Source organism: Mobula birostris, chromosome 10, assembly GCF_030028105.1.
Source record: "Mobula birostris isolate sMobBir1 chromosome 10, sMobBir1.hap1, whole genome shotgun sequence".
NCBI classification, from domain to species: Eukaryota; Metazoa; Chordata; class Chondrichthyes; order Myliobatiformes; family Myliobatidae; genus Mobula; species Mobula birostris.
Window position 1 is genome coordinate 93,760,564 of NC_092379.1, and position 576,716 is coordinate 94,337,279.

Sequence of the window (576,716 nt, forward strand, 5' to 3'; positions counted from 1 at the left end):
TCTTACAGTACATTGGTCCTAATCTTCAATCCAAATGTTGTCTAAGTGCAATGTGTAGTCATTAGGCAGATTAAATTAGGACTACATTGGAAATAACCCAGTGTCTCGGGGTGAATTGGGATAAAATTGTGGAAACTCTGAAATGCACCAAACATACACAATAGTAGCATAATAGTAATTCTGGACAAAGCTGCTGATTTTCGGGACCATGAACAAACTAAGCCACAATGCAATGTATATTTGCTCATTGCTATCTTGTGCATGACAGTGTGACTGTATTGTATGATAACATTACGAGAATAATTATAATAGAAAATTAGACTTAACTTGCCCAAATTCAGGACATTCTAATGTATCATGCTACTGTTTTCTGTTGCGTCAGGAGAGGATGGAGTTTTGGATACCTTGCATATTGCAACAAGAAACCTTTAAGGCTATACAAATCATATCAAATATCCGATATGGAAGCAGATTAGTCTGCTGCACAACAGGCACCAGCTGACATTTTAACCCTAAACTATAAACATCTGGTTACATTTTTTTTGCTTGAGAATGTCAGTCATTTTGTAGAACAGTAGAGGGCTCTCCTCCATGGTCACCACTCTGTCATACAGGGTGTATGGTGAGAGTAGGTATAGATTTTATATTTACATTTTTCTCAGTAGGGTACTGGATAGATTAAGGAAAAGGAAAATTTATTAAGAATAAAACAATTACTAAAATGGATTCATGCAGAGTCAATGACTGTATGACCTAATTCTGGTTTATTATCATATGGTCTTTTCTTCTGTATTGTACTGTAAGGATTTGGGGAAAAGATAAGTGAACATATGATTTAAAATAGGAAATCAACCTTTCAGTTTGGTGTTACACAAATATTCTTTCACTATATAAATGGCAAATGATTTGGGCAGTTACATAGCGTTAACATGGAAGCAAATGATGCTTATTAATGTGAACACAAATTACTCATAACTTTATGAAAATAAACATTTACAACAGTGATTTGTGATGTGTGGCAAACCTATGTGGACCAGATGGCTTTGGACCTATTGTTTCCAAATCTTTCCATGAACCATTCCACAACTATCAGGGTGGTTATATCTTGGATTTCTGTTTTTAGTCGGTTAGCAATTCTCCCGTAGTCAAGGACACAACTTTTGCCAACAGAGGAACAAATAAAGACACATAACATAGTCTCATGAGCTTCAAAAGTGAAATGTAGGCATTGATCAACTTTCAGGGGTTGGCTGTGATCTCACGTATCTCATTTTGTCATATCTCCCAAAGTCTCATTGGGATCAAAATTAGCATCTACTCCAAGCCATAGGCAATGGAAATTGAGGCTCTGTCATAACCAGCCCTGATGACCTTTCAACAGCTTGTTTCTGAATCTGACTTTTTTTTCGTTGCAAATGTCAGCAACCTCTTTTGAATTAATGGAGCTGAATTGGATGATCTTTTTATGATTGGCATAAAGCTGCAGGACTCAATTCAAAATCTGTCACCTTGTTCTTTATGGAACGCCCCCTGACAGTGCACTGCGGATAATGATGATTATGCACTGAATTGTCAGCTAGCACTAAGTGTGACCTAGGCCATTACATGATGGCAAATGAAGCAATCCAAATTTACAAAATAATTTTCTATTATCAGCAATTAAATGTTTTCCAGTTATATAGGTTGTTTTAACTGAATGAAAATCTTATTGTAAATGGCAATCATAGAAAATTGTTTGCCTCAAACTGTTACTGTAAATGTATACCTAGTCTTTTAGAACATAGAATACAGTACAGGAACAGGCCATTCAGTCCACAATGTTGTATCAAACCAGCCAAAAGGCAAATCAAAAACACCTAAACACTAATCCCCTCCTACCTACACAATGTCCGTATCCCTCCATCTTCCTATCCAACCATCCCTTAAAAGCCTCTAATGTATTTGCCTTTATCACCATACCAGGCAGCACACTTCAGGCATCCACCAGTCTCTGAGTAAAAAAACTTACCCTTCACATCCCCCTTGAACCTACTCCCTCTTACCTTCAATGCATGCCCTATGGTATTAGGCATTTCAACCCTAGGAAACAGATACACCTCGTCTACTCTATCTATGCCTCTCATTATCTTATAAATCTCTATCAAATCTCCCCCCAATCTCCACTGTTCCAGAGAAAATAACCCATTTACCTCGCCTCTCATGATAGCACATGCCTGCTAAACCAGGCAGCATCTGGTAAACCTCCACTGCACCCTCTCCTAACATCCTTCATATAGTGGGATGACCAGAACTGTATGCAATACTCCAGGTGTGGCCAAACCAGTTTTATAAAGTTGCAACATAGCCTCTTGACTTTTGAACTCAATGCCTTGACTAATAAAAGCAAGCATTCCATAAACTTTCTTAACCACCCTATCGACTGGTGTAGCCACTTTCAAGGAGCTAAGAAATTGGATCCCAAGATTTCACTGCTTAGCAAAACTGTTAAGGATCCTGCCCTTAGTAGCGTACTGTCACCTTGCATTTGTCCTACCAAGGTGCAGCACCTCACATTTATCTGGGTTAAGCTCCATCTACCATTTCTCTCCCCATATCTACATCTTTATCACACTGTATTCTTTGCCACTCCTCTACACTATCCACAACTCCACCAATCTTGATATCATCTGCAAACTTACGAACCTCCTCATCTACATTTTCATCCAGGTCATTTATACACATCACCAACAGCAGAGATCTTCATTCCCCCTTTTAAAAGAAAGTAATATATTGTTAAAATCCTTTATTATTTACTAGTTTTTACATCTATGTGCAAAGAGTGCTATATAATTAATCAACAAGATTAATAAACTAGCCAGGAATATGTCTTTAGTTCAAAGGCTCTCATCAATCATCCATTATATTTTTTAAATTTTCATGCTTAATAGCAGTGTTAGCAATTTATCAGTTTTCATTTAATTACTTCTGCATTTTTACATTTTAACTGACAAAACTAATTTTGGACAAGTGTACTAACTAATTTAGACAATTATGGAGGTGTTTGTCATATTAACTAGACAATCTATAATTTATTATAATTATTCAACATCGGATTGAGTTGACATTGTACAAGTTATTTTCTTGCAACTCATGTTGATCAAAATGCCTTTCCAAATTCAATACAGTATTTGAACTGAAATTACTAGTGCTGAACCATTTGTTTCTTACAAATGCATTGCTTGTTATTTCTACTGAAAAACTATTTCTTGTGAGTACACCTTACTTGCATTTACTTAGATTCTACGTCAATTTAACGCAGTTCCTAGAAGGCTTTGCTGTAACTGATTGCTTGAACATGTAGCAAAGGCCAACATTAAATCCAGTATTGTGTTGGTGATCAATTATTTGAGGCTGCCTGACTTAAAGAGTTCCAAAAGCATTTTGTGCATGTTGCTCAAAATTTCCAGCACCTGCAGAATCTCTTCCGTTTATCATTATGTTTATGTAATGATAACTTGTTCAAACATGTCTTGGAGCCTGTAATGTTAGCTTCAAAATATTAACACCAAATAGTCACTTAAGACTTTTGCATTTCAACTATTTACGTGTAGTTTGGCCAACTTCTGCTGTGTTATTTTAGGAAGCTAGTTACCAGAGAATTGAACATAGTATACTCCTTCCTCCTCCTCCCTCCCCTCACTTCTTATCCTGGCTTCATCCCCCTTCCTTTCTACACCTGATGAAGGGTCTCAGCCCAAAACATTGACTGTTCATTTCCCCCCATAAATGCTGCCTCATAGAAACATAGAAAACCTACAGCACAATACAGGCCCTTTGGCCCACAAAGCTGTGCCGAACATGTCCTTAACTTAGAAATTACCTAGGGTTACCCATAGCCCTCTATTTTTCTGAGCTCCAAGTACCTGTCCAGGAGTCTCTTAAAAGACCCTTTCGTATCCGCCTCCACCATCATCGCCGGTAGCCCATTCCACACACTCACCATTCTCTGCGTAAAAAACTTACCCCTGATATCTCCTCTGTACCTACTTCCAAGCACCTTAAAACTGTGCCCTCTCATGCTAGCCATTTCAGCCTTGGGGAAAAGCCTCTGACTATCGACATGATCAATGCCTCTCATCATCTTATACACCTCTATCAGGTCACCTCACATCCTCCATTGCTCCAAGGGAAAAAGGCCAAGTTCACTCAATCTGTTCTCATAAGGAATGCTCCCCAATCCAGGCAACATCCTTGTAAATCTCATTTGCACCCTTTCAATGGTTTTCACATCCATCCTGTAGTGAGGCGACCAGAATTGAGCACAGTACTCCAAGTAGGACCTGATCAGGGTCCTATATAGCTGCAACATTACCTCTTGGCTCGTAAACTCACTCCCATGATTGATGAAGGCCAATGCACCGTATGATTTCTTAACCACAAAGTCAACCTGCGCAGCAGCTTTGAGAGTCCCATGGACTCAGACCCCAAGGTCCCTCTGATCCTCCACACTGCCAAGAGTCTTACCATTTATACTATATTCTGCCATTATATTTGACCTACCAAAATGAACCACCTCACACTTATCTGGGTTTAACTCCATCTGCCACTTCTCAGCCCAGTTGTGCATCCTATCAATGTCCCACTGTAACCTTTGGCAGCCCTCCACACTATCTACAACACCCCAATCTTTGTGTCACCAGCAAATTTAATAACCCAGCCCTCTACTTCCTCATCCAGATCATTTATAAAAATCACAAGAGTAGGGGTCCCAGAACAGTACCCTGAGGCACACAATTTGTCACCGTTATTATTACACCTTTCCAGAATCTGTCTCCTTATCTGCTCCTCGATGTCTCTGTTACTATTAGGTGGTCTATGAAAAACACCCAGAAGAGTCATTGACCCCTTCCTGTTCCCACCTTCCACCCACAGAGACACTGTAGACAATCCCTCCATGTCTTCCTCCTTTTCTGCAGCCGTGACACTATCTCTGATCAACAGTGCCACGCCCCCACCTCTTTTGCCTCCCTCCCTGTCCTTTCTGAAACATCTAAAGCCTGGCACTCGAAGTAACCATTCCTGCCCCTGCAGTATCCAAGTCTCTGTAATGGCCACAACATCATAACTCCAAGTACTGATCCACACTCTAAGCTCATCCGCTTTGTTCATAATACTCCTTGCATTAAAATAGACACATCTCAAACCATATTCTGAGTTCTTCCAATATTGTGTGTGTGTATGTTGCTCAACATTTGCAGGATCTCTTATATTTAATAGACCCTATTATGACAGGATTTCTGAAGTAGAAAACACAGTGAGGAATTTATCTTTTAATCAAATGCAAAACAAATATCAGCTATTTAAAGTTTTTTTTTATAAAACTTCAAAACTCTTCTAATAAATCAGAAAACAGGATTAAATACAACTTGCTCATTGCCAAGACAAATTGCAAAACGATAGAACATATAGGGAAAAAAAGACATTCTCCTCAATTGAAATTTCATTGCAGAATCACCCAGAAAGAAAGGATACAAGATAACGAAAGTATCCCACTTAGTCAGGATGGTTTTCAGTCCTTGGGCATTAATGGTACAGTAATTTTATTCATTTTTCATTAGTGAGGTGTCTTTAAAACAAATTTTGAACTCTCCAGCAAATAACCATTCCGACACACTCATGAAGAATCTGTAAATTTGCCTTTCAGAAAACTGCTTATGTAACAATTCAGCAGTTTTCTGTAAATTTAGATAAATGCAAAGCTCATAGGAAACAGGATAATTGTATAGATTTGACTCACAGCAATAAACAAAATGGACATCAATAGGAAATAGTATGTTATTGAGTTTAGTGGTTATTAATAAAGTATTCTTTCCAATTTTATCTTTTATTTTGAAGACAATGTGTCCTGCCAAGATTTGATTCCACTGGCTGCTCTCTGATGTTTTATCAAAGCAGGAATTCTTCAAAAGACATGAGCCAATGAACTTATGTTACATTTGACTGTTTCAATTATTTTCAAAACGTATCAAAAGCCAGCTGAGTATGATCCAAACAAGTAAAATCAAATAGCACCACTGTGCCCTCAAGACATCCTAAAACACATTCCTGCAATGAAGGACTTTGAAGTATAATCATTGCTAAACAAGTACTATCTAGCAGTTAATATGTTTATGGCAAGGGCAAAATAGATGATAAAATGTGTGACACGTGTCATGTTGGTTGATAAATAAATATTGGTGAAAATGTGACAGCAAATATTAGGATGTATTTGATGGCTAGGACATAAAGGTACCTGCATTTATAAATGGCTGACCTTTAAGGAGAATCATGTATGCCTGAGGGAGAAGAGAAAAATGTAGTATGGTGGTAATAGGAATTGGAAAGTCAGAAGTCTATTCTGAAGTATAAACATCACTGGAATGAAAAGCTTTTTCTGTACTGTAGTTTTCATCCAATTTTGTGTAATCCCCAGCAAATAGTAGAAGTAAATTGGCAGCAACCAGGAGTGGGCTGATTTTATCCCTGCAAGCTCATAGTCATCAAAGCAGAGTCCACTCATCCATGACAGGAGCAGCGATCAATTGATTTAACACACATCAGGATTGAATTTGGAATTTTTTTTAACATTTATATTAAGCATCAGATCTTATTCTTTTTAATTATGAAGAAACATTTATCTGCCAACTTAAACTTTGCTGAGGTGCTTCACCCATTTTCAGTATGCAGATCTGGGTAACACACAAATAATAATCACTCAAGTACTTTACATGATTGATAAGTTTGTGGCCTAAGGTAGAAGGAGTCAATTTTAGAAATCCTAGCACATTTATTTTTCAACATAGTCCCCTCCTACATTTACACACTTAGTCCAGTGGTCGTGGAGCATACAGATCTTGGACCTCCAGAAAGTGTCGTGGCCTAAGCGAGAAGGAGATGAGTTACACACATAAAAAGTGCTGGTGAACGCAGCAGGCCAGGCAGCATCAATAGGAAGAGGTACAGTCCACGTTTCGGGCCACGAAACGTCAGGACGAAGGGTCTCAGCCTGAAACGTCGACTGCACCTCCTCCTATAGATACTGCCTGGCTTGCTGCATTCACCAGCATATCTTGTGTGTGTTGCTTGAAATTCCAGCATCTGCAGATTTCCTCATGTTTGAGGAGATGAGTTATACAGCTCTCGTTACATGCACATGAAGTTCAACTCCTTGAGTTATTATGCAGAAAATTTGAAGTTAATAACTCATCAGTTAATAACCCTTCAGGGGTGATTGATAAGTTCATGGCCTAAGGTAGAAGGAGTTAAGTTATTAACTTCAAACTTCCTGCATAATCACTCTAAGAGTTGACATGCATGTGCATGTAACATGAGCAGTATAACTCATCTCCTTCTACCTTAGGCCACAAACTTATCAATCATCAACCTGTGGACACTTTCTGGAGGTTCAAGATCCGAATGCTCCACGATCGCTGGACTAGGTGTGTAAATGTAGGAAGGGACTATGTTGAAAAATAAATGTGCTAGGTTTTCTAAAATGACTCCTTCGACCTGAGGCCACAAACTTATCAATCACCCCTCGTAAATTAGTTTCAAAAATAAACAGAAAATCTCACTGGATAAGTTGAATTACAGATATTATGGAGTATTATGAGCTATTGCACATGAAATAATTTTGGCAATTCACCATTACGTGGAAGATAATATGCCATGTAAACTAACACTTGTTAGTAAATGGTTCAATACAGTGCCCACTTTGTACTAAATTAAAAAGACATTTGTAAAACTAACAGAGCACTGAGCATATCAGGTTTGTTTGAATCCATACTCTGATAGCATTGGGATATCAGAATGAATTCTCATTATAATTTCTATAATTATCATAGTTTGCTGCCCATGTTTTTTCACTTTTAGAAACACAGAGACTAAGTATACTCTCAAGTATTAAAGCTCTGTAAAAATTAATTTCTCTAAAAATACAACTTTTATCAACACAGTGCAGCTTAGCTTGTACAAACTAGAGATAATGTCCAAAATGTACTGCTAAATCAATTCCAGATATACAAAGAAATTATAATAGGGATTTTTTTCTGTCACAGATTTGTAATGTAAACAACTTATTTCTCTATATATTATGTTTTCTGAAAGATACAGTACTTCAGATCTGAATTTACATCCACAAGTCATATTTCACCTTTTTCAAACGTATGTTCCAGCATATACTGCTGTACTTTTAATACAAGCATGGACAGCAGCGCATTCTTTTCACGTTATGTTTCATATTATCTATAATGTACGGTTAGCAAACATTAATCTGTTTTTAGATCCCTCCATGTAAAGAACACGACAGTAACAATATTTTATTCCATTTAGCTCAGTCTATTGAAAACACCTTCCCTCACAGTAGATCAATATCAACAACTGATGTGAGGGCAAAAGGCATTCGCTAATTTTATAGATACATTTGCATATGATGGACTGCACTCAGTTACAGAGAAGTGCAAACCTGTGCTCTCTTACTATCATAGAGGATCAAAGCAGAAAATCTTCTTATACTATCATATTAGAAAACTTTAATCTGTCTGAAACTAACCTACCTCAATGGAAAAGCAAAGTGAAATTGTTGTTCACTCTGTTGCTTCAGTAAATTTATCTAAATTTGCTATGCAGCTGTAGATGGATTTATAGAAATGAACTGAACAGATCAAGCGTGCTCCAAGTTTAGCAATCTACACTGAATTAGCTGATCTCAGCTGGGCCAGCAATAGCTGCTTTCCTCTCCCCAGTATCCAGACGAAAAAGCGTAAGTATTTGCCAAGTCCACACTTCCAACAATCCCAATATGATTGTGCAGTTTTGTGGGTGTAATATAAAGCCAAAATTAAACATAATGGTGACACCATCACACAAACAGTCTAGTACAATTTCAGATGAAAAATTTCCAATGAAGTGCAGATACTAGAGAATTGCCAGTGTCCATGAAAATCATTGGCAGAAATGAGATAAAAAGGTGGGAATTGTGAAAAAGTCTGCAGATCTTTAACACACTGGAATTGAGCCATGGCACAAAATAAACAAATCAGTAGCTTCTGAGCAACAACTTCTGGTTTGTAGTAGTTGGCTGATTGATGGATGGACACAATATCTGTTTTTATTTTTGATTCCTACCAGTATTTCAAGATAAGAGCAATTGGACCAATACAAACAGCTGCAAATATGTTAAGAATTTGATGGAAAACATTTTTTTACTTTACAAAAATTAAAAGCGACTGGATATGTATTCTAATATTGAGATGGAGAGGTGAGGCACAAAGATCTAACTAATGGGGGAGGGTACACAAGCCTAGGAAAAGAATGCCAGCATTTTCTTCATGGCTTAAGTTGTGACTTTTCTATTTTATGTCCCATGACTATAACTTGACTTATGCTACATTTTAGCCTTGAAATCTCCCATTTTCTAACAAAACTGTGTTGTGCAAGTATCAAATGCCCAGTATTTAGGGATGATAAATAAAGTTCTGTTAAAAAGCCTGTTTTCCAAGTGCAGCTCAAATTGCACAAGCCTGAGGATTTCTCATATTTTAAAAAATATCACAGAAATCAACTCTTTAAAAAAAAATCTTGTAACTATTTAAGGGAGAAACAGCATTACAGTGTGTACAGTAGTCCTGTAATCTTGTGAATGTTCACTTTGTTACTAGTTTTGCAATGTCTTGATTCCATCAAAACCACTAAACTTCCATCGCTTTTCCAAACTTGCACCAACTCCACTTATTTCCTGCTGGAACACATGATGTAGTCGTGTCATCAGGCCTTCTATTTCACCAGGAGAGATCTGCATGGAGAATACACACAATATTGCCCAATGAGTGAGTGAATAATCATCCCCGCAGCAAGAAAATAATCCTGAACTCAGCCAATGTTCTGGGTTGTCACTCACTAATACCATCTAACTGCTCTTCAAGTTTTATTGCAAAAGGACAGATAAACCAACACTCTGTGTGAGTTGATGTGAACCATAAGTGGCAAGTGGGTCACAGTTGTCATATCCTGGGACTTGATTTAAAGGAGACTGATGCAAACAGCCCCATAAATTTGAGACCACAGTGCCCATGCTTTACATTAAAACAACTTCATTTGATCTCTTCAGTCTTTCCCTTCCTTGTCCAAACAAGCTACATCAGTTCTGCTCTCTTCCATATAGACACACCGTGTCTTGAGTAAAGCTTCACATTCTTCTTTCATATTTCACTTTGAGTGTCATTAACCTGCATGACAAATAATCCCAATATTCATCCAAGTCAACTAGCGTTACTGAAACCCATGAACAGTGAGTAATAATTGAAGTTAAGACGTGTCAAAAAGGACTCAAATCATTAATGCTTACTAAAGGCCTACTACTGTTTAGAATTTATTTGTTTTTGGCGAGCTAAAACATTGTTATGCTGTGGGCTACTCTAACTTTCGACCCCATGAGAAGACTGCAATATTTTTTCCAATAGTGTGCAACAGCACTGTTGTTTTGGTGGTAAATGCTTATTTATGTAACAACAAGTATAGGGTCTGAATGACACACGATGAATCCATTCAGCTGTTGACATTTTGCTACGTATGGTATTTAATCCTCAAAAGCACATTCTTCAAGGCAGCCAGATAGTCAAACACACATGAAAACTTTACAAATACTGACAATGCTAGAAACCTGAAACAAAAAAAAACAGAAGATGCTGGAAACATTCAAGCAGTTGTTTGTCTGTCTTGTGTACGTTTTTTCATTGATTCTATTGTGTTTCTTTATATTTACTGTGAACACCTGCAAGAAAATTTATCTCATGGTTAGAAATGGTGACATATATGTACTTTGATAATAAATTTAATTGTAACTTTGAAGGCAGCATTTCAGAGGGCCTGCCAGGAGGTGACTGATGGCCTGTCTTCTCAGAATAACATCCAAGTACAATTTATCCTTCTTGTATTAGACTTGTGTGTCATCCTGGGAAGTGTCATGGGAAACGCCACAGTGTTATTTTGTGCCATACTGCCAAATACTCACACCTGTCTACCCTCATCCCAACACACACACAGATCAGACTTATAAATCTCAGATGCTATAGATTTGAATACTCCATTTTAGTTAAGCCCATGAGGAGTAACAATAAGCTATTCCTTAGCTCAATGCCTAAAAGGAAGTGTCAAGAGCAGCAACAGCATTGAAGCCCAGATGTATTTCAAAGTATAGGCGCAATCTGCCAGTATGCACATGCACCCTGAAAGGAATTCCATCTCCTTTTGATTGATCAAATATAAACACTTTCATTATTATGTGATATTCTATTCCCACTAGACTAGACTGACTTTGATAAAGACTGTTTATGCCTCTCATTCTTTGATTTTGTAAACTACGAAGAGAAGCACTGCCCCTTTTCTATCCTGCATAACCTTTCTTCCTTTCCATAATTTTCCCTTATTTACCTGAATATGTGGTAATATCTCGTACTCTCAGTGGCAGGGTCTCACCTATTAGGTGACCACCACTTATTATCCCAGAGATGAAAGGCATTTGGGTATACTGGCAGAGTAGCCCTCCTCTGCAGAGGCAAAGCATGTAAGTTTAAGAGGGATTATTGGTTTCCATATTTGCATATACTGTAAAGACCATTTGACCAATTAAGTCCATATCAGCTCAAGGAGAAATTTCTCTACATTGCCATCAGCTCTATCACCCACACAACACTGGAGGTAATTCAGATGGCCAATTAATCTTCTAACCTCACACACCTATGGGGTACTGGAGTGAACTGGAACACCCAGAGCATCCCACTTGGTCACATGGAGAACCTGTAAACTCCACGAGGTAGCAACTGGTGGTCACAATTCAACCAGGGATGCTGGAACTGTGAGACAGCAGCCCTACCAGCTGCCCCACTCTGCCACCTCTACCCTCGTGTGCTATCCTGTTGTAGTATGTGGCATGCAAATGTAACTAGGCATGAATTTACTTTTTTGAAATGGTGTGAGTAATCAAGACATACAGGGGTGATTGATAAGTTTGTGGCCTAAGGTAGAAGGAGATGAGTTATTAACTTCACACTTTCTGCATTTTCACTCAGAGTTGAACTGCACGTGCATGTAACAAGAGCTGTATAACTCATCTCCTTCTACTTTAGGCCACGAACCTATCAATCACCCCTGCTGTGGACCAACTGAAGATCCAAGACACTCTCGTTACATGCTCGTGCAGTTCAACTCTTTGAGTGATAATGCAGAAAGTTTGAAGTTAATAACTCATCTCCTTCTACCCTGGGCCACAAACTTATCAATCACCCCCGTACTTCCACATCTTTGCATCCAACAGTCTTTACAGAATTCATGTAGATACAGTGGATTCCAGTTAATTGGGACACATTGGGATCAGTACATTTAAGCAGCTGCCCCTATTAGCCGAATTTTTTATGGAAATAGTTAAAAAGGTATATAAAGACAAAATGAGTAACAAATTATGTATTTAAATGAAATACAAAACAAATTAGATCACTACCAATAGTGCTACAGTACTATAAAACTGTGGATTTGTTCCTAATAGCTATTGATGGAGAAATTAATCCAGTGTACACAATGAACAAAATCAGCACAGACTGCCTTCATACAACACTATTGACAATTGCATCTTCCAAATCTTCATTTTCATTGTAACATTCAAGATGATTATCAAAACTTTCAAATTCTTCACAATTCCTCATTTGTTGAAGTGAAATTGGTTCATCTTCACTTCTGGCCATTTCTGACATCTTCAAGCATGAATGTTTGAAACCGCAGTGAGCAAAATAGTTAAACGAATTATCTTACTGCTTAGTTCTTGCCAGCTATCAGTGAAAAAAAATCACAGCTTTTTGAACACAAATACACACAAGTAATGCTACTTAAAACCTGTTTGCTCTAAGCACAGAGTAGAGTCAAACAGTCACACCAGTGTGTGGAACCGACATTGGTTAGAACTTGTTCGGCAACAACCTTATGTCCCAATTAAGCAGCAGAAGTCCCAAATATACAAATACAATCCTTGCCATTTTCTCGATTTGATTTTGTTCTTTCGGAGTTGTCACAAAAAAAGTGGCTGCCCCAATTAACCAATGGCCCAATTAACTGGAATCCATTATAATGTTATGTCACTAATCAGAGAATAAAAGTAACAATTCTGATTTACCTTAGCATCCAGTCGCTGTAGATAAGAACATATATAGTCTATACTGGCACCAAAAGGGTGGACATGGAGAAATGTAGAAATAATACCTGCAATTTAAAAAGTATGCTTTTTAGGGTGAAATGTTAAAATGACAAATATTTTGACATTTCTAAAAAAACTTCCTCAGAGAGGCAAGTCATAGGTTGTACAAAACAGTGCTACTTTAAAAGAAAAGCTTGTTCTTCATTGTACACCTGCAATTTAGCCCAGCAGTTATGACTAGAGCAGTGACCCAGAGCTCAAGCTTAAATCATGACAGCTTATTGCACTAAATTCAGTAGACTGGGTAATTAGGGAACTAGCAGCTGAAAATGGTGAAAAGTAGCCAGGTTGCTGGAAAAGCTCGACTAATCCAGTAAGAGCTTCCAGAAAAAGGAATATGCTGACTCTAATTAAACTATCAACATGATGATCCAAAGACATTCTACCGCATGCTATTGTCAAGGACAGTTAGAATTTGTAATATTCACAAATTCACTGATATTCACAATTTTCAAAAAACAAATATACTTGGTGACCACTTTAATCAGGTACAAGTGCACACATGCTCATTAATGCAAATATCTTATCGGCCAATCATGTGGCACTAACTCTGCATGAAAACATGTAGACATGTTCAAGAGATTCAGTTGTTGTTCAGACCAAACATCAGTTTGGAAAAGAAATGTGATTTAAGTGACTTTGACCATGGAATGATTAGTACTACTAGGCTGGTTGGTTTGAGTATCTCAAAAACTGCAGATCTCCTGGGATTTTCACGCACACACAGTCTCCAGAGATTACAGACAATAGTGCGGTAAACAAAAAACATCCAGTGAGCGGCAGCTCTGTGGGCAAAAACACCCTGTTAATGAGAGAGATCGGACAATGGTGAGAGTGGTTCAACACAACAGGAAGGTGACGGTAATTCAAATAACCACACATTACAACAGTGGTATGCTGGAGTGCATCTCCAAATGCACAACAATGGCCACTTTATTAAATTAATTATAAAGTGCAATACAAAAATAAGACACATTTGATTAAAGAGATCACACACCAAATATCTATTACTTGTGGTGGAAGAAGTAATCAAGTTACCTATTCAAAACTTTTATACCATGACCCAATTAAATGGTCTATCTTATGAAAAGAGTTGTCATAAATTAGTATGATATGGGTTTGATTGGCATGTCAGAGAACAGATCATGGCTGTTTACTGGCTCATTTCTAAAAGCTTCACAGTAGTAATGGCATGCTAGTCACCCAATTAGAAGGAACACATTGCAATGAGGACAGTGATGGAGATGCATGTATTTTCTGAGTCACATTAGCTAACAGAGTGCAAATACAGAATCAGAACTATAACTCCAGAAAGTTACTATTGATATCTTCTAAAAATGACACATTTGATTAAAGAAGTCACACTGCGTTATGGCATATCTAGGCAAAGCAATAATGCCAGCACATTAAAAGGATCTTGCACATTTCAGTCTGAGATCTCATACACAAAGAACAGTCATATGAACGACATAACAGAGATTACAGCTGCACATGGATACCACTAGAAAGGGCTTGACTCTTTCAAGAGAGTAGATGGCTAAATTACACTGAAGACAAATTGTAGAAGGGTGATTAAGATCATCTTCTAAATTGTATTTTTAAATCCCCTCTCTAATACCTGCATCCATCTCTCAATATGCAGAGCAAGTCCTTATTTTAAACATTAGCTTGTTGGATGATTACAAATTTGTCATGCAACACACATCAAAGTTGCTGGTGAACGCAGCAGGCCAAGCAGCATCTGTAGGAAGAGGGTCTCGGCCTGAAATGTCGACTGCACCTCTTCCTACAGATGCTGCTTGGCCTGCTGCGTTCACCAGCAACTTTGATGTGTGTTGCACAAATTTGTCATAGTAGTTATAAATCTATTTTTAATTTTTAGGGAGATGTGTTGGGATTACATTGAAATGGAGGTAAAATATTTATGTCAAGTTATCTGCCAATCATATTGTCATAAAATAAATAGAAAAGATAGAAAAACATTTTTGTAAACAAATGATAGCTTAACAATAATATTACAGATGATAAGAATTAAGAGATGCTACTTGCAGTGCATCTTCAATTACACCCAATATATTAAAGAGAACTTATGAAATGCTAGAATATTTTGGAAAAGTCTCAGCGAGACCCCGTACAATCATACTAAGATATCATTGCTACTGCAGCATCAATATGTAACCTGGCCAATCTGCAGAAATTTCTTAAACATAGACCACAATATTCTCTTTTGTATTTTTTACTCCAGGAACATGCTGCTAAACAAAATGATCATCCAGATATTTATCACAACATACTATTTTTATACTGCTATTTATACTACTATTTTTAATACTGCTAAATACGACCCGGCTGGTAACGTAGTGGCATCAGTGCCAGACTTCGGGATGAAAGGTCCTGAGTTCGAATCCAGCCGGCTCCCCTGCACGCTTTCCATCCGTGCTGGGTTACGAGCTGGTGGAGTTGGTACGAGTTGGAAACTCATCCGGCAGAAGGCAGTGGCAAACCAGTGCTGTAACTTGTCTCTTATGCAGTTCCCCACTACGTCAGAGAGACGTGGAGGGAAATCGCCCGCTAACCGGAGAACCTCCGGATGCGACATACGTTTCCTTCATAAATACAAATGAATTTATAAATAGATGAAGTATTGTGTTAGGCTTATTAAAATAAAACATTTCCTACCCACAAGCAGCGCTTCTCTCTCTGATCGGACAGGCCCTGTGATGACCCTGTCCAGCTCACCATCTTTTTCTTGATTGGAGCCCAATATAATACATCTTGTGCTATTCTGGGTGGAGTAAAACATCTTTAATGATACATTGCTCAGCTGACACACTGAAACACAAACTAATTTTACAATAACTTATGAAAATAGAAAATCCTGTTAACAAGTATCCTATCGACATGCAGCTCCGATCTTCTGAAAATGATCAGATGAGGTCTGGAAACCCCCTAAAGTTGTACTGAACTCGGTAACACAAAATAGTCCCAAGTTCTTCAAATAACCATGTTGTCTTACCACCCCCTCCCCAGCAAAGGGAACCAAAAGCTAGAGGGTGAGATTTAGGGTGAGAGGGAAAAGATTTAAATGGTATCTAAGGGGCAACTTCTTCGTGCAGAGAATGGTATATGAAACAAACTGCCAGAGAAGGTAGTTGAGGCAGGTACAATAATGACATTTAAAAGATATTTGGAAAAGTGTATGAACAGGAAAAGTTTAGAGGAATATGGACCAAACACAGGGAATGAGACTAGTTTAGATCAAACCTTGGTTGTGTTGAGCCAAAGGGCCTGTTTCCGTGCTATGACTCTAACCAATCTCAGAATAAGGCAAAGCAAGTTCAATAATACATGAGATAAGACTAGCATGAAACCACTTGCTCAGTCCATACAGCCATGCCACTACAAAGTCCTACTGACTCATTTCTATTGTTTAGACCCTAATGGAAGTTCATTTAAGTTTCTGGAAAGGACAGGTAGATGTTTCATCATGACTTGAAAATAGAATTAATAATAAAGTATGCAAGAGGGTCAAACTTTGAAAGTACAGGATTTTCAAACAGCAAATTAAATAAACACCCAGAATGGAAAAGAAGTAAAACCAATATATTCAAAAAATGAAAAAGTTTTATTTTTCAGTTCTAAGAAGGACTATTGCGTATGGTAACTCTTACACAGTTCTTGCAGTCATTTTAAAAATGATTTTAAACACCAATTTGTTAATTTTCTAGATTTCTGTCTAATCAAATATAAACTGATTTTAGTTGGCTGGGGTGTAAGGGACATATGAGGGTGATTTACGTTTGTATATTACAGGAAGCACTGATTCAGGAAGCAATAGTAAGAGGGTAATAATGCAATAAACCTCAAAATGATGATGGTGATATATATTTGACAAGTCAGTGTATACTGTGACTTACAGTAGCTTTACGAACAGGTTAACAGGCATATCAATGATAATGCATTATTTACATTTATCAACAACTCACTTCCAAATAGACATGATCTTCAATTAGTTATTTTCAGATCATCAAAATTATGGCATTGTCCTTGTTATCCTTGATCCAATTATCAATTGTTATGAGTTTTTTTTAACATTATAACAGTGACAATATGGCAGTGTTTGCATTTAATGTAGCTTGAAGAAAGTTCAAAAACCAGGAATATGGTAAACTGAATTTGGTGAAGAGTGGGAATAGTGCTGCTAGGTATTGAAACCACATCTGAAGATAATCTTGTTTTTGTATGAGATGGAACAATAATATACTAGACCAGGTGGAAAATATTAAACAATGAACTGAGGAAGCTGTTGGACCCTTGTTCTCTTAAGTAGAAGTATGACAAGGTTCCTCAATCCTATACCACATAAGATATTAAAGATGCTTCAGCAATAACTTTCTTTCTATTATGACATCTGAAGTGGGTCCATTTTCAACCTCTGAGCAAATGAAGCAATCCATGACAGCCTGCATAAGCGACAAGTAATTTGCATCACAAAAGTGCTTGATAGGAGAGACTTAAAGACATTAATATTCAGTAGCGCTTTCGCTACTGAGTACTCTATAATCAATATCCTGGAGACATGACTAGCCATGTAAATATTGAGTATTTATGTGCAAGTTCTCTTGTTCTACTTTCCTGGTTTAACTAGTGTACTAAATTAATCAATGGTTCTTTTTGTACACCGCATCACGTACTTGCTCTGAATAACAGTTAAAACTGTTTTTAAAGCTTTTACTTATACATCACATTACCATTCCATTCCTGAACCAAACGGCAGAACTCTAATTGCTATCGTTCAGCAACATTATGACCACATTGCATTCAGTTGGACTTTTTGTTATTCTTTTGTTCTAATTGTGATTTCTTGCAAAAATTGTGTATTATTTGCGCTTAATTTATGCCTTCTTGTGAATGCTGTTAATATGATGCCAAGTACCTGCAAATATGTTTTTCATTGCATCTGTGCATACGTGTATACACTTACATGCATACATTTGTGCCTGTGACAATAAACTCAATTTTCTTGATTGAATCCTTTGATCATCCTCAAGCTATTTTAAGTTTCAATTCCAGCGCTCGTAATTGAACACATTGATGAAAGCACAACTGTTAAATGGGATAAAACCTGGATCTGCAACTGACATCTGCAAATTAACTTTGACTAAGAGAAAATTAAAATGTAGCAGATTATTGCAAACCCTTACATTTTTTTAAAACTGAAGATATTTTTAATGGAAAAAATTTCACTCACATTTCCTTCATTATCGCTTTCATGCATATCATCTCCATCTGCACTCTCCTGCTAAATTTAAATTGGAAAAATTAATTTACCATACTGTGAAAACAGAAGTTAAGTCACTTTCTGCAAAGTACTCTTGCACATATTTACATATTCTAAACATTTCTTTGTGTGCTTACCTATATAGTTAACTAACTGATTATCTTAGTTTTTAATAAGTACTCAAAGATGAATTTTGCAAGTAAATCAATGCCATAGAATTTTAAACTATTTGTACAATGTTTCCATTGAGGAAATTTCAACAAAAATAATGTTTCTCTAACTGACAGGAATTCTTACTTAAAATAAATATATTTTCCTGAAAACTTATTTTGTGTGTAAAAACATAACAATGGAAGACTATCAGAAAGATTGAATTGTTCTAGAGGAAATCTTCACAGCAGATTTTAAGTCAAAAACCCAGAAAAATAAACTATGGCTAATTTGGGCTTTAGTTCTGAAAGAAAAAAAAATCAAGAAATGACAATGATCTAGAAGAAGGGCAAAGAAGAAAAAAGGACTGCAAAAAGCTTAAAGAGTGTATACTATCATAATAAACAGAGTAATGGTAATTGTACTTTCATACAGAGAAGCACAAAGGAGAAGGAGAAGATGGCTGCGTGACGCAGCTTGCAGCTGCCACTCCGGTGGTGATGTCTGTTATCTGTCAAATAGGATGCCGTGCACAATCCTGATTTGATGGAGACAGCCTTGAGAAGCACGGAGGAACACCTGGAGAAACTTCTGAAATTCCTGTTTCGCTGCCGCTGCTACTGTGTGATCCAGAATCTCTGGAGGGGAAGGCCCCGAGTCCTCGGCTTTGCTTGTTGCTTGGCAGCCGGGTCGGGGTCGAAGCGCTCAACAGAGATGGTGCTCGGTGTCGGAGGGCTGGTCGGAGGCTTGAAGTTTTCGGACGGACCCAGTCGGCTGCGGTCAGGTGCTTCCAATACATCGGCAAGTTTGTGGCACTTCCGTCTGCATGAGATGATGGGGCTATCAGGACTTGAGACTTTTTTTTACCGTGCCTGTGGTTTGCTCTTTATCAAATTACGGTATTGCTTTGCACTGTTGTAACTATATGTTATAATTATGTGATTTTGTCAGTTTTAGTCTTGATTTGTCCTGTGTTTTCTTGTGATATCATTCTGGGGGAACATTGTATCATTTTTTAAAGCATGCATTTTTAAATGACAATCAACAAGGACTGAGTGTCCTCATAATCTAATCTAAAAAGTGTTTATTTTGGGGAAATAAATACCACAAAAACCAAATCCCTTTAATTTTTGATCTTTCTGTAATGCCAAAGTCAAGGTGACACTTACATTATCTTTATTTAAATAGCTTAACTTGGGATTCATCAAGAGACAGGGATTCCCAGTTTTTACTACCTTCAGTATTTCTTGAATAAACATACATATCTACGAACAAACCATGTAAATAAAGTCTTTGCTGTAAAATGATATGATTACAGGCTTTCTCTCACTTTACCACATTTATTGAAGAATTTTGTTTCTTCGTCAAAGGGAGCTACAGATACAGTAAAAATGCTTGAAGTGCTCTATTTAGTTGGGAATTAAAACACAAACAATTTTCATTAGTTCACAGAAATTAAATTCTTCATATATAGAAGATAGAGAAGAAAAGTTGAGAAACAATAAAAGGGCAACATTTTTTCATTAGAGGTCAGCGATTAAAGAGAAATAAAGGGAAACACTGTGTAAAATAAAAAAAAACTTCCACTTTATAACCTTATCTATGTTTAAGAGGCAAAAATGACCAGTGTGGAGTTCAAAGTCTTTCTGAAGTAAAAAGGGGATAAACACAATCTGCTTCATATTGAATCACGTATAAAGCAAAATGATTTGTTTACAATAATTGTGTTCATTAAAAGTAACCATTAGTAATTCATTAATGAAGTTCCAATGTTCCCACCTTGCTTTTAAATGTTTCTAATAACATTTCTGCATTTTGTTTCTCTTCTTGTGCCTTTTGGAATTCAGCTTCTTTCTTTTTACATTCTTCCCGTAAATTCAAAAGTTGCTGTCAATGTTGGAAGAACAAAAAAGAATCACTCTCACAATAGACCACATTCTTCACATTACCACTGCACATACTTTAAATTCAATAGCAATTGTCTGATTTCTTGCTTTGTACCTGGGCTCAACACTTTAGACCAGGCTGATTCCTAATTTTACGAAGCAGAGGTCTGGCCCCTCTACTTCATACCAGCTACTGCTGGCACATCCAGCACGGCACTGTTTATTTGAATAAGTTCACTAACTTTCATTTAAAAGATGATGAAGGATATGTTTTCCCTTTTTCAAAACTTATTTTAATTATTTAATTTACATTACTTGAACAAGTATTAAATAAATTTTTTCATTAAATTTGTTATTTTAAATATTTCAGTACTGAACTGTCAGAAAGCTATAGGAGCAGGGTAGTGGGGTTGGACCACAGTTTGCAACTCTGGAATATTCATATGTTGGCTTATTCAGGAGATGGATGTGAGGCATGGCTTGACTCAAGGACAGTCCAGTTTAATGCATAACACGCAGAAAAATGGAACTGATTCCCATTTTTCTGCGTGTTATGCATTAAATTGGCTTTACTATAAAGTGAGTGTTTATTGTGAGAAACACTTTGGACCCTTCTTCCATTTTCATCTGTAGATAGGCCTCAGCTAAGTCCATTTTGCTGAAGTGTTTCACTCCAGATAAGTTTGCAAAGATATCTTCTATCATGGGCAGAGGGTATTGATCCACTTTCTGTACTAGGTTTATGGCGACCTTAAAATCACCATCCCTTGATATGTTTGAGTTTTCCAATGCCATCTTTGAACAATGGTGTGGCATCAGCCAGTACCTTTTTAATTTACTTTCAGTTGATTCTATTGCAGGGGATATGGCATTTAAATGGTGGATGAATCTCCAGTCAAGTTGTAGTTGTCTCAGCCAATCACGACCTCACGATGTTGGCCCTCCTGTTTTTACTCCAATGTGGCTTGCTGTTTGTTATATTTCACTGTTACGAATGTCATTCCCATAGGAGTTAGCTTTTCTCCAGTACGAGTTCCTTGTTGGGTATCTGCAAGTTTCAGTTCAGTATCTTAGAAATGCCATTTGGTGACTGAAACAGCTGAGCCAGTATCCAATCCATTTTAATTAATTTGCCGTTCACATTATAGATCTCAAGGATACCCACTTTCATCACTATCAGACTTTTCATCAACAGCATGCAGATTAGTGTTCTTTTTGAAACTGCAACTTGACTTTTTATCTTTTATCTCTTCCCTGTGCAGCCCATTCATTTTTTGCTTGCATACTCTTTGTACATGGCCTACTTTATTGCATTTTCTGCAAGTTTCACTTTTAAATCTGCATTGGTCTGGTGTGTGTGAATCCTTGGCACAATGGTAACACAATTTATTTGGCCTGGCAAGCTTCTGTTTAGACATTGCAATTTTGTTCACACTCATTTTCATTCCTGACTGCAACTCAATTGTGTCTCTATCTGCTGTTTCCATTGACACAGCAATTCCAACTGCTCGTTTAAATGAAGTTGGGTTTCAGTTAGGAGCCATTGTTGAATGCTTTCTTGTAAGATTCCACAAACTAAATGATCTTCCAGTGCTTCCTTAAGCTCATCACTGAACTGACAATGCTCAGACAATTATGGACTCCCTGTCCTTTTGATTTCACTTATGAAATGTAAAGCATTCTGCGATCAACAATGGTTTTGGTTCTAAATGTTCCTGCATTACTTTCACAATACCAGCAAAGCTCATTTCAGCTCGGTTGGTCTGAGCAAACTGTGCTTTTCCACCCAGTGCACTCAGCAAAACTGGTACATAGGCTATTTCATTTGCTTTAAAATACTGCTCCATTCGCTCAGTTACACATATTCCAATTACCTCCTGTGGAATCACACGTGTTTAATTGGATGTAGCCAGCCATTTCTGCTTTTTTAAAAAAATGATTATTGCACTGTACTCACTGTTTATAAACCAGTGAATTTGTCTTTTTTTTGAACTCAACAGTCTTCTTTCCTCTTGTGAAGAAAAAAAAGCATTTTTTTTTACTTGAACGTCCTCAACAGGTAGGTAGCTGTTTACAACTTTCTTGTTGCCACTATTATGTTTTCTAACTCCAAAATATTAAACTAATTGCAAGAAAAAGACGTGAGCCCAGAAGAATATGTCTTAGTTTTGTTTTTTAATCTTAGTGAGGCATGCATGTATCAAGTGGTAGTGTCATGACGTATGCAATTCATGTATTTTTACATATAACTCAATGAATTATTTAAATGGACAAAAATGCTAATCAAACAATATATTTACAATATTTCTCAAATATTACTGTAATACTAAATATACACCAGGATAGGTTCAATTTTTATAGGCTATTAGGTAATTGGCATGTTGTCCGTGGAATGAATTCTATTCCACTGTGTATAAATACCCTCATGATTGCTTTTAGGTTGCCTTTACAAGTATCTAAGGTGCATTAGAAACAGTGTACTGCCATGTTTCAAGTAGTGACATATTCACAAAAATTCAACTGCTGAGGTCCACTATTGATATTCATATACTTTTCCTTGTTGGCCATTCGAAAGATGTTATATTTCTATTTTACTAAGCAGCAATCTGAGGGGGGAGGAGAAGATTTAATAGGATATATATAGAATATATATACATACATACATCCAAGCGGGTGGTGTGTGTGTGAAATGAGGAGGTAGCTGAGGTGGCATAATAGCAACTCTTAAAAAACAGTTGGAAAGGCACATATATAGAAAAGGTTTATTAGGATATGGACCGAACACGGGCAAATAGGATTGACTTGGAGAAGCATCTTAGTCAGCGTAGACAATTTGGGATGAAGGGCCTGTTCCCATGCTGTACCAATTATTTGTCAGTTCACAGAACCTTCAAAACTTTGGTGCATGAACACTTTTCACTCTGTGCAGTGAAGAGCACTTACATACGTAAGATTAAGCTTCTGAAATACTTACGACTCAAAACAAAACTCTTCATTCACAAGCTCAAAATTGAAGTTAACAGTTGTTTTTAAAAAACAAGAGTGACTATTCTCCTAATCATGTGATTTTGCTGGAAAGATGTAATGCTCTGGATTGAGCACTGCACATGAGAAAAGTAGCCCAGTATACTGTAACTCAAGCCTGCTACAAAGTAAATACATACACCTTACTACAGAATTACCATGCAAGGATGTTCTCACTCCACCCTGAGGAATGAGAATGGGTGGAGAACAGGTTTGTTTAAAAAAAACTTGAGATAATCTTAAAATATGAAATAAATTGTCTTGCTTTGAATGATTTTCTTTTGAAGAAAAAAAATAGAGGAGCTATGAGTACCTGCTGCATCCCTTGCACTGTTTGTTGCAGTAGCTTTAATTGTTGGTCCTTTGTGGTTTCTTCTTCAGTGTGATAGAGCTTACCCTGCTCAAGTTTTAGTAAATCCACTTCATTTCTGTAGGCATCAAGCTGGCAACGCAGGCTGTCATTCTCTTCTTTAAGTACTTCAGCCTGACATGCTAGCACTACAGCAATGGCAAAAGAATGAAATTTAAAATAAGGTGAGAGGAAAAATATCTCATTTCTTATGTAGAATAGTTTGGTTTCAACATGTTTCCCATCCATATGTAATTTGACTTGATATGAAATCATCTGAAAATAAAAGCAGAAGATTGTGGAATTTAAAATCCTACAACTTCATTTCGGTTCATTGATAGTGCCTAAACAAATTAACCAATAAATTCCCACTCTAAAAGTCATTCACTCCCCAAGACCATTTTGTGGATTTCTACTGGGAGCACCCTCTTGATGTCACTCATTACACTGCACCCAAAATTTCAGGTGAACATGCAGCTATGGTCACATTAATCCACCAGCATGGAACTGCAGAAGTGGCCAGTCTGTAGCCAATTAAGGCGCCACATATCTTTCTCATACAGATGCTGCTACCACACATTTCATAAGCACATAAATCAAGGAGCTAGAATAATATTTGATATGAAGTACCTTTGCCATGTAATTATGTTACTCACTGAAAATTTCTAACTGGTTTATTATTGCCACAAGCACCAAGGTGGAAAAACACTTTGTTTTTCATGCCAATAATACAGATTGTTTCACAATATACATATAGTACATCAAGGTAGTACAAAGGAATAGCAATAACAGAATACAGTGTTACACTTAGAGTTTCAGATTTTTTGTAAAAGAGACAATCATTTAAATCAGTTATCATCTTTGTTCCTCATAATTCCTTGTAAAATGAGAATGCATTCTGATATTTTCAATTGGACCTCTAGTACATCAAAAGTATCTTATCCTTTAAAATCTCATGACAAAACTGCTTTGACTAAATGCCTCATCATGAGAGAAATATGTACTGCATGTGCCTTTAATTAAACATCATCATTGGCATTCCATTTTTTTTTTGATGACACATCTTCACATATAAACAAAAGTTGTAGAGAAGAAAATCAAGCAGTTCCAAGGAGTAATACATGGAGTAATACAAGGAGTAACACACATACATGCATTCATAGCTGAAAACAGATGCCAATTTAAGTGACTGTTTCATGAATGTAACTGCGTCAATGTGAGGCAACAGTCAGATACACAATGAAAGAAAATGAAAAACAAAATGCTAATATTATAACAGTAGTATCCAAATCAGATTTACTATCTCTGGCATATGTTGTGAAATTTGTTATTTTGCGGTAGAAGTACATTGTAATACATAATAATAGAAAACCATAAATCACGATAGGAAGTATATACAAACATTTAAATTAATGCAAATAAAGAGAGGAAAATACTGAGGTAGTGTTCATGGATTCATTGTCCAGTCAGAAATCTGATGGCAGAGGGGTAGAAGCTGTTCCTGGAATGATGAGTGTGTGTTTTCAGGCTCCTGTGCTTCCTCTTTGGTGGTAGCAATGTGAAGAGGGCACGTCCTGCATGATGGGGGTCCTTAATCATGCATGCTGCTTTTTGAGGCATTGCTTTTTGAAGCCTAGATGCTGAGGTGGTCAATGCCCATGATGAAGCTGGCTGAGTTTACAGCTTTCGGTACTTTTTTTCCGATCCTGTGCAGTGGACTCTCCATACCAGATGCTGATGCAACTGGTTAGAATCCTCTCTGTGGTACATTTGTAGAAAATCATGAATGTCTTCGGTGGCATACTAACTCTTCTCAAACTCCGAATGAAACATAGCCACTGTTGTGCCTTCTTTGAATTGCATTAATATGTTGGGTCAAGGATATTTCTTCAGAGATGATGACACCCAGGAACTTGAAACTGCTCACCCTTTCTACTTCAGATCCCTCGGTGTGGATGTTCCCTCAACTTCCCCTTCCTGAAGTCTCCAATCAATTCCTTGGTTTAATTTTTTTCATGCAAAGACGTTGCGATGACACAACCAGTTCAACCCATAAATGTAAAAAGGAAATGCAAATGGTAGGTAACAGCTGCTGAGAAAGAGTTACTGGTCCACGTTGATAACCTCTCGTCTACTTCTGGAAGAATTCTGAACTTTACCAACTTCCTAAGCAACTATCAGACTCGAAAATAGTGATATTGATGCGTTTGGAGGAGCAGAGAAAGGAGAAATTAATAAAACATATGTGCATTAGTGAAAGATATTAAATGACAAAATGTATGGTGATTGGCAACAAAATCTCCTCCACAATCGCCATCAGTACAGGGCTGTGTGCTCATCCCTGCTCTGCTCAGTTTATACTTGTGATTTTGTGGCTAAGTAGAGTTCCAGTGCCATAGTTAAGTTCGCTGAAGACACCATGGTTGTTGGCCAAATCAAAGGTGGTGGTGAAGTGGCATATCGGAGGGAGATTGAAAATCTGGTTGAATGGTGCCACAGCAACAACCACTCACTCAATGTCAGCAAAGCCAAAGAGACGATTATTGACTATCAGAGGATGAAACCAGAGGACCATGAGCCAGTCCTCACTGGCAGATTGGAGGTGGGAGGGTCAGTAACTTTAAATTCTTTGACCTTGTTATTTCAGAGGATCTGTTCTGGGACCACCACATACGTGCCATTAAAAAGAAGGCAAGGCAGTGCCTGTACTTTGTTAGGAGTTTGTAGAGATTCCGCATGTCATCTGAAACTTTGACAGACTTCTATAGATACACAGCGGAGGGTATCCTGCCTGGTTACCTCACAGCATGGTATGAAAACACCAATACCCAAGAATGGAAAAGCCTACAAAAAGTGGTGGATACTGCCTAGTCCATCGCAGGAAAAGCCCTACCTGCCACTGAGCATATCTGTAAGGATCACTGCCACAAGAAAGCAGCATCCACCATCAAGAACACCCACCATCTGCACCATGTCCTCTTCTCACTGCTGCCATTGGGAACAAGGTACAGGACCCTTTCGTCTCACACCACCAGGTTCAGGAACAGTTATTACACTTGAACAATCAAGCTCCTGAACCAGCGTGGATAACTTCACCCATCTCAACACCAAACTAATCACTGAACACAAATTGGACTGATTGAAGTATGGCACAGACGCAGTAGAAGCGTTCCTGCACGAGTCCAGCAAAGAACTTTAAAAAGCAGTAAGTTTTTCAACAGGAGTCTCTGATTGGAGTATGACAAAGATGCAGTAAAAGCATTCCCATGCAAGTCCAGCAAAAAGCAGCAAGTTTTTCAACAAGAGTTTCGGATTGGAGTACGGCGCAGATGCAGTAGAAGTGTTTCCGCACAAGTTAGGCAAAGAGCTTCAAAACCCAGTGTCCATAAAAGAGGGGTATCATCTAGTGGAGCAGTCACTGTGGGTGTGGTCCTCATCAGAATGGTCTATGTCAGAGTCTTAAAGCTTTGGCTCAACAGGGTTTCGGTAAGAACAGGCGGAGGCAAGTTAAGTCGGTAAGTTCATTCCTTATTTCTTATTTAACTCGAGAGAAAAGGGGGCATGTCTACAGGGCAGTGTTCTGTTCTGAGTGTCAGATGTGGGATTTCCAGGTGTCTACTAGCCTCCCTGATCCACATCTGCACCAGAGGCATCGAGATGCAGCTCCTGAGGGACTGTGTTAAGGAACTGGAGCTACAGCTCGATGACCTTCGCTTGTTAGGGAAAGTGAAGGGGTGGTAGCCAGGAACTACAGGGAGGTACCCATTCCATGGGTATAGGAGACAGATAAATGGGGCACTGTCAAGAGGGGGAAGGGAGAACATCAGAGAGTGGAGAGCACCCCTGTGGCTGTCCTCCTCAACAATAAGTACTCCATTTTGAGTACTGCTGGGGGGGAGGAGGGGGGCACCTACCTGGGGGAAGCAACAGCAGCCATGGCTCTGGCATGGAGTCTGGCCCTGTGGATCAGAAGGGTAGGGCACTGAAGAGGATGGTAGAAGTAATAAGGGGATCTGTAGTTAGGGGGACAAACAGGCGATTCCGTGGATGCAAAAAAGAAACATAGATGGTAGTTTGCCTCCCAGGTGCCAGGGTCTGCGAAGTTTCTGAACGCATTCACAATATCCTGAAATTGGGTGAGCAGCCAGAAGTCACGGTACATATTCGTACCAATGACATAGGCAGAAAAATTGAGGAGGTGCTGAAAACAGATTACAGGGAGTCAGGAAGGAAGTTCAGTAGCAGGACCTCAAGGGGCGTGATTTTGGGATTGCTTCCTGTGCCGAGCGATAGTGAGTATAGGAATAGAATGAGGTGACAGATAAATGTGTGGCTGAAGAATTGGAGCAGGGGCAGGGATTCAGATTCCTGGATAATTGGGACCTCTTCTGGGGCAGGTGGGAACTGTATAAAAAAGAATGGGTTACACTTGAATCTGAGGGGAACCAATATTCTTGCAGGCAGGTTTACTAGAGCTGTTGGGAGTGGTTTAAACTATTATGGCAGGGAGATGGGAACCAGTATGATAGAGCTGAGGATGAGCCAGCAGTTTTACAAGTAGATGATGGGTATAACATGAATGTAAGGAAGGACAAGCCAATGACTGGCTACAAATGCAGACAGAGCAAAGAGTTAAATTGTACCACAAAGGCAAAATTCAAAAGAGTGAAGATTGCAGGACCAAAGGCGCTGTATTTAAATGCACGCAGCAGTCGGAATAAGGTGGATGAACTCGTGGCACAGTTAGAGATTGGTCGCTATGACACTGTGGATATCACATTAGTCGTGGCTGAAAGAAGATGGGAGCTTAATATCAAAGGATATACTTTGTATCGAACGAACAGGCAGAAAAGTGGTGTGACTGTAGGTAAGAGAAGGAATTACATCTTTAAAAAGAGGTGACATAGGGTCAGAGAATATTGAATCTTTGTGGGTGGAGCTAAGAAACTGCAAGGATTAAAAAAAACATTATGGGAATCATATGTAGGCCTCCAAACAGTAGCCAGGATTTTGGGTTGAGATTGCAAAAGGAGCTGGGAAGGGCATGTAATAAGGGTAATGTCACAATTGTAATGGGGGACTTCAATATGCAAGGGGATTGGGAAAATCAGGTTGGTGTCGGATCACAAGGGAGGGAATTTGATGAATGCCTACGAGATGGCTTTTTAGAGCAGCTTGTGTTTGAGCCTACTAGGGGAACAGCTATCTTAGATTGACTGTCGTGTAATAACCCAGATCTTATTCGGGAGCTTAATGTAAAGGAACCCTTAGGAGGTAGTGATCATAATATGATTGAATTCATACTGCAATTTGTGAAGGAGAAGCATAAGTCACATGTATTAATACTGCAATGGAATAAAGGAAATTACAGTGGCATGAGAGAGAAGCTTGCCGAGGCGGATCAGAGGAGGATACTGGCGGGGATGACGGCAGAGCAGAGATGGCTGAAGTTTTGGGGAACAGTTCACAAGGCACAGGATAGATATGTTCCATAGAAGTAGTTGTTCTCAAATGGCAGGGGTAGGCAACTGTGGCTGACACGGGAAGTTAACGACTGCATAAAAGCCAAGGAAAGAGTATATAAGGTAGCAAAAGTGATTCGGAAGTTGGATGTTTGGGAAGCTTTTAAAATCCAACAAGTGTAACTATAAAAGCTAAAAGAAGGAAAAAGATTAAATATGAGGGCGACACACATAAGAATCGCTGGTGAACACAGCAGGCCAGGCAGCATCTATAGGAAGAGGTACAGTCGATATTTCCAGCTGAAACCCTTCGTCAGGACGAACTGAAAGAAGAGATAGTAAGAGATTTGAAAGTGGGAGGGGGAGGGACTTGAAATTCCAGCATCTGCAGATTTCCTCGTGTTTGCGTTTTTAAATATGAGGGCAAAATAGCCTATAATATAAAGCAAAATACTAAAAGCTTTTTTAGTTATATGAGGAGTAAAAGGGAGGTGAGAGTTGATAGTGAACCACTGATAAATGATGCTGGTGAGGTAGTAGTGGGGGACAAAGAAATGGGAGATGAACTTACTGAGTACTTTACATCAGTCTTCACTGTGGAAGACACTAGCAGAGTATCAGGTCCATGAGTGTCAGGGAGCACAGTGAGTGCCATTGCTATTACAAAGGAATAAGTGCAAGGCAAACTGAAAGGTCTTTAGGTGGATAAGTCATCTGGATCAGATGGACTACATCCCAGAGTCCTGAGAGAGGTTGCTGAAGAGGTAATAGATGCATTGGTCAGGATCTTTCAAGAATCACTTGATTCTTGCAAAGTCCTGGAGAACTGGAAAATTGTAAATGTCACACCACTCTTTAATAAGGTAAGAAGGGAAGAAGGTAAAAGAAAGGAAATTATAGGCCTTCTAGCCTAACCTCAATGGTTGGGAAAGTGTTGGAATCTATTGTTAAGGATGACGTTTCGAGGTACTTGGAGACTAATGATAAAATGTCAAAGTCAGCATGGTTTCTGTGAAGGGAAATCTTGCTTGACAAATTTGTTAGAATTCTTCTAAGAAGTAACAAGTAGAGTGGACAAAGGAGAGGCAGTGGATGTCACTTACTTAGACTTTCAGAAGGCATTTGATAAGGTGCCACACATGAGGCTGCTGAACAAGTTAAAATCCTTTGGCATTACAGGAAAGATATGAAAGATATGGCATAGATAGAGGAATGGCTGACAGACAGGAGGCAGCGAGTGGAATAAAAGATAGGTGGGGAGATTGGTGATAACTGTGACGAGAATACACATAAATTAAGATGTTTGCTGGCCTGGGCTAGCATCAGTGGCATCAGCAGTTGGTCTGCCACCTGTCCTCAGGGGAAGGAGAGATAAGGAACAATGAAGCAGCATCTGGAGATGTGTAATGAAGGGACGGGAGAGAGAGCTGTCTAGAGCGGCTCCCCCTTTGAACACTGAACTGTTTGAAGTGATGGACAGGCGATCTGGAGATGTGTAATGAAGGGACGGGAGAGAGAGCTGTCTGGAGCGGCTCCCCCTTTGAACCCCGAACTGTTTGAAGTGATGGACAGGCGATACCCCAGCAGGGGGATAAAAAGGGACAGGTTCGCTAAGGCAGGACACACACGACACCCGAGGTAACGAGACCCTGGAAGCGGTGCGCCTCTCACAAGTCAGTGGGAAGTACCGGACCTTAAACGCACAGGGTGGAAAGGTACGATCAGCGGGAACCTGGTGTGTGTCCACCCTCGCTTTGGTGCCGGGTTCACTGCAGAGGATCGACCGCATCTGGAGGTGGGGTCACAGTCGGTGACCTCAGGTGACATCACAAAGGATCCGCCCGAAAGCTGCTTGTGAGCAATATCGCCGGTCTGTGAGTGGAAGCCATTTCTGAATGATCAGTCGTTCTCGTTCTCTCTCTCTCTCCCTCCCCCCACGTTGTCCATCGCCATGGCAACGATTACTGCGAACTGAACTAAATTGAACTGGACTTTTGTGTCACTTTGAAATTGGTCATTTACCCCTAGACAACGATAGAGCTTGATTGATCCTGTTATCTTAATTCTGTGCACATGTGTGTTTATCATTGCTGAACTGTTGCATTTATTATCCTTGCGATTACTGTGTTGCTTGTTTCTTTAATAAAACTTTCTTAGTTCTAGTAATCCAGACTCCAACTGAGTGATCCATTTCTGCTGGTTTAGCAACCCAGTTATGGGGTACGTAACATAACCTACTGAATGCTGAAAGGACTAGATAAGCTGGATGTGGAGAGGATGTTTCCTATGGTGGGACCAGAACTAGAGGGAACAGCCTTAAAATTTAGGGGCAACCTTTTAAAACAGAGGAAAGGAGAATTTTTTTTTAAGCCAGAGAGTAGTGAATCTGTGGAATGCTCTGCCACAGACTGAAGTGGAGGCAATGTCCATGGGTATATTTAAAGCAGAAGTTGAGAGTTTCCTGATTGGTCAGGATCTCAAAGTATATGGTGAGAAGGCAGGTGCATGGGATTGAATGGAATCTGGGATCAGCTGTGATGGAAGGGTGGAGCAGACTTGATGGGCTGAATGGCCTAATTCTGGTCCTGTGTCTTATGGACTCACTTTCAAGGACTCTACAACTCATGTTCTCAGTATTAATTAATTAATGCTTTTTAGAATATATTTGTACAGTTGTCTCTTGCACAGTGGTTGCTTGTCAGTCTTGTGTGTAGCTTTCATTGACATTATCGTATTTCTTTGTTCTACTATGAATGCCTGCAAGAAAATAAATCACAGGGCAGAATATGGTGAGATATATACATACTTTGATAATAAATTTACTTTTACCTTTTGATACAAAACAAAAGATGGCAGCTATAGGACAAAAATATGTAAGCCGAGAAGCGTGTAAAATGGTCCACGTAGCAATGGCTCTGGGTAAATAGAAGCCATGCTTCTAATCTGATATTGACAAACGGAGTGTGGAGTTGAAAAATATGCCGGATCAGCATTTTATCTTGCTTTCATACCAGACGTTCAACAGTGAAGTTGTTCACTTTTGTATGGAAGCAAAAAAACAACTGTGCTTCTCTTAAGTTTTATTTTGTGTGAAAGGAACTTGGTTTCTGGATTCAATTCTTTGTTCCATAAGTAGACAAAGGCTAAGTGAAATTTTAGTTCCTCATCTTGCTATCAAATTATAAACTTTTCCTAGAACCATAAGTGATATAATTGTTCTTTTTTAGTGCAACTTAAGCATTAAGCCTTCCTCTTCATTTAAGGAGGTGAAGATACATGAATTAATATACTTCAAAAACAGTTTTAAAATAATAAATCACATTTTCATGAAGCAGAACTTTCAGTTTTTTTTAAATCAGGAAGGTATAATTTCCTCTGCATTCCTTGAATTCTTTTGCAGCTTTTATACTATTGAACATATTGATTTTTTAAAATAATCTTTGATAAGGACCCCATCCCTCAGGACATGCTCTCTTGTCATTGTACCAGCAAGGAGGTGGTTCAGGAGCTTGAAGACATACACCAATATTTCAGGAACAGCTTCTTCCCCTCCACCAGATTTCTGAATGAATAATGAGCTCAAGAAAACTACTAGTACTTTCCACACTTTTTGCACTACTTATTTAATTTAATTTTCTTTTGTTATATATCATTCTTATTGTCATTTATAAAATTTTATGTATTGTAATGTACTGGTACCACAATCATGACATATGCCAGTGATATACAATCTATTTCTGATTCTGATATTGTTCTGCTGCTATTCTAGTAACTGTCTCATTTCTGTAAACAACTAGCTCCCAATACAATTACATTTTGCTTGTGATCGATTCTGAGCAGCTATTGCTATAATGGCCTCATGCATACATTTCCGATAAAATGATTTGTCATTTTGTTTGTATTCATACTTGTGCCAAACTACCTCAAGGGTATATTTTCTCTCTTCATAGATCATAAGGGCACAGTACAGATCCTTCAGCCCATGATGTTGTGCCAACCTTTTAACCTGCTCTAAATTTAACCATTTCCTCCAATCTTTTTCACCCTTGTGCTTATTAAGTGGCCCTAATGTATCCACCTCTACTACCATCCTTGACTGCGCAATCCATGCACCTACCACTCTTTGTGTAAAAAAAACTTACCTTTAATCCCCCGCCCCCCCCCCCCCAATGTTTCCCTCCAAACACCAAAATGATGCCCCCTCATAGTAGCCATTTCTGCCCTGGGAAAATGTCTCTGGTTGTCCACTTGATCAATGTCTCTAGCCATCTTGCACACCTCCATCAATTCTCCTCTCATCGTCCTTTGCTCCGAAGTGAAAAGCCCTAGCTCACTCAACCTATCCTCATAAGACATACACTCCGATCCAGCCAACATCCTGGTAAATCTCCTCTGCACCTACCCTAAAGCTTCCAAATCCTTTTATAATGAGGCAACCAGAACTGAACACAATATTCCAAGCATGGTATAACCAGGATTTTACAGAGTTTCAACATTACCTCATGGCTCCTGAACTCAACCCCCCATCTAATGGCCAACATGCCATACAACTTAACCAACCTATAAACCTGTGCATGGCAGCTTTGAAGGATCTACAGACGTGGACCGCATGACCCCTCTGTTCCTCCACACTGCTAACAATTTTGCAATCAACCCTGTATTCTCCTTTCAAATTCAAATTTCCTTCCAAAGGGAATTACTTCACACTTTTCTGTGTTGAACTCCATTTGCCACTTCCCAGCCCAGCTCAGCTCAGCTCAGCTCAGGATCCTGTCAATGTCCTGTTCTAATTATTCTTCCTCTGTTTCTGTTTAAAAGGTGCTCCTATTACTTCTTTACACTTCTGGTAAATGGTAACCAGTTTGTCCTCTCTACAATTTGGTGACTGTTTTATAAGGCCAGTTTTATATGTAGACATGGTAGCCATGGTACCAGTCAATTTGATCATTTGTGCTCCAAATTCACCTGTCTGGACTCAATATTTTTTTTTTACAGCTTTCTCAGGAAGAAATCCATTCTTTTTAACATTCCAGGGAATATCATCACATTTTATGTAATCTCTCCATGAAAATAAACACATGGACCCTGGCCACAAATCCATTGAAAACATAATACTTTCAAAGACAATTTATCTTCTTTAAGATTAACCGTCCAGAGCAATGCACAATATTCTTGAACTGTTCTCACTCCAATTTTATCCTACTGTCCAGTTATAGCCTAACATTTTATTAGCATTTTAAATTATTTTCTGCACTTGACTAATATCCTTTCTCAATCCGTGTGCACGGGTCCCTAAATCTCTTTACCTCCATTGTTCCCATTTAACTAATACTACAGTCCTTTCTCAGTTCAGGCTAGATAATGTAATGAAATTGATCTACCAGGGTTTTATCTACTCACTTCTTGATGCCTTGCTGCAATTTTATGACTTTGTCTCCAAAAATATTTGCACCATTCTTCATTACTGACAAACATTCTGATAAGGAATTTTATTTTGTTATCTCAGTCACTAATAATTATGAATACCAAGGAATCTAGCACATATCCCAGTGCAACATTACTTCTTTCCAATTGGATATTCACCTCCAACTCCTTCTACACACACACACACACACACAAAATGCTGGTAAACGCAGCAGGCCAGACAGTATCTATAGGAAGAGGTACAGTTGACGTTTCGGGCCGGGACCCTTCGTCAGGACTAACTGAAAGAAGAGATAGTAAGAGATTTGAAAGTGGGACGGGAGGGGGAGATTCGACTGTACCCTTTCCTATAGATGCTGCCTGGCCTGCTGTGTTCACCAGCAATTTTTGTGTGTGTTGCTTGAACTTCCAGCGTCTGCAGATTTCCTCGTGTCTCCAACTCCTTCTGATTTTTTTCACCTAGTCTATTTCATTTTGCATCTTGACATCATTTTGTGTTCCCATGTTGTTCCTTGCATCTCGCCCAGTTGCCTAAATCACACCCTGGTTCCTTTATAGTTTTTTATTTATGTTTTATGTTATTTCTCAACTCTTGAAACCAACTGGGTTACTTTTATGCGCTAAGCCCATTCTCCTTATGATATTTCTGTAGCCATCCCATAACATCAAATTCTTTTGTGAACATATCACTTTGTTTATTTCTGATTTAATTGGTAAAAGTTTGACCAGTTTTGCCATCAACCATCCTTATCTTAAGGTGTTACCAACAAAAAAAATCGAGAATCTTAATGATTGTGTTAAGTTGCAAAGAACTGCTATGAAAAATGCCTTCAACCCAGATTGCACCAGAATGACCAGGATACATACTTGCTCACCTGATGCATTTTCAGTGCTACCAATATGAGAATGCTGGTCCAGCACTTGTTTAGCAGCTACAGAAAGTAAGCAGTTCTCCACAGCACTAAAGGATGCTTTGAAATTCCAATTAAGGGAAGTGCTGCAGAGCTCTCCAGTCTGTTTTCACTGTAAACAAACTAACAAGTACTTTTACTCATCAGAGCAGCAATGTTTCTTCAAGTTTGACTTATCAAGCTAATCATCACAAAAACTTGTGTCATTTTGAATATCAGCCCCTTGGAGACCCACATAGTATAATAATAATAAGGAAGTTCACCTTTTACCTGGGGAACACAGCCAGAAGAGCAGGCACCACCATTGAAGCAGAATGGAGAGCAGCAGGAGGAAGATAAGGATGAGCTCAAGATGGAAAGTAGCATTATGAGGATCAAACAAAAGTGCTGGGATTATGTGCTTCACTGAAGAAAGAAGGCTATAGATGGCCATGCCATCAACGACACAATATATAACTAGAACCACTTCAGCCCATTCACAGCATTTATGGAACTAACTCCATTTTAATTCCAAATGACAGGCGAAAACATTTCATCAAATGATATCAACAGGCAGACAAAGTTAAAATAAAGTCTTATTTTAAGACCAATTTTTGTATTTAACACAGCATAAAGAACAGGCAACAACTATGCTGAAACATCCAGATTGTACGGATTATAATTATTAAATCTATAAAGATCGCATAATTCTAGACCACAGTAATTGCAATCAATGAGCAGATGGCTTTGCTACATTGGGATAAAGTCTTGTTAGTATGGAATCTTTTACCACATCCATCAATATGGCTGCTCAATCAACAATGAATGCATAATCACTGAAATATGATCCTCCAATAAATCTACATGTTTCACCTTAATAAAAGGATTCATGATTTTCCCTTAAAATAATTGCTCCTGTTGTTGTTGGCTAATAACATATGGGTATTTCATCCTTGTTACCCAATCACATGTGCTGTGCTTGGGTTGGGCTGACTGTGCATTCTGACTTGAGTTGGGTTCAGCCATGTTGTCCAAGTCCTGATACTCCTCTTCTTCCTTCCTGATGGTAGTGGGTCAGGAGATAGTGGGATAGATGGCAGGAATCCTCAGCAATGCTTCAGGTCCTTTGTATATAACACTCCCAGTCAATGTCACAAACAGGGGAGAGATCCAGGTGATCTGCTCTGCAGTTTTTTACTACCCTCTGTAGGGTCTTGAAGCCTTGCAGCTTCTGGACCATACAATGATGGAGTCAGACATGACACTCTTGATGATGTACCTGTAGGAAGTTGTTAGAATATGTTATGTGCTTTGTATGATATATGTAATGTGGCCACACTGTGGTCCAGAGGAAAAATGGGGGGGGCAGGGAGCCTTGCACATCTCAATCCCCTAGAAGTGTAGATGCTGCTGTATCTTCTTGACTAATGAGGAGGTGCTGTGGGTTCAGCTTAGATTAACCGTGATGGGTGCTCCAAGGGACTTTGTGCTCTTCACTCTCTCCGTGGCAGAGCCATGCAATGGAGAGTGGTCATCCAGTGCCTTCCTAATGTCTACAATCATCCCTTTTGTCGTGTCCATGTTGAGACTCAGGCTGTTGTTCTCACACCATTTGACAAGCCCCTCTACCTCCTCTCCGTATGCCGATTCATCATTGTTGCTGATCATGTATCATCAGCAAATCTGATGCAGTTTGAGCTGGATCTGGCAGTAGAGTCATGAGTCAGCAGCATGAACAGCAACAGGCTTAACACTCAGTCTTGAGTGGGCACCAAGGCTCAGTGGAATGGAGGTTGAGATATTGCTGCCACTCAGACTGACTAGAATGTTTCTGTCAAGAAATCTAAGATCAAGTTACAGACAGAGGTGTTGAGGTCCAACAAGGACAAGCTTACCCATCAGCCTGAGGGATGATCATGTTAAACACTGTGTTACTAGTCGCTCAAAGCACTTCATGAGTGTTGAGGTCAGTGCCACTGGGCGCTAATTGTTTAGGCCAGTTACTTACTCTCTTGGCCACCAGAATGATGGTGGCTGCCCTGAAGCTGCAGGGACAGTGGACTGTTGCAAAGAGACGTTAAAGTTGTCTGTTAAGACCTCTGCTAGCTGGGCCGCACAATCCCTCAGCACCTGACCCCCCATCTCTGCTTGGGTTTGCCCTGGCTATGATCCTCCTCACCTCAGCTGTGGCTAGAAGGGTGCCTGTTTCACAGGGGAAGGATGTCTTTCCTCAATGTCACATCATTCATTGCGTCAAATCGTGCAGATGGCTCTACAGCACCATCTGGGACCTCCAAGCCAAAAATGGCTTCTTTATTGTTGCTGGTGACTTCAATCATGTCAACTTAAAAACAGTCTTACAAAGTTCTACCAGCATGCCAGCTTTGCAACCAGAGGAGAGAATATATTAGACCTGCACTATACTGACCTTCGTGGAGCCTCCAAGGCTGCCTCCCTGTTGCCCCAGCGCTCCCCCCCACCCCACCTCTCACCTTGAATACTCAGACTACACATTCGTTTTGCAAATCCCTGTATACAGACCACTGGTTAAACAAGTCGAACCAGTTTATGGGGAGATCAGGATCTGGCCAGAAGTTGCCACCTCAGCACTGTAGGACTATTCTAAATGCATAGATTGGATCATATTCAGGGAAGGAGCTAGCTATGATCATCACATCAATATTGATGTGGGTTTGTATAGTTAAGTTCTCGTAGACACATACTCATCCACCCAGGTTTTAGTGGTCAGTGACAACTATAGTGTACCCATTCAGATTCAAAGATGAGTCCCTGAATACAGTCCAGTCCACCAATTCAAAGCCACTGCACCTCCCTTGTCCTTACCTTCTTAGCGCTCGCAACTAGTTCTGCAGACTTCAGTCTCTGCCTAAATTCAGAGAGCAGGAGGACAGCCAGGTGATTAGACTTTCCAAAGTGTGGGCTTGATGGTGCTGTAACAATTGATAATAATTTGAGACTTTTTCAAGCTAGACTGGTTAAAATCCCCCAAAATGACGGGGAAGGCATCAGGGTGCGCTGATTGATGCCTGTTGATTACATCACTCTGTTTGTCTAGACCCAATTTTACACTGGCCTGAGGTGGGACATACACCATTACCAAGATAATCACTGAAATCTCCTGTGGCTGATAAAAGGATGACACTTGATCGCGAGATGTTCCAGACCTGGTAAGCAGGAATGGGACAGCACCGTTAAGTTTGTACATCATAAGGAGTTGGTCATAAAGCATACTCCACCTCCTCTACTTTTGAAAGATTCAATAGTCCTATCTTGGTGTGTTTATTGAACCCAACAAGCTGCATCGCTGCATCCAGAATGAAGGGTGTTAACCACGATTCCGTGAAATAAAAAACACAACTGTTCCTAAAGTCCCTCTGGTGCAGCAATCTAGTTCTGAGAGCTTTGATTTTATTTATCAGAGGCTGTACGTTTGCCAGCAAGATGGTCGGTATTGGGAGCGGAAAGCCATGCTTCCTGAAATAAACTTTTAAACCAGTGTGGTATCCTCTCTTCTGCTGTTTAAAAGGGGAATCGTGCCAGCAACCAGGGTCCAGCTGAGTTCCATTGATTTTAAGTAGCGATAGACTTCTAATCACCGTAAAACAATGTTGCTAACTGTACAGACCTTAGATGTAGATATGGTTCTCAGCTGTAGCAGACAGAAATGAGAATATTTGATAGTTTCTATCAGAGCTGCTTACACAAGTCACCTCCTTGATTGTCCCCCAGAAGCGTTTCTGTCTGTTCAAAAGGAGATTAGACCTTCTAGCTGGATGGCCAAGTCTGGAGTGGTGTCCTGTTTCCATCAGGACAAGTATGTAGTAGTCCCTCATCTCCTGCTGGCTCAGACACAGATACAAGTAATCCAGCATATTTTCTAGCCTTCCGATGTTAGTGAATAGTTGGTGGGAGCATGGGCCTGCAGGGATCTGCTTTAAGTCTCACGTACTTACCACGCTTCTGCTTCTTCAAGTGACTGTAGTAGACCTTTACTGTGTCATACTGTTCTATGTTTAAAATACTTTAAACAGGAATGTTGAAAATTAATATTCCCACATTAACCATTACCTGCGTAAATTTAACTGAATTCAGCATAAGCCAGAAATTCAACTGGGCCAAGCATCAAATGAACAATGAAATTTTGGAAAGAGACAGGAGAAGCTCAAAATAATTAGCTAGTATTAACAGCTCATTGCATAGGTTTCTTTCTACATTTAATTTAAAAACAGCACTGTTGATATTAATTCTAATACCGTAGAGAAAAATGAAGCCAGAGTTCTAAATCCCTCAGGCAATATTCAATATTCTAAACTGGGCTGAAATACTTAGATAAAAATAGATACATTATTGATGCACTCTGAGTGGAACTTACATCAAGTTTTTTTAATGTCCAAAACCATGGAAAATGCATTCATGGGTAAACTTATTTTTCCATTATAACTACCTTTGTAATGGAAGCCACATTACATTTTATACCTGTAAGTGCACTCGTGCGATGCAAGTGCTTATTGTTAATGTACTGTATTTACTGGAATTGTACCCTTATTCTTGAATTGTGCCTGAAAGCAACATCTGATTTTGCTAGTTCCCCTTCCCCATTCCCCACCTTTTTTTCTGATGTCTTCCCCCTTCATTTCCAGTCCTGAAGAATGGTCTCGACCTGAAATGTCAACTGTTTATTCATTTCCATAGAGGCTGCCTGACCTGAATCCCCCCCAGTGTTTTGTGTGTGTATCTGATTTTTATACACAGTTGAGTAGTACATTACATATTTGCTACCCTTCAATTAATCTATACATACAAAGGATGTCCTTCATCAAACATTATTTACTTATTTTAAAGCTAGTTTGCAGTATTTTGTATAGTTGATTGATTTAACTCATTACCTCAATATTTAATGGTTAATTCTGGGACTGGGTAGCTTGTTAGTACATACCCTTCAAAAATAACATTGGTATACTTTGTAGCAAGATGCCTTGTAGGAAAGAAAGTAGGAAGTAAAATGACGGAAAGGAGTAGTCTAGACTATTTTCTTGAAACCTGACAAATATTGCTGACAATTCAGTGCCAAAAAGGTTAACATAATTTGTTAAACCTACGTATAAAGACAGGAATATAAAGGTTGACCATTGGAATAATGTTCTAAGTTGCATCTATTTCAATGCAAGAGTATTGTAAGGCAAATGAGCTTAGAGCATGGATTAGCATGTAGAATCAAGACATCATAGCCTTTAATGAGACATGGCGGCAGGAGGGGCAGGAGTGACAGCTCAATGCTCTGGGGTTCTGTTGTGTTAGACATCATAGAGCGGCAGGGATTAAAGAGGGAGATGTTGCATTTCTAGTCGGGGGAAATGTCACACCAGTGCTTACACAGATTTGTACTTGAACAAATTTGTAGAGAGATAACAGAAAGTTGCAAGAAAAATAATACTATGATAGTTGGTGATTTTAACTTCCCACCTATTGAGTGGGACTCCCTACAGTAAAAGGGCTGGATGGGATAGAATACAGTATGTCAAATTTGTTCAGGAGAGTTTCCTTAATCAATATTTAGAGGTCCCAAGTAGAGAGTGCAATATTCGATCTACTATTAGAAAACAAGACAGGGCAGGTGATAGAAGTGTCTGTAGGGGTTAGTAATTATAACTTGGATTATAATTTTGGATTTAGTGATCATAATTTCATTAGTTTCAAGATAATTATGGAGAAGGATAATACTGATCCTTGAGTTGAGATTCTAAATCAGAGAAAGGCCAATTTTGATGGCATCAGAAAGGATTTGGCAAGTGTGCATTGGTTTTTCTGGCAAAGGCATGCTTGGTAAGTGGTAAGCCTTCAAAAGGGAAACTTTGAGAGCACAACTTTTGTGTGTTTCTGTCAGAATAAAGGACAAGGCTGACAGGTTTAGGGAACCTTGGTTTTTGAGAAATACTGAGGGCTGCTGGTTAAGAAAGTGGTGCATAGCACATTTACACAGCAAGTAACAAATGAGGGACTTGAGGAGTATAAGAAATGCATGAAAATACTTAAGAGAAAAATCAGGAGGGCTAAAAGAAGGCATGAGGTTGTCTAGCAGATGAGGCATAGGAGAATCCCAAGGGCTTCTATAGGTATATTGAGTAAAAGGTCAGCAAGGGACAAAATTGGTTCTCTTGAAGATCAGTGTGATCATTTAAGCATGGAGCCGAAAGAGATGGGGGGAGATCTTAAATATATTTACTCGGGAGACAGACAGAGCCTACAGAACTAAGGTAAAACAGCAATGAGATCATGGACCATATACGGAATACAGAGGAGGAGGTGCTTGTTGTTCTGAGGCAGATTAAGGCATGCAAACCCCCAGGGCCTGACAAAGAGTTCTCTTGGTCCTTGTGTGGGAGGCTCGTGCAGAAATTGCAACGGCCTTACCAGAGTTATTTAAAGAATCCTACGCCATGGATGAGGTGCCAGAGGATTGGAGGATAGCTAATATTGTCCCATTATTCAAGAAAGGCTCTCAAAATAAGATGGGAAATTATAGGCCAGTCAGCCTGACGCCAGTAGTAGGTAAGTTATTGAAAAGCGTTCTCAGGTGCCAGATATACTGTACAAGTACTTGAATAGACAGAGCCTGATTAGTGATGTTCAGCATGGCTTTGTGCGTGGTAGGTTGTGTCTAGCCAATCATACAGTTTTTGTTAAGGAAATTACCAGGAACGTTGATGAAGGCAAGGCGGTGCATGGACTTTAGCAAGTCCTTTGACAAGGTCCCACATGTGAGGTTAGTTAAGAAGGTTCAGTCACTTGGCATTCAAGATGAGGCAGTAAATTGGATTAGATGCTGCTGAAGAGTCTCAGCCTGAAACGTCCACTGTACTGTTTTCCACAGATGCTGCCTGGCCTGCTGAATTCCTCCAGCACCTTGTGCGTTGCTTGAATTTCCAGCATCTACAGATTTTCTCTTGTTTGAAATTGGATTAGATATTGGCTTTGTGGGAGAAGCCAGAGAGTGGTAGTAGATAGCTGTCTCTCTGACTGGAAGCCTGTAACTAGTGGAGTGCCACAGGGATCTGTGTTGTTTCCATTGTTGTTTACCATTTATATCAATGATCTAGATGATAATGTGGTTAACCGGATCAGCAAATTTGCAAATGACACCAAAATTGGGGTGGGGGGGTGGAGAGCAGTGAACAGCAAGGAAGCCTATCAAAGTTTGCAGCGGGATCTAGACCGGCTAGAAAAATGGCGGATGAAATTTAATGCACACAAGTGTGAGGTGTTGCACTTTGTGAGGACAAACTAAGGTAGGACATACAGAGTGAATGGTCAGGAACTGAGCAGTCTGAGCAGAACAAAGAGAATATAGATCCATAACTCCTTGAAAGTGGTGTCACAGTTAGACTGGGTCATAAGCAGAGCTTTTGGCACATTGGCCTTCATAAATCGAAATATTGAGTACAAGAGTGTGATATTCTGTCGAAATTGTATAGGATGATGGTGAGGCCTAATTTGGAGTACTGTGTGCAGCTCTGGTCACCTACCTAAAGGAAAGATATCAATAAGGTTGAAATAGGTTACAGAAAATTCAAGGATGCTGCTGGAACTTGTGGACCTGGTTTATAGGGAAAGGTTGAATAGGTTTCAATTTTATTTGCTGGAGTGTAGAAAAATGAGGGGAGATTTGATAGAGATATACAAGATTATGAGGGGTATAAATAGGGTAAATGCAATCAGGCTTTTCCAACTGTGGTTGGGTAAGACTAGAACTAGAGGTCATAGTTTAAGGGTGAAAAGAGAAATATTTAAGACGAACATGAGGGGCAACTTCTTCACTCAGAGGATGGTGAAAGTGTGCAATGAGCCACCAGCAGAACTGGTGGACGTAGCTTACATTTAAATATTCAAGAGAAGTTTTTATAAGTACTTGGATGGGAAGGGTATGGTGCAGGTGCAGGTCAATGGGATAAGTCAGAATAATAGTTCAGCACTGACTAGATGCACCAAAGGGCCTACTTCTGTGCTGTAGAACTCGATGGTTCTATGACAACGCCATTGTTTCTAATGGCATCTGTTTCTTTGTGCAGCTGTGTTCTTAATTCACTAGAACGTTTCAATAAAAGTATTCAAGGAATTTTGTTTTCTTCAGATTTCTGTAAATAGAATAGATGTTTCCTTATATAAAAAAGGCTATGTGTGATGTAGGTCATTTATTAAAGAAAAAACACAGCTAAACAAGTCAGCAAAAGGTTGAACAATGATCAAAAGGAAAACAGCTAATGCAGCAAACTAAATTAAAACAAGATACACTGAACAGAACTTGATTAGGTGAAATAATAGCTATTGCATACTTAAACATTCATGTGTTTTGTGCAACAAGAGTTAAGAACTGGCAGGAGATCAGATGCCGGTTCACATCAGAAAGCTAAGTGCAAGTGAGTAGTTTTTATTAGGTGTACTTAATTTTTAAAGATAATTTCTAGCTTTTAAGGTAAATTTCATATTATTTTATTTTAAGTCATTAAAAATGTTAAATCATTCATGTAAAACGTCTCTGATCATGAGACATCTACTAGCAGTTCAAATGCCTTTGACACTGAGGCCTCGAGATCAACTGCCTGAGGCTGAGTCACGATTAAAATGCACACTACTTACCCATACATATTTTCCAGTGTCACGCTGTTTTAACAGAATTTTAAAATTATTCACCCAGGATTGTTCATTATCAGCTATCCATCTAGCATACAGCAATAAAATAACAAGCAGAACAGACAAAGAAGAATCGGTGGATGTTGCGAACCTGGATTTTCAGAAGGCCTTTGACAAGGTGCCACTCATGAGGCTGCCTAACAAGTTAAGAGCCCATGGTATTATGGGAAAGATTCTAGCATGGATAGAGCATTGGCAGGAGGCAAACAGTGGGAATAAAGGGCGCCTTTTCCAGTTGGCTGCCAGTGACTAGTGGTGTTCCACAGGGGTCTTGTTAGGACTGCATCTTTTTAATGATATGGATGATGGAATTGATGGCTTTGTGACCAAGTTTGCAGACAATACGAAGATAGGTGGAGGGGCAGCTAGTTTTGTGGAAGTAGAGAGGCTACAGAAGGGCTCAGTCAGATAAGTAGAATGGGCAAAGAAATGGGAGATGGAATACAGTGTCAGGAAGTGTATGGTCATGCTCTTTGGTAGAAGAAATAAAAGTGTAGACTATTTCCTAAATGTAGAGAAAATTCAAAAATCTTAGGTGCAAAGGGACTTGGGAGTCCTTGTGCAGGATTCCCTGAAGGTTCGGTTGCAGGTTGAGTCGGTGCTGAGGAAGGCAAGTATGAAATTAGCATTCATTTTGAGGACTGAAAATATAAAGGAAGGACGTAATGTTGAAGCTTTATAAAGCACGGCTGAGGTCTCACTTAGTGTACTGTGAGCAGTTTTCAGCCCGTCATCTAAGAAAGAATGTGCTGAAATTGGAGAGTGTTCAAAGGAGGTTCAAAAAAATGATTTTAGATTGAAAGGCTTGTCATATGAGGAGTGTTTGATGGTTCTGGGCCTCTACTCACTGGAATTCAGAAGAATGAGAGGTGACCACATTGAAACCAACTGAATATTGAAGGGCCTCGATAGAGTAGATACGGAGAGGATGTTTCCTATGGTGGGGGAGTCTAAGACCAGAGCCTCAGAATAGACGGAACAGACTCAAGGGGCCAAGTGGCCTAATTCTGCTCCTGTATCTTATGGTCTTATGAAGTACAATCTGATCTTATGGGTGTAATTAACCACAAATATAGCTGAGAACACTGATATGGATGCACTTCAGAGACATAACTGTGTAAAGTAATACAGATGGTGAAATCACATCTGTGACTTTCAAGGCTTGCAGTGAACAACACTTTTGGATGCAAGTTTCCACAGATTTGATGTTATGGCCTCTAGTTTCCTTTTAGTGCTACAAAACTCTTGCTATTATCACCAGGTGAAGTGCCTGTTACAGCTGACTTTCCAATGCCGTTATATCACTCTAGAGAGCAAAAGTCGAACAGCTGCCTTTGGTTAAAGACAAAACTGAAACAAAATTGCATTGCTGAAAAGTCAATGGTTCTAATGCTGCCAATAACCCACTTTCAATATCAAACGTTGACATTTTATGCACAAATATATGTGTATTCCAGTGGTTTGGCATGCGCAACCTTCACTGATGACAATTAATGAACTGGCAGGAGCTGAATGACATCCAGAGTCAAGAATCTTGGTCCGACCATCATTAGACAACAAAGATTTTGCTTCCGGAATACTTTTGGGTGCACCTTATGGATTTTGGGTCGCTGATCATGAAATTCACCATGAACTTTTCCTATCATGCAACATTTTTATGAAATTGCCTGCATTTATTATTTAAATTCATAAATCACGTCAATTAAAATATTACCCACAATGTAAGCTGAGAAGTTTTCCATCTTGTCCAGAGAGGCCTGGGCATGCTTAGACAGGGCGGATGCTGCATGGCAGGACAGGTTTTAGAAAAGCTATAAAAGCATCACTCACACATCATTCTATGCATTGTGTTTACATGTGTACTGGTTTGTGATCACGTTGATACACATGCTCTACATGCATAGCATATTGTGTGCATTCATTATAATAAAGTAATTCTATTTTCAGGAGTATCTGTGATAGCAAAATGTCTCACCAATGTTGCAACAGCTACGATACGCTGTTATATTTGTGGCAAGTATATGCTTAAATCTCAAAAGATGGAGCATGACTCCTCTAATTAAGAAAGCCTATGAGTTCTAATTTGGGTTCTAAAATTGGCGACCAAGACAAAGCCTGGCTTCCTTACATTTGTTGCACAGCATGCACTGTTGATCTTAGAGCTTGGCCCAGAGGTACTCTAAAGTCCGCATGATGATAGCCTTTCAGTACCAAAGTCAGCAAACACATGGAGTCTAGAGGAGGCAGACAAAGATGCCATGATGCATGAGCCAAGAATGAAAAACGACACTGATACTGATACAGATATTGAACCCTTTATGTCAAGTGAGCCTCATCTGACTACTCAAACTGAGTTAAGTGATCTGGTCAGAGACTTGGGTTTGTCAAAGGCAAAAGCAGAATTACTGTAAGGATGAAATCTGTTGTCACCAGGCATATGGGTATGTGCCTCATGAGTATCCTCCATGTGCTTTGGTTGGTTCCCATGTCACAGAGGTATGATATCTTGTGAATGTTGATAGGACAACTGGCCACTTTAACTTCCCCTGGTGTGCAAGTGAGTGGTGCAACTTAGAAAGAGTTGGTGGAAATATGGGAAGAATAAAATGCAATTACTGTAGGATTTGAGTAAATGCGTGCTTGATGTTTGCATGAGCTTGATGGGCCGAAGAACCAGTGCCCCTGATTTAAGACCTTATGACTCTCGTCTTTTGAGCAACACCTTCATGTAATGAATAAAACTTTGATTTCATCCCTTAGCTAATTTTATATCCATGCTGCTCCTTTTCACTTTTACTCAAATGCACAAATAAAATTTTTGAATCAACTAAATATCTCTGCCTTCCTCTTTAACTAAGTTTTGAATCACTCATCCTAATATCCTAGCAGTGCTGATTTGGAAGAAAGCTGTCAAAGATCTAGTGACACAAAAGACTGTAAAAGCTGTAATCTGGAGTGAAAAAAGTACTGTTGGGGAAACTCAGCAGATCAAGCAGCATCTGTGGAGGCAGAAGGTTAGTTAAAATTTTAGGTCAAGACATTATAATACGACATGATATAAAGATGTAGAGTTTTAACCGAAAACGTCGGCTATTCCTCTGTCTCCGTAGTAGTAGCAGCCAAGGTCACAGTTTGTTTATTACAACAAGCACCTGGTAATTTTTGTGGATGGGCTTCACCTGCATCAGTATCAGTATCGGTTTCAATCAGAATACAGTTTAGAGTGGACCATAAGATATCGGATCAGTTAAAGAAACCACTGGTATTCAGAAATGATGCTATAAAGCTAAGAAGGCAATTACACTGAAGAGACTCAGAATTAAAATGAGAAATTAAATAGCATAATTTTCTGAAATCATTTTGCAGAGCACAGATTAGAATGCAATTACAGAAACTGCTGAGGTATCATAAGTTGCAAAAATGAAATTCTAAAATTACTATGATTTTTAAATATTTATCTGATGGAGAGACATACAATTTTTAAAAAGGTGATCAGGTTATTAAATACTTAAATGCCCTAATTCATGATGAAAAAAGCTGAAATATAGCACAAGCAACAATGTGCAACACTTTCACAGCATTTTTTTTAATAGTTTCACTCATTGCTACCCAAAGTTCTCATCTGTTAGCGGAATTACTGAAGATTACTTTGGGACAGATTGTAAGGTCATTTAATCTCTAGTGAATCATCATCAGCAACTTTCAGGCTTCCACATTTGATTTTACATGTCTGTACCTCAGTAGTTGCTGCTATATTTCATCCATTAGAATAGTAAGCACTGATAGCTTCAGAATTACTTCATTCCAAAAATTTAAGCCAAATATTTTCATCTTTGGCAAGGTATTAATTTACTAGTTACACTCCTGTGAACTGCTTTGGGTATATGACTATTTTAAAGTTACAATATAAATGCAATGTATTGTGATTGTTCAATGTGACACTTTTTCTTCAAGATCTTAACTGGCGTTGAACTGCTTTACCCAAATAATTGCTGAATTCTAAAAGAAACTGAAAAAAATTGGTTATTGCAGGACTTCATACCTGATTCATCTGTAATTTTGTTTGCTTGCATTTCTTCCGTATCTTCGTCAGACATCTCCATTTCTTCTTCACGACGAATACTCATAAGCTCATCATTATGGATGTTACGAATTTCCTGTAGAATTGGAAAAAAGCTACTGATTGATTTCAAAAGGAACATCACATAAGTAGAACTGGCCGTTATTCCAATGGCATTTATTTGCCATCTACTTTTCACATGTATGCTTAAATTTCAGAGGCTTCCATAAGCAGCAAGGGAACAATCTTCCAAATATTTGCTATTTGAAAAAAAAATTGTGTTTGAAACCTGAAAATTGCAGAACACAATTTGTGAACACATAAGCAAAATAACTGAATGATTTTAGAAGATGACAAATGTGACACAAATCGCTGTCTATAAATGCCTGTAATTTTAAAAGGAAGAACGTGTAAAAGTTTAAGATAGAGTAATAATGAAAAAAGTAGGCAAGAATGGTTTAGGTCATATTGAAGGGGTTAATGAAACAGAGATCCCATATTATTTGTAGTCAAGGTAAGATTGGTAAAATTCAATCTTCCTGAAAACCAGTTATACGATTCTTACAATCTACCACATAATGAATTGCTTGTTTGTTCTTTAGAAAAGTGAACAGAACAAAGCATTAGGAAATTAATCCCTTTCCTTAACTTTTGAATGTTCCTCTTTATTAGCCCTGAGCAGTATATAATCACCTTTGCTTTGTCTTCTTATTAGCTTTAAGTCTAACTGTAAACAGTCAGCAGTCCTTCAGCATTTGGGCTCGACTCCACATGGGCTTACCGCACATTCCTTTGGTCTAAAAATTCAATTTACCCTATTTCTTCCGAGTGAAACACTTCAAACATGGCGGATGTAAATGTTATTGAAAATCTACTTACCTTTGGAGGCCCGGTCATTATAGAGGAACACAAGGTGAAAGCCCAAGAATTGAGTGGAATGAGACACACCTTACTTACTAAGGTCAATTTATCCACCATAAATTCTACCCTTGAACTCTTTTAGAAATTTGTTCAATTTGTACTCACCAATTTTCTGCAGAGGTGGGAGGGATGACTGGAACAGTGTTAATTAAGGATTAAATACTTTTACAGATGTGGTACCTCTACATTTAAAATTTTGGGCTAACAATGACAAATAAGAGGCAGCTATTTTTTCTTAAAGGAAAATATGACAAAGAATACCAATGAACATAAACTGTATCGTCTCCCACCATGCAATTGTGGATGAACCAAAATGTATTAACTTACCTTAGTTGTAAAAACCCTCATGAATAAAGTGGGTAGAAATTTATTCTTGATGCTTGCAGTAAATGCATAATATCAACTTTATCAGGCATTGTATACATTATGCATCTAATGCAATATTGCATGTTTAGCACAAGCAACCAAGGACAATTTTTCAACCTACTGTATTATTAATTCCAAATGACTGTATGGAAAACAAAATAATTTACTTTTGAAATTATATTTAATAATATTTTAATGTCACTCCAATTTACAATGCAAGAAAAAATGCTAGCACAGTATGTTAGCAGAGTGACTGACAGTTGTAAAATAGATTTGAATAAAATATATTCTACTAAGCCAAAACTTCTTTCTTTGAAGTAAAAAAGTTATATTAGTTTTAATATAATTTCTAATGTCCCTGAGACAGGTGCGTAAATGAGCAAACTTGGAAGGGCTTAATGATAGCACAGTGGCCAGAAAGGTATCTAATTCCCCAGCAATAATATGCTTAGGATGGCTAAAATATTTTTACCGATTGTTCCCATCCCACCCACAGATAAACCAGATTATGTTCTGTTTGCAAAAATTTAGACACTCTCTTGAAATTGTATATGCACACTGAAAAATGATAGAATTAGAAAATTACTAACCTCTGCTTGTTTTCGCCACATATGCAGATTCTTGCGTTGAGCTTTTGAGAAATGGTCCCACGCCTTTTGCTTGGAGGCAGAGTGGAAAACGGAGACAATCTGCTCAACTTTGGTGAACAAAGGAGTCAAACAACCCAGTTTATGGTCCCACCAGGCATTAAGTGAGGAGTAGAGAAGTAAAAGAGGAAGGGAGTCAGCAGGCAAGCAGGCTATCATGATCAGTGCACTTCTGTGATCAGTGTTAAGTGACCCGAACACATACTTACTTTGCAGAACTTTGTAGGTGAGTACGTACCTTCTTCAGGTTCAATGCCCACTGTTTTTACAATTTTTAAAATATATATATATAATATCTCTAAACATCAAGAATCAAACTTACACTGTTCTACTAAGAAAACAACTCTTTAAAATAGAATGACATGAGCTGGAATCATTTCTCATAATCATGATTTGACTTTCACTACAATGTTGTAACTTCAGTTGAACAAAAGCAGCTGGACTTTTACCAATTATTAATTTTCTGCGTTGTCAGCAAAATCTGCTTACATCTAATAACTTACATTAAATGATATTTTATACAGAACTCATAAAGCAGTGAAGAAAAATAAAATCTATCCTACTACCATAGAAAATAAGAAAAGATAACCATACATGGGGGAGGGGTTTAGAAAACTAAAGTGACTTTAAGTCGAAACTGCTCAACTCTTAGGCACCAGTAATACACTGGAGCAGAGGGCAAAACCAGCAGGATGGTTTAAGACTGAAGTAACGTAGGAAGTGCTGAGGACATGAAGGTTCTGTAAGGAAGTGTTGAGATCCATTTGGAAACACCTGGATTTAATTTACAAGCATATATTTTGTTTTAAGTGAAACCATATAAATCTATGTATTCTATACTCTTCCACTCTCTTTAACTCCTCAGATCATGCACAGCATTAAGGGTGGGAAGAAAAGCTGCTCAAAATCCTTGGTGCCACTGCTGCTGTTAAATGCTTCCAAAGTTGCATTCAAGAATACCTGAGGTAACATTGCTCTACTTTATCCTCTCCTACCAGAAGTACGTTTTACTATGCACTGAGATCCAGTGATATTTGAACATCCACTAGGATAGAAATAGTAAAGTTTGGAAAATGGAAGTTATTTCATTGTTCATTTATTGAAAATTTACTGCCAACATATATTTTGACCTCATGATCATTCCTCTTCCTAAAAAACATTGATGGATTGAGATTAATTTTGATATAATTGCAAAACAAATAAAGAGGGAAGATGGATCAAAGAATAGCACATCGATTGATAGCTGAAGAAACAAACGATGTGGAATACAATTCATAAAGGGATACTATGTACAAATCTGGTCACCATATTAAGCAGTCACTTGGTATATTTAAAGTGGAAGTTGATAAGCACTTAATTAGTAAGGTCATCAAAAGTTACAGGAAGAAGGGAGGAGAAAGTGCTTGAGAGAGAAAATTAATCAGCCATGATCAAATTGCTGAGCAGGTTTGATAGGTCAAATGGCCTAATTCTGCTTCTATCTTATGATCTTGTGATTTACTCCAGAGAAGAGAAAGTTGAAGTGAGAAATTAATCAATATGTAATATATAATAAAAAATTGAACCTGATGAAGAGATCTGGGATTCCAATTATTGTTTGGAGGCACAGTTTTATAGATGCTGAGATACATCCTAGGATGACAACACATACATAAGCTGTGTCAGAGAGAAAGGCTGCAGACGTGAAGGTGAAAAACACATCAAGGAAGAAAGGGATTAATATTTCAGGAAGTAGGCATCAAATAGAATATTTGATTTCATTTAAAATATCTAAAGGTATAAAGTGAAAATGTTGTTGGTGATTGTACATTGTTTAATTCTACCAGTAGTGCCTTATTTAAAGCAGCATTTGATGTCTGTCTACATCAACACCTAGATAAAAATCAAAATTGGCTGATAAGTAATATGCAATGTTCATTCTATACAAGTACTCTGGAATGATCATCCATATCCTTTTGATATTCAATGATACAACCTACATTATATCAAATTCTGCACCTTTGTACTGTGTGCAAGAGAGGACTGGATGTAGATTACTTAACAGCAAGTGGCCCACTTTGCAATCCCATAAAGCTTTTTATTACAATCCATTAGGCACATGACAGCCATGATAGAATGCTCTCCACTTGGCTGGATGAGTGCAAATGCAATAACACCCAAATGGAATGATAACATCTAGGGCATCCAATGCAGTTAACTTAAATATTCATTCTTTCTACCATCAGTATTCTACCCTGCAATCAGTAGCATCAATAAGTTGTATTGCATTAACACACTGAGGTGACCAGTTTTGTTGTCCAGATCAAGATCCCACACCTTGCAAATTTAACAGCATTAAACACAAGTTCAATAATAGGTAAAGGGAACTTTCAGCTAATTAATGAGTACAGTTTCCATTAAATAAGTATGCCAGACAGTAACGAGAAATGGTTAAAAATTGCATTTACTGACAAATTTCGTTATTTTCATGAGCAGAATTTAAACTGCATTATCCCCATCTTTTCTTACATATTGAATACTTCACCATGGGTAAGTTTAAAGCAGTATACTACAGATTTGCATTCTCAGAAATATGGAAGATATGATAAAGGCTATTCTCAAATGAGGAGTGATCCATACAATAGTGGAACCTAAAACTGGTTCAGTGGGTAGGAGAAAATAGGTTGGAAGAGTGAGAATGCTGGATGACAGGAATGGGAGGAGATTTCATTATAACTGGTATAAACTTCCCCAACGATAGAGTTACTTGTTAAATATGTGCAATTAACTTTAAGTTTTAAAATAAGCTCATCTTATTTTTTTTTAAATCAAGTGGAATTGTAGAAGCTAAAAGATAGGGAAACTATTTAGAATTTAGATCATTGTTTACCACCCATTCAACAGACTAAAACAGAAAATTAATTGAAACTATTATTCTCAACAAAAAGTGTCCTCTTCTCTGTTTAAAAAAAATATTAGTGTAACATTTGGGTCTGTGGTACACTAGAAATGCCATAGAGGTGATCTGTACTGTGCATTGTGACTAAAACATTGGATGATATGGAGATGCACTTTTCTGGAGGAAGTTAATCATATTTGTGACAGTGATTCAGTAACATTTTAATTTACTCCATCGGTGATATATCATTTAATTTTATTTTTAGCTTTGAAAACTTTAAGAACGGCACCTAGAACCCACTGGCAGATTGAGAATGTCTTTTTATCCTGCCACTGTACTCGGAACCCAAGCATGGTATTTCCCACCATTTCCCTGGAGAAATAACATAGACCAGGCAGCAGGTCTGAGGTTGCACTGATCTTAATGGGCATGGAGGCATAGGGGAAGTTAAGATACTTTTCTTATTAAGTTACTCTGCCTCAGCGAGAAACAATTTAAAAGTATTAAATATAAAACAACCTTTTTATTTGGCAATGGAGAGCAAGGCTTTGTCAGCAAAATTGGAGCACGTCAGTGTACCATTGGAATCCACTGTGGTTGTATAGACCAAAGCATAGCATTCTACATGTGACCAGTGAGATTGACTAGTCAAAAGAATTTTTGAAATTATGTGTAGACAGGAAATGGTAGCTAACATAATCACTTACAAGAGACCACATCAAATATGGAAACTGGAAGTTTAGATGTCGAAGAAAGGTGAAGGTGACTAAAGTGCCACATGTTAAAACCCAAAAGAATGATGTGGAATGGAAAATATAAAAAATGCTTGAAGCAAACTTCAAAAATTAAACACACTGAATCTCTAAGAAAAAAATATTTAAGTCATTCTTCCCCATTCACGCCTCTCTAAATATAGAATAATTCCACATCCCATCTCTAGTTCTGTAGACTTTGGGTTACAGCACATGATAAACATTCATGTTACTTTTAAATTTTATACTGATTTCTGTCTTTGTGACCCTTTCAAATAATGAGCACCAGATACCTACAGAACTATGTATCTTTAAAAAAGTTAATAATGCCTCTGTGTTCCTAACTACTAACTTACATTTATGTTGCCAGGTTACTGTCTTTTTTAGCTGAGGAATAGATTCCAGTTTTTAAGCCCTAAGTTTTACATATCTTGAATTGACTACAAAAGGAAACAGCCAGACATAATTAAAATTCTTCAGCCCTAGCAACATTCTTATAAATCAGATCAGGATGGGAAAGGGAGTTGTGGGGAGGGAGCCAGCAAGCAGCTGGCAGAGAAACCGAGGGTAAAAGCTAGCATAATTTTTTAAAGTTATTTTTGATTGTGCGGCAACTCAGCCAAATCAGCCAATAAGGGAAAGGCAAGGTCAAATGGCATGGAGTGGGGAGTTAAGGCTTTGGTCATGAGGCACAGGTAAGTGGTGGTAGGAACATTTAAGATTTTTATTTTTCTGTTGTTATGTGACATATGACTTAGCCTGCACGAAGTGGCGGTCAGGGCTCCTCCTGCAAGATGTGGGAAGTCGGGAAACTCAGATTCCCTGGTGACTACATCTGTGGGAAGTACACCAGCAGCAGGTCCTGTCAGACCAGGTCAGGGAACTGGAGGCACAGATGAATGTACTTAGGATCATATGCAGGCTGAGGCTATCATAGATGAGAATGTTAGCGACACAGTCATACTTTATATGTACAGATAACTTATAGGGTGACCACAAGGAGAAATGGGGGGGGGGGGGAGAGTGTGGGGTAGTCAGACTCCCCTGACTAGATTCCCCTGTGGCCATGTTAAGTTCTGCTCATTTGGGCTACATGTATTTAGTACACATGTGCATTCTCCTTGTTATGCGCGTACGTGAGGGAGAAGGGGGAATTGTGGAATGTAAAGGTGGCAGCCCAAGGTATCGATTGGAGACATTGAAAGTAAAGTTGTTTGAATAAAAGAAAAACATGTCCTTGTTGTTTGGACATTAACTGTAGAAGCAGAGGAGGGCTCCCAGTTACAGGTACCTGCTGACATTTGGCGAGAGCAAGCCTTACGAAAGCTGGAAAAACAAAATTGGAATATGGACTCCTGTTACGGAACTGGAGAAGGCAAAGCAAGCCTTGGCTGTTGCGTTGTTGCTTTCAGGAAAAGCAAGAGGGACCATGATGAGAATTTCAGTGGAAGACTTGAACAAAGATGACAGTAAGAATATGCTGAAAAATACACTTGACTGCTTTTTTTGAAGGAGGAAAAGGATCGGATTTATGAGGCATATTCAGACTTCGACAAAATCTACAGAGACAATTCTAAAACTATGGCTGATTCTATTACTGATTTTGAACAAAAGTGCAGTCTCATGCGTAAGTCCAAAATGGAACTTCCTGATGCTGTATTAACTGTTAAATTGTTGGATACTATGTGTCTAGACATAAAGGACAGAGACTGCTGGCGTTAACTGCATGCACAGAACTTTCATATGCATCTATGAAATCAGCACTGAAGAGGGTTTTTGGAGAAAAGGCTGCTAGACAACAGTTGGAATTAGTTTGAGTCAGGAAACTGCATACTTCTCTGAGTAGAAACAAGAGTTTTGCAAGCATAGATCACAGAGGGACCAGACAAGGGTACCATTACCTGGTACAAATGTAACAAACAAGTATGGTAGAAGATCAAAATGTGCAGTATGTCAAAGTATTTACCACTGGGCAAGAAACTGTCTGCACAGAACCGAACAAGTCAGGCTAACTGAAGAAAATAACAAACCTCAAGACGGAGAAGAATGGCACATTGTTTACGAAGGAATCACTTACTAATGCAGGGATATCTGAGGCAGAGGTTTTGATGATAAGATCTCTAGGATCTGCTGTTATTAATACAGCATGGACACACACAGCGAGTGGAGAAAAATGGCTTGAAAGTGAACTAATCCAGAATGAAGGGCAGAAACTGGTGAACACAGATATACCTAGGAACAAAGCATTCAAATTTGGAGATGGAAAAATTGTACGTTCCACCAAAAGAGTGAAAATTGTCTCAAAAATAGGGCAGACAAAGTGCTACATTGAAAGGGAGGTGGTTCCAGTAAACATTCTATTACTCTCGAGTAAATCTTTCCTAAAGGAAGCAGGAACAATACTGGATATGGAGAATGACCAAGCAACAATGTTTCAACAGCCCGTGTCTCTTGAGCTCACCAGCTCCGGACATTACTGTGTGAACTATTCTAGATAAAGACATTACTGAGAATCATTGTGAGAATGAAGAACTGTTACACAAAACATGACCATAGATGGGAAATGCAAATTGTTGCTTCACAAGCAGTTTGAGCAGTTAGGAAACAAAGATGGAGATTATTTTTCCATTCTAAAGCAGAAAATTTGCAGCTGTGAGACATGCCAAAAGTTAAGAAAGCCGAAGCCCAAGCCCAAGCCTAAGCCTAAGCCTAAGCCTAAGCCTGAGGTTGGTCTTCCACTAGCATCTGAATACAATGAAACAGTAGCTGTAGACCTACATGAACTGGAGCAAGGAAAAAATGTTGAAAACAGGTGGAAAGATGTCACAAGTGGGTCCAGTTGTTTTTTTTTAAAACTGGCAAGATTCAGGACATCATGTGATTGGAGTACTTGCATGTTAGGTAGATGACTTCATACATGGAGGCTCACAAAACTTTGCCACAACACTTATCCCTCATTTCTAAAGTCAGTTTTTCAGGTTGGACGGGTGGAACATGACAGATTCTGCTATGAAGCATCCTTGCTGTTGACGGAACATACAACTGCACCAAGAAGGCTACATCAGGAACCTTCAGCCAAATTGCATGAAATCCTCACGTGCCACATAACAGGATGCACCCCTTAGTGAAGCTGACGTTGAGTAACTTAGGTCAAAAATAGGTCAGATTCAGGGCAGACCGGACGTGACATTTGATGCCAGCAACTTGGCATCCAGCACAAAAATTACCACAGTACAAACTTATGTGAAGCAAACAAGATAGTATGCAGAATTCAATCAGAAAAAATAGTCTTGAAGTTTCAACAGCTTGGAAAAGATAGCTCACTGAGGCTCGTTGTCTTCAGTGATGCCTCACTTGGAAATCTTCCTGATGGAGGTACTCAAGGGGGACATTTTATTGTACTGATGCGAGAAGAGGGAAGAATTTCACCTCTTTGTTGGCAATCAAAAAGGATTTAAAGAGTTGAATGGAGTATGCTGGCAGGAGAAACCCTTGCAATGTCTGAAGGTATTGACAATACTGTTTTTCTGGTCACACTATTTTGAGCTTTTCCATGGTGACCCAAAGAAGAACAGTCAACAAATAACTTGTGCCACAGACAACTACTCTTTGGTTGCTGCCATCAAATCCACCAAGTCAGTCACAGAGAAAAGGCTTCATCTAGAGATAAGCAGTATCAAAGAACTTGTCCAAGCACAGAAAATTCATCACCTTCTGTGGCCAACCACAAAGGAACAACCAGCTGACTGCCTCACAAAGAAGGGAGCTCCAGCTCTGGTGCTGTTAAAGGCGTTTAGGGAAGGCATTTGATACCTTAAGAATTGTACTAACATCAAGGGTAAGAACTAATTCTCATAGCCTAGTGGACATTTGAATTGTTTGGATGAGAATTGTCTTGAAATTTTTTCAAATTTAATTTTTTAATATATAAAGAGGATGGGAGATTGTTGAGTTCTGTTCGTTTGGAATACAAGGGGTGATTGATAAGTTCGTGGCCTAAGGTAGAAGGAATCAATTTTAGAAAACCTAGCACGTTTATTTTTCCTACATTTACACACTTAGTCCAGTGGTCATGAAGCATACGGATCCCTTCTTTGTAGAAGTCGGTGTCTTGGACCTCCAGAGGTGGTCCACAGTAGGGGTGATTGATAAGTTCGTGGCCTAAGGTAGAAGGCGATGAGTTATTAACTTCAAACTTTCTGCATTTTCACTCAAAGAGTTGAACTGCACGTGCATGTAATGAGAGCTGTATAGCTCATCTCCCTCTACTGTAGGCCACAAACTTATCAATCACCCCTGCTGTGGACCACCTGGAGGTCCAAGGCGCTCCACAGGCAGGGGATGAGGTTCTGCAAAGTAATGTTAGGGAGCTAGGTAGAAAGTTAAAAGCAGTACTTACAGAGTTGTGATCTCTGGATTATAAACCACATCAAGTGCTAATGAGATGAGAAGTGGAGACATGGTGCAGTTCAATATACAGTTGCAAGAAAAAGTTTGTGAACCCCTTGCAGTTACCTAGTTTTCAGCATTAATTACTCATAAAATGTGGTCTGACCACCTAAGCCAAAATAGTAGACAAGCACAATGTGTCCAAACTAATAATACACAATTGTACTTTTCATGTCCTTATTGAATACATTGTTTAATAATTCACAGTCCAGGCTGGAAAAAATATGTGAACCCCTATATTTAATAACTGGCAGAATCTCCTTTAGCAGCAGTAACCGCCATCAAATATTTCCTGTAGCTGATCAGACTTTCACAACAACAAGGAGGAATTTTAGACCATTACTCCATACAAAACTGTTTCAATTCATCAATATTTCTGGGATACCTTGCATGAACAGCCCTGTTCAGGTCAGGCCACAGCATCTCAATTGGGTTAAGGTCTGGACTCTGACTTGACCATTCCAAAACACAAATTTTCTTCTTTTTAAGCCATTCTGTTGTTAAGTTACTCTTGCCTTTTGGATCATTGTCTTGTTACATCATCCAACTTCTATTAAGCTTCAGGTGATGGACTTCTATCCTGGCACTCTCCTGTAAAATGTCTTGACACAATTTTCAATTAATTGCTCCCTTAACGATTGCAAGCTGTCCAGCATCAACGCTGCCCTCAACCACATCTCTTCCATTTCATGTACATCTACTCTTACCCCATCCTCTCGCTACCCTACCAAGGATAGGGTCTCTCTTGTCCTTATCCCACCAGCCTCTGCATCCAGCACATAATTCTCTGAAACTTCCATCAACTCCAATGGGATCCCATCACCAAGCACATCTTTCCTTTACCTCCTACTTTCTGCTTTCTGCAGGGATTGCTCCCTACGTGACTCCTTTGTCCATTCGTCCCTCTCCACTGAACTCCCTCCTGGCACTTATCTTTGTAAGCAGAACAGTGCTACACCTCCTCCCTCACTAGCATTCAGGGCCCCAAACAGTCCTTCCAGGTTAAGGCAACATTACACCTGTGGGTCTGTTGGGGTCATCGACTGTATTCGGTGCTCCTGGTGTGGCCTCCTGTATATCAGTGAGACCCAACATAGATTGGGAGAGTGCTTCGCCAAGCACCTACGCTCTGTCCACCAGAAAAAGAGGGATCTCCCACTGGCCACCCATTTTAATTCCACTTCCCATTCCAATATGTTAATCCATGGCATCCTCTGTCGCGATGAGGCCACAGACAACACTCTATATTCCTTCTGGGTAACCTCTAACCTGATGGCATGAGCACTGATTTCTTGAACTTCTGGTAATTCACCTCCCCCCCCCCCCCCATCATTCCCCTTCCCCTATTCCCTCTCTCACCTGTCTCCTTGCCTGCCCATCACATCCCCTCTGGTGGCCCTTCCCCCTTTTCTTCTTCCATGGCCTTCTGCTCTCTCCTATTGGACTCCCCCTTCTCCAGCTCTGTATCTCTTTCACCATTCACTTCCCAGCTCCTTACTTCATTCCTCCCCCTCCTGGTTTCACTTATTACCTTGTGTTTCTCTCTCCCCTCCCCCACCTTTTACATCTACTCCTCATCTTTCTTTCTCCAGTCCTGCCGAAGGATCTCGGCTGAAACGTCGACTACTTTTTTCCATAGATGCTGCCTGGCCTGCTGAGTTCCTCCAGCATTTAGTGTGTGTTGCTCAGATTTCCAGCATTTGCAGATTTTTCTCTTGTTTGTAATTTGATCGAGGCATGGTGCACATAAACAAGATCTTCCTTGAGAAGAGCAGGCTCTGTCAGTTACCTGACTTTGTGTGTCTTTTTTTAGAGACAGGGCACCTCTACAACCCACACCTCCAATCTCATCTCATTGATTGGAACATCTGATTCCAAATAGCTTTTGTAGAAGGCATTACCCCAGAGGTTCACATACTTTTTTTGAACCTAGACTGTGATTGTTTAAATGGTGTACCCAGTATTGATGAGAAGTAGTACAGGATGTTAGTAGTTTAGGCCAGTGGTCCCCAACCTCTGGGCCGCGGACCGATACGTTGCTGCGCAGAATGCAGTGGTGCGGCAGTAGTCGGAATGCACCCAGCACATTTTTAAGAAAAAAGCCAAAATAAACAAGCTAATTAATTAGGTGCCACCCGGCACGTAAATGTCGGCCCAGATCAGAAGCGATTGTCAATTGCGTTGCCTCTGATCTGGGCCGATCTTTACGTGCCAGGAGGCACCTAATTAATTATTGTTTATTTCGGCTTTTTCTTGAAGATGTGCTGGGTGCGTTCTGACTACCGCTGCACCACTGCATTCTTCGTAGCAATATATCAGTCCATGGCCCGGAGGTTGGGGACCACTGGTTTAGGCAGATTGTGTCTGTCTATTATTGTGGCATAGTTGAAGATCAGGACACATTTTATGACTAATTAATACAGAAATGCAGGTAATTACAAAAATTTATATATAAGGAGCTGGTGCAGGAGGGAGGTATTCAGATTTATGGATCATTTATGAATCACTCCAGGGCAGATGGGACCTGAACAAACAAGATGGTTTGTATCTGAATTGGCAGGGAACCAATATGCTTGCTGAGAGGTTTGGTAGTGCTACTTGGGAGGGTTTGAACTAAGTAGCAAGGGGATAGACACCATCGCAGCAGGACAATTGGTCGTAGGGTTAAGGGTGAAAAAGCATGTCAAGTAAGACGGAAAGGGAGTACAGTAAGGAGCAGGCTAATAAACAGTGGGATTCATGGGCTAGAATATATTTATTTCAATACTAGTATTACAGATAAGGAGAATAAACTTTGAGTCGGTGGTCAATACTTGAAATTACAATGTTGTTGCCATTACAGATACTTGGTTGCATGAGGGACGGAACTGATAGTCAATGTTCCAGAAAAGGGTGCAAGAATGGTGGAGGGGTTCCCACTGCTGATAATTGGGTGTTCTACAAATAGAAAGATGAAATAATGCTGTAAGCCCACTACTAGCCACTGAGAGGTGGAGGAACAGGTATGAAGACATAATATGGAAAGCTGCAGAACCAACAAGCTTGTCATAGTGGGGGGACTTCAACTTCTCCAGAATTGACTCCAACTTCCTTAACACAAGAGACATAGATGGGGCAGGATTTATTCAGTGCATTCAAGTTGGTTTCTTGAAACAGTATGTGGAGAGTCTAATTAGAAAATAAAGCATACTCGATCTGGTTTTGAGAAATGAGCCAAGTCAGGTGACAGCCTTGATTGTGGGTGAACATTTTAGGAATCATGACCAAACAGTTAATTGTGTTTTAAGGTATAAAATAGTTCATCATTGATTTAGAGGATGAAGATGAATAGGATCCAGGGTAAAATGCAACTCTGGATTCAGAATTGGCTTGACTATAGAACACAGTAAGCAGGTTTTGAAGGCTGTTATTCTAGCTGGAAGTGACGAGTGACAAGGATAAGTGCTAGGACATCTGTTGTTGTGATATATTATTGACATGGATGGAAATGTAATGTGTGAATTTGCAAATTTGCAGATGACACCAAGATCAGTTGTTGTGGACAGTGTAAAGGACTACCAAAGAATGCAACAAGATATATGTTACAGATATGAACAGAGAAATATAAAAATTCAGGTTAATCTAGGCAAGTATGAGGATTTGTACTTAGGGATGTTAAATAAAAGGAGAAAGTGTACAGTTAATGGTAGACTCCTTAATGGCATTGAGATACAGAGGGATCTTGGGGTTTAGGTCTACAGTTCACTGAAAGTGGCTATGCAAGTGTATAAATTGGTAAACAGAGCATATGACATGCCTGCCTTCATTGGTAGGCGTGTTCAGTACATGAGTAAGGAAATCAAACTGCATTAATGAAAACAAACTTTGGTGAGAACACATGAAGTGTTGCATGCAGTTCTGGTGGCCCCATTATAAAAAGGAGGTGGAGACCAAGGAAAGGGTGCAGAAGAGTTTTACCAGGAGGCTATCTGGAATAAGTTGTAATGAACCACAAGGAAACATTAGACAAAACTGTATTGTTCTCCCTGGAGCACCCTAAGCTGAGGGGGAGACATCATAGTTTTCTTAAATTATGAGAGGCATAGGCACTTAGATCTTTTCTCCAGGGTAGAAATGTTAAACAGAAGATATACTTTTAAGGTTATAATAGAAAATTTAAAGGTGACATGAGGGGCAAGATTTTATATACAGAGTGTGATAGGTGCCTGAAATCGGTTACTGGAGTAGTAATGGAATCAAGCAGTTTTGTGGCATTTAGGGGGTTCTTAGATTCTCACTTGGTTAAGAAGATAATGGAGGGAATAGATAATACACAGGAGGAAGACATTTAGTATAAATTGGCATCGAGATCAGCACAAAATTGTGAATCCTATAGCCTGTCAAGTTCTGTACTGATCTATGTTCTTATATATAATGAAATACAGAGAGAATACTTGGAGTGGGCAAAACATGGCAGGAAGAATATTATTTGGAAAAATAATGACAATAGGCACTTGGCAGGAGACCATAAAAGGTATAGTATGTTCCAGGCACCTACTAATCTCTGTATAAAAAAAAAATTCCCAACTTTAAACTTTCCCTCTCTAACCTTATGCCCTCATAATTAAAACAAATATATATATTTTTAAACTGCTGTTGTAACTGTATATTAACTTTGTACTAACTGCTCAAATTAAATACAGAGATACAACACCAATTAAGGCAACAAGCCATAAATTGGCCTTTACTGAACAGAACAATTATGAAACCACATGAACAGCACCATCGGAAGCTCTGAATTCCATGCCCCATGTCACCTGCTTTACAGGCATTGCAATTTACATTTGCTAGAATGATTTCTGGTATGAAGCAGGACATATTACATACATTTAGGCTACTCTCACTAGAGTTCAGAAAATGAAAATGAAAGATGATCTCATTATAAAATTCTGTAAAGTTTGGCAAATTATTCCTTTGGCTTAAGCGAATCAAAGTGGGGTGTAATCTTACAGTAAGAAGTCAATCATTAGGACTGAGGTGAAGACCAACTTCAAGGATTGCTGTAAATCTTTGGATTTCTCTATTTCAGAGGGCACAGGATGCACTGTTTTTCATACATTCAAGAATGACATCAATAGGCAGACAAGAAGGAATTGTACATTTTAGGATCTAGTTGGAAGATCCACATGGGAAGTGATTTTTGAATTGAAGTACAAAATTTAGAGGCCATATTGCCTACTGTTGCCTCCTTTATACAAGAGGAATATGATAGCATGAGATCTAACATAGGGTCCCAAACTGTACATCAACTTTATCTTATATTTCTGGCTTTACTTTTGTAACACCCTGATTAAAATTTCTACTGTTATTCTGTAGGGATTTCATTTTAGTAGTTCTGTTAGGGCAGTCTGTTCTGCTTTTAGCATGCTTGGGTTTGAGCTACAGACAAGGAGCTATGGTGTTCAACTTAGGAATGTCGTGTCAGCCAATTAGGATGGTGGAATTGGGAGAAGGTTCTAGAGAATACTAGGCGGAGAGGTTTTTGGTGTGGGTTGAGGTCTTTTTGGCGGGAGCTGGAAGAAGACAGGAGGGAAGGTGGCTGAGGATGCCGTCCTTTTGCACAAGTTGCTTTGTGCAGATGAATGGCTCCAAAGAAGAAGGACCAACACTCCTGTGGGGGAGCCCATTTATCCGCGATGGATTTCAAGCGACATTTGGAAGGTAGCGTGTGAGTTAAAGATAACTTCAAGAAGTGTTCCACCTTATGTGCATATTTGGACTGGGTTAACCGTAATGGGCTCTTTTTATTTTTCTTTTTTCCTACAACTGTTCGATAAAACTGAAATTTGTAAATATACTTTCTTTATAATTGTATGCGGTACACGATTGTTATTTCTTGCCAAAGGGCAATTGCAAGTGGGCAGCAGTAGTCGCTCAGATTGGGGATACGGGTGGTCAAAACATCCCGGCTTTCCTGGTCTGGTGGGACCCAAGTCATATTGACCCTGGTCATACGGAGTTCAAGAAAGGTGGTTTTCTTACCAGTCAGTCCATTGGCTTGTTAGTGAGGGCCTAACCAGCCGTGTTTCTAGAGATGTCCAGTAAAAAGGGGTTTCAATTTCTTTCTCCTAGAGACTATGCCTCAAACAATAAGACCATGATACGTAGGATCAGAATGAGGCCATTTGGCCCATTGAGTCTGTTCCTCCATTCCATCATGACTGATTTATTACCTCTCTCAACCTCAATCTCCTGTCTTCTCCCTGTAACCTTTCGACACCCTTACTAATTATGAACCTATCAACCTCCACTTTAAATATAACCAGTGGCTTGGCCTCCATGACCATCCGTGACAATGCATTCTACAGAGTCACCACCTTCTGGTAAAATAAGTTCCTCCTCAACTCTGTTAGAAAGTGACATCCTTCTATACTGAGGCTATGCCCTCTGGTTCCACACTTCCCCACTGCAGGAAACATCCTCTCCAAATCTACTCTATATCTAGGATATTCGACGGATTTCAATGAGATTCCCTTCATTCCTCTAAACTCTGCAGATCGATCAGACACTCCTCATAAGTTAACCCTGTCATTCCCAGGATCATGTTCCTGAACCTTCTCTGGAGCCTCTCCAATGTTGGTATTAATTAAAGGGCCCAAAACTGCTCACTATACTCGCAAGTGTGATCTGACCAATGCATTATAAAGCCTCAGCATTGCATCTTTGCTTTTATATTTTAGACTTCTTGAAATGATTGCTAATACTGTATTTGCCTTCCTTACCACCGACTCATCCTACAAGTTAACCTTTAGGGAATCCTGTACAAGGACTCCCAAGTCCCTTTGCATCTCTGATTTCTGAATTTGCTTCTTTTTTTTTAGAAGATAGTCTGTGTCTTCATTCCTTCTACTAAAGTGCATGATCATACACTTCCCAGAACAGTATTCTATCTACCCCTTTGCCCAGGTAAGCACTGAGTCTGCAGACTCCCTGCTCCTTAACACTACCTGGCCCTCCACCTATTTTTGTATTGTCCACAAACTTGGCATAAAGCCATCAATTCTGTCACACAAATCACTGACATTAAATATGAAAAGAAGCAGTCTTAACACCGAACACTGTGGAGTACCACTAGTCACTGGCAGTCAACCAGAAAAGGCCACCTTTATTCCCACGCTTTGCCTTCTGCCAGTCAGCCAATGTTCTATCCATGTCAGTACCTTTCCTGTAATACCATGGACTTAATGGAAAGTGTTCCAAAGTATCTTAATCATCTTAACTACTTGTTCCTACTAGCTTCAGGGATCTGTGGAGATGTACGCCAAAAGGTTATAAAGAGTGCAAAGCAAACTGCAAGAAGAAAAACTAGACAGAACGACAATGTTTTCTATAATAAAACTGAATTGGGTGGAAATAATAAGATATGTTTCCAGAACTAATATTATAAAACTATTGAGCTTAAAATAGTCAGTTATAATATACTAGTCTCTGATAATGCACAGGGTTAATTTTCGTACTAACCTAACCTCTGTTGTATTTCAAAACAGTATGAAGAGTGACATTGAGAAGAAACTAGAGCACCTGAAGATGAAATTGTATTTCATACGCATTTTGGATACTTTCCAGTTTTCAGCTTTGAAGCATTTGATGTTTGTAGCATGATATCTACATTATATATTGCCACAGTGCAAGAGGCCATTCTAAACAGTAACAGAAGATATTCATTGCCAAAAAGGACGATAACTTGCTTGCTTCATATTTCTAGATTTCTCATGGGTATTTTTAACAGTCTGCACCAAGTGGTGAGTCTAGAGTCAGCATAAAGGTAGTTCAATTAAAGGATGTCTAGAATAGCAACTGTTAGATGTGGCACCTGATTTCCTATGTCCCTGAGTGTGGTAATATATTGATAATGTTTTTCTCATGCTTGGTTACATTGGTTTGTTTGTAGAAATAAGGAAATATTTAATTAAATGGTGTGCAATAAAGATACTTTGGTGGTAAAAGATTGGAAATATTCAAGTTGATAACAAAGGCCATTTCAATTATTGAAAATGACTCACGCTGAACTAGAATCCCTGAGAGAGCACTCTTAAATTTCTCTTTGGCTTCCTCCATTTCTTTTTCATGTTGCACCTTTTCACTCATCAGCCTTCGAATATGGCTGTTAGCTGATTGGATCATTGAATAAAAGACGTTTGCTGATCGACGGTTCACTTCACCTCGTTCCAACCAGGTATAAAGTGTCTGAACAGCTTCAGAGAATTTTGAATCATCTGCAAGATATTGATATATTCAAATGTGTCAAAAGGGAACTAGAAGCCTGATTTACTTGTTTAAAAGCAATTACAACCAAATTTTTACAATGCCTGTTCTGCTACCATCTGACTTGGTATAGAAACATTTTAAAACACTTGAGAAACTCCGGTAAAGCTGCAATGCCATTGTCCTTCGAACATGTCAATGGACCACCTTCTTTTTGTGGTATCATCATTATATCCAAAAAGCTGGATATGCCCATCAGCTACATCTCATGACACTGGAGTCATGTAGAAATAGGGAATGACAAATACCAAATCCCTGAAATTTAATAGTGACTGAGCTGAAACTATAGATAAATTGCAATTTGAAAAGACATTTTGTTTTTGTGTCAACAAAATTTAGAGTTCATTGTCACAATTTATCATGGTCAGATTCTAGCTGCTGCCAGTCTATAAATATCAGTGACTAGTTTGTTTGGGAATGTGCCAGCTTAAACTCTTTTCCCATGTGGAAATAACCACACTGTACCCTGAAAGGACAGTCTGTAACCATCCTAACAGCTTAATTAACACTAATGACATAACGACTACATCAGTGTAGCCTTTTGCCAAGCCAGTCCCAGGAGATCTGCTTACATACTGGCTTTACTTGGAGGAAAACAGATGGCCCATGTTGCAACGACAGCTTTTAGTATCCAATTATGCAGTGGTCTCCACACTAAAACCTGCTTAGTCATGGTTTAATGATTTTTCTCAGCAGATATTCCACTTACAATTTTATTTGAAAAAGTGTAATCTTTTTATTCTGATATTTAAATAATTACTGCTTTCAACAGTCCTCAACTTTAATTAGAACTGAGGCCTGAACAAATTTATGTACAATTCAATTGACAATTTTTCAGTTTGAACAGGCAATAACAATATGATCCAGATCCTACTTATTACTTTTTTTGTGGTCCTTAATTGTGTCAGATATGGTTGTTTGAGTTTTCTGTGCTTGAGACTATTGCTACAAGGAATTGGTTGCTCATCAGTTGGCCTCCGTTGTTTTGAGTTTTAAAATTTCCCCATGGGTAAATAGGTAAAATTGGCAAATTCATAAGGAAAAATTATTAATGGAGGATTTCATAGATCAGCTGCTTCTCCAAGATTCTTGGATCATGCCCTGTATAGAAAGATCAGGGTAGCAGAAGGAGGAATATGCAGAAATTATAATGTTATATATACTTTTTTTAAATGCTTCTTTTTCTTTCCAGGTAGATCCTTCGCATGATGGCGGTGGTGAGGAGGTAGAGAAGAAGAAGAAGGTCAAATGGCCAGCAATGGCAGATGAGAAGGCTTGGCGCGTGTTTGATGAGGATATCAGTATGATGTTGGAGAACACTCTCAGGGGAACATCAAAGAGAAAGTTAGAAGTGATGGGTGATATGATTAATGATGTTGGAAAGGTCAGACTTGGTTTGGTTGAGTTGAAGAAAGCAAAGCCTACACAGCAACCAAGCAGGTGCCAGAAGGAGATTAATAGGTTGAGGAGAGAGCTCAGATCGTTGAGACAAGAGGTGGAAGGTAGCAAATGAGGGTGACAAGCCAGGGCTTGCTGATCTCCGAGAGCATTTTCAAATAAAGTTAGCATCATTCCGTCGTGCAGAGTCACAATGTAAAAAGAGAAAGAAGAGAGAGAAGGCAAGAAAGTCATTCTTTGAGAACCCTCACGAGTTCACAAAGAAACTCTTTGAACAAAGTAAGAGTGGGCAACTTAACATCTCTCAACAAGAACTTGAGGATCACCTGGCAAGCACTTATGCTAACGAACAGCGGGAGGTTCCTTTGCTTGACATTTCAGGGCTTGTGAAGCCTACCGAGCCAGGAGTGAAGTTCGATCTGCCAAAACCCAAACTGGCAGAAGTCAAATGGTTCATTAGAAAGGCAAGCTCAGTGTCAGGACCTAATGGACTGTCATATAAGAAGTGTGAAGAGCTGAGGAAATACTTGTGCAGATTGTTAAAGGTGGTGTGGAGACAAGGTGTTGTTCCTTTGTCATGGAGTGAGGCTGAAGGAGTATACATCCTGAAGGAAGAGAATTCTACTACATTGAATCAGTTCCGACCAATTTCACTCCTGAATGTAGAGGGGAAGATTATGTTTGGCATTCTAGCAGAAAGAGTATCTTCATTTGTGATAGAGAATGGATTGGTAAATATATCTGTGCAGAAGGCAGGAATACCAGGCTTCCCGGGATGCTTTGAACATTCTAGTATGATATGGCATACTATCCAAGAGTCGAAAAGGTTGAGAAGAAATCTAGCCGTAGTTTGGCTTGACCTTACAAGTGCATATGGTTCTGTTCCTCATGTCCTGATTGAGTTTGCGATGGAATTCCTATGGATTCCTGCTAAGGTGAGGAACTTTGTTATGCAGTACTACAACGATTTCTGGATGAGGTTTTCCACTCAGCAGTTTACAACTAGGTGGCAGAGCTTGGATGTTGGAATCCCAATGGGATGTGCGATTTCACCCATCCTTTTTGTGTTAGCCATGGAGGTCATTGTGAGGGCTGCAGAGTCAGTGGGACCAGGTGTCGCACTTGATGGCAGAGGGGAGTTACCACCAATACGAGCATTCTTGGATGATCTCACCCTTTTGGGTCCTAGCACGGAGGCAGTGGAAAATGTACTATCTAGAATCGAGGAGCTAATGGATTGGGGAAGAATGAAGTTCAAGACCAAGAAGTCAAGCAGCCTTATTCTCAGGAGAGGAAAGCTGGTTGACTTTCATTTCACCCTTTGTGGAGAGGAGATTCCATCCATTCAGGACCAAGCAGTTAAGAGCCTCGGGCAATGGTACACAGAGGAGCTGAGAGACACCAAGATGGTTCAAGAGACAGGAGAACAGATCGACAGAGGCCTGATGTCTGTCGACAAGTGTGGCTTGCCTGGCAAGTTGAAGTTGTGGTGCTTGCAGTATGGACTGATGCCATGGATAATGTGGCCACTAACTGTCTACGAAGTGGCAATGTCCCATGTTGAGGCAACGGAATGTTAGATCAACAAGTATGTGAAGAAGCGGCTTGGAGTACCGAGAAGCCTCACCAATGTTGCAATCCACAGTAGCCAGACAAAGTTTACCATCCCTTGCAATCCCTTGTTGAAGAGGTCAAGGTAGCCAAGGTAAGATCATTCTTGATGCTTCGAGACTCAAAAGACCCTGTCATCAAGAACACCCAGCTGGATGTGCGATCAAGCAGGAAGTGGTCAGCCCGTGTAGCAGTTGATGAGGTAGAGTCTAGACTGAAGCACAAGGAGACGTTTGGGGCTATCCAGCTAGGCTGCCAGGGACTTGGATGGCTAACCCACAACTGGTGGTCATCTTCTACAAGTAAGGAGTGCTGTGAGTTTGTAACACAAGAAATACGAGAGGTAGAAGAGGAGAAGAAGTTAGCAAAAACAGCTGGCCTGGCCAAACAAGGGGCTTGGACCTGGTGGGAAAGTGTTGAACGATGACATCTATCTTGGAATGTTCTGTGGCAGATGGAACCGTTCCACATCTCTTTTCTATGCAGAGCAGCGTATGATCTGCTCCCAACACCTACCAACTTCAGCACCTGGTATGAAGATAAGACAGACAGGTGTGCTGCTTGTGGCGAGAAGGGAACACTTCAACATATTTTGAGTGCATGCAGAGTCAATTTTCCAGTGGCATGTACACTTGGAGACATAACAATGTTCTCAAAGTTGTAACAGAAGCGGTTCAGCAGACAGTACTGCAGCACAACTTATCTCATGCCCCATGCTGCACAGAACATGGCATATCATTTGTGCAAGAAGGCTCCAAGTCAAGGGTGTACAGCGCAGGCTCACAATCAAGCACACTTTCTTCAGCCAATGATTGGTGTGTCAAGGCCAACCTGGATGGGAAAGGCAGTTTCCCCGAGCAAACAGCTTTCACCACATTGCGTCCAGATATAATCATATGGTCTGACACCAGTAGAGAAGTGGTTATTGGTGATCTCACAGTCCCCTGGGAAGACGACACCGATGAAGCCCATGAGCACAAGTTAACCAAGTATGCAGAATTAAGATCAGAGTGCAGAGACTGAGGGTGGGAGGTCTCATGCTATCCATTCCGTGGGTTTATTGCATTCACTCTCCAGAAGTGACTGCGTGATCTTGGCTTCACTAGAAGAGAGATCAAGTCAACCAGCAGGGCTGTAGCTGAGGCAGCAGAGAAAGGATCAGTATGGGTGTGGACCAAGTATGTCCAGAGGGGCAGATAGTCAGGCAGTGTATACATCTTGCAAACCCTTCAGTAGTTGCATAGACACCTGAAGAGTAGAGTATCTGTTGGATGGAAGCGACCAACAACTCTGATAGAGGCAGATGCCCAGTTTTTAAGCTCACCAGTGGGAGGTGGTGCTTTAGCACTGCTGGCCCATCACCTCGAGGGAGTCTTGATCATAAGTGGGCTGAAACTCCTGAAGACAGGTGGCAGATCAACTGATGATCCCACTGGTGACAGCACAGGACAGTTAACATCTTAGTCCACGTGTATTTTCAATTCTTAATTCTTTGAGTATTGTTGCCATTTATTATTGGCTGGTATAGGTAAAAACTAAAAGTGAGATAGACATTTGTGAGGTGTAAAACTTTACAGATGCCAAGATTGATACAAGAAAAGATAATAGCCTAGAAATTTCATTCCACAGAGCATTATTTTCACATGCTGATTGAATTTTATTTAAAATTTAATTACTAAATGCTATTAGGTGTTCTATGCATTGATAACATTTCTTTCAACTTTCTATCATGAGCCTGAGAATATCTGAGGTGCACACATTGCAGCCTCCTGGGCAAGTCTGAGTAACACCCACCTGTGCAAAGCACAACTCAGGTCAATAATGTAATTTCCATCACTAATATATGGTGTGTGAGCCATGCTGTTTTTGAGCAACTTCTTTAGTAGCAAAATCATGTGCTTGTGTTTCAACAGGAGCACAAATCTAGCACTGACATTACAATGAAAATTCAGTTTCCTATTTTTACTTTTTTTTTCCATTGGGAACCTCCAGTCACCAGCATCTCTGCCTGAAGGGCCCATCCCCCACAGCCAACCTCATTTCAATTGTCAAAAATCACAAAGGTAAAGCTGATCCAAGCATGGTCAGCCAATTTAAGTGACCATTCCTATTGAAAGCCACTGTCCTAGCAGGAAAGTGCAGAGTCAGAACCAAGTTTCATTCACGAGTTTTGATCCTCATTTGCACACTCAAGGCTGAGAATCATCAATTCTAAAATACATGACTGTACACTATCACCCTCATGAGGCTCAAATAAGAGTGGCATAAGCTCTTGACACAGCAGCACCTGAATGTGTTAATGCATGAATTAAAAATATCTAAGGACTTTGGATATACCAATTAAACAATACAATCAGAATATTTAAACCAAATACACAAGGTGAAAACTTTTTAATATTACCTCTAAATTTTTCTGCCAGTGTAGCACTTTCATGTTCAGAATAATGCACTATGGGTGGAGGTGAAGGGAGTCGAAACCGTTCTTCTTCTAGTCTTCTTCGATGGCGTTCCTCTCTCGCCATCATGCGTTGTTTACATTCCCACTCATACAGGTCATCCCTGGCTTGAGCAAAGTCAACGTGAAGACGGCCTGTGTCCTTCTTATCAGTGCTGGAGCCTATTCTTATTCGGTAGCCTATCAAGACCCAGGATTTAAAAAATGAATAAGCAAGCATACCATAGAATTGCACAAAAAGAACAATTAAAATGCATAGTTGTTCAAATAATACAGAAAATTCTCTACTTAGACTATGGAAAATCATATCAACGTCATCACTCGAATTATTTTACTTTCTTCTGTCTGACTATTCTTTTTCAATATTTTTCTCTAATGAGAATCTTAGAATCAGAATCAGATTTAACATCATCGGCATGTGTCATGAAACTTAACTTAGCAGCAGCAGCAGCACAACACATGATAATATAGAAAGAGGAAAAAAAACAATTAAATCAATTGGAGTAAGTATATAAATGTATATTGACTAGATTAAAATAGAGCAAAGACAAATAATATATATTAAAAAATATTTTTAAAAGTGAGGTAGTGTTCATGGGTTCAATGTCCATTTAGGAATTGTATGGCAGAGGGGAAGAAGCTGTTCCTGAATCACTGAGTGTGTGCCTTCAGGCTTCTGTACCTCCTTTCCTGATGGTAACAATGAGAAGAGGGCATTGAATTACTTACATCCCTCATATACATGAGGAGTAAAAATCTTTACGTTACATCTCCAGGTGACAGAGGTCCTTAATAATGGAATTTTTAGAAGTCATAAGTGGAAATTTGATTGCAAGTGTAAATGATATGTCAAACATTATTGCAAGTGACAAAGTTAAAACTTCTACAGTGAAGATTGACTGAGTCAATTGATAGTACAAGTTTAGTCGTGTTCTTCGGGATCAAGAGAATAATTTCAGTCGATGTAACAGAATTAGATGACTGAAAATTTGATTGAACATAATTCTTTGTTGTGATCGGCTTTTATAAACTAGGTTACACCTTCATGCTCCACAAAGATAGGTTCGTGACCTTGCGAAACCATCACAATGTTGAAGTAATTAAATATGAAAGGAAGTCTTAAAATAAAACAAAATCTAAATTGCTATGAATTAAATAAAGAATACCTGACAAAAAAAGAGCTTTGTCTACCATACTTTCATCTGAAAACCGAATGTGGCAAAAGTTCTTCTTGCTTTTACGAATGGCTATTATTTCACCACACTGTGCAAAAACTTCAGCGATCATCTCTTCTGAAGCATTCTCCGGTAAGCCACCAACAAAAACAGTTCTGCATCCCGGAGGCCTTTCACGCACAGCCGGAGGAGGAAGATCTAAATTTCAGAAAAAACACACAAAACTTTAAAACTGTTTGAAACTCATATACAGACATACAAACTCATAAAGTTAATTAAACCTTCAAAGGTGAAATAGGTACCATGAAATTTGGAAGACAAAAAGCAAAACAGATTGTAGCAACGCACACAAAATGTTGGAACTCAGCAGGCCAGGCAGCATCTATGGAAAAGAGTACAATCAACATCTCAGGCAGAGACCCTTCAGTAGGACTGGCGAAAAAAAGATGAGTAGAGTTATAAGGTGGGGGGAGGAGAGGGAGAAACACAAGGTGAAAGGAATGCCCCCCCTTCACCATTCCCCATCCCCTTTTCCCTCTCTCACCTTATCTCCTTGCCTGTCCCTCGCCTCCCTCTGGTGCTCCTCCCGACTTTTCTTTCTTCCATGACCTTCTGCCCACTCCTATAAGATTCCTCCTTCTCCAGTCCTGTATCTCTTACACCAATCAACATCCCAGCTTGTTATTTCACCCCTCTCCCTCCCGGTTTCGCCTATCACCTTGTGTATCTCCCTCCTTTCCACCCACCTTTAAACTCTACTACTCATCTTTTTTCCCTCCAGTCCTGCTGAAGGGTCTTGGCCTGAAATGTCGACTGTACTCTTTTCCATAGATGCTGCCTGGTCTGTTGAGGTTCTACAGCATTTTGTGTGTGCTGATTTGATTTCCAGCATCTGCAGATTTTCTCTTGTTTGAAAATAGATGGTAGTTTGGAATTGGATTAACGATGTGTAATATATTGTTAATCTGATACACGTTTGTCCTGTTGATCTCACAATATTTGTTAGTAACGCCATACCAACCATTACAGCTCAGCATTCAACACTATTATCCCATCAAAACTAATTGCTAAGCTCCAGGACGCAGGCCTTGATAACTCTTTGTGCAACTTAATCCTCGATTTCCTCACTTGCAGACCCCAGTCAGTTCAGACTGGCAACATCTCTACAGTCTCTTGAAACTTATGACCACGTGGCCAAGTATAGCCCCAAGGCCATATTTAAGTTTGCTGACAACACCACTGTTGCTGGCCAAATCAAAGGTGATGACAAATCAGCATATAGGTACGAGATTGAAAATCAGGCAGAAAGGTGTCACAACAGCCTCTCACTTAACATTTAATAATTCAAGCCAAAGAGCCGATTATTGACTACAGATGGAAGAAGTTGTTAGTCAGTAAACCAGTCCTCATTAGGGGATTGGAGATGGAGTAACTTTAAGTTTCTCGGCATTATCATATCAGAGGATTTGCCCTGTGACCAACATTTAGGTACCACAACAAAGGAGACACAACAACACCTCTACTGTCTTAAAAGCTTGTGCAGATCCAACATGTCATCTAGAACTTGGACAGACTTCTATAGATGCACAATGGAGAGTATCCTGACTGGTAGCATCACAGCCCATGAATGGAAAAATCTACAAAAAGTGGTGGATAGAGCTCAGCTCATCAGAGGCAAAGCCCTCTCCATCTCTGAGTACATTTACAAGGGATGACCACTGCCACAAGAAAGCAGCATACATCATCAAGGACCCCATCATTGAAATCATAATCCCTTCTTGCTACTACAATCGAGCAGTAGGTACAGGAGCCTTAGGTCCCACACCATCAGGCTCAGGAACAGTTACTAGTCCTCAACCACCAGGCTCCTGAACCAGCGTGGATAATTCCATTCACCTTAACTCTCAACTGATTACATAACCTATGGACTCACTTTGAAGGGCTCTACAACTCATGCTCTCAGGATTATTTATTTACTTTTTTAATTGCACAGTTTGTCCCTTTTTGCACATTGATTGTTTGTCATTCTTTGTGTATATTTTTTTCCAATGATACCACTGTATTTCTCATTTCTGTGAACACCTGCAAGAATATAAATCTCAAGGTAGTGTATGGGGACATATATGTACTTTGATAATAAATTTATTGTGAACTTTGAACAAAGCCTTTCAAAGTCATTGACAAATCAAAAACTTCTTTTCATGGTAAAGATAAGGACTTACAGGGCATACTGAGCAATGAAATTATAAAATCCATCACAACTCAGACAGAGCATGAGCATGATCTTTAACCAGACTAATTATATTGCAACATTTCCTTTTCCACAGAGATGTTTGCACAATGATGGAAATAAATACTGTAGTTCCCAAATATAGTGGGCTGAGGAACTATGAGCTCTTCCGGATGAGGTTTGCTGAGATAGAATACTAAGCCTATAGCAGGTAGGAGTTCCTCTCAAGTCAGTGTCTAGTAAGGGTACCTAGAGGATTCTATCAGTGATTTCACATTCAGACAACCAGAAAAGGAAACAGTACAATTTAATGACCAGGCAGAGGGGGATGAGATCTCTCTGGGATAGATTTCAGAACATGTGTATGCACTTTAAAAAAAAAAGTTTTCAGTCATCGTCTCTTGAAGGAAGTTGACTCTACCGTTATTTCCCATCTCCTCTTACATTAAAGTTTGCCAACAGTTCTCATTGCACTGAGTAAAAGTTCTATTTCATACATCAGTTTTTCCCTTATTTCTTAGGAATCACAAACTTGTGTGGATCAGTGCATGGCAAAATTGTTCCAATACTTGGGGAGAGATCAGACTGTCATCCTCAAAACGCCAGAGCCACGTACTCAGCCTGCTGTCACCATGGTATTCCATCAAAAGCCATCACTCTTGATGCAGTTGAAGCAAAGGCAACAAGAGAAATTTTAAACCAGGCGTTCCCAACCTGGGGTTCGTGGACCGCTCGATTAATGTTAAAGGTTCATGGCATAAAAAAGGCTGGGAACTCTACCCTTGGTATTCAATGACAAAAAAGTGGACTTGACTGGCATTCCATCAATCTTCATTTGCTTCACTATCCGCTGATCTTGGTTGCAGTGTATACCATCAATGGCAATTACTTATCGTGGTACTTTACTACCACCTCCTCCCTCAAACACAAATCCTCCAGAAGCAAAAAGGACTCGGGTGGCAGGTACGTCAACCGCAGGTTCTCTCCAAGTTTGTCACCACCCTGACTTGAAAATGCATCTCAATGGTACACTTGAGAATGCTTCAATGGTACTTGGACCAAATCCCGAAAATCCCTTCCCTATGATACTGTGAAAGCACGTTCTCAGAAGGAATGCAGCTGTATAAAAAGTTGGGTCATTACAAGCTTCCCAAGGCAAACTGAGATTTCTTGAAAACATTAATTAGGAAAGAGGCTGTACATCAAAGGAGGTTTTTGTGGTGCGCTACATCTCTGTGATCATCTATGGCACAAATCACTGGACAGTCAGTGGAAATTTTATCCTCTCCAATTAGGAAGCTTAGATGTGGATCAACCACTTGCATGCTCTCTGGTATTAATTTACCACATGGATGAAGAATTGTAGATTCTGTGCCACAGTGTAATCAGATGATTTATTCCTTATTCTAATCAGGCAGTCTACAACTATTCCAACTTTATCAACTAGGAACATAATAGTTCTCATACTGGTCAATTACATTTCCTGTAATCAATCTAATCATTTATTCATGCAACATTATACAATATCCTAAGAAGCATTTTAAATTCATAAGTTTTTTTTCTATTAAATCATATTATTATTTCTATTTTTCAAACACTTCTTACAACTTCACTTCTCTAACACCTCTTTTTTTTTTAAAAAGTAAGAAGTTCCTTAATTTTACACTCATCTGGACCAAACATATATACAATAAAGGGTGCAGTGTACCATCAAGTGGTTGAGAATTTGTCAAATACATGTGCAATTTGGCCAAGAGTTTGTAAACACAATAAAAACTACATCTGTTTCTAAACCTAATCTTTGGACAGATAAGGGGGCATGACAGTTGAAATAAACAATACATTCATCACTGAAATATGGCTGTGAATTGAAGGACTGTTAGTTAACATTTTAAAAAAAAGAAAAAAAGAATAAACAGTGGGTGAGAGGGGGAATACATTGCTCTAATGATAAAGAAAATTGGAAAAAAACTCAGCCTGAAAGATAAGGAAGTTGAATCAGTACCTGTGGAGATAAGAGATATAATAAGGGACAAAATATTGGGCTTTGTGATTGACATTTCTCAAAGAGCAGTACGACAATTATGTAGAAAAAGATCTAAAGTTTATAATTAGTAAATTTTTTTTAAAAATTGTAGCTGAAATATGAAATAATAACAGAAAATATTAAAAAAGACTTATGTCAAGCAACATCTGTGAAAACAATAACTGTCTTAACATTCAAGTCAAAGAACTCTGATCAGAAGGGGAAAAGTGAGGAAAATACCAAAGAGCACATTCAAAGTTGTGACTGTCAAACTCTTAAATACAAGACAACAAAGCTACAAGAGTGAGAAAAATCAGTTGGCTGAGTGGTGCTGCATTAACAATCTTGCACTTAATATCAGTATGACCAAGGAATTGATTGTGGCTTCAGAAAAAGGGGAAATTGAGAGAACATACATCAGTTGTCATCGAGGGGAGAAAGGGTAAGCAGCTTCAAGATCCTGGGTGTCAACATCTCTGAATTTCTATCCTAGGCCCAACATATTAATGCAATAATAAAGAAGGCACACCAATGGCTTTATTTTATTAGAAGTTTGAGGAGATTTGGTGTCTCATCAAGCCTCTAGCAAATTGGTACAGATGTTCTGAGGAGAACATCCTGACTGGTTGTATCACCGGCTGGTATGGATATAAGAGTTGGAGGCCCTAATGCACAGGATTGGGGAAAGCTGCAGAGAGTTGTAAACTCAACAGCTCCATCATAGGCATTAACCTCCCCAACATCAAGGACATTTTCTAAAGGCAATTCCTCAAGAAGGTGCCATGTATCATTAAGGACCCTCACCATTCAGGACATATCCCCTTCTCATGACTACCATCAGGGAGGGGGTACAGGAGTCTGAAGACACACACTTAATGTTTTAAAAACAGCTTCTCCCCTCTGCCATCAGATTTCTGAATGGTCCATGAACACAACTTAATATTTTGCTCTCTTTTTGCACTATTTCTTAAAATACAAATGACTGTATATTCTGATTGTCAATTATGGCAATTTTTACGTATTGCTGCCACAAAACAACAAATTTTGTGACTTAATTCCTTACTCCGATTCTGATGATATGAAGACTGAGAAGCAAAGTGAAAGAGTTGGATCAACCCATCACCAAACTCCGATTCCCTCGACAATTTGAGTCTCAATTTATAATTTAGATTTCGAGATTAAGCACTGTAACAGGCCTTTCCAGCCCAATGAGCCTGCACCATCAAATTACACCACGTGATCAATTAGCCTCCTACCTGAACATCTTTGGAATGTGGAAGGAAACTGGGGCATCTAGAGGAAATCCAGTCATTGGGAGAACATACAAGCACAGTGATGGAGTTGAACTTGGTTGCTCTAAAGGCACTACATTTACCACTATTCTATCATTCTGTTCAAATGGACTTCCTGACCAACAGACCATTATCAATAAGGATAGGCTGCAACACCTCTGCCACAGTTATTCTACATTTGCAGATGATATCACTGTAGTGGGTCATATCGCAAATGATGAGTCAGAATACAAGAAGGAGATACAGAGATTAATAACATGGTGCCATGAAACAACCTTTCCCTCAATGTCAGTGTAACACCCTGGGAGAGGTTTCACTGCTAATGTAATGGTCTTTTTCTAGAAGCAGTGCTCGGGTTATGGTTAGAGGTAACCGGTGCTTTGGAATGTGAGCTGTCTAATGAAGGGAGTGTGATTTTTTTAGTGTTGTGTGCCTGACACTGGTGTGTAAGCTGGGTCTTCTGGTTCAGGGAGAGATGAAGGTAGAAGACGCCGGAGAGAAGCGGTCATAGGACTCGACCTGGAGTGGGGCCATGATCCAACAAAAGCCAGGGAGATCGAAGGAGAATCGAAGGGGAAACCATGAGCTTCAACTTGAGCATAGTAGATGGTTTCATTAAAGCGGGCCCTTTTTTTTCGTTTTTTTTTAACTAACCCTTTAGTCAAATTAAGAATTATAAAGCTAAATTGTTTAATTGTATGCAGTGTTCCGTCTAATATTTTGTGGTACTGATTTATAACAGGGTAACAAATCACGCAGTATCCACACAAACAGAGGGTTTTGGGGTGGGCCTACACCTTGAATCTCACACGTTTGGCAGGGCCAGAGATCGACTTCCCTAGACTTACGCAGCCGACAGAGCCAGAGTGTTTCATCAGCAGATCAGAAGAGCTGGTCATTGATTTCACGAAAGGGAGGGGGGTGCATATATTCCTATCTTCATCAATGGTGCTGAAGTTGAGAGGATTGAGAGCTTCAAGTTTCTAGCATCACCAATAGGCTGTCCTGGTCCAATCACATAAATGCCATGGCACACCTCCTCAGGAGACCAAAGAAATTTGGCATGTTCCTGTTGACCCTTCCAGTTTTAAATCAATTCACACTAGAAAGCATTCTAACCAGATGCATCAAGGTTTGGTATGCCTGTGACTGCAAAGAAACCACAGAGATTTGTGAACACGTCTCGGCTCATCACAGAAACTAGCTTCCCATCTATGAACTCTGTCTATACTTCTCACTGACTCAGCAAAGCAGCCAGTAAAAGCAGAGTCCCCCACCCACCCCTGCCATTCTCTCTTCTGCCCTCTTCATTGGGCAGAAGATACAAAAACTTGAAGACACAATTTGCCAGGCTCAAGGACAACTGCCATCCCACTGTCACAGGACTATTAAATTGGTTCCTAGTGTAAGATGGAGTCTTGAGCTCACAACTCACCTTGTTATGACCTTGATTCTCGCTGTCGAAAAGCACTGCACTTGCTCCATAGCTGTTACACTTTACTCTACATTCTACCTCAATGCACAGTGTTATGATTTGATCTACATGGACAGAAGGCACAAGCTTTTCACTACACTGCAATACAAAGTTCAAAGTAAATTCATTATCGCAGACAAACTATAAATACAAAAATTAAAAAATAATACATAAGTAAATAAACAATACGAGAACACGTTGGAGAATCCTTGAAAGTGAGTCTATAGGCTGTGTTCAATGATCAATTCAGTGTTGTAGTGAGTATAGATGTCCACACTGGGTTCAGCAGCCTGATGGGTGAAGAGTAATAACTGATCCTGAACCTGGCAGTGTGGGACCTAATACTCTGGTACCTCCTGTGTGATGGCAGTAGTGAGAAGAAACTATGATCTGGATGATGGAAGTCCTTAATGATGGATACTGCTTGCTGGTAACAATGCTCAGTTCTTGCAATGATGGAAAGGGCTTTGCCTGTTATTGTCTGGGCTGCGTCCACCACTTTTTGCAGACTTTTCCATTCCTGGGCAATTTTTTTTTCATACCAGGCCATAACACAACCAGTCAGAATACTCTCCCACCTTGCATCTATAGAAGTCTGTCAAAGTCTTAGATGACATGCCAAATCTATACAAATTTCTAAAAAGCAGAGTGCCTTCTTTGTGATGGCACTTGTATGCTGGTCCCAGCACTGATCCTCTGATATGGTAACACCAAGGAATTTAAAGTTACAGACCCTTTTCATAATTAACTAACTAATCTTTCATATCATGCTTTCAAATAAGCCTTACAGATAAAGGTAATTTCTTCTCTGCACCATCACCCAGAATTGGCGGGAGCAGACATTTTACAGTGAGCATCATCAATCTGATATTTTCCTTTACTCTTCAAATTTAATTAATTTTGAGTCACAATAACTCGATACACAAGACTTTTAAAAAGTGCTTCTCATTCAAAAGAACTACAGTGAATTAAAGAACACAAAATCAATCTCATTAATCAATTAATGGATCTGACTGAGTAGTGAATATATGAAGTGGCAGTTTATACAGCATTTTGCACATTTCTAACTTTTACTTTGAGAATTCTGTTTCAACTGACTATTAGGTTAGAATGAAGAAAAATAGCACCTTGATGCCATATAAAGGTCATAATATCATCAAGACTTTGGTGATTTTTATAAATGACTTGTATGAGGAAAAGGAAAAATGGGTTAATAAGTTTGCGGATAACACAAAGGTTAGAGATTCTGTAGAAAGTGTAGAAATTGTTGTAGGATAGAAAGGAATATAGATAAAATGCAGAGTTGGAAAGAAAAGTGGCAGATAGAGTTCCATCTATCTTTCATCTTAGAGTATAGGCTCTTAGCAGTGTGGAGGAACAGAGGGATTTTAGGGTCCAGGTCCACAGATCACTCAAAGTTGCCATATAAGTCGATAGGCAGTTAAAAAAGCATTCAGTGTTCTGGACTTCATTAGTCGGGAGATTGAGATCAAGAGTTGCAAGGTAATGTCGCAGCCCTATAAAACTGATTAGACCACACTTTTGTGTTCAGTTCTGGTTGCCTCATTATTGGAAGCAACGTGGAAGCTTCACAGAGAATGCAGAGGAGATTCAGAAGGACACTGCCTGGATTACAGAACATTTCTTATAAGGAAAGATTGAGCAAGCAACAGCACTTCTCTTCGGAGTGACAGAGGATGAGAGGCGGTTTGATAGTGACGATAAAATTATGAGAGGCATAGACAGAGTGGATAACCTGCATTTTTTTCCCAGGCAGCAATGGCTAATACCGGAGGATGTCTGTTTAAGGTGAGTGGAGGAAAGTTCAGGGGAGATGTCAGAGTAGGTTCTTTTTTTTTTGCACAAAGAATGAAGGGTGCCTGGAATGCACTGCCAGGGATGGTGGTTGAGGCTGATACTGTAGGGACATTTGAAACTCTTAGACAGGCACATGGATATAAAAAAAGATCGACTATGGGCTGTGTAGGAGGGGAGAGTTAAACTGACCTTGGAGTAGGTTTATTTAGGCTGACACAACATTGTGGGCTAAAGGGCCCATACTGTGCTGTACCGTTCTATTGTAAGAGTTTGAAGAAAGCATTCTCAATTAAATCATTAGAACGGGGTAGTTACACATTTTCCTCCACTGTAAATTTACATTTATAATTCTGAGATTGATAATATCAATTGATAAAATGGACCATTTCAGCTTGCTTTCAAGTATTTGAAAAGGTACTAGGAACCAATGTAATTCTGTCATAATCTTTATTTGTTCTCACCAAATAAAATTATGGCATCAATTGAATGCAAGCAAAACAGGAGCTGGGACAAGCATCAACTAGTTCAAAAACAGCACAGTAGCCTTCACAAGAGAGATAAAACAGGTAGCTGATACTAAAATATCCTCATACCAACCGGCATTAATAATGCAGATAGTCCAAAACCATTGATTATCAGCCATTTTCGACTCATGTGCTAATAAAACATAACTTTAGCCAAAAATTTCTTGATATTCTTTTCAGCATTATCTTATCAAAATAGCACAGAAAACAATAGAGTCGATTGAGAGATTTTTCTGGGCGTGGATCAGAGAGACAGCATGAATTTTAAAGGCTTACAGGCAACAAATTCAGAAACAGCTTATTGTAAAGAGACTGATAGAATTTGCAACTTTATTCCACAAAAGGAATTAATACCTGGTTATTTATTATCTTTAAGTTGATTGTTGATAGATTGCTATATCAATTGGTTAATAAAAACATGGAGAAAAGTGAGTACGTGGCAGGTCAATGAATACCCATGATCTTACTGAATGTCAGAGCATATTGGAGATACAATATGTTCTGTCGTTACATTTCTTATGCATGTAAGAGGCATGGTGAACATCTTTTCCAGTGTACTGGAACAAGATCATCAATGTTTTTTCTCAGCTTTGAATAGGTCTTCTGAATTACATTTACGAAAAAGGAAAGTTGACATTTATACTGTACATCTGAATGCATTGGGTATTCATTGGTCAATTGTAATTAATCTCTTAGAAAATAAATTGGTGAAAGACATCAGCTAAAGTACAACAAATTCTATTAATGATCAAGTTGTTCCTTGTAGACTTACTTGGATTTGGAGGAAAAAGAGTACAGCTTTTGCAATGGATGATCTCCTTCACAACAAACATGTCTTGAGGAATTGAAGGAGGGACAATGCCCAATCCAGGCATCATCGTATTAATAGGAGGAATGCCAGTCATCATGCTAAGACCTCGGTCAAACTCTGAGGAAAAGAAAAGAAACAAACATGAGAAAGCGTGATAATTTTCTCACGTTAATTTTGATAGTCCAAAAGCATTGCTTTAAATTGAACACCAAATCTTAGCCTTTCCCTTTTCTGTCATGAGGTTCCAGCCTTGGGTGTTAGAAGACACCTAAGACAAAATGACATGCTTGACTGATGTTCTCCCCTCCACCCACTACCTTACACATTCATTCCATCCACCATATTTTTGTTTGTACTATTTATCTTTGCAATGCTGCTTGTACAGGTAAGTATTTCATTGTACCTATACCTCACCATACTTGTGCATATAAACACTCAACTTGACCTGACATGAGCACATTGTGGCTGCACTATGTACCATATGTCGAACATACTTTGGTTAACTTGCCCAAGCTACTCAAACAATTATAGACCAAACCACTGACTTCTTCAAGAAGTAAAAGGACACCATGTTCATGTCAAGAATTCCTTCAGGTTCACCTTCCAGGTGCACACCATCCCACATTGGAAATCTATCAAATGTATCTCCAACCCTTCATCATCACTGGATCCAAATCTTAGAACTCTCTATTTGTCAGCACTGTACATGGACATTCATTAAATATTGTAGTGGTTCAAGGAGCTACCTCACCACCTGCTTCTCGAGAGCAATTTGGGATGGGAAGAGAAAGCTGGCTAAGCCAGTGATACTCAGATCCTTAAAAATGAAATAAAGATTCCTACCTCGTTATTTTAATGATATTGGTATTATCTTCTTACTCAGCTAATGTGAAATACTAAGTTAATATTTAACCCATGTCTTTTGCCTGCTAGGTAAGTCTTTTTCACCTCTAATTGGACTTATCCATCCTAGCACTACTAGTAAGTAATTTTTATGCCTACAGAAAATTATGATTTTCGTTAAGTTCAAGTTTTTTGTCATGGGCATACGTAGTCAGGGTAAAAATGACATGGAAAATTAACTTTTTGCAACAGCAACACATTACAGAGATAACTATCATAAATTAATGCAAACTATACATAATGTACACAATGCAAAATTGTGAAGTGTAAGTTGAGAGAACGAGTAAAAAAGAATCTGAGGTTGTGTTAGGGTTTTTCAGATCAATTCAAGAACCTGATAGCAGTGACGAAGAAACTGTTGCTCAAAGTTCATATATGTCACTATATTTTGTTGTGGGCATTCACAGTAAATACAAAGAAACACAATGGAATCAATGAAAAATGGATGCCATGGTAGCATAGTGGTTAGTGCGATGCTACTGCAGTTTGGGGCTTTGGAGTTCAGAGTTCAATTCCAATACACTCTCTAAGAAAGTTTGTACACTTTTCCTGTGAGCACATTTATTTCCTCCAGGTCCCTTGGTTTCCTCCTATATTCCAAAGACTTACCAATCAGTAAGCTAACTGGTCATTGTAAATTATCTTGTGATTAGACTAGTATGTAATAGGTGGGTTGCACACCAGTGCAGCTTATTGGCCTGGAAGGGTCTGATCCACATTAAATCTCTAAAATAAAAATAAAACTGTGCACAACAGAGACGGACAAACAGCCAATGTGCAAAAGACAACAAATTATGCAAGTACAAAAAAACTCCAAAATAATAATAATGATGATTAGATGGATAGATAGATAAATAAAATAATAATAATAAACAAGAATCCAGACACATCTGTACCCAGATTGGGCAGTGGTCCGGTCAGCATCTGTTCACCATGTTAGTGGCCGCTGTCAGTATAAAAAGCAATACCCCTTCACTTAAGAAATGGAATAGAGTGATGTGGCTGCTGCCTGGGGATCGCCAGTGGCATGCCTGGAACTAGCGCTGGGTAAACCATTAATGGTGCTGAATAGGCGGCCAGGCACCGGGAAACCTGAAAAAGATACAGCCAACATTCTAAGTAGCCCATCAACACCACAGGCTACGATTGCCGCAAGAGTTTCTCAGGGGAGCAGTCCACTTACAAATGAGACCACTCAAGCAGTTAAGAGAAGAAAGACACATATGAAATGCTCATCAGAAGTAAGCACATTCATAATGCATGTATATTACCAATTAATGGAACTTGAGACTGACATGATAATAGATAGGTAGAGAACTTGAATTGCAGAGTCCTTGACAGTGGGTCCATAGGTTGTCGAGTGTTGGAGTGACTGAAGTTATTTATTCTGGTTGATGGGTAATAACTATTCATGAACCTGGTGGTATGGGACTTAAGGCTCCTGTGCCTTCTTCCTGATAACAGCAGTGAGAAGAGAGAATGGCCTGGATAGTGGGGGTCCTTAGTGATGAATGCTGCATTCCTCCCATAGCACTACTTGCAGATGACCTCAAAGGTGGCAAGGGTTTTACTTGTGATTGTTGTTGAATATTGAGGTGTGGATTGTTTGGTTCCCATTGCATGATAGCTGTATCGAGAAAACAGCATGGTCTGGATCCCTATTGACAGATGTTGCCTTCTTAGGACAATGCCTCTTGTAGATTAGTTTTCTCTTCAAGTTTTCCTTGCGAAAGTTATTCTTTACTCCTCTAATTCACACTCATCTCAGCAATGTGACACTCATAGTGACTTTCCTCTGCTTCATTCTGTTTAACCTACCTGCCCCTGGTGGGTGTACACCTCAATCACATGCAAACAACCTTTTCATTAATGGCCACTCCATATTCAACAACAGTTTTGACTGCCAATATGTGATTACAATCTGCACTGGCCAAATCTGTTGACTGGAGGCTGTCCATCTAAAAGATGTACGACAGCAACACCTCCTACCCCAAACTTGAAAAGTAGTACTTGGAAATACAAGCACAGCAGGAGAATCAAAATGCCACCATCAGCAAGTTCCCCTTCAAATCAAACACCATCTTAACAGGGAAATTTCACAAGACTGCTTCACCGTTGCTATTCGCTACCTAACAATTATGTGGTAGCATCTCCAGCACATTACTGTGGTGATTTTAGACAGCAGCCCACCATCAGTCTGTCAAGGGAAATTAGAGATGGGTGATAAGTCTTAGAAGCAAAGCAAGAAATCCTAGAGGGAGGGAAATAAGTGATTCTTAATCCCTAGGGTCAATGTCATTAGCACCAGGGAGAGAATGAGATTGAGAGGATTTGCAGGAGTGAGTGGTTCATTTCATAATTACCAAGTGGAATAAATGGCCCATCATTTTCCATACTTCATCGAAAAGAAGTTAAAAAAATCACTTGTTTCACATCTTCAGGTTGAATTGAATTGAATTAATTTTATTTCTTACATCCTTCATATACATGAGGAGTAAAAATCTTTACGTTACATGTCCGTCTAAGTGTGCAATGTGCAATATATAGTAATTTATAATAAATAGTATGTACAACAGGACAGTCAATATAACACAGAAATGCAATTGTCTGATGGTCTGGTGGAAGAAGCTGTCCCAGAGCCTGTTGGTCCTGGCTTTTATGCTGCAGTACCGTTTCCTGGAAGGTAAGAGCTGGAACAAGTTTGTGGTTGGAGTAACTTGGGTCCCCAATGATCCTTCAGACCCTTTTTACACACCTGTCTTTGTAAACGTCCTGAATCATGGGAAGTTCACATCTACAGATGCAATGGGCTATCCGCACCACTCTCTGCAGAGTCCTGCGATTGAGGGAAGTACAGATGCACTGGGATGTCCGCACCACTCTCTGCAGAGTCCTGCGATTGACAGAAGTACAGTTTCCATACCAGACAGTCAGGATGCTCTCAATTGTGCCCCCATAGAAAGTTCTTAGGATTTGGGGCCCCATATAAAACTTATTCAACTGTCTGAGGTGAAAGAGGCGCCGTTGTGCCTTTTTCACCACACAGCCGGTATGTACAGACCATGTGAGATCCTTGGTGATGTGGATGCTGAGAACTTAAAGCTGTTCACCCTCTCATCCCCAGATTCATTGATGTCAATAGGGGTTAGCCCATCTCCATTCCTCCTGTAATCCACAACCAGCTCCTTTGTTTTTGCGACATTGAGGGAGAGGTTGTTTTTTTGACACTGTCAAGAACTTCTCTCCAGGCTGCCTCATTATTATTTGAGATTAGGCCAATCAGTGCAGTGTTGTCAGCGAATTTAATTAGCAGAATGGAGCTGTGGGTGGTGACACAGACATGGGTATTACAGAGAGAAAAGGAGGGAGCTTAGGACACAGCCCTGGGGCACATCTGTATTAAGGGTCAGAGGGGCAGAGGTGAGGGAGCTCACTCTTACCACCTACCAGCGATCTGACAGAAAGTGCAGGATCCAGCTACACAAGGCAGCGTGAAGGCCAAGTTCTCTGAGCTTCTTGTTGAGCCTAGTTGGAACTATGATGTTGAATGCTGAACTGTAGTCCACGAACAGCATTCTCACAAAAGCATCCTTCCACAGGTGTGTAAGGATGGTGTGAACATAGAACACATAATAGTACAGCACAGTACAGGCCCTTTGGCCCACAATGTTGTGCTGACTCTCAAACCCTGCCTCCCATATAAGCCCCCACCTTATATTCCTCCATATACCTGTCCAGTAGTCTCTTAAACTTCACTAGTGTAGCTGTCTCCACCACTGACTCAGGCAGTGCATTCCACGCACCAACCGCTCTCTGAGTAAAAAACCTTCCTCTAATATCCCACTTGAACTTCCCACCCCTTACCTTAAAGCCATGTCCTCTTGTATTGAGCAGTGGTGCCCTGGGGAAGAGGCGCTGGCTATCTGCTCTATCTATTCCTCTTATTATCTTGTACACCTCTATCACGTCTCTTCTCATCCTCCTCCTCTCCAAAGAGTAAAGCCCTAGCTCCCTTAATCTCTGATCATAATGCATATTCTCTAAACCAGGCAGCATCCTGGTAAATCTCCTCTGTACCCTTTCCAATGCTTCCACATCCTTCCTATAGAGAGGCGACCAGAACTGGACACAGTACTCCAAGTGTGGCCTAACCAGAGTTTTATAGAGCTGCATCATTACATCGCGACTCTTAAACTCTATCCCTCGACTTATGAAAGCTAACTACCCTATCCACCAGTGAGGCAACTTTCAGGGATCTGTGGACATGTACCCCCAGATCCCTCTGCTCCTCCACACTACCAAGTATCCTGCCATTTACTTTGTACTCTGCCTTGGAGTTTGTCCTTCCAAAGTGCACCACCTCACGCTTCTCCAGGTTGAACTCCATCTGCCACTTCTTAGCCCACTTCTGCATCTTATCAATGTCTCTCTGCAATCTTTGACAATCCTCTACACTATCTACAACACCACCAACCTTTGTGTCGTCTGCAAACTTGCCAATCCACCCTTCTACCCCCACATCCAGGTCGTTAATAAAAATCACGAAAAGTAGAGGTCCCAGAAGATCCTTGTGAAGAGCTGTGGCTATTGCATCATTTGTCGATCGGTTGTGTTGGTAGACGAATTGTAGGGGGTCCAGTGTGGGTGGTAGCAAGCTGCAGGTGTAGTCCTTCACCAGCCTCTCAAAGCATTTGTTTATTATTGAGGTGAGTGTGACAGGACTCCAGTCGTTCAGACATATTACCTTGGTCTTTTTAGGTACAGGAACAATGGTGGATGTTTTGAAGCAGGAGGGCACTCTACACTGGGAGAGGGAGAGGTTAAAAATATCTGCAAACACACCTGCCAGTTGTGCCATGCACAATCTGAATACCCGCCCTGGGATGCCGTCCAGTCCCAAAGCCTTGTGACTGTCCACTCATTGGAAACACCTGCGTACTTCAGCTTCAGAGATGACCAAGCTGCAGGTTGCATTAGCGATTCTCCAAAGAGTTCGTCAGTGGTGGTAACATCGAACCAAGCATAAAAAAGATTTAGCTCATCTGGGAGAGAGGCAGCAATTTTAGAAACTCCACTGCATTTAGCTGTGATGGTGTGCAGACCTTGCTTTAAGCTGCATGTGTTGGTGGAGAGCTGTGTGTGGATTTTGTCCCTGTATTACCGTTTCACTGCCTTGATGACTTTGTGTCATAGCTGCATTTCTTTAGCTCCTGTTGGTCACTGTCAATGTAAGCTGTGTCGCATGGAACTGTTGATCCCAAAGTGTCTTATGTCAAATTGTTTTCAAGGAAGCATTCACTGTTACTTTGATATGGGAATGCCACACCTGTGCTTGATCTTTTTCTCACTGCATTTAGATATATAGGAGTGGTGGTTTACTATTCCTTTTATTAGTCAAGAATAATTGAGCCTTCCAGAATTCCTACACCACCCCCCCCCACCTGAACAGCAACCTGAATCACCATATCTATGACCAAAAATAGGAAAATGTTTTCTAAAGTTAAGCTTTAGCTCACATTTTGTATAACTATAGTACATGACTCTCTATAAAAGCGAATGACATTCAGTACTGCCGAAGGGTTTTGGCCCGAAATGTCGACTGTACTTCTCCCATAGATGCTGCCTCATCTGCTGAGTTCCTCCAGCATTTTGTGTGTTGCTTAAGCTTCCAGCACCTGCAGATTTTCTCGTTTGTAATTGGATCAACATTCAGTTGCATTACTTCAGACAGCAGGGAATTGTGACATTTATAAAGGTTATGCTGACCCTCATTAATTCAGCAGCATGTTGATAAGATATTGCCAGATCACATGGTACCTTTCTATAATGAAAAATAAAATTGAAAATAGTTTATTTATTATTTTTACCACTAGGAATCAAACTCTTCAATAGCCCTTTCCACTCTGGATCAATCTACCTTCAATGAAAGGTTTACAAAGTTCCATATTCTGTGATTATTTATTAATCTAAACTCATACCATATTGCAGTAAGAACTGTAATGCTATATTTCCAAATCCTTCTAGAATAATTACAGCAGGATACAAAGCATTTCACTTTCCTTTTGAGGCTTATGTTGGTTGGTTGGCTGGTCATAGTCGGAATCAACTGCTGCCTGAGCAAACACCTGGACCTGCTGCAATTTGCCCATTGCCAGAATGGTCTGCAGTGGATGCAATCTCACTGGTTCTCCACTCAGCCTCGGATCACCTGGACAATAGCAATACCTACATCAGGTTGCTGTCCTTTGATTACAGCTGAGCGTTCAACACAATCATACCCTCAGTTCTCATCAACAAGCACCAAACCCACGGCCTTTGTACCTCCCTTTATAATTGGATCTTTGACATCCTCACCAGGTGGCCACAGCCTTTGCAGTTCAGAAATAACATTCCCTCCTCACTGATAATCAACAGTGGCACACTTCAAGGACATGTGTTTAGCCCGCTGCTCTACTGTCTCTACACCAACAACTCTGTGGCTAGGCACAGCTCAAACGGCATCTATAAATTTGCCGTCAACACAACTATGGTTGAAAGAATTTCAGATAGTGACAAGGAGGTGTACAGGAGCTAGACAGATCAGCTGGTTGAGTGGTGCTGCAGCAACAATCTTGCATTCAACATCATTAAGACTAAGGAAATGATTGGGGTCTTCAGGAAAGGGAAGTCAAAGGAACACACACCAGTCCTCATTGAGGAATCAGCAGTGGGAAGGGTGAGTTGTTTCAAGTCCCTGGGTGTGACCATCCCTGAAGATCTAATATGGGCCCAACATATTGATGCAATTACAAGAAAGACACGACAGTGGCTATATTTCATTAGTTTGAGAAGACTTGGTATGTCATCAAAGACATTCACAAATTTCTACAGATGTACTGTGGAGAGCATTCTAACTGGTTGTATCACCATCTGGTACGCAGGGGTCAGTGCACAGAATTGGATAAAGCTGCAGAAAGTTGTAAACTCAGCCGGCTGCATCATGGGCACTAGTCACCCCAGTATCCTGAACACTTTCAAAAGGCGATGCCAAATCCATCATTAAGGACCCCCATCACCCAAGACATGCCCTCTTCTCGTTGCTGCCATCAAGGAGTTGGTACAGGAGTCTGAAGACACACACTCATCCTTTCAGGAACAGCCTCTTCTACTCTGTCATTAGATTCCTGAATGGACAATGAACCCAGGAACACCACCTCAGTATTTTTCCCCTCTTTTTGCGCTACTTATTTTAGTTTTCTTTTTTTATACAGTATATAGTTCCTATTGTAATTTATAGTTTTTATTATTATGCATTGCAATGGACTGCTGCCACAAATCAACATATTTCACAATATATGGCAGGGATATGCCACAGTAGTGCAGAGGTTAGTACGACACTATTGCAGCTCGGGGCGTCGGAGTTTGGAGTTCAACCCCAGCATCCTCTGCATGGAGTCTGCATATCCTCCCCATGGTTTCCTCCGGGTTCTCTGTTTTTCTCCCAAAGATGTACTGGGTAGCTTAACTGGTCATTTTAAATTGTCCCATGATTAGGTTAGGGTTAAATTAGGGTTGTGAAGGGTTGCGGCCCACAGGGGTTGTATCCATGATACAGTGGCATCAATGTAACAGACACCAGTCTCATTTAAATTGGCCCTTTTCCTCAGCTGTGAATGTAGGTTCTGTATGTGTGTGTTTTTACTCCTTGGAGCTGATTCTGAAAACAAAAACAATGAAGTTAGAGACAATTTCATTTTTGTTTTAAATATAAAGTGGAATGAAAGTTTTGGCATACGAGTTGGAAATTAAAGACTGGTTAATATGCATAATTGTGGCTAATTATCGATTCTGGCAGTTACTTAGAAAAAAAAGCTGTGAAAGATGATGGTGACTGCTTTATAATATGGGTTCCCATTGGGGTGGCTCCTCTCTGCCAAAGAATAATAACAGCATTTTCCACTGCCTTCCCTTTAATGCAGTTTACAATAAACATTCCCAGCAGACCTTTGCTCAGTATTGCCTACCATACCACATTCTTCACTTCATCCATTTCAAATAACCCTGTAAGATCTGTAAATAGCTGAGTTTCTTCTTAAAAATCCCTTGAGAGATCTTTTTCCGTTGTAAACATGTCCAAGGTTAATATGCATACTGAAGGTTCAACCATCGATATGGAGTTCAAACGCAAGATTTAACTTTCTTTCTTGCCACATAACCTTTCTCTCCTTTCAGCTCCCGAGCAGACAAGAATCCAAATTTCCCCATGTTTTAAAACATGATTGAATCAGAATAAAATGTGTTTTAGTTGCTTCCTTCTGTGAATGTAAATCAAACCTAGTGACATCAACAGCTTACATTCAATTCTTGAGAAGTTTGCAATGTTTAGAAAAATCAGTCGCACATGCTTGAAATAAGTAAGTGTGAAAACACATCATAATCACTAGCAATATGGTACTTATTAATCCAATGTTATTAGAAGCACATTTATACTGATTACCAGTCTATAAAAATACAGAAATCATAGTATAAAGGCTTGTGAATCAAAGTTCAAAGTAAATTTATTATCAAAATACATATACATCACCATATATTGTATATACTTTAAATCACACAAGATAATACTGGGTTACAAATGCTACACTAATGGACACCACATACATACAAGTGGGCATCAGGGAGATTGGTGGGATGGATTTGCCAGCTGATCTGGGGCTTCAGGTATCTTCTGATGGGAATGAATGGGATATTTCCACAAGCTTTCTCTCCACTCTATTCCCCTTATCCCTCCCCATCAATCCTTCCCCCCCCCCATATTGATTTTGTTCATTTCTGACTTCTGAACAGTTCAGATTATGAACAGCTCTTATAATTGGAACACTGTTGTGACCTAGGGAATACTTGCAAACCATTTTTGTTAGCAAATGCTTCCTTTGTTGGCTCTTCTTGAGTTTTTAAACAATTTAAAATTCTCAAAATGTGGGTATTAGTAGTAATGGCAACAAGTAATTCCCACCTCTGCTCATAATTGAAGAGCATTAGGATGGCCTTCTCGAAGTGTTAAGGTCCACGGTGAGGAAAGCGTTCCAGGATTTTTACTGACAGCTAATTCAGGATTACTTACTGTATATACAAATATTCAAATAGGAGTTGGTTGCTCAGCCCTTCCAAACTTTTCTGCCACTTAATGAGATCTCAGATGATTTCACCGTAATTCCAATCACACATTTTCAACTACCTGTGGAATTTCTCACTTTTGCTTATCAAGAGTCTGTCTCTAACTTAAAAACATTCAAATATTCTGCTTCCATCAACCTTTGAGGAAGAGATTTCTAAAGACTTAACATATTACAGTTCCACCTTCAATACTATAACTCCAAGCAAACACATCACCAAACTCCTAGACCTTCCTGACCAACTGAATCTTTAACCTCCTGACCAACAGACTGCAATCAGTAAGGGTAGGCAGCAAAACTCTGCCACCATTATTCTCAACAGTGGTGCTCCATAACCCTGTGTCCTCAGTCTCCGATACACTCAACACTGCATGGCTAGATAATGCCTTAACAAGTTTGCAATAGTGGGCTGAATCTTAAATAATTAAATAATGTTGAGTTGGAGTATAGTAATGAGACAAAGAGCCTAGTGATATGATAACAAGTTCTCCCTCAATGTCAGCAAATCAAGAGTTTGTAACTGACTTCAAAAAGAGGGTCAGTACGCATGATCCTGCTTACATCCAACATTTCTGAGGTCAGGAAGTGGAGAGCTTCAAGTTCCTAGGAATGAAGATCACAATAACCTGTCATGGTTCTACATATAAATGCTATAGCCAAGAAAGCTCACAAGCACTACTTTCCCAGGAGACGAAAGAAATCTGGCATTTCCTCTTTGACCCTCAACATTTTTTATCCATGTACTGTCGAAAGCATCCTATCCGAATGCCTCATGGCTTGGCATGTCAACTGTTCTGCCTGTGACAAGAAAGTGGCGCTTGTTGTGGACACAGTTCAGCCCATCATGGAAACCACCCTCTTCTTCATGGACTCTATCTACACTTCTTGCTGCCTCAGTAAAGCAGCCAACATAATGAAAGACCCTACCTAACCAGAACATTCTTTATTCTACTCCCTTCCATCATGCAGAAGATACAAAAGCCCTAAAACATGTATCACCAGGGTCAAATACAGCTTCTATTTATGATTAGATGGCCTCTTGACCTCACAATTTAATGATGTATGACTTTACACCTTATTATCAGCCTACACTGCACTTACTCAGTAACTCCACACTGCACACTGCAACAATTTATTCTGCAGTCTGTTATTGTTTTCCCTTATACTACTTAAATGCAGTGTTGTGAGAAACGACCTGTATGGACTGAACATAGAACATCGAATGAGTAATGAGGTATAGGATCCAAGGAGACCTTGCTTTGTGGATCCAGAATTGGCTTGACCACAGAAGGCAAAGGGCTGTGGTGGATGGTTCATAATTTGCATGGAAGATGGTGACCAGTGGTATTCCACAGGTATCTGTTCTGGGACCCCTCCTCTTTGTGATTTTTATAAATGACCTGGTGAGGAAGTAGTAGAGTGTGTTAGTAAGTTTGCTGATGATACAAAAGTTGGGGGTGTTGTGGATAGTCTGGAGGGTTGTCAGAGGTTACAGTGGGACAGTAATAGGATGCAGAACTGGGCTGGGAAGTGGCAGATAGAGATCAACCCAGATTAGTGGGTTTTAATAGACTTGGAAGTAGGTACAAGGAATGTCAGAGGTGAGATTTTCACAGAGAGTGGTGGGTGTGTGGAATGCACTGCTAGTGAAGGTGGTACAGGTGGATACTATAGGGTTTTTAAAGAGTATCCTAGATAGGTTCATGGAGCTTAGAAAAATAGAGGGCTATGAGGTAGAGAAATTCTAGGCAACTTGGAGAATAGGTTACATGGTCGACACCACATTGTGGGCCAAAGGCCCTGTAATGTGCTGTAGATTTTGGTACATGGAGCTTAGAAAAATAGTGGGCTATGGGTAACCTGAGGTAATTTCTAAAGTAGGTATATGTTTGGCACAGCTTTGTGGGCCGAAGAGCCTATATTGTGCTGTTTTCTATGATTCTTTATGTTCTATGTTCTAATACAGGCTTTTTGGCCCAAGATGTTATGACAACCTTTTAACCTATTCCAAGATCAATTTACTTCTTCCGTCCCACACAGCCCTCCAATTTATTTTCATCCACATGCCCATCTAAGGTTCTCTCAAAACTCGCTAAAGCATCTGCCTCTACTATCAGCCCCCCCAAGTATATGATCCTTATTCTTAGGTTTGCTCACAAAAGGAAACAGAACATTCACCCTGCAAAGACATCATAGTATCTTGCATGCTTCAAACCCTCTCTTTCCCTTTTAAACTTCAGTAGACAACCAGCTTTGCCCTTTTCTCCTCAGACATCTTGAAGTTCCAGGTATTGTTTCATAAACCTTCACTGAACTGCTTCTAATGCATTTAGAACATGTCTTCAATATATGAGGCTATTTTCAATCAGTGCTATGAATGACAATAACACCCATTGCTCACTGTTTGAAAAAAACTTCGTTTTTCCAGTTTTTTGTACCGAAGTGGCAACAAATGCACTAAAATGTTTTACACTTTTCCCAGTATATTCTACCTAGTCATTTATTATACTTGTCCACCTCCTCCTAAAACCTCTGTACTCTTCATACTCACAAACACACATATAGGGCTTTAATATATAGGACTTGAGAAATGCTTCCACAATCATCTTGTTAACAGTAATAGTCGAGATGTTTCTATTAGTGAGAGTCAGAATCAAGTTTAATATCACTGGTATATGCCATGAAATATGTTGTTTTGTGGCAGCAGTACACTGCAATACATAATCTTTAAAAACTATAAATTAGAATAAGAAATACACTGGATTCTGGTTAATTGGTCCATCGGTTAATCGGGGCAACCACTTATTTGGGACAACTCTTAAAGAACAAAAGCGAATTGAGAAAATAGCCAGAATTTCCTTTGTTTATTTGGGACACTATGCCCCTTAACTGGGACAGGAGACTGTAGCTGAAAGTTTCTAACTAGTGTCAGTTGCATGAACTTGTGTGGCCTTTGGACACTACACCATGCTCAGAGCAAATTGTTTTTTTAATAGTGTCATTTGCGTATTCAAAGTTTAAAAAAAAGTGATTTTTGTTCCTAATAATTGATGAGAAATAAGCAGTAAGACCCTTTAGAATTGTTTTGCCCACTGTGGTTTCAAGCACTCAAGCTCAGAGATGCCAGAAACAGCCAGGGCTGAAAATGAAACGATGTCACAACTTCAAGTTAAAAACTACAAAGAATTTGAAAGTATTAATAAACATCTTAAATGTTACAATGAAAATGAAGACTTAAAGGATACAATCGTCGAAAGCTTTGTATGAAGACAGCCCATTATCTGTGCTAGGTGTCTGTGCTAATTTTGCTCATTTACAATCAAAAGAACATGGCAGTGTGTTGGTTGACCATCATATCAGAAGATGCAAGTGAAACCTGTGTGGGAGAATTTTTAATGTGGACAAGCTGATGCACTTGGACACTTTCACTCTCTCAATCTTGGAATTTCAGATCCAGTGGTATAAGAAGCCATCACAAACTGGAATCTTCCTTGGTTACGGTGGATAACCATGACTTCTGTGCGTAATCATGCCGTCTTTCTCCTCAAAATGTTGCAGAACTGCCTTCTTGGCCAGTGGATCTCACTGTTGATCTCATCCGTCCAGTTTGCTGGAGCTGACTTCACGTGCTAGGACAGGGATGTCCCTGTTTCACCGGGGTATGACGTCGCTGGCTACCCTCACCTGATTTAGCCCTCCTGTCGAATCAGTGTACCCGGGTGTGGCTGCTGTCACATGCAATCAGCTACTTGGAGCCACAAGTGAGAGCTGAGTTTCTGGTGGGGACCAAAGGTGAGTAAGTTGCCCAAAAATTGACACAAGTCCCTTCACCAGAGGTGCTAGCCCTTCCTGGCCACCTCATGCATAGCAATGCACATTGGATGAATTCCTCCATTGATAACTGTTGGGAACTAATATATAGTTTTATAGTTCTGTAGTAGCATTGGCAGTGCTCTAATTTGTTCTGTATTTCATTTAAGTACATAATTTGTTACTTAGTTAAACAGTAATTCGTCTTTTTTTTAATACCATTAACTATTTCCATGAAACTTTGGCTAATTGGGCCCCGATTTATTTATTTATTTAGTGAAACAGTGCAGAGTAGGCCCTTCCGGCCTTTCGAGCCAGGCCACCCTAGCAACCCTCTGACAAACCCAATTAACCCTAATCTGATCACGGGACAAATTATAATGAAAAATTAACCTACCTGGTAGGCCTTTGGATTGTGGGAGGAAACCGGAGCACCCAGGGAAAAGCCATGCATTCCATGGGGAGATGGCCCTGTAACTGAACTCTGAACTCCAATTCCCCTAGCTGTGATAGACATTAGCACGATGTTATGCCACCATGCACCCATGAGCCCAATTAACTAGAATCCACTGCATATAAAAAATTAATTTAAATTAAAAAGAGAGCAAGAAAAAGAAAAAAAAAACCTGAGGAATTGTACATGGGTTCATTGTTCATTCAGAAATCTGATGGCTGTTCCTGAAATGTTGAGTGTGTGCTTTCAGGCTCCTGCACCTCCTTTCTGATGGTAGCAATGAAGGTGATGGGGTGGGGTGGGGTCGGGGTCCTTGATGATGGATGATGCCTTTTTGGGGCATCATCTTTTGAAGGTGTCCTGGATGCTGGGGAGGTTTTTTGCACACAATGGAGCTGGCTGAGTTTGCAACTTTCTGCAGCTTTTTTTGATACTGTGCAGTGGTCCTTCCATACCCGAGGGTGATGTAACCACTTAGAATGCTCTCCACAGTACATCCATAAACATTTGAAAATGTCTTTGGTGACATCCAAAGTCTCCTCAAACTCCTGAAATATAGCCACCGACATGCTTTCTTTGTAATTGCAACAATATGCTGGGCTCTGATAGACCTTCAGAGATGTTAACACCCAGGAACTTAAAACTCCTCACCTTCAAGTCAAGGAGCAGGACGAATAAACCTTCCCAAAGGTGAACAAAATTTCCTTACCAAATCAGCAAGTTCACTGCTGAAAAAAGGGCTGAGGTTTCCATTTACTCAAATCTTTCTCATACACCCATCTTAAAAGATCTTAAGCCACATTTGCCCACTCCTTGGAATTTCAAACCAATTTTGAATTAAACATAATTTCCAACATATTCAAAATAGATCCATATTTATATGAAATAATGGAGAAAGACCTTCATAGTCATTAAAACTATTCAAACTTATTAACAGAAAATTTTGCATCTCACCATGCAACCTCTGCACAATTTTAGCATAGGCAATTATTTGTAACATTTTAGAGTATAAATATCTTGAAAATGGACAAAGTTTTTTGAGTGTTAACTGTAAAAGTTATCGACATAAATATAATTAGTAAAAGGTATCAGGAGAGTACTGTGAATTAACAGAATTAATAAAAGTAAAGTGCTTTTGTCCCCTTTTCAGCTCTGATCAAGAATATTTTTTGTCATACAAAAAGCATACCTGACATAAGTGGCTGTCCGGTCATTCCCATTGGTCCCATTCCCAAGTTGTTCATGGCCGTTGCCCAAGCTGTAGGGTTTGATAATGACATCCTTTGAGGACTGGAGTCTAAGGCTAGGTTTTTGTAACACTCTGCTTAAAATGAAGAACAAAAAAAATGCTGCAAATTCAGAGTATGATTACAAGTTAATGTAGATTTTGACCAATAAATACTTTCTCGTTCTTTACTCAAGTACATATTCTTTGAACTAAGTTTCAAAAATAAGTTCCTCAGGTCAATTTCCCCTGTATACTTCTCACCTCATCAATAAAAGCCCAGGGTCGTTCAATTGCAACTGAGATCAGTGAATTTCCAAACTGAATAACTTTAGCTTATATGCATCCACTGGGAAAAATATATTTTTAAATCCTTTTTGGTGAGAACCAACGTAATTATTTGACACTTGCTTAGGTTTGAATAAAAAAGTTGGTCCATCAGATTTAACAAAATAAAGGCTTTTCTTTTAAATGTGGAGATCTCTGCACAGCAATACCAAGCAGACTCCAAGTACCAAACTTCTGTGAATGTGTAAAATTACTTAGCAAGTGAAAATAATTATGCCAGAATCTGTTGGCCTGTGGAACTACACATTCTTTTGCAGTTTTGCATGCAGCAACACCCTCATAGATGCTTAGGTATTCATAGAAATTATTTTTAAAAGTCTGTGCTTTATTTCAACTTGGCAAAGTGGCAAAAGACAGCACAGATCTTAAAAAGTGTACAGAAAGCATATCCTGCTCGATTCCTGATGTGCAGAGGTACAAAAAAATGTGTCAAAAAGGTAGCAAATCCTCCAAAAGCAATGTATGAAAAGAAACTTGAAAAGGGAATCTAAGCAAGTGCAGAAAAGTTGTATTGACTACATTAGGAATACTGGACAACCAGAGGAGCATTAAACACAAAATATCGATAATTATATAAATGAGATTAAATAAAACAGAGACACATTCAATGATTAGTTATGTTAATATTCATATTTCAGGAAGAATATAGTATCCAGGGAAATATTATTGTATCTACTCAAAGTTATTGGAAAGGATAAGAAAGTAATTAAACTAATGAAGCTTGTTTCTGGGATGAGAGGCTTGACTTAATTCAAAGGGCTAAAGAAATTAAATCTATATTCTCTAGGTGTTAAAAAATCTCATTAAAAGATCTCACAAGATCCTGTGAGGGCATGATAAGATACTGAAGATGTTGAGATGCTTCTGTTAGTGATAGGTTCTCAATCAAAATGATAAATTACACAATTAGGACATGGTTATTTAAAACTGGAGTGCACAGTATTTACTCCATGCACGTTGCAAATCTCCTGATTTCTCTTTCCATGAGGGTTGTGGAGGTTAGGATTTTGTGGGTATTTAGAGACAAGTATATAAATTTTGCAACAACAAAGAGAGATAAGGCCAGGGTAGGCTGGCCATGATCATTTTGAACAATAGGGCAGGCCCAAAGTAGCCAAGTAGTCCAAACTGGTTTCTACTGAATAGTCCCTTAGAATGATAAGATCAATTCTTGACCTCACAATCTATCTTCTTATGGCCTTGCACCTTTTTGTCTGTCCACACTGCACATTCTCTGAATCTATAGCATTTTATTCTGGATTCAGTTTTTATTTTCCCTTGTACTAGCACAATGCATTGTTGCAATAAAATGATCCGTATGGATGGCATGCAAAACAAAGATTTTCACTGTGCCTTGGTACGTGCAAAAGTATAAACTAATTTACCAATAAACTCATTCATTTACTGATGTTCTTATATTTTAAATAGTGTCAAATCTTCAAGAATAAGAAAGTAATAAAGGAATTTGGTGAAAACATTGCATTTGAAATATTGTATCATTTCTTAATGCATGCATTACTAAATGACAATAAGAGGACTGCGTCTTCATAATCTAAAAAATGCTCTCATTTCAATCTTTTAAAAATTCTTTCAATTTATAACAGTTCCTACATATTATAAAGCTCTGAAAGTCTCACTGCTATTTATAGTTTGAAAGGAAACCAAGATAAATTAGTCCATAGTTTGAGGCCAGGAAAATCCTCAAGTTCAGCGTTAAGGTCAGGGAAGAGAAATCTTGAAAACATCTAATTATTATAGATAGCCAGCAAAATGTGATTGGATTTTGAAAACCAAAATAATTGAAAAAATCTGCAAAGAATGTCTGTGGATGGTATTTATAGACATCCAGGTAGTTCTGAAGATCACCAGGGAAAGTTCGATGAAGTGGTAGACCATGGAATTAAAAACAATTTAATCATCTCACTAGGAAATTGGCTGTTTAGGAGGAGACAATAAGTATTCATATTTCCAGCATGTGCTGAGGGTTGTCCTGCAAAGATCTATGCACAGGCATAGCCTTTTGCCATATTCATAATCTACTTTGACAGTGAAGGTGAATGCTATTTATCTAGGGTTGATAACTATGCACATAGGCTCACTAAATTACAAAGAGATATTAAAAATTTAAGTCCCCTGGAAAATTTGTGGTAAACAGAGTTCAAGGTGGACAAGGAATAAAATTGCAGGGAGAACTCAGTGGGTTGGGCAGCATTTGATGCAAAGGCATGGTCATGTTCATGTGAAGATCCTGTATCAGAAAGGAGTAGAGGGAAGATAGCCAGTATAAAATAGTAAGAGGGACAGGGTGGGACAGAGACCGGTAGGTGATTAAGTGGAATTAGCTTAGCTGAGGATGATGGGACTGACAGGGCAAGGTGTGGGCGTGGGGGGAGTGAGAGTGTTGAAACAAGAGGCTGCTCGGTTATCATTAGGAACAGATACGGAGGGGTTGGAGTGAAAATTAGGCAAGTTGAACCAGGAAGGGGGAATGGACAGCAAATGTGAACTAAGAGAGAAGAAAACTAGGCACTGGATGAATAAGTATGTGGGTAATGGGCAGATGGAAGTATCTAGGCAAATGTGGTGGGGAGTGAAGTGGGTGATGGTAGAGGTGAACAAAAGTGTTGGACAGGAACATGGGGGATGTGGGTTACATTCAATTGGAAAATGCAACATTCATAGCTTTGGGTTCTAGGCTACCAAGGTAGAACATGAGGAATTATCTCTCTATTTTGAGCATGACCTCTCTGAGAAGAACAAGTATATTTAGGTAGACAAGTCTGAGGTTAGTACAGAGTATGAAATGGTGTAATACTGGAAACTGAAGATGTTCATTGCCACAAGAAAGCAGCATCCATCATCAAGGGACATCCAGGCCATGCTCTCTTCTAGCTGCTACCATCAATAAGGAGGTACAAGAGCTTTAGCTCCCAATCCACCAGGTTCAGGGACACCTATTATGCTTCACCTATCAGGCTCCTGAACCAGTGTGAACATCTTCACTCACTACAACACTGAATTGTTCACAGAACACAACCTATGGACTCACTTTCAAGGATCCTCCAACTCGTGTTCTCAGTATTATTTATTTACTTATTTATTATTATTAGTTTATTTTTGCATTTATAGTTTGTCTTCTTTTGCACATTGGTTGCTTGTCAGTTTTTGATTGGGTGTAGGTTTTCATTGATTCTATTGTATTTCTTTGTTACACTGTAAATGCCTGCAAGAAAATAAATCTTAGGGTATTATTTGGTGACATATATATACTTTGATAACAAATTTCCTTTGAACTTTCAAATTGACTTGAATTACACATACATACATGGATTAAAGTGTGAAATTCAGGCTCAGAAAACAAAGAAGATAATTGTTTTTATGCCAAATGAGCTGGGAAACAAGGAAGTAGATGTTTTATCCAGTTTGACAAAGCCTTAGTTAGACATCACCCAGACAACAGTTCTAAGGAAGAGTACATTGGCTTTGGAGGAAGCACATATACTAAAATGATACATGACGTCCAAGGAGGAGAGAATAGACAGATTAGGGTTGTACCCCCAAACTTTAGATGAAGGAATTAATTGAAATTACTGTAGGATGAAGTAGAGAGCAAGAAACAATTCCCATTGTTGGCAAGTTTACAACAAAGAGACATGGATTTTTTTAAGTGACTATAAAATCTAAGTGACAGCAAATATTATACCACTGATCTTAATTCTTAGTCACATCTTCTGCCCAATTAAATGCAAGAAGAAAGGAATATGACTAGAAAAATATCAAAATATCTGTACAGTAATGGTCCTTTGTCAGGCCATTTCTATATTATCACAGCAAATAGAAATTTTAGTCAGTCGCCATCCTTTTAAAAACTAGGTTCATGTTAATATAAATATACAATAGACTTTCTGGAAAAGATATCAAATCTACTGCAACCTATTTTGATAGGAATAACCATAACTGAACCACTACATTGTAATATTCTCAAGTGACTGAATGATGTTCTATCAAAATTTTTGAATATTGAGTCAGAAAAAGTGAGCTTGGATGCTTAGCTATGCACTATAAATTGTAACTTATTACACATTCAGCTAATAGATAATAGTTCAGCTAACTTTCTTTATACTACAGGAAGTATAAAGGGCAACTAAGGAGAAGGGTGAAAAGGTTATATCTGCTCATTTCTCTAATGGAATAGTAAAGGCTGCGAATACCACATTGGTTATTCTGAAGGGCCACCTCTCATCTACTTTGTCCATACCTGCTTTGAAATTCAGTTCAGATGCATGTTGGTTCCCACTAAAGATTTGTCAACTGTTGTTTGCTGAAATTTGTACTCAGCAGCGACTTTGCTACATTATTTATCAACGAGCCTTTCTATTGTGACAATATTTGCTTCAGATATATATGACAAGGTTGTCAAGTTAACAATTTAGTTGATCTATATCACTGCTGAATCTTCTCAGGTTTCTGGTTTGTTGCCATTGCTGTATCACAATCACCTTTCTGTACTAAGCACAGTGCAGGAAAAAAAGTTGATGAGAGAAAAAAAATCAGATTTTATAACATGGCTTGACATTTGAATAGTCAGGTATAACTCAAAACAATTTGTTCTGTCTTAAACTCTCAATTTTTTTCAGAGGAAAAAGAAAACTGAATCCACAAAAGTATAGAAAAAGTGGGAGATTCTACAAGGGACTGATTCAGAACAGATATAGCAGCTCTAACTTGGGTATCCATGAGATGTCTTGGAGGATCAGAAACAACAAAATTATACTTGAGCATAATCTGTAGAGTCATGGCTTGGCAATATTCTTCACTCTGACATCATCATCAAACAATAGGACCAACAATTTGATGAAGGGCAAACATACGATAAATAAAAAATGAGGTGTAAAAGCAACATTGCAGAGCTGATCACCAGAAGTAAGCTAAAGACATATTTCCATTTGCAGTCCTTGGTTTAGATTTTGGGTATTTTATTAAGAATTCCTCAAATTGAATGATTGGAAATACTCTATTTGGGAGTTCTGCCAATGTACTAGCAAACTGCTAATGTCTCTTAGGCTACGTCCACACTACGCCGGATAATTTTGAAAACGCCGGTTTCGAGTAAAAACGACAGGCGTCCACACTAAGCATTTTTCAAAATATCTCTGTCCACATTAGATGGATATTTGGGCGAATCTCCTCCTACTGGGCATGCGCAGGACACACAGAAAACAAGTGAAGAGGAAATGGTATACTTGGTGCATGTTTGTCCAGTTATGGAGTAGAAAAAGTTAAAAGGAATTGCTCTTGGCTCTAATGCAGGAGGACTTAAAACTAAAAAAAAACAAATACTGGAGCGTATGGAGGCAACTGACAGGGAGTTCACGGACAGTATGATCTGGCTGACAACAAACATTGAAAAACTGACTAACTCTGTTGCATTAATAAAGTATCTCGTTAAATGTATAAAAACATGTCTGCATCAGTGTTATCTTGTATTTCCATACAATGTTACATTAGGCTATTACACATCTATTGTCAGAGAAGTACAGTACTTGCATAAATAGGTAAACCATCTTGGTTCTTGATCCTCCAAAATATTCCGCATGGAATTTAAACTGGAGGTGGCTGAGGGTGTTTTCTGTCCTTACCTTCATACAAGCAAGGAGAGAAAACAGGACAAAGTGAGTATACTTATTTATTCAGTAAGCTATGGGTCAAAGTATTTGGTGAGTACATTTCTAACTCTTCTGGCTTCAGTCCCATTGCCGTCTGTTCTGAACAGAATCAAATATCACTATGATGATTGTATGCTCTAGTATCAACTGCTTGGCGACAATAAAGTAATAATAATAATAATAATAATAATAATAAAACAATGAAATGCCGTGCTGCCACCATCTGTTGCGGCATGTCACGACAGCGGTTTTAAAAAGCTCCGGTTACCCCGTTCACACTGCAACGGATATTAGGCATTTTCAGATTTATTTACTCTGAAGACTGTTTCTGAAAATCTCCGTTTTCGGGGGATGAAAACACCATTTTAGTGTGGACAGAGGGTCAAAACGAAGAGAAAAAGCTTAGTTTTCAAAATTATCCAGCATATTGTGGACGTAGCCTAAGTAACTTGGGACAGATTATACACCTGTGAAGAGATCACTAAAATGGCAGATAAAGGGATTCTTCTGAATATTTATGTGAATAGACTTCCAGGAGAAACTTTACAAAGTTCTGTAAAAGAGTACCATAAAAAATGAAAGTTCAAGATTATACAAAACAATCCTGTGTAAATTGGGTGCTTATAAATAAATCCAATAAGTTTCCACCCCTTGTTTTATCTTCATACACTTGGCACAATATGTAGTGCTATTCCGCTGCTGTCAATTAAAGTACAGTATTATCAATACTCATTTTTAATTGATCAACGTTTCCTTTTATACCAAAATACAGCAAACCAGAAGAAGATGATAGTGGAATTAGATTCTGGCCTCAGTACTTTGCATTGCAGCAGATGAGGCTTATAATTTGCAAAGCACTAGGTTACTTTTGCTAATTGAATTCAAGGTGGTATTTGTCTCATTAATGCTTAATACTTCAGCAGCAGCATTATAACTTATAATGTGTGGAAGTTGGTACCAAACATTAAGATAGCTCAAACCATTTTAATGCTAAGGAAATAAAAATATAATGTTTCAGGTCAAAAGTCTACATCAAAATTTTAATCCAACATTGTTTCATACAGCATACAGAAGGAAAGTTCACATTCTACTTTAACTGGCTTGAGCATCATGCAAAAAACTGTCAATCTTAGAACCTCACAAATGTAAATAAAATTTCAAATGAATCTTTAAGTTCACCTTAGCTAAGAGTGTTTTAAAATTATCAACTTCTTTTAGTGCAAGGAAATTCAATGGTCTGTTGTGTATCTAGTTCATTAGAAGCAGCAGTCCATTACATGCTCACAACAAAAGATTAGGGAAACGTGAGCAGCTTGGGCTGTCATTTCAACCCCTGCAGTGAACACCATTTGGTTCCTGATTGGTTTGGTGATACACAGAGTGACTGATTTTTTTGATAGAATATACCTGCACTTAGTACACAGAAAAAACATTAGTGTAGCTGTGGATTTGTAATCTGGCGCACCAGAATTATAACTCTTGTCCAGTTGTCTTTCAAATAAAAAAGGAACAAAAACTGTGGTGCTCACTTAAATATTTTTACCCAGCAGTACTTCAAATTAGCATAATCTTAATGTGCTAGGCATCTCTCTCTTTTCATCAAGATCAGCAAATGGTTATAAAATAACAAGAAATATAAATACAATGTTATTTTCATGAATTAATTACTAAAATTATCAATTTGCAATATGACAGAGGGTCATTATCCATTTAAAATCTCAAAAACAATGCCATGTAATCTGTTGCACTGACAAAATTCTTACTTTGTACATATAGCCATAACAACAATATAGGAATCATTCTCACAGAGTGGTGTGTCTACTTAAGGTCTGAGTAGAAAATAGAAAGGAAAGGTACGTCGCATCCGGAGTTTCTCTGGTTAGCGGATGATTTCCCTCCACGCGTCTCTGACGTAGTGGGGAACCGCGTACGAGGCAAGTTACAGAAGTGGTTTGCCATTGCCTTCTGCTGGGTGAGTTTCCAAAGAGATCACCAGTTCGTAACCCAGCACGGATGGAAAGTGTGCAGGGGAGCCAGCTGGATTCGAACTCGGGACCTTTCGTCCCGAAGTCTGACGCTGATGCCACTACGAAAATACATGATTTAAATAGAACTTTTAATGTGGAGTTGAACTGCACCCACCAAATCCCATATCAGAAATGACTTACATGGTAGCAATCACTCAAGGTAAAAGGTTGTTGTTTCAAGTCTGCTTCAGAGTCTTGAGGACAAGTGTCTGGGCTGACACTCAGAACCATAAAACAGTACAGCAATGAAAACAGGCCATTCAGCCCAATCCATCTATGCTAACAATTGGGCACCCTTCTTGTTCTTACCAGATTTCCTCGAACCTGGTCTGTGCATAAATTATCAAAGTGCTCATCTAGACATTTAAATCAGTAACCTACCTTCAATTCCTCAATGCATTCTAGCTATATACTATTATCTGGGTGTAGAAGTTCCCCTCATTTAAATCTCTCCCTTTTACCCTAAATTATATCCTCTGTATTTATCTACCTCTGATATGGGAAAGCGTTTCCTGTAGTCTATCCCACCTATATTTATAAATTAATATACTTACTCATGACTCTTCTTAATCTCTGAATAGAGATCTAAACTAGGTTTTATAAAGTTGGAGCACAGCTTCTCTATTTCTGCATCCAATGCCCCAACAAATGAAGAGCACGTTCTCATATCCCTTCTTGAACTTTATTACCTTCCTTTGTTGTCACTTTCAAACATCAGAGGACTTGTATATCAAGGTCCCTCAGTTCCTCAAAGTCCCCAAGATCTGATCCTTCTTGTTCTAATTTCCTCAGTGCTCCTAAAATGCATAATCCCACACTTGTTTGGATTAACTCCATCTCCCATCTTTCAGCCCATTTCACCAACACATCAATGTCACTCTGTAGCCCAAAACTACCTTCCACACCATCCACAACTCCTCCAATCATTGTGTCATCCATGAACTTATTGATCACATCTCCCATCCAAGTCACTCAAATATATTTCAAATAGCAAAGGTCCTAGCACTGATCCTTGAGATAAGATTAACCAGGGGTATCCAATTGCAAAAACAACCCTATATCATCACTGTCTGGCTCCTATTGGGAAGCTAATTTGCCAACAGCCTTGGATCCCATGGGCATTAAATGTTTTAAACAAGTCTCCCTTATCATACTTTGTCAAGGGTCTTACTAATATCCATGTAAATTGCATCTACTACCCCAACCTCACTGATCATATTGTTATTTCTTCAAAGAACTCAGTCAAATCAGGCTGCTTAGCAAGATAAGAGCCCATAGAATTACAGGGAAGTTACTAGCATGGGTGGAGCATTGGCTGATCGGCAGAGAACAGAGAATGGGTATATAGGGATCCTATTCTGGCTGGCTGCTGGCTACCAGTGGAGTTCCAGAGGGGTTGGTGTTGGGACTGCTGCTTTTTACGATGTATGTCAATGATTCGGACTATGGGATTAATGGATTTGTGGCTAAATTTGCCGATGATACTAAGATAGGTGGAGGAGCGGGTAGTGTTGAGGAAACAGAGGGCCTGCAGAGAGACTTAGATAGTTTAGGTGAATGGGCAAAGAAGTGGCAAATGAAATACAATGTTGGAAAGTGTATGGTCCTGCACTTTGGTGGAAGAAATAAACGGCCAGACTATTATATAGATGGGGAGAGAATTCAAAATGCAGAGATGCAAAGGGACTTGGGAGTCCTTGTGCAGGATACCCTAAAGGTTAACCTCCAGGTTGAGTCGGTGGTGAAGAAGGCAAATACAATGTTGGCATTAGGAATGTGATATTGAGGCTATATAAGGCACTCGTGAGACCACGCAGAGTATTGTGTGCAGTTTTGGGCTCCTTATTTTAGAAGGGATATACTGGCATTGGAGAAGGTTCAGAGAAGATTCACAAGAAAGATTCCAGGAATGAAAGGGTTACTGTATGAGTAACCTCTGGCAGCTCTTGGGCTATATTCCCTGGAGTTCAGGAGAATGAGCGGGGATCTCATAGAAACATTCTGAATGCTAAAAGGCCTGAACAGATTAGATATAGCAAGTTACATCCCATGGTAGGTGAGTCTAGAACAAAAGGGCACGACTTCAGGATTGAAGGACGCCCATTTAGAACAGCAACATGGAGACAAAGTCATTGGGTGCATTTAAGGCAGAGATAGATAGGTTCTTGATTAGCCAGGGCATCAAATGGTATGGGGAGAAGGCAGGGGATTGGGGATGACTGGAAGAATTGGATCAGCCCATGATTAAATGGTGGAGCAGACTCGCTGGGCCAGATGGCCTACTTCTGCTCCTATATCTTATGGTCTTAAATTGAGATCTGCCTTTAGCAAATCCAAGCTGGCTACCTCTGACTAGTCCTTGATTTTCCAAGTGATCATTAATCCTCTTTCATCCAGTATCTTCTTTGCCACTGACGTTAGCTTCACAGATTTATAATTACTAAGCTTTGCCTCACTGTTTTTTTTTGAAATGAGGAACGATCATATGTGCTGTCATTAAAATCACATTAGTCATTTGGTATCGCACTTGTGTCAGATAAAAATTCAAAAATCTCAAATTGTCTGCAGGAAAGATCATGTTCATTGAGAGTCGCAATTCGATGAGCAACTCTTTGGTCGCAGTAAAACAGTGGTGAGGGAGACACTGATGATGACATTGCCCTTTGCAGACAGTAGGGGTATCACTCTGTAAATTCCATAACTAGATGTATCTCCTTTCTTCACACTGTTAAGATTCTCGCATTTCTGAGGTCCTCCAGCATGCCCTCCTATTCCCAGAGGAGGGTGATAAATTTGTGAGCGATTGAGAGTGAGAGACTAAAGTTCTTCTCCACTAAGTTTCAAAATTTAATTAACAATATTTTATGCTCCCAAGGCCTTATTTTTTCATAGACATATGGCTGTATCGTCTTTTAGCTGGTCTAATGAACCAGCTAGTTTACTGTGGGGTGGAGTTAAAGTCAATGATGCCAAGGATGGTATCATAGTTAAAGCGTTTTCCAAAGTGCTTTTTTTCCAGCAGATAATGACTGCCTGTCTCTGCTTAATATGTTCTCCCCCTTACTTGGAGTCAGCAATGAAAAATCCAATAAGCAAACTGGATCCCCTATGTTCCTTTCACCCACCATATTGTTGTTAAGATCGTGCACTGGACAGAATGCTTGAAAAGAAGTCTGACCATAACCAACATTTTGTCTCACTGCAAGGATATCTATATTACATGTGTCATGATAGGATGATTAACTGTTGGATTGATTACTGACTGTTACGTCAGTCAGTCTGACCTTAAACAACAGTGACAACAAAGCCACTGCTCCAAGAATCAATGGTGAACTTCTACAAGAACTAATGTAGTAGCAGTTGGTCAAGATGATCAGATCTTCAAGCCTGCATGGTCAATCACTAGAATCATATGAGGGGTGATTGATAAGTTTGTGGCCCAAGGTAGAAGGAGATGAGTTACTAACTTCAAACTTTCTGCATTATCACTCAAAGAGTTGAACTGCACGTGCATGTAACGAGAGTGTCTTGGACCTCCAGGTGGTCTACAGCAGAGGTGATTGATAAGTTTGTGGCCTTAGGTAGAAGGAGATGAGTTATACAGCCCTTGTTACATGCACGTGCAGTTCAACTCTGTGAAAATCCAGAAAGTTTGAAGTTAATAACTCATCTCCTTCCACCTTAGGCCATGAACTTATCAATCATCTCTGCTGTGGACCGCTTCTGGAGGTCCGACTTCTACAAAGAAGCGATCCGTATGCTCCACGACCGCTGGCCTAAGTGTGTAAGTGTAGGAAAAATAAATGTGTTAGGTTTTCTAAAATTGACTCCTTCTACCTTATCTATCACCCCTTGTAGCTAATCTTTAGTGCCACTTCCTAAAACTTGCCCAACATCCCAATATCCCTTTATTCTCTAAATATATAGAAACTTGTTGATCTCCATTTCAAATGAATTCATTGAGCCTCCATAACCATCCAGGGTTAAGAATTCCAGAAATTTACCACCCTCTGAATGAAGGTATTTCTCCTCATCCTAGTTTTAAACAAACTATTCCTTATTCTGAGATTGGCCCTTGGTGAAGACTTCAGTCAGGGAAATACTTTATACTTTATTGTCGCCAAACAACTGATACTAGAACGTACAATCATCACAGCGATGTCTGATTCTGCGCTTCCCGCTCCCCGGATTACAAATCGATAGTAAATATTAAAAATTTAAATTATAAATCATAAATAGAAAAATGGAAAGTAAGGTAATGCAAAAAAAAAAAAACGAGAGGCAGATCCGGATATTTGGAGGGTACGGCCCAGATACAGGTCAGGATCTGTTCAGCAGTCTTATCACAGTTGGAAAGAAGCTGTTCCCAAATCTGGGAATATCCTCTCTACATCCAGCCTGTCAAGCTCTGCATGATTTCTTTTCACAAATTTCATTAAGATAACCTTTCATTTTCCTAAACATTTGAGAATACAGGTTTAATCTACTCACCCAGCATCCTTGGAACATTCACTTTGCTAGTGAATATTTCCTCTTCTCACCTATCCTTTTTTAAAAGCAAGGAGAGCACAATTGTACACAATAGCCCTGATAACGCTGTCACCAAGGCCTCATACAATTGCAGTAAAGCTTGTGTATTTAAAGTCTTTCATTTTAAAGGTTAATATGCCACTTGTCATCCAAATCACTTATTCCAGCTGCATGCTGGTTTTCAGTCACTTGTGTAAAAGCAGACTCAAGTCCCTTTGAACATAAACACCACCTAATCTCTCACTATTTTAAAAGAAATATTCTGCCTTCTCTTTTGTGTTCCTTTATTCAACTTGTCTACTCCCATTTGAAACCTTTTCACATTCTTCTCCATACTTACAATCCCACCTAGCTCAGCAGCAACATCAAACACCAAACAGTATTCTGGGCTCACTTGGCTGCAGATTTTCTCAAGCTCAGTGAGCAGAGACTCTGTGTTACCAACTGAGAATGGAAGTTTGCTGATAAACAGTATGTACTTTTAAGTAAACTGCGTTTGACAGTTATTCCTTGGGTCTGAACCTAAAGGCCTCTGGTAGAGAGGCAGATCGACATCTTGGCACTGCGAGCAGGGTCCCAATATGTGGTAGACCCCTCGCCAAAATTGAATAAGTGGACGGACGGACTGTTGGGGTGAATCAGAGACGAATGGGCCCACAGGGTAAGCCTTAACCTTGGTTCCTCTCTGCTCTCTGACGTCTCTGTTTGTTCTCTAATTTTGGTGGGGAAAATCCACTGACAGAACCCAAAGGGAATAGTAAAAGAAGACAGGCGATTTGAATCCCTCGGAATAGTAAGTTAATACAGGTTTCCCCCGTCATCCGAAGGTAGAGCATTCCTATGAAACGGTTCGTAAGCCGAAATGTCGTAAAGCGAAGAAGCAATTACCATTTATTTATATGGGAAAATTTTGTGAGCGTTCGCAGACCCAAAAATAACCTACTAAATCATGCCAAGTAACACATAAAACCTAAAATAACAGTAACATATAGTAAAAGCAGGAATGATAAGATAAATACACAGCCTATATAAAGTAGAAATACTTTTCCACAATCATTACTGAACTGTTCTCCGGAGCGAAAATCTCACGCAAGCGCCGTCGGCAGAAAATCTCACACAAGCGCTGTTGGCAAAGACATGGCAGAAACACTCTCCCCAGTAACCTTTAAGCTATGAAGCTGCCAAATCATACCAAATAACACTTAAAAATACACAGCCGATATAAAGTAGAAATAATGTATGCACAGTGTAGTATCACTTCCAGGAATTGGGACAGCGCCGAGCACACTGATGATGGTGTGTTAGACTGAGTCGTCGGAGTTTGGGTGGTGCAGTGGCCCCCCACCCTCCAGGCCGCTGAGCGACACATTGCCGCGAAGAACACAGGGGTCCAGTGGTAGCCGGGAGGTACATAGCACATCTTTAAGAAAACAGCCAAAACAAACATGCTAATTAATTAGGTGCCGCCCGTAATTGTCGGCCCAGATCAGTGCCAATTTCCGATTGCGTCGTCTGTGATCTGGGCCGAAAATTACGTGTCGGCGGCACCTAATTAATTAGCATGCTTATTCCGGCTTTTTTCTTAAGGATGTGCTGTGTGCCTCCCACCTACCTTTGCATTCTCCGCGAATTGGTATCTGTCCGTGGCCTGGGGGTTGGGGTGGTGGGACACTCGTCTCCTATTTCCGTTAGAGCAGGCAGCTCATCTTCTCCTATGACTGCCCGCCCCGATGTCGAAGGTCGAGGTTTGTCGTCTGCTGTGGCTAATGTGGAAGGCTTGCTTGACTGCTGAGCCTCGCGCATTTTTCTATCATATAGTTCTTTAATAAGGGCTCAAACCATCCTGCAAATATCCCCTAAACCGACATACCCTTTCAAAATTAAAGCCGTACTTTATCATTACTCATTCGGTTTCGATTGTTAACCTTTTCTCTTCCAATTGCATCAGCTTTTCATCTGTCAGTTCTTGGTGATGGGATGCCAAAACCTCTTCAACATCATCTTCGTCAACTTCCACAAGCCAAACTCACGTTGTCCTTACTTCGTTCACCACGAACGAAACGCTTAATTATGTCTAGTTTTACCGTAAGTGTAACACCCTTACGAGCTCTTTCAGGTTTTTTCCGATACCATAGAACTCATCTTGCAAACGGCTGCTCACAGGCTCATGTTTAAGCAATGCTGGCGAGAATCCGGGGGAGATGGCTGCTCGGGGCTGCCTTTTACCGCGCGCTGAATTTTTTTTCGTAACAGTGAAAACACCTTCTGAAAGCGAAAGTAGGGTAATAATGTAGGTCTTTCGTAACAGTGAGGTTTCGTAAAGCGAACGTTTGAAAAGCGGGGGACACCTATACGGGCAGTTCGAGTCCCCGGAATATGATGGTTGCACGCTTAGACAAAAGGCGGGGGGGAGGGGGGGAGTAGTCCGCTACAGAAAATAATAGACAAATAACTAGACAATGAAAAAAACTGAGACAAATGTCATTCCAATTGTCTAAACATTTGGGAAAAGACAATTGGCCTGCAGGAGGTACATTTGATTTAAATTTAATATGGAAAGGGAAGGCAGGGAAAGAGTATGGTCACCTGATTGGTCTATGGCGATAAGGAACAGATATAAATTAAGCTGTTGGACCGATAACACTAAGCGAAGAGGGATAGACGTACATGATAAAGGAGGCAATCCTAGCAGTTGGCAAGAGTTGAGAGAGATATGTGAAGAATGAGATAAGGGACAGAAACAGACAAAGTAGACAGGGAAAGAAATCATATCAGAGACAAAATATACTGGCCATGGAAGAACAAATAAAGGGAAACAGAAAATAAAAATAATTCTGGGGTACCCCGCCTCCATCCAGACATACCAACAGATTCCCCAAACGATACTGATGATGATTGGGAATGGGTAACACGACCTAAAAACCCCACCATACTATCCACAGCTGCATCGGTGCCCATTTTACCACGGTAAGATTCCCCACCCCCACATGCTCTCACCCTGATGCCTCAGTCACTAACTCAATAGTCAATGCATCGCCACTGACCAATGTAGTTCCTCCAGGACAGTTGGGAAGCCCAATAACCATATCTGCCTGCACACAGTCAGACTGGACCTCTCCTGAATTGGACCCCTGAACAAGGGCCATTGGTTTTACCGGGACCTATACAGATTCAGCATCAATTGCCCATGAGCACCATTTGTAACCCACTAGCCGGAGTAGCAGGATAAGCACCTGCCATGTAAATCCGTAAGCCCTGGACCCCTTCCAAACTCTGTGGTGTACTGAATGCCACCCCTGACAAATAGGTCGACCCTCATGGGTTCTGTAGTTATTTAAGAGATGTCCTGACTATTTATTCCGCTAACTCTCGACATTTGTTCCCTCTGGCTATGGCCACCCTTACTCCTACTGATCAGACACAATTCACCACTCGGCTCCGACATGGCAACTGGGAGCTCCTTTATAGACAACCAAGGCCAGCGCCGTGCAGGCTATGCTGTTGTTTCCAACATAGAAACTGTGGAGTCCACTTCCTTTCTTTCTCCTCACTTGGCGCAGCAAGCTGAACCCTTTGCGATCACTGGAACATGCATTCTAGCCACTTAGAAATCGGCCAATATTTGTACGAACTCTAGGTATGCCTTTGGAGTCGCTCATGACTTCGGCCAACTTTGGAAAGCTAGGAGTTACTTCACCTCCTCTGGTATGCCCATCACTAATAAAATTTACATCAACAGCCTTTGGAAAGCTAGGGGTTACGTCACCTCCTCTAGTATGTCCATTACTAATAAAATTTACATCGACAGCCTTTGGAAAGCTAGGGGTTACGTCACCTCCTCTAGTATGTCCATTACTAATAAAATTTACATCGACAGCCTTTGGTCTGCCATCTGTCTTCCTTCACACTTGGCCATTATTAAATGCTCTGCACACACTGAAGGTACGACTGAGACTGACCGAGGAAACAACAGAGCTGACTCGGCTGTGAAACAAGCTGCCCTTACTGGAGCACTGATTGTTCTCCAAATGACGAATCGCCTGGGAAAAACTGAATCCCCTGTTTCCGAATCAAAGGGTATGCCTGGAATTGAGGATGTGCGTGTTTTAGAAGGGGAAGCCTCTGAAAAAGAGAAAACCACCTGGAAATTGGCTGGATGGTTTTTGCTCACCGACCGAGGACCTCTGGCTTACTCCTGCCTGTCAGTTCTGCGTACCTGAAACTATACTGGGCTACATTGTAGATCTTGTACATACCAGCACTCACCTTGGCAAGGAGGGAATGGCAAGGCAATGTTTGGAATCGTGGTGGAGCCCGGTCCTGGAGAAAGTAGCAGAGAATGTTGCTAGATGATGTCTGATACACCAAGAACATAATCCAGGAAGAGGCACCCCATGCCCAAAGGGCTATACCCTGTTGTCAAGATACTCTTTCTGCCAACTACAAATCGATTTTATCGAATTACCAGGTGTGCACTGTTATAAATATTGTCTTGTAATTCTTGATGTTTTTAGCAGATGGATTGAAGCATATCCTAACACGGATAACAAAGCCGATACTGTGGTGCGTATTTTGTTGAAAGAAATCAGTCCCTGCTTCGGGTACCGGAGCAAGTTGTATCTGACAATGGCCCTCATTTTGTGGGTGAGATTAATACCCAACTATGCCAGGCTCTGGAGATTAAACAGACATTCCATTGCCCCCGCAAAGCTCAGGCCACCGGCCTGATTGAAAAGGCTAACGGGATACTGAAAAACAACTTGGCTAAACTAGGACAAGAAACTGGTCAAAAATGGCTCAAAGTGCTACCAATAGTCTCATTCCAAATGAGAACTCGTTATCAGACCAAACATGGTCTGTCGGTGGCCGAGATAGTATATGGTAGACTGTTAAGAACCCCCTGGAAGGCTACCCTGCTGACCCCAAAATTACCTGAGATAGACCCAAATCAAATGTCGAGTGAAATTATAGGATGTCTCCTGGCACTAACCAAATCTCTCCAGGTCTTGCATTCGCAGGTGAAGGGGACACACCAGGAAGGAGTGAAACTGGAAAATGAACATCGAGTCAACCCAAGAAACTTTGTTCTCGTAAAGAACCATCTCAGAAAGAAGCTTGAGCCTCACTGGAAAGGACCCCACCAAGTGTTACTGACCACTCCGACGGCACTCAAGCTACAAGTACCTCCGAAATGGACGTATCTAGTACATGTCAAAAGTATGCATTCATGACGAAGTTATTACTGCCTATACTTGTAATTTTAAGCACTTGTATTGTAGTAACCAAGCCAAGCACCTTCCTGTTGCTATGCTATAGTTACGCTGGGAAAGCTGTCTCATCTGCATGCTGGGTATGTGCAACAATTCCTCCCCATGGGAAGATAGCGGTTCCCTTAATAGCCATTCAGCTGAACAGCAGTGAACAACGGTCAGTCCAGGCCTTTCCTCGTGACACTCAGACTAGCGAGGCTCAAAATTGCACCAGTGATGTGACTGGAGGCTATGGGTGCCACTGCTTTGATTGCTGGTACATTCGTTCCCCAGAAAAAGTCATCCAACAGGGAGGTCAGGCATCATGGCCCTCCACCATTGTCAGATCTGACCAACCAGCAAATACTATCTGTTACTGTAATTTCAAAGGTAAGGGGACTTAGTTTCTGGGCAATAGCACCTGTGCCATTTATACAACAGCCAAACCACCGTGCCCCCTGAATGGAACTCAATGGCTTTGCAGGGAAAGGGCCTTCTTGTGGCTCCCAGGAGAGACAGCTAACCAATGGGACACCCAACAAGAGGGCAGAAATTGGATGGGATACTGCCTCCTGGCTTACCCTGTACCCCACATGCGAATGCTGAAAACCCTGGACCAGCACCCTTCCCTCCTATGGCAAAAGCGAGGAATCTCACAACTGGAGCACTTCTGGATGATAGCTTTTCCCTTCTGCGGGGCAGCCCACAATTCAAGGGAAATCATCAACCTGGCTGTAGTTTTGGAGGAGATGGCCATTAGTACCACTAAGGCCACGGGTGGCATCCAGGATCAGGTTAGGGCCATCACCGCTGAAATGATAGCACTACAACAGACTGTTTAACAGAACCGAATGGCCCTCAATTTTCTTCTGGCTGGAAAAGGAGGTGCATGTGCCGTTATAGGTCAAGAGTGCTGCACCTATATCCCAGGTGAATCAGAGAACATTACCTCTTTCTCCGTTCACATTCGAAAGGAGTAAGTAAAATCCGGAAACCTATATGGCTTTAGCTTAAAAGAAGGATTGTGGCCTTTCAGTGGCATCTTCACAGGATGAAGCGGTATACTGCTACAATATGCTATCATCAACTCAGGAGTACTCATACTTGTTGCACTCTTTCGGTATTTATGGCCCCTTGTCAGCCGCTACTTTTGCCCTACACCCACTGGGATATTTATACAAAGAGTCCTCCTAGAAGAAAGGGGACCTCAGAGAGACCGAGGTACAAATGATGAGGATGGAGACTACGATGACACGGAAGGCCCTTCGGCCTATCCCATGGGTTACTATCTACCCTTCTTACATGAGTTTGAAAATTAAGATATACAACAACTCTGACATTGATTATCCAGTTGTCACAGAATGACAAATGGAGGGAATGAGGAATTATATACAGAATTAAAAGGGCTAAAACCTAATTCACTTATTGGCTGTTTGACAAGTCGTGCTGTGAGAATAATGTATGACCAAAGAAGAGTTTGTTCCATGAGAAGCTTCTCAGTCTACCCATATCAAAATATGTGATAACAATGTATATCTGCAGCTCCAAACAGTATTCTGGGCTCACTTGGCTGCAGGTTTTCTCAAGCTTGGTGAGCAGAGACTCTGTGTTGCAAACTGAGAATGCAAGCTTGCTAATAAACAGTATGTACTTTTAAGTAAGCAACACACATCAAAGTTGCTGGTGAACGCAGCAGGCCAGGCAGCATCTCTAGGAAGAGGTACAGTCGACGTTTCAGGCTGAGACCCTTTGTCAAGAACTTTGATGTGTGTTGCTTGAATTTCCAGCATCTACAGAATTCCTCGTGTGTACTTTTAAGTAAACTGTGTTTGACAGTTACTCTCTGGGTCTGAACCTAAAGGCCTTTGATAGAGAGGGAGATCGACATTTTGAAAGGGCGCCCCTCTTGTCCAAGATTTTCCCAGCATGGGAAACATCCTTCTCACATCTACTCTGTCTAGGCCTTTCAACATTTCAAAGGTTTCAATGAGATCCCTCCCTCATCCTTCTGAATTCCAGTGAGTACAATGTTCAATAATCAACTAGTAACAAAAATACACATAACTTGATCATATTATGTCATCATTTATGGAAGCTTGTTGCACACAAATTTCCTGTTTGCATTTCCTGTACTTAAAGAATGAAGAGACTTCAAAAAAATACTTCGGGATGTCCAAAACTGGCCATAATAGACTCCAAATAAATCCAAGTGTTTTATTTCATGCCATTTGACTCTATTTCTGTGTCTTCTGGCCAAGCAATATTCCTAGGTATATTGATTTATCGGAATGGAGGTAGTTCCAGGAAATGGGAACACAAAAGTAACTGGTAAGATTGTGTTACCTCAGCATGCACTGTCACTTAGAAGCCCCTGATTATCAATTACCTTCACCTGGAAAGATTTAGGGAATAAATAGGATGCTGGGGTCTCAGAAAAATAGGACAAATATCTTTCATCTAATGGGTTAATGCTGGAAGTTAAGTCTTAGAATATCATTTACAATTTTAATCAAATACCTGATTCAAAGATGACTTTTGAAGAAATAACAGAAATTGTTCATTACAGCCAAATCTGATACAAGAATAAACTGACCATTTAATTCAAAGTTTGCTGGAGTGAGTCAAATGTAGCATCTTTCTGGCCTTAATCAACCAAAGTTACAATCTTGGCTTCACCTGCTGTTAAGTACTGAACATCATTCAATAGTTTAAAATACTCTTGACCTTCAATATATTTAAAAACTACCAACATAATTTTTCAAACATAGCTGAATGCACTTAGATCATGAAAAAGAAATTTGCTTTCTTCTGTGCAGGCAGATTACCCTGTAAAATTATTAGGGTGGCAAGTTGTTCACTAAGTATCACTACAAGGTTATCATCACTTTTGACTGAACAATGCTCATATGTTCTGGTTTTGTTGGCAATTAGGCAGATAAATGTCCTTGGATTCTCTCCCACACAAAAAGGTACCAACAGGAAACAGGCAGGCAAATGAAATTGATGCCAAGATCAACTCAGCCATGATCTTATCAAATGTGAAATAAATACATAATGTTGATCCTGAAGCCAGCTTTCTAAGTTCTTATCACTGGGGGGAATTAGAATTTGCTCTGCAGAAAGAAAAGTGGCTATATTTTCCTACAGATGACTAAAGGAAGAAAGATTTAAAGGTGTGTGAATTGATTGCCTGTCAAACCACTTTCTTAGCGATTATGCATAACAAGGATGTTTCATATAAAATAGGAAAGATAAAGATACGTAATCTTGCCTTCAGCATTATCTATCACTGTCCAAGACAAGATTTCTAATATAATTTTTTTACCTTTTTTCTGCAGACTTCCACCATTAATTATTCCATCAATTCATAAAACCAACTGATCTGCTGCTGGTGATAAAGTGTGAATTGAAAACACTGGTCCACTTGTCTGAGGCTCACACATCACAACTAAGGAGGAAAGCAAAAACTGCTAGCAGACGCCATGCATCAATATGGTAAACTACTACTGTCAGAAATAGAGTTTACAGTGCTGTTCAATCTGCCAACCAGTTTTTTCAGAATTGAACACTTGTCATTAATGATGCTTAATTTATCTCAATTAACTGCAGCTCTCTGCTGATATAGATTTTCAAGGATTGCCATTAATGGTTATTTTCCCTTTCTCAGATTAAATGGCTCATAAAGGCTCAACTTCATGATACAATTGCTATCGCTCCCCATACACCTGAATAAATCAGACATCTGCAGGAGGCCTACAAACAGTAAGGTCAAACACAGATTTTAGTCAAAGAATGGGAGATGAAAGGGCTGTCACTGAGAGATAGATAAAGGTGAGGTGCAAGAAGGACGTGGCAGACCGAAAACAGCAAGAACTCTTCTGGTCAAGATGCCAAGGTCACGGCTCAGACTTGGTTGTATATTTTAGGTTTGTAGTAATGGTTTTTGAGGGTGTGGGGGGGGGGGAGTTAGGGATAGGGATGTGGATGAGTTAGAGGTCAGGCTGAAGTCAAGGCCCTCACTCCACGTTCCAAGGCCAGCAATGTGGACTTGCTAGAAAGGACATCTGTGGATGTATGGCAAGCGCGGTGGGCGGAGGCCAGTGAGGATGAGGGCTAGTCAGTGATTCACCCCAGGTCAGCAAGTCCCAGGATAGGAGGCATGAAGTCCAGTGACCCCCTAGGTCAGCAAGTCTGGAGTTTAGGCTGTCATCATTAGCGGAGTCCTAGGGTCGACACCGAAAAACCAAACCCAAAGTTAAAGGACAAAGTCGATGAACCTGGAAGTCGGGGCTCAATGGCCACAGGGTGGGTCTGTGAGTCTATTGGGGAAGTCAAAGGCCTGTTGTCTGTGAGTCCACAAGTCCACTGGAGGTTGGAGTTCCAGAGGTGACCTGTTTCTGTATGAGAGTGGTGGGTGGGAGGGAGGAAATGGGCTTGTTTTGTTGTCGTTCTGTTGTTGCTGTTGTTTGTGTTGCTTTTCTGAACATTATAGGCATGCTATGTTGGCACTGAAATGTGTAGTGACACTTGTGGGCTGCCCCCAGCACATCCTTAGGTTTTGTTGGTTGTTAATGCAAACAGTGCATTTCACTGTATGTTTCAATGTATATCTGATAAATAGATGAATCCAAACCTAATATATGTCCATGAGGGATATGAGGATATAGGGAGAGTTGTTGTTGATGCTAATATTTAGTAGAATCACTTGGTAGGCTCATGTTCCTGTTTAGTGCCCTCACACCCTACTAGTTCAGCAGCCTGACATGAGAATACTTTGAGTGTTGCAGTTTCAAGGAGCCAAAGGAAGTCTTTTTGTGAGAACTCAGTCTCATCACTGTTCAAGGACTAACAAGTTTGGACTTATATTTAAAATCTGCTCCGTAATTGAACTGAAGCCTTACTATATACCCCATTGTATTTCTCTTTCTCTGAAGATATCTCTGAATGTTTCCTAGAGATAATAAAAGAAATATTAATTTCCATTTATTCCTTTCAATTTTACTAACAGTTACCATGCAAGTCAGAAGGCATTAAGGAAAATGTAATTGAAAATTCTCTAGGCAATACTGCTTTTGAGTAAATACACAACTAATCAAAGATGTGCCTGCCAGTTTAGGTGAATGTTACTATTCAGAGTACAAGTTCTTTTGATGTCCTTAAGCTTCACTAAAGAACAAATGATTTGGCTGTTCATTCTTTTTCTATTATTGTGTCTTTGCTGTGCTCAAGGTAACCATTGTATAAGCTTCAATAACATTTACATCAGTTCAAAAATAATCAAATGGTTGCAAAGCATGCTTGTGAGTTCTCAGGGCAAAAAAAAGACGAGTTGATCTTCCACAATCATTGCCACAGTAGCAATGTCATTACAAGGGGTGGTTGATAAGTTCATGGCCTAAGGTAGAAGGAGTCAATTTTAGAAAACCTAGCACATTTATTTTTCAACATAGTCCCCTCCTACACTTACACACTTAGTCCAGTAGTCGTGGAGCATACGGATCTTGGACCTCCAGAAAGTGTCCACAGCAGGAGCGATTGATAACGTGGCCTAAGGTAAAAGGAGTTGAGTTATACAGCTCTCATTACATTCACATGCAGTTGAACTGCATGTATATGTAACGAGAGCTGTATAACTCATCCCCTTCTACCTTAGGTCACGAACTTATCAGTCACTCCTGATGAGTTATTAACTTCAAGCTTTCTGCATAATCACTCAAAGAGTTGAACTGCATGTGCATGTAATGAGAGCTGTGTAACTCATCTCTTTTTAGCTTAGGCCACAAACTTATCAATCACCCATGCTGTGGACACTTTCTGGAGATCCAAGATCCATATGCTCCACGACCGCTGGACTAAGTGTGTAAATGTAGGAGGGGACTATGTTGAAAAATAAATGTACTAGGTTTTCTAAAATTGACTCCGTCTATCTTAGGCCACGAACTTATCAATCACCTCTCGTACATCATAATATATTTTCCGTATTTCTTAAAGTGAATTAGGGAAGGCAAGTCTCACCTGCAACTATACTGTTTCGTTTCCTTTTCTTTCCTGGTTCATCATAGTGATCAATGGAACATTCTGTTACCAGCGGGCCATTTGAATCATTAAAATGTACTGGCTCATTGTTGTCTGCCGGATCAAACGGCAGCTGGTTAAGCCCTATAAAAGTCCGAAAATAAAGATCACATATCAAGCTCTGACAGCAAAGAGCAAATGCATTAATTAATGTTAAAACAGAAATCTAAGCATCTGTGCATTGGATAGCATGCGTTGGAATCATGTAGCACAGGAGCTGACAGTTACACTTTTTGAAATTTGAGCACTTGGTTTCACATAAACTTTAAGAAAAGAGAATATATTCAGCTCCTCTATGCTTTCATAAGAATATAAACACATGCAGCAGAAGGCCATTTGCTCCTTCTGTTCCGTTGTTCAATAAGATCATGGGTAATTTTACGTCTCTAGGTACATTTTCTCTGTACTAAACCCATATCTTTAGTTCCCTAAATATTAACAAGATCTATGTTTAACTACATTAATAAAACCTTATTTATTTTTCAAATGAATCGGTGCATATGAATTTTTAAACACAGTGCATACCTAACTTCATGGTATTTTTTCCACGTATATTCAAGTTATAAATTTTGCACAACTCAATTCAGGTTTGTGGCATAAATTCATTACAGAATCAGTATCTGTGGTGACCATATAGTCAGGAAAACAAGGAGGGTAGCAAAGATCGGCCAGGGACTACAGGCCAGAGAGAATGACTTCAGTTGCAGGAAGTTATTGGAGGGAATTCTTGATAAGTTAGGGAGATGGCCTGTGGAATAACAAATTACATACAATTTAAATTGTGTCAGGTGATGAATTTTGGACATTCAAACCAGGGTGGGACTTAAAAAATGAATGGCAGGACACTGTTGAGTATTGTGCAACAGAGACACTTGGGAGAACAAGTTCAACGTTTCACTGAAAGCAGCTATACGAGTAGACAGGATAGTGAAGAAAGCACTTAGCATGCTTGCCTTCAAAAGTCAGGGCATCGGGTTTGGGATTAAGGACATCATGTTGAAGTTATACAAGTCATTGGCAAGGCTACACTTTGAGTGCGGAGTACAGTTTTGGTCACTGTACTCAATACTCAAAGTGTAGCCTCACAATGACTTAGAAAGGACTTTGTCAAGCTGGAGAAATAGCAGAAGAGATTTAAAAGGATGCTGCCTGGACTGGAGGGTCTGAGTTATATGGAATGATTGGCCATGCTGAACCTTTGTTCGCAACAGCACAGGAGAATGAGGGATGACTTCATTGAAGTTTATAAAATCATGAGTGGTACGAATATCATGAATGAGGCATAGTCTATCCCCCAGGATAGGGCGTTCTAATCTAGAGAACACAGATATAAGAGGGAAGAGACTTGAGAGGTAACTTCTTCACACAGACAGTAGTGAGCCCTTGGAAAAAGCTGCAAGGGGAAATGGTTGAGGTGGATAAAATTTCAACATTTAAGAGGCATTTGGATAGGTACATGGAGGGGAGGAGCTTGAAGGGTTATTGGCCAAATACAGGTGACTAGGACTATCAGGTAAGATGTCATGGCTGGCTTTGACCAAGAAGGCCAAAGAGCCTAATTCTGTGCTTATTACTTTATGAACAATGTAAAAATCCTAAGGGGCTTTCATTTCTATTTTCTTCATTAATTATCGATTATTCAAATGTTTGGGTGAATGAGGCAAAGTTCATAAATCTCAAATGCATCAGATTAAAACCTTAAAAACTAACACAAGGACCAATAGTAAGATAAACATCATGCTTCTCTAATACTGTATAGGATTGTTACTACCTCCTACTGCTAGTTACAGAAGTAAAACATCATATATTGCAGCCTTGCAGTAATGAACTAGTTGAGAACCAAATGTTCACGTTTTTATAGCTGGTCATTGTGTTACTGGATACTGCATGTTGCACAGATCATTCCAAACATAGCGTGTCAGGCAAAAATTGTCTACAAGGCAGTTAAACTTGATATTGGGATCTCTTAAGCCTTCCAGGAATGATGATGACAGATTCTTCACATTTATCTTGTGTTCTTGAACATTATATTTCAAGGAGAAAAAAAACTGGGGTTTTGCTTTTCCCCTGCAAGCCTCGTCTTTTTAAAAGTAGTGAATGCTGCATAAGAAAATTTGAAAACAAAGCCAGCATCTGTGAATATAAAACAAATTAATGTTCCTTTCTTCACCTCTATCTCTATATGGCTCTTTCATTGGAATTTAGGAAGTTGGCAGCATTATTTCCAGGCAGCAGAGAAAGAAGATGGAATGATGGTAAAGCTGTTAACCACAAGGGATGAAATCGCAAAGAGGTAACAGTGAAAGACAAAAGAAATTGGCAATGGGCCATTCAAAAGGCACAAGAGAAAGATGCTGAATTTTTATGACACTTGTCACTTTAATTTATCTTACTTCCCCTCTGACCTGTATATCCTTGAGCTCTTGCATTGTTCTAATAACTTTTAAAGCAAAACCATGATCTCCTTTTTCAAAGAGATGCATTATTGAATTCCATGTGCATTTGACAGGCTACAATTTCCAATAATAATTAAATCTTTGCTGGATCTATGTTTTGTTTCTTACCTCATTACCCTTCTTTTACTTTAGACATTATGTCTTTTGTTTTGTCATTTTGTGGCAGAAATTCTTAAACAAAAACAATTCTTAGACAATTTTGTGCTTTTGGGGCAATGTTTTCCTTTACGCAAGAACAAATGAACACTTAACTGCCCAGCATATTGACAGTACCATTATTTCATGTTGAAACTGAATCAGTAATTGATGTCAAGGATGCAAATCTTAAATCAGAGATGAGCACTAGATCACAATGCTGTGCAATCCATGAAACATCACTGCAGGAACCACAGGCTAAACAAATGGTTGCCATGAACTGACTATTGGACAGAAAGCAAGACACCAGATTTAGGACTTGAACATTCCAGTGGAAAAGTTTGAGAGCTGTAAGATATTATATCAGGGTATGCCATGAAGCTAGCTCTATACATCTGGTATCAGTATCAAACTAAATTTAACAACCTCTCAGCCAGCAAAGATTAATGGAGTTATCCACAAATTGCATTTGGCAATATTAGCATTGCTTCACCCACCACACAACAGCTCCTACTTACAAGCTCTGTACATATGCGTGTGCACGCATGCACACACACACACACACACACACACACACACACACACACACACACACACACACAGCTGTTCTGGCAGTGCATTCATCTTCTACATTGCCCTTTCATGTTTATCACAGCTCTGATATTCACCTCACATGTACCAACGATTCAGCTGTCTCATGCAAACACATGTTGAGAAACTTAGCAATACCTCTCCTTTCACTTGGCAGGAGAAATAGCTAGAAACTGTTATTCATAATGGCAAACTGAAAAGAGTGGGAGGGCAATGTGGCCACTTTCAGTCAACAGCAGATGATGCAGCTATAGAACTTTGTGCTGATGATAATGGACTCTGTTGCCACTAAATCTATGCTACTCAGCCAGATAGCCTAAATGCCCGTTGCTCACACTGTGACAGTATGTGCTAAACGGAACTGTAATAGCTGCTTGTGATCATAAAAAAGACATGAAGTTGTAGCAGTACACCCTTTGGCCTTTTGTGCTTGCTCTGCAATTCAATGACGTTTGATTTGTTATATTTTGGTCTTTTCCTCCTCCAGCCCTATATCCCTTGTTTATCCTAACATTCATAAAACTTGTAATAGCCTCACTCTATCACACTGTCCCTCCTCCTGCCACTCTGTGATAGTGGCTTACAGTTTATTATTATCACACCCATCCAAAATGCCTATATATTTGATTGCAAATGCAGAATTGTTTCCTCTGACTAAGGTGACAAATGGAGACTCAAACTAAGGAGGTCTGGCACTTGAGATATTGAAGATATACTTCTCTGACTAATAGTTAATCATCTGAATTTCCTGCTTAAGGAAGCAGTGGAGAATCAGTTGCTAAGCACACTTAAATCAGAGTTGAACAGGTTTTAGGTATTAAGTGAATCAAGGGAAATGGGGTTAAGTGCAGGAGAGTGGTGCTAGAGTAAACGATCTGTCACAGCCTGAGAGAAATGCAGTGAGGTAATGATAACAGTAATAGTGTACTGCAGCTTTTGTTCTTCATAGTTGTGTGTTCGTGTAACTCGTGTGACTGAGACAAAAAATAAATCACTCCTTGCCATTGAATTCTCAATGGTACCCAGCTTTACTAGGACCAGGCAATCCCCTTACCTTCCTATAAATATCAGGGCCTATGGCACAGAAACAAACTTTTGTAATAATAACACAAAGCTACTTGCAGTTAAGGTGATGTGAAAGAGGCAGAGTGACAGAGGGAAAAAGACTACCATCAATAGCTTTCAAATATTGCTACATGTACTTGCAAAATGAATTGAACCTGTAGGGAAAGAGAGAAAAAAAACAAAGACAGCGAATTAATATCCTCTTATTCACCATTTGCATCAGTTATGATGCCCAAAGAACACCCAGGCTCACACAGGGAGCCGGCTCTTGCAGGATGGTTTTCTAGCAGTGGCAAAGATGGAGAGAGATGACCAGTTACATTATCAGTGCGGGTATGCACACTCATCATGGGGGGGTGGGGAGAGAATGTGGACAAAAGAACAAGACCTGACTAAAGATCTGCTTTGTTAACAACAACATCTATTAAACAAGGTGATGAGAAATTTATTTAATACCCTGGCTCCTGTTCAAGCCAACACTCTGCAATCTAACCACTGAATTTAAATTAGTCCAATGTTCTCTTTTTTTTCTCTCTCACCATCTACAATGGTCTAACTCTAAAGTGAATTGGAGTGATCAGTGAATTACCATTATCTGAATTGCCTGTGAATAACTAAGCTCACACAGTAAATTGTGACAGTACTTTATAATTTGACCATTTAGCTAAATGATAAGTGGTTGCACTATAGCTTAGATTACACAATCATTGGCCAGAAGTGTTTTAACATTCAACTCTGAGCAGATATTCTAAAAGTCTAAATTCCTTTATGAATGCTAGAAAGTGAAGGATTTTAATTCACCTCAACTACTCTCAATACACCCAATCATGTTGTATTGGTTATTTCCAAGAATTATATATTTTTTCTATTAATTGTCAACATTCAGTGCATTTATGATTATGATTCTGAAGTTCTATGAACCTCAGGATAAGGGAAGCTATTATGCGGAAGGACAGCTTTGGAGTTTCAGAATGGTGTAGCAGTTCCTTGAAAACAAAACCTCTGAGAGAGTAAACCAGAGTATTCTACCAGTATGACATGCTGCCAAGTAATGAATTTTCAAATCGAAAAAGGTACGTTTGATCTATTATTACAAAACCAGCAAAGACGAACGATCTTCTAGCAATTAAAAATTAATGAAACTAAACTAGCGATATTACTGTCTAACTTGCAGTCCAATAGTGGTATTAGCATTCTAATAGCGCCACTAAGTGTTCTAATAGCATTCTAGCATTCTAATTAGTGACCTAGTTTGCAAAATAACAAAATTAGTGTCACTAATTAGCATATTTCAGTAAAATCAGCGTTAACTAATTAACGGTCAACAAAAAAAAAATCATTGCCCGTGGCTCACTCCCTCTGGCCAACATATAACCACAAGCGTGAACAGGCAACTATACTCATTTGCTTCTACCACACCACAATCCACATGACAGATTATCATAACAAATGCGCCAACAAAGTACAATACAGATAGAAAATAGATACATGGCTACAGCGGACAAAAAATAGTTACAGCTACAGGAAGCAACACACATCAAAGTTGCTGGTGAACACAGCAGGCCAGGCAGCATCTCTAGGAAGAGGTACAGTTGACGTTTCGGGCCAAGACCCTCCGTCAGGGTCTCAGCCTGAAATGTCCTGACGAAGAATCTCGGCCCGAAACGCTGACTGTACCTCTTCCTAGAAATGCTGCTTGGCCTGCTGCGTTCACCAGCAACTTTTATGTGTGTTGCTTGAAATACCAGCATCTGCAGATTTCCTCGTGTTTACGGCTACAGGAAAAAGTTTGCAAACTCTTTGCAGTTATCTGGCTTTCTGCATGTGGTCTGATCTTCACCTAAGTCACAATAATAGATAAACACAATCTGCCTAAGCTAATAACACACAAACAATTGTACTTCTTCTCATCAATAGTGAGTACACCATTTAAGCAGTTACAGTCTAAGTTCAAAAAAGTATGTAAACCTCTGGGGTAATGCCTTCCACAGAAGCTGGTTGGAGTCATGTTCCATTTATGGGTTGCAGAGGTGCCCTGCCCTATAAAAAAGACATACAGTCAGGTTATTGACAGAGACTGCTCTGCTGATGAAGATCTGTTTATGTGCACCATGCCTCGATCAAAATAACTTTCAGAGGACCATAGAAGAATTGTAGAGATGCAGGAGGCTGGAAAAGGCCAGAAAAGCATTTCTAAAAACCTGAGTGTTCATCAGTCCATAGTAACAAAAATTGTCTACAAATGGAGGAAACTTAGTACCGTTGCTACAAAGATCCTGCAAAGATCACACCAAGAGCACAATGTGCAATGCTGAAGGAGGAGAAAAAGAACCCAAGGGTAACAGCAAAAGACCTGCAGAAATCTCTAGAACTTGCTAAAGTCTGTTCATGTGTCCACTATAAGAAAAACACTGAACATGAATGTTGTTCATGGAAGGACACACAGAGGAAACCACTGCTCTCTAAAATAAAACATTGCTACATGTCTCATGTTTGCAATAGACCACCTGGATGTTCCACAACGCTTCTGGGACAACACTTCTGTGGACAACACAAAATACTCTGCAGATGAGACAAAAGTTGAACTTTTTGGCAGAAATGCACACCACTATGTTTGGAGAAAAAAAGGACACCAATACCAAAACCTCAACCCAATTGTGAAGCATGGTGGAAGGAGCATCATGGTTGGGGCCTGATTTGCTGCCTCAGAGCCTGGATAGCTTGTAGCTGTTGCGGGAACAATTAATTCAAAATTATATCAAGGCATTTTACCAGAGAATGTAAGGGTAGCGGTCCACCACCTGAAGCTTAATAGATGTCGGATGATGCAACAAACAATGATCTGAAACAGAAGAATAAATCAACAACAGAATGGTTTAAAACAAAAAGAAAGTTTGTGTTTTGGAATGGCCAAGTCAGAGTCCAGACCTTAACCCAATTGTGATGCTGTGGCCTGACCTGGAGAGGGCTGTTCGTGCAAAGTATCTCAGAAATATTGATGAAATGAAACAGTTTGGTACAGAGGAATGGTCTAAAATTCCTTCTCGCCATGTACAAGACTGATCAGCAACTACAGGAAATGCTTGGTGGAGGTTATTGCTGCTAAAGGAGGTTCTACCACTTACTAAATGCAAGTGTTCACATACTTCTTCCAGCCTAGACTGTGAATAACTAAAAATGTGTTCAATATAGAAAAGTACAATTGCTTGTGTGTTATAAATTTAGGTAAATTGTGGGTCTAATATTGTGACAGATGAAAATCAGACCACATTTTATGAGAAAACCAGGTAATTGCAAAGGATTCACAAACTTTTCCTTGCAACTGAATATGGCTCGTACAATGGAATTGATAGGTGTGCCTCCTAGTTCTTCATCTATCTATGATAGTGAGTGTCAAGGGATAGCTATGTAATCTTAGCATCAAGAGCTTGCAAATTCTACAGACGGTTTAATATTTTTAAAGATTGGCTTCATAAGCTACATGTTTTAATCCTGTTGTGCAGTCCACATGGGGAAAAGAGGTTTTTTAGATTGAGAAGACTACGGTTTTTTCCACAAGTAATATAGTCTTGAATTCAACATAACTGCTTTAAATATGTTCAAAGGTAAATCATTATACCATGTAACATCAAGTAAATGATCAGTGTAGCACTTGGGCCTTATCAAAACCGAACAGCAAAGATATATAAAAAAAATTGTTCAGAATTTCCTGAAAAAGAAGTGAAATAAATTTGACAACAGATAACATTCAACAGTATCTCAAGTCTTTTATGGCGAGTTATCATACAAAAGACTTAAATTAATTACTTGGAATACTTGAAGTGCACTTTTTTAAAATTCAAAATTCTGTTTCCAAAATGATAATTTTACTTTTTTCATATAGACCTGTTAACATTCAGGTTTTCTGATAGTTCCAATCTGCTGGCAGCGTCCTCCTTGTGCTCTTGCTACATAGCCAAAGGCGTCATCACTAATGCACTCAAAGTGGCAGAACATAATTAACTGCTTAGATAACTTTTTGAGTTCTAGTCCCTGTAAGGAATTGAACTGATTTTCCTTGCACTCATCAACAAAGCTGCAGAATTTTAAACAGTGCAAATGCTTCCTGTCCTGCGAGCAGCCTACACCATTTCTTAATCAGAAATGTGACTGGGGACGCAGCAAGTAAGCACTACATGGGGATTTACATCATCTATGTGCACCTTATGTGCTAGTATGTCATTCACAATGAAGCGTGTTTTTTCTTTAAGCATAATGCATGCTACTTAACTTTGTTCTCAAGATGAAAACATGCTAACCTGCATAATACTTATAAAGCAAGACACACATTACAGAATTTTTAACCCTTTTAAGATTTTTCTGTTTTCTTCCTCCATCCGCTGGGCCTTCCCACCTCTTAAAACTTGTTACATAAAACACCAATTTTACCTCTGATTAAAGTCAGTAATCTGAAACAAAAACACTCTCCCTCCCACAGATGGCTTTCCCACTGAAAAGGGGTTTTAGCTTTCAAAATCACGTCATATATGTTCTCCTGTTGTTTGATAAACGATGCTTTGTTGACTATAACAATAGGCAAAGCTTGTAATATTATTCTACCTTCACTGCTGTTTCAAAATGAATAATAAAATGAATAATAAAAAGCAGGAACATCTTCTTTCCCTCTTTAACCTACTTGCATTATATATAGAGATGTTTTCAAATACTAGCACGCTTTCCACCATCGTCAAAAAATAACTTTTTCTGAAAACAATAAGATAATCCAGTAAGTTAATCCAAGTAGAAATAATATTTCATACCATTCATTGGCAACAGCAATAATTTCTAAAAAATCATGTTTTCTCCATAATACTATGATCCTTTGAATCATTCAGCAGAAATATTTATATTTTCAGTAGACAGTCACACACAATTCCTTAAAATAAAGAAAATTCAACAGAATGGAAGCACTACCTCTAATGTTCATTCAGTTTCTCAAAATTGTACTTTGATGCAGTATCTACTTGTGTGTAGTGAATACTTTTTAGGAGCTATAAAAATGATATAGAGAATACTATCTCAGAGGCTTCAATGAAACTAAAAAAAACATAACACCAAAATGAGGACAAAAAGAAAGTCAAAACTAGTTTGCCCCTAACTATTCAAAGTACCTAGTTAGAGTTAAAGAGTAACACAGCAGGGAGGCAGGCCCTTCAGTCCAATGGGTCTTTGCCAATGACAGCATCCTCCTTGAAAGTCCCAGTTGTCCGTGTTCAACACATATTCCTCCAAGCTCCTCCATGTACCTATCCGAATGCCTTTTAAATGTTGCAGTTGTACCCATCCACTTCGACCACCTTCTCTGGCAGTTAATTACAGCTAATCATTATCTCTGCATAAAGCAGTTACCTCTCGGGTATCTTTTAACTAAAATTCTCTCTCTTCTTATCCTGTATTTGTGCCTTGTAGTCTTAGACTCTCCAACCCAAAGGAAAATACCTCTAACAGTGCACCTTATCCATACCCTTCAAGAGTTTTTAAACTTCTATGAGGTCACCCCTCATTAAATGTACACTGGGGAGTAACAATCCAGTGTGGCCAACCCACCTCTCTTTATAACTCAGGTTCTCTAGTCCAGACAGCATCCTTGGACACTCTTCTACATTCTCTTGAACATGACAATGTCGTTCCTTTAACAGGATGACCAAAACTTTTCAAAAATCTTCAGATGCATCTCACTAACAACTCATATGATGTAACTGCACCTAATGTCCTTACAGTCAATGCCTTGACTGAAGGCCAGCATACTTTCTTGAAAACCTTCTTCACTACCTTGTCTACTTGCACAGCCACTTTCAGTGAACTATGCACTTATAACTCATTAAACTCACTGGGGGCTTGAGGGGATTTGGTTTGTCAACTAAAACTCTCAACTGGCTGCATCACTGTCAGGTATGGGGGAGCTACTGCACAAGATCGAAATAAGTTGCAGAAACTTGTAAAATTGGTCAGCTCTATCGTGGGTACCAGCCTCCTTAGTCCCAAGACATCTTCAAGGAGCAGTGCCTTAGGAAGGCAGCGTCCATCACTAAAGATCCCCAACACTCAGGACATATGCTCTTCACGCAGTTACTGTTGGGAAGGAGGTACAGAAGCCTGAAGGCACACACTCAGTGACTCAGTTTTTTTCTTCTACATTTATTTATCATTCGTTTCATTGCACTGCTGCTACAAAGTTAACAAATTTCATGACATTTGCTGGTGATATTAAAGCTGATTCTGATAAAGTGATAGCCTAGGTCCCTAAATGATTTGATACCTCTTTGCAATTCACGGTACCTGCTTCACTATAAACAAGATCATCAAATTTAGTATAATCAGCTAATTGTGGTATGTACAGTACACTCATACCTAAATCATTCATACAAAGATTATTAATAAAGAACTGACCCCTGATGCACCCACTAGTCACAGAACACCAAAGTATTGAACTTTCTATCACTGAGCTAATTCTAAATCCACCTCGCTAGCTCTCCCTGAATCCCATGTGACTCAATCTTCTAGATCAGCCAGCGACATGAGGCCTTGTCAAAGGTTTTACTAAATATCACGCAGACTGCATCCAGTGCCCAAATTTCATCTATCTTTTTAGTTACCTCTTTGAAAAACTCTGCAGGTCAGGCAATTTAAATGGCAATGAATAAACATTTGACATTTGGGGCTCAGACTCTTCACCAGGAAGGGAGAAGATGCCAGAATAAGAAGTGGTAGGAGCCGAAAGAGAAATTGTTGCGAGTGAGGACCAGTTCTGCCTGATGGAGGAGGGTGATAGTGTAGGGAAACTTGTTGAGTCTGTTGCTGAGAAAGAAGAAGAGAGCTTTCAGGCCTTCTTGATGAGGGATAGAAGTGTACAGGACTGGAAGTCCACAGTGAAATTGAGGCAATCAGGATCAGTGTATTTAAAGTTGTTGAAAGCATGTGAAGTGCTGTGGATACAGATAGGAAAGCACCGAACCAAAGAGAATAAAGTGAAGTTGAGATTTTAGGACACAAGCTTAGTGGGGCCTATCCGGGCAGGCAGGTTTGTGGGCCTTCGGCAGGAGGCAGAAACAAGCAGTGTGGATGAAGGGAACTATGAGGTCAGTGACAATGGATGGAGATCTCCAGAGATGAAGAGGTTTGTCTAGCCACACAGCTTCTTACTTTGTCCTCCTCCCCCTCCCACCTGGCTTCACCTATTACTTTCTAGCTTATGCTCCATCCCCTCCCCCACCTTTTTATTCTGGCATTTTCTCCCTTCCTATTGAAGGGTCTGAGTCCCAAATGTCAAATGTTTATTCATTTCCATATTGGTTGCCTGACCTAGTGAGTTGGTCCAACATAGATTCTGATCCTCAAGAGGTAAAGGGACAGGAAGCCTTCTTGCTTTCCTTGTGTTCTCCAATATGATGTTCTGATTCAGAGTCCAGTCGTTGGAACTGGATAGGGCACATACAGTAGATGCTTCTTCTTCTTAAGGGTTTACAGTGGGAGCTCTGTGATCAGCAACATTGAGGGAGAGGACAATTGTGCAAATACATTCAAAGATGACCTGCAAATCCTTCTATGTCAGCCTTACCGTTTGCAAACCACATACAGCAGACTGCCAGAACTTTGGTCTACCTTTGAGGTTGTAAATATCAGGAAACAACTGTTGGCTTCAGAGTTCTATTAATTCCTATAGAACTGGATTCCAGCCAGCAGACATGTACGTCAAAGCTTTTCTGTACATTGACCATGTTAGTTCCATAGTTTCTTCTTCTTGGATCAAGGGATGGCAAAAACTGTCCAGGGGTGGGGGGGTTTGGTTAGAGTTAATTGCAGCAAGAGCAAAATGGCAAATTATATGCTTCTTTGCTCAATTCAGGTCTGATTACATGGAAGTTCTGGTAACAGAGTTCAGAGGAACTGGGGCATGCATCATGAGTTTGGTAGAGTCATAACCAAAGTGAATCAGAAAATGGGAAAAAGGAATGTAGTGGTAGTATTTTATCAATAGCACAGACTTTAAAAAATAGTCATTGGATCTGCGACGTTTAAGTAGAGTTACACGAGGTGTAGATATGGTCCATAGCTCACACTTCAGCTTCAGCAATTACCTGAGTTGCCTTCTATGCCATTTGAAGATCCACAATGAACATTGACAGGTATATGATGGACACATCTCTAAACCAAGGGAGTGGGGTGAGTGTATCCAACATGGCACTCATCCAGATGGCCACACGAAGGTGCCTGTAAACCTTGGGTACAAAATATTAAGTGCCATAATGCACTGAAACTTTTCCTGAACCCAATGATTTGAAGAGTAGGCCTGCCATATTACTATGGAACATTCCATTAAAACGGACTCTGCCATGTCACCTGTTCTTTGCTGAAAAGTTTGCAAAAGAAACACAACTCCATCAGGCAGTATTATAGAAGATGCCAAGACACCTCATCACTAAGGCTCTTGAAGATGCACCAAGATCCTGATTGACTGGCGGACAGAAGGGCCTCCCTGTCAGATCCATCATGCATTGTGCCTCTAGGTGGCTACAAAGTAGATAAGATTATCATCATTCTCCTTCTAGATTGTGCATTTTGCCAAGAAAGTTTGAAAACAGGAGCTGTGGTCTTTTTCAGGGTTCAACCTCAGCTGTGTGACACTAGACTCGATATTTTGGGGGCTGATCTCTGTTTTTGTATATGGTAACAAACATTAAATGTTGTTGGAAAATCATCAACTAGCTAGAAAAAGCATCCTCATCTGCCCAAAAAGTGCAGATCAACCTGCTGTGTCCTTCAGCAGGTACTGCCCCAAAACCTGCAAAGGAAATGCCATTTCCCTTGTTAGTCAATATAATGATTGGCGGAGTGAATGAAAACCATATAATGTACTGTACATCATATGAATAATGTAACTACTGCACTGTTTTACAAAAATCAAATACAACTGCTTTAATCTGGCTAAAAACCAGTGTAAAGGACAGTTCTCTTATAGTTAAAATTTCTGCTATTTTAAGTAGATTGTTTAAATTTATCAATAACACACATTACATCCCGAGAGTTCATAGAATTATCAGGATAAGTCTTAACCTATTGAACATTTTCATTCTGACCTCTATGCAGACATCCAACCCTGCAAAAACTCATTTCAGGGAGGTAGCACCATCAATTTGCGGGAGACTCCCGGAACTTCTGGGAGAGGTGGGATGTCTGCAATAGAGTAGCTCATTAGCAGCTAGCCAGCCAGTTTAAATAACGTTAGCTATGCTAATGAACGAATGACACCTGTTAAACTCACCTCAACATGTCCTTTACAGTCTTAACCCACCATGGGCAATAGAAAAGTCAATGTTGCAACAGTGCAGCGAGCAACACTCATTATTTTGACCCCTATTAGGCAGGGGTACACTTTAGTGTAGTCTGGGGTGACGTACGTTTTATATTTTCTTTTTTTGGAACACTCTGCCATGGCACTCGCTCTCAAAAAAATTGATTTCCATGATATTGTATATAATATGCGGGCATCAGGGAGCCACTATTAATATGCGGGAGACTCCCGGAACTTCCGGGAGAGGTGGGATGTCTGTCTATGCAAGACTACAAAAGTTGGAAAACACTGCTGTTCACCATTCCTAAATAATTAGTATTCAAACACTCATATGCTATAAGCTTGAACACATGATAAGGCACTGTTGAACCACTGTTGAATCCTGATCCTGATTCACAAAAGTTCAGAAATCCACATCAGTGAGTCAAAAAAACACAATGGCACAAAATATCAATTCAAAGTAACCTCCACAAGGTGATAACTCTCCTGTTACGGATAATAAAATAACTATGTTATGCATTAATTTGGACCAAATCTCTCTCTCTCTCTCTATATATATATATATATATAAAATTAAATACAGACATGAAAGGGTGAATCTTTAGGAGGTATATGTGCCAGCTGGAACTGAACTTTACATAGCTATCATATACAGGCTGCTATTAGGGGAAAACAAAATTAATGACCCAGACGAATTATTTTTGGCACATTCTAAGATGGATAAGAGTATCATTAACACCACTGTGTAGAATAACTGCATGAAATTCAGTACTACTTGGTGGGTACAATTTAGTAGCCTGTTGCTTCAAATCAATGCAAATACTCTGCTTTACATTGGATTAAACTAGATATTTGTACCCTATAGAGATAATATGATGATGTTTGAACACGAGGTTTTGAATTCCATATTATTACTGTTGGTAGAATCTCAAATGGTGATGAGGTGGTGTCTAGGAGTGAGGGAGATCAGCTGGTTGAGTGATGTCACAACAACAACTTTGCACATAATGTCAGTATGCTCAGGGAATTGATCCTGGATTTCAGGAAGGGGAAGTCAGAAGAAAACATATCGATCCTCATTGAGGAGTGAGCAGTGAAAAGGACGGACAACTTCCTGGGCATAAACATCACAGAGGATTTAACCTGGGCCTAACATACTGATGCAATCACAAAGAAGGCACACCAGTGGCTAATCTTCATTAGATGTTTGAGAAAATTTGGTATATCACCAAATTTCTACAAATGTACCATGGAGAGCATTCTGATTGGTTGCATCACTGCCTGGTTTGGATGCTCCAACGTACAAGATCAAAAATAAAATGTGGCAGAGGATTGTAAACTCAGCCAACTTCATTATGGGCACTACCCTCCTTACCATCGAGGACATCTTCAAAGGACCCTCACCATCCAGGACATGCCTTCTTCTAATTACTGCCATCAGGGAGGAGGCCCACTCAACGTTTTAGGAATGGCTTCTTCACCTCTGCCAGCAAGACTTCTGAACAGTTTACGAACCCACGAACACTACCCTCACTATTTTCCTGTTTTCACTATTTAGATTATGAGGACACTCAGTCCTCGTTTATTGTCATTTAGTAATGCATGCATTAAAAAATGATACAGTGTTCCTCCAGTATGATATCACAGAAACACAAGACAGACCAAGACTAAAACTGACAAAAACTACATAATTATAACATATAGTTACAACAGTGCAAAGCAATACCGTAATTTGATAAGAGCAGACAATGGGCACGGTAAAAAAAAAGTCTCAAAGTCCCGATAGCCCATCATCTCACGCAGACAGTAGAAGGGAGAAACTCTCCCTGCCATGAGCTTCCAGCACCACAAACTTGCCGATGCAGCATCCTGGAAGCACCCAACCATAGTCTGACTCTGAGTCTGTCCGAAAACTTTGAGCCTCCAACCAGCCCTCCGACACCAAGCACCGAGCACCATTTCTGCCAAGCATTTCGACCCCAGCCCCGGCTGCCAAGCAACAGGCAAAGCTGAGGATTCGGGGCCTTCCCCTACTAAGATTTCCGTTCACACAGTAGCAGTGGCAGCGAAACAGGCATTTCAGAAGTTTCACCAGATGTTCCTCCGTGCTCTCACATCTGCTTCCATCAAATCAGAACTGTGCACGGCCTCCTACTTAACAAATAACAGATACTTATCACCGGAGACGCCGCGCGCGCTGCGTCGTGCTGCCATCTTCTCCTCCCACACTAATCTAATCTAATAATCTAATTTATTTTTTTTTGCTTTATTGTAACTTGTAGAAATAGTATGTAATGCACAAAAATACCACAAAACAACACATTTACTGACATGTGTCAGTGAAAATAAATCTGATTCTGATTCACAAAAGTTCGAATTCCACATTATTGAGTCAAAAAAAAACACAATTGTACGAAATACTAATTCAAAATAACCCCCACAAGATGATACCTCTCCTGTTATGCATAATTCAGGACAAACCATCATTCCAGTTTATATACTTCAACTGAATCCTGTTCGGATTAATATAAAGGTACTCACACTACTGGCAAGGAGGAGTATAGGAGTATATCAACTCATCCCATAATAACTTAGTTCTTACTAGACGTGAGCTAACGTCTCCACATTACCCATCATCTCCTTGGAAATTCACAATATCTGATGTAGGAAACAGTACACCATTGCAGAAAGAGATCTGTCCTCTGAGACTGGGGCATAAACAAACTATTAGAAAATAGATTCATTCTATAAGCTTTATATTTTAGTCTTGACATGGGAAATGCTTGATGCTAATAACACTTCTTGCCTTAAGTAGGGAAGTGTTAAATTTCCCAGTAGTACATCCAAAAAAAATCACTAAAAATATTTTTAAGTCCCAGAGGGCTCTAATTGAAACTTTAAAATATATCTAACTATCATAATTATGCAAGAATAGTGGTGTATAAATATTTCCAGGTCGATATCGTTGAGTATCATTTTTCTATATTTCCAGGGAAATTTCTACTTTGTGTTGGTACACAAAACAATTTTCTATATTTAAGATTGCACCAAGTGGTACAGTTACAAGAATATTTTAAAGAAAATAGATTTATACTTCCCTAATCCAATGTTTATATATTGAAGTAAATTTACAGATTACCCGTACTGATTTTAAAACATTAGTGTTTATGTGTGCAAAGTATAAACTAATGGCAAACAATTATTTGAGGAGCTTCATAAGAGTTTCGCAGATAAATTCTACATTTCAAATGCAAAATCTAATTGTTTCATAAATCATTACAGACTTTCAACACTCATTGATCCATGTGTTAGCAGTTCTTGCTTGACTGACTTCAGTACAAATTTAAATTAATATTTTACCAGTATAAACCTATGAGCACATCTCCTAGTTTTCCAAAATAATAGACTAGATTTACTCACTCAATACTGTTATCAATCCTGTCCACTAAAGAGCAACCATTTCCAAGGGGAGAAGTTCTGACTTTTTCAGTACTGTCTTATATACCAATATTGGCACTTATCCTCAAGTGTTCTCCACTCAACACACCTTACCTGTTTTCGGCAATCAGAACTGGACATGGAAAGCAAGAGCCATCTAACATTTCACAGTTCTATCACAATTTTCTTACTGCTTCAGGCATGCAGTTCAACATTTTATCAGAATTTCTTGCTCTGCTTAATTGGACATACTGAGCTTCAAGATTGACTTTGAGGGGACTATGGGATCCATGGCAAACTGGCCATTTGTATTTGGAATCGGCTTGTCCATAGAAGACGGGGGTAGTGGTCAAAGGAACTTATTCCCGCTGGAGGCTTGTCATTAGTAGTGCTCTGTAGGGATCCAGTACACCCCGTACTGGAAACCCACTTATCAATCGCGGGCAAAATGCATGCAAAAATAGTGCTGTACTCATCATTATCACAAAACTAAAATTCCCAAGTGCTAATTCAGAAGTTGAAAATATGCAACACCTATAGATCAATCAGTCTCACGTCAGTGGTAGGGAAGTTACTGGAGAAAATTCTCAGCGATAGGATTTATGAGAATTTGAAAAGCCATGGCCTAATTAGGAGAAGTCAGCATGGCTTTGTGCGAGCAAGTCATGTCGTACAACTTGAGGGAGATTGATGAAGGTCGAGCTGTACATGTTGTTTACATGGATTTGAGAAAGATGTTTGACAAGGTCCATCTTGGAGGCTCATCCAGAATATTAAGTCGCATGGGATCCATGGCAAACTGGCCATTTGTATTCGGAATTGGCTTGCCCATAGAAGACAGGGGATAGTGGTCAAAGGAACTTATTCCAGCTGGAGGTTTGTCATTAGTAGTGCTCTGTAGGGATCTGTACTGGGATCTCTGCTACTTGTGATGTATATCAGGGGTCCCCAACCTTTTTTTCACCGCGGACCAGATTAATATTGGCAGACCAGCCAACGGGGGGTGGGGGGGGCGGTGTTCAAGTAGGGTTAAACTCACCTCAACATATCTTTTACAGTTTGGGTTGCCAACTTTCTCACTCCCAAATAAGGGGCAAAAGTAGCAGTCAAAGCCTGGGACACTTCACCCCAGGAAAGACTACCATGACCATGAAGCCTTGCGCGGGCACCTGTGTGCGCATGCATGTACGTGCCGATTTTCCCCCCACAAATCAGTTTTGCCTTCATCTTCCTGACTATACTGTACATACATTATTTCTACTTTATATAGGCTGTGTATTTATCATATCATTCCTGATTTTACTGTATGTTAGTGTTATTTATTTTCGGTTTTATGTGTTATTTGGTATGATTTGTTAGGTTATTTTTTGGGTCTGAGAACGCTCAAAAATTTTTCCTATGTAAAGTAATAGAAATTGCTTCTTCGCTTCATGCCATTTCGGCACAAAAGGTTTCATAGGAACGCTCTAACTTAGCAGGGGAAATACGGAACAAGGGTGGTCCCGTATGGGACAAACCAACTTAGCCCAATATACGGGATGTCCCGGAAAATACGGGACAGTTGGCAACCCTATGTTCAAATTCAACAGTGCATGACAGGGAATGAGGAAAACTGAAGCTGACTCATATCATTTCCTCACGGCCCGGTAGCACATGCTTTGCGGCCCGGTACTGGTCCGCGGCCCAGTGGTTGGGGACCACTGATTTAATTGACTGGATGAAAATGTAGATGGGTTTAGTAAGTTTGTAGATGATACAAGGATCAGTAGTGTTGTAGACAGCGTAGAGCACTGGCAAAAAAATACAGTGGTGCTAGAAAGTTAGTGAATCCTGCAGAATTTTCTCTATTTCTGCATATGACCTAAAATGTGATCAGATCTTCACGCAAGTCCTAAAACCAAAGAGAACAGAATTAAACAAATAACAAAAAAATTACACTTGTTCATTTATTTATTGAAAAAAAGGATCTAATATTACATGTACTTGTAGGAAAAGGTACATGAACCTTTGCTTTCTGTAACTGGTGTGACCCCCCCCCCCACCCCCCACCCCCCACCCCCTGAACAGCAATAGCTTCAATCAAATGTTTCCGGTAACTGTTGATCAGTCCTGCACATAGCTTGTAATATCCTGCTTTTTGTCTTTCCTCGCATTTACTATTTTCCAATACTATCTTCCTGAATCAGGGAAACCTTGGAAAGTTAAAACCAACATATTAACTATCTCACTTAGTCCCTTCCTTTAAGGAGCAATTAAGAAGTCTATCAAAAGATACAGAATACTGAATCTTTTGGTGTTCAGAGCATTGCCATACATTTTGAGAACTATTCTCTTTTCATTGCAGAGTGGTGTAAGTACTGGTGTCCATTTAATCTGGGTAATACCATGGACATTATTACAGATATATTCTTAGCTCATGTCTGCATTAAGTATTCAAGAGCCAGGTGATGAGGAAATAAGACTTCATCTCCCAGCAGCTAATCTTTGGGGTTTATGCAATGGCTCAACTATTGAGAGCACAGCAGGCCTGTGCCAGCATATTACACAATGTCTATAATGATTGTCAGAGTGTGGCTGCACTCTGGATGTGTGTTCAGCGAGTGAAAACCAAAGCAGTTGCAGTATAACTACAAATTTAAATGTTGCATCTCTACGTGATATGAATGCTGTAAATGCTATCCAGCACCATCAAGAGTCTTGCAGCCAAAGCAAATCCCAATTAGCTCATGAAGCCCTGGAGGTTTCTGTCAAAAATGAGTAGGTGAATCTGAACCTCTTTAATTCAAGTAAGTGTGATTTCCCTAATGCAATGGTATGCTCCAACCTAGAAAGCATTTAATACATCTCCTTTTCCAGCCTGTAAAGATGGGAAAAGATAGAAACTGATTTTCACTGCCATAGATAATGGAATCTTGGCTTTATTCTGTGGCTGGAGTTCTAGAAGCAGTGTATCCATCAGCTTATCCATAACAAAGCATAGCTCCCTAACACATTTCTCCTTGCTGAGATAGGATAAAATGTGACCTAAAACTTTTGATGAATCTGATTTTCTGCTGAGAATTCTTCTTCTCATCTCTGCAGCACTTTCCTTATATTTCTCATCTGAGGCAATCTGAAAGGAATGATTACCATGAGAATGATTATGAACAAAGTCACAAACTGCCAACAATGAAAACTTCATATATTATTAAGTTTCCTAAGGCAGCAAGTGCTGTGAATCATGTGCAAGTTACACATCAAACATGAAGCAAATTAACAATAATGGTTTCCAAACAAAAGCTACAGTGCCAGAGACCCAAACTACATTTAAAAAAAATCTTTACCTGTCTGTCATTAATGTTTGTGAACTGTCCAGTTTTTTTTACTTTCTTTTTTCCCCAAAACACCTGTCTGTATCAAAATTCAACTGCAAGTTTTGCTCCCATAAATATTTTCTTTGCACTAATTCTAATACATTGTATTCTGGTTAATTGAGACACACTGGGACTGATACATTTTGGCCCAATTAAGCAGCTGCCCTAATTAGCTGAAGTTTCATGGAATTAGTGAAAAGGTATATAAAAAAAGACAAGCTACTGTTTAACTGAGCAACAATTTATGTTTTTAAATCAAATACAGAATAAACTAGGATACGACCAATATCTCTGCAGTACAGGTTCCCCCGCTATCCGAAGGTAGAGCGTTCCTATGAAACGGTTCGTAAGCCGGAATGTTGTAAAGTGAATAAGGAATTACCATATATTAATATGGGAAAAATTTTTGAGCGTTCCCAGACCCAAAAAATAACCTACAAAATCATGCCAAATAACACACAAAACCTAAAATAACAGTAACATATAAGTAAAGCAGGAATGATATGATAAATGCACAGCCTATATAAAGTAGAAATACTTACCTGCACTGTCTAGCGCAGTGAAAATCTCACGGCAGCACTCTTGGCGGAAACGCTCTCGGCAGAAACACAGCGCAAGCGCTCTTGGTAGAAACACTCTCTCCGGTAACCTTTAGGCTATGAAGCTGCCAAATCATACCAAATAACACATAAAAATACACAGCCTATATAAAGTAGAAATAATGTACAGTAGCCAAACTCACTATTGTCGTATTTATTGTTGCTAGTTCGAAGCCTTTAAAATCGTTCACTGCCTCGGGACACAGTTTCCTCCAAACGCCATTTCTCATCGAGACTGTTAGCCTATCGAGAGCATCTCCAATGTTGGCGATTGCCAATTTTATATTGTATTCTTTCCAGATCTCTCACAAAGATGCTTCAAAGTTGCCCTCTCTGCCAATGGTACTTACAATAAAACGCATCACATTTTGCGTACAGTAAGCCTTAATTGTGGCTATTAGGCCTTGGTCGCACGGCTGCAGCAACGATGTTGTATTTGGTGGTAAGAACGCACCACAAACTTTACCGCCATACTCGATAATGCCAGGTAGATGAGCAGCACAATTATCGACAATCACAAGACACCTATTATCCAGTTTATTTTCTCTGCAGTATTTTTCAATAAAAGGACTAATGTATCCACTTATGCACTCAAAAAAAAGCACTTGGGTATTCCAACCACTTGGATATGAACGGAACACAACGGGAAGTATTTTCTTATCAACGCCTTTAAGTGCCCTCGGATTTTCTGAATGGTACACTAGTAGAGGCTTAAGGACAGCATCACCAGTGGCGTTAATAATAGGCATTAGGGTAAACCTGTCCTTCGATGCCTTGTGTCCCTTAGCCTGCTTTTCTTCAATCGAAATAAATGTCTTGCTCAGCAATTTTTTCCCAATAAATTGCAGTTTCGTTACAGTTAAACACTTGCTTATACGAATAACCACCTTCTGTAATTATTTTCTTCAGTTCTGCTGTGAACTTTTCGGCAACTTCAGTATCAGCCGAAGCACTCCCTCCGGTAAACGCTAAACTCTGAAGCTGCCCTCGCCTCAGAAACCGATCAAACCACCCACGACTACCTTTAAATTCCACTTTTGCAACACTTTCATCACCATCGTCCAGTGCTTTCTGTTTCAGCTTATTAAAAAGACTGACTAATTTCTCCTTAAGTACAAGAAAACTTAACGGAACACTACACTTTGTACACCCATCAATCCACTCAAGCAATAGACTTTCCATTTTATCCATTATTGGATGCCGACTAAGAGAGACCACTTTGCTACGAGCAGAACCAACAGTAACATCGGCAGCTTTCAAAATTCTTCCTATCTGCGTATAAATAGTGCCAATGGTGAATGCAGGCAAGTTCAACGCACGGACAATGTCCTTACTTCGTTCACCACGATCAAAACGCTTAAGTATGTCTAGTTTTACGCTAAGTGTAACACCCTTACGAGCTTTTAGGCTTTTCCGATACCTTAGAACTCATCTTGCTAACGGATGCACAAAATAAATCGAGATAAAGCACGTGTTTAAGCAATGGCGGCTAGAGTGCAGTTCCGGGGGAGGACCTTGGCTGTTTGGGCGCGTGCTGCCTTTTCGTAACAGAGAAAACACCTTCTGTTAGCAAAAACAGGTAACTAATGTATCTTTCGTAACAGCGAGGTGTCGAAAAGCAAACATTTGGAAAATGGGGGCCACCTGTACTATAAAACTGTGTATTAGTTCCTAATTTTCTTTTGATTGATTGGAAATTAACAAAATCAGCACATATACCTTGTGCAGATAATGGACTGGCTTCATACAATTCTTTAGATAATTATGTTCTCCAAAGCTTCGTTTTCATTGTAACAATCAAGATGATTATCGATACCTTCGAATTTCCTAACAAAGTAGTGAAATCACTTCATTTTCACTCCTGGCAATTTCTGCCATCTCCAAGCTTCACTCCTGCACCCGACACTCAAATTTCTGGCATACTTGTTGTATCTTCCACAGTGAAGACTGACACAAAATACTTATCAAGTTTCTGCCATTTCTTTGTCCCCCATTACTACCTCTCCAGTGTAATTTTTCAGTGAGCCAATATCCATTGTCGTCTCTCTTAATCTGGAAAAAAACTTTTGATATCCTCTTTGATATTATTGGCTAACTTCCCTTCATATTTAATCTTTTCTCTCCTTACAGCTTTTTTAGTTGCCATCTGTTGGTTTTTAAAAGCTTCTTAATCCTCTAACTTCCCATTAATTTTTGCTCTATTGTATGCCCTCTCCTTTGCTTTTTTTGCTATCTTTAATGTCCTTTGTTACCCACAGTTGCCTCATCCTCCCTTTAGAATACCTCTTCATGTTTAGGATAGATCTATCCTACACCTTCCAAATTATGCCCTGAAATTCCAGCCATTGTTCTGCCATCATTTCTGCTGGAGTCCCTCCCTATCAACTTTGGCTAGCTCTTCTCTCATGTGTCTGTACTTCTCTTTACACCACTGTAATACTGCTACTCTGACTTTAACTTCTCCTCTCAAACTGCAGGGCGAATTATCATATTATGATCAATGCTTCCTAAGGGTTTCTTTATCTTAAGCTCCGTAATGGTTTATTACACAACACCCAATCTAAAATTGTCTTTCCCCTCATGGGCTCAACCACAAGCTGCTCTAAAAAGCCATTTCGCTGGCTCTTGGGATCCAGCACCAACCTGATTTTCCCAATTTACTTGCATATTGATATCCCCCAGTTGTAGTTTGTATCGCACATCCTGGCTACTGTTCGGAGGCCTGTATGCTACTCCCATCAGGGTCTTTTTACCCTGCAGTTTCTTAACTCTCACAAGGATTCTACATCTTCCACTCCTATGTCACCTCTTTCTAAGGATTTCATTTCTTTTTTTAACCAACAGAGCCACCCCACCCTCTCTGCTTAGTGCCCGTCCTTTCGATACAATGTATATCCTTGGATGTTAAGCTCCCAGATATGATCTCCTTTCAGCCACAGCTCGGTGATGCCCACATTATATATGCCAATTTCTAATTGCGCTACAAGATCAAGTACCTTATTCTGTATACTATGTGCATTTAAATACAACATCTTCTGTCTTGTATTCATCACCCTTTTCGATTTTGCTCCCACATTACAATTCACCTCATTGCACTGACTGTAATTTTGCTCTGTTGTCTGCCTGTCCTTCCTCACTATCTCACTATACACTGCATCTACTTGTATACCAACTGCCCCGTTGTTAGCCCTATCATTTTGGTTCCTATCCTCTAGCCAAATTAGTTTAAGCTGTCCCCAACAAAGAAGAGAAAATCTGCAGATGTTGGAAATCCAAGCAACACACATAAAATGCTGGAGGAACTCAGCAGGCCAGGCAGCATCTATGGAAAAAATTAAGTATTGTCAACATTTTGGGCAGGACTGGAGAAAAAAGCTGAGGAGTAGATTTGAAAGGTGGGGGGAGGGGAGAGAGAAACACGAGGTGATTGATGAAACCTGGAGGGGGAGGGATTAAGTAAATAGCTGAAAAGTTGATTGGTGAATAGATAAAAGGCTATGGGGGGAGGGGGAGGAACACCAGTGGAGGCGGTGGGCAAACAAGGAGATAAGGTGAGAGAGGGGAAAGGGGACAGGAAATAATGAAGGGGCAGGGGGTGGGGGGCATTACCGGAAGTTTGAGAAATCGATGTTCATGCCATCAGGTTGGAGGCTACCCAAATGGAATACAAGATGTTGTTCCTCCAACCCAAGTGCGGCCTCATCACGACAGTGGAGGAGGCCATGGATGGACAGATCGGAATGGGAATGGGAAGTAGAATTAAAATAGGTGGACACTGGGAGATCCTGCTTGTTCTGGCAGACGGAGCATAGATGATCATCAGCAAAGCAGTCTAGTAATCTACGTCGGTTCTCACCGAGAGCACCAAATACAGTAAGTGACCCTAACAGACTCACAGGTGAAGTGTTGCCTCACCTGGAAGGATTGTTTAGGGTCCTGAATGGCAGTGAGGGAGAAAGTGTAGGGGCAGGTGTAGCACTTGTTCCACTTGCAAGGATAAGTGCCAGGAGGGAGATTAATGAGGAAGGACGAATGGACAAGGGAGTCGCATAGGGAGCAATCCCTGTGGAAAGCAGGGAGGGAAGGATGTGCTTGGTGGTGGGATCATGTTGGAAGTAGCAGAAGTTTCAGAGAATTATGTGCAGACATGAGGGCTGGTGGGGTGGTAGGTAACCATCCCCAACTGATCTAGCAAACCTGCCCAAAAGGATACTGGTTCCCGCTCAGGTTCAGGTATCACCTGCCCCTTTTGTATAGGTCATACCTTCCCCAAAAGGGATCCTAATAATCCAGAAATCTGAAACCCTGTCCACCGCATCAATTCCTCAGCCACACATTCATCCTATTCTTACCCTCCTTGGCGCATGGCACAGGCAGTAATCCAGAAATTACTACCCTGGACATCCTACTTTTCAGCTTTCTACCCGGCTCCCTATATTCTCTTTTATGACTTCCTCCCACTTCCGACATACGTCAATGGTACCAATACATACCACGACTTCTGGCTGGTGGCCCTCCCCCCTTTACAGTGCTGTGGACCTGATCTGAGACATCCCTGACCCTGGCACCTGGGAGACAAAACACCATCCAGGTGCCTTTATCACATCCACACAATCTCCTGTCACTACTGCACTCCTCTTCTCCCCACTCCCTTCTGAGCCAGAGCCGAAGCCAGAGTAACAGGGTTCCAAATTGTCTTACTACTTATTTCTCGCCAACAGTCAGTGACAAAATAATCACTGCTTTTGGAACACTGATCCGATTTAAAAACTGATCGCTCAAAGCATGGTCTAGCATCTAATGGTTATGCAAGTGCATGCGAAAGATGCTAGTTAGAAAATGATTACCAAGTCTCCTGTCCAATTAAGCGTTATATTGTCCCAAATAAACGAAGGGAATCCCAACTATTTTCTCAGATTAGTTTTTGTTATTTAAGAGTTGTCCCAATTAACCGATGGCCCAATTAACCAGAATCCACTACATTAAGAGCAATGTTTAAAGAATGGCACAGTCTAGGAATAGAAAACCCGAGGAAAAGTTTCTAGAGTAGCCCTTTCATCAGACCTGAAAACTTAGAATATAATCACTTCAAACACAGGAAAATTCTTGAAAAGAAGGTATGGAAATCTACCAGTTCTGATGACGGTTTGCACAAAAAACTCCTGTTCTTCTTTCACCAACTAGTGATAAGTTTGTCATGTTTTGTCATCTCTTACGTTTATTTAAAATCTCACTGAAATTGAAATGACATGTTTTGTTTACATGCAAGACAGGAAAGATGAATGAAAGAGAGAAAAAACAACAGTAATGTTCAATGGAGATAAACATCCACAGTCAAAACCAGTTTAAGTTAAGCAAAAAAAAGATTAGAAAGCCAAACATTGTTGTTGTTGGAAATCAGACATAAAAATGAAAAATGCTTGAAAACACAGCAGGTTTGGTGGTAGATGCAGAGAAGGAAACAGTGTTAGCGTTTCAGATCAATAATTCTTCATTAAAACTCAGTAAAGCTATAATTCAAGCATGTAATAAGAGCAGAAAAGGGAAGGCTAGTGAGGAACGAAAGTAACATTTTTGTGTTTGAAGATCAAAGGACTAATGATACAAGTGGTGTGCTGGCTGCTAAGAGAGGTTGTTAAGATTGTTAATCACAGTCAAGTTGTCTGACAGTTGTAAATCAGAAGAGCTGAATGAAAACAGTGAAGGGAGAGATAGAATAACAATACTAAAACCAAGAGACAAAAACATAACACATTTGAAATTAGAACACTGAAACTGGGAAATTGTAATTCATCTCATTTGGTATTTTTTTAATAATGCCTCTTTAAGCTCATGTTTCAATTTCACCTCATAATATTGTGATGCTATTAAAATAATATTGCTAAGATTCCTCCCTTTAAAACCCATTAAGAAATCCAAACTCTAAGAGTAAATTTTCAGAATGAATTGAGTTTCTGAAACCCAAAGATTAAGTTTAATTAAATCATGAAAACCATTTATGTCTGTTTTGGAGAACTGTACATTGTCAATTAAAGTGATCGAGTACAAGAGGACAGTAACTAGAAGATATTTTGGTTTTTATTAAACCCATAAGAAAACTAACTTATACCCTCCATGTCTGCTTTGTTAATCCTACAAACCACCTGAATATTCAACTGCACTTTAGCCAGATCATTGACAGACATAGGAGAGTACAGTACAGCAGACCTTTTGGCTCAGTGTTATGCCAATCTAACCCTTCCCTCCTACACGGCTCATAACCCTCCAGTTTCTTTAAATCCATGTGTCCATCTAAGAGTTTTTTTTAAAATGCCCCAATTGCATGGGTTCCCAACCTGAGGTCCTTCGACTCCCCAGTTAATGGCAAGGATCCATGACATAAAAAAGGTTGGGAAACCCCTGCCCAATTGTATCAGCCTCTATCACCAGCCCCAAAAGTGTGTTCCAGATGCAAAGTACATTTTGACATTTGTCCTAAACTTTCCTCCACTGACTTTTAAATAGATGTCCTTTATTATTGATTAATACCATCCTGGGAAAAAAGCACTGGCTGACTTCACTATCTATACCTCTTATAATCTTATACAACTTTATTAAGTTACTTCTTATCCTCCTTTGCTCCAAAATGGCTTGCTCACCCTTCCCTCATAAGACATGTTCTCTAGTCCGGGCAGCATCTGGTATATCTCCTTTGGACCCCTTCTAAAAGGTTTCACTTCCTTCTTACAATGAGGCAACCAGAACTGAACACAATACTCCAAGTGTGGTTTAACCAGAATTTTATAGAGTTGCGACATTACCTCATGGCTCTTGAACCCAATCCACCAACTAATGAAGGCCAACACACCTTGCACCTTCTCTACCACCCTATCCACTTTCATGTCAACTTTGAGGGATCTATGGACTTGGAATCCAAGATCCCTTTGTTCCTCCACACTGCTAAGGATCCTGCCATTAACTTGAACTTCGCCTTCAAGTTCAACCTACTAAACTGCATCACTTTACACTTTCCAGACTGACTTTCATTTGCCATTTCTTCACCCGTTATATCCTGCTGTAACCTACAATAACCTTTTTTCATTACCCATAACTCCATCAATCCTCATGTCATCTGCAAACTTACTAATCCACTCTTCCACTTCCTCATCCAAGTCATTTGTAAAATCACAAAGAGTAGAGGTTCCAGAACAGAGCCTTGCGGAAAACCACTATCACTGACTTCCAGGCAGAATATGTTCCTCTATTACTACCCTCCACCGTCAGTGGGCTAGATGTATTCACCACTTTCTGTAGACTTTTCCATTCCTGGGCACTGGTGTTTCCATACCTAGTCATGATGCAAACTTTTAGGATACTTTCCACTGTGCATCAATAGAAGTTTGTCAAAGTATTAGGTGACATGCTGAAAACACTTTATATGTATAATTTTTACATAGAAAATAGGCACAAACTGTATTTTTCTAACCCAACTTTAAAACTTACAGCCATTTCATTCCATTGAAGTCAATATAAACACTGCTCCAATGTCGGCTCAAACCCGGCAGAGGCGGTGAATGATGGGAAATGCCATGAAAAATGGACTCTCTTGTTGAATTCCATAAATCAGCGGTCCCCAACCACCAGGCCGCGGACTGGTACCGGGCCGCAAAGCATGTGCTACTGGGCCGCGAGGAAACGATATGATTTGGCGATATGAGTCAATTGCACCTTTCCTCATTCTCTGTCATGCCCTCTGTTGAGCTTGAATGCACGTGAGGTCATTACGCACGCGTCATCAATGTCAGCGCGGGAAGAAGATCAACTCCTCGAGCTTGGAGATGACGGCGGGCTGAAAAGTATGTTTGACATAACGTCTCTGCCGGCATTCTGGATCAAAGTCAAGGCTAAATATCCTGAGCTAGCCATGAAAGCACTCAAAACATTGCTTCCATTTCCAACATATCTCTGCAATGAATGCAATGAAAACTAAATTGCGGAATAGACTGGACATAAGGAACCTCCTTCAAGTATCGCTGTCTCCCATCACCCCTCGATGGCACCGTCTTGTTGCAGAGAAACAAGCCCAGGGCTCCCACTGATTCAGCGATATTGGTGTGTTGCAATGATTTTATATGTTCATACGGGGAAAATATGTGCTGTGTGTTTAATATCCAAACGTTACTTAAAATCTTATGATGCTATTGACTTATAAGTGACTTATACACCAATTCAGCGGTCCCCAACTACCGGGCCGCAAAGCATGTGCTACCGGGCCGTGAGGAAACGATGACTCAGCTGCACCTTTCCTCATTTCCTGTCACACACTGTTGAACTTGAACATAGGGTTGCCAACTGTCCCGTATTTGCCAGGACATCCTGTATATTGGGCTAAATTGGTTTGTCCCATACAGGACTGCCCTTGTTCCGTATTTCCCCTGCTAAGGTAGAGCATTCCTATGAGACCTTTCGTGCCAAAATGGCGTAAAGCGCAGAAGCAATTACCATTAATTTATATGGGAAAAATTTTTGAAAAAAAATAACCTATCAAATCATACCAAATAACACATAAAACCGAAAATAAATAACACTAACATACAGTAAAATCAGGAATGATATGATAAATACACAGCCTATATAAAGTAGAAATAATGTATGTACAGTGTAGTCGGGAAGATTAAGCCAAAACCGATTTGTGGGAAAAAAATCGGCGTGTATGTGCATGCGCACATCACACATACGCACACAGGTGCCCACGCAAGGTTTCATGGTCATGGTAGTCTTTCCTGGGGTAAACACAAGTGTCCCGGGATTTGACTGTTACTTTTGTCCCTTATTTGGGAGTGAGAAAGCTGGCAACCCAAACTGTAAAAGACATGTTGAGGTGAGTTTAACCCTACTTGAACACTCCCACCCCCGGTGCGCCGGTCCGCAAGAATATTGTCAATATTAAACCGGTCCGCGGTGCAAAAAAAGGTTGAGGATCCCTGCAGTAATTGACTTATCACTATATTCATGCAAGGAAAATATGCGCTGTGTGTTTAATATTAAATTTGTTAGATAAACCCTTTTAGAAATGAAATTCAGTGCATTAGCCACTAAAACTTGACTTATAGTTGACTAATCTTCTATATTCCGGTCGTGATTAACACCCCCTTCCCCCCACAAACAGAATCGTAAAAAACGATTTGTCGAAAAAACATCGGCACGTACACGCATGCGCGCACTGGTGCCCGCGCAAGGCCTCATGGTCATGGTAGTCTTTCTCGGGGTAAACACAATGTATTTGACGGATACTCTTGTTCGTTGGCAACCCTACCCACCCCCCTCCCCACCCCGGTCAGCTGGTCCGCAAGAATATTGTCAATAATAAACCGGTCCGCGGTGCAAAAAAGGTTGGGGACCCCTGCCATAAATAACCACTTACTTACACAAATCCTGGTCAGCTCTACTCAAAGTAGCAAAATCTCACAGGTAATACTGCATCCACAGAGGCAACTACTGCTATGAAATTGAATTACAGAAGCAGGGGAGCAAAATGCATGGATGAAAACTGACAGCAACTGCTCACACCTACGAAAAAGGCAGTTTCTCTTATATTGCAAGCAAAAGCACTAACAAATTATGAGACAAAGCTTATTACAAAAATAGTCCTGTTCAGACCTATAACTTCCAGTCCAGGGCACAGAAAGAGCTCAGTTTTAAAAACCACCTATGCAGGATTTAAGGCATCTTGCGAGAAAGACTTGGAAAGTCTTCACTCTCCAGGGCACAGGCCTGGGCAAGGAAGTATGCAAGACCAGCAGTTTGTATGGGAGACCAGCAGTTGCCCATGATGGGAGTCTCCCCTCTCCAAGACACCAATATTGTCCAAGGACATTAGGACCCATACAGCTTGGCACCAGTGTCGTCGCAGAGCAACATGTGATTAAGTGCCTTGCTCAAGGACACAACACATGTTGCCTTAGCTGAGGCTCGAACTCACGACCTTCAGATAGCTAGTCCAATGCCTTAACCACTTGGCCACGTGCCCACACAGGATCATGCACTGCCCAAATAACCTTACAAATATGCCCCTTGCATCTTTAAATCGAGCTCATGTGCTTTAATTCATCATTCAGAACATGTGATCAACCTTTCTATAGGGAAGATGGATCAAGAGATCAGAGAGGAAGCTGTTATACAAGAGGCAAATGTCAATAAGAAGGGAGAGAGGCAGAAGAGAGACAATTATAGGCCAGTTAGCCTGCTACAGTGGTTGGGAAGATGCTGGAGTCCATTATAAAGGATGAGGTTTTGGGGTACTTGGAGGCACATAATAAAATAGGCCAATACTCACAGGTGGATAGGGTAGTTAAGAAAGCTTATGGGGTGTTAGCTTTCATAAGTCGAGGGATAGAGCTTAAGAGTCGCGATGTAATGATGCAGCTCTATAAAACTCTGGTTGGCCACAATTGCAGTACTGTGTCCAGTTCTGGTCGCCTCACTATAGGAAGGATGTGGAAGCATTGGAAAGGGTTCAGAAGAGATTTACCAGGATGCTGCCTGGTTTAGAGAGTATGCATTATGATCAGAGATTAAGGGAGCTAGGGCTTTACTCTTTGGAGAGAAGGAGGATGAGAGGAGACATGATAGAGGTGTACAAGATAATAAGAGGAATAGATAGAGTGGATCGCCAGCGCCTCTTCCCCAGGGCACCGCTGCTCAATACAAGAGGACATGGCTTTAAGGTAAGGGGTGGGAAGTTCAAGGGGGATATTAGAGGAAGGTTTTTTACTCAGAGAGAGAGTGGTTGGTGCGTGGAATGCACTGCCTGAGTCCGTGGTGGAGGCAGATACACTCCTGAAGTTTAAGAGACTACTAGACAGGTATATGGAGGAATTTAAGGTGGGGGGTTATATGGGAGGCAGGGCTTGAGGGTCGGCACAACATTGTGGGCCGAAGGACCTGTAATGAACTGTACTATTCTATGTTCTATGTTCAAAGACAGCATGGTTTCCTTAAGGGGAAATCTTCCCTGACAAACCTGTTAGAATTCTTTGAGGAAAGAACAGGCAGGATAGACCAAGGAGTGCCAGTGGATACTGTCCACTTGGATTTTCAGATTGTCTTTGACAAAGTGCCACACATGAGGCTGCTTGTCAAAATAAGAGCTCACAGTATTACAGCAAAGATATCAGCAGGACAGAAGATTGGCTGATGCACAGGAGGTTAAAAGTGGGAATAAAGGCGATCTTTTTTAATCGGCTGCCAGTGACTAGTGGTGTTCCATAGGGGGTTGGGTGTCGGGACTGCTTTTCTTCCATGTCATATATCAATGATTTTGATGACAAAATCGATGGCTTTGTGGCCAAGTTTGTGGACAATTTGAAGATCGGGTGAGGGGCAGGTAGTACTGAAGAAGGAGACAGTCTGCAGAAGGTCTTGGATAGATTGGAGGAGTGGGCAAACATGTGGCAGGTAGAATATTGTGTTAGCAAGTGTATGGTCATACTTTAGTAGAAAGAATAAAGGCATAGACTATTTATTAAATTGAGAGAAAATTCAAAATCAGAGTTGCAAGGAGACTTGGGAATCCTTGTAAAAGATTCCCTAAAGGTTAACTTGCAGGTTGAGTCAGCAAAGGAAAATGCGACATTCATTTCAAAAGGACTAGAATATAAAAGCAAGGATGTGATGCTGAGGCTTTATAAAGGCACTGATTAGACCGTATTTGAAGTATTGTAAGCAGTTTTGGGCTTCTTATCTAAGAAAAGATTTGCTAGCATTGGAGAGTGTTCAGAGGAGGTTCACAAAAATGATTCTAGGAATGTAAGAGTTAATGTATGAGGAGCATTTGATGGCTCCAGAACTGTACTTGCTAGAGTTTAGAAGAAAGGGAGGGAGGTCCTCATTGAAACAAATCAAATATTGAATGGCCAAGATCGAGTGGATGTGGAGAGGACGTCTCATACACTGGTGGCATCTAGGACCATATGGCATAGCCTCAGAAATGAGAGACATCAATTTAGAACAGAGATGAGGAGGAATGTTTTTTAGCTAGACTGTGGTGTATCTGTGGAATTCATTGTTACATACGGCTAAGGAGGGCAAGTGATTGGGTATTATTTAAAATGGAGTTTGATAGGTTCTTGATTAATCAGGGCGTCAATGGTTACAGGGAGGAGGCAGGAGAATGGGGTTGAGAGGGATAATAAATCAGACATGGAGCAAACTCAATGGGCTAAATGGCCTAATTCTGCTCCTATGTCTTATGGTCTTATATCACATGCTGACAAGTTAAAGGGACAAAGAAGTTTTGTTTGCATTGTGGATATATTTTATATGTGGTCCTAAACTCCTCGCTGCAAAAAATGTGTTCTGGAATGCTTGGGAAAAGGGATGGAAGGCAATGATTTGAATCTTACCAATATCACATTAACTTCTGTACAACAACTTGGGAACAACAAATGGATCAAAGGATCTGGAGGTGAAAAGCTAGAATACAATCAATTCCAGACACCCCACCTCTCCCAGGAGTCTCCCGCATATTGATAGCGGCTCCCTGATGCCTGGAAATTATACACAATATCCCGGAAATCAATGAGAGGGGGAGGGGGGGGGGGGGAGGGCACATCCTGATAGGTCTACTTAGCACAAAGAGAGACCAATCAGTTTTCTCTGTGGGCGGGCTTTACAGTCAACCTCAAAAATAATGACAATGTTGCTCACTGCACTGTTTGCAACAGTGACTTTTCTATTACCCATGGTGGGGTAAAATGTAAATGACATATTGAGGTGAGTTTAACAGGTGTTATTCGTTCATTAGCATAGCTAACATTATTTAAACTACCTGGCTGGCTGCTAAGGAGCTACTCTATTGATGTCCTACGTGATGAGACCAAACTCCCTGTAGACTTGCTTAAAGTTGTAATAGAATAAACATTATAATCTAATATAATATAAGTACATATTTTAATGCCACATTTTCCGCACATACCCAACTTGGTTTACAGATTAGACAAAATCACTAAACAAAGTATTACATACACCCTTGGAGGTCAACGGGGCGGGGGGGAGATATGGGGTTGCTGGGGGCAGGGGTGCTACCTCCCTGAAATAAGTTTTTGCAGGGTGGGATGTCTGCAATTCCCTCTCTGATCTGGCGAATGTGAAGAGAATCAAAGGAAAGCACGAACATAAGACTGAATATTTAAGGCAACAGTGAAATAATGCCAATTATTTCTCCTAAAATTGGAAAATTTCATAATTTTAATACAATCAAAAATTACTCATTAAAGATAATAAACCAAAATGCTGTCTGTTCTACAAGTATTTCTGCATTTTTATTTCTAATATAATGTTGTTGCTCTCTATACCAAGTTATAATATCTGCTTAATAAGTACTCCCAAATTATACAAGTTACCATAAACATCTAAAATGATCTACCAGCCAGAACTAATTTCATTTAAAACGGAACAGAATAAAAATTACAAGCAAAGGTAGTTTCATATTCAAAAGGGAGGAAGTTTTAGGATTTTGACCCGGTGATGGTGAAGCAATGATATAGTGTTTCCAAGTTAGGACGGTGTGTGACATGGAGGGCAACCACTAGGTAGTGCTGCTTATGTGCTTTTACTGCTCTTGCTCCTCGAGATGGTAGAGGTCATGGTTTTGGCTCATGCTGTTTAATGAGTATTGAAGAGTTACTGCAGGGCATCCTGTTAATGGCACAAATTGCTGCTACACTGTGTGTCTGAGACAGTGAGTAAATGGTTTTGGATCTGGTGCCAATCAAGCAAGCTGTTATGTCCTGCATGGTATCAACTTTCTTCTGCAAAGTGAAGCTATACTCATGTAGGCAAGTGGAGAGTATTCCATCAGATTCCTGAAGAGCCAAATAGGCTTTGCGGAGTTACAAGGTGACTTGATGCAGCATTCCTAGCCTTGAACTGCTCTTGTACTCACAATGTCCAACTGTACACATAGTGTACAGATGCAAGAAAATGCTTGTGAACCCTTTGCAATTACCTGGCTTTCTACATTAATTACTCATAAAATGCAGGCTGATGTTCAGCTAAGTCACAATTATAGACAAACAGAATCCACCTGTGCTAGTACTTCTTCTCATCAATACTGAGTACACCATTTAAACAATCACAGTCTCGATTCAAAGAAGTATGCTACCCTCTGGGGTAATGCCTTGTACAAAAGCCTTTGGAGTCAGGTGTTCCAATCAATGAGATGAGATTGGAGGTGTGGGTTGTAGAGGTGCCCTGTCCTATAAAAAAGACACACAAAGTCAAGTTCCTGTAGAGATTGCGAAGCTGGGAAAGGCTACTGCAGCATTTCTAAACATCGAAGTCCACACTAAGAGCAACTGTCTGCAAATGGAAGAAACTCAGGGCTGTTGCTACCCGCCCCTCCCCCTCACCCCGGAGTAGCCATCATGCAAAGATCACACGGAGCACGGTATGCAATGCTGAAGGATGTGAAAAAGAACAGCAAAATGTAACAGCAAAAGACATGCAGACATCCCTAGAACTTGCTAAAGTCTCTGTCCACTGCTCTCCACAAAAAAACATTGCTGCACACCTCAAGTTTGCAAAAGACCACCTGATGTCCTACAATGCTTCTGAGACAATGTTCTGTGGACAGATAAGACCAAAATTGGAGAAATTTTTGGCAGAAATGCACACTGCTACATTTGGAGGGAAAAGGGCAATGCACACAACACCAAAGGCTCATCCCATTGTGAAGTATGGTGGAAGGAGCATCATGGTTTGGGGCTGCTTTGCTGCCTCAGGGTCTGGACATCTTGCAATCATTGAGGGAACAATAAATTCAAAATTATATCAAGACATTTTACTAGAGAATGTTAAGGCAGGAGTCCGTCATCTGAAGCTTGATAGAATTTGGATGATGCAACAAGACAAATGATCCAAAAAAAAAAGAGTAAATCTACAACAGAATGGTTTAAAACAAAAAGAAAATTTGTGTTCTGGAATGGCCAAGTCAGACTCCACACCTTAATCGAACAGAGATGCTGTGGCATGACCTGAAGAGGGCTGTTCTTGCAAGTTACCCCAGAAATATTGATATACTGAAGCAATTTTGTATGGTGGAGTGCTCTAAAAATTCTTTTTGCTGTTGTGCAAGTCTGCTCAGCAGCTACAAGAAATGTTTGGTAAAGGTTATTTCTATTTAAGGAGGTTCTACCAGTTATTAAATACAAGGGTTTGCCTATTTTTTTCCAGCCTGGGCTATGAATGATTAAATAATGTGTTCAATAAAGACAAGAAAAGTGCAACTGTTTGTACTATTAGTTTAGGCAGACTATTTGTCTATCATTGTGACATAGATGAACATCAGACCACATTTAAGAGTAATTAATGCAGAAAACCAGGTAATTGTAAAGGGTTCACAATCTTTTTCTTGCGACTCTATATGGCTGCCCCAATTATGTTTCTGGTCAATGGCAACACACAAGTTATTCATAGAGTGAGATTCAGTGAAATAATGCCATTGAAAATCAGTGAGAATTGGTTAGATTTTCCCTTGTCAAATATTATCATTGCTTCACACGTGTCGAGAATGTTGCTTTCCACCTATCAGCCCAGGCCTGGATATTATTTGAACAGCATTTGTACAGACTGCTTCATTATCTGAGGAGTAATGAGCAATGCTGAATATTTTGTTACAGCAAATAACCCTATTTCTGACATTTAAATACAGGAAGGTCATTGATGAAGCAGCTGAATATGACTGGGCCCAGGATACTACGCTAAGGAACTTCTGCAGAGATGTCCTGTGGCTGAGATGACTGACATCCAACCACCACAACCATTTTCTTTGTGCTAGGTATGGTTTTCCCCCTTTGATGTATTAAGTTTGAACTCCAGAAAGTAATATTATATCCTGTCAAAGCCTAAATTAACTTTGGTGAATGTTCATTTTCTTGTCAAATATAGATTAGTAGATAGCATAATGAGGTCAAATTTTAATAACACACTTTCAAAAATATATTACATTACTAAGGCTGCTTTATGACTTTGCTTAACTTATTACTTTAAACATATCTAAAGTTCTAATTAATTAAAGATGAAAATAGAATGGTGAATATCAGATGCAGGAATTAGTTGGAAGCATTATTTCAGTATTTCTTTTGATATTGCTTGTAATTCCGTAAAGGTCACTAAAATGTTTGAAATTATCAATATATGCAACAATTAACAATGATTAATATTATCAGCAACAAGGAATGTCTTATGAATGACTAAGACATTTTTATTACACTATTTTCTGAGTTATGGTATTTAATGTTTACTATAATATACACCAGGCACATCATACATTAAGAAAATGAGCCATTGCAGTCAATTTTTTGCCTACAACTGGGCAGAAGAAAAGAACCAGGACAGTGTGGAAAAAGGTACTATCAAGGCTAAATGTCAATATTTACAAGATTCAATATAAAGTAACCAAGGAAATACATCTGGACTGAGCATGCAAGTATAGAATTAAAACAAGCAAAAGCAAAGTAGTACTTTGCACTTCAGGATGACTATCATACGACACTAAGTATGTAGTTGCTGGAAGTTAAATGTGTTAAATAGAACACAGATCTCATCTCCATCTTTTTCTGAAACTCTGTCTTCCCCACCATGCCCCCACCTCATGCTGAAACATCCTCAGGCCGCTCGCTCGACGTCTGTGTGTTCAGCATCTCCAGCTTCGACCTGGCCAGCGTGGTACTCGCCGTGTACAGCCGCGGGGTGCGGGTCCGTGTTGTCACCGACTCCGAATACATGGCAGTGGCTGGCTCCCAGGTGGGCAAATTCCGGAAGGCAGGTATAGAAGTCCGACATGATCAGGATACAAGCTACGTGCACCACAAATTCGCACTGATTGATGAATCTATTCTTGTAACTGGATCTTTGAACTGGAGTGCCCAGAGTATATTTAGAAATAAAGAGAATGTAATCATAATTAAAGACATTGATGTTGTGAAAGCATTTATAGAAGAATTTGAACGACTTTGGAATGAATATGATCCAACAAAGTACAGCTTTTCTCCACAAGAGTAACTAGAAACTACTAATTTAATCCTTTATGGATTCTATTGTAGTCCATTGACAAAAATTGTTGTCAAATAACACAGATTTCGGTAGATAAGTATCTTGTTTTTCCTTGATGGTTTATATTTTTATAAAATATTCATGATAAAAAAACAAGTGACTATAATCCATGTTGTGTGAATAAAATCATCAGAAAGAAAAAAAAAAATCCTCTTGGTATCTATTCTGTCAAGCCTCCTCACCAAATGTTTCAATTAGCTTGTTTCATTCTCTTAAAATACGGTTTTGATCCATTTTCTTCAAATATTCCTCAATCCAGGAAGAAAATTAGAAAGCTTTGTCTGAGTGCCTCCACTGCAAGCATCTCTCTACTTAAACAAGGTGACCAAAGCTTTAAGCAATACTCCAGCTGAGATTTCATCAATTTCCTGAGCAGCTGTGACAAGATTTCTCCACTACATTCACCTATCAATGAGGGTCAATAATCAAAATGCTAATCACTTATAAATCTGATTGCTTATCTTGTGATTCATGTACGAAGTTGCCGGGATCCCTCTGTACAGCTGTATTGTGTATTATCTCTGCATCTAAACAGGCCTCAGCTTTCCTACTCTTATACCAAGTGAATAGCTTTACATTTCCAGTAGAAGGAAAATATATACTGGGGTAATGAATGAAGGCTTTTTTTAAAAAAAAGAGGAAGAGAACATGAGAGAAACAGAATTATTAACTGAACTTCAAAAACAAAAGTCTGAAAAAAAAATAGAAATCAGAGTCAATTCCTCTATCTCAAATTGATAAACTCAAAAGCCAGAATTTTGACAATGTAGGCTATTCAAAGTAGAATTGCCCATATGTAGACAATACCAAGTGAAGATGCCCCTGCAATTATACAAGTCCCAAATACACTGAAAGCACTTCATCGTTTCCCCACCATCCAAGCCAAGTCCTCTTCTCATTACTACCATCAGGCAGGAGGTACAGAATCCTTAAGTCCCACACCACCAGGTTCAGAAACAATTATTACTCTAAAAACAACCAGGCTCCTGAACTGACATGGAGAACTTCATTCAACTCTACTCTGAACTGATTCTACAAAGTACAGACAGGTTCACTTTCAAGGACTCTTCACAATTTTTAAAAAATTTGCATTTGCATACCGGTTTTTATCAGTCTTTGACTGTCTATGTATATTTTTTCTGTAAGATTTCATTGTATTTTTTCCCTGCAACTGCTTGCAAGAAAATGAATCTCAAGGTTGTATATGGTAAGATATTCACACTTGTGTGTAAATGAATTTACTTTGAACTTTGAACTGACAATATCTTGATTTCAGTTCCATGCTGGATCCTTCACAGAACACTGAAGTTGCTAAATCTAATCAATTCCAAAATATGAATTATCTGACGCTTCCTTGCAGCTACTGATTTCCATTCAAATGAATGGAGACATTGTCCCCACGTCAGGTCTAACCTAACAAATTCACTGGCCAGATTCCTGAGCATAAATGCCAGTGAACTGCCACAACTTAACACTTCATGAGTTCAACGTCGGAGCAGCTGTAGTTTATAACTTCTATATTCACAAGGAATCCAAAATCCTGATAGCATTAATGGAGGGAAATACCAACAAGCATAATCCTACCCGTAAAATTTCTATCATTACAATGATAAGCATTTGCAATTTTTGTCTTTTAAAATTTCCACCACTCACAGTATTTATCTGTATAATTTTGGATTTGCTTTTCACATGTATGCAACCAGCTAAAATGCTCTCCAAGGTATGTGTGCATAAATTTACGAGTCTTCAGTGACATACCAAGACTCCTCAAATTCCTAATGAGATATAGCCACTGTCATGCCTTATTCGTAATTACATCAATATGTTCAATAGGTACGTTTAATGTCAGAGAAATGTATACAATACACATGCTGAAATTCTTTTTCTTCGCAAACATCTACAAAAACAGAGTGCCCCAAATAATGAATGACAGTTAAACTTCAGAACCCCAAAGTTCCTCCCCAGCTCCCCCCCATACACAAGCATCAGCGCCCTCCACCGAGAAGTATGCATCAATAAAGACACAGATTTGCAGTACCCCAAAGACTACCCATTCACCCAGTAATTCGACATACCACAGGCTCTCTCTCTCCCCCAATAGGGGAAAAAGAAGTGTCCCCGTATCACAGTGCGAGGGGAGATATAATAAACAACTTGTTGATTTAGAAACATAGAAAATAGGTGCAGGAGTAGGCCTTTCGGCCCTTCGAGCCTACACCGCCATTCATTACGATCATGGCTGATCATCCAACTCAGAACTCTATACCTGTTGGTAGGCAATAACTAAATTGTGTGTTAGTGCCAGACTGGGACAGGTACAATATTTACATTATCACCTAATCCTTATTAATCTCAAATGTATTTAATCTCGAATTTAAACATTAGAAGTAGCCTCTACTTCCTGAGGAGACTGAGGTCATTTGGAGCATGCAGGTCTCTCCTTCACATGTTCTATCAGTCTGTTATCACCAGCACAATCTTCTATGCCGTGGTGTGCTGGTGCAATATTTCAACACAGGTGATGCCAACAGGCTCAATAAACTGATTAGAAAGACTGGCTCTGTTATAGGAGTCAAACTAAACACACTGGAGGCTGTGGTAGAACAAAGAACACTATGGACAATCCTGGCAATTCTGGACAAACACGAGGAAATCTGCGGATGCTGGAAATTCAAACAACAAATTCTGAACAATGTTTCTCATCCTCTGCATGCTGCCTTGGCTGAACAGAGGAGCAATTTGAGTAATAGACTAAGACAACCACACTGCTTCAAAGAGCACTCTATGAGGTCATTCTTACTCTCGGCCATTAGGCTCTATAATGAGTCAACCTATAGCCAGGGAAGCGATGACCCCGTCCTGTTAGACTGAGGCAACTTACTTTTTATTTTTTCTTATCTCTTTGCTAATATTTGTATATCTTTGCACTTGTAAAGCTACTGTGACAATGTAATTTCCTCTGGGATCAATAAAGTATCTACCTATTTAGTAGTTTGGATCTTACCCCTCTCCTACATCCCAATGTAATGACACAGTCTAAATCTTTGTCCTACAATTTTCAATTTTATCAGAGGTATTCAATCTTGCAACAACAGATCTGACCCAACATAAGATCCAAGGGACACTGCCCTAGCTAGAGAACCCCAACAAGACCAAGTACTTTCACTAGATTCCACAAGGACTCCAGAGTTGAAGCCACACAAATCTGTCAAGTCAGTCAGATTTCCATGTTTCACTTTGCATGTATGGAATTTACTACAGTTTCAATAACTAAGTGCCAACATTGGTTCACATTGATAGCTACATAATTCAGCCCAGTATTTCAGATGTTTGAGGTGCTATTAAGAACTCATAATATAATTCGTTGCCACAACACCTTAACAGTGTCAGTGGAATGTTTATCTATTCTAAATCTTATAACAGTAGGATTCAGGCAAAATCTGCCACACTTAAATGTCTAAGCATGACTTACAGTGCAATGCTACTTCGCCTTCACCCACCTCCCACACATTCAATGATAAATGATCTGTTGCATTACAAAATTTATTTAAACAAGGAATTAAAATGCCTAAGATTGTGAAACGTTTCTCAAATACCAGGATTAGTGTGAGAAATTTTCTGCTGAATGCTTTGGATTTAACAACACACAGATCAAGGTACAGATGCTTAAATAATTACGAGGAATAACATGGTAATGCAATATACACTCTTCAGATCTGCAGCACAAGTTTGCTAGGGGTCAGGACAGACTAAAAATAGTTGAAGTGTACTCATGTTATTGAAACTTCGTTTTATTTGATCTTTTCAATAGATACATTTGAGCAGAGAGTGGAAGAGGGTGCTAGTCCTAAATTTATAGCTGATTTGCAATAACTTTGATTATTTTAAACATAAAATATTCTGTGAATATTGGAAACCTTGACCAACACACATAAAATACATTTTCTGTGAACTCTAGTTATTGGAGGTGTGCAATCAGAAAACTAAATAAAAAAGACTGGTACTAGTTATCATAAGCAAGTTTTCCAATGCAAAAAGTAGCTCAAAATATTGAACAGATAAAGTAGGATTTTATGGGAAAAAAATAAAAGCTTTGTTGATGAAGTTCTCACAGCTACTTTTGCTAATACTTTCAAATTTCAAGCATTGGGAATAATTTGATTATATTCTTCAAAAGAACCTGGTATACTGACTTGATCTAGCTCCATGTGACCCGAGACCCACAACACATGGTTGATTCTTAATGCCTTCTAAAATAGCTTAGTAAGTCAGAGTTGCCAGAGTAATCATTATCATGACCTTCTCAGGGTCGTTATGGATAGCTTTCCAAAAACAATAAATAGAAACATTGGCACTTTTTGACTTACCTAGCAGCTGCTGTGGTTGATAGCATTGATACTATTCATGTACTTAACTTCTCTTAAAGTGGAATACTTCTACAAAGGAGTACATCAACACATGTTCCAGGATTTAGAATTCTTGCTTAAGTTGTTAAATATATGCTCCAACAACCAGATGGCATGTTAGAAAACATTCTTATTACTTCCTATCAAGGACAGTTCAAGAGTAGAAAAACTAGTTCAAAATGCAAGTAACTTGAGAAAAGTCTGAATGGACAGTGCATTCTTATTCACGGAATTGATATTTACTCGAAGAATGAGAGATAAATAGGGAAAAAATAAAGATAAGACAATATCTAAAAGCCAAGTTTTGACTGAATTCCAGGGAAAAGCAAGGCAAAATTTAATTTCCTGTGAGATCAATTACAATTGCACATAAACATCTATTTGAGTGCCTAATTATTTTTCATATTATCTCAATGTGCACTTGTGAATGTACAAATTAATATAGATTTACTCACGTAAAAAATGGAAAAGGTTATATATGTAAAAAAAAATGTGTATTACTTGTGAATACCTTATCCAAATAAAAACAAATTTTTAAAAAAATTCCTGTGAGATCAACAAGTGGAATGCAGAGCTTAAGTGACAGGGAATTAAAAGCAATTACATTATTAAATGGAGACAAACCTCTTTGCTGCACTGAAAGTACAAAACAGATCACTAAACATCAGTCAGAAAGCAATATTGATAATCAAGAAGATGAAAGGAATTGCAATAGAAGCAGTGGTAAAAGGATATTAGTTGAGAACTCAGTTCAGATTTAAACCAGGTATCAACATTTCAAAAGTGAATTTCAGCTTGAAATACCAATCAGGAGTCAGTACAAATATAGATTTTGAGGTAGGAACCAAATATAACAAGTCTGGTCATTCCAAACGACTAATGAAAAACATTATATCACTTCAGACTAAAAGTGAAGGCACACATCAGAAGAATAATACTGAAGCTGTCATGATGCCATGTTGTTGTCATTCAGTGCTAAAATGAAGATGAGAAAGGTGACAATCAATGTTGGAATTTTTGGTGTTTTCCAAATGTACTGATATACAAATGGACACAAGGTCATTATTCCAGAAGTTTTAACAAAGCTGAACAATAGAATGAAACCACATATAGTAAAAGTAGTTCCTTAGAACTAGGTTTTTAATCTCCTCTTGTTTGTTGCTAACATAGGTAGTACCAACATAATGCCCATCTTTAGTTTTTTTTCTTCCAAAGTCATTTATGAACTGCTTCAGGAACTGCTGCCAGTCCCATGATGAAGATACTCACAATGAACAACAGAAGGACTAAGTAATTATAGACTGCCAGCAGTCAGCAGGAAAGTCTGTTGAATTTGCTTCTGTAAATTTTCTGCCATTAGGTTTAGGTCCATTGCCAGTCTTGCTTTCCTTACTTCTCAATAACTAATATCTCTAATCTATAGATTAATAAAATATTAATAATTTACAAACCTATTGCAGTTAATTAACAATTTTAGATGACCCACTACAATTGATAAATTTTTATTATTAGTTTTTGATTGTTAATAACAGCACATTCGGCAATGCCCAAAAATGCAATTTTTTGCAATTTTGTTGGCAAGTTGCAAGATACCAGAACATTTTCACATGAAAACAGAAAAAACATACACAATGAAATTAGCTAGTATAGCTAATATATAGTATATATAGCTAATATATACTAGTATAGTAAATTAGATATTTCATAATGGTATTTATGAGATTTAAACCCACCCTGAATTTAGATGTCAATGCCGATGATTGGAAACAGGTGTTCGACAAGACTGATGAATACAATGCACCAAATTAAATCATATCTTTGCTTTAAAAAGGAACTCTACTCTGGAAAACAATGGCAAAAATATTAGAAACACTTAGCACGTTGGTCACGAACTGCAGAAAATGGAGATCATTCCAAGATTTTGGGGGCGGAGGGGCCCTTCACCAGAACAAATATACTGTACGTCTGAAATGTTAATTTATCCGCTCACTCAACGCATTCTAATGCCTCTGAATGCAATCCATCTATTTTGCTTGCTTCAGAGTTTTTAAAATTTTTATTTCAATCTTTTGTTTTAAATCTTTTTCAACATATCTTCCTGACACATCCATACATTTAAAATACAGTTAAATCCCATGTCATTCACCCTGATTATTTTATTGAGGTTGACAGCTGTAGACAAGGAATTCAATTCCTGCTCAGAGAAATCATAGCTATTTTGTCAAGCTGAATTGTATATTTTGTGTAATCATTCTTTTAATGATTTTTTAAGAGAATGTTTTTAGGAATCAAAAAGGGAAAGATAATCATGCACGTTATTGAAATCCACTCTCAGCATTTCTTTTTCACTTGACAGATAACATAAGTGTTAAGGAAAGACTGTTCAGACAAAACTGATAAAATTTGTATTTCAAACTAAACATCCTTTGTTCATTTATACACAAAGAAGGAAATGAAGGAAAAGAGTCAAGTTTGTTTCTGCAAAAGAAAATTTTAATTGACATCTTTTGTTGTACATCAGCTAAATAAAGCAGTAAATGCCTGAATCATTGTAGCATACATAAGATTGGTTTAAATAATCATTTCTAGTATAAGAATAATAAATTCTGTTCTCACAATGGATGAAAATCATTGAACAGGAAATACCATTTTCAGGAAAATTATGTTGTTATCAAGATGCCCATCTAACAATGCACTGTAAACAAGAGATTCAAATAACTGCCACCTATACGGTGAACAGCTGGGACAATCACAAATGGACACACGACACACTCTGGGTTTAACCATCTGTGTAAAGACACACATCAGAGACTCCGATGTATTTTTTACTAGCTAGCTACAATGGGGCAGCACGTTTTTCTAGTGTGCAACAAAACAGGTTTGTTAAATTATCAGAACAACCCACTCTGCCTTTAATATTAACAATATGGAGTGGTTGGTAAAAATTCTGTTTGTGTAAGAGCATGCAACTGAGTAATAATCACTATTTCTTATCTGTTTAATTTAATTTAGTTGGTTTAAATTATTTTTCTAAGATTTGGGAAACACAGGTAAGATCAATATTTACTGCCATTCCAGGGATCGCAACAGTCACCTTCTTGAACCACTTGTTTTTCATGCCAACTTGTTAAATTCCACAGCTGCCATGATTCAATCTGAATTCGGGTCTCAATCTAATTTGATTGTTGCACCACCACCATACTCTCATAAGTTGCTTAGGATGTACAGGTGTTTAAGATCTAGTGGTAAAAATCAATATTTTATTCAGCCTTTAAAATGCAAGGCTGCAGTGGACAACACTTCCTAAAGACATCAAATTGAGACTAAAGCTCAAAACATATATTTCCAAAGCACATATACAACCCTTGCTGCACACATGAGGGGGGGTGCCAATGCTTTTTTTGCTGTTGGGGGAGGAGGGATCATTGCTTTGCTGTTGCTTATGTTTGGGGTTCTAACATTTTACTGCCATTCATTCTTTGGGGCACTCGTCTGTTTTCATGGATGGTTGCAAAGAAAAAGAATTTCGGGATGTATATTGTATACATTTCTCTGACATTAAATGTACCTTTCAATCTTTTGAAACCCCAAGATTCATTTTCCTGTGGGCATACTCAATAAATCAATAACTATAATAGAATTAATTAAACACTGCAATAATAGGGTGGACAAACAACCAATGTGCAAAAGATAACAAACTGTTCAAATACAGACAGGGGGAAAAGGGGAGGGGGAGGGGGAAAGCGAGAGAAAGAGAAAAAGCAAGACAAAGAGAAAGCCAGAGAGAGAGAAAGTGAGAGATAGTGAGAGGGAAAGAGAGAGACAGCGGCGCAGCTAATGTAGATGAACTGAACACACTGGTGAGGGAGAAGGAGAAGTGGAGAGTCTGTCATCATGCCCAACGCCGGTCCCCAGGCCTGAGTTGACATAGTAGGAGGGAGGGAGGGAGAGGGGGAGAACAAGAGGGAGCGCGAGAGAGAAGCGTGACAGAGAGAGAATCCAAATACACAAGGAGGCATTGAGGCCAAGGTCTTGAAGCTTATTGATTTAGTTTTGATGGGATGATAGTATTGAATGTTCAGCTGCAGTCGATAGAGAGCATCCTGATGTCTGCACTTGCTGTCAAGATGTTATAGGATTGAGTGAAGACCCAATAAAATTAAGCATAACATCAGAATTAGAATCAGATTTAGTATCGCTGGCATTAATATTAAATTTACTAACTTTACAGCAGCAGTACAATGAAATACATGGTAAACAAATATACAGAAAAGAATGAGTTACATTAAAAAATATATAGTGTAAAATAATAGAAATAAAAAAGTGGTGTAGTGTTTGTAATAGCGTGATGGCATGAACATTGACTTCTCAAACTTCTGCTAACGCCCCACCTCCCCCCATACTCCATCCGTTATTTATATACACACATTCTTTTTCTCACTCTCCTTTTTCTCCCTCTGCCCCCCTCACTATACCCCTTGCCCATCCTCTGGGCTTTCCCCCTCCCCCTTTTCTTTCTCCCTGGGCCTCCTGTCCCATGATCCTCTCATATCCCCTTTGCCAATCACCTGTCCAGCTCTTGGCTCCATCCCTCCCCCTCCTGTCTTCTCCTATCATTTTGGATCTCCTCCTCCCGCTCCCATTTTCAAATCTCTTACTAACTCTTCCTTCAGTTAGTCCTGACGAAGGGTCTCGGCCCGAAACATCGACTATACCTCTTCCTAGAGATGCTGCCTGGCCTGCTGTGTTCACCAGCAACTTTTATGTGTGTTGAGTGAAGTAGTGTTCATGGGCTTGATGTCAATTTAGAAAATGGATGGCAGAGGGAAAGAGGCTGTTCCTGAATTACTGAATGTGTGCCTTCAGGCTTCTGTACCTGCTTCCTGACAGTAACAGTGTGAAGACGGCATGTCCTGGGTGGTGGGGATCCTTAATGATGGACGCTGCCTTCCTAAGGAATTGCTCTTTGAAGATACCTTGGGACCATGGAGGCTGGTACCCATGATAGAGCTGACTACTTTTACAAGTTTCTGCAACTTATATATTTTGATCTTGTGCAATAGCCTCCCACCACCACCCCCCCACCCCCCCCACCCACCAAATGATGATGCAGCCATGCTACATTTGGAGAAGTTTTCCAGTGTTTTAGCTGACAAATCAAACCTTCTCAAACTCCTAATGAAATACAGTTACTCTCTTGCCTTCTTTATAGCTGCATCAATATGTTGCATCCAGGTTAGGTCATCAGAGATACTGACACCCAGGAACTTCAAACTGCTCACTCTCTCCACTTCTGATCTCTTTGACGATTCGTTTGTGTTCCCTCATCTTACCCTTCCTGAAGTCCACAATCAGCTCCTTGGTCTTGCTGACATTGAGTGCGAGGTTATTGCTGCAACACCACTCAACTAACCCATAACTCTCGCTCCTATATGTCCTTTCCTCATCATCTGTAACTCTGCCAACAATGGTTGTATCATCAGCAAATTAATAGATAATGTTTGAGCTATGCTTAGCCACACAGTCATGGGTGTCACCAGAGTAGAGCAGTGGGCTAAACACACATCCCTGTGGAGCGCCAGTGTTAATTGTCAACAAGGTGGAGATGTTATTTCCAATCTGCACAGATTGCGGTGATTAGACCTGGTGTGTGCTGTTTTTATAAAATACTGCAATTTAATTAAGAAAGGCTTTGAATGAAGCTAGATAAAAATACAAGTAAGATCAAACTATGCTGGGTAAGTCACCAACTATTTACCATGAAAAGCATAAATCTAAATATAGAGCAGCAATTTGAACAGTCAACTTTTAAAGTAAATTGGATACAGACAATACTTTTAGGTAAAAGTAAGTGGCATTACATTTATTCAGGCAACTGGCAGTCCACAACAATGTAAAGAATTGGTACAGGTCGACCTTCACTAATCCAGCGCCATTGGGACCTGAGGAGTGCCGGCTTAGTGAAAATGCCGAATTACAGGAGGATCACATTAAGCATAATCAGTGTCGGATTATCGAAGGAACCGGATTACAGGTAGTTGGATTAGTGAAGGTCGACCTGTATTTTCAAAAGAAATGCAAGTGATCTTTGAATTTTTATTTTTTAATCCAAGGGTGAATCTACATTAAACATCTTGGCACCATCACAAACTATCCCACATCCCACAAGCAAGAGCATAGGCTAATTTTCAGAAATATTTGCACATGATATTCATGTTACATTCAGCCTTTTCCTTTCAATGGCCATATTTTGTCACATTAATGCCAAGGATTTCCAATTCTGACAAGAAAACCATCAGCAAAATATCAACTATATTTCTTTTTCTGTTGATGTTACGTCTTACTTAGTATTATCAAAACTTATTCTTATATTTCAGACCTTTCCTTACAAACTGTGCCTTAGACTGAACATTTCCCTGATTACACTGGGGCAGAAATCTGTGGTCTTTCTATATGCAACTCCATTCTCATCAGAGTGTTTGATTCTTAATTGTCCTGAGTCACTTGTCTCAAGAGATGGCCAATAAACAATACTGGCAGATATTCAGATCTTCTGCGAGAGGATTTAAAAAAAAAACGTTTTTGGCCAAGATTCTGCACCATTGAACTATGACTTCCTCACTTTTGACAATGTAAAATTAGCTTTTTTTGACCATGTTTATAAATGCACAATAGATTTTTAGTGATCTGCACACATGGCACAGAGCATCTCTTTGGCCCACCAAGTCCAGATTGACCATCAGGTATTCTACACTAATCATACACTTGCCCTACTTTATTCTCCACAGATGCCCATCAACTCCTTCCAGATTCTACCATTCTTCTGCATTACAAAGGTAATTTTAAATGACCAATTAATTTACCAACCTGCACGTATTTGGAACGTGGCAGATACCTGGAGAACTGGGACACCCCCATATGGTCACAGGGAGAACATGCAAACTCTGCACAGAGAGCACTGGGGATAATTAAACTACTGGAGCTGTGAGGCAGTAGCTCTACTAACTAAACCACAATAGCATACATTATTCATTTTACTTTCATACAGCTTCACACTTCTAACTGAAAAAAGATTCCAATTCTTCATTCTTGTATCCAAAAAGCAGGACTTTATGCTTTCCTCTATCACCTCCATACCCTAAATAAAATCAATACATCTGCCCCAATTCCATTTTCACTTCTCTTTTCCTACTTTCACGCTAATAACTGAAAATCTGGATATACAGCATAAAACTGAAGGAATGATATAAGTAGTATAAAGGTCAAGTACCCCTTATGAGAAATTCCAAAATCCAAAAGCTCCCAAAATCCTAATTTTTTTGAGCACTAACACGACCTCACAAATGGTAAATTTGTAAAGGCACTGGGAAGGTTCCCAGGTGATGTACAGGTCTCCGCCTACCACAGACAATTCTGAGAAGTGACTTTACATATGTAATGACTAGAGGTTATCGAAAAATAGAAAAAGACTGCATAAAGTGAAAAATTAATATGTTGATTGTGTATTGAAAGAGTGGATTTGTCAGCATGAGTGAACATATGCCACTTAGCTGCTGATCATAAAATAAGCAAAGATCTATCACAACAAACTGAAAATTGAAGGTAATTGTAAAAAAGCAGGCTGGCTGCAGAAACCTAAGAAAGGGCACAACATTAAATTTTTAAAGATTTAAAAAAATGTTTAAGATAAAGCTTTTGTTGATCACGAAGCAGCAGATAAATTTGATATGTTTGCCAAGAATGTTGCTGATGAAAATCTAACATCAGAACATGATTGCTGATGCATTTTTACTTACATAAAACTTAAAATGTAAAATATAGATACACTGTACTGTAACCCTTCAATCAAAACAAGAGATCGCTGGCAGAGACTAAAAGCATGCTGTTTGTTGTTGTTCAACAGCTGATTCAGGTATTCTCTCCTGATGTTACTGTGCCACTTTTGTTACTCCGTACACATTGCATTTTCATTTTATTATTGTTTTGTCTTTTTTTTTACTGTTTTACTGTTAAGTACATATGAACAAGTAAAGACAAAGACGTACATAACGTACATAAGACCAGTCGTACATAACTTAAGAATAAAAATGATGGCTAACGTATCACATATTCCAAAATCTGAAACACTTCCGGCCCCATGCATTTCGGGTAAGGGGTACTTAACCAGTACTTCAGAACAAATAAAAACACAGAACACTGGAAACTATAGATCAGGCAGTTTCTGTGGAAAAAGAAACAGAATTAATATTTCAAGTTGAAGACAGTACCAAATACCTGGGCTGTACCGCTTGCCAATTCCTATTAATATTAATTAACCTCATCCCTACTTTTTAAGCTCTCTACATCATTGCTTGGTTAAAATACCCTGCCTGTATGATGATAGGAACTGCATTTCACAATCTCCTTTCAAAAGAATCTAAAGCAAAATGACAAAGATTAATTTCATCTCTGCTGGTGCCCCAGGAGTACAAAGTATGAATAATTTGCAATGGACTTCACGGGGCCAACCAAGCTCGAAGTCACTCTGCCATGCCATCCAAAGGTTGGTAAGCACTTGAGCATCAGCTCTGAAGCCTCTAACCTTGGACTGCCCTGGAAGCCTCACATCACTTGTTAGTATGAAAAGTTTTAAATAACTTTAAAATGCAATGTTCAGATAGCTTTAAAAAATGTTCAAAATAAATAATAAGTTACTGTAAACGATTAAAATTATTGTTAGAAATAAATTACAAATATAAAGTAAAATGAATGCAAAAAGCAAGTCATTTAGATTTTTGATCAATATTACTGACCCCAATGAAAGGAATTAAAGTTACTGGTGGTTTCTCTCAATACATCAACTCCTGATGAATTTTGGTCGTGGAAGTGTGTGGTCATCCACTTGAATGCCAAGTACATTTGACCCCTCAGCTCAGATTGGTGCAAGCGCTGGTATTTAACAGGCAGCTTCTTCCCAACTTCTATTTTGTGTAGCCCCCCTGGCAAGCCTCAGGGTTGCTCAACTTGCTGTCGTCTAGGGAAACAGCCCTCGGCCCAGCCAAACTGGGTAATTAGTTTGTGTGGATGCTGTGTGATGTACCCCACCCGCCAAACAACAGACAATACACCATATACGATTAATTGAATTACAGTTTATAGATATTACTGGAACTATATAATTAATAGAGATAAAGTATAAAAGGAAAATAAAAGGCGCCACACTTATCAAAGTTCAATCTCTTCGTGCACAACAGTTGGAGCTCTAGTAACGATCCTCTCTTCACTGTTCCATCCCCTCTGACCACCTTGACCTGCCGCCTGGGACCAACCACGGTGGTCGACCAGACGCTCCACACGAGTATGTCTCCGTCTCCTCTCCTCGCCAAAGACCCTGGACCTCGGACTTCTGCTCGGGGTCCGACCCCATTAGCCAGCTCACAGCACCTTGTCCATTCTCTCTCTCCATCGCACCTTCTGCCCAAAAACCAGCGCATCACGATAACTTACAGACACACTAGAAAGAATAACATCTATCCCAATTGGTTCGTTCGCTCTCTTATCAATAATATAACACAAACAAGCTGCTAGCGAGAGAACTTTCTCAGTAGTTAACATAACAAAGAAGCCATTTTAATTAGCCTACACAATAACATAAAAGAAGGAACCCCTTATATTTGCAATGCACAGGCACAAATATCAGGAACAAACTGATCTGCAAAGTACAAATAGCTGGCAATTCTCTCTCTGTTGAACGGCTGGCCGAAAAATGGCATGATCCAGCGGATTAATAGACAATAGACAATAGGTGCAGGAGAAGGTCATTCGGTCCTTCGAACCAGCACTGCCATTCACTGTGATCATGGCTGATCATCCACAATCAGTACCCTGTTCCTGCCTTCTCCCCATATCCCTTCACTCTGCTATCTTTAAGAGCGCTATCTAACTCTTTCTTGAAAGAATCCAGAGAATTGGCCTCCACTGCCTTCTGAGGCAGAGCATTCCACAGATCCACAACTCTCTGGGTGAAAAAGTTTTTCCTCAACTCCGTTCTAACTAAATGGTCTACCCCTTATTCTTGAACTGTAGCCTCTGGTTCTGGACTCCCCCAACATCGGGAACATGTTTCCTGCTTCTAGCGTGTCCAATCCCTTAGTAATCTTATACGTTTCAATCAGATGCCCTCTCATCCTTCTAAATTCCAGCATATACAAGCCCAGTTGCTCCAATCTTTCAACATATGACATTCCAGCCATCTCTGGAATTAACCCAGTGAATCTACGCTGCACTCCCTCCATAGCAAGAATGTCCTTCCTCAAATTTGGAGACCAAAGCTGCACACAATACTCCAGGTGGGGTCTCACCAGGGCCCTGTACAACAGCAGAAGGACCTCTTTGCTCCTATACTCAACTCCCCTTGTTATGAAGGCCAACATGCTATTAGCTTTCTTCACTGCCTGCTGTACCTGTATGCTTACTTTCAGTGACTGATGAACAAGGACACCTAGATCTCATTGTACTTCCCCTTTTCCTAACTTGACACCATTCAGATAGTAACCTGCCTTCTTGTTCTTGCCACCAAAGTTGATAACCTCACATTTATCCACATTAAACTGCATCTGCCCACTCACCCAATCTGTCCAAGTCACCCTGTATTCTCATAACATCCTCCTCACATTTCACACTGTCACCCAGCTTTGTGTCATCTGCAAATTTGCTAATGTTACTTTTAATCCCTTCACCTAAATCATTCATGTATGTTGTAAATAGCTGTGGTCCCAGCACCGAGCCTTACAGTACCCCACTAGTCACTGCCTGCCATTCTGAAAAGGACCCGTTAATCCCTACTGTTTCCTGTCTGCCAACCAATTTTCTATCCATGTCAGTACCCTACCCCCAATATCATGCGCTGTAATTTTGCCCACTAACCTCCTCTGTGGGACCTTATCAAAGGCTTTCTGAAAGTCCAGGAACACTACATCCACTGGCTTTCCCACGCCCATTTTCATAGTTAGATCCTCAAAAATTTCCAGAAGATTAGTCAAACATGATTTCCCCTTCATAAATCCATGCTGACTCGGACCTATCCTGCTACTGCTATCCAAATATGCCGCTATTTCATCTTTTATAATTGACTCCAGCATCTTCCCTACCACTGACGTCAGACTAACTGGCCTGTTTTCTCTCTCCCTCCTTTCTTAAAAAGTGGGATAACATTAGCTACCTTCCAATCCGCAGGAACTGATCCTGAATCTATAGAACATTGGAAAATGATTACCAATGTGTCCACGATTTCTAGAGCCACCTCCTTAAGTACCCTGGGATGCAGACCATCAGGCCCTAGGGATTTATCACCCTTCAGTCTCATCAGTTTACCCAACACTATTTTCTGCCTGATGCGAATTTCCTTCAGTTCCTCTGTTACCCTAGGTCCTCTGGCCACTATTACATCTGGGAGATTGTTTGCGTCTTCCCTAGTGAAGACAGATCCAAAGTACCTGTTCAACTCGTCTGCCATTTCCTTGTTCCCCATAATAATTTCACCCATTTCTGTCTTCAAGGTTCCAATTTTGGTTTGGTCTTAATTATTTTTTTCCTTTTCACATACCTAAAGAAGCTGTTACTATCCTCTTATATATTCTTGGCTAGCTTATCTTCGTACCTCATCTCTGCCCCCCGCCCCCCCTCCCCGTATTGCCTTTTCAATTATCTTCTGTTGCTCCTTAAAAGTCTCCCAATCCTCTGGCTTCCCGCTCATCCTTGCTATGTTATACTTCCTCTCTTTTATTTTTACACTGTCCTTGACTTCCCTTGTCATCGACAGTCGCCCCTTACTCCCCTCAGAACCTTTCTTCCTCTTTGGAATGAACTGATCCTGCACCTTCTGTATTATTCCCAGAAATACCTGCCATTGTTGTTCCACTGTCATCCCTGCTAGGGTATCTTTCCAGTCAACTTTGACCAGCTTTTCCCTCATGGCTCCATAGTTCCCTTTGTTCAACTGCAATTCTGACTCTTCCGATTTTCCCTTCTCCCTCTCAAATTGTAGATTAAAACTTATCATATTATAGTCACTACCTCCTAATGGCTCCTTTACCTCGAGTTCCCTTATCAAATCTGGCTCATTACACAACACTAAATCCAGAATTGCCTTCTCCCTGGTAGGCTTCAATACAAGCTGCTCTAAGAATCCATCTCTGAGGCTCTCCACAAACTCCCTTTCTCGGGGTCCAGCACCAACCTGATTTTCCCAGTCTACCCGCATGTTGAAATCCCCCATAACAACCGTAGTATTACCTTTGCGACATGCCAATTTTAACTCTTGATTTAACTTACACCCTATATCCAGGCTACTGTTTGGGGGCCTGTAGATAACTCCCATCAGGGTCTTTTTGCCATTACAGTTTCTCAGTTCTATCCATACTGACTCTACATCTCCTGATTCTATGTCTCCCCTCGTAAGTGACTGAATTTCATTCCTCACCAACAGAGCCACCCCACCCCCTCTGCCAACCTGTCTGTCCTTTCGATAGGATGTATCCCTGAATATTCATTTCCCAGCCCTGGTCCTCTTGCAGCCATGTCTCTGTTATTCCCACAACATCACACTTGCCAATTTCCAATTGAGCCTCAAGCTCATCCACTTTATTTCTTATACTCCATGCATTCATATATAATACTTTTAATCCATTCAAATTAATACTTTTACTCCCCTCACCTTTCACATCGATTCCTATTGCACTTGGCTATACTCTCCGATCCCTTCCTGAGCTTTCTGCCCCGTTAATTCTATTGTCTTTCTTAACTTTTCTTATTCTCTCTTTCCCTTTAACTCCATCCTTATATTTCCAGTTCTTCCCCTCCCCCCCACTACTTAGTTTAACCACACCCGTGTAGCAGTGGCAAACCTGCCTGCCAGAATGCTGGTCCCCCGTCCGTTAAGGTGCAACCCGTCCCTTCTGTACAATTCATCCTTACCTCAAAACAGATCCCAGTTGTCCAAGAATCTAAATCCCTGCCTCCCACACCAGCTCCTCAGTCACACATTCAGATCCCCTATCTCCCTGTTCCTGCCCTCACCAGCACGAGGAACTGGAAGCAAACCGGAGATAACCACCCTGGAGGTCCTGCTTTTCAGTCTTCTTCCGAGTTCTCTGAAGTCACGCTACAGAATTTCTTTCCTCCTCTTCCCGATGTCATTTGTGCCGACATGCACCACCACTTCTGGCTGTTCACCTTCACCCTTGAGGATGCCCTGTAATCGGTCTGTGACGTCCTGGATCCTGGCACCAGGGAGGCAACACACCATCCTTAAATCCCGCCTGTTGCAGCAGAAACCCCTTTCTGTACCTCTCACTATGGAGTCCCCTACTACCATGGCTCTGCCGGGCCTGTCTCCTCAGCTTCGTTTCAGCGCCAATTTTTGACTCGCAGACCTGTCCGCCTCTCAGACTAGCACTGTCTTCTGTCCCAACAGCTTCCAAGAGGGTGAACCTGTTTTCAAGAGGTACATCCCCCGGGGTCTCCTGTACTCCAAGCATCCATCCCTTCCTCATCGTCGCCCCCTCCCTCTCTTTGGATATCTTTGGTGTAACAACGTCGCTGTAGGTCCTGTCCAGAAAACTCTCGGTTTCCCGGATAAACCTGAGGTCATCCAGTTGCCTCTCCAGTGCCTCAACATGGTCCTTCAGGAGCTGAACCTGGACACACTTTCCACATTTGTAGCAGCCAGAGGCACCATCAATGTTCCTGACCTCCCACATCATGCAAGCAGCACACTGAATCAGTTGACCTGTCATTTCTTCACCACTGCTCACCCCTTCCAACTGTGGCGTAGTCTCCTCCCTCAGCCTCCTTGCTGAAGACTCTCGAGACAAAGACTCGCACTTTTCTCACAAGGCACTTCCCTCGACAAGGCCGCTCCCCTAGAGCAAACATTGATTATATTGGCTGATATTCTGACTACTTCGTTTCACTTGTCACACCTTGGCCGACCTCGAACGTTTGTGTTGCTGGATGGTCCCGACCGATTTTTAAATCAACCGCTCCTTCTCAGCCAATCCCCTCACCCCTAATCCCTTATTATGCTTGCAATTTGAGTTTTGCATCCGCCTTGAATGGCTGCACAAAGATAATGAAATATGCAGCAATTATATCAGCGTTATGGTCACCAACAACTTGCAGAATCTGTGGCGTGCTTGTTGCAGTGCTCCTAACAACTGCTGATGGACTAAAATTGTCATCGACTTTCTGGAATTCACTTTACTAAACTCATTTGGCTTTGCAAATTACTCATTTCTCACAGAGAATTTTGTTGACTTCAAGGAGAGCAACGTATGAAAACAATGTGCATTTATCTTCGCAAACACGAGGAAATCTGCAGATCCGGAAATGCAAGCAACACACACAAAATACTGGTGGAACGCAGCAAGCCAGACAGCGTCCATAGGAAGAAGCACAGTCGATGCTTCGGGCCGAGACCCTTCGTCAGGACAAACTGAAAGAAGAGATAGTAAGAGATTTGAAAGTGGGAGGGGGAGGGGAGATCCGAAATGATAGGAGAAGACAGGAGGGGGAGGGATGGAGCCAAGAGCTGGACAGGTGATTGGCAAAGGGGATATGAGAGGATCATGGGACAGGAGGCCCAGGGAGAAAGAAAGGGGAAGGGGAGCCCAGAGAAAGATGGACAGCAGGCAAGGAGTTAGTGTGAGAGGGACAGAGAGAGAAAAAAGAGAGAAAAAAAGGAAAAAAAATAAACAAATAAATAAGGGATGGGGTAAGAACGGGAGGAGGGGCATTAGCGGAAGTTAGAGAAGTCACTGTTCATGCCATCAGTTTGGGAGGCTACCCAGACGAAATATAAGGTGTTGTTCCTCCAACCTGAGTGTGGTTTCATCTTGACAGTAGAGGAGGCCATGGGTAGACATGTCAGAATGGGAATGGGACATGGAATTAAAATGTGTGGCCACTGGGAGATCCTGTTTTCTCTGGCGGACAGAGTGCAGGTGTTCAGCGAAACGGTCTCCCAGTCTGCGTCGGGTCTCACCAATATATAGAAGGCTGCACCAGGAGCACTGGACGCAGTATATCACACCAGTCGACTCACAGGTGAAGTGTCGCCTCACCTGGAAGGACTGTCTGGGGCCCTGAATGGTGGTGAGGGAGGAAGTGTAAGGGCATGTGTAGCACTTGCTGGCTTACAAGGATAAGTGCCGGGAGGGAGACCAGTGGGAAGGGATGGGCGGGGGGGGGGAACGAATGAACAAGGGAGTCGCGTAGGGAGCGATCCCTGCGGAAAGCGGGGGGGGGGGGAGGGAAAGATGTGCTTGGTGGTGGGAAGCCGTTGGAGGTGGCAGAAGTTACGAAGAATTATACGTTGCACCCGGAGGCTGGTGGGGGTGGCAGGTGAGGACAAGGGGAACCCTATTCCTAGTGGGGTGGTGGGAGGATGGGGTGAGAGCAGATGCGTGTGAAATGGGAGAGATGCGTTTGAGAGCAGAGTTGGTGGAGGAGGAAGGGAAGCCCCTTTCTTTAAAAAAGGAAGACATCTCCTTCGTCCTGGAGTGAAAGGCCTCATCCTGAGAGCAGATGCGGCGGAGATGGAGAAATTGCGAGAAGGGGATGGGATTTTGCAAGAGACAAGGTGGGAATTCCAGGTAGCTGTGAGAGTCCATAGGCTTATAGTAGACATCAGTAGATAAGCTCTCTCCAGAGATAGAGACAGAAAGATCAAAAAAAAGGGAGAGAGGTGTCGGAAATGGATCAGGTAAATTTGAGGGCAGGGTGAAAGTTGGAAGCAAAGTTAGTGAAGTAAACGAGCTCAGCATGCGTGCAGGAAGCAGCACGAATGCAGTCATCGACGTAGCAAAGGAAAAGTGGGGGACAGATACCAGTATAGGCTTGGAACATGGATTGTTCCACAAAGCCAACAAAAAGGCAGGTGTAGCTGGGACCCATACAGATGCCCATGGCTACACCTTTAGTTTGGAAAAAGTGGGAGGAGCCAAAGGAGAAATTATTAAGAGTAAGAACTAATTCCGCTAGATGGAGCAGAGTGGTGGTAGAGGGGAACTGGTTAGGTCTGGAATCCAAAAAGAAGCGGAGAGCTTTGAGACCTTCCTGGTGGGGGATGGAGGTATATAGGGACTGGACATCCATGGAGAAAATAAGGCGGTGGGTGCCAGGGAACTTAAAATTATTGAAAAAAATCCAGAGCGTGAAAAGTGTCACGAACATAGGTGGGAAGCGATTGAACAAGGGGGGATAAAACAGTGTCGAGGTATGCAGAAATGAGTTTGGTGGGGCAGGAGCAAGCTCAGACAATGTGTCTACCTGGACAGGCAGGTTTATGGATCTTGGGTAGGAGGTAGAAACAGGAAGTGCAGGGTGTGGGAACTATGAGGTTGGTGGCAGTGGATGGGAGATCCCCAGAGCTGTTAAGTTTGGTGATGGTGTGGGAGACAATGTCCTGGTGCTCCTTGGTGGGGTTATGATTGAGGGGTAAATAAGAGGAAGTATCAGTGAATTGTCGCTGTGCCCCGGCAAGGTAGATGTCAGTACATCAGACAACAACAGTGCCCTCCTTATCAGTGGGTTTTATAGTAAGGTAAGGATTGGTGCTGAGGGAGTGGAGAGCAGACCATTCGGAAGGAGTGAGGTTGGAATTGGAACAAGGTGTGGTGAAGTCGAGACGGTTGATGTCCCGTCGGTAGTTAGCAATAAAGAGATCCAGAGCAGGCAGAAGACCAGAGCAGGGTGTCCATGAAGAAGAGGAGGGTTGAAGATGGGAGAAGGGGTCATTGGTGGGGGTGGGAGAGTCCTTGCCGAAGAAGTAGGTTCAAAGACGGAGCCGGCGGAAGAAGAGTTCAGCGTCATGGTGCACGCTGGACTCACTGAGGTGTGTGCGAAGGGGGACAAAGGTACGGCCCTTACTGAGGACAGAGTGCTCTGCCTCAGAGAGTTGAAGGTCGGAGGGAATGGTAAAGACCCGGCACAGATGAGAGCTGGGATCTGAGGGGGGAGGAGGAGGGGGAGGGAGGCTGCTAGTGTCAGTGGAGAGGGTAAGGTTGGGGTGAGAGGAAGATGGAGCCTCTGAGGGCCCAGGAGCTGATGATGGGATCTGAGGGAGACGGGGTTGCAGATTGGTGGTGGGGGAAGGGGAGACGGGAGTCACAATAGCAGCACATCTTGCGCCTTCAGCTCTTTACGCCAATTAAGTCCTGAAGTTTCAGCACTGCTATACAAAGAAAAGTTTAGAATCTGCAGTCACGCACACAATGTGATAAAGATAAGATGTTTGAAGAGCAAACGATTGGTTGAAGGGCAAATAGTTTCAGTAATTCAAGATACTAAGATCAGGGAGGTTTTGTAAATCAGCTTTGAGATGAAAAATAGATAATTATTAATTGTAAATGTTAACAATTCATAGGGAATTATACTATTTAGCTATCTCAAGATTTTTTTCATGTTGGATTAACAGCCACCCACTTCATGCAAACACAAAAGAGCATAATTTGTCCATTCTACCATTAAAGGTTAACAAAGTTCCAATTATCCACCTTGACAATGTAAAAGTAAATCAGTACAATTCCACATAATCACAATGTCTTACAACAATGGTGTTCATCCTGCCAATCTAAATTAAATGAGTTTCTATATATTCTTTAGTGTAGAAATCTAATGTCTTTCACGCAATGATGAGTATAAATTTCACAAAGATATTGAAATGGTAGGAATATTGAGAAGGGATTCCATTGCCTGGTTCAGATTTACACAGAATTAATAAAAGGAAATAACATCTTACACAAATTGTAAATTGGTTGTATTCCATCAATATTACCAACTGTATAAATGAAGTCAAAAGTCTACAACATAGAATTTTAAAATGCAAACTGCATGTTGGAAATTTTCAAAATACAAATACAACAAATTATGATTCCATCTGATTTCTTTGTACAAACTATGACATTTTTGAGTATTCCTGACAAATCTCTTTTGCTGAAGATCCAAGAAATAATAACCAATGACATATTTACTTGAGCAGGCTTCATTAACTGCCAAAGAGACATCATTATTTTCTGCATATTGCTCTTTCCAAATCTGTTTAGAATAAATTCATGCAAAGTAGCTTCGTAACTTTAGCTTCCAGTAGATGATCTGGCAGGTGCATACTTTCTCAGATACATTGCTACATTTTCCATCTGTTTCTACTGTAATCTGCACCACATATGCCAATGGGTAAACAAAATCTCAAAGATGTGGATGAAAAGCAACAAAAATGTTTCATGAGAACATACATCTCTACAGCACTCATCACAATAACATAAAAGGTTAGAAGCATGCAGAGCATAGCTGCAAAAGATCTTGACTTAAGGCAAAGTAGCTCTTGGAGATTTCGAAGTACATGCATGTCAGTGAGTGGTGGGAATCCTGAGGAGCTTGGCAGATATAAAAACCAGGCAAAGTGGCAGTATTCAAATTAAATTGTTACTTGTGGCAAATATAACCAGACTTTCACTTGGGTACATGATAAAAATTCTCAGTTTCCATAGATATCCAGACATCCTACCTCTCCTGGAAGTTCCCGGAGTCTCCCGCATATTGATAGTGACTCCCTGATGCTCACAAATTATATACAATATCCCGGAAATCGATTTTTTTGAGAGTGAGCAAGAGAGCACGTGAGAGAGAGAGAGTGAGAGCACGCGAGCATGAGAGAGAGAGAAAAAAAAGAAAATATAAAACGTACGTCACCCCAGACTACACTAAAGTGTACCCCTGCCTAATAGGGGTCAAAAATAATGACAGTGTTACCCGCTGCACTGTTTGCATCAGTGACTTTTCTATTGCCCATGGTGGGTTAAGACTGTAAAAGACATGCTGAGGTGAGTTTAACAGGTGTCATTCGTTCATTAGCGTAGCTAACGTTATTTAAACTAGCTGGCCAGCTGCTAAGGAGTTACTCTACTGTAGACATCCCACCTCTCCCAGAAGTTCCGGGAGTCTTCTGATGGTGCTACCTCTCTGAAATGAGTTTCTGCAGGGTGGGATGTCTGGATATGTAACTGTATTTTCTTCAAGTTCCTCATCTAGATTAAGTTTTGTCAAAGTTTTGAAGGTGACGGTATTAAACAATGATGATGCAGCTTCTTTTGAATTTTCCTGCAAATGAAGAAATTTTAAAAGGAAGAAAAGAAACGACTGTGCACTTCGATTTGTCATTTTGATATATGCAATTGCGTTAGCATTTCTTAATTAAACATTTTGAATTGTACTTAAATAAATCAGAAGGAATAATTATAACTTATACAGTGACAAATTTAACTTGGACACCACACATGCATAATGCCAACAGTAACCAGTGCTATTTACTAGCATGGCTTAATCAGACAAAGTTGATCCTGTTATTTAATAAAAGTTAAAGTTGAACAATGCTGATGTAATGCAATTCAACCCTTGTTTTTTTTCATCATTGCCAGAAGACAGTGAACAAGATCAGCGTTAAAATAGTCTCAGACCAAACTAGCTGCTGCCCTTATGGAAACTGGTTACCCTTTGAATATTAAGGAAATTAATGTAAGAATAATTCAAAAGCTAAATCACAAAAGTTAATCGTGTAACATTTTTTAACAGTACATATTCTCCAACATTGTCCAAAATTACATACCAATAATGATTTTATCTAAATTGTTACTAAGCAGATATGAAGCTTAACTAAAAAATTATAACTAACTCACTAACTAAATTATATTCCCCACTGGAGATATCGACCATATTTTTTAACTCACTGTATTAAGCACCACTTTTAAAATAAGAATATCAAACACAAAAACTAAAGACCAAAACAAAAAAAATGTGATGAAACAACCAATAGATCTGGTGAAAAATACTACAGGTTAACCAAACTGCTTGGGCCGGAACTGTTTTGGGTTTTGGATTTTGGAATATACAGTATAATGAGATAACTTGGGATCACCATCATTTCCGACTGAATTTATGTGCTGCTGGTAAGCAGCCTTTGTCTTACATTTGTTCACCACACACACGTACTTACTAATAAAATGTATTACATACTATTAATATAATGTGTGCAGAGTAACAAAAGCAGCACAGCAGCATCTGGAGAGATACCTGAATCAGCTGTTGAACAATAACAAACAATGACAGGCTCTCAGTCTCCACTTACGATGCCGTGTTTTGATTAAAAGGTTACAGTACACTGTATTTAATTTATTTTAGATTTTATGTAAAGTATAAAAACAATCAGCATTGTAGACTAGTTCTGGCGTTAGATTTTCATCTGTGACAATCTTGGCAAACTAACGAATTTCTCTGTTGCTTCATGATCAGCAGACACTATATCTTTAAAAATTTAATGCCATACCTTTTCTTAAATCTCTGCAACCAGCCTGCTGAATATTTATAATTACCTTCAATTCTTAGTTCATCATGATGGATCTTCGCTTGTTTCATGGTCAGCATACCGTTAAGTGGCATATGATTACTCTGACACTGACCAATCAACTCTTTCAATACACTATTGAGGTCTTAATTTTTTACTTTATGCAGTGTTTTTCTATGTTTCATTAACTTCTATTCATTACATGAGGTAACTTCTCAGAACCGTCTGTGGTGAGCAGAGATCTGCGCTTCACCTGGGAACCTTCCCGGTGCCTTGTGGAATTTTCTATTTTTGACATTAAAAATATTTCAGATTTCAGAGGCTTTCAGAATTTGGATTTTTGGATAAGAGGTACTCAACCTTTAACTGTTTCTTAAAAAATCACAAACTCATGGCTCAGGAGGCAACCATTTGTTTAATGGGCAGATAGATAATTTCTATGTAAAATATTATGAGAAAAATAGTTTGAGGTATTTGCACAAGTCACAGGAGATTTGTTGACAAAATAATATTTTTAAGTATGTTTTAATTGTCGAGAAATTTAGTGGCTCAGTCTATAAAACTGACACTATGCTGCGGGGAAACAATCTTGTAGACTTTGCATTAGTTATTTAATGTTTACTTAATAAACTTTGTTGATGAAATTCACATTATATATTTATGCAACATTGAAAATGGTAAATTAAACATAATCAAACATGCTTACATATCTGTGAACAGTATTATATTCAGATAGAGATCCCAATTTTACATCTGCCTCACCTGTAATGTCATTGATTTATGCACTTAGCTTCAAGACAAATGAGAAGTCAATGTCACATAAATTTCTCTGCACAGCGGTATATTCTACTGACTTTTGAAATCTATTTAAGCTCGATCTCAAATATTTAAGGATATATTCCACTGGATATGAGCAACTAATCTCAATTTTGCCCAAATATCCAAGAACTCCCAAGGACACTGTAAATTTCCATGGTCAACTAGCTTTGTTCACCATGACACTGCCCATTTTATGCAATATTTTAATGCAGGTACAGTGGATTCCAGTTAATCAGGACAACCACTTACTTGGGACAACCCTTAAAGAACAAAAACCAATTCAGAAAATAGCCAGGATTCTCATCGTTTATTTGAGACACTATGCTACTCCATTGGGGTAGGGGACTGTTAGACCACAAGACAATAAGATATAGTAGAAGTCGGCCATTCGGCCCAATGAGTCTGCTCTGCTATTCAATCATTGGCTGATTCAATTTCTCCAGTCAAACTCACTCCCCTGCCTTCTCCCCATACTTTTGCTGAACAGTTTCTAACTAGCAACAGACACGTGCACTTGTGTGGCCATTAAACACTGTGTTTAAAGTGAACAGTTTTTAAATAGCATCAGTTGCGTGTGATTGTGATTATGCTTGTTCAAAAAGCAATGACTTTTGTGACTGATAGTTGGGGAGAAATAAACATTAAGACAATTCAAAACTGTTTTACTCACTGCCGTTTCAAATATTCAGGCCTGACCATGCCAGAAATGAAAATGGAATGATGTCACTCCTTCAACAAGTTAGGAACAACGAAGAATTTGAAGGTATTATTAATCATCTTGAATGTTATAATGAAAATGAAGATTTAGAAGATTCAATCGTCAAAAGCATTGTATGACGACAACCCATCCTCTACACCAGATCTAACTCTGCATTGGTTTTGTTCATTTACAGTCCATCAAAAGAATACGGTAGCATTCACTGGATGAATTCCTCTGTCAATAAGATTTAAGTACTAACACACAGTTTTATAATACTGTAGTTGTATTGATAGTTTGTTCTAATTTGATCTGTATTTCATTTATATACATAATTTGTCTCTCATTTAAACAGTAGTTCGTCTTTTATTAAAACTCTTTTAATTATTTCAATGAAACTTCAGCTCATTGGGACAGCCACTTAATTGGGCCAAAATCTACTGGTTCCAATGTATCCAAATTAACTGAAATCCACCATATTACTATATATGTGATTTTATATTTTTATAATCAAAAGCGATAAATGTTAATTTATAGCGTATTAAAGTGTATAATAACATAATAAAGCTGCCAATATTAATACATAGAAAATGTATCGGTTAAATTTTTGCACGTGAATAAAGATTTAAGAAACAACTGAAAGTACACAAAAAATATGACCAAGATATATAAAATAAAGCTCGTTAATAATGAAGATAAGCTTCTTAATGCTCATAAGGTATCCTTATGCCCTTCAAAGGTTAGCAAACTTTTGCTGGATTTCCAGTATTGTTTATTAATCACCACAAAATCAAGTATCCTTGGTAAGGAAAGAAATTTGTAATTTCTTTACATACATTTTTTTGTTTGTCTGGCAAAACCAGAACAGGATAGCATAATTTAATTGATGAAAAACCTAACTAGGAGAAGCATTAAACATATTGAGGTTAAAAAGTCAACAGCCTCAAAGAAAACCAAAAAGGGCTTTAAAAATGTTTTCCCTTCCTCCACAAAAGCTTCAACTCATCTAGTAGAAAATTCCTTTCTCTGCCACCTTCTTCGTTCTCTATTTCTAAATTACAATGCTCACTCTGATAAAACCGCATGATTTAACAAAAAGCTTAATTTAGTGACCATATTAAAAAAAAATCAAATTCTGATAAAAGTACAGTTCTGCATTAGCTCAAACCACGCTGCAATAATCACATGGCACATTCCATCCTTTAAACAGCTATGGTAATGACATTCCACTTCCAGTCATCCTGACAAATAAAAATTCCAACCAGAAGTTTAATTAAAGTATAATTCATAAAGATTCTTCACAGTGCAGAAACTAGAGACCAATCACAAAGTTCAAATATTCTTTTATTATTTATTATACATTATAGGAGTGTGTACAAAAATATAATAATCACAAATCCTCATTAACCTTAAAAGCAAAGATAAAAGCTGAAAATAACAAGTGACATATAATATTAATTATTATAATTGTAATTATTTTGCAGGAATACTGGATTTAATAAATAAAAAAGGCTTATCAAACACGAAGAATGAAATACCTACTCTGCAAAATCTAATAAGTATTATGGTCAAAAATGCAAAATTCTAGCTCAAACCAAAAACAAACATTGATCAGCTCAAACAGCTTAAAATGAAAAGAAATTGGAAATAAACAAATCATCAACCTCATTGCATCTGAACGCAAAACAATTCTTCAGCAAAACATTCTGTTGGAATAGTCAGCAAAAGGGAAAAAATGTACAATGAAACATGCATCTGAGGCATTTACTATAGAACCTACCTGCATACTGCACAATGAACATTCCCAACCACTTTTTAAAAGGGTAGAATGTACGTTCTCTTCCATAGACTGAGGAAAGAGCAGTAAAGCTCTGCTTTTATCCTCCTGAAAATCTCAGCATATAAGCATCTGAGTTAACTGCAAGCAGAGCCAAAGAGATCTTACTAATACCACCACACAAAAGGAAGGCAATGGAAATTACAGGAACCTCCAGGGCACGGCTAGAATTGGCTCTTCTGATCCAGTGCTGCATGTGTCACCATCTGTCTTGAGTGACTGACAGTTAAGAGCTGACAGACTCGGAAAGGGAAGGGCAGAGGCAGGTGGGAAAGTAATTAGCACTATGCTCATCTGTGAATTCATAGGGGATTTCATACATCAAATCCTTGAGAAGCAGTCTGCAGGCAGCAAATCAGGAGCTTATGATTTGCATGCCTGCAAAGAGCTCCTCCAGACGCAACACGGCTTGCTGAGCTGCTATCAAAACTAGAGGGTGGTAAAGCAAAACAACTTGGATAGGCATAGGCTGTACTGCGTAGCTTGAAGGATGACTGATACCAGCCACAAAGCTCAAAACAATCTTAACATTACATCAAAGCCAAGTAAATTAGGTCATGAAAGAAAAATTGCACTGAAATTAGCAGGAATCAAGTATCACAAAAGGTGACTTTTTTCTGAATAGAAAACAGTAATCGTTTAATCAATATACCTAGGATTCTAAGATACTGAATCATATCTAAATGAACCCCTAATGAAGTTTTTATTTTGAAATGCCTTAACATTAACAATGCCTTTTTGAGAATTATGAGGATTATTTCAATCCTGTAGCTGTGAAATTGTTCCAGAAGAATAATATTGCAAAGAAGTGAAATCATTTTGAAACAGGAATACGGAAGATGATTCTAGCAGTGAGTGAAGATGTTACAATGACTCAGCGATCACAAGAAATTAATTTCATCCTACTCTCAAGATGTCTTAACTGTTTTGAAATACTCACCAAAAGCGATTCCAAAGGTAATGTAAATCCTATAATGCAAATATCACTTAAACTTAAGCTGCCTACATAGTTAAACTTTGCCTCTTGTCAACATGGATTTGGAATGCGTAATTTTTTTAAGAGTAAAAATGAGCTATTGATTTAATTAATCTTAAACAAAGCACTTGCTAACTAATTTAAAAAGAAGCTGGCAGCTATTTTGGGGAATTCAGCTCACCTGGCTAGATAAGGTATGTGAAAACCACTCCAAGAAAGACCATTATGAAAAATGACAATGTGCAGTGTTGTGGCTTTATTGAAATTCTTGTACAAAGGTGGTGAATAAATAAGGTTCTCGGCCAGCATCTTTTAAAAGTGTTGCCGAGGTTTGGAAAACCACCCAATTGCAATTTTATTTTCAGTAGATCAGTTTCTACCAGAGCTCAACACTATTGTGCTAAAGCAGAACAGTAATATTATATTTTTGAGCACAAAATAAGACAAATGAAGTGGTCTTTTCATAAATTTACAAGCCCTGCAAGCATAAATATTTTAATCATATCACTCAGAAATTACTTGATTTACAGCCAGTTTTTTAAAGCACTAGGGAATAAGTAACCACTGACTACGGACGTGCTGAGCATTAGCATGAAGATGCATGCTATTAGGCAATCCAATGTACTGATACTGGAATGTACAGCAAACATCAATTACACTGTAACCATCTCACTCTATTTTTTTTATCTGCTATAACAAGGCAGGACTACTATACTAAAGCCACTACCCATAGTAAAAATAAGGAGTTTAAAAGTCACAACATATGCTTCGCTTTCTGAATCTACATGGTTAGTGCACCCTCGCCTTTCTTTGATGCATGAAGCCAATGAGATGAAAGGCAACAGTCCAGGGATTGCTGACAAAAATGTATTATCTTATCAAAACAAGCATTTTTTTTGAATAACAAGTTCTATGTACAGAACTTGAAGCAAGGTTAAATTACTGACACCATGGTTTTGAGCCAAGCCAATAACTACACATTAGTTTGATATCTATCTAACACTGCTCAATATCTTGCTTGATCCAAAGATGAATAGGAATAGAAAGGCAAACAACAGGAATTCTGCAGATGCTGGAAATTCAAGCAACACACATCAAAGTTGCTGGTGAACGCAGCAGGTCAAGCAGCCTCTGTAGGAAGAAGTGCAGTTGACGTTTCAGGCCGAGACCCTTCGTCAGGACTAACTGAAGGAAGAGTGAGTAAGGGATTTTAAAGTTGGAGGGGGAGGGGGAGATCCAAAATGATAGGAGAAGACAGGAGGGGGAGGGATAGAGCCAAAAGCTGGACAGGTGATAGGCAAAAGGGGATACGAGAGGATCATGGGACAGGAGGTCCGGGAAGAAAGACGGGGGGGGGGGACCCAGAGGATGGGCAAGAGGTATATTCAGAGGGACAGAGGGAGAAAAAGGAGAGTGAGAGAAAGAATGTGTGCATAAAAATAAGTAACAGATGGGGTACGAGGGGGAGGTGGGGCCTAGCGGAAGTTAGAGAAGTCGATGTTCATGCCATCAGGTTGGAGGCTACCCAGACGGAATATAAGGTGTTGTTCCTCCAACCTGAGTGTGGCTTCATCTTTACAGTAGAGGAGGCCGTGGATAGACATGTCAGAATGGGAATGGGATGTGGAATTAAAATGTGTGGCCACTGGGAGATCCTGCTTTCTCTTGGCTCCATCCCTCCCCCTCCTGTCTTCTCCTATCATTTTGGATCTCCCCCTCCCCCTCCAACTTTCAAATCCCTTACTCACTCTTCCTTCAGTTAGTCCTGACGAAGGGTCTCGGCCTGAAACATCGACTGCACCTCTTCCTACAGATGCTGCTTGGCCTGCTGCGTTCACCAGCAACTTTGATGTGTGTTGCAGGAATAGAAAGGCATGTTCACTGAACTTGTGCTATCACCAGGCACTAAGGTCCATCGTTCTAAGTTCATTTCCTCAACCAGTATACTCCACATGCATCATTTTCATTTGATTCAATTTTCAGAGATGCAGAAGAGCAGCTGACAAGATTTCCTTTAGTTTTCCTTTTTCCACCAAGATAATATCAGAAAAGGAGCAGAAGGAAGAAATAAATCCAACTTCCACTTCACATTTTTACTCCGGCCTGCTGTTATCACTGTATTCCATAAATTACAAATTCTATACCACTCAATTTGGTGCCACGACGCAAACCTTTCATACATCGTCATGATCCAAATATAGTAAAACTTTTAGTCCAAAACCAAAATCGGATTTAAGAAGCATGGGAAAGTAGTCTCATTTTATATCATTTAGAAATCACACTGGCATGACAGTGGTCTCAGCAGGTCAGGCAACATCGATGGAAATGAATCAACAGTCAAGAGTTCAGGCAAGAGCCTTCAATAGGACTGGAAAGGAAGGGAGGGAAGATGCCAGAATAAGAAGGTGGGAGGTGGGGAAGGAGTACATGCGAGAAGGTGATAGCTGGAGTCTAAGTGTGTGGTGGAGTGGGGGAAAGAAGTAAGAAACTGGGAGGTGACAGGTGGGAAAGGCAGAGGGCTGGAGAAGAAGGAACCTGATAGAAGGGGAGAGTGCACCATGGGAGAAAGGGAAGGAGTAAGGACACCAAGCACAGGTGTCAAGAAGAGGCAAAAGGCCAGAGTGGGAAATTAAAGAAGAGCGAAGGGGGAGGGGAGAAATCAATGTTCATGCCATCAGGTTGGAGGCTACCTAGATGAAACATGAGGTGTTGCTCCTCCAACCTGAGAGTGGCATCTTCATGGCAGAAGAGAAGGGCATGAACTGACATGTCAGAATGTGAATGGAGAGAGGAATTAAAATGGTTGGCCACCAGGAAATTTTGCTTTCTGCAAATGGAAGGTGCTCTACCAATGTAGAGGAGGTCACATCGGGACGACCGGATACAGTAGACAAGTCCAATAGATTAGCGCATGAAGTGTTACCTCACCTAGAGGGTGGTGAAAGAGGAGCTGAAGACTTCTGCTGTTTGCAGGGATAAATGCCAGGAAGATTAGGGAGATTAGTGGGAGGGAAGAATGGACAATGGAACTACAGAGAGAGCAATCCTTGCAGAAAGTGGAGAGTGGGGTGGGAGGGAGGTAAAGATGTGTTTGGTGGTCATGTCCCACTGAAAATGGCAGAAGCTGTGGAGAATGATGTATTGGATATGGAGGCTCATGAGGTGGTAGGTGAAGACAAGAGGAACTCTATCCATGTTCATATGGCTGGAAGATAGAGTGAGGGCAGATGTCCAGGAAATGGAAGAGGGGCGGGTGAGGACAGCTTCAATGGTGGAGAAAAGGAAACCCTGTTCTTTGAAGGAAGAGGACGTCTCTGATGTCTTGGAAAGGAAAGCATCATCTTGGGAACTTATGCAGCGGAGACAAAGGAACTGAGAAATGGAATGGCATTTTTACAGGAGACAAGATGGGGAAGAAGTACAGTCAAGATAGCTTTTATAAACCTACTGATTCCTGTTGCTATCAGTTGTTAGTTTGTCTCCAGAGATGGAGACAGTGAGATCGAGAAAGGGGAAAGAGGTGTCAGAATTGGACCAAATACATTTGTGGGTAGGCAAAGTTGATGAAATCAATAAGCTCAGCATGGGTGCATGAAGCAGCACTATTGCAGTCATCAATGTAGTGTAGAAAAAGCTGGGGAACATTACCAGGGAAGGCTTGGAACATCGACTGTTCCACATAGCCATAGAAAAGGCAGGGATAACTGAAGTTCCAGTGGGTGCCTATGGCTACAGCTTGAGTTTGGAGCAAGTGGAAGGAAACAGAAATTGTTGCCCAGCTCTACCAGAAAGAGGATGGTGGTGTTGGAAAGGGGATCTAGTCAGGTCCATTGTCAAGAAAAAAGCAGAAAGCTTTAAAGCTCTCTTGACTTACTTCCAGAAATGATGCCTGACCTGCTGAGTTCCTCCAGCATTTTGTATATGTTGCTCTAGATTTCCAGCATATGTAGAATCTCTTGAGTTTAAGAGCTGGTCTCATACTATTTTTTGCTTCCAGATCACTTTTCACATTACACAAACCACGTATCATTTATAAACAGTAAATAGCACAGGCAGGTGTAACTCATTACCAAACAAAATACCATCCCTTTTAAATATTGTATTTGAATTGATTGGCTGAATAATACATACCAAAGCTACCATGATTTTCTTAGTTTGACTGAACACAGTGTTTGTAACCTTGCAAAAATACAGCTCTTTTTCCAGGACTTTGCGGGCATGTGTAAAATAAAGTGCAGCCAGTGGTTTCCTACATGGAATAGTCTCACATGAAGGAAAGTGATCCCATTATTTTCAAGTGCTGCAGAATTTTCCACTCAATGGCTATCTCCAACAAGAACAACCTAATTGTTTTGCATTGTTATTTTGTTTAAAAGGGATGGGTTAATAAAGTACTTCATGATTGCAAAAATTAAACAGCTGAAAAAATGCAGTAAGCTGAGCAGCATTTGTGGAGAGAAAGGAACTGTTGACATTTAGGGTCTCAACTGCTGTGCTTCTAGCCATTGTTTTTTTTTGCTTCTGCTGTCTGTTGTGACTTTGTATATCTCTCTCCTTTCTTAATTTAGAAAGCAGTCACAGATTCATTCATATGGAATTTTCCATTCACATCATCCATTCTTATGTCATTTCTCATAAAGTCTTCAATTTTGTGCCATTATAGGTTAGAACAGTACAGAGGACAAATAATCCTCTTGCCCTCTTTGCACCTTTAATAATTTCTTTTACCTTGCACCATCTACCTTTACCATTTCTGTCAAATAATCACCCTACTTCTGCCTCATCAATGACCTTTGCTCTTCCTAGCATTTCATTTAATCTTTTCTAGATTAAAATTTACTATAGCTCCTTCTTTGTCAGCGTTGTGACAAAGGTCAATTACAACATTAATTACAACATTAGTTGTTTTTAATCTCTTCAGAATTGTTGGAAAATTCTAATTTTTTTTATTTGCTTTTATTTCAGTTACTACCATGCAAGTTGTTTTGCCAACATGCAAGAAATTTACAACAAATGAGCACTGTACAAAAATTATATTTGTGCACGAGCAGATCAATGTTAAAACTTGATCTTAGAACATATGATTATTCATAATGCAAGTAAGAATGATGGGAAGATGATGATAAACAAAATTTTCAATAAATGCATGAGCATATTATGAAAAGCATTTTAGAAGGATTCTATTCCACACTCTGGTCTCTTGACTCTTCTCGTTCGCACCAGGGTCGCCTCCTCCTTCCCTTTCTCCTATGGTCCACTCTCCTCTATCAGATCTCTTACTCTCCAGCCTCTTACCTTTCCGACTCACCTGGCTTCACCTATCACCTTCTAGCTTGCCTCCTTCCCATCCCCCCTCACCTTTTTATTCTGGCATCTTCCTCCTTTATTTTCAGTCCTGAAGAAGGGTCTCAGCCTGAAATGTCGAATGATTATTCATTTCCACAGATGCTGCCTGACCTGCTGAGTTCCTTCAGCATTTTCTGTTTTATTTTAGAAGAATATTTACCAGATATTTGGTGACATCTAGAGTGAAAATTAAACCGCTCCATAAAACATTAATGCTGTCCAAATCGTTTCTTCTTTAGGCCTTACATCAAGGAATTTTCTGTTGTTTAAAAAAGGAAAAGAAACCAATTAATAAATGTTAATAGCTTAAAGCTTTTCAAAATATGCTCATGGGATGTGGGATGGCTGTCAAGGTTAACATTTATTGACCAACCCAACTGAACTTGGAAAGGTGATGGTGGTTGCCTTTTAGTATCTCTGCAGTCGTGCTGGTGAGAGCACCCAACAGTATAGGTGGTTACAGAGCTCCAGGTTATTGTCATTGTATTAATGAAATCAAGATGGTGTGCAAGGTGGAACTCTCTGACTTGGCCTCCACAAGCTGCTTGTGGCAATGAATTCCACACATTCACCATTCTCTGGCTAACGAAATTCCTCATCTCCATTCTAAATGGACATCTCTCTATTCTGAGGCTGTGTCCTCTTATCTTAGACTCCCTCACCCACAGGAAACATCCCCTCTACGTCCACTCTTTCAAGGCCTTTCAGCATTCGATATATTTCAATGAGATCTTCCCTCATCCTTCTGAATCTGAGTGAGTATAGGCCCAGAGCCAACCGGTCCTCATATGAAAGGGCTACCATTCACAGAATCATTCTCGTGAGCCTCCTCTGAACTCTGTCCAATGTCAACACATCCCTTCTCACATAAGGGGCCCAAAGCTGCTCACAGTACTCCAAGTGAGGCCTTCCAGGTGCCTAATGTAGCCTCAGCATTACATCCTTGCTTTTATATTCTAGTCTTCTCGAAACGAATGCTAACATTGCATTTGCCTTTCTCACCACTGACTCAAATCGCAAATTAACTTTCAGGAAATCCTGCATGAGGACTCCTAAACCCCTCTGCACCTCAGATTTTTGTATTTTCTCTCCATTTAGAAAATAGTCTATGCTTTTATTTCTTCTAACAAAGTGCATGACTGCGCACTTCCTGACAGTGTATTCCATCTGCCATTTCTTTGCCCATTCTCCTAATCTGTCTAAGCCCTTCTGCAGTCTCCCTGTTTCCTCAACATTACCAGCCCCTCCACCTATCTTTATATCGTCCACAAACTTGGCCATAAAGCCATCAATTCCGCCATCCAAATCATTGACATGTGACATAAAAAAAGCAGCCCTAACACAGACTCCTATGGAACACCACTAGTCACCAGAGACAACCAGAACAAGGCTCTCCTTATTCCCATTCTTTGCTTCCTGCCATTCAGCCAATGTTCTATCCAAATTAGTATCTTTCCTGTAATACCATGGGCTTTTAACTTGTTAAGCAGCCTCATGTGTGGCACCTTCTAAAAGGCCTTCTGAAAATCCAAGTACACAACATCCAATGCTTCTCTTTTGTCTATGCTGCTTGTTATTTCTTCAAATAATTCCAACAGATTTGTCAGGATAGACTTTCCCTCAAGGAAACCATGCCGACTTCAGCTTATTTTATCAAGTGCCTCCAAGTACTCTGAAACCACATCCTCAACAATGAACACCAACATTTTCCCAATCACTGAGGTCCTTTCTTCTGCCTCTCTCTCTTCTTGAAGAGTGGAGTGACAGCTGCAATTTTCCAGTCCTCCGGAACCATGGCACAATCTATTGATTCTTGAAGGATCATTACTAATGCCGCCACAATTTCTTCAGCCACTTCTTTCAGAACCCTGGGGTGTAGTCCATTTGGTCCAGGTGATTTATCTATGTTTAGATCTTTCCGTTTCCCAAGCACCTTCTCCCTAGCAATGGCAAATTTATTCAATTCTGGCCTCCGACACACTTGAACTTCCAGCATACTGCTGGAGTATTCCACAGTGAAGAATGATGCAAAATTCTTACTCAGTTCATCTGCCATTTCTTTGTCCCCTTTAATTTGATCTCCAGCATAATTTTCCAGCAGTCCAATATCTACTCTTGCCTCTCTTTCACTCTTTATATATCTGTAGAAACATATGGTATCCTCTATAATATTATTGGCTAGCTTACTTTCATATTCCATTTTTTTCCCATTTTTAAACTTTTTTTTGGAACCTTCAGTTGGTTTTTAAAAGTTTCCCAATCCTCTAATTTCTCTCTAATTTTTGCTTTATCATATGCCCCTTCTTTGGCTTACATGTTGACTATGACTTTCCTTGTCAGCCACAGATGTGTCATCCTACCTTTAGAATACTACTTCTTTGGGATGTATCTGTCCTGCTTCTTCAGAATTACTCCCAGAAATTCCAGCCATTGCTGTTCTGCCATCATCCCTGCTAGTGTCCCCTTCCAATCAACTTTGGCCACTTCCTCCCTCATGCCTCTGTAATTCCGTTTACTCCTCTGTAATACTGATACATCTATATCAATTGTAGGGTAAATTCTGTCATATTATGATCACTTGCTGCTGAGGTTTCCTTTACTGTAAACTCTCTGATCAATTCAGGTTAAATGCACAACACCCAATCCAGAACAGTTGATTCCCTATTGGGTTCAACCATAGGCTGCTCTAAAAAGCCACCTTGTAGGCATTCTACAAATTCTCCCTCTTGATATCCAACACCAACCTGATTTTCCCAATGTACCTGCATACTGAAACCCCCCATGACTAACGTAACATTGCCTTTTTGACATGCCTTTTCAATCTCCAGTTGTAAATTTTTAGCCCACATCCTGGCTACTGTTCTGAAACCTGTATATAACTCTCATCAGGGTCTTTTTACCCTTGCAGTTTCTTCTCTACCCACAAGGATTCTACACCTTTGTCACCTCTTTCTGAAGATTTGATTTCTCTTTTTTTTAAACCAACAGAGCCACCCAACCCCCTGCCTGTTAAGATCCCAACTATGTTCTTTCAGCCACGACTCAGTGATACCCACAACATCATACCTATCGATCTCTAACTGTGTCATGTTCATCTACCTTTTACCCCCTTTTCACAACTCATCCCGCAGAATGCAATGATACCCAATCAGCAACCTCTCCTTGCTAGCAGTCTCACTACACACTGCCTCATCCTCAGCTCTATCATTCCGGTTCCCATCACCCTGTCGAATAAGTTTAGACCCCACCCCCACCTCCCCAAACAGCTCTCGCAAAACTGCCACAAAAATACTGGACTCTCTTGGGTTCAGATGTAACCCATCCCTTTTGTACAGATTTCACTTTCCCCAGAAGAGATCCCAATGATCTGGAAATATGAGCCCGCGCCAGTTCCTCAGCCATGCATTTTTCTGTCAAGTTCTCCTATTCTTAACCTCACTGACATGTGGTACAGGCAGCAATCCAGAGATTACTACCCTAGCAGTCCTGCTTTTCAGCTTTCTACCTAGCTCCCTAAAATCTCTCTTCAGGATCTCCTCACCTTTCCTGCCTATGTCACTGATGCCAATATGTGCCAAGATTTATGGTTGCTCACCCTTCCCCTTTAGAGTGCCATGGACCTGAACTGAGAAATCCCTGACTCTGGCATCTGGGAGTCAACATACTAACCTGGTGTCTCTATCACTTCCACAAAATCTTGTCTCTATTCTTCTAACTATGGAATCTCCTATCACTACAGCAGTCCTCCACGCCTCTCTTCTATTCTGAGCCACAGTGCCAGACTCAGTACCTGAGACATGATCACTGCAGCTCCCCCCTCAACAGTAGCCAAAATAGTATACTTATTATTGAGGGGAACGGCCACAGGGCTACCCTGTACTGGCTGTCCATTTTCCTTCCTCCTCCTGACAGTCACCCAGTTACATGCTTCCTGCAACCTAGGGTTAACTACCTCCCTGTAGCTCCTACCTGTCTCTTCCTCAGTCTCCTGTATGAGCCACAGGTCACCGACCTGTAGCTCCAGTTCCTTAAAAAAATTCTCTAAGGAGCCGCAGCTCGGTAAACCTAGTGCAGATGTGGTTATGTGGGAGACTCTCGGTTTCGCAGAATTCCCACATATCACACAAAGAATATAACACTGGCATTTTTAGTGCTCTAACTATGCCCTAACAGATGAAGGGAGGGAGTTAATATTCAAGATGGTGCCTATCAAGCAGGCTTCACAATTCTAGATGTTGCTGAGATTTTTGAGTGTTGGAGCATCTGGTGACCCTGTTATCTCTGTCTCGGAAGCTGACATCAGAACATTTTTAAAGAGGGTGATTCTCGGAAGGTGTCAGGCCCTGATGGTGTACCTGGTAAGGCCTTGAAAACCTATGCCAACCATAGGACCTTAAGACAAAGCAGACATAGGCCATTCAGCCCACTGAGTCTGCTCCGCCATTCCATCATAGCTGATCCCAAATCCCACTCCACGCCATATCCTTTGATGCCCTGACCAACCAGGAAGTGATCAACTTCTGCCTTAAATACACCCATGGACATGGCCTCCACTGCAGTGTGTGGCAAAATATTCCACAGAGAGTATTCACTACTCTCTGGCTGGAAAAACTCCTCCTTACTTCTGTTCTAAATGGTTGCCCCTCAATTTTGAGGCTATGCGCTCTAGTTTTGGATACCCCCACTAGAGGAAACAACCTCTCCACATCCACCTTATCTAGTCCTTTCAACATTCTGTAGATTTCAATAAGATCCCCATGCATTCTCCTAAATTGCAGTGAGTACAGGCCCAAAGCTGCCAAATGCTTCTTATATGTTAACCCCTTCATTCCCAAAATCATCCTTGTGAACCTCCTCTGGACTCTCCAATGACAATAAATCCCTTCTGAGATTAGGGACCCAAAACGGTTGACAATACTCCAAGTGCAGCCTGACAAATGTCTTATAAAACTTCAGCATTATCTCCTTGTTTTTATATTCTATCCTCTTGAAAAAAATGCCAACATTGCACTTGCCTTCTCTGCAACAGACTCAATCTATGAATTAACCTTCTGGGAGTCCTGCACGAGGACTCCTAAGTCCCTCTACATCCCTGATGATTGAATTTTCTCCCCACGCAGCTAATAGTCTGCACTACTGTTTCTTTTACCAAAATGCATTATCATATATTTCCTAACACTGTTATTTCACCTGCCACTTTTGTGCCCGTTCTTCCAATTTATCAAAGACCTGCAGCAATCGCATTGCTTCCTCAGCACTATCTAATCCGCCACCTATCTTCATATCAATTGCAAACTTAGCCACAACACCATCAATTCCATTATCCAACACACTGACACTGTGAAAAGTAGCGGTCCCAATTGTGACGGGGTCCTAAATTATCCCTAGGAACTGTGTTTTTGAAGAGAGCGGGAGAGTTATTTAACACAAACACCTTGTTGTTGTTAAAGAGAGAGACAAAGACGGCTTTGAGATGGTGTTATGGTTTTCTTGGCAGCATGTTTACACTTTTGCAAGGACACCAGCAGCTTCCAAGTTCTTATGGAGAGAGAAGGGAGGAGCTGTTTGATTGACAGTTGGTATTCAGCATGGTGAGATAAATAGAAGGTCAGCTGTTAGATCTGGAGACACATGGTTTTGAACACTGAATGAGCTTTGTTGTGCCCACAGAAAAGTGGATTTTGGAGGATCAATCAGGTGGATCGATCAGTGGCTCTCGCAGTGTGAAAATGGAGTGACTGGTGGGGAGTTAGTCGTGTGTCCAACACTTGCCTGGGTTGATAATTCCATCACAGAAGAACGGTCCCCTTTGTTATGGTCACAGTCGGTGACCTCAGAAGGATTTCGAGGATTTTTGAGGACAACGGGAAGGTCGACGGCATCAGCTCACCTGAAGACCTGAAGACTCAAATCTCTCCCTCTTTCTCTCTCCATCACTACGCAACTCAATACCACAAACTGAACTGAACTTTACTCATCATTGTAAGACTATCTATTTACTCCTAGACTTGAAGAAGCTTGGTTTTCATATATTTCCACACTTACTTATATATATAATCATTGCTAACCTGTTTGATATATCTGCATTTATATTGCTGTATTGCGTAGTTACTAATAAATACCATTAGTTAATAGCAATACTGGACAAAGTATTTTCCATTTCTGCTGGATCTTTAACCTGTCACAGGGTACGTGACACAATACTGAGGAACACCACTAGTTACTGGCAGCCAATCAGAAAAGACCCTCTTTATTCAGGTGGGAGTGTTCCAAGGACACCTTCAATCCTTCACTTCTGTATTTGGAGGTTCGCACCTGCTTCAAAAGGGTGACAGTAATACCAGTGCCCAAGAAGAGCATTGTCTACCACCCACTGGTACTCATGTCTACTGTACTGAAGTGCTTCGAGAGGTTGAGTGATATCGCAACAACAATCTTGCATTGAACATCACTAACACAGGAATTAATTGTGGACTTCAGGAAGGGAATGTTGAGGGAACACACAACAATCCTCATCAAGGATCAGCAGAGGAAAAGGTGAGCAGTTTTTAGTTCCTGTGTGTCAACATCTCTGAAGATCTATCCTGGGCCCATCAAAGGTAGCATGACAGTGGCTATATTTCATTAGGAGTTGAGAACTGGTATGTCTGCAAAGACACTAGCAAATTTCCACAGATGTACTGAGGAGAGTATTCTAACTGGTTGTGTCACCGACTGGTATGGAGGGGCCACTGCACAGCATTAGAAAAAGCTTCAGAAGGATGTAAACTCAGCCAGCTCCATCATGGGTGCTAGCCTTCCCAGCATTGGAAGCCTTCAAAACGTGGCATCCGTCATTAAGAAACCTTATACTGTATGACTCAATTAAATACAGTGGGAAGATTTAACTAAATAAGCAGCAAAAAATTACAAAAGTACTGAACTAGTACCAACTACATGTCAGGATATTAATTAATAACAACAATACCATGAGCAAACGGCAGAAACCGTCAACCAAATGAAAATCACAAACAGGTTCACTGATTAAAGAAGCTGCTGTTGTAATAATGCCAATTCATTACAACCGTATTTTGAAAAATCCAATTTCCCCTTGCATATTTAATGGTTTTCCAATAAAGTAACACCGACTATTAAATGGCCCTTTGCACAAGATCAAAAAAACGTGTTTATTTCATGGGTTTTATTTTTAAAGCTTCCATTAAGACACCATCAAGCTGGCTTTCAGTTTTATTTACTTTTTTGTTTCTGACAGAGGTGTGGACAGCACTGAACAATAATACAAAACAATAAAAATCAAAATTAGCAGTGTTAGAATTTCCAGTATTTCCAAATGTCTGTATTATTTACTGATTATTTTGCCTCATGACTTTAGCAGTTAACTTAGCGTCTTGTTATAAATACAAGAGATCCTGCAGATGCTGGAAATCCAGAGCAACAGTCACAAAATGTGGTCAAGTAGCCACTATGAAGAGTATAAACAGTCAACATCTATATACTACTAAAACTCTCATGTTTTGTTTATCTGTCTGTGACCTCCAATTAGCACAAACAGTGCATTACAGCGACACTATTTCTGGCTAAATCAACTTAAAATTCACTAACTTACAGAATGCAGGCAAAGTTCAGGGTTATATATTCATTTAAAATTGCTCACTTGCAAAAATCAACAGCCCCGCTTTCACCCGAGAGCCGATGTCAGCCATGATGGAAACCACGACGCATGCGCACGGCCAGCCTCAGAAGCGACTCACGATGCTCACAGCAGCGACACTAACTGGAGCAAAAGGACAGGGCAGCTCTATTTTGAGTGGTCACTTTCTGCTAATCACCATCAGCATGGGCAGGATTGAGACAGATCAAACTGAGACCCATCAATAAGAGATAACTAGACAACGGGGTGACCCATTGGGGCACCCTTTGAGAAAAGGGTAATGCAGTCTGATGTGACCAGAATGAACATTAAATTTTCCTGAATGCTAGTGGTATCGCTTTGCTTTGGAAACTGAAGTAGAAAATCTCAGTTTATTAAAGAAGAATGACGCGTAGCAAAGCAAATATAGCTGTTCCTCATTTAATGAAAGACACTTTTGATGGCATCATTTCTGGTTTACCTGCCACCCTTGTGGCTCTCGTTGTCATTCTGGAGACGTGCAGCCCTTTCATCCCCCGTCTCTTCATCTCTTCCGCTGTTTGTTGTTTGTCTCTGATCCTGGAGACATGCATGCCTCTCCTCCTCTGTCTCTTTTCTCTCATCTTTTTTTTTGTCCCGACTCTGATCTCGGAGTCGTGCGGCCCTGGCCTCATCTGATTCTTGTCCTCTCCCTCTCCTTGCCGCTTCCTGACGACGTTTGGCATCATCTCTTGACCATAATGTCCCCCTTCCCTTTCCATGCGGCGTAATTAGGCTGACCATTTTTTGTTACCCTAATGCTGGATAGAAGATATGAAGCAGTAACGTCAAAGGATGCTGATTATTCTCGATGATGTGGTTGGCGCTCTCCTAAATGGACGTGAGATAGTCACCGCTGTCCTTTGACTGCAGCAAAGAGGTTTATGGGTGTCTTGAAGTATGTCATTACAATAAGATTTAATTACCTCTTATTGATGGGTGACAGTTAGATCTGTCCCAATCCTGCACATGCTGATGTGATTAGCAGAATGTGACCCTTCGAAATAGAGCTGCCCTGCCCTTTTGCTCCTGTAGGTGTCGCTGCTGAGGCTGGCCGTGCACATGCGTCAGGCTGTCGCGTCCCGATTTCCATGATGGCGGATCGGCTCTCGGGTTAGAAGGGAGCCTGTTGATTTTTGCGAATGAGCAATTTTATACGAATATAGAACCCTGAACTTTGCCTGCATTCTGTAAGTTAGCGGATTTTAATTCAATGTAGCCAAAAAAAGTGCCAATGTAATGCACCGTTTGCGCTAATTGGAGGTCACAAACAGACAGACAGAGCATGAGAGTTTTAGTAGTATACTAGACTAACTCTTATTGTAATGACATACTTTGAGACACCCATGAAACCCTTTGCTGCAGTCAAAGGACAGCGGTGACTATATCACATCCATTTAGGAGAGCGCTAACCACATCATCAGGAATAATCAGCATCCTGGAGGCTGTGGTGTTACTATCCCAGCATTAAGGTAAAGAAGATATGGTCAGCCTAATTAAGCCTCGTGGAAAGAGAGGGAGGATATTATCACGCCAAACGTCGTCGGGAAGTGGCAAGGAGAGGGAGAGAACAAGAATCGGATGAGGCCAGGGCCGCACGACTCTGGGATCAAAGAGTCAGGACAAAAAAGGTGAGAGAAGAAGAGACAGAGGAGGAGAGGCATGCACGTCTCAAAAATAACAACAACTGGCAAAGGAGGAGGAGAGGGGAAGAGACAAAGGAGCTGAGAAATGCACGTCTCCAGGATCAGAGACAAAGAACAAACAGCAGAAGAGATGAAGAGACGACGGATGAAAGGACTACACGTCTCCAGAATGACAACGACAGGCACAAGGGTGGCAGATCAACCAGAAATGATGCCATCAAAAGTGTCCTTCGTTAAACGAGGAGGAGCCATATTTGCCTTGCTACGCGTCGTTCTTCTTCAATAAACTGAGGTTTTCTTTTCAATTTCCAAAGCAAAGCGATACCAATAGCATACAGGGAAATATAATGTTCATTCTGGTCACATCAGACTCCACTACCCTTCTCCCAAAGGGTGCCCCAATGGGTCACCCCGTTGTCTAGTTTTGGGTTAAGACTGTTAAGACTGTTCATCAGGACTGGAAAGGAAAGGGAAAAAGCCAGAATGGGGGGGGGGGGGGAGTGGAGAGGAAGGGGTATAATCTGGCAAGTGATAGGTAAAACAAGGAAAGGGGGAAAGTGGGGAAGAAGGGGATGAAATGAGGAGCTGGAAGGTGATAGAAGAGGTAAAGAGGTGAAGAAGAGGAATCTGATAGGAAAGGAGAGTTGACCATGGAGAAAAAAAGAGGAGGGGTACCAGAAGGAGGTCATGGACAGGTGTGGAGAAGAGAAGGGAAAGAGAAGAGCCAGAAGAGAAGGGGAAAAGACAGAAAGGAGACTGGGAAGAAATTACTGGAAGTTAGAAACATTGTTATTCTATGGAGAGAGAATGCAATTAAGAAGAAGGCACAGCAGCAGCTATATTTCATTAGGATTCTGAGGAGATTTGGTAGGCCACCAAAGGCTCCAGCAAGTTTCTACAGATGTACTGCGGAATGCATTTTAACTGGTTGCATCACTGTCTGGTATGGAGAGGGCACTCCACAGGATCGGGAAAACTGCAGATGGATACTGTTATGTTTGTGGTACTGGGAAGCTGGGTGGCTGTGAATAACATGTATGAGAGACAGATTACATTCAGTATGTAACACAAAGGGAAGCTTGACAGCAACCATAAGATTCAAAATATACATGAATACATAACACATCCCTCCCCTATTCTTTTAAAGGTTTCTACCCCTTCTCATACACAGAATAGCTGCTGATCCTCTTCACCAAGCACCTCCACTCCATCCCCAAAAAGGGGAACTTCCTGGTGGCCAAACATTTTAATTCCCATTCTCATTCCAACTTGTCAGTCCATAGCCTTCCCATATGCCAAGATAAGGCCACCCTCAGGATGGATGACCAACACCTTACATTCCATCTGGGTAACTTCCAACCTGTTGGCATGAATATTGATTTCTGCTTCTAATTACAAAAAGAAGCATCCCCCTCTCCTCTTCTTCTATTTCCCACTCTGCTTCTTACCTCTTCTCACTTGCCTGTCATTCCCCCTGGGTCCCTTTCTCCTATGGTCCACTCTCCTTTCCTATCAAATTCCTTCTTCTTCAGCTTCCACCTTCTAGCTATCCACTTTCCACTCCTCCAGCCTTTTCATTCTGGTATCTTCACCTTTCCTTTTCAGTCCTGAAAAAGGGTCTTGGCCCGAAACATCAACTATTTATTCATTTCCATAGATGCTGCCTGATCTGTTGAGTTCCTCCAGCATTTTGTGTATGTTGTTTTGAATTTCAAGCATCTACAGACTTCCTCGTGTTTGGGATTAGCTGCTTAACTATTAATATTCAATGGAGTGATCACCAAATTCAACTAACAGCAAAAGACATTTTCTCAACCAAGGAAAGGGCTGACAGCCTCTGTTCCCAGACATAACCCTGGGGATTATTCTGCCCTATGTGTTGAGTGTTGTTCTCTGAACTAGAGATTCAATCTGTCTGGAGCCAGCTCCATTACTAGCCTCCTCACCATCGAGGACATCTTCAAAAGGTTATTTCTCAATAAAACAGGATCCATCATTATGGACCCTGCTATCACCCAAGACATGCTCTCTTATTACCACCATCAGAGAAGTGGCACAGGAGCCTGAAGACACACACTCAAAATCTTAGCAACAGCTACTTACCTTTCTCTATCAGATTTCTGAACAGACAATGAACCAAACCATGAACACTACCTCACTACTTTTTCCTCTCTTTTAGCACTACATATTTAATTTAATATACATGTATTTGTAAAATTATATTATATATGTCTTATCATAATTTATAGTATTTTCTATTGCACTGTACTGCTACCACAAAACAACCAATTTCACATCATACATCAGTGATATTAAATATGACTGATTCTGTGGTGCTATTGGGGCGGGCAGGTGTAGTATTTGTCATACTTGCAGGGGTAAGTGCCAGGAGGGAGATCAGTGGGGAGGAATGAGTGAAAAAGGGAGTCACACAGATAGTGATCCCTGTAGAAAGCAGAGATTGGAGGAGTAAGTGGGGGTGAAGAGGGAAAGATGTGTTTAATAGTATGATTCTGTTGAATAAGAAGGAAGTTTTGGAGAACTAGGTACATAATGCAGAGACTTGTGGGATGACAGAAAAGGGCAAGGGGAACACTACCTGTTATGGCATTGGGATGAGGGCAGGTGTCTGGAGGAGATGTGGATGAGGGCAGCATCAATGGTAGAGGAAGGTTTTTTTTTGAAGGAAGAGGACATCTCAGATGCTTTGAGATGGAAAGCTTCATCATAAGAACAGGTGCAACAGGGACAGCAGAACTGAGAAAAGGGAATAGCATTTTTACAAATGACAGGTGTCAAGATAGATGTGAGAGTCAGTAGGTTAATAAAAGATATCAGCAGACAGGGTGTCTCCAAAGATGGAGACAAGGATCAAGAAAGGGGAGAGAGGTGTCCAAGAAAGATCAAGTAAATTTGAGGGCAGGTTGGAAGGTGGAGGAAAATCTTATGAAATGAATGAGTTCAGCATGGGTACAGGAACCAGCACAATGCAATCATCAATGTTGTGCAGAAAGTGCACAAGCATCATGTGCACTTCTGTGGTTGAATGTCAGACCTCACAGCCATGACCTCACAAGTATCTCCAGCATCCAGTTCTAAATATTGCTGATTGTATCTCTGCTATCAAGCCTTTGTCTATCCATGATTTTTAGTCTCAAGATACGTTCCCTGAACTCCCATTTACCTGTTGTTTTTACTCACCACAATACTGAGCTCATTCGAACTCCACAACTTCTAATCTACACCAGTAGATCTTGTTACCCATTACTCTCAGGCTCAGTAACCTTCATTTGGGTGCCAGGTCTATCAAAATTCACCATCTTACTTTCAAATCTATTGATCAGCTAATTCTCAACCAATGTGTTACCTCGTCCTCCTGTACAAGTCTTCACTCTTCTCGATTCCTAGCCTTGAAGGTCTTATGATCATCTTTAATCATAACTAAGTCTTGCCCTCAAAAAGAAATTTCCTCCAAAAACTGTCCAGGGAGAGATACTCAAATAAAACCACTGATCTCTTGACTACCAATTTTAATTAGCCTTGTGACACATCACACCTAGCACAATGACACTGCCCCAATGCACATTGGAACATTTCATTATATTAACATTGCTATATAAATGCAGATTTATATTAGAATTGAGGACAGCTATACCATTTGAAGAAAAAATCTTATTGACAATCAGGGAGGTCAAATATCCAGTTTGAAAGCTCCTGGAGTATGGCAGGATATAACAACATGGTGTTCTAGAATGTTCAAGAATAATATTACGTTAAGTGTTCAAAATCTTCTTTTCATTTTTGGCATTGGCAGATTCTGTAGATGCTAGAAATCTTAAAGCAACACAAATAAAATACTGCAGGAAGTCAGCAGGTGAGGCAGCATTTATGGAGTGGAATAAACAATTAATGTTTCAGGCTGAGACCCTTCATCAGGACTGGAAAAGGGGGCAGAAAAAGGTGGAAGTTGCAGAAGGAATACAAGCTGGCAGGTGATACATGAGACCCAACATAGATCGGGGGATGTTTTCATCGAGCACCTTCGCACCATTCATATCAAAAGACAGGATCTCCTGGTGGCCACCCATTTCAATTTGACTTCCCATTCCCATCTGTCTGTCCATACCTTCCTCTACTCCTACGATGAGGCCACACTTAGGTTGGAGAAGTAACATCTCATATTCCATCTGGGTAGCCTGGAACTTGATGGCATAACCTTTCAGTAACTTAACCCCTCTGTCTTTCCATTCCGTATTCTGGTTCCCTTATCAACCCTCCTCAACTGCTGTCACCTTCCTCTGATGCCCCACCTTCTTCCCTTTCTTCCACAGTCCACTGTTCCTTCCTACCAGGTTCCTTCTTCAACCCTTCACCTCTTCCTGCTATCACCCTATCAGTTCCCAGCTTCTTACTTCAGTGCCCTTCCCCCACCCATTCCTGCTCCCCCCTGCACTTGGTTTCATCTATCACTTGCAAGTCCTGATGAAGGGTCTTATCCCAAAATATTGACTGTATATTCCCCTTCACAGATACTGCCTGACCTGGTGAAGTCCATTTTTGCTCCTACTGTAAAATGACTGAAACAGCCTCACAATATTAAGACTTTTTAAGCATAATCTCTCCTAATCTTACCTTAAATCTGTTCTTCATCAAGTTATGGTATTGTTGCACTGTTGTAACTATATGTTATAACTATGTGGTTTTGTTAGTTTTTTCAGTCTTGGTTTGTCCTGTGTTTTGTGATATCACACCGAAGGAAATATTGTATCGTTTCTTAATGCATGCATTATACTAAATGACAATAAAGGAGGACTGCCGGTCTTCATAATCTAAATCTATTTGCTCTATTTACTTGAAGGCAAATGAATCTGCTCAATTTTACTGCGTTCCTTCCTAAGGAATATATGTCAGTAGGGTGCATCATTTAGTACAGCTCCAGGGACTCAGAGTTAATCATTGGGTACTGTCGTTGCTAAGACCGCACATGCTCTCTGTGCTTACATGTATGTCTTTCAGGTGATCATTTACTATCCTCACATCCCAAAGACATGCTGGTCAGTTCGCTGCATTCACTTAGGTCAAAGGTAAAAAGAATCAAAAGACAGCAGATGAGCATGTTCAAGAGATCAAGTTGGTGAAGGGCAAAGAAATAATGAAAAGGGAATAGGATTTCTATGACTGCCCCCCACCCAGATGTTTGCATGAACCTAATAGATTCTGCAGATGCTCAAAATCCAGAGCAAGAAACACAAGATGCTGGAGGAACTCAGTAGGTCAAGCAGCATCCATGGAGAGGAATAAATAGTTAATGTTTCGAGCCAAGACCTGATAAAGGTCCAGCATTTGTACTTGTTGCATGAACCTGATGCACCAATAACCTCCTTGCGTGCATAAAGTCAATATAATATGAATAGAAAATGCTGAATAAATATAATGGAAGCCTAATATTTGTGCACAAACTCTGAATGAGTTATGTATCTTGATTGTATAACAAATTCAGAAGCTCATGAAAAAGGTGTTCAACTGATTTTATCCATTTCTCTAATTGATTATAACATGAGTTCTAATAAAAATGTTATATCACTTCCATCCTTCCAATCACATTTCACACACCCTAAAATTTTGAGAATATTGATCACTGATTAGGTAATATATCAATTCAATGCCTTAGCTGTATTAAACACATATTCAAGTTGAGAAAGATAATTTCTTACACGACTTTTTTCATTGAAGTGACTTGGTTGATATCATGATCATTTAAACTTTTAATTTGCTTATGTAACAGCAATTGTTAACATTTTAAACATGGTGATTATAGATCTTAAGCCCTGACAATTTAACTACAACAATCAGAAAGGTTGAGCTGTTGGCTCATCCTTTGAAGTGGAAGGAAATCTTCATCAACTCAAGACCAGAGATTACTCAAAACAGAAGATACAATGCAAAAGGTAAAGTGACAAAAGAGGTTTTTGATTAGACTGTTTTGCATTTGGTGATAATTAAAAGCAATCTGTTCTGCATACATAAATACATGGAACAAATCAAGTATCATATTTTTATAGGGGAGATCCCAGATGTACAAGCGAGCAGAAAAATATCATCCAGAAGATTTATTTTTGCTTAATTTAGTCCAGTTGTCGAAAACATTGCAGTGCTACCTCTGAATAATAAAACAATAAAAAGTATTACCATAGCTTCATTACCAATTAGTATTCCCCCTAGCAGCTGAAGTCAATATGACCATGTCAAGGGATATTAACACCTTACTGACGACCATTCATAGTAACATCGTATTAGGGAATTAAGAACATGTAGTTACAATTCAATTCACACTTTAAAATAAAATATCAGTTCATTTATTTTTATATCAATTTGTTCCCAATTCAGCATGCAGAATTAGTTATAGCATAGGTTCAACAAGATTTTTGATCTGGATAATGAAAAACCTGGGGCTACTGTGGCCACACCCTGCAGAGAATTCCATTAAGTAGTTCCTTTTAGTAATTCTGTCATATTAGAATTTACTAAAGGAAAAGTTCCATTAAATAAGCTTTGTAAACTTAACTTGAACCAAATTAGGTCAATAAATCAGAGAGCTAAGTGTGTGGTTCAGAGATGGGCTTGGGCAATATGATTTCAATTCATGGGCCCTTGCAACAATACAAAGGAAAGAAGCAACTGTCCTATTGGATGGTTTCATTTGATTTGGACTGGGCTTAGCATTTTAACTAATTTATTAAATATGCTGATAAGGGTTTAAATTAAATAGTGGAGGAGAGGGTTCTGGTGAGGAAAACTTGAAGTTAAAGACAAAAGGACAAGGCCATAACAAGTAGTGATAACCTGATTTGATCAGAAGTAGATAAAGCATTCAACAAGAAAAATATACTTCCAATTGTCAGAGCACTGAAAAATGGTTAAAAGTAACTCTAATTGCACCTTATGCAATTACACAGAATTCATAACAAAACCAAAGTGAATTAATGGAACAATCAGAAATATGGGTACAATCTAATAGCCACTACACACAACCTGCTTGCAAAGTGACTAAGGTGAGGAATCAGACATAGACAATGTGATAAGGAAGGAGGATGAGCCTCATAATGATGGATTGTGACAAAATGTAGTAGAGAAAAAACATCATAGTTCAGAAAATCAAGATTATTTATGTAACCAACAAGATTTCTTTACAGACACATTTAAAATAATCTAGGTATCAATAACACACACAAAATGCTGGAAGAACTCAGCAGGCCAGGCAGCATCTAGGAAAAGAGTACAGTCGACATTTCAGGCCAAAACCCTTTGGCAGGACTAGAGAAAAAAAGCTAGGAGAAAGAAGCACAGGCGATAAGTGTAACCTGGAGGGGGAGAGGATGAAGTAAAGAGTTGGGAAATAAATTGGTAAAAGAGACAGAAGGCCATGGAAAAAAGAAAAAAGGGGAAGAGCACCAGTGTAAAGCAGTAGGCGGGCAAAGAGATAAGGTGAGAGAGGAAATAGGGGATGAGAAATAGTGAAGGGGAGGGGGTGGGGCAGAATAGGAATGGGCAGTGGAATTAAAATGGGTGGCCACTGAGAGGTCCTGCTTTTTTTATGCGGGCAGAGCGTAGGTGCTCAGTGAAGTGGTCTCCCAATCTGCGTCCGGTTTCACTGATATATAGGAGGCCATACTGGGAGCATCAAACACAGTATATGACCCTGCCCATGGGTGTGGGCATGGGTGTGTCCGTCTGTGTGCGTGTCCCCGTGTTCGAAAGTGAAAATGAAACTTCAGGCACTACTTCAAGTTAGGAACTACAAAGAATCTGAAGGTATCAACAATCATCTTGAATATTATGATAAAAATTAAGATTTTTAAGATGCAATTATTGAAAGCACTGTATGAAGGCAGTCCATTATCTGCACTGATTTTGTCCATTTACAATCAATCAAAAGAACACAGCAATGTATGAATTCCTCGTTGATAACTATTGGGTACTAATACACGGTTTTATAGTACTATAGCAGTATTGATAGTGTTCTAATTTGTTCTATATTTCATTTAAATACATAAGCTGTTACTTAGTTAATTTTGTTTGTCATACTTTTTTAATGATTTCCATGAAACTTCATCTAGTTGAGACAGTGACTTAATTGGGCCAAAATGTACTGGTCTGGATTATCTACTGATCCCAATTAACCAGAATCTACCGTATATATTCCGAATATCCAAACAGACATTGATATGCACAGGTGAATAAAATTAATGTTGAGCTACACCATTGTAAATAAAAAAAAACACTGGAAGCTTCTTTGAGTGTATGTGTGATCAGATATAAAGAGTTGAATTTCCTGTTCACCTTTCCTACAGACAAACATTGAAATAGTAGTATGATAATGCAAATAAATTGAGGACATTTTTAAAACTACAAATAGTAGCTGATAGAAAGAGGAGCAGGATAATCAGAAAGCTGACCGTTTAAGTCTTGATCACCTCATCTGAAAGAAATGGTGCAGTCAGAAATCCTCATTACATTACAGAAGAACTGAGCACTAAGATGCAAGGTAATGGACCAACAGCAGAGAAGTGGTATCAACCCAAATAACTTTATAAACATGATGAAATATCTCCTGAAAAATTCATGAATTTAGCAGGCAGGTGGGGGAAATACAAAAAATTACATTGTATAGTTTTATAAAACAAGATAATCAGACACTCAGAATAATTTGTAAATTACTGTCACATGTACAGAATCACAGTAAAAAACTGTGCCTGCAGTCCATGCAGATCATTTCAAAACAGAAGTACATCAAGGTAGGTTAAAGGGAATAGAAATAACAAAATGCAGAACATAGGGTTACAGCTACATGGGACACAATAAGGTGCAAGGGCTATGACATGGTAGATTGTGAGTCAAGAGTTCATCTTTATCGTACAAAAATTCTGTTCAAGTGTCCGATAACAACAGAGTAGAAGCTGCCCTTAAGCCTGGTGGTGATTTGATAGACTGTCCAAGATGGGAGGGGTCTTTAATTATTTTGGCTGCATTCATGAAGCAGTGGAAAGAGTAGGCAGAGCAATAGTTATGTATCAGTAGTCAAGGCAGTTTGGCTCTCATTCCTTCACGTTATTCACTGCCACAAATTTTCCCTCTTATTATTATTCACCTTCATTTTCCCAGTTTTTTTCTTCTGTTTATTTCACCTTCTATGCAAAAGTTGGTATTGAATTAACATTCTAACTTCCTTTTTTGGTCTCTGCTTGCCTCAGTGAGGATCCTATAAATCAGTTTAACATACACAGTTGTTTTGCCTGTTCACAGATGTCCATATCCCTGTTAGATGCACTGCATAGGAATGGCAGTTATAAAAAATGAAAATAAAAGTTTCTAAAGCCAATAAAGTGATATCAGAAAAGACTGAAGGAAGCTGGTACCATTAGCTTGTCAAGGACTGCAAAATTTAGGCCAATAATTTACAGACAAAGTGATGTACTGTGAAATCACAGACATTATATAACTTCAGGTCTGCACTTATGGATTATTTTGACTTGCCTGGAACTTTCCTGAGGTTTACATCAATAGATGCAAAGAACAGCAGTCTGAACCGGGTTGAGTCCTTAGATCTTCTCCCTGGAGAAGCTAGAGTAGTAGGCCCAATCCTTGATCTCATCATATTACCAGGGCATAAACGCTGCGAAACTTGCAGAGACAACATCCACTGGAGAGAGGGGAATGAACATTGCAGGAGAACCTTCAATGACTGATGCTGAATGTTAATATAAAGTGAAAACTAAGCTCCAAGACTTTTTAAAAATTCTTCATTCTGCATACAACTGGAAAGAATTTGAGTGTTCAATGTGGGTCCAGGGAATTTTGCAAAAGTTGGAAAATGACCCCAGTGTTCCCATAACATAACTTACCTGGACCCATCTGCCAACGGTTAAGTTCTAAACTTTAATTAAGCCTGAAATTTCGGGAAGCTGTCAAGAGTTTCTCCACACAGCAGCTTGGCAGCTTTGTGCATGCTATCAACTGGAACTCACTGAAGTCAGCAAGCTTCAAAAAGAATTTAAAGAGGTGCCCCAGAGCAGCTTTTCTGCAAGGTAGCCACATAGGAGGTATTCAACCATACATCTGGCTATTGCCTTGGATCCTCAAACCATTTGAAATGAGACTGTTTGGTCTTCTAAATTAAAATTAGATAGAGCAGAAATTATCATTTGGGACTCTGCAAGCATCTGCACATTAGAATTGAAGGCATGTTTATTGTCTCAAGTTTATTAAGGGCGAATAAGGAAAAAATCACTTTCTAATCGAAATTCTTCAAGCTACTAAATTCAAATTAGACATTAAATGCAATACCACTCAACAAATGAAGGTTCCACTTCGTTAGCTTTAAAAGTAAAATCTATTGCCAGGCATCAACTCATAAATTAAATAAAATTAAATACCAACAGAGCTTATTTTCCAGTAACACCAACATCTCTCTTTAAAAGAGGAAACGAGTACATATAAAACGGCCACTAAAACTTAAATCTACAGGATACAAATATAATTTAAACTCAGATGTAATTAACGGGAAAAGGCATTTTTTTGGCCAATCCAAATCAGTATATGTTTCATAGTGCCACCAACAAAATTAGAGGTCATGCAAAAATTTTTCAGTATAATCAAAAACAAAGAGATTAAAAAAGCAAGTGGAATATAAAAGTGAAAGTTAGGGCAGTCAATATCAGCAAGAAAAAAAACTAGTGGCCATAACTACAACTACTCGAGCAGTCACCCAGAATTAATGGTGATTTGTGTCTCATTTCAGATCTTTGGGTTCGAATGGACTTGTGACATGAACATGGAAATTGCACATTGCTGCAGTAAATGAAGGTACGTATTGCTCGGAGAAGGTCACTTCATGAGACAGTCCTCTGCTTCTGCCAATTAAATTGGGCTTTTGTATGCATGGACTAAGGGTTCTTAATGTTGCCCTGAACTCTCCACTTTAATATTCTGCAAGAGACCATTTTAAGCAATCACAAATCAGGAATCAAGAGGATATGCAGCCTCTTTTTCTCCCCCCTCCAGAATCTTTGAGAAGATCCTTTAAGCTTTTTCTTTATTCACACAGACAATTTTGTGACCGAGTTTGGAATGTAGTGTCTCTTTCCACATACTGAAGTAGAACTATCCAAGTGCAACCAGGACTCTAACATTGGCCTGAAAGAGTATGTTGACAATGGCTTGTTTATCTTTCCAGTGGACTTCACAAATTTTGCAAAGGTGGTTTTTGAGGTACATGTCCAATGTTTTGAGGTGCTTGCTTCAAATCTCAAAAGCAAACAGGAGGGATGGAATCACTGCTATCCAGTAGACCACAAGTTTTGTATCTGGTTTTGGGTTTTGATTCCCCTGTTTTTCAGTTAGCCAAAAACAATGTGCTGGAACTCTGAAAAAAAATGATTAATTTCATCAGTGAGATCAGTCTTCATAGAAATAGGACCTAAGATTTAAATGTGGTTCCAGTTTTTAAGGTTTCACTTTAGACATTTATAGCTGTCATATAGTAGGGAGAGATTGGTACAGAACCTGTATTTTACACACACAGGTTTCCCCCGCTATCCGAAAGTAGAGCATTCCTATGAAACCGTTCGTAAGCCGAAATGGCGTAAAGCGAAGAAGCAATTACCATTAATTTATATGGGAAAAATTTTTGAGCATTCCCAGACCCAAAAAATAACCTACCAAATCATACATAAAACCTAAAATAACACTAACATATAGTAAAAGCAGGAATGATATGATAAATGCACAACCTGTATGAAGTAGAAGTAATGAATGTACAGTGCAGTTTCACTTAACAGAATCGGGAAGATTTAGCCAAAACGGATTTGTAGAAAAAAAAATCAGCACGTACACGTATGCGCATATACTTACCTGCGCAAGGCGTCACTGTCATGGTAGTCTTTCTCGGGGTAAGCACAAGTTTAAAGCAGGTGCCTTTTTTCGTAAAAGCCAAAATCCTCTTCGGATTTCTTTCGGTTAGCGAAAACAGGTACTAATGTAAGTCTTTCGTAAAAATGAAATGGCATAAAGTGAACTTTCATAAAGCGGGGGACATCTGTATCCTATGCAAAGCCCATTTGTTTCAGTGAACAAATCAACAAAGACTTGAGGGCTCAGCATCTCAATGCATGCATTTGCAAGTTTCATCATCCAACGCTGCAGTTTAACCACCGAAGTTGGTGCAATCTTAGTTCTGGATTGGACGTGCCATAGTAGAATAGTTTTTCATTAGTCACAAAGAACTAACTCCACTCCAAAGGGATACTTACAAGGTGCATGACTGTGATGAGATTGTAAATATTAGGAACCCATTGGTTAAGATCACTACTTGCAAACCATCATGAAGCAAATGTGAAAATAAGACATGTCTGCAGGCAACCAGATTTGAATGGGATGTCTCATAATCACTCTCAATTGATAATAAAAATGCTTTACTGAGATTTTAAAAAACATACATGTTGAATGCTACAGCTTCCTACATTTTGAGTTTTGTTTTAGATTTCCAGCATCTGTAGTTTCCTTTTTAAGTTTAATTTTGGAAATATAGTCGTATTTCTTTCGAATTTTATTAGTGATGATTTAACTTTTGTTTACTTTTTTCTGTCATCGCCCAAATTCTAGGTAATCCCTCTTTATTTTGTTTTCCATGCATGATGTGAATGCAATTCATACATCTTAGTTTGGACTCAACAAAAAAGAAATTTATCTTTGGTCACACATACTGTTGTGTATTCAATATTTCAATGATAGTTGAGTAATCTTATATAGCGCCTGTAAAAAGTATTCACTCCCCTTTGAAGTTTTCATGTTTTATTGTTTTACAACACTGAATCACAGTGGATTTAATTTGGCTTTTTTTGACACTGATTAACAGAAAAGACTCTTGTGTCAGAGTGAAAACAGATCTCTACAAAGTGATCTAACTTAATTACAAATATTAAACATAATTGATTGCATAAGTATTCACTCCCCCTTTAATATGATACACCAAGTCATCACTGGTGAAGCCAACAAGTCACATAATTAGTTATATGGAGATCACCTGTGAGCAGTCAAAGTGTTTCAATTCATTGCAGTAAAAACACACCTGTATCTGGAAGATCCAACTGCTGGTGAGTCAGTATCCTTACAAAACCTACACCATGAAGTCAAAAGAACACTCCAGGCCACTCCACAAAAAGGGTATTGAAAAATACAAGTCAGAAGATGGATGCAAGAAAATTTGCAAGATACTAAATTGGAAACTTAACTTGGAGTACAATTAAGTGAATCATCAAGAAATGGAAAAGAATATGGCACATCTGTAAATTTGTCTAGAGCAGGCCATCCTCAAAAACTGAGTGACTGCAAGAAGGGGACCAGTGAGGGAGGATACCAAGAGACCGATGACAGCTCTGGAGGAGTTACAAGCTTTAGTAGCTGAGATGGGAGAGACTATACATGCAACAACATTGCCCGGGTGTTTCACCAGTTGCATTTTTATGGGAGTGGCAAAGAGAAAACCACTGTTGGAAAAAAAAACTCAAAAGAAATCTTGGCTAGAAGACAGCTGGAAGGTCTAATGAAACCAAAATTGAAGCTTTTGCCCATCAGTCTAAATACTACGTTCAGCATAAGCCAAATACTGCACATCATCCTGACCATGAAGCATGGTGGTAGCTGCATCATGCTGTGGGGATGCTTCACTGCAGCAAGCTCTGGAAGGCTTTGTGAAGGTAGAGGGTAAAATGAATGCAGTAAAATACAGGTTTTCCTTCAGGATTTCCCTGAGAACTGTGACTTGACAGAAGATTTGTTTTCCAGCAAGACAATGACCCCAAGCATAAAGCCAAAGCTACACAGGAATGGCTTAAAAACAACAAAGTTAATGTTCTATAGTGGCCCAGTCAGAGTCCAGACCTCAATCCAATTGAGAATTTATGGCTGGACTTGAAAAGGGCTGCTCACTCACAATGCCCATGCAATCTGACAGAGATTCAGCAGTTTTGCAAAGAGGAATGGGGAAAAATTGCAATGTCTAGATGTGCAAAATTGATAGAGACCCACACAGACTCAAGGCTGTAATTGCTGCCAAAGGTGCATCTACTGAATGCTAACTTGAACAGGGTGAGTAATTATACAATCAGTTATTTTGTTTAATAATTACAATAAATTTTGAGCAATTTATAGAAATTTGTTTTCACTTTGACACTAAAGAGTCTTTTCTGTTGATCAGTGTCAAAAGTCAAATTAAATCCACTGTGATTCAGTATTGTAAAACATGAAAACTTCCAGGGGAAAGGCGGGGGGGTTGAATACTTTTTACTGTGTGTGTGTGTGTGTGTGTGTGTGTGTGTGTGTGTGTGTGTGTGTGTGTGTGTGTATATGTATGTATTTTTTTTAAAGCATTCTTGCTCATTTAAAATAATTCATTACGGGTTATATGTATAAATATGTTAATTGCACACATCACGCCACCATGTGATAGATAAACAGAAAGATACTTTATTGATCCCAAAGGGAATTACAGTGTCACAGAAGCATTACAAGTGCCCAAATAGAAATATTAAGAGAAGAAGAAAGAATAAAAAATAAGTTACCACAAACAGTCTAACAGAAAGGGTCATCACTTACCCAGCTCTAGGTTGACTCATTATAGAGCCTATTGGCCGAAGGTAAGAATGACCTCATATAGTGCTCTTTGGAGCAGTGCAGTTACCTTAGTCTGTTACTAAAAGTGCTCCTCTGTTCAGCCAAGGTGGCATATAGAGGGTGCCAAACATTGTCCAGAATTGTCAGGATTTTCCATAGGGTCCTTTGTTCTACCAGAGCCTCTAGTGTGTCCAGTTTGACTCCTATAATTGAGCCTGTTGGCATCACCTTTGTTGATGCCATTGCCCCAGCACACCACCACAAAGAAGATTATACTGGCAACAACAGAGTGGTAGAACATGTGAATGAGAGGCCTGCATACTCCAAAGGACCTCAATCTCCTCAGGAAGTGGAGGTGACTCTGGCCCTTCTTGTACACAGCCTCCGTGTTGGTGCTCCACTCGTCTGTCATCCAGGTGCACTCCCGGGTACTTGTAGGTCCTCACCACATCCATGTCCCCAGCAATGCAGGCTTAAACTTCCTAAAGTTCATCATCATCTCCTTTGCTTTACTGATGTTGAGCTGCAAATGATTCAGCTTGCACCATTTGACAAAGTCCTCCAGCAGGGCCCTGTATTCATCCACCCGTCCTCTCCCTTTATACAACCAACTATTGGTGCGTCATCAGACAATTTCTACAGAGGAGACGACTCAGTGTTATATCTAAAATCTGAGGTATACAGGGTAAACAGGAAGGGAGCCAATACAGTCCTCTGTGGGGCCGCAATGCTGCTTGTAGCCATGCCTGACACATAGTTCTGAAGCTGCACAAAATGTGGTCTGCCAGTCAGGTAGTACATTATTCAGGATACAATGGAAGTGCCAACCTGCATTGAACATATTGCTGGGGGGGCAGCTAAGGGCTGTATGGTATTGTAGGTATTTGAGAAATCAAAAAACATGATCCTTGCAGTGTTGCCCTGCTTATCCAAATGGGAATAGGCTCTGTTCAGCAGGCAGATGACAGCATCGTGATGATGCGTGTGCTCCTTGCTTGAAGTAATCTTGAACTACACCTCTATTCTTTGAATGAATATACAAAACATTACATTGGCAAATCTTTAAAACAAACCTGAGAAGGCTTTCAACCTTTTAAAATGGAGCATTTGAACTACAAAAAACACAGCGAGGAATGGTGAAACAGATCAGCACATGTTCTTCAAAAGTGAAGATACAATTGAGATTTAGTCAGAAAATGGAAAGTTTCATAGCTCAAAGAGTGAGTACAGGATGATAATCATTTTTCAAAAAACAGAAATGGCTGGCTACATCAGAAAGATTGACGAGTTTAATTACACATCCAGTAATTGGCTCATGTAGACTGAAATATTGGAACAGTACTTTGAAACAAATGAAATAATCAATGAAAAGCGAGTGCCAGTTTTGCTAAGTTCTTTGGATTTAAAGGATACAGTTTTCTTCGAAGGTTGACTGCTCAACCAAACTATCAGAAATGTGCTTTAGAAACATACATAGAAACATACATGGAAAATAGGTGCAGGAGTAGGCCATTCGGCCCTTCGAGCCTGCACCGCTATTTGTTATGATCATGGCTGATCATCCAACTCAGAACCCCGCCCCAGCCTTCCCTCCATACCCCCTGACCCCTGTAGCCACAAGGGCCATATCTAACTCCCTCTTAAATATAGCCAATGAACTGGCCTCAACTGTTTCCTGTGGCAGAGAATTCCACAGATTCACCACTCTCTGTGTGAAGAAGTTTTTCCTAATCTCGGTCCTAAAAGGCTTCCCCTCTATCCTCAAACTGTGGCCCCTCGTTCTGGACTTCCCCAACATCGGGAACAATCTTCCTGCATCTAGCCTGTCCAATCCCTTTAGGATCTTATACGTTTCAATCAGATCCCCCCTCAATCTTCTAAATTCCAACGAGTACAAGCCCAGTTCATCCAGTCTTTCTTCATATGAAAGTCCTGCCATCCCAGGAATCAATCTGGTGAACCTTCTTTGTACTCCCTCTATGGCAAGGATGTCTTTCCTCAGCTTTGCTGCTATTGCCGAAGTAATGCAGGTACACTTCGAACCAAAGCCATTGTTAATTGCAAAACGCTTTAGGTTTCATAAGCAGAATCAAAAAGAAGGGGTGTCCAAGACTGAATTGAAGAAATTGTCTAAGCATTGTCAGTTTGGTAATGGGCTTCATGATGCATGAGAATTGTTTAGTTTGTGGAATCTTGAAAGCAATCAAAAATGACTCCTAACTGAAGCACAGCTTACATTTAAAAGAGAGTGGAAATCGCCATTTCAATAGAAACTGCAGACAGAGACACAACTGAACAAAAGTGCATTGTCTAAACAGAAAACTGCCTGGCCAAACAAGCTGCCGAACCATTATGGCAGGGGTTCACATACACTAAACAAATGCAGATTTAAAGGCAAAAATTGCAAAAAATCTAACAAAGTAGGACAAAGAGCATGTTAAGCAGACAAAAATAAATGTACTGCACAAAGAGAAGAATATAAAAGTTCAAGCTACAGTTTCAAAAAGAGCACTAATCTGCATGCTGTTGATGAAAAATCTGACAATAAGAGTGACACGGGACTTCGTAGCCTTGAGATTTACAGTATGAAAATTAACTACTGACAGGTAAACACGAGAAAATCTGCAGATGCTGGAAATTCAAGCAACACATACAAAATGCCGGTGGAACGCAGCAGGCCAGGCAGCATCTATGGGAAGAAGTATAGTCGACGATGTTTCGGGTTGAGACGAAGGGTCTCGACCCAAAACGTTGACTATACTTCTTCCTATAGATGCTGCCTGGCCTGCTGCATTCAAATAGACAGGCAATATGACTTGCGCCTGCAGATATCCAACTAAGTTATACTGGAGAAAAGATAACTCTTGTGGGAATGACATTCGCAACTGTGAAATACAACAACCAACCAGCCAGCCACATTGAGCTTGTTTGTGGTAAAAACAGAAGGACCAGCATTGTGGGGGGCACGTTTCACTGAGGCAACTATAACTTGATTGGAGAGCCATCCACAATTTGCATGCCAACCCCTGCAATAAAGCCATATGAAAACAAATTAATAAAGGTACTGGATAATGTCACAACTATCTCCATGCCAAACACCATGAACTGTTGCCCAAAAGAAGGCAAGCAGTTGTTGATGGCAACCTTTGGGCCTCTGGTTGGTGAGTATATTGGCCAAGAAAGGACCATGCCGCTTAGAAGGATCGTGAAAGTGACAAAAGTTGTGGTCTCACTCGATAATTTTTGTAGGCATCATATCTGAGAAAGCTTCTGACGTGTTCGTCAGGCAGTTACTTGCAAAATGTGGCTTGGTTTTACGATGGAAGAGAGTTCAAGCTTCAGGAAAGTTGTAAACATTCAGCTTTTGAGAGTATAAAGAACCAGATCTACTCCGTGCATGAACTTCAAGTAGGAAACAAAAAGCTGCTCATAAAAGTAGGTGCAAAGACCAAAGCCCAGCTGGATGAATGGAAGGTAATAAAGAAAGGAGTCAACAGAGATAAGACGGAGGATTCATCAGATGATCTTGTGGATGAGGAAATCAAGAGGAGAGATCAGATCATAAAGGGAGCAACAGAAGGATTAATAAGAGAATACTCCAATGAACTAAATGTATCTTTCCAAGATCAAGATGCAGAAACTGGAAGGATGAAGAAGAGAGGTGGCTACCAGTGTCAGAACCACTTTCCTGCAGTCTCAGAATCAACTCCTACAACCACCACAGAGGAGACCCCTGAATCCGAGATTGTTTCACAGCCCCAAGTCTCACCTACCAAGCAGGGTAATACCCCTTCTCAGGAAAGTTCTTATCCACAAGAGTAAGAAATCCTCCATAGCAATGAAATCTTTTAAGCCTGAATGGGACCATTTAAATTTTACTATGCTGTGGATGTCAACTGTATATAGTAGTTGTATAGTATACTGACTATATGGTTGAGATGCATTCTACATTCAGTTGGAGTTTATAGCCAAGCTTATAGTTGTGCATATAATATTTCAATGAGTAATATTGTATAAATATTGTTTGATTAGCATTCTTGCTCATTTAAATAATTCATTCTGGGTTATATGTATAAATACATTAATTGCATATGTCATCATGCTACCACATGATAACATGCGTGCCTCGCTTAAAGTAAACTCTAACTACACCCGAAGATTCAGGCTCCGTGAGTTTCTTTGAATTAATTTAATATTTTGAAGTCACAAAACAAAACTCATTCCAAACAAGAGTATTAATTACCAGTTATTCATAACCTACCATATTAAGTTGCATTGTCTTGATAGAACAAAATATGCAGGATGCAGCTGCAATCAGCAAAATATGTGCTTGTATGTACTTTAACACAACTGACAATAACTTCTTTGTTTGCATGCTTAAGGGAAAATTCATCAATTTAATTGGTTGAAGAGCCTTACCATTTCTTGTCCTGTTGTAATAACAAGAACACCACAAATCAGATATGCCATAATGGCAATTATACAGTTAAAAATCAGATTTTAAAAAATACTCCACTGGGAGTTTCCAATATTGCAAACTTGAAGTACCATCCATTGCAAAACAAGCCACCTGGTCATATCCTGACTAAAGTTGTGATAAGGTCTCAAACAAAGCAAATAGTCCTTGTAAAATCCAAATATTAGTGATCCAGTTACAAATAACACAAATACTGCTTAACACAAGTATCGAAGTTAAATTTATTAATTATTAGTGAAATTTTGCAGTTGGATTTTTGAACACCATGTACCTTGTCAGCATCAGTGTTGTGGCTATATTTAACCTAAACTATTTGCCTGTCTCTCTCTGTTAGTATTTGATTTTTACTACACTGCAGTCATCCAGATATAAAGACAAGCATTCTAATAGACTTGATTATTTTTGAACCTAAACTTAATACTTTCACAACATAGATCCCAAGTTCATCTGCACATTCACTACTTTCATCTTTTTAGTCTTTGGTGACTACTTTGTCTGAAAAGGATGAATTCACATTTAACAACATTGAAATCCGTAAGACCATAAGAGATAGGAGCAGAATTAGGATATTCAGCCCATTGAGTCCCTCTGGCATTTCATCATGGCTGATCCATTTTCCAACTTAACCCCTTTCTCCTGCCTTCTCTCCACAACCTTTCATGCCTGGCCTAATCAAGAACCTATCAACCTCACCCTTAAATACATCCAATGACTTGAGCTTCCACGGAAACCTGTGGCTATGAATTCCACAAATTTTCCACAAATTGGCTAAAGAAATTTCTCCACATCTCCATTCTAAATGGATGGCTCCTATTGCAAAGCTATTCCCCCAGGCCTAGGCTCCCCCACAATAGGAAATATCATTTCCACAACCACTCTATCTAGTCCTTTCAACATTCGATAGATTTCATTGAGATCTACCCTCATTCTAGTGAGTAGAGGCACAGAGTCTTCAAACAATCTTCGTACGATAACACTTTCATTCCTAGAATAATTTTTGTGAACCTCCTCTGAACCCTCTCCAATGTCAGTACATCCTTTCCAAGATAAGGGGCCCAAAACTGCTCACAATACTCCGTGAGGCCTTAGCAGCATCTTGTAAAGCCTCAGCATTACTTCCTTGTTTTAACATTCTAGTCCTCTCAAAATGATTGTTAACATTGCATTGGCTTCCTCACTGACTCAACCTACATGTTAATTTTTAGGGAATCCTACACGAGGACTCCAAGTCCCTTTGCACCTTGGAATTTTGTACTTTTTCCCCATTTAGAAAATAGTCTACACTTATATTCCTTCTGCCAAAGTGCATGATCATAAACTTCTCGACACTTTGCCCATTTACATCATCAATCTAAGTACTTTTGCAGCCTACCTGCTTCCTCAACACGACCTGCTCCTCTAACCACTTTCATATCCTCTGCAAACTTGAGCATGAAGCCTACAATTCAGTCATACAAATCATTGACATATAATGTGAAAAGAAGCAGTCCCTTCACTGACCCCTGTGGAAGACCACCAGTCATCAGCAGCCAACCAGAAAAAGCTCCCTTTATTCCCACTCTTTGCTTCCTGCCAATCAGCCAATCCTCTACCCATGCTTGTATTTTTTCTGCAATACTGTGGGCTCTTTTCTTAAGCAGCCTCACATGCAGTACCTTGTCAAAGGCATTCTGAAAATCTAAGTACACAACATCTACCAATTCTCCTTTGTCTAGCCTGCTTGTTTCCTCCTCTTCCCCCCCCCCCCACCAAGAATTCCAACAGATTTGTCAGACAAGATTTTCCCTTCAGGAAATCATGTTGACTTTAGTCTATTTTTATCATATACCTCCAAGTACCCTGAGACTTCCTCTTTAATGATCGACTTCAATATCTTCCTAACTACTGAAGTCCTCTGCCTCTCTTCTTTCTTGAAGACTGGAGTGACATCTGCAAATTTTCCAGCCTCAAATTTTCCAGCCACCCACAACCATGCCAGAATCTAGTGATTTTTGAAAAATCATTACTAATACCTCCACAATATCTTCAGCTACCTCTCTCGGGACCCTGGGGTGTAATCCATCTGATCTAAGTGACTAATCTACCTTCAGACCTTTCAGCTTCCCAAATGCCCTCCCCCTAGTAATCACAATTTCACTTACTTCTGCCCCCTGACACTCTCAAACTTATAGCAGACTCCTAAAGTCTTCTACAGTGAAGACTGACACAAAACACCTATTTAGTTTGTTCACTTCCTTGTCCCCCATGCCTCTCCAGCATAATTTTCCAGCAAGCAGTTTTATATCTACTCTTTTTTTACTCTTTATATAGCTGAAAAAAAAACTTGTACTCTTTTTATATCTGAAAAAACTTTTGGTATCAACAAATTATTGGCTAGCTTACCTTCATATTACATCTTTTCCCTCCTTATAGCTTTTTAGTTACCTTCTATTGGTTTTTAAAAGCTTCCCAATCCTCTAACTTCATGTTAATTTTGCTATATTATATGCCCTCTCTTTTGCTTTTAGGTTGTATTTTGACTCCCTTTGTTAGCCACAGTTGCGCCACCCTGCCTTTAGAATACTACTACTTCTTGCTCCTATCCTGCAGATGACTCTATCCTGTGCCTTCCAAATTTTGCCTAGCAACTCCAGCAATTGTTTTTCTGCCTTCATCCCTGCTGGTGCCCCTTCCAATCAACTTTGCCCAGCTCCTCTTTCATGCCACTGTAATTCCCTTTACTCCACTGTAATACTGATATATCCACTGTAATACTGATATATTTGACTTTACCTTCTTTCTCTCAAATTGCAGGGTGAGTTTATCATAGTATGATCACTGCCTCCTAAGAATTCCTTTACCTGAAGCTCCCTAATCAAATCTGGTTCATTACACAACACCAAATCCAGAATTGCCTTTCCCTTCGTGGCTCAACCACAAGCTGCTCTAAAAAGCCATTTTGTAGGCATTCTACAAATTTTCTCTTGTATCCAAAATCAGCACCAGCCTGACCTTCTCAATCTACCTGCATATTGAAATCCCCATGACTATTGTAACATTGCCCTTTTGACGTGTGTTTTCTATCTCCCATTATAATTTGTAGCCCCTACATCCTGGCTACTGTTCAGCAGCCCAACTCACATCAGGGTCTTTTTACCCTTGCAGTTTCTTAACTCTACCCACAAGGATTCTACATCTTTTGATCCTATGTCACCTCTTTCTAAGGATTTGATTTCATTTTTTACCAACAGAGCCACCCAACCCCTCTGATCTTTTGTACAGTGTGTACCATAAGACCTTAAGACATAGGAGCAGAATTAGACCAGTTGGCCCATTGAGCCTGCTCTACCATTCAAACATAGCTGATCCCTTCTCTCTCAGCCCCACTCCCCAGCCTTCACTCTGTAACCTTTGATGCCATGTCCAATCAAGAACCTATCAAGCTCTACCTTAAATACATCCAACGACCAGGACCCCACAGCTGCCTGTGGTAACGGTAACAAATCCACAAATTCACCACCTTCTAGCTAAAGAAATTTCTCTATATCTGTTTGAAATGGACGCCTCTCTATCCTGAGGCTGTACCCTCTTGTCCTCAGATGTTAAACTCCCAACATGATCTTCTTTCAGCCACAGCTCAATGACGCACACAACATTATACCTACCAATCTCTAATTGCGCTACACGATCATCCACCTTATTCTGCATACCGCATGCATTCAAAGATGACACCTTCATTCATCACCCTTTTTGATTTTGTCCTCATGTCACACTTCAACTCATCCTACTGACTGCAATTTTGCCCTATCATCTGCCTGTCCTTCCTCAGTCTCAATACACACTGCATCTACTTGTATACCAACTGCCCCATCCTCAGCCCTGTCAATCTGCCTCCCATCCTCCTGCAAAATTAATTTAAACCCTCCCAACAGCTCTAGCAAACCTTCCCGCAAGGATATTTGTCCCTCGTGGGTTCAGTGCAACCCATCCCTTTTCTACTGATCATACCTTCCTCAGAAGACATCCCAATGATCCAGAAATCTGAAACCCTGCCCCTTCCATCAATTCCTCAGCCATGCATTTCTCTGCCAAATCATCCTACACTTACCCTCACTGGCACGTGGCACAAGCAGCAAACCAGAGATTACTACCCTGAAGGTCCTGCCTTTTAGCTTTCTACCTAACTCCCTAAAGCTATTTGCCTATTCACTTAATCTCTGTAATTTCATGGATTATTTTTTATCATGTGAAACATTGAATCGTGTACTTTTCAGGACCATCGTTTATTTGAAAGTGATTGAATATGGAATTGTAACATAAAATAGTTCAGTTGATATTATCCTGCAATTTGCTTCACATGATCTTATTAAAAATATCAAAATGAAAAATAAATCTTCAGAGGCCATTTGTATCTTACACATCCTTAGTACATTATTCAGACTGGTAGAGTTCATTGTAAACTTAAAGCACCATCTTAAGTATCTTACTGTCTGAATTTTAATGGCTGAAGACAATATACGCTCAGGCAAAGTTGCAAGAGGTTTTTTTTCTTATTATTACTAATCTTTGTTTTGATCATGGTTGATGTCGAAAACAAACACAAATGAAGAATAACCAAAGCAGCATTACAATTTTTCATGTTGATGTTTTAAATGATTTCACCTACAGTCAAGAGCCATGTAACTATCATTTGAACTCTGGCCAACCATAATTTCAGATTTTCCACCTACCAGCTTCAAGCATTAAACATTACAAAACCCACAACTCCACATTTGTGATAGCTAAATTATTAGAGATAGATGCATTTAACTAACTCATTTCCAGCAATTTGTTCTGAGTTCTGATATTCAGATCATGGAAGTCAGTTTCAAAACAAATTCTATCTTGGATGCTATACATGTCACGGGTTTTGAAATCCAGATATTAGAGCATGAGTGTACAAAACAGCTTATATTTATATAGAATCTATGTAAAGCATATGAACTATTTCACAGTACTGTTGTACAAAATCTAACAGCAAGCCACAGACACACAAAAGTCTGATCCAACAGGTAGCATTACCTTAGAAGCAGCAAAAGGACATGGAGATGGAAAATATTTTAGAGATAAAATTACAGAGCTTCAAACTTTGGAAATCAAGAGGCAAAATCTAAATAATTGAGCAAGTAAAATCAAGAATGCACAAGAGACCAAAGTTTGAGAAGCTGAGATATCTAAGAGTTATGAAGACTGAAGTAGATCTGAAGTACGGATGAATGATGCCATGAGAAGATATGAAAACAAGTATGAAATTTTAAAAAAAAAATTAAAATGAAGCCATAATTCAACAAGAAACTGGGGTAGGGAAGTGATAATAAGAGTGTGTGACTTGGTGCAAATACGTACACAGATAAGTTTAGTAAATCTTATGTATATGTATATATATATATATATATATATATATATATATATATATTGATCAAGAATGTATTACTTCTAGATTTGATTATTCCAACAAAAGAAAATCTGAAGAACACAGCAGCAGATGAGCTGAGGAACCTAATCAATGAAGTTGAAATAGAGATGGTCAATATCTTCAAATTCCTCCATATCCATATCACCAGCAATCTCTTTTGGTCCCTCTACACTGATCAAGAAAGTAGATCAGCAAATGAGAAAATTTGGACTGTCCATGAAGATTCTCTTAAACTTCTACAGGTGCACTACAAAAAGTATCCTGACAGGTTGCACCTCAGCCTGCTCTGATCTGGTGTAATGGAACCTGCAGAGACTGGTATACACTGCCAATCTATCACAGGCTTGTCACGATCTTCCAAACAGCTAGGAACATGAAACACATACAAATTGCTGGAGGAACTCAGAAGGCCAGGAAGCATCTAGGAAAAGAGCACAGTCGACATTTCAGGCCTGGTCAACTAGACTCCAAAAACATTGTTTTTCTCTCCACTGCCATCAGATTTCTGAACCACTCACCTCTTTCATGTCCCCTTTCCAGTGGAGCAGTTCTTGGGATTTTATTCGACCTCTCTCTGCCTTCTTCTGTTATTGTTCCTCTGGCATTCCTAGTCACACTGCTTCAGATAGCAGAACAATCACTGCACTTTTTTTTTCCCTGTGTGGATTGCTCTATTTTTTGTAGTATTTATTAACACATATGCCATTTATTCCATGTGTTTCATGCAAGAAAGGAATTTCATTGCAACCTGGTGTATATCACAATAAACTAATCTGACTCTCCTTTCTGGTCAAGATGGTGCCTACGTACAATGTTCCTTCGGTCGACATCTTCTGGATAGATCCTGAAGACAAGGTTAAATAGATTTTTAAATAGTAGGGGAATTAAGGGTTCTGGAGAAAAGGTAGGTAGATGGAGATGAATCCATGGTCTGATCAGTGTTGATCTTATTGAATGGCAGAGCAGGTTCGACAGGTCAGATGGCTGACTCCTGCTCCTATTTCTTATATTCTTATGTAAACCATATATTTCACTTCTTTTATGTCTTTTACATTTGCTTTTCATCTTGAATGTGATTCTGGAACTGTTGGAGCCTGTGATTTGCTGTTTGGAGATCGTTTTGGTGTTCCAGTGCTCTGCAGTGTCTGAGAGAATTCCGGATAGCAGAGGCAGCATGAGCGAACCTCATGGCGGGCAGGCTGCAGGACAGCGCCTGATTAAAGCGATGAGGGAGATTGAGGAATGTGGAAGTTTGGAGATTGTCTGGGTGCTTCAGCACTCTGCAGTCTCCGAGAGGATTCCGGGAGACTGAGGCAGTATGCGCAATGTTGTAGCAGACAGGATGCAGGATGGAGTACAAGCTGCTGTTTGGCTATTTCGCTGATTAAAGCTTCCATTGTGCGCTAATTAAAGTGACAAGAGAGATTGAAACATTGAGCTAATGCGGGGGAGGGTGAGCACTGGCTGCCTATCTGTTGATTGCTCTGTACTGGAGAGGAGAGAGCCTGATGCTGCGTCCAGAGAGCATTGTCAAAGTCTTCTGCATTTTGGGTGTACACTTGGACTATAGACTTTTTTCATTCTTGTAATTTTTTTATATTCTGTGTTTTCACCTGATCTTTCTTTTTTTTGTGGGGAGGGGGATTTGCTGGTCCATTTTTGTTTGTTTTTCCTGTGAGGGGAGGTGGGATTTGGGGGTTGATGATAGTGCTGCCTTTCTTTTATTTCTTGGTTTCATGGCTCCCCAGAGAAGAAGAGTTTCAGAGTTGTATACTTTGAAAATAAATGATCCTTTGAACCTTTGGAATCTGAAAGTAGGTTACAAATGCTCCAAAACAATTCATATTGGAAATAGGAAGGGACTAAGGTCAAGCCTTGTGAGACCCCACAACAGTGTGATAATAGGAAGAGAAGCCAGACTTTTGCCCACTGTCTCTCTGCTTGCTTCTCAAATCTTTCACACTCTCTCCTGTCCTTACTACCAAATACAGCCCAGTCGTCAAATCTTGATTCCACATGCAAATCCCACATTCATACTTCAAGGATCCAGTTGCACACTGTCCCAGTTCCTAACCTTGTATGATACCTCTCGATGCCTGCACTATCTATAAAAAATAACCGTTTGCTTGCTTTGTCCAGTACTGACAAAGCAGATGTAGTATCCAATTAAATACTGCACAACTAAAGTATTGGTGTTTTGTTCCTACCATAAGCCACCCACTATCTCTCTTTGCCGAGTAAATAGTTGAAAATGAGCCAGTCTGCTTTTATGAAATCCTATGTTGACAAAATGATGTTTGATCCACATTAGTATCTTTAATAAAATTCTTTTTCACCCCCCTACACACAATACTCCAAATCAGGCTTCATCAATATCTTGATCAATAGGCATCATCAATATCTCAGCATCATCAACTTCAAGATCACATCCCACCACTATTCAATACTTTGACTTACGAAGGCCAATGTGTCAAAAGCTCTCTTTACAACTTCATTGATCTGCAACACCACTTTCAAGGAATTATGGGTCGAAATTCTCACATTCTTTTATTTTAATGCTCTCCTTAGTGCCTTACTATTCACTGTATAATTCGTACTCTGGTTTGTCCTCCAAAAGCATAGGATATACTTATACATTGAGTGGTGCCATAACAACAACCTCTCGCTCAATGTCAGCAAGACGAAGGAGCTAATTACTGATTTCAAGAGGAGGAAACCTGAAGTCCATGAGCCAGGAGAATCAGAGAAGGTCAGCAACGTTAAATTCCTCTGTGTTATCATTTCAGAGCATCCATCCTGGGAACAGCATGTAAGTACAATTAAAAAGAAGCCACAACAGCGCCTGCACTTCCTTAGAAGTTTGCAAAGATTTGCATGACATCTAAAACTTTGACAAACTTCCATAGATGTGTGCTGGAGAGTATATTGATTGGTTACATCACGGACTGCTATGGAAACACCAATGACCTTGACCGAATACAAAACATGGTGGTTATGGTCCAGTCCATCATGGTTAAAGTCCTACCCACCACTGAGCACATCTTCACGGACCCCTGTCACAGGAAAGCAGCATCCATCATCAAGGACCCCCACCAACCAGGCCATGATCTCTTATCACTGCTGCCATCCAGAAGGTGAGTAGCCCGAAGATCCCGCACCACCAAGTTCAGGAACAGTCATTACCCCTCAACCATCAGGTCCTTGAATGAGTGGGTATAATTTCACTCGCCCCATCACTGAACTGTTCCCACAACCTATAGATTCACTTTGAATACTCTTCATCTCATATTTGTAATATTTGTTGCTTATTTAAAATCATTACTTCCTTTTTTTCTTTTGTATTTGCAAAAGGTTCTTCCTTTTTTTCTTTTGTATTTGCAACAGGTTCTTTGTCCTGTTGGGTGTGGTCTATCACTGATTTTGTTACGTTTCTTGGATTTACTAAGTATGCCCACAAGAAAACAAGTCTCAGGGTTGTATATAGTGAGATATATGTACTTTGATAATAAAATTACTTTAAATATTGAAAAGTGCAGCACCTTAAACTTATCTGCATAAAATTCCATCTGTCATTTTTCAACCCAATTTTCCAGCTAGTCCAGATCCCGTTGTAAGCTTTGATAGCATTCCTTGCTGTTCGCATAATCTTGGTATCATCTGTAAATTTGCTGATTCAGTTCACCACATTGTTATCTAGATCATTGATATAGATAACAAACAATGGATCCAACACTGGTCCTTGCGGCACACCGCTAGTTACTAGTTATAGTCAGAGAAGTAACCATCTGCTACCACTCTTTAGATTCTCACCCTTTTCCACCAGTGAACCTCAATGAGAACTGGTCTTGCTGACATTGTGTGAGGTTGTTGTTGCAACACTACTCAACTAGCTGATCTATCATACTCCTGCACACCTCCTCGTTGCCTTCTGAGATCCTACCAACAATGGTGTTATTGCTGAATTTGTACATGATGTTTGTGGTGTGCCGAGCTACACAGTCTGAAGTGTGGAGGGAGTACAGCAGTGGGCTAAGCATGCATTCTTGAGGTACACCTTTGTTGGTTGTCAGTGAAATGGAGACACTGTTAAAGATCTACACTGACTGGGGTTTCCCAATAAGGGAGTCAAGAATGCAGTTGCAGAGAGAGGTATTTAAAGGCATCCGTTAGTCTTGCGAGACCATAGATCTGCACCTAGGAAGTCTTCACTCTCCAGGGCGCAGGCCTGGGCAAGGTTGTATGGAAGACCAGTAGTTGCCCATGCTGCAAGTCTCCTCTCTCCACGACACCAATGATGGCCAAGAGAAGGGCATTAGGACCCATACAGCTTGGCACCAATGTCGTCGCACAACAATGTGTGATTAAGTGCCTTGTTCAAGGACACAACACGTTACCTTGGCTGGGGCTCGAACTCACGACCTTCAGGTCGCTAGTCCAATGCCTTAACCACTTGGCCAGAGAGAGGTATAGAGGCCTGTGTTTTGAAACGTGTTATTTAGATTAATAATACTTAATTGAAGGAATGAATCTCTGGTATCCAATAGTCACAGGATTCTGAATCAGACATTGTTTTGAGAAGAAACTGGTAGTAATTAAGACTATGAAATAAATAGGACGAACTGGTTCAATGTGTGATGATGGACAGTACTCCAATGTAACATTTTTTTTTCAGCTTCACCAAGTAATAGTGATGGTATCAGAGACCTAATAAGATGGAAACAAGAAGATTGGTCATTTCATTAAAATGTGATACAAAAATAACAATGGGTTCACATCTCCAAGGCCTCAATGGCTGGCAAAAAAATGGCTGTTTCTATTATGAAAATTTATAACAGGAGGTCTAATTGAAGGCAGGGAAATATGCAAGTAATCAGACCTGGTTATGAGACACAAAAAATGAAGTCTATGAATGAAGCGGCAGGAACAATCAATTCCAAGCTCACCTACACCAGGTTGGCTCAGTACCAATAACTAGAATGCGACTCATTTGGCAAGTGGGAAATGGAAATAACACTGCATCAACCAATACTTTCAGCGACAAGGAGAAATGAGTTAGATGAGGAATGGATGATTAATACGAAACAGTCTCATAGGGGATAGTATAATGAATAGGAGGGAGGTGTGTCATGGAAACATGATTTAACTTCTTGCTAAACACTAGAATGAGAATTTGGGATCAACATTTCAAAATGAGGCGCACTGAATATGAATTCAGAAAATGGGAACGACAAGCCTGAAATCAAAAGAAAATCAACAAGTTTAACAACAGGAGAAAAGAGACAGCGCTTCGCGGGACACAGAATAAGTGAATTATTAATAGAATATTTGCAATAATTAACAAGGAAAATCTGTGTAATTTAGTGAATACAACTGTAGTTTCTTGAACTTCCTGTGAAAGAGCCATAAATCTAATAAAACTCTATGTTTTCTAGTAAAAGTGAGGGTAGGGTCCTTCAAGGAGTGTGAAGAAAATCTTAAATGTTGAAGATTTATTTGATTTTTGTCCAGAGGTACTGCCAACAATGATCCCTCAAGCTTTATCCAAATTAAACCTCATCATTTATTCTATTTTGTTTGTGAGAGTTTTTTGGTTGCAGATGAATTGCTACATTATTACAACAACATGCACCCTTGAAATGCTCTTTGATGCCTCAAGACAATTTTTGAATACCATAGAATCATGATCTGTTTGCATTTGTATATGATCCATTATTTTTTGGGAAAACACTCAAGAAATGCGACGGAGCGACCGAGGATGAGAGGTGACCTGATAGAAGTGTATAAGATGATGAGGGTCATTGATCGTGTGGATAGCCAGAGGCTTTCTCCCAGGGCTAAAATGGCTAACGTGAGGGGGCACAGTTTTAAGATGCTTGGAAATAGGTACCGAGGGGTTGTCGGGGTAAGTTTCTCCACACAGGGTGGTAGGTGCATGGAATGCACTGCCAGCGGCAGAAGAGGATAAAATAGGATCTTTTAAGAACCACTTAGATAGGTACGCGGTGCTTAGAAAAATGGAGGGCTATGCGCTACGGAAATTCTAGGCAGTCTCTATAGTAGGCTACATGGTTGGCACAACATTGTGGGCTGAAGGGCCTGTAATGTGCTGTAAATTTCTATGTTCTAAACCTTAGCTAATAGAACCAGAGCTTACTTGGTGTCACCCCACAAATTGATTTCCTCTATTCTACCATCTATCTCCTGCCATCTCAACTTCTTGCTTTTCTATGTGCACTTCTTTTACCACCTTTAGTGGTACATTGCTGATCTCCCACAGTCAGCAATTCCTTTTCCAGCACGTCAACATCATATGTCTACCACTCTATGAGCTACCATATAATACCTAATCTTGCATCCCACACAGGGTTCTACACACTACAATCAACAGCTCCCCTCAAGGCTATACAATTAGACTCAACGTCCTAAAGTAGGGGTCGCCAACCCGTCGATTGTGATCGACCGGTCGATCTTTGAGACTTTCCCAGTAGATCCTGAAGAAAAAATCAAAAATAAATACGCAAATACTGTTGTAATGTGAGCATTATAAAAGTAAGTAATACTAATTAAGATAATGGTAATATAGCAATATTTTCGCTAAAAAGCTGTTTGTAAAGAGAGGCTGTTTCCGGGTTGCGGGGGTTTAGTTCCGTTCTTTCTGCCCAGTGCTCATGTCTGTAGTTCCCCCGCCACGCACCGCATTTTCAGCGTAGCCTGTGCTGCATCAAAGTGACCAATCAGATTAGATAAGAGTACAGACTGTCGCAAACATCAATATACGGCAGTGGTCCCCAACCTCCGGGCCGCCAAGCATGCAGTGGTACAGCAGTAGTCGGGATGCACACAGCACATCTTTAAGAAAAGAAGCCGAAATAAACAAGCTAATGAATTAGGTGCCGCCCGGCACGTAAATGTCAGCTCAGATCAGAGGCGATGCAATCGCTCGTGATATCCTGATAGCATAGCAGAGGCTCCACGAAAGAAGGTGAAAACATACAAATTCCATCCAGAATGAGAAGAGGAATTTCTATTTACCTTGGTGAGAGACAAGTGTGTATGTATGTTGTGCCACCAAACACAAGTACTGACTAAAAGAGGGAATCTGGAGCGGCACCGCAACACCAACCACCAAGAATTTAAAGACACCTACCCCCAGAGAGCGCAATTTGTGCCTGGAAAGCTGAGCTGAAATCAGGGTTGAAGGCCCAGCAATCGTTTTCCACAAAACATGCTGCTCAAAATAAGGCTGCTATTGAAGCATCATTTCGTGTAAGTCACCTTTTGGCCGAACACAAGAAGCCTTTTACAGATGGTGATTTATTCAAGGAAGCAATGGTCATTACCGCAGAGACTGTTTTTAATTACTTTAAAAACAAAAACGGCATCACAACCACAATACGTAATATACCGCTTGGCCCTGCAACAGTGATAAGGAGGGTAGAGTCACCGTCAGAGGGCATGAATATTTTTCATTACAGTTCGATGAATCCCTGGATATAATGCAAACAGCTCAGCTTGTTGTATTTGTCAAAATGGCTTTCCAGGATTTTACAACAAAGGAGGACTTCCTCACTCTTTTGCAATTAAAGGAAAGAACAAGAGGTGAAGATATTTACAACGAGTTTAAAAAAATATGTCCGTGAAAATGACATCCCCATTCATAAACTGGTGGCAATTACTACTGATGGGACCGAGCAATGCGCGGTGTGCACGTTGGTTTTATACTATTAAAAATCAGTGCCTACTTCGGGTCAACTTATCTATGTGAAATTGCATTTTCACAGATGAAAATTATTAACTCTAAGTACAGGAGCTGACTTACTGACAGACACCTCACTAGGGTTGCCAACTTTCTCACTCCCAAATAACAGACAAAAGTAGCAGTCAAATCCCAGGACATTTGTGTTTACCCCAAGAAAGACTACCATGACCATGAAGTCCTGCGCGGGCACCTATGTGCACATGCGCGTACGTGCCGTTTTTTTTAACCCCATGAATCGGTTTTGGCTTAATTTTCATTATTTCTACTTTATATAGGCTGTGTATTTATCATATCATTCCTGCTTTTACTATATGTTAGTGTTATTTTAGGTTTTATGTGTTATTTGGCATGATTTGGTAGGTTTTTTTTGGTCTGGGAACAGTCAAAATTTTTTTTCCGTATAAATTAATGGTAATTGCTTCTTCGGCGTAAAGCATTTCATAGGAATGTTCTACCTTAGCAGGAGGAATATGGGACAGTTGGCAACCCTACACCTCACAGACTGTCTCAGACTGGCTGTCTGTAGTTATGAGCCAAATCTCAGGGAACTAGCAGAAAGTATTCAGCCCCAGTCATCACACTGAGTGCAACAGTCAATTTTTATTCATTTATTTTTCGTGTTGAAATAAAATTAAATAATGAAACTTAGAAATAAAGGTGTGAAGTATTGTAATATTCTTAAAGAAAGGGACAGCTATGGCCTGTTTGATATGCTAGTTACAGTGTTTTCTTGTTTGATTAATTTGAAAATTTGACAAAAGTATTTTGCATAATTCAAATACAATTCGCACAAATAAAAGGCCTCAAATTGGAAGTACAATCTGAGCTGTTTTTTCTCTAAATGATTTAGTAGGTAGATCTTGCCTTTCACTGAGGTCGAGGTAGGGGATCTTGGGCTTAAGAAGGTTGGTGATCACTATCCTAAAACTTCAAACACCAGAATAAAACCAAACTGCTTACCTAAAAAAAATTATTTTGGTTCTCCTTTGCAAGTTCGCTACACTTCATGACCCCAAGGCCAAACCTCAGAAAAAGTATTTTAGCATGTCTGAACAGCAGCCCTATAGGTCCCAAACATTCAGAAAAGTTAACTCCCATCAAGGGGCAACTCCACCATATTTCTCTGAGAAAGTGATAAAATTTGACCAACTTAAAGGCTCCACTTAAAACTTCCATTCAAGTATATTCAAATGTTTAACTTAAATGTTTGTAGCACCACAGTAGCACAGCAGTTAACTGAATGCTATTACAGCTCGGAGCGTTGGAGTTCGGATTTCAATCCCAGCATCCTCTGTAAGGAGTCTCTGTTTGTCCTCCCCATGGAATATGTGGGTTTTCTCAAGTCCTCTGGGTTTCCCCCCACAGTCCAAAGATGTACCAGGTAGATTAGTTGGTCTTATAAGTTGTCTCGTGACTAGCTTAGGCTTAAATTGGGGTGGTAGGCGCTGTTGCCACAACTCAAAGGACCAGAAGGGCTTATTCCATGCTGTATCTCCAAATGAAATAAAATAAAATTTAGTCCTAAGGAAAAAAAATAGAAATATCTGCTACACTTACTCACTGTGAGGCTTATTTCAAATCATCACAAGCAATGATACAGATGAGCAGCTATAATATAAAAACTCCCATTTGATAACTTTGTTTTACTGTACTGTATAATCAGAAAATCAACTATTTAATCTCTGCATCCATGTTCACAAGTGAAGGTTAAAAATCAATCTCAATATTTTATCACCTTCAACAAAAATACTACAACATATACATATAAACTGCAGCCAAATTTTCAAAATGTGCAGACTTTTTTTATGCATTTATACTCAATGAAGGTATTCACAAATTTTCTGCATTTTTTTCCCCATCGCATGTCATGAGTTCTGGGCATTCCCAGCATGATCCGCATTTTACATCCATCTCCAACTGCCTTTGAGGAGATGCTGCAAGACACTTTCTTGAAATACTGCAGTCATTATGGTGAATATACTCCTGCAATGCTTCTGGATTTAGGATGAAAAACAATGAGGGAATAACAATATACAGTGCCTTGAAAAGTATTCAGCCCCCACAACTATTTTCACAATTTACTGTCTCATTTTCCAAATTTAAAATATATTGAAGGAGGACTTTTTGAGCTAATCTATAAAACATTGTGCATCATGCCAAATCAAAAGAAAAATTCCAAAAAACATAAACAATTTACTAAAAATTAGAAAACAAAAACATGAGGTTGATAAAGTATTCATCCCTTTGTAATTACTGCTAATTTCCTCAGCTTCAACACTGTACCAATCCACCCAACTTGTTGATGTGAAAATTGGAGGATCACCTGTTTTCAATGAATTCATAAGAATAAACCTGTAAGATCCAACATATGATAGATTTTCGATAGTATAATTGTGCTGAACACAGAAAGTGCAGAAGGAGACAGAAGTTGCAAAGGTAGATACAAGTTTACAAGGGAATAAGTGGGAGAATTCAACAAATATTGCTGCATCAGGTAAGTAATTAACTCAACATTACATGAGCTGGATGGAGAAGAGGAGGTTACTTCTGACATGACTGGAACCAAAACTTAATGAAAAGTTAAGCCCCAGCACTACTAGAGGAGTAGGTACATTTGAGGAGTTAAGGCCAAAGTCATGAGGATAGGGGACTGGGTCCTCAAGATCCAGCAGTTATTGAAGTTTTTTTTGTTCTGCCAGACCACATTTAAGGCTTAGTCCAAACTAAGATAAAAGATCTTTATTCCAACAGTGATGAAGAGTGTCTGTATTTGGTAACCCTTAACTGAAGTTCACTGGGAAACTAACGCAACTCAAACCTGCAATAAAAACAGATGGCTGTGCCAATCACCTCAAATTAAAATAAAGAAACACCTAATGATAGTAGGAGCAGTTAGACAACATCCAAATTTGAACCAGCAAGTTGCTAATGCACTCGAGTCACAAAGCATAGGTGCTCGTTATTTCTAAGAGGAAAAAGAAACAAACCATACAAGAATAATTATCCCCAATTGCCCTACCAACAACCTGTGACGAAATTAGTATGGAGGGGTTTGGGGAGACAAATTTACCAAACTGAACTAGTCATGTAACTAGAGATAATCAGGGCTGAGGGTGCTAGGGTTCTATGTCTGTCCCAACTCACACAAACACAAAGTCTGCACTCAACAAACTATATCCTGTGGACAACAGCCTTGAAAAGGGATGCCCAGAGGCCTTTTTCATCAATGCCAATGACTTCAACCAGGCCAATTTCAAGAGTGTTTTGCCAAATTACTATCAGCATGGTTTCTTGTCCCACCAGGGTCTAAGCACCTTCAAAAAATTGCCGTACAACCATCTAAGATGATGACTGGGCCATCCTCCATCCATATTTTGGTGAATCGAACTAGCAGGCTGTGCTGTTACTTCCTACTTACAAACAGAAGTTGAAGTGGGAGAATCAAGTCCAGAAAATCATAAGAGTGCTGGCCTAAAGAAACCAATGAGCTTTTTCATGACTGCTTTGAGTTGGTTGACTGGTCCATGCAGTTGGCCAGCCTAGGAGACTGTCACCACCATCACGGACTTTATTAGAAGCATGCTGAGAACTGTGTACTAAAAGGACAATAGAGATGTTTTCAAACTGGAAAGCATGGACGAACCAGGAGATTCACTTTTTTCTGTAGTCTAGATCTGCGGCATTCAAATCAGATGACCCTGACATTTACAAGAAATTAAGATATAAACAAGATATGAAGCTATAAATGATGCTAAGAGACAGTACCAGTCAAAAATTGAGTCCCATTGCAGCTATAAGCTGCAGCAGGGCTTACATACTTCAACAGGCTACAAAAAAAGGTCAGGCACAAGCAACAGCACATCCCTTCCCAGTGAGTTTAACACATTCTGTACATGCTTTGAACAAAAGGGAATGGGTATGTCACCACTAACCTTGACAGTCTCCAGTGTAGTTGAATCTACAGTCACCGTTGCAGACACAAGATCAGTCTTCTGGAGGATGAACCCGTGGGAAGCATTGGCCCCAGTTTGTGACCATGGCCAGATCCTGAGATTCTATGAAGATCAGCTGGGAAAGGCATTTGCAGATATTTTTAACCTCTCCATGTTTCAGGCTATGGTTCCTCCTACCTTAAGACAACCACTATCATCCTGGTATCCAAGAAAAACAGGATAACACGCCTTAATGACTAGCACTCAGTGATTCTGACATTTACCATATTCAAGAACTGATCCATCTTCATACACTGTCTTCCAGATAACCTCGAACCACTACAATCTGTCTACCACTGAAACAGGTCTTAGGCAGACACCATCTCCCTGGCACTACGTTAATCTCTGAAGCATATAGACAGTAAAGGCACCTATATCAGACTTTATTCCATGCAAACTCATCACCAAACTCTGGATCTTGGGAGTCAATACCTCCTTCAGCAACAGGCAACTGACCAACAAATTTTAATCAGTAAGGAAAGGGAGCAACATTTCCACCATCAAAGCTGCTGGTGAACACAGCAGGCCAGGCAGCATCTCTAGGAAGAGGTACAGTCGACGTTTCAGGCCGAGACCCTTCGTCAGGACTAACTGAAGGAAGAGCTAGTAAGAGATTTGAAAGTGGGAGGGGGAGGGAGAGATCCAAAATGATAGGAGAAGACAGGAGGGGGAGGGATGGAGCCAAGAGCTGGACAGGTAATTGGCAAAGGGGATATGAGAGGATCATGGGACAGGAGGCCCGGGGAGAACCCAGAGGATGGGCAAGGGGTATAGTCAGAGAGAGAGAGGGAGAAAAAGGAGAGAGAGAGAAAGAATGTGTGTATATAAATAAATAACGGATGGGGTACGACGGGGAGGTGGGGCATTAGCGGAAGTTAGAGAAGTCAATGTTCATGCCATCAGGTTAGAGGCTACCCAGATGGAATATAAGGTGTTGTTCCTCCAACCAGAGTGTGGCTTCATCTTTACAGTAGAGGAGGCCGTGGATAGACATGTCAGAATGGGAATGGGATGTGGAATTAAAATGTGTGGCCACTGGGAGATCCTGCTTTCTCTGGCGGACAGAGCGTAGGTGTTCAGCAAAGCGGTCTCCCAGTCTGCGTTGGGTCTTGCCAATGTATAGAAGGCCACATCAAGAGCACCGGATACAGTATATCACCCCAGCCGACTCACAGGTATAGTGTCGCCTCACCTGGAAGGACTGTCTGGGGCCCTGAATGCTGGTAAGGGAGGAAGTGTAAGGGCATGTGTAGTACTTGTTCCGCTTACAAGGATAAGAGTCAGGAGGGAGATCAGTGGGGAGGGATGGGGGGGGAACGAATGGACAAGGGAGTCACGTAGGGAGCGATCCCTGCGGAAAGCAGGGCGGGGGGAGGGAAAGATGTGCTTAGTGGTGGGATCCTGTTGGAGGTGGCAGAAGTTACGGTGAATAATACGTTGGACCCGGAGGCTGGTGGGGTGGTAGGTGAGGACCAGGGGAACCCTATTCCTAGTGGGGTGGCGGGAGGATGGAGTGAGAGCAGATGTGCGTGAAACGGGGGAGATGCGTTTGAGAGCAGAGTTGATGGTGGAGGAAAGGAAGCCCCTTTCTTTAAAAAAAGGAGGACATCTCCTTCGTCCTGGAATGAAAAGCCTCGTCCTGAGAGCAGATGCGGTGGAGACAGAGGAATTGCGAGAAGGGGATGGCATTTTTGCAAGAGACAGGGTGAGAAGAGGAATAGTCCAGATAGCTGTGAGAGTCAGTAGGCTTATAGTAGACATCAGTGGATAAACTGTCTCCAGAGATGGAGACAGAAAGATCTAGAAAGGGGAGGGAGGTGTCGGAAATGGAGCAGGTAAACTCGAGGGCAGGGTGAAAGTTGGAGGCAAAGTTAATAAAGTCAACGAGCTCAGCATGCGAGCAGGAAGCAGCACCAATGCAGTCGTCGATGTAGCGAAGGAAAAGTGGGGGACAGACACCAGAATAGGCACGGAACATAGATTGTTCCACAAAGCCAACAATAAGGCAGGCATAGCTAGGACCCATATGGGTGCCCATAGCTACACCTTTAGTTTGGAGGAAGTGGGAGGAGCCAAAGGAGAAATTATTAAGAGTAAGGACTAATTCCACTAGACGGAGCAGAGTGGTGGTAGAGGGGAACTGATTAGGTCTGGAATCCAAAAAGAAGCGTAGAGCTTTGAGACTTTCCTGATGGGGGATGGAAGTATATAGGGACTGGACATCCATGGTGAAAATAAAGCGTTGGGGGCCAGGGAACTTAAAATCATTGAAAAGTTTAAGAGCGTGAGAAGTGTCACGAACATAGGTAGGAAGGGATTGAACAAGGGGGGATAAAACCGTGTCGAGGTATGCAGAAACGAGTTCGGTGGGGCAGGAGCAAGCTGAGACAATAGGTCTGCCAGGACAGGCAGGTTTGTAGATCTTGGGTAGGAGGTAGAAATGGGAAGTGCGAGGTATGGGAACTATAAGGTTGATAGCAGTGGATGGGAGATCCCCTGAGCGGATAAAGTCGGTGATGGTGTGGGAGACAATGGCCTGGTGCTCCTTAGTAGGGTCACGATCGAGGGGTAAATAAGAGGAGGTATCCGCGTGTTGTCACTGTGCCTCGGCAAGGTAGAGCTCAGTATGCCAGACTACAACAGCACCCCCCTTATCGGCGGGATTAATAGTAAGGTTAGGATTAGGGCAGAGGGAGTGGAGAGTCTGGGTAGCCTCCAACCTGATGGCATGAACATTGACTTCTCTAACTTCCACTAATATCCCACCTCCCCCTCGTACCCCATCCATTATTTATTTATATACACACATTCTTTCTCTCTCTCTCCTTTTTCTCCCTCTGACTATACCCCTTGCCCATCCTGTGGGTTTCCCCCCCTCCCCCTTTTCCTTCTCCCTGGGCCTCCTGTCCCATGATCCTCTCATATCCCCTTTGCCAATCACCTGTCCAGCTCTTGGCTCCATCCCTCCCCCTCCTGTCTTCTCCTATCATTTTGGATCTCTCCCTCCCCCTCCCACTTTCAAATCTCTTACTCACTCTTCCTTCAGTTAGTCCTGACGAAGGGTCTTGGCCTGAAACGTCGACTGTACCTCTTCCTAGAGATGCTGCCTGGCCTGCTGTGTTCACCAGCAACTTTGATGTGTGTTGCTTGAATTTCCAGCATCTGCAGAATTCCTGTTGTTAACATTTCCACCATGATTATTCTCAACACTGGTGCTTGACAAGGTTGCTTCTTTGGTCCCCTATTCTACTCCCTGTACAAGTTTACAGATGATACCAATGTAGTGGGCTGTATTTCAAAAAAAACCTTTTAGGCCCAGAAACTGTCCAGTTTATTATTTTCCAATACTGTTGTTCTTTGAGATTTAAATGTATTTTTATTATATTTGGGATTTTCTCCCTTAGCAATTTGTTACTGTACATTTTCTTTGGATTTTCCATCCATAAATTTCATGGGCACAAGATAGATAGTTAGTTATCCCTGTATTTACTAAGATCTCTGTTCTTGTTTACCTCATTACATCTGCAGCTTGTACCTTCACCACTTTGCAGCCCCTTAGACTTGCCTTTCAGCTGAAAATCTAACAGAGCATGCTGCAAGATGTTCTACTCCAGCACTCCCTGGATCATAATGTTTATCTGCTGTTAGGGAAAGAAATGATTTTATTTTATTAACATTTCTTAGAAAAAGCTGATGCATAATTCAGTAAATCCACACCTCAGATTTCTCAACGCAGACATCTGTATTCCAAGATCTTTATGAAAGGACGGCTTCTGAAGGCAACTCATAAATAATTCAGATTAATGGCGAGCAGAACAAACCTCTGAAGCTCAGTATTAAACTTCATCAAGATTAGACAGAGCCTTATCCCACATGCAGTTACATAAAAATATGCATATATAAATTTTCAGTCTATAGTTGCTTGAAGATTTTTAATCCTCTATGCATTATATTGCAATATTTATGAGAAATTGCAAAATTGCTGCAATTGGCAATTTGACATAAATGAAGCATTTGAGAAATAGATGTGAGATGCTTTAAAACTGATCCACCACAGTGGCTTTATGGAAACAATAGTTGCCAAAGGAGGTACTCAGAAAAATCTTGATCATTGGAAATTATGCATGAACTTCCACATGAAGACAATACTATAATAAATGCAAGAGTTACTACTGCCATGATGAGGCTAAACTCAGGTTGGAGGAGTTGGAGACCTCATATACCGTCTAGGTAGTCTCCAGCCCCTTGGTATGAACATAGAATTCTCCAACTTCCAGTAATTCCCTTCCCCTCCCTTCCCCTATCCCTATTTCACTCTGCCCCCTCCCCCAGCTGCCTATCACCTCCCTCATGGTTCTGCCTCCTTCTACTACCCACTGTGTTTTCCCCTATTCCTTCTTCACCTTTCGTGCCTATCACCTCCCAGGCATTTATTCAGTTATAATCTGGATCAAACTAAAGATATCCTCACTATATTCTAAAGCAAGCTATGCCATGTATTTTTGTCAACATCTCAATCCTTGGTACATAATAAGATACAAAAAACTGAGCAAAATATCTGAAAGACAATAATAATTACAAAAATTATTTAGAAATTTGTGCATCATTACCAATGGAACGTTAATCGAATTTGAAGAAATGCTGCTTTATATGCATTAAAAACAAAATTATAGTAATAGATCACAATCCTGAACATTTTTAAATTTAGTTTCAGCATAGTCCATTCCTGTGAAAAATATCATGACATGAACAAACATGACAAAAATTAGATATGCACACATCTACTTAAAGCCCTCTAGTTATTTGAAGACACTTGCTAACCCTAGATGGCATATTACAATATTCATGAGCAATTGCTGCTCTATTCAAACAGTAAATTGAAATAATTTGTGTCAGAGTGAGTGCAATGCTCATTCCACAATTTTAGTTAACAACTGTGCTGCATCCAACTTCACTGGATCTAAATGCAGGAGTGCTTGGGCCCCTCAGTTAATTCAGTACAATTCTCAAGTCACTCCAAATATTAAAACAGCCTGTATAATTATCTCTTGACATTTTCATCCTATTTTAATATGAGGCATACAACTGAATTTATTTGCTGTTAAATTATAAGCTTCAATGATGACAAAAAAAACAAAAATGCATAAGATGCAAGAGTTAGCATTATTTAACATTTTCACTAATGCACATCACCAAGTTCAGAAACAGTTATTACCCTTTAAACATCAGGCTCTTGTACTCAATATTATTTTTTTTGTCTTTCTTTTTGTATTTGCAGTTTGTTTTTTCTTCTTGCACACTGGTTTTGAAATGTTATTCAAATTTCTACTTCACTTTCTAAGTACAAATTTGTGAATTCTGTAAGAGCAAAGTTCTCTCACCCATAAAGCTATAACATGAGTAGTGAGGTGTGAGAAAGTCATCTACACTTTAATCCAAGATGCTAAGAATGCAGGCATTTATTCAGTTATAATCTGGATCAAACTGAAGATATCCTCACTATATTCTAAAGCAAGCTTTGCCATGTATTTTTGTCAACATCTCAGTCCTTGGTACATAATAAAATATAAAAAACTGAGCAAAATGTCTGAAAGTTTGGTCAAACATGTTGATTTTAAATGACAATTTTGAAGGAGGCAAGTAAGATAGATTGATAGAGCAATGGAAAGGTGCAGAGGAATACTTTCCTAGCAGTTACATGCACAGCCGTCAGTGGCAAAGGTAGCACAGCTCAACAACAGCTGCTATTTCATTGGATCCTCACTCAATCCTGGAACATCTGAACAGCAAAGATGCATACATCAAGATGCTTTTTATTGACTATAGCTCAGCATCCAATAACATCATCCCTTCAAAACTAATCAGTAAGTTTCAAGACCTGAGCCTCAATACCTCCCTCTGGTATTGGACCCTCGTTCTGATTGGCAATTGCATTTCCTCCACAATCTCCCTTACCACAGGTGCACCATAAGTCTATGTGCATACCCCCAGATCTACTTGCTTTATACTTATGACTGCGAGGCTGAACACAGCTCCAATGCCATATTTAAGTTAACTGACAACACAGTCATTGACTAGATCAAAGGTGACGATAAATCAGCCATATAGGAGAGAGATTGAAAATCTAGCTGGATGGTCCCATAACAAAAGCCTCTCACTCAACATCAGCAAGACTAATGGAGATGATAATTGACTCAGGATGAGAAAACCAGAAGTCCATGAGCCACTCCCCATTGGGGGAATCAAAGGTGGAGAGGGTCAGCAACTTAAATTCCTTGTTATAATTTCAGAGGGTCTGTCCAGGATCCAGCACACAACTGCCATTATGATGAAAGCATGGAAGTGCCTCTACTTTCTTAGAAGTTTGTGAAAATTCTGCAAGTCATCTAAAACTTTGACAAACTTTCTATAGAGTTGGGGTGGAGACTATATTGACTGGTTGCATCACAGCCTGGTAGGAAATTACCAATGTTCTGAGCTTAGCACATAAGTACAATTACGAAGAAAGCATGGCAGTGTCTCCTGGTATAGAAACATCAATGCCCCTGAATGGAAAATCCTGCAAAAGGTAGTGTATACTGCCCAGTCCATCAAAGGGTAAAGCCCTCCCCACCATTGAACACATCTACATAGGTAAGCAGCATCCATCAAAGAATTCCTCCATCCAGGCCACACTCTCTTCTCGCTGTTGTCATCAGGAAGGTGGTACAGCAGCCTCAGGACCCACATCACCAGGTTCAGGAACAGTTATTACCCTTCAACCATCAGGCTCTTGACCCAGTGGGGATAACTTCACTCGCCCCACGAATGAACTGTTTTCACAACTTACGGACTCACTTTCAAGGAGTCTTCATCTTATGTTCTCGATATTTATTGCCTATTTATTTTTTAATTTTTCCTCTTTCTTTTGTATTTGCAGTTTTATTTTGCACATTGGTTATTTGTCCATTCAGTTGGGTATGGTCTTTCATTGATTCTATTGTGTTTCTTGTATTTATTGTGATTGGCCGCAAGCAAATGATTCTCAGGGTAGTATATGGCAACATATATGTACTTTAATAATAAGTTTACTTTGAACTTTGAACAATAGATGTCACTAGGAGAGTGCTGGAAAAGTCAAATCTGGAGGTTGTATGGTGGTTCAGCAGATCAGCTGAAATAGCAACAAGGTGAAGGTAAACAATCCTAGACTGCACAGAAACATGGCCTGAAGCTAGGAGATCGCATAGTACTTCATGTCTGCAGAAGCATCAGATAGTTCCAACTGAAAAAACTACTCCCTTACTATGTACCAACAAAAGCAAAATACAGTGCACAGCATCAGTGAAAGAAATAATCCAAACTAGTACCTACTAATGTCCATTGGATCATTTCCATACAGCTCAAGCTGCTGAGACAAACAAACCCCAACATTGTTATTTATGATTTATCTATAATTATGAAAGCAGCCTTCACAAAATTTACAGCTCATAAAATCCAAACAGGAGAAACTAAGAAACAAAAAATACAATTTTAAAGAAAATTGTTATTTGAGATTGATTATCTGCATTTTCAGGGATTGTGGATGTACTACTTTCATTGTTACAGAAAAAGAAATTAAATCTCATCACTGAAACCACTGTATGAACCAGAGTTTAAGTAATCCTCCCCTAGATTTGTACATAACCTATATGCTAAACAGCACCTGAATAATCTCTTCAATTTTACCACTTTAATACTAAGGCCATCACAGTGTCGGCAAAAAAATATTTTTACAAAAATAGTATTTGCAAAATCTAGTAATTTGGGGGCATTTTTGAGTAATTTTTTAGTTCATATACAGGAGGAACAAAGGGATCTGGCACATTTGGAATTTCAAAAGACATCTGATAAGATACCACACACTAAAAGAAAGTTACACAAAATAATGCCTCCCGCTGTTTTAAATATTTGCATGGAGAGAGAAAGGATACCACAACACTATGCTGTGTCATCAGCTGGTTGCAATTTATATTAATAACTCAGCTGAAAAGGGTATAAAGAATTCATTTTTGCCAATAACATATTTGGGAAAAATGAGCTGTGAGAAGTACAGGGCACAATGACATGACATACTGGTGGAGAAAAGATGCAGATGCAATATTATTTTAGAACATTTGAAGTTATGCAATTTGGTCAGAATTATGAATAAGAATAGCTTTTAAATGCAATTTTGTCATAAAATGTGTCTTTTTCTTCGTGTAACTTTAAAATGTGTACATTTCAGTTGTATCCCTTTGAACTATGTTACAAAAATCCTTCAAAATTTAAAACACTTCCATTAGATCTCCCCTTAACCTTCTCTGCTTTAAGGAAAAACAAAGCTTGTTTTTTGCCTTTTTTCTCCATGCAACTACCAGTACTATATATGAAAAATTAAGCAGCTCCAGAGATGATAGGCAGTATGAAAATCTTACACACAGGTTTCTGACACAAAATGTACAAGAGCAACTTTGTTAGATAAAAATCTCTGAACAAGCAGTACTACAAATCCTGTCTTAGTGACAAATAGCTTTCTGTAAAATGTCATGCTGCCATAACCTCAAATTGACAGATAGCTTAAAGTGCTGCATTTAACTCTTCAAAACACTGTTTGGCCAGTAAATTTCCTTAAGTGAAATGCACAATCAAATTGGTTTCTTATTGTTACATGTCTGGTGCCATCTATACGAATAATTTCATCACATCAGAAAGCCGAGGTAGTACAAGGAAAAAACAGTAACAAAATGTAGAATAATGTGTTCCAGTACTGAGAACGTGCAATACAGACGGACAATAAGTTGCAAGGCCATGCCAAGTCACCTCTCTTGCTCTTTTCAATTTAATGAAATGTCTTTGAAACCGCAAATATACTGTAACATTGATGAGTGCCTTCAATGCACCAGCAAGCACAGCTTTTGGTCAATTGAGGAAAAGGGTATTTGAAGACAGAATTCAGACCTGGAACAAAACACTTTAACTAATAGTAAGAGAATGTTGGATCTCAGAAGCAACAGGCAATTCTAGACACTAGATAACCCCATCATAGCTGACTTAGCAAAATCCTCCAAGTCAGTGACCTCTCTGGTCCACATCCTCAGCACCAAGGCTGTATTAACAGTCAGTCAATTGCATAAGCAAGCCATACCACCTGCACGACCGCAGCAAACTCCCAGACTTTCCAGGTTCTGTCACAGCAGGCGATTATCTTTGAGCTACAGAGTAATACAGCAGGGAAACAGGCCCTTAAGCCCAACCTGCTGATGTCGACCATGGTGCCCACAAAGTCAGTGCCATAACCCTCTAAACACCTATGTATGCAAGTATCTTTTATAAGTTGTTTTTGTATCTGCTTTAACTGCTTTCTCTAGTTGTTCACTCCATATACACACCATCTTCATGCCAGAAGACATCCTCCAGATCCCCTCTAAATCTTTCACCTCTCACCTTAAACCTATGCCCTCTTGTTTTTCATTCCTTTTCCCTGGGGGAAAATACCGTGTGTTCACCTTATCTATAACCTTCATGTTCTTTTTCTTACCCCTGGAATTTCCTAAATTCCAATAAATAATGTTCTAACCAGCCCAACCTTTCCCTATAACTCAGACCAGTATTCAATTACATTCTATATCCCTTACAATCAAAGTCCTCAATCTATCCACCTTCCTAATTACTTGATATACTGCCATGAAGACCCTTCATTTATCCTGTACAAGATTCCCAGATTTCATTGTACTGTGACACTCGATAGCCTTTTATAATTTTATAGATGCTGCTTAATTCAGAGGAAAAGTTAACCTTGAGACCACAAACTGCAAAATGAACAGAACAAACATGCAGAATGTGCACAATTTCACATGAATTTCCAAGTATAGATTTGTGAGATCAGTATTCTGGGCAGAAAAATAAAAAGGACAAGTTCTGCACAGAAGTATAATTTCAAAGATGTGCAAAGGGTGAAAAATGATTCAGAGGTGTCCTCAAAGCCTCCGTGAAGAAACAATATTCTCGCTAATTCTAGCCCACAACCATCAGAAGTCGTATTTGGGATGAGAGAGATTCTGCAGATGCTGGAAATCCAGAGCAACACACACACTCAAAATGCTGCATCTATGGACAGGAATAAACAGTTTCTGTTTCGGACCAAGACCCTTCATCAGGACTGGAAAGGAAGAGGAAAGAAGCCCAATGAGAAAGTGTGGGAGGGGACGGAGTACAAGCTGGCAGGTAATAAACAAAACTAAGTGAGAGGGAAGGCGGGTGCATGGCTGAGAGGAAATAAAGTACAAACTAGGAGGTGATAGGTAAAAGAGGTAAAAGGCTGAAGAAGGAATTTGATAGAAGACAGTGGACCATGGGAGACCATACCCTCATCAACCACCGTAGAAACCCACAAGACTGAGTAAAAGTCAGTCCATCCCAATCTGGATAGATAGCTCAAAAAGATATGGGTCTTCCCCAACTTATGAGCACCCAACTTAAGGGCAGCCATACATATGAACAAGTTTATTGGAGATTCGTGGAATGAATGCAGATTTGCTTGCTACTACAGGCATCTCCTGCCAGGTGACAAAAAGAAAATTTTGTGCATCTTCTTTCTCCATCTAAGTCCTCTAAGTCACAACAATTAACGTCTGGATCAAGCCAAGTAGAGCTAACAGCATTGAGCAGACTCACTCCTTGAGTCAGTGAAACCAGCTAGCAGCTGTTCCTCTCATGCATTCTCATTCTGTCACAGCTACTCTGTAATCCTCGCCCACATTGTTTTTTTCCATTCCCAATTTACAAACCATTTAGGTTATGGTTCTCCAGTACAGAATCCTGATACAACCTGGTGGCAGCCTAATGTGTCTCCTGATAACAAGTACAATGTCAATGCCAAGTCAAAGTCAATGTTAAATGTATCTAATAAACCAGAAGTTTCCACATGCTTATCTTACCATTTGAAGTCTTCATTCATCCTGTGTGAGGCTCATTTAAATTTGTTTCTCAGGAATTGGAACTAAGAACTTGGTTACAATTACCCCTCATTTTAGACATCAGAGCCAGGGGAAAACATCTTTCCCAAATCAACTCCCTCTAGCCCCATTTGGATTTCAGTAAGTCTTGATTAGATCCCCTCTCATTCTTCTATTCCCCCATTGAATACAAAGGTCTCTTCATACACCATCTCGGGAATCAATATGTAGATGCACTCCCTCTGTGGCAAATATAACCTTTTTAAAAGGCCAAATCAAAACAGCATTCAATGCTTGTGTGGTCTCACCAAAGCCCAGTACTCTTGTAGCAAGCTGTCCTTGGTTCTGTAAATATCATTTTTCTTCTTCTTTTGCCCGTTACATCACTGCTGTATAGGACAGCAATGAGGGCCGTCCATCTCTGGTGGCGTTCATGGCTTCCCTCATCATGTCAGTAGCTTCCTCTCGGTTTACTGTCAGCCATGCAAGTCCTGGGTGGAGACTCAGGAATACTGTCACATGCAGATGTAAAGGGATTCTTCATTGCTGTTTCCATAACAGTCAGGGTTGTTAGCCCTGAGCTGAACCCCCAAAGCTGGAGGATCGGTGGACTACCCTTTGACCTGTTTGGCATGGGTGACCCTATCAAGAGGCAAAGCATAAAACCTTGACTCCAGCCAGCATTGCTCTCTGGGTCATTGAGCCACGCAAGCCTCCAAACCACAATAAGGTTGTGGTCCTCTTGGAGGTGCAAATACCATGTGCCTTCTTAACTGCTTTCAGCTTCCACCCATATTTGCTTTTGATAACTGGTGTTTAAATTTTATCCATCCATTTTCCCATCTATAACAATTTAAATAATGTTTTATTTTTCTGCTTTGACTGATGTGAATCATATCGTATTTACTCAAGATGTATCTGTCCTTGAAGTCATTTTGTAACGCCCCAACCACTCCCCCCAGCAATTCACAGTCCAGGCCTGTTTACCACTGCCATCTGTGATGAGAATACACATGGATTAAGATGTTAGCTGGCCTGTGCTGGCACCAGTGGGATCAGCAGTTGGTCTGCCACCTGTCTTCAGGAGAGAGAGAGAGAGATAAGGAAAACAATGGAGCAGCATTAGGAGATGTTAATGAAGGGAAAGGAGAGCTGTCAAGATCGGCTCCCCCTTTGAACCCCGAACTGTTTGAAGTGATGGACAGGCGATACCCCAGCAGGGGGATAAAAAGGGACAGGTTCGCTAAGGCAAGACACACACGACACCCGAGGTAACGAGACCCTGGAAGCGGTGCATCTCTCACAAGTCGGTGGGAAGTTTTGGAAGGCCGGTTGCGGGACCAGGCCATAGACGCACAGGGTGAAAAGGCACAATCGGCAGGAACCTGGTGTGTGTCCACCCTTGCCTGGGTGCCGGGTTCACCGCAGAGAAATGATCATATCTGGAAACGGAGGGGGTCACGGTCTGTGACCTCAGATGACATCACAAAGGACTCGCCCGAAAGCTGACTGCGAAGGTCTGTGTGGAAGCCGTTTTGAATATTCATTCGTTTTGCTCTCTCTCTCCTTCCCCCCACTGTCCATCGCCACGGCAGCGATTACTGCGGACTGAACTGAACTAAATTGTACTGAACTTTGCGTCACTTTGAAACTGGTCATTTACCCCTAGACAACGATAGAGCTTGATTAATCCTGTTATCTTAATTCTGTGTACATGTATGTTTATCATTGCTGAACTGTTGCATTTATTATCCTTTTGATTAGAGTACTGTGTTGCTTGTTTCTTTAATAAAACTTTCTTAGTTCTAGTAATCCAAACTCCAACTGAGTGATCCATTTCTGCTGGTTTGGCAACCCAGTGACGGGGTACGTAACATAAGTGGGGTTCTCGTCCGCAATTTTGAACGCTAAATTTGGGACGGAGTAAATTGATTGGGTCAAAATTCCCGAAAGAAAGAAAAGACAAACAGCAGAAATGGAGGCTGAGGAAATTATAAAGGGGCCGACTTTGGAGGCATTAGAGGATGCCAGGAAATTGGAATTGGTAGCTGTGGCCAAACGGTTGAATCTTGCTAAGGAGAAGTCGACAATGAGGAGAGAGGAGATACACAGAGCTATCGTAGAGCACTATGTATCTAAAGGTGTGTTTCCCCAAGGGGAGCTGGAGGTGGTGTCTATTGAAAAACCTGCTGGAGACGCGGTACAGGTGCAGCTTGAAAAACTGAGACTCGAGCACGAGTTCCGGGTACGGCAGTTGGAGCGAGAAGAGAAAGAGAGGGACAGACAATTGGAGCGAGAAGATAAGGAGAGAGAGTTAGAAAGGCAGGAGAGAGAGAGAGAGAGAGACAGAGACAGTTGGAGTGAGAGGAGAAACAGAGGGAAAGGGAATTCGAGCTGGAGAAGTTAAAGATAAGGGCAGAGCAGGGGCCTGTGCCGAACCAAGGTGGAGGGTTCCGGGCGACCCAGGAGGTTAGGCTGGTTTCCCCATTTGACGATACCGACGTGGATCGGTACTTTCTCCATTTCGAAAAAGTTGCTACAAGTCAGGACTGGCCGAGGGATAAGTGGGCTGTTTTGCTTCAGAGTGAACTGAAAGGGAAAGCCCAACAAGCTTACTCAGCTTTGTCCACGGAAGATGCCCAGAGGTATGAGGTGGTGAAGGAGGCCATCCTCAGGATTTATGAGTTGGTCCCGGAGGCATACCGGCAGAGGTTCCGGAATGCGAGGAAGCAGTGGGACCGCATGTATTTAGAGTTTGCCTGTGAGATGCAGATATATTGTGAGCGTTGGTGCGCCTCAAAGGGGGTAGAGGGGGATTATGACAGACTGCTACAGCTGATCCTGATTGAGCAGTTTAAAGGTTGTGTCCCTGAGGGTATGAGACCCTACCTAGATGAGAAAGAGGCAGCCACGTTAGCCGCAACTGTTAAGTTGGCGGATGAGTATGCGTTGACACATAAAATGAAGTTTGCCCCGAGTAAAGGCTACCAGAAGGGTAGTCAGGATGGCGGGGAGAGTCCGCCAGAGAGGTCAGAAAGTAAGCCGGGGACTAGTGAGAAGGATAAGTTAGACCAGGAGCAGTCTGGTAGGAAGTCTCCTGGGGTCGTCTGTTATAATTGCGGGAAAGTCAGACACTTTGCATCCAGGTGCTTTACCCCAAAGAAGGAGACGGGAAAAGGAAAAACGGCGATTTTGACTGGCTGTATCGAGCTGGTAAACGAACCGCTAGGACCGGACAGGTCTGCCAAAGTTCAGGAAGGGCGCGAGAGGTTTATCTCGGCCGGATTGGTGTCAGTGAAGGAGGGGTTAAAACCAGTTCCAGTGCGGATCTGGAGAGATACGGGAGCGTGTCAGTCACTGATACTGAAGAGTGTATTAGAGTTTAGTCAGAGACCCAGACTGGGGAGGTCAAGGTCAAAGGCATTGAAAAAGGGACGGAAGCCGTGCCTTTGCACCAGACACACTTACAAAGCAACATGGTCTCTGGACAAGTCATGATCGGGGTGAGGCCCGAATTACCGATGAAAGACGTGGAAGTCTTGCTCGGTAATGACCTCGCCGGGGGAATCGCGTTCCCAGCCGTGAGATTGACAGGTCAGCCTGCCAGCATTGAGGCCCCGCCCATGGACTCACAGGTTCATCACGGGACTGCGGTAGCAAATTTAGCTGAGACGTTTCTGCCAGCCTTGTACGAGAAGGGGGTAGAAAGTGAAAAGAAGGAGTGTAGTGAAACAAGAGGTAGTGAGGGAGCTGAGACAGACTTAGCATTAGCCAGGAAAAAATTTGTGCAGGCGCAGGAGCGAGATGAGGGGCTGATGGCTTTGGCAGAGACAGCTCTCTCTGACACAGAATTAACAAGGGAACTATTAGGCTATTGTGTGGAGGAGGAAGTGCTAAGGAAGAAAGGGAGACCAAGTACCGTACCCGCAGATGAGGAATGGGGGGTGGTGCAAAAGAGTTATGGGGATGAGATTTTTAACCTGGCCCACAAGGTACCCCTCGGTGGACATTTTGCAGTGCTGGAGGAAACAGTTGGTGGAATCATGAAAGAGGTTTACCGGCTGCACCGGTGGAAGGATGTTATTGATTATGGCCGACGTGAACTGAGGCGGTCACAGGCTTTTGATATGCTAACAAATCTAGTCGGTGTTAGCGCGGAAATCAATGAAGCTAGGGTCTCCCTGATAAGAGAAAAAAAACATTTTGAAAAGATGAGTATGGTATCGACCAGATGGGAGAAGGCTATTGTTTTGGCCAGCTCTGCTGATAAGGTCTCTCCCTTAATCCCCAAACAAAGCGACTCTTTTGGAGAAGTAATTATACGACTCGCACACGTGTGTTTGATTGTCCCGAGGCGATGCAAAGAACTGGGACGTTGGGTGGTGTCTGTTACACCAGGCCAGCCTAGCGAGCACTACCCTATAGAATGAGTAATTCAGTGACGAAAGGGCTGACGAACACAGAGGTGTGTATTGGCAATGTAATACGGCTGTCTGAAGCCAGCTTGATAGTGAACCTTGAAAAAAATGAGTTCGGCCACACGAAGGTCACTTACCTGGGAATTGTGGTGACACAGGGGCAGCTGGCAGCGATGCAAGCTAAAGTGCAGGCTATCTCTGACATCCCAACCCCGACAGACAAGAGGGCCCTCAGAAGGCTCTTGGAGATGGTGGGGTACTGTAGGAAGTTTTACAATAACTCTGCGGTTACTACCCCTCCCCCTCCTACTAAGCCCTTGCGAGAGAAAACTAAGTCAGAACGGGACGACCCTTGTTATTGTGGTCCGGGACGAAACCCAATGAGAGGTTACATTGATCACAACTCATCAGTGTTTTTGGCCACTATGAAGTTTGCTAAATTGGAGCCTGGTCTAAGGGATTATTAATAACACATATAAAAGAAACAGAAAATGTGATGGCTGACTGTCTGTCAGGTATTGACAACTTCAAACTCGTTGTATTAGCCAAATAGCTGATAAAGATGTATATTTGTGTGTATCAAATAATGTATTCATGTTTGTAATTTTTACCCCCGGTAAAAATCCTTAAAGGGGGGGAAGTGTGACGAGAATACACATAGATTAAGATGTTAGCTGGCCTGTGCTGGCACCAGTGGGATCAGCAGTTGGTCTGCCACCTGTCTTCAGGAGAGAGAGAGATAAGGAAAACAATGGGGCAGCATTTGGAGATGTTAATGAAGGGGAAGGAGAGCTGTCAAGATCGGCTCCCCCTTTGAACCCCGAACTGTTTGAAGTGATGGACAGGCGATACCCCAGCAGGGGGATAAAAAGGGACAGGTTCGCTAAGGCAAGACACACACGACACCCGAGGTAACGAGACCTTGGAAGCGGTGCGTCTCTCACAAGTCGGTGGGAAGTTTTGGAAGGCCGGTTGCGGGACCAGGCCATAGACGCACAGGGTGGAAAGGCACGATCAGCGGGAACATGGTGTGTGTCCACCCTTGCCTGGTGCCGGGTTCACCGCAGAGAAATGATCATATCTGGAAACGGAGGGGGTCAAGGTCGGTGACCTCAGATGACATCACAAAGGACTCGCCCGAAAGCTGACTGGGAAGGTCTGTGTGTGGAAGCCATTTTGAATATTCATTCGTTTTGCTCTCTCTCTCCTTCTCCCCACTGTCCATCGCCACGGCAGCAATTACTCCGAACTGAACTGAATTGAACTGAACTTTGTGTCACTTTGAAACTGGTCATTTACCCCTGGACAACGATACAGCTTGATTGATCCTGTTATCTTAATTCTGTGTACATGTATGTTTATCATTGCTGAACTGTTGCATTTATTATCCTTTTGATTAGAGTACTGTGTTGCTTGTTTCTTTAATAAAACTTTCTTAGTTCTAGTAATCCAGACTCCAACTGAGTGATCCATTTCTGCTGGTTTGGCAACCCAGTTACGGGGTATGTAACACATCAAACTTCAAAATGTTACATATAGTTCCTTCATCCAAATCATTAATTGATATTGTGAATGGCTGAAGCCCAAGGACTGATATCAGCAGTTCCTACTTTTGAGGTGACTGAAATTTTGCACACTAATCTTTTGTGGGATTGTATCAAAAGCTTCCTGAAAATCCAAGTACACCACATCTACTGGGTCCCTCACATCTATTCCATCACATGCATTTCCACACAACAGGTCCAGAGCAGATGCCATTTCAATGGCTCATCAGCTGAACCCTGCAACATCAGGACAACAAGATGCACACATCAGGATGCACTTTATTGATTACAGCTCGGCATTCAAATACTATCATCACCTCAAAACTAATCAATAAGCTTCAAGACCTTGACCTCAGTATCTCATTATGCAATTGGATCCTCAATTTCCTCACTTGCAGACCCCAATCAGTTTGGATTGGCAACAACATCTCCTCCACAATCTCCATCAGCACAGGTGTCCCATGAGGCTGTGTGCTGAGCCCCCTGCTGTACTTTCTTTATATTTATGACTGTGAGGCTAAGCACAGCTTCAAAGCCATATTTAAGTTTGCTGACAACACCACTGTTGTTGGTCGAATCAAGGATGGTGACAAATCAGCATATGAGGGAAAATTAAAATCGAGCTGAATAGTGCCGCAACAACCACCTCTCTCTCAATGTCAGCAAGTCTAAGGAGATGGTTATTGACAGAAGGTCCAAGAACCAGTCTTCATCTGAGGATCAGATGGAAAGAGGGTCAGCAAACTTAAATTCTTTGGTGTTAACATTTCAGAGGATCTGTCCTGGGCCCAGCAGGTAAGTGCAATTACAAAGAATGCATGGCATGCATCCTGGTGTGGAATCACCAATGACCTTGAATGGAAAGTACTGCAAAAAATAGTGGATACTGCCCAGTCCATTATGGGTAAAGCCATCCTCACCAATGAGCACATCTAGATAGAGTGTTGTCACAGGGAAGCAGTATCCATCATTAAAGAACTCCATCGCCCAGGGCATGCTCTCTTCTCACTGTTGCCATCAGGAAGGTGGTACACGATCCTCAGAACCCACACCACCAGATTCAGGCACAGTTATCACCCATCAACCATCAGGCTCTTAAACCAGTGGAGTTAATTTCACTTGTCCCATCTCTGAACTGTTCCCACAACTTACGGACTCACTTTCAAGGACTCACCCTATGTTCCTGATATTTATGGCTTATTTAGTTTTTAATTTTTGTATTTGCGCAGTTTGTTCTCTTTTGCACATTGGTTGTTTGTCCATTTTGTTGAATGTTGTCTTTTATTGATTCGGTTATGTTTCTTGAGTTTATTTCTATCTGATTCTTATTGTGTTTCTTTGTATTTACTGTGCATGCCTGCAAGAAAATGAATCTCAGGGTTGTATATGACTACATACTTTGACAATAAATTTACATTGAACTTTTGAACTTTGGACTTCAATAAAGTTATTGAATGCAAATTTCAGAAATCCACACTGACTTTGCCTTATCTCATTTGCAACTCAATAATCAAGCTCAGCATTACTTAGGTTCCAGAGATATCATGCAGAAGCTAAATGGATGGTAGAGGCAGATACTCTCACAGTTAAGAAATATCTACGAGTCCTACAATTAGCTTGATGTAGAAAGCTAAAGACCAACAGCTGGTAAATAGAATCAAAGATATATACAGGTGCACATTCCTTTATCCAAAATTCTGAAATCCAAAAAGCTCCGAAAACTGAAGCTTTTTTCGCCAACAGCTGATGTCACTCAGGTGCGACGTGGAAGCACTAGCAGAGGCCGCCAGACATCAGTTGTGGCTCAGCGCTCGTACTAGTTACACGTGCATTTGTTGTTCGCTGATTGTGTTCACTATTGACTTTGTGTTTAATTTCACTGTGAAAATGTCAAAAAGAGCTGCAGATACCCCTGTGGGTAACAATGAGAAAAGGAGAAGGAATCTTCTCTATCAATAACACAGGAAGTGGAGTTATTGCAGCTTGATCGTGGTGTGTCTGTGCGGCGTCTTACTGAAGAAATTAGTATCGGAACTACCACTGTATATGATTTAAATAAAGAGAAAGACAAGTTACTGAAGTTTTATAATGCCAGTGACGTTCTACATTTATTCCAATAAGTCATTTACCATGTGTTTGATTCGGTTCGTTTGAAGCTGTATATTTTTTATGTTTTATTGAATGTTTTTGTTGAAAATAAAATTTCTTCTTGTCATTATTCCCTAAACAATACAGTATAACAATTATTTACATAGCATTTACATTGTATTAGCTATTATAAGTCAATAGATAGACATATCAGATAGATAGGCAAGGAGAACCTGATCATTAAATTTGCAGATGGTTTGTCAAATCTTAAAACACATTCGACTTCATATATTAAAACAAAATGGGAGAAGGAAGGAGGGATAATTATATCTGAGGAAGAATGGACAATAATATGGAGGTATCAATGGAAGTGTATTGGTTCACAGAAATGAGGGAGTTCGGATGGAAAAACTTGATAAGACATTTTATTACACCCTCTCAGAAATCCTATTATGATAGTAACCTCCCTGTTTGCTGGAGAAATTGTGGACATCAAAATGCAAGCCATTATCATATTTTCTGGGAATCCCCCATTATCAAAGACTGTTGGAGTGAGATACACAATGCCCTACAAGACATCTTTAAATGTGAAATACCCTTAGAAAGTAAGACCATATATTTTGGGTATATATCTCAAGAATGGCTGAAAAGAGATAAATATTTAATGAATATACTGCTGGTGGCTGATAAAAAGACTCTTACCAGGAAATGGTTATCACAGGAGAGCCCAACTTTAAATGTATGGATGGAAATTTTAATGGGCATTTACAAAATGGAGAAGATAAACAGCATCTGTAAGTTGGAACAATTTGATTCACACTGGGAAAACTGGTTTAACTACATAACACCTCATAGGCCTGATTTTATTCTCACAAATCAATGAATTTGTAAAAAAAAGATCACTCCCCACTCAGTACAAGTTTTCTTCTTTTGCTTGTTCTTTCTTTCCTCTCTTTTCTATAAGTGTATACCTCAGATAAATATTATGTGGAGATTTGTGGCATATATGACTTGGTACTATTCTGTATGTTCTATCTTATATGGGAGGCAAGGTTTGAGGGTCGGCACAACATTGCGGGCTGAAGGGCCTGTACTGTGCTGTACTATTCTATATGTTCTATATGATACCACAGTGGTGGGGCTCAGCAGCAAAAATGATGAAACAATGTACAGGGATGAGGTCAAACACCTAGAGAGCTGGTGCAGGGATAACAACTTGATGCTTAATGTCACCAAAACCAAGGAGATGATCGTCGATTTCAGACAGTCTCAGCCTGAGCACACACCCCTCAGCATCAGCGGCTCCACAGTGGACAGAGTGGAAAACATCAAGTTCCCTGGGGTGCAGATCTCGGACAATCTCACCTGGTCCAGGAACACCACTGGGATTGTGAAACAGGCCCAGCAGAGATTGCACTTTCTGAGGAAGCTTAAACAAGCATCACTCCCCACTAACATCTTAACTACATTCTACAGAGGCGTGGTTGAGAGCGTGCTGACCTTTTGCATCACAACCTGGTACTCCAGCTGCAGTGCTGTCAACAAAAAAGCCTTGCAGAGGGTGGTTAGGGGTGCAGAGAAGGTTATTGGGGTCTCTCTACCTTCTGTCCAAGACCTCTTTCAGAGTCGATGCCTCCAGAAGACACGGTACATCATTAAAGGCCCCTCACACTCTCTCCATGAACTGCTTGTTCTTCTGCCATCAGGCAAGCATTACAGGAGCATCAAAACTAAAACCACAAGACTACTAAACAGCTTCCTCCCACAAGCAGTCGGACTGCTAAATAGCTGCTCTACCTGACTCTGCTTTGGACACTTTTAACTTGCACTGGACACTTATAACTTGATTTTAACTGACACGTGGCTGTTGTGTTTTACTATTTATTGTTATGTTTATTATTTAGTATTGCATTTGTTATGTTATGATTGCACTGCTCCTGAGAAACACTGTCTCATTCTGCCCTGCAGAGCTGATGTACGGTTAGAATGACAATAAAGTTTTTTGAATCTTGAATCCGTTAGCCTCGTGAGACCACGGATTTGTGCCTTGGAAGGTTTCCAGGGAGCAGGCCTGGGCAAGGTCGTATGAAAGACCGGCAGTTGCCCATGCTGCAAGTCTCCCCTCTCCATGCCACCGATGTTGTCCAAGGGAAGGGCATTAGGACCCATAGAGCTTGGCACTGGTGTCGTCGCAGAGCAATGTGTGGTTAAGTGCCTTATTATGTAATCTAGAGATAATTTAAAGTATACGGGAGGATGTGTGTAGGTTTGGTGCGCCGCTGGGTCCTAAAGTCCACTGCACTGAGACAGGTTAAATAAGGGACTTCAGCATACATGTTTTTTGGTATCACGGGGTGAGGGGGTCTGAAAACCAAAATGCAACTGGCCCCAAGGATTTCAGATAAGGGATTGTGGACCTGTAGTATGGAAATATATTCATGTCTACACTTGGCCCATATTCCTCTAAATGTTTCCAACATGGATCTGTCGAAACATTTTTTTTAGATGTTGGTCGTACCACTTCCTCTGGCATATACCCATCACTCCCTGTGCCCCTCAAATCCCAAGTTTTCCCTCTCATCCACATCCTTTACTTTTAGGCTCCCCTACTCAGGGAAAAGAAAAACTCTGATCATCTAACTTACCTATGCCTCTAATGATATTATGCAACCTTACAAGGTCACCCCTCAGTCTCCTACTCTCCATGAAAAACAGTTCCAGGTCATCCAGTCTTTTCTTACAACTCAAGCCACCCCGTCCCAGGAACACCCGAGGAATGGAATTAATATGGGTGCCTCTTGAGCAGTATGGATTTGATGTGCTGAAGGACATTTTATTGTGTTGTATCACTCCACAAAACAAGATCATGAATAGAATTCTCCTGTTGTATAATTCCACTATATACTTAGTGGCCACTTTATTAGATACACCAGCTCATTAATGCAATTATGAGGCAGCAACTCAATACATAAAAGCATACCGACATGCTCAAGAGGTGCAGTTGTTTTTCAGACCAAATGTCAGAACGCAGAAGAAATTGGTCTAAGTGACTTTGACAGTGGAATAATTGTTGGTACCGTATAAGGCGGTTTGAGTATATCAGAAACTGTTGATCTCTGGGGTTTTCACACACAATTGTCTCTAGAGTTTACAGAGAATGGTGCAAGAAACACCCAGTGAGTGGAAGTTCTGTAACAGAAAATGTTTTGTAAATGAGAAAAGTCAGAGGAGAATGGGCAGACTGGTTCAAGCTGAAAGGAAGGCAACAGTAACTCAAATAACCATGCATTACAACAGGGGTGTGCAGGAGAATATCACGTCAAATGGGCTACAGCAGCAGAAAACCACGAACATACACTCAGTGGCCACTTTATTGGGTGCAAGAGATACCTAATAAAGTGGAAAGTAGGCAGAATGGAATTATGATTATTTATACACTTAATACAATATACTATGTAATACATAATATATATATAAAGAAAAAAAACTTGAGTAATCAAACGATCACAGTTCAGAACTACTGAAGCTATTGTGTTGCTTATTGAATACACCTAGGCCAATATGGAAAAGATAAGCTAGAAGCATCCTTTACAAATACAAGGGACAGTGAAACCTCAGCACATGACGAGACTTTACATACATTGCATCTATACACATATGCAACCGTGCAAAGAGGTATCCATCAGCATGATTTCTTCCTCCACTTTCTCTGGAGATTAGTATAATGCATTTCTTACAGATATACGCTGATTTTGATCTCCAAATATATGGAAAAAGACGCAGGTAATTGCTAATCAGAAACAAAGTCTGCAGATACTGGAAATCCAAAGCAACTCACACAAAATGCTAGAGGAACTCAACAGGTCAAACAGCATCTGTGGAAATGAATGAACAATCGACATTTCAAGCTGTGACCCTACCTCAGGACCCAAATGGAAGGGGGAAGATGCCAGAATAAAAAGGTAGGGGTTAGGAGGAGGAGGCTATCTAGAAGTTGATAGGTGAAACCAGGTGTGTGGGAAATGTAAAGGACTGGAGAAGGAGGAATCTGATAGGAGAGGAGAGTGGACCATAGGAAAAAGGAAGGAAGGAGGAACCCAGGGGAAGTGATAGGCAGGTGAGAAGAGGTAGAAGGCCAGAATGGGGTATAGAAGAAGAGGAGAGTGGAAGGATTTTTTTTAAATCGGAAGGAAAAATCAATATTCATGCCACTAGATGGAATATCAGGTGTTGCTCCTCCACCCTGAGTGTGGTCTCACCTTGGCATAACAGAAGGCCATGGACTGTCATGTTGAAACAGGAATGGGAATCGGAATTGAGTTGAGTGCTACTCAACCAATGCCCAGCCACTAGTTCAAACTGCGTCTCACATTACTGACTCAAAGCCATCTGCTGTGCAAACTTGTGGCCTTCAAACTTTTACCACTGATGAAATTGCCATAATGTAGCTGTAATAATTATTCTAAAATCTACACAAAGTAAATAAATATTCCTTGATCTATTGCTTTTAATGGATAAATATTTATAAAAAATATGCACAAGGTTTCAACACTCAAAGGAACACATTTTCTGGCATTTACTGTATCACAGTCATATAAATCACCCTGCCACCAATTCATCGAAACAGCAGCAATGGCAATTCTGTGGATCAACAAATGATTTAAAAAAATCAATAATATAATTAATACTCAGGATCTTAAAGATTTTGTTCTGTCTTATGTATTCTGTTTTAAATGGATCCTGTATGGATTCTTCAAAGACTTTCTAAATACAAAAATGATTAACTTTGGATGATTCTGGACAAAATGGTCAGAAAATAAAAGATGTCTAGTTAGAAAGCAATTTATGAGGCAATATGGCAGGAGGAGAGAGAGCAGCACGCCGCGCGTGCACAGCCCTCCGGTGAAAAATAATATCGTATCCGTTAAATAGGGGCCGTGGACAATTCTGATTTGATGGAGAGGGACGTGAAAGCACAGAGGAACATCTGGAGAAATTTCTGAAATGCTCGTTTGCTGCTGTCGTTACTGCGTGGTCGGGAATCTTCCGGAGGGTAAGCCTCAAAATCCCCGGCTTTGCCTGCTGTTGGCGACTGAGATGGAGGTCAAATCGTTTGGACAGAGATGGCGCTCAGTACTCGGTGTCGGAGAGCTGATTTGGAGGCTCAAAGTTTTCGGATGACTCAGAGACGGATTGTGGTTGGGCATGGCAGGGAGAGTTTTTCTTCCTTCTCCGATCTGCGTGAGATGTGGGACATTTGAGAGACTTTGAACTTTTACTGTGCTCATGGACTTCTTCATCAAGTTATGGTATTGTTGCACTGTTGTAACTATATGTTATAATTATGTGGTTTTATCAGTTTTTTCAGTCTTGGTCTGTCCTGTGTTTTGTGATACCACACCAGAGGAAATATTGTATCATTTCTTAATGCATGCATTACTAAATGACAATAAAAGAGGACTGCGTGTCTTCATAATCTAAAAATTCATTTAGGCAAGTGACTTTACTGTCAAATCCTGACAACAAGTATACTATACAAGTCAGTACCGATGATAATTGATAGACATCTTAAGAATTAAATAATCAGATTTCAGAAGTTGATAACTGGCAGATTCTACATTTTATTTTTATTTCACCTTTGAACTACTTACTTATGTACAATTGCCACAACTACAGAAGACAACTCATCCCACTATATCTATACCATTCCCGGGATTTTCTGTTACATGGTGGAATGTTTTGCAGTTTGCCTGCAACCTATTCCTTATTGTTGGCATCTTAACAATCATGGAGCTGAGGAGAAAATGGCCCCAAAACGTGACTGCTTTGCTTGCAGCTTCGAAAACAGCTCTATTTCTATCGTTAATACCTCTATTTTTCCCTTTCAGGGTTCTTTTGAACACCCTGATCTGGAATTACATGTTGACTTCGGTTCTTTGCGGGAATGGGACCCACTCTTGGGGTCTCATGACTGGCCGTTATTCAATATACGAAGGACGCGGCCTAGAAGATTAGCTTGCCTTCTTTGGGGCACTCCTTTGTTTTCATGGATGGTTGTGAAGATAAAGAATTTCAGGATGTATATTGTATACATTTCTCTGACATTAAATGTACCTTTGAAACCTTTGAATCATGTACATCACTTCTCATTTCCCACCTAATCACCATATTCTTCAATTCCAGCACCGTTCTGTATGCCCTCCCCGTGGAATACATGGGTTTCCTCCCACAATACAAATGTGTACCGAGTAGGTTAATTGTCCCGTGATTAGGTTAGGGTTAATTGGGTTTGTCGGGGTTGCTGGGAGAGCGTGGCTTGAAGAGCTGGAAGGTCCTACTCCACGCTGTATCACTAAATAAATAAAATAAAAATAAACAACTTCCTTTCATGTCCCAAGTCTATTGCAGCTACGTATAAACACACACCTTAAAGATTCACAAACAAGCGAGTGAAAACAGCTCTCCCCTTTGCCTTCTAACTAACCAACCTTTATTTTCTGATCATTCCACCCACAATCATCGAAAGTTAATGATTTCTCCTTTTAAACTCCAGCCAACATTGGTCAAACTTGCTCACCCTCTCTGCATATAAGAATCCTCTCAAACCAAAATTACTCTTTGGCCTACGCACAAAAATACACACGCAATCTCATCAAAACAGTGCTTGCAGTTTTATTGCAATGAAAACCAGCTCTACTCCCTTTCTTACTATATTTAGGAGATCACCAACTGCTCATGAACTAACACAGCAAAATCTCACATTTAGTATTTCGCAGTTATTTTGAAACAGCTTTTCGAGCCTTCTTTTCAAACGACATAATCTCATATTTTTGTACATCACACTATCTAGTACCTTCTTCCTATTCACTTAACCTTTCCATGTTGGCTTATAAATTCTGTATCTAAAGTGCAGATCACTATCTCATAAGGCATTAGCATTTACAGTATATTTTTCCACCAAGGTCAATAACCGAGTGAAATGATGTAATATAAATAGTGAAACAGGAGTATGTTAATTATAAGTAAACCACCCATTCAAATTACTCCCCCCATTCCCACTGCAAATGACAGACAAACAGTTGATGTAGGTTAGCCAATGATTTGGCATAACAGTCTAACTGGATTGAGGAACCAAATGGTTCTGACCTTACCTGTTCCAAGTTTAATGTCATTAAATGCAAAGCATCGATTTCCAATAGACAGACACACACACACCAATCTACATATGTAAACCTAAAATGTACTAACAGCTCCCTACTCCTCCACAGTCCACAATGTTTTTCATACTTTCTCCAGTTATTACGGAAAATCCTTATCAAACTGAGGTACTTGCAGTACCTACCAAACACAAAAAGTGATAAAAAAAAGTAATTGCAACTAATTATGATTTCAAAGCACAATTCTAAACAGTAAAATAGCAACAAATTTTCAAAAATTGTTTGCATGTTAAACTTATCCCCATTGTTGATAACTTCCCTCCGATCTCCAATACTCATTACTCTTTATTTCTCCAATTTACAAATCCATCACATCACCAATTTCCTTTACATCCACCACCAACAGAACCATATAATACATTGTCAAATAGCTCAGTATAAACATAGGGATGACAACTACATTGGCTGAGAGGCTGTAGTCTGACAGTTGCCTTCAGAAGTATATGTTGCCACAAAAGTGAGTGGCTAGGATCACATTTCCGGATGCTCACTGCAACCATATGACCAAATTTTTTAAAGCATCGGTGACAGAACTCTTAGTGTATAAAGCTCCAGACTCAGCACAGCAGTTTTAAAACATAAATTTTCTGTATTATCACAGTAGATACCAAGTTACCATTCTTTAGTTACAGTTTTCATAACACACAGCATACTCCAAAGACAGAAAAACAATAAACTACTAAGACCAAAAGGGAACTCATAGAATGGATGGATACTCTTATGGTACAAGGAAAAATTTGACATGCTAGACTTGTATTTGCTAGAATTTTTTTATGGGCAAGAGGAAACTTAATTGCAAGATCCCTGAAAATCTTAACAGTATGGATTTGGAGAGGATATTTCCACTTGTGGAAGAACCCAGAAATAAGGGTACTGTTTAAAATTGAGGAGTTAGCCACTTTAAGATGGATGACATAAAATTTACAGTCACAGAGTTGAAATCTTTGAAACCCTCTTCCTCAAAGGGTAATGGAAGCAGTCTTTAAGTAATTTTAGTATCTTAAATGCAGCGGTAGATAGAAACTTGATAAGCAAATGTGATGAAGGATTATTGATGGTAAGCTGGAACATGGAACTCAAGTTACAATCACATCAGTAATGATTTTATTGAATAGCGAAGCGAGCTTGAAGGTGTTGGATTCTAATATTTTAATCTAAGGCTCTTTCAAAAGTCAGGAAAGAGGCACAAGACTCATTGCTTCACTATCGTTTTATTAAGCATTAATAAAACAAAGTGAGTTTAAAACAGTGATAGTGGTTGAGAGAGGGAAAGTCAAAAGATCTAAGATGGCGCTGCAAATGATAAACATGAGATGGTACTGCCCCCTGGTACAGCTCTTTTGATAGATGAGGAAAATTCCACTCAAATTTTTTAGGAAAGAGTTGACCAACGAGAAAGTCCTTATTTAAATAATGCAGCACCAAGAGAAGCTTCCAGAACCCTCCAGAATTATACCCATATAACCACTAGGGGACACACCAAACAACTGCATATACACACTGTGATCACTGGGAAGCATATTAAACTGTTACATGCCTTCAAGAACTACTTTAAAAACAATTAATTGTTAAAATGCAAAGAAAATAATAATTAAACAGTCAGGTACAATGGGATGACAGGACAGTTCCTGCTCCTAATTCATAGGGTTATACATCCAAGCTCAAAGATGGCAGTTGAGCTGAAGCTCATAGCATAACATCAACTTTTCCATTCGCTTGGAAACAATGAAAGGAGGCTCTCAGCACATTACAGGGTTCACTCTAAAGCCAGCCAAATGCTGTTGGGATTCTTGACTTACATAGATCTGGTCTACCTTTGACCCATTGTCTAAATGGGAGATTCAAGAGGTGCAGCAAGTAGACTGGTTTTGTACACAAGAGTCCCATCTCAGGATCACAATTCACTAAACTGAGGAAGTCCGATCCATCCTTTCTCAATGTTTCAGGTTAAAAATTGTGATCAGTAACAAGTTGCTCAGTTAATATTGTTACTCAGCATGAGGCAGTGTGTATTTGTTAAATTTTTCCCCAAGTGCATAATTAACACATAAAAATATTTTGTGTACACATTAATCACAAATGTTAAAATAGGAATTAATAGGCAACACCAGCATTTAAATTAACTGTGCAATAACATTCTCTCAAAGTGCTACATCTTTTTGCATGATCAGCAAGTGCTCCTTAATTGCATGCCATGCTATTGTCTTATTTTTATTCCTTCCTGTTAGGAGGTGCCAAGCTGCGATGTCCATCAGGGTCGTGCCTCAGACTTAGATTTTTTTTTAAGGTTTGTAAATATCGTTTCGGAGTTGGGATCAGATTATGGTTTAGGTACAAGGATGAGGAAGAATTAGAGATCATGGGCAGCATGTTTGGCATCCAGGTTGGGGTGCTCTGCAGTTGAAGGTCAGTGATTTCAGAGGTCAATCATCAGGCGCTGAGGAGACCAGCGATCCCCAGGTCAGTGAGTTCCGGTCAGAGGTCCATACAGGAAGGAGTCACAAGGGCCAATAACCACACTAAGTCATAGCAGTTGGAGGTCTGTGCGAGTTTGGAAGTTGAGGCCCAAAGATCAAACACAAGATTGGTGAATCCTGAGGTTGAAGCTTGAAGAGCAAAGTCCCATGATTGGCGATTCCTGAGGTCAATACCCAAGGTATATGAAATCTGGAGGCAAAGCAGGTGGTCAAATTCCAGAGGCAGAAGTCCCAAGTCGAAGACCGAAGTCAGCAAGACTGAAGGTAGAGGCCTAAAGGTCAAAGCCACTAGGTCAACTTGTCCAGAGGTCAGAAGCCTGATTTAAGTCTGAGCCAGGAACTGAAGGATGGAGGCCCGATGACCGCAGGCCGGAGTCTGGGCAAGGACTGGAGGTGGCCATCCTGGGGCTGGAGATCTGTCTGTGAATGGCTGGATAGGAAAGGGACTTGTTTTGCTGATTGTTTCTTGTTTTGTTGTTGCTGCTGTTTATGTCGTTCTGCCGAACACAGAACAGCACCACACAGGAACAGGCCCTATGGCCCACTACGCTGCTTAATTTGGAAGGGCCGTAGCCGAACAGTTCCCAACACTTACAAGGCCATCAAGTACTGTACTGTGCTTAGAGCACACCATTTTTAAATAGTATCGGTTACATATGTTTGTGTCCAAAAGGCAGTGATTTTTGTCACTGATAGTTGGGAGAAATAAGCAGGAAGACAATGCTCAACCTGTTTGCTCACTGCAGGCTTGGGAGTAAAAATTAAACAATTCAGGCTTGCCAGAAAAGGCTGGGAGTAAAAATTAAACAATTTCACAACTTCAATGTGAGGAACCATGAAGAATTTGAAGGTATTGACAATCAACTTGAACGTTACAATAAAACTGAAAATTTGGAAGATGCTATAGTCAAAAGTACGTATGAAAGTATTCCATTATCTATTGTTTCGAGGTCCTCACCCTCCACCACATCCATATCATCTCTCTTTTGCATGATAGACATGTCCTCCACTGTGAAGACCAACACAAAATACTCATTCAAAGCCTCAGCCATTTCCTCATTACCCAATATCAATTTCCCCTTCTCATCCTTCAAGGGACCTATGTTCAATTTGACTACCCTTTTCTGCTTTATATAATTACTGTATAAAAACATTTACTATCTGTTTTTATATTTTGTACTAGTTTATTTTCATAACCAATCTTCCCTTTCTTTATTGCTTTTTTAAAGTTTTCTCAATCTTCCAGTTTCCCACTACTGGCGACTGTGTATACACGAGCTTTTAACTTGATGCCTTCCTTTATTTCCTCAGTTATCCATGGCTGGCTCTCACCACCCTTACTGTCCTGGTTTTTAACTCGAATATACTTTTGTTGAGCACTGTGAAAAATCTCTTTGAAAGTCTTCCACTGGTCCACAACTGTCCCACCATATAGCCTGTGTTCCCAGCCTACCCTATCCAACTCCTCCCTCATCCCATTTTAGTCTCCCTTGTTTAGGCATAATACACTGGTTTTGGATCTAATTATTGCACTCTCCATTTGTATGAGAAACTCAGTCACACTGTGATCACTCTTTCCAAGAGGATCCTTAACTACAAGATTGCTAATTTTACCTGTCTCATTGCACAGGACCAGATCCATGAGCTTGTTCCCTTGTAGGTTCAGTAACATGCTGTTCAAGAAGATATAATTTAAGCATTCTATGAAGACCTCCTTAAGACTGTCTCGACCAACTTGATTCACCCAAACTATGTGCAAGTTAAAGTCCCCCATGATAACTGCTGTTCCATTCTTACATGCCTCAGATATTTCTCTGTTTACTGCCTGTGCCACTGTAATGTTATTATTCGGTGGACGATAGACAACTCCTACTAGTGATGTTTCTTCCCTATACAATTCCTAATCTCTACGCAGATGGATTCAACATTTTGCTTCTGAGATCTTATATCATCTCCCACTATCACCCTGATCGCATCCTTAATTAAGAGCACTACCCCACCTCCTTTATTACCTGATATCCTTTGATAGTTAATTCCCAATCCTTCCCACCCTGCGACCACATTTCTGCAACGGCCACTGAATCACACCCCTTTATATTGTTCCATTATACAGCCTGTGCTCCCAGTCTATTCCATCCAGCTCCTCCCTTTAAAGTGATTTGTGCCAAAAGTTCACTGACGTTGTTTCAAATACTACGGCATTCAGACAAAGTGCCCTTACATGCATTGTGCTTTTAAAATCTAGTAACCTTTGTCTTTTTTGCACTTGACTTTTCTGCACCTTACCAGGTCCTGTATCCTGGTAAAAGAAATCTTTGACCAATTATTACCAACATGTCACCTGGAGCCAAGAGGTCCCAACACACTCAACCACTGCTATACTGCCATAGGGAATGCCTACTGTTTGATTCCTAAACCGCATTTTGGAAAATCTGATCACTTGGCTATCCTCCTACCCGCTTACAGGCAGAGGGCAATGAAGGGGTGGTTGCGAAAGGCAAAGGATCAGCTGCAGAGTTGTTTCAAGTTAGTTCACTGGATCTGAACAAATATACACCACGGTCATCACGGACTTCATTAGAACAGTCGTGGATGAGCATGCCCCCACAAGATCATTCCGAGTCTTCCATAACCAGAAGCCCTTGATGAACCATGGGATCCGTAATCTGCTGAGGCGCGTTCAGGTCTAGCGACCAAGTAAAACACAAGGTCTAGGGATAATTTCCAGAAGCGACAATTCCAGACGAAACTTGAATGATAGAAGGATGCTCAACAGGTGTAGTAGGGCTTAAATGCCAACACCTCTAATAAAGTGAAACCAAGTGACATAGGTGACAATAATGTTTCGCTCCTAGATGAGTTCAATTCCTTTTATTCTCACTTTGATAATCGAAACATGGAGGAACCTCCACATGCTCCCACGGCCCCCAACAACTCAGTGACTTCAGTCTCTGAGGCCGATGTAAGAGCATCCTTCAGGAGGGTGAACATACGGAAAGCTTACAGCCCAGACAGGGCACCTGGCCAAGTACTAAAGCCCTGCGCTGATCAACTAACTGGAGTGTTCACCAACATCTTTAACCTCTCGCTTCGGCAGGCTGAGGATACCCACTTGCTTCAAGCAGACTTCAATTATATCGGTGCCTCAAAAGAATGTGGCAACCTGTCCCAATGACTATCATCCAGTTACAATCACTGTGATGAAGTGCTTTGAGAAGCTGGTGATGGACCACATCAGCTGCTGCCTGAAAAGCTACTGAGATCTGCTCCAATTTGCAGTCCATCATAGCAGGTCAACAGCAGATACCAAGTCATTGGCTCCTTACTCAACTGTGAAACATCTGGGCAGTAATAACACATACATCAGGATGCTCCTCATTGATTACAGCTCTAGATTCAATACTATCATCTCCTCAAAACTAAACAATAAGCTTCTACACCTAGGCCTCAAAACTGCCTCTTCCAACCGGATTCTAGATATCTGAACTTGCAAACCCTAGTCAGCCCTGATTGGTAACATCTCCTCCAAAATAATCATCAGCATAGGTCAAGCACAAGGCTGCGTGATTAGCCCCCTGCTAACACTTATGACTGTGAGGCCAAGCACAGCTCGAATGCAATATTTAAGTTTGCTGACAATACCACTGCCGTTGGCCGAATCAAAGGTGGTGAAAAATCAGCATATAGGAGTGAGATTGAAAATCTGGCTGAGTGGTCCCACAACAACCTCTTACTGAATGTCAGCAAGACCAAGGAGCTGATTATTGAGCAATACACACACACACACACAAAATAAAATTATTTCCATCATTAAGGCCTGGTGAATTTAAAATCTTACATTCCAAATTAGTCTTGGAGTATACAAAATGACCTGGTCTGGAAGGTTTCTAATCATTTTTGAGCGTTATAAAGAAAATACACATAAGTATTTCAAAGACTGACAAATCTCAGGATAAATATATGGTGACATATATGTACCTTGATTACTTTGAACTTTGACGGGTCAAATTTTGCGACCCCCACAGGTAACAATGTAACAACATAAGTAATTAATTGATAATTCACATAATTGAGTATAACTTTATAAATGCAACTAAGGACGTCAAAATCAAACGTCTCCGATATCCTCTTCTCATTTCACTTTATATGATACTGCATTAGGAGGTTCTGGATCATCTATTGTGTCGTTTCCTTTAAGTTACAGTATAACAGGAGCACACAAAAAGCCAAGAGCCGCGTCCACTTGTAGCTTTTCTAAAAGATCGACGAGCTGAAATATTTTCGCTCGAAGATTTTTTTATAAGATTTCACTTTAACTATAACAGCATCTTTAGTAAATTAAAAAACTCAAGGTTACTAAACAAGAAAATGTTTAGTAAAAAGCCCAACCAGCGTACAAACCCAGTGCAACGATGTTCAAGAAACCGGCTCTAACTATCTCCAAACCTATAACCCGCCAGGAGGCGCTGGGCATCATATCCGCACACGATAATGTAGACTCAAAACAATTAAACGGTATATTGTTAGTGTTTTATTTAAATCAAGTAAAGTACAGAAAAGGAAACGAGTGTGAGATATTTCAGTACACGATTAGCAGCTATACTTTCAATAGTCAAAATGGGAAGCTTGGCATTAGCTACATAAGAAAGCATCTAAAGTATATAGGTTGCAATAACACAGGCATTGTCATTAACGTATACACTGATGAACTCTGAAAACACTTACCATTAACCAAGCAGCAGCTGCCGAATTTTACCGACTGTTCCGTGTTTCCATGCAGCTAAACGACGAGGAACATGCAGGGGCAAGATGGGCCGCCGATATCACGTGATGGAACCGCCGGGAGGGAAGCTTGGACGCAGAAAGTCTTCACTCAGCCCAAGAAGTCGACGCATGCGCGGCAACATTCAGGGCGGCCAGAGGGTATGTGGTTGCCATGGAGACAGTTGGAAGGCGGAACTACCCGGACGCGTTTTCAGTGAACTGGAGCAGGAGCGTCTGTTGGTTTCTGCTTTGTTGATCTCCGAAATCATTTTGTACATAATTCTGGTAAGTACATAAGGTTAGTCGACTCAGGTCGTACTAAGGAGACTCGAGAATGGAGGAGGAAGTCTTAGGTGAGGAAATTGGTTTATTATTGTCACATATATCAAGATAGTGAAAAGCTTCTCTTGCATACTGTTCATACAGATCAATTCATTACACTGTACATTGAGGTAGGACAAGGCGCAGATGAACAATAAAGTGCAAGAAAACAGATCAAGTATCTTGGTATCAAAATCCAGAATGATCTACGCTGCAATAGTCAGACGCATCATGAAACAGGAGTCCTAAATTTTTTGAGACGCAGTTTTCATCATTGTGCAACTTCAGTCAAGGAGAAGTTGTACCTCACATTTGGAATATGCAGTTGCTGCATGGGACCCATACACAAACAAAAACACTACTTCCATCGAGCGAGTCCAAAGACAGACAGCCCGATTTGTCACAAATACCTATGAGAGAGAAGCGAGTGTTACTCAACTTTTAAATTCATTAAAGTAGAACTCTCTCCAAGATAGACGTGAAGCACACCGCCTAACCTGTTTTTACAAAATGTTAAATGGTCAGCTCGACATAGACTACCAATCCCACATCAAACCCAAACCTATTAGGAGCAGACGATGGCACTCAATTCAATTTGAAATACTAACTACCAAGTTAGATTCATTTTTCCCCCGCACAATTAAAGCATGGAATAATCTTCATCCTACCATAGTCACACAACCAAATCCAATTAAATTTAAGGCAGCTTTTCTTCCTCAAAAATCTCCTTCTTAAGTCCACCCTCTGCCACCTCCAGTTTAAATTCCATGCAGAATATTTTGGAGGATCAAAAAACAGGAACCGAGATCATGACGAGGTAGATTTTGAGGTCAAGAGTCCACCATATCACACTGGGGAATCATTTTAAGGTCTTATAACAGTGGAGGAGAAGCGGCCCTTGAGCCTGGTGGTACATACTTGCAAGTTTTTGTATCTTCTGCTCAATGGAAAGGGAGTAAGAGAATGTCCTGGGCGGGTAGAGTCTTTGATTATGCTGGGTGCTTTACTTAGTGAGGAATGCAGGCAGTGCATTGAGGGGAGATTGGTTTCCGTAATGTCCTGAGCTGTGTTCAGGTGTATTTTTTTGCTGCCATACCAAGCTTTGATGCATCCAAATTGAGTGCATCAATAAAAATCGATTAGGGTCAACAGGGTCATGCCAATTTTCTTTCGCCTCCTCACGAAGTAGAGGTGTTGGTGAGTGTGGTAAACCATATATATGTTGTAACTGGGTTAACTGTCTGGACATGCCTCTCTGCTGACTGAATAAAGGTGATTTTGCCTTGCCTCTCCCCCTCAGTCCAGGGACAGACACTCAGCATGGAGGTCGTATTGTACAGCGAATAAAAGCCTTTCAGTATTTTACCCAACTTCAGTCTTTTGGAGTTATTGAAGGTGCTTCAGTGAGCTTTCTTGACCATGGCATCTGCATGGTTGGCTACTTCGTAATGTTCAATCCCAGGAGCTTGAAGCTCTTAGCCCTCTCGATCTCAACATTGTGAAGGAGACACATCAAAGTTGCTGGTGAACGCAGCAGGCCAGGCAGCATCTATTGGAAGAGGTCCAGTCGACGTTTCGGGTCGAGACCCTTCGTCAGGACGCTGCGTTAGTCCTGACGAAGGGTCTCGGCCCAAAACATCGACCTCTTCCACTAGATGCTGCCTGGCCTGCTGCATTCACCAGCAACTTTGATGTGTGTTGCTTGCATCTGCAGAATTTCTCGTGATTGTGAAGCAGACAGCAGGATTTGCACAGCCCTCTTTTCTATAGCTGTGTCCAGTTCCTTTGGTTTGCTAACTTTCATGGAAGGTTATTATCATGTTACTAAGATCACTCTGCTTCCTGTACTGTGACTCATCATTATTTGAAATACTGCCCATCTGCAAACTTGTAGATGGAGTGTACAGGGAGCAGAGTAAGGGAATGAGGGTGCAACCTTGTGGAGTGTTATGTTTTGTAACTCCTAAACATAAAACTGATTGCAAGAAAAAGACAGGAGCCCAGGAAAATATGTTTTAATTTCATTTTTACTTTAGCAATTCACATGCATGCAACACAGTGGTGTGATGACGTATGCCATTCACGTACTTCATATATATAACCATAATCAATTATTTTAAAAAACTAAGAATGCTTAGTCAAACAATATATTTAGAATACTACTCATATTTCCAAAATAATAAATATAGAACACTCCTCCCTGCTTAGCTATGAACTCCAACTCAATATAGAATGCATCTCAACTTATATACATATACATTTTTTTGGTATACTATATAATACAACAATATAGACATCCACAGTAAATTTTAAATTGTCCCATTCAGGCCTGAAGATTTAATCACCGCAGATGCTTTCTTAACTTTCAGGGACAACATCTTTCCTGATAAGGGGGCTCACTATGCTTGGCAGGTGAGACTTATGACTGTGAAACAATCTCAGGTTCTGGGGCCTCCTCTGTGATGGTTACAGGAGTTGACTCCAGGACTGTTAGAAGTGGTTCTGACAACTCTGGCCAGCGTTCTTCTCTAACAATTGACTCTGCTCTCCTCACTGATCAATGTGTCATCTTCAGATAATATCAGGTGTAATTGCCATGGTGTAGGAAAGTGGTCCAGTTCTGTCCTTAATCTTTCTGAGTACCACTTTTAATGCTCTGTAGTCCCTCACCAGGACTATTTGTCCAGGAGTGAAACAGTGAAGCTCCTTGTTAGAGGAGCCCTCAATTTGTTTCGGCTGTTTGTCTTACATACTCCTTCTAAGATTGGGTTTGAAAAGATCCAAGTGTGAACACAAGGGATGGCCCAGGAAGAGCATAGCTGGTGAGTTGTTGAATATGGAGTATGATGCATAACAATATACAATGAGGGTTCTGTTTCAGTGTTAAGTGTCGTGTGCTCTGCTGATATTGCTCACAGTAAATTCTGGAGACTCTTGACAAACCATCGTAGCTGGGTGGTATGGTGCAGATGTCATATGTAGTTTCCCAATCATTTTCAGGAATGGCTGAAACTGGTCTGCCACAAACTGTGGTCCATAGCCACTGACTAATTGTTCTGGGACACCAGTCCTTGCGAAGAGGCTTCTCAACACATTAACAGTGTGCGACGCTGAGGTGGAGGCTATGGGGAACACTTCTGGCCACTTTGTAGCTGCATTCACTACCACTAAAGAAATTTGTGCCTGTGAATGCTCCAGCAGAATCCATGTGACAACTCTGCCAGAGCAATGCAGGCCTTTCCCAGGGATGGAGAGGCACTGCTTTGCCATTTTCAGTACACGTTGGCATCCCAAGCAGTGCATGGCAAGCTGCTCAATCTCATGATTTATCGCAGGCCACCAGACAAAGCCTTGAGCCAATGCTTTCATTTTGACCAACTCCAGATGACTAAAATGTAGTCCTCTACTACCTTAGTACTTACCTTGGATGGTACAAGCAGTCTCAATCTCCACATAAGGCAACCCCATTAACGGCAAGTTCATCCTAATGCTGCTAAAAATGGGGGAACAAGAATTTCTGCTGCATATTCCACCCATTTTGAATTGCCATGTAGACCTGAGACTGGGATCTTTTCTGGTTTCCCTTTGGATCATCCCTGCTGTAACAGGGCAACCTGATTTGCATTTGGAAGAATACATCAGGAGTAGTGTCCTCTTGTGTAAATTTTTCATGTATTTCCTTTTCCAAAGGTAGACGGGACAATCCAGAAGCATTTTCATTATTAGTCATCTTCTTGAATTCGATCATGTAATTGTGGCCTCCAAGAAACAGAGCCCATCTCTGCTGCTGTTAGTGGAACACCCTCATGTGGATGGAAAATGGACACTAGTGGTTGATGATCAGTAGTGAGGGTAAACTCTCTCCCATACAGATCCAGGTTGAAATGTTTTACACCCCAAACCAGACTCTGAGCCTCTCTGTCAACCTGTGCGTAATTTTTCTCTGCAGTGTTAAGGGAACGTGATGCAAAGGTCATGGAGCGTTTGCTTCCATCACTCATAACATGTGACATGACTGCTCCTATACCTTAAGGAGAGATGTCATAGGTAAGCTCTCTGGACAATATGGATGATAATATGTCAGTACAGTGCCTGATGTCACCATTTCCTTTAACTTTTGGGCATCCACCTCACATTGCTTTGTCCATTGCCATTTCTTCCCAATCTGTAGTAATGAGTTCAAGGGGTGGAGTACATTAGCCAGGAACCGGTTATAGTAATTGACAGATCCAAAAAGGACCACAATTGTGACACTTCCTTTGACTTTGGGGCATCCACCACTGCTTGAATTTTTTCAGCACACTTGTGTAATCATTGTGAGTCAGTGGTGTAACCACTGTACCTGATGCTTGGTTTAAAGAATTCACACTTGTTGCATCATGCTCTGAGCTCATAACCTTCTAATATTTTTAATACTGTCTTAAGATTTTTCCTTACAACGATGTCATCTAGGTCACTCCCAAGTGCCTGGGCAGGCTTGTAACACCTGGTCCATAGCTTTCTGCCAGAGTGCAGGTGCAGAAGTTACTCCAAAATTATGTCTATTATAGTGATAAAGCCCTTTATGATTGTTTATGATGAGATACATTTTGGACCCTCCTTTCATCTCCATTTGTAGGTTGGCCTCAGCTAAATCCACTTTGCTGAAGTGTTTCCCTCCAAAAAGGTTTGCAAAGATATCCTCTATCCTAAGCAGAAGGTATTCATCTATTTTCAGTACTCGGTTGATGGTGACCTAAAATCACCACAGATCCTGACAGACCCATTCTTTTTGGCTACTGGGACCACTGACATTGCCCATGGGCTCCACTCAACCTTGGTAAGAATATCTTCAGCCTCCATGCAATCTAGTTCACTGGCTACTTTATCATGGGTGGTTTGCAAAGCTTGGGTGTGGCATTTTCATTTAACATTATTTTACCATTGATACTGTATATTTTGAGTTTTCAATGCCATCCTTGAACACTGATGTGGCATCATCCACTACCTTTCTTAATTTACTTTCAGTTGATTCTTTTGAAGGGGATGTGGCATGCCAATTGTGCATCAATCTGTAATCAAGTTATAGTTGTCTCAGCCAATCACATCCCTACAATGCTGACCCTCCTGTTTTAACCACATACAAGTTGGTTGTTGTATTTCGCTATTACAAATGTTATTCCCACAGGAGTTATCTTTTTTCTGGTATGTTTTTAGTTGGATATCTGAAGGCTTCTGTTCAGTATCTTTGATATGCTGTTCAAACTCATTTTGTGGAATGGCTGAAACAGCTAAGCCAGTGTTCAACTCCATTTTAATTAATATACCATTCACTTTTGGTGTAAGCTATATTGTTTGATTATAGTTAGTTTGCACATAGTAAATCTCAAGGCTACTCAGTCCGGTGTCACTTACATCATTATCAGATTTTTCATCAATAGCATGCAGATTAGTGCTCTTTTTGAAACTGCAACTTGCCTTTTTATCTTTTTCCCTTCCTGTGCAGATCATTTATTTTTGTCTGCCGGACTTGCTTTTTGTATATATCTTATTTTGTTGCATTTTCTGCAAGTTTCCAGTGTATGTGAGCCCTTGCCACAACAGTAACACAATTTGTTCAGCCACGGCGGTTTCTGTTTAGACATTGCAATTTTGTTCATGTTCACTTTCATTCCCTGACTGCAGCTCAGTTGCGTCTCTGTCTGCCATTTCCATGGATAGAGCTATTTCAACAGCTCTTCGAATGCATGTTGTGCTTCAGTTAAGAGCCATTTTTGAATTCCTTCTTGAAAGATTTTACAAACGAAATGATCTCTCAGTGCATCATTAAGTCTATCACTAAACTGACAATGCTCTTTAATTCAATCACGTACTGTATGCTGAAATGGACTCCCTTTTAATTCCACTTATGAAATAGAAACATAGAAAATAGGTGCAGGAGTAGGCCATTCGGCCCTTCGAGCCTGCACCACCATTCAGTATGATCATGGCTGATCATCCAACTCAGAACCCTGTACCTGCCTTCTCTCCATACCCCCGATCCCTTTAGCCACAAGGGCCATATCTAACTCCCTCTTAAATATAGCCAATGAACTGGCCTCAACTGTTTCCTGTGGCAGAGAATTCCACAGATTCACCACTCTCTGTGTGAAGAAGTTTTTCCTCATCTCGGTCCTAAAAGGCTTTCCCTTTATCCTTAAACTGTGACCTCTCATTCTGGACTTCCCCAACATCAGGAACAATCTTCCTGCATCTAGCCTGTCCAATCCCTTTAGGATTTTATACATTTCAGTCAGATCCCCCCTCAATCTTCTAAATTCCAGCGAGTATAAGCCTAGTCAATCCAGTCTTTCATCATATGAAAGTCCTGCCATCCCAGGAATGAACCTTCTTTGTACTCCCTCTATGGCAAGAATGTTTTTCCTCAGATTAGGGGACCAAAACTGCACACAATACTCCAGGTTTGGTCTCACCAAGGCCTTGTACAACTGCAGTAGAACCTCCCCGCTCCTGTACTCGAATCCTCTTGCTATGAATGCCAGCATACCATTCGCCTTTTTCACCGCCTGCTGTACCTGCATGCCCACTTACAATGACTGGTGTATAATGACACCCAGGTCTCGTTGCACCTCCCCTTTTCCTAATCGGCCACCATTCAGATAATAATCTGTTTTCCTGTTTTTGCCACCAAAGTGGATAACCTCACATTTATCCACATTAAATTGCATCTGCCATGAATTTGCCCACTCACCTAACCTATCCAAGTCACCCTGCATCCTCTTAGCATCCTCCTCATAGCTAACACTGCCGCCTAGCTTCATGTCATCCGCAAACTTGGAGATGCTGCATTTAATTCCCTCGTCTAAGTCATTAATATATATTGTAAACAACTGGGGTCCCAGCACTGAGCCTTGCGGTACCCCACTAGTCACCGCCTGCCATTCTGAAAAGGTCCCGTTTATTCCCACTCTTTGCTTCCTGTCTGCCAACCAGTTCTCTATCCACATTAATACCTTACCCCCAATACCATGTGCTTTAAGTTTGCACACTAATCTCCTGTGTGGGACCTTGTCAAAAGCCTTTTGAAAATCTAAATATACCACATCCACTGGTTCTCCCCTATCCACTCTACTAGTTACATCCTCAAAAAATTCTTTGAGATTCGTCAGACATGATTTTCCTTTCACAAATCCATGCTGACTTTGTCAGCAATCTAAAGCATTCTGCAAACAACAATGATTGGTTCTAAATGTTCCTGCATTACTTTATTTCAGCTGGTTTCATTGGAACAGTCAGACTTTTGAGCAAACTATGCTTTTTAACCCAATGCTGTCAGCAAAACTGGTACCTGTTCTCATTGGCTGATCCATTTGTTTTAAAATATTGCTCAATTCACTCAGTATACGTATTCCAGTTACTGTATGCCTTGTGCAATCGAACACATCTATCTTTCCAATGTAGACAGCCATTTCTGCTTTTTTTAATTTATGATTATTATCACCTGGTAGTTACAGTTCAGCAACCCATGAAGTCATTCATTTTTCTGGCCTTTTTTTAAAAACTCCCAACACCTCGCTGCACTTCAACAGGTATGTAGTTGTCTCCCATTAACTTAAAACTTATTTGTTGTTGCTGTTATGTTTTGTAATTCCAAAACATAAAGCTAATTGCAAAAAAAAAAACGGGAGCCCAGGAGACCAGGCCTTAGTTTTGTTTCTACTTTAGCAAGGCACATGCAAACCCAGTGGTTTACGACATATGCTATTCACTTACTTCGTACATATAACCATAATGGATTATTTAAACAAATAATGCTTAATTAAACAATATATTTACAATATTACTCAAATATTACTGAAATATGAAATACACAACCTGGAGTTCCAGTGCTTAGAATAATCATGGCAGAGGTGTTGTTGCTTATCCTTACTGATTGTGCTCTGTTGGTCAGGAAATCAAGAACCTATTTGCAGAGGGAGGCATTGACTCCAAGGTCCAGAGTTTGATGAGTTTGCTTGGAATTATAGTATTGAAGGCAGAACTGTAGTCAATAAACAACAGTGAGTAGCAATTTCTTTATGTTTCTGCAACCCACCCCGACGATTAAACACTGAAACATCTTGATATGTTTTTATTTGTATTTATTTTAGACATTTTCCTGCATTTCCATGTCTATAAACTGAAAATGGTATCCATTAAAAGAAACCTCCAAACCTATCAGGGACTGATGGAAGAATTCATACCGCTTGGTGTAGCTTTGTATCAAGTAAAACCAGGATCCAACAAGTTTGAATCAATGTTCTTCCCTGAACATTTAATAAACTTGCAGGAGTTCTAAAATATTTTAAGCTTAATTCTTTAGATGCACTCAAAATAAGGCCAGCCTTTGCCCTTTGAATACCTCAAGCAACATAATCAATAAAGTTTATATTTTTCCTGTTTTTAAGTACTTGTGCGATGACACGTAATACAGTTAATGTTCAGAATTATTGCAGAGTTTATGTGTAAGAGAAAGTGCTCTAAATATCAGAACTGTCATAAAAATCCATCTGGTTCAATGTTTCCTTCAGGAGAGGAAATCTGTTAAGTTTATTCAGACCTTCATGTGACTCCCGACCTACATGTGCTTAACTCTTAAATGCACTCTGTAGTGGCCAACAAGCCACTCAATTGGTTTAAACAGAGTAATAAAGTACCAGATGAAGCACCTGGTATTGACCCAGAAACTGAATTTGAACAAGCTAATGCCACTCCAAGTTCAGTCCACCTTACAAAGTACTCGCAAGCATCTGGGGGCTGATGTCTGAGTTGTAAGAGTTATTCCACAGACTAGTGCAGCAACAGGCTGATTTGCTCATATTCATAGAATCACGTCACTCTCAGTACATACCCATAATAGAAGGCAGCTCAAAGGAAGAGGCACCATTGATTCCTGAATCCATGAAGTCTCATGGCATCGGATTAAACATGGACAAGAGTACCTCCACCTGATTACCATCTCTTGCAGCTGATGAATCACTGAACAATGAAGGTAACAAGAATACTGAAAGAGAGATTTCAATGCCCACCACTGACAATTAGCCAAATTCTGTAGGACACAACTGTCACTAGTAATATCCCTCAATATCAAAGTACAAAGTAAATTTATTATCAAAGTACACATGCATCACCATATATAACCCTGATTGTCTCAATTGTCCCAACTTTATTCGTTCTTCCTACACCAAAAATATCATCACACCTGACAATCTGAGCATTCCCCATCTTAATCATTCTTTCACTGGAAGCCCTAACTTAAGTTACAAAAATCTCAGCTCCAGAATATACAATCTCTTAAACTCTTCAGCCTCTTATCCTTTTTAAGATTAGTTTTATTGATCAAACTTTCGGTCATCTATTCCATTAGCTCTGGATGTGGCTGAATGTATATATTTTAAATTTATAAAATTCCTATGAAATATACTGCAACGTTTTACTTCAATAAAAATGTAAAATACAGATGTGTTTATTATTATTGTCACATTTTAGGAAACAAATGAAGCACATTATTAGAAATGATTTCATCTTTAAACTCTAGTTTCAGAAAGGTAAGCACAAAAATAATTTCTGTGATATCTCTCTCTCTCTCTCTCTCTCTCTCTATATATATATATATATATATTTTATGAGGATTTACGAAAATTAATATTTAAAAGTAGACTCAATCTGATATCATGGTGTGTGTTATGAATCATATTGCAGAATATTCAGCTAGAAGAGAGAACAAGAGTGCATTCTCTTTGTTTCTGATAGTCAGACATCCATTTATTAGAAAAAATTCCTTATGAGTTTTGATTACTGTTTGCTTACAAAAATGTGGAATCTGTAATTTTTAACTTTGGAACATTTCTTTAGAAATTATTTGATTAAACACAGCAAGTGCTATATGTATAGAATGGTAGATTTTGCAAAGAAAATGGAACAACCAGATGGTCTGTTTGATTATATTGGTTGAGCTATAGTTGATTGCAAGGGTATTGTAAAAATTCCTTGTTTTTCTTTGAGAATGTAATTGATTTGTAATACTGATGAAGTATCAGACAGGACTTGCATTTAAAATCTTCCCACTCACCTACTACAATGACATATTGAGATTACATTCTAGATTTTGTGCCGAATTCAACACCTTGCTCAAATGTTCTGAGCAAAACTGACATGTTGTTAGACCCATAGTGGATGCACATCAAACACATCAAATCTTGTCCTTGACTACCTTTATAATCTTGCATTTCTAGTGATGATCACTGCATAGTGATTACAGAGTAAATTCTGTACAGTTTTTGGCAAATGGTAGGAGCATTTCAGAAGGCAATTTGATATCTTGCTCTTACTCTATCTGAGATTTGCTGACAATAGCAACTGAAATCAAGCTTAAATCCCTGCCATTTGATATGATATAGGTACTTAACCTGTTTCAAATTAAAATTTGCTTTGAATATAGCATTACTTTTGGTCTACATTCTGCTTTTTCATTTTTGAAATGTTATGTATAATTTTATTTTCGGTTTTTCTCCTCTTTGGTCTTCAAAAAGTTCTTTTATATATTCTGTCCATCTGTTTAGGATTTCATCCTTGCTCATAATGAAGCTGCCATCTTTTACCTTGATGCATCCACTTGCTGAGCAAGGTAATTTCTCGTTAGTTCTTTAATCTTACTGTCCATTTTTTCCAGGGTTATGGGTTTGTAGCATTTCTATGTCTGTCCATTTCTCTATCTGTCTTTAGCTTCTCTGCATTTTCTTTTTATTGTCTTATCAAGTTGTTTGTATTCTTTGCTGTCTCTTGGTTTGATGGTCTGTTTTTGTTGCATCAATTGTATTATATCTTCCGTTATCCATTTCTTCTTACTTTTCTGTTCTTTTCTTGGGATGGTTTCTTTTGCAGCTTCAACCATAGATTCCTTCAGTATGTCCCAGGAAGATTTGCCTCCTTCATCCTGCAACAATTAGAAATGGTTTTTCACCTTGATTTTGTATTCTGTTTTCAGATGAGGGTTGTTTTGTAGTTGTTGATAATCCAGTGGTTCTGATCTTTATGGTTTCTTTAATTTTCTCATCTTTATTTTCATTTTGCAAATGACTGGTATGTGGTCGCTTCCACAGTCTGCTCCAGGGTAGCTTTTAGATTGAGTTATCGAGTTTTTGAATCTGTTATTGATTGTTATGTAGTCAATTTGATTTTTGTTGTTCCCATCTGGGCTTCTCCATGTCTCCTCAAGACCAAAGAAGAGAAAAATCAAACATAAAGAAGAATCTTGAAGGACCAAGCATTCAAAAATCAGAAATTCGAGCAGCCATAAATAAAACAAAACATAACAGAGCAACTGGTCCAGACAACATCGCTGTTGAAATGATACTGGCCTTAGAAGATTTTGGAATAGAGAAAATAACAGAAATAGCAAATGAAATCTATGATCATGGGGAGATACCTGATGATTTAAGTAAATCAGTGTTCATCACACTTCCAAAGGGGGAGCAACAGAATGTGAGTTACATTGTATAATAAGCCTGATGAGCCACGTGGCAAAAATTATTCTCAGAGTAATCATGATGAGAGCAAGGCGCTGTATAAAACCAGAAATCAGTAAAGAACAATGCAGCTTTGTGGAAAACACTGGATCCAGGTAAAAAAAGACATCTACCTATGTTTCATCGACTATACAAAAGCTTTTGACACTGTCAGACACCAAGATCTTCTAGAAATGCTTCAAGATCTTGACATAGATGGGAAAGATGTATGTTTCTTAAGAAACTTATACTGGGACCAGACAGCATCCATCAGAATAGAAGGAGAAGTGAGTGAGTATGTGAATATCATGAGAGGAGTCAGGCAAGGTTGTGTCTTTTCACCAGACTTATTTAATCTCTATAGTGAAAATATCTCGAGAAGTATCAAAGACATCAAAGGATTCACAATTGGAGGCCATAATATAAATAACATCAGATATGCTGATGACATCATACTAATAGCTGACTCAGAAACAAAACTTCAAGAACTACTCACTATAGTGGCAGCAGAAAGTAATCGCAGAGGCCTCTCAATCAACACCAAGAAGACAGAAAGCATGGTCATCTCCAGAAAGACAAACATCCCACAATGTGTGATCAAGATCCGAAATACAAACATCAAACAAGTCAACAAATTCAGATATCTTGGCAGCCTAATAACAAGTAATGGCCCGTGCGACACAGATATCAAATACAGAACAGCAATAGCGAAAGAAGCTTTCCAAAAAATGAAGACCATATTAACAGACAGAAAGATGAGCATGTACACTAAAAACAGAATACAGTACTGCAGTGCTACATTTATTCTATCCTGACTTCTGGAAGTGAATGCTGGACCATTTCTCCAGCAATGGGAAAAGAGACTAGAAGCAGCTGAATTATGGTTCTACAGAAGAATGTTAAAAATATCATGGACCACACACACATCAAATGAAGAAGTTCTCAGAAGAGCCCAAGCAGTTCGATCACTCATACCAACAATAAGAGAAAGACAACTCAGATTCCTCAGACACATCATGCAGAAAGATGAACTAGAAAAACTCATACTCTCTGGAAAGATCGAGGGGAGCAAACCTAGAGGAAGATCTCAGCTTATGTACATCAAAAGCATAGCCAAGTGGCTACACATCAAGGAAATGGAAGTCATCCAAAGAATGAAGGATAGATCTATATGGAAAACCATGGTCACCAACGTCTGCATCGGATATGGTACCTAGGCAGACAGACAGACATGTGTAATTTTCCTTTCACTGCCAGGATGTGAACGTGATTTAGATTAAAAATGGAGAAGGATACAACTCAGTCCTCATCCTTGCTCTATGGTATTTTGTCAATGCCCTCTGCTTATTACTAAATGGAATTTAATATACATCTTTCTGTTTTATTTAATTGATCTGTACCTAAGTATATTACTCATCACAGATTTTTTCATACAGATATGTGTCATTGGATCCTTTTCCTATTTGCTTCAGTGACTTATAATGTAAAGAATCTTTAAGAGGAGTAAAAATGTAAATTTTTGTTAAAGGCAACATTACTTAGATTTTATTATTTTTACTGGCAGTACTCTTCACACATACTGCAGAATTATTGCAGAATTACATTCAAATCTATTGCTCATTGCACCTGTTGGAGAATACAGAAAATGCAAATACTCAGCTTGTCCAGAATATTTCCTATAATGCAGAAATACCACCAGAATGTTAATTTTAAAAAACATGGATTCAAATAGTAATAGCATTGTACAGCATAGAAACAGGCCCTTCACCCCACTGTGTCTACACAAATTATCATGCCTAGCTACACTAATCCCACTTGGTTTGACTAATTCCAATTCCTCTTTGTCTTGTCCATTCAGGTACCTGTTCAGATGTCTTTTAAAGGTTGACTATTTCTGCTTCTACCACCTCTGACAGTTCATTCCCAATACCAACTACTCTTTGTCTGAGGGAAAGCCTTCCCCCTCAGAGCCTCTTATATCTCCTCCCTTAATCCTTAAACCCACATCCTCTAATTTTAGATACCCCTGCCACAGAAAACAGATGCTAGCTGTCTGCCCATATGTGTGTCTTGTTATTTTATGTACCTATATCATACCACCTCTTAGCCTCCTTTGCTATGGGGCAAACAGACTCAACTGATCCAGTTTCTCCATATAACTCAAGCCCTCCAGTCCAGTTTCTCCTTATAACTCAAGCCCTCCAATCTAGACTTCCAACACTTGAGAATATTATTAGTAATTCAGAGCATATGGCAAAATGTGTAGATTTACTTATTTTTCTTTAAGTAAATGGGAAAGTAAAAACTAAAAGTTCCAATTCTGCACAGGAAAATGTGCGAAAAACCTGTGGAGTGTACTGATCTGCACTGGTCTGATCTAAAGTTGTGTGATGTGATATTTGTGAATCCTGAACTAAGAAAAGTTAACTGCGTAAAATAGTAAAGTAATATGAAAGAGGCGACTTTCCTATCCATGATAAGGAATTGGAATTGGAATATTATTGTCACCTGTATCAAGGTACAGGGAAAAGCTTGTCTTATATACTCTTCACACAGAATAATTCATTACACAGGTAGTACAAGGTAAAACAGTAACAGAATAAAGTGTAACAGCTACAGAGTAATGCTATACAGATAGACAGGATCATAGCAAGGAAGATTGTGACGTCAAGAATCCACTTTATCATATTAGGGAACTACTTAATAGTTTTATAACAATGGAGTAGAAACTGTCCTCGGCACTGGAGTCTCAGAAACTAGGACAAGAGATGCATGAGAAATATATTTACATATTTGAGGAGTAGTATGGATGCAGAGGATCTGTGAGTATAAATTATTCTTACCATTCTCCAAGGCCAATAGAGTCTGATGTTAATTGTAATGTCACTGTTTTGGATTAATAAAGCACAGACACCGCTGCACATTTATGGTAATATTAGTTCACTTTAATATGCTTTTATAAATGTCCTTATCATGGTTATTGCATTTTGAATCTTAAGTAAAATATTAATTTAGGTCAGTATCTTCCGTAATGATCCTGTATTAATATTATACTAAAAAATACATTGGATTCCAATGATCCTCATTCATGCCAATGTTGTGCAAATAGAAAATTGGTTACTTTGATGAATTTGTGATGCAAGACTACAAATTGCATAATCAGTTATAGGGTATGTTACTGAAGTGACAGCTATTAAAAGGTAGGCATGGCTGAGACAATCAACATAATTTTCTGACAGTACACAAATGTGTTATACTGTATTACAAACAAACATTTAAAATTACTTGCACATTTACAATCATTTAACTGCATTATTGATAAATAGAAATGTCCTGGTTAATTGTTCAATTCACATGTAGAGATTGTCAGCTTCTCATTTTATTAGTTCAAAAATCAAACTTCAGAATGACTATCTAATTTGTATTTGTTTGAAATCTGATATCAAATTTGTTTGAGATTGATCCCTTATTACCAGATGAAAAATTCTCAATGATTGTATCATGATGGTCGAAACTGACAAGCGATCTCTCAAGCTTAAATACTATAGAATTACACCCAGTGTATGGAGCAAGATCTTCTGCGCATTTGCCATTTACATGAGCAACAAATTTTATGGGTTAAACAGCAATGAATTATTAAAACAGCGACTCTGTGCCAGATGTACTCCATAGATGAGGCAACATATATGAAGGAAAAATATATTCAGTTTAATGGAGTTTCATCAGAGTATGAGAATGCAAGAAATATGAAGTTTTAAGTGTTGATGATTAACAATGAGGTTTTAGGGAACTTGGAGACATACAATAACATAGGGGGGAAGTCAGCTTGGCTTTTTAAAGGGAAATCTTGCCTAACAAGTTTGTTGGATTTCTTTGAGGAAAAATAACAGTTAGGATAGACAAAGGAACATCTGTGGATATTGTTTACCTCAATTTTCAGAAAGCCTTTGGCAAGATAATTACAGGAAAGGGTCTCATGTTGGGGCGTATTTTGGAATGCAATATAGCTTGTTAGGGCGTATTTTGGAGATGCAATATAGCAAATATTAATTTGACAACCCAACAGATCTGAATATGGATTGTAGATTAAATTTAAAATGCAGCCCTGGTGGAAAATGCAGTTTAGAACAGAAAGCATCCAATTGACTTGAGGTGTCTGCTTATGCATGAATGTAATCAACACCACATTCAAGAATAAGACTCAGACATAACAGTAATTAACACTCATTTTGGGTGATGTCATTGGAAGATTCAGGCATTTGAAAAATTACATATAACTCAAAGCATTATGAGGACATTGTAACTATAGAAATTGTCCTGTTACCTTTGTTCATTAACATATAAAAATGTGCTGTAATGTTGGGTCAGAGAGTCTCTGTCTCTGTTTCTGTCATGACTCCAAAGGCTGCCAGCTTGTGTGTGTCCCTAACAAAGACGTTTTATGAGTTTTATATTAAACTGCTGCATCTCTCTGGTGACTTTGTAAAGTTATGGACCAAAAGATTAGTTGACTGGCTGAAGGCAAAGAAAAGAAATAAAGGTGGCTTTTTCTGGTTGGCTGCCCGTGACAATACGAGGGGTGATTGATAAGTTCATGGCCTAAGGTAAAAGGCATCAATTTTAGAAAACCTAGCACATTCATTTTTCAACTTAGTCCCCTCCTACATTTACATACTTAGTCCAGCAGTCATGGAGCAGACGGATCCTTTTGTAGAAGTCAGCGTTTTAGACCCCCAGAAAGTGGTCCACAGCAGGGGTGATTGATAAGTTTGTGGCCTGAGGTAGAAGGAGATGACTTATTAACTTCAAACTTTCTGCATAATCACTCAAAGCGTTGAACTGCACGTGCATGTAACGAGAGCTGTATAACTCATATCCTTCCACCTTAGGCCACAAACTTATCAATCACCCCTGCTGTGGACCACTTCTTGGAGGTCCAAGATGCCGACTTCTACAAAGAAGGGATCTGTATGCTCCACGACTGCTGGACTAAGTGTGTAAATGTAGGAGGGGACTATGTTGAAAAATAGATGTGCTAAGTTTTTAAAAATTGACTCCACAGGGGTCAATATTTGGTCCACTACTTTTCACATTATACGTTAATGATCAGAATAGCTTTCTGGACAGGTTTCAGAATTATTCAGAGATAGGTGCAGGGGAAGTTAGTGTTGCAGACGCAGGGAGTTTGTGAGAAGGTTGGACAGATTAGAAGAATGGGCAAAGTAGCTGTAGATGGAATACAGATAGGGAAGTATATGGTCATGCAGTTTGGTAGAAGGAATAAAGGAGTCGACTGTTTTATACTGGGCAATGAATTCAGAAATCTGAGGTGCAAAAGGACTTGAGAGTTCCAGTGCAGGATTTCCTTGCAGGCTGAGTCATTAGTAAGGAAGGCAAGTGCAATGTTAACATTCATTTCAGCAGACTAGATTATAAAAACAAGGATGTAATGCTGAAGTTTTATAAGGCTTTGGCTATACCACATTGGAGTACTGTGAGCGGTTTTGTGCCATATATCTAAGAAAGTATTTGCTGAAATTGGAGAGGGTCCAGAAGAGGATTGCGAGAGTGATCCTGCGTTAACAATGAGGCAGGTTTGATGGCTCTAGGCTGTACTCACTGGAATTCAGAAGAGTGAGGAGAATATCATTGAACCTACTGAATATTGAAAGGCCTCGATAGAGTGGACATGGAGAGGAGCAGACAAGTAGTTGAGTATAGGACCAGAGAGCACAGTCTCAGAATAGGACATCTCTTTAACATGGCAACCCTCCAAGTGGACCACAACCTTGTTGTAGTTTGGAGGCTTGCGTGCCTCTGTGACCCAGACAGCTATTGCTGGCTGAGGTCAGGGTTTTATGTTTTGGTTTTTGGTAGGGTCACCTATGCTAAACAGGTTAGGGGACAGACTAAGAGAGATCTACCAGTCCTCCAGGTCTGGAGGTTCAGATCAGAGCTAACAACCCTGACTGGTAAAACAAAATTGTTACAGAAACAGCAATAAAGAATCCTTCTACATCTGAGAGTGACAGTATTCGAGTCTCCACCCAGGACTTGATTGACTGATAATAGTGAAAACCAAGAGGAAGTTACAAAGACAATGAAGGAAGCCCTCAACACCGCTGGAGCTGGAGGACCTTCATTGCAGCCCTAAACACCAGTGGTATAACAGGCAACCTGACTAACTGACTTAGAATGGCAATGAGGTGGAATTTCTTTAGCCAGAATGGGACGAATCAGTGGAATTCATTGCACACATGGCTGTGGAGGGAAAGTCATTGGGTATATTTAGACCAGAGCTTGGTGGGTACTTAAGTAGTTTTGGCATCAAAGGTTATGAAGCGAAGGCGTGAGAATGGGAAATTAAATCAGCCATGATCAAATGGCAAAGCAGATTTGATGGGCCTAGTGGCTTAATTCTGCTCCAACTGATGGGTGATAGATGGTTCCTGGTGAGAGGGAAGATAGGTGCTGGGAGGAAGAAAGTGGGAATAACGTGAGAAGCTAGATGGCAGTTGGTGGAAGAGGCTACTGCCATTTTTTCCAGTTTAAGCAGCAATCCTTGTGTGCATAACATCTCATAAGCTTTCTCTACATCAAAGAAAACTTCTACCACTGATTCTTCATTAACTCAGATCTTACAAATATAAGATTCCAAACCTAACACAGAGTCGATGATCATTTTCTCTGTATGAAATCCAGATTGCGATATGACAAATTTTTCACTACTTTCCACAAAATAAGAAAGCCTTGCTATAAACATTTGTTCCACTTGTCATGGTCCGGTCCATGGACTCAGGACTCCGGGTCTTCCAGCTGTCCTTTGTTTGAGTTAGTCATAGGCACCTGATTCCCATCTTGGGGTTGGAATATAAGTAGTCTTGGGATTGAGTGTGAGCTGCTGGTTAGTTTTATCAAGATCTCCTATAAGCAACCTGCTGCTGGAAGGCTAGAGCAGCCAATTGCCATCCTTAGGCCACTGTATGGTCTCTGTAGCCAGCTGAGGTTACTGGCTGAACTGAGACTTGGAGTGATCCTGGAGCAGAGGTGGATCTGTCTGTTGTTCTTTGGTGTTGTCTCTTGTCTTTGCCTCTGTGGGGCAAGCCAGGCCGTTTTGCAGTTGCCCTGCGGGGGGTCTTGTCTTGTCCTTGCCTCCGTGGGGTAAGTCAAGCTGTTTTGCCATTGCCCTGTGGGGGGATCTGTCTTGACTCGTCTTTGCCTCTGTTGGGTAAGTCCAGCTGTTCTGCTGTTACCCGACGGATGGTCCTGTCCCACCTTGGTGTGGAGAAGTTGGGTCCTAGCTTGTCTAAGTATAAGTCCCAGCTCTATGTCTGTACTGTCCTGTCTCATAGTGTCATGTTAATGATGAGTCCTGGCTTTTTGAAGGACAAGTCCTGGCTTTTATGTTAATGTTCAGTTCCTAGTTGGTCTCTCAGCTCCATCCTCCGAGTTATCAGCCTCCACATTTCAAGCCAAGCTCCAAGAACCCAAGCCTGGAGGATCCCGCAGCCACGCTCCAAGAACCCAAGCGTCGAGGATCCCGCAGCCACGCTCCAAGAACCCAAGCGTCGAGGATCCCGCAGCCACGCTCCAAGAACCCAAGCGTCGAGGATCCCGCAGCCACGCTCCAAGAACCCAAGCGTCGAGGATCCCGCAGCCACGCTCCAAGAACCCAAGCGTCGAGGATCCCGCAGCCACGCTCCAAGAACCCAAGCGTCGAGGATCCCGCAGCCACGCTCCAAGAACCCAAGCGTCGAGGATCCCGCAGCCACGCTCCAAGAACCCAAGCGTCGAGGATCCCGCAGCCACGCTCCAAGAACCCAAGCGTCGAGGATCCCGCAGCCACGCTCCAAGAACCCAAGCGTCGAGGATCCCGCAGCCACGCTCCAAGAACCCAAGCGTCGAGGATCCCGCAGCCACGCTCCAAGAACCCAAGCGTCGAGGATCCCGCAGCCACGCTCCAAGAACCCAAGCGTCGAGGATCCCGCAGCCACGCTCCAAGAACCCAAGCGTCGAGGATCCCGCAGCCACGCTCCAAGAACCCAAGCGTCGAGGATCCCGCAGCCACGCTCCAAGAACCCATTTTTGCAGTTGCCCTGCGGGGGGGGTCTTGTCTTGTCCTCGCTGCCGTGGGGTAAGTCCGGCCATTCTGCTGTTACCCGACAGATGGTTCTGTCCCACCTTGGTGTGGAGTAGTATGGACATCAAAGGTTATGAAGAGAAAGCATGAGAATGGGAAATCAAATCAGCCATGATAAAATGGCAAAGCAGATTTGATGGGCCTAGTGGCTTAATTCTGCTCCAACTGGTGGGTGATAGATGGTTCCTGGTGAGAGGGAAGATAAGTGCTGAGAGGAAGAAAGTGGGAATAATGTGAGAAGCTAGATGGCGGTTGGTGGAAGAGGCTATTCCCATTTTTTCCAGTTTAAGCAGCAATCCTTGTGTGCATAACATCTCGTAAGCTTTCCCTACATCAAAGAAAACTTCTACCACTGATTCTTCATTAACTTGGATCTTACAAATATAAGATTCCAAACCTATAACACAGAGTCGATGATCATTTTCTCTGTATGAAACCCAGATTGCTATATGACAAATTTTTCACTACCTTCCACAAAATAAGAAAGCCTTGCTATAAACATTTGTTCCATTTGTCATGGTCCGGTCCGTAAAGTCCGCATTCTGGTTCATGGTCCGGTCCGTGGACTCAGGACTCTGGGTCTTCCAGCTGTCTCTTGTTTGAGTTAATCATAGGCACCTGATTCCCATCTTGGGGTTGGAATATAAGTAGTCTTGGGGTTGAGCGTGAGCTGCCGGTTAGTTTTGTCAAGATCCCCTGGGAGCAACCTGCCGGCGGAAGGCTAGAGCAGCCAATTGCCATCTTTTGCCACGTTGGGGAACCATCCCCTCATGGAGCCTTGCTGTCAGTAGTCGGAGCTGTCTTTGTGGTATGGATTCAGCTATTTCCCGTTGCTGGCTGAATGGAGACTCGGAGCTACCCCGGAGCAGAGATGGAACTGTCTGTCGTTCTTTGGTGTTTGTCTCTTGTCCTTGCCTCTGTGGGGTAAGCCAGGCCATTTTTCCATTGCCCTGCGGGGGGGGGGGTCTTGTCTTGTCTTTGCCTCTGTTGGGTGAGTCCAGCTGTTCTGCTGTTACCCGACGGATGGTCCTGTCCCACCTTGGTGTGGAGAAGTTGAGTCCCGGCTTGTCTAAGTATAAGTCCCAGCTCTATGTCTATGTACTGTCCTGTCTCACGTTGGTGTCGTGTTAACGATGAGTCCCGGCTTTTCAAAGGACAAGTCCCAGCTCTATGTTAATGTTCAGTTCCCAGTTGGTCTCTCAGCTCCAGCCTCCGAGTTAACAGCCTCCGCATTTCAAGTCGAAGATCGCACACCCAAGCCTCGAGGACCCCGCAGCCAAGCTCCAAGAACCCAGAACCCCAGGCCTCGAGGACAGACAATGTAAATTCAACATCCAGTCAGGAACTGGAATCTTTTTCTCAGCATTCTGAGAATTATTTGCTAAAACTGTTTTTCTATAAGACCACTTATAAGTACATTCTCCAAAAGACTTTCTTCGTCCTTCGCACTACTTTTTCTAACTATAATTTGAGCTCTTTTATATTGTATAAAAGATGAATAGCAGTAACACTCCCTAACTTTCCTAAATGCTTTATTTGGCTCTTTCACTGCTCTTTTACATTCATCCATCCACCAGAGAACAGCACTTTGTATTATTTCCCAATGATCTGGGCATTGATTCCTTAGCTATTGAGTTGAGTACAGTGCACATTGCTCAACATCCTCCAAAACCAAATTAACAGAAAATCTACTTTCATCATCAACTACCTCCCAATTTGCCTTTTCAAAATTCCATCTTGGGGATATGAGAACCTTTCCTCTGATACACATCCATTCACATTTACAGACAATCAGGAAATTATTACTGCCCACTGGTGTATCATTATACACTTAATTACATACGCTTGCTATATTCTCAAATATCAGCGTAAGGTCCATAGGAGAAACAGTGGTGTTAGATAGATTTATCCTTGTACTCCTACCATAATTCAAGCACACGTAACACTTTTCTTCCAGGAAGTCTTCCACCACTGACCCACTTAGTACTATGAGCATTAAAATCCCCATACTATATGACCTTATTTTTCCCATGTCCACCCACACTTCCCAATATATCAGGTGTTAACCTTTCAGAAAGGCTATTAAAAAAAAATCTGTACTTTACTATTCTTTCCCCAAATTTCAATCACAAGCAACTCAAATTTCGATAATTCAATGTTCAATCCCATTGATGACAAAGGTAGCCATTATCCATGCTCCAATCGTGTTGTATCTTCTACTCTTCGATCTTAAAACTTTAAATAAGATTTCAACCAGGTTTCCTGCACATATATAACATCAGTTTTTTGGGGGGTAAATCTTCAATAAATTGCTTAATTTTTGATCATCAGCTAACAGGCTTCTAGATTTAAAAAATAACAACCTTCCTTTGAAGTCTGAATATTATTTACTCCTCCTTGTGAGGCATCATTAATGACCTCTAGAGGCAAGTCTTTTATCTCTAGACGTCGCTCTGCAGTTTTTAATACAATTTTAATTTTGTCGGTCCTATCTTTAGTTTGTGCTGTACAATTTATCACATCTGTCATGAAAGTGACAAACTTTAGTTTACCAACATCCTTTGTTATACAATTATGCACTTTATATATTGCCTTTAATCTGTGTTATGGATATGAAAAGGCCCGATTTACACTGTCTGTACTTTCTGTAGAGCCTCTTCACATGATATGCCCATTTCCACCCAACTACGTCACACTTCTACAACTTTCTTATATATAGGACGTCCTGCATAAGCAAAGCTATGTTCTCTTCCACAGTCGCTACATCTTAGCCTAACGCCCTCTCTACAATTGTCATAATCATGTTTTCCACCACATCTATCGCAATGCTTTTTACCCTTATACACAGCGGCTGCACGGCGATACTTCTGGCATTAAAACCATCTCCAACGGGGCGATACGTAGACTCAACCCATTTAACTCATATAACCTAAATTAACCTGCTCCATCAACACTTTCCATCAAATTTAATCAACACTGATAAGCTATCAGTTCTTGCTCCAGTACAAACCCCTTTTAAGTGTTTAGCGTCCACAACTCTTCCCCTAAGTGATTTTTAACTTGATCCTACAGGCACTCGGAGAATTACTTCCCCAAACCACTGTCGTTCAATATAATTTCTTGGGTTACGTTTGACTCCAAAGCTCTCTCACATTGCTTACTATCTTTACAAAGTACTAAGACGCTTAAAGGTCTTGCGCCCACAATATCTCCTAATGTATTTTTTTAAAATCCGTAGTCTAATTGGATTGATATCAAAAACAGGTCCACATTCAAAACTTAACAGAACCTTAAACTCTATTTTCCTTACTTTATTTAAATCTCATCTATTGCCTCCATCACAAAACGATAAACCATTACAATCCTCAACCAGCCACTAATTTTTTCCGTTTCCCAAAAGCGGCCATTCATCTTCCACCATACAACTCCTATCACACACTACCTACCACATCCCGTTCGCTATCTCCGTCTTTTCTGTCGCTTCCTACCTTCTCTACCCACGCTCCTTCCTCTATCAGAGCAGCTCTCAACAGCAGGCTCAATCCTTTGCTCCAACCCCAATCATTTCCCTGTGTCTCTCGACCAATCTAATTTTTCTAATCTAATGTTTCTAAGTATGAACAGTTGCGGTTTAAAACCATAACATTTCATTGTATTTGTCTAAGCTGACCATGTGTTCAAATTGTTCCGATCTTTGTTTTTAAATCAGTGCTGAGTAGCGAGTGTATGATCCTGGCGGCGCTGTTTCTGACGCAACAATCTCAAATCTCTATTAGGTATAGCTTATGTCCGTCGTGTAACCGCCCGGAGCCACTTAACCGGCTGAAATCCCATGACCTTCATACCCGGTTTCACGGCATTAGGTCCTCATTCCACTGAGCCAGTTTGGTTTCCAACAATCATGAGGCTAAACTTATAGGTTAGTGCTGTTTGGCGAACTCGAGCGACTGATTAAACCCTGATTAAACAAGCAGCGAAAACACTGATATTTTTAAAAGCCTGTCTCGTATCTGTATAGTTAGAAAGCTCTCGAACAGTTGTATGAAAATGTCAGCGTAAAAGAGGCAGGTAAGCTCCAAAAGATTCCAACGGCGTGTATTTATAAATGAATGTATTTGAAATAATTCAGATAATGTATACTCAACGTTTATTGTCCACCGACTCCGACCATATTCAGTGGTGAGATCGACAGCATACACTTTTTTAAAAAAAATAAATTAGCAGGCTCTAGTGTCGCTACTAATACATAACAACACATATTCCTGAATATCCAATTAAAATATGCCCAGCGGGCGAAGCAAATTTCAGTGCTCCATTTTGTGGTGCTACTTTTGGATGATAAAAGATGTGCAGCAAAGCTACAGTAGCCACGAAACGAATCGTATAGTATTACGCATATCATATGTACACATATACACTAGAGTAGATTATTCAATTCTGATGTGTAAATGTATGATGGAGTAAGACCTACTCAGTGGGGTGTGTCCCCACTCCCCTCAGGATGAAAACAATTTGTGGCAGAAATTACGGAAAGTATCTGAGTAACGGATCGATGTGGAATCTAGAACCTAGGGAACGAGGGAATAAACAGTCAAATCCTTAAACAGTTGAATTTAAGGGTCGTACGCAACACGGAATCGAGAACATTTTGTTTTAAAACCAACTGCAAATAAGCCAAAGAAGTAAACGCATTTCACTAAACTGTGGTTAAATATGTGCGGAGAACACATTTCTCATTAATTAAACAAGGGTTTGAAATGGTAACTGACAGGGTTACCTGTTGATTTAAATAACTGCTGCCGGTATTTAAGAACAGTGTAACAGAATGATAGAATATTATGAAGACCATTGTCCAGAAATTGCTGAAAGCATAATAGCAAATTAATGTTACATGTGACAAATTTGCAACAAAACCTGTAATTTGTGGGATAAAATGAAAGTTGTTTGTGTATGTTCCAATTCTCCAAAAGTTAGTGGACAGTTTACTCTTGACAAAAATGAGAAAAATGTAATCTTGCTTTAAGCCTCTTGATTGAAATCATTTGCTTGATACAAAATTGCAAATTTTCCATAAATGAAGGGGAATGTTATAGCTGCTTGGTGGTATTTAGGTTGTAATGCTCTGTTGCTGACTTCTTTATGTTGCAACATGAAACTCAATATTGGAGAGCCAGAAAGGTTGTGAATTATTTCCAGAGGATTTATTTTTAATTCACCATGACGATAGTTTCATTCAATCTTTGACATCTATGCACCTGATAGTGTGCGAAAATACTTAGAAATACAAATTTCATTTCCTTAAGCAATTAAGTTTGCATATGTAAAAGAATTTGTGCCATCACACAACTGAATTTACTAGCTTGTGAAGGACTATTACTAATTCTCAAATATAACTCTGTTGAAAAACTTCCTTTTAATTGTATTTTTCTTACTTTTGTTTCTTCCCTAAGTCTATTTATTCACTTTTCATATTTTCAACTTCCACTGTTTTTCATTCCACTGTAATTTGTCATATTTCATTATTTATAAAATACCACAACCCAATCTATGGATTTATTTTTTACAGTGATAAATTATTGGATGGAATATCCACAAGATTTCAAACATGGTGTTGATTTTGCCGTGCCATTTTTAAGATAACGTCTTCAAGAAATTAGTTTACAAACCTATTCTAATCTGAAGCATGAAGATACAAATTTAATTCACACTGATCTCATTCCTCCACCTCCTGAGCCATTAAATGAAGTTGCTGTGTTATTTTGGTGGATTATTAGAATAAAAATAGATTAAGTACAGAACAATTGAAATCTGTTATGAATTTTGATTGTGAAAAATCAAGAAGTTGGCTTCCTTACTTTCCAACTTCTCAGGAGTGCAATAACCGAGTGACCTGAAGATTTCATTCAAATACACGCACACGTGAACGTGCGCACGCACACACACACACACACACACACACACACACACACACACGCGCGCACACACGCAGTGGCCACTTTATTAAACACACCCACTGGTTATGCAGGTATCTAATCAGCCAATCAAGTGACAGCAACTCAATGCATAAAAGCATGTAGACCTGATCAAGAGATTCATTTGTTTTTCAGACCAAACACCAGAAAGGGGAAGAAATGTGATCTAAGTGACTTTGACTGTGGAATGACTGTTGGTATCAGTTGGTGTGCTTTGAGTATCTCGGAAGCTGTTGATTTCCTGAGATTTTCACAGTCAACAGTCTTCAGAGTTTACAAAAAATGGTGCAATTGAACAAAACATATCCAGTAAGTGATAGTTCTGTGGATGAAGATCTTTCAAAGTCCATCAACAACCCATCAAAAATACACAAACTAATCCAAAGTGTTTTACTTCATGTTAGAGCAACAATTAATGCTTACTTAATTCAAAAACAAAGTAAGATTTATTATCGCTGTCTCAAATGAAAGAAAATTTGTTGTTTTCCAACAACATGCAAGGCAAAGACATAAAATTGCTGTAAATTACAAAATAATGAAATAGTGCCAATAAAAAAAATGATCAGGTGGTGTTCATGGGTTCAAGACAGCACAGAAATCTCGTGGTGGAGGGGAAGAAGCTGCAAAGATATAAACGAAATACGGTGGATGCCATTGAAACATTGAAACCAGTACATTTTGGCCAATTAAGCAGCTGCTCCAATTAGCTGAATTTCATGGAAATAGTTAAAAGGTACAAAAAGACAAATTACTATTTGACTAAGTTTCAAATTATGTATTTAAATGAAATATCAAACAGATTTGAACACTACCTATATTACTGTAGTTTGAGAAAACTGTGTTCGAGTTCTGAATAGTTATCAATGGAGGAGTTCAGCCAAAGTACACTACCGTGTTCTTTTGTTTGAACGTAAATGAACAAAATCAGCGTCAACACCTAGTGCAGATAATGGACTGTTTTTGATGATTGCATCTTCCAAATCTTCATTTTCATTGTAATAGTCAAAATGATTGCCAATACCTTTAAATCCTTTGTACTTCCTAACTTACTGAAGTAGTGAAATAATTTTATATTCACTCCCAAATATTTCTGGCATCTCTATGCCTGAATGTTTGAAACTGTACTGAGCAGAAGAATTCTGAATTGTCTTGCTGCTTATTTCTCACAAACTATCTCTTACAAAAATCTCTGCTTCTTGAGCACAAACGCACATAACTGACAAAATTTTATAACTTCGCTCTAAGTGTGGTGTAGAGTCTAATGGACACTCAAGTGCACACAACTGACACAAGTTCAGAAAACGTTTGGCAGTAATCTCCCATCCCAATTAAGCGGCATAGTGTCCCAAATAAATTAAGGGAATCCTGGCTATATTTTCAATTAGTTTTTGTTCTTTAAGATTGTCCCAAATAAGCAGTTGACTCGATTAACTAATGGCCTAGTTAACTGGAATGCATTGTACATTAACTTCTTCCAAAATTAAATGTCTTATTTGATAACATTTGCCAACAACCTGTGCATTATTATTCACTTGATGACTGGTGCAACTCTGTTTCAAAGTATAACATTCCAGCATATAAATATGCTGAGTTTAGAGAACATTGCATTGGGTATTGACCATAAGACCTAGGAGCACAATTGGGTCATTTGACCCATTGAGGGTCTTGTAATTAATTCTGCTTGTGCTGAAAGAACCTTTATCTGCTAAAGGTATCTTTAATAGTGTTTCATGATGATGAAGACAGCAGCCAGAGAACTAGAAATGAATACCAATGAATTGAACCACTTGACCCGAAACAGGAGTGTATGGCCCATGGCAGTCAAAGCTCAAACTGGGCATGGCACCTGATGATGAATAGTGTTTCAGTTTTTGCAAGATATTTTCTCGGTTATCTGGCCATTGATTGCTCCCATAGATAAATATCTTACTCCTTGTGCCTTTATTATCCAATATCTAATCAAGGTTTTGAGTAATCCAGAGACGTACCAAAAAACTCTGCGTTGTGTGTTCCCCATTAACAGATATTTCTGTTAGCTGGTTGAAGATGTAGTAAAAACTGAGCCAAAGATGAAGTGTTCATAATTTAGTTTTTTACATTTATGTACATTATGTTAATGAACCAAATGATACTTTCTATTGGTTTTATTCCTATGTATTAATCCTTGTGATTAGAAATACTGGGTCAGGCCTTGCTGCCATGTTGCCATTAGAAAAACATGAAGCTTTAGAATTCACTATCTAAAAAAGCTGTGGAAGTTCAGGCACTTAGTATACTGCAGACAGTGATAGATTTAGGATGTTAAGGGCAGCGAATGATATATGTTTAGTGCAAAGTCCAACAATTCATAAAAAATTTACAATTAGACCAAAGGGATGGCAAATTAAAAATTTACCTGCAAGGACCAGAATGCCATACTCCTCCTCCTGCAGCTCCACCACTATCAATTTGCTGGCTTAGTCCAACCGTCAATGGTCCTTCTAGACTCTGTGCAATATAATGCATTATGCCAGGGAAGCCCTGCTAATGAAAGATTGAAACATTCTGATGATCTTTAACCTAAGCAATCTCCAGCACAAACCTGTGAAAACTCTTGGATATTTTTGAATTTTCTTGATGTTTCAAAAATGTTTAAAAGTTATTATGAATCAATGAAATAATTGAAACTGTTTAAATTAACAATTTAAACAATTAAAACAACCAAACAACTACAGTTAAGAAAATCACTAATTAAACAAATGTAATACTCTCCTAGTGTCTCATAGCATTTCTTCTCCATTAAGGATATGCTCCTATCTCATATCAAACCAACATGAAAGTAGATATTGCTGCTAGTTTAGTTTTCTGTTGGAAATATGAAGAATCCAATACTGGAGTGCAAATAAGAAATCACTGGACTGTTAGCTTTTGATAAAATGGAAGTGTGGTCAGATGCAGTGAATTCTATGAGGCCAGCTAAAGGTGTTATTGCCTTTTTAAATGTATTTGTTATGATTGCAAGACCCTACTGGAGATTAAGAAGTTAAAGTCATGCAGGTCCACCGCATCAGTGAGTTGCTCATAGGCAGAGAAACTAAAGGAGCTCTACTTGATGCAGATCTTACTGTTACCTTCATCAGAGAGGCGATGCTGCGGGACGGCTAGGTGCAATCTAGCTGCGAGTCTAATTCACTGATTTATTGGTGAATGGTAGGGGCAGGCAGTGGGGGATCTGCATGGCCTTGGTTGTAGTGAGGACCAGGTCTCAAACGGCAGTGTCGCCTGTTTGCAGCCATCCGGGGAGAGGCGGCAGAGTTGATGAACTCCACAGGAGTGATGGAGGCAGTGTGGCATGGCGTTCATGCTGGAGTTGGGACTGCCCATTCAGCAGAAGACAAAATATATTGTATTCAACTGCAGACTGCTACTACATTTGTAGACTCAGGGACTTGAACAATGTTTGTTGTGAGACTATATTTTACTGCTGCCTCATATGTGCCATGTACGCGGTGTGCTGTGAATGACAGTCTTGCACCTTGGCCTTGTAGTAACACAGTTTAGTTTGGCTGTTTTCATGAGTGTTAATGGATGGTTGAATGACAATTGAAGTTTATGGGAATGCTGAGTTTGGTAGCACTTATTTGCAGAATACTAGCAGTTTCCTGAATAAGTTGTATAAAATAGTGTTCTGGCATCAGAAAAGCTAAATCCCTCATTTTCCGTTAGTTTCAGGCCCAAAGTGACTTTTAAAGCATTGCCTTGCTAGTATGCTACAAATGAAGGCTAATTCTGAAAAAGCGTCTAATCCAGAGGATGGCGTAAATTTGTGAGCAACTTTGGTCTCTCCATTGCCCCTATGCCCCATCCAAGTGTGGGTGCCTGCATACTTAAAGCTTCCAATGAACTCAGTAAAGGAATTCCTTTCAATGTTATAATTGTAAGCCTCCAAGAATGTCAATAGTAGCTGCATTGCCTCAAGTTAATCAGATATATTCATTCACTCAATCATTCATTCATTCATCATGTGCCATATCATATGATGATCATGGTCTTGCTCATGATTATCCTTGGGAACTTTTTCTACAGAAGTGGTTTACCATCGCCTTCTTCTGGGCAGTGCCTTTACAAGATGGGTGGACCCAGCCATTATGAATACTCTTCAAAGATTGCCTGCCCGGTGTCAGTGGTCACGTAACCAGGATTTGTGATATGTACCAGCAGCTCATATGATCATATACAATCTACTCCCATGGTTTCATGTGACCCTGATCAGGGAGTTAAGCAGGTAACTACACCTTGCCTAAAGGTGACCTGCAGGCTAGTGGAGGGAAGGAGTGCCTTTCACCCTTTTAGTAGGGACGCATCTCCACCCTGCCACTGAATCAGATATATAATAAGAAACTTTTAATTTTGAAAAATTTCTGTGCCAGATAAGAGTCCAGATAGTCTGGATCTGGAAGTTAGCACCTCATAAAGTAAATTTTTTGCAACGCATCATAATATAAATTAACACCAAGTATCCCTTGATCAAAATATGACATAGTTACTTTAACGCTGTATGTAAGAATGATTGAACTCACACACAAAGTGTAGCTAGTAAAATTTATGATTAATTAAAAATCGTTCCAAGGAGGAGCAATCTATTCTCTGAACCCTTTCCTTTCAAATTCCACTTTTAAAATGCTTTTTAGCAAGAAAAGTTTCAGCAACTTTGTACCTCTAATTCTGAACCTAAAACTGTAAACAGTAATTTAGATCTGAGATGTGAAGAGTTTTATTTCTGTTTTGAACATATAACTATTGTAGCTATTTTTGTATGGCACTAAAGGTTATGTACATTTTATCTTGATGTATTAATGTGAATAATTTTCTGCCTGAGTCTAGATTAATTTTGTCCATTAAATAAAAATGCAGTGTTGTGCTTTACAATATGGTAGGAGGTTATTTGATGCACTATATTCTTTAGATTTTCAGAAAAGGTCATCTATTCACGTCTCTTTTTCCTTTTGCTTTCGTAATCTTTTAGTATTTCTCAAGCATACAGCCACCCTTCAGAATTCAACAGAGATTTTCTGCAAATTGGGTGACTTTTTCTGTTTCCTGTTTTCATTCATCTACTCTCATTTGCACCTTCTCCTAACAGATCAGCTGGCAATTCATAATCCTCTCAGTCATCACCACTACCACTTACATCATTCATTCTTTGGCCCCTTGTTGTCTTCATCCCTCCCCTTTTTCTACAGCTTTAATCATATTTTCACTTGCTTTCTATTTTAGTTGTGATTAAGTCATAACTCTGCTAAGTCATGACTTCGACATTAACTCTGTTTCTCTCTCCACCAATGCTGTCTGGCCTGTTGTGTATTTACAGTATTTTCTGCTTTTATTTAAAATTTACAACATTTGTGGTTTTTAGCTCTTCACTTTGACAGTTGTCTGTTCCATTGTGATCTGTACTTTATGTTTCTGTGACCTTGCTATTAGGTTTGTGATTGATGCAATGTGAGTAGTGTTGGTGACAGTGATTATACGACAGAGAGCAGCGAATGTGGATCCAGTTGATTCTGATCACACTGTGGAAACATAAGGAACAGATGTGCAGACAGATCTGCTTCTCCAACCACTTAGTCTTACATGGAAAAGACTGAGGCTTGTTTCAGTTCTGATTCCGCAGTGGTAAGTTCACACAAGTAGTTTATTAATAACACTGTAATAGTATCTGTCACATTAAATAGGAGTGGAATTTTCGGAAAGCACGCTCAACAGTTTCACAGGTTGTATATTTTTGCACTCTTCTCGTTCATAAGACTTCAACATTGGTCATAGCTTCATGTAACTACTGAATGAATTAATTAATGTGGTAAAGGAACACGCAGTATAGAAACAGAGCCTTTAGCCCATTACATCCATGGCAACATTTTTGTCAATCTACACTAATCCCATTTGCCTGTATTAATAGAGTATCCTTCTATACCTTGTCTATTTAATTGCCTACCTAAATTTTTCATAAACATAGTAGTTATATTTGATTCCATCACGTCCTCTGGCAGTGTATTTCAGGTATCAACCACCTTCTGTGTAGGAATCTCGCTCATCAGATTCCCTTTAAAACCACTTCCTCTCACCTTAAATTTATGGCCTCTTGCTTTTGATGCCCCTATCATAAGAAGAAGATTTGGACTATCTACCATCATATGTACTTCTTTCAGGCAACTCATCAGCCTCTTTCGCTTTGGAGAAAACGTGCTCAGCCTATCCTGTCTCTCAACATAACTAATGTCTTTTAGTCCAGGCAACATCCTAGTCATTGTCTTTTTAACCACACCCTGCTCATAGTATGGGGATCAAAACAACACACAATTCTTCAAGTGCAGTCTAACCAGTGTTTTTGTAAAGTTGCAACATTTGCAATATAAATGTCATAAGCTGAAATATATAACTGCAGCACCCATACTAGTTTGTAATTTTGTGTCAACTTAGAGGCTTAAGTACTTTTATTATTTTCAGGTATTTTTTCACACATGTAAATCATGAAATTGCACACACTTACTACATTTTGAAGTGTGAAATTCAATTAAATTCTTAATCTCATTTCTTCATCTTGACAAAATTAGAGCATCTAATATTACGTCATTCCATCAAATGTAAGAAAGATAATTGAAATTAAATAACTGAACGGGAGTTGTTAAATTTCAATTATCTTTCCTATATTTAATGCCAAATATTTCTCTCAGTTCCAGCTATTACAAGATTCAATATAAACCACTTCAGGTGCCAGACGAAGTTTGTTGTTCAGAAATATTTGTTGAGATGGTAATACAGAAGTAAGCAATATTATAATTCCTACCTAGTAACTTGTGTTTATGTAGAAATAAAATGAAGGTCTCCAGAGTAGGAGTTAGCTGCTATTTTTTAATGAATGCTTCCAATATAGTCTGATGAATATTGAAAAATGTGTTTTCGGAATGATTCCTGAAGTTAAGCCATTCACTCAGTATACAAATATTTGTGCTCCCAAGGTTTTGTGTTTAACAGATTGCAGTAGAAGACATTTCTCTGTCTGGATAATTCATACTAAAGATTGTTTAATCATATAACTTATGTTCAGAATGAACAAAGTACCTGATATTTTTATTGCTGAACATAATTTCATTCAATGTAACAGGCCTTTTGGCCCAATGAGTCCATGTTGACCACATTGTCCACCCTACTAGTTCCAATTTCCTGCATTCGGCCATATCCGTTCAACCCTCCCTTCACGTACCTGTCCAAGAGCTTCTTAAATGATATTATTTTACCTGCCTCAAGCACCTCTCCTGGCAGTTCATTTGATATACTACCCACCCTTTACATGACAAAGTTGTCCCTCAGGATCCTTTTAAGTCTTTTCTCCATTCACTCTAAATCAATGCCCCATTGTTTTGGGTCTCCCCTACCCTGGGGAAAAGACTGTCACCGTCACCTTATCTATGCCTTCCACAGTTTTAAACATTTATGGAAGGACATCCCTCACCCTTGTATGTTCCAAAGAATAAAAACTTAGCCTGGCCAACCTCTACCTATAACTTAGCCCCTTGGACCTCATAAATCATCTCTGCACTTTTTCCATATCTTTCCCTACAACAGAGTGATCAAACCTTGGAGTCTGTAACTTCAAGTGTATCATCTGTCTGTGCAACCTCTTTACTAACTCCCCCCCCTCCCCCCCCCCACAACTCTAGTTTAAACCCCACCGTGCAGCATTAACAAACCTTCCCGCTAGGATATTAGTCCCCGTACAATTCAGGTGCAAGCTGTCTTTTCCATAAAGGTCCCACCTTCCCTGAAAATCCTATGCCCTCAATTGTACATTAGCTCCTTAGCTATGTATTAAAATGCATAATCTTCCTATTTCTGGCCTCACTAGCACCTGGCATGGGTAGTAATCCTGAGATCACTACCCTGCAGGCCCTGCCCTTTAACCTAGCACCTAACTCACTGAACTTCCTTTGCAGAACCTTGTCACTCTTCCTACCTATATCATTGATACCGACATGGACCACAACCTCTGGCTGTTTACCCTTCCACTTAAGAATGCTGAGGCCTTGATCTGAGATGCTCTACACCCTGGCAACCGGGAGGCAACATACCATCTGGGAATCTCATTCTCATCCATGGAAACTCTTTTCTGTACCCCTAACTAATGATTTCCCTATCACCACAACTCGCCTCTTCTCCCCACTTCCCTTCTGAATTGCAGAGTCAGACTCGGAGCCAAAGACCTGACTGCTGTGACTTTCCTCTATTAGGTCATTCCCTCCAAAGTGGTTTTGTTGATGGGGATGACCATAAGGATAATCTGTGCTGCCTGTTTAACACCTTTGCACTTCCTGACTGTTACCCAGTTTCCTGTGTCCTGCACCTTGGGTGTAACTTCCTCTCTATATGTCCTATCTATTTCCCCCGCAGCCCTCTGAAAGATTTGGAGTTCATCCAGTTTCAGCTCCAACTCTTTAACATGGATTGTTGAAAGCTGCAGCTGGATGCACTTCTTACCGGTGTAGCCATCAGGGACACTGGAGATCTCCCTGCCGTCCCATGTCCCACATAAGGAACTTTCCACTATCCCGCCTGGCATCTCTACTGTTCTAACTGAACAAATATAAAGAAGGAAGAATAATAAACTGGGGGTGGGGTGGGGGAGATATTCTATCTACATCTTTTTTGCCTTCTCTGACTGAAGCCTCAAAACTGCTACCACTCCAACAATGTTCTATTTATCTAAATATCTAAACCCATCTCATTTTGATCTGTAATGGACAGAGAATTATTTTGCATGAAATTGGTTGCACTTAAATCAAAATTCTCGGATGATCCAAGGCACCATTCACTTTCCACAGATTTCCAGCAGTTAACATAATGCTATCAGTTCAGACACAAGTTTGATGTACAGTATAACTATGTTTCATAATGCGGATTGCACAGTTCAGTTTTCCGATGTATTTATGATCATTCTGTAGCTGCATTTCTCTTTTTATTAGAATCAGGATTTTTTCCCAAATGCACCTGAGGAAGAATATCAAGAAGAGGGTTTCATCTTTAGCAGTTGTGCCAGCTCCAGCCAACAGATGTTGGAAGGAGGAAAGGATGGAAAAGTCTGCAAGGGAAAGTACCACCAAAGTCTTCACCTGTTCAAACCCTTCCGAACTACACACAAGTAAGTAATTCTGTTAGACCAGATTAACAGTAGTGGAACAATAAATACAATGCTTCATAAGGATACTAATGTGAGAAGCCTGTTAAATTTCTGGTACCTTCTCAATTATTCAATACTATCATGGCAGGTCATTTTCTGAAGCACCATTTTCCAAGACTAAACCTGTATCCCTTGAATTTATTTCCCCTAAATATCTATTGGTCTTCATTTTGAATATAATCAGTGTAGAAACCTCCATACCCTCTTGGATAAAACATTTCAATATTCACTAGTTTCAAGGTGAATATAGTTCTTCTCATCTCCATCCTGAAAGGCTGACCTATTATCTTGATATTGTAATCTCTTGTTATGGACATTCCAGCCAGAGAAACATTAAATGGCCCCAGGTACCCTGTATAGCTCTGTTTAAAAAATTGCATATTTCAATTACTTCACTATATTCTTTGATATGCTTGAACTTCTGCTGCCATCCCTGTATTGCAGAATACAGGGGCTTCCAGGGTTATCCCAGAGCTGATCTACTAGGAGCAATGCCTCAAAAGCAGTCCTCATTAAGATGTCCACCACCTAGGACATGCCCTATTTTCATTGTTACTGTTGGGAAGGAGATACAGAAGCCTGAAGGCACACACTTCAGGAACGATTCCTTCCCCCCTGCCATCCGATTTCTGAATGGACATTGACCCAAGAACACTACCTCACTACTCTTTTATTTATGTTTTTGCACTACTTATTTAATTTAACTTACTGTAATTCAGTTTTTTCCCTATATTATCATGTATTGCATTCTGCTGCTGCCGCAAAGTGAACAAATTTCACGACATATGCCAGTGATATGAAACTTGATTCTCAGAATCTTACTTTATGCAAATGCTCCCATATATTTTTAAAGAATTTCTCAAGGTAAGGAAGCTAGTTACAGAGATGCAAACATCTTCAGGAGTTAAAGAACAATGATAGTGGCTAGTTATTATCAAAGACAAGGAGTCTTAAAAAATCTGTTTATATGAAAACTTCTTTGAGTATTCATACTGACACCATCATCTGTGAAAAACACAAGCTTCCAGTTCATTTGCTTAATTTCTTTACCACATCCTTATTCCCCAAATTAATCTCTCCTGTTTCATTCTATTTGGAGCCCATGTTAACTGTAATTGATCTTTCCCTCATTATATAACTGTAGAGGTTATTTCAGTCCATTTATTATTTTTCAAGAGTCTCCTTTGGTATTGTTCTGTGCCTTTCCTTATCAATGTGTTGGTCCTCCTTTGCTGAAGTCTAAAATTTTCCCAAACTTCGGGCTTCCTGCTTTTGTAAGTACTATTGTTAGCCTTTTCCTTTGATCTACTACTATCCGCCTCTCTCTAGCTGCTGCTAGATTACTTATCCTAGTGGAACTTTGTCTTAAAGGAATCCAGCATATTTTACTTGTAAACTATGTATTAGTCCTTTAAGCTCATTCACTGTCACATTTTTGATGTAGTTTCCCCCTTATACCTTTGCTAACACACAACGGGAAATGCTTTATCAGCAAAAAGCAGAAAGCCCGAGGTACTGGGGAAATGACAGATCATCACTGAACCAGAGACAAGAAACAGTGAACACAAATTGAAAGGAGATGTCTTTTAAATGATTGGTATAGTATGTTTTCTTCCAGTTGAACATTTGAATCTGTGGCATTGCACCAATACATGATTGATTGATGCTGTAATTTGACCACATTAAAACAAAATGTGTGGAACAAGTACACTTAGAGGTGCAACACTGAGGGAGATTCTTAAGTACTGGAAGATCCTGGGAATACTCAGCAGATCAGAAACATATGTGGATTATTTTCATATGGTTTGAAGAGGTGACAAAGAGCTCCCTGTTGTCTGTCATATTAATCCTCCATCACAATGCCACTCTGACCTTTCTGTCTGTGGTATCCTATACTGTTATAACAAGAAACAATGAAGACTTGGAGAACAGCACGGCATTTTTCACCTGGGAATATTGCAGGCCTTGGGATTCAGTAGTGAATTCTATAACCTATGTTGTCTCTCTGTCTTTTCCTATTTTCCCAGCAGGAGTGGGAGTTGGGTACACAATGTTTGTGCTGAACATGAAGCCAAATTAAACTAAATCCCTTCTGTGCATCCATGGTTCATATCCCTTTATTCCCTGCAAAATCATTTGCCTCTTAAGTACCACTATTGTACCTGCTTTCCCCTCTAGTCAGGCACCTACCACTCTCTCTGTAAAGAACTTGCTTTGTAAACTTTCACCTTAAGCTTCTGTCCCTTAATATTTGTCATTTCTTTCCTGGGCAAAACTAGTGACTATTTACACTTTCAATACCTCTCAAAATTTTATAAACTTCTATCAGCTGTCCCCTCAGTCACTGATGCTCCAGAGAAAGGAGCCGAAGTTTGGCTTACTCAAAATGAACTTGTTTTCTCCCTTTCCCAATTTTGATTGTTAATTCTGTTTTCTAACCCCATATATTGCCCAGTATGCTGTTTCCAGAATCTATTGTCTTTATTTCATATTTTAATATTTATTTTGTTTTAATTTCCTTTATAATGCTGTGCACATTAGTAGCTAAAAGCATTGTGCAATAACTCTGAAGTGGGAATATGAAATCAGTAACGCAAGAGATTCTGCAGATGCTGGAAATTTAGAGCAACAGGCACAAATGCCGGAGGAACTCAGCATGTCAGGCTGCATCGGTAGAGAGGAATAGAGTCAACGTTTTGACCCAAGTCCTGATGAAGGGTCTCAGCCCGAAATGTCGACTCTTTATTCCTTTCCATAAATGCTGCCTTCCTTGTTGAGTTCCTCCAGCATTTTGTGTGTGTTATAATGAAATCAGTGTTTAGATAGCTTCTTAAGTCCTGGAGTTTTGTTTAATGCTAAAGCAACATCGAATTACATATGTTGCAGTTTTAAGCCAATATGCAATTTCCTGCCCAGCATTACACAAAATGAAATGTTACTTTCAGTAACTTCCCATACTGTCAATGGTAGAACACATTTGATAATTTAAAGAAGTTATGTCTTTTTTTAATCAGAAAATTGGATTGCCCCTTGCAAGACTTTGGATGATGAATCTCAGGGTTGTATATGGTAACATATATGTCTTTGATAATATATTTACCTTGAACTTTAATCAATTATTCCTCTATCCCATAGAATGTGTCTGCTTTTATTTTGTGATAACATACTTCTTTAGGTCAATTTTCAACATCCTTAGATCAACAGCTTCCAATTATTGATGACCTTATCCTGGAGATGGGAATGGGTACTTTGGTCTTGTGTTGAATTTGAATAAATTGTGATGAACCCAATAGTTCCTTCATTACAGGTGAGCTTAATGAGAAAGATAAGGAAAAGCTCCAGGGGAATGAAATTTGGAGTGTTATAAAGGGAATCTGAGAAGAGGCAAAGAAGCAAGGGAGGAAGAATTGCTTGTTCAAATAATCTCAAAATTAAGAAATCGTTTTGCACTTTATGCTGGAGATGAAGAAGAATTGGAAGTATTTTGCTATTGACATAGGGTTCAGATCTTTTAACATTACTAAGTACTGTATATCCAAATGAACATCCACCTTTTTTAATGTCAATATTTATTTTTAAATACTGATCCTGATTGTCAACGTTCAGCAGAACATGCTTACTCAGGGCATATTTCTGCTGGAATATCAAATACAAGTGTCAAATTACAATATTTGTTGAATTTGTCAATAAACCATAATTTGAAAATAGCTTTATTTATCTAGTGTGGCTAATTGATATATGCCCTTACATATGATGCCTGCTTAAAAATGTATGTTTTCCTTTCAGACACAAGCATCCAATTGACAATTCAGGCTTATTCTCTTTTATGACCCTGAACTGGCTTTCTCCACTAGCATGGAAGGCCTACAAATATTCTCGCCTGGAAATGACTGATCTTTGGAATTTATCTTGCAATGAATCCTCTGAAACAAATTCCCGACGGTATGAGTGATTGAGATGCTGTTTGATGGCCTCTGTTGCTACATTTTATCTTGCAATTTTGGTAACTCTAGATAAAGATCAGAAATCCAAGTGTTTGTTTAATATTTTTCAAAGCTGACTTTGTATGCATGATAAGATTTTCTGAAATTCTTGGATTTCTTTTACAGTATGTACAGTGTCTGATACTGTATATATACACTATAGTGGAGGTTTTATGATAATGAAATAACATTTCAAAGACTGAGATAAAATTCCTCTTTGGGAACTCATTAAACTGATCATAGTCTTATTGATAATAGATTGGCCATGATATTTCAGGGAAAAAATGATGTCATTGCTGGCCATTCTGGCTTTTTGTGCAGTTTCACAAATTAGCCTTGACTCTAAAGTCCTTTGGGAAAATTTGAGCTGAACATCAGTCTCATTTCATGCCAAGAGTAAATAGAACTCCATAGATTTCTTAATCCTTTCACTTCTACCACACCAATTTGTTTATTGATCAATAATACCCAAGATAAGATCATTTTTTCCTTAACATTTTTTCTCTCTCAATTTTGTTGTTCTTTACTATTCCTTTAACCACTCTCGTCCTCTTCATTGCATCAGGTTGCAAAAGCCCCTTAAAAATTGCCTCATCATTGTTCCAATGAAAATGACGGACATTATGTACTGCCTGTTACGCCACTGGTGCTTAGGGCCGCAATGAAGGCCCTCCACCTCTGGAGGGGTTCAGGGCTTTCTTCATCCTGTCAGTTGCTTCCTCTACGTTTTCACTACAAGACTGAGTGGAGACTCAGGAATACCGTTGGACTCAGATGTAGAAGAATTCTTCATTGCTCAATTCTTTTTCCTGTGGGCATACTTAGCAAATCTATAGAACAGTAACTGTAAACAGGATCAATGAACAACGAACTATGCAAATGCAAATATAAATAAACAGCAATAAATAACAAGAGTATGAAATAACAAGATTAAAAAACCCCTAAAAACTGAGATCAGAAATAGAATGAGTGTAGTTATCCCCTTTTCTTCAAGAGCCAGATCGTTGAGAGGTAGTAACTGTTCTTGAACCTGGTGATGTAACTCCTGAGGCACTTGTACCTTCTACCTGATGGCGGCAGTGAGAAAAGAGCATAGCCTGGGCAGTGAGGATCTTTGATGATGGATGCAGCTTTTTCATGCCAGTGTTTCATGTAGATGTGCTCAGTGGTTAGGAGGGCTTTGCCGGTGATGTGCTGTACTGAATCCACTACCTTCTATAGGTTTTTCTGCTCAAAGGCGTTGGAGACCCATACCAGGCCATAAATTGGTCAGCCAGCACACTTCCACCACACATTTATAGAAGTCTGCCAAGGTTTTTGATGGCATGCTAAATCTCTGCAGACTGCCGAGGAAGTAGAGGCACTGTTATACTTTCTTGGCAATTATATTGATATGATGGGTCCAGGACAGGTCCTCTAAGTTACACAGTACAGGTCCATAAAGACAGCAACAACAACAGTTCCTGACTCATACTTTCCCAACATTTGTTCTATATATGTGTCCCTATTTACTGAAACCCCATAGAAAATGGAGATCAGACAGCTTACAGGGATGACATCACAAACCAGTCATCTTTCCTTGAAGGATTTGTTTAGCTAGAAATTGCATTGGGTAGCTCCAGGTGTTTATGCATTTCAAAATCTAATTATTATGAAAAGTAAAATATGCATAAAAACTGAGAACATAACTGCATGGGTTGCAAAGTCCCAGATACCTCAGTGTGTCAACAAAGTTTGCAATGGTGACTAACATTACAGTACACATCTTCCTGTGCCCATAGTTATACGCTTTTTGAAGTGGTCCATGTCACCCATGAGCCTCTCTTGAAGAAGCTTGTTTCTAATATATCTCTAAAGCATGCTTGACTGAGTAAGCCCTAAGCAGTTCCTATACTGGCAATAGAAGCCCGATTTGAGTAAGTCTCCAGTGAATTATTTGTTTTCCTAATTCCCAATTATATCTTCCCATCATCTCCTTATGATCCTTGTCTGACTCCATGCCCTTCATACTCTGTAGCATAGGTGGTATATGTAATATTGTGTGTGTGCATCCTTTGAAAGATTCGCAGTATATGGCTATGTCTCTCTAAAGATAGAATTGGGCTGAGCTAGTTTGTTTGTGCAGTAATGGGCACATAATGGAAGAATCCACTTCTGTGAGTTCTTTTGTTTAATAAAACACTTGCAAATGAAATTCTCTATGTTGCAATATCTAAAGGAGAAATATTCAAAGCTGAGACCTAGTGTGATCTCCTGCTCACGATTCATCACACCCTTCAATTCACTCCTTTCCTTACATCTCGAAACATAAACATATAAATATTGATATGCATCACAAGTGTATGAAATAGAAGAAAAAGAGCACAAAATTATTAATGTAGCTACAGGGTAGCTTGTTTCTAATTTGCAAGAAATTTAGTCCTGTCATTAAATTCATAAACAATTTTTATTGCAACATGAGAAAGACACTGTAAACAGTACTGAAGACCCTTAAGTACGCTAATAAGAAGGCCAGTGCCTTTTGAAGTTTTCTCTGCAAAGTTTGTTGGCAAGGAGTAACAAGGTATCATGCCTGTCTGACTTGGAATTCCTCAGCAGTCACCATAGAAATTAATTCAGCACAATTTAAAATAAATTAAGACTAAAACACAATGCTGCATTTCCAGATAAATATAACAATTCTATATGCTATTAGGAAAATACAATGCTCCTCACTATCTCCCTGATTCTTTCCTAAAGTTCAAATTTCAAGGCACATTGTATTTCATCGATCACGAGCATCCTTTATGGTGTCATCTATGGCACCCTTTAGGGCCGAATGGATTTCTTCAAATGTAGTGTTTTTAAAGATGGAGCTTTGTACCTTTTACATCAACTACATATGTAGCCTCATAATAACTGAAATATTGCATTGATAAAATAGTTCTTCTAGATTCAGATATTAAGCAGAGATCTTTGTTTTAAGGTTGTAGAGTTATGTTCTTCAGTATTATGATGCTGATACAAGACACCTAAATTTGAACAGAATAAACTCCCACTACTACACAAAAATACAGGGTATATAAAATACCACAGACTTTCCCCATTTGTTTCACACTGTGTGCACATACTCGATAATGCAAGGCAATATATTCAACCCTAATCATGATGTTTCACCATTACACTTTTTAAGCAAGCATTTTATTTTGTTTTATTTGAGTAAAAAGTTCGTGTCTGTGAACAATGATTTTCAGATGTGGGTTCTCCTGCTACTAGCATGCTTAATTTTCAAATATGTAAATCTTATTCTAATTGTTTGAAGCATAATCAGTCTGACACATGGGTCCTGTAGCCATATCTTTATCATTAATTGGAAGTAATTTTTTAATTGTCCCTTAAATTATAGGTGAATATGATATACTTCCGTTAAGGAACAGGGATGGCAACAGATTGGTTAAAGTTAATGTGATGTAAATTCGGCTGCTATAAGACAATTAATCAGTCACATCAGTATCCTGTTGATAAGCTAGCTTAATGTGATACCCTTTTTCTTGTGCTTCTGAAGAAAGTGGCATTTAATTTCATAGGTGCCAGATTTCTTCCAAAGGCATTCCAACTACATTCTTTTTTACTTTTTACAGCTGATTCTAAACTAGGGTTGATTGGAAACTGCTGGCAGTTGCTTTAATCAAATATTAAATTATTGCATCAGTGCTGAATTAGAACCTTGTCCTCAGCTATTGATTTCATATACATAGATTTTGTAATTCATCATCTACATCAGATCTGCATGGGTTTGCTGTCAATCGTCTATCTGTAACATTGCTTCCATTTTTCTTTGCTAGCTTTCCATGCATGATCTTGTGCCTTCTGTAGCTTTTCGATTCCTTTGCTTGTGATCTCCCTTACTGCCTTTAGGAAGGAGCCAATAGATTGCTGGGCGTTTTCTCATGATATTGGCTACAAAATAAGTTATGATATTGGACCAGTTGAACATATTCTTCACATCTGACATCTGATAAAGTTTCCTTGAAATTTGATTGAAGATTGGAAGGGGATGCCAGCAGGGATGATGATAGAGCAGTAATGACTGCAGTTTCTGGGAGTAATTCAGAAGATGCAGGATCAGTTCATCCCAAAGAAGAAGGAGCATTCTAAAACAAGGATGAGCCAACCATGGCTGGCAAGCAAAGTAAAGGACAGCATAAAAGCAAAAGAGAGGGCATACAACATGGCACAATATAGTTAAGAGGATTGGGAAGCTTTTAAAAACCAACAGAAAGATAACTAATAAAGCAATGAGGGAAAAAAAGAAATATAAAGGTAAGCTAGACAAAAATACAATAAAGCAGGTACCAAATATACACAGAATAAAAGAGAGGCAAGACTGGACATCAGACCACTGGAAACTGATTCTGGAGAGGTCGTAACGAGGAACAAAGAAATGGCAGATGAGCTGACTAAGTAATTGGCATCACTCTGCACTGTGGATGAAACCAGCAGCATGCTAGAAATTCAAGAGTATTGTGGGGAGGGGGTGCAGAAGTGAGAGTAGTCATTATCACTAAGGAGAAAATGATTGGGAAGCAGGTAGAGTTGAGAAAGCAGAGAATCTGCAGAAGCACCTGGATGGGCAAAGAAGTGACAGATGGAATACAGTGTAGGGTAATGTATGGCCATGCACTTTGGTAAAAAGAATAAAGGTATAGACTATTTTAAAAATGGGGTGCAAATTCAGAAATCGGAGATTTAAAGGGATTTGGGAGTTCTAGTGCAGGATTTCCTAAAAGTTAACTGTTAGGTTGAGTCGGTGGTATGGAATGCTATGTTAGCATTTATTTTGAAAGGACTAGAATATAGAAGTACAGATGTAATGCTGAGGCTTTATAAGGCATTGGTCAGACTATATTTGGAGTAGCGTGAGCAGTTTTGGGCCCCATATCTCAGAGGACACGCTAGCATCGGAGAGGGTCAAGAGGAAGTTTACAGGAATAATCTTGGGAATGAAAGGTTTTATCTATGAGGAGCATTTGGGCCTGTACTCACTGGAGTTTAGGAGTATGAGGGGTGATTGTTGTTTTATAACTCCAAAAACTAATCAAAGAAATGCACAGGAGCCGGCGATACATGTCTGCTTAGTTTTTACTTTTGTGATGAGGATAGAGATGAGGAACTTCTGTAGCCAGAGGGTGGTGAATCTGTGGAATTCATTGCCACAAATGGCTGGTGAGGTCAAATCATAGGGAGCCTCTGGTAAGTAGTGGTTAGCACACGGCTTTGCATTACCATTAACCTGGGTTCAATTCCTGCCCCTGTCTGTAAGAAGTTTGTATGTTCTCCCAGAGACTGCATAGGTTTTCTCCAGGTGCTCTTGTTTCCTCCCACAGTCCAAAGACATACCAATTGGTAGGTTAATTGTTCCTTGTAAATTTTCAGTGATTAGACTATGGTTAAATCGGGCGATGCTGGGTAGCACGTGTCAAAGGGCCTATTCTGTGCTGCATCTGAAATAAATAAATAGATAAATACTTAAATCAGAGGTGATAGGTTCTTGATTATCCCTAACAGCATCAAAGATTATGGGGAAAAGGCAGGAGAATAGGATTGAGAGGAAAAAGAAATCAGCCATGATCAAATAGTGGAGCAAACTCAATGGGTGAAGAGCCTAATTCTGCTCTTATGTCCTCTGCTCTTATGAATATAAAAATAATGCACCTAGTATGCCAACAACCATACATGCTTTAGATTGGTTCAACTTTTCAGCACTTGAAGGAGCAGTTAATAAAGCATCTTGTTTAAATTAAGTTACACAGCTCTTGCTTGAGCTTTTTTTAAATTTTGACTGCAGTATCTTAATTAATTAGATTCAGTCATCACTGTGGTTTAACTTATTGAGTTAATTATAAAGAAAAGTAGCCTGTCAATTCAAGTGAGGCCACACATCATTGTGATTTAGTTTGTCTTCAGTGTAATTGAGGTATTTTGATAAATGATCTGGTCCAGATCCTGTTATTCTTCTCCTCAGTTCTATTTTTGAGCAGAACAAGTTAGTTCTCACTAAATCAAGATGTTCCCTAAACCAAAATATTTGCAGTGGCATATCAAATAAGAATAATTACTAACATCCATAAAAAGAACCTCTGATTGGAATTAAGACAAAGATGCTGAGAGTGTGGAAAATCTTTCTGATTTTTTTTGGCTGTGGTGTCTAGCAGCAGAACATTGGGGAAATCTCTAATTAAGGAAGAATTCAAGGACCAAAGTGATCTGCCAAGTACAGAATGTTAGAAATATATCTTCTAGATTTAGATATGCAGAAATGGAACGGTAGAACTTTCAGATTCAGAGAAAGAGCTAACAGAAAATGTGACTTTAAATTATTAATGACGACTGTGTTCTGTTTTCTGATCTACTGTATATAGAGGTTTACTGAATTTAGGTAGAATTGAATCTAATATTATAACCATCACACTTGATATTCCCCAGCAACAACTTCAAACTAAACAAAGTTAATGATTTTGTTTTAAAAGGCTCTCATTAAGTTGCTGATAAGTTTGCCCTTGAGATGATTAGTTAAACTCATACCGAACCAACTGTGGAATTATGAAGGAGGAGGAGTAGAATCTGTGGAAGTGATCATGGATTTATGACAGGCAAGGGATTGGGAGAAATGCTGGAAAATTTGTTATACTGCTTGTGGGGAGATCCAGGATGGAATTTACATTACTTTGTAATGTTTCAAATGGGATGTTACTGGAGAATGGCATTATCGCATACATCTCTGACAGGGAAATATCATCTCTAAGCATGACCCAAGATTTTGTACCTGTCTGGATTTCCCAAGCAGTATGGTTTGACCTGGAAATGATTGCAGAAGCAATTTACTCTGATCAACTTTCAGTCTTGTTGAAAGAGCAATGAAGTTCAATCAAAATGTTTGAATGGTTTGTCCTGATAGTCATTCATTTTGTAGGTTATTTCCCTCAGAGTACTGTTTCTCTTGTAGCAGCAATAGGCTGCAGTTATTTTCTTCTTTCATCTTGAATATGGAATCTTTGGACCACATAATTCTTCCTTGATAAGTTAACTTAATCATCTTGCCAAGAAATTTATTTTCATTCCATGTCAGGTTTTGTGCAGATACTCATTGATCCTGGCTATGGGGAGAAATTTATTTTCAGACAGGTGCATTTAATGTAATAAATAAAAAAACTTCCAACCGAGTACAATTTAAAAAGCTATTGACAAACTCATTGGTTCAATATGTCTCATTCGTCAATCCTTCCCAAACTGTCTTTTCAAGAGAAATGATGAAAACTAAAAGTGCATGAACTTAATCTGTTTAAGATACAGTGGACATTTCCATGATAATATCTTGCAAAAATTTGAAACTTACAAAAATGTATTTCCTTGTTCCACATTCTTCCTTAAGATGCTTTGTCCTACTTTTATCAGTATGCACCTAGGTTATCCATTTGTATATAATGGACTTCACAGTTCGTCTAAACAATAATCAAGGAAAATAGGTACCATTTTTTGTTATAATAGAACATCTCAATGTATTTGATAAATGTAAATTATATTGGACTAAACTGATTTTTTGATGTAGGATTCAGTGGATGTTATCTTGGATTCACCAAAGACATTTGATAAAATTACACACAAAATGTTGCTTGGCAAAAGTAAAGCCAGTTAAATTAAAACAACAACAGCATGGATAGCAAATTGTCTTGAGGGTAAAAAATTGGCTTGGGAGTGGCATGGTAATGTAGTGGTTAGCGCAATTCTTTGCAGTTCAAGTGACCGGGGTTCAATTCCCACCACTGCCTATAAGCAGTGGGTTTCCTCTGGGTGCTCCGGTTTCCTTCCACAGTCCAACGATGTACCAGTTGGTGAGTAAATTGGTTATTGTAATTTGTCCCATAATTAGGCTAGGATTAAATTGGGGGATTGCTGAGCTTCACAGTTCAAAGAGCAGGAAAGACCTATTCCACACTGTATTCAATAAATAAAAATTTAAAAAACAGGGAATTGTGGTAAATGTTTCTTTTCAGTGGAGAATGGTATGCAGTGGTGTTTCATTGTATATTTTAGTATATAAACTTTAACATGTTTAAATTTGTTGATAAAGGTTGACATGTAAACATGTTTGAAAAGCAAGTTGCAATTTCCAAATTTGCAGATGAGTAAAAGCTTAGAAATGTGATAAACAGTAAGGAGGAGGAGTGCTAGGCCACGAAGAAATATAGATAGGTTGTCTGAATGAATGGATAAGTGTAAGATGAAATGTTTTACAATGAAGTGTGAAGTCATATACTTTTGCAGGAAGAAAAAGCAGAAGCAGTATGTACTAAATGGCACAGTCATTAGAGGTATGTAGGAACAGAAGTATGTACGTGTACATAGGGAAGAATCCTTGCAAGTGGACGGTCATATTGAGGGAATAGTTATTCAAGTGTTTGGAATCCTATAGCTGATAAATAGAAAGGTAGAATCAAGGTAGGTAAATTCTGTTGAATCTGTACCAAGAATTGGTTATACCACAACTGGAGCACTAGGTCTAATTCTACATGCCATACTTTACAGAAGTAACACACACAAAATGGTGGAGTAACGCAGCAGGTCAGGCAGCATCTAGTGAGAGAATAAATAACTGATGCTCCAGGCCAAGACCCTTCAACAGGACAGAAGAATATATGTACAGAATATGTGAAAGACATTGACTGATTTCCGAAATGCTTTCCTAGAAAAATTCCAGGGATTTTAATCATAATTCTTTCTAAAGTACTATCCTGTTTCCTGTTGAAGGCACTGATGCATTCTGGTTCCATTGCTCTTTCCAGGCAATGAACTCCTGATGACTACCTCTGTGTAAAAAAAAAATGTAGAAGAAACTCTAGTTGTTCTCCTTGGAATAAAGGTTTGAGAGGAGATTTGATAGTTGTATAGAAGATCATGACCGGTTTGCATAAAGCAGAAAAAGATTAAATATTTTTGTTAGTAAATACTTTATTGTCCAGAGACCACCACTTTGAGATTTTAGCAAGGAAGAAGGCTACATAAGGAAGAACTTGGTATTTTACAGGAATAATTATTGGGAGTTCATTGTCTTGGAAGAGTGATGGAAACTGAATGAATTGGATAGTATTTGAGAGAGAATTATAATTATGATTTTCTAAGTTTTCTATTCCTACTTCATAATGATGGATTCAGACACATAGGCCTGTTGTCTTTCCTTGTCTATCTAGCTTTATAGTTTTCTCAATTGACTGCTAGATGTGATAAAATCCTCACTAAGGAATTAATCTTTCACTGGGAGTTAGGGTAGGGCTATTCAGGGAGCAAATGTTTCTTTCCTCCTCAATCTTGGATGAGATCTAATGGAACCTCCAATCTATCAGGCACTTTCTAACAGCACAGATGATCATTCTTCTTGTAATCTGCTGTCATCTTCTTCATCTTCCTTTTTCTCTCTTTCTTCTGCTACTATTGTTTCTGTGGCTGTTACAATCAGTGGGCAAGCACTTAATGTTCAGCATAACAAGATTGTGCACCATTTCTCAACAAATGAGCCTCTCTTTAGCCAGGAACTGGGATCTCTTCTTTAGAACTGAATGACACTTTGCTTTGATTATATCAGTACACTGCAACATTACTGGAATCTAAATTAGGACTTGGAAGCAGGAAGAAAAGGGCAGACCTTCAAAGGCAAGACCGTCCCCTGCATGCACCAAAGTGGCAGGTACTATGGATTGCATGAGAATGAAGTTGTTACATATGTTCCCTAGGTATATGGCATTGACTACATAGATTTTCATGTAATTGCACATGATAGTCTTTGCAATTCCTGTCTTTTCCTACCTGTGGACCTTACTTGAGTCCATGTCTCATCTGATGGCAAATTGACAATCCTGGCAAACTCAAATGACTGCAAGTTTTTACAGAGGGAGACGGATATGAGGCCCTTTCTTTGAGTAGTGAGCATCCTTGATGTCCCTAACTCAGCAGGATATTACAAACTGGGAGGTATGGATTAGATCTAGAATGATCTGCTTGCTCAGATGTTCAAAGGGCCTATGATCTTCACTTGAACAGGCAAAGCATGGCAAAAGTGGTTTCTGAAAGCATTGCGAGAACCTTTGCTTCTAGGTATAATGCACCTCAAGTGGTGATGTTTTTGTTTATATTTGGGGGGGGGGGTGTTGCGGGGGGGAATGGGTTCCGGAAAAATTTAACATAGAACTATACGGCACAGGATCAGGCCATTCATCCCACTATGTTGTGCCAAACCAATTAAATTAGATACTGAATGGCTACCTAAACTAATCTCTTCTGCCTACACAATGTCAATATCCCTCAAGTTTCTTCGCATTCATATGCCCATCTAAACCACTCTTACAAGTCCCTAATGTATATATCTCTGCCATCACTCCAGGCAGTGCATTACAGGAACTTACCACTCTTTGTGTAAAAAAAAAAAAGAAAAAAAAACCCTCACATTTTAAAATTACCCCCTTTTACCTTAAGTGCATGCCCTCTGGTATTAGACATTCAACCCTGGGAAAATGATACTGTCTGTCTATCAATGCTTCTCATAATCTTATAAACCTCTATCAGATATCCTTCAGCATCCACTGCTCTAGAGAAAACAACCTCTCATTATAGTACATGCCCTCTAATCCAGGCAACATTCTGGTAAACCTCTTCTGCACCGTCTCCAAAACCCTGAGATCTTTCCTATAATAGGACAACCAGAACTATATGCAACGCTCTAGATGTAGAGTTTTATAAAGCTGCAGCATAACTTCCTGACTTTTGAACTTAATGCCTTGAGTAATAAAGGCAAGCATGCATGCTGTATGCCTTCTTAATCATCCTATCAATCTGTGTTGCCACTTTCAGGGAGCTATGAACTTGGACCACATGATCCCTCTGTTCATCAACCTTGTTGAGAGCTTTGTCCTTAACAGTGTACTCTGTCTTTATATTTGACATACCAAGGTGCAACACTTCACATTTGCCTGGGTTAAATTCGAGCTGCCATTTCTCTGCCCATATCTGCAACTGATCTATATTTTGCTGTATATTTTGCCAGTCATCTGCAGTATGCTATCCACAATACCACTAATCTTTATATCACCTGCAAACTTACTAACCCACCCATCTACATTTTTATCCAGGTCATTTATACACATCACCAATAGCAGAGGTCCCCATACAAATCCTTGTTGAACACCACTAATCACAGAGCTCCATCTAGAATAAGTTCCTTTTCCACTACCCTCTGTCTTTCATGGACAAGTGAGTTCTGAACCCACACAGCCAATTCACCATTGACCCCATGCATGTTAATCTTCTGGATGAGTCTTCCACAAGGGACCTTGTCAAAAGCCTTATTCAAATCCGTGTAGGTAACATCCACAGCTGTATCTTCATCAATCATTCTCATTACCTTGTCAAAAACTCAGTCAAGTTAGTAAGCCATGACAAAGCAATGTTGGGTCTCCCTAATTAGGTCATGGTTATCAAAATACTTATAAATCTTATCCCTAAGAATTCTCTGTAGTAACTTCCCTACCACTGATGGGAGGTCTAGTGGTCTTATCATTTCCAGGATTACCCTTGGTTCCCTTCTTGAACAAAGGAACAACATTAGTTACTTGCCATTTCACCCAGATCTTGCCTGTGGCTGGAAAAGACACAAAGATATTGGTCAAAGCCCCTGCAATCTCTTCACTTGCCTCTCTTAATAACTTGAGATGTATCCCGTCAGACCCTGGGGACCTATCCACCTAAATGCATTTTAAGAGACCCCACACTACCTCCTCCTTTACTTCGAAATGCTAAAACTTATTAATACTCTCAACACTGATCTCCTTATCCTCCACGTCCTTCGCCTTGGTAAATACTGATGCAAAGTACTCATTAGGGATCTCACCCACATCCTTTGTATCCAAGCAAATGTTCCTCCCTTTATCCTTGAGTGGTCCCACCCTCTCCTGAGTTATCCTCTTGCTCCTGATGCACGCATAGAATGCCTTGGGATTCTCTAATTCTACTTGCCAAGGACTCTTTAGGACCATTCCTGGCTTTCCTAATTCCCTTCCTGAGTTCTTTATTGGCTTTTTTATAACCCTCAAAGAATCCAAGGGGGACCAATATCCTTGTGAGCAGGTTTGCTAGAGCTATTCGGAGTGGTTTAAACTAATATGGCAGGGGAATGGGAACCAGTATGATGGAGCTGAGGATGAGCCAAGAGGTTTACAAATGGATGATGTAGAAATTGGTGGGTATGACGTTGTGGGCATCACTGAATTGTGGCTGAAAGAAGGATATAGTTGGGAGTTTAACATCAAAGGATATACTTTGTATCAAAAGGACAGGCAGGAATGCATAGGTGGTGGGGTGGATCTATTGGTAAGAGATAGCATTACATCTTTAGAAAGTGGTGACATAGGGTGAGAGAAAGTTGAATCTTTGTGGGTGGAGTTAAGAAACTGCAAGGGTAAAATGACCATTCTGGGAATCATATAAGGCTTTCAAATAGTAGGCAAGGTGTGGGGTTGGGATTGCAAAGGGAGGTGGAAAGGGCATGTAATAAGGGTAATGTCAGAATTGTAACAAGATACTTCAATATGCAAGGTGATTGGGAAAACCAGATTGGTGTCAGATTGCAAGAGAGGGAATTTGTTGAGTGCCTACCAGATGGCATTTTGAGCAGCTACTAGGCTATCTTAGATTGGGTGTTCTTTAATAACCCAGATCTTATTAGAGAGTTTAATGTAAAGGAACCCTTAGGAGGCAGTGGTCATAATATGATTGAGTTTGAGAGCAAAAGTAACATGTATCAGTATTGCAATGGAATAAAAGGAATTACAGAGGCGTGAGAGAGGAGTTTGCCCAGTTGGATTGGAGAGGGATACCTGCGGGGATGATGGCAGAACAGAGTTGGCAGTAGTTTCTGGGAATAGTTCTCAAGGTGCAGGATAGATATGTCTCAAAGAAGAAGTTCTCAAATGGCAGAGCTAGTCAGCCATGGCTGACAAGGGAAGTTAAGGACTGCATAAAAGCCAAAGAAAGGACATATAAGGTAGTAAAAGTGAATGGGAAGTTGGATGATTGGGAAGCTTTCAAAATCCAACAAAAGGCAACTAAAAAAACTCTAAGAAGGGAAAAGGTGAAATATGAGGGCAAACTACCTGATAATGTAAAGCAAGATACTAACAGGTTTTTCTGTTATATAAAGAATAAAAGGGAGGGAGAGGATGGCTGGCACAGATTTGAGGAAGGCCACCACCTTCATCAAAGAGGGAGCTAGGCCTTTCGTAACCAAACAATCAAAGCCCAATCTGCTGCTAATGGCCAGGTCCTGGGAGATGAGGGTTGATGTGGGAAGGAGGTTGCAGTTCCCGGATGTGGTTCACACAACCCTACGCCAGGACATTGTACTGTGGTCAACCAAAGACAGGAAAATAATTCTGGTTGAGCTGGCTGTGCCGTGGGAGGAGGGATGGGAAGAGGCCCACGAGAGAAAAGCCTTGAAGTACCAGTCCTTAGTGCAGGAGTGTAAAGACAAGGGATGGCAGGCATGGTTGTTCCCTGTGGAGATCGGCTGCAGAGGTTTCCCAGCTAAATCGGCATGGCGGTTGTTGTCAGATCTGGGCCTGGACGAAAGGAGCAAAAAACAAACAGCTCGTAGGATGGGGGAAGAGGCAGAACGAGCCTCTTGTTGGATTTGGAGTAGGTGAGAGGAGGGAAGCTGGAAGCCAGGAGCAGATGGGCAGAGATTTGGCCACCACTGCTAGCCCACCAACTGAAGAGTGTCGTGGTTAAGGGATGAAACATTCTGTGGAGGTTGGGAACCACCTGATGACATCTGCTCCTGGCTGAAGGCCACAGTTACCATATAAGGTAACTGGAGAATGCACCCTAACAGGTGTTTGTAACAAGCAAGGGGAACAGAATATAAAAGCGAGGAGATAATGCTGAGGCTTATAAAGACATCAGTCAAGCTGCACTTGGAGTATTGTCAACAGTTTTGGACCCCTTATCTCAGAAAGGATGTATTGTCATTGGAGAGAGTCCAGAGGAGGTTCACGATGATTCAAGGGGGAGGATGATTATGGGAAGGAAGGGGTTAACATATGAGGAGCAGCTTTGGGCCTGTACTCACTGGAATTTAGAAGAATGAGGGGGGGAATCTCATTGAAACCTACCAAATGGAGGAGGAGGAGAAGATGGCGACGCAAAGCAGCGTGCAGCGGCCACTCCGGTGAATGATATCTGTTATCTGTCAAGTAGGGTGCCGTGCACAATCTTGATTTGATGGAACATCTGGAGAAACTTCTGAAATGCCTGCTTCGCTGCCGCTGCTACTGTGTGTTCCAGAATCTCCGGAGGAGAAGGCCCCGAGCCCTTGGCTTTGCTTGTTACTCAGCAGCTGGGGCAAGGTCGAAGCGCTCGGCAGAGGATGGTGCTTGGGAGGCTGTATTGGAGGGGCTGGTTGAAGGCTCGAAGTTTTCGGATGGACTCAGAGTTGGCTGTGGTTGGGTGCTTCCAATGCATCGGCAAGTTGTTGGCGCCTGGAGGTTTATGGCAGGGAGAGTTTCTCCCTTTTGCTGCCTGCTGTCGGGACTATCGGGAGTCGATTGGAACTTTGAGACTTTTTTTTACCATGCCCATGGTCTGCTCTTTATCAAATTATGGTATTGTTTTGCACTGCTGTAACTATATGTTATAATTATGTGGTCTTGTCAGTGTTAGTCTTTGGTTTGTCCTTTTTTTGTGATATCACTCTGGAGGAACATTATATCATTTCTTAATGCATGCATTTCTAAATGACAATAAACGAGGACTGAGTGTCCTCATAATCTAATCTAAATGATGAAAGGACTAGATAAGGTGGATGTGGGGAGGATGTTTCCTCTGGTGAGTGTATCCAGAACTAGAGGGCACAGCCTCAAAATTGATGGGCAACCTTTCAGAACAGAAGTAAGGATGAATTTTTTTAGACAAAGAGTGGTGAATCTATGGAATGCTCTGCAACAGACTGCGGTAGAGGCCAAGTCTGTGTGTATATTCAAGGCGAAAGTTCATTGATGCCTGATTAGTTGGGGCATTAAGGGATATGGTGAGGGGGCAGGTATATGGGGTTGAATGTGCTCCAGGATCGACCATGATGAAATGGCTGAGCGGATTCGATGGGCTGAATGAACTAATTCTGCTCCTGTGTCTTATAGTCTTAAGGGCTCTGTTTGATTCTTGCTTCCTAAGCTTTACATATTTTTCCTTTTTCTTCTTGACTAAATTTATCTTCTCCTTCAACATCCAAGGTTCTCTTACTTTGCCATCCTTCTGACTGGAAAATATTGTCCTATCCTCTGTATATTTGGTCTTTAAACACCCTCCGCATATCAGCTGTGGACTTGTCAAAAAACAGCTGTTCCCAATTAACTCTCCCTCATTCCTGCCTAATACTCTTGTAATTTGCCCTGCTCTAGAATTAGATTCTCTCCACAATGTCCATACTTAACCCTATCTATAGCTCTCTTAAAACTTGGGTTCACTGTTCCTTAACTGCTCACCCATTGAAAGGCCATTCACCACCTGGCCAGGCTCATTACTCAACACCAGATTCAGTACAGCCCCTCCTCTTGTTGGACAATCTACATACTGATTTAAAAAACCCTCGTGGGTGCACCTAACAAATTCTCCCCATCTAATCAACTTGCATTAAGAAGGCCCCAGTTTATATTAGAAAATTTGAAGTCCCTGATGATAACAACCCTATAGTTTTCACGCCTTTCCTCAAACCTGCATACCTGTTCCTCAATACCCTGGCGGCTATTAGGGGTTTTGTAGTACAATCCCATCAGAGTGATTGCACCCTTCCTATTTTTGAGTTCTACCTAGGTTGAATCTATGACGTTTCCTCTGAGTGGAACTGTGATATTGTCCTTGAGTAGTATTGCAACTTGCCCCCCCTTTCCCTCCCTGTCTACCTTTTCTAAACCCCGAGATATTAAACACCCAGTCCTGTCTCTGTCTCAACCAATTTTCTGTATGGCCACAACATCATAGCTCCATGTACTGATCCACGCTAAGTTCATCACCTATAGCTCCTAACTCCCTAAACTCTCTGCGCAGGACCTCTTGCCCCTTTCTACCTATGCCACTGGTGCCAATGTGCACCATGACCTCTGGCTGCTCCCCCTCCCCCTCGAGAATATTTTGCAGCCGCTCTGAAAATCCTGGACTATCGAGTCACTTATCACTATCAATCTACCTGACTTTACCTTTCGCTGCTCATCCTTAGATTTACCTTTCGCTGCTCATCCTTAGAGTCAGTCACAATGCCACTGGTCTGGCCACTGCTGCTGTGCTCTGATAGGTGCTGAAGACCCATCCGCCCCCCAGCAGTATCCAAAGAGATATACTTGTTGCTAAAGGGAATGTCTTCAGGGAAACCCTGCACTGACTGCTCACTCCCCTTACTTCTCCTGGTGGTCACCCATCTACTATTTAAAGCCTGCACTCTGGGTGTGATCACACCTACGTAAAACTGTTGTCTGTGAGGTTTTCAGCCTTCTGGATAGCTCTGAGTACATCCAGCTCCAGCTCTGGTCCCTCGACCTGATCAGTCAGAGGCTAAAGTTGGGTCCACTTCCTGCAAATGTAGTCATCGGGGAGATTGCCAGGTACCCTGAAATCCCACATCTCACAGGAGGAGCATTCCATTGCCTTAACCATCCTTGCCTACACTGAAGTAAAGATTACCGATTTACAGACAAAATAGCTCACCTGTTCTTAACTCTGCTATATCTCTGAATCCTTTAAGTTTTGCACTCACCTCCATCACTTCCTCAGCCTCTTCTCACCAAGTTTGTTGTAGCTGTAGCTCCCACTTCACAAGCAAAGGTTCCACAATAAAAATAAATAATAACAACTCAGAAGCAATCTTAGCCTCTGCCTGTTCTCATCAAAGCCTGATCACTCTAACACTGGCCCAATCCTACAATGGCTGCTCCACTTAAACCTCCCTTCTTTTTATTGGCTCAAATAAAATTCACTCCCAACAAGACTTCAAATGGCTCCCATCCTGCAACCATGTTGCTCTCTCTTTCGCTCATTCAAAGAATGATTCACTCATTCAGCAGATTCATCTACTGAGTCTGAATGGGCAGAACAAATAAGATTTGTTCTTCACCATCTTCTTGTTCTCTGCCGAGTCTAGATTGTCTTTGAACCAATCTCCGCTTATTTATAGTTCTGTTGTGCACCCAGAAACACCCATAGTTAATTATTAATTTATTGATGATCACTCTGAAAGATTCTGCACAAAAAATGCAATGGAATCTTCTGTCCTGGGAAGAAACTGATCTGATCTGCACCTGACTCTAGGTGACAGATGGAGAAGGGAAGAGTGGAAATAGTGACAGAGGCTGGAGGTGATATCACTTCTCTTCAACTGGATCCACTTATCATTTGCTAGTTCTTGCTCCACACCTTCCTTTCACCTTTTTGTACTGACCACCTCTTCTCCATCTTTCAGTCCATTTGAAGGATCTCGGCCTGAATCGTCAATTGTCCATTTCTTTTTTAGCTGTTGCCTGACCTGCTGGGCTCCTACATCATCTTCCTCGTACTTCATATTCCAAAATCTGCAGTCTTTTGTGTCTATGATCTTTGATTTGCCAGCTTACATTTCTTATAATTTTTTTTTCACTTTTAATGCTTTTCTGAGAGTCATTTGGAGCTTTTAGCTCATTCATTGATTCTCAGTTTACCTCTGACAGCTTGCTTAAGCCAAAAATGATGAAGTGGAATGAAAACTCTGTCACAAGACAGGAGGTAAAGGGTAAACCAGTGTCTACACATCTCAAAAGCAAGATGTCCAAGAGAATACACAAACATTTGAGAATGACTAAGTCCAGTTGGATCTTCCACGCAGCATGCTTTCATTCAGAACAGATACCAGTTCTTTTAACTTTCATTTTAGCATTGTAATGCTGGGTTCTTGACTGAGTGTGATTTATTATAATATAAAAAAACAAAAGCTTACAGCAATTTGATTTTAGGATATTGTGAAAGAAGGATTCAGAAATAAAGCTTAACCTTTTCAACATTGTTTTGGGACTTCTATGTTGTACAAAATAAAGAATGCTGGTAGTTTGGCCACACACAATTTTGACATGAATTGCCTGATAAATGGGGAAGCCCACCCACCCAATTTTCTGTTGTTATCAACTTGGAGTTAAAAGCAAAAATTCTAGAGGAAATGTTATCTCCTGTGCCCGAATTACTCGAGAGCACTCCATGCAGATAATGCTCCACCGTGACGTTATCTCTTTGTAAAATTGTTTGGCTTCAACACAAACAGATAAAGAAACAGGACTTACTAGAGGTTGCTATCTATGGATCCAGAAAATCTAAATTCATCTTTGGTATGTACATAGGTAGCCAGTGCAAGTGGCTTGCCTGACCCAGGACTGTCTTTTATGTAATGCAATCCACTTGATTGTGTTCAAGTTCCTTCTTGGTAACAAGGATGCCTTAGAATTATTTTATATAGAATTTGTTTTTGTACCTCAACCACTGATTTTAAAAAGGCACTCTGTATCTTACTTTTTAAATGTTTTGTTTTCTAAAAGCACCCTCGTTATGTTATAGAGCACTTATATTGCTTTAAATTATCCTGCTTACTCATGTTATAGTACATCCTATTAAAATAAGCCTAGATATGATCTATTTCTATTATGTAATAATTGTAGTTTTGTTGGTAATGCAGCTTTGAGAAGCTATGGCAGGCTGAACTGAAGCAGCACGGACGAGAGAAGGCCTCTCTGGGACGAGTGGCCTGGCGGTTTTGTCAAACAAGGGCTTTCATCGCTGTTGGCTGCCTGATGATTACAATGATAGCCAGCTTTGTTGGACCTGTGAGTAATAACTCCCATCATTTAACTCTCTGAATAAGTTATACTGTGTGATCTATTTGAATAAGTTACTACAAAGCAGAATCATATTTTGGATTTTTAAGACAATACTCCAAATTAAGAATGCATTATTTTTATTGGACAAGGCTGGAAAGGAGTTGCTGTTTCATAAGATCGTGGCATGGGGTCAGAGAGTTAAAGTTTTGAAGTATGTGGGTGTCGGGATGAAATTTGTTCCCAAGTGTGAGAACAGGCACCTACTTTGAACAAATGTGATCATGATTCTTCCCCAGAGCTACCATAAAGGGTTATCGTAGAAACCTAATCATTTAATATTTTCACATGTAGAAAGGTGCCAGGAACTAACTTCATGATTTGATTATTATGTTAATTTCCTCTACTTCAACCATGCCATGTAAAATAAAAGTGCAACACAATGGCATTATACATGGACCCAATTTTAGCACAACTAGGCAATGATAGGGACAGATGAAAAGAAAATCAATCTATTTAACAATCTAATCAATCCACTGTGACAATAATTATTTCATTAGGGAAGGAGTAATGGAAGAAAACAGTTGAGAACTGACAGATAGTGAATGAATTGGGGAGAGTGCGGTAAATATAATTTTCAAGGAAATCCTAACTTCCCTTTACCTAAAATTTATTAATAAATAAACTTGTCAGCACCAAGAAATATTTTTCTTCATTATTCCAATGTGAAACAATTCAGCAAACCTTCATTTTGGTGATTTCCTGAGAATTCTGTTAAGCAATAATATGAAACCAGAGATCAAATTTGAGTATAATAATGATGATCAGTTTATTATCAAGCACTGTGATGTAATAAATTGATTTATCACTGAAGTAATATACCTAGGATGCTTTAAAAGAAGGTGAACTGTTATGATGTATAGGTACTTCTCTCGTGCTTCTGCTTGGCTGCTGGAAGTTTGTTGTTCCTCACATTTCCAATGGCGCCAGTAACTTGTGGAGCTGGTTCCTCTACCAGCCCTGCTGCTGACTACTGAATTTGAATCAATGCCCAGAACAGAGAGTTTGGTCATACTGGTTGCTATCAGTTGCCATCCTGAGAAAGTGACATACTTCTGCTACTCTGTTATGGCCAGTCATGAGTGTTTGGACTCCACATTCATCTGTGAATAGTTCAAACCACTGGGAATGACCAATACCCCAAAAGCTCCAGTTTACTCTTCAGGCTATCAGATCTGGACATTGACTGTCCAGGACTCAGCTCTGCTTTTAAACTTCCTCAAAATCTGCAAATATTGAAAATCATGTGTCGGGAGGAGAAAATGGCAGCACGACGCAGCTCGCAGCGGCCACTCTGGTGGTGATGTCTGTTATCTGCCAAGTAGGGTGCCGTGCACAATCTTGATTTGATGGAGACAGATGTGAGAGCACGGAGGAACATTTGGTGAAACTTCTGAAATGCCTGTTTCGCTGCTGCTGCTACTGTGTGATCCAAAATCTCCGGAGGGGAAGGCCCCGAGTCCTCAGCTTTGCTTGTTGCTCGGCGGCCGGGGCGGGGTCGAAGCGCTCAGCAGAGGATGGTGCTCAGAGAGGCTGTGTTGGAGGGGCTGGTCGGAGGCTCGAAGTTTTCGAATGGACTCAGAGTCCGCTGTAGTTGGGTGCTTCCAATGGTGCTGCATCGACAAGTTTGCGGAGGTTCATGGCAGGGAGAATTTCTCCGTTCTACTGTCTGTGTGAGATGATGGGGCTATCGAGACTTTGAGACTTTTTTTACCGTGCCCATGGTCTGCTGTTTATCAAATTACGGTATTGCTTTGCACTGTTGTAACTATATGTTATAATATGTGGTTTTGTCAGTTTTAGTCTTGGTTTGTCCTGTGTTTTTTGCGATATCATTCTGGAGGAACATTGTATCATTTTTTAATGCATGCATTTCTAAATGACAATAAATGAGGACTGAGTGTCCTCATAATCTAAAAAAAAATTAAATCTTATGAGATTTGAAGGTTTAGCCCATGATGTATTGAAGATGGCCCAAAACAGCATGACAGACTTCTTAACTTTTTGGACATGATTTTAGGCTGGTTACAGACTTCCTCAGGATTGTGAAACTTTATGGCAGATTATCATGCTGGATGTGAAGCATGTACTGTAGCTATATTTATTGCCAGGGTCCTGAAGTTCACATTCTTGAATCCCTCAGTAGAAGTGGCAGACTTCTACTGCCCGGTTGGTTTTAAATCACAATGCTGGAATCTCCTGTTCACTACTGTTGGGTGCTTTACCAATTATACAGTTCTCTACCTTGCTTTCTGACATAGTCCATCAAACTTTGTGCAGATGCAACAAGATCACAGTGCCGCCTCTGGAAAATTCTCCTCCTCAAAACTCTCTTTGCAAATCTGCTAGCTTTTTTGTAGGAATTTCTAGCTGTTGTTATAAATCGGAGGGAGGGAGGAAGAAGATGATGAGTTAGAGTAGTACTGAAAAGCTGGACTTCAGCAAAGGATTGACATCTCAATACAATTTAACAAATTCATAAAGTACACTGTGTGCTTCCAAGATTCATTCATTAAAGGAATATAAGTAGTATTTGAAAACCCTATCTCTTTATTTACCACTGTTCATATATTTTCATAACCCAGTCATATAATGGTTTGGATCTTATGATTGATATATGAAATATTTGTATTGACTTTATGGAATAACATTCCCTGGGAGGAGCTTTACATGCCAAGAATTGAGAAGTAGCTTCTCCCCCACCTCACCCCACCCAACAATGCTATATCCATTTATTTCTGATGACTTCTGGGTCATTTAAAAGAAAATATTATGAAAATTGCTGCATAATTAAACGGAGAATAAAATTGTAAACTCATATATTCTGTATATGTTTTTAGTTGAAGTTTTGCCATGATTTGGAGTGATACTGAACACTTGTCTTTTCCCAATAGGCTGTTGTCATTCGGAGACTATTAGAGTATGCACAAGCACCAGAGTCAAACCTTCAATACGGACTGCTGTTAGTCTGGGGCATTTTTATGGCCGAGTTAGTGCGTTCCTGGTCATTTGCATTGACCTGGGCTTTAAACTATCGCACTGGAACACGGCTTCGGGGTGCATTACTTACACTGGCCTTCGAAAAAATTCTGAAGCTACGAAACCCGAAAGATATTACAGTTGGAGAAGTAAGAGATTTTCTGTTGTACATCATATGAAAAGGATGTTTTTTCTCTTTAAATATATCAATTTAGCACTCAGGTTTTGAATTAAGTATTCTTTGTGAGTTGTTTGTTTTTAGAAGAGATCAGCAAAATGGAAAAAAATGGTGTAAATTTACAGAATGGGATAAAGGCTGTAGCAAAGGAGGATCTTAGTTTGGAAAATCAAGAAGTAGAATCAATTTAAAGATACAAAACAAATAGCAAGAGGGAGAAGCTTCAGCTGTATGCAGGGGTCTAAAACAGGACATGGTGTAACTTGGCAAATTACAGATGCATGAAACAATAACATAATAGTCATGGGAGAGTTTCACCCACATTTGGACAAGGAAAATAAAATTAGCACCAACAATATGGAAGGTTGATTTATAGAGTACAAAGGAAATGGTTTTCTAGATAAACATATTGAGGAATCAGTGAGGGAACATGCTGTATTAGATCCAGTACTGCAATATATGAAAGGGCCAATTCAGGTGGTTAAACGACTATTAGGAAATAGTGATAATTGTAATATTGGAAGGGACTTAATTAAATTCAGAGTCTTAAAATCTGGAAAAAAAAAATAACTATTAAAACATGTGGCATGAGCCACCCATTGTCGTTAGTGAATCTACGTAAAACCATATGATAGTAAATCTGCAATGGTTGACTTTTAAAGTGATTAATACATAGATTGCTGTAATATATATCCCCTCAAGGCAAAAAAAGGAAAGGAGGACCATCTATGCAGACCAAGAGAAAAAGATAGTATTAGATCAAAGAAAAAAGGGTTTATAATATTGCCAAAATAAAAACAGTAAACATGAGGATTGGGGAAGCTTCAGAATTCAGCAAAAGTGGATTAAGGCATTGTTAAGGAAAGGGAACAGACTAGTCTGCAATTAAAAAAAATGGATTGTAAGTGCTTCTGCAGGTATATAAAATGGAAAAGACGTGCAAAATGTGTGCCACTTATAGATTGAGATGAGGAAGTCCCAAACTGACATCAGAACACTGACAGAAGCTTCCAGAGTCAAACCCCTTCAGAGGACTTCTACCAAGTCTCCACTCATCATTCTTCAAAACTCAGCAGTTAGAAGTCTCGACTGTCAAACTATTCTTCATAAGACAACCCAGCCATCTAGTCTAGGAAAACTTTGCATTAATATCCTTCCTTAAGTACCAATGTCTCGGCAATGTCCTACGCCATAAAGAATAGTCTCCCTATTTATATTCAATTGCCTTAGTAACAAATGATGACATTTTGTTAACCTTCTTAATTACTTACTCAATCCGCCGGAGTCTGTCTTCACATGCTGGGATAGACAACACCCTATCTCACTGAGGGTTTGAGACCCATCGGCTACCCTCACCTGGTTTGGCGGATTGAGCTGACGAGACCAATGGAAGGTCCAACGGTCAAGAAGGCGGTCTCTGCAAGCGTCGTGGAACGTGTAGAGCAGGACAAAACACAGAAGACATCCTGGTCATCCACTGCGCCTAGTCCCATCTCCAGCCGTCTAGACTCTGTCTTGCCACTGAACCCAGATGGGAATTGGGAAGAGAGAGTGAGGCTGACGCTGCGCAACTCTCCCTCACTTAAATCCAAATCACGCGCTAGTCTCGACACCATCATTATGGTGTCGAGGTCTTCATCGACGTACAATGGACGAACAACAACAACAATTACTTACTATATCGTCACCAAGCCTTTTAAGAATCATGCACAAGGACACCCAAACCCTATGTACTGTATCTCTGAATTCTCTCAGTGGGATAGCACTGAGCAGCTCCTTTGTTGACATCAGCACAGACTGAGGAAGCTCCAAGGCAGACAATGGGTAGTTTGCTGGGGAAGTTTCTAAGCTAATATCAAGACGGTATTGAGGAAGCTACCAAGCAGACATGGGGAGCAGAGCTGGAGGAGCTCCCAAACTGATATATGGCTAACTGTTATAACTGGTCAGCACATGCCAGATAACAGAGCTTTTTATGTCATATGACACACAAAATGAAAGCCTATATTTCAGTTAAGAGGGAATTATGCAGTGGAGATCCCCAAGAGTTAGATCTAGAGCTGCAGTTTTTAAAAAAATTGGACCTGGGTGTATCGGGCACAATTCCCAAATTTGCAGATGGCACAAACCTTGGAGGTATACTCATCTGTGAGAAGGATAATTATAGGAGATATAGGTAGACTAGTAGTTTGAGCAGAAAGTGTTGAGGAATTTTAATGCTGGAAAATATGAAGTGTTACATTTTGGTAGGAAGAAGAGGCAATATAAACCAGGGTCACTATTCTAAAAAGGGTACTGAAACAGAAAGATAGTGGGGGGAGGGGTTGTAATTTGAGGTTGGAAAAGTTGAATGAAAAAATTGAGTTAAAAGACAATACAGAATCCTGAACTTTATAAGTAGAGGCACAGAATGCAAGAGTACCTGGTTCAACTACAAGCAGCGTGGTATCCACCTGTGGATGCCACATGAAGAAAGATGCTTTTGAGAGGATGCAGAGGAGATTCCAGGGATTGAGGACATAAGTTGTGCAGATAGACTGGAGAAGCCAGACTTGTTCTAAAAACAGAAGGGTTCTAAGGAAATCTTATCAAGGTAAATTAATAAATGGCTTTGAGAGTATTAATAAACTATTCCCTTTTGGAGAGGGGTCAAGAAGGTGATTGGCAAAGTAACCACACAGTAGGAGGATTTTTTTCTTACATGAATACATTCTGGAATGGAATTGGTAGTGGGGGTGGATTCAATTGTAAATTTCAAAGAGTATCTGAAAGAAGTGGGCAGGCTGTCGGGAGAGGGTGAATGTATGGCACTAGCTGGATTACTGACAGAAAGTGCCAGTACTGGCTTACTTTTTCTGTTGTAACCATTCCACATTTCTTTCAATCTATTTTTGTTTTCTTGGGTGTTGCAGAACATTACAGTTACTTTGCCATTCTCTTTCAGTTGGTGAACATCTGCTCAAATGATGGACAACGGCTCTTCGAAGTGGCCTCTGTGGGTTCCATGTTGACAGGAGGTCCATTTGTTGCCATACTGGGAATTATCTATACAACTCTGTTCCTTGGGCCTACTGCTCTGCTAGGATCAGCTGTCTTCATTCTTATCTATCCATTATTGGTATGCACTGAACCCTTGGTAAAATAGTTTGTATGACATTCCACATGCTCACTCTTTAAACTTGAGGGCATTACTTTTTGTAATACATTTTGGAACTCTTTAGTAACACTTTGAAATACTTTGGCCATGAGACAGAGTACAAGTGTAATACTAAAAAAAACAGATACGAATGAAGTTTACATTCTGGTTGTTCAGTATTCAATCAAAAATAAAAATGTACATTGCTTTCATGTTGCCTTTTCAAGCTTTTGTGGCACTTCCTTTCAATTCATAGTGGGCAAATGGGAGATCATCCTTCCCCATTATAATACAAAGAAGTTAAACGTTTTGATTTAATTATGAATGATGAAGTAATTACTAATGGACCAATGCATGTGATTGGGGCTCAGTTTATAATGTCCTGTGACCTATTTATTTGAATATTTTCCCACTAATGTTTCACAGGACAGTACATTTGTATTGTGATATCTGCTTGCTTTGAAAGAGGTCACTCTGGTGGTTCACTTTTGCCGTTCATTACCTGACAAACTCTTAGATTTTGAACTTTTTTACCAACCACACTGTCTGAAAATATTCCAATGTTTCATCAGAGCTACAATTTTTCAGTGGTGGCATGATGTTCATAGCTCTCCACTATATCTGTTCCAATGCTTTCTTGTATTGTAGTTTCTTTACTGTTAAAGTACTCAACGCAGTGATTAAAGAAGTGTTGCTCACATTTCCAGCATCCCTGAACTTAGATTCTTTAAATCACTTTTTAACCATCTTTAAGGATTTGTTGGACTACCGTTTGCTTTGTCTTTCTGCATCACTCAATATAATTTATTTATTTGTATTCCCTTGTCTTATGGCATTTTTCTAAATTAAATCCCACTTTACTGCTCAGCCAACCAGACTACCTATTTCTACCTGTATTCTAAACTTTTGTCCTCTCTATTAAAGACGTATTCAAATTTTAGATCATCTGCAAATTTTCTTAATGTGTCCCTTATGTTTAGTGTAAATCACTGAAAACACCCTTCCAATCACACCTACTACTGTATCCAATTTGTCCCCTCTTCCTGCATCACATAGCTTTTACTTTTTTTTAAAACCATCGAGCCATATGAGACTCTAGATTTGACAGTTCTGTGAATCCCTTGAATCTGTTCCTCAAATGTTTCCCAATACCCTTTGAGTGATTTATTTCCCAAGCCACTCTTTTTTGTCCATTTCTGTCAAATAACTCTCAATCTGGTAAAATTGTTCTACCCAATTTAGAGTCTTTAGTCCAATTTTATCTTTGTGATTTTCCAAAACGATGTTATTTCTAACTGAAGAATGATCAGTACCACAACTCTGAGCTCACACTGAAATTCCACCATTCCGATTCAAATTAGTGTGTTGTTATATTCACCAGAGTGCAATGAAATTCTTGGCTCACGTGAAGCTAGCTTCATTCTTGAAAACTAAATCCAGAATAGGACAAAGGAAGTTCGGAATTTATTTTAGGGATTTTGTGCTGTTGATATATTTAACATTGACTGTCCCTGAGTTTGAGTAATTAAAATTACCCCACCCCCATTTCTCTCCTAGTGCTTTAATGCTCTTCTATCCTTGAGAGCACCGATTATAGAGCTATAATACAAAACTGCTTAAGGGGTGGGGCGGGGCAATGGCAGCCTAATGTTCCGAGTTCAAGGATTCTCAGCTGAGTGATGGGGATAAAATGGGAGAGGATGAGAATGCTGGTTAAGGAAACAGTCACTGCTGTTCTATCTCCTTATGCTGTTTGGAGGTCTGAAATACACTCCTGCAATGTGATTGCTGCTTTGATATCTTTTTCATTCAGTTGTATAGACTCGTTTGATGATTCATCTACCATGTCATTTCTTCTCACAGCAGTGACTGTTTCTTTAACCACTATTCTCACCTTCTTCTCTTTTATACCTCTTTCTCAACTTAAAACCCTTTAACTAGGAGCATTAAGTTTCTGTTCAACAACCCCCCTTAAGTTTTATGAAAAATAGCTCTACTATCAGTATGCTCAGTGCCTGCCTTAATACCTCTCTTGTATTTAGATATATAAAGTACTTTCAGCCTTATTTTTGCTTATATGCTAACCTTTGTTTTCTCTGTCAACTCTGTTTCAAAGTAAGTTTTCTGCTTTTCATTTCTAGATCTGTTTTTCCCCTCATTGCTCAGATTCCTACCCCCCACAACAATGGTTAGTTTGACACCCCTCACAACACCCCCTTTTCCCTAAGCAAACCTACCTCTGTTGGTTTCTCCCCTTTTGAGAGGCAAGTATTCTAACCCTTCCCTAGAACTGGTCTCCAGAATACTGCTGGAACCTAAGAACCTCTCTTTTGCATTCTCTCTCCAGAATTATTTGATATCTTTAACTTCTATAATGTTCTATTGCATTATTCAATAGCTTGCAATTGCTCGTTATTTAAGACAGGTTGTTCCACACTGCTGGTACTTGCTTTTTATATTTGTTTAGTTGTCACTTTGTTTGATTTCGCTGTTAAGTTTTTTAAAGTTAGAAACCAAAGAAAACCATAGAAAAACTACAGCACAGAAACAGGCCTTTTGGCCCTTCTTGGCTGTGCCGAACCATTTTCTGCCTAGTCCCACTGACCTGCACACGGACCATATCCTTCCATACACCTCCCATCCATGTATCTGTCCAATTTATTCTTAAATGTTAAAAAAGAACCCACATTTACCACCTTGTCTGGCAGCTCATTCCATACTCCCACCACTCTCTGTGTGAAGAAGCCCCCCCTAATGTTCCCTTTAAACTTTTCCCCCCTCACCCTTAACCCATGTCCTCTGGTTTTTTTTCTCCCCTTGCCTCAGTGGAAAAAGCCTGCTTGCACTCACTCTATCTATACCCATCATAATTTTATATACCTCTATCAAATCTCCCCTCATTCTTCTACGCTCCAGGGAATAAAGTCCTAACCTATTCAACCTGTCTCTATAACTGAGTTTCTCAAGTCCCAGCAACATCCTTGTAAACCTTCTCTGCACTCTTTCAACCTTATTTATATCCTTCCTGTAATTTGGTGACCAAAACTGAACACAATACTCCAGATTCAGCCTCACCAATGCCTTATACAACCTCATCATAACATTCCAGCTCTTATACTCAATACTTTGATTAATAAAGGCCAATGTACCAAGAGCTCTCTTTACGACCCTATCTACCCGTGACGCTACTTTTAGGGAATTTTGTATCTGTATTCCCAGATCCCTCTGTTCTACTGCACTCCTCAGTGCCTTACCATTAACCTTGTATGTTCTACCTTAGTTTGTCCTTCCAACATGCAATACCTCACACTTGTCTGTATTAAGCTCCATCTGCCATTTTTCAGCCCATTTTTCCATCTGGTCCAAGTCCCTCTGCAGGCTCTGAAAACCTTCCTCACTGTCTACTACACCTCCAATCTTTGTATCATCAGCAAATTTGCTGATCCAATTTACCACATTATCATCCAGATCATTGATATAGATGACAAATAACAATGGACCCAGCACTGATCCCTGTGACACACCACTAGTCATAGGCCTCCACTCGGAGAAGCAATTCTCTACTACCACTCTTTGGCTTCTTCCATTGAGCCACTGTCTAATCCAATTTACCACCTCTCCATGTATACCTAGCGACTGAATTTTCCTAACTAACCTCCCATGCGGGACCTTGTCAAAGGCCTTACTGAAGTCCATGTAGACAATATCCACTGCCTTCCCTTCATCCACTTTCCTGGTAACCTCGTCGAAAAACTCCAATAGATTGGTCAAACATGACCTACCAAGCACAAAGCCATGTTGACTCTCCCTAATAAGTCCCTGTCTATCCAAATGCTTGTAGATTCTGTCTCTTAGTATTCCCTCCAATAACTTACCTACTACCGACGTTAAACTTACTGGTCTATAATTTCCTGGATTACTTTTTGATCCTTTTTTAAACAACGGAACAACATGAGCCACTCTCCAATCCTCCAGCACCTCACCTGTAGACAGCGACATTTTAAATATTTCAGCCAGGGCCCCTGCAATTTCAACACTAGTCTCCTTCAAGGTCCGAGGGAACACCCTGTCAGGTCCTGGGGATTTATCCACTTTAATTTTCCTCAAGACAACAAGCATCTCCTCCTTTTCAATCTGTACAGTTTCCATGATCTCACTACTTGTTTCCCTTAATTCCATAGACTTCATGCCAGTTTCCTTGGTAAATACAGAGGCAAAAAAACCTATTTAAGATCTCCCCCATTTCCTTTGGTTCCTCACATAGCCGACCACTCTGATCTTCAAGAGGACCAATTTTATCCCTTACAATCCTTTTGCTGTTAATATACCTGTAAAAGCTCTTTGGATTATCCTTCACTTTGACTGCCAAGGCAACCTCATGTCTTTTAGCCCTCCTGATTTCTTTCTTAAGTATTTTCTTGCACTTCTTATACTCCTCAAGCACCTTATTTACTCCCTGTTTCCTATACATGTCATACAACTCCCTCTTCTTCTTTATCAGAGTTGCAATATCCCTTGAGAACCAAGGTTCCTTATTCCTATTCACTTTGCCTTTAATCCTGACAGGAACATACAAACTCTGCTCTCTCAAAATTTCTCCTTTGAAGGCTTCCCACCTACTGATCACATCTTTGCCAGAGAACAGCCTGTCCCAATCCACGCTCTTTAGATCCTTTCTCATTTCTTCAAATTTGGCCTTCTTCCAGTTCAGAACCTCAACCCTAGGACCAGATCTATCCTTGTCCATGATCAAGTTGAAACTAATGGTGTTATGATCACTGGAACCAAAGTGCTCCCCTACACAGACTTCCGTCACTTGTCCTAACTTGTTTCCTAACAGGAGATCCAATATTGCATCCCCTCTAGTTGGTCCCTCTAAATATTGATTTAGAAAACTTTCCTGAACACATTTTACAAACTCTAAACCATCTAGACCCTAACAGTATGGGAGTCCCAATCAATATATGGAAAATTAAAATCCCCTACCACCACAACTTTATGTTTCCTGCAGTTGCCTGCTATCTCTCTGCAGATTTGCTCTTCAAATTCTCGTTGACTATTGGGTGGTATGTAATACAATCCCACTAATGTGGCCATACCTTTCCTGTTTCTCAGCTCCACCCATAAGGACTCAGTAGACAAGCCCTCTAATCTGTCCTGCCTGAGCACTGCTGTAATATTTTCCCTAACAAGCAATGCTACTCCCCCACCTTTCATTCCTCTGCCTCGATCACATCTGAAACATCGGAACCCTGGAATATTAAGCTGCCAGTCCTGCCCCTCCTGTAGCCAAGTTTCACTAATTGCTATAACGTCATAATTCCACATGTCAATCCACACCCTCAACTCATCCGCCTTCCCCGCAATACTCCTAGCATTGAAATATATACACCTCAGAAGATTTTTACCACCACTCACAACCTTTCTATTAGCGGATTTGGTTGAACTTTTAATGTCATTTATTTTCACCCCATCCACACTGTCAGCTCTGGCACTCTGGTTCCCATCCCCCTGCAAAACTAGTTTAAAGCCTCCCCAATAGCACTAACAAACCTCCCTGAAAGGATATTGGTCCCCCTGTGGTTCAAGTGTAATCCGTCTCTCTTGTACAGGTCCCACCTGCCCCAGAAGAGGTCCCAATGATCCTGAAATCTGAAACCCTGCCCCCTACACCAGTTCCTCAGCCACTTGTTCATCCTCCAGAGCATCCTATTCTTACCCTCACTGGCACGTAGCACAGGTAGCAATCCTGAGATTACCACCCTTGAGGTCCTGCTTTTCAACTTCCTACCAAGCTCTCTATACTCACTCTCCAGGACCTCCTCACTCTTCCTTGCTATGTCATTGGTACCGATGTGTACCACAACATCTGGCTGATCACTTTCCCTCTTCAGAATGCCATGCAAGCGATCAGAGACATCCTTGACCCTGGCACCTGGGAGGCAACAAACCATCCTGGATTCTCTGTCACGCCCACAGAACCTCCTGTCTGCACCTCTAACTATCGAGTCCCCTATCACTACCGCTCTCCTCTTTTCCCCCCTCCCTTCTGCACTGCAGAGCCAGACTCAGTGCCAGAGATCCGGCTACTGCAGCTTGTCCCAGGTAAGTCATCCCCCCCAAAAGTATCCAATGCGGTATACTTGTTGAGGGGAATGGCCACAGGGGAACCCTGCTCTGCCTGCCCTTTCCTCTTCCCTTGCCTGACAGTGACCCAATTTCCTGTCCTCTGCTCCTTTGGCGTAACTACCTCCCTGTAGCCACTATCTATAATCTCCTCATTCTCCCGAATGATCCGCAGGTCATCCAGCTCCTGTTCCAGTTCCCTAACATGGTTTGTTAGGAGCTGCAGCTGGATGCATTTCTTGCAGGTGTCGCTGTCAGGGACACCAGAGGGCTCCCTGACTTCCCACATCCTGCAAGAGGAGCATTCCAACATCCTGCCTGGCATTCTCTCTACTCTAAACAATCTGAACAAAAAACTTACCGGAACCTACCCTGGTCTCTGCCTGTTCTTGCTGAAGCCTGTTGAGCCAAAGCCATCCCACTCTGACTCAGTCCACTCCGACGATGGCCGCTGTTATATGGTGGTCTGCTTTTAAACCTTGGCGCGCTACGTCACGCGCCTGCGCAGTGCAGACCCTTCTCCCCGAGCAGTGTTTAAAAAAAACGACTTTTTTTACCCGATTTCTCACACCCTTCTTCTCAGCTGCTTGTTTCGACTGAAACAAGTTCATTAAGATTTAAGATTAAAGTCTGTCACGAGCCTTGGGGCCCATCAGGCCGGTGCTTATGCTAGTTTCCGTGACGTGAAATGACTGAGAGTACGAGACCACGAGACGCCCCCCCCCCGGATAGGACACCAGTCTATTGCGAGGTTAACCCCCAGCATTTTTGCCGGTACTGGGTAGACTGGAGCATTGTGTGGTTAAGTGCCTTGCTCAAGGACACACATGCTGCTCCAGCTGAGGCTCGAACCCACGACCTTCAGATCGCTAGTCCAAAGCCCTAACCACTTGGCTACGCGCCACAGAAATTCATTAAGGCCCAATCCTAAATGTTAACCTGTCTTTTCTCATCTCAGATGCAGACATCTTTTTGTCCATCTTTTTTCTGTTTTTGTTTGATGTCAGTAGCTATTCACTTATCAATTGCTGGTTGAAAATTAATCTTTTCTCAGCTGGAGATGTTCATCATTATATTTGCAGTTGCTGTTTTTTTTCCTCAATCAATTTTGCCATCTTGGGTGATGGTGTTAATTAACCCTGTGAAAAGAATTTATGATTGGAATAAGATACTAACAATGATTTGCTACACTTAAACTTAGTTCACTTCAATATTTGTTTTTGACAGGCAATCTATCTTTCTCATGTTTTCATAGATGTTTATGTCCAGACTGACAACTTATTTCAGGAAGCAATGTATTGCTGTCACCGACAGACGTGTGCGGCTGATGAATGAAATTTTGAACTGTATCAAGTTCATTAAGATGTACACCTGGGAAAAATTGTTTGCTGAGAAGGTTCATTGTAAGTTTAATGTGAAAACCAAAGTGTGCCTCTAGGATGGCTGGCAAAAACTCTGCTTTCAAGGTTTCCTAGTTATTAGTGGTTTGCAGCTTTCTGATATAAAGGAGGAACATTTTCGACCACTATACATTTCAGTTACAAAGCAATCCAGTGTTATTGAGGTCTGGAATCACATATGTGCCATTTTCAAAATAAATTAACCTTCTGGGTTTTATTTTACAACATTGACAAGCATTATCTCCTTAATATTAGATTTTTAAAAGTGAACCCAAATTTATCATGGGATTTTGGATCTCACTTTAGACAAGACCAAAAGGCATTCGAGCAGATTGAGGCCATTCAGTCCATCCAGTCTGCACCACCATTCCATCACGGCTGCTATATTATCTCTTTCAACCCCATTCTTCTGGCTTCTCCTCATAACCATCGACACCTTAACTACTCAAGAACCTATCAACCTCCACTTCAAATATACTAGATGACTTGGCCTCCACAGATGTCTGTGGCAATGAATTCCACAGATTCACCACTCTCTGGGCAAAAGAAATTCCTCCCCATCTCTATTCTATCTATTATGAGGCCATGTCCTTTGATCCTAGACTCACCTGCTTTAGGAAACATCCTCTCCGCATCCACTCTCTCTGGGCCTTTCAATAATCAATTTCTGGGTTATAAATCCATGTCTGATTAATGTTCCATAAGTCATCAGTACATTACCATAAACAACAGGAATTCTGCAGATGCTGGAAATTCAAGCAACACCCATCAAAGTTGCTGGTGAACGCAGCAGGCCAGGCAGCGTCTCTAGGAAGAGGTACAGTTGACGTTTCAGGCCGAGACCCTTCATCAGGACGAAGGGTCTTAGCCTGAAACGTCGACTATACCTCTTCCTAGAGATACTGCCTGGCCTGCTGCGTTCACCAGCAACTATGATGCGTGTTGCTTTAGTACATTACCATATGTATCAGGGATCCCAAATTCTGTAAAAGATTTTTGAATACATACTGGTATTCATCTGTAACAAGTTTGCCTTTTATTTTGAAGTCGAAATATCTGGCTTAGCAGAACATGTTGCTGTACCTACTGGCATAATAGCCTTTGTTGATTTATTAACTGACATATTCCTTTACTCAATTCGGGGTTACTCTCTCATGTCTGGAATACATCTCAGCAGTGCGACATGATATGTTGCATAGATGAGGATGGAATCTTGATCAGTTTCAAGACCTTTCTCAATTCTGTTTCATGTTTTGTTGCTAAAATCTAAATCAAGTAAGATACTTCATTTCCTACTTTCAGTTTTTGCAGAAAAATGGACAATAGTCTATCTGAATATGGTTCTACAATAGTTTACAGTTATAACAACACCCTTGCTTAGACAAAATAAATGAAATTTTAAGACAATAAGATATTCTTCAACATCACTCTCTTTTAAAATTGTTATACCTGCCTTCCACAGTATCCCTCCCACTAACTAGTATTTCTCTACCTAATTCCAGATGACTATTATATTTGATTTAAAACAACATTTTTTTACTAGATTTCTTGTCTTAGCTTAATTTTGTACCTTCTCCCTGATGTTTAAAACCATCACCATTCAAACAATTTTTGGAAAACCTTAATAATGTTCATTTATTCCTGCAGCGATCAGAGGCAGAGAGAGACAGTTTTTGGAAAAAGCAGGTTATGTGCAGAGTATCACAGTTGGAGTTGCTCCAATTGTGGTTGTACTTTCCAGTAGCTGCACATTCACACTCTACATGGCATTGGGATATGATCTAACTGCAGCTCAGGTAAACACAATCACAGTTCTACTAAATGAATTATAGTCACATGAAAACACTTGCAGAATAAGGCTGTTACATTTACAGTGGGTTGTGAAAGTTTAGCCCAAGCCGGGATAGTTCGGAGAAGGTTGCCTCCTTGGAATGGAAAACCGTGAGGTGTCGGACCTAGAATTTCTGTTGCATAATAGAATGCTTATAGGTGCATTGTGATAAAATGTCATTGAAGCAAATGTAGATTCCACGACTTTTCTTCTGCATTAAAAAATGCACAGAGCCTCTTATACACATGCATGGCATCATTTGGCCTATGCCACATGCCTGGAGGCATCACCCATAATTTTCATCCATATATGTGTGGCCCACTGATGGCCTGCTGATGCAGACGCAGGCTTTCACTGCACATGTGAAGCCTGTTTTGGAGTTAAAGGAGACCTGCCTGAACAAGTCCATCCCTGGTCTCTGGCCTCCCACAATCCAATCACATCCTTGAATGCCTCCCAACTGCAACTGATCATAATTTACCTATTAATCTTTGAAGAGCAAACCCATTCTTCAGGTCCCTCTGAAGATTTTTCTGTGTTGTGGAATGCACCGAAGTAAATACTAAGCCTTTAACTGACATTGATTCTAATCAGCCAAGTGAAATCTCTGTCTGAAGTATCAATCTGTTTTGCACTTTCGGATGCTGCCTGATCAGTCCATGTTTCCAACATTTTCTAATTTTGCTTTCTTTATTCATGTAGGCATTTACCGTTGTTGCAGTCTTTAATGCAATGACCTTTGCCCTGAAAATCACACCAATATCTGTAAAAGCTCTATCAGAGGCATCTGTTGCTGTGGACAGATTTAAGGTATGATTTTTGAACTTCAATTTTAATCTACCTTTAAAATGATGTGCTGCATACAAGATTCCTAAAACAGGTGCTCAGCTAGTAGTTGATATCTGTTGATAAAATTGATTATCCCTGAATATTTTAGTTGCATCTGCACGAACAAAAAAAAAAAGCAACACACTTTTAGTGTAATAGCATTATTTGGTAGTTTAATAAGAGGGAATCTAGGCTTACGAGAAAGTTACATGAAGGTTGTCACCACTTCTGCAAGGAGATATTTCCAACAGCACAGTACATCTACAGTATTGAACTGAAATATCAGCCTACTGGAATAGTGGAATAAGATCTGACTGCACTTGAAACATATGAGTGCTTCCCACTGAGCCACAGTGGACATACCTCCGATTACCTTATAAATGATGGATTAAAAGTACTCTATATGTTATATGTCCTGAATTATACTTATAAAAAAGTACACCTTACCGGTTACACCCTTCAAATAGATCTTAGAATTCAATCTACAACCCTAATAATACTGTTCTAATTGTCCAAATAAGATAAACTTATAATAATGGCCTCTGAGAAAGAGAACTTCCTACAAAATAAAACAAAGTTTTTTTAAATCACTTATTTTACCACCTCTATTATTCTGCTCTCTACCTTCCACTGAAGATTATTTATTATTTTACTGATAATATGTTTAGCAAATCCTCCTGCTCTGACATGCAAAGGTACCCTGAGGTTTCTAAACACAAGGGATTCTGCTGATGCTGGAAATCTTGAGAAACACACACAAAGTGCTGGAAGAACTCAACAAGTCAGTCGGCATCTACGGAGGGGAATACACAGTTGACATTTTGTGCTGAGACCCTTCATCAGGACTGGTAAGGAAATGAGGAAGAAGCCAGAATAAGAAGGTGTGGGCAGGGGAAGGAGTACAAGCTGGTAGGTAATAGATGAGACAAGGTGAGGGAGACGGTGGCTGGGGGAGGGGAGATGAGGTAAGAAGCTTAAATGGGATAGGTGGAAGAAGTGAAGTGTTGAAGACGAAAGAATCTGATAGGAGAGGATAATGGACCATGAAAAAAGTGGAGGAGGAGGAGGAGAAACAGAGAGAGGTGATTGGCATTTGCATCATCCTCCCCTATCATCCTACACAACCTTCCCCTCACCTAGTTTCATCTGATAACTTGTACTCCTTTCTCTGCTCCTTCCACCTTCTTATTCTGGCTTATGCCACTTCCTTTGCTGTCGTGATGAGGGGTCTCGGCCCAAAATATCAACTGTTTATTCCTCTGCATAGAGGTAGCCTGATCTGTTGAGTTCCTCCAGCATTATTTCGCTTTGCTCCTGAAGTTTTGTGCTTTTCGTGCTTTTGTTGATAAATGATTAGAAAGGAATGTATGTGAGATTTTCGTGCTTTGTTTGATTGCAAAACTGAATGATGTAATTTGTTTGTTAGTTAAAGACACCTCAGAACTATTGTGTGGAACTAGGGTAGTTATTACAAACATTACTGTTTGTGACTATATTTGTGGATAATCAGCAGTCACTATTAGGCAGTAATAATTTATCACACAAGGTCTTCATTGGTTGAAAACTTTGGTTATTAAGATTGATGTGGTCATGTGATACTCATAATTATTGTTGACTTTGATATGTTATGGAGTAACTGAATTAAAAGAACTACCAAGAGAAGCAGGAGCTTGCAACTCAGAATTTTGTAACTGCAAGAGCAAATTTGCCCATGTTGCCCATTAACTCAAAATCCAGCAAATCTACCTGTTTAATGCCATAGTTACTCTTAAAATGACATTTTTATAAATATGTAAAATTTAAACTTTCAATCAAACAACTTCTTCTGCAAAAGCTTATAACTCACATAAGAGAAAATACTCTTCCAAGAGTACTGTGTGCTATAGAAAATCACATGAAGCTCTACTTTGCTTTGAATCTGATAGTGTTTAATTCTATAAAATTGCATAGAAAAATACACAGAAACAAGCCTTTAAGCCCAATTATTTATATATTGATATTTATGTACTTGTGCCTTATTTATCAAAGTAATGCAATTTATTTTAAAGGCTCTCAAATCCAGTGCTCCTTACTTTTCCAATTTCTTTTATTTAGTTTCCCTTTGAAAGAGGCTACTTCTCTCAACTTTCTGAGCTAGAAAGTTCAATATTCAGAGCATTCTCAATTAAGAACTCTCACCTCATTTTTCAGTTTGATTTATCTGCAATGATTTTGCATTTGTCACAATGTGTTTTGGACTTCTCCACAAATGGAAACATTCCCAAATCTGTCCTGCATTACCCATTCATTCTAAAGACTTTAATTAACTCAGTTTTTAGGTTTTCTTATGTTTAAAAAAAACACTTGTTCAAACTTCCTGATAGCTACGATCCCTCATTTCTGGTCCTTTTTTTTATCTTTTCATTTTATTATTGCTTCAGTATTTCTGCATCTTTTTTATGGTGAGGACACTTACATGTACTCAGTAATATAAATTCAATTTGCCCCTTTCCAGAACCCTATGTAAGTTTAATTTATTGTCTCTAGCTCCTCATTTGATTGTTTTGCAAATAGACCTGAAAGCCAGGATAAGGGAGGCGAAAGACAGGTATAGGAGGAAGCTTGAGTAGAAACTCCAGCAGAACAACATGAGAGAGATCTGGAGGGGGATGAGGACCATCACTGGGTTCCGGCAAACTAGCAACAGAGGAGCTGAAGGCAGTGTAGACAGGGCCAATGAACTTAACCTGTTCTTTAACAGATTTGACATTGTGGCCCCTGCCTATCCCCCACATGAGTCATCTGTTGTCAACCAACACATATTCCACTTTCCCCTCCTACCCCTCCTCACAGATCCCACCCTGCTCTCATGACTATACCCCTTCCCCACATGAAACCACCACGGTGGGCTTCACAGCTGAGCAGGTGAGAAGACAGCTGAAACGTCTCAACCCAAGCAAGGCTGCAGGACCAGATGGTGTCAGTACCAGGGTGCTCAAAGCCTGTGCCCCTCAGCTATGTGGAGTACTTTGCCATGTATTCAACCCGAGCCTGAGGCTCCGGAGGGTTCCTGTGCTGTGGAAGATGTCCTGCCTCGTCCTTATGCTGAAGATGCTGTGCCCCAGTGGCCTCAGTGACTACAGACTGGTGGCATTGACCTCCCACATCATGAAGACCCTGGAGAGACCTGTTCTGGAGCTGCTCCGGCCTATGGTCAGGCCACACTTAGATCCCCTCCAGTTCGCCTACCAGCCCTGACTAGGAGCTGAGGATGCCATCGTCTACCTGCTGAACCGTGTCTATGCCCACCTGGACAAGCCAGCGAGCACTGTGAGGGTCATGTTTTTTGACTTCTCCAGTGCGTTCAACACCATCCGCCCTGCTCTGCTGGGGGAGAAGCTGACAGCGATGCAGGTGGATGGTTTCCTGGTGTCATGGATTCTTGATTACCTGACTGGCAGACCACAGTACATGTGCTTGCAACACTGTGTGTCCGACAGAGTGATCAGCAGCACTGGGGCTCCACAGGGGACTGTCTTGTCTCCCTTTCTCTTCACCATTTACACCTCGGACTTCAACTACTGCACAGAGTCTTGCATCTTCAGAAGTTTTCGGATGACTCTGCCATAGTTGGATGCATCAGCAAGGGAGATGAGGCTGAGTACAAGGCTACGGTAGGAAACTCTGTCACATGGTGTGAGCAGAATTATCTGCAGCTTAATGTGAAAAAGACTAAGGAGCTGGTGGTAGACCTGAGGCGAGCTAAGGTACCACTGATCCTTGTTTCCATCCAGGGGATCAGGGTGGACATGGTGGAGGATTACGAATACCTGGGGATACGAATTGACAATAAACTGGACTGGTCAAAGAACACTGAGGCTGTCTACAAGAAGGGTCAGAGCCGTCTCTATTTCCTGAGGAGACTGAGGTCCTTTAACATCTGCCGGACAATGCTGAGGATGTTCTATGAGTCTGTGGTGGCCAGTGCTATCATGTTTACTGTTGTGTGCTGGGGCAGCAGGCTGAGGGTAGCAGACACCAACAGAATCAACAAACTCATTCGTAAGGCCAGTGATGTTGTGGGGATGGAACTGGACTCTCTGACGGTGGTGTCTGAAAAGAGGATGCTGTCCAAGTTTCATGCCATCTTGGACAACGTCTCCCATCCACTACATAATGTACTGGTCGGGCACAGGAGTACATTCAGCCAGAGACTCATTCCACCGAGATGCAGCACAGAGCGTCATAGGAAGTCATTCCTGCCTGTGGCCATCAAACTTTACAACTCCTCCCTTGGAAGGTCAGACACCCTGAGCCGGTAGGCTGGTCCTGGACTTATTTCATAATTTACTAGCATAATTTACATATTACTATTTAACTATTTATGGTTTTATTACTATTTATTATTTATGGTGCAACTGTAACGAAAACCAATTTCCCCCGGGATCAATAAAGTATGACTATGACTATGTGCTTCACTGGAATGGAAATAACCAATTGTCAGTTTATTTTTTATTCCTATTTCTATTTCAATTTGTTCTCTCTGAGCATCTTAAACAATGTTGCATATTATTTCTAGAAACAACTTTTAAAACCAAATCTCTCCCAAAGGAAAAGTAAGGGGAAGACAATGAGCATAAGCCTATGATTGAATTTGAACATCATAATTAGAACTCCCTTTATAATGTGCCACACATACAGAGATACAAAGAGTTGCCAATTGAAATAAAAATAGTCACTTTTCATTCACTTTATAAGCAGGTCAAATCTGCAATTAAATTTCTGTTAATAATTTATACAGCATCTTTTACCATTGAAAGTTATGCCCCCTAAATCTAAAAAATGGGAACATTTCTTGCAATATTGAAATATTATTGTGTTCTTTGAATGCTAAATTCAGTAGTCTTACAATAATTGATCAATACTGTGTATTGCTTTGCTTAAAATTTGTTTCCTCTTCTCACCTCTACAGCATTTACTTTTAATGGAAGAACTAGAAGTTGTGAGGAAGGAGCCTATTAGCCCACACAATGCCATTGAATTTTGTGATACTACCTTGGCATGGGAAAGCAGCAGTTACTGCTTTTTAGAAAGACAAATAGATGCAAACAAAGGTGACATAAAGAAGATGAAAAAGAGGAAAGGAAGAGGGATAGAGAAGAAAAAAATGAATCTTTATGTTGAAGCTGGTCCAGAAAATTCACTTGATTCACTTGATCATGGCACTAAAATGCAGTATGACCACGATGACTTACATGTTAATTTATCATCTCCAAAACCCAAATTCCAGACAGTCTTACATCATATCAACTTAAATGTTGAACAGGTATACTTAAACAATGTTTTCAAAATGCTGAGCCTTGGGATTCCTGTACTGTTTTAAATATTGCATTTGAAATATAGTTATCGGTTTTTTAAAAATTGAAGCTCAAAACTTTGATTTTAGTGATGTTTCAATAATACAACTTAATCCCCAAAACCATAGTTCCTCTGTATGAATGTGATTGGCATTGTCAGTAATACCTGAATCTATTTTGAATAGCAACAAATTGCTGTTAATTTTGCTTACAGAAAATTAGGGGACAGTTATTATTCAACACAGATAAAATGTTTTACTCTGTGGCTAACTTGTATCTTTTCATGACAACTAATTTTAATTTAATTGTTACAACAATATGTTAATCAGATTATACTCATTATTTGATCATAGAACATTGTAGATTAGAAAGTGCTAGTATAAGCCTGAAGATGAAGACAACTTCAATATTCAATCACTGCTTTTTTAAAAAAAAATTTCAAATTACTGTTCAGCACATTGGAATATAATGTCTGGTGTATCAATGAAGCATGTTGTATTTATGACAGATGCATAAGTATTTCTAGACTGGCATATTTCTTGGGCATCGCACACTGTGAACTGCATTATACATTGGCCTAGAAATTGAATTGTATAACACATTCACTTTCTGTAATGCATGATTGATTTGAAGAAGAAAGCTGATTGCATCATGTGCTTGATACTTCTTCAGGAACATAACGTGAGTTTGAATTATAGTCCTCCAAGGTTGCATATCAGCTTTGCATGTAGGTCATTGAATGCAAAGCAACACTACAAAGGGATATGAGAAGCCCAGATGGAAAATAATGGGTAAGCACGCCTGTTCAGCAAATAGTTAAGGAGATTAATGGAATGACAGCTTTTATTGCAAGGAGTATATGTATAAAATAGGGAAGTTTTGATGCATTGGTGAGCCTGAAACTTGAGTTACATGTACAGTTTTGGTCTACACATTTAGAGAAGGCTAGATCTGCGACGCAATAAAGAAATCTGCAGGGCTGATCGCTAGGATGAACCTATAGTCATTGGAGTTTAAAAACATAAGAGATTGACAGGATTGATCTGGACAGATTGTATTCCTTAGTATATCTAGAACTAGGAAGAATAGATTAAAATTAAGTGTTGCCTAGTTAAGGCAATAAGGAAGAAATTCTTTGGAAATATTTTGGAAAATGTGTAGCATGGGTGTTGATGGTTGGGTTGTGTTGTTCTCTGATCTTGCCAATTTACTTGCAAATATAAACACACCAATGATGTTACCTTGTATGGTGGACAAAATGCTTAAAAGTAAATTGCCAAGATCAGAGAACAACTCAACCCAAGGAGGAAATTCTTTATTTCATGAATCTTAGGAAATTTCTAACCTGTAGAGTTTTGAACGCAGGGCCACAGAAAATATTCAATTGAAGAAACAGATACATATTTGAACCATAATGAAATCAAATGATGTTGGAAGAATGTGGGAAAATAGTGTTGAGAATAAAATTGAATCAGCAATGATCTGGTTGAATGGCAGCAGAGGCTAAAGGGACAGAGTGACTACTCATGCTCTTGTCTGTTATGTTCTTTAATTCAGTGAGGTCTATCAGTGGCAACAGCCATTTGTCATGTTCCTAGAAGGTGCAGTCATGGATACAGTCTAAAGTAGCCGAGCAAGTCTCAGGGGAAAAGCAGGGCCATAATAGGATGAACGCTTGCTTGGGCATGAATTTATATGATCTAAGTCTAAGTCAGAAATCTTTACTGAAGTTTGCATTTATTTCTTACCAAGGGACTAAATCTTTTCATGGTCAGATCTGTGATGGTTTTCCTTGATGTTCATCTTTGCCACTTTGAAACCAATAGTTTGTCAGAGATGCAAGATTTATGACCTACACTCTTATTTCAGGCTTTCCCATTGTGATGTACAACTTTGTTTAGGAACTCCTGCAAAGGTGTGTGGAGATGTGGAAATGCTGGAAGTGTGCACTTTGAGTTACGGAGAAATCCACACTGAAACAGGACCTTCAGTCAGTGAAACATTAAAGGCACTTTTATATCTCCCCACAGTCTTACTCCTCACAGATATTACCACTCATCTACATGCAAAAGGAAATCTGCAATGATCAATTAACCCACCAACCAGCATGTTTCTGGGACGTAGGAGGAAACCTAAGCACCTGGAGGAAATCCACACAGTCTATCGCCTAAAAATTGTATAGCATTGCATGTTTTCTGCAGCGTGTTCGATGTAACTTTATTTGAAACCTGAATGCTGAATATAATTGACAGCTGTTTGTGCAAACAGCATACTTCTGTGTATTGAAATGCAAATGAGGGTGTGTGACAAGCACAGTGATCTCATTAAGTATATAATGGATGATTGACATTTCTTATTCAAAATTTATTTCTTTCTGCCTTGTATATTGAAAATTAGCATGGGCTTCATCCACAGATGTTGATCTCAACTTCTGTGTTAGGCCCTGCTTCTGCATTGCTCAAATGCATACTAAACCAGGATGCTAAGAATGCATCAATTGCCGTGGTAAGCCCCTGCATATTCTTCACACTTGAAGTGATATCCACCACTACTATTCCATATCAGCCCGGCGACTGTCCTTGATTCTCAAGTAATGTCCTCCATATATCCTTGGATCTGTCCCTATCAGTCCTCACCTGGTTCCCCAGTCGTTTTTTAGCACACTTCTTCCTGGCTCTCTAATTACTTCATTATTTCCAGTATCCTTCTCAGACTCCTTTGTTGAATCCAGAGAGCATTCTAATGTTATTCTCATCCTCTCTGCCCCAATCTTTCCCTAATTCTCCAAATGCCTCTCAATCATAACATAAATCCATATTTTTGTTCTCCACTCTGAAAGGCCTTGCCCAAACTTCATCTGAGCTGTGACCAAATCACTCTGACCATGGTTAGTTCTGTAGAGAACTGCCAGTTATCTGCAGTCAGTGCAGTCCTCAGACTTCTGTACACTGCCACATGGTAGCATAGAATGTTCTGCAAGTCTGAAGCAAGCACATCTGACCTATCGCCCCATCCCTGGACCTTACAACTAAATCCAGGGTTGTTTTGCAATTTATTAAGACAAGGAGCTGGATATATTTTGTACTTAGTATTGTCCATTCATTTGAATAGGGTCACTGAATTTAATTATAAAGGTAAGTTAAATCTACCCTCATCAGTAATAGTGGTAGAAGCAGTTATACTGGGGACATTTGAGAGACTTTTCGATAGGCAAATGGAAGAAAAACGGAAAGCTATGTGGGATGGAATGGTTAGATTGATCTTGTAGTAGGTTAAAATATTGGCACAACATTAGGGGCTGACAGTCCTGTACAAAGTTGTATGTTCTATTTAAAAATAGCAAACCAGCCCCTTTATTCACTTAAAACCTCACTGCCAGTTGTGGACTGCTCTGCTTGAGGCCATGCAACAATGGCCTCATTGTCATTGGCAGCTACAGAGCTGTAAAAGCTTAATGTATCTAGATGGTTAGAGTGCAGTAGGGTGAGTGCAGCACTGGGTTAGATTCAATATGATCAAGCCCATTAACTCCATTTCTGTCTCCATAGGTGTCGCCCTGGCAGCTAAGTATTTCTAGCTAATTTTGTTTTGTTTCATATTTCTGACTTCTCAAAAATTTTGTTGCTGGGCATGTTGAAAATTGAAGGTGTGAAGTAGAAGCTGTTCATTTTATGACATGTTTTGTATGTTTGCCGAACAATTTGTAAATTAACTGGGAACAAGAAATGTAATGTTTGATTACTAGATCAGTGATTTTCAAAGGGACAGTTCAGTTTTTTGGTGATTAGTGGGAGGGGAGGTCAATAATTTGTGAGTATGTTTGGATAGTTTACATTGTGATGATCTATTTATTTCTACTGAATCTACTAACGGGCCTGCATGCAACCTTTTATATTATTTTATATGCTACTATCAAGTGCTGCTAGGCTTATGCTGCACTAAAATAAATAAGGCTACTTTCAGCTCACATTAGATTTGCAGTTCTTTTCATTGGGAAGTATTCTAGAAGCCCTCTTCTAAATTTTTATTGTGAAGCGATTATCTGTGGGGTGAATATATCCGTGAAGATATGTTTTGTGAAAAAATAATGTTGGATACTGATTGTGCTCTTTTATCTTCCACACTTCAATTGAAAAATCTTTCTATACTGGTTGACACCACACATATTTTCCCTTATCCCCGATGATCTACTTGTTGCCATGACTGAAGTCTTGGTCTACCTGTGTCCATCCAGGCAGTCTACTTGTGTGTATGCTTTACTTGCTAGTATCTTAAAAGCTCTGGATTATGTCTCCTCTCGATGTTTTACAACTCATGCTCCTTTTTGTTTTTTTAGGGTAAACTGGTAGGCATTTGTGGAAGTGTGGGTAGTGGGAAAAGTTCTCTGATATCTGCTATCCTAGGCCAGGTAAGACCTGTATCCATGAGAAATAATATCTTACAAATCTAAACAACTGCACAAATTAGATAGTTTGTTTGATGGGATATATCACTATTAAAGATCATAGATAAAGCTTTGATTTTATGTTTCATATTGAAATAAGCTTAGCATTGATTTAAGATAAATTCAGAACAATTTTTGGAGTTGGAAAAACTTTCAACTACCAGAGAACTACCTCAGTTAGAGAGAAGTAACAATAAAGTTAATGGAACAAAATTAATTGTGGAAATTAATACTTGTTACTTTCATTTTCAAAACATCAGAATCAGGTTTATTATCACTGGCATATGACATGAAATTTATTAACTTAGTAGCAGCAGATCAATGCAATACATAATATAGAAGAAAGAAAATAAAATAATTATAATTATAATAAATAAATAAATAAATCTGATTCAGTATACTTTATCCAGTATACGTATATTGAATAGATTAAAAACATGCAAAAAAAAAGAAATACTATATAAAAAAAAAGTGAGGTAGTGTCTAAGGGGTCAATACCCATTTAGGAATTGGATGGCAGAGGGGAAGAAGCTGTTTCTGAATCGCTGAGTATGTGACTTCAGGCTTCTGTACTTCCTACCTGATGGTAACAGTGAGAAGAGGGCATGCCCTGGGTGCTGGAGGTCCTTAATAATGGACACTGCCTTTCTGAGACACTGCTCCTTGAAGATGTCCTGGGTACTTTGTAGGCAAGTACCCAAGATGGAGCCAACTAAATTTACAACCCTCTGCAGCTTCTTTCGGTCCTGTGCAGTAGCCCCGCCCCCATACCAGACAGTGATGCAGCCTATCAGAATGCGCTCCACGGTATATCTATAGAAGTTTTTGAGTGTATTTGTTGACATACCAAATATCTTCAAACTTCTAATAAAGTATAGCCGCTGTCTTGCCTTCTTTATAACTGCATCAATATATTAGGACCAGGTTAGTTTCTCGGAGATCTTGACACCCAGGAACTTGAAACTGCTCACTCTCTCTACTTTTGATCCCTCTATGAGGATTGGTATGTGTTTCTTTGACTTACCCTTCCTGAAGTCCACAATCAGCTCTTTCATCTTACTGACGTTGAGTGCCAGGTTGTCGCTGTGGCACCACTCCACAAGTTGGCATATCCCACCCCCGTACGCCTTCTCGTCACCACCTGAGATTCTACCAACAATGGTTGTATTGTCAGCAAATTTATGATGGTATTTGAGCAATGCGTAGCCACACAGTCATAAGTGTATAGACATATGTTTTCCCACATTTTCCCACTTGTGTCAACAATGATTCAGCAGCTATCACTCTCATTTCTGAGTCAGCATTTTGAGAGTTCCAAGTTCCACTTGAGAGGGCATAAAACTAAATTGATATCCCATTGCATTTCTGAGATAGCATTGCCCTTTGTTGGAGATGCTGCCTTCAATGAGATGCTGCCTTCATCTGCTTTCTCAAGTGAATTTAGGAATTCCTTGATGTATTTCAAAGAAAAGCAGAGAAATTAACTTCAGTGGCCAAAACCAAAAATATTTCTCAAAACACATAATTAAAGCAATTTATCTATTCAAGTCAAACTTCTGGAAAAAAAAGTCCTGTTGCAAATGGCTGCTTTGTCTTGTCCAAAGTAGGATCCGGGGACCTTGGAATGTTAAAGACTGAGTTACTATTTCTGCTTCTTTAAATAAGCACTGGTCCACAAAAAGGAGAACAGATTGTTAGTCACTTGAGTGAACCATTTGGTTTACAGTGGATTGTCTGATTAAAAGGTTTGAAAACCATCTGTTTTACAGTATATGTATCGAAAGATAATACCATCTCAATAGCTGCATGGAGTTATAAAACGTACCTTTGTCATCAAAGTTGCTGGATGACTGCAATGTAGCTTTTCTCCATTTGCATATTTTTATGTAAATTTACTATAATCTAATGAATATTGTATGTCATGTGAATTTCACAATGCAGTTGTTTTGCCATGCTTAAATAGATTATTATTGTTTAGTGACTATTTCATTGTTCATTTATTGTTTTTAATAATTGGAATTTTATGTTTGATAATAGAATGCTTGCTGCCAATGCAGGTATGTTAAATCGATTGGTAGAACAGGTTGGAATATTCTGATTCTGAAACAGTCACTGAAAGCAGTTTTTTATATTATTAAAGCAAAGGAGAAACAAAACAATTGTCTGGAGTATGTCAGTCACTCCAAGTCACTTGGAAACAAATATTTCATTCGTGAAATCAAATTTATCTTATTGAATTAATATAATTGAAAGTGATCATATCTCTTTTCCCTGCATTGTACATTACTCTTCATTAAATATCTTTGTGTCATAATCATAACATTTTAAAAGCAGTCTAGTTACTTTTAATAATTTGGATGGGAAATTAAGCTTACTCAATGAGGGTTTCTTTAACCATAAAATATATGAAAATGGTTTGATGATTACACTAAATAGGCTTAAATGAAAATGTGATTTGTATCACTTTAATATCCTTTCCTTAATTTCACATACTTCAATTTCCGTAAAACTACCCCTATACAAAACAAAATTGATGACGTCAAAATTCAATAAAATTGAATTATTTCTTGAAAAACTTTAGCTGCATTTTTACCATAATCATTGTCATCTTTAGGTAAGCAATTAACTAGCCATCTGCATCTAAGAATTAGTTTATTTCAAGAGTGCAGCTAAACATGATTATTTAGCACAATGTAAACTCTCCTCCAATTGTATTTAAAGTTACACACATAAAAGTTGCTGGTGAACGCAGCAGGCCAGGCAGCATCTCTAGGAAGAGGTGCAGTCTATGTTTCAGGCCGAGACCCTTCGTCAGGACTAACTGAAGTAAGAGTGAGTAAGGGATTTGAAAGCTCATGTACCATCTAAAATTTGCTGACGATACAACCATTGTTGGTAGAATCTCAGATGGTGACGAGAGGGTGTACAGGAGTGAGGTATGCCAAGTAGTGGAGTGGTGTCGCAGCAACAACCTCGCATTCAACGTCAGAAAGACAAAAGAGTTGATTGTGGACTTCAGGGAGGGTAAGACGAAGGAGCACATACCCATTCTCATAGAGGGATCAGAAGTGGAGAGAGTGAGCAGCCTTAAGTTCCTCGGTGTTAAGATCTCTGAGGATCTAACCTGGTCCCATCAAATCGATGTAGTCATAAAGAGGGCAAGACAGTGACTATACTTCATGAGGAGTTTGAAGAGAGATGGCATGTCAACAAATATACTCAAAAACTTCTATAGTTGTACCATAGAGAGCATTCTGACAGGCTGCATCACCGTTTGGTATGGAGGGGCTACTGTACAGGACCGAAAGAAGCTGCAGAAGGTTGTAAATCTGGTCACCTCCATCTTGGGCACTAGCCTCCAAAGTACCCAGGACATCTTTAGGCAGTGTCTCAGAAAGGCAGCGTCCATTATTAAGGACCTCCAGCACCCAGGGCATGCCCTTTTCTCACTGTTACCATCAGGTAGGAGATACAGAAGCCGAAGGCACACACTCAGTGATTCAGGAACAGCTTCTTCCCCTCTGCCATCCGATTCCTAAATGAACATTAAAGCTTTGGACACAACCTCACTTCTTTTAATATACAGTATTTCTGCTTTTGCACATTTTTTAAAAATCTATTCAATATATGTAATTGATTTACTTATTTATTATTATGTTTTTACCTCTCTCTCCACTAGATTATGTATTGCATTGAACTGCTGCTGCTAAGTTAACAGATTTCATGTCACATCCCTGTGATAATAAGCCTGATTCTGAATTGCTTTTTAAGTTTCCAAGATATGTTGAACCTTAATATCTTTGAAGTACTACATGCGATTTTGTTACTGCCTTCAAATAGGTATTGACATATTGACTAGGGTTCAGTTTCAGCAGTTGGCATTATTTTAGATGTTAATACTGTCTACCGGAATTCCTTAAAATTAGTCAGTCCAAAACCATCTTCAGCCTCTTTCTTCAACTATTAGGCCAGAAGAGTTTTGTGATTTTTGGATAATGTCTATTTAATTCAGAACCCTAAAAAAATTAAACAATCTCAAATGCAGCAAAATATATTAAGACTTGGTTTGTTTAATGGCAAGTGTTATTTGCACAACATAGATGCCAAGATATGGGGCTATTTCCAACAAGAGAGAAACTAACACTGTGATTCAATATCAAACAGCATTACCATTGCTGAACCTATTGATTAGAACTTTAACAAAAACAGCGATATAAGCTCCATTTATGTAGTTCTCTACCTACAACTAGAGTAGTTATGTGAAATAATGATAAGAAAGTTCTAATGATCATAACCAATGACAACAACAATCTTAATTCAAGATGAAGCCCAGTAGTCAAACATTTTATGTGTCTTAGGTCCCAAGTATACGTACTTCATTTCATACCTCAATTACTTATCACAACACTCCCAAGATATTGTTAGCTGAAGAAAATCTATTACATATCAGAATTCACATCAATCCACCATCTCCCCTGGGAGTTGTGCCCATAGACTATTTATTAATTGGAACAGTAGTAGTCTATTCAGCCCATTGTGGTTGTTGCTTGCTTGAGGTGAATCATGCAATTTGTATCTTAGCTTTATCAAATTGTTTTGGTGCCACAATTCTTGTTATTCTTACCAAAGGAAAAAAACTTGCTTACTGAAATGTTGTTTCCTTGGATTAGTTTTGAATTTAGTCAAGCAAGAAACATTGTCATCTGGACTGGACAAGGTGAAATGGTTGGTCATGGTTTACGTTATCTGATTAGGTTGGAATCCAAAATACAACATTCATTTCAATCTTCATTTTTCTTCTTATCACTAAGAAAATGCTCATTTTGCTTTGTGCCTCGCCTTCAACCTGTTATTCCATTCCCTCAAGTTATTCTGAGTGCTGTTTCCTACATGGTTTCAATAGCTGAAGTATACAAGTACAATGGCAATCCTGACTTTGTAGATTGTTGCTTATGAGGAATGTCAATTAATATCCTGTAATCGACAAGGAAAAGAAACAGTGAAATGTCGGGTTCATTGTAACTTTAGAGACAAATGTGATCTGCACATTTGGGGCGAGTATCAAGGAGGCTCCATCAGTATTGTTACAGCCTTGCTGGCTTCACAGCCAAAGAAGTACGGAAATTTGCTTGCCTCCAAACTGGCAACAGGAATAATCCCAGGAGGAGACATTCTATAGTGGGAAGTGGGGGAGGAGGGCATCCCTGAGGTAAGTGGGCACAGTATTTCTTTGTTTGGCCAGACAATCATGCATGCTCAACTGATCTACGTAAGAACAATGGAAAATATTAAACTTGTCAATATTAGCTCCTCTTTCTGGCAGGCTTAGACTGATGGGGAAGCCATCACTGCACTTTATTCAAGTTAAAATAACATATAGGCCCTGATGACACCCAGAACTGATTTGCATAATTATTGCAGGTTCGGTAAACTTAAGGCTGATCTGTTGCTACCTGCTGCTTGAAATTACTGCCAGCTAGTTTGTATGAAAGAGGGTAAATTCCCTTTTTTATTTCAGCTGCACACTAACTGTCAGTTAGTCTTCAGTTTCCTCCAGGGAGTATTAAAATCAGCTTTCTACCTTTCCGCAAGACAAAGGTGGGCATCAATTAAAATCCATTACAAGACAAAGCTATATCGAGGAGATCATTCCTGCAGTTCTACATTAAAGCATTAAAATTATTGTCATTTTTTTCACATGCATATTTGACAAACACTTCTCCTTTTGAATCTTGTTTGACACAACCTCCTCTGCACCAATGTGTATTTGATAAATTGAGTTGTTTTGTTTTCCTGCCAGGATTCTACTGATTTCACACAGCAGCTGGGTTCCTAATTCAAGCAAGCTACTCCCTGTTTGTAGCTGTAGACAACTTTTTCTGGAAAAATAAATGACTTGAAAATTTTGTACAAGTACCTGACAAAGTACCTTAATTTCAGCTGGATGGTCATGTCTTGGTAATAAGATTATTTAAACAAAAGTTACTTGGATTGCTATTGAATGCGTTTCTCACTACCCTTTTTTCCATAATCAATAAATGATAAACATTGGTGGGAGTTAACATGCATAAATCTACTATCATTAATATTACTTTAGGTATCATGTATTTTAAGTTCCTTTTTCTCTGAAGATTTAGTTTCTTCTGTTTCTTTTATCCACTTTTCATTGAAAGATTGAATAATAATACAGTGCCTAAATTTCTAAAAGTTGCATTTCATTTATGATAGCTTTTTTACCAATGTCATAAAGAATCTACTACTTAATTCAAGTAACATTAAGTTAAATTATAAATTTGACGTTTACTTGCTTGTGTGACTGTATTTAATGATAGTGTCTTCTCTCCAACCTTAAGCTGATACTGCTTGAAGGGACAGTTGCAGTGAGAGGCACATTTGCATATGTAGCCCAACAGGCATGGCTTTTTAACGCATCTCTCCGTGACAATATCTTATTTGGCAAAAGTTATGAAGAAGAAAAGTAAGAATTACTTATCTTATTTATATCTTCACTGGTGTTTTTAAAGAAACACATTTGGCAGGTGACTCAGTCTCTTAATTATTTCACCTAGCAGCTAATAGGCAAAATTTGTCCTGAATTTTGGAAGGATCTCCGATAAGCTTAACTTCGCACATGTCTGTTCGTCTACTTCAAGCAATTTGTAATTTGTTGCTAATTCAAAGAAAACTTGAGATTCTGGAAATCTGAAATAAAAACAGAAAATTCTGCAACACACAGCAGGTTAGGCAGGAAGTGTGGATAGATAAAACAGTCAACATTTCAGAGCTGGGACCTTCAAGAGAGAAAACAAGTAAATTTTCAGTAACAAAGCAAGTGGGGGAGGAATTGGTAGAGTGAAAGGGATATCTCTGAGAGAATGTAACCCCATTACTAAAGGTAACAGACTAGCAGTTAGGACCAGATTCTGAGTGTTCCCTGCATTTTCCTTTCTTATCGCATGTTAATCTGGGTGCTAGTAAATGTGTAAGAGGAGTTGTGGTTAAATTACTGACATGCTACTTATCTTCTTAATATTGAGATGAATACCTTAATATTCAGGGTGAAAATGAGAGCTTAGTATGTGGGAACATGTAGTTGTTTAGCTCCTTCCTATTCTTTCTGTCTAGTGTACTGAGAAGGCTACGTTAATTTGACGTTACTTTAACCGAATAGATGAATCATATTATGAAGAACCTTTTCTTCCAGAAAAAGAGACTTTTAAAAAATACAAACCCCAGTTCCAGAAAAGTTGGGATATTTTCCAAAATGCAATAAAAACAAAAATCTGTGATATGTTAATTCACGTGAACCTTTATTTAACTGACAAAAGTACAAAGAAAAGATTTTCAATAGTTTTACTGACCAACTTAATTGTATTTTGTAAATATACACAAATTTAGAATTTGATGGCTGCAACACACTCAACAGAAGTTGGGACAGAGTTAAAATAAGATTGAAAAGTGCACAGAATATTCAAGTAACACTGGTTTGGAAGACTCCACATTAAGCAGGCTAATTGGTAGCAGGTGAGGTATCATGACTGGGTATAAAAGTAGCATCCATCAAAGGCTCAGTCTTTGCAAGCAAGGATGGGTCGTGGCTCACACCTTTGTGCCAAAATTCGTGAGAGGATTGTTAATCAGTTCAAAAGGAACATTTCTCAACGCAAGATTGCAGAGAATTTAGGTCTTTCAACATCTACAGTACATATTATTGTGAAAAGATTCAGAGAATTCAGAGACATCTCAGTGCATAAGGGGCAAGGTCGGAAACCACTGTTGAATGCGCGTGATCTTCGAGCCCTCAGGCAGCACTGCCTAAGAAACCGTCATGCTACTGTGACAATTATAGCCACCTGGGCTCGGGAGTACTTCGGAAAACCATTGTCACTCAACACAGTCCATCGCTGCATCCAGAAATGCAACTTGAAACTGTATTACGCAAGGAGGAAGCCATACGTCAACTCTATGCAGAAACACTGGCGAGTTCTCTGGGCCCGAGCTCATCTCAGATGGACCGAAAGACTGTGGAACTGTGTGCTGTGGTCAGATGAGTCCACATTTCAGCTAGCTTTCTGAAAAAATGGGTGTTGAGTCTCTGTGCCAAAGATGAAAACGACCATCCAGATTGTTATCAGCGAAAGGTGCAAAAGCCAGCATCTGTGGTGGTATGGGGGTGCATCAGTGCCCACGGCATGGGTGAGTTGCATGATGTGAAGGTACCATTGACTCTGAGTGTATATTAGGATTTTAGAGAGACATATGTTGCCATCAAGGCGACGTCTCTTCCCGGGACGTCCATGCCTATTTCAGCAGGACAATGCCAGACCACATTCTGCACAGGCTACAACAGCGTGGCTTTGTAGACACAGACTGCGTGTGCTTGGCTGGCCTGCTGCCAGTCCAGATCAATCTCCTATTGAAAATGTATGGTGCATCATGAAGAGGAGAATCAGACAACGGAGACCATGGACTGTTGAGCAGCTGAAGTCTTATATCAAGCAAGAATGGACAAAATTTCCAATTGCAAATCTATTACAATTAGTATCCTCAGTTCCAAAGCGATTAAAAAGTGCTATTAAAAGGAAAGGTGATGTAACACAATCATAAGCATACCTCTGTCCCAACTTTTGTTGAGTGTGTTGCAGCCATCAAATTCTAAATTTGTGTATGTTTACAAAATACAATTAAGTTGGTCAGTAAAACTATTGAAAATCTTTTCTTTGTACTTTTGTCAGTTAAGTAAAGGTTCACGTGAATTAACATATCACAGATTTTTGTTTTTATTGCATTTTGGAAAATATCCCAACTTTTCTGGAAATGGGGTTTGTATTTTAAGCCAGATATTCTAGTCAATCATGATTATTTAAATTGGTAATTTGCATGACTTTGCTTCAAAAGTTTATGATTTTAAATCCTTGCACTGCAATATTGCTACCAACCTTTGTTTGGATACTAATGCATTCTCTTGATTTCCTTTCAAAGTGCAATATGATGCATGGTATCTTGGAGTGACACTCTGTCACGGAGCGATGCTTCATTTGTTTGCTTTTGACATCAATTAGGCTTTTATAAATCTGTTATTTGCTCCATTATTATTGGTCCAAATCAAGAATCACTTCACACTGATGCTGAATCAGTCATGTGAATGATGGCTTGCATTTTAAAAATGTTACATTCAATCCTGCTAGGTCTTTTTCAGCAATTAAATCAGTTTGGTGAAACAAAGTCAATTTCACAATCTAAAGAGAGAGGAAATAAAGTAGTTCTTCATACTAATTCACCAATAGCATAGTAGTAGTTAGAATGATGGGCTGATATATTTTATTGTAAATAATTGTGCTTTATTCTGCTTTCAATGAAAATGGCAGAATATTAGTAGTTGAAAATTGAAATGGGAAACTTGTTATAAACAATGTTAAGATTTTCATACTGTATGTAACTTCATTCTTTGTTACCTTTGGAGACACACAAAATGCACGTAGCTTGTGAAAGCGATGTCCATATAGTTTAAGCTTCATCTTCAATCTATGCACCTTACTGTCCATCCATTCATTTTCAGTGGTAAGCAGATTTTAGCATTCACAAGCTGATACTATGCTATGCTACTGTATATTGTGCAGGGACTGTCTTTGAACGTTTGATAGATCATGTTGGTTTCATGGCCTGTCTCTTTCTGCAGTCCAAGTTGCAGATGTCTGAACAGACCTAAAAGAATTGAATGCAATATTTTAACAATGCATAATGTGATATACTTACACAATTACTTATCATCAGTGTGAAGTGATATGAGATTTGAACCAATAATACTGAAGCAAATAACAGATTTAATTTTTACAAAGTTGGCTCCTAACCTGTGGACTTGGATGTGAAGGTATGTTAGAATGCATCTATGATAGCTTTCTTGAACATCATGTTATTGAACCTACAGTGAACATGCTATCTCGGATCTGGTCCAATGCAATGAGACAGGTAAAATTAGCAATCTTGTAGTTAAGGATCCTCTTGGAAAGAGTGTTCACAGTATGATCGAATTTCTCATACAAATGGAGGGTACAATAGCTCAATATAAACTAGCATATTATACCTAAACAAGCGAGACTACAGTGGGATGAGGGAGGAGTTGGAGAGGGTAGATTGGAAGCACAGGCTATGTGGTAAGACGGTTGAGGAATGGTGGAAGCCTTTCACAGTGCTCAAAAAAAAATATTATAGGCATCCGTTAGTCTCGTGAGACCATGGATTTGCACCTTGGAAGGTTTCCAGGGCGCAGGCCTGGGCAAGGTTGTATGGAAGACCGGCAGTTGCCTATGCTGCAAGTCTCCCCTCTCCATGCCACCGATGTTGTCCAAGGGAAGGGCACTAGGGCCAATACAGCTTGGCACCAGTGTCGTCGCAGAGCAATGTGCGGTTAAGTGCCTTGTTCAAGGACACAACATGCTGCCTCAGTTGAGGCTCGAACTAGCGACCTTCAGATCACTAGACAAATGCCTTAACCACTTGGCCACGCGCCAGCACAATAAAAAATATATTCCAGTTCAAAGCAAGGACACTAAGGTTGGGGAGAGCCAGCCATGGATAACTAAGGAAATAGAGAAAGGCATCAAACTAAAAGGTTGTGTGTACAAAGTCACCAAGACTAGTGGGAAACTGGAAGATTGGGAAAACTTTAACAGCAACAAATAACCACTAAGCGAGCAATAAAGAAAAGGAAGATAGATTATGAAAATAAACTAGCGCAAAATATAAAACTGGGTAGTAAAAGTTTTCATAATTATATAAAGTGGAAAAGGGTGGCCAAAGTGAACATGGGTCCCTTGGAGGACGAGAAGGAGGAATTGATATTAGATAATGAGGAAGCAGCCGAGGCTTAATGACTATTTTGTGTTGGTCTTCACGGTGGAGGACACGTCTAACATGCCAAAGAGAGATCATATGGATGCGATGGGAGGTGAGGACCTTGATACAATAACTATCACTAAAGGGGTAGTGCTGAGCAAACTTGTGGGCCTGAAAATAGATGAAGTCCCCTGGTCCTGCTGGAATGCATCCCAGAATACTGAAAGAAATATCAGAGGTTTTAGTTTAGGCTTTGGTGATAATTTACCAAAATTCTCAGGACTCTGGGCAGGTCCCGGCGGATTGGAAGAAGGCAAATTCACGCCACTGTTTAAAAAAAGATGTAGGCAAAAGGCAGGTAACTACAGTCCAGTTAGTTTAACATCTGTAGTTGGGAAGATGCTTGAAGCTATCATTAAAGAAGAAGTAGCAAGGCATCTGGAAAGAAATGGATTTATCAGATAGATGCAGCATGGATTCGCAAAGGCAGGTCCTGTTTGACAAACTTACTGGAGTTCTTTGGGGATATAATGAGCACAGTGGATAGAGGGGAGCAGATGTACATCACTTACTTGGATTTCGAGCAGGCGTTGGATAAGGTGGCGCAAAAAAGACATCCACAAGATAAAGATGCTAGAGTTGGGAGTATTAGCATGCGTAGAGGATTGGTTAACTAACAGAAAGCAGAGAGTTGGGATACATGGGCTTTTCTCTGGTTGGCAATCAGTGGTGAGCGGTGAGCCACAGGGCTCTGTGCTGGGCCCACAACTGTTCACAATATACATTAACGATCTAGAAGAAAGGGCTGAGTATAGTGTATCTAAATTTGCTGATGACACTAAATTGAGTGGAAAAACAAATTGTGCAGAGGATACAGAGAGTCTGCAGAGAGGTATAGATAGGTTAAGTGAGTGGGTAAGAGTCTGGCAGATGGAGTACAATGTTGGTAAATGTGAGGTCATCCACTTTGGAAGGAAAAATGGAAGATCAGATTATTATTTAAATGGCAAAAGATTGCAACATGCTACTGTACAGAGGGACTTGGGAGTGCTTATGCATAAACCGCAAAGTTGGTTTGCAGGTGCAGCAGGCTATCAAGAAGGCAAATGGAACGTTGGCCTTCATTGCTAGAGGAATTGAATGTAAGAGCAGGGAGGTTATGCTGCAACTATATGGGGTACTGGTGAGGCCACATCTGGCGTACTGTGTGCAGTTCTGATCTACTTGAGGAGGGATATACTGGCTTTGGAGGCAGTGAAGACGAGTGTCAGCAGGTTGATTCCAGAAATGAGGGGGTTAGCCTATGAGGAGAGATTGAGTCACCTGAGACTACTTGCTGAAATTCAAAAGAATGAGAGTAGATCTCATAGAAACATATAAAATTATGAAAGGGATAGATAAGATAGAGGCAGAAAATTGTTTCCACTGGTAGGTGAGACTAGAACTAGGGGACATAGCCTGAAGATTCGGGGGAAGTAAATTTAGGACATAGATGAGGAGGAACTGCTTTTCCCAAAGAATGGTAAATCTGTGGAATTCTCTGCCAAATGAAGCGGTGGAGGCTACCTCAGTAAATATATTTGAGACAAGGTTGGATAGATTTTTGCATACTAGGGAAATTATTGGTTATGGGAAAAAGGCAGGAAGGTGGGGATGAACCCATGGTCAGATCAGCCATGATCTTATTGAATGGTGGAGCAGGTTTGATGGGCCAAATGGCTTACTCATGCTCCTATTTCTTATGTTCTGATGTTCTTATAGAACATAGAACATAGAATAGTACAGCACAGTACAGGCCCTTCGGCCCACAATGTTGTGCCGACCCTCAAACCCTGCCTCCCATATAAGCTCCCACCTTAAATTCCTCCATATACCTGTCTAGTAGTCTCTTAAACTTCACTAGTGTATCTGCCTCCACCACTGACTCAGGCAGTGCATTCCACGCACCAACCACTCCCTGAGTAAAAAAAACCTTCCTCTAATACCCCCTTGATCTTCCCACCCCTTACCTTAAAGCCATGTCCTCTTGTATTGAGCAGTGGTGCCCTGGGGAAGAGGCACTGGCTATCCACTCTTATCTATTCCTCTTATTATCTTGTACACCTCTATCATGTCTCCTCTCATCCTCCTTCTCTCCAAAGAGTAAAGCCGAACTCCATTAATCTCTGATCATAATGCATACTCTCTAAACCAGGCAGCATCCTGGTAAATCTCCTCTGTACCCTTTCCAATGCTTCCACATCCTTCCTATAGTGAGGTGACCAGAACTGGACACAGTATTCCAAGTGTGGCCTAACCAGAGTTTTATAGAGCTGCATCATTACATCGCGACTCTTAAACTCTATCCCTCGACTTATGAAAGCTAACACCCCATAAGCTTTCTTAACTACCCTATCCACCTGTGAGGCAACTTTCAGGGATCTGTGGACACGTACCCCGAGATCCCTCTGCTCCTCCACACTACCAAGTATCCTGCCATTTACTTTGTACTCTGCCTTGGGGTTTGTCCTTCCAAAGTGTACCACCTCACACTTCTCCGGGTTGAACTCCATCTGCCACTTCTCAGCCCACTCCTGCATCCTATCAATGTCCCTCTGCAATCTTTGGCAATCCTTTACACTATTTACAATACCACTAACCTTTGTGTCGTCTGCAAACTTGCCAACCCACCCTTCTACCCCCACATCCAGGTCGTTAATAAAAATCACGAAAAGTAGAGGTCCCAGAACAGATCCTTGTGGGACACCACTAGTCACAATCCTCCAATCTGAATGTACTCCCTCCACCACCACCCTCTGCCTTCTGCAGGCAAGCCAATTCTGAATCCACCTGGCCAAACTTCCCTGGATCCCATGCCTTCTGACTTTCTGAATAAGCCTACCGTGTGGAACCTTGTCAAATGCCTTACTAAAATCTGTATAGATCACATCCACTGCACTACCCTCATCTATATGCCTGGTCACCTCCTGAAAGAACTCTATCAGGCTTGTTAGACTCGATCTTCCCTTCACAAAGCCATGCTGACTGTCCCTGATCAGACCATGATTCTCTAACTGCCTATAGATCCTATCTCTAAGAATCTTTTCCAACAGCTTTCCCACCACAGACGTAAGGCTCACTGGTCTATAATTACCCGGACTATCCCTACTACCTTTTTTGAACAAGGGGACAACATTCGCCTCCCTCCAGTCCTCCGGTACCATTCCCGTGGACAACGAGGACATAAAGATCCTAGCCAGAGGCTCAGCAATCTCTTCTCTCGCCTCATGGAGCAGCCTGGGGAATATTCCATCAGGCCCTGGGGACTTATCTGTCCTAATGTATTTTAACAACTCCAACACCTTCTCTCCCTTAATATCAACATGCTCCAGAACATCAACCTCACTCATATTGTCCTCACCATCATCAAGTTCCCTCTCATTGGTGAATACCGAAGAGAAGTATTCATTGAGGACCTCGCTCACTTCCACAGCCTCCAGGCACAACTTCCTACCTTTATCTCTAATTGGTCCTACCTTCACTCCTGTCATCCTTTTTTTCTTCACATAATTGAAGAATGCCTTGGGGTTTTCCTTTACCCTACTCGCCAAGGCCTTGTCATGCCCCCTTCTTGCTCTTCTCAACCCCTTCTTAAGCTCCTTTCTTGCTTCCCTATATTCCTCAATAGACCCATCTGATCCATCTGTTGGTGCCTTCTAAAAGACATGTCCTTGCTCATCTCACAAGAGCTGCTCAGCAAGTGTTTTGGCCTGAAATATCGACTGTACTCTTTTCCTAGATGCTGTTTGGCCTGCGGAGTTCCTCCAGCATTTTGTGTGTGTCTCCAGATTTTCTCTTGTCAGCTACTTTAATGCCCCATTTAATTCCAGTGCTAAGATTTAAAGGTCATGCCTGCCCCACCTTCTCACCTGTAGCTGCAGACCTCATGTTCCTTAAATCTGTTTGTGAGGAAATTCCATGAAATGTTCTGCTGCTACTACAAACGTGTGCGGTAGGTGTCCTGTGTACCTTATCTGCTGTTTTGCTCTTTCTTCGCTGCTCATAGTTCTTTAGATATCTGGCAGATTGCATCTATTTTTTGCTTGTCATAGATTTGAACCTTTTCAATTAAATTGTGAACAGCCATTAAACCAAATTGACAGTTTCCTGACGAAGAGTCTCGGCCTGAAACGTCGACTGCACCTCTTCCTACAGGTGCTGCCTGGCCTGCTGCGTTCACCAGCAACTTTGATGTGTGTTGCTATTAGTTTAAGTCATATTAATTTATCGTTATACATTGCATGGACAAGCAAGGAAATGCTAACATTGAAGAGGGGTTCAAAGCAGGTCAGTAAATGATCCCAGGATTGAAACGCTTGTCATATGAAGAGCATTTGATGTCTCTAGGGCTCTGCTCACTGGAATTCAGAAGGATGTGGGGTGACCTCATTGAAACCTATCAAATGTTGAAAGACCTTGATGTGGAGAGTATGTTTTCTATGCTGGCAGGGTCTAAGACCAGAGGACATAGCCTCAGAATAGAGGAGTGTACTTTTAAAATGGAGGTGAGGAAGAATTTCTTTAGCCAGAGAGTGGTGAATCTGTGGAATTTGTTGCCACGGGGGCTATGGAGGTCAAGTTACTGGGTGTGTTTAAGTCAGAGTTTGATAGATTCATGATTCATCAGGACATGAAGGGATATGAGAAGAAGGGAGGAGATTGGGGCTGAGAAGGGAAAATGGACCAGCCTTGATGAAATAGCACAGCAGACAAGGTGTGACATATAGCCTTATTCTGCTCCTATGTCTTATTGTCTGAATCATGATGTTTTTTCCCACATTTTTAGGTATAATAACGTATTGGAAGCTTGCTGTCTGTATCCTGACATAGAAATCTTACCTTCTGGAGATATGACTGAGGTATGAAGCGATGTAAAATTCTCTGACTGGACATACAGTCAAACTTTTCACTGATGTCTGTGGAAATATATACTAGATGATGTATAGGTCAGAGCCTGCAACATCAGGGCACTCATTCTTCAAATTAAACTTTTAAACTCAATTCTACATACTTTGAAGGCAGCAAGCAGTGTCTTAAAATTTGACAGAATAATCCACAGAAGTATACAAAATCAGTTCTGACCGTTCACAAATCTCTGTTTTAATTGTTCCATCATTGGCAGCAGTGATTTCAGCTCCTATGGCTAAAAGAGCTCCTAAGTGTACTTTCAGCCCAATCTACCTCTCTACCTCTATATCATTCTTCAAAATAACGTAAAGTCTTAATTATTGATAATGTTTCTGGTTGTGTGCCCAAATATTATGTCTGTGAATCAAATCTTGCTTCATAATGTTTTTAAAATCATTGATTACTACAGCACAGAAATAGGCCTTTTGGCCCATTTAGTCCATGCTGACCTGATCCTCTGCCTAGTCCCATCTATGTGCACCTGGACCATATCCCTCCAAAACTCTCCCATCCATGTACCCATGCAAACTTCTCTTAACTGTTACAACTGAACTCACATCTACCACTTCTGCTGGCAGATTGCTCTACACCAGCACTACCCTCTGAGTGAAGAAGTTTCCTGGCAGAATCTCCTTAAATATCTCACCCTTCACCCTAAACCTATGACCTCTAACTCTAGTCTCACCCAACATGAAGGGAAATGCCTTTATACTTTCACCCTATCTACACCCCTCACAATTTTGTATACCTCTATGAGATCTCCTCTCATTCTCCTGCACAGCTGGAAATGAAGTCTTAACCTATTCAATGTTTCCCTACAACTCAGGTCCTCAAGTCCCAGCAACATCCTTGTAAATTTTCTATTACCTCTTTCAATATTGTAGATAACTTTACTGTAGTTTGGTGACCAGAACTGCACACAATACTTCAAATTCAGCCTCACCAACATCTTGTACAGCTGCAAAACACACAAAATGCTGGAGGAACTCAGCAGGTCAGGTAGTGTCTATGGAAATGAATGAACAGTTGACGTTTTGGGGCAAGACCCTTCTTCAGGATTGAAAAGGAAGGGAGAAGATATCAGAATAAAAAGGCAGTGGGAAAGGAAGGAGGATACTTAGAAGGTGATAGGTGAAGCCAGGTGGGTTGGGAAGGTAAAGGGCTGGAGAAGAATGAATCTGATTGGAGAGGAGAGTGAACCATGGGAGAAAAGGAATGAGAGAACCCGGGGGGAAGTGGTAGGCAGGTGAGAAGTGATAAGGGGCCAGAGTGGGGAACAGAAGAACAGAGGAGGATGGATGTGGAGACTCTTGGGGTAGTAGATGAGGACAAGTGGAAGGAACTCTATCACAGTTGAGATGGCAGGAAGATGTGGTGAGCTCGGACGTTCAGGATGGTCACCCACTCTTGTCTCAACTGGCTTGTGCAGGCAGAGCTTCCCTGACTTGTTTCCAGAGTACAATTCTGAATTTCTCTGCAAATTGTCAGAGAAGGAAAGACTTAGTTAAACCATCACAGTTTACCTTATGCATATGGAGACCCTTGATTCTCACAGACTGGGGCACTACACTTTTGGTCATTCTCTCAATATCTGAGCCACAAGCAGCTACTACGGATCTGCCCAGCCTCATTGAAATGAGTACGGTTTCCCACTCTTTCTGCAGCTATTGTTATAACAACTTGAATGAAATTTAATGTCCAAATTGTTCATGGAGGCTAGACAGAATCAATGGTTAAAAATAAACTTCCAATAATGATTGAAGGCTGGATCAAAGGGATTAATTATAAGTTATTTCTACTATGCAACATGGCATATAAAATTGATGTTTTAAGCATTAAAAAATTTAACCTGTAGGTTAAGTTAGAGCTTTCACCATGTATCAATAATCATTAAGTGTGAGGTGGTACTTTGGAAGGACAAACTCCAAGGCAGAGTACAAAGTAAATGGCAGGATACTTGGTAGTGTGGAGGAGCAGAGAGATCTCGGGTTACATGTCCACAGATCCCTGCAAGTTGCCTCACAGGTGGATGGGGTAGTTAAGAAAACTTATGGGGTGTTAGCTTTCATAAGACGAGGGATAGAGTTTAAGAGTCGTGATGTAATGATGCAGCTCTATAAAACTCTGGTTAGGCCACACTTGGAGTATTGTGTCCAGTTCTGGTCACCTCACTATAGGAAGGATGTGGAAGCATTGGAAAGGGTACAGAAGAGATTTACCAGGATGCTGCCTGGTTTTGAAAGTATGCATTATGATCAGAGATTAAGGGAGCTAGGGCTTTACTCTTTGGAGAGAAGGAGGATGAGAGGAGACATGATAGAGGTGTACAAGATAATAAGAGGAATAGATAGAGGTGGATAGCCAGCGCCTCTTCCCCAGGGCACCACTGCTCAATACAAGAGGACATGGCTTTAAGGTAAGGGGTGGGAAGTTCAAGGGGGATATTAGGGGAAGGTTTTTTACTCAGAGAGTGGTTGGTGTGGGGAATGCACTGCCTGAGTCAGTGGTGGAGGCAGATACACTAGTGAAGTTTAAGAGACTACTAGACAGGTATATGGAGGAATCTAAGGTGGGGGCTTATATGGGAGGCAGGGTTTGAGGGTCGGCACAACATTGTGGGCCGAAGGGCCTGTACTGTGCTGTACTGTACTATGTTCTATTAAGATGAAACTAATGAAAAGTGGCAGAGTTTGCTTAGTGAGGAAAGTTGTCAAAGGATTCAGCAGGAAATAGATCAGTCAGAAATGTGGGCAGAGAAATGACCAATGGAGTTCGATCCAGACAAGTGTGGTGTTTGCACCTTGAAGGGTAAATGTAAGGGGAAAGTATACAGTAACTGGCGAGATCCTTAGGAGCATTGAAGTACAGGAGAATCTTGGGGGTGCAAGACCATAACTCCACTACAAGTGGCAACATAAGTTGTTAATGTGGTAAATAAGGTATAGAAGCATAAAAGTCATGAATTCATTTTCCAATTGTGTAAAACTCTGGTTGAAGTATTGTGTGCAGTTTTGGTTATTGTGTTACAGGAAGCATGTGGACACTTTGGAGAGAGGGCAGAAGTTCACCAGGATATTGCCTATATGAGAAGTTGGACACACTTTGATTGTTTTCTGTGGAGCATGATAGATGTATATAAAACAGCATTAAATATGAAGCAGTTAGTTTTCTGTATTCCTCAGGGTGGGAATATAAAATAATAGCAAACAAAGAGAGGGAGGAAATTTTAAGGAGATTTATAAGGTAAGTTAGTCCACAGGGTGCGGTAGGTCCCTAAAATGTGCTGCCAGAGGAAATGGTAAAAGTAGTTCAGACCAAAGATCAGAATGTGAAAGAAATGTGATCTAAGTGACTTTCACTGTGAAATCATAGGTGATGCCGGGCCGGTTGGTTTAAGTATCTCAGAAGCTGCTGATCTCCTGGGATTTTCACACATAACAGTCTCTAGAGTTTACAGAGAATGGTGGATAAAACAAAGGAAAAACATTCAGGGAGTGGCAGTTCTGTGGGTGATAATGCCTTGTTAATGAGAGAGGTCAGAAGAGAATGACCAGACTGGTTCAAACTGATGGGAAAGTGACAGAATCTCAAATAACCACACAATACAATCGTGTTGTGCAGAAGAGCATCTCTGAACACACGATACTGCAAACCTTGAAGTGGATGGGCTCCAGCAGCAGAAGACCATGAACATACTCAAAGACCTTTATTAGATACCTCCTGCACCTAGTAAAATGACCACTGTTCAGCCAAGGACAGGGTGGAATACATTTCTTTGTGAATGAAGTTTTGACGACCAGTGTGTTCTGGAGATTTTTAAGAATGTGAGATAACACTTGGAGTATAGTGCACAGAGGGAATATACAGGCTGTACAACAAAGGTTTAGTAGACTGATTTAAGGGTGGGTGGAACTCTTATCTGAGGATAAATTGGATCAAATAGGCTTGTATTCTCCAGAATGTAAAGAAATTAGTGGAGTTCTCATTGAAATCACTAAATTCTGACAGGCCTGGGCAAACTATCTGCAGGTAGGGTGATGGTCTTGGCGGGGAGGATGGGGATTGTGGTGTAGAACTGAGGATATCTAAGGAAATAGGAGAAACATTTTGAATTGAAAAAGGAGAAATTTCTTCTCTCAAAAGCTGGTGAGCTGGTGGAATTCTCTGCTTCAAGAAGGCTGTGGAAGCCAGATTCACAAAAAAAGCATCAATTCAAGGATTGAGGGCATTGACTATTTTATACAATATTAACTTGACTTTATCCCATTTTTACTAATCTCTTGCAAACTGTGATATTTGGAGTCATAAACTCATACAGTATGAAAACATGTGCATTTGGTCCAACTGCTCCATGCTGCCCAAGATTCTCATCCAAGCTAGTCCCATTTACCTGTCCTTTGCCATATCCTTGTAAACATTTTTTATTCATGTACCTGCCAAAGTACCTTTTGAAATGTTGTTAATGTACCTGCCTCAACTACTCACTCTGATAGCTCAATCCATATACTGACCACACTTTGGGTGAAAAACTTGCCTCTCAGTTACCTGTTAAATATCTCCATTTTCACCTTAAACCTATGCACTTTAGTTGCTGATTTCCCCAACCATGGGAAATTATATTGTTCATTGACTATACCCATGCCTCTTATGATTTCAACATCTCTATAAGATCACCCCTCATTCTCCAATGAAAATAGTCTCAACCTGCTCAACCTTTCACCATAAATCAGTCCTTTGAGTCCTGGCAACATCCTCATAAATCTCCTCTGCACTGTTCCAGCTTAATGACATCTTTCCTGTAGCAAGGTGGCCAAATTGGACACAATATTCTAAATGCAGCCTCACCAATGTCTGGTATGTTTGAGTTTGTGAGTTTGGTTTTGTGATATTACATGTACTCTCTTCCCCTTCTACTTTCTTCATGTATGAGCTCAAACAATGATTGTTGTCAATTGAGTCATGGGCAGGAGGTACAACTGAATTAGATTCTGCCTCTTCCAGTAACTCTGGAAGTATATTAACAAACAGGTGATCATGGGTCATCAATCAAGATTAAGAATCCAGGCTGAGACTTGCCTTCTGGTTGCTGATGGAGTAACAGGTCTTTCCCGGTGCTCCTAGTTTACTTCCTTTTTTGTTTCCAGCCTTTTGAAATATTACTGTTAAATGTGCTATTATCTTACTATGGCTACCAAAGCAGCTTTGGAATCTATTAAGGGCTTGCTTCAAAAGCTTTCTATCGACTCACAAAAGCTTACTGAGGAGTTTCATCAGTTCAGAAAAGAAACATCGGCCGATTCACAACAAATCAGCTTTGAAGTTAAACAAATATGTGCAAAACTGGGTGTTATTTTAGAAACTTTAATCGAGCATGATAAGAGGATAAAAGAGCATGAAGAGATTATAACGATACTGGATAAGAAAACTGATGATCTGCAAAAGCTGTATGAAAAACAATCCAGGTCCAATGGAAAACTGAGAGAGAATATTAACGATTTGGAAAATAGAAGTAGGAGAAACAACTTATGATCTTGGGACTTAAAGAGTTAACGGAAGGAGATAATCCTAAGGGATTCTTTGCAAACCTTCTGAAGGAATTATTTCCTGATATTATACAGTCTTTACCTTTGATTGATCATATTCACAGATCGCCTATTTATAGATTGACTTCAGAATCAAGACCAAGGTTGGTCATTATATGCTTTCATGAATTTCAAATAAAGGACCTTTTGATTCGCAAATCCTGTCAGAAAGGTAAGATTGACTACAAGGGTCAGAAGGTTCGTATTGTTGAAGATTTCTCATTGGAAGTTATGGAAGAACGTGCTAAGTTTAAAAAAGTTATGGCGGAACTTTATAGCAAAAACTTCAAGCCTTCGCTATCTGGCTCGGCTGAGAATTACAATGCAAGATGGCTCAAAGAAATGGTTTCTTACGAACGAAGAGACTCAGAAATTTTTAGACTTAGATATATTACTGTTTAATATTTTTCAGTTTGATAAACTTGTATAAACTTATTTTTTACTGCATTTTGCTTTGTCTTGGTTGGAACAGTAATCAATCTTGAATTCTTTGGAGCGGTTCCAACAGGCTTTTCTGGGGAGATGATATTAGTGGGGGAAGGCGTCGGCTGCCTTTTGGCTGATTTTCTCTCTTTGGGAGGGGGGAGGGGGATGGGGAGTTCTTTTTTATTGAAGCTGATTTGGAAATTTAGTCAACTCTGTTGCCTAGTTACCATATCTCAAGGTTTATTGTTTGGGTTTAATATACATTCCTCTGATTGTTACTTTAACCTTTCTTATAAATAGTTTTAAAATGGATCAAAGTACTAATATTCTTAGTTTTAATGTGAAAGGGCTAAATCACCCTGTGAAAAGAAATAAGATTTTTGCCTATATTAAAAAACTTAAGGTACCAATTGTTTTTCTTCCAGAAACTCATGTACGTAAGTGTGACAATTCATGCCTTTTTAATCGATGTAGTGGGTCTCATTTCCATTCTTTGTTTCAGGCCCTAAAGAAAATGGAGGGCTAGCTTTACCAAACTTTAGGTTTTATTATTGGGCAGCTAATATACGTAATTTTACATTTTGGTTATATTACATTAATGGTGAGGACTGTCTGACGTGGGTTTCTTTAGAAGCTAACTCTGTTAATAAATTTCTATTATTTCTCTTCTTGGATCCTCACTTCCTTTATCCCTGAGTAAGTTAACTGACAATTTCGTAGTTAAACGTACTCTGAAAATTTGGGTACAATTCTGAAAATAATTTGTCTTACTGAGATTTTCTCTTTCAAGTCCCATTTTTTAAAATTATTTTTTTAAATCTTCTGTGATAGATGTGGCTTTTAAAGAATGGGATAGATTAGGTATTAAATGCTTCTAGGACTTGTTTGTGGAGGGACGTCTCCTTTCGTTTGAGCAACTGTCAGCTAAATATACCTTACCCAAAACTCACTTTTTCAATACCTACAAATAAGAGACTTTTTACGGTCTCAAATGTGTACATTTCCTAAAAGTCCTAATAAGAATTTACTAGATGTAATTTTTAATTTGAAACCTTTTTATAATGGATCTATATCTAATATTTATAATATGTTGCTGGGAATGAGAAGTGTTCCTTTAGATAAAATTAAAATTCTTTGGGAACAAGACTAACAGACTTCAATTTCTGAGGAAAATTGGAATGAAATTTTTAAATTGATTAACATTTCATCGTTATGCGTTCACCACTCTCTCCTACAATTTAAAGGGCCATAGGGTCCATAGGGCCCACATGACCAAGGATAAGTTGTCTCGCTTTTATTTGGATATATCTCCTTATTGTGGTAAATGTAATAATGCAGAAGCTTTACTCATTCATATGTTTTAGACATGCCCAAGTCTTGAAAAATATTGGAGAGAAGTATTTCAAACCTTCTTGGTACTTTTTAAAGTAAATTTTAAGCCTAATCCTTTGACTGCTTTAGATTAGATTAGATTATGAGGACACGCAGTCCTCTTTTATTGCCATTTAGTAATGCATGCATTAAGAAATGATACGATGTTCCTCCAGAATGATATCACAGATACACAAGACAAACCAAGACTAAAAAAACTGACAAAAGCCACATAATTATAACATATAGTTACAACAGTGCGAAGCAATACCGTAATTTGATAAAGAACAGACCATGGGCATGGTAAAAAAAATCTCAAAGTCTCTCGGAAGTCCCATCATCTCACGCAGATGGTAGAAGGAACAGAAACTTTCTTCCTGCCGTGAACCTCCAGTGCCGCAAACTTGCCGATGCAGCACCCTGGAAGCACCCGACCACAGCCGACTCTTGAGTCCATCCGAAAACTTCGAGTCTCCAACCAGCCCTCCAGCACCGAGCACCATCTCTGCTGAGCACTTCGACCCCGGCCCCAGCAACAGGCAATAGGCAAAGCCGAGGATTTGGGGCCTTCCCCTCCGGAGATTCTTGATCGCACAGTAGCAAAGGCAGCGAAGCAGGCATTTCAGAAGTTTCTCCAGATGTTCTTCCGTGCTTCTCACGTCTGTCTCCATCAAATCAGGATGGTGCACGGTACCTATTTAACAAATATGATATCATTTTGGAGTGGCCGCATGCGCTGCGTCGCGCTGCCATCTTCTCCTCCCCCTCTTTATTTGGTATTGTTGGAGGAAAGGGTATTATTTTGGAGAAATCTGATTTGCACATTTTGGCTTTTATTTCTCTTATGGCTAGGAGGGCACTCTTGCTTAAATGGAAAGATGCAGTCCTGCCCACTCACGTTCAATGGCTGCGTGATGTGATGTCGTGTTTAAATTTAGAGAAGATTCAGTGTTCAATTTCTGAATCTAATCATGACTTTCAAACATTGCGGGGACCTTTTTTGAACTATTTTCAAAGCCTTTCATTTGCCGTTAAAGCACAGGTGATGGCTAATAATATGCTTTTTTAAAATCTTTTTTCTTCTTTACTAATCAGCTTCGGTCTTGGTAGTGGGTTAGGTTTTTTTCCCATATAGTAAATTACTATATTTCAATATTATGAATTAATCAATTTGTATGAATATAGAGTAAGGAGTTTGTATGTGCAATTCAGTATAATGTATTTGATATATTTCTTTTTTCTTGAACTCTGTATTCTCCTATGTAGAAAATTAATAAAAATATTGAAAAAAGAAAAGAAACCAGACTGAATTCCTACACCTACAATTCATTGTCAGGGTCCCAGGCTAGTTGTAAAATGCCTCCTGGCACGTCTTTCCCATTATACCTGTCAGTACTGATCGTTTAACTGCCAGATCAATGATGAAAGTAAACACAATCCTTTTTCTGAAGAATGGTTTTGACCTAAGCCATGCTTTTCTAGTTTCTGTAAGTCCGTCAAGTCATGGAGCATGGAGTTCAAGAGTTATGTTCTGTAGTTATGCTGTGGAAGCTCAAAGTTATTATAAAAATCTGAAAATTATCATGATGTGGAACAGTGAATTTCCATGTGTAAGTTATGCCTGGTAATTGTAATTTATTTTTCATCTTTTGGAGCCTCAGTTGATGAAAGTCTACTTTAACTATTTCATTTTATTCAATAATATTTTTTAAGTCCTGTGAAATTTAATGAATTGCTTTGTAATATAAAAAGATAGTTCAACACTCTTAGGAACTCAAAGTTCTCATGGTATTTTTAACTTTACAAGTTACTCTTGGATACGTATCCCTAATTTTACAAATCTTCACCATAGATTGGAGAACATGGTGCCAACCTCAGTGGAGGGCAGAGACAACGGATTAGTCTTGCACGTGCTTTATACAGTGAACGAAGTACTTTCCTTCTGGATGACCCACTGAGTGCAGTAGATGCCCACGTTGGAGCTCACATGTTTACAAATGCTATTAAGATGGGAATGAAAGGGAAGACAGTTCTCTTTGTCACTCATCAGCTTCAGGTAGGTACTTTTTAATAAAATCTGAAAGTATATATTGCAGGCAAAGGTTTGAAGAATAAATTAATTCTAATAATACCAATCAGAAGTGCAATTTTCACTTTGGGATGACCACAGAATGATAGAGATTTACAGCACAGAAAGACAGCCATTTGTCACTGTTCTGTTGCTGACTAAAAAGTGATCTGTATAGGTTTATCGACTTCATGGTTCTCAGGCTTATGTCCCTATAAGTTAATACATACAGAATGCTGGAGGAACTCAGCCGGTCAGTCAATATATATGAAAAGGAATAAAGATTCGACATTTCGGGCCAGAAGACTGAGTCCTGATAAAGGGTCTTGGCCTGAAATGTTGACTCTATATTCTGTTCATATTCTGTTATCTGACCTGCTGAGTCCCTCATCCATTTTGTATGTATTACTCTGGATTTCCAGTATCTGCAGAATCTCTTGTGCTTGTGTCCTTATAACTTGCAGCTTTTCCATTTCTGAAAATTAGCAGTATTTTTTATACTGTTTTCTAGGACCTAAGCTGACATGATATATATATAATCTGTTTTCTGGAAAGTATTATTTTTAGATGGTTTCACTCAGTTTTTCAATTCAAATTCATGTGTAAACTTTGATGTTCAAGCAGATGAAAAACTGCAATGTATACTTAAGTTCTTATGTTTTTCTTTTCTAGTATCTTATAGATTGCGATGAAGTGCTGTTCATGCGGGACGGTTGTATTACTGAACAAGGCACGCATGAGGAGCTAATGACGCTTAACGAAGATTATGCTGCACTGTTTAATAGCATGCAGCAAGCTGTAAGTGTAACATGGTGAGATGACACATAAACATGATAACAACATGAAGAAACATTGGTGGAGTAGAGTTAATCAGTCATCTATGCCTTCTCTTTATTGTAGAATCATAGAATAGTATGGAACAGAAGATCTGTTGATTCTGTACTTGCTCTTCCTAAGAACAATCCATTTAGTTCCTTGTAACACACACAAAATGCTGGAGGAACTCAACAGGCTAGACAGCATCTATGGAAAAAAAAGTATAGTCGACGTTTTGGGTCAAGAGCCTTCAGCAGGACCATTACTGCTCTGTACTATCATGTCTTTTTAATTTACTTCTGTATCAATTATCCAGTTGCATCTTCGAGGCTGTTGTTGTATCTATTGTATCTGCCTCTAATACCACACCTGGCAATATGTACCATGCACCCACCATTGTGTAAAAAATTTACCTCTGGTATACCCCTCCAGTCACCTTAAAATTACACCAATCATTGCCAAGTTTATTCCTTTGGAGAAGATGTATAACATCTGAAGTTCTTCATTCCTTTGGCAATATTTTACTCTCTGAGGACCATTAGAAGAGTATACAGTAGATAGTTACTTTCTTCAGTATTTTATGATGTGTCCCTTCTATACCCGACTGACTTACCTGCATTAAGTTCCAGTAGCTTTTCTTGCACCATGTTATCAAAGTTTATCTCAGTCTGCTCTACAAAACCTCTTTGTATACCATACCTTTGGTAAAATTTATAAGCAAACATCATGAAGAACATCTAGCAACTGCTTAATTATCCTTACGGAATCAAACACTGCGATGCATCAGGAAGGGGGAGAGATACCTGGACACTGTTTTAGGAGGCAGTCACACCCATTAGATTAACTTCTTTAATTCAGTCTGAGGCCAGGGACAAGAGGGTTTGACTGAAAATCAGGCAAGTACGGAGATCCAAAAGGTAGTGTTGGAGAAGCCCTTAAGCTTGCCCAACAGATCTGAGATTATTGGTCTGCAGGATGAGCAACTGAACTGTGGGACTGTGGTTCAGGGAGGCATTAAAGAGGAGAGAGAGAAGAGAAATGTAGTTGCAGTTGGGGTTAGTATAGTCAGGGGAACAGACACAATTCTCTTTCATAATGATCGAGGGTCTCGAAGGCTGAGTTGTCTGCTCGGTGCTCGGTTTGGAATATCTGACCTAACTGACAGACGAATTTGGTGTGGGAGTGGAAATACCCAGTTGTCATCCATGTTGTTGCCAATGACATAGGAAGAACAAGGCAAAGGGCTCTGATGAGGCTTCTTGAGCAGCTAGGTAATAAAAAAAGGAACCAAAAGGATAATAATCTCTAGTTCATTAGAGTCACTTGCAAATTGTCACAGGAATATAAGGTTACAGAGTTAAATGCATTGATGTGCAAGAAATGGGTTTGAATTCATAGGATATTGGCACCAGTATTGTGGAAGGAGTGAGCTGTTCCAATGGTTCTGGCTCCACTTGAACAATGCTGGGACCAGGATCCCGGTGAAGAGGAGAAGAGCAGGCCAAAAAATGGTGTTTAAAGGGGACGCTAGTAGGGATAACAGTAGAGCAGCAAAGGTTGAGTTTATGGGAGTAATTCAGAGGATATGCAGGATTGGTTCATCTCAAAGAAGAAGAAACATTCTAATGGGAGGAAGAGCTGACCATGGCTAACAAGGACAATCAAATACAGCTTAAAAGTAAAGAAGAAGTCAAACCTGGTGGGGGAATCTAATTGAATCCTACCAAATATTGAAATGCTTAGATCAGTATTTCTTGAACTTTTCTGGGTTACTGTCCCCTTGCACATCACGATGCACAGTGAAAGAAAATAGGAATTGCAAGTTCAAAACAGTGACAAATAATTGCAAAACTCATTCAAATCTAGTAGTTAGTAGTACAACTATCACTACTTTATTGCTTTTTCACTTTTCGATGAGATGGAAGGGCTTGGTGCAGTGATATCACCTTCTCAACATCAGGCTGAATGTATCTCAGAAGGAATTGCAGATCCTGACGTTCGGTAATTTGCAGTCTGTTTTGCTGCGTTAAAAGAAGTTGGGTGGCTGCACTTAAACCATGCTCCACAAGGGACAGGTCGACCTTCTATAATCCAGCACCATTGAGACCTGAGAAGTGCCGGATTAGTGAAAATGCCGAATTACAGAAGGATCACATTAAGCAATAGCTAACCGCCTCATCATACCTTTAAAATATCATGTAAATAGGTACAAACAGGAATATTAGATGAGTAGCAAGTGATATTTTAATGAAGTAATATACTGTACAGGCACAGATAAAATAAAGGGTACAGGTAAATGTACAGGAATTAACTTATACAGAACAGTTGTGCACTTCCGCTTCTAAAGTGACATGTCTTCTATACGCCACATTTCACGCGACCGCCAAGCGGCCAGGGATTTGGCACTGCGCTCTTCTCTCTTCACTCGCAGTTACTGAGGGAATCCTCGTTAGTTTCTTTTCCTCCACTTCGTACTATGCTTAAATTCAGTGTGTCGCCACATCTGATCTGAGGTCGTAGGCAGAAGAGAACAGAGTGCGGGCCGGGCGACGCCGGAGGGCAGTGCGCAACTGCCGGCAGTTGGGTGAGAAGGTGGACCGACCCAGTGCATGCCAGCTTCCCCGCCACTGGCGGGTGAGACGGGTGGGTGCCGGGCGGCTGCGCCTCACTCAAATGATATTAATAAATGCAGGAAAACAAGTAGGAATCACCTGTCTGTGCTTACAAGAGCACGCCAACACGTGAACAGATCGAGCGCAACCAAAACAATGCGCAGCAGATTGGTGCAGTGGCCCGGGAAATTTGAAATGACAGTTGCGTGGAAAATTTGAAATCAGTGCCGGATTACTGAAGGAACCAGATTACAGGTAGTCAGATTAGTGAAGGTCGACCTGTATCATGTTGGAAAAGCAATAAAGAACATCTTAGCCTTTTTTCACAGTGCAGGATAGTGTTTAGAGATTTCTTTCTGTAACCAAAAGTCTTTATATAATTTTTTTTTTGAAACTCAGCTTCAGCTCAAAGTAATTGTGAGATCAGTTCTTCTTCCATTCTTCCTGTTAATTCCTCATTACAAGTGTTCAGGAATGAATTTATTACCCAATCTGGAATTCAGATCGAGAGAAGATTTTCAAATCTTTCTGACGTCTTTATGCTGCTCACCCAGGTGGGCACAGTATACTTGAAGATCATCATCTGGTATTCTTTCTTCCTCTGGCAACTCAGGCTCAGAAATTGGGAAAGGTCATGACAGCCAGTATTGTTTTTAAACAGGGTTAACTTGGACAGAAATGTGGTTGTACTGATTTTACTTTGATGAGATTCACATTACTTCCTTGCAGTTGAAGATTGATTTCATTAAACTTTGCAAATAATTCTGACAAATAAGCACTGTTGTGCTTAATATTCTTGATTATTGAATAAAACATTTGAGTCTTCAAAGAATTTTATCATAGTTTCAAAAAGTGCATAAAAGCATCTCAGGCATCCTTTTGAAAACTATCTGACTTCTGTGTGCAACAGCAAGCATTCAAACTGTTCATCATTTGCAATACAAAGCTCTGGAAGTAGTCAAGAATTGAGAACATAGGACTTGATTTTATTTACTGTTGTGATAATTGTGTTTAATTATTTTTGCAGTTGATTACTTCAGGAGTCTGTGAATTAATTGTACAGTGAATGGTAAATATGAGAAGGACTGCTTTTTTAAAAGAAAGTGAAAACTCCACCGTGTTATCCTGTCATTGATGGTGTCTTAGTTGTTGCACAAGTGGGAATGTTGGTGAGCAGAATGTCTTTCTCTTTGAAAAATTGAACAACAATCCAAAATATTGACTTCTCCTTCATATCTGTTTCTAGTACCTTTGCAAATAACAACTCTTGAACTGTGCTTTCATCTTTTATGAAGCAAACATAACCAAGAAGCAATGATTCATTGCCTGGCAAAGCTGACTCATCCAACTGAAGAAGGAATTCTTTTGTCCTAAGTATATTCCACATTCTCAGATATTTCATCTGTTCGTCTTTGAACAGAGTTGTCACTGAGCAGAATCACTTTAATTGTTTGCTCTGGTGACGTATTCAAGACTGTACTTAGAATCTCCTTTACTGCTGGTGGAATCAGACTTTCTCCAATTGTATGAGGCTTTCCAGATTTAGCGATGATGAAGGAAATTAATGAAGCACGTAAACCAACATTGTCTTTCTGTGAAATGCTGGCAAATATGTTTTGAAGTGTTTTTTTGTTTTTGATAGTTTTCACAAAGTTTTCTTTGCTTTATCAGAGTGTATTCTCTTCAAATGTTCAAGGAGCCTGGATGGTTTCATTACCATATTTGAAAAATCTTTTTCACACAACAGACACATTGGTTGCTTGGTTCTGGTATAAATCCATATTCCAGATACTGTCGACAGTTCTTTTTCATATGGTCTGCTTCTGTCATTTTTGTCATGGATTAATGACCACAGTCAATCATCTACTGTTTAAGTGCAACCTTAAGTGCTGCGATCAATAAAGGGGAAAGTTATGACATCATCATAGCTCAGACAAAACCTGACTCGCTGTCTGAAGGTACATAAAGTGAGGCAGTAATATCTCATTTGGGCCATGAGCTACAGAAATGCTGTCAAGATCATTGGAAAGGGCGGATTCTGAATTTTACCCCATTGAACGCTCTACCCTAGTTCACAGGAATTGCACTGGAGGATGGGAATGGTACTAGCTAACACTGTACTACAATAGTGAACGACAGTAATGCATGGGCAGTGCTTGGAAGTAACTTGATTTCTTCAGTCCAGATTTCTCATGATATGCCAGATACAGAAGTGTCACACTGCATTTCAACAGCTTTAAAGCGCTTCAATCAAAGTCTAAGAGAATGATGGGTTAGCAAGAGATGAGGAAATTATATGATCTTTGTCATCAATTATGAGGCACTGAGGATCAAATGTTTATAATAAGTAATTAATTTCTTAAATTAAACCCATAATCCCTCAGCTACACCCCCCCCCCAAAGAAATTCACACTGCCCCCCTGAGGGGCGATATCGCCCACTTTGGGGACCACTGGTCCAAGATAGAGAGGACATGGAGAGGGTGTTTCCAATAGTGGAAGAGTCTAGGAGTAGAGGGCACAGTCTCAAATTAGAAGGATGCCCCTTTATAACAGTGATGAGGAAGAATTTCTTTCAATAGAAAGTGGTGAATCTGTTGAATTTATTGCCACAGATGGCAGTGGAGGCCAGGACATTGGGTATATTTAAAGCAGAGGTTGATAATCACGGGCCATCTCACAGGCGAAGTGACAATTCCAAACTAAACTTGAATCAATGAAGGATGCTGGACAGCTAAGCCGGGGGGTACCTATTGCCTCTTATAAAGTGAAATCAAGCAACATTTGTGACAACAGGGTTTCACTTCCAGATGAGCTGAATGTGTGCGATCTTCGCTCTGACCATAAAAACATGGAGAAACCATCACAAACTCCCACAGTCTCTGATAATCCTGTGATTTCAGTCTCTGAGGCTGACATGAGGGCATCCTTTGGAAGGGTCAACCCACGGAAAGCATCCAGCCCAGATGGCCAACCTAACTGAGTACTAATGACCTGTGCTGATCAACTACATTTGTAGTTGGAATGTACACTGAAGTCTTTATCTCACTTCGACAGTCTGAGGTACCCACCTGCTTTATACAGGCTTAAATTATATCGGTGCCTAAGAAGAATGTGGTAACCTGCCTCAATGTCTATCATCCAGTTGCAATTAAATCTACAGTGATGAAGTGTTTTGAGAGGTTGGTGATGAAACATAGAAATTCCTAGTAGAGAAGCAACTTGGATCTGCTTTAACTTGTCTACCAGAGCAACAGGACCACATCAGATGCCATTTCATTGGCCCTTCACTTAACCCTGGAACATTTGGAGAGCAAAGATGCATACATCAGGATGCTCTTTATCGACCACAGCTCAGCATTCAATACCTTCATCCCCTCAAAACTAATCAATAAGCTTCCAAGATTTTGGCTTCAAAACCTCCTTGTCCAGTTGGTCTTTCAATTTCCTCACTTGCGGAACCCAGTCAGTTTGGATTAGCAACAACACCTCCTCCACGATCTCCAACAGCATAGGTGCACCACAAGGCTGTGTGCTTAGCTCTCTGCTCTACTCACTTTACACTTATGACTGTGTGGCTAAGCACGGCTCCAATGCCATATTTAAATTGGCTGAATCAATAGTGGTGATGAATCAGCATATTGGAGGAAGACTGAAAATCTGGCTGAATGGTGCCACAACAACAACATCTCACTCAATGACAGCAAGACCAAGGAGATGATTATTGGCTTCAGGAGGAGGAAACTGGATATCCATGAGCCAGTCCTCATTGGGGGATCAGAGGTAGAGAGGGTCAGCAGTTTGAAATTCCTTGTTATCATTTCAGATGACCTGTCCTGAGCCCAACATAATTGCATTTACGAAGAAAGCCTGGTAATGCTTCTACATCCTTAGGAGTTTGTGAAGATTTGGCATGACATTTATAACTTTGACTAATTTCTAAAGATGTGTGGTGGAAAGCATATTGACTGGCTGCATCTCAGCCTGGTATGGAAACACCAATGCCATTGAACTGAAAGTTATACAAAAAGTACTGGAATTTTTGTAACTTTGTACAGCCCAGTCCATCAGGGGTAAAGCCCTCACACCCTTGACCACCTCTACATAGAGTGTTGTTGCAGGAAAGCAGCATCCATCATCAGGGACTCTCATTATCTAGGTCATGCTTTCTTCTCTCTGCAGCCATCAGGAAGAAGGTACAGGAGCCTTAAAACTCACACCAGCAGATTCAGGAAAAGTTATTACCACTCAACCATCAGGCTCCTGCACCAGTGGGGATAACTTTATTCAATTTAATTTCCCCCATCACTGAACTGTTCCCACAACCCAGAGGCTCACTTACATGGAAACGTCATCTCATGTTGTTGATAATTATTGATTATTGATTTATTATTATTATTATTTGTATTTTCACAGTTTATGGTCTTTCATTGATTTATTATGCCTGCAAGAAAAAGAATCTCACAGTTGTATATGGTGAAATATATGTACTTTGATAATAAATTTACCTTTGACTTTGAGCTTAAAACTATATTGGATATGCCCAGGTACCTGGCTGTACTTCTATTATGGTATTGATTAAGTGGTCTGTTAGCAGATTTGGTCACAGAACAGAACCATCTGTATTGATCGGTCAGTATCTAATTCAGGGTGCCTGAGAATTGAATATGTATCTTCATTAACTTCAAAATTCGAAGTTCAAAGTATATTTGTTAGCAAAGTATGTATACAGTATACAACCTTGATATTCATCTTCTTGCAGGCAGCCACCAAACAAAGAAACACCAGAGAACCCATTTAAAGAAAAACCCCACAACAACCTTGTGAAAAATAGAATAATTTATGCAAACAACAAAAAGTGAACAAATAACACACAGAACATTAAACATCAAATCACAGATTTCCCACGAACCGCCGAAGTGAGTGAGACTAGTCCAGAAGCTAATGGTTGCGGCCACAGCCCACTGAGTCAGTCAGTTCAGCAGTGTAACTATGGCTGCGGTCCACAGTTGCAGATCCAGTTTTGCCCCAAAGTGCCTCAGTCAAAACTTGCCTTTTAATAAATAAACTTCGTTAGACTTATTTTTACTGTAGTTTTTAATATGATAAAAATGCAGAATTAGGCATTTTAAAGTTAGTCCAGCAGTACATTGAAACAATCTTCACAAACAACTGCTGAACAGTTTGGAAATACAGTTATTGGGCCAATAGTTAATTGGGGCAGCTCAACTCTTAAAGGACAAAAATTAAATTGTGAAAATAGCCAGGATTCCTTGATTTATTTGGGACACTATGCCACTTAACTGGGCAAGATACTGTTGCTGAACAGCTTCTAACTAGCATTAGTTACATGCATTTGTGTGGCCATTAGATACTGCACTGTGCTTTGGGCTAAAAGTTTTTAAATGTCAGTTGCATGTGTTTGTGTTCAAAAGCAGAGATTTTTGTCACTCAGAGTTGGTGAGAAATAAACAGTAAGACAATTTAGAGCAGTTTTGCTCACCATGGTTTCAAGCTTTCAGGCCAGAAATTGTCAGTTGTGAAAATAAAATGATTTCACTACGTCAACAAGTTAGGAATTACAGAGAATTTGAAGGCATTGACAATCATCTTGAATGTTAAAATGAAAATGAAGATTTGGAGGCTGCAATTTTCTAAGGCATTGTATGAAGGCAGTCCATTATCTGCAATAGGTGTCCGTGTTGATATTGTTCATTGAATGTCAATCAGAAGAACACAGTAGATGAATTCCTCTTAATAAATATTGGGAACTATTACACAGTTTTATAGTCATTGTACTCAGTTAAATAGCAGCTTGTTTATTTTCTACCTTTTAACTATTTCCATGAAACTTTGGCTAATTGTGGCAGCCACTTAATTTTGCCAAAATGTACTGGCTCTAATGTGTCCCAATTAACTGGAATACACTCTATATCAAACTTTATGAATTTGAGTGATGTTGACATTTTGTACCTTTATCTTCAAGGAATTGCTCCTAGATTATTCCAAAATCAGATGACTAGTACAATATATGGAAGGAAAAAGCACCAAAAAATCAATTTACATTATTGTTGAACTGTAATAGCAGGTATTGATCCAGAGCTCTGTTGAAAACACAGACTTAAAGAAACCGGAGATGATTGCTGTCTATAAATTGGAAAACTCATTTGAAACGTTCAAAAGCTTTCGGAAGTTTTATAGTTACTGCTTTAATATAAAATCAAATCCAATTGATGATTTGGCTTTATAGTTGTACTTTTACTTGACTCTAGAATAATTGCTAAGGCATGATTCAGTTGGATATGCAGCAGCCTGATGTGCAATAAAAGCTTGTAGGTACACTCAATCAAAGAGAGACATAACAATTAGAGCAGAAGTCAGCATAAGTCATCGATCTGCATGAAGAATATTAATGTATACAGACACTAAGAATCCTAAGCAACACCCACAAAATACTGAAGGAACTAAGCATTTCAAGCAGCATCTATGGAAATGAATAAACGGTTGACATTTCAGGCCAAGACCCTTTTTAGTGACTGAAAACAAAGGGGGAAGACAATAGAATACAAAGTTGGCAGGGTGGGGGAATGGAGGATAGCTCGAAGATGATAGGTGAAGCAAGGTGGTCAGGAAAGTTAAAGGGCTGTAGAGAAAGGAATCTGATAGGAGAGGAGACTGAACCATAAGAGAAAGGGAAGGAGTAGGGGACCCAGGGAGAGGAGATAGGCAGGTGAGAAGAGGTAAGGGGCTAGAGTGGGTAATAGAAGGAGAGGGGGAGTGAATTTTTTTTACCGGAAAGAGAAATCAATACTCATGCCATCAAGATGGAGGCTACCAAGGCAGAATATAAGGTGTTGCTCCTCCAACCTGAGGTAGGCCTCATCTTGGCACAATAGGAGGCCATGGACCAACATGTCAGAATGGGAATTAAAGTATTGGGCCTTCATGAAGTTCTGCTGTTGGCAGATGGAGCAGAGGTGCTTGATGAAGCAGTTCCCCCAATTTAGAATGGGTGTCACCAATGTAGAGGAGGCCAGGCCGCTTTGGGAGCATTGGACACAATAGACAACACCAGTAGATTCACAGATGAAATGTTGCCTCACCTGGAAGCACTGTTTAGGGCCCTGAATGGAGACAAGGGAGGAGGTGAATGGGCAGGTGTAGCACTTTGGCTGCTTGCAGGGTTAAGTGCCAGATTAGTTGGGGGGGGGGGTGCGGCTGGAGATGAATGGACAAGGGAATCACAGAGGGAGCAATCCTTGCAGAAAGCAGGTAAAGATATTTTTGGTGGTAGGTTTCCTTTGGAGATTGCGTAAGTTGCAGAGAACAATGTGTTGGATACAGAGGCTCATTGGGTGGTGGGTAAGGACAGGAGAAACTCTATCACTATTAAGGCAGTGGGAAGAAGGGTAAGGATTTCTGGGAAATGGAGGAGATGCGTGTGAGGGCAGAATCAATGGCTGAGGATCCTAGCTTTCTAATATTGGTGTTCAATTGTATTCAATGTCTAATACATCAATGGGGAAAAATTGTCACTGGCATGTATTATGCTTAAGAAAATGAAATGGTGTGCTCTTATTTTAAGATCATAAGACATAGGAGCATTTTATTTCACCTAATAAGGCTTTTATTTTGGAAAAAAAAAACATAGGCTACCAGAATTTTTACCTAAAGTCTGGCTTCACTTTAATTTTTAGACAACTCAGCAATTACATTAAAGGAAAAAAAACTGAGTCCCTTCATTGAAATAAGGGAAAGGCATGTTAATGATGGTTTTGATGGAAATTTTGTTGAAACCTCAAAAACCTGGAGGAATGTGTCCTTTATAATTGAAAATCTTCAATATATTAGAATGGAAATTGTTATTTCATTTTTTTGCCATTTTTTTGCCATTTTTGTGCAGCAATCACAAGGAAGTTTGAATATTTAATGTGTAAGATATTTGACACCATTGTTTTATATTAATTTCCAGAATCTTATTCAAAAAGACCTAAGAAACACTCTCAAAAAATCTGGAAATAAGACTGGAAAACTACTTTCTATGAGCAAGTCAGTGTCTATTGTCCATGAAAAGATGAAGGAAGGTATGAGGAAAATCAACTTCTTTATCAGAAAAATTATTATTCAATATAATAGCAATCACAGAATTAACTAGATGTTTTCCATGGCATGATGAGCCCTTTTTTTATGAAAACCATGCAAATCAAATTTATCTTCAATGCAAATAAAACATTGAAGTTATTTCCTGATAAATAGAAAGTTAACCTCAACATCATGTCATGCAGTATGCATTTCAGTGGATTTCCTATGGAATGAAATCTGGTCATGTCTATTTCACAGTCATTTTATTTCTTTGTGTACATCCCAACATAAATTGCATTTGTTTGACGTGATTTCCATGCCAGGTGTGCATCATTTCCTATGCAATACTCATTTTAGAGCATTTTGGGAGTAATTATATCTAATATCCAAAAAGCATCCATTGGAAACTCACTAAGCAAATATGTCTTCACAGAGCAGTGATGGTCTGAGATTCTTTGGAATCCCAGATTTATAGTGACGGTTTGGGTCTGGGCTACACTGCTTGCTGCTGACACCCAAGATATCAATAAATGGGCAATGCAATGCACATTTTTGCAAGTGAATATGTTCTACTGGTGACTAAATTTGCTGGGAAGGGGAAAGCGGGAGGCTTGGAATTGGATTAGTGTTCATTCGGAAATCTAATTGCCTAAATGTTAGTTAAATGTTAAATAAATAACCATAGTTGATGAGAAGAGCACTTTAAAACTGTAAGACATAGAAACAGAATAGGCCATTCAGCCCATCAAGTCTGCTCCACAATTCTATCATGGCTGATCCCAGATCTCACTCAAACCTATCCACTTGCCTTCTTGCCATAAACTTTGACGTCTTGACCAATCAGGAAACCATCAACTTCTGCCTTAAATATACCTATGGACTTAGTCTCCACTGCAGTCTGTGCAGAACATTCCACAGATTCACTACTTTCTGGCTAAAAACAAAATCCTCCTTACCTCTGTTCTGAAAGCTCGCCCCTGAATTTTAAGGCTGTGCCTTCTAGTTTGGGTCCCACCATAGAGAACATCCTCTCCACATCCAGCTTATCTAGTCCTTTCAGCATTCAGTAGATTATCACCAATCTCCCCACCTATCTTCCAGATGGTCAGGTGACTGATCTCCATTGATCCCAGAGACACATTATCTCCACACCCACCTCCCTTCCAGTTACTTTCTTGATCTTAATCCCAGGCCCTGATCCTGTTCACTAGTTTCTATTCTCCCAAATGACCCAGCCATTCACCGAATCAAAATGTAAGTCTTTCCCAGCACAGTTTTTCAAATGATCCAATTCCAGGAGATTGGGCCCTTCCTTTCTCCCCCACTCACCAGATCTGGTCTCAATCACCAGTGGAACATTTTCACTTGCAAAAATATGCATTACGTTGCCTACTTATTGATGTCTTGGGAGTCAGCAAGCAGTGTAGCCCAGACCCAAGTGTCGTTGTATATCTGTAGATGTGTTGAACTGATTGGAGCAAGGTATTCCCTTTACAAGCTAATGCAAGTTTTAAAATTATTTATATTTTAGACCATATAACTGCTTAGAAACACAGTTGGCTAGTTAATATTTTAACTGGAAAGCATAAACAGTTGGTGGGGGTGGGGAAGGTTATTGGCGGTAGGGCCCAGGGACGTGAAATGAAGTTAGGTTTTATCTTTGGTCTGCTGTCCATGTTGGTATGCCATGTCCCTAGCCTCAGGTGTTTACTCAGTTGGAAGCAATAGCTTTGTGGAGTTAATGCAAGCTGTGGTTCAGGTTCAGGATAAGACTGGTCTTTGTACATTGTGTAAGTGCAGTAATGGAGGCTGGTGGTTTAAGGCAAGGATGAGTTTAAAATCAAATGTGCACCAAAGTGGAAGTCTGGTAAGCCAACCTATGCAGAGTACTGGACTCATTGAGAGTAGTAGAACCAGGTGGGACAAAGATGTTTGCAATGACAGTTTAGGATTAGGTTTTTGAATGATAGTAGCTGTGTTGTCAAGAGAAATTATTAGGAAGCAGCTTTTGTTAAAACTGGGCCAATAATGATTGATGTGTCGATTATATTATTCCTACTGTTCATAGTGCTAGAAATGCACGTATCAATTCAAGATGAACGTAGACATGTCAAGACTTTGTTTGTTTGTCTTTAACTAAAAATTGCCTTTTCTCTACTATGACATTAGAACTCCACTAACATCAGACTAAAGGCCAAATAGGGATTATTGTATTTTTTTTTGTGAGTGGAGAATAATGGATAGTAACTTTACTCACTGAAAGGAAAAGAAGATCAAGCTGGCATAAAATGGTTAGCAGACCTTCACTATAAGTTTTCCACCTGCCAATAAATATTGAAAGTAGCCACTAACTCAGGGTTTCTCAACCCGGGTTCCACGAGAGATTGTGATTTTTAAAAAAATGTTGTTTTTTGAACTTCACGTGATGCGCAATGCTAGTGCTCAAAGTGGTGGGCAGTGACCGATTAACCCCGTTAGCCACCTCATTAGGGGTCTCCCAGCCCAGTAGGGCAGTGCGCAGTAGGACCACGTTTATTTGGTTGAGTTCATTCTCAGTTTTTGACGTGAGCTAGGGGAGGCCATTGATAATTGGTGAGCACTGTATTGCACGGAGGGGAGGATGATAGGCTGATGAGTCATTACACTGCACAAGTGCAACAACAGACACAAAAAAAGACCATCCTCACAATGAGAGCTACATATCAATGGGTTTTCTCATTTAGTTATTCATTATGCCATTCCTCTTATACAGTCTTTCTTTACAATGAAAGCTACGTGGACCGGTAATCCAAGTTGTCCTTTTCCATTGTGCTTAGTCTGTGGCAAACAACTCACAAATGCAGCAATGGCTCCAGCAAAATTGAAAAGACACTTAAAACTACAAATCACTGCCGTATGACACCTAAAAGTGCTGATTCCTTAAGAAGGGAATCCTGCCATTCATAGGAAAGCAATGACATTTTGCTGCAGTTTTCAACTTATTATGTGTGTGAGCAAGTTTCTTCTTGTTTAACAAACATCAAGAGCCATGTTAAAAATAGACTCATTTCAGTTGAAGGTGAAATCCGTGCGTGCTTATCTCAAGCTCGACCCAGAATTGAGTATTTGCACAGCAAAAAACAAGCACAGGTTTTACACACTAGGCCTATATTTGAGCCTGATCATGTCACTTAGTAAGAAAATGTTTTTCAAAGTCTTGTATAAACTTGTGTATTAGGCTATATTTTTAGTCATTCTGCTTTGGCTGATGGTGTTTACTATTCAACATTGCCAATAAATTTTCATGTTGTAAATAACATTAATTACAGTCAATTTGCAACCTTTATTTAAATTAAATCCATCAAGCCTACCTTTTGAAAAATTAAATCCCATTTTGGCTTAAGTCAGTTATTTAACAGAAATTTATTATATTCACCTTATGAGTTTTAAAAATTTATGAAAGGGAAATAAAGATTAATTTCAAGAAAGGTAAGCTAAGCTTAACCACTTGTTTTTTTCAAGAAAGATTTGCTAAAAATTCATTCTGAACTCAAAAGATCATTGACAATTATTTTTGGATTATTATATCTACAACTTACTGATCACACTAATGTACTGTGAGGTCTAGATATACTAATTTTTACGCAGGGGTTCCCTGAGACCTGAAAATTATTTCAAGGGTTCCTTGAGGGCAAAAAGGTTGAGAACGGCACAATAGTTTCAATGGCCCATGTTCCTTGATGGTTGAGATGGGCTATCTCTGCTTTAAATATTCCACAATTAAGGAATGCTGAGGCAGAGTGCATTTTGCAATCTAGTTCTGTATAATGAAGATATTTAGTACTGTTCACAATTTACCCATGTGACTTTATATTGATGAACTGATGCTATTTGAAGTTGAACATATCAGGGAAGTACTTGAAGAAATGTAATAAGATAGATGATTTTGTAGCACAGTTAGAAATCTTCAGAGTCATGGTTGAAAGAAGATCACGTGGGAGCTTAACATCTAAGGATACACAATATATCCAGAGGAAAGAGGCAGGTAGGCCGGGGGGGGGGGGGGGGGGTGCGCGGTGAAGTGGCTTTATTGGTAAAAAAAAATAATGAAATCAAATCTTTAGAAAGAAGTGACATAGGATCTGAAGATGTAGAATCCTTGTGGATCGAGTTAAGAAACTGCAAGGATAAGAAGACCCTAATGGGAGTTATATACACACGTCTGAACAATAGCATGGATATTGGGTACAAATTATAAAGGGAGATAGGAAAGACAAGTAAAAAGGGCAATGTTATGATGGTTATGGGAGATTTCAGTGTGCAGGTAGATTGGGAAAACTGGTGCTGCTGGATCCCAACAGAACAAATTAATAGAATGCCTACGAGATGGATTTTTAGAGCAAATTCGGGTCAAGCCATCTGCAGAAAAGGCAGTTCTGGATTGGGTGTCATATAATCAACCAATATTGATTAGGGATTTTAAGGCAAAGGGACCTTTAGGAGAGAGTGATCATAATATGATAGAATTCACCCTGCAGTTCGAGAAGAAAAAGCTAAGATCAGATGTACTGGTGTTACTATGGAGTAAAGGTAACTATAGAGGCATGAGAGAGGAGCTGGCTGAAGTTGATTAGAAGGTAACACTATCAGGGATGACAGAGGAGCAGCAATGACTGGAGTTTCTAGGAATAATTCAGAAAACACAGGATTGGTTCATCCCAAAGAAGAAGAAGCATTATAAAGAGGGATGAGACAACCATGGCTTATAAGGGAAGTCAAAGGCTGCATAAGACCAAAAGAGAGGGCACAAATTGTGCCAAAAATTAGTAAGAAGCTCAAGGATCAGGAAGCTTTAAAAACAAAACAAAAGAAGAAAACTAAAAAAGCAATAAGGAAAGAAAAGATTAAATATGAAGGTAAGCCAAACAATAATTTAAAAGAGGATTATAGAATTTTTTTCAGATATATAAAGAGTAAAAGTGAATATTGAACTGTTGGTAAATGATGCTGGAGATGTAGCAATGAGGGCAATCTGAATAAGATCTTGCGTGAGTCTTCACTGTGGAAGACACCAGCAGTATGCCAGAAACTCGAGAAGGTCAAGGTGCGAAGTGAGTGTAGTCATTATTACTAAGAAGAATGTGCTTGGGAAGCTGAAAAGTCTGAAGGTACAGAAAATGAGTCACATGGGTCAGATCAAGCACATCCTAAGGCTCTAAAAGAGGTGGCTGAAGAGATTGTGGAGGCATTAGTAGTGATCTTTCAAGGATCACTAGATATTGGAATAGTTTCAGAGGACTGGAAAATCGCAAATATCACTCCACTGTTTAAGAGGTCAAGGAGGCAAAAGATAAGAAGTAATAGGCCAGCTAGCCTGATGTCATGGTTGACAAGGTGTCAGAGTCTATTATTGAGGATGAGGTTTCAGGGTACTTGGAGGCTCATGATAAAATAGGCTAAAGGTTTAGACAAGGTACTGCACATGAGGCTGCTAAACAAGATAAGATCCCATGGTATTACAGGAAAAATATGGACAGACACTTGGCTGATTGCCAGAAAGCAGACTGGGTATAAAAGGAGCGTCTTCTGGTTGACTGATTCCACAGGGAATGGTGTTGAATCAGCAACTTCACATGTTATGTTATTGATCAGCATGATAGAATTGATGGCTTTGTGACAAAGCTTGCAGACAATACAAAGATAGGTGGAGGCAGGTTGTGTTGAGCTTACCCAAAGTTCTGCCAACACGTCAAGATGAGCACACAACTCAACCACTGCTACTCTCCCTTCCGCAATACCTGCAAAGCACTTATCCACTCTCCGTTTGGAAAGTCTGACCATTCCACCATTTTTCTCCTGCCCACCTATAGGCAGAAATTGAAACAGGAAGTGGCCGTAGTGAAAACTATCCACTGCTATTCCAACCAGTCAGACTCAATGACGCTTTGATAACGTCATCTGGGAAGTATTTTGAGCTGAGAACTTCTCCGAATACAAGCTTCATTTGAAACTGCATTGAAGATACTGTTCCCCAAAAATTGGTCTGGGTCCACCCAAATCAGAGGCCTTGGATAAATAGTTCAAGTGTGTGTTGCTCTCAATGCAAGGGATAAAACCTTCACCTCTGGATACCAACACAAGCTCAAGAGATACCACTATGATTTACGTAGAGCCATCAAGGTGGCAAAACAGCAACACAGGGACAAACTCCATTCGCAACTCTGTGACAATGACACACGCAGCATATGCCAAGGAGTGCACACCATCGCGGACTTCAAGAGGAAGTACAGCCAGTACAGCTAACATTGCTGCCTTGTTCCCAGACAAGCTAAGTGTTTTTTACGCTCCATTCGAGGTTGATAGGACAGAACCCTCCAGGACAGCTGCCAATGAGACCTGCACCTTGGCCATCTCCGAGGTTGAGGTACGTCGGACATTCCATCGTGTTAATAGCCACAAGGCAGCGGGGCCGGACAGCATCCCAGGGTGCGTGCTCAAAGTGTGTGCTGAATAGCTGGCTGGTGTGTTTACGGACATTTTTAATTTCTCTCCCAGTATGTAGTGCCCTCCTGTTTCAAATCGTCCATCATTGTCCCTGTACCTAAGAAAATAAAGGTAGCATGCCTGAATGATTGGCGCTCTGTTGCATCGACCTCAATTATTAGCAAATGCTTTGAGAGACTGGTTAAAGACTACATTTGCAGCATGCTACCACCCACACTGGACCCCTTACAATTCGCCTACCAACGAAACTGGTCTACCAATGACACTATAGCTACAACACTACACACCATCCTTACTCATCTGGAGAGGAGGGATGCATACATTAGAATGCTGTTCCTGGACTACAGTTCAGCATTCAACACCATAATTTCCTCCAGACTTGACAGGAAGCTCAGGGACCTCAGCCTGCACCCCACCTTGTGCAGCAGGATCCTAGACTTCCTATCAGATCACCGACAAATGGTTAGTATCAGGTCCCTCACCCCTGCCCCTCTGACCCTCAACACAGGTGCCCCCCAGGGTTGTGTCCTGAGTCCCCTTCTGTACTCTCTGTACACCCATGATTGTGCTGCCACACACAGCTCCAGTCTGTTGATCAAATTCACAGACGGCACGACATTGATCGGCCTTATTTCTAGCAGTGATGAGACAGCCTACTGAGGTGCCAGGATAACAACCTCTCCCTCAATGTCCAAAAAACAAGAGCTGATTGTGGATTACAGGAGGAACAGAGACAGACTTGCCCCAATCAACATCAATGGGTCTGCAGTTGAGAGGGTGAGTAGTTTCAAGTTCTTCAGTATACACATCACCAATGATCTCACCTGGACTGTACACGCCAGCTTTGTGGCAAAAAAAAGCACAACAGCATCTCTTCCACCTCAGCAACTGAAGTTCGGCATGGGCCCCTAAATCCTCAAGACCCTCTACAGGGGCACCATTGAGAGCATACTGACTGGCTGTATCACTGTCTGGTACAGGAACTGCACCAACCTTGATTGCTGGGCACTTCAGAGAGTGGTACAGACAGCCCAATGCATCTATGGATGTGAACTTCCCTCCATTGAGGACATTTATAGCAGCAGGTGCAGAAAAAAGGCCTGGAAGATCATCAGGGATACGTGTCACCCCAACCATTAACTGTTCCAGCTACTTCCGCTGGCAAGCACTACCACAACATTAAAGCCAGGACCAACAGGCTGTGGGATAGCTTCTTTCTACAAACCATTAGACTTTTAAATTCACATGTCTGTACATTGCAATGGAGTTATAACACAAAGATTTTTACTCACTCATGTTGTGGGATGGATGTAAGATTGAAATTCTAATTCTCATTCAACTAGGGTGTCTGCACAAGAACTTGGACAGATTATGAGATGTTACAAGTGGCAAATGGAATACAGTGAGGGAAGTGTATTATCATGCGTTTGATAGAACGAATAAAGGTGTAGCCCATTTTCTAAATGGGCAAAAATTCAGAAATCTGAGATGCAAAAGGACTTGGGAGTTCCAGTGCAGGATTACTTAAAGGCTATCAGGCAGGATGAGTAGTGTTGGTAGTAAAGAAGGCAAGTGTAATGTTTGCATTCATGTCAAGAGGACAAGAATATAAAAATAAGGATATAACGCCTCGCATTACAAAGCATTGGTCAGACCACACTTGGTGTGGTGTAAGTCACTTTGGGCCCTATATCTAAGAAATTGTGTGTTGACATTCAGAGAGGTTCATGATAATAATCCTTGGGATTAAAGGGTTAACATATGAGGAGCATCAGTAGGGTCTGAATTTGTACTCACTGGAGTTTAGAATAATGAAAGGGGATCACATTGAATCCCATCAAATACTGAAAAGCCTAGATAGAGTGGATGTGGAGAGGATGCTTTTAATAATGAGAGAGTCTAGGACCAGAGGGCACTGCCTCAGAGTAGAAGGACATCCCTTTAGAACAGTGATGAGGAGGAATTTCCTTTCCCAGAGGGTGGTCAATATGGAATTCATTGTCATAGACGTCTGTGCAGGCCAAATCATTGTGTATATTTAAAGCAGGGGTTGATGAGTCCTTCATTAGCAAGGGCATCAAAGGTTATGGGGAGAAAGGGAAAACGAATCAGCAATGTTCAAATGGCCGAACTCTTCTCCTGCTTCTTATGGTCTATAGATCTGATTATTTGATGGATCAGGTATCTGCCCTATTAGACATTCTTTCATTTGGTTATAAATGTAATAATGCACAACACTGGGTATTCTCTGCATGAAAATATTTTAGTAAGTTCTTTCTCATCAGGTCGAGGATATGGAACTGTAGTGATTCGCAAGGTGGTGTCAGAGGGAGACTTCGTGTACCAAGTTAGGGTTTATGGAAGCAGGTCATATAACAAACAGCAAGGGAGTGATACGAGAGTGAGTGATTCTGTCCAGAGCTTACCAGTGATGTCAAAACAGAGTCATGTTGATTCCAGCAAAGCATATCGAGCAATGGACCCAGACAAGAACAGAGGCAAGTGACTATAGATTCATAAATAATGACCTTGAGAATTTTTTGCAAAATGAAAAAATCATTTGGTTTAACAAACCTGACTTTTTGATAGATCATAATATTACCTTACAATCATCTTTCAATATTTTCTCTCAGTAAGTAGAATATTGTACCTCAAATCAGCTTAACCATTTAATATCCATGGCCTTTTTTAATGTTAGTTTTCACATGTCTGTTAACCTAGATGCAAAAAAAAAGTGTAACCTGGGTTCTCTTTCCTTTTACTACCATGCTGGTTAATATACAGAAAAATTCTGTGCTATATTCTATAAATTAATTTCTGAATTTCAATTAGCTCAAACAATTGTTGAGCACTCCTGGGATAATCAGGTCTTCACAGAGCAACGATGCTCTGGGACCTCATTCAGTTTGGGCCATACTTACCTGGTATTGCACTGTACAACTTCACCACCAAAAATAAATGCAGTGTCTAGAAACTCTGTTGTATAATGTAGCATTTATATGTACCATAATTTTTTTTTCAAGGTGATGTGGGTCCCATCTATTTCTTCAATTGTTCATTTCCCCTAACAAAAGCAATAAAACTTTCTGTGACACATTCAGCAAAAGCAGACAGTGATGATGTGTGCACATAATATGCTTCTGTAAATTGCAATTTATTCCTCCATGCACATGTTGTGCGGATACATGGAGACCAGATTTAACTTCCTCTTTCTTCATAGTTAGCTCCATCTCAAAGAGCTTCCTCCCAAAGCTATTTATCTATTCAAGTATATTCTTGAGTACTATGTGAAAAAACATAGCATTTTTCACAGTAGTATTACACAAAGAATCATCAGGTGAATGGCCTGTCAGCTTGTCATTTGGTGATACTTATTATAGATACAAAAACAATTCTAAATTATATACCATGTCCATCCAATAGAGCATGCAAAACTATGCTTGAAGGCAAGGTGCATTCAAATGTACTATGCTCCTTTAGTTCTAAAGTTTCAGCTGTTTTGTGTTCCACCATGAGGATAGTGATGTTCACAAATGATATGAACTGGAAATCAATATAAAACATGTATTTAACATTTCAAACCCAGAAAAATATTATTTCCTGCAAATTGCTGCTTGATTAGTAAATCAATCAAGGGTATGTCAAATACACTTGACCAAAACAAACCTGAGCAGGAAAACACAATAAGACAAAAATGGTAGAAAGACTTAGCAAGTCAGACAGCATATATAGAGTGAGAAACTGCAACCCTTCATCAGAACTGCAGAAATTTTTCCCTTTTCTGATTTCCTTTCAGATTTCTCGCATCTGCAGTTTTTAAAAAAAAATTTGTAAGCAAAGAAAGATCAGGAGACCTATTAGCAAATACTGGAAAATATTATTCACAGATGCATATCGACTTGACAAGGACTCAGACTTGATGTGAAGACTGCACAATTTGACATTGACTGTTAAAGTTATTAGTGAGCAATGGCCTCTCTGATGGACTGCCACTAATTGTCCCGCTAGTGAATGATTAGATAAATAAATGATACTGTTTTAAATAATTGGAAGATGGATGAATTATGTGCAGTAGCAAAGTCTACAAAAATTGTCGATTTTATGCTATGTAACACTTATTAAGAGGTTGGAATTGTAGACCAAAATTCCAGATCATGGCTGGAATGTCGTATTCCTTCCAGCTTTATTTATGTTGCCAATTTGTTTTTTACATGTTACATATAAATTTTACCAATTATTATTACTAATAAGCATGAATCTTACAGAAGATGTCAACAGTGCTGAAATGAATAAAGAAGTGGTGGTCAGTCTAGTAACAGAACAAGAAAGAGCATGAAAGAACAAGTACTGGACAGCAGGCAGGTAGACGTTGAAGAGAATCTGGAAGTGACGGTGAATGCTAAAAAATCTGCAGCATTTCGAAGGAAGCCTGTCATTGTCCAACTGCACGATGAGGACAGCATTGAGTGGAGCGAGGGTGATTTAAGTTATTTGTTTAGGACAAAACCCAGAGACTTGGAGCCCAGAGTAGAGATGGTAAAAGATTTCAACAATGAGAAGGAGTTTGATGAAGAGGTGAATGGCGAAACATCAGATGATTTAATTAGTCGGGATTTTTTTCCAGAAGAGGAAACAACATGAGGGCAAGTGAAACAGTAATGTGACTTCCGTAATAAACTTTGAAGTATTCTTTCTCCGTATTGAGTACTGCAGATGTCTTTGCAAGGCTGTCTACTAAATTATGATCTTTGTAGAAGAGGTTGTTCAGGCAGCATTCACTAACTAAGGGGCTTTTTAAATCGCCACTAAATAAAAACAATGCTTGTGGACTCAAATGTTGTATTGCCTAAAATATAACATTAACTGTGATATCTTCATTGATAATTTAATGGTGTCTCCTCTTTGGAAATCACTTTGGATCAGTTCTCTCCAAACAGCCCTTATAAAGGAGTTCTGCTGTCTATTTAAGGTGATTAAGTTATCTAAAGCACTCTAGTAGAACCTCTCATATTAATCAGTGTAAAGTACATTAAGAACTTTTAGTTTTGTAGACTCAGAACTTGGTAGGCATTAGCTGGAAATGTATTTTGGTAGTAGTAACTATCACTTTCAGAGCAGAGACAGAATATAAACTTCTTTACTGACACAAAAAGTAAAATTTTATTTTATCACGATGACATTGTGAAGTGAAACATATTATGACCGGATTAGAAAATTTTTGAAGCAGGAAACCACACTTTTGTGGAATATTAAGAAAATTGCCTCTGTTTTAAATGTTGTGCTCCTACAACACAAAAAAAACAATGCATTGTAGTTTTATGTCTTTTAATAAGGTATTTAATATAAAATCTATGAAAATACAAAATTTTTAACAACAGACCAGATTCATTATAGCATGCAAGATTTTTGATCGTCATGAAAACCTAGCAATATTGAGTAACAGCAACACACATCAAAGTTGCTGGTGAACGCAGCAGGCCAGGCAGCGTCTCTAGGAAGAGGTACAGTCGACGTTTCAGGCCGAGACCCTTCGTCAGGACTAACTGAAGGAAGAGTTACTCTTCCTTCAATTAGTCCTGACGAAGGGTCTCGGCCTGAAACGTCGGACTGTACCTCTTCCTAGAGACGCTGCCTGGCCTGCTGCGTTCACCAGCAACTTTGATGAGTGTTGCTTGAATTTCCAGCATCTGCAGAATCCCTGTTGTTTGCGAATATTGAGTAACAACTCATTTAGTTTCCCAAATAATTTATTTACCGTCAACAGAGCTTATGTAATTTGTTGGTCTCTATAGTATGCCATTCTCTCTACAAATTTCATATTTCTCATTCTCCAATGTCTTGCCCTGTTCATACAGAAATAGAATATGCAGTTTCTATTAAAGCAAGTGAAATGATATTTCCTATCATTTTAACATTTTAGCAAGGAGCTCCATTGATGGAAAAAGATATTACATAGCAAATCATTAACACAAGTGATTTTGCAGATGCTGGAAATCCAGAGTGACACATACAAAATGCTGGATGAACTCATCAAGTCAGGCAGCATCTGTGGAAATGAATAAACAGACAATGTTTCTGGCCAACGTTTTTCATCAGGACCAGGAAAGGGTCCCAGTCCTGATTAAGGGTCTCGACCCAAAATGTTTATTCATTTCCAGAGGTGCTGCCTGAACTGCTGAGTTTCTCCAATACTTTGTATGTACTACAATTTCTTTTTCTTTATCCAATATTCTGTTTACTTCCTATTCAATTGCCTAATTTAGGATGGTAGAAGGTTTTTTTTTCTCTCGGAATATGGGCAGAAAGTTGGGATGGAACTGTTATGAGATCAAGAAACCTGGAAAAGTTGGTTTCCCTGATTTTCTTCCCTGTGATTAGAGGCCTTTCAGGCAAGAAGCCTAGATTTTAAAACTGAAAACTACCGGGACAAAAGGATATCACTAATTGCTATAGGGTTTCTATTCATTTGGGTGAGGACCCAAATCCCATGGAGGGAGTCTTAAATGTGGTGAGCAAGATTTCCTGATTTCTGTGGTGTCCTTTGTGGTATGGGTGGAGCAGATGATAATTCGGTGGGGTGCAACTGACAGTAGCTAGGTGAGAGGAATTTAGTGCCAGTGGGAGAGATCTTGGTTGTAGGTACATGAAGGGCATTTGGTGGTCCAGTGGTAGTTGATGAGACGAGAGCTCAAATGGTGGTTGATGGAGAAGGTGTTTCATAGCTGGAGGAAGGGTTTGCAGCTTAGATTCTTCTGCCTGAAAAACAATGTACTTTTTCCTCTTGGGCCATAAAGAAGTCTGAAAGGCATAAATTCATAGCATATTCATCTCTCCTTTCCAAGTTATCCATCACTGATGTACATTTTATTTACACTTATATAGTTTGGGGCTGTGGTCACATTTAGTTTAATATTATCTGTTTACCAATAGGATCACTGTGTCTAGCATTGAATTTATACAAATTCTTTCCCACGGTTATCTTCCCTGAAATTATCGCAGTGTCCTTTGCCACTATAAATTGCCCCAGTGTTGGGTTACTGTTAGAATTTGGATGGAATTAATAAGAATGTGAGGAGAATAAAATAGGATTAGCGTTGGATGAATGTAGATGGGTGTTTGATGGCTGGCGCAGACTTGGTGGGCTGAAGGGCCTGTTTCTTTGCTGTGTGATTCTATGACTCTCTTCCTCTCTCCTTCTAAAGGTTACTCTTTTGTTTCTTGTAAATTTATCATTAAAGACTATAGTTACCAATACTTTCCTTCACTTCTCTTTCAGTGACTATACTCAATTCAAAATGGATATGACCCATCTTAAATTACAAAAAAAATTCCAAAATATCCCTGATTTAAGGAATTGGTTTCTTTTTCCTTGCATTATTTGGACTGTATAAAGTCAATGTGTTTCATCTGAAAATGTTAAATGAAGAACACACTTCTGTTGTACTTTTATTTTAATATGCCTTTTGTTGATCACTGAGACATATTGTATGTGCAGATTATTTCTCCAGCCATCCTCGACATTAAAGCAAAAGGTTTGCCTCAGACGCCGAGCTATCCAGATGTATTTACACAAAGTCAATTGCAACTTTCATTGCAATGAAATACATTGATTCAGTGTTACATAAAAGTAAAGCTTTGTTAACAAGAGGTACCATGTTGATACTTAATTTTTTTGCTACCAGACCAGCTCTTGCAAGCAGAGGAAAAAGCTGGTGGCTCTGTGTCTTGGTCAACTTATGGAATTTACATCAAAGCTGCAGGAGGTACTTTCATCTTCCTTCTGAACATTCTTCTGTTCCTGCTGACTGCTGGCAGCATAGCTTTCAGTAACTGGTGGCTGAGCTACTGGATTAATCAGGGCAGTGGGGTGAGTTATTTTATGGTGCGATAACATTGTATGTGCAGAACTAACTATAAATGTCTCAATAAATGATTTTAACTTTCAAATACAATAACTTTATTCTATCTAATCTGGTTTAAAAGTTTACATAATACTATCTTGAAACGTACTATCATGCATTTAGTGATATTAACTTGTAATTTGTAAATTAAAATAAAATGATATAAAGCAGCAAATCCTGTATCACAAGCCAGAGCTTAGAAAACTGTATTACATTAGGTGTTTAGACTACAACAGTACTGCAACACTAAGAAAAATCAAAATTAAGTGTGGAATGCAGATCGTACATGACAGAATATCAGTGCTTTGAGAACAACAGCATTGCTCGCCTCAGTACAGTATTGTAATTTGAGCAGTTAAGATATTCTTTGAATGTTATTTTTCAGAATACAGCAGTGACTAAGGGTAACGTGACCTACATAAGCAATAGCATGAGAGACCATCCAAATCATAACTTTTACACTTGGGTTTATGCTTCATCCATGTTGGCTGTACTCCTCTTCAAGACATTACGTGGATACATATTTGTTAAGGTGCTGAATTGATTTATTTGTAAGAACTTATAAATCTTTTTAATTATAACTTGTACACCAGTATAAATTTATATAAAGGAGATGATTAATTAATGACTGTTACAAGCTCCTTAGTAAAAAAAAGAATTTTAGGAGTTTGCAGGAAATTTTTTGCAGCATTATAAGCACAACAAATACTTAGCCACACACACAAAATGCTGGAGGAACTCAGCAGGCCAGGCAGCATCTATGGAAAAGAGTAAACAGTCGATGTTTTGGGCCAAGCCCCTTCATCAGAACTGGCGGTTCTAATGAAGGGCCTCGGCCTGAAATGTCAACTGTACCCTTTTCCATAGATGCTGTTCGGCCTGCTGAGTTCCTCTAGCATTTTGTGTGTGTTGCTTGGATTTCCAATATCTGCAGATTTTCTCTTGTTTGTGATTAGACAACAAATACTTATTTTTAGTTTCAATGCTAAGTATCACTGAAGATGTGATACCCCATTCTTAGGTCATCTATTTTCTTAGCTACATCTCGAAAATAAAGGGGAGCTTTTAAGACTTCCCCTCTTGTAAGTGCAAAGCAATAGCATCACAGTGGTGAGTGCGTGTTATTTCCTCATTCTTAATCGTTTCCATGATTGCCTCAGTCTTCCTCTGGGTCTAGTGCTGTGCAGCTGACGCTACTAAATCATCCCATCACATTTCATCAATATCTGTAGTCCCTTCTAGCATGAAGCTATATTCATCTACCTCATCTAAACCAAAACAATCCATCCCATCACTTAAGCATAATGATAAATTCATGAAGTATTCCATGGAAGTAAATGATAAAGCCTGCTTAGGAGTAAATCCTCATACACTGTGAGGGACTGCTTTTCCTTTCCCTGAATTAGTAAGACCATTGAACATGTTGCTGTATTCAGTAAAACCTGGAAGTGATGAGTAATGGTTGGAGGGCCAAGGGTGTTACAGCATTGACCACCCCCCCATCCCAATGTCATGAATTAGGGTTATGGTTATTGCCATGATGAAATTATGCCACTCCTGTTGGATAACTTCCTTTCCCAGGGAATTTCATATTTAACGAGTGGGAATTCGTTAAATTCGTTAACGAGTGAGACATAATTGTTCCTAATAGAGAGGGGAAACAATGTGGACAGCTCTCTCCAAGAAATGTAAGGAGTTTTCTAATGCCAAATTAGCACAAGTAACACATATCTGCATTTGGTTCAGTGTTGCTCCCTCTCCTTTCTGATCTCTCTGCTCCAGTGCTCACACTGTGAATCAGGAGAATTGCTATGGCTGAGAAATTAAAATTTGAGGGCTATGTATTCTGCATATGAACTTTCAAGCATTTCACATCTCTTAATTCTGCTCTGACAACAAAAACAGTTGCTGATGATGTCTTACATTTTAGGCATTAAGAGTGATGTGCTTAATTAAATTATGTTTATTCTAGAAGTCTTTGGGATAAACAGCAGGCAAAAATCCCAGACAGTTAGGGTAAATTACAACAAGAAGACAGACTTGATTGGACCATATAAACTTAAGGCTAGCAATATCCAATTTATGAATCAAAAATACAAATATTTTGATGACTTGTAGTGATAGGGATAATGAGCAACAAAAATGGAAATATCAGAGATTTACTGCAGTATATGTACTTGCAAACCTTTAGTAACTTTGTCTTGTCCATTTTGAACAGTGTACACTTCGAGCTTCCTCCAAGCTGCATGATGCTCTACTTAAAAAAATTCTTCAGAGCCCAATGAAATTTTTTGACACAACACCTTTGGGCCGCATTCTGAACAGGTTTGCAAAGGATATGGATGAAGGTAAGACCCAGTTTTGAAATGTGATAAAGAGTACACATAAATTTGATCTTATTACTGTGTCATAACTTTAACATATTGCCTAGCACAGCTCAAATATGCATTCCCTCTACTTTCCAACTAGTGCTTCTATCCATCATGTGTAAAGCTGACAGTAGGGAAAGGCTGGCCAGCTAAGTATAGATGAGAACTGGTCACAAAAATGACTTATAACTTTGTAGCCATAAATACCTCACAGGGAACACTTGTATGGCCACTTCTGCACAGGCTTGAAATGATTTTTTTGTCAAATCAACATCTAAGTAGAATGGGAAACAACCCAGCTCAGTCAAGTCTTATAAAACTTGGACTCTGTAATTGCTGGAATAGTCTTATAAAACTTGGACTCTGTACTTGCTGGAATATTATTACATGTCCAGTGCAGGGAGTATGTAAACTGGAGGATTGGGAAGCATTTAAAAACCAAAGGAAGGCAACAAAAAATCAATACATAGAGAAAAGATGAATTATGAAGGTAAGCTAGTCAATACTATCAAAGAGGATATCAAAAGGTTTTTCAGATATATAAAGAGTAAAAGAGATGCGAGGGAAGATATTGGATGGCTGGAAAATGAGGTAGTAACGGAGGACATATAAATAGCGGAAGAACTCAATAAGTATCTTGTATTAGTCTGCAGTGTGGAATATACTAGCGGTAGCCAGAAATTCAAGTGTCAGGGGGCAGAAGTGAGTGTAGACACAATTAATGAGGAGAACATGCACAGGAAACTGAAAGGTCTGAAGGTAGATAAACCAGATGGGCCACACTCCAAGGTTGTGAAAGAAGTAGCTGAAGAGATTGTGGAGGCACTAGTAATGATTTTTTAAGAATGACTGGACTTTGTAATGGTTGAAGATGACTGGAAATTTGCAAATGTCACTCCACTCTTTAAGAAGGGAGGAAGGCAGAATTATAGGCCAATTAGGCTGACTTCAATGGTTGGGAAGATGTTGGAGTCCATTATTAAGGATCAAGTTTTGAGGAACTGGGAGTCACATGAAAATACAGGGCAAAGTCAGCATGGTTTCTTTGAAGGAAATCTTGCTTGTCAAATCTGTTGGAATCTTTTGAGGAAATAACAGACAGGATAGACAAAGGAAAGTCAGTGGATATTGTTTCCCTGGATTTTCAGAAGACCTCTGATAAGGCACCACACGTGAGGCTGCTAAACAAGATAAGAGCCCATGTTATTATTAGAAAGGCACTAGCAGGGATAGAATATTGATTAACTGACAGGACACAAAGAGTGGAAATAAAGGGGGGGCGGTTTCTGGTTGGCTGCTTGTGACTAGTGGTATTCTGCATGGATTGGTGCTGGGACCACTTCTTTTCACATTATATGTCAATGATTTGGATGGCAGAATTGATGGTTTTGTAGCCAAGTTTACAGAAGATACAAAAATACGTCAAGGGGCAGGTAATGTTGAGGAAGCAGGGAGTCTGCAGAAGAACCTGGACAGATTGGGAGAATGGGCAAAGGAGTGGCAGATAGAATATAGTGTAGTGCATGGTCATGCACTTTGGTAGAAGGAATAAAGGCATAGACTATTTTCTAAACTGGGAGCAAATCAGAGGTGCAAAGGAACTTGGGAGTCCTCATGCAGGATTCCCTAAATGTTCCCTTGCAGGTTGAGTCTATGATAAGGAATGGAAATGCAATGTAAGCATCCATTTCAAGTGGACTAAAATATAAAAATAGGGATGTAATGCTAAGGGTTTATAAAGCATTGGTCAGACCACACTTGGTGTATCATGAACAGTTTTGGGCCCCTTATCTAATGAAGGATGTGTTGATTTGGAGAGGGTCTAGAGGACGTTCATGAGAATGATCTCAGGAATAAAAGAGTTAACAGACGAGGAGTGTTTGATGGCTCTGGGCCTGTACTTGCTGGAGTTTAGAAGACTGATGGGGGGTATCTCATTGAAATCCATTGAATATTGAAAGGCCTTTGTAGTCCCCGGTAAGCCTCAGGCTCGCTCAGCTCGCTTCCATCTAGGGGAGCAGCCTTCGGCCCCGCCAAACTGGGTAATAAAGTTTGTGTGGATGCTGTGTGATGTACTCCACCCCGCCAAATAACAGACAATACACCATAGGCGATTAAGTGATTACACTTTATGGATCTTACTGGAACTATGTAATTAATAGAGATAAAATATAAAAGGAAAGTAAAAGGCGCCAAACTTAATCAAAGTTCAACCACTTCATGCACAACAGTTGGAGCTCAATTAACGGAGTCTTCTTTCCACCATTCAATCCACTCCAACCTCCTTGACCTGCCCCCTGGGACCAACCACGTTGGTCGACCAGACGCTCCACACGAGTCTGTCTTCGTCTCGTCTCCTCTCCTTGCCGAAGACTCTGGGCCTCAGACTCCTGCTCAGGGTCCATCCCACCACCCAGCTTACAGCATCGCGTCTCCTCTCTCTGTCCCCATCGCCGTCTTCTGCCCTAAAGCTCGCGACAAATAATAGCTTACAGACGCACAAGAAAGAATAACATCTATCCCAATTGGTTCGTTCCCTCTCTAATCAAACATAACCCAAACAAGCAGAGAGAGAGGGAGAACTCCTTACATTACAGTTATTATTACAAAAAAGCCATTTTAATTATAACATAAAGAAGCCATTTTGTTAGCCTTCGCAGTAACATAAAAGAAGAAACCCCTTACACCTTGATAGAGTGGACATGGAGAGGATGCTGCAACACTCACAACACGCTGGAGGAACTCAGCAGGTCGGGCAACAAGCATCAGTGGAAAAGATCGGTCGACGTTTCGGGCTGGAACCCTTCATCAGGACCGGCCCGAAACGTCGACCGATCTTTTCCACGGATGCTGCCCAACCTGCTGAGTTCCTCCAGCGTGTTGTGAGTGTCGTTTTGACCCCAGCATCTGCAGATTATTTTGTGTTATGGAGAGGATGTTTACTTTATTGGGGGAGTCTAAGACCACAGGGCACAGTCTCAGAATGGAGGAACATCTAATTAGAAAAAAAGATGAGAAGGAATTTTTTTAGCCAGAGGATGGTGAACCTGTGGAATTTATTGCGGCAGACAGCTATGGAAGCCAAGTAATTGGGTATATTTAAAATGGAGGTTGATAGGTTCTTGTTTGGTAAGGGCTTCAAAGGCAGGAGAATAGGGTCGAGATGAATAATAGATCAGTCATGATGGAAAGGCAGTGCAGACTCATTGGGCCATATGGCCTAATCCTGCTCCTATGTCTTATGTTAAGATAGGTGATAAATGAAAATAAAGACTGCTGCTTTCATTACTGGAAATCAATGATGCAGTCAAACCACCCTATGTTTGTTTATTTCGCAAGTTCAGTTGCATTGATCTCCTTCGTCCTTTTCACTTCAGAGGTACAAAAATGCCAAGTTTTTTTTCAGTGACTATTAGATCTTCTCAATGATCTTCTCTGCTGTGTTAAACAGCCAAATGTTATTACAATTAAAATAGATTATACTGTTTGTTAATTGGTTTAAAACATGAAGTGAAATAAAGAGATATCTAGTCTGGTGGTATGTATACGCAACTCCCGTCATCCGCCCCTCCTGATTGGTTAGTCCTCAACCAATCAGATTTCCACAGTTGCAGATGAGTTTTCTTTGCACGTGCTTCATTATCCATAATGTTCACATCCCATACACATCATTTATCACTTAACGCATCTAGAGCCTTAGCCTGTGCTCTTTAATTCATCTGCATATCTGCACTGTAAATAATTGTTGAGAATGAGCATTGTCTTTCTTTTATAAGGGAAAATTCTCATTGTTATATATCCTGCATGTTCTGTTTTCAGTGGATGTGCGGCTGACCACTCAGTCTGAAATGTTACTCCAGAATATTATTCTGATATTGTTCTATCTTGGCATCGTCAGTGCTGTCTTCCCATGGTTTCTTATTTCAGTGTTACCCCTCTGCATTATCTTCATGATTGTCAACAGGATTTCAAGGTAACTTTGCTTCAGTTTATTTTTGTCTGTAAATAAATCTATCAATGGAGAGCACAGATTGTTCTGTTAGAGAAGCCATGCAGCTGGTTCTTGTTTCTTATTTGTGGAATGGAATCTTTATTTACTCTTGCAGAATTAACATGCTAATAGCCCAGATTTTCCAACAGTGACATTCATAGGTGGCCTTCATAAATCTGCCCATAATGATCAAGCAATCTAACAATTTTTTTCTTTCTGAATCAGCTAAAGGAGCTCGTCAATGGCCAGTAAAATAATTCTATCACCAAGCAGACGGTGGGTTTAGGTTAAACTGTCAGGATTTCTGACAGACATCAAACTATGAAGTAAAAAGCAACACACATAAAAGTTGCTGGTGAACGCAGCAGGCCAGGCAGCATCTCTAGGAAGAGGTGCAGTCGACGTTTCAGGCCGAGACCCTTCGTCAGGACTAACTGAAGGAAGAGTGAGTAAGGGATTTGAAAGTTGGAGGGTGAGGGGGAGATCCAAAATGATAGGAGAAGACAGGAGGGGGAGGGATAGAGCCAAGAACTGGACAGGTGATAGGCAAAAGAGATACCAGAGGATCATGGGACAGGAGGTCCGGGAAGAAAGACAAGGGGGGGGGACCCAGAGGATGGGCAAGGGGTATATTCAGAGGGACAGAGGGAGAAAAAGGAGAGTGAGAGAAAGAACTTGTGTATAAAAATAAGTAACAGATGGGGTACGAGGGGGAGGTGGGGCATTAGCGGAAGTTAGAGAAGTCGATGTTCATGCCATCAGGTTGGAGGCTACCCAGACGGAATATAAGGTGTTGTTCCTCCAACCTTAGTGTGGCTTCATCTTTACAGTAGAGGAGGCCGTGGATAGACATGTCAGAATGGGAATGGGATGTGGAATTAAAATGTGTGGCCACTGGGAGATTCTGCTTTCTCTGGCAGACAGAGCGTAGGTGTTCAGCAAAGCGGTCTCTCAGTCTGCGTCGGGTCTCGCCAATATATAAAAGGCACACATACTTAAAAGCCACACATTTTAATTCCACATCCCATTCCCATTCTGACATGTCTATCCACGGCCTCCTCTACTGTAAAGATGAAGCCACACTCAGGTTGGCGGAACAACACCTTATATTCCATCTGGGTAGCCTCCAACCTGATGGCATGAACATCGACTTCTTTAACTTCCGCTAGTGCCCCACCTCCCCCTCGTACCCCATCTGTTATTTATTTATATAGACACATTCTTGCTCTCTCTCTCTCTCTCCTTTTTCTCCCTCTGTCCCTCTGAATATACCCCTTGCCCATCCTCTGGCCCCCCCCCCCCCGTCTTTCTTCCCGGACCTCCTGTCCCATGATCCTCTCGTATCCCTTTTGCCTGTCACCTGTCCAGCTCTTGGCTCCATCTCTCCCCCCCCGTCTTCTCCTATCATTTTTGATCTCCCCCTCCCCCTCCAACTTTCAAATCCCTTACTCACTCTTCCTTCAGTTAGTCCTGACGAGGGGTCTCGGCCTGAAACGTCGACTGCACCTCTTCCTAGAGATGCTGCCTGGCCTGCTGCATTCACCAGCAACTTTTATGTGTGTTGCTTGAATTTCCAGCATCTGCAGAATTCCTGTTGTTTGCGAAGTAAAAAGCACCTGTTTTAGCTAACTTATTAAACATACTGCAATGAGTAAAATACAGTTTGGAAAATTCATGTGAGATTAAGATTAAATTTGAAATATTAATAACCTTAATTTAAAAGTCATTATATTTTGATTAATTATCTTGGTGAGTTAGATTCCATGGCCTAGAAATTGCTTTTTTTATGATAATTTTAACATGGTTGTTTATCATCCTTAGGTTAATTTTAAAAGTCCCACAAAGATTATAATCTTCAGTTGTGAGATATCCAGAATAGTATTATTAGGGTTTTCTGCTTCATGTCATGCTTTGTCAATATCAGAGCTGGTAGACTATTCTATTGATAAGATAAGATATTGCTGGTGCCAACTCGCAGTCTTGCAGCTGTAGTCTCAGTAAGAATGAAGTAAGTACCACCCTTAAGCCACTGGGAAGAGCTACTGATTTATGTAGGAAGAGGAATGACAGTCAGAGAGACCTGGACAGGCTGGTAACAAACACTTGACAGAAGGCAGATTGCTTGTGCAAGGGGCAAAGGGAGACATCTGGATTATAGTCATCTGCCTATGTATTCCTGATAGGAGGTTGCCAGGGAAATCTCTGTAGAGAGTCTGCCTATGAATGCCTGCACTGCTAGCAAATGTCATTACCTTCAGTAGCTGCTGGTGTAGATTAGAAGAAAAGTGGATGCAGTTTTTTCTTTGTACTGGAGATTGAGTGTAAATTTTGAAACATGGTGAAGATCATGGGTCTGAATGATCTATCACTTGGAAGTTTAGTTTGATTCTAAATGACCACCACAGGCAAAACAGTCCTGACATAAATGTAAGATTCTCTTTGATGTCACAGAAGACATACATTTTTATAAAGGATAAATAATACAGTTTGAGAATTGTATTTTTAAGTATCATATTTTACAGGTAAATGTGCAAGTAAAAGCTTGTTGCTTCATGAGAAAATTAAGAGCATAGCGGTCAGACTGGACACAAAATTTGGGGAACTGAATCAGAATCAGGTTTAATATCACTGGCATATGTCTTGAAATTTGTTAACTTAGCAGCAGTAGTACAGTGATGAAAAAATAGAAAAAATAAGTAAATCAATTACAGTAAGTATATATGTATATTAAATATTTAAATTAAAAATAGTGGAAAAACAAGTAATATGGAAAAAGTGAGGTGGAATTCGTGGGTTCAATGTCCATTTAGGAATCGGATGGCAGGGGGGAAGAAGCTGTTCCCGAATCACTGAGTTTGTGTCTTCAGGCTTCTGTACCTCCTACCTGACAGTAACAATGAGAAGAGGGCATGTCCTGGGTGATGGGGGTCCTTAATAATGGACACCACCTTTCTGAGGCACTGCTCCTTGAAGATGTCTTGGGTACTATGGAGTTAGTACCCAAGATGGAGCTGATTAATTTTACAACTCTCTGTAGCTTCTTTTGATCCTGTGCAGAAGCCCCTTCTGCCATACCAGACAGTGATGCAGCCTGTTGGAATGCTCTCTGCAGTACATCTGGGGAAGTTTTCAAGTATTTTAGCTGACAGACTAAATCTTCTCAACTCCTAATGAAATATAGCCATTGTCTTGCTTTCTTTATAGCTGCATTGATATGTTGGGACCAGGTTAGATCCTCAGAGATCTTGACACCCAGGAACTTGAAATTCCTCACTCTCTCCATTTCTGATCCCTCTGTGAAGATTGGTTCATGTTCCCTTGTCTTACCCTTCCTGAAGTCCACAATCAGCTCTTGGTCTCACTGACATTGAGTCCAAGGCTGTTGCTGCAACACCACTCAACTAGCTGGTATATCCCACTCCTGTATGCCCTCTTGCCTCCATCTGAGATTCTACCAACAATGGTTGTATCATCAACAAATTATAGATGGCATTTGAGTTATGCCTAGCCACACAGTCTTGGGTATTGAGAGAGTAGAACAGTGGGCTAAGCACGAATCCCTCAGGTGCGCCAGGGTTGATCATCAGTGAGAAGGAGGTATTATTACCAATCTGCACAGATTGTAGTCTTCCAGTTGGGAAGTCGAGGATCCAGTTGCAGAGGGAGTTACAGAGGCCCAGGTTCTGTAGCTTATCAATCAGGATGGTGGGAATGGTGATGTAAAATGCTGAGCTATAGCATTGCACTATTATTGACATCATTTTGTCTAACTTGATACTGGAAAATATTTTCTGGTGCCAACAAAAATTCTGTCAAAGACTCAAAGATGGAATTTCTCACTAAGCACTTAAGATTCTGGAACTAGGTGCAATATAGCTATATTTAGGATCTTTTCCCCCCTGAATTGTGAAGAAATAATACTTTGGGAAATGAGAATACATATAGCATGCAACTAAAAAGTCTCATCTTATGCGACAAAATGTAATGTTGAGGTTTGTTTCATGGTTCATAAATGAAGTTCTCATGAATTTATGCAGATAATTTTGGGAAAAGCTGAAGTGATGCACCCCGTGGTTAAACAGATTATAACAGGTAGCAGGTTCTGTGCAAGTGCATTCTCAGCAGCTTCTGCCAGATTTTCTCCATTGTAATTACAAGTTCTGACAGCCTTGCTATTATTTTGAAAGCAAATTAATGAAAGAGGTGTATGATTCAATTGAAGTATGGACAGAAGTATCAATTATATTCTGATACAGTCATCTAGAGACTGACAACTATAAATCCATAGTGAAATATAACTTTATTATTTGTTATTATTTTGGACTATGTTAATGTAATGCAGGACATGCCTGAGTTACAGGTTCCTTTATTACAAAAGTCTATAAGTCGATTTTGTTCAAAATTCAGATAATACACAGAATCAATGAATGGTGTTGATGGGGGCAATTAACATGAGCATTTAATTATTGTATTCCCCTGCCTGGTTACAAAGATGCGGAATTAGGATGTCCCACACTCATTGGCCGGCTTCAGTGGGCTCGAAGTATTGGTGCATGTTACGTTGTTTAGTGTGGATCATTGGACTAGTATCAGTAGAAACAATTGCTGGTCAATTTCCAAAGGATCTGTTTTCAATTACCTCCCTCACTGAACCTGGGAGTCTGTGTTTAGTTATTGCAGAAAGGTTACTAGTCAATAGACTTTGTGTTCAGCTGGTTGTCTTTTGAGTTTAACAATACCTGTAGGATCTTATTTGTATGTGCAGGGTGTCTATAACTCAGGCATTTGTAATCTAGCGAGGGCCAGTATGTTTCTTGGGTCCAACCCATAGAGATCAAGAATATTCTTGATTTGGAAAATATTGTGTAGAATGTTGATTAATTTTAGCCCAGAATGCACAGGAGTTTCAATTTATTGAGCTAGGAAATGGAAAAAAAACTGATAGTTTCTATTCTATTAAAAAGGATGAATTTAGGACCATTGAATAATTGGATGTGTGTGTGAAATGGCTTTACTCACAGGTGAACAATGCACACCAGAGTTTAGTAATAGATGGTTATAAACTGGTTTGAGACTGTATTATGACATATTATTCACTGGTCTCTTACATTCCACTCTCCAAGTTCTATTTTCTTTTTGAAAATAAGATAATAATTGGAGAGTGGAATGCAAGTGACCAATGAATTTTGTGCGTGCATGTGTGTGTGTGTGTGTGTGTGTGTGTGTGTGTATTTCATTGCTAACTTGGTTTCCCTCTTCATATAATGCTGCTTGCTCTACTGATATTTCTGACACATTGTTTTTTTCAGATTTGAAGTAACCACAGTGGTTTTGTTTTCAATAAATAATGATTTGTTATATTCTGTATCCATTTGGCAGGGTTTTAGTTCGTGAACTTAAGAGAATGGATAGTATCAGCCAGTCACTGCTGACATCTCACATTACCTCCAGCATCCAAGGTTTGTCAACTATTCATGCTTATGACAAGGAAAGTGAGTTCCTACAAAAGTGAGTAGTAAATGCAATCTCTTCAAAAATATATACTACCTGTACAAAAAGCACAATTAGTATGTATAAATTATAGTGAATTTCTACTGGTTATCATAGTGGGGCTCATAAAAATGCTCAGAGAGAGCTGTAGAAAGGAATATATTTAAAAATTACAACTTGTATAGTACTTCCTCTAGAATTGAATCCAAGTATAGGTATTAGGTTAAGTGGGTTAGAAGGCATGGTGTTGGATAAATGAAGAGTTGAGATGCATCTGTAATTGTAGCTGAGAGGTGAATCTCCTATATGGAGATACTAAACTGGAGCTTTGATCAGAAAAATTAATTTTAATGCAGCAAGCTTGCATAGTCATTTCCTTTTACAACTTGAGCATAGGAATTCATATTGGAAAAAGCTGATCCAGAAAGTCGTCAAAGCAAGAAAATTGCAAATAAAGCCTTCAGGATAGGAATTATGCAAATTTCATTGAAGGGTTGAAAGAAATTGTACTGAGATGATAAAATGATGGAAACTCTCAGCACTTCAGGCAAATTAATGTTTGATGACTTTGTTTTTATTTCACATTTACAACATCTACAGTTTTATCTTTGAATGGAGTTACTAGGCCTCATTATGTATTGATTCCAATATTGTTTTATACTGCTCAATTTATTACCTTAAATTTTCCATTTTTTGCTGTCAGTTCCAACCCTGTAAAAGAGCAGAATTTCATGCTGGTGGTATACAGTACGAAGTTGCCTCTCCAGATTCATGCTACATTTTAAAAGAAAATTTGTCACCACGTTGCTGTTTTTTTCCATAGTTCAGGAAAGTCAGCAATTTTAACCATTGCTTTACTTGTGGAGATAATAAAAGATAATTATTTAGAAACAAATAAAGCCATAGAAAGGGTGCAGAGGAGATTTACAAGGATATTGCCTGGATTGGGGAGCATGCCTTATGAGAATAGGTTGAGTGAACTCGGCCTTTTCTCCTTGGAGTGATGGAGGATGAGAGGTGACCTGATAGAGGTGTATAAGATGATAAGAGGCATTGATCATGTGGATAGTCAGAAGCTTTTTCCCAGGGCTGAAATGGTTGCCACAAGAGGACACAGGTTTAAGGTGCTGGGGAGTAGGTACAGAGGAGATGTCAGGGGTAAGTTTTTTACGCAGAGAGTGGTGAGTGCATGGAATCGGCTGCCGGCAGCGGTGGTAGTGGCGGATACGATAGGGTCTTTTAAGAAACTTTTGGATAGGTACATGGAGCTTAGAAAAATAGAGGGCTATGGGTAAGCCTAGTAATTTCTAAGGTAGAGACATGTTCAGCACAACTTAGTGGGCCAAAGGGGCTGTATTGTGCTGTAGATTTTCTATGTTTCTATTAAATTGAGCTTTGCTCCATTTTTTCACCATTTATTATTTTGGAAAACTGAGCGGGTCCACCATATATGGATTTTGGGATAACGTATGATATCCGGAATTCAGTAATGTTTATATTTGTATTGCATTTTGTAAATAGTACAGAAAATAAAATATACAATGGAAATGCTAGAGAGTACAGATTACAATTGCATTTATGATTCCAAGCATACAATCCAAGTTCTCCTTGGTAATTTAGTTCAATTTCCACGCCCTGCTGGACTCTCTGTGTTTTAACTCCTCTTGCTGAGTTGCGATCTCCCCTTTTTCACGTAAAACAAGTTCAAACTGGGGTTTACTTCTATGTCTATTTGCAAACTGCCCATATCTGACTCCAGCAACAACTTTTCAAATTGACCTACACTACGGGTAGTCTTTGAGTGACTGAGAGTTGGCAGGCTCCCTCAGTCTCTTCCCAGGTAACTACAAATTACAATGAGAACATAGATAGTACTCAGGAATGAGAATGAAAACATAGAATAGCAGGTAGCATTGGTGGAAAGAGAAGCTGCGTCAATATTTAAGGTTGACAGCCCTTCATCAGAACTATGGACTATCGACTGGAAATATCTCCTTGTATGTTCCCTGAATCTAAAGTATTTTACATTCTTATTTTAAGTAGTAAGCACTCGCATTTCTATTTACTGCTGAACCAAAAATATAAAACTTGACTTCCCTTTTGGGACTCCAAGGTCATTTTCTTGTTGAAATCTAACCAATCACAACATTTTCTTTTGATCTCAAACTCGTCTCTGGTCAACTGACTCCCCACTGCTCTTACAGGTTTAATGTGAGCTGGGCAATAGACAGGCAGCCAATCCACTCTACAGAGCTAGATAGAAAATTTAAATATTAAATGAGGCTTTTAAAGATTTAACAGTGGAAAGCTATGCTTTGCTAGCTTCAGCTGAAGTGATTTGAGGGTAGCAATGAGAATGAGCTAAGTAGTTCAGAAGAAACGAGTGGTCCTCAATTCTCCTTTAGTTCATAGATTGGTATTTCTTGGTATGTGCCATTGGGTCTACATTCATATCTCCTCACCTAGTCAAAAGCAAACTTCTCAATCAAGACAAAAGCTCTGCTTTCTTCTCTCACTTGTATAAACATTAACCCCATGTTAACATCCAGGCCTCTGATGGCTGAGATTAACGGACAGCATGAACTAGTAAGGAAACCTGCACATTCTGAACTGTAAGGTATCGGGGAAACTACTATAAACCTGTATACATCCTGCTTATGGATGTGCATACAGGTGTATAAATTCACGTATAATTTCTGTTATATATTGTGACGGAAAAGGTTGTTAAGCACCTTTCTTTTTTCATACAATATACCCTCATGGTATAACACATGTCAAAGTCAAATTTATTATCATTTAGTAATGTATGCACGTGAAACAAAAAACTTACTTGCAGCGGTATCACAGGCAAATAGCATCGTATTAAACAGCATTCTCTCGAAGAACATATATTTGTAGATTCAAACTTGTGTTTTGTAAAACAAACTGCAAAACCACATTATGTTGTCTAATTAAATAAAATAGATTACTCTCAGGTGAAGGCAGTTTGTATACCTATTTCTAAATCCTTCGAATAAATATATGTAAGGTACTTGTATTATTTTAGACACATTTTGTTGATTAATTTATAAAACCAATTTTTGTGCTGGCAGGTGTGTGAGCATAGTCAGTAAATTAAAAAAAAACAAACACTACTGACATCCAGTGGTGGAATATCTCACATAAGCACTGAAGCTATCGAATATCATAAAGTACTTTTGGTACGTACATCTGCAGTACATGCACGATTTTGACAATCTCCTAATCCTGCTGCCACCATTTTTCTCAGGTATCAAGAGCTGCTGGATTGTAATCAAGGCCCACATTTCCTATTCAGTTGTGGCATGCGATGGCTGGCTGTACGCCTGGACCTCATTAGTATCATACTCATCACTATAGTGTCGGCAATGATGGTTTTCATGCATGGAAGGATTCCACCAGCCTATGCAGGTCTAGCCATCTCCCACACAGTCCAGGTAAATTCCAGTTATAACACCACTTGCATGTTTTCGTATAAGAACATAAAAAATGGGAACAGGAGTAGGCCATCTGGCTCAGCGAGCCTGCTGTGCCATTCATCAAGGTTATGGCTGATCTGGCCATTTCACCAACGTGACTTTTCTCCATAAACCTTAATTCCCTTCCCTTGCAAAAACCTTTCTGATTGTGTTTTAAATATATGAGGAGCCTTTACTACTTCCCTGATCAGAGAATTCCACAAATTCACTACTCTCCAGGTAAAGCAGTTTCTCCTCACTCCATACTAAATCTATTCCCCTAAATCTAGAGTCTATGCCCCTGTCCCCTAGTTCTAGTCTCACTTACCAATGGAAACAACTTTCCTGCCTCTATTTTACTTATCCCTTTCATAATTTTATATGTTTCTATGAGATCCCCTCTCATTGTTCTGAATTCCTGCAAGTACAGTGCCGAACTTCTCCTCACCAACTGACCACCTCATCTCTGGAATCAACCTGGTGAACTTCTTCTGCACCACCTTCAAAGCTAGTATATCTTTCCTCAAGTAAGGAAACTAGAGCTGCATGCAGTACTCCATGTGCAGCTTCACTGTTACCCTGTACAGTTACAACATAACCGTCCTGCTCTTAAATTCAATTTCTTTAGCAATGAAGGTCAACATTCCATTTGCCTTTGTGATAACCTGCTTCACCTTCAAACCAACCTTTTATGATTCATGCACAACCTCTCTCAAGTCTTTCTGCACAATAACATGCTGCACAATCTTTCACCATTGAGATAATAATCTGATCTTCGAGTTTTTCTTCCAAAATGAATGACCTTGCACTTACCAACATTGTACTCCATCTTCCAGACCCTTGTCTATTAACTTAACCTATCTATATCTCTGCAGACTCTCTGCATCCTCTGCACAATTTGCTTTACCACTCAATTTAGTGCCATCAGTAAACGTACTGTAGATATGGGTTAAGTTAACAAATCATGAACATTTGTGGACTCAGCACCAACCCCTGTAGCATCCTGCTCCCCACTAACTACCAAGTCGAGAAACACCAACTTATCCCAACATTCTGCCTTACCTAGTATATTGGTTAACTAATAGTATATCCATGCTACTATATTAGCCCCAACTCCTTGCATCCTTACCTTATGGATAAATTTTTCATGCAGCACATTATTAAATGCTTTCTGGAATTCCAAGTATACAATATCCACCTGTTTCCCTCTATCCGCTGTGCTAATTATATCCTTAAAGAACTCCAGAAAGTTTGGCAAACAGGACCTGTCCCTCATGAATCGATGCTCTGTCTGCCTGTTGGAACCACATCTGTCCAGATGTCTTGCTATTTCTTCCTTAAATATAGCATCAAACAACTTCTTGATTTCAAACATTAAGGTAACTTGCCCTTTAGTTGCCCACATTTTGCTGACATCCTTTTTTAAACAGTGGCATTGCATCTGCTGTCTTACAATCTGCTGGCACCTATCCAGAGGCGGCAAATTCTTGTAAATTATTATAAATGCATTTTAATTTGGGCCAGGACCCTGGGATGCATTCCATCAGGACCAGAGGACTTGTCCATCTTGAGGTCCACTAGTTTGATCCTCTCCGCCTCTTTAGTGGCACCCATTGTAAAGCAAATTTTTAGGATGACTAACAACTGAACACAACTCTCAAGATATTATGCATCCATATATATCTCTAATGCCCCAAGGCATTTCAATTGGGTATTATCATGCCAAATTTGACACTGATTAGCATAAGGAGAAATTATAATAGATGACCAACAACAACAGAATTTGGAGGAGCTGTTTAGAAATTGAAAGGTTTTTCAGGAAATTCAGAGCTTACAGCCTTGGCAGTTGATATCACTGCTGGTAATAGTGGAGCAATTAAAGTTACATATAATTAACAGGGTAGAACTGGATGAGCACAGGCATCTTGGAGAGGTACAGGTATAGGAAGAAGACAGAGGTGAAAATCAGAATCATGGGAATTAAATTGTGTGCATGTGACATACTCAGTGATTTTTGTTTTAGAAGTGAACCTCAGAAAATGACAGCAGATGATTCAAACACTTTCCAAACTCCACAGGGTATGTTTAAGCAAAGAAGAAGTTGTTATTCAAGGATATAGATGACATGCCTGTTCAGTGGGGCCTCAGTAATGATAACACTGACTTGTTCTGGTAATGACTTCAAGTTTACAGAGATATAAGGAAGGAAGTCAGCTGAGTGTCTTGGTATAGATACAGAGAAAATGAAGGATCAGATATGGGTTTCAGCCATATATGAAACTGAGCTAATAAAAGCTGGCACAGCATGGTAGTAAGAAGTTAGCAGATTTAATCAAAACAAATGGGTTAAGTTAACAATGTTAGTGGTGTAATTGTACAGGGAAGAAATACAATTTACTTTAACCTCTGGTTTCAGCAGTGACCTTGCCAAGTGAACATAGCTGTGGATTATGATGCCCTGGTGTGTCTATGTGGTCTGAAACTCATATTGGATTCAAGTAGGATGCTAAAACAGCTGGTTTAGAAAAGCTTGGCGAATATTCTCATAATTGGTTTTGGTGCTTAAGTCAAGAGGAGAACGTGGTCTTCTGGTTCTGCTGAACCTACTGGGAGAGCACAAGATGGGCTTTGAGATCTAGCTCAGCAGACCATCTCAGTTTGCATCCATATCTACTTGATCATGAAAACATGCCAGTTGTGGCTTTTTGATCAATTTGAGTGCATTCTGCCATTTTACACCCTACCCATTCTGCAAACACCCATACCCGATCTCATACACCCTGGTGCCAGACTTCAGATGCTAGTGCCTGGTGTATCTCCCATTGATATACATCATTTTAGCCTTATTAGCTTGTTCCTTATAGTGCGTCTCTTAGGTGAAGAGTCAGGTGAAATAACACTGTGCTCCTAATCATGACCATTAATGTATTACTCCTCTCTTCCTCCAGTCACTCCTCTTACAGCTTTTGTTCCACCAATATCCTGTCTTGTTCTTCCCATCCCTTCTGTTCTAATTGAATATTTGCCCTGGATCGGGGAACAGGGCTACTTTTCAAATTTCCTTAAATAACAAAACAGATCAAAGTTGCTGGTGAACGCAGCAGGCCAGGCAGCATCTCTAGGAAGAGGTACAGTCGACGTTTTGGGCAGAGACCCTTTGTCAGGACTAACTGAAGGAAGAGCTAGTAAGATCGATCTAGTAAAATCTCTTACTAGCTCTTCCTTCAGTTAGTCCTGACGAAGGGTCTCGGCCCGAAACGTCGACTGTACCTCTTCCAAGAGATGCTGCCTGGCCTGCTGCGTTCACCAGCAACTTTTATGTGTGTTGCTTGAATTTCCAGCATCTGTAGAATTCCTCGTGTTTGTGTAACAAAACAGATGGCTACTTTCATAAACTCCAGCCAACCCACATTTACAGTGATGCTAGCAAGTAATAATGGCATCTGCTGTAGATCAAGTCACAGGTGATGTAGTATCAGCAATGAAACATTGAAAGAGAGTACTTCTGGAAGATTGCAGGCACTTTTTCCTTCAGAGGTAGCTTGGGATTTAGTGATCTTCATGCCACATTAATGATGAGATGATATATTTCAGCTTAAAGAGAGCCCACATTCAAGGGGGCTACCCTCTCATGTGGGTGACCTCCTTCCTAATTTTGACAATGTTTTAACCTAACTGGAGAAGAAGGAGATTGAGAAAATTTTACAGTATCCCACATTTGGAGGCTAAAACCAAGGAAAATGAAGGAGGGTATAGAATGCCAGAGTGAAGCAGAAGATTAGTGAGTGGGAGACGTTGCCCAAGCAACTGCTTCTGTGATTAACAGCATGTCTGTGTGTGTGCCTATGAAAATGAATGCATGGAAATTCAGTTTTTATATTTATGTAAAACTTACTTTGACGTACCCTGCATTATGGCAACAGAAACTTATACAGAATTCATAAAACACAACCAAAAATCCGATACAAAATAAAAATCAATTTTTATGAAATTTATGTGAAAATGATTAGATAAATAAATATGATTTTGTTTTTAGTTTGCATTTCTTGCACAGCTAATGTGTTTACATTTTACAAAATGACTCAATATGGACCACATTCTAGGAATACAAACCCCACCCCACCCCACCCCACCATAATACACAATAACATAACAGTTAGCACAATGCTTTACAACACCAGGACCCAGGTTCAATTCCCACTGCTGGCTGTAAGGAGTTTGTACATTCCCCATGATACTGAAAGGGTTTACTCCGGGTGCTCTATGTACGGGTTAGGGTTAGTAAGTTGTGGCATGCTGTGTTAGTGACGGAAGCACGTGTTGGTCATTGATGCATACAATATGTATGTTTCGATATATATATATAACAAATAAAGCTATCTTTAATTGGGTTAACTGTATTGTGTAGGAATACTGGAATTTTTGTGACACTGCTGTATTGTACAAGCTTTCTCATTTTACTGGCCAAAGCACCAACCACCTTCTCTGAGCTCTTCATGTAGTGGTCCTGTTCAGTCTCCTGGCATCCCTTGGCTCAGGATGCCCTTCATATTGTTTATTCCACTTACCAAGTCTTTAATGTCTTTGCTGAAAGTCTGCAAGCTCTTTCCTCTGTCCTGTAATCACCCTCCCACCATGGGCAGGCTTTATTGTGTGTTGCCTTGGTACTGGGTGCTGTGGAGAGCGTGATTTTAAGGTTGACATGCTTCGGTCATTGACGCCCAGCAGAACATTTCTAGTTATGATGAATTAGTGTAATTCCATTAGACCAACACAGATCCTATGACATCATATAATACTATGTAGGTATCTTTAAAGGGCACCAGCAGTATTTATAAAACACAGTTAGCCTTCAAATCCAATTTCTGATATTATTGTTCTGGTTTAATTTGTAATAACTACTTAAAATTTCAGCCTGAATCCCCTGATTTATAGAAAAGAAAGGTTACCTAGAGATCCTGTTTTTGATTGCCTTTCACTGAGCCATTTGGAAACAGACATGCCAAAACATTATGTGAAGTATGGGTCAGTTTTCCCCCCTCTCCACTGGTGTATAGGCCTCACCAACGTGCACTGATGTTGGTCATTGTATGTAAATACCACAATCTGAAAATTCCTCTCCAAACTCTGTGCCATCACATTATGGCTGGCTCAAAATCTTGGAACTCTGGGCCTAACAGAAATCTTACTGCACAGGCTGCAAAGATTTAAGGCACCAGCACATTGTGACCTCAACAATTCTCTTAGGGCTGAGTATCAAATGACAGTAAAGCCCACATCTATAAATGCCAGTAAATAAATGAACAAACACTCACTTGTGAATAATTGCCATGAGGGTAAGGTATCTTGGAATTTTCTGTTCCGAGAAGAATTACTGTTTACTGGAAAGAAAGGGAAGAGTGGATAATATTATGCTTTGTTAGTGAAGGAATTCTATATCTATATCACTTAATGGTCTGATATGTTTATATTGCCGAAGTCTGAAGTATGGCTAGAAAATGAAAGGCGAGTTTGAAATATTACCAATGACTCTTTGCAGGAATACTTAGTTTCTCTGAACTTCACTTTTTTTGTTGACTTCATTGCCACCGGCGTCAATTTCAGGCTATTCAGATGAGGCCTATAGTTCAAACCATCCAGGCCATGTGCTTCAGACATACAATCACCTTTTCAATCTACTACTCATCTTTTTTTCTCCAGTCCTTGCGAAGGGTCTTGGCCTGAAATGCCAACTGTACTTTCTTCCGTAGATGCTGCCTGGCCTGCTGAGTTCCTCCAGCATTTTGTGTGTGTTGCTTGGATTTCCAGCATCTGCAGATGTCTTCTTGTTAGTGGAATAATCATCCTTCATCTCCACACCCAAAAATTATAAATGATCCTGGGCCTCATCACCTCTTATACTCTTAGTCCCTTCCACTTAAAATCTACAGTGTTTTAAAATTCAACCTTAGTCATCGTCGTGGCTATCCCTCGAGGTCAAGGATGATGACCTTGATTCTGTTGATCTTCTTATGGGCTGTCAAGTGGCTTATGAGTCCAATCTTGGCTCTGAAAGTTCTTCTGCATTCAGGACAGGTAGTTCCAGATGGCAGATTGGGCTTTGGTTGTTGCTGCCTCCCTTTCCATCTTCTTCTCTTTTCTTCTAATTCTGCACATCTGTTGGCTTTGAAAGTTGCTGTTCCTTCTTGGATGATGGCTTGCCAGAGTTTCCTGTCCTTGGCATTGGTTTCCCAACTGTTGATATCGATGTTACATTTCTTCATGTTGGCTTTTAAGATGTCCTTGAATCTCTTCTGTTGTCTGCCTCTTTTATGTTTGCCTTCTTTAAACTGGGAGTAGATTTATTTCGGCAGATGTTCGTCTTTCATCCGAACAACATGACCGCTCCATCTTAGTTGGTTCTTGATGACGTAGGCTTCAATGCTTCTTGTTTTTGCTTCATTTAGCACACTGACCTTGGTTCTTCTATCTTCCCAGCTGATATTTAAGATGTTTCGAAGGCAGCGTTGATGGAACTTTTCAAGTGCCTTCAGATGTTGTCAGTATGTTGTCCAGGTTTCTGACGCATACAGGAGCATTGGAATTACCACTGCTTTGTACACTAATATTCTGGAGTCTGTTTGGATATCGCGATCATGAAAGACTCTCGTTTGGAGACGTCCAAAAGCTGTACCAGCGCATTTAAGATGATGTTGGATCTCATCATTAAGGTTGACATTGGACGAGAAGTACTAAGTACATATAACACATAAATTTCTATATAATGCTGTTGATAGAGTCCTGAACTTTGATTTTTCATCTTACTTACTCATAGCAGAAATGGGGAACTCTTGGCTCGAGGGAATGTGGAATAAGTTTCTAGATAGGAATTTTGCAGTATACTATGGTGGATAAAGGTACTTGTGTAGTAACTAGAATGCTCGCTCTTTTTTTTCAGAATATACTGCTTTTCTAAAACATGGAATTGAATTGTGTCTTTTAGTTAAATAAAAATTAGTTTCAATAACTGATTTCATTTTCTCTCATAATAACTTCTCTTAATCTTCTGTTTGGTGTTCTAAATTAGTTGACAGGACTTTTCCAATTTACGGCCCGCTTAGCTTCAGAATCAGAAGCCCGGTTCACATCTGTAGAAAGAATCAGGCATTACATCAAGGTAAGTGTTGTAGATCTAATCATGACTCTTTGTACATATACCATGAAAAGTAATCAAGAGGTCAAATCTTGTTTGGACTCGAAAAGAGTTGGAGGATATTGGGACTGGGTGGGCAAATGGATAGAGCAAAGGGCGAGCCATGACTTTATTGAATGTCAAGGGAACTGACGTTTGGGTGCTGCTGTCATAAGTTGCTCGGTGCTACCCTCCAAATCAGAATCAGGTTTAATATCACTGGCACGTGTCGTGAAATTTGTTTTTACACAGCAGCAGTATATTGCATGTGTGATAAAAACTGTACATTACAGTAAGAAGTATATATTAAAAAAGTTAAATTAAGTAGTGGAACAAGAGAAAAAAAAGTCATGAGTTAGTGTTCATGGGTTCAATGTCTATTCAGAAATCTGATGGCAGCAGGGAAGAAGCTCATCCTGAGTGTGTGCCTTCAAGCTCCTGCATCTCTTTCTTGATGGTAGCAATGAGAGGAGGGCAAGTCCTAGGTGAGGGGGGTACTTAATGATGGATGCTGCCTTTTTGAGGCATTCCTTGAAAATGTCATGGATGCTGGAGGGAAAATTGCCTATGATGGAGCTGACTGAGTTTACAATTTCTGCCGCTTGTAATTTATAAATTCAGAAAGCTACATGATGTAATGGATTGACTGAAAAATTTAAAATGAAATTGCTTACGATTTGAGTAATGCAATTTTGATGGTGAATTTTCAGTTGTATGATTCTGCAGTATTACTCTATTCTCCTTTTCTGACTTGAATCCAAAAGGTGTTTATCAGAGGTACCTTTTGAGTAGTAATTTAACATGTCTCAAATCATTGCATCTGTCCAACCATCAATAGAAGTAGAAAACTCTCAATAGGTCAGGCAGCATCTGTGGAAAAATAAACAGAATTAACATTTTGGGGAAAGGATCCTTCATCAGATTCTGCAACGTTTCTCTTTCTGCAGATGCCATCTGACCTGTGAATATTTCCAGTATTTGTTGTTGTTATTTTAGTATATAGTTTATCTTTGTCAGGAGAGCATTTATTATGTGCCAGAAAAGGGTTACAATTTGAAACTATGATATTTTACATACTGTTTCAATTTCAGAATTTGGAATCAGAAGCACCATCTCATATTCCAGAGACGGCACCTCCTCTTAACTGGCCTCAGGAAGGACAAATCCAGTTTCACCAAGTGGCAATGTGTTACCGTGACAACCTACCATTTGTACTTAAGAAAGTTACATTTACCATCAAACCTCAGGAAAAGATTGGAATTGTTGGAAGAACAGGATCAGGTAATTTCATTCTTATTTAAGCAATTTATAATTTTAATTTGGAGAATATTGAAATCAAGTTAAGATATTTGTCCACATTAGTCAGGTAGAGTTGTGACCCTACTAAATAATTAAGTAATGTACATTTTCTCTCAGCAAGTTAGTTACCTATTGCAAAAAGTATAATAGATTGGCATGCTGATGTGCAAATATAACCTTATATTTTATAATCAATTATAAAATAACTTTAGAATCACAAAGCCCATTCAAAGCATTTCAAATAAGGATATTCCCAATAGATTAAGCTTCAAGAAGTAAATCAAACATTAGGTATTACTCCATGATGTCTGCTATATTTAAATTTCACATACATGCAAGGGGGGGAGGGGGGGAAGGGGGGAGGGGGGAAGGGGAGGGAAGGGGAGGGAAAGGGGGGGAAGGGGGGAGGGGGGAAAGAGGGAGGGGGGAGGGGAGAGGGAGAAGAGGGGAGGGGAGGGGAGATGTGACCTAAGTAACTTTGACCAGATGGGATGGTTTGAGTATCTCAGAAACTGCTGTTCTCCTAGGATTTTCACATACCAGTCTAGAGTTTATAGAGAATGGTGCAACAATCAAAAAAAAATCCTGCAAGCAACAATTCTGTTGGTGAGAATGCCTTGTTAATGAGAGAGGTCAGAGAACAATGGCCAGACTGTTTCAGCCTGGCAGGAAGACAACAGTAGCTCAAATAACAATACATTACAACAGTGGTGTGCAGAAGAGCACCTCTGAATGCGCAACATGTCAAACCTTGTAGTGAATGGGCTACAGCAACAGAAGGCTAACTGCGTTCCACTCCTGTACGTAATAAAGTGATTGCTCTGTGTAGTTACAAGATTAGGAGTCAGTTATTTAATACTGAGGTGCATAGGAACTGCTCTCAGAGGGCCATGAATCGCAGAGCCCTCAACCCTGGAAGGCTGTGAAGTCTAGATTAATGGAGGCATTTAAAGAGTAAGAAGATGAGTTTTTGGAAGATGAGAGTATTGAGGGCTATGAGGCCATGAAGATGAGGAGAGGCCTGAGACAAATCAGGCATGATCAAATTACACTGTAGAGCAAGCTTGGAATAATGCTCTTCCAAATTTCACAGGATGGATAAAGGCCCAAAATTCTCAGCACCATTCAGGATATGATCACTCTAATCCCTCATCCTAAATGTTCACACCGTCTATCATTGGTACAGTGTGCACTGGAAAATGCACTGCAGTGATTTGGCAAGATTTTTTTTTACTCCACCTCCCTCAGGTATGATCTCTCCTACAAACAAGGATTAGGACAGCTATTGCAAGGAATGTCAGTAAGCAAGTGAAGGCTCTTATATTCACAATATCTTGGTATGAAAGTATATTTCTTTTTCTTCATTGTCAGTGGATAACCACCCTAATGTAAGGCCTCTCAGCCCTAAGATGGATACCAACACCATGCAGTCTGCAGAAGTTCAAGAAGGTAGTCACCACTACCTTTTCAATAAATCCTTGCTTCGTCGGTAACACCAACTTTCAGTAAATGAAAGTTTTAATTTAGTGCTAAAGCCTTTGATATATCTTTCTCAATCTTAATTATTAAATGGAAAATAATTAAGAGAGGTAGGAGTGGAGGAGCAACAACACATCCCATCGAAGTGGCTTAAGAATATTGGAATTTGATGGTGCATTCCAAAAATGACTTTGTGCTTCTCGGAATTTACAAAGTTTGCAGCTAAGGATTCACAGTGTTTAAATTTTTTTCTGCAGTGTTGGTCTGCAATGTTTTTGAGATGCTATCAAGAATGTATGTTTAGTGTTTAGTATCTTTATGGACTATATATTTGCAATATCATAATGTCAAATAAGTAATTTTGCTCTGTAAATAATCTTAATTTACTGATGTTTCTCATCAGGAATTGGCACATAAAATGAAAAAAAAATTACAGAACTGTGTGATATTATAGAACTGTCAGAAATTTTACAGTTCTGACACTATTTAGAAGTTTGTAAGAAACTTCTCATTCATTTAACCAATATTTAAGTAACTGAAACTTTTTGGAAATAGCTGTCACGGAAAGATTGACCATCATTCTGTAAATTATATATATCACAACTATTTTCTGTCCATTTAGAGTTGAAACTATAGCCTATGAGAAGTAGTACTGTAATCTGCCTGATTAGGAGGAAATTTATACTCTCAGAACACTTATCATTACTTTACTCTTGTAGGCTGTAGGAGATTAAGCCATATTATGCATGGAAATAGGTGTATACTAACCAAATTGTTAATATTAATTTATCTTGAAACATCTTTTATACATAGGGAAATCATCCCTGGGAGTGACATTGTTCAGACTGGTAGAAATTTCCAGTGGTAGCATTACAATAGATGGTGTGAAGATTAGTGATATTGGACTGGATGATCTTCGAAAGAAGCTATCCATTATCCCACAGGAACCTGTGCTCTTTGCTGGCACTATTAGGTATGTATCTAATTTGACTAAGTTCCTAACTGATCTGAATCTTGGGAATTAAACATTCCTGGCAACTAAACATCCAAGGATATACATCCTAGTGAAAAGATAGGCAGATGGACAGAGGGTTGGGTAGCTCTGTTGATTAAAAAGTAAAATCATATACTTAAAAAGAAGTGACATAGGATTAAAAATTGTCTAATCCGTGTGTGTAGAATTGATGGCTTAGTGGCCAAGTTTGTGCATAATACAAAGGTCAGTAGAGGGAAAGGCAGTTTTGGGAAAGCATTGAGTCTAGAAGGATTTGGGCAAATTATTAGAATAGGCAAGTAAGTGACAGATGGAATACAGTGTAAGGAAGTGTAAGGACATGCACTTTGAAGGAATAAAGGCATAGATTATCTTCTAAATGGGGCACAAATTCAGGAATTGGAAATGCAAAAGGACTTGGAGTCCTTTTTTATAAGATTCCTTTAGGATTAGTTTGCATGTTGAGTTGGTAGCAAGGAAAGCAAATGCAATGTTAGCACGTATTTTGAAAGGACTATAATATAAAAGCAAAGATGTAATGCTAAGGCTTTATAAGACATTGGTCAGACCACATCTGGAGTGTTGTGAGCAATTTTGGTCCGCATATCTAAGAAAGGATGTGTTGGCATGAGAGACAGTTCTCGGGATTTTTACAAGAATGGTCCTGGGAATGAAAGTGTTGGTGTGTGAGGAGTGTTTGATGATCCTGGGAATGAAAGTGTTGGGGTGTGAGGAGTGTTTGATGGCTCTGATCCTGCACTCATTGGGGGGGGGGGGGGGGTGGGTGGAATCTCATTGAAAGGTTTAGACAGAGTGGAAGTGGAAAGGATGTTTCTAATTGTGGGAGAGTCTAGGGCCAGAGAGCACAGCCTCAGAATAAGAGGGCATCCATTTAAAACAGAGATGAGGAAAAATTTCTTTAGCCAGAGGGTGGTGAAGCTGTGGAATTCATTGCCAGAGACAGTTGTGGAGGCCAAATCGTTGAGTGTAGCTAAAGTGGAGGTTGATATGTTCTTGAATAGTCAAGGCATCAAAGGCTATGGGAAGAAGGCAAGATATTTAGGTTGTGAGGAAAAATAAATCAGCCATTATCAAATGGCCTGATTCTGCACCTCTGTCTTATGGTCTAATTGTCGAATTAGAAGAACGGGCTACCATATTTGAGGAAAAAAAATCTTCATATAACTCAAGTCCAAATCTTAAGTGAATATCACATCTATATTAACTGTAGATGTAAATCCATATTTACTTTCAGATCAAACCTGGATCCTTATAATCAATATACTGATGTTCAAATTTGGGATGTGTTAGAAAGAGCTCACATGAAAGAAAGTGTAAGTACATGTATCTGATATGTCTTATTTGTTTATAATATTTAATAATGTTATATCACTTTTGCAGCACTAATCTTGGTATAATTTTATTTCATGCCTCATTACTGATTAATATTCATGGACTCAAATAAAAATTATAACAAAAATACCCATTTACAGGGTAACTTTAAAACAGATAAATCACAAAGAAAATCCTTCAAGGAGATGACAAGTTTTTTTTCCTAAGGAACATACAATTACATGGACAATCGCAAGTGGTTTATGACCAGAGTTACATAATCTGGTATTTTGTGACAAGTTACAGTATATTTACATCAGTGGTTCAAATCAAATTGACAACTATTTTGTATGTTTGTTGTTGATCATGCTTTACGATTGTATTGTGATTTAATTCCACCAAAAATTACAGAAGTTTGATCACTTCTATGATGAAAAGGATTTCACATGGTTTAGCCATTCAAATGACACGGCTACCCACTTTATCCCACTGATAAGTTAGATTTGAAATATATATTCCTGTAACTGGCTATTTTTCATTTTTGCAACCCTTTCTTATTGCACATGTTCTATAGTAATGTGTACTTTCCAAATTCTTATGCATTCCTTAAGTCAGAGTCAAAAGAAATTTATGGCACAGAATGAGGCCATTCAGCTCACTATAACTTATTTAGTTTAAAAATGCTGTGTAAAATCAGTTGAGAAAGATGGAACTTAAGCTACCAAAAGATGGTTTGAGATTGCATCTAATGTCAACAGGATTTACCATTATGGATTGATCGTGCCTTATTTGAATCATATTATCTATTCCTGGAATCAAGTGCATCTCATATAAACCAACAGGTACTTCTCAGTGATTATAAATGAATGCTTAAAATGCATCTTTGAATGCCATACTACGTTTTTCTATTTGCCTGCCACTCCTTTTAAAGTCTTATGCACAAAGAAATTCGAATTATATAGACTGGCATTAATTAGAAAGCTTATTTTTGCCTACAAAATAACTTCCATTTATTTAGGTACAATATTATAATTTTATGTTGAGTATACACTGCCTACCAATTAGGTTCAGAGCTACAACTGGATTTCAAGGAAATTTTATGACCAGGAAGCAGGTGTATTATTGAACCAAAGAGGTGTTCCTCTACACTTAACCTGCACTGGCCCTAGCCTAAAAATATTAGGTACTGACATCGGTACATAAAATAGACATGTATTTAATTTCTCAAAATTAACAACTCTCAGATTGTAAATTTGACAAAATATTTGTAGTGGCAATGAAACTACATTTACAATTTTAAGATATTAAAATATAGAACAATTTAATTGACAAGATTGTTTGATATATGCATTTCACAGATTTTACAGCTGGAAGGGAAACTTGAATTTGAGGTCATGGAAAATGGAGAGAATTTTTCTGTGGGTGAGAGGCAATTACTGTGTGTGGCTCGGGCCCTTCTTCAACACAGCAAGGTAACAATTTTAAAAGGTATTCTGTAGTTTTCACTTTCAGGAAAAAATAATCACTTATTAATGGCTGGGCATCTTGGAAGGTAAATATGCTGAGGGATTGTGACTTGAAATCCAGAGTTTTGATATTTTAAGGTTGTAAATGATTTTGTATCAGAAAATAACAAGTAAGAAGTAAAAAAGCTACTCATGTTTTTGAAGTGCTGTGGCACGTTATATGAAAGATCAGGAGTAATCATTTAAGTCTAAAGTTAATTATCAGGAATATGGTGTACACCAGGGGAGTCAAACTACTGGCCCATGAAGAGGTCCAATCTGGCCCACGGGATGATTTGGGGGGAAAAAAAGTATATTCACGACCATTTATTATGTATCTGTACAGCAGCCACTCTCTCTCCCACCGTTGTCTGTGCCGCCTGCTGCGCCGGCAGCTTGTGTGTACTCAGAAAACAATAGGCGGCAGTTAACTACCTGCTGTGCATAAGCACCTACCACCCTTCACTGAAGACCACTGGGGCCCCACTTACGTCGTCAGACACAGTATAAACACACACAGTACTCAGGTAAGTAACACCTGTAGCAAGGCTGAGACTGTTTGCTGCTGTGGTTCAAAATGCTTTCCAATAAAAGAAAAGTTGACATCGAAGGTTGGATATTCAACGATAATTAGAAAGATCGTTTTTCCTTCTGAGGTCAATGGCAAACCTGTGTGTCTGATGTGCTCGCAACAAGTGGCTGTGGCAAAAGAGTACAATATCAAACGACACCATGAGACGTCACATGGAGAAAAATATGACGAGTACGCTGGACGACTCAGAATGCAAAAGGTAAATGAGCTTGAAGCAGCTCTGAAAAAAAAACAGCAATCAGTGTTCACCAAAAGTCGAGAGACTCATGATGGATCTGTCAAGGCCAGCTATATAATTGCCAACAAGATAGCTGCTGCATCAAAGCCATACTCACAGGGGGAATTCATCAAAGCACGCATGCTGACAACGGCTGAGCTGGTGTGCCCTGAGAAGAGACAGGCTTTTGGTAATATCAGCTTGTCAAGAAATAATGTGGCAGAGAGAATCAGGGACCTTGCAGGAGATTTGAACAGTCAGCTAAAAGACTAAGTGAAGTCATTTATTGCCTTCTCTATTGCAACTGATGAGAGCACCAACGTGACTGATGTAGCTTAATTGGGAATATTTATTCGTGGTGTTGATGCATCTTTGACCGTCACTGAGGAGTTTGTGGAGATGGTGCCCATGACAAACACCACAATGGTGAACGATGTTTTCTCCAGCCTCATCGAAGCCTTGGACAGACTGGGGGTTAACTGGAGTCACGCTGTTGGCGTAGCAACAGATGGCGCACCGTCCATGGTCGGGGAAAAGGCAGGTGTTGTTGTGAAACTCAGAGAGAAAGTTCAGACAGGGAATCTAGAGCAGGAATTCTGGAATTTTCATTGTATTATACACCAAGAGACGTTATGTAGCAGGAGCCTGAAAATGGACAATGTCATGGATGTAGTAATCAAAACGGTTAATTTTATTAGAGCCAAGGGACTCAACCATCGGCAATTTGACAATCTTTTGTCTGAAAGTAATATTGGACACGGCCTACTCTACCACACTGAAGTCTGCTGGTTGAGCAGAGGGGTTGTGCTCAAACATTTTTTTCAATTATGTGTGGAAATTGGACTATTCATGAACGAGAAAGAGAAGCCAGTGGCAGAGTTGGATGACCCAGACTGGCTTCATGATCTTGCATTTTTGGTTGATATAACAGAGCACTTAAATGTGCTTAATGTTAACATGCAAGGCCGCAACAAACTTGTTATGGAATACTACGACAGCATTCGTGCCTTTCAAATTAAATTAAGCCTGTGGGAGATGCAACTACCCCGGAGCAACCCAGCTCATTTCCCCTCTTTGCAGCCTGTGTGTGTCGCTCATGGGAATAATGACAACGTGGACAGGTACAAGGACAAAATAGCACAGCTGAAAAGTGAGTTTCAGAATCGTTTCCAAGTCTTCACTCAACTCGAGAAGGAATTCTCACTATTTTGCTCGCCGTTTGTCGTCAACGCAGCATCAGATGTGCCGGAGGAACTCCAAATGGAACTAATTGAAATTCAGTGTAACTCGGCTTTGAAATATAAATTTGAGACTGTGGGTCTGGACTCATTCTATCAATACCTGGGACCGATGTACCCCAAGATAACAGACTTTGCGTCAAAGATCCTTTGCATGTTCGGGACAACATATCTGTAAGCAGGCGTTCTCCATAATGAACATTAACAAATCCAAACTGCGCTTGCAGCTGACACATAGATATCTAGATGACATTATGAAAATCACAACTGCCCAGAAACTGGTCCCTGATGTTGGCAGGCTGGTTAAAGCCAAGAGATGTCAGGTGTCTGGAAGCAGCAGGTGAAAAATGAGTGATACTGTTCGATGCACTGCGATATGTAAGCAAAATGCATTATGAAATATTGAGTGTCATTATATTGTGATTCATTCATTTTCTGACTTCTATTATTGTAAATGTGATCACTTCAATAAAAATTAGAGGCTAACTGTGTTCATTGTCTGAGTTTGATTGCTGGAAGCAGGCTGATAAAAATTAGGTGCAGTTGTGTAGCCTACATTTACAATTGGTTTCATTAGGTCTACATTTGTGTCTGCTAATGTTCGATTTCAAATGGTTTATTAATGGAAAGGGTGTGGCTCCCAAAACAATTTTAGCTAAAATAGCATGGTTTTTTCTTTCTCTCATCACAACTTTCTTGTAGCCTATGAATGTAAATTAATACCAATCATAAAAATAATGCTTGCTAGGCAATCTCCTTCATAAGAAACGAAATTTGAAAAGTGAAACACTTTGTAGTTGTAGCAGAGACTGAGACACATGAGAGCAGGTTGAAAAAACAAAGGCAACGAAAGCTGTGGGAGCACGCCTGTGTGCACAACTGATACGGCTCGCATGAAGTCACATTTTCCCCAATCCGGCCTGTGACCTAAAATGAGTTTGACACTCCAGGTATACACCGTGAATGTTAAAGAGGCAGTTAAATACATCTCTGAAGAGAGAAAACTAATAATGGCATGAAGGCACTTTGGCGAGAAAGCTGTCAGTTAAAAAAATGTATTGATATCTAGAACAAACTCCAAATAAAAATTTGTCCCATCAAGCAAAGAAAAATTTTAAGTTTAGAGTTTGCTATAGAATACCTTGGGCATCAAGGTTTAAACTTCTGATTTGAATCACGTGAGTAGACGAAAAGTTACATTGGATAAAATATATCAGGGACTCAGGGACTCATGTAAGTTATGTGAGCCAAAACAAGCTTCATTTCATGGACTCTTGCAGTCAGAGTAAATTTATTAACAGGAGTGAAAAGGTAAACGGATGATGAATTTCTGAGTACAGCTTTCATAGCTGCATATGAAATTTTACCATGGTCTGCTGTAAGCTCCCTTGTCTTGCTTTCTCCCTCTCTCTTTCTTTCACTTTCTATGTCTGTCTCTCATACACACATTTTCTACATTCCATCTGCTGTAAGCTTTGATTACCTTGGGCTGGAGGGAGGAAGTACCAAGTTTCCAGAGAAAAAAAATCCTGAAATTTTCTTTTGTTATTTTGTCTCACCCTGACCTCCATCTCACAAATAAACTGACTAGGAAGTCAGAACAAACTTAAAGGTAACTCACACAAAATGCTGGTGGAAACTCAGCCATGGGAAGGAGTACAGACGACATTTCGGCATTTTGTTGATCACAGCATTTTGTGTATGTTGCTTGGATTTCCAGCATCTGCAGATTTTCTCTTGTTTGTGAAGCTTATGGGTAAAGTACTTTGGTTTCAAATGTTTATATTTTGAATTCAGCTGAGCAGTAACATTCACTTCAGTATTGTAACTCTGAAATGCACTCTTTCAAATTAGATTTTACTTCTGGATGAACCTACTGCTGCCATTGATACCGATACTGATGTATTGATTCACAAGACCATTCAGGAGGCTTTTTCTGACTGTACAATGCTAATTGTAGCACATCGTCTTCACACAGTTTTGAACTGCAATAGGATAATGGTGTTGGACCAGGGAGAGGTAAGATCCCTTTGCTTGTCCAGGTTAGCATTAACAACCAGATCAGTTGTTTCAGACTGAAAGCTAATATTTTGATTTGCTTCAATTACCTGTCATGTCCCTGGTCTTGCCTTCTCCCTCTCCAGTTCTTTCACCTTCTATGTCTGTCTCTCACACACACGCTTTCTACATTCCATCTCTCTTACCCACAGCCACAGCGAGTCTGCTTCATCCCCTCACTGTCTCTTGTGCCTTTCTCTCTTTCTTTACGCATCTCTTTCCCTCTGACCTCTGTTCTTATGCTGCTATAAATTCACTCATTAATCAATAGCCTTAACTTTTCCAACCATTTTTAGGGCAACATTAGTTAGAAAGTTCATATCATTACAGACGTTCAGTATCAAGCTTATTAGAAAATCCTACAAGAGTGCACAGAGAGGAGGAGGAACCTAACTAGCAGCAACTTCTGTATTTCTCTATTTAACCCATTTAACAACGATGAATCAGAGATTGGGAGAGAGAAAAGAGGTGACTCACAGGTTGGCAAGTGAGGATTAAAAGCAGTGCTTTGCAGAAGTTTCAGCATTTGAACAGTAGTGAATCAGATTAAAATAAGGCAGAGGCAAGCGGAGTGGCCCCTGTTAGAGCAGCCATTGTTAGAGTGGACAGTGCTAGAGTGGGGATTTTGAGGTTTCAGCGAGGAAAGACTTCAGTGAGAGAAGGCGAAAAGCTGTAAGTATGTTTTTTTTTCAGTTTATTGTTTCCTTCTTTATAATTGCCAATTTAAAGCAGTAGGGATTCCAAGCAGGGTAGTTGAATGCTCCTGTTGCGAGATCTGGAAAAGCAGAGAGACTTCTGGTGACCCTGATGACTTTACCTGCAAGAAATACATGCAGCTGCAGTTTCTAACACTCCGTGTTAAGGAGCTGGAGGTGGAACCAGATGAACTCTGGACCCCTCAGGAGGCTGAGGGGGTGATAGATAGTTACACCTAAGGTGCTGGACACAGGAAACTGGGTGACAGGAGGCTGAAAGGCTTTAAACAGCCTATCGAGTAACCCTGTGGCCACCCCCCTCATCAATAAGTATACAACTTTGGATACTTTTGGTGGGGGATGATCTGGCAGAGGAAAGTCAGCAGTCAGGTCTCTGGCGCTGAGTCTGTGGCTCAGAAGTGAAGCGGGGAGAAGAAGTGAGCTGTGGTATTAGGGGATTTGTTAGGGGAATAGAAAGGATGTTCTGTGGACGAGAACAAGATTCCAGGGATAACTCTGATAAAATACAAAGCATTCTTAAGTGGGAGGGTGAGCAGCCAGAGGTCATGGTCCACCTCGGCACCAATGACAAAGGTAGGAAGAGGAACAAGGTTCTGCAAAGTAAGTTCATGGAGTTTGGTGCTAAGTTAAAGGATCCCCAAGCTTATGATCTCAGAATTGTGTATATTTCAATGCAAGAAGTATTGTAGTAAAGGCAGATGAGCTCATAACATGGATCAATACATGTTATTATGATATTCTAGCTATTAGCGATACTTGGTTGCAGGAGGAGCAGCACTGGCAGCTCAGTATTCTGTGGTCTGTTGTTTTAGATGTGTTAGAGCAGGAGAGGTTGAAGGGGTAGGGTGTCATTACTAGTCAGGGAAAATGTTATGGCAGTGCTCAGTCAGGACAGACTGGAGAACTCTTTTAGTGAAACTTTATGGGTGGAACTGAGGAATAAGAAAGATATGACCACATTAATGGTGTGATAATATAGATCACCCAACAGTCCGTGGGATTTAGAGAAAGAAATTTGTAGAGAGATCACAGACTGTTGAAAGAAACGTAAGGTTGTGATAGTAGGTGATTTTAACTTTCCACATATTGACTTGGACTCCCATACTGTAAAAGGATTGGATGGGATGGAGTTTATCAGTTGTGTTCAGCAAAGTTTTCTTAATTAGCACCAGTACATAGAAGTCCAAATGAGAAATTGTGCAATATTTGATCTCCTATTAGGGAATGAGACAGGGGTAGGTGACAAAAGTTTGTGTAGGGGGAACACTTTTCTTCTGGCAATCATAATACTATTAGTTTCTAGGTATTTATGGAAAAGGATAGTGCTGACCTTCAGCTGAGATTTGAAGCTGGTGAAAGATCAATTTTGATGGTATCAAAAATTATCTGGCAAGTATGGTTTGGGACAGGATGTTTTCTGGCAAAGGTGTTCTTGGTAAGTGGGAGACCTTCAAAAGTGAAATTTTGAGCATATAAAGCTTACATGAGCATGTCAGAATAAAAAGCAAGGATAACAGGTTTAGGGAACCTTGGTTTTTGAGAGATAATGAGGCCCTGGTTAAGAAGCAAAAGAAGTTGCATAGCAGGTATAGACGGGTGGGAACAAATGAGGTACTTGAGTATAAGAAATGCAAGGGAATACTTAAGAAAGAAATCAGGAAGGCTCAAAGAAGACATGAGGTTGCTCTCGCAGACAATGTGAAGGAGAATCCCAAGGGCTTCTACAGATATGTTAAGAGCAAAAGGATAGCAAGTGTCAAAATAGGTCCTCTGGAAGATCAGAATGGTAATCTATGCATGGAGCCAAAAGAGAAGGGGAGATCTGAAATGGATTCTTTGCATCTGTATTTACTCAAGAGATGGACACAGAGCCTATTGAAGTGAGGTAAAGTAGCCTTGAGGTCATGGACCTCATACAGATTACTGTACAGAGAGGAGGTTTTTGCTGTCTTGAAGCAAATTAGGATGGTCAAACTGCCAGGGCCTAACAAGGTGTTTCCTCAGACCATGTGGGAGGCAAGTTGCAGAAATTGTAAGGGCTGTAGCAGAGATATTTGAATCATCCTTTGTGACAGGTGAGGTTCCAGAAGATTGGAGGATAGTTAATATTGTTCTGCTGCTTATGAAAGGCTCTAAGGACGAACGAGGAAAATACAGGCCAGTAAGCCCGACATCAGTAGTGGGAAAATTATTGGAATGTATTCTGTGAGACAGAATATATGAGCATTTGGATAGACAAGGAGAAATTAGGGACAGTAAGTATGTCTCTGTGCATGGTAGGTCATGTCTAACTAATCTTAAGAGTTTTTCAAGGATGTTACCAGAAAAGTTGATGAAAGCAAGGAAATGGATGTAGTCTACATGGACTTCAATGATTTTGGATGATAATGTGGTTAACTGGATTAGTAAATTTATGGATTACACCAAGACTAAGGGTGGACTGCGAGGAATACTATCAAAGCTTACCATGGGATCTGGACCAGCTGGAAAAATGGGCTGAAAAATGGCAGATGCATTTAATGCAGAGAATGTGAGGTGTTGCTCTTTAGGAGGACAACCAGGATAGGATTTACACAGTGAGCAGTAGTGTGGTAGAACAAAGGAATCTGGGAATTATAGGTCCATAATTGATTGCAAGTGGCATCACAGGTAGATAGGGCCATTAAGAAAGCTTTTGGTACCTTGGCCTTCATAGATCAAAGTACTGAGTACAGGATTTGGGATGTTATGTTGAAGGCGTATAAAACATTGGTGAGGCCTAATTTGGAGTATTGTGTGCAGGTTTGGTCACCTATCTACAGGAAAGATGTAAATAACGTTGAAAGAGTACTGAGAAAACTTAAGGATGTTGCTGGGACTGGAGAACCTGAGTTCCAAGGAAAGATTCAGTAGGTGAGGACTTCATTCTCTAGAACGGAGAAGACTGGAAGAAGATTTGATTGAGATATTCAAAATTGGGTGTTTGTAGATAGGTAACTGCAAGCAAGCTTTTTCCACTGAGGTTGGGTGAGACTACAACTAGAGGTTAAGGGTGAAAGGTGAAATGTTTAAGAGGAACATGAGGGGTATCTACTTCACTCAGAGAGTGATGAGAGTATGGAACCAGCTGCCAGCACAAATGATGGATGTGATTTTGATTTCAACATTTAAGTGAAGTTTGGATAGGTACATGGATAGGAGGGATGTGGAGGGCTGTGGTTGGGGTGCAGGTCAATGGGACTAGGCAGGTAAAATGGTTCTGAATCGGCTGAAGGACCTGTTTCTGTGTTGGAGGTTTCTATAACTCTATGCTGATATCTAAAGTTGGCATCAGAATTACCTTGTCATAACAGCTGTTATCGTTTTATTGTTACATCAAAAGGACAGTTTTTTTTAGTATTTTCCCCCTTGAGAAGCTATTCATGATCTCTATTCAGGATATAAAATAAGATACATTATATTGACATTCTGAACTTCCTTGAGAAAAGAGAAAATCCTATGGAGGAACAGCAAATGCAAGATGATGTAACTGAAGTTGATTTTTTTGTTCATTATTCAAAAGAATACACAGTACAGAAACAGACCATACACTGTAATCAGTTCGTGCTAGCTTTTAAACCTCCACCCATCTTTCCTCGCCCAATTTTGTCAGTATAGGGCAGCAGTGGCACAACACTGACAGCAACCTGAATTCAATCCTAACCTCAGGTTCCGCCTTCATTGAATTTGTGTGTTCTCCCTCATGCTATGTGGGTTTCCTTCAGTTACACTCAAGTCTTTTCAGATCACTAAATCTGATAGTTGGTACTTTAACTGGAGACTGTAAATTGCCCCTACTGTGTCAGAGTGTGCGGTGGTTTCGGGGCTTGTTGACAGGAAAAGGGGAGGGATAAAATAAGATTAATATAGGATTACTGTAAATGAGTGCTTAGTGATTGGAGTTGAGTTAATGGTCCTGTTTCTATGCGGTAATTGTTCCTTAAATATAATGCTCTTTTCCCTTCTCTTTAATTTATTTATCTGGATTTCCTTTAATCTACCCAACATTTATTAAACAAGTGAGTGGATATCGGGGCACATCATTGCACTTGAGTACAGAACGAATGAAGACAGGATGAATCTGTCAGACAGGAAATTGACAGATCTAGCAGGTCCTGTCATGATTAATGATGTTCTATAAAAAGCCCCTGCACTTTTTGCCATTTTAGACTAGCCCTGGATTTAACTACAAGAATAATGTGAGATAATGAAAAAAAAATACTCAACCTTAAAATGATATCGATAACTTAAAAGCTAAAGATTCCCAACAGCTAAAATAAACAATTAACCTTGCTACCAACTCTCACATATGGTGAAAGGCCAGTTGGGTAAAACACTAGAGATTATCACCATTAGTGCAGATTTGTCCCAGCATGAAGAGTTCAGAGTATATTATATTTTTTTAAGAAGTTCTAATTGGGGTAGGATATGAGGAAAGAACAGCTTTTTATCAATTGAGATTGGGAGTGTTGATTTCTAATGACAGTATTGACTAGGAACAGAGTTAATGCTAAAAGAAATGTTCTCTGTTTATTAGATTGCTGAATTTGACAGCCCCGGAGTCCTGCTCTCTAATGATAATTCAAGATTTTATGCAATGCTTAGCTCAGTGGAAAACAAGATAATAGCTCCATCATCCAGCAGCAAGTCTCCTTGATCAGCAATCAAGTCTCAATTCTCCGCAGTTACTGGCCTGATTGTGATTCATCTCTGAGGGACCTTTATGATAATATTTAAGAAAAAGTTTGGGATGTTTTGTGGCTGGATAAAGTTATTTCAAGTAAAATGACACTAATGCATACATTATTTATTATATCTTGGAGGCACCACAATCCATCAAGTAATTTGCATAGTGGATATGCCTTTGAGAGGAACAGCAGAATGAAATGTATATAGAGTAATGGATTTAGTACAGTTTTGCCTAGTATTCTGTTTCTTGATAATGATATTTAAAATAGTTGTAGGTTGTTAAATTACTCGGTTCCTTTTCACTTTGTAAGTTAGAGCTTTTAAATTCCTATCTGAGGAATCATCCTTGAGAAAAGCTATTTTTTAAATGGAAGAAGAGCAAATGAATGGCAAACACACACTTAGAAAACAGTGCATTGGAGGTAAAATAATTAATGAAAGGCTTTAAGGTGATCTTAGAATACTTAACTATCTTTATTGTAAACAGTAAAATATCCATAAGAAATGCATTTTCTTTTCCCTTGGCAATTCTTTGTCCCTCGTAATTTTAGATCTATAGAATAGGGACCTTTCCTCAATGCAATTTACACCATCCTTAGAAGATCACACATTGTGTTGTGTTATTCAGTTGACTCCCTCTGTTGAGGCAGCAACAATTATTCCTTTAACCCACTCTTCATTGATAGATGAAGTTCACTCCATTGCAAATTGTATCCTATAATTCTCTTTCTGAGAACGGACACCAATATTTAACATATTTTGTACTATTTTATGAAAATAGAATGTTTTAGGATTAGGAGCACCTGATCTGTATAGTGATCCATTACAATCCTCGAGTGTACTGTGCAAGCAGAGCTCTGAGTAATGTCAGGGAGGGAGATCTAACTGGAAATAATGTACTTACTTCACCGTCAAATTCTTTTAAACAGAATTATAGCTGTCAGTGGATCAATATTTACAATATTATTATAGTATTTTGAATAAGCTACAGTAATATTTTGATTTAAAGCTTTCAGCATGTAATTCCATTGCAACCAGAATCTGTTCCCGTAAAAAGGCATTTTCATAAAATCTATGGTGCTTGTATAGGGAAATTGAATGCAATCAGTTTACTAGGTAAGGTTTAGGAAACTTCAGCATCTGTAAGATGTAAATAGTGTCAAGGTGATTCAGCAATGCCTGCAAGTCCAATAATGCACAGCATACCTGTGGAAATTGAAAAATGGCCACTATTTCTAAACATGTTAAATAAGAACCTTTCTGACAATCTTAAGCATGACTGTCATAGCTCCAGTAACATGCTGACTGATCAGAGCAATGATCTTTGAGGACTGGAAAATGTGTGGTTGAACTTTTATGAAATGTTCTTTCTGTTAATAACTCCCCCCCCAATACATTAACATCAAACAGTATTACAGAAATACACATTCTGAAGTACTCTCAGCAGTTGTATGAAATCCATGATAATTAATTGAATGAAAATTAGCATTTATTTTTTCTAAACATATGGATAAATATAACTTCATAGTGGGGAGAATGAAAATCAACTCTTGTCAATGTTGTATTCCATATATTCACTGTATTTTGAGGTTAAAACTGACAATTCATCCTTCCAGTTGCAGGAATGTTGCTCAATACCCAAACTGTTATGATTCACAAATGTTTTTGTGCTTAAAAGGAATATACTTGGAATTTTTGAAATGGTTTTACCAATCTTCTGTTGCAAATTTGCTGAAGTTCTCAAAAAAATGGTGAACATTTAATGCACAGTTGCACTTTTTCCCTATTTTTTAAAATATTATGTAAAACGTGTAGAGAGAGATTAGAAAAGCCTAGTGAAAACTTTGCCATTTCTTCAAAAAAAAACTCATCTGCATCTTCCTCAAAATAAAGAAAATTATAAAATATAATACATTTTTTTTTACCTGAACCTAAGTTTATCCTTAGATTCACATGGGTGTTCCTCTCTTCTGCTAACAATGCAGATGCTTTTGAAGCCTAAGTTTGGGTTAATGATCATCTACAAACCAATTGATCTTATTTCCTCCTCTTGCCTAAACTACCTAATGTCTTACAATATGGACAACAGCTCTAGACACAAACTGAAAAGAAAACTATTTGACTGGGAGATTTGTCTCAAAAACACAACAGACTGGTGCTTCTGTATTATTGGATTAGATATATTTAATTTTGACAGTATTAATGTAGCTATTGGACTAAAGTCCTTTATGACTACATAAATGAGAGTGCTGCTGAATTCATCGATTTCAACAAGAGATGTTTGAAATGATTAACATTATTTCAGTGGCTGTATTTTTACATGGTATCAAATTGCATATTACGGGAATGTACAATATTTAATTGATTTTATTGCTCCATTGACATGCTCAAAATTGTCAAAGGCCTTAAGTAAACCAGTTTGTTTTACAGATATTTATGTATAAATCCAAGCACAAAATATACTGTTCCCTTTCCAGAAATGGACAGTAAAACAATAATCTCAATTCATACTTTGGACCAGGGGTTCCCAACTCTTTTTATGCCATGGGCGCCTACCATTAACTGAAGGGTCCATGGACCTTAATAACAAATGACTGCCTTTAAAACGCACGCGCGCACATACACACACACACACACACACACACACACACACACACACACACACAACAAACAAGGGTTACAGGGTGGAGCTTTTATCTGCCTAGGGTTCTATAAGTAAATCTATTTCTCAATATGATAGCATGATCAAAGGTTTCTCGCTGCAAAATAGAACTGACAAAACAATTAAGTTATTTTTATATTGTAGTGAAGAATATATTTTTCTGCAGATCTGTATAATTCAGTCATTTAAAAGCAATTAAATAATCTAAATACTTTAGCATATTCCTCAAAAATATAACTTGCATTGCACAGGTTTGCTTAAGTCACTTGTTAAATTGTTAGAGATATCCATTATCATTTTTTGAAAGATTACAATTAATGGGTCCTTTATATTTAACTAATATCTACACAATGAAGTCTCATGCTAACTCATGGAGATTACTGTTACTGCAAAGACTCTTCCATTATGGCATATGATGTCCTGGAGTACATCTGAAGAGGCAGTAACTATTCCATGGAGATACTGGAAATGTGATCAAGGGTGGTCTTATGGTTCATAGAGAAGAGTAAGACTTTAGACTACTGAAAGATACAGATGATCTGATCATTTGGGTGCAGAACTTAAAATAGAATTAAGTCCTGAGAAGTGTAAAGCAATACATTTGGTTCAGTGCAACAAGAGAAAACATGATAGATAGAAGGATTGTTGCATTTATTATCCTTTTGATTAGAGTACTGTGTTGCTTGTTAATAAAACTTTCTTAGTTCTAGTAATCCAGACTCCAACTGAGTGATCCATTTCTGCTGGTTTGGCAACCCAGTTATGGGGTACGTAACAATATATATACCAGAAATTATAAACTGAGCCCAGAATTAAATGCAGAAGTTATAATCAGAGAAATGCATTGTTTCACTGTTTGCAGCATTGAAGTACTTGCTGATGAAATCTGCACAACATCATTGCTATGGAATGAACTATGCAAAAGATTGATGGAGAAGCAAGGGCGAATGCCATCATGAAGACTTGGGTTGATATCTAATGTGAATGCCTGTGCATTGCTTTATTGATGAAAAGTATAAGGCACGGCCTTTGTTAAATTCTGTTTAAATAAACAATGTGAATTTAGTTTTTGGCATTTAGTCTTCAATGACACTGTTTGAATTTCCACTGCATGAGCTTGTTAGGCCTTGATATTTATTTTTCTGTGTGGAGCCTCATTCCCTTGAGAATATGAGTGTTGTGGGTTGTTGTTTTCATTTTTTTCTCTCCCTTCATCCCAACCTTTATTTGTATATGCTTAAAATTTAATCCTATACTTCCCATTTTTTAACGTGGCTTGCTCTCTGTAAGAACAGTTTATTCTGTGGCAGAAATTTCTTGGAAACATTTCTCACTGCAGCCAACCATGGTTATTAGACCATCATTGTAGTTCCATAGTTTTATCAAACTCAGGAATATTTCTGTAATGTTGGTTTGCTGTGGAATTTATGCAACAAATAAACATTGCCAGTGGAGGAAGGAGCTCTAACCCACTATTCCAGATTCAAACTCAGATTAGCAAGAGAAAGGACGAGTATGGTGCCCCACTGTATAAGCTCTATCCCTAGTAGCTTTGTGAGGAAATTTATAATTCCGGTGTTTTAAATTAACCTAACTGAAACTCATGATAAGTGTCTGAAAATTTGAGAAACTGAATGTAATATTTTGTTTACTCAGATCAGTGTCAGTAGGAAATACAACAAAAGTTTGGCTGAAATACAAATTATATTTCCAAACCATTCTTTACCGTAACTCAGATGCCTGCTTCTGTCCTGTGCACTTAGATAGCTGGTTTGTCAGGACTCAAGAATGTCACGTTGTGTGCTTGGCACAACCAAAATTCAAGTGAATATTCTTGTCTTAACCACAGTGCATCTCATCTTTCATTTCCTTGTATATCAAATTCTTTGGCTCAGATTTCAGATGCTGAAAAGCAATGAAAAAAATTATTTAAAACTTTTCAATTCCAAGTTATGAAAGAAGCAAGTCATTTTTTAAATTAGTAATTCAACTGGGTGTTTGAACCAAAGGGACTCAACAAAAATTCCCAGTGATTGTTATTATGTTAAGTGATGAACCATTTTGTGCATTCCTGGGCCAGTCTGTACATTAGCTTATTCTGAATATAGAAATGTAATTTGTATTTAATTCAAGGATATATCAGCTGGACCTTGACATAAAAGCAGATGTGCACACACTTGGACATTACAAAAGAAGATTTAAAAACTGATCAGGCTGCATACTGAGTTAAATCGTGATCTCATACCTATGTCTTACTTGGAGATTGCCACATTCAAATAACAGGCATCATAATCAATGTGCCAAATAGGATTGATTCTTGTTGGTCCAGTGTCTCAAAGCTGGATGTTAACATTATACTTCAGACCATTACTAGTTACAGAATGGTTTACCAGCCCATCTTTAACCACAAAGCTGGCTTCTCTGTTGTATCTCCATTACCATCAAGTCTGGAATCTTAAACTGTGCACATTGGGAGGTACAACAAAAAATGTGTCCATCAGCTCTGTCCTTACTGATCTGCTCAAGTTTGCTACCCCAAAGATCACCTTTTATTATCCTATCCACCCACATTTGGCAATATTCTTTGGCTCCATAAGGCCCTTCTAATGGTTTCAATTCAGCCTACGTTTGCTACTTTACTGTGGAATTGATGGCAAAGCTCTCTGGCACCTTTATCTTACCAGCTGAACCTTCACTCCCTCTCCTTCCCCCTCCCTCTATGGGATTTCATTACTCCCTACAGCAAAGGTGATATTTTCGCTTCTGAGCACTTTTCAGAGGGATAGGCTTTGCAACTTGTAGGGCTTGATCTTCATCCTTGCCCATGTTTTTAATTCATTCAGCCTCTTCAGCAGGCTTCGTGTGCTTGCAGCTGTCTGAAGGATGCTTGGGACATCATCCATGTAGTTTCTCAGTGGAGGAAGCCTCTGAACTGACTATAGCTTTAACCATCCAACCACCTGCCTTGCTCCAATAAGGATGATCTAGAAGGCTGCCACAAACAGGATGGAAGAGATGGAACACCCCATTGTAATGCCTACTTTGAGCTGCTGCTACCCTGTTGTAGTCTTCAGATAAGAAGCCAATCTGGAGGTCACTGAAGTAATCAGAAACAGGCCCTCTAATACAATTGGCCATGGAAAAAGAACTCCATTGCAAAGTTGATGAACTGATGAGGTACAGATCCATAGGCATTCGCAAGATCCAGCCACACGATGTGTAGGTCACCCTTCTCACGCTTGGCTCATTGAATCTGGTTCCGCATGCTCCACACATCCTGGGAAGCCTGCCTTCTGGCAGTTGGTGTCAATGGAACATACCCTGGTGATCCAAGGGACGTTTTCCTTGCTGGATCACTGTACTGACTCCTGATGTACTGCTCCAGACCCTCTTTGGTGACTTCCAGCTTCCTGCTCTTGTTATCCTCCAAGAGCTGCAGATGTATTTGAAGGGATTCGTGGAGAAGCTGGCTCTCCCTCACCACCTTCCTTCTGTGCTTACAAATACGCTCTGCCTTTCGCAGCCTGTCACCTTCTGCTTCACTTTGTTCCATAACAGCTTCAAGGCTCCACCTCCTCCTGTGTTGTTTTCTTCCAGTCTGTCCGTAGCTGGTGCTGCCTTCGTACTAGCTGCCCTATGTCCTTCTTCCTTCTTCCTTTTCTCTTAGAGCAGTGACTCACTTGACATCCAATCTATCTCTGTACGCCTCGTAGATGAAGTCTCCAAATGAGTTAAGCTTGTCTTACACTCGGCCGAGTAGCGCGTGCTCTAGGATCGCACTGAGGTGCACGTTCAGCCTCTGCCACTCAGCCACGTTGTTCACCTTTAGCCACTTGATCTTGTGCCTCCTCCTGCTTTCTTCCTCTTAGCTTTGTGTTGTGGCTCCCAAGATGGGGGGGGGGCCGTCTGCTGTGTTTGTGTGCTCACACACAGGGGTGCTAAAAGGTTCAAAGGTTCATTTATTATCAAAGAATGTATCCATATACAACTCTGAAAGCCAAAAAACCAAGAATGAACATGAAAGAGGGAAACATCAAACCCATCTACCCCTGCAGAAAAAAAGAACTGCATCCTGATCATCAACCCCTAAAACCCCCATTGTTGGGTCTTCTTCCCCTACCAACAAATCACCTCCAGCAATATTGGGTCCTTCAGCTCTGTGGCTTTGGGTCCCTCTTGTCTGATTTGCCACAGCAGTGCAAGGTCGCTGTTGGCCTCTCTGGCTGCACTTCATTCTCCCATGATGGATTCATAGCCCCCTATGTGTCATCACATTCTCCCATACACACAATACTTTGGATACTTTCAAATGATCTTTATCTCTGTAAGGGGTTTCTTCTTTTATGTTACTGCTGAGGCTAATAAAAATGGCTTCTTTGTTATGTTAGAATAAAATGGCTTCTTTGTTATATTAACTGCTGAGAAAGTGCTTCTCTATAGCAGCTTGTTTGGGTTACAATTACTGATAGAGAGAATTGTATTCATTTGCTAACCAATTAGGATAGATGTTATTCTTTCTTGTGTGTCTGTAAGCTATTTTTTTCGCGGGCTTTGGGGACAGAAAGAGGAGCTGCGATGCTGCAAGCTGGGTGATGGAATGGACCCCGCGCGGGAGTCCGAGGCCCAAGGTTTTCGGGCGGAGAACCGAAGGACGTGCTGGTCACGCTCTGGTCGACCACCAAGGTTGGTCCCAGGCGGCGGGTCAAGGGGTTCGGAGGAGATCGCATGGTGGAAAGAAGACTCCGTTCATCGAGCTCCAATGGTTGTGCACGAAGTGGTTGAACTCTGATAAGTTTGGCGCCTTTTACTTTCCTTTTTTATTGTATGTCTATTAATTACATCAGGGGTCCCCAACCTTTTTTGCAGTGCGGACCGGTTTCATGTTGACAATATTCTTGCGGACCAGTGGACCGACCGGTGGGGGGGGGGGGGGTGCGAGTGCAGGATGGTTGCCACCGACAAGAGTAGCAAATACGTTGCATTTACCCAGAGAAAGACTACAATGACCATGAAGCCTTGCGTGGGCACCAGTGCGCACCGCGCACCCGCCGATTATTTTTCTACAAATCGTTTTTGGCGATTCTGTTCGGAGGGGGGTGTTAAACACGACCGGAATATAGGTGATAAGTGGCTAATACACTCAATTTCGTTTCTAAAAGGCTTTATCTAACGAATTTAATATTAAACACACAGCGCATTTTCCTCGCATGAATATAGCGATAAGTCAATTATCAGGGAAGGACAGGGGAGCTTGAACAAACTTCCAGTAGAAGTGTCAGAAGCAGGTTCGATATTATCATTTAAAGAAAAATTGAATAGGTATATGGACAGGAAAGTAATGGAGGGTTATGGGCTGAGTGCAGGTCGGTGGGACGAGGTGAGAATAGCGTTCGGCACGGACTAGAAGGGCAGAGATGGCCTGTTTCCGTGCTGTAATTGTTATATGGTTATATAAGTCAATAGCATCATAACATTTTAAGTAACGTTTGGATATTAAACACAGCGCATATGTTCCCCGTATGAACTTATAAAATCATTGCAACGCACCAATATCGCTGAATCAGTGGGAGCCCTGGGCTTGCTTTCCTGCAACAAGACGGTAATATCGAGGGGTGATGGAGACAGCGATACTCGAAGGGGGTTCCTTATGTCCAGTCTAATCCGCAATTTAGTTTTTGTTACATTCATCGCAGAGATATGTTGGAAATGGAAGCAACGTTTTCGGTGCTTCCGTGGCTATCTCAGGATACTGAGCCTTGACTTTGATGCAGAATGCCGGCGGAGATGTTATGTCAAACAGACTTTTCAGCCCGTCGTCATTTGCAAGCTCGAGGAGTTGATCTCCTTCCGGCGCTGACATGGACGACGCGCGCGTAATGGCTCAACAGTGCGTGACAGGTAATGAGGAAAGGTGCAGCTGACTCATATCGCCAAATCATAGCGTTTCCTCGCGGCCCGGTGGTTGGGGACCGCTGAATTACATAGTTCCAGTAAGATCTATAAATTGTATTCTGTAAATCGCATATGGTGTACTGTCTGTTATTTGGTGTGGTGGGGTACATCACACAGCACCTACACAAACTCGATTACAGAGTTTGGAGGGGCTGAAGGCTGCTCCCCCTAGATGGAAGCGAGCTGAGCAAGCCTGAGGCTTACCAGGAGGCTACATCTCATTGTCTATATTCGTTCGAGTCATTGCTGTGTAATCCCTCCTTTTGGGCCCAACTTTCATCCCACCTCTTGGAGGGCCTTTGAGTTGTCTTCTCTTATTTGTCTTCATCGTCATTGATCAGTGTCTCCGCTACAAGAGACTAGTGGGTTGGGTGACTAACCACCCAGTCCTAAGAATTAACTTTATAATATTACATGTAGACACCAACAACCAACATCTGTTGTGAAAATATCAATCATACAATGCTCTAAATACAAATATGAAAATTGACATTTAACTGATTGATTAGAACCCTAACATACTTGAGCTATCTATCACACAATGGTTCCACTTTGGTCTTCTTAGTTCCTCCTGCATCATCAGTGTAGGATTTCACCTATTGGAGGGATTTGCTTGCATAATTATATTTCTGCTGCTTCTGTTGATGGCAAATGTGGTATTATTCATTTATTTGGTTCAGTTTTATTTTTATTTCTTTTTTCCACTCCCAACTCTCAAACAATTCTTAGTGCTAGGAAGACTTGAAATCTTCAATAGAGAAACAGCTAAACTCTGGCCTGTGGAGCAAGTAAACACTTATCATGTGTTATAGACCAGGTGAAGCAGAGAAAGGAAGGGGTAGAGGAAGTGAGCCAGAGTTAGGAATGCAATAGGAAGGCTGATGGAGGGTGGGTCAACATTGAGAGCACTGAACAACAAAAATTTTGCTTCCTGAATACTTCTGGGTGTATCTTTTGAATTTTGGGGTGCTGATCATGAAAATCACCATGAAATTTGCCTATTAAAAAAATCACCTATATCTGTGATTTCAATTCATAATTCAAGTTGATTAAAATGTTGCCCAGAATTTAAGCTGAAAAGTTTTCTATCTTCTCCAGCCATGCCTGGGCATGCTTAGGCAGGGCAGATGCTGCATGACAGGACTGGTTTTAGAAAGGCTATAATAGCATCACGTACTCACCATTCTATGCATTGCGTTTACATGTGTATTGGTTTGCAATCACTTTAGTTAATGTGCATGCTCTACATGCACAGCATATTGTGTACATGTTATAATAAAGTAATTGTATTTTCAGGACTACTTGTGATAGCAAATTGTTTCACCAATGATACAGCAGCTGCAATACTTTCTGTTATATTTGTGGCAAGTATATCTCGAAGATAGAGCATGTCACCTCTTATTAAGAAAGCCCATGAGCCCTGCTTGGGGTGTAAAATTGGCGACCAAGACAAAGCCTGAGCTCCTCACATTTGTTGCACAACATAGACTGTTGATCTTAGAGCTTGGCTCAGAGGTACTTGAAAGTCAAAGTCTTTCACTCCCTGGTCAAGTGGCAAGAGCAGAAGGACCATGAGACAGACTACTACTTCTGTCTGACCAGTGTGTCTGGTTTCTCTGCTAAAAGCAAGAAATCCATTGAACATTGCAATCTCCCTTCAGTCAAGAGACCTATGCCACATGATGATAGCCTTCTGGTACCGAAGCTTCCAAAAACATGAAGTCTAGAGGAGGCAGACAAAGATGCCAAGATGCATGAGCCAGGAATTGAAAATGACTCTGATTTTGTTACAGATTTTGCCCCCTTTATGTTGAGTGAGCCATTCAAAGAATTGAAAGTGGGACTGGAGAAAATCGCAGGGAAGGCATTCAAGAATGTCATTGAAAATTTTCTTGGTAACAACAGAGCACCAAACTACATGCAGCTGGTAGACAATGTGCTTCAAACATACAAAACCATGAAGAGCAACGTGCCACTAAAGATTCATTTTCTGCATTTCCTTTTGGACTGCTTCCCTGCAAATCTTGGCGCTGTCAGTGACGAGCACAGTGAAAGGTCATGCAGAAATGGTATTAGGGCAGCTGGAATCCATCAATGCTGGCTGATTATTGTTGGACACTTAAACAAGAAGCCTCAGACACTGAGTACAAATGAAAATCATCAACAAAACATTTTTAGCTTAGTTGAACTATTGCAAAGCCTCAGCTCCATCATGCATTAATTAAAAGTTAATTTCTTGTTTCTCCAAATTCCTACGTCATACAATTGATCTGAAATTATATTTGTGTTCAGCTTCGTGGCCTATCATATCACAAAAATTTCTGAGAAAGCAATGCTTTTCTGAGAAAGCAATTAATGTCCAATGTAGGTGCAGAAGGATTATGTGGAGGTGGCCACAGAATGGCAGCCATGAACATGAAGAATCCCATCATGCCTTAGAAATGGACTGTTGTGAATGCAAGGACAACACTGGAGTCCTTTGTGCAGGTAATGTCTGAGCTGGCAGAATGACCAAACAGACAGTGTAACACATTCAAACTAGTAAAGTAAATGCTTCCAGTTGCAAATGACTGGGTTCCTCAACAATTTACTGGAACTGAAGAGAAACTTTCTTTGGCTTTATTGAAATGTACCACTCTGAGGGAAATTGTGGAAGCCTTTGGAGGTTTTCATTATCAATGGGTAATTTTTGCTCTATTACATGCCCTCTCTTTGGCTTTTATGATGGCTTTGACTTCCCTTGTCAGCCATGGTTGTGTCATCCTGCCTTTAGAATACTTCTTGCCTATCTATCCTGTGCCTTCTGAATTGCTCCCAGAAATTCCAGCCATTGCTGCTCTGCCATCATCCCTAATAGTGTCCTTGTCCAATCAACTTCGGCCGTGCCCTCTCTCATGCCTCTGTAATTCCCTTATGACATTAGCTTCCCCCTCTCAAATTGCAGGGTGAATTCTATCATGTTATGATCACTTTCTCCTAAGGGTTCCATTACCTTCAGTTCTCTAATCTTTTTGGTATTCTACAAATTCTCTCTCTTGGGATACAGCAGTAACCTGATTTTCCTAATCTACCTGCTTATTGCAATCCCTCATAACTATCATAACATTACCATTTTGGCATACATTTTCTATTTCCTGTTGTAATTTGTAGCCCATATCTTTGCAGCAGTTTGGAGGCCTGTATATAACTCCTGTCAGGGCATTTTTACTCTAGCAGTTTCTTAGCTCTACCCACAAGAATTCTACACTTTCCATTCCTATGTCATCTCTTTCTAATGATTTGATTTCATTTTTACCAACAGAACCATCCCACCCCATCTGCCTACCTGCCTGTCCTTTTGATACAATGTATATCCTTGGACCTTAAGGTCCCACCTATAATCTTCTTTCAGCCACAATGTCATACCCGCCAATCTCTAACTGCGCCTCAAGTTCATCGTCTTATTCTGTGTGCTGCGCGCATTCAAATACAACACCTTCAGTCCTGTATTCATCACCATTTCGATTTTCTCGCCCTTTTATTTTGCAACTCATCCTACTGACTGCAATTTTGCCCTATCATAAGCCTCTCCGTGCTCGGAGTCTCACTACACACTGCTTCTGTTTGTAACCTCAGCCCTCTCACTCCGGTTCCACGCCCCCCCCCCTCCCCCGCCAATTTAGTTTAAACCCTCCCGAACAGTTCTAACAAACCTGTCCGCTAGAATATTGGTCCCCCGCCCCCCCCTCCTCCCCCCGGGTTCAGGTGTAACCCGTCCCTTTTGATCTTATGATCTTTAAATGTCTAACCGTAAATGTTTAAAGAAATCCGAAGATTTCATCTTTGATTCCTGGCCTTGAGATATATTCATTATCATTTCGGTCAGCTCGATTGCGCTATAGCTGCTGGGGATTTCCTTGCCTGGGATTTAGCAGCCGTGCCGGCAGTCAGTTGTCCTCATTACCGAGATCGCTGGGTCGTCCGTGTTTCCTTCGCTCTGGTGGCAGGTTGTCCCGGGGCTGCCCGCATATTTCGGGCATGATTCGAACATTGGTATGCAGTTGTGGCCATGAGAACGTTAATGTACGGAGTCTATATGTTAATGTCTCTAACTGAACTAATACTGGAGATTGAACATCAGTGTAATTAGATAAACTTGATTTCGCTGGCTTGAAATGTGCCGCTTTTAATTTCATTTAAAGTCTGGTATTGAGCCCATGTGAAGTACTTGGGCGGAGAATTCTGTGTATGTGAATTTCAACACGGTATGCGGGTTCCTCTTCTACTCGGCTGTTTCTACAGGTCCAGCTGTGATGAATGAAGTCTATCAACAGAAATGAATGAATACGATGGCTGGAGCAAATTTAGGAATCGAAATCTCCAACCCTATGCTTTCGTTTTTGAGTTGTCTGAAAACTCTTTATTTATTTACACTTAATTCCTTCGTGATCTTTGTAATTTTAAGACGAAGAATTTTTTAAATATCGGCGAGCAGTGAAATTGCCGGTGATCTGTATTTCCCACAGATCTGGACATGATTCCGTTTTGGTGCATTTTGTGAATCAGAATCAAGTTTAATATCACTGGCACATGACGTGAAATGTGTTCTTATGCGGCAACAGTACATTGCAATACATAATAAAAACTGTAAATTACTGCAAGAAGAATATGTATATTTTAAAAAGTTAAATTAAATACGTAGCGCAAAGCGAGAAAAAGCAAGAAAGTGTTCGTTTTAAATAAATGCACGTGCCCTCAATGAGTTAAAGTTACAGGGGTATTCTTGATTTAATAAAAATTCAGTGGTTTCCCATTCACAATTGGTTGAGCGGGTACAGTAAGTATTTCTCTTGGTACAATAAATCTTTCTGCTATATTTCGTGCATCCTACTTTACACTTCCGCTTTCAATCCGATTGTTGAAATAGCAGGAATAGCAGAAAGTTGTACACGTTTCTGTAAGTCCCAGAACGAACACAACAAAGCTCCATTTTCTGTTTTCAACATCCGTGTGGTCCTCGGCAAGTTTCTGGTCATTGTAAACCACCGAAGGGGCGAGGGTACTTTCCTTACCGCCCGCTGCCGCAGTAATTCACTTTAATAGAGCCAGTTAGTACAAAGTCAAACTGTCGATAAACGCCGGTAGGTCACGAAAGGGCTTCGGAGCTGACAGACCTTCCAGCAATTTTTCAGAGGCAGATGTGACCTCACTCGTGATTTTACTCATTTACAAAGTTACTTGAAGTTATTTGGATAAGTGCTTCTGTAATCACGGGATCCGAGTAATACATTCAATAGCAGAGCTAGACAATGACAAAGTGATCTAAAATACACGCCTATGTTAAACTTATAGCTCACTTGAGACATAAAACTATCTAAAATTCCTCTATAATTATACAATAAAACGATTTTTGAAATTATTTAAAAAGGTAAATCAAGATAAAAATACGCCAACGAGAATCAGAGAGCGCCATCCACCCTCAGTAGCATCTGTTGCTCAGTGTTGGGTAAATTCAGGGCTTTCTTCCAACAGACTAGCAGTTCCGAGCCAGTGCGGTCCTTAAAAAGCATCTGCGCAGTAATCTCTGAACTAAAATTATTAATAAGGAAATGTAAAAAGAGAATGTAATGCTTGTAGTCTTAATGTATCTACCTATAAAGGAAAAGAACAGAGAAAGAGGTATGGAAGGAAAATCCTTTAGAGAAGGGAGTAATCTCAATTAACCAACTGTGCCAGGGGAATAATGCATCCGCAACGTGTGATCAACACCTACCTTATTCTAGGTATGCTACACTACATTTTCAAGAAGGAATAATATAATAATAGGCATCCGTTAGTCTCATGAGACCATGGATTTGCGCCTTGGAAGGTTTCCAGGGCGCAGGCCTGGGCAAGGTTGTATGGAAGACCAGCAGTTGCCCATGCTGCAAGTCTCCCCTCTCCACGCTACCGATGTTGTCCAAGGGAAGGGCACTAGGACCGATACAGCTTGGCACCGGTGTCGTCGCAGAGCAATGTGTGGTTAAGTGCCTTGCTCAAGGACACAAACACGCTGCCTCAGGTGAGGCTCGAACTGCGACCATCAAATCACTAGACGAATGCCTTAACCACTTGGCCACGTGCCAACACAAAACTGGCAACCATAAAAACTGGCAACAATTTACTTGCATACATGTATACAATGTGCAAAATATACAGGTATGAGGTTATCAACTCAATAATAAGGTTATCAAATAATTATAAGGTTATTATAAAGTTATAACTGCTCTTCTTAAGCTCCGATATCTCCTCAAGAGTAACACTTGGGAAAGAATATGGGGATAAATATGTGGAAAGATTTTATAGTATACTCTTATCCAGGATGACTGCAGCAGTTCAGATGACCTGCTTCTATGCTGTAGCTTTCCATAGTTCTCTCACTCTAGATTAGCTGTTGCTGATAGGACGAACCTCTACCCAGTCCTGAAGAAATAGTTTAAATGCAAATTGCTGGGTTCCAGTTTTGCTCACCAGTATGTGATCTACCTTGATTTGTAAGGTACGTCTACTAAATTGAAACCAAACTCAGAGAAATCACAGCTGACACTAGTGTAGCCAAAGTACGCTTTTAAATGTGGAATGGAGGAATGTGTAGTGCGAAAGTCAGCAATCATAACTTAGCTGTCTTGGGCGTGTGGTGGAAAGTGCACATCGAAAACAATTTCTAGATCCAAGTCATTGGCCGAAAATGCAGGCGCTTTTCATCCAATGAAATACATAAATTAAATTGGTGAAAAGAGAAAGGTTATGGGATTGTCCTCCAGATGCCAATACAATAAGGTTTCTTTTTCTTTTTCAGATACTGATACGTCTCATTCAATTTAGCCAAAGGTTTATTCTATTCCCAACTCCAACGGTTCGAAATGTCCGGGGTAGGCGGAATGAGTTGGCAATGACGGGATGGGACCATAGCTGATATACTCCTCGTCGCTCTAACCCCAGCCAGCGCCTGTTCCCTGACCGGGGGCGAAATCTGTCATTTGTTTCCCGGCACTGTCTGCTAAATCTCGCGACAGCTCGGGCGACGGTTTCCATGGTGCTGTTGTTCGATGAGCCATTGGCAGACACGGCCGGCCAAGCCCAGTGCTCTGGAACGCCCGGACAACGCGTAAATCGTGCCCTAGCAACCAACGCACATGACAACAAGACCCCCTAAAACAGCGGGGGCGCGGGCGGACCTCATTCTCCCAGGGTGGATGCGGACACACGCTCCGAGAGCACAATGGAAGCCTACGTGTCCTCCTATGCCAAGAATACGGCCCTTCGTAAAGTCCACGAGAGGGATGTGAGTGAAGTGTTCAAGTTAGATGCGAAAGTACAAATTCTCCATCCCATTCTTATCTCCCTAAGGCCCCCTCCCCACTTTCCAAACGAGAAACAGCCCGTTCAGAACTTAAATGAGGAGAAGCATCTACTGAGGCATTGAGTAACACCAACAGGTTATTGGAGGAACGAGGCATTGAGTAACACTAATTTGTTATTGGAGGAACTAGGCATTGAGTAACACCAATAGGTTATTGGAGGAACGAGGCATTGAGTAACACCAATAGGTTATTGGAGGAACGAGGCATTGAGTAACACCAATAGGTTATTGGAGGAACAAAGAGAAAGTCGAAGTCGGTTTTATTGCCATATACCCAAGTACATGATGGTACCGGGTGCAATGAAAAACTTGCAGCAGCATCACAGGCGCTTCGCATCATATCAGCAGTATTAACAATACAAATATAAATTATACAAACATTTTACAAGGCAATATAGAACAACAAGTTAATTTTAGTGCAAAGTGGAGGCAGTGTTGCTAAACCGTTCTGTTAATAATTTGAGATTTTCCGGTTGGTTCAACAATCCAATGATTGAAAGGAAATAGCTGTTCTTGAAACTGCTGCCGTGGGACTTCATTTTTCTGCACCTCCTGCCCAATGGTAGCCTGTAGAAATAGGGATAGTGCAAGAAAATGGTATTGAAGTTCATCGTAATCTACAATCAGGTGAAATGATGCAGGGTCAACATCAATTTTTATGTTTCCATTGCTGGGTTTCCACCCGATGAAGGGTTTCAGCCTGAAATATCAACAGTTCTTTCCTCTTTTTCTGCTCGACCTGCTGAGTTCCTCCGGCAGATTGCTACTCCAGATGTCAGCATCTGCAGTTCCTTATGTTCCCTACGTTTTGTATAGTTGGCCTCCAATGTTGTTACAACAAAGTCCTAGATTAAGGAACAGCTTGTCTTCTTCAAACTTAGAATATTTCAGCCCTCAAGACTTATCATTGAATTTGACTATTTTTCTCAACCAGTTAAGTGTCTTCTTTGACTTAAAATGTTGCTTGATATGTTGAATGTTCTTTGCATTTGCTTTAGATTTACAAAATCTGCAATGTTTTGCTTCTTCGATGTCTTATTCCCTTAAGCCAGGGAGTCTGTGATTAATAAACATTAGCCTCACCCTGCTGGTACTGCCACCACTTGTCTTGATCAGTCCCTCTTGATTTTCAACCAATCATGGAGACTTCCATTGTCGTCTCCAATTACTCTGTCTTAGCAATGTGAAATGTGTTCTATTCCCAAATTTTCCAAATAATAGGATATCAATCTGAAATATTCAGGCTCTTTCCCAGAAGCTGCCTGAGCTGTTGAAAATTTCCAGCCATTTCTGTTTTTTTGTAGGGAATGTAGATATCCCACCCTGCAAAAAACTCATTTCAGGGAGGTAGCACCACCACCCCGCCCCCCGCAACCCCATATTCCACCCCCCCATTGACCTCCAAGGGTGTATGTATACAGGACATTTGATTATGAAAGAACACAACAATTTGTTTGATCACATATTGAAACTATTTACATATATATATATTCCTTGTTGAGTATTTTGTTGGCCATCTCAATGCTAATAGCTAAATGCTAATGCAAATAGCTTTTCTATTTCTTTTGCAAACTTTCCTTGTACTGTGATGTGGCTTGCTTGGCAGATTTGAGCATTTTTCCAGAAGTCTCAACCTCACAGCAGTCTGTGTCAATGAATTTGTTAGTTTTCCAAGACATCAGATTCACAAGATCCACAATTATATTATATTATCATGGAGTCATTTTTTTTATTCTATTCCAACTTTAAGCAAGTCTACAGGGAGTTTGGCCTCATCACGTAGAACATCAATAGAGTAGCTCCTTAGCAGCGAGCCAGCTAGCTTAAATAACATTAGCTATGCTAATGAATGAATGACATCTGTTAAATTAGAAATGAGGGCAATAAAGAAATAGCAGTTATAATGGGTAACTTCAATCTACATATAGATTGGGTGAATCAAATTGGTAAGGGTGCTGAGGAAGGGGATTTCTTGGAATGTATGCGGAATAGTTTTCTGAACCAACATGTCGAGGAACCAACTACAGAGCAGGCCATTCTAGACTGGGTATTGAGCAATGAGGAAGGGTTAGTTAGCGATTTTGTCATGCGAGGTCCCTTGGGTAAGAGTGACCATAATATGGTGGAATTCTTCATTAAGATGGAGAGTGATATAGTTAATTCAGTAACAAAGGTTCTGAACTTAAAGGGTAACTTTGAAGGTATGAGACGTGAATTAACTAAGATAGACTGGCAAATGACACTTAAAGGGTTGACGGTGGATATGCAATGGCAGGCATTTAAAGATCGCATGGATGAACTACAACAATTGTTCATCCCAGTTTGGCAAAAGAATAAACCAGGGAAGGTAGTGCACCCGTGGCTGACAAGGGAAATTAGGGATAGTATCAAGTCCAAAGAAGAAACATACAAATTAGCCAGAAAAAGCGGCACACCTGAGGACTGGAAGAAATTCAGAGTCCAGCAGAGGAGGACAAAGGGCTTAATTAGGAAAGGGAAAAAAGATTATGAGAGAAAGCTGGCAGGGAACATAAAAACTGACTGTAAAAGCTTTTATAGATATGTGAAAAGAAAAAGATTGGTTAAGACAAATGTAGGTCCCTTACAGTCAGAAACAGGTGAATTGATAATGGGGAACAAGGACATGGCAGGCCAATTGAATAACTACTTTGGTTCTGTCTTCACTAAGGAGGACATAAATAATCTTCCGGAAATAGTAGGGGACCGAGGGTCTAGTGAGATGGAGGAACTGAGGGAAATACATGTTAGTAGGGAAGTGGTGTTAGGTAAATTGAAGGGATTAAAGGCAGATAAATCCTCAGGGCCAGATGGTCTGCATCCCAGAGTGCTTTAGGAAGTAGCCCAAGAAATAGTGGATGCATTAGTGATAATTTTTCAAAACTCTTTAGATTCTGGACTAGTTCCTGAGGATTGGAGGGTGGCTAATGTAACCCCACTTTTTAAAAAAGGAGGGAGAGAGAAAGCGGGGAATTATAGACTGGTTAGCCTGACATTGGTGGTGGGGAAAATGCTAGAATCAGTTATCAAAGATGTGATAACAGCACATTTGGAAAGCGGTGAAATCATCGGACAAAGTCAGCATGGATTTGTGAAAGGAAAATCATGTCTGACGAATCTCATAGAATTTTTTGAGGATGTAGCTAGTAGAGCGGATAGGGGAGAACCAGTGGATGTGGTATATTTGGATTTTCAAAAGGCTTTTGACAAGGTCCCACACAGGAGATTAGTGTGCAAACTTAAAGCACACGGTATTGGGGGTATGGTATTGATGTGGATAGAGAATTGTTTGGCAGAGATGAAGCAAAGAGTGGGAATAAACGAGACCTTTTCAGAATGGCAGCAGTGACTAGTGGGGTACCGCAAGGCTCTGTGCTGGGACCCCAGTTGTTTACAATATATGTTAATGACTTAGACGAGGGAATTAAATGCAGCATCTCCAATTTTGCAGATGATACGAAGCTGGGTGGCAGTGTTAGCTGTGAGGAGGATGTTAAGAGGATGCAGGGTGACTTGGATAGATTAGGTGAGTGGGCAAATTCATGGCAGATGCAATTTAATGTGGATAAATGTGAGGTTATCCACTTTGGTGGCAAGAACAGGAAAACAGATTATTATCTGAATGGTGGCCGATTAGGAAAATGGGAGGTGCAACGAGACCTGGGTGTCATTGTACACTAGTCATTGAAAGTGGGCATGCGGGTACAGCAGGTCGTGAAAAAGGCAAATGGTATGCTGGCATTCATAGCAAGAGGATTCGAGTACAGGAGAAGGGAGGTACTACTGCGGTTGTACAAGGCCTTGGTGAGACCACACCTGGAGTATTGTGTACAGTTTTGGTCCCCTAATCTGAGGAAAGACATTCTTGCCATAGAGGGAGTACAAAGAAGGTTCACCAGATTGATTCCTGGGATGGCAGGACTTTCATATGCTGAAAGACTGGATCGACTAGGCTTATACTCTCTGGAATTTAGAAGATTGAGGGGGGATCTTATTGAAACGTATAAAATTCTAAAGGGATTGGACAGGCTAGATGTTGGAAGATTGTTCCCGATGTTGGGGAAGTCCAGAATGAGGGGTCACAGTTTAAGGATAAAGGGGAAGCCTTTTAGGACCACGATGATGAAAAACTTCTTCACACAGAGAGTGATGAATCTGTGGAATTCTCTGCCACAGGAAGCAGTTGAGGCCAGTTCATTGCTATATTTAAGAGGGAGTAAGATATGGCCCACGTGGCTAAAGGGATCAGGGGGTATGGAGAGAAGGCAGGTACAGTGTTCTGAGTTGGATGATCAGCCATGATCGTACTGAATGGCAGTGCAGGCTCGAAGGGCCGAATGGCCTACTCCTGCACCTATTTTCTATGTTTCTATATTTCTATATGTAAACTCACCTCAACATGTCTTTTACAGTCATTTAACCCATCATGGGCAATAGAAAAGTCACTGTTGCAAAGAGTGCAGTGAGCAACACTGTCATTATTTTTGACCCCTATTAGGCAGGGGTACACTTTAGTGTAGTCTGGGATGAAGTACGTTTTATTTTTTTTCGAACACTCTGCCATGGCGCTGCAGGACACTAAACTGAACTGATGGACAAGGAAAGAGAGAGAGAGGTCTACTGTAAAGCCCGCCCGCAGAGAAAACTTAGCACAAAGAGAGACAATCAGGATTCTCTCTCTCTCTCTCTCTCTCTCAGCCCCTCCCTCCCTCTCAAAAAAAATCAATTTCTGCAATATTGTATATAATTTGTGGGCGTCAGGGAGCTGCTATCAATATGCAGGAGACTCTTGGAACTTCCGGGAGAGGTGGGATGTCGGGGAATGTGCTGAGGAAGGATTCCAACATCAGCTTCGCATTACCCTAATGGTAAATTAATGACTTATTTCCAGAAGGGAAGCTTTGGGATTTACTTCAAGATGGCATGCTTTGGGCTGGGTAATTTGAGTAATGGTACCAGTCTAGGCGGGTTTGATGCTTATAAATTAGATGTATTTGCAAAGGTTTTTCTTTAAAATCAAGCATAAAATTTAGAGATTCAAGATGCTGGAACTCAGAGCAAAAATGAAACTGATAGAAAAACTGAGCAAGTCAGGCAATACCATAGAGGGAAAAGTTCCGTCAACACTTTAGGTTGAGACTCTTCATCTGGGCTGGGCCTTGGGCAAGGGTTCCCAACCCTCGGTTAATGGCATGGGTCCATGGCGTATTAGAAGTTGGGAACCCCTGACCTAGGGAATTGTACTAAGTAATTCTAGACTCAATATATGACAGCACTTCCAATGCCACATGTGCACCTAATGATAATCACCAGCTGCAATTTCCAACATAAACTAGAGCACCAAAGTGTGACTTATTACCTTGGTTAATTGACCACGAAGTATTTTAAATACTCCCTTGCCCTCCGAGATAGAGAATTTGAGAGATTCACCACCCACTACAAGAAGAAATTCCAAAGCACTCCAATTTTAAATGACTGCCCTCTAAGCTTGTAACCATGTTCCTTCATTCAAGATCCTCCCACTGGTGGAAACACCTCAACATTTATTTTGTAATGCCCTTAAGACATGATCCATTTCAATAGGATCACCCATTATTCCTCTCAAGTTCACAGAGTACAGTTTCAATTTCTTCAACCAGCCATGAAAGGACAACCTTCTCATCCACTAATTAGCCCAGTGAATCACCTTTGGACTGGCTCTGACACAAGTGTATCATTCTTAAAAGAACAATAATTGTGCAGGTGTGGCCCTACCAGCGCAGTGTGCAATTGCAAAAATCCTTCTTTCTAAATTCCAGAATTCTAAACTAAAGGCCAATTTCCTATTTGCCTTCATAACTATTTGTAGCATCTGCTTCCTAATGTTTTGAAAATTGTATTTTGAGCACCTAGAGTCGCCTGTCCTTTACTCACCTGCAGTTTTTCTCTATTTAGATAACATAGCCTTTAGATTTCTCATAGCAAAGTGTATTACTTCATATTTTCTCGCATAAATTTCATTTGCCAAAATTTCACCCACTCACACAATCTATCTATCTCCAGTTGCACAGTCTTAATGCACCCGCGTGTTCTGAAGGAAGTAGCTGTGGAGATTGCGGAGGCATTAGCGATGATCTTTCAAAAGTCGATAGATTCTGGCATGGTTCCGGAGGACTGGAAGATTGCAAATGTCACTCTGCTATTTAAGAAGGGAGCAAGGAAGCAAAAAGGAAATTATAGACCTGTTAGCTTGACATCGGTGGTTGGGAAGTTGTTGGAGTTGATTGTCAAGGATGAGGTTACGGAGTACTTGGAGGCATATGACAAGATAGGCAGAACTCAGCATGGATTCCTTAAAGGAAAATCCTGCCTGACAAACCTATTACAATTTTTTGAGGAAATTACCAGTAGGCTAGACAAGGGAGATGCAGTGGATGTTGTATATTTGGATTTTCAGAAGGCCTTTGACAAGGTGCCACACATGAGGCTACTTAACAAGATAAGAGCGCATGGAATTACAGGAAAGTTACATACATGAATAGAGCGTTGGCTGATTGGCAGGAAACAGAAAGTGGGAATAAAGGGATCCTATTCTGGTTGGCTGCCATTTACCAGTGGTGTTCCACGGGGGTCCGTGTTGGGGCCGCTTCTTTTCATATTGTGCATCAACGATTTGGATTATGGAATAGATGGCTTTGTGGCTAAGTTTGCTGACGATCCGAAGATAGGTGGAGGGGCTGGTAGTGCCGAGGAAACGGAGGGTCTGCAGAGAGACTTGGATAGATTGGAGGAATGGGCAAAGAAGTGGCAAATGAAGTACAATGTTGGAAAGTGTATGGTTATGCACTTTGGCAGAAGTAATAAATGGGCAGACTGTTACTTAAATGGGGAAAGAATTCAAAGTTCTGAGATGCAACGGGACTTGTGTGTCCTCGTACAGGTTACCCTTAAGGTTAACCTCCAGGTTGGGTCGGTAGTGAAGAAGGCGAATGCAATGTTGGCATTCATTCCTAGAGGAATAGAGTATAGGAGCAGGGATGTGATGTTGAGGCTCTGTAAGGCGCTGGTGAGACCTCACTTGGAGTACTGTGGGCAGTTTTGGTCTCCTTATTTAAGAAAGGATGTTCTGACGTTGGAGAGGGTACAGAGAAGATTCACTAGAATGATTCCGGGAATGAGAGGGTTAACATATGAGGAACATTTGTCCGCTCTTGGACTGTATTCCTTGGAGTTTAGAAGAATGAGGGGAGACCTTATAGAAACATTTCGAATGTTGAAAGGCATGGACAAAGTGGATGTGGCAAAGTTGTTTCCCATGGTGGGGGAGTCTAGTATGAGAGGGCATGACTTAAGGATTGAAGGGCGCCCATTCAGAACAGAAATGCGAAGAAATTTTTTTAGTCAGAGGGTGGTGAATCTATGGAATTTGTTGCCACGGGCAGCAGTGGAGGCCAAGTCATTGGGTGTATTTAAGGCAGAGATTGATAGGTATCTGAGTAGCCAGGGCATCAAAGGTTATGGTGAGAAGGCGAGGGAGTGGGACTAAATGGGAGAATGGATCAGCTCACAATAAAATGGTAGAGCAGACTTGATGGGCCGAATGGCCAACTTCTGCTCTTGTCTTATGGTCTTAATATCATCATTCCAGCATACCCTTCCACCAGCAGTATTTCCATGTCAACACAAAAAAGTGTGGACTTCAATATCTGGGCAGTTAACCTTCAGTTTGAATCTGGCAGATTCAGTGTGTTTCACGGTGCATTGGCAATTTAAGTTTCTATTTCATCTCATAGCATTACATGATATAAAGAACATCATGTTAATATTAAAATAGAAAAAAAGGGAAAGGTGAAATACATTCAGTCTGTACCCATGAGGAAAAGATACAGTTTATATTTCAAATTGATGACTTTTCATCAGATGTGGAAAGAAAACAGAAGTAAAATGTTTTCAAATCTTGAGAAAGGGGAAGATAAGAGAGGACAACATATCTGTAAGCATACCAATCAGGAGCAAGTTTCTGAGGAACCAAGTCACCTCATCTTTGTGTTTAAGATTTTTAAACAATGTCTCCTAGTTCTGGATTCTACCATGAGGAAATAAGCTCTTCACAATCAATGTTCCCTCTAATTTTTAGTAGTCAGTGTGCTCAAAAATCTTATGTTGTGCAAGTTTTTTTCCCGTGACAAAAGTATGTGCGCACTGAATGCACACATGGCACAGTTTATGTAGGTTTACAAAATATTTGACATAAAACTGCACAGAATAACAACAAAATAACATACATATTTAAGTCACTCAGTTATTTTTTTCTCTCTCCTGTCTTTGGCATTTACCCATTCTTTGTAAACTCTATCTAGACTAATAGAACTTATATCCAATTGATAGCTTTTGATTCTCATTGACATATCCAAATGACATTCACCTAAACAGTTTCTCAGCTTGTTTTTGAGTTGATTCATTAGGTTAAAACCTCGCTCACAGTCCGCACTAGACGCAAGAAAGGTTCCCCCAATGTCCATCAACTGTGCAAGGTCGCAAAACTGTTTGTTTTGAAGTACAAATGCCACCATTTGAGCAAAGTTTGAAATTAGTTTGGATTTATTTTTTTCTTGCACGGAAAATTTGAAATCATTAAACTGTCGAACTATTACATTATTTTCAGCTAGAAAATCATGATATTTTAGACATAGGGCATTAACTTGTCCATTGCCAAATGTGAAGTCACAATCTGCAATTGTGGAGAAATCAAAAGCTGACCATTCTTGTATCTCATCTTCTGGAAACCTTTCTTCTAAATGAACACAAAGACTATTTATAAAAGTCAACAGTGAACTTGTATCTACTGTGACGTTCTCTTCACGTTGTTGGCTTAGAAAAACTTTAACTTTGTCATTCCACGAAACATTGTCTCCCAGATACTGCTTTCTTATCTCGCGCAAAATAGAGTGAATCAATCAGTGTCAGGCCACTCTTTTGCAGAATCTTGCACAGTGCAGCCAGTTCATCAAAGACATCACTTAAAACCTGTAAAGCTACTCTGTGATGTTTCTCGATTTCTTGTGACATAGTGAATCAATAGTTTTTTCAATAAAAACTTAGTAAGCTATCTACAGGATTTGAAACAGATCTTTGTAAACTTTATGATATGAACACTGTCCGCCAAAGATGGCTGCCGCCGTGATGCAGCTGTACAAACCGGAACAGGAAAGGTGAGGTGACATAAATTAGTGATGTGCATTGTGGTATTTGAAAAACTGACTAACTAGTTAACAGAAACATTTAGCTAAAAGATTATTTTCAATAAGTATAATTATTAATTACTACATTATTTTAGGTAACTAACATTTTGTGTGCACATTAATTTCCTTTGTGCGCTGGTTGAAAAACGTGTGTGCGTGCACACACACGCACAGCTTAGAGGGAACATAGTTCACAACCATCTTGGTAAAACCGTGCAGGATCTTCTACGTTTCAATTAAGCCACATTTTTCTAATCTCCAGCTGATGCCAGCCAAATATCCAAACAATCTTCAGAAGGCAAGTGGATTTTGTTAAGGTAGAAAACAGGATCTATTAAGTGACAAAAGTGCAAACAAAAGAAGCTGATAATTGGACAAGTAAAAATGTATATGCATAAAATTCTAAAGAGAGAAACAGAATAATGTTCTGAAACTACCTTGGAGAGTATTAACGATTTTGGAAGTCTAAAATAAAGTTAGAAAATGAGAGAATTGTTGATTATCTGAAAATCCTGACCTCTTTGTTCAGGAGATAAATATGTCGTGGGAAGGTGAGATTGCATTCCTTGAGCATACAGTACTTTGATCTCTATTACAACAGTGAGCACAGAAAATCCATTCTACATTCCACAGGCATTTGATCAGTTAAAATGAGGACAAATGGCATGGCTAAGGGAATTCATGAGAGTTATATATCAGTTTTGATCAAGGAAGAAAATAAAGCTGAAATCTAACAAAGGAAAATGTAACTAAGAAGTACTAGAAAAGCTAGTTATAGTGCATCCTATTTGGGTGAGAGAAGGGAGGGAGGGAGTTCCAAGAGGCCCTGACTATAATCTGCCAAACATCTATGAACTCAGAAATTGTGTCTGAGCACCAGAAAGTGCAAATGTTGCACTCCTGTTCATAAAAGGGTGGAGTGATAAAATCGTGTTGGTTTAACTGCGGTGGGAAAGTCCAAGAAACAATGATCAGGGTCACATTTAACAGCTACCTGAACAAGTGTGGATTGATCAGCAAAAAAACACAAATTTGTTAAAGGCATATTTAACAAAATTAACAATAATTTTTTGATCAATGTGCACAAAATGCTGAAGGAAGCCAGCAGGCCAGGCAGCATCAATGGAAAAGAGTGCAATCGATGTTTCTGGTCGAGACCCTTCATCAGGTCTGGAGGAAAAAAAAGATGAGGAATCAGAGTAAGAAGGTGGGAGGGGAAGAAACACAAGGTATTAGATGAAATCGGGAGGGGGTATGGTGAAGTAAAGAGCTGGGAAGTAGATTGGTGAAAGAGATAAAGGGCTGGAGAATGGGGAATCTGATAGGAGAGGACAGAAGGCCACGGAAGAAAGGAAAGGGGGAGGAGCACCAGAAGGAGGTGATGGGTAGATAAGGAGGTTAGGTAAGAGAGGAAATTGGAATGGGGAATGGTGAAGAGGGGGGCATTACCAGAAATTCGAGAAATCGATGTTCATGCCATCAGGTTGGCGGCTATCCAGATGGAATATTAGGTATTGCTCTTCTAGTCTGAGTGTGTCCTCATCGCGACAGTAGAGGAGGGCATGGACTGACATATGGGATTGGGAAGTGGAATTAAAACGGATGGCCACTGGGAGATCCCGCATTTTCGTGTGGACATCAAAATATGTTTTGATGATATAACACAGAGTTTCTATATTAAGTAATGTATAAGACTTCTGCAATGTAAGTGGATGTGTGCAACTTATAAGTATATGTTTTATGAATTAGAACCAATTATACAGTTTTGTCTTTGTTTTAGAATAATTAAAGAGATCTACATGTGTTTATTAACCCTGGATAACCCTGCAATTGTTGTTGATTTACAGTGTATGAGCAGTAATGCTATCATTGGGACAGGGTCCAGACAACTTTTGAATTTGCCCTTGGGGGCCAAGTTACCGTTACTTCCGGGGAGTGGAGTCCTCCTATATACAACAAATCTGGGTGAAAAGGTAAATCATTGAAATGAGAAATAAATTTCTTCTCAGACTTTTTACCCTTAAATTTAGAGTCACTTAGGGATAGCACAAATACAGCGATGAATTGCTGGAATTCTACTTTTAACTTTTCTTTTTTTTGTAATTTTTTATTGTATTTCATCATCAGACAAACATTTCCATAAGATGTATTTCAGATACTGTACATATATATCATATAATCATATTTGTCACAAATCTCCACATAATATTTATCTGAGGTATACACTTATCGAAAGGAGAGGAAAGAAAGAACAATCGAAAGAAGAAAACTATGTACAGAGTAGGGAGTGATTTTTTTTTACAACATATTCATTGACTTGTGAGAATAAAATCAGGCCTATGAGGTGTTATGTAGTTAAACCATTCTTTCCAGTATGAATCCATTGTTCCAACTTATGATTAACAGATGCTGTTAGCTTCTCCACTTTGTAAATGTCCATTGTAATTTCCATCCATACATTTAAAGTTGGGCTCTCCTGTGATAACCATTTCCTGGTCAGGGTCTTTTTACCAGCCATCAGCAGTATATTCATTAAATATTTATCTCTTTTCAACCATTCTTGAGGTATATACCCAAAATATATGGTCTTACTCTCTAAGGGTATTTCACATTTAAAGATGTCTTGTAGGGCATTATGTATCCCACTCCACTCCAATAGTCTTTGATAACGGGGCATTCCCAGAAAATATGATAATGGTTTGCATTTTGATTTCCACAATTTCTCCAGCAAATGGGGGGGGGGTTACTATCATAATGGGATTTCTGAGAGGGTGTGATAAAATATCTTATCAAGTTTTTTCACCCGAACTCCCTCCATTTCTGTGAACTGGTACATTTCCATTGATACCATATTATTGTCCAGTCTTCCTCAGATTTTATTATCCCTCCTTCCTTTTCCCATTTTGTTTTAATGTGTGAAGTCGAATGTGTTTCAAGATTTGACAAACCCTTATAAACGCTTGAAATTATTCTACTTCCGTTGTCTGAATTATATGCTTTTCTAAATATCTCTATCAGATATGTACTTGCCTTGGTTACATTTTTAACCATCCTATTAACATACTGTCGCATCTGTAAATACCGGTAAAAGTCTTGTTTTTCTACTAAGTGTTTCTCTTTGAGCATTTCAAAACTGAACAGTGTTCCTTATTTCATTATATTGCAAAGAACTGTTATTCCTTTAGCTGTCCAGTCCTTAAATCTAGCATCCAGTTTATTCAGCATAAAATCCGAGTCATATGCACACCATTTAAGAATTGCAACGTCTCTTTCTAGTTTATATACTTTTATAATAGTTCTCTATATTTTAAGAGTCTATTTCATCCATGGGTTATCAATAGCATTTATGTAACTTTGTAGGTTGTTATCAGCCAAAATTGCCTGTATGGGGATAGAAACATAGAAAATAGGTGCAGGAGTAGGCCATTCAGCCCTTCAAGCCTGCACCGCCATTCAGTATGATCATGGCTGATCATCCAACTCAGAACCCTGTACCTGCCTTCTCTCCATACCCCCTGATCCCTTTAGCCATAAGGGCCATATCTAACTCCTCTCCTCAATGTTTTTCCATTGCGTGTCATATGATGGGTTGCACCAGCTTATCACAGCTCTCAACTGTGCTGCAAAATAATAATCTCTAAGAGAAGGTAGGCCCCATCCCCCCTTTTCCTTGGCTAATTGCAAAGTTTTGAGTCGAACCCTAGGCCTTTTACCTTGCCATATAAATCTTGATAGCATCTTGTTCCATTCATTGAATTGATTTTGGTTAATCTCTATTGGTAGGGTCTGAAAGAGATATAGTAGTGTTTTTTAAGTAGTCTGGGCAGTATATTCATTTTAATAGATTCAATCCTTGAACTAAGACCAAGAAAAGGAATTAGGTTCCATCTTGTTATATCTTCCTTAATTTTTTTATATATAGGGTGATATTGCATTCTGATAATTTTGCCAAATCTTTTGGCATAATGATGCCCAAATATTTGACAGACCTCTGTTTGCCATACCCAAGAATATCTACTTTCAATTTCTCTTGGCGTGGGTGAGAGTTATATGAAAGTAGTTGGGTTTTATCTATGTTGATCTTGTATCCTGATAATTGGCCATATTGCTCAAAGGATTGCATCAATTTAGGTAAAGAGTATGTTGATTGCCCTAGATAGATCAAAATGTCATCCACGTAACAGGCCAATTTATGCTCTGTCACTTTAATAGTAATTCCCCTGATATCTTCATTTTGTCTGATGTACTGAGCTAATGGTTCCAGATATAATGCGAAGAGTAGGGGTGACCATGCACAGCCCTGTTTCGTGCCCCTTTCTAGGGTAAAACTGTTAGATAAATATCCATTGATTTTAATCCTAGCAGTAGGATTGTCATATAATGCCTGTGTTAATAATTGTGCCATGTAGACCAAATCTATGTAAAACTGTAAAGAAAATTCCAATTAACTGAATCAAATGCCTTTTCAGTGTCCACGCTTATCACTATTGCTTCCATTTCATTTTTTGTATATGATCCATAATATGAAGTGTCCTTCATATATTGTCTTGTGTGTGGCGTTGTTGTATAAAATCTGTCTGATCATTATGTATCAGTGTGGGTAAAAACTCTTCTAATCGCTTGGCCATGATGGCGGTAATTATTCTATAATCCACATTACGAACAGATATTGTTCTAAATGACCCACGTTCCATTTTATCCTTGCCTTCTTTCGGTATAGCAGAGATTATCGCCTCCTTCCAGCTGGGTGGCATTTGCGCCTTTCTTAGGGTTCAGTTCAGTGTGGGGAGTAAAACAGGGATTAACTCATTTCTAAACTCCTTATACCATTCTGCCATATATCCATCTGATCCTGGTGACTTGCTTAATTTAAGCCAACTAATTGCAGTTTTTAGTTCAGCTTCAGTTATGTCAGCAGTCATTGTTCCTATTTTGTTCTTTGCTTAAAGTGGGTAACTCTAAAGAATTCAGGAAGGTGTCAATTTGGGTTATGCTTCCCCCTGGAACTTTGGAATATAGAGTTTTGTAAAACATTTCAAAAGCTTCTTGAATTTCTCTTAGCTTTTTTTCTATGACTTTTGTTCTTGGATCCCTAATTCTATGAATTGTATTTTCTGCTATCTTTTTTTTAAAGTTTCCACGCTAGTATTTTCATAGATTTAGATCCACTTTCATAGTATCTCTGTTTCAGAAACATTAAATTTTTTCTGATTTCTTCTGCAGTCAAGCTATTCATTTCATTTCTAATTTTTTAAATTTCCTCTAGTGTATCCTGTGCCAAACTCAATTTGTGTTTTTTTTGAGTTCCTTCAGTTTATTTTGTAATTCCTCTAATGTTTTATTCCTTATTTTTTTCTTACATGAGATATTGCTATAATTTTCCCTCTTCAGACAGCCTTCAGAGTATCTCATAGAATGGGAGGTGAAACCTCTCCATTATCATTGAATTCCAAGGAAAGACCAATTTCATTTTTAATTTGTTCCTTAAAATAGGGATCATTGAGTAGACTTGAATTTAGTTTCCAAATAGTATTTTTTGGTTGTAGGTCAAAATCAACAGATAAATATATAGGTGCATGGTCACTTACATCTATTGTCCCAATTCCACAGGTGATTATTTTGTCTTTATCTTTTCCAAATGTTATGAAATAGTCTATTCTTGTATATACGGAATGGGGGGCAGAATAATGAGTGTAATCCCTTCTGTCTGGGAAAAGGTCCCTCCATATATCAGTTAAACCAACATCCTCAAAAGGGTGTTAACTTTCTTATGTAAGAACTTTGTTTCATAAGTTTTTCTATTGGAAGAGTCTAACTTTGGTTGTAATTGTAAATTTATGTCCCCTCTACATATCAAGAGACCTTCTGTTTCCATTACCATAATATTAGTAATTTTCTGGAAGAAACTAATATCACTTCCAGGGAGTGCATATATATTCAATAAAGTAACTGGACTTCCATCTATATTCCCCCTTACCAAAATATATCTGCCCTCCTTATCTCCTATTTCGAATACTTTTTCAAAATTTAGCTTGCTTGAGATGAGAATAGTAACTCTTCTTCCATGTCCTGATTTATATGAGAAAAATAACTTAGTGAAACCCATTCTCTTTAATTTTCCATGCTCATTATCACTTAAGTGAGTTTCCTGTAAATATACTACATGGGCTTGTTCTTTTTTCATTTTTGATAGAATTTTACTGCGCTTGACTGGATTCAACAGCCCATTGACATTAAAAGAAATGAATTTTACTTTGTCCTTAGCCATGTGTATTTATCTGTTAGTATATCATTGAAATTTGCAGAATATAACTTAATCGATGAACAAATAAGAGCCAAGAAACGCGAATAATAAAAAAAAGGTAACGAAGGTGTGAGTCCAAGGCTGGGGTCTCTAGATGACCCTGAGTTGAGCTAGAAGAAATGTCTAGCCGTGGGGGATAGCCCCTCCTACCTGTGAGTTGAGGACCCCCGCTGCAACACCTATAAAAGTAAGTGAATAACCTATGTCCATTACACAGAAATAATTTCCCTGTGTATTCCTCCCATGTATATATTCTCATTTAATTGGGGAAAAAGGAGTGAATGAATGAATTAAAAAAAATTAAATAATATAAAATCCATATTATAATATGTATTTCTCGAGATAGGTATATCAGTCTATTTTTGCTTCCGTTTAGTTTATCAGCACTTTTAAAGTTAGCCAAACCTTACGGCCCTTCCGGAGGAGGTGAGGGCTGTCCTTGGAGAATTCACAGCCTCTTCCTGATATCCTTTTCTTGTCCTCCTCCAGTCCCCTGCTTTCTCGGTTCTCTTACTATTTCCCAAGCAGACTTTCCCTTGGTTTGACCACGCTAACGGGCAGCCCTCTTCTTCATATAGTCGCCTCTTCCACCGTCTGATATAGTTGTATCCCTTCTTGGTAAAATACCCTCAGTTTAGCAGGGTACGAGGTTTGGAATTTAATATTTTCTTGCTTTAATATTCGTTTTGCTTCGGAATATTCCTTCTGTTTCTGTAGGACCGCCGGGGGGTAATCATGATTGAAGTATATTAACTTCCCGTTCCAAAACACCCTCTTCTTACCCCCGGCCCTTCGTAGAATCTCTGCCTTGCTCTTGAATCGAAGGACTGTTAAGTACTATTGAGCGCGGCTTACTTTCTCTTTCTCCGGGAGGCCACAGGACGAGCGAACGATGTGCCTTCTCAATTTCAATCTCCATAGTCGGGGGAATCTCCAGCGCTTCCCGCAGCAACTTTTCTACAAACTCCGTCATCGACGATCCCTCCGCTCCTTTGGGAACATTATAAATCCTGATAATTTTCCGTTGCGATCTCCCCTCCTGGTCAAGCAATTTACTTTCCTGTTGATTTAATATTATTGTCTTGCTTAGTATCTGTTCCTCGTTTTGCACGTGATCTTCCACCTTCTCAATTCAAGTCTCTGCCACCGCTATCTTCTGATTGACGTTGGCGAGCTCTGACTTTATATCATTGAGAGTTGCTGTTTTATATCTTTTTGGACTTCCCTTATCTCTTCCAAAATCTTTATCATATTTGCCGCTTCGCCGGCACGGGGCCCCGCGTCAGCCTCGCCACCACGCGCGCGTCGTACCTCTCTCTTCCATAGGCTCCGCAGTGATGCTTTTTTATCTCCATTCTTACCCCCCTTATCAATTCAGATATTTTCAAAAGATCTTAAATTTGATGGGTTAACGGGGCAAAATATGTGTTTTTCCAGAGGAACTATTGATTTAAGCTGCCATTCTGAACGATAACATCACCGGAACCTACTTTTAACTTTCAAATCAATTTTTTATATCAAATCATGCAGCAATTATTCTAAATTTTACCATATAATTGGAATTACTGATAAGAAAATTAAACGTGTAAGCCATATCTCTTGGGGTTTGATTCTAAGCCTTTGCTCAGTCGTAAAAACGGCCCGTAGGATCACTGGGGACCCAAGCCATCCCAATCACAATCTATTCCATCCAGGAAGCGGTACCACAGCATAAAAGCCGGGACCAACAGGCTCCGGGACAGCTTCTTCCACCAGGCCATCAGATTGATGAACTCACGCTTATTTGACTGTACTCTATATTACATTGACTGTTCCAGTTGTTATAAATTACTATGCACATTGCACATTTAGATGGAGACGTAATGTAAAGATTTTTACTCCTCATGTATGTGAAGGATGTAAGAAACAAAGTCAATTCAATTCAATTCAATAATCTCAGTCAGTCAGAATAGTAATATAACTGACCTTGTTTAAATTGTGTAAGATCTCCTTTAAGGCAGAGTTTCTGGTTATAAAAAAAAACAATAAGAGGGATGGAGTCATTCTTTGAAGAGCAAAAAATAACTGCAGATGTTGGAAATTTGAAGTAAAGGTAAAAATAATGCTGAAAATATTCTGTGACTTGTGGAATATCCATGGAAGTATCAACAGAATTAATAAGGATGGTGATCCTGAATCAGAACTCAAATTCTTACTCCATTCTCCTTTGTTGTATTGTCTTGGAATTTCCATTGGGAAGGGTCTGTACAGTCGAACTGATAATGTTGACATTCAAGCTGGTTCAATCATTTAAGACCATAAGATATTGGAGCAGAATTAGGCCATTTGGCCCATCGACTCTGCTCTGCCATTTCATCATTCAGCCAATTTTGCTCTCAGCCCCAATCTCCTGCCTTCAAGCCCTGACCAATCAAGAAACTATAACCTCTGCCTTAAATATACATAAGGACTTGGCCTCCACAGTTGCCCATGAAAAAGAATTCCATAGATTTACGGCTCTCTGGCTAAAGGAATTCCTCCTGATCTCTGTTCTAAATCTATTCTGAGGCTATGTCCTCTGGTCTTAGACTCTCCCACCATAGGAAACACCTTCTGCACATCCACTCTATCAAGGCCTTTCACCATTCAATGGGTTTCAATGAGGTCACCCCTCATTCTTCTGAATTTTAGCGAATACAGGTGCAGAGCTATCAAACGCTGTTGATATGACAAGCCATTCAATCCAGGAATAATTTTTGTGAACCTCCTTTGAACCCTCTCCAGTTTCAGCACGTCTTTTCTGAGATAAGGGGCCAAACCTGCTCATAATACTCCAAGGGAGGCCTCACAAGTGCTTTATAAAGTTTCAACATTGCATCTTTTTCTAATGATTTGATTTTGTTTTTTACCAACAGAGCAATAGACCATAGACAATAGGTGCAGGAGTAAGCCATTTGGTCCTTCAAGCCAGTACCGCCATTCACTGTGATCATGGCTGATCATCCACAATGTATCCAGTTCCTGCCTTATCCCCATAACCTTTGATTCCGCTATCTTTAAGAGCTCTATCCATCTCTTTCTTGAAAGCATCCAGAGACTTGGCCTCCACAGCCTTCTGGGGCAGAGCATTCCATACATCCACCGCTCTCTGGGTGAAAAAGTTTTTCCTCAACTCCGTTCTAAATGGCCTACCCCTTATTCTTAAACTGTGGCCTCTGGGCAATATCACCCCTCTGTCTTCCTGCCTGTCCTTTTAATACAGTGTGTATCCTTGGACATTAAGCTCCCAGCTATAATCTTTGAGCCTTGATTCAGTGACGCATACAACATCATACCTGCCAATCTGCAACTGTGCTACAAGTTCATCTATCTTATTCTGTATTCCTGAGGTCATTCAAATACAACATTTCAGTCCTGTATTCACCATTTTCAATTTTGTCTGCCTTTTACATTGCAACTCATCCTGTTGACTGCATTTCTGCCCTATCAACAGCCCCTCTTCACTACACATTGTCTCTGTTCATAAACCAGCTACCTCATCTTCACTATTATCTGCCTTTCCTACGATACTTCTTGCATTGAAATATGGGCAGCCTAGAACTCTAGTCGCACCATGCTCAAACTTTTGATTCCAATGTTTGTCTGAGGTTTTACCATCTGCCTCCACGTCCTCTCCACTAATTGTTCTGGCACTCTGGTTCCCATCCTCCTGCAACTCTAGTTTAAACCCCACTGTGCAACATGAACAAATCTTCCTGCTAGAATATTAGTCTCCCTCCAGTTCAGGTGAAAACTGTCCCTTCTGTACAGGTCCCACCTTCCCAATGATCCAAAAATCTTATGGTCACCCTCGTACACCAGCTCCTTAGCCACATGTTAAAACTGTATAATCTTCCCAGTTCTGGCTTCACTAGTACATGGGATGGGTAGCAATCCTGAGACCACAATGCTGGAGATCCTGCCCTTTAACTTTCCACTTAATTCCCTGAACTCCCTATGCAGAACCTCGTCACTCATCCTACCCATGTTATTGGTACCTACAAGGAACACAACTTCTGGCTGTTCACTCTCCCAGTTAAGAATGCTGAGGACTCAACCTGAAATATCCCAGAGCCTGGCACCAGGGAGGCAACATACCATCCAGGAATCTCGTTCTTGCCCACAGAGCCTCCTGTCCATTCCCCTAACTAATGGAAAACCTCTGTGACTTTCCTCTGTTAGATCATTACCCCCCCCCCCCACCCCCGACAGTATCCAAAGTGATGTACCTGCTGTTGAGGGGGATGGCTACAGGGGTACTCTGCACCGGCTCCGTAACCCCTTTCCCCTTCTTGACTGTCACCCAGTTTCCTGTGTCCTGCACTTTGGGTGTAACTTCCTCTCTATATGTCCTATCTATCACCCCTTCAGCCTCCCAAATCATCTGGAGTTCATCCGGTTCCAGCTCCAACTCCTTAACGAGGGTTGTTAGAAGCTGCAGCTGGATGCTCTTCTTGTAGTTTTAGTTGTCAGGGACACTGGAGGTCTCCCTACCTTCCCACATACCGCAAGAGGAATATTCAACTAGCCTGCCTAGCATCTATACAGTACTGTTCCAGCTGTGCAGATATAAAGAAGAGAAAGAAAAAAAAAGTTCTTATTTCCTTTGCTTTCTCTAATTGAAGCCTCAAAGAGCTAAATCCTCAAGATCACCACTCTGACTCTGTCCACCCAGATGATGGCTGTTGCGCTTGCCCTTGCCTTCGTTCAATTTGCTCTTTTAAGCAATCCCAAACGTCGATTGGTCACTAGTCAAAGCTCTTTTTCGCTGCTGCCTTTTATCCTCAGGCAGTGGACCTGATTGAAGATGCTAGAGACTATCAATGGGATAACATCACAGTAGCAAAGCGTTGTCAATGATAGCAGGGGGTTTGTTGAGGATAACTATTGCATGAGCTTACTTAAGGATAATTTTGAGTAAGATAGATAAAGGAGAATTATTGGATGTGCTTTGTTTGGACTTTGGAGGACTTTTAATAAGGTCCACAGATGAGTATGCAGAATTAAAGTATGAAATTGGGGATAATGTGTTGGCGGAGAGTTAGAATAAATGGCTCTTTCTCGGTTGTTGATTGAGGTGCCACAAGACTTGATACTTGGGATCCAGTTATTCATATATATCTTCACCATTTGGGTGAGAGTTTTCAGGTTTGTATATGACACAAGGTTGGAGAAGTAGTGGGAAGAATGCAAAGAGACTCCTATCTAATTTAAACAAGTACTGTGAGCAAGTGCATGGCAGATGCAACATTATGAGGATGCATATGTATGACATCAGTCACTGAAATTTGAAAGACAGAGTATTATGTAAATATTGATATATCAGGAATGGCGAAGGTTCAATGAAAGCTACAACGTTCACTGAAAGTAAACATTCAGCGCAGCAAGTAATTAGGAAGGCATATGGTCCTTTATGTTAAAAAGATTTGCAAGGTTATCTTACCGCAATTGTTCAGGGATTGTGTGAGATTACATTTCGAATTTAGTGTGCAGCTTGAGTCACTTTAAGTAAGGTCAGCTTTGCTGTTGTAACTGTGAATGAAGTCACCAGAGAGAAACAGCTGGTAGATATAAAAGTCATAAAAGTCTTTATTTGAGACACGCAAAAGCTGGCAGCCTTTGGAGTCATGATTGAGAGAGGGAGAGAGACAGAGGGGAAAAACAGAGACAGAGATCCATCATTACAGCACATTTTAATATGTTAAAGAACAAAGGTAACAGGACAATTTCTGTAGTTACAATGCCTTCATAATGTTTCTTTTGAGTTACATTATTTTTCAAGTAACTGGATCTTCCCACCAACACACCCAAAATGAGTGTTAATTACTGAGGCCTCTCAGTCGTATTCATGAATGGGGTGATGATTATATTCATGCATATGTAGACATCTCAAGTCAATTGGATGTTTCCTGTTCAGGACTGCATTTTAAATTTAATCTACAATCCATATTTAGATCTGAAGGTTGGTTGCCGTTGAAGTAATATTTGCTATATTGTGTCTCCAAAATACACCCAAACACTTGCCATGGAGAGGATATTGTATAATAGTAGCTCTGTGACTAAATTTAGACTATGACGACACTCAATCTTCGTTTATTGTCATTTAGAAATGCATGCATTAAAAATGATACAATGTTCCTCCAGAAAGATATCACAGATATCTCGGCAGTTGATCGGGGCAGGACTGCGCAAGCGCGTGTAAGTCGGCCGGTGAGGCAACGGGAGTATTTAAAAGAGAGCAGTTTGTGGAAGTCGGCCATTTTTCTCGGCGGTTGATCGGGACAGGACTGTGCAAGTGCGTGTAAGTCGGCTGGTGAGGCAGCGGGAGTATTTAAAAGAGAGCAGTTTGTGGAAGTCGGCCATTTTTCTCGGCAGTTGATCGGGGCATGACTGCGCAAGCGCGTGTAAATTGGCTGGTGAGGCAGCGGGAGTATTTAAAAGAGAGCAGTTTGACGGAGCGGGCGACTTTGTAGCGGGTGACGGAGTAGAGGGAGAAAGAGTAAGAAGGCTTTGTCTCGAGAGGCTTTCACGAGCAGAGGCTGAGGACAAGCTTCACTCCAAGTGAGGTAAGGCCGAGTAAGTTCCTTTAAAAGGAGAACGGTCTGCAGCGGTATTTTATTTGAAGTAAGGAAGGCAGTGAGGCTATAGCGTTTTGGGTAGGTCATGACAGCTGAGATCGGCCCCGTGGTTTGTTCATCCTGCAGCATGTGGGAAATCAGGGATACTTCCAGTGTCCCTGACAACTATGTGTGCAGGAAATGTGTCCAGCTGCAGCTTCTGGCAGACCGCATTGAGTTGCTGGAGCTGCGATTGGTTTCATACTGGAGCATCTGTGATGCTGAGAAAGTCGTGAATAGAACGTTCAGTGAGTTGGCCACACCACAGGTAAAGGCTACACAGGCAGAAAAGGAATGGGTGGCCACTAAACGGCGTAGCAGTAGGCAGGTAGTGCAGGAGTCCCCTGAGGTCATCTCCCTCCTAAACAGATATACTGTTTTGGATACTGTTGGGGGAGATGTCTCATCAGGGGAAGGCAGCAGCAGCCGAGTTCATGGCACCATGGGTGGCTCTGCAGCACAGGAGGGAAGGAAAAGGAGTGGGAGAGCTATAGCAATAGGGAATTCAATTGTAAGGGAAATAGATAGGTGTTTCTGTGGCCACAAACGAGACTCCAGGGTATGTTGCCTCCCTGATGCAAGGGTCAAGGATGTCTCTGAGCGGCTGCAGGACATTCTGCAGTGGGAGGGTGAACAGCCAGTGGTCGTGGTGCACATAGGTACCAACGATATAGGTAAAAAATGGGATGAGGTCCTACAAGGTGAATTTAGGGAGTTAGCAGATAAACTAAAAAGTAGGACCACAAAGGTAATAATCTCTGGATTACTACCAGTGCCACATGCTAGTCAGAGTAGAAATAGGAGGATATTTCAGATGAATACGTGGCTTGAAAAATGGTGCAAAGGGGAGGGATTCCAATTTCTGGGGCATTGGAACCAGTTCTGGAGGAGGTGGGACCGGTACAAACAGGATGGTCTGCACCTGGGCTGGACTGGAACCAATGTCCCAGGGGGAGCATTTGCTACTGTTGTTCAGGAGGATTTAAACTAATGTGGCAGGGGGATGGGAACAAGTGCAGAGAGACAGAGGGCTGTAAAATGAGGGTAGAAGCAAAAAGTACTAAGGTGAAAAGTAAAAGTAGCAGGCAGACAAATCCAGGGCAAAAATCAAAAAGGGCCACTTTTCAACATAATTGTATAAGGGCTAAGAGTGTTGTAAAAGCAAGCCTGAAGGCTTTGTGTGTCAATACAAGGAGCATTCATAACAAGGTGGATGAATTGAAAGTGCAGATAGTTATTAATGAATATGATTTAGTTGGGATCACAGAGACATGGCTCCAGGGTGACCAAGGATGGGAGCTCAACATTCAGGGATATTCAATATTCAGGAGGGATAGACATGAAAGAAAAGGAGGTGGGGTAGCATTGCTGGTTAGAGAGGAGATTAACACAATAGAAAGGAAGGACATTAGCCTGGAGGATGTGGAATCGATATGGGTAGAGCTGCATAACACTAAGGGGCAGAAAACGCTGGTGGGAGTTGTGTACAGGCCACCTAACAGTAGTAGTGAGGTTGGGGATGGTATTAAACAGGAAATTAGAAATGCGTGCAATAAAGGAACAGCAGTTATAATGGGTGACTTCAATCTACATATAGATTGGGTGAACCAAATTGGTAAGGGTGCTGAGGAAGAGGATTTCTTGGAATGTACGCGGGATGGTTTTCTGAACCAACATGTTAAGGAACCAACTAGAGAGCAGGCCATTCTAGACTGGGTGTTGAGCAATGAGGAAGGGTTAGTTAGCAATCTTGTCGTGTGAGCCTCCTTGAGTAAGAGTGACCATAATATGGTGGAATTCTTTATTAAGATGGAGAGTGACATAGTTAATTCAGAGACAAAGGTTCTGAACTTAAAGAAGGGCAACTTTGAAGGTATGAGATGTGAATTGACGGTGGATATGCAATGGCAAGCATTTAAAGATCGCATGGATGAACTACAACAATTATTCATCCCAGTTTGGCAAAAGAATAAACCAGGGAAGGTAGTGCACCCGTGGCTGACAAGGGAATTAGGGATAGTATCAATTCCAAAGAAGAAACATACAAATTAGCCAGAAAAAGCAGCACACCTGAGGACTGGGAGAAATTCAGAGTCCAGCAGAGGAGGACAAAGGGCTTAACTGGGGAAGCGAAAAAAGATTATGAGAGAAAGCTGGCAGGGAACATAAAAACTGACTGTAAAAGCTTTTATAGATATGTGAAAAGAAAAAGATTGGTTAAGACAAATGCAGGTCCCTTACAGTCAAAAGCAGGTGAATTGATCATGGGGAGCAAGGACATGGCAGACCAATTGAATAACTACTTTGGTTCTGTCTTCACTAAGGAGAACGTAAATAATCTTCCAGAAATAGTAGGGAGGCGAGCGTCGAGTGAGATGGAGGAACTGAGGGAAATACATGTTAGTAGGGAAGTGATGTTAGGTAAATTGAAGGGATTAAAGGCAGATAAATCCTCAGAGCCAGATGGTCTGCATCCCAGAGTGCTTAAGGAAGTAGTCCAAGAAATAGTGGATGCATTAGTGATAATTTTTCAAAACTCTTTAGATTCTGGAATACTTCCTGAGGATTGGAGGGTGGCTAATGTAACCCCGCTTTTTAAAAAAGGAGGGAGAGGGAAACCAGGGAATTATAGACCGGTTAGCCTGACATCGGTGGTGGGGAAAATGCTGGAGTCAGTTATCAAAGATGTGATAACAGCACATTTGGAAAGCGGTGAAATCATTGGACAAAGTCAGCATGGATTTGTGAAAGGAAAATCATGTCTAACGAATCTCACAGAATTTTTTGAGGTTGTAACTAGTAGAGCAGATAGGGGAGAACCAGTGGATGTGGTATATTTGGATTTTCAAAGGGCTTTTGAAAGGTCCCACACAGGAGATTAGTGTGCAAACTTAAAGCACACGGTATTGGGGGTATGGTATTAATGTGGATAGAGAATTGGTTGGCAGACAGGAAGCAAAGAGTGTGAATAAACGGGACCTTTTCAGAATGGCAGGCAGTGACCAGTGGGGTACCGCAAGGCTCAGTGCTGGGACCCCAGTTGGTAACAATATATATCAATGACTTAGACGAGGGAATTAAATGCAGCATCTCCAAGTTTGCGGATGACACGAAGCTGGGCGGCAGTGTTAGCTGTGAGGAGGATGCTAAGAGGATGCAGGGTGACTTGGATAGGTTAGGTGAGTGGGCAAATTCATGGCAGATGCCATTTAATGTGGATAAATGTAAGGTTATCTACTTTGGTGGCAAAACAGGAAAACAGATTATTATCTGAGTGGTGGCCGATTAGGAAAAGGGGAGGTGCAGCAAGACCTGGGTGTCATTGTACACCAGTCATTGAAAGTGGGCATGCAGGTACAGAAGGCAATGAAAAAGGGGAATGGTATGCTGGCATTCATAGCAAGAGGATTCGAGTACAGGAGCAGGGAGGTACTACTGCAGTTGTACAAGGCCTTGGTGAGACCACACCTGGAGTATTGTGTGCAGTTTTGGTCCCCTAATCTGAGGAAAGACATTCTTGCCATAGAGGGAGTACAAAGAAGGTTCACCAGATTGATTCCTGGGATGGCAGGACTTTCATATGATGAAAGACTGGATGAACTAGGCTTGTACTCGTTGGAATTTAGAAGATTGAGGGGGGATCTTATTGAAACGTATAAAATTCTAAAAGGATTGGACAGGCTAGATGCAGGAAGATTGTTCCCGATGTTGGGCAAGTCCAGAACGAGGGGTCACAGTTTAAAGATAAAGGGGAAGCCTTTTAGGACCGAGATGAGGAAAAACTTCTTCACACAGGGAGTGGTGAATCTGTGGAATTCTCTACCACAGGAAACAGTTGAGGCCAGTTCATTGGCTATATTTAAGAGGGAGTTAGATATGGCCCTTGTGGCTGAAGGGATCAGGGGGTATGAAGAGAAGGCAGGTACAGGGTTCTGAGTTGGATGATCAGCCATGATCGTACTGAATGGCGGTGCAGGCTCAAAGGGCCGAATGGCCTACTCCTGTACCTATTTTCTATGTTTCTATGTTTTTAAACACAGGACAAACCAAGACTAAAACTGACAAAGCCACATAATTATAACTTATAGTTACAACAGTGCAAAGTAATACTGTAATTTGATAAAGAGCCGACCATGGGCACAGTAAAAAAAAGTCTCAATTCCCGATAGCCCCATCATCTCACGCAGACGGTAGAAGGGAGAAACTCCCTCCCCCTTCCATGAACCTCCAAGCGGCGCAAACTTGTCGATGCAGCACCATTGGAAGCACCCAACTGCAGCTGACTCTGAGTCTGTTGGAAAACTTCGAGACTCCGACCAGCCTTCCAACACCCAGCACCGAGCACCATCTCTGCCGAGTGCTTTGACCCCGCCCCGGCTGCCAAGCAACGAGCAAAGCCGAGGACTCGGGGCCTTCCCCTCCGGAGATTCTGGATCACACAATAGCAGCGGCAGTGAAGCAGGCATTTCAGAAGTTTCACCAGATGTTCCTCCATGCCCTCACGTCTGTCCATCAAATCAAGATTGTGCACGGCACGCTACTTGACAGATAACAGACATCACCACCGGAGTGGCCGCTGCGAGCTGCGTCGCGCCGCCATCTTCTCCTCCTTCAGAATCAGAATCAGATTTAATATTATTGGCATATGTTGTGAAATTTGTTGCTATGCAGCAGCAGTACATTGCAATAAATAATAATAATTATAAATTATAATAAGAGTATTTATATTTTAAAAAGTTAAATTAAATAAGTAGAAACTGATGGCAGAGGAGAAAAAGCTGTTCCTGAATTGTTTTGTGTGTGTGCTTTCAGGCTCCTGTACCTCCTCCCTGATGGTAGCAATGAAAAGAGGGTATGTCCTGGGTGATAGGGGTCCTTAATGATGGAGGCTGCCTTTTTGAGGCATCAGCTTTTGAAGGTGTTCTGGATACTGAGGAGGCTAGTGCCCATGATGAAGCTGGCTGAGCTTACAATCCGCTCAGGGGATCTCCCATCCACTGCTACCAACCTTATAGTTCCCACACCTCGCACTTCCCGTTTCTACCTCCTACCCAAGATCCACAAACCTGCCTGTCCTGGCAGACCTATTGTCTCAGCTTGCTCCTGCCCCACCAAACTCATTTCTGCATACCTCGACACGGTTTTATCCTCCCTTGTTCAATCCCTTCCGACCTATGTTCATGACACTTCTCAAGCTCTTAAACTTTTCGATGATTTTAAGTTCCCTGGCCCCCACCGCTTTATTTTCACCATGGATGTCCAGTCCCTATATACTTCCATCCCCCATCAAGAAGGTCTGAAAGCTCTCCGCTTCTTTTTGGATTCCAGACCTAATCAGTTCCCCTCTACCACCACTCTGCTCCGTCTAGTGGAATTAGTCCTTACTCTTAATAATTTCTCCTTTGGCTCCTCCCACTTCCTCCAAACTAAAGGTGTAGCTATGGGCACCCGTATGGGTCCCTGCTATGCCTGCCTTTTTGTTGACTTTGTGGAACAATCTATGTTCTGTACCTATTCTGGTATCTGTCCCCCACTTTTCCTTCGCTACATCGACGACTGCATTGGCGCTGCTTCCTGCACGCATGCTGAGCTCGTTAACTTTATTAACTTTGCCTCCAACTTTCACCCTGCCCTCAAGTTTATCTGGTCCATTTCCAACACCTCCCTCCCCTTTCTAGATCTTTCTGTCTCTATCTCTGGAGACAGTTTATCCACTGATGTCTACTATAAGCCTACTGACTGTCACAGCTACCTGGACTATTCCTCTTCTCACCCTGTCTCTTGCAAAAATGCCATCCCCTTCTCGCAATTCCTCTGTCTCCACCGCATCTGCTCTCAGGATGAGGCTTTTCATTCCAGGACGAGGGAGATGTCCTCCTTTTTCAAAGAAAGGGGCTTCCCTTCCTCCACCATCAACTCTGCTCTCAAACGCATCTCCCCCATTTCACGCACATCTGCTCTCACTCCATCCTCCCACCACCCCACTAGGAATAGGGTTCCCCTGGTCCTCGCCTACCACCCCACCAGCCCCTGGGTCCAACATATTATTCTCCGTAACTTCCGCCACCTCCAACGGGATCCCACCACTAAGCACATCTTTCCCTCCCCCCACCCCGCTTTCCGCAGGGATCGCTCCCTATGCGACTCCCTTGTCCATTCGTTCCCCCCCCCCCATCCCTCCCCACTGATCTCCCTCCTGGCACTTATCCTTGTAAGCGGAACAAGTGCTACACATGCCCTTACACTTCCTCCCTTACCACCATTCAGGGCCCCAGACAGTCCTTCCAGGTGAGGCGACACTTCACCTGTGAGTCGGCTGGGGTAATATACTGCATCCGGTGCTCCCGATATGGCCTTCTATATATTGGCGAGACCCAACGCAGACTGGGAGACCGCTTTGCTGAACACCTATGCTCTGTCCACCAGAGAAAGCAGGATCTCCCAGTGGCCACACATTTTAATTCCACATCCCATTTCCATTCTGACATGTCTATCCACGGCCTCCTCTACTGTAAAGATGAAGCCACACTCAGGTTGGAGGAACAATACCTTATATTCCGTCTGGGTAGCCTCCAACCTGATGACATGAACATTGACTTCTCTAACTTCTGCTAATGCCCCACCTCCCCCTCGTACCCCATCCGTTATTTATTTTTATACACAAATTCTTTCTCTCACTCCCTTTTTCTCCCTCTGTCCCTCTGACTATACCCCTTGCCCATCCTCTGGGTTCCCCCCCCAGTCTTTCTCCCTGGGCCTCCTGTCCCATGATACTCTCATATCCCCTTTGCCAATCAACTGTCCAGCTCTTGGCTCCATCCCTCCCCCTCCTGTCTTCTCCTATCATTTTGGATCTCCCCCTCCCCCTCCCACTTTCAAATCTCTTACTAACTCTTCCTTCAGTTAGTCCTGAGGAAGGGTCTTGGCCTGAAACGTCGACTGTACCTCTTCTTAGAAATGCTGCCTGGCCTTCTGCGTTCACCAGCAACTTTGATGTGTGTTGCTTACAACTTTCTGCAGCTTTTTCCGATCTTGTGCAGTGCCCTTCCCCCATTAGCAGATCGTGATGCAGCCACCTGTAGAAATTGCGAGTGTCTTTGGGGACATACAAAATCTCCTCAAACTCCTAATGAAATAAAGCCATTGCCATGCCTTCTGTGGAACTACATCAATATGTTGGGCCCAGGATAGATCCTCAGAGATGTTGACACCCAGGAACTTGAAATTGCTCACCCTATCAATGCGGACTGGTGGGTGTTCCCTCGTTTTACCCTTTCTGAAGCCTACAATCAATTCGTTGGTCTTCGTTGCATTCGTTGGTGCAAGGTTGTTGCTGGGGCACCACTCAACCAGATGATTCCTAGGATGGCAAGGACTAATATGAGATTATTTTGATTGGGCCTAAATTGATTGGAGTTCATAAGACTGAGAGAGGATCTTATAGAAACCCTTAAAATCCATATAGGAGTAGATATACCAGATGCAGGGAGCATGATCCTGATGGTAGGGAATCTAGAACCAGGTGTCACAGCCTCAGGAAACAGAATATGTTATTTTCAATTGACATATTGAGATAGTTTTTAACCTATGGGATGGTGAACCTGAGGATTGCTTTCCTACAGAAGGCAGTGGAACCAAGTCAGACCAATATTTTCTTGAAGAGATCAGATTTACTTTATAGGATTAGGAGGATCAAGGACAAGAAAGTGGAAAGTGAGTATTGAAGGAAATGATCAGCCTGTTGTTCTGGTCAACATGGTGCTAGGGAACAATGATTCCTCAGGGGACATCATCCAGATAGTCAGTCATTTCAGCTTTGCTACATCTTCTACTTATTCTTTTTATTTTAATTTTGTTGGAACCTGTGACTTACAGTCTCTAGTTCGACCGAGTGATTGACTACATTTCTCGCTGATTAAACTGTCAAGGAAGATTGAAACAAGTGCAGAGGAAAGGGAGCAATTTTCAAGAGGCAGCTAGTTTGAGTTATTTTCCTTGGAAAGGTGGCTGGTACATATTGCTTTCCTTGGAGAGGCTTTTGGTTCGTATCACTTTCCTTGGAGATGCGGCTGGTTTGAGTCAATGCCATCGGAGGGGCCGCTAGTTCGAGTTGCTGCCGTCGGAGGGGCTGCTGGTTCGAGTTGCTGCTGTCAGAGGGGCTGCTGGTTCGAGTTGCTGCCGTCGGAGGGGCTGCTGGTTCGAGTTGCTGCTGTCAGAGGGGCTGCTGGTTCAAATTCCTGCTGTCAGAGGGGCCGCCGGTTCGAGTTGCTGCCGTCGGAGGGGCCGCCGGTTCGAGTTGCTGCCGTCGGAGGGGCCGTTGGTTCGAGTTGCTGCCGTCGGAGGGGCCGCCGGTTCGAGTTGCTGCCGTCGGAGGGGCTGCTGGTTCGAGTTGCTGCCGTCGGAGGGGCCGCTGGTTTGAGTTGCTGCCGTCGGAGGGGCCGCCGGTTCGAGTTGCTGCCGTCGGAGGGGCCGCCGGTTCGAGTTGCTGCCGTCGGAGGGGCCGCCGGTTCGAGTTGCTCTGGTTCGAGTTGCTGCCGTCGGAGGGGCTGCTGGTTCGAGTTGCTGCCGTCGGAGGGGCTGCTGGTTCGAGTTGCTGCCGTCGGAGGGGCCGCTGGTTCGAGTTGCTGCCGTCGGAGGGGCCGCCGGTTCAAGTTGCTCTGGTTCGAGTTGCTCTGGTTCAAGTTGCTGCCGTCGGAGGGGCTGCTGGTTTAAGTTGCTGCTGTCGAAGGGGCCACTGGTTTGAGTTGCTGCTGTCGGAGGGGCCGCTGGTTTGAGTTGCTCTGGTTCAAGTTGCTGCTGTCGGAGGGGCTGCTGGTTTGAGTTGCTCTGGTTCGAGTTGCTGCCGTCGGAGGGGCCGCCGGTTCGAGTTGCTGCCGTCGGAGGGGCCGCTGGGTCCTGATGCTCTCAGAGATGTTATCAAAATTCTGAGATTTATGGATTGGACTGTTATTCAAACTAACTGCAGTTCATATTGGCCTCTTTCAAGTTCTCTGTTCTTTTTCATGATCTCACCTGTTCTTTCTTTTTGTGACTCCGTGGCTTGGGCGTTTGGGTGATCTCTTAGTTTTTTTGCGAGGGAGGGGTTGGGGGTGTTTGGGGTTTGCAAGTTTTTGTTTTTTGGTGCGGGGGGAATTGATGTCTTTCCTTCAACTACTTATATGATTTTCTGTATTCTGTGGCTATCTGGAGAAGATACATGCATACTTGACAATAAAATGAACCTTTGAACCTTTAAAGTCATGTTGAATGGCCTACTCCTAAGGTTAAGAGAATATTTGGATAATGAGTGTAGATTGCGGAAAGACATCATTGGATTGGTCTGGGGTAAATGGCATTTAATCTGGAGAGGTGAGGCAATGCATTAAGAAGAGCAAGCAGTGAAAGGGAATAAATGGTAGGATTCAATGAAGTACTGAAGAATGGAAGGTTATTGAATACCTAATGAAGCAGAGACAGAAAACAACTTGATTGAAACCATATAACGGTTTTAAGAAGACCTGCCTTTATTGGACAAGGCATAGAGCATAACAGCGAAAAACCATGTTGATGTCAAACCTTCAAAAGGATCTGATTACACTGGAGTGGGTATAAGATTCACAATAATGTTGACGTGTGGAAGATGATTGACTCTAATGTAATTTTGTTTTCCTTCAATGGGTGCCATCTGACCTGCACAGTGCTCTCAAATTTTTATTTTATGAAAGCAATACCAGGGCTGAATTTTTTATTTGTGCATGATTGTGACTGGCTGTCATGAGTTTTTACCTCATGGCAGAGAGGATATTGAAATAATAATAATCAGAGAGAATTATTGTACAAATTGAATTGATTAGAGAAAGCCAGTAGATTTGTTTAAGGGAAACCGTGTCTAAACAAGGCATGAGAATTTTTATCGTGTGGAAAAACTAGCGGTCAGGTTGTTCTCCTGGGAGTCAAGAAGGATGTGATGGGATCTGACAATGCTATTTAAAGTCATGAAAGGGATTGTCAGGTATAATAAAGATAAATAATTGACATCTACTGGTTGTCAATATCCAGGGAACGTAGAATAAGCCCATGGTATTACAGGAACAATACCAGCGTGGACAGAAGATTGGCTGACTGGCAGCAAACAAAGATTAGAAATAAAGGGGGCAGTTTCTGGTGACTAGTGGTGTTTTGCAGGGATCGGTTTTGGGAATGCTTCTTTTCATGATTTATGTCAATGATTTGGATGACACAATTGATAGTTTTATAGCCAGTATTGCAGATGATACAAAGATAGGTAGAGGGGCAGGTAGTGTTGAGGAAGCACGGTGTCCTTATAAGGACTTGGACAGATTAGAAGAATGGGCAAAGAAGTGGCAGATGGAATAGAGTAGTGTATGGTCAAGCACTTTGGTAGAAGGAATAAGGTATACACTATTTTCTAAACAAGGAGCAAATTCATTGGAGGTGCAAATGGACATGTGAGTCCTCATGTAGAATTCCCTAAAGATTAACTTGCAGGTAAGTTGGTAGTAATAAAAGCAAATGCAATGTTAGCATTTATTTCAAGAGGACTAGAATATAAAAACAAGAATGTAATGCAGAGGCTTTATAATGTATTGGTCATACCTCATTTGGGGTATTGTGAGCAGTTTCAGGCCCCTTAGCTGTAAAAGGATGTCCTGGCATTAGAGAGGATTCAAGGAGGTTCACAAGAATGACCCCAGGACTATGTAAGGTTTAACATGTGAGGAGTGTTTGGTGGCTCTGGGCCTGTACTCACTGGAGTTTAGAATAGTTGCGGGGGGGGGGGGGATCTCATTGAAATCTATCAGCTATTGAACGGCCAAGATAGAGAGGATGTGGAAAGGATGCTTCCAATAGTTGGGAAGTCTAGCATCAGAGAGCACAGCCACAGAATACAAGGACCTTCCTTTGAAACAGAGACAGGGAGGAATTCTTTTAACCAGACTGTGGTGAATCTGTGGAATTCATTGCTACATCCGGCTGTGGAGGCCAAGACATTGTGTATATTTAAAACAGAGGTTGATATGTTCTCAATTAATAAGGATGTTAAGGGCAGAAGGCAGGAGAGTGGGATTGAGAGTGATAATAAGTCAGCCATGATTGAATGGCAGAGCAGACTCAATTCTGCTCCTATGTCTGTAGGAAGAGGTGCAGTCGATGTTTCAGGCCGAGACCCTGAAATGTCGACTGCACCTCTTCCTACAGATGCTGCCTGGCCTGCTGCGTTCACCAGCAACTTTGATGTGTGTTGCTCAAGCATCTGCAGAATTCCTGTTGTCTGCTCCTATGTCTTGTGGTTTTGTGGTGATTGGAAAAAGAATCAAGATAATGTGAACATGCAGTTGTTGATTAAGACAGATGCACTACCAGGCAGATATAAGCATAATGTTGAAAAGTAAGATTAATGGCAATCCGGAAGGAATGAATTTGCAGGGATTTGCAAAGTGGGACTGGTAAGATTATTCTTAAACAGAGCCAAATGTACTCAATGAGCCAAATGGCTTCCTCTCATGAAGTAACCACTCTGACATTGTTGAACTTAATTCCTTGGCAGAGAGGTTTAGAAACAGTCACAACATTTGAAAAGTGCCTGATGAGCTCTTGAAATGTAGTAATTTACAGAACTCGGGTGGGAGATGGAATCAGTGAAAAGAGTTCTTTTACTGACTGCTGCAAACATGGTGGACCAAATGGCACTCTATCCCAATTCCATGACAAAGTAATGGCATGCAATATTTTTTTTCTAGAATTGCAATCCTTATGAAATTTTTAAGTTAGTTAAAATTTTCACAAATCAAAACAATAGTCTTCCCAGTATAATACTGAAATGGATTCAAAAATAATATGAAATTCTTCATAATTTGTGAACACAATTTGTATCAATAGCTGAAAAATGAGATCTCTGTCCTACAGGCTTCAGGCCAACTGGTGTGAGAGGTGGAACTAGCAGTGCCATAGTAGAAAATTATCTGAACATCTATTCCTGGAGCTGAATAGATGGGGTTATATGTTTAACCCTTGGAAACACTCAGTGTACTGTAGATGGTGGCTTTTTTTTTGAAGAATAAAGACAAGAGTGCTTGACATACTCCACAAGTTAGGCACTGCATCTGGAGAGAGAAACATTTAATGTTTCAGACCAATCATCCTTCATCCAAACTGATTGTTCATGTTCAGTTTAGTAGATATTTTTTGTGTATATTATTAAAATAAATACAAATCTAAAATGTTTTATTTTCTATCTTGATTCATTCCTTCAAAATTTCTCATCATCTTTGGTCCTCGATGCAAACAAAATGTTGCTTTAGTCAAAGACTTCCATTAAATAAAGCATCGATTGGATTGTTTCTCGGTTGGTCTCTATTTTCATTGAGCCCCTCACATATTGATTTCCTTCAATAGAGGAAGCCTTTTTGCTTTTTCTTGCCAGGAATCCATGGTTCTACTATTGAATAGTCCAAAAAGGTATCTGCTAACCTTCTGGATTGTTAAATTTCTGCTTAGAGTTCTGCTAACTTTATAATTTGAAGCTACTGGAAGTCTCAAAAAAATTCTTAATTTAAGCTTGTTCACATTCCACTGACAGGAATACAATGACTCAAAGAGCTATTCAATGCTTATAATTGTAGTTGTAACTGGTTATAACACGGACATCATAAACCCCCTTATCCACTTCAATCAAGATATTTTGCATATCCTTTTGTACATTAGTAAATAAGTTGTTCTACATGTCTAACTCTTAAAACTTATATTGTTTAAGCTTCATCAACCATCTAGTGAGTTCAACCTCACAGACCCCAATCTTCACCTATTGAAACTGAATTACAAAAGCCTTCATGATCCTTATTTGAGTAGCTACTACAGGCGTAAAGATATTCTGAGAAAGTTAAAAAATCAGGGGCTTATCACAGAAAATAACAAGGTAAGATATTGCCAATTTAATTGCTTTTATTTGTTGAAATCCAAGTTTAATTTTCCAACTGCTCATTAATGCTAAAGTGATATTTTTATCATTTAGCAAAGCCTGATTTGCTCTGTGCTAGATATTAAATATTCATTTTTACATTTGTATTTAAATTGGATAATAAGTGAACATATACTAAGCTTTAATGAATGGTAATGGATGCTTCTAAAGTCTTTGACAAGCTCCTTTATGGTAGGCTGACCCAAAAGATGAATGCATATTGGTTCCAAAGAGTCCATGAGACATAGGAGCAGAATTAAACCATTCAGCCCATTCTCTTTCGACCCCATTCTCCTACATTTTCTCCATAAACTTCCATGCCCTAACTAATCAAGAACCTAACAACCTATAATACACCTTATAACCTGGTCTTCACAGCCACCTGTGGCAACAAATCTCACACAGATTCACTGCACTCTGACTATAGAAATTTCTCCTCATCTCTGTTCCAGAAGGATGTCCTTCTATACTGAGGCTATGCCCCCGGTCCTAGGCTCTCCCACTATAGGAAACATCCTCTCCATGTCTACTCTATTCATTCCTGGAATCATTCTCATGATGCTACACTGAACCCTCTCCAATGTCCTTTCTAGATAAGGGACCCAAAACCGCTTACAATACTCTAAGGGAGGCCTCACCAGTGCCTTAAAAAGCCTCAGTGTTCCTTGCTTTTACAGTATATGGCAGGACCCTTGAGGGCATTCATGTAAGAGGGATCTTGAAGAGAATACTCATAGCTCCCTGAAAGTGGCAGTACGCTTAGATGGGCTGTTAAAGAAGGTATACACTATACTTGCCTTCATCAGTCGACATGTTAAGTATAAGAGTCAAGAAGTCATGTTGTAGCTGTATAAAACTTAGGTTAAGCTGCATTTGGAGCATTGTGTATAATTCTGGTTGCAACATTACAGGAATGATGTGGAGGCTTTGGAAAGGGAGCAGAAGAGCTTCATCAGGATATTGCCTGGATTAGAGACTATTAGCTATAGAGTTTGAACAAACTTTCTCTGAAGCTTTTGGAGGCCGAGGGGCAACCTGAAATAAATATATAAAATTATGAGAGGCACAGACAGGAAGAATAGTCAGTGGATAGTAAGAATTTTTTTCCCAGGGTGTAAGCATGAATAGGTATCAAATAGATGCAATTCTGCAGAAGCAGTGCAGTACTAAAAACTCAATAGTAGCACAGTAGTGTAGCGGTTAGCACAACACTTTACAATACGTGTGACCTAGGTTCATTTCCCACCACTTCCTGTAAGGAGTTTGTACATTCTCCCTGTGACCATGTGGGTTTCCTCTGGGTGCTTCGGTTTCCTCCCACAATCCAAAGATATACTAGTTGGTGGGTTATTTGGTAATTGTAAATTGTCCCATGATTAGGCTGGGATCAAATTGGTGGATTGTTGGGTGGTGTGGCTCGAAGGGCCTACTTCACGCTGTATCTCAACAAATAAATACATCATGGTCTTACCTCCCTGTAACAACAAGAAACCCAATAACATTTGCCCATCATTTTGATTTTTTGATTTCTTCAGCAAAGGTATGGCAGCTTCAAACTTTTTAATAATTTTAAATCAAAATTTATTGAAATTATCAGAGGAATAAAATAAAACTGAGCTAAAAGCCTGTCAAATAGATATAATTTTATATTATTAATGGATGAATTATGTAAAATTTACAAGATTAATAACATTCTGATGTAAAGTTGAGTATCTGAAAATGAAGAAAAAGGGTTTATTGGAATTTGTTTAATGTCGATAATCGGAACTTCTTTGAAAAAATAATGTATTGGTATTAGCTTCTTCGATATGCTATTGGATGTAAGTGGCAGATTGGTTATCAAGGTTATTTGCTGATTCTGAACTAATGATGAATCAGATTCCCATAAATGGGTGAAAATTTATGTGTATTTATTTATGGTTCTGTTCTTTTTCAGATTATATGCACTCTGAAGGAATTTAATGAGTATAGAGATTACCTGACCAGTATCAAATTAGATTTTGAAAGAAAATATGCCCAAGAACAGGTGAACGACCATACGTATATATGCATTTGAACCAAATTATTTTTCTATATTAGAAAATGGAAAATAACTATATCTATTTTGGATCTTAAGCGCTTTCTTGTGAAGCAATTACTGAATCTTCAAGATCAAGGTCTTGCACAGGGAATAACCCTTTCCGACCTACAGGAGTGGCTCACAAATGAATCCAAGAAAAATATAAGCAGAAAGTCTCTAAGGGAAAGGTACATTTTTAAATGATTTTTGTAATTGTTTCTTTGACCAAGTGACATCCTTTGAAGCATTTATAACAAGTTTAGTGTTGTTTGTGGGAGAAATTATTCCAACCCTTCGTAAGCTTTGTTTTCTGATGTTGAATCATAGATGAGAGCTTATTTGCGATTGTTGTGCATTCAGCAGTTATGTGGTTTAAAAAAATTAAGCGGTACCTTCTTTTCAGGGGTAGTAATGTTTAACTAATTTTTTAAATTATTGAGTGGAATGGTGAATAGATTGTAAGGGAGCACTGACAATGAGAAAAAGGAAAGCAGAACAAGTAGAGAAGTGGAAGCTTAGGTTTGAAAGGGTTCAATATAGGCATTGAAATGGGAGACATAGTCATGAAAATCATCCAATAAAAGCCAGAAAGTACTCTAATTTGAAAGGATATTTCAATATAATCTTAGTATGGGTGCTGTTCAACAGCTTGCCATGCTTGAACTAATTTTATGTAATTTTGAACCCAGATTTTGATCTTGTGGCAGGATTGGGAGTGTTTTCTAAGATGCCATGAAAATGAACCATCAAGCCTATTTGTGGTCTGTCATAATCTGCCTAATTTCAGCTTGATGACCCAAGCACTGTCATGGCTCTTACCCATATAAATTTGTATACAATCATTGAAATAACACCTCCTCACATCAGAAAAGGCTTGTCCATTACTTTTTCATCGGTGACAAACATTAGTTCATCATTCACCAAAGCATAATCTTAAATTACTTGGTACTTCATATCAGAATACCGCTCTTGAGCCACACTAGTTGTATGCTCTTCAAATCAGTCTCCTCAACTGTATCGCTTTTATACTCTATCCTTTTTGCAGTAAAGGCTAATGCTCCATTTGCTTTTCTAATTACTTGCTGTGCTTGGATATTAAGTTTCCATGCTCTCTGTAAAAAGACACCTGAATCTTTCAAAATATTGGACCTTTTGCTGCAACTAAATGTATATTAACATGAGGTCATAATTAGTCTTGATGACAATGACCCTAAGAAGCAAAAGAACATCAGGAAACAAGAAAATGGGATTTGGAGTAGGCTACATGTCTTGCCATTCAATGTGGTTCTGGTAGGTCTCAATTCCCTGTGTCCGTTCCTCAGGATTCTCAGTACTTCAATTTTTCAAATATTTATTTATCCTACTCTTTAATATATAAGGCTGTCTAGATGAGGTTGCTTTGAGGGAATTTGAGGGTTTATCCCTGATGAAAATGAAGTGAGATTGCTTGCAAATGTCATTTGGAAAGGGCATTCATCCTGTCAGTCTGGTATCTGAACAGAAAAACATTTTTTTCATTAATATAAAAGATAGAGGAGTTATAACCAGTAACTAGATTTCAGAAACATTTTTCTTTGATGTTTTTTTAACATTGAAATTAATCGCTTTAAAACGGGAATAATCCAATCACAAAGATTGTTGGCTAAATCTAAATGTACCATTTCATATTTGTTCTATACTTGTCATCGCATAATTTCCAGAGGAAAAATGTTCTTGAAATAGGTAAATTCTTTGTTATAATTTGTAGTCCTATTTCAAAAAGAACTAAAGAAAACTAAATAAAATGATCTGGAACACCTTAATGAAGGGCATATTATCATGTTATTTCTTTGCATATTGTAATTGGCTGTATTTTCCTAAAAGGTTTTTCAAAATGATCCAAACAGAAGAAAATATCAAAGACTTGATAAAAGGACAGAAATGCTGTGCTGTTCTGGCAAGCGGAACCAAAGATGGAAGCCCAAATTCAAAACAGCTGGTACACCAAATTCAACAAGAGGTGCAAATAAAAAAAATTCATTGTTCTAACATTGACTCTTCCTGTAATTCCTGATTCTCCTGTTATCAAAGATGTGTCTGTCTTTGCCTCCACAGCTCTGTCTTGAATGAGAAACCCATTGGGAAACTGTGCCCCTGGTTTTAGATTCTTCCAAGAAACTCTGTGTAAATAACCTTTGAAGCCCCCTCATTATCTTAAATAAGATTGCCTCTTTTTGGAGTCAAGGAATGTTACAGACCAGAAACGGGCTCTTTGATCCAGTGAATCTGTCTCAACCATCAAGCACATCAATCCAACATTAATCCCATTTCATTTTCTCCTTATTCCTCTCAATCTCCCTCAAATTCACTGATACTTACGCTGCTGCCATTTCAGGCAGCATTGAAGGTTCTCCATCTCTCTCTCTCCATATAGAATGATTCTTCATTGCTGTTTCCGTAACAATTGTTTTTTGACCAGTCAGTGTGGTTAGCCCTGAGCTGAACCCCCTGAACCTGGAGGACTGGTGGACCACTCTTAGTCTGACCTCTACCTTTGACCTGTTTAGCATAGGTGACTCTTCTAAGAGCCAAAACACAAGGCCCTGACTCCAGCCTACATAGCTCTCTGGATTATTGAGGCATACATGCCTCCAAATCCTATGACAAGGTTGTGGTCCTCTCGCAGGAAATTCACTGATAGATTAGGAGCAATTTACAGTATCCAATTAATGTACCAAACTGCATGGCTTTTGAATGTGGGACAAAGCCAAACACCTGGAAGTACTTGTGGTTACAGGAAGAACATGCAAAGTCTACACGGGCAACTTTGCTTGTCAGAATTAAATGTAGATTGCCAGAGCTCTACTCACTATACCATCCCGTCTAAACTGAAGAATATAGAGCCAACTTTGTTTTTAGGGAGAATGGAAATTGTAATCACAAGATTATGAATAAGTATGTAGACAGCAATGCAAATTTTAGATACAAAACATTGCTTAACCTAGCACAATGTCAACAAATATTGAAGTGATGACTCAATCATTTGGTGCAAGTTAAATAAGAAATGTGCAGCAGAATATTGGGTGTCCTATTTATGGACAGTAGAATGAGGTAGGCAAGTCATGAATTTATTGGAAAAGTCCACTCCAGAAGCAAGAAAAAAGCATATTTTAAATGTTCATCACTGGATAACTGATATAGGCCATAAGTTGATCAATGTACGAGAAAGGAAAATGCCCGATCTGAGAAGTGTTGCAATATAAGATCCAAACTGGAGTAGTTTCACTTCTGTAGTTGTGAAGACTGCTTCATTATTTAAAAGTTGTTATGAAAAGTGTGGAATTGATGACTACAGAATGAAGTTTGTGACAGGAACTTTTTCTGTTATTTCTTTAGAAGAAATTTTGTTCAAGAGATTTAGTGGTGAGGTAAAGCTGAGAGTCATCAGCTAATGTGGAAACCACTGTTAAAATTCTGGATAGTGTTGTCAAAGGGTAGGGGCTAGCTTAGAGGTGAGTGAAGGATTGATCCTTTGGGATTAGCAGAGGCAATGTTGCAGACTGAATAACTTAAGCTTTTGATCATATAGAAATTCAATCCACGGTTTACTCATTTGCTGAGTTGAACAGTATAAATAGAGTAAGCAGTTGCCTGAAGCTGGTTTCTTTGAGGATATAAGTGTCTGACTATTTTCCCCATTCACTCTCCTGAGATTGCCACTTTCCTCAATTGTACAATAGTTTGACTTTATTCCTGATTTTAACTTTATCAGTGTCTTGTAAGGGATTTGATCAAATGCCTTCTAAAAGTTCACATATATCACATAAATCATTTTTGTTGATGTTTCCCTTTAGAAAATGATTGGACATTGCTTGAATCAATTGAAAACTTTCAAAGCATTTAGACATTTAATTATAGATAATGATAATAGATAATTATAGATCCAAACAGTAGATACTAGGTTAACTAGTTTATAATTCCCTGTTTTTTTATACACTTCTGATAAATGATTGTTACCTGAATTGAGAGAACTTCACATGATTAGAATGATATCCTCGTCCCTTAGAATAAAATACTGAATAACGATTACTAATTCAATAAGAACTTAAGTAAACTGTATCTTATGAAACACATCTGTGGAGTATGAAATGCTGTTACGTCGTTAAAGCAGATTAGTAAGAATTTTTGAATTTAAAGGGAAGGCATTTGTAGAGCAGTAAGAGCAGAACAAGGAAGTGTGATTGATTGAATAGAGATATAAGGCCATAAAACACAGGAGCAGAATTAGGTCATTTAGCCCATCAAGCCTGCTGCGTCATTCAATCATGGCTGATCATTTTTTTCCTCTCCTGAGCCTTCTCCCCGTAATCTTTGATGCCATGTCCATCAAGAACCAATCAAGCTCTGCCTTAAATACATCCAACGACCTAGCCTCCACAGCTGCCTGTGGTAACATTCCACAAATTCACCACCCTCTGGCTAAATATGTTGAACTAGCAATTCGTCAATGAGGCACTGGCCTGCTTTCTGCCTCAGGGCAAATTAAATAGCAATATTCTCCAGCCGAAACTCCTCCTGTAACATTGCGAGATAATTTTGCCTGTGTTGTCTTAAAAGAACCTTTCACTGGACTCTCCTGGCACAACCTATCTTCCCTAGGCAACACTAGATGGAGATACTTGCCAGGTAAGACTTTAACTGAATTTCATCATACTCATCCTTTCAACATTCTCTAATTTCCATCCAAAGCTATGAATCCTAAATTCCAAGGATCAGCATTGGCACTCTGTCTTGCTACCCCATGATCCATCCCTTTTTTGCCCCACACCACCATCTGACTTCTCTCAGTTTAACCATTTCCAGTTCCCTGATGCTTTCTTTTCCACCAACCACTATTCAAAGATTGTTGGGTGCTTAATTTTTTGCACTACCATTTAAATACTCCTGTCAAACAACAAGGATACAACATTTAACACTAAATTGTTAGATTATTTATTTTTGATTATTTCAGGAACTGAATATAAAGGAAAGGTCAGTTTTGATGCGACTTGAAGAAGATGTAAAAAGTGAATTTAATCTGGAAAAGAGAAGAAGGAAAGCTAAGGAAGAGAGAGCGAGAAAGGTATGTTTCAGTACATGATTATCTGGTGTATGCGCTTGCCTGCTTAAAGGTGTTAATCTAAGTTTAAGGATGAAAAAGATTTCTGATCCACTGTCAAGTGTTTTCATCTTTCTCTCTACTGCCCCTCATGCCACTGGTGTTTAGGGTAGCAATGAAGGTCCTCCATCTCTGGTGGTGTTCTGGGTTTCCTTCATCATGTCATTAGCTTTGTTTTCACTACTGTCAGTCATGCAAGTTCTGGTGGAGAATACCATTGCACTCTGATGTAGAAGGATTCTTCATTGCTGTTTACATAACAGTTTTGTTTTACCATTCCGGGTTGTTCGCCCTGCGTTGAACTCCCGAACCTGAAGGACCGGTGGATCATTCTTAGTCTGGCCTCGACCCTTTGACCTGTTTGGCATGGGTAGCCCCAGCAAGAACTGAAACATATCTCTCCAGGTTCTTGAGGCACACAAGCCTCCAAACCATGAGAAGGTTGTGGTCCTCTTAGAGAAAGTATTTTCATAGTTAATGAAAATAAATTTAGTTTCTTACTCAAGATGACAACTTACAGCATTAACACTAGGGGTGAAGATTGGGCTTAGAATAGTGCTGTTTGTTTTCAGTGCTATGCAGCAGAATGACTCTAATTTGCAATATTATTTAAGGCACACTTTTAGCATGACTCATGACATTGAGAAATTAAAATATTTCAATTAAATATAAATATCACATTTCTATCTAAAGTAAATTATATATGATGGTATATTATATTTTTATAGAGGCAAGAATCATTTGAAAGGAAGATGGACTACCAAATTCAAAAACTCCGTGAGTTTATTGAACGACAAGAACAGTTTGAAAGATGTAGAGGGGAAGGTGGTGAACGCGGAAGTGGTGAGCCCAGGGTTAAAAAAGGTAACAAAGTCTTTTTAGTTCTCTTTAGTTTACTCACCTTTCTCTGTTATCTGGCTTAAAACTGTTGTGGTATATTAAGACCATAAGACATAGGAGCAGAATTAGGCTATTTGGCACATTGAGTCTGCTCTGCCATTTAATCATGGCTGTTCCTTTTTCCCTCTCCTCAGCCCCACTCTCAGCCTTCTCTTCGTAACCTTTGATACTGTAACCAATCAAGAACCTATCAAGCTCTGCCTTAAATACACCCAACGACCTGGCCTCCAAAGCTGCCTGTGGTAACAAATTCCACAAATTCCCCACCCTCTGGCTAAAGAAATTACTCCGCATCTCTGTTTTAAATGGATACCCCTCTATCCTGAAGTCATGACCTCTTGTCCTAGACTCCCCATCATGGGAAACGTCCTTTCCACATCTACTCTGTTTAGGCCTTGCAACATTTGAAAGGTGTCAGTGATATCCACCCTCATTCTTCCAAGTTCCAGCAAGTACAGACCCAGAGCTATCAAAATGTTCCTCGTATTTCATCCCTCTCATTCCTGGAATCATCCCTGTGAACCTCTTTTGAAGCCACTCCCGTACCAACACATCTTTTCTAAGATAAGAAGCCCAAAACTGTTCACAATACTCAAGGTGAGGCCTCACCAGTGCCTTAAAATAGTGTTGTCTTTGATATTGTGTGACTAGTTTGTGAATTACTAAGGAATACTTATAATTTTATTATAAACATACTTTTTAGTTGAGAATAGTTTCTGTTCAAATTGAAATGGCAACTGAGTAAAATCCAAACAATCAAGAAAATGTTTCTGGAGCTCTGGCAAATATAAAAGGCACAAGAATTAACTGGAGCATCAAACAACATGCTGGAGGAACTCAAATGAGTCATGCAGCACCTGTGGGAGGAAGGAAATTGTCAACATTTTGGGTCAAAATTCTTCAATAGAACCCAGAATATTGACAATTTCTTTTCTCACATGGATGCTGCATGACCCATTGAGCTCCTCCAGCACATTATTTGTTGCTCCAGATTCCAGTATCTGTAGTCCTGTGTATGCAGAGGTTAACTAATATTCTTCGTTCATTTATGTGACATGTCATTGACAGCACCAGCCCTCTCCATGTTTTAATTTTTTTCATAGAATATATGTAGATAAATGTCACAAAGTCAACACTAGACTACTTGAATAGATAATGGATAGCAGTGTCATAATTCATTTTCTGAAGAATATTTGAGGATCAGAGGGTTCTTACACCAATCCAGAAGTTTCCTTGATACACTGGCCTTGGGAAAGTAATAGGGAGCTGCCATTTTGAATTAATGAATCCATGTTGTAAAAGCTCTCCCACAATTCCATTCGATAGTGAATACCAGCATTCGAACTCAGTGACAGTGAAAGCATGACGATACATTTCCAGGTCAGAAGCGAGCTACTTAGAAGGGAACTTCTAGACATCAAGTTCCCTTATGTATACACCTTTTCCTTTTTTTGTTTCTAGGGATTTATAGTTTCAGAAATGTTGCTAAGGAAGCCCTAGAAATTTGCTGCCATGCCCTTTGTAAATGTTGCACTTATCAATCATGCTGTGCCAGTGATGGAAGGGTTAAATGTTCAGAGGGGAGAAATGAGATATTTTCATGCATTATCTGCTTGAGAACTAAGTTGCCTGCAGATAGAAGCACAACATCTGAAACTCATAAAATAAATTTCTAATTTTCAGCATCATATTTTCCTCTATTTTGAAGCAACAGGAATGCGTAAGTAGAATATGGATAGTATTGGTTGATGATGATTCCCCAAATTATTCAAACACACAGTGCCAGTCACCTTCAGGAAAGTAAAAAGAGGGGGAATGGAACTGAAGGAATTGCTTCGCTGAAAGCTTTCCCAGTTCTGGTGGGCTAGAGAATCTTCTTTTTTGGTTGTCTTACATCTGTAAGATTTGACTGGAAATTTACATCAGTAGTGGAAAAGAATCCTGGTAGAAATGAAGTCGGAAACAAGTCTCTGAAAAATGTTGAGTAAGTATGGTGCCTGTGAGATCAAGCTGATTTTCTAGAACTAGATTTAAGAGTAGTTGAAAAAAGGACAAGGAAAATTATGGCAGAATCAGTCAGAGAATCGCTCAGAAATTGTCTGCTGGGAGACAATGTTAAGCTTCTGGATAGCATTAATGAAAATGATGTTGAGTATATCGATGTGTATTTACCAATCTTTAGTTATGTCTGACTATGTTTGCCTTGCTATGACTATATATCTTCTTGTATAGGAGCATCCAAAAAATTGAAGAAAACTGATTCAAGATGTTTGGATGACAAGTGGACCCGACTATCCAGAGGTAAAATAACTCAACAGGTCATGCAATATCTGAGGGAGGAAAGCAATTATTGATGTTTGGGTTGAAACCCTGCATCGGGAACAGTAGTTTGTTGTTTGCTATTGCCAAGAAAATTTTAAATCTTATTTTCATTTTCTGGCCTAATTTATGGTTTAAGTGGGACATATCTGCATTGAAAGTTTTCAGAATTTGTGATTACTTTGCTTTATGACATTTAGGTTCACTTCAGATGACTTGGTGCTTTGCTAATAGCTCGGGTAAATCATGTATTTTGAGTTGATGTTCCATTTTGCAGGCTATAACATATAATGTTATCACCTTTGATGTGTTACTGTGAAATAACTCCTACAACATATAGTTTCTGGGACTACCATAGAATGGATTAATTTCAATTAAACTCAGCATTTATTTTAAATATGCTTTTGAATTGACCTGAAGCTTTATGAGGATAGTTGAGTTATAGAGATTAATTTTCCAACTTAACTCAAAGAACATTAATTAATTTCTTGACACTTCAACTGCCTTCTTTTAAGGTCAGACCCCACCTGGAATATTGTGAGCAGTTTTAGGTCCCTTATCTAAGGAGAGATGTGCTGGCATTGGAGACGGTACAAAGGATGTTCACTGGAATGATTCCAGAAATGAATGAAATGAAATGAAATATCTTTATTGTCATTGCATAGTACAATTTGTCATGCACCAATACAGTGAAAATGAGTTTGCAACTCCCATAACTCAATGCTATAAAACAACAAATAAAATAAATAAACAATAAATAAAATCAAGTAACCAGCCAGTCCAACCAGCAACCATAAAACCAGTATTAAAGTAGCAATATAACAAATTTATGGATGATGCTTGATCGATTGGTTCAGAGCAATTATAGCTCTGGGGAAAAAGCTATTTCTCAGTCTGGAAGTGCGGGCATAGAAATGGTTAACATACGAGGAGTGTTGGATCACTCTGGGTCTGTACTCTCTGGAGTTTGGAAGAATGACAGGGAATCTCATTGAGAGCTATCAAATACTGAAAGGCCTAGGTAGAGTTGATATGAAGACGATGTTTCCTATGGTGGATGAGTCTAGGACGAAAGGGATCAGCCTCAGAATGGAGGGACATCCATTTAGAACAGAGTTAAGAAGGAATTTCTGTAAATGGAAAAGCTGTGCTGATTTATCCCTGATGACCTAGTTCATTACATTGCACCCAATCCAGAATTGCCTTTTCCCTAGTGGATTCAACCCCAAGCTGCTTGAAAAATCTGTCTTTCAGGTATTCTGAAAATCCCCTCTCCTAGGATCCGGCATCAACCTAATTTCCCCAATCTACCTGCATATTGAAATCCCCCATGACTATCATAACATTGCCCATTTTATATGTCTTTTGTAGCTCCCATTGTAATTTGTATCCCACATCCTAGCTACTGTCCAGAAGCCTGTATATAACTCACATCAGGGTCTTTTTACTCTTGCAGTTTCTTAACTCTACTCACAAGGATTCTACATATTCTGATCCAAGGTCATCTCCTTCTAAGGTTTTGATTTCATTTTTTACCCAACAAAGCCACCCCATCCCTTCTGCCTACCTGTCTGCCCTTTATATACAGTGTGTATCCTTGGATATTAAGCTTCCAACCTTCTTTCAGTCATGACTCAGTGATGCCAACAATGTCATTCTTGCCAATCTTTAACTGCGCCACAAGCAGCCTGCGATCCATCTCATCAGTCCCTGGAGAATCATCTACCTTCATGCCCATCATCTCAGCTAATACTTCTTACTTTTCAATATCAACATGTTCTGGAACATTCCCATTCCTCTCCATGATATCTGCACCAAAAATGCCTTTCTCCTTAGTAAATACAAAGGAAACCTTTTTTGGAGAGCCACGCTCTCTAGCTCCACACACAGATTACTCCTTTGGTCTCCAAGAAGGCCTGTTCTGTCATTGCTTGCCCTCCACATAATGCCTTAATTTTAAAAGTATAGAAAAGACAAACTACTGTAACAAACTGAGTAACAAATTAGGTATTTAAGTGAAATACATAATTAGATCACTACCAATACTATTACAGTACCAAAAAACTGTATATTGGTTCCTAATAGTTATTAATGGAGAAATTCATCCTGTGTACCTACTGTATTAGTTTGATTGACAGTAATTTACCAAATCAGTGCAGATACTTAGTGCAAATAATGGACTACCTTCAAACAATGCTTTTGATTATTGTATTTTCAAAATCTTCATTTTCATTGCAACATTCAAGGTGATTGATGATACCTTCAAATTCTTAGTAGTTCCAAGAAGTAGAAAAATTGTTTCATTTTTGCTCACAGCCGTTGTTGATATCTCCAAGCCTGAATGTTTGAAACCACAGTGAACAAAACAGTTCTGACTTGCCAACTATCAGTGACAAAAATCATTGGTTTTTGAACACAAACACACACAACTTACACTTGTATCTGCCTACCTGGACTCCATTTTGTCACCCATAGTTCAGTCCCTCCCCACCTACATCCGGGATACATCCCATGCCCTCCACCTGTTCAATAACTTCCAGTTCCCCGGTCCCGACTGCTTCATTTTCGCTCTGGATGTCCAATCCTTATACACTTCCATTTCCCCATCAAGAAGGCCACAAAGCCCTCCGCTACTTTCTGGACAATAGACCTCACCAGTTCCCCACCACCACTACCCTCCTCCAGTTGGCGGAACTGATACTTACACTTAATAACTTCTCTTTTGGCTCTTACCACTTTCTTCAGACCAAGGGTGTAGCTATGGGCACTTGCATAGGCCCCAGCCATGCTTGCCTCTTCATTGGTTATGTGGAACAGTCTATGCTCCAAACCTATACTGGTACTGCTCCCCAACTTTTCCTTCACTACATTGATGACTACATTGGTGCTGCTCCCTGCACCCATGCTGAGCTTGTCAATTTAATCGACTTTGCTTCTAACTTCCACCCAGCCCTCAAATTCACTTGGTCTATCTCTGACACTTATCTCCCCTTTCTCGGTCTCTCGATCTCCATCTCTGGAGACAGATTGTCCACTGACATCTTCTATAAGCCCACTGACTCTCATAACTACCTTGACTATACCCCTTTTCACCCTGCCACATGCAAATATGCTATTCCCTATTCCCGGTTCCTCCGTCTCTGCCGCATCTACTCCCATTTTGAAGCTTTCTGTTCCAGGACATCTTAAATGTCTCTTTCTTTAAGGATCGTGGTTTCCCTTTTGCTGTCATCAATGATGCCCCCACCCGCATCTCCTCCATTTCCTGCACTTCAGCCCTCACCCCATCCTCCCATCACCACAACAGGAACAGAGATCCCCTTGTCCTCACCTACCACCCCACCAGCCTCCGGATCCAGCACATTATCCTACGCAACTTCCTCCACCTTCAACAGGACCCCACCACTAAGCACATCTTTCCCTCTCCACCCCTCTCCGCTTCCCACAAGGATCGTTTCCTCCGCGACCCCCTGGTCCACACGTCCCTCCCCATGGATCTCCCATCCAGCACTTATTCCTGCAAGCTTAAGTGCTACACCTGTCCCTACACCTCCTCTCTCACCACCATTCAGGGCCCCAAACAGTCCTTCCAGCTGAGGCAACACTTCACTTCTGAGTCTGTTGGGGTCATCTATTGCACCCGGTGCTCCCGGTGCGGCCTCCCCTACATTGGTGAGACCCGATACAGATTGGGGGACTGCTTCGTCGAGCACCTCTGCTCCATCCGCCACAACAGACAGGATCTCCCAGTAGCCACCCACTTCAACTCTGCTTCACATTCCCATTCGGGTAGGTCCATACATAGCCTCCTCTACTGCCATGATGAGGCCAAACTCAGGTTGGAGGAGCAACACCTCATATACCGTCTGGGTAGTCTCCAGCCCCTTGGCATGAACATTGAATTCTCCAACTTCCAGTAATTCCCTCCCCCTCCCTTCCCCCATCCCAGTTTCACTCTGTCCCCTCCCCCAGCTGCCTATCACCTCCCTTATGGTTCCTCCTCCTTCTACTACCCATTGTGTTTTCCCCTATTCCTTCTTCACCTTTCCTGCCTATCACCTCCCTGCCTCCCCTCCCCCACCCCTTTATCTTTCCCCTTACTGGTTTTTCACCTGGAACCCACCAGCCTTCTCCTTCCCACCCTCCCCCCACCTTCTTTATAGGGCCCCTGCCCCCTCCCTATTCAGTCCTGACGAACGGTCTTGGCCCAAAAAGTTGACTGTTCGTTTCCACGGATGCTGCCCGACCTGCTGAGTTCCTCCAGCATGTTGTGCATGTTGCTTTGACCCCAGCATCTGCAGAGTATTTTGTGTTCACAACTTACACTATTTAAAAACTGTTTGCTCTAAGAATGGTGCAGTTTTTGACAGCCACACAAGTGCATGCGATTGACGGTAGTTAGAAACTGTTCAGAAACAGTCTTCCGTCCAGTTAAGACATAGTGTACCAAATAAACAAAGCTAATACAGACCAAGATTGAAGAAATGTCCAAAAATACAGTTATTTAGAAATAGTTACGCCACCTGCTGTTCTAGCTTTGTGTCATCTGTTGGACAGACTAATCTCTACCAATACAATTACTATAGCAAGCATATCTGCAGATGCTGGTATGTTTTGTATGTTCTCCCTGTGTATGGAGTATACTAATATTTCTTGCCTTACCTTGCAATTTCTGTCTCTTACTTGTTTCTTCCCAACACAGGACGGTAAAGTTCTTAATTGGAAATTATTTCTCAGCACAGAGTTAAGGAATATTCTTTTATATTGATAGACACAAAGGTTTTTGATAAGCTGCATGCAAATTGGAAAAAAATGCTTTAAAAATATCTAAAATATAATTTCATTTGAATTACAATACCTATTTCTTGACTTGCATCATTTGTGGTCATGCACTTTAAATGCATATTCTTTTTTATCAGATTGTTTTAAATAACACATGTTTCATCTGTGAAACTTTATCCCGGATAATCGGGAATTATATTTCAGGAATAACATCAATCTAATTATACAGTTGAAGTCAGAAGTTTACATACATTTAGGTTGAAGTCATTAAAACTCATTGTTTAACCACTCCACAGATTTCATATTAGCAAAGTATAGTTTTGGCAAGACGTTGAGGACATCTGCTTTGTGCATGACATGAGTAATTTTCCCAGCAATTGTTTACAGACAGATTATTTCACTTTTAATTGACTATATCACAATTCCAGTGGGTCAGAAGTTTACAAACAAAATCAAAAGAAATCAGCCAAGACCTCAGGAAAAAAAATTGTGGACCTCCACAAGTCTGGTTCATCCTTGGGAGCAATTTCCAAACGCCGTTCATCTGTATAAAGAATAGTACGCAAGTATAAACACCATGGGACCATGCAGCCGTCATACCGCTCAGGAGGGAGACGCATTCTGTCTCCTAGAGATGAACGTACTTTGGCGCGAAAAGTGCAAATTAATCCCAGAACAATAGCAAAGGACCTTGTGAAGATGTTGGAGGAAACAGGTAGACAAGTATCTATATCCACAGTAAAACGAGTCCTATATCGACATAACCTGAAAGGCTGCTCAGCAAGGAAGAAACCACTGCTCCAAAACCGCCATAAAAAAGCCAGACTACAGTTTGCAAGTTCACATGGGGAGAAAGATCCTACTTTTTGGAGAAATGGCCTCTGGTCTGATGAAACAAAAATTGAACTGTTTGGCCATAATGATCATCGTTATGTTTGGAGGAAAAAGGGTGAGGCTTGCAAACCAAAAAACATCATCCCAAACATGAAGCATGGGGGTGGCAGCATCATGTTGTGGGGTGCATGGGGGTGGTAGCATCATGCTGTGGGGTGCTTTGCTGCAGGAGGAACTGGTGCACTTCACAGAATAGATGACATCACGAGGAAGGAAAATTATGTGGATATATTGAAGCAACATCTCAAGACACCATCCAGGAAGGTAAAGCTCGGTCGCAAATGGGTCTTCCAAATGGACAATGACCCCAAGCATACCTCCAAAGTTGTGGCAAAATTGCTTAAGGACAACAAAGTCAAGGTATTGGAGTTGCCATCACAAAGCCCTGACCTCGATCCGACAGAAAATTTGTGGGCAGAAATGAAAAAGCATGTGCGAGCAAGGAAGCCTACAAACCTGACTCAGCCTACAAACCTGATTCTATCTGGAGGAATGGAACAAAATTCCAGCAACCTATTGTGAGAAGCTTGTGGAAAGCCACTCAAAACGTTTGACTCAAGTTAAACAATTTAAAGGCACTGCTACCAAATACTAACAACGTGTATGTAAACTTCTAACCCACTGGGAATGTGATGAAATAAATAAAAGCTGAAATAAATCATTCTCTCTACTATTATTCTGACATTTCACATTCTTAAAATAAAGTAGTGATCCTAACTGACCTAAGACAAGGAATGTTTTCTAGGATTAAATCTCAGGAATTGTGAAAAACTGAGTTTAAATGTATTTGGCTAAGGTGTATGTAAACTTCTGACTTCAGCTGTATCTGTGTTCTTCTTCATTGCCTCTGGGAATCTGTATCTAAAGAGTTCTATAGAGAAACATTATTCTTAGCTTTTCTAGGAATTCCAACTGATTCATAAAAGCTCTTCCAAATATCTAAATTTTGTTACAGATTTGAGATTTGTTTCTTTCCAGGTGAATGCGCAATAATCCCTGAAGGTCAATTCGCAGTGGTTCAAGAAAGGGAGCAGATGCAAGTTCCAACAAAACCAATGGTGTGTTTAAATTACTTTGTTATTGTATAGTTTTGCATAATTATGTGGGTGTTAAAAATGGTAAATAACTATATTATAAAATCAGTATGTTTTATCAAGTTAAAATTACTTATGGAAATGTTACAAAAAGTCATGGCCATACTGTTGCATTTGTGTAAAAGAGCTTTTGTGTAAAAAGGGTTAATCACATATTTTGGACACAGAAGCCTGTAATTGTACATACACCTAAAAGTCTTGGCATGTAACCAGCTGCAATCCTGCAACTTTTGAAAGCTCTGTTGTCATTTAAGGTTTCATAACTATGTCTTATTTGTACTTGAATTTTCCTGGGATCTTTGTTGTTTGTAATTAATAAATAAATAAATACATACATACATACATACATATATATATATATATATATGATTTGGATGGCAATAAACATGATCTGATTAGTAAGTTTGCAGACAACACAAAAACTCGTAAAGTCATAGATAGAGAAGAAGGATGTCTAAGCCTACAGCAGCGCATAGATTAGGTGGGTAGAGATGGGATTTTATCAAGACAAGTTTGATTTAGTCCTCTTTGAGAAGTCAAATTCTGGTACACTGTGTAAATGGTAGTAATCTTCAGAACATTAACGTGCAAAGAGAGCTGGAGTACATGTATATAGCTCCTGGGGTTTTGACAGAAATTTTTGCATCTCAGTTCACCACGGGGAAGGTCCTGGAAAACTGGAGGATACACAGGTGGATAGTGTAGGGAAGAAGGCATTTAATAAGCCTGGCTTCGTAGACTGAAGCATTGATTATGCAATGTTGCAGCTATACAAAACATAGTTTAAACTGCACTTGGAATATTGTGTATAATTCTGACTGCAACGCCATGAGAAGGATGAGGTAGCAATAGTGAGAGTGCAGAAGAGATGCATCATGTTGTTGCCTGGAATTGAGGGTGGTAGTTATAAGGAGAGATCGGATAGATTAGATTTATTCTCACTGGAACATAGGAGACTGAGCAGTGACCTTGAAGTTTATAAGATAATGAGGGTTGCAGAGAGGATAGATAGGCAGAATCTCTTCCCAGGGCAAGGGTGTCTAGAAGTGGAAGTCACAGTTTTAATATGAGAGGAGAGAAGTTGAAGCCATCTGAGGGGTAGGTGCTTCAGGATAAAGGATAGTGAGTATCTGGAAGAAGCTTCCAGAGAAGATAATCATGGTTGGTACATTTACAGCATTTAGAAAGTATTTAGACAGGTACTTGGATAGATAAGGCACAGAAGAATGCAGGCCTGATACAAGCAAATGGATTGGTATAGATGGGCACCAATGTGGCAAAGTGGGATAAAGAGCCCATTTCTGTCCTCAATGATTCTGTGATATATAATTTTTAAACTCTTGGCAAAATGCCCTTTCTGCCAGCTACTTGATAGAAAACAAATCAAGCATCTGTGTATGTGAAATAAACAATTTGTTGTATTTAAAATTTTGTTAAAGTGGTAATAGACACCATATCATTTGCACAACTTACATTTTTGATCACCCATGCAAATCCATTTTACAATCCTTGAAAGGGGTAGGAGCCTCATTATTATATGTACCACTCCATGTAATATTAACCATTCACTAACCCACCTGTATGTTTTTGGGTTGATAATATTGCAGAAGGCTCAAAAATGTTAAGTGCTAAGATCATATTAATACCAAAGAAGAGAAGAGTGTTCCTTTGAATTCAAAAAGAAGAAAGACATTAGCTAGTGGCTGACCTTCTGATTGTAATATCCTGCTTGGTATAACCTTACTCACAGCCGTGTTATCTTCCTATTATCCTGTATTACTCTTCCTTGGGGATAATGAGATGTATTGGTGTCTGCTTGATGACCACAGCCTGCTCAAAGCATTTTCAAGACACCCAGTGTTTGAAATAGACTGGATCTCTGGACTGACCATGCTAGGCATCTGGCTGTTATGCTGTGATTACTTGATTATCGATAGTTAGAATATACCACATTTAATTAAATTTGTAAGCTATAAATAACTTGAAAATATGAATGTATTGTATTTTTGCCATTATAAGTATGTTCTACTGATATACAGTAAGTAATAGTAAGTCCTAAATAAAATGATTACAATGTTTGATTTTTATTGTGATTTTCGTCCCTGTACAGATGACCTTAGAAGAACTAAACAGATTAATTCAAAACATAATTGCATTTGTTGTAGGAGTATTGACCAGCATTGTATATCCAGCACTTCAAAAGTATGAAGAAATTAAGTCAGATCTCAATAAAAGTCAAGATTTCTCTGAGGATTCAGAATCCACAGAGCAGCAAATTCCTCATATTCCTACCAAAGGGCCTCAATTCATTGATAGTAAAATTGGTACTGAAGAAATTAAATTATCTGAAAAACAAGTTGGAACTGAATTGCTTGAAATGTCTGAAAAGGGAATTGAAACAGAATTACTGGAAGTATCTGAAAAGGAAATTGAAACTGAATTACTAGAAATGTCTAATAAAGAAGTTGAAACTGATTTACTTGAACTGCCTGAAAAAACTATGGAATCTGATTTAATTGCATTATCTGAAAGGGGAATAGAAACTGATTTAATTTCATTATTGGAAAAGGATGTGGAAACTGATTTACTTGAACTGTCTGACAAGGAAATTGAAACTGACTTAATTGAAGAGATTGGAACTGAAATGAAAACAAAAGAAATTCAGAATTCCGAAAAGGAAGTTGAAACTGATAGAATTGAAGTCAATGAAAAGAAAGTTGGTACTGAAAAGGAAGACTTCCCTATAAGTGGAGAATCTGGTGAGAGCCAGATGTCTGAGGGGATTGAGGAATCTGAGGAATCAGAGTCAGGGGAAAGTGAAGAATCTGTTGAAAGCCAGGAATCCACTGAGTGTGAAGACTATACTGAGGTTGAAGAGATTGTGGAGCCTCAAGATTCTGACAAGAGACCAGGAAGCATTTTAAGCCTAGTTTCTGCCAAAGACCAAGAAGATACTCAAAGCCCGGTTCCTGGTAAAGATCAAGATATTGCCGAAAGCCCGGAAGCTGTTAAAAGCCCGGAAGCTCCCGAAAGCCAAGAAGCTGTTGAAAGCCAAGAAGCTGCCGAAAGCCAAGAAACCATTGAAAGCCTGGAAGCTTCCGAAAGCCAAGAAACCATTGAAAGCCTGGAAGCTGCGGAAAGCCAAGAAGCTGCCGAAAGCCAAATGGCCAGTGAAGATCAAGAAACTGCTGAGAGCCAAGGAATTACTGAAGAAGAAGAAGAAGAAGCAACTGATGAGCAAGATATTGCTGAAGGCCAACTTCCCAAAGACCAAAAATTGTCTGAAAGCCTAATTATTGCTGAGGACCAAGAAGTTGCAGAAGATCAAGATGCCATTGAAAGCGAAGGAGCTGCCAAAGAACCAGTTACTTCCAAAGATTCTGATGTTGAAATTCAAGATGTTGGTGAAAAACAAAGTCTCATTGAAAGCCAGCGTTCCTCCATAAGTCAAACTTCTTTAGCAAGTGAAACCCAGGCCATTATACAAACACAAGATGACACAGAAAAGCCAGATTTCACTGAAAATATGTCAGCTGGTCAGATTTCACCATCAGAGATGAGTGACATTGCTGATGAAATGGTCAATGATGTCATCGTATCTGTTAATGAAAATCCCCTAAGTTCGCCTATGAAACTACTGCCCTCGCTCAGTTACCTTTGTGAAATTTTAAGTAAATGTCATGAAAAGGTGGATGTGGATAAGAGAGATGTTCTGGCTATTTGCAAATCCCAAATACTTCCAGCAGCTGAAAATATTTTAAGAGTAAGTCTAGAAAAATTAACAGTAGCACACCCTCATCTGGTATATATCCTCACCGGTTTTCCTAGTACACAAAAGACAAATGTGAATTCCAGGAAATTAATTTTTAATTGCAAAGTCCATTGCCTTGCCATTGATATTGTAAATAATATTCTTCAGAATCTGCATTGTATTCTCACAAGTGATGTTATTGATACTATCTTAAAATCCAAACCAACAGCCTCATGTTTATATGATAAAGATAATGGAACAGTTAAAAATGAACAGGTTCCTAGTTCAGAAACTAAAACAATAAGTCCCAAAAGTGATGATCTTTGCCTGACTAATATAGAACAAGAGTTTTCCAGACCATATGTACATAAAATCTGTTTGAGACCTACAGAGGAACTTCCTAAAATAACTTCAGAATCACAGTGCTCTGAAATATTCAGCATTGTTGAAAGCATGAATAAGTTTGTATCAACAAGAGTTGAGGCTGTCACTTCTCCCAAAATGAAACCAGTGTTTTGCACTGATTCTCCTGTACCCCAGTGCGAAAGCCCAGTAATAGATTTCGGTGAGAATGCTAAGAAAATAGTAATCCACATCCTCAAAGCAATACATAATGAAGTAAAAATAAAAGCAGTCACAAGACTTAAATGTGGAACCGATATGTCTCTGCTTCAAGAATCTATGTTAGTAGATGAAATACTTGATGCTATTTTGAATGCTGTTAGTGGTAAACATCCTGAGGATTTCACTAAACTAAAAGTGCAGAGAAGAGTAAAGCCTAAAGCATCAGGTGGGTCCATGGAGATCCCAGAAACAAAGCCTAAACCACCAGCTGGTCCTGTGGAGATCCCAGAAACAAAACCTAAACCATCAGCTGGTCCTATGAAAATCCCAGAAACAAAGCCTAAACCATCAGCTGGTCCTATGAAAATCCCAGAAACAAAACCTAAACCATCAGCTGGTCCTATGAAAATCCCAGAAGCAAAGCCTAAACCATCAGCTGGTCCTGTGGAGATCCCAGAAACAAAGCCTAAACTGAAAAAAAAACATATAAAAACACCTGAGCAAATGATTTCCACACCCAAAAGTGAAACACTTCCTGCTGTCAATATTCCTGGAATGGTTATTTATCCACAAATGGAGGAAGTTAGTCATATCTCATCCACTAAAAGCCCATCAGTACAAAAGCCACAGAGAAAAATTGACACCAAACCCGAGGAACCAAAGAAAGATAAAAAACTCCCAAGTACATCCAGAAGAGATTCCAAGCTACCAAATCAACATGATCTTAATGAGGAGGAGCTTACTTATAAACCAAAAGATATTCCGGAGGGGAGCTTGTTAGAAAAATTGTTCAAGAAGTCTGAGGGAACTTCAACATCTGATCTTTATCCTGAAAGAAAACTAAAAGAGATACAAACCCTGCCCCAAAAATGTTTTGCCAAAGACAAAAAAATACAAACAAAATATAAAAAAGACAAACAACCACAGATAGGCAAAAACCTAAAACACCGAAAAATAAAGGACTCACAACAAACAAGCAAAGACACCAGTTTGATAGACAAGGAATCAAAACTGCCAGACAAAGACAAAGAACAAAAAGAATCCTTATCTGCATCTGACACTGAACTATTACCAGACAAAGAAACAGCACCTCTACCAGACCAGGAATCGACAGTAACACTGGACAAGCAATCAGCTCATCCAACAGATAAACAGTCAGCACTTTCACTAGATGAGCAATTGACAATGCAACTGGAAAAGAAATCAACAGATGAGGAATTGGGATCAATGCCAGAAAAAGAGTCAACATCTTCACCTGAGGAACCAATGCTTCTAGCCGACACAGAATCTGCTGCAGTAGCAGACAAGGAATCAGCACCATTACTAGCCAGGGAATCAGCCTCACTAAGAGATAGGGAGTCAGCAACACTGACAGACAAGGAGGCAGCACCGTTTCCAGCCAAGGAATCAGCTCCACCAACAGACAAGGAGACAGCACCATTATCAGCCAAGGATTCAGCTCCAGAAATAGATAAGGAGTTAGCACCATCACCAGCCAAGGAATCGGCTCCAGAAATAGATAAGGAGTCGGCACTGCTATCAGCCAAGGAATCGGCTCCAGAAATAGATAAGGAGTCAGTGCCATTACCAGCTGAGGAATCACCTCCACCAACAGACAAAGAGTTAGCACAGTTACCAGCCAAGGAATCAGCTCTACCAATAGACAAGGATACAGTACCATTATCAGCCAAGGAATCAGCTCTATCAATAGACAAGGATACAGTACCATTATCAGCCAAGGAATCAGCTCTATCAATAGACAAGGATACAGTACCATTATCAGCCAAGGAATCAACTCCACAAACAGATAAGGAGTTAGCACCATTACCAGCCAAGGAATTACCTCCACCAACAGACAAAGAGTTAGCACAGTTACCAGCCAAGGAATCAGCTCTATCAATAGACAAGGATACAGTACCATTATCAGCCAAGGAATCAGCTCTATCAATAGACAAGGATACAGTACCATTATCAGCCAAGAAATCAGCTCTATCAATAGACAAGGATACAGTACCATTATCAGCCAAGAAATCAGCTCTATCAATAGACAAGGATACAGTACCATTATCAGCCAAGAAATCAGCTTTATCAATAGACAAGGATACAGTACCATTATCAGCCAAGGAATCAACTCCACAGACAGATAAGGAGTCAGCACCATTACCAGCCAAGGAATCAGCTCCACCAACAGACAAGGATACAGCACCACTGATGGACAAGAAATCAGCATTAACAGCAGAAAAAGAATCAGCACAATTACCAGAAAAGCAATCGGCTGTGCCACCACCAAGGGAGTCAGATCTACGATTAGAGAAGAGGAAAACATCTCTATCCAGTGATGCATCAACAGCAAGCAAAGAAGTAAAACAACCACCAGTCAAAGAATCAACACAACAAATGGATAAAGGACTAAAGCAACAAATAGAGAAAGGATCAAAACAAATATCAGACAAAGACACAAAAACTCCAAAAGTCAAAGACAAAAAAAGACATTCAAAAGTGTTATCTGAGCCACTCCCTGATCTTAATCCAGAGCTAATCAAGGCAGTATCTCAGGTAATTGTGGGACTTATTTTGGACAGATTTGGTTTATCAGAAGGAAAAGAAGCTCGGGAGCATGTGGGAAAAAAACGACAGAATTCAGGTAAAGTTATTTTCTTAAACCATATATTAAAGTGTTCATTAAGATCAAGAAGATTTTAAAATGATATGAATATAACTATAGCAGTTATAAGACCAGTGTATTAAGAATAAAATACTTGGTATGAAATAGGTCTATGAATTGATTAATGTGAAATAGTATACTGCTGTTTAGTGATCAAACTAGAAAGGAAGTTTAATTCTAACACTTAATATGTGGGAGCTATCAAGTCTTTGTGTTATCCCTCTTTCAAAGCATCAAGCACAGGCCTGATTTTCTAAAGCAAGGGTACTGCAAAGTATTGTGTGCATTAAAACAGGCAATTACAAGCCTTGCTAGTATATTTTTATATGTAGCTATACTTTAGCCATTGTGTCCAGAATCTTCCAGGGGGCTGGAATCTGGGAAGAAGAGGGAAGATTGGGGCAAAATGGTGGAAAGCAGGATGCTGTAGGAGATTATCCAGGAGTAAGGAGTGAGGAAGATGGGGAGGAGATCATTGTGATGCAGGAAAGACATAGAAAGTTGGCACAGAGATGGGATTATGAAGAAGATATAATTCGAATCATATGGATGTTAAAACACAGAAAGTGAACATTTGCTTCAACAAACCTACCTTTCTGTAAGAGGAATACACTCACTCATTTTCCTTGCTTTTACATTCTTACAGTTTCTTTATCCTCTGGAATCTATCCTCATTTGTTTTTGAAAGTGGCAATTAAATCTGCTTCAATTATCCTTTCAAGGCAATAGATTTCAAATCATCATCACTCTGTTCACGTAAAAGATTTTCCCTCATGTTTCATTTGCTAATCGTGGTAAATATGTGCACTCCAGTTATCAATCATTCCAACAATGGTAATAGTTTTCCTCTTTCATGTGTTTAAGCCCTTTATCATGAGTAACATCTCCATCAAATCACCTCTCAACCTTCGAAGAATAATATGTGCAATTTCTGCAGTCGATCTTTGTACTAAAAATTCCTTATGTCTATAGCCATTCAACTAAATCTTCTGTGCATCCCATTGAGGGCCTTCACAACCCTCCTACAAAGTGATAACAGACTGAAAACAATACTCTGGTTTTGGCTTACCAGATATATAATTGACCATCAGTGGGTTCTCTCTCACTAGCAAGGGAGAGAGATGGACAGCAGTAGGTCGCTGTTTCGAGGATACAGTCTGCCGCGTTGCTTTTCCGAGTCCCCCATCTTGCGGACTGACAGACTCTCACACTCCATCAAGAGTGAAAAAGGGAGAGGGGGATCACTCGAGTTCAGAGGCCTTCTTCAACAGCAGCGCACACCACATGCTGTTCTGATGCTTCAGTCTCCCACGACACTTCTGCCAGTGCCATCAGTAAGGAACTGGGCCACCCCGAAGGCCACCAGGCCACCCCTGGAGATAGCGAAATGACAGGTCACATGACAAGAACGAGAACCCATCACCCATGGAGAACTGTAGTTTGAGCTGCAGCCGTAGATCATGGACTCTGACAGGATCCCCACCTTAAAAGGAAGAGGGACATGAGAAAAGAAGAATGAGCTGTTTTGCAAATGAACTGGAAGAAGTCGCCTGGGTCTGAATAAACCTCTGGCGCCATCTTTTATAGTTTTTCACATCATTCTCTCTAATCCAGGCAGACTACTAGTAAATCACCTCTGCACCCTCTCTAAAGCATTTACATCTTTCTGATAATAAGGAAACCAAATCAGAATTGGATACATTACTCGAAGTAATGGAACTATAAAACTAATCCAAGTTTTATAGATGAGAAAATCTGTAGATGCTGGAAATCTAGGCAACACACACAAAATGCTGGAGGAACTCAGCAGACCAGGCAGCATCAATGGAAAAGAGTAAACAGTTAACAATTTGGGCTGGGCCTCACCCAGAAACTTCGACTGTTCACTCTTTTTCATGGATGATGCCTGACCTGCTAAGTTCCTCCTTCATTTTGTATGTTTTGTCCAGAATTTTATAAAGCTACAAGATTACCTCGCAGCTCTTGAACCCAATCCCCAAATAATGAAGGCCAACACACCCTTTCAACTTGCACAGCAACGTGGAGAGATCTATGGACAAGGGCCCTAAGCTGTCACTGTTCCTCCACACTGCTAAGAATCCTGCCATTAATCCTGTAGTCTGCCTCTAAGTTCCACCTTCCAAAGTGTATCACTTTAAACTTTTCTGGATTTAATGCTATCTGCCACTTCTCAGCTCAGCTTTGCATTCTATCAATTTCTGTTGTAAGCAATGACAACCTTCTACTCTATCCACACCACCAACCTTTGTGTCATCTGCAAACTTACTAACCCCCCACTTCCTCATCCAAGTCACTTACAAAAATCACAAAGTGCAGGGGTCCCTGAACTGATAATGTGAAACACCACTGGTCACTGACTTCCAGGCAGAATATGCTCCATCTGCCTTCCAAGGGCAAGCCAATTCTGAATCCATGTAGCCATGTTTCTCTGGATCCCATGCCTCCTGAGTTTCTGAATGGGCCTATCATGGGGAACCTGGTCAAACACCTTACTAAACTGCACATATACCACAACCACTGTGTTCTACCTTCATCAATTTGTTTTGTCACTTTCTTGAAGAATTCAGTCAGCCTTATGAGGCATGACATGCCCCTCACAAAGCCTGACTATCCCTAATCAAACTATGCTTCTCTTAATGCTTGTAAAACCTGTTTCTAGGAATCCTGTCCAGTAGTTTGCCCACCACTGATGTAAGACCCACTGGTCTATAATTCTCAGGATTATCCTTATTGTCTTTCTTGAACAACGATATAACACTTGCCACTGGCCAATCCTCACTATTCCTGTGGCTAGTGAGGATGTAAAGATCATTGCCAAAGGTGTAGCAGTCCCTTTCCTCTCTTCCTTTAGTAACCTGCGGTATATCTCATTTGGTCCCGTGTCTTGTTTTTCAAAAATTCCAGCTCCCTCTTTCTTAATGCTGACATGCCCCAGCATTGGCGTTCCCGACCTTTTTTATGCCATTGACCAATGCTAGTAAGTAAAGTGTCCATGGACCCCAATTGGGATCCCCCGCTGTCGCATATCAGCTGCTTTATGCCATCCCGACAAAAGTCATGGTCCACCTCACTGATGAATATTGAGGCAAAGTATTCTTAAGGACCATCATTACCTCCTCGGACTCCAGGCACATGTTTCCTCTTTTACTCCGACTGGTCCTTTTCTCATTCTAGTCATCTTCCTATTCTTCATGTACGTGTAGAATACATTGGGATTTTCCTTAATCCTGCTCACCAAGGCCTTCTCACGATCCCTTCTAGCTTTTCTTAGTCCCTTCTTAAGCTTCTTTATGGCTAGCTTAAAACTCTCCAGAGCTCTGTCTGATCCTTGCTTCCTAAAACTTAAGTCTGCTTCTTTCTTCCTCTCGACTTCCGCATCTCTTGTCAACCTTGGTTCCTTCAACCTATCATTCTTCCCTTGCCTCAATGGAACAGACTTATCTAGAACTCCATGCAGGTGCCCTCGGCCCTTAGGCTCTTTGATGAGTCAACCTATGGCCGGGGAAGTGATGACACTACCCCCCACCCCCACCCCTGTTAGACTGTTTGAGGTAACTTATTTTTTATTCTTCCTTATTTCCATAAGACCATAAGACAAAGGAGCAGAAATCGGCCATTCGGCCCATCGAGTCTTCTCCACCATTTTATCATGAGCTGATCCATTTTCCCATTTAGTCCCACTCCCCCGCCTTCTCACCATAACCTTTGATGCCCTGGCTACTCAGATACCTATCAATCTCTGCCTTAAATACATCCAATGACTTGGCCTCCACTGCTGCCCATGGCAACAAATTCCATAGATTTACTACCCTCTGGCTAAAAAAATTTCTTCGCATCTCTGTTCTGAAGGAGTGCCCTTCAATCCTTAAGTCATGCCCTCTCGTACCAGAGGCCCCCACCTTGGGAAACAATTTTGCCACATCCACACTGTCCATGCCTTTCAACATTTGACATTCGACATTTCTCTTCTAATATTTATATACTTGTATATCTGTGCACTTGTAATGTTACTGTGACACTGTAATTTCCTTTAGGATCAATAAAGTACTATCTATTTGTCTATCTAAACAACATCCATATTTCCACTGTGTGTTTCCCTGACTACATCTGTTCCCAATTTACACTCCCAAGTTCCTGCCCAATAGCATCATAATTCATCCTCTCCCAATTAAATGTTTTTGTATACCATCTACTTTTTTGCCTGTCGTAGGCTGTGGTAAAGCTTAGAGAGTTCATGTCTCTGAAATGAACACCCACCAAGAAATCTATTACCTGACCAGGTTCATTGCCTTGTACTAGATCCTAAATAGCTTTTCCTCCAGTCAACTTCTCCACATGTGTCAGGAATCTTTTCTGTATACACCTAACAAATTCCACACCATCTAAACCTTTGTACTCAATATTAAGTTGAAGTCATCCATGACAACAACCGTGTTATTTTTGTACCTTTCCAAAAGGTGATATAACTGGCTGAATCTACAACCCTCTTGCAATTCCTGTGCAATGGAGGCTTCATTCTGGGCTGAGATGCCACCAGTCAGAATACTGTCCATTGTACTATATAGATTGCAGGAGTCTTTGGTGACATACCAAATATTTTCAGACTTCTAAAATAGTAGAACTGCAAGTTTGCCTTTTTTTGTGATTGCATCAATGTACTGGGCTGTGGACAGATCCTCTGAGATGTTGACACTCAGGAACTTAAAGCTGCTCACCTTTTTCATTGCTGATGCTCTCAACTGGTGTTTGTGTATCCTGACTTCATCTTCCTGAAATCCACAAATGAACTCTGTGGGGTTGAGTGTGAGGTTGTTGTTGTGACACCACTCAACCTGATGCCCTGTCTCATCCCTGTATATTTCCTTGTCACCATCTGAGATTTATCAACAATAATGTCACCTGCAAAGTTATGATGGTGTTTGAGCGGTGCTTAGCCATGTAGTCATCAGTATAGAGAGCAGAGGTGGGCTAAGCTGTATCCTTGAGGTGTGCCTGTGTTGCTTCTCAATAAGAGGAGATGTTGTCACTGATCTATATTGATTGTTGTCTGATGAGAAAGAAGTTGAGGAGGGAGGCCCAAGTTTAGAAGTTTGGTGATTAATACAGAGGGGATAATGATATTGAACACCAAGCTGTAATCATTAAACCCAGTGTATGTTTTGCTGTTGTATACTGTAGGTGCTCCAAAACAGAGTGGAGAGCCAGTGAGATTGTGTCTGCTGTGGACATGTAGTGGCAGTAGGCAAATTACAGTCAATCCAGGTCCTTGCTCAGGCAGAAGTTAATTCTAGTCATAAGCAACCTCTTGAAGCACATCATTATGACAGATGTGAGTGCTACCGGTCAATAGTCAGTGAGCAGCTCAGCCTGCTTTTCTTGGTCACCAGAATGACTGCTTCCCTTTTGAAGCAGGTAGGAACCTCATACAGCAGCAATGAGAGGTTGAAGATGTCTGTGAACTGGCGAGAATGTTCAATATAAGAGAAAATCTGCAGATCCTGAAAATCAAATTAACACTCTCAAAATGCTGGAGGGACTCAGCAGGCCAGGCAGTATCTGTGGAAAAGAGTAAACCGTCAACGTTTCAAATTGAGAACCTTCATCAGGACTAGAAAAAAAGAGAGGAGAAGTCAGAGTAAGAAGGTGGGGAAGGGAAGGAAGAAATACAAGGTAGTATGTGATCGGTGAAATCAGGAGAAGTGGAGTGTTGAAGTAAAGAGCTGGAAAACTGATTGGTGAAAGAGTAAAGAACTGGAGAAGGGGGAATCTGATGAGAGGACAGAAGGCCATGGAAGAAAGTGAAGGGGGTGGAGCACTAGAGGGAGGTGATGGGCAGGTAAGGAGATAGGGTGAGGGAGGGAAATGGTAATGAGGAATGTTGAAGGGGTGGGGGGAAATTACCAGGCTTGAGAAATCGATGTTCATTCCATCAGGTTGGAGGCCACCCAGATGAAATATAAGGTGTTGCTCCTCCAACCTGAGTGTGGCTTCATCCCGGCAGTAGAGGAGGCCATGGACTGACATGTCGGAATAGGAATGGGAAGTTGAATTGAAATGGGGAGGCACCAGATATTGTCCTTATCTAAGACAAAGATCACAGGGCCACTGGCTGCTGTGCGGATTTGCACTTAAAAGGTATCGAGCTCATTGAGAAGTGAAGCATCACTGCCATTTATGCTGCTAGGATTTGTCTTATTGCATAAATATATGTAAACCATCCCATTGTCAGAAGGGACACATCAGAAGAGACTGTGGGAAAGTCTTCGACAGATGACTTTAACTGGTGAATTAGTTGATTTTCATCCTGATCTGTATTCACTTCTTTTTATGATGTGATTATTTCAGCTCTGGAGAATTCTGTTTTTTTATTTAAAAATCCATTTTATTTTACATTTTCTCCTTCCAGGTTTTTATTATTAAAGCCAAAACTCATTACCTTATCTATCTGAAATCATGCTTTATTAAGATTTTTTTTTAAATATTAAACTAAAACCCCTAATTCACACTTCCTTTTGCAATCTATGACTTTATTATGATAACCTGCTCATTATTACTTGATTCCTCCCATCCACTTTTCAACTTGTTGATGTTCAGCATCATATGCCTTACACCTTTACATCGCATTTCATTCTAAAGATGTATTCCTAACTCAGATCATTTCAGTCTGACTTTTTCTAATTATTTAGAAATGCTCATGACAAAGGTAACATTTTTTATCCTAGGATATGATTGCTAACTGTAGCGGCTACTCGAACAAACTAACACTGCTGTTAGCGACTAAGCACGGGGGTGGGGGGTGGTGGGGGTGTAATCCTGTAGGGCGTGCTTTCCATTTGGATCCGATAATGTTGTTTCAAAGTCAAAGAAATATACTTGATCCTTTAAGCAATTAGCAAAACAATCTTGAAGCAATACAACTAATTCACTAAAACTAGTGATTTAACAAAATAAACAGTCTTAGCATAATAGATATACTTAAGCTTTCTTCAATATAACTAAAAGTAATTCAGTGATTTTAAGTTACTAAGCATAATTAAGTGGTCAACATATAAGATAGCATACCTGGCTGTCTCTAACTCTAATTGACTAAATTCAAAGTATAAATACCTAACCACAACTCTTCACTTTTACCATGCCCCCACCCATGTCAGTAATTACCACAATAAATGCACAACTTAAAATACAATACAGATAGAAAACAGATACGTGGCTCATACATCCCAGCCCCTTAATTATTAATTCCCTTAATTATTATACTATAATACAGTCGGCCCTCCTTATCCGCAGGTTCCGCATGCGTGAATTCAACCAACCGCGAATCGAGAAAACCCGGAAGTGCTCTTCCAGCACTTGTTGTTTGAACATGTACAGACCTTTTTCTTGTCATTATTCCCCAAACAATGCAGTATAACAACTATTTTACATAGCATTTACATTGTATTAGGTATTATAAGTAATCTAGAGATGACTTAAAGTATATGGGAGGATGTGCATAGGTTGTCATGGATCGGGATCGAAAAAAACTGGAAGTTCTCTTACTAAGTAAATCGGAACAGGTACATCCAGTATTATTTAGCGTCAGTTAGTCAAATGTTTGTTTTAGTATATAGTATATATTTCACCTTCCTATGCATATAAAGCACTTAAGAAATGTATGTTTCAGCGCTGGGCTCGGGAACAGAAGTTCCCGAGTTCGATCCAGTGACAGATCACTCCCAAGTGCGCTCTCCATCCGTGCCGGGTTGATGTGGAGGATCAAAAACCCAAAACCCCAAAACTCAATAATTAAACAACTGCGTTGCTTAGTAATAATTGTAGCCTTTGGGGCAGGGCCTTTCTCACTTTATCCTTTAAAATTGTTTCAATTGTTGACCGACTGTAGCCTAACGCTTTTCCAATGACCGATGGTGTTTCACCTCTTTCCGATGCTTTATTATTTCCACTTTATTTTAAATGGTGATTGTGATTATTTTCGTGAACAGAAACACTGCGGATTCAGAGCTCCGCCGCCGGGTCCTAATGTCCACGCACTGAGGCAGGTTAAATAAGGTCTGAGGTTCCGCAGGGTCCTAAGGTCCACTGCATTTAGACAAGTTGAATAAGGGGTCCCAGAACTAATCCCTTCCGGATAAGGAGGGCCGACTGTAATTACAATTACATACTACCAAAAAAAGGAGACCTGAAATCGTAATAATCACACAAATGTCCTTTTTCTTCTTTCTTCTTTCTTCTTCTTCCAGACAAGTCATGCATATTCATCTAGGCTAGAGGTTACCAGCAGTTAGCCCAGTACAGAGTGAACCTTTACACCACACCACTTTACACCACCTTTACAAGACAGAATCATGAAGCTTCTAGAGCAGTAGCTCCTTAAATCTCTGTCTCCTGTAGCAAACAGATCTTGGTTATAGGCCAATCCAGACAGCTGGTCTTTGTCTTGATGCCTACCTGTCACACAAATCTTCTTCTGTCTGAAAGAACTTGAATGATTCTTCCCATGATCCATGAATTTTGAGATGCTATGTCATCAACCATTAGCACAATATCTTCTAGGAGGAAATTGTGACTTATACTTGACCATTTCTGATCTTACATTGTTGTATCTGCCGTAAATACTCCTTCACTCAGCATTTCCAAAACAAGTTTGACATGTATTAGACTTGCTTCCACCTATGACGAGCATAAACATCTTTGTTTTGAAACACTCTGCGTGGTAAGGATGGTGAGTTCTTCAAAAGCAACATATGGTTGGGTGTTTACACTTCCAAATCATTGGGATCAGATGATGCTTTAGCAATCCTGTACCTCCTTACACGAAGACTTCACCTCAAAAGGTCCAAAGTGGACCACTCCTACACATGTGAACAGAGGTTCATTTGGAGAGATCCTGTCCAGAGGTAGATCCACCATCCATTGATGTCCTGGAACTGTGTGCAACCATCAATGAACGGTTCTTATAGCTGTACAAGCATCAGGAATCCGGTATTTTGGGCGCAAGCTTGATAGCATGTGGTTATGGCCACCATGTTCCACTTCTTGATGTACATGCCTCATATTGAGACCTGAGATATGAAGGTCCTTTCCCAGTATAATAGGATGACTCCTCTGGCATGGCCACCCAACTCAGCGGTCCACCAGCTCTCAAGACACCATCTTCCCACTACTGGATTAAGCTTGAAAATACGACTGTTCCTTTTCACACTTTCTCCCTCTGCAAACCCGAGAATTCATCTGGAAATCTCAGTCTCTGAAAAAAAAACATTTTCTAATTCAGCCTTTCTAAGCTCCACGACTGAGAGATAATCTCAATGGATATGACTTTTCTCAATCTCTGTCTCCAAAGAATACCCTTGTTGTTTTTCTTCCAATTCAGACAGAGCAAGAGTGATGTTCACTTGCTTCCTCTTCCAACTAAGAAACAAGAGTAGGTTCCTAAATGTAAGAATCCAAGCCATTGTCTTTCTCAAACAGGAAGTAATGGATTATATGTGCTACTGCATCCATCTCCTCTTCAATCTGCATGCCATTCATTGTAATATTCCCCTTGACTTCCAGATCATCTAGCAAAGTTCTCCAGAACAATCGGAATTCACAGGCCATTTGCTTTCAGGCTTAAGAAAATACTGAGGCCCTGGCACCCAAGTCTTATTCTTCAGAAAAGGCTTAACTCTCGACCTTCTAGAGGCCACATCTGCTGGGTTACTTGAAGTATTCACATACCTCCATTGAGATACCTGTGAGACCTTACGAATTTCTGAATTCTCTGAAACTCTGTTAGTGACGAAGGTGCAGAACCTGGAAGTTTCATTCTTGGTATACTTTAGCACAGAAGTACTATCAGTCCTGAAGCTGCATGTGCAACTCTTTTTGCCACAATGTGAGCATATGGCTTGCCATCTTAGCAGCAATGAGCTCCATATAAGGGATGGCCTTCAATGGAACTACCCTAGATTTTACCCTGATAAAAGTACTGTGCATCTGCGAACATATGTTGTGCAACAATAGGTAGGTTACTGCTCTGTAGCCAACTTTGCTCATGTCTGTAAAGTGCTATAACTGCGCAACAGTAACTTATCCAAAATCCAAGTGTTTCAAATATCTAACAACCTTGAAGTCTTCCAATTGGCAAAGTTCTTTCAGTCAGCTTGTCTACTCTTGAGCAACTGATGTTGGTATAGCATCATCCCAGCCAAGCTCTTTCTTACATAGATCTTGTAGGATCTTCTTAGCCGATAACATCGCTGGATTCACGATTCTTAAAGTGTCATAGATGGAACAAATGGCGTAGAGGATCCCCCTTCGAGTGAGCATTCTATCTTAAACTTGAAAATATCCGACTGAATACACCAGTGCACACCCAGTACTCCCTCCACCGAAGGAATATCTTGATCCAAATCCTTCATGTCTTTCGCTTTTTGCTCTTCTGGTATTACAGATAGCACGCTATGTTTGTTGCTTATCCACTTCGTGAGTCGAAAATTGCCTTTAGCATAAATGGATACAAGGTCATGATGCACAGACACTGCTTCTTCCTCAGGACACTGATACCAGGCAATCATCAACACAGAAGCAGTGAAAAAAATTATCCACAGTCTTATCCTTTGGAGAGGACATCCTTCATGAAAGCTGTATAATCAGCATGAAATGACACATCCTTCTTGAACCTCTTCTTCAGATTCACTGTTCAGCAATCTTCCAGTTATTGGGCACATTAACATCCTTTTTCAGAGGTAAGCTAATCTAGTAGTTACATCCACCAGTTTTGCAGAACTAGCCACCAGCTCCATGAATTTATGATCTTTTCTTAACAAACTAGGTTGTTCATCCGTACTGCATTCAGGCAAATTTGTCAGGAATTGCTGCTGCCATAGCTTATCCAAGTTCAAAATTGAAATCCCGTTAACTGTCAGCTCTGGCTGAGCATTGCCTCTTTCACCACCATAAAACCACCACCACCACCACCAACCATTTCAGTGGTTAATTAACAGTCCGATCCAACATTGCTCTGATTGTATAGGGTCCATCATTAATACTGAAAATCATTTGCAACAGCTCCAATGCCTTAGGCATACTTATCCCTATCAGCAGCTCAATTTCTGTTGAATGATAATACTTCAAGTAGCTCCTGGAGCTCTCACTGATGAGGAATGTTCCCTTTGTGGACATGCATATTTTCCTGCATATAGATGTTAGGCAGTTCACAATAGTTTTCACTACCTAAGCCAGCCACTTCAATCCTGAAATGACGTAGCTACTCACAATCTTCTCTTAACCCATGGTACGTAAGAGAATGCGGCTCACTGCAGAACACTCCTGTCCTCCCTGATCCAGAAAAACTTCAGTACCCACTGTTTTGTTAACCCTTTTTAGACTTCACCTGAACTGGATTTATAAGATGTTTACAATCATGATTGCCAGCCCCCGTAAGGCCATTGGATACCAAGGAGATAGTTGCTGCACTGTCTGATTCTTCTACAGCTTGTTCTGAATCTGCACCCTTTCCATGAGATGAAGTATGCTAGGATGCTTGCCACTGTACATCTTGCATGAAAGACCCTTCCTACGATGCTTGCTGATGTGTCCTGTACACAATCAACCAAAGCAGACACCATTTTCTTTTAGGAAGGCAATATTCTCATTATGAAATCTTTTCTCCAGCTGAGAGCACAAATCCAATGTATGTTCACCCTCACAGAACAGACAAATCCTTTCGGCTGATGAGACCATCTCTCTTTAGTCCAGGCTCAGTTTTAGCTTTACTCTTCACAGTGTCCACAACAGTGGCAAAGCTGCTTCCTTTAGCCTTAGAACAAATTTGTGACTTAATTCACGACTTTGGTTACTGTGGTTGGTGTAGTATCCCATATATTTCTACAAACCGCATGTGGAGAAATCCTCACTTATTTTATGATAAACTCAACAACGTCAGTGCAGGTACCCTCATGGTTGTGCTTATCTAGTAGTTTACAGGCCACACATCTCCATTATCCCTGTGCATATAAGGCAACTTTTTTACAACAATCAATATATTAATAGGCATGTCCAGCTCTCACATGTAGTGAACTTCTCCCATTGCATTACAATAGCCTCTAAGAAAAAGATCGAAGAGCACTCTCATCTTCAGATTTAATAGGCGGCCAAGAAAGAGCCTTTCACATGTAGGCTGATGCAATTTTCTGTTCATTATCAAAATGTTCCTATAGTAAAGTCTTGGCCTTTAGATACTCTTCCCCCGGATTGGCTTGCTGGTAATTTTTGACAACCATCAATGAACTGTTCAAGGAATTAGAGATGATCACCATAATCGTCAGTCTTGCCTTTGACATTATGCTTAAAAGCCCTCATAAATGTGTGATATTGCAAAGGATTGCCTTCGAAGATTTGAATCTCTCTAATGGGCATTGTTGTTGTACCAATATGGTTGCTATTTCCTTTCACATCCTTATGGCCTCCAGCACACTATTTAGACTTTTATCATCTGAAACACAAGTGTTTCCATAGGGTAAGTTAATGTCCCCAGAAGTACCTTGAGCTTTTGGATATAACATATGTTCAGAGTGCCTCCTTGGTGCAGGGTGAGAGTACCTCTTGCTGTTCTAACCCTTGGCTTATAGACGTTTGAGGAACAAATGTGTCCACATTGACATCGAGTGTGTTGAATTCATACTGTCGAACTGTCCTGCTGGAGTACCTTTAGCACCCACAGCACTTGTGGCCTTTAGCACTTCTACTTTGGCCATCTTGGCTGTAATTTCTTCCTGCATCTTAAGCTGTTCCATATTTCTTCATATCTGCTCTGCTTGTTCGTCCGACTCATGTTTATCCTTCAATGTTTGTTGCCTTGCGCATAACTCAACTAAATCAGCCTCTGTTCTAATGCATAATGAGGAGGTATCAGGCACACAGTATGCTATGCTACCAATAGAACCTGCAGCATGCACATTTGACACATTGCCATCTGGGTGTATATCATCCTGTAAACCGTCAGCTTTATACATAGTCAAAGCATGTCCTGGAATTTGATAAACATTTTCACTTGCTTTGACAACATGACCTTCAACAATGCATGTTTGTTTCAGCCATTGTTCAGCCTTTGTTTAATACGAGTCTTAATATTAGCAAAGCTTTTGATTTGTTTGCCTTACTCCAGGATAGGAATTAAAGACAACAACATGTTATTGCTGACCAACAACTTCACGAGGAGTTTATAAATCTTCAAAGTGAGACTGCACTTGCAAGGCATTTCTTTTTCTTGCAAAAAAACTTCTAATTAATGGTATTAAATCTTTAATCTTGCCCACAATGGTCTGGTATTCCTTTTGAGAACTTTCAATTATACTCACTAAAGCTTTCCTAGTCAATATAATTTCTCTTTCACTCCGAACAAACAGCAGTCAATTAAAATACAAAATACTCTGCAGATGCTGGGGTCAAAGCAACACTCACAACACGCTGGAGGAACACAGCAGGTCGGGCAGCATCCGTGGAAACGATGAGTCGACGTTTCGGGCTGGAACCCTTCGTCAGGACAGTAGAGGGAAGGGGCAGAGGCCCTATAAAGAAGGTGGGGGAGGGTGGGAAGGAGAAGGCTGGTAGGTTCCAGGTGAAAAACCAGTAAGGGGAAAGACAAAGGGGTGGGGGAGGGGAAGCAGGGAGGTGATAGGCAGGAAAGGTGAAGAAGGAATAGGGGAAAACACAATGCGTAGTAGAAGGAGGCGGAACCATGAGAGAGGTGTTAGGCAGCTGGGGGAGGGGGCAAAGCGACATAGGGATAGGGGAAAGGAGGTGGAAGGAATTACCGGAATTTGGAGAATTCTATGTTCATACCAAAGATCTGGAGACTACCTAGACAGTATATGAGGTGTTGCTCCTCCAACCTGAGATTAACCACATCATGACAGTAGGGGAGGCCATGTATGGACATATCTGAATGGGAATGGGAAGCTAGTAAGAGATTTGAAAGTGGGAGGGGGGGATGAATGGACAAGGGAGTCGCGTAGGGAGCGATCCCTGCGTAACTTCCGTAACTTCCTCCTCCTCCAACGGGATCCCGCCACTAAGCACATCTTTCCCTCCCCCCCCCCGCTTTCCGCAGGGATTGCTCCCTACGCGACTTCCTTGTCCATTTGTCCCCCCATCCCTCCCCACCGATCTCCCTCCTGGCACTTATCCTTGTAAGCGGAACAAGTGCTACACATGCCCTTACACTTCCTCCCTTACCACCATTCAGGGCCCCAAACAGTCCTTCCAGGTGAGGCGACACTTCACCTGTGAGTCGGCTGGGGTGATATACTGCGTCCGGTGCTCCCGATGTGGCCTTCTATATATTGGCGAGACCCGACGCAGACTGGGAGATCGTTTTGCTGAACACCTACGCTCTGTCCGCCAGAGAAAGCAGGATCTCCCAGTGGCCACACATTTTAATTCCATGTCCCATTCCCATTCTGATATGTCTATCCACGGCCTCCTCTACTGTAAAGATGAAGCCACACTCAGGTTGGAGGAACAACACCTTATATTCCGTCTGGGTAGCCTCCAACCTGATGGCATGAACATTGACTTCTCAAACTTCCGCTAATGCCCCACCTCCCCCTCGTACCCCATCCGTTATTTATTTATATACACACATTTTTTTTCTCTCTCTCTCCTTTTTCTCCCTCTGTCCCTCTCACTGTACCCCTTGCCTGTCCTCTGGGTTCCCCCCCCCTTTTCTTTCTCCCTGGGCCTCCTGTCCCGTGATCCTCTCATATCCCTTTTGCCAATCAACTGTCTAGCTCTTGGCTCCATCCCTCCCCCTCCTGTCTTCTCCTATCATTTTGGATCTCCCTCTCCCCCTCCCCCTCCCACTTTCAAATCTCTTACTAGCTTTTCTTTCAGTTAGTCCTGACGAAGAGTCTCGGCCCAAAACATCGACTGTACCTCTTCCTAGAGATGCTGCCTGGCCTGCTGCGTTCACCAGCAACTTGTGAGTCTGTTGGGGTCATCTATTGCATCCGATGCTCCCGGTGTGGCCTCCTCTATATCGGTGAAACCGGACGCAGATTGGGGGACCACTTCATCGAGCACCTCCACTCCGTCCGCCACAACAGACAGGATCTCCCGGTAGCCACCCACTTCAACTCTGCTTCCCATTCTCATTCAGATATGTCCACACATGGCCTCTTCTACTGTCATGATGAGGCTAAACTCAGGTTGGAGGAGCAACACCTCATATACCATCTAGGTAGTCTCTAGTCCCTTGGTATGAACATAGAACTCTCCAACTTCCGTTAATTCCCTCCCCCTCCCTTCCTCTATCCCTATTTCACTCTGCCCCCTCCCCCAGCTGCCTATCACCTCCCTCATGGTTCTGCCTCCTTCTACTACCCATTGTGTTTTCCCCTATTCCTCCTTCACCTTTCCTGCCTATCACCTCCCTGCCTCCCCTCCCCCACCCCTTTATCTTTCCCCTTACTGGTTTTTCACCTGGAACCTACCAGCCTTCTCCTTCCCACCCTCCCCCACCTTCCTTATAGGGCCTCTGTCCCTTCCCTCTTCAGTCCTGACAAAGGATTCCGACCCGAAATGTCAACTCATCATTTCCACGGATGCTGCCCGACCTGCTGAGTTCCTCCAGCGTATTGTGAGTGTCAGTCAATTAAAATGTGGGCAATCAAAATATTTCAGCACTTCAGTGCTGAAGTGACGAACTTTGAGGCAAACACCACACTATAGAGCTTACGGTAAGGTCAGCGATGACTATTCCAACCTGTGTTCCAACACCAAACACACAGCATGAATCAAGAAAAAGTCATTACTTGCTATAAGCTGTTCGTAGCTTATCATGTTGCTTTCTAACTTTGCCCACAGATTTGATGCAGTCCTTTGCGGAAGACAGATGTTTGTTTGCTATAACTGTTGATCATTTTTCGTTGACAAAATGTAGTGGCTTCTTAAACAAACCAACACTGTTGTTACAGAGTAATTATGGGGGAGTTAACCCTAGATGACACACCTTCCATTTGAATCCAATAATAAGGTTTCAAAATCAAAGAAATATATTTGATCCTTTATTAGGCAACTAACAAAACAATCTTAAAGCGATAAAACTAATTAACTAAAACTAGCAATTTAACAAAATAAACCGCCTTAGTGTAATAAACGTGAAGCTTTCTACAATGTAATTAAATGTAATTAAGCAATTTTAAGCATTATTAACCAGCATAATTAAGTGATCAACAAAAAAGATATCATACCTGGCTATCTCTAACTCTTACTGACTAAAGACATGAATATATTACCACAACTCTCACTTTTACCATGGCCCCACCCACATAACTAACTACCATAATAAACGTAATGAAGTCGCAACACCAAATACAATGTAGATAGAAAACAGATATATGGCTGCTACACTGTTCTCAGGGAATCTATTCATCTGGAATAGCAGAAGTCTGATATAATTCACATACTGCACATTAACGAGCAGCTGACTTATTTCACAAGTCCTGGTTATGCGACCACTCACGTCATGCAAACAGTCTCTGGAGAGTATTGTAATGGCTGGGGTCAGCCATCTTGTAAAGACACTGCCCAGAAAAAGGCAATGGCAAACCACTTCTGTAGCAACATTTGCCAAAACCAATCATAGAACCATAGAATACTACAGCACAGAAACAGGCCTTTTGGCCCTTCTTGGCTGTGCCGAACCATTTCGCTGCCTAGTCCCACTGATCTGCACCCGGACCATATCCCTCCATACCCCTCTCATCTATGTACCTGTCCAAGTTTCTCTTAAATGTTAAAAGTGAGCCCGCATTTACCACTTCATCTGGCAGCTCATACCACACTCCCACCACTCTCTGTGTGAAGAAGCCCCCCCCCAATGTTCCCTTTAAACTTTTCCCCCTTCACCCTTAACCCATGTCCTCTGATTTTTTCTCCCCCAGCCTCAGTGGAAAAAGCCTGCTTGCATTCACTCACTCTATCTATACCCATCATAATTTTATAACCCTCTATCAAATCTCCCCTCATTCTTCTCCGCTCCAGGGAATAAAGTCCTAACCTATTCAACCTTTCTCTGTAACTCAGTTTCTCAAGTCCTGGCAACATCCTTGTAAACCTTCTCTGCACTCTCTCAACTTTATTAATATCTTTCCTGTAATTTGGTGACCAAAACTGCACACAATGCTCCAGATTCGGCCTCACCAATGCCTTATACAACCTCACCATAACCTTACAACTCTTGTACTCAATACCATGATTAATAAAGGCCAATGTACCAAAAGCTCTCTTTATGACCCTATCTACCTGTGAAGCCACTTTTAGGGAATTTTGTATCTGTATTCCCAGATCCCTCTGTTCCACTGCACTCCTCAGTACCCTACCATTTACCTTGTATGTTCTACCTCGGTTTGTCCTTCCAAAGTGCAATATCTCATACTTGTCTGTATTAAACTCCATCTGCCATGGTCATGGAAAGACCGTGATCACCTACGTCATACAACATGGCATATAACGAGTGAGCACATTAACATAATTATCTGATCTAAAGTAGAATTGTTTATTGGCCACAGCAGAAAAACATATGAAAACATGGTTTGTATTAACATGAAAATTAAATATATCATTTTGCCCATGATTGAGCCCTGGAGTACACTACTTTTAGAATACTATGTTGAGATTTGGTTCTTTCATATGATAATTAATATGCAACTCTGTACATTGCTCAGAGGAGAAAAGCAATAACTGTTTAAAATGTGATGGTGACAATCTATCCTATATTGTTTGCAATAATTTCACAATATAGAAGTAACTACATATCAGATGACACTTCTAAAATTGGATTCCATTGAAGAAATTAAGAGCTCTAAAAAAGATTTCCTTATTAACTTGGACTGACTCTTCTCAAACAATTGATTGTATTTTTCTTTTCAACTTACTGCTTAAGATTAAACATTTATTCATTTTTCCTCAACTAATAAAGGTGGCAAATTTGATCTGGATGGTTCCAGTTTGGCTTTGCGTTCTCTCAGTAAAATTGACCCTGAACAGTTTATTGCTGGTGACTCAGCTGGAAGGATGGCAACAGTTAAGAAAAGGTCTATGTCTATCAACTTGTCGCAAACTGATCTGATGTCATCTAGGATCTTACCCCCGATACTGGCCTCTGATCAATCAGACCCTGTTCAAAAACAAGGGAAATCTATGAATGCTGCAGAAGCAATAGCAGATGCAATTTCATCAAATGAGTTACATATTGAATTGATATGGATAAAGTCACCTTCAACTGTAACAAAGTTAGACAAGTTGGTATCAAACCTAGGTATCAATCTTGCCTCTGGTGACATTGTCACTAATGTTGTGGATGCTATTTTAGACAATATTGTTTCTTCATCAGACAAAAGAACAGGAAGGAAATCTGTGAGATCAGCATCTAAAAATGCATCGGTAAAGCAATCTGGTAAAGCTTCGGAATCTGCTGCAGTTCAGCCCCAGAATGCACCAGTGCTTTCACAGAACTCAATGTTGTTAGTAACTGAAGTTGCTGAGGAACTAGTTAGCAACTTATTGCAAAAGTGCCTTCTGTTTCAAGATCAACCGACAACTGATTCTCAGGTTGGAGTTGCTCAACTTTCAAGCCCTCGTAATACCAAACCAAGTGAAGCTATGTTATTTGGCTCCTCTATATCTAAATCACAGTATGAGACGGTCTTCAGCATAATAATGAAATCAGTTACTGATATTTTAGCAGGTAAGCTAAATCTACCAAGTGAAAATGTGATATCTTCAACTAAGGTTATTTCCAAGCATGAAATGTCAAAAACTGCAATGGACGCTTTTGATTTTAAACCTGATAATGGATTTATAATGGAAAAGCCAGCACCCACTACTTCAGTAGCTGTAAAAGGAAAATCTCGGTATTTAGAAGAAACCAGCTTAAATTCAAGTGTCATGAATTATTCAGGAAACAGTTCTATGGAACAAGAAACTATTATTAAAAAGTTGCCAAAGAAGCGCAGATTATCTTTAAGTAAGATTTCAATTAGTCCCACTAAATCATCCTCATTAGAAAGTCAAAAATTTGGAAAGAGGCCAGAACACTTACCAGAAGCAATTCCAAGATCTAAAAAGCCTGCTACAACAAAAAAGAATATTGCTAACAAAAAACCTTCAGTTAATGAAAGTGTGGGTAGACTACCACTTTTCCACAAAGTAAAAGAGATAAAAATAATAAAGGATGAGAAATCAGAAAAAATTGCCATTAAAGGTAAACCAGTTCAGAAGCCTACCCACCTTGATAATAAGCATGTTCTGGAAACACTTGATAAACCTGCTGTGCATCCATCTGACTCAAAAAGTGATAAACCAATTCAAGAATCATTTGAGCTTCTTGATGAAAAACTTGTAAAATTACTTACAGCTCAACTTAAATGTGAGGTTTCAGAAATGGTTAAATCCCAAAAAAAAGCAGATGTTGAAACTCCAGAGACATCAGAAGCTGGTAACAAGTCTCACATCATTCGTGATTCTTGCCTTGAACTACTTCCAGAAGATACTTCAGTAAATGTGGTAGATCATGTCAAAAAATTAATTGGCCTTTCACTGCATTCGCTAGAACAAAGGTCGGAGACTGAGAAACAGCAAATATGTGCTAATAAATCAACAGATTTGACAAATACTGCTGGTGAATTTACTGAATGTTTTGTAAAACTGTTCAATGAAATGAGAAGCTCAGTGTCTCAGTCATGTAAGTTAAGCCTTACCTCTCCAGATTTTTTAAATGCTGTATATAATGAAATAAAAAAATCACTGGCGTCCCATACAGAACAAAAATCTGGGTCAGGTCAAGTAGCAAAACACACCAAAGTACCAAGTGAAAGAAAAAGACACGTTAATAAACTTGGTGAACAGGTCACAAACCAGCTTCATGAAATATTGCAAACAAAAACTGAGATGCTAGCCTCGAGTTCTAGAGGTGTAACTGATCTAAAGACAACAGAGACAGCAAAACTTATGAAGGAAGAACTCATAAAGTTTGCTTTACAGCACCTATTAAATGATGAAAAGTTTTCACAGGAAATTGGAATCATTGTTGATGAAGAAAGAAAAGTAATTTCACCTCCAGCGAGGAATCTTATGGCCATTTACACCCCAGACATTTTGAAAGATATTGTTTCAAAAATTATTGATGTTTTACTTGAGAAGGTAGATTCCACATTAAGCTTTGTTCCTCTTAAAAATGAAGTAAGTGATGTTTCTCAAGAACTTGTTAATGCCATTGTTGAGGAGGTAGAAAGGAAATACACTTGTACAGATTCATTGGAAGTTGGTTCGAGCATAGATGAAACTTTGGATGAAAAAGCCACAAAGAAGACAGATCAAATCATATTTTTTGCCAGTATGCTTACTTCACTTAAATTTGTAAGCAATGTCACTGAACAAGTCAAGAAAATCCTTTCTTTGAAACCACTAATGCAAAATCAGATTGTTCTTAAAAAGCCTTTGAGATGTACGGAAAAATGCATAGAAATTGCACCTGAGCCTATTTCTTCATATTCTGATTTAATTTCAGTTGACCTTGTCAGATTTGTTTTAGAACAAATTCAAACAATCATTACTTGTTCTGTATCCTCAAATGAAATGCAATCACAAATAGCAAGCTGTGAAATGTCAATTGTTAATACCAGTTCAAAGGACACTGCTGCTCCAAAAATCTGTGGTGTGCAGTCAACTGGCAGCTCAAAAATAAATAAAAGGAGAATATCATTCAGCCTACCACAAGAATCAGTTTGTGAAAAAATATATTCGGATAGCATTTCACCAGCCTTTGATAGCGTAGCTGAAGAAGCACCAGAAGATGTGTGTTGCTATAAGCCAGGCATTTCTGGCTTAACGAAAATGTCTGAAGTATTGGTTGAAAATATAGTTGATACAGTATTCCCTTCAGAGTCATCAAATGAAGAAACAGGAGTATGTCCATTTGTTAGAACATCTGGTGCATTCGACGAAGGTATGGCAAGTAAATTGGTACAATTCATTAGAGATGAAAAAAAGAAATGTCAAGTTTCAGATGCTGTGTTAGCTGAATCTCCTGAATCAGATCTCAGAGTGGAAAAACTTGCTTCTCAAACAATTGAAGAAATTGGATCACATTTCTTCCTTCCACATGTTGATTCAGAGGAAAGACAAATCTGTGGGGAAGAAGAGACAATTTATAAGGGTCATAAACAAGATATAAAACCTACCTGTTCAGAACCTCATCTGGCTGAAAATATTGATGTAGTATTACAACCCAATGTCTTGAAATCTATCACTGATTACGTAAAGCAGAGTGTCTATCGAAGCCAGTTAGATCTGTTATGCGGGTTGAGAGAAGCAGATACATTTAAAAAGGATACCACTAGGCAAGAACTGCAAGATTTCTTCCTTGAGCAAGTAACTAAAGAGAACATACAGAAAATTGTAGAATGCAAAAAACACACCCTATTTATTGACAAGCAGCAATCAGAATGGATACCTTTGGAAGAGAAGAAAAGTGAGGAAAATGTGTATACAGCTGATGATCTTGACTATGATTCAGTATGTCCATTAACACAAAAAGAGACTGTTGTATCATGGATCCCAACACCACCAGTTTGTGATGAAAAATATAATGAAAGTTTTGTTTCAGTTGATGAACTATATAAAATATTATGTAGGGAAGGAAAGGAAAGAGAGAAAAATTTGCCTCAAGTTACAGATTCAATTTTACAAGCTCCAATGATTGAATCTACTGCAAGAACAAAATCGTCTCAATTAAATCTGCTCTCAGATCCAATTATTTCAAATACCTTCCAAGAATTAGAAAGCAGTTTTAAATCACCGTGTGTTTGCCCATTCAAACCTATGGATACTAATATCTATAAGTTTCCTGACGAGCAGAGAACCTCATCAGAACACTCAGACAAAGAGAGAATATGTGCACTATCTGACTTTGTGACATTACCGACAGAGGAAATAGATACATATGCTTCCACCTGCACATGGCCACTACATTTTAAAGATAGAAAGCTTTCTGTTTCTTCAGCTTCAGCTGGAAGCAGTGAAGCAGAAAGCCTTGTTCAAACTGCTCTGTGTAATATTTGGGATGCTATGCCTTATGAAAAAGAACTTGCTTCAGAGTCACACAAACATGATAAACCACACTCAAGTGAAAGTTCTATTGCACTGGATGATTTGACTGAAGAACTATTAACAGATGCATTGATTTCCATTTTCTCATCTACGACAAACTCAGTTTTGCAGGAATCATTGGACAAATCAAGTCTATCATCTTCCCAATTAAATTTATTTTCAGAAAATATTGTTTCAGATATTATGCAAGGATTAAAGCAAAGCCCTGAGTCTTCTGTGTCCTCTCTATGTTTACCTTCATCCAATGAATCATCTGGAAAAGACAGTAGTCCAAGGGCAACTCTTCATAAAGATAATTTAAGGAAACCAGCGCCAAGCAAGCCACAATTTTCTGGAAACGTTAGCTGTTGTGGTAAAACTGCACAAAAATTTACAGAAGAAGAGCTTGCTTCATCTTCCACTTCAGCAGATTCAACTGTAAGTAGAGATGCAGATCGTTTAGTTGAAACGGTTCTGTGTAATATTTCAAGAAAGGATAATGAGGACCTATGTAGCTCTGAACTAATTCAACAGGAAAAGGCAATACAACAGAAAAGAGCAACTCAGCTTGAAGTTTCTAGTGCAAGTTCCCTTTCATTAAATGAATTTACTGGAGGGTTCTCAAAAGAGGATTTTGCTGCTATTTATTCTTATGTTACAGATATGCTTTCAAGTAAATCGCTCACTCAGCCATCTCTAACAGGAAGTCAGTCTCAGACAAGTTTTCTTGCAGAAAATGTTGTAGCAGATATTATGCAAGATTTACCTGAAGCACCTACTTCCTTCCCAACTAGACCTTCTTTTGATAATGCCAGTTCAAGGAAGTTAAGCATGAGTATTGCAGCAGAACAGCCAAGTCCCACAAATGAAAGCTCAATCCTTAAAATCACTGAAGGAATACAGCTGTCTGACTCCTCTTCTGCAGAAGGGACATCACAATCAACGTCAACTGAAGCAGAGGATATGGTTCATATTGCTTTGAATGATTTGTCAATTACAAACCTTTTGGAGATTGAGGATGCAATACCTGTGAGAATTGTACCACGTAAAGGATTAACAGAATTCAACGTAAACCCAGAGATAATCTCAGAACATTTGTCAGTAATTTCAATCAAGACTGAGCCACTTGAGGTACTTCAGCAGATGACTTTGCTTCAAACTGGTCAAAGTTTAGATGAAATTCGTAAAGCTTCAATAGACAGTATGTCACAGCTAACATCACCCATGTCAAGGCGTATCAGTTTTGTGAAATCAGGTGGATCAACTAGAAGGGGCTCTTTGAATGAGCAAGGTAGATTGGATGTGAAACGAAATGAGGTATGTTAAACATAAAGAAGCCCATGATAGTATTTGCTAAAGGGGAAAGCCTCTTTAGTTTCACCTTCCTTTGTTATCCATCAGTTGCTCAGTTTTTCCGCTGTTAATCCCAAACTGACAGTTGAATGTGGAAGGCCAATTCTGAAAGCCTTTTTTGATAGTTTTCTTTTTCCACCTATGGTTAAAATACTTAGCACTTTCCCTAATGTCCTGGCCCTAACCCAGACCATAACAGGGGAATTAAAGTGAGTTTTCATTCATTGAATGTACACGTAACATAGAACGTAGAACAATATAGCACAGGGACAGGCCATACATCCTACAATGTTGTGCTGAACCACGTAAAAAGCAAATCAAAAACACCCAAACGCTAATCCCTCCTACCTACACATGACAATATCCCACCATCTTCCTTACATCCATGTGCCTATCTAAATATCCCTTAGCAGTCTCTAATGTATTTGCCTCTACCACCATAGCAGGCAGTGCATTCCAGACATCTATCACACTCTGAGTAAAAAATTTACCCTCACATCCCCTTTGAACTTACCCCTTCTCATCTTCAATGCATGGCCTCTGGTATTAGACATTTCAACCCTGGGTAACAGATACTTCCTGTCTACTCCTATCAATGCCTTTCATAATCTTATAAACGTCTGCCAGATCTCCCCTTAGCCTTTGTTATTCCAGGGAAAACAACACAAGATTTTCCAGCCTCTCATTGATGACACATGTCCTCTAAACCAGGCAGCATCCTGGTGAACCTCTTCTGCACCCTCTGCAAACCCTCAACATCCTTCCTATAGTGGGGCAACCAGAATTGTATGCAATACTCCAGATGTTTTATAAAACTCCTAACCAGAGTTTTATAAAATTGCAACATAACCTCTCGTCTTTTGAACTCAATGTCTTGGCTAATAAAGGGAATCATTCCATAAACCTTCTTACCTACCTTATCAATCTGTGTAGCCACTTTCAAGGAAATATGAACTTGAATCTCAAGGTCTTTGTGCTCAGCAACACTGTTAAGGATCTTGCCGTTAACAGTATACTGTCTCCTTACATTTGCCTTACCGTGGTGCAACAACCTCACATTCATCTGGGTTAAACTCCATCTGCAATTTCAGTGCCTGTATCTGCAACTGATCTATATCACACTGTATTCTTTGCCAGCCTTCTACTCTACCCACAACACCATTAACAGTTACGACTAGCACATATTCTGTGATCTTTGTAACTTCAAAACATTAAACTTATTCAAAGAAAGACACAGGAGTGTGGGAATGCAGGTCTAACTTCATGTTTCCGTTAAGCGAGGTGCTCACGTATCACATGGTAGCATAGATTACAGGTGCCATTCATGTATTTATATGTGTAATTCATAACAAATTATTTAAATGAACAAGAATGCTTAATCAGCCACTATATATACAAGATTACTCAGATATTAAATACCAACAATTACCAATTCCCATATGCCTTTGAGAAGGTTGCAATGAACTATGCTATTGGATCAATGATAACCATATGAAGAAACCCCCATAGTCCTGAAAATGAGTTGCAGCAATGGTGAATTGCTACATATTTTCAAATGTGATTTGAAGGGGAATTCTCAGGGGGTGATGATCTCCTAAATCTTTTTGTGTGTGGTAGACAGATTTCATTTTTATTAATGTCATTTAGAGATACAATATAGTTACAGGCCATTCTGGGTCAATAAGCCGAATTATACCCCTGTGACAAATTAACCAAATTGTACATCTTTGGAATGTGGGACAAAACAGGAGCATCCAGAGGAAACTCAAGCGGTCACCCCTTACAGACAGCAGTGAAACTGAACCCAGATCGCTGGTTCTGTACTAGCATTACGCTAACCTCTATACTATTGTGCTGCTCTTTTAGTCACCCTGTTATAGAAAAGACAGGTTCTAGAAGCTGGAAAGGGTGCAGAGAAGACCCATGAGGATGCTGCCAAAATTCAAAGGCCCAAGCCATATGGAGAGGATGGCAGGCTAGTGCTCGCTCCCTGGAGTTGAGGAGACTGAGGGGCAATCTCATTGGGGTATACAAAACAATGAGAGGCATGGACAGGGTGAATATACTCCGTAGCTTTACAGAATGCTGCAAAGAAACTTAAGATAGATGGTACAGTACCTGTCGAACATAGTATGTTCTGCTGCCGCACTGAACCAACAGTGACAGAAATAAACATTTAGGCTGGTGCTGATCAAACAAGTGGTTTGTCCTGGATGTTGAACTTCTTGAGTGTTCCTGAGTTGGCACTTATCCAAGCAAATGGAGTGTATTCCATGATACTCCTGACATGCTTGCACCAAGATGATAATGGGATATGGAACCAAATGGCCTGGGTAGAACCAGAACTAGGCATAATTTAAGCAAATTATTGCTGAGCAACCATTTTGATCCCATTGCTAATTACAGTTATTAATCTGCACTCAAACATTAACAAGTGTTGAAAAGTTGAGGGTGTAGAAGGGAACGATGTTGTAGGAGGTAGTTGGATTTATCCTGCCTTTTGTAGTCAGGCATATCTTGGATTTTTCCATCTTATTGTGTTAATGCTATTCTAGAACTATCAAATGGGAACACATCTAGTACCAGATCACAAATCTCAGAATTACAATTAGAGCATTGCGATGCCCATTTTTTTCTGTATTCACCATATTCAATTTATTTGTAATTTCATGTGAGGTTAATCAAACTGGCTAAAGTCTGTTCTCTGTAGTGGTGCATTTTTCAGAAGAAGGCTGAAATATTATGCAATTACTTTTTTAGTTAACAATGGATTCTGTTCTGACCTCAAATGCTGAACCTCCAAAGGAATGTTCAAAGGACCTTCTGTGAGTTCTTAGTTGTCCACCATTTGTGAAAGAATATAACGGAAATCCAGAACTTTGCTCTGAAACTTTAGGGGTCCTTCTGCTTTTTCCATAGCATGAAGCTCTGAAACATAACAAAAAGAGCAAATGTAGGTTATTTGGCCCTCCAAGCTTGATCAAAATAATCATGATGTATTATCTGCCTCTGTATCATATTTCTATTCTCTTCCCATTCTGTCTTTTGTGTCTAGGAATTATCTTCCACCTTAAAATATTTTATGGCTTCTACAGTCCTCTTTGGCAAGACTTGCCTCATGAGAAAGTTTCTCTTCATTTCTGTTCTAAACATCTTGCCCCTGTGCCCCCGAGAATGTGATCCTTCATCCTAGACAACCCAACAGGGCAAGCATCCATGTGCAATCTGTCTAAATCCATCAGATTAGACAGATAGTTTCAATTAGATCATCTCACAATCTTCAATGCCTTTACAAATATAAACTGAATTGATTTAATTTGTCCTCATATGGCACTCCTATCTTTCCAGGAAGCAGTCTGTTATTTCTAGTATTGAAGATCCTTATTATCCTGTGTTGCAGGGTCACCAGGCACCTCATTTTTTTTAGTGTACATTTCCTCGGACTTCTCCCACTAAGTGGTTCTATAGTCCTAATTAGACATCTTGGTAGTTAAAGAGTGAGAGATTTGCTGGGCTATAGTTAACATATAATCATGTAGTTCCGCTGCTGCAATTGGTCCTGATTGCCAAATAGATGTCTGCTTTTGAGCTGCTTCATTCATTGTGAATCTTTCTCATTTATTGTAATGTCTTCATTCTGAAGGAACTTTACCTTCACAACAACTGTGCAGTGGCTACTCCATCTGGTACTGTCATGAATAGATGCACCTGCTAGAGTTTGTTTATGAGGATGATTAGAAATGAGGTCAGGAAATTTGATTGTATAATACCTTGCAAGTGATGAATATACCTGTGCGAGTGGATTGTTTATAACCTGTAATAAGCAGTTGTAAAATATGGTATTTATCTTTAAAAGTTAGAATAAATATTAACACAAATTAGAAAAGGTTAGAACAAGAACAGTGGGAAAATAGTGAAGAAAATAATTGTAAATTTTCCCTGCACAGTGAAGGTAGACTTATAGGAAACTGATATCGCACAATGTGACTTAAGGCACAGTTGGATGGCTCAAAGGAGAAGTACTAGGAGGGGTCCAGGGTCAGTGAAAAGTGAGTCAAACAGTGTGATTGTAGAACTGGAGGAGGTAACAGAGATGGGGCCGGTGGTCTTTGTTATGAGTAAGTTATGGATTTGGAAAACCAGCACAATGTCTGATTTAGTATCAGAAACTGCTGATCTCCTGGAAATATCATGCACAACAGACTCAAGAGGTGATAGAGAATGGTGCAAAAAACCCAAAAACATCCTGTGAGTGGCAAATCTGAGGGTGAAAACGTTTTGTTAATGAGAGGTTGGAGGAGAATAGTCAGACTGGTTCAAGCTGACAGGAGATGGACAGTAACTCAAATAATCATGTTTTACAACAGTGCTGTACGGAAGAGCATCTCTGAAATGCACGGCATGTTGAACCCTGAAGTGGATGGGCTACAGCAGTAGAAGACCATGAACGTACAGTCAGTGGCCACTTAATTATGTACGTAATCAAGTGGCCACTGAGTGTATGGTCTCAATCTTCACAGTTACTTTAACTATTGCAGTCAGATAAATATGGAAGCCCCATGGCTACATCGAGGAATCTATTGATGTGGCCAACCACTTTTACTCTGGACACTCTGTTTTAGCCTGTGTGTCTTCCTTGTAATCACAGCAAGTAAGGATTTAGACAAGACATGCGTATTACAAAGGGAAAATTCAGTGGCATTATACATTTAGTACTAGAAGCTATAATCACTGTATAATTTTCTCAGATGTCTTTGTGCTCTGTTTCTAGTTATCCTTCTTTGGCTGCTTGTCACTTTCTCTTCTGTCTGTCATTCCATCTTTGTGTCCCATTCTGGCGTAATTTCCCTTTCCTTCTAAGTTTGGAGGTCATGGGTGATTTGGGACATAGAAAGAGTAGACCAGCATCTGATGGTGGCATTTAGATTTATGGAGTCATAGAGCACTCTACCACAGAAACAAGCCTGTTTGGCCCATCTAGTCAATGCCATAAGACCATAAGATATAGGAGCAGAAGTAGACCATTTGGCTCATCGAGTCTGCTCTGCCATTCAGTCATGGGCTGATCCAATTCTTCCAGTCATCCCCACTCCTCTGCCTTCACCCCATACCCTTTGATGCCCTGGCTAATCAAGAACCTATCTATCTCTGTCTTAAATGCACCCAATGACTTGGCCTCCACAGTTGCTTGTGGCAACAAATTCCACAGACTTACCACCCTCTGACTAGAGTAATTTCTCCACATCTCAGTTCTAAATGGACGTCCTTCAATCCTGAAGTCATGCCCTCTTGTCCTAGAATCCCCTACCATAGGAAATAACTTTGCCATATCTAATCTATTCAAGCCTTTTAACATTCAGAGTGTTTCTATGAGATCCCCTCTCATTGTCTTGAACTCCAGGGAATACAGCCGAAGAGCTGCCAGACGTTCCTCATACGGTAACCCTCTCATTCCTGGAATCATTCTTGTGAATCTTCTCTGAATCCTCTCCAATGTCAGTCTCTCTCTCTCTCTTTGACTATCCACAGGATGATGATGGTTCCTTTCAGTCAGTTAGTGGGGTGGTACCCTACCCCTCAGAAAGGAACAGCGTGTGCGTGAGTGAATCTTAGGTGAGTAGGGGGTTGCACAGGTCCAGACCCACCCTCTCGACATCCCCTCCCAGATCCAGTGGCATGGTGGCATCCAAGACAGCTGGGGGAGTTCTGTTGCAGTGAATGGACAGACCAAGCTTCAATGCAAGGGATACCCTTTCCGCGCTTCATGGCACGTGTTTGCTAGATGGCCGTTGACCCTACGAGAGGGTTCACCCGCCCTTTGACAGGTCTTGTTTTTGTTCTGCAGGGTGTCTAGCCACCCTCCTCACCAGGCAAGCCTGGTGGGGGAGCCGGTTTAGTCGCCGACCACCCGACCATGCGACAGGTAGTACTGGGTTACTTGGTACCAGTAGCACTCAGATGAATGACCTGACCAGAATGTCAGTATATCCTTTCTAAACGAAGGAGCCCAAAACTGCACACACTCCAAGTGTTGCTTCACGAGTGCTCTATAGAGCCTCAACATCACATCCCTGCTCTTGTATTCTGTACCTCTAAAAATGAATGCCAACATTGCATTCGCCTTCTCCACAACCGTCTCAACCTGGAGGTTAACCTTTAGGGTATCCTGCACGAGGACTCCCAAGTCCCTTTGCATCTCTGCATTTTGAATTTTCTTCCCACCTAAATAATAGTCTGCCCATTTATTTCTTTCACCAAAGTGCATGACCATACACTTTCCAACATTGTATTTCATTTGCCACTTCATTGCCCATTCCCCTGAACTATCTAAGTCTCTCTGCAGGCTCTCTGTTTTCTCAACACTACCTGCTCCTCCATTTATCTTTGTATCATCGGCAAATTTCGCCACAAATCCATTAATACCATAATCCAAATCATTGACATACATCGTGAAAAGCAGCAGTCCCAACACCAACCCCTGTGGAACCCCTGGTAGCCAGCAGCCAGCCAGAATAAGATCCGTTTATTCCCACTCTCTGTTTTCTGCTGACCAGCCAGTGCTCCACCCATGCTTGTAACTTCCCTGTAATTCCATGGGCTCTTACCTTGCTGAGCAGCCTCATGTGCGGCACCTTGTCAAAGGCCTTCTGAAAATCCAAGTACACCAGGTCTACTGCATCTCCTTTGTCTAGCCTGTTTGTAATTTCCTCAAAGAATTGCAGTAGGTTTGTCAGGCAGGATTTTCCTTTCAGGGAACCATGCTGGCTTTGGCCTATCTTGTCATGTGCCTCCAGATACTCCATAATCTCATCCCTAACAATCGATTCCAACAACTTCCCAACCACCGATGTCAGGCTAACAGGCCTATAGTCTCCTTTCTGCTGCCTCCCACCCTCCTTAAATAGCAGAGTAACATTTGCAATTTCCCAGTCACCCGGTACTATGCCAGAATCTATCATTTCTTGAAAGATCATTGTTAAGGCCTGTGCAATCTCTCCGGCTATTTCCTTCGGAACCTAAGGGTGCATTCCATCAGGTCCAAGAGATTTATCCACCCTCAGACTATTAAGCTTCCTGAGCACCTTCTCAGTCGTAATTTTCACTGCACAAACTTCACTTCCCTGACACTCTTGAATGTCCAGTATACTGCAGACGTCTTCCACTGTGAAGACTGAGGCAAAACACGCATTCAGTTTCCCTGCCATCTCTGCCTCTCTCATTACAATATCTCCAGTGTCACTTTGTATTGGTCCTATATCTACCCTCAACTCTCTATTACCCTTTATATACCAGCCTGGTCTTTTGCCTGGTCCGATTTACCCTGCACCCAGACTACACCTCTCTCCTCTTCAGTGTTATAATTGAACTTGCATCTACGTCACCTACTGGCAGCTCCTTTTACACTCACATCACCCTCTGAGCGAAGAAGTTCCCCCTCAGACTCCCCTTAAGTGCAGTATTTTGCCTTTCACCCTAGACCTCTAGTTCTGGTTTAACTCAAACTGAAGGGAAAATCCTGCCAACATTCACCCTATTTATACCCTTCATAACCTAGTCACATCTCTATATGAGTTTCCATCGAACTCAATATATAAGTTTGCTGATGACACAGCAATTGTAGGCCGTATCTCGGGTAATGATGAGTTTGAGTACAGAGAGGAAATTAAGAACCTTGTGGCATGGTGCAAAGAAAATAACCTATCCCTCAACGTCAGCAAGATGAATGAATTGGTTGTTGACTTCAGAAGGAGTAGCGGACCGCACGACCCAATTTACAACGATGATGCACAAGTGGAACAGGTCAAAAGCTTTAAGTTCCTTTGAGTCAGTATCACAAATGACCTGATTTGGTCTAACCAAGCAGAGTCTACTGCCAAGAAGGCCCACCAACACCTTTACTTCCTGAGAAAACTAAAGAAATTTGGCCTGTCCCCTAAAGCCCTCACTAATTTTTATAGATGCACCATAGAAGGCATTCTTCTAGGGTGCATCACAACCTGGTATGGAAGTTGTCCTGTCCAAGACCGAAAGAAGCTGCAGAAGATTGTGAACAGGGTGCAGCACATCACTTGGACTCACTTTACACCGCACGCTGTCGGAGCAGTGCTGCCAGGATAATCAAGGACACGACGAACCCAGCCAACCCACTTTTCGTCCCTTTTCCCTCCGGGAGAAGGCTTAGGAGCTTGAAGACTTGTATGGCCAGATTTGAGAACAACTTCTTTCCAACTGTGATAAGACTGCTGAACGGATCCTGACCCGGATCTGGGCCGTACCCTCGAAATATCCGGACCTACATCTCGTTTTTTTTGTACTACCTTACTTTACATTTTTCTAATTTTTCTATTTATGATTTATAATTAAAATTTTTAATATTTACTACTGATTTGTAATTCAGGGAGCAGGAAGCGCAGAATCAAGTATTGCTATGATGATTGTACGTTCTAGTATCAATTGTTTGGCGACCATAAAGTATAAAGTATATGATCTCCCCTCATTCTTCTGTGTCCTAATCCATTCAACCATGACACGTACATCAGAATGCTCTTCATCAACTACAGTTCAGCATTCAATGATATCATCCCCGAAAAACCAATCAATAGGCTTCAAGACCTTGGCTTCAATACCTCCATGTGTAGCTGGATCATTGATTTTGTCATTTGCAGATCTCAATCAGTTTGCATTGGCAAAAATACCTTCTCCACAATCACCGTTAGCATAGGTGAGCCACAAGGCTGTGTGCTGAGCTATTGCTCTTCTCACTTTATACTTATGACTATGTCAAAGCACAGCCCCAATGCCACATGTCAGTGGGGGAGGGTTCCATGAACCAGTCCTCATCTGGGGATCAGAGGTGGAGGGGTCAACAACTTTAAATTCTTTGGTATTATAATTTCATAAGATCTGTCCTGAGTCCAGTATACAAGTGTCATTACAAAGAATGCACAGCAATGCCTCTACTTCCTTAGTTTTCAGGTCATATCCATTAAATATCCTTTTTCCATCATTAAGCAAAGGCTATGTGTTGAGCATGATAGTGAATTTTGGCATTAGTGCCTGCCTTAAATGTAAGGTGGCTCCTCAGATATGAAATATATTCTACATTTTCCAGTGTCCCACTGTGAATCATTATTATCAGAGTGCATGTGTTGAAAGTGGGGGCATGTTAGAGGAGGATCTATAAATTGCAGCTACTAAATGTAAGGTCCTTCAATAAATCAGTTGAAGGTGGCTTGGAGTGAAATGTCAATGGACATGGAAACAGCAATGTCTGGATACTCCAACTTCACACTGAAGTTGAGTGACCTTGATTCTGGATTGTAGTTGTCATAGCTTAGTTCCATTCCCACAGGTGCAGCATTGTGGTGAGAAAAATTGGATTGGAGCAATGATGAAGCCTTGTTGGACACCTCCACTAAAATTGCCGTTATTGTAACCCATTGGTTAAGATCAGAGCAAATGTAGGATGCAGACAAAATTTTGTGCACAGCCTGAATTTATGAACAATATTCAACACTCTTCCCAAATACCCTCCCACCCGCCAGTGAAGTCAGAGACTCTAGTGAAGTTGGAAAAGGACATGAATAATAACGTGCTGATCCTTTTATTTCTTTAGAGTTATCATGCAGTGAAGATTATGTCCAATGTATTTCCAGATAGTTTGAATATGACATGTGATTCAATATGTAGCTCTTTGGCTTCTCAGAGGAGGTGATTGATGAGAACTCTAGCATTAACTTGCCCTGTGGCGGAAAGTAGGGAAATCCTTCTGTATTTATCAGTCATATCCTTTCTTGAAGATGGTTATCAGCATCTCTAAGGTCCCTTGAAAAATGCTTCTCCTGAGATACGAACAATGAGATTGTGGACTCCTGACTTAAGTTCTTCAGTGCTGAATTATAGAGTGTTCCATTTAAAATTTTCATTCATGTGAGTAATTCCCTCATCACATTTCTCTTTCTGCAATCTGCCATGATCTAACTTTTGCACAACCTTCACTCTGTTCATTCACTACTGGAGGCTGTGCCTTTTACTGTCCAGGCATTGGCTCTTAAATTCTCTTGCTGATCATCACAGCTTCTGAACTCCCTTATATTTTAATACTATCTTTAATCCCAAAATCTCTGACTAAGCTTTTTGTAATTTTTGATAATAATTTTGTCTTTGAGGTTGCTGTTGATTTCTGTATAATGATTCTTCTGTATTACATCTACGATTGAGTTATTGAATAACTGATGTAAATGTGATTTATTAGAGCACAATCGTTGGTAATGGTGATCATGGAACTACCTGATAGTTTAAAAAGCTCACTTAGATCACTGATGTCTTTGAAGTGAAATAATCTCACATCGCTTCCGAGTCTAGAATATATGTTACTTTCGATGGCTGATAGGTTTGGCTCTTAAAATGTCCTCTAGAATAACCTGGCCATCCATTTAGTTAATGACTGTTGGGGATGGACAATAAATGCTTCCTGATTCACAAAAAATAAAGAGTAACATAGATTAAATTATCCTTATTTTTTGCAAAATAGGAACATGTATATTTTTTGTGTAATATTAAATCTCTTTTTTTGTGACAGGTGATCGCCAGAAACTCTTTTATAAATTTGCACAATCCTGATATTTCTAAAGTAGAACTTTTAAAAGATGTGAGAACAACTAGGGACTTAATAATACGCCTGTTAGCCCATGGTGTTGAACAAGATCCAGACCTTGACTGTGAGAATGATACAGAAGAAGAGATAGAAATTCAAAGCATAGACAATTTTGAGAGTGTTGGAATGTTTGCTGTCGACATAGAAGAAAAGCATTCAGTTTCCAAGGCAGATGGTATTATAAAAGATGAAATTCCTAACTTATTATTGGAAGGGTTGGGCAGTATTGGTGACAAAACGATTAATGACTTATCGGTTGAAAAACTGCGATACAACATTGCACGGTCTGAAAGAAGACAAAGTTTTGAAGCTTTCATAGAACTTCTGCGCAGGACATCAGAGTATGAACCTGGAAATGAACTAGTATCACTGCAGAACTGGTTTACCCTTCACAATATAAAAGAAATTGGTGCCATTAGTGGAGCCAGAAGAGGAACATCTGCAGACGGTCATATTCCACATCCCCCACAAGAGAGGAAACCAAAGGCAAAGGATTGCAGTCGTGTACGTTTTGACTTTAAGGCCTTTATTTCTTCAAAGATTTCCAGCACGGTATGAAATAAGTTTTGTGTTTAACTCATCAATATTGGCACAAGATTTTTTTACTGGATACTGGTTTATTCTCATATAATTCTGAAAAAACTTCACCTATTTCCTCTGAGATTAAAATTAAATAGCATTTTATATTTTAGCTATTGGTCACAGAAACAGACTGCACACTAGCTTAATGTAACAGCATAAATACTTAAGTGAGGATTTTCCAGACTAAAATTGATTACCCCATTACAACCAAATTAGAAACAGTGTCCCAAAGGACAATAAGATCCTGAACCAGAAAGTGAGCTAGAGTAAAGGAGATAAAGCAAATATAATAGATACACACAAAACGCTGGAGGACCTCAGCAGGCCAGACAGCATCTATGGAAAAAGTACATTACCTCTGCACTAGAATCCATGTCTGTATAAATAAAATATATCGTAACAGCTTCTTTTAAGTTTCTTAATAATTTGTCAGTCATTTGATTTGTCCACCATGTTCAAAATGTATTTATATAATCTTCTAAGAAGCATGAAAAGTTGAGTTTAGATTGTTCGTAATACAAAAGTTAATCTAATTTGATGATCTTCCACTTAATACCTTGTTTAGTTTGGATATTTAGTTCAGATTTCTTTTCCTGTTACTTAGGGCAGATCTGAGATGCCCCACAGTTAAACTAATTTTAAGCTCCTCTTATGTTTTCTATACACAATTTGGATATAGAAACATAGAAACATAGAAAATAGGTGCAGGAGTAGGCCATTCGGCCCTTCGAGCCTGCACCGCCATTTATTATGATCATGGCTGATCATCCAACTCAGAACATCGCCCCAGCCTTCCCTCCATACCCCCTGACCCCCGTAGCCACAAGGGCCACATCGAACTCCCTCTTAAATATAGCCAATGAACTGGCCTCAACTGTTTCCTGTGGCAGAGAATTCCACAGATTCACCACTCTCTGTGTGAAGAAGTTTTTCCTAATCTCGGTCCTAAAAGGCTTCCCCTCTATCCTCAAACTGTGACCCCTTGTTCTGGACTTCCCCAACATCGGGAACAATCTTCCTGCTTCTAGCCTGTCCAATCCCTTTAGGATCTTATACGTTTCAATCAGATCCCCCCTCAATCTTCTAAATTCCAACGAGTACAAGCCCAGTTCATCCAGTCTTTCTTCATATGAAAGTCCTGCCATCCCAGGAATCAATCTGGTGAACCTTCTCTGTACTCCCTCTATGGCAAGGATGTCTTTCCTCAGATTAGGGGACAAAAACTGCACACAATACTCCAGGTGTGGTCTCACCAAGGCCTTGTACAACTGCAGTAGTACCTCCCTGCTCCTGTACTCGAATCCTCTCGCTATAAATGCCAGCATACCATTCGCCTTTTTCACCGCCTGCTGTACCTGCATGCCCACTTTCAATGACTGGTGTATAATGACACCCAGGTCTCGTTGCACCTCCCCTTTTCCTAATCGGCCACCATTCAGATAATAATCTGTTTTCCTATTTTTGCCACCAAAGTGGATAACTTCACATTTATCCACATTAAATTGCATCTGCCATGAATTTACCCACTCACCCAACCTATCCAAGTCACCCTGCATCCTCTTAGCATCCTCCTCACAGCTAACACTGCCACCCAGCTTCGTGTCATCCGCAAACTTGGAGATGCTGCATTTAATTCCCTCATCCGTATGGTAACTATATACTTTTAAGTTACAAAATAGCATCCATGGTGGCAATGCATATTTGTGGAGAGAATCCCTTGAACTCCTGCGGTTGCATGGTTGCTACATAAACACACACACACACACACACACACACACACACACACACACACACACACACACACAGAACAGACTTCAACTGGACACATGTATGGATAGGAAGCAAATTATTTTGTGAATCAGCCTGTAAAACTAATCTGATAGTTATTCAGTCATTTTATAGCTCAGTGCTCCAGCTAACATCTGATAAAGTCGTATGTTTGAAAAAGCTTCAGCATTAGAAAGGGACACTCATCATTGCTAACTGAGGACAATGATTAAGGATTTGATGCTGATTGATTGTTTCAAATGATTTCAAAAGTTGTTTCATATTAGAAAACTTTGCAGAAATTGATGTGACAAGTGCTGATTCTTTTGTTTATACACATTTACAGGGATGTGGGCATCAAAGGCATAGGGAATGTCTGTTGCTCATTCACATTATTACAGTCATACAGCATGGAAGCAGGCCAACTGCGTTAGCCGGTGAACTAGTCCCATCTGCCTGTGTTTGCCCTATAGCCCTCAAAGCCTCTTCTACCTATCTATTTATCTACAAATCCCATTTCCAGAAAAGTTGGGATAGTTTCCAAAATGCAATAAAAACAAAAATCTGTGATATGTTAATTCACGTGAACCTTTATTTAACTGACAAAAGTACAAAGAAAAGATTTTCAGTAGTTTTACTGACCAACTTAATCGTATTTTGTAAATATACACAAATTTAGAATTTGATGGCTGCAACACACTCAACAAAAGTTGGGACAGAGGCATGTTTACCATGGTGTTACATCACCTTTCCTTTTAATAACACTTTTTAATCATTTTGGAACTGAGGATACTAATTGTAGTAGACTTGCAATTGGAAATTTTGTCCATTCTTGCTTGATATAAGACTTCAGCTGCTCAACAGTCCGTGGTTTCCGTTGTCTGATTCTCCTCTTTACGATGCGCCATATGTTTTCAATAGGAGATAGAGCTGGACTGGCAGCAGGCCAGTCAAGCAAACGCACTCTGTGTCTACAAAGCCACGCTGTTGTAGCCCGTGCAGAATGTGGTCTGGCATTGTCCTGCTGAAATAAGCATGGACGTCCCGGGAAGAGACGTCGCCTTGATGGCAACATATGTCTCTCTAAAATTCTAATATACCCCTCATAGTCATTGGTTCCTTCACATACATGCAATTCACCCATGCCATGGGCACTGATGCTGATACCATCACAGACGCTGGCTTTTGCACCTTTCGCTGATAACAATCTGGATGGTCGTTTTCATCTTTGGCATGGAGAACTCGACGCCCGTTTTTTCCGAAAACTAGCTGAAATGTGGACTCATCTGACCACAGCACACGGTTCCACAGTCTTTTGGTCCATGTGAGATGAGCTCGGGCCCAGAGGACTTGCCAGCGTTTCTGCATAGAGTTGATGTATGGCTTCCTCCTTGCGTAATACCGTTTCACGTTGCATTTCTGGATGCAGCGACGGACTGTGTTGAGTGACAACACAGGTGGCTATAATTGTCACAGAAGCCTGAGGTCTCGAAGATCATGCGCTTCAACAGTGGTTTCTGACCTCGCCCTTTACGTACTGAGATGTCTCTGAATTCTCTGAATCTTTTCACAATATTATGTACTATAGATGTTGAAAGACCTAAATTCTCTGCCATCTTGCATTGAGAAATGTTCCTTTTGAACTGACTAACAATTCTCTCACGAATTTTGGCACAAAGGTGTGAGCCACGACCCGTCCTTGCTTGCAAAGACTGAGCCTTTGATGGATGCTACTTTTATACCCAGTCATGATACCTCACCTGCTACCAATTAGCCTGCTTAATGTGGAGTCTTCCAAACTGGTGTTACTTGAATATTCTGTGCACTTTTCAATCTTATTTTAACTCTGTCCCAACTTTTGTTGAGTGTGTTGCAGCCATCAAATTCTAAATTTGTGCATATTTACAAAATACAATTATGTTGGTCAGTAAAACTACTGAAAATCTTTTCTTTGTACTTTTGTCAGTTAAATAAAGGTTCACGTGAATTAACATATCACAGATTTTTGTTTTTATTGCATTTTGGAAAATATCCCAACTTTTCTGGAAATGGGGTCTGTAGATGTCTTAAATGTTTCTGTTATGCCTGCCTTAACCAGATGAACTCAATGCCTTCTATGCCCGCTTTGAAAGGGAGAATATAATTACGCCTGTGAAGATCTCTGCTGCACCTGATGACCCTGTGATCTCTGCCTCAGAGGCTGATGTTAGGCTGTCTTTAAAGAGAGTGAACCCTCGCAAAGCGAAAGGTCCTAATGGAGTACCTGGTAAGGCTCTGAAAACCTGTGCCAACCGACTAGCTGGAGTATTCAAGGTCATTTTCAACCTGTCACTGCTGCAGGAGGAAGTTCCCACTTGCTTCAAAATGGCAACAATTATACCACTGCCTAAGAAGAATAACGTGAGCTACCTTAATAACTATCGCCCGGTAGCACTCACATCTACAGTGATGAAATGCTTTGAGAGGTTGGTCATGACTAGACTGAATTCCTGCCTCAGCAAGGACCTGGACCCTTTGCAATTTGTCTATTGCCACAGTAGGTCAATGGCAGATGCAATCTCAATGGCTCTTCACACGGCTTTAGACCACCTGGACAACACAACCACCTATGTCGGAATGCTGTTCATTGACTATAGCTCAGCATTGAATACTATCATTTGCACAATCCTGATTGAGAAGTTACAGAACCTGGGCCTCTGTACTTCCCTCTGCAATTGGATCTTCAACTTCTTGTTGTGGACTTCAGGAAGGGTAAGATGAAGGAACACATACCAATCGTCATAGAGAGATCAGAAATGGAGAGAGTGAGCAGTTTCAAGATCCTGGGTGTCAAGATCTCTGAGGATCTAACCTGGTCCCAACGTATCGATGCAGTTATAAAGAAGGCAAGACAGCGACTATACTTCATTAGGAGTTTGAAGAGATTTGGTATGTCAACAAAAACACTCAAAAACTTCTATAGATGTACCATGGAGAACATTCTGACAGACTGTATCACTGTCTGGTATGGGGAGGCGACTGCACAGAACCAAAAGAAGCTTCAGAGGGTTGTAAATTTAGTTTGCTCCATCTTGGGTACTAGCCCACAAAGTACCCAGGATATCTTCAAGGAACAGTGTGTCAGAAAGACAGCATCCATTATTAAGGGCCTCCAGCACCCAGAGCATGCCCTTTTCTCACTGTTACCATCAAGTAGGAGGTATGGAAGCCTGAAGGCACACACTCAGTGACTCAGGAACAGCACCTTCCCCTTTGCCAACCAATTCCTAAATGGACATTGAACACTACCTCACTTTTTTAGTACATATTATTTCTGTTTTTGCATGATTTTTAATCTATGCAAAATACATATACTGTAATTGATTTATTTATTTACGTTTGTATTTTTTTCTTCTATATTATGTATTGCATTGAACTGCTGCTATTAAGTTAACAGATTTCATGTCACATGCTGGTGATAATAAACCTGATTCTGATCCTGATATTTCTGGCAGCTCATTGGTGTAGGTTTTGGAGGTGCTATTGAAGAAACCTTGGCAAATTGTTTGAATACTGTACATAGGTTGTACTCACTACACCATGGTGGTGGGTGGAATGTATTTTTAAGGTTGAGAATTAAGTAGAAATAATGTCAGCAGCTTTGAGGTGGATGGAATCAAATTTCTAGAGTACCATGACAATTGTAATCAAATGCAGTAAGTAAATTGTTCTTGAACCTGCAGTATTAATGCAGGTGGTCCAGTTAAGTTTCTCGTTAACAATGAGCTCTAGAATGTTGATGGTGGAAAGATTGGCTTGATAATGTATCTTCAAGAATAGGTAGCTCAGTTTTCCCTTGTTGTTGATGATCATTGCCTGGTTTATGCAGTTCAAGTATTGTCCCTTTTCAGCTGCAAGACAATGGGTCAAGGACAGTGTCCTGAGGGCCTTCCACCTTCCACAACAATGTCCTACACTGAAATAATTAAGCTGCAGTCACAACCAGCCTTCTACATGCAAAGTTTTACTACAGCCAATGGAGAGTGTTTTCCACTTGATTCCCCCTTTAATTTCAGTTTTACCATAACTTACATTTCATATTATTGGCTGAGCCTTCTGGATTACCAACCAAGATTTTTAGAAACATAGAAAACCTACAGCACAATACAGGCCCTTCGGCCCACAAAGTTGTGCCAAACATACCCCTACCTTAGAAATTACCTAGGGTTACCCACAGCCCTCTATTTTTCTGAGCATCATGTACCTGTCTGGGAGTCTCTTAAAAGACCCTATGATATCCACCTCCACCACTGTCGCTGGCAGCCCATTCCACACACTCACCACTCTCTGTGTAAAAAAAATTACCCCTGACATCTCCTCTCTACCTACTTCCAAGCACCTTTAAACTGTGCCCTCTCGTGCTAGCCATTTCAGCCCTGAGAAAAAGCCTCTGGCTATCCACATGATCAATGCCTCTCATCATCTTATACACCTCTATCAGGTCACCTCTCATCCTCTGTCGCTCCAAGGAGAAAAGGCCGAGTTCACTCAACCTATTCTCATAAGGCATGCTCCCCAATCCAGGCAACATCCTTGTAAATCTCCTCTGCACCCTTAATATTTTTGCTCAATTTCATTGCAGTGCACCATGATCGGGAGAATGAGAGAGAACAGAATAGGGTTGGATGTCGAATACTGGAGTTGTTGGGTGGGGGGTGGGAGTAGGCGGTGTGGTGATAGAATAGCTGTCTGTGGGAAAGTATTGCTGACCATGGTATTCAGAAGTAATTATTCTAATTTTTGTTGGCTGGTCATGCCCACTACCAATTTTACATATTGTTGATATGTCCCAGCACTGTTACATTCTTGGAACAGCTTATTTAGAGGACTAACTCCCGACTACATCTTTTATACTACACTCAGGAGGCTGTCTAATCCCTTGGCTTTTGCTACATCTCGGACTCTCCAATTATTTCTTGGTATGACATGGAGAAAATAGAATTGCCAGAGGAGTGAGTTGTAAGATGGTAGGGATCTTAAGAGGAAATCACTTGTTTAGTATTCAGATGCTAAACCCCATTGTTTTTATGGTGTTCTTTCACCTGTCAGCCATTTTGTTGTCCACTACAATTTACAATTAAAACCTTTAATCTCATCCATTGGTCATGAGATTGCTTACTTCTGTCTTTGCAGTCATGTGCTTCTGTGTTGCTGCCTTGCCAGCTTGGACCTCATTTCAGGTATGTGTGGCATTTCCTCCTACACTCATCATTGAACCAGATTTGATCATAAAACTAGAGTGACAGATATGCCAGAGGTTTACAGAGAGCATAGAAGATTTTACCTCCATAAAAAGTATATGGTGCTTAGTTATACCAAAGATGTAATGGATAGATGATTCTACAACAGGTAGACTACTAAGTAGGAGGCCAAGAAGATGTATCCTTGGCTTTGATTTTTTACTCACTTGTTATGGGTTTAGTCTGGCAACAGTTTTCTCCAAAATTTCTCTAGCTTCATCAATGGTGGTGTTACTATAATAAAACAAAATTACCCAAGATGAATCTCCAACTTCTACCAAGGCACTAGATCTCTTGTGAATCTATTATACCAAAAGGACAGGGTGTTTGCAAGATTGTGATGATAGAGATTGGCAAACATTCCATAAGGTGTGTTTTTGTGAACACAGCGATGTCAGGCTGTTGCCAGATTACTCTGACTATTTTAAGTACCGGTCCCAAGATCTTTCTCCAGCAGTTTTTGCAAATTTGACTGGACTTGAATTTAGTATCTTGGTAGAAACTGCTGGTTTGTCTTGTGATTTTTTTTTCATAGTGGTTTTGCTTCAGTTGAATAATTTCATGGACTATTTCAAAGGCCAGTCAAAGGTTTCTCCCAAGAAAATTTTGCATATGTCCTTCGCTAAAGAAATTAGGGAAACTTATAGATTTTAAATTATTTAATTAACTTAATTTTATATTCCCTAGCTGCCCTGATGGGATTTGAAGTCATGTGTTTGGACGATTAGTGTGGACCTCCATATCACTGAGATGATAATTTAATTACAGTTTCCTTTTCTACTCAGCTTTCTTGTGAACTGTGGTTTAAATTGTGACACTGATTTCGAGAAAGTGGAATCACATTCCTGCTATTGACTTCTGGTTTCACCTTTACCCTTTTGCTGGGGGAAGAATGATCTCTCTGTGAACCCTTACATTCTAGCAAGGCTTCGCAAGGTGTAAGGGGAGCTTTGGCATAATCACCTGTCGTTTTTTCCTTTTCTCCTTTGCAATTCTGGTAACTACAGATAGCATCAAATATAATCTGAATCAGAATCAGGTTTATTATCACTGGCATGTGTCGTGAAAGTTGGTAACTTAGCAGCAGCAATACAATGATAATATATCACCTGATAATATAGAAAGAAAATAAAATCAACTACAAGTATGTATGTATATTAAATAGATTAAAATAGTGCAAAAACATTTAATATATATTTTTGGAAAGTGAAGTAGTGTTCATGAGTTCAATGTCCATTTAATGCTTGCTGTGTGCCTTTAAATACCTGAGCTAAAAAATGAGCTGCCAAGATCTTCATTGTGCCTGTTTTGCCTTATTGGTTGACAGACCTGGAACTAATGTGTTAATAAGGTGACTGATTTAAAGCTATTACAAAAATTACAGCAAAATAATGGTATCACTGTTCGAGATAATTTTGGGATATGTAGGATCAACTGCTCCTTTCCTGTTGCGAACAGTTATTTTTACACTTTTTTCAATCTCACATAACATAATTGGGGGTCAAAGCTAAATAATTCTTCCAAAGAACATTTAATATTACATCCAAAATTTAGTATGAGTTTACAAAATTCTGTCATGATTTCTACCCTGATGTTAGCCAGACACCAAGCTAGAAAATTAACCTCAAAAAGTAATGTACATCATTATCACATTCTTTACTAATCTGTTCCACAGTATAATTTTACAATGTGCTTTCAAGGGGAGTCAACACAACCGGTGAATATTAGTCTCCCTTACCTCACATAATAGAGGAGTTTTTAGACCTAGGCAGATGTCTTTCTTACAGATTTTTTAAATCTGTGAAGTAAAACTCTGTCCTTCAGCGCTCATTTCAGTTCATTATTGGCAAAAATGCTAAGTGTCAAGCACTTTTCTAAATAGTGCTTACAAACTTAACACTTTCTTAAAGTAAGGTATTCTGTTAAAATGGCACCACTTGGAAAGTTGCAATGGCATCACTAATGAAATATTAATATGAACAAAACATTGGTAACTTGATATATGATCTCAGAAATAAATATCACATGTAGCTTTCAGGTGATTCCATATATCAGAATGGATTTAAAATAACTGGTACCCATTTTCTTGTATTGAGAGTAATAGAGAAACTTAGAGAACAATTGTATGAGTTTAACAAAATGTTGGCCCTGAACAGTAATGAAAATATAGTTGTAATGTTATTTTTTTGCAGACCACAGCAGAACTGAAAAAAAGAGAAACTAAACATCAATCAAAGTCATCACCCAAATGAAGTTCAGAAGTTTAATAAAGGTGATAAACCTAAAATAACTACTTACTCCAGAGGGGTTTACATGGTGTCTTCAGATGTGAAACCATTTAATGGAATTTTCAATATTCCTCAGTGATTTTCTCTTTCATATAACTATCCTTTTGAAGAGAATTTCTCTCAATTCCACCTTAATCTCTTTTCCTACTGTAGCATGGTTGAGAGGGAGGGTTTGGGCTTCTCAAATATATCATGGGCAATGTAGAATATAAGTCTCCCTTACCTCATATATTTTAAGTATTTAGGGCAGGGAGTTCCCAATTTTTTTATGCCACGGAACCCTACCATTAACCAAAGGATCTGTGAACCCTGGGTTGGAAACCCCTGATCTCGGGGAATAAGGGATAAGGTAATTGGATGGGAATGCCGATTTGAAGTAGGATATTATATTGATGAACAATGGAGCTGGCTGAGTGGGCTTTGTGATCTTTTTTTAAATTTTACATTCGTTTGATGGATGCATCAAATAGGAGTTCTGTTCCTTTGTGCAATTACTGTTATTCTATGCAACACATTTGCTTAAGACAGGAGTGCTGGCTGAGGTAATCCCAAAGGACTGCTATGTCCCATTGCTTTATGTCATCCGGTTAAGGGTTATCTTGGTTCAGTTTATTCAGAATTCCCTCCTATATGAAAGCATTATGTTTCTTTCCAAGGACAATTATTTCAATTCATATTGCCATAAAAAATGACATGTTAAATGTCTACTCTTCAACTGTCTCAACTCAGAACTTTTAAGACCAGGGAGGGAGGAAACGTCGACTCAGACCATGAGAGGCCTGCGTCGGGCATTTTCATGCCTTACAAGGCGCAGATTGGAAGTCTGTGTGGGGTGCCACTCCTCAAGGGCACAAACGCACTGCCACAGCTGAGGCTCGAACTAGCAACCTTGAGATCACTAGACGAACGCCTTAACCACTTGGCCACATGCCCAACACCAGGCTAAGACTAAGACATAAGATAAAAAACATTGATTCATTATTTAGATACTTCTAATAACACTGAATTTTATATAAATTCAGTTTCTAAACAGTAAGAACGATATGAATGTTGAAAATAGCTAGAATGTACCATTGTGCCTATATCTTTTTTATACGCATTGTTCATGAATCAGATATGAAGGAAAAGGCCGACCTAGTATCATTAACAACATAATGTGCTTCTTTTTCCACAGGTTTAATATCAACAGAATTTACAACCATATTACAGAAATATAGTATCAAATAAAGCTAGCCATCTCAGAGAACTATCTTTGATATTTTACTTCCTGTATTATTTTAAGCATCAGTGTTGTAAATATACAGTATTATGAGATGTTAGGATTACAGATGTTGCCTATTCTCCTCATGATGCTACATGCCAAGACAATAGGTAAATAAGTTTCGATTTATAATTTCTGATGTGGTGGTATACTACTGACTATCACAGTAGTTAACCTTTTCATTGGATGTTAGGTTTCATTAGCAGAATTCTAAATTATAAGAGGACAGCACCAGCAGTGTCTTATTTAATTCTGAGAAGGAATTCTCTGTGATGACTGACTAGTGCCATTCATTATCAGTTCAGATTATATATTTTGAATCTTGTACAGACATAACAAGAATTGTAGAAGGAATTTTTTTTTGTAAACAATCAAATACTAGAGAAAGAAAGACAAGCAAGGTTCACTCAAAGCTGCAACAGGATTCCATTCAACAAAGAAATCCTTGGGTAGTTACTAAACTACTAGTAGTTACTAGTTCGAGCAGTGACAAAAAGAAAGGTATTACCACCCCCTCCCCCCAGCAGATTCTCTCCACAAACACCCAAACAGTTTTGATGGTTCTAAGCATATGAAAAACATCATGATAATACCTTAGACAGTAGACAATAGACAATAGGCGCAGGAGTAGGCCATCTGGCCCTTCAAACCAGCACCACCATTCACTGTGATCATGGCTGATCATCCACAATCAGTACCCCGTTCCTGCCTTCTCCCTATATCCCTTCACTCCGCTATCATTAAGAGCTCTATCTAACTCTTTCTTGAAAGCATCCAGAGAATTGGCCTCCACTGCCTTCTGAGGCAGAGCATTCCACAGATTCCACCTTCTTCAGCATTCCAGAGGAATCATTTGTTCAAATCAACTAGCTTCATTTAGGATCCAAACAGAGATATGATCATCTTATTTTTGATAGGGCCAAGAATTTGAGCTGTGAATCCAGCACAGAATGCCTTACCTAACCAAACGCTTTGACCCTTTGTACTAGTTATGGCCCATGATCAAACCCTAAGAATGCCTTCATCTCTGGAATTCCATTCCATTCTTATCCACATCTGATGTTCAAAGAAAGTCCTCTCTTATGGAAGAGGTATAAGGAATGTTGTGTGCTTTCTCAGAATGGTGTGAAATAATAGAAGGCAGGATGACTCAGGTGGTTGTAATATTACTGGGCAGTAGTATTTCATGGAGTTTTTGTGCACTGAATTTAATACCAACACCTATTCAGGTCCTCTGCAAAAAAAAATACAACAAAAATTGCAAAAAAAGACATTTGAGATACTTTAAAAGATTTATACCCTTAAATTGTATCAGTGCAGCAGAGGCAACTCTGCCAATTATTAATTTTATTGCCCCAGTTAATAATTAAGTCTTTTAAGAAAACAGAGTACTGACACAGCAGATTGTGGATATTTTCTAAAGAAAATGATATAATTTTTATAAACAAAATGCAAGGGAAAGAAAGTCATAGAGAGTGCTAACAGTTAAAGCTGCGACCAATTTCCATTCAACAGGGAGGCATCGTACGCTGCATACTGAATCTTACAGAAACAACAAATACTATGGCTGCTAGGCAGGACAGAGAGGCTGTAGTGGATAGGAGAGAGCTCCACAATTCACTCTGTGGGACATAGAAGTATTTGTACTAAGTATGAGCTGAGAAGGAGTCTCTATGTACGGGGCCAGGTTTCAGTGGTGCAAGGGAGCTGTCGGGGCTCCCCACTGAAGAGAAATGAATGTCTGGGAACGTTAGCCAGCAGTGATATCCCTCAAGCTACAAAGTAAATCTGGGGGAAAAAATTGTGTCATTATTAAGTGGCTCAAAGCCTGCTTTCTAGGCTTCTTGTAAAAAAAAACAATAGGATAACTGCCTAACACTGATTATGATCAGAATCAGGTTTATTATCACTGTCTTATATGACATGAAATTAGTTGTTTTGCATACGTTTATCAAAGCACATCAACTTTGCAGCATTTCCATCTTGTGAAAAGAAAATGCAATGATCTTTCCAGACTGAATTAAAAGGAAATGACTTTTACACATGTACAACCAGTGAAGATAAAGACCAATGCACCATGCAGAGTTCCGGTAAGATGGCAGCGTGCTCAGATGTAGTGGCTTATACAGGGCCAAAAAAATGTGTTATTGTCCTTTTTAAACATATTCGTTAGTATTGCAAGACCCTGCTGGACTTTAAGAGCTTAAGGTACTGCAGGCATATCCCATCAGCAAGTTGCTCATTTGCCGAGAAACTGAGGAGCTGGATTTGCTGCAGATCAGGCTGGTGCCTTCACTGGAGAGTTAGTGCGTGAAGATGGTGTGCAGTCTAGGCAAATAATCGTCTTAGTGATTTTTCTTGTGCTTGCAAGACCCTGTTGGACATTGTTGATATGGAAAGTTGCAAGTCTGATTCACTGATTTATTGGTGGGTGGTGGGTGAACTGCAGGGCCTCGGTTGTAGCAATACGAGGCATCCAACTGTGGTGTTGCCTGTTTAAAGCTGCCCAGGAAGGAGGTGCTGGAGTCAGTGCGCTCCACTGGAGCACGGGGGTGAACAATTCGGTGTATGTACTGCCCTCCATTGTTCACTCAGCAGAAGACAAGCCATACTGTGTTGACAACAGACTGCTACAACATTCGTAGACTCAGTGTCTTGGACTACATTTTGTTTTTGTGTGTCTGTATTTTACTAATATCTGAGACACCTTATTCCTTGTGCTGTGTATGACTGCTGGTACTGTGTTTTTCACATTGAACCTGGAATAACGCTGTTTCATTTGGCAGTATCAACGGTGTTTATATCTGGTTGAATGGCCATTAAAATTTAACTTTAAGAATTCCATCCTTCTGAGCCCGCTCTCATCCCCTTATGTTATTGTATTAAAGTGATTAAATTGAAATCTCTAATATAAAAAGGAAGATTTTAATGATTTGTCCTCCATTTTTGGTTCGTGACTCATACCGCGGGAGAAGATAGTTTGCTCTGTAATGCTCCAGACTTTGGCAACTAGAATTTCAAACACAAAGATGTATTATCTCTTAACCAAGAAGAGGGCATGTCGGAGAGATTGTAACTGTGAACTTCTTCAAGAAAAGAGACATTTCAGGCTGTGACAACCACAATTCAAAGTAAATTTATTATCAAAGTACATATATGTTGCCAGATCCTACCCTGAGATTCATTGATTTGCTGGAATTCACAGTAAATACAACAAAACACAATTGAATCAATGAAAAAACACATATAAGACAGAGGTATTTACCTGCTGTCTGCCGTAAAAAAATCACTACAAGGGTCATGCGCACCATCAATGACTAAATGACCATTTCTCCACATTACACTTGATTCCTTCCATCCTGGAGAAGCTATAAACCTGATCCACGCACAACTTCAAGGAAAATATGGGCAACAGTGCCCACTAGTGGTTGTGATTTTTGGATGTCCATTATTCCCGATCCAGATCCAGATCCAGAACATCCCTCCAAGGCATTCCTCAGCCCAACCATCTTCACCTGCTTCATCTCTGACCTTCCTTCCATCCTAAGGTCAGATGTTGGAATATCTGATGATGACTGCACAATGTTCAATTTCATTCATGGCTCCTCAGTGAATGAAACTCCTAAGTTTAGATCTTGCTGGATGCAGACAACAGTTTGGCATGAGCTGATAGGGTGCAAGTAACATATATGACATAAAATTGCTGAGCAATAACCATAAGCTGTGTAACTTGTTGAGTGTGGCTGCCACTGCCATAATCAGATGCATATATGTGTCCATTGAGTCCGCATGTATATGTCTTTCTTGAAGACTACTACTGATAGCCCTACAGAGAACACTTTTGCTGATTTGTGCACTTGGCATCCACAAAAAATCAAATATTGTGCATGCACTTTAAAATTTTTGATAATATTTAGACTTAAATCCACACATGATCATGAAGCACCCATCTACTTTGAGTTGTTGGAATGGATGCTTGAAATAAGTCTACGGTTAAGATTGTGATTATCAGGCATTGAATGACATCAAATGAAGGTTAACTTTACTGCTCTAAAAGCAATAATGGGGGAACTATGAATTATCTGTGTACCAAAAAATGAAAACCAAACAAGCCATACTTGTATAAATTGTTAGGGATTATGTTACCTATTTTTTTCTTACTACAATATGAAAGGAGAATATCTACATGTGAACCAATGTAGTCATTTTAACCTTCCAACTCTGAGATCTCGATTTGACTGGAAAATCTTAATTTCACAAATGATGACTTCTATTCCAAATCTAAAGAAGGTGGTGGAAGTCTGGAACAGAAATAAATAAGCAGGTAATGAATCTAAATTTTACTTTACAAAGGGACTGCTTAAAAAATTAAAACATGGCATACATGAGAATAAAAGAGAAAATTGTTAAGGCAATGAAAATTTGCAAATAAGTAAAATAATTTTGAAAAGAAGTGAAGTAAATCTGATGGGACAAGCATAATGAAGGTGATTTTCTATTTTATTTAAGTTATGTTTTGATAATTTAATACTATACCGAAATATCTTCTAGAAGATCAATTTTGTCTTGTACCTATAATCGTCAATTTCACAGTATGTGCATGGAGAATATATAAGCTATACATTCTAAAGTTGCTGTAAAGCTGATGGCAATCTTAGTAGCTAGTCATAGTCAATTTTCTTTATGAATTATTTAATAAATAGTATTAATAACGATAATATGTATTGACAATCATAAATTACATCCTGGAAGATTTGTGAGTCAATCATTATCCTCAATATTACACCAAGTAGACCTTTACTTTTATTTTACAGTGGATAGTTGTGCATATTCCACAACCTGACTAAAATTCCTCATCTTGTTATGCAAGTCAGGGTTTGCGTCAATCTTTTTTTTCCTTTGGAAATTAAGAACACAGCACATGCTTTAAGAGAACAGTGCCTACTGTATGTATTGAATAAGAGTAAGCATAAGGATAGGTAATACATCATCAATCTGACGTGTGATCATCTCCATTTAGATTGAATGTAACTGCAGGTTTGGCTGGACCTTGAAATTACAGAAATTAAAAATGTATGTAATTTGCATTACCAATAGTAAATAAAATAATTATTTTCAATTACCCAAAGCAATTCATAAAAAATTATAAAACTTGATACTTCTTTATTGTTCTTTTTTCTCATACATTGTGTTATGTTTCTAGCATGTGTTGACTTCCTGCTATTTTTATTTGTAATTATAATACTTTACAAAAATTCCACACCACTATCAAAACAAATGTACTGACTGATTGCAGACTGTATAGACTATATCTGTTTACCACATCCTGGGATGAAGAAATGCTTTTGGTCTTGAAGCTTGTCATAATTTACATGAATGCTTGTCATCAGACTGAGGTATAAAAACAAAGATTTCTCAGTTCTCCTGCTGGTTAGTAAAATGCCTACTGTGGTTCTGGATATCCAGAAGTAGACAGTGAAGAAGGATGATATTGGGCTTAGCAGTGGTTAACCACTGTCCATTGTTTGTCAACTCTCATGATTTTGTTGCTATTTTGGTGAATTATCAGAGGTGTCTGGCATCTGTGAACCTGAACTTCCATCAGTCAGTAGTAGGATCTATTTAAAATAGCAGGTGACTGGTAGGATTCATATCACTTTTAACATCTGAGGGTTATTCATTGCATGTATTAAGATCAAATTGTTCAGTAATGAAGCAATTTGAGCCACTATTTAAAAAAAAACACCCACAAGAGATTCTGCAGATGCTGGAAATCCAGAGTAATACATACAAAATGCCGGAGGGACTCAGCAAGTCAGGCAGGATCTGTGGAGAGGGACAAACAGTTGATGTTTTTAGATGAGATCCTTCATCAGGATCTCAATATCAGAGACAGTGGAAAAAGTATATGTAGTGTATTCAATATTTCATTAACATTGCAAATATATTTTTGTTAAGCATTCTTTGTTTAAGTAATTCATTATGGTTATTTTTATGAAATACGTGAATGACATACATCATCACACCAGTGTGTCATGTGCACGCACCTCACTTAAAGTGAAGAAAAACGAAACTAAGGCTAGTTGTCCCAGCACTGTAATTTTGCTTTCTATTAGTTTTATGCTTTGGAGTTCAAAACATAAAAATGGTGACAAATAAATTTAAAAATGAACCTAAGAAGCGTAGTGAGATGTTCAAGTTTAAAAAAAAAACACAGCATGTTTTCTTCTCAAGAGAAAAACTGTCAATTTCACAAGTTCATAAGGAGTGAGTACGGAGTGATAAGAATCATAAATAAAAAAAGCAGAAATGGCTGGCTACATTGGAAAGATAGATGTGTTCAATTGCACAAGAGATAACTGGATTTTGTATACTGAGTGAATTGAGCAGTATTTTAAAGCAAATGGAATAGCCGATGAGAAGTGAGTGCCAGTTTTGCTAAGTGTCTTGGGTAGAAGGTCATACAGATTGCTTAGAAGTTTAACTAATCTAACCAAACCAACCAAAGTGAGCTTTGCTGATATCGTGAAAGTAATGCAGGAACATTTAGAGCCAAATCCATTGTTGATTGCATAATGCTTCAGGTTTCATAAGTGGAATCAAAAAGAAAGGGGAGTTTACTTCAGCATACATAGCTGAATTAAAGAATTTGAGCATTGTCAGTTGAGTGATGGATTTAATTGTGCATTTAGATTGTGGGATCTTACAAGAAAGCATACAAAAATAACTTCTAATTGAAGCACAGATCATATTTAAAAGAGCAGTTGAAATTGTATCAATGGAAACACCAGACACAGATGCAATTGAGTTGCAGTCAGGATTGCAAATGAGTGTGAATAAAATTGCAACATTAAACAGAAACTGAAACAAATTGTGTTACTCTTATGGCAGGGGCTCATGTACACCAGACCAATGCAGATTTAAAGGCAGAACTTGCAGAAAATGCAACAAGATAGGACACATACTGTACAAAGAGCATATCGAGCAGACAAAAATAAATGGACTGCACAGAGAAGAGATAAAGATAAAAAGTCAAGTTGCAGTTTCTAAAAGAGTACTAATCTGCATGCTGTTGATGAAAAATCTGATAATACTGAGAGTGACACGGGACTGAGCCGCCTTGAGATGCAGTATGTGAAAACTAACAATAAACCAATAAACAAGCAATGTGGCTTACAGCAGAAGTGAATAGCAAATTAATTAAAATAGAATTAGACACCTGCTCAGCCGTTTCCGTCATTTCACTG

At 40.0% G+C, this 576,716-nt stretch overlaps 3 protein-coding genes across 13 annotated transcripts; 2 read left to right on the forward strand and 1 right to left on the reverse strand.

Annotated features, from left to right (window-relative positions):
• Positions 1-7,500: 7,500 nt before the first annotated feature.
• On the reverse strand, positions 7,501-274,763 carry LOC140204170 (ecto-NOX disulfide-thiol exchanger 2-like). 8 transcript variants are annotated; one of them, XM_072270619.1, is made up of 16 exons: positions 274,658-274,763; positions 195,747-195,845; positions 123,007-123,150; positions 99,136-99,204; positions 83,589-83,744; positions 73,444-73,650; positions 72,224-72,457; positions 66,552-66,764; positions 50,374-50,480; positions 48,479-48,593; positions 23,916-24,100; positions 20,472-20,579; positions 18,513-18,563; positions 15,941-16,046; positions 13,181-13,266; positions 7,501-9,811 (listed from the first exon to the last, which is right to left on the reverse strand). In XM_072270619.1, exons 2-16 carry the CDS (start codon positions 195,787-195,789, stop codon positions 9,674-9,676), a joined length of 1,962 nt encoding a protein of 653 aa, XP_072126720.1. In that variant the 5' UTR covers positions 195,790-195,845; positions 274,658-274,763; the 3' UTR covers positions 7,501-9,673. The 8 variants fall into 8 exon arrangements, with proteins under 8 accessions (XP_072126720.1, XP_072126718.1, XP_072126719.1 ...); XM_072270617.1 differs by having other exon boundaries at positions 99,136-99,267; XM_072270618.1 differs by having other exon boundaries at positions 18,513-18,560; positions 99,136-99,270.
• A 126-nt stretch (positions 274,764-274,889) lies between these two features.
• On the forward strand, positions 274,890-448,799 carry LOC140203718 (ATP-binding cassette sub-family C member 5-like). The gene is made up of 32 exons (XM_072269755.1): positions 274,890-274,981; positions 282,948-283,056; positions 284,525-284,583; positions 306,118-306,309; positions 309,654-309,829; positions 313,655-313,810; positions 332,618-332,765; positions 335,711-335,944; positions 338,918-339,091; positions 346,491-346,638; positions 348,283-348,431; positions 349,169-349,276; positions 354,246-354,599; positions 358,967-359,038; positions 365,428-365,552; positions 374,736-374,808; positions 384,089-384,292; positions 384,977-385,102; positions 395,704-395,815; positions 409,979-410,163; positions 410,583-410,729; positions 412,416-412,545; positions 416,386-416,539; positions 421,937-422,065; positions 425,316-425,502; positions 432,590-432,679; positions 433,786-433,975; positions 436,286-436,445; positions 437,722-437,800; positions 439,157-439,270; positions 443,205-443,369; positions 448,680-448,799. The coding sequence occupies exons 4-32, from the start codon at positions 306,268-306,270 to the stop codon at positions 448,797-448,799; spliced, it is 4,251 nt and encodes a 1,416-aa protein (XP_072125856.1). The 5' UTR covers positions 274,890-274,981; positions 282,948-283,056; positions 284,525-284,583; positions 306,118-306,267.
• A 96,064-nt stretch (positions 448,800-544,863) lies between these two features.
• Positions 544,864-572,320, forward strand: LOC140204172 (uncharacterized). Of its 4 annotated transcripts, none has more exons than XM_072270624.1 (4): positions 544,864-547,599; positions 558,218-558,844; positions 568,113-568,192; positions 569,383-572,320. In XM_072270624.1, exons 1-3 carry the CDS (start codon positions 545,029-545,031, stop codon positions 568,170-568,172), a joined length of 3,258 nt encoding a protein of 1,085 aa, XP_072126725.1. In that variant the 5' UTR covers positions 544,864-545,028; the 3' UTR covers positions 568,173-568,192; positions 569,383-572,320. The 4 variants fall into 4 exon arrangements, with proteins under 4 accessions (XP_072126725.1, XP_072126726.1, XP_072126727.1 ...); XM_072270625.1 differs by having other exon boundaries at positions 571,443-572,320; XM_072270626.1 differs by having other exon boundaries at positions 558,218-558,796.
• The last annotated feature ends 4,396 nt before the right edge of the window (positions 572,321-576,716 follow it).

Bases quoted from the DNA above. Each gene is read 5' to 3' on its own strand.
- LOC140204170 (XM_072270616.1), bottom strand. From the start codon at position 195,789: ATGGAGCGGTTTAATTTTCACTCTAGATGTCACCAAATATCTG. The intron at 66,765-72,223 runs GTAATATTAAAA...AATATCTTGCAG, and splicing joins ACTGGCAGAAAAATTTAGAG to ATGATTCAAAATTCTCTGAA. The intron at 9,812-13,180 runs GTAAATCAGAAT...TTCTCCATGCAG, and splicing joins TACAGCGACTGGATGCTAAG to ATCTCTCCTGGTGAAATAGA.
- LOC140204172 (XM_072270624.1), top strand. From the start codon at position 545,029: ATGTCTGAAGTATTGGTTGAAAATATAGTTGATACAGTATTCCCTTCA. The intron at 547,600-558,217 runs GTATGTTAAACA...TTTTTGTGACAG, and splicing joins TGGATGTGAAACGAAATGAG to GTGATCGCCAGAAACTCTTT. The intron at 558,845-568,112 runs GTATGAAATAAG...ATTTTTTTGCAG, and splicing joins CTTCAAAGATTTCCAGCACG to ACCACAGCAGAACTGAAAAA.
- LOC140203718 (XM_072269755.1), top strand. From the start codon at position 306,268: ATGGAAAAGACTGAGGCTTGTTTCAGTTCTGATTCCGCAGTG. The intron at 354,600-358,966 runs GTATACTTAAAC...TTGTTTTTTTAG, and splicing joins TCAACTTAAATGTTGAACAG to GGTAAACTGGTAGGCATTTG. The intron at 425,503-432,589 runs GTAAATTCCAGT...GTTCTAAATTAG, and splicing joins CCATCTCCCACACAGTCCAG to TTGACAGGACTTTTCCAATT.